Source organism: Erpetoichthys calabaricus, chromosome 1 (assembly GCF_900747795.2).
Source record: "Erpetoichthys calabaricus chromosome 1, fErpCal1.3, whole genome shotgun sequence".
Taxonomy (NCBI): domain Eukaryota; kingdom Metazoa; phylum Chordata; class Cladistia; order Polypteriformes; family Polypteridae; genus Erpetoichthys; species Erpetoichthys calabaricus.
Genome location: NC_041394.2, coordinates 18,893,239 through 19,469,954, shown reverse-complemented (window position 1 = coordinate 19,469,954; position 576,716 = coordinate 18,893,239). Strand labels below are relative to the sequence as shown.

At 41.9% G+C, this 576,716-nt stretch overlaps 6 protein-coding genes across 9 annotated transcripts; 4 read left to right on the top strand and 2 right to left on the bottom strand.

Moving 5' to 3' along the window:
- Positions 1–9,497: 9,497 nt before the first annotated feature.
- snrpd2 (small nuclear ribonucleoprotein D2 polypeptide) lies at positions 9,498–20,078 on the top strand. Its single transcript, XM_028796028.2, has 3 exons — positions 9,498–9,636; positions 15,287–15,466; positions 19,779–20,078. Coding segments are annotated over exons 1-3 (357 nt in total). The 5' UTR covers positions 9,498–9,634; the 3' UTR covers positions 19,954–20,078.
- Positions 20,079–98,698: 78,620 nt separating this feature from the next.
- On the bottom strand, positions 98,699–136,225 carry LOC114647325 (adenosine receptor A2b-like). The gene is made up of 2 exons (XM_051934303.1): positions 135,826–136,225; positions 98,699–101,522 (listed from the first exon to the last, which is right to left on the bottom strand). Exon 2 carries the CDS (start codon positions 101,285–101,287, stop codon positions 100,193–100,195), a length of 1,095 nt encoding a protein of 364 aa, XP_051790263.1. The 5' UTR covers positions 101,288–101,522; positions 135,826–136,225; the 3' UTR covers positions 98,699–100,192.
- Positions 136,226–233,956: 97,731 nt separating this feature from the next.
- On the top strand, positions 233,957–446,480 carry vaspb (vasodilator stimulated phosphoprotein b). 4 transcript variants are annotated; one of them, XR_007936307.1, is made up of 16 exons: positions 233,958–234,292; positions 354,645–354,816; positions 392,077–392,257; positions 396,554–396,620; positions 407,882–407,997; positions 412,663–412,913; positions 418,798–418,961; positions 419,041–419,107; positions 419,206–419,245; positions 422,186–422,228; positions 427,665–427,727; positions 437,172–437,244; positions 439,826–439,883; positions 440,033–441,864; positions 442,575–442,998; positions 444,188–446,480. XR_007936307.1 is itself a non-coding variant. In XM_028796005.2 (13 exons), exons 1-13 carry the CDS (start codon positions 234,288–234,290, stop codon positions 440,068–440,070), a joined length of 1,275 nt encoding a protein of 424 aa, XP_028651838.1. In that variant the 5' UTR covers positions 233,957–234,287; the 3' UTR covers positions 440,071–441,232. The 4 variants fall into 4 exon arrangements, 1 of the variants encoding a protein (XP_028651838.1); XR_007936308.1 differs by having other exon boundaries at positions 442,575–444,224; positions 444,992–446,480; XR_007936309.1 differs by lacking the exon at positions 442,575–442,998 and having other exon boundaries at positions 444,992–446,480.
- Positions 446,481–453,350: 6,870 nt separating this feature from the next.
- Positions 453,351–499,097, top strand: ccdc61 (coiled-coil domain containing 61). The gene is made up of 13 exons (XM_051919145.1): positions 453,351–453,595; positions 461,177–461,401; positions 466,481–466,563; positions 468,189–468,349; positions 468,543–468,695; positions 469,043–469,253; positions 472,284–472,412; positions 477,388–477,793; positions 477,909–477,987; positions 483,220–483,417; positions 483,802–483,868; positions 496,850–496,922; positions 498,535–499,097. Exons 2-13 carry the CDS (start codon positions 461,251–461,253, stop codon positions 498,615–498,617), a joined length of 1,794 nt encoding a protein of 597 aa, XP_051775105.1. The 5' UTR covers positions 453,351–453,595; positions 461,177–461,250; the 3' UTR covers positions 498,618–499,097.
- A 4,604-nt stretch (positions 499,098–503,701) lies between these two features.
- LOC114645258 (uncharacterized) lies at positions 503,702–552,277 on the bottom strand. The gene is made up of 11 exons (XM_028793133.2): positions 552,169–552,277; positions 541,747–541,861; positions 541,564–541,654; positions 533,004–533,121; positions 522,793–522,961; positions 517,178–517,281; positions 515,473–515,601; positions 514,309–514,379; positions 510,397–510,572; positions 504,152–504,241; positions 503,702–504,067 (listed from the first exon to the last, which is right to left on the bottom strand). Exons 2-11 carry the CDS (start codon positions 541,800–541,802, stop codon positions 504,007–504,009), a joined length of 1,065 nt encoding a protein of 354 aa, XP_028648966.2. The 5' UTR covers positions 541,803–541,861; positions 552,169–552,277; the 3' UTR covers positions 503,702–504,006.
- Positions 552,278–552,315: 38 nt separating this feature from the next.
- Positions 552,316–575,697, top strand: LOC114645246 (zinc finger and BTB domain-containing protein 1-like). Its single transcript, XM_028793122.2, has 3 exons — positions 552,316–552,445; positions 563,017–563,850; positions 574,664–575,697. The coding sequence occupies exons 2-3, from the start codon at positions 563,031–563,033 to the stop codon at positions 575,668–575,670; spliced, it is 1,827 nt and encodes a 608-aa protein (XP_028648955.2). The 5' UTR covers positions 552,316–552,445; positions 563,017–563,030; the 3' UTR covers positions 575,671–575,697.
- Positions 575,698–576,716: the final 1,019 nt, after the last annotated feature.

Genomic DNA, 576,716 nt, shown 5'->3' with positions numbered 1-576,716 from the left:
AGACTTTTGGGAAAATACCTTGTGGACTGATGAGTCAAAAGTTGAATTTTTTGGAAGGCAAATGTCCCGTTACATCTGGCGTAAAAGGAACACAGCATTTCAGAAAAAGAACATCATACCAACAGTAAAATATGGTGGTGGTAGTGTGATGGTCTGGGGTTGTTTTGCTGGTTCAGGACCTGGAAGGCTTGCTGTGATAGATGGAACCATGAATTCTGCTGTCTACCAAAAAATCCTGAAGGAGAATGTCCGGCCATCTGTTCATCAACTCAAGCTGAAGCGATCTTGGGTGCTGCAACAGGACAATGACCCAAAACACACCAGCAAATCCACCTCTGAATGGCTGAAGAAAAACAAAATGAAGACTTTGGAGTGGCCTAGTCAAAGTCCTGACCTGAATCCAATTGAGATGCTATGGCATGACCTTAAAAAGGCGGTTCATGCTAGAAAACCCTCACATAAAGCTGAATTACAACAATTTTGCAAAGATGAGTGGACCAAAATTCCTCCAGAGTGCTGTAAAAGACTCATTGCAAGTTATCGCAAACGCTTGATTGCAGTTATTGCTGCTAAGGGTGGCCGAACCAGTTATTAGGTTCAGGGGGCAATTACTTTTTCACACAGGGCCATGTAGGTTTGGATTTTTTTTTCTCCCTAAATAATAAAAACCATCATTTAAAAACTGCATTTTGTGTTTACTTGTGTTATATTTGACTAATGGTTAAATGTGTTTGATGATCAGAAACATTTTGTGTGACAAACATGCAAAAGAATAAGAAATCAGGAAGGGGGCAAATAGTTTTTCACACCACTGTATTGATAAAGCGGATGAGACAGAGGTGAGGATTCAGGAGGAAAGGTTTGTTTACTGGGGCTCCTTCATACAATACAGTTTACAATACAGTTTATTTTTGTATAGCCCAAAATCACACAGGAAGTGCCGCAATGGGCTTTAACAGGCCCTGCCTCTTGACAGCCCCCCAGCCTTGACTCTCTAAGAAGGCATACCAACAGCAATATGCCTGCTTGATGCCTCACTGTGACTGTGACAGCCAAGTCAGACATTTTCTTTGTTTTCACTTTGCTTGCTTTATAGTCATCTGGGGCCTCATGTATAACGCTGTGCGTAGAACTCACACTATAACATGGCGTAAGCACAAAAGTCAGCATGTGCGTACGCACAGAAAAATCCAGATGCAGGAATCTGTACGTACGCAAACTTCCACGTTCTTCCACTACATAAATCCCAATCAGCATGAAAAGTAACGCACGTGCATGCGCCTTCTGTCCCATCCCAACTCCTCCTAGAATTACGCCTCTTTGAATATGCAAATCAATATAAATAGCCTTCTGTGAAAAGACAATGGGAAAAGCACGGGGGAAAATATAAGAATTTTAGCGAATACGAAGTGGAGGCAAAGGAAAAGCATACTATTTGTTGGTTTAAACAGTGGTATAATCAACAAAAGGAAGTTGATTGAGTGACAGAGTGTCAGAGAAACTCCAAAGCTCAAGTTCACAAAGTCGCACAGTGCCCGAAATAAAAAAGAAGTCACATTTTTTTTTGTCCTCTTAAGCCATCCTACCTTATCATTAAACTCATCTTAAGAAACTTAAAATATATTATATATAAGGACTCTATTTTTCTACTAATTATATATACAGTGCCCTCTATAATTTTTGGGACAAAGACACATTTGTTCTTTGATTCCCCCTGCTCTCCACAGTTTAAAATTACAAATCAAACAATTCAGACATCATGATTAAAATATACATTACAGACTTTCAATTAGGCGGCACGGTGGCGCAGTGGTTAGCGCTGCTGCCTCGCAGTTGGGAGATCTGGGGACCTGGGTTCACTTCCCGGGTCCTCCCTGCGTGGAGTTTGCATGTTCTGCCCGTGTCTGCGTGGGTTTCCTCCGGGCACTCCGGTTTCCTCCCACAGTCCAAAGACATGCAGGTTAGGTGGATTGGTGATTCTAAATTGGCCCTAGTGTGTGCTTGGTGTGTTTGTGTGTGTCCTGCGGTGGGTTGGCACCCTGCCTGGGATTGGGTCCTGCCTTGTGCCCTATGTTGGCTGGGATTGGCTCCAGCAGACCCCCGTGACCCTGTATTCGGATTCAGCAGGTTGGAAAATGGATGGATGGACTTTCAATTAAGGGGATTTACATACATTTCAGTCACTGTTTTGTCTTGGTAGGGTAATACAGGTACTCCTCAATTTATGACCTATTTGCTTAACGACCACTCGCACTTACGACCAATCGAGTTTCGACCTGCAATTCGGGGAATCCCCTTTCTCAGCTTGAGTGTCGATCAGTGGTGAATGGTGACATGCGCACTAAGCGTACTATAGGCTTGCTATGCGCTTTTTCAGTCAGTTTCATTCCTACAAGCAGTCACTGTGTTTTTTTACATATTTGTAACCCCAAAATAGTACAGATGTCGACAAAAAAAAAGTATGGCATCATCTGGAGAAATTGTTAAGAAATGAAGGAAAGCTATTGACCTTGAAATGAAAATAAAAATCATACAAGACTACGAAGCTGGTAAAACGGGATCCTGCCCCAAGTGGAGGAGTTCAAGTATCTTGGGATCTTGTTCATGAGGGAGGGAAGAATAGAGTGGGAGACCGACAGGCGGATCGGTGCAACATCCGCAGTGATGCGGGCTCTGCATCAGTCTGTCGTGGTGAAAAAGGAGCTGAGCCGCAAGGCAAAGCTCTCAATTTACCAGTCGATCTACGTTCCTACCCTCACCTATGGTCATGAGCTATGGGTAGTGACCGAAAGAATGAGATCACGAATACAAGCAGCTGAAATGAGTTTCCTCCATATAGTGTCTGGGCTTTCCCTTAAAGATAGGGTGAGAAGCTCAGTCATCCGGGAGGGGCTCAGAATAGAGCCGCTGCTCCTCCGCATCGAGAGGAGTCAGATGAGGTGGCTCTGGCATCTGATCAGGATGCCTCCAGGACGCGTCCCTGGTGAGGTGTTCCGGGCACGTCTAACCGGGAGAAGGCCCCGGGGAAGACCCAGGACATGCTGGAGGGACTATATCTCTCGGCCTGCCTGGGAACGCCTTGGGATTCTCCCGGAAGAGCTAGAAGTGGCCGGGGAGAGGGAAGTCTGGGCATCTCTGCTCAAGCTGCTGCCCCCGCGACCCGATCTCGGATAAGCGGAAGAGGATGGATGAAATAGCATGTGACTTGAAATTGGCACATTCGACAATTTCAACGATTTTAAAGGATAAAGTTAGAGTGAAAAAGGCAGTGAAATCATCGACAGGATTTAAAGCCATAATAACTAGGCAGCGAAAAGGTCTTATTAATGAGATGGAGAAATTATTGGCAATCTGATTTGACAACCAGATGCAAAATAATATGCCGATAAGCTTTTTAATAATTCTAGCTATGGCACGCAGTATCTTTGAGACTTTGAAGGCACATGAAGGCGAAAAATCGACAGAATCATTTACAAATGATAATATGTACATAGGCATGTCTTTTTATGAATAAATTTGAAGTTTGTTGCATAATTTTATAATTTTACAACGATCCTATATTCCCAGCGCAAGCTCCTTGCTTATCGACCAATTCACTTAACGACGTAGTCGTCGGAAGGGAACTCGTGGTCATAAAGTGAGGAGTACATGTATATTACTCTACTTTCCCCTTTGTATTATCATGTAGCCTTTGTCAAAATGCCTCAAATCACAGACTTACCACTGTTTATAAGGTATTATAGTATATAACTTCTCCCCACCTTCCCTTCTACATTTATAACCTTAGGTAATTAGGTGTAGTAAAAGACAAGCAGGAGTTAAGTTACAATTTAAATAATGTATTATTGATAATATTCATAAATAATAACAATATGTTAAGTACATTTCAATATTGGCAACCATACAACCTGATAAATGGTGATGTGTAGTTTCAGGCGGCACACAGACTTGTTAGTTACTTAAAATGTCTCTAGTTAAGGCATCATTTTGTGGTCAGCTTTCTTCAGAACAGGCCACATGCCTGTCTCAATATGGCTGCCGAGCTGTGCTCTTCATTGTGTTGTCCTTTTCAGTTCATGGTGAGAGATGGTCTTTCATCATTTGGTAAGAGAGAGAGAGCTGGGTAAAGCAAGCAAATTTATAGGTTTTCTGTCCAACCCCTACAGACAATAGGGCGTCATGGTACTTAAAGGCTTTTGATACAAGACAGTTCCAAACAGCAATAATTCAGACCAATGTGGGGATAGAACACCTTCACACCTGCCCCCAAAACCATTTGTTAAGGTAAAGCTTGGCAGTTAGGCAGTCTGGCTTGCCTGTGGGGGTTGACTGAGAGACTTTAGCAGAGAAATATTGGTCAAACTTGTTTGAGGCACTTCCCCCAACCCTGTCGTGAAATTAAAAAGAGACTCATTCCTAAAAGGGGGAAAGGGGTTCTTAAACCATTGCTGTTATCTATAATGTAACACTAATATTACATTGCTTTTTTATAAGTTACAAATAAAGACATACAAAACATGTATCAACTTGTATGCAAAATTTCACATCGCAACAGTCACATAACACTTTTTCTACATGCTCCAACCCCCCATTTCAGAGCACCATATTGTTTGAGCAGAGCATTGGCAGGTCTGTTAAAGCCATCATATTTAGGAGTTTGTCGCATATTCCTTGCATGCAATGACTGCATGAAGTCTGCAATTCATAGACATCACCAGGTGCTGAGGATCTACTGTGGTGATGCACTGCCAAGCCCCTAATACAGCAATCTTCAGCTCCTGTTTGCTTCAGGGGCTTACTCTCTTAAATTTTCTCTTCAGCATATGGATGGCTTGTTCAATTGGATTTAAATCAGGCAACTTGCTTGACCATTCAAGAATTTTCCATTTTATAGCTTTGAAAAGCTCCTGCGTTGCCTTAGTAGTATGTTTGGATCATTATTGTGTTTTAGAATAAAGGACAATTCACTGAGTTTGAAGACATTGACTGGAACTTGAGCATGTGAGATGTTTCTACATACCTCAGAATTCATTGTGCCACTGCTATCAGCAGTTGCATCATCAATGAAGAGAAGTGTGCCAGGACCTGTGGCAGCCATACATGCCCAAGCCATAACACCCCCCAGCACCATGTTTAACAGATGAGGTGGTCTGCTTTGGATCTTGGACAGTACCTTTTTGTCTTCACACTTTGCTCTCGTCATCACTCTGATGAGGTTCATCTTTGTCTCGTCTGTCCATAAGACCTTTTTCCCAGAATTCTGCAGGCTCTTTTAACTCCTTTTTCTGAAAATGTTATCTGCCCATCCTGTTTTTGTGGTGTTCATCTTGCAGTGTGTCTTCTGTATTTCTGTTCATGAAGTCTTCTGTTGATAGTCATCTCTGACACGTCCACATTTTCTCCTAAAGACTGTGTATGATCAGTCTGACAGGCATTTGGAACTTTTTCTTCACCATAGTGAGGATTCTTCTGTGATCAGCAGTGGAGGTCTTCCTTGGCCTAACAGTCCCTTTGTGATTACTAAGCCCACCAGCATGTTCTTTCTTCTTAATGATATCCCAGACAGTTGATTTAGGTCATCCTAATGCTTTACTGATGTCTCAAATGGTTTGATCTTTGTTTTTCAGCCTCACAATGGCTCCTTTGACTTTCATTGGCACAGCTCTAGTCCTCATGTTGAACAATGGCAACTGCAGACTCCAAAGGGTAGGAGCAAGCCGAGGTATCTTATGAAGCCATGAAACCCATATGAGAAATCACAAACACCTGTGATGCCACTTGTCCCAAACATTAAGGTGCCCTGAATTAGGGGAGACATGTATATAAAAAGTGTTGTCGTTTCAACATGGTGGGCCCAAAATGTCTGCAAATCCCCTTAAATGAAAGTCTGTAATTTGCACTTTAATCATATCTGAATTTTTTGATTTTGAATTGTGGAGCAGAAGAGAGATAAATCAAGGACAAATGTGTCCATGTCCCAAATATTATATAGGGCACTTTATGTTATGTAAGCTTGTATTGATTTATTTGTATTACTTATTCATTATTATTCTAATTTAATTAGTTTTTCTTTTCTTGTATCATTTTCTTTGACATCTTGTAAAGCACTTTGAGCTACATCCTCTGTATGAAAATGTGCTATAGAAATAAATGTTGTTGTTGGGATCAGAGTACAAATCCTGCCCTGGACATGTTTGTGTGGGGTTTCTATGTTCCCAAAGATATAAGTTTTGATTCAGAGTTGTTTGCTGCTTTATAGTCAGTACTGCTGGGAATGGCTCCACTGTTCTGCACTCACTGCAGTTTGAACACCAATGCCACCTGGTGGCTCTGAACATGTAAAACATCAGAACAGAATGAAGTCAGAGTAGCAGACAAAAGACCAGAGCTTAAAATTGGGCGTTGCTGTTAATTATTAAATAACATTGAAACAGTCAAGACAATTTAGCTTGTTGTCTCCAAGGAAAAATTGAACTATACATGACTTCAGAAATGATTCTGTGACATGGAGTAGAAGTGAGCACAAAAATTTGTTAAAAATGATGTTAAGATGCTTTCTACCAGTGTGTAATATGAAAGAAAAGTCTATGGCAATGGCTTACCAATGAGAGAAAGTGTCACTATTAGCATACTACTGGCAGCCAACTTCCTTCTCATGAAGACATGCCCATCACACACTGTTGCTGACAGGAAAGCAGTATTTTAAAAGACCTAAATCATCCTGCATGGTCCACCATTAGATTCAGGAACAAGTAATAAGGCCAGTGTGTTAGTCTCAATGGAAGGTAAAAATCATTCATCTTTAACATACAAATTATTATTCTGCTGCATGTCGTATTATTGTACATTTACTTGGTGCTTTTACCTAAACTTTTATCAGCATAAATTACAATTGTTAACATTTTAATATATATTTTTACAGATGAGCAACTTGGTACCACAGTAGTAGCATTGCTGCCTCGTGGTAAGGACACTAGGGTTCGCGTCCCAGGTCCTCCCTGCATACATTCTGCATGTTCTCTCTGTGTCTATATGGGTTTCTTCTTGGTGCTCTCATTTCCTTCCACAGTCCAAACACACACAGGTTAGGTGGATTGGCAATGCTAAATTGACCCTTGAGAGTGTGTTGTGTGTGTGTGTGCATATGTGCGTATGTGTTTACCTTCTCAATGATTGGAATCCTGTCCGGGGATTGTTCCTGCCTTGTGCCCTATGCCTGCTGGGATAGGCTCTAGACCCCTGTGACCCTGTTCAGAAAATGGTATGGGATTTAATTGATTTGTTCAGGATCACACCGTGAGTTGGAAGCTACTACTTTAAAGTTCAATAACTTGGCCACTACATCATACCCAGCTGCCTCTTATCATTAATTTGATATCCACTTTTATACAAATTAGATATTGCGTTTTTAAATTTTAGTTCTGATGCTTTGAAATCACTTCCTTTTTTTTTTTTTTGTCTGGTCGCCTTCTAACTCAACAGTAACTAACCCCACAATATTATATACTGTTCAACTTGTCTTGATGTCTAATTATGTATGACATCAATCTTTATGGGGTTCCAACTACTTTTGGCCCTTTAGAGTCGAAAAAAAAACCTAATTTTTGGACCATATTTTGTGCAGGAAATTACACGATTATATGATGAAAAGTAAACTAATGGGTGTCTTCAGCAAAAATGATCAGCAAAAATGATCAGAAGGACTAGAAGTTGTGCAGGCCACATCGATCGGCTCCCAAGTGTTTACCCCCTAATAAGATACAAGGGGTCAAAGTTACTCCTTTATATAAAAATGGGGATCAGTAATATAGGCATGTGGAGTGTCATTTTATGACATTTTCAAGTTGCTAATCATGAGTATGATCATATTGTTGAAAATATGATTCTTTACAGGTGGTCCTAGCCCTCCAAGAGACATTCCCAGAAGGTTAAAAATGCCAAATGTCAAACATAAGCATGTACAGTACCGTTTTAGGCTACTTCAAGGTCAGTGACTATATGAATATATTGTTATTTTTGATCCTTTAGTTAGAGATCAGGCTTTTAATGGACATCTATCAGAGTGTGAAAAATGACAAATGACTATACAACCAGGATATTTAGACTTTAAACATTTAAACTGAAGCATGTCGAATATTTCAAATATTTGACGTAATTATTCTGTTTTATTATGTACTTCATCCTTTAAGTAACTCATTACTAACGAGACCATAAGTACCGTTTTGAACGGGACCATCCCGTTTTTAGGTAGCCTATCCCGTTGTCCTAAGCACAGCTTTCAGAAAGAGAGCAACCCACTGTAACAATTTCAATAAAAGGTGCGAAAAATCAAAAAACCCGCCGGCAGCACGGCGATGACGGCATGCGCAATACGTCTCACACACATGCGAGTCGGTCAGAAGCCTGCTAGTTCGCTCGCTCCTCAGTTGCGAGACAGCTTGCGCATCTTTCTTGACGATTATTGTTTTTTTATCGACGTGTGTTATTATTACTCCATTCGTAATTTAATGGCAAAATTGCAAGAAAATGACTGCAGTGGTGTTGACGAAGAATATATGAAAACTACAGCTGCTGAGTTCTATAAAATAAGCAAAGAATATTTGGAGCAGTGTACTTTGTTCTGTGAAGAATTAGAATTATTTGAATGGGCGAATTTAACCAAAATACCTATGTGGGAAGAAATTCAAAGTGTAATGGATGTATTGATTGAAAAGGGATTTTGATTGAAAAGGGATTTATTAATTGTAACCAAGATACAGAAGTATTTGATGAGTATTCACATTACATCGCAAAAAGTGACAGAATGGAACACTGGGAATGTTTCAATCGAAAGTCGTTGGGTGGAATTGTTCAAACACTTTCACACCAAAACTTTGAATAATACGAACTTTCGTATAATTATTGAATATATTTTATGTCTGCCCGGCATTAATGCACCCGTAGAAAGGGTCTTTTCTCTTATGAATAAGTTGTGGACGAGCGAAAAAACACAGTTGCAAGTCGCAGTTCTTAAAGCAATGTTAATTACCAAAGTAAATTTTAAAAAAATCCTGCCAAGAATGTCATTCTTATTTGAAATCAACACCAAAAATACTTAAGCAAATTTGTTCTTCAGAAAAAATATAAGACCACATAAATTATTTATTTTCACGTGTTCATTCCTGTTCTTTTCATTAATAAATAAAAACTATGAAGAAATATGCGTTTTCTTGAATACATACACTATTACCTAAAAATTGGTAGATGTCCCGTTTTGAGGAAAAAAAATAACGGTCACGTTACTCATTACACTTACGCCAATTCAAACTTTTTTTAACTATCTGAACTTATTTATTTTGAAAGTACCAAAAAAAATATGCCACAAAATCTGATCGGCAGAACTTCCAATCGTACCTGTACGAGCTAAAGCGACCCAGTTACGGGCTGTACACTAGTCTCAAGCCGCTACACCGCGCTGCCGACTGAGGCAAGCAACCGGAAGCGCTTAATAGTGACATCACAGTTAAGCACCAATCCACGAATTTGACACCGGAAGGTCTTCTTCGGCGCCACAAGAAAGAGTCGGAGTGCCGTGTGTGTGGTCGGCGTAAAGGTTTAAGTCGAAAAAAGAAAGAAGGTTTTTGTAGTCACAAAAATGTACGTATTGTAATGTTTTTTTGTTGTTGTTATGCAGTTCACGGGCTCATGCATTAATTCCAAAGGCTTATGATTATTGACCTGTCTCCAACAATCTGAATGAAGTTATATGCTTGATAAAAACGCCGGGGCTGGTAGTGAGGCCTGCGTGGGCTGCTTCTCGCATTGTTAAAAGAATTGCTATTTACGTTGTGTTGAACTGGATTTAAGATTTGCAAACAAAAATGAACAAGTAGTGCGACCGACGTTTCGATTTTCATTTTAGAGTACACACTGCTTGTTTGGTGAGTTCTGTCCTAGTTTGATTTCCATTCTGTTTTAAGCCAGTTCATGTCGTGTCGCGTTTTTGTAAAAACTGATTTCCAAGGCAAGTTTTTTTTTTTTTAATAAAAATTTAGATTAGATTGGTTTAAAACCATGTAGTTACCCTCAAAGGGATTATGTTTTCAGATTTTACTTAACTGGACGATGCATAGGTGGGTAATACCGAATAGCTTGTACGGCAAGCTGTTATTCTAAATCAAACACCTCAAATTTAAAATACTTTAAAGTGTATTAATCTTCGTTTTATTTGTTCTTAAGACTTGGTTTCCCAGGTCACACAGTGGCAGGCTGTGGACTTCAAACCCGAAGGTTTTGCGTTCAGATCTTGCTACTGACACCGTGTGACCAGGAGCAGATCACTTCACCTGCTTGTGCTCCAAATCAAAATACAAGAGAAATGTAACCAATTGTGTAGTATCTCAAATGCTGTCGTCTTGGATAAAGACGTCAGCCAAATGAGCTTAAGTAATAGTAATAATAATACAGTAGGTCTTTAGTGGGGGTTGAATTCTCATCCCTCACGCCAGTGTCCTAGTCTGAGCAGCGTCTTCTACACATAGCGGTAAGAAACTTGTTATGCTTTACAGTATAGTTCTGTTGCTCCCATTGTTTAACATAATCATGCTTAACAGGTTTAGTTAGTTGACGTTGAACTGGAGACATTGTGATGCATACCTCATTACCTTAATGTCAAATCCAATCTTCCTATAGCACTCCTCCATTGCGAACAGCATCCCTAAGTGCTTTACATTATAGTGAAATTGTGAGTCGTCTCTTGCCCTGAGCCCAGTGGAAAGGTGCTGACACCTGAATCCCTTATAATTGATTTAAACGGGTTTGTAGATAATGCTTCCATAATTGTACAGTGTGAGCCTGGTGGAATATTAACTTGTTTACAGTCACTAGTAAGCCTGCTGTAGAACTGAACAGCCTTGTGCTTTAAGACTAGAAGACCATTTACTGTCTTACATTTATGGGCATGAAAATTCCTACTTGTGGTAATTAACATGCAACGTCTCCACCCTCTTGGATCATGATTAGTGGGTATAAAAGTAACAAAAACAAAGTACTCTGAAATGTGTTTAGGTCAATAGAGCACAGTCCTTATCCTGATTACCATTCTGAGGTGAAATGGTGTGAGCAGGGCTGGTTTCTGCTACTTTGCCTCCTGTTGAGGTAATGGAGTAGTGCCCAAGAAAGTTAACATAATGTTCGACCTCCAAGCCGGATGGTTACATTGAGATCTTTAGCCAAAAAAAAAACTTGCGCCCAGGTTCCCTGCTTCATAATGAAAAATAGAACATTGAGACCTGCTTGGTGGCCAGGCATCCTTCAATCTGTTAGGTGGCAGCACAAAACCCCCAAAGAGAGAGATGTGGCAGCGTGCCCAAGTTAAGATCATGACCAGAAGAGGCGGGCGGAAAGTGTGCATTTTCCACATGCTGTCCAAGTACATGTAGAATGAATGAGACCTCGTTGCCTTTTTGTAGTAAAGCGTCACCTGTCTCATAGGCTAAAGAGGGCTTAGAGATCAGTAGGGAGATGCCAGGATGAAAAAGTATTTATTTATATCTTACTGGTAAATCATATTGTTATTTATATTGAAATTTTGTATTTATCATTTTTGCTGTTTCTGTATAAATATCCTAATACAGAACTTTCATTATTTTACACTAACATTTTCTGCATCCAGCAATTGGCAAATCATTGTGATTTTATGAGAAGGCTGTGGTTATCTAATGACAGCAAATTTATTAACAATATTGTCTGAAGCAGTGGTTCTCCAACTCTGGTCTGGGGACCACCAGTAACCCCTAACTGCGAATCAAGTTGTTTGAAAGATGGCAGTCATCAGAGCAAAGTGACTTTTAATTGCTCGGGTACATTGGTCTGTTGTGTTTTTTGTTTTTTTTTTTGTTTTTTTTTTTTAAATTAAACATTTGGAGTATTTGCAACAATCAAGGCTGCTAGCTGAGAGCAGCACTAAAACATCAACATTTATTTCTATAGCACATTTTCATTCAAATGATGTAGCTCAAAGTGCTGTACAGGATAAAGAAAGAGAATTAAGACAAAATATATTAAAAAATAAAATTAGGCAATATTAATTAACATAGAATTAAAGTAAGGTCCAAAGGCCAGGGAGGACAGGAAAAACACAACTCCAGATGGCTGGAGTAAAAAAAATAAAATCTGCAGGGGTTTCCCAGGCCATGAGACCACCCAGCCCCCAGTAGGCATTCTACCTAATGTAAATGATCTCAATCAGTCCTCATGATAGTCAGGGTTCACATGGAAGAACTTGATGATGACGGTCATGTGGACATTTGGCCTTTAATCCATCATTGTACGGACAACATGGTACTTGAATCAGGTGGTGGTGGCGCAGATCACCACCACAGAAAACCGGAAAAAGAACAGTAGAAAAAGTATGGGTTAGTATGGATATCTGAGCCACCATAAATGATGATGATAATTAAATGCATATACAGAATATATGGATTAAGCTAAAATGAAGCCATGAGAAAGCCATGTTAAAATAATGTGTTTTTAGCAGTTTTTTTAAAGTGCTCCACTGTATTAGCCTGGCAAATTTATATCGGTCAGCTATTCCAGATTTTAGGTGCATAACAGCAGAAGGCTGCCTCACCACATCTTTTAAGTTTAGCTCTTGGAGTAATAAGCAGACACTCATTTGAAGATCTGAGGTTACGATTTGGAGTGTAAGGTGAAAGACATTCTGAGATATAAGATGGAGTGAGATTATTGGAAGGCTTTGTAAACTATAAGCAGTATTTTAAAGTCAATTGTAAATGACACAGGTAACCAGTGTAGTGACATCAAAACTGGAGAGATGTGCTCGGATTTTGTTTTCCTACTTAAGATTCTGGCAGCTTCATTCTGCACAATTTGCAATCGATTGATGTCTTTTTTTGGGTGGTCCTGAGAGGAGTGCGTTACAGTAATCTAGCTGACTGAAAACAAAAGCGTGAAATAATTTCTCAGCATCTTGCAATTTTATAAGAGATCTAACTTTTGCTATATTTAAGTGAAAAAATGATTTCATAGTAATCTGATTAATATGTGATTTAAAATTCATGTCAGAGTCAATAGTTACCTCTAAATTCTTTACCTCCATCTTGACTTTTAATCCTAATGGATCAAGTTTATTTCTAATACCCTCATTATATCCATTTCTTCCAACCACTAAAATTTGTTTTCTCTTTATTTAGTTTGAGAAAATTACTACTAAATCAATATACCTAGATAGTAGAGAAATTAATCTAAAACTACCACTGTGGAGCACTCCATCTAGGTTCCTTGCAAAAGGTTAACAAATTTTGCTTCAGCTCCACACCTTCCAGTATACATCTTGTTTGCTTGCTGTGGTCGCCCAAACACCCACTTTTTCAAGCACATAGTCTCTTGCTATACAGTTCAGCCGTTCTCATTCACTGTGTAGGCATCTCTTCCAGGCTCACTTTGTCAACCTGGAGAGCTCACATCTGGTCAAAACAGTCTTACAGTCTAGTGGTGACTCACACACCCATGTTGACAAACTTACCAAGCATAAAGGAACCCTCCACCAAAAATATTTTTTATATGTTACATACCCCATGTAGTTTGTAGTGATGGCTGAGAAAAAAAATCATGTTTTCATGAAGGATGGAGATAAAATATATGATATAATGGAACTTAATGGTAACCCAATACTGACCAGCAGCCAACAATGTGAAAAACGTCCATGAAAAAAAGAAAAAAAAATCTCTCTCTTCATAGTCCGTAATCCACATGCCTGTTATCCATTTGAATGCTGAAAACATGCAAAACACATGTGGTTTGTGGTAAAATGTTAATACTTCCAGAAAAGAGGAGCATTTCCATAACTCTGTACTTTTGAATTGAAGACATTTCTCTCCTCATTCATTCATTGGTCAAAAGTCCTGTCCTGTTCTTTTTCATGAAAACATGAGCTTAATTTTTTTTACTCAGCCAGCACTGCAAACTACATGGGCAATGTAACACACAAAAATATAATTTTTGGGTGGAGTATTCTCTTAATAGCCAAAGGACTACTATGGATCACATTATTGATCCCTGGTCAAAATCTGGGACTTTGAAATGGAAATCCAGAATCTAGTTTTTGTTCACATAATTTAAGTTAAACTTGTGAAATGTAATGCAGAATTGCATTAGCAGATGACTATTAGCTCAAGTTGCTGCCATTAAATTTCACTCTAGCAAAATGGTCCTTGGTCCAAAACACTAAGTACTACTGTTCTTAATCACTTCTCAAAATTCCCCACCCTTAATAGTTTCTTTTAGTCTTGAACATGAACTGTTTTTAATTGTGCCTTATTAACATTAAGATGCAAATGACAATTGAACTTGTAGTTCTCCATCAAACTTTTTCCATTTGCAACTTTATGTATTTATTGTGAACTATCTGGTTTACTCAAATGTTTGGAAAGAAACTAGTAGAGAGAAAAGTGACTTACTGAGAACTACTCCTCCACTTTAGGACTCAAGCTATTTGAGTGATCTCCTTGAAAAGGGAAAATATACAATGTAATAAGATATGTTATTGGGAACTATTGGTGTGTGTTTAAACAATTGGGTTGCAACAAAAACCTGCAACTACTATGGCCCTTCAGGACCGACTCTGCCCACCCCGTTCTAAGTTGAACGTAACAACAGTAAGGTCTGTCATCTCATGGATCAAGCATGCTGGACTTGAATTCCACTCTTCAGTTTTATCCATGTGATATTTGCATGCTTTCCTCATGTTTCTATAGGTTTTTGTCCCAGAATTTCGATTTTATTTTATCCTTCTCATGTATAGCAAAGATTTTTGGTTTAGGTTAACTGGCAGTTGTAAACTGGCCCTCTGTGTTGATATGTACATGAGTGGGCTCAGTGTTGGTCTGGTGCTCTGTCCAGGCTTGATTTATACTTTGTTCCTAGTGCTGCCAACATTGGGTTACAGAGAGGGCAAAGCCATGGCTGGGTTAAGTTATTTTGAGAATTTCTGTTTTTGTGAGTATTAGTATTTCTTTTTGAGTTACTTAATACTTACAGTATTTTCTTTTTGCCTTTTACAGGGGAAAAATACAATTTAATACACTAAGAAAAATAGATGACATTTTTGTTTTAATCAGGGCGCTTACCTAGTCACTTATGTTTTTTTTTTCTTTAATATTTCAGTGTGTTCCATTATTAAGGTTAAGTTTACAGTGTTCATTTGTAATATTTAATAATCCAAAGAATGACCTACTATACATTATGTTACTTATTGTGTTTAACTTGATTTTTTTTTTATGTGCAGGAGCTTGTTAAATAAACCCAAGTCTGAAATGACCCCAGAGGAACTCCAAAAGAGAGAAGAGGAGGAGTTCAATACAGGACCACTCTCAGTTCTCACACAGTCCGTCAAAAACAATACACAAGTTCTAATCAACTGTCGCAACAACAAGAAGCTACTAGGACGTGTAAAAGCTTTTGACAGGTTGGCTTTTTTTTATCTTTGGTTTTTCGTGTCTTTGCTGTCTATATTGAGTGAAAAGGGAAAAAAAATCTGCATGTTTAATAAAATGAAAATGTTTGTGGTAAACTGAATGCCTGGGAAAAGTGTGATAGGAAAAAACATTTAAAAATGTGATGGCAATCTACATCCAACAAAGACACCATAGTCCTGCCCCTACTGTCATAATTTAAATGAGACTGATACTTAGGCAGGCAGTATGGTGCAGTTGTTAAGGCTTTGGACTTCTTACCCTGTGGTTGTGTGTTCAGGTCCTGCTACTGACGCTGTGTGACTCATGAGCAAGTAACTTGACCTGCCTGTGTTCAACCTGGAAAAAACAAAAGAAATGTAGCCATTTGTATCATAAATGTTGTAAATCCCCTTCAATAAAGGCATCAGTCAAATAACCAAATGTAAATGGTACTTAGTTTTGTATATATGGAAATTTTGGAGTTCCTACTTGTTTGCATTATTGAGAATTTCTGGTCGGGCTTTGGCAGATTGCTGTTGATTTGCTATGTGCTCTGCAGAAGTAATTAAGGATAAATGTATTTTTCCTTGAAAATCAAACATAGATTTAAAACATTAGATATGTGTCACATAGTTCCAAGATAGTACATAAAATGTAAGTTTTTCACTGATTGCTATTCTGGCAGCTCCCACTTTGTAGGGTATTCACATGAAACCACCAACTGGAATGGCACATAAACACGGCCTTTGAAGCTGTGGTGCAGCATGGAATTTGCAGGGCATCTGTTCTTGTTTGCCAGTGGACATCCATGTTGCAAGAAAGTGACAGTTCATCACTCTACCATAGTTGTTGCAGTGTTTATTCCAAATCATGTGTGCAGCCAAGAAAAAAGTGACTGCTTAGACCAACTGTACGATTTTCATAAGAGTGGGGAAATAATAATAATATACTGTGAATTTGATTTGTTTAAGGGCATAAAGGTTTCGGTTGCAGTTATTTGTACAGTTTACATTTTTTGTCATTCCTACATGTTTTTCATATTGAATATATGCAAATATTCATATGTATTGAAAAAAAAATACAGTGGTACCTCTGGTCACAACCATAATTCATTCCAAACTTCTGGACACAACCTGATTTGGTCGCGACCCGAATGTAATTTCCCCATAAGATTGTATGTAAATACAATTAATCCATTCCAGCCCATATGAACTGTATGTAAATATTTTTTTAATTTTTAAGCACATAGTTAATTATACCATAGAATGCAGAGTGTAATAGTAAACTAAATGTAAAAACGTTTTAATAACACTGAGAAAACCTTGAACAACATTGCAAGAGTTCGCGCTACACCCTTACAAACCACTCGCTGTAAATACTTTTTTTTTTAAAGCACAGGTGGAAAAAAATTTAAGTTTGAAAAATCCTTAATTTATACAAAAACTAACCATAAACAACCAAGGAAATTAACCTTGCATGAGTCGAGTTGTGGCGTGAAGGAAGTGAGGAGGAAGCTGGGTGGAGAGAAGGTTACAGTTTTGAGGAAGATTTCGATTTAGAAATCACAAGATTTTTAGTAGATTTGGACGTCTTGTACTCACTCGGCAGCAAGATTGGTAACATGAACGCCATGCTCATACTTTTCAATGATTTTTTTCTTTTAATTGGATTTCAATTTTCCTTGAACCTTTCTTCTCGCCAACACTACCACTCTTCACTTGCCTAGAGGCCATGGTTAATTGCAAAATTAATACAAAAGCACACAAAATAGAGCACAAAGAGTTGACAGCGAATGCACGCACGTCTGACCAAGAACGATGTGCAGGGAGAGACTGAACACGTGCGGAAATCATTGGCGCGTAAGAACCAGAAGGGAAACTGGGTGCCAGTGTTTTTGTTCGCTAACGGAACAGATTCAAAAATTTGGTGAACTTTTTGATTGTAACCCGATTTGTACGTGTTCAGAAACATTTGTGACCAGAGGTTCTACTGTGTGTGTGTGTTTGTGTGTGTGTGTGTGTGTGTGTGTGTGTGTGTGTGTGTGTGTATAATATATATTACATTTATTTGCTGTCTCTTTTTTTCTCTTTCCAAATTATACAGTATGATGATTGCATGGTAGTTTTGCCACATTACCTAGCATATAATGTGTTGCTGTTGATGATGTGGTTACAAAATTCACCCCAGAGTGAAGGGTGAATATTTGGGTGGTTTATATAGTATCATACTTAGTTTGGTTTTAATGTCAAACAAAGATGCAAATATGCTTAGTTTTTGGTGTGCCAGATTTACTGGTGCTTCATTGTCTCTGGGATGGTTTAAGCTGCTGCTTTTAACTCTACCCCAGGAGATAAGACACTTAATTGATGTATATAACAGATTTGAGGTTGGGACTATTGCCAGCACAAGTTTACCATATCCTTAATGGTCATCTAAAGACCCTGTTACATTAAATGACATTTTCAGCAATTTTTCAGTCATAGACTTCATTTACTTAATCTGAGTGAGTTGGAGACCTTCACGGCACACTCCTGTGACCACAAGTTCTGTAGTCTAACATATCCAGATCATTCAGCCCCAGCAAAAATAAATAGGTTTGATTTTTTATTTTCCATGAGTCATAGAGGCAGGTGTTTGAGTTAAGAACCAATGAGTGTTCAGCTGGAAGTACAATACATAGAATTCAGCAATGAGGAATCAAAAGACAAGCATGTTTTGGACCTTGCAGATAGAAGAAGTTCTCGTCTGGTAGGTTCATGCTTAATGTACCAAGACAGAATTGTGGGTTGGGGGAGAGATTTGCAACTTAACTCGCTGCACCTGGAAATAATTTTTTTACCTCAACAGCTCTATTGAAAGATGCTGTTTCATCTGATTTTTCCTTTTTCTGTTTATGATTTAAAGTGGGTAGAATTAGTAAGATATCTGCAATTAGTACCCATCCATAATTTTCTGGTTACATTTATGTTGTAATTTATACTTATATGTGACAATATTTATCTGGCATCTGTCTTCATGTATTGTTTTGAGCTAAATTTCATAAAACGACTGTTTAATTTTCTTTTTGTTTCAAAAACACACATACTGATTTTGTGATGCTTTAGTTAATGCATTGTGTTTATTTATTTTATTGATTTTATTGAAATCAAATAACATTGCATACAAATAACTCAAGTTTTACCAAAAAAAAAGGTTCAAAACAAATCAACCCCACCCCCCTGAGAGAGAGAGCTAGGCCAGTACAGTAAAAGTAGCAGGTAAAAAATAAGTAAATAGATACATTAATAAATGAATAAAGATAAATGGAGTAAAAGATGGGAGAGAATCTGCTTCCTCAATTTAAATGCTTATTCTAAAATGTTATTGATTAGATCCTGCCAGGTTTTGAAAATGTTTTGCACAGATCCTCTAAGTGCGAATTTGATTTTTTTTCAGTTTCAAATAATATATAACATCAGTTACCCACTGACTTAAAAGAGGCGAGATAGGATTCTTCCAGTTGAGCAAAACAAGTCTACATACCAGTATTGTAGTGAAGCAATTACAGTTTGTTTCTCCTTCTCGGATTTAAGCCCCTCTGTGAGCCCACCAAATACAGCTGTTAGTGGGTTAGGAGGGATTGTGACACCAAGGCTGTCTGAAAGGCATTTAAAGATTTTGGTCCAAAATGATGTTAATTTGGTGCAGGTCCAAAACATGTGACCCAGTGAGGCCGGAACTTGATTGCAGTGGTCGCTGGTTGGATCTTGCCCTGGAAACATTTTGGACAATTTTAAACGAGAGAGATGCGTTTGATATATAATTTTGAGTTGAATAATTGTATGCTTTGCACATATGGAGCTCGAGTGATTTTCTCTGCATTGCTACCTTCCACTCTTTTTCTGAGATGTTGAATGAGAGATCTTTTTCCCACTGTCCTCTTGGATCTTTGAAAGGGAGGGACTGTAAATGGTTTTATATATTACGGAGATGCTGTCCGAGTCCTCAAGACTGATCATATTTTTTTCTGCCGTAGAGGTAGGTGGGAGGTGAGGAAAATTGGACAGGTTCTGTTTAGCAAAGTTTCTAATTTGAAGGTAGTTAAAGAAATGTGTGGTTGGAAAGTTACATTTGGAGTGCAGTTGTTCGTAGGATGCAAAGACGTTGTCTATGTACAGATCTCTAAGTGATTTAATCCAAAATGTTTTCCAGACATTAAAAAATGAATACGTCTGAGAGGGTGGAAAAAGGTGGTTCTCATGCATTGTATTTATTGTTACAGGTGACGTATTTGTTTTAACTTGACTGACTTTTTTTTTTTTTTTTTTGCTTTGCTTTGTTTAGACATTGCAACATGGTTCTTGAGAATGTAAAGGAGATGTGGACTGAAGTACCAAAAAGTGGGAAGGGCAAGAAGAAATCTAAACCTGTGAACAAGGACCGCTATATTTCCAAGATGTTCCTTCGGGGTGATTCAGTAATTGTGGTGCTGAGGAACCCTCTGATCACAGGAAAATAACTGTACCCTCCTCCTTTGTACTGTAGGGTTTCTAGATTCTGCCAGTCAATACAGTTTTCTGTACTTTATTCCATCTTTATTTTGTGTGAACCGTAAATTCTCAATTAAATATAACAATAACCGTTTCAGTTGGTGTCTTGCAAGGCTTGAGTGAAGCATCAAAAAATGCCCTTTGTATCACTTCGTAACACGCCATTGTTGCACATTGTATTAGCTAGAGAGAAGAAGAGCAATGGATGAAGACAATGTCATTTTGTAATTTTCTTTTTTAATAAACTGATAAAACAGAAGTAAAATGTGTTCTGCTATGGCATAAATTTTGCTGTTTTTCTCCCCCCCCCCATTAGCTTTTGGTTTTAGAAACATTGCAAACAGTGCATTTCTTTTAAAATTCTGTCCAGATGTTTGTAGTTTGTAATGGGCTACTTGGAAATATATTCTACTGAATTTCTTTCTTTACATTTTCTGTACAGTTGGTGAGCAAATGTTTTTTGAAAGGTTGTTCTTAAATTCCATTTGGTTAAAGATATTCCTGTACATTCCACATTGTAAGTTTACATTTTCCTTTTTTAACCTTTTGGGTTTTTTGGTGTTCACTCATTCTGACAGAACTTTCTCAGTGCATCAGTGAATATTTCAGCCCTAAAGTACTGAAGAATTAGCCATTTGACACCCACTTCTGGTATTCATAGATATCTAAGAAGCTTCTATTGAACTGTTTTCTGTGCTGTCATCTTTGATCATTTCTCTTTCATATAGTTGAGTTAAACAGTTTGTTCTAAATGAGTTACTCAGCTTTTTTATCATATTTTAAAACTGGATTATAGATTTGTTTGTGCCAGTAGCTTACTTTTAGAAGCTGATTCAAGATCTGTAACATATGCAGGTTGTACTTGAGGTATAGTGCCTTACATTCTTCCTGTGTGGTGTTCTCTGTATATTTGCTTACTACAGAGACTAAACTTCCAATAGCACGGCCCAATCATTGAACCTTGGATCCTGGAGGAGCAATGTGGATTCCATCCAGGCTGTGGAACAGTGGATCAGCTCTTTAACCTCTTGGGGATTCTGGAGGGGTCTTGGGAGTACACCCAATCACACTGTGTGTTTTGTGGATTTAGAGAAGGTGTATGACAGTGTTTGTTGATGGATTCTGGGAGCTGTGTGGGTGTACGGGGCCTATACTTAGGTCTGTTCAATAATCGCAGTGAGAGCTGTGTCTGCATACTCGGGGGGGGGGGGGGCTGAACAGCACCGTTCCTAGTGGGTGTGGGACTCAGCCAGGGTTGTGCTTTGTTTCCTTTCCTGTTTGTGATTTTCGTGGACAGGATATCAAGGTCCAACTGGGGTGGGGATGATGTCTAGTTCAGTGGCCTAAGAATTGTGCCACTGGGTTTTGCAGATGATGATGTCCTGTTGGCTTCATTTGCCTGTGAATGCAACCGAGTGTGAAGCGGCAGGGATGAGGATTGGCATCTTCAAGACAGAGGCCATGGTCATCATTAGGAGAAAGGTGGATGGTCCTCTCTAAGAGGGAGGTGAGTTACTGCCTCAGCTGAAGATGTTTGTGAATCTTGAGATCTTGTTCAAAAGAGGGAAAGAAATGACAAGCAGATCAAGGCAGAGAGTGAAGTTACGTGGTCACCAGTTAATCTACAGTGCATCCAGAAAGTATTCCCAGCGCATCACTTTTTCCACCTTTTGTTATGTTACAGCCTTATTCCAAAATGGATTAAATTCATTTTTTTCCTCAGAATTCTACCCACAACACCCCTTTAATGGCAACGTGAAAAAAGTTTACTTGAGGTTTTTGCAAATTTATTAAAAATAAAAAAACTGAGAAATCCCATGTCCATAAGTAGATAGATAGATAGATAGATAGATAGATAGATACTTTATTAATCCCAGGGGGAAATTCACATATTCCAGCAGCAAAAATATTAAATTAAAGAGTAGTAAAAAATGCAGATAAAAAAACAGACAATAACTTGAATAATGTTCAACGTTTACCCCCTCTGGTGGAATTGAAGAGTCGCATAGTTTGGGGGAGGAATGATCTTCTCAGTCTGTCAGTGGAGCAGGACAGTGACAGCAGTCTGTCACTGAAACTGCTCCTTTGTCTGGAGATGACACTGTTTAATGGATGTAGTGGATTCTCCATAATTGATAGGAGCCTGCTGAGTCCCCGTTGCTCTGCTACGGATGTCAGACCGTCCAGCTCTATGCCAACAATAGAGCCTGCCTTCCTCACCAGTTTGTCCAGGCGTGAGGCATCCTTCTTCTTAAGTATTCACAGCCTTTGCTCAATACTTTGTTGATGCACCTTTGGCAGCAATAACAGCCTCAAGTCTTGTTGAATATGATACCACAAGCTTGGCACACCTATCCTTGGCCAGTTTCGCCCATTCCTCTTTGCAGCACCTCTCAAGCTCCATCAAGTTGGATGGGAAGTGTCGATGCACAGCCATTTTAAGATCTCTCCAGAGATGTTCAATCGGATTCAAGTCTGGGCTCTGGCTGGGCCACTCAAGGACATTCACAGAGTTGTCCTGAAGCCACTCCTTTGATATCTTGGCTGTGTGCTTAGGGTTGTTGTCCTGCTGAAAGATGAACTGTCACCCCAGTCTGAGGTCAAGAGCGCTCTGAAGCAGGTTTTCATCCAGGATGTGTCTGTACATTGCTGCAGTCATCTTTCCCTTTATCCTGACTAGTCTCCCAGTCCCTGCTGCTGAAAATCATCCCCACTGCATGATGCTGCCACCAATCCTCACAGGTGGTGCAGTAAGGAGACTGGAAGATTGTGGGTTCCTCCCTGTGTGAATAGCGCTTTGAGTACTGAGAAGAGCACTATATAAATGTAACGAATTATTATTATTATTACCATGCTTCACTATAGGGATGGTATTGGCCTGGTGATGAGTGGTGCCTGGTTTCCTCCAAATGTGACGCCTGGCATTCACACCAAAGAGTTCAATCTTTGTCTCATCAGACCAGAGAATTTTCTTTCTCATGGTCTGAGAGTCCTTCAGGTACCTTTTGGCAAACTCCAGGCGGGCTGCCATGTGCCTTTTACTAAGGAGTGGCATCTGTCTGGCCACTCTACCATACAGGCCTGATTGGTCGATTGCTGCAGACATGGTTGTCCTTCTGGAAGGTTCTCCTCTCTCCACAGAGGACCTCTGGAGCTCTGACAGAGTGACCATCGGGTTCTTGGTCACCTCCCTGACTAAGGCCCTTCTCCCCCGATCGCTCAGTTTAGATGGCCGGCCAGCTCTAGGAAGAGTCCTGGTGGTTTTCGAACTTCTTCCATTTACGGATGATGGAGGCCACTGTGCTCATTGGGACCCAATCCTGTCTCAGAGGTCTACAGACAATTCCTTTGACTTCATGCTTGGTTTGTGCTGTGACATGAACTGTCAACTGTGGGACCTTATATAGACAGGTGTGTGCCTTTCCAAATCATGTCCAGTCAACTGAATTTACCACAGGTGGACTCCAATGAAGCTGCAGAAACATCTCAAGGATGATCAGGGGAAACAGGACGCACCTGAGCTCAATTTTGAGCTTCACGGCAAAGGCTGTGAATACTTATGTACATGTGCTTTCTCAATTTTTTTTATTTTTAATAAATTTGCAAAAATCCCAAATAAACCTTTTTCATGTTGTCATTATGGGGTGTTGTGTGTAGAATTCTGAGGAAAAAAATGAATTTAATCCATTTTGGAATAAGGCTGTAACGTAACAAAATGTTGAAAAAGTGATGCGCTGTGAATACTTTCCGGATGCACTGTATGTCCCTGCACTCGCCTATGGTCATGAGCTTTGACTAATGACCGAAAAGATGGGATTGCTGGTATAGATGGCTGAAATGCACTTTCTCCACAGGGTGGCTGGGCTTTCCCTTGGAGATAAGATGAGAAGTGCAGATATCTGGGAGAGGCTCGAAGTAGAGCCGCTGACCCACCACATTGAGAGGAGCCAGCTGAGGTGGGTCAGGCATGACAGGCTGGGGGAAGAACCAGGGCTCACTCTAAGGATGGTAATTCTTAGATACCCTGGGAATGCCTTGGAATTCCACAGCATGAGTTGGCAAGTGTGGCTGGGGATAGAAATGTGTAGGCCTTGCTGCTAAGACTGTTGGACCCGATCATGGATAAGCGGTTGAAAAATGAATATCTTAAAAAAAATAAAGTTTATTGACAATCACAAAGGACAGATGTTAGGCCACTTGCTTAATGAGAATTATACAACTCAAGTAACTGTTCTGCTTAACTTTTACCTGTGTAGTAAATGATGGCCAGGGCTTCTGTATGTATAAACGTAGTTGTCTGTTTTGTCCCCTTATTATTTTATTAATTTTTTTTTTTGGCCCAATCCAGTACTACTCTGCCCCCCCACCTCCCAATTGATTCTATAGTACTTCCTTTTTCACAATCTGCAAGGTGGCTTAGAGTAGACAGGCCGATGGCAATAATCTTAACTGGTCTAGTAATAGCTCATCAGGTTTATTCGACTAAAAATTTTGTTTTTTCAGTGTTTATTTTTATTTTTTTTTTATATGTTAGCCCCTAATTTAATGGTTGTCATTGAAGTAACAGAGCATTGACACATTTAGCGACATCCTTCTGTTGTGAGCTCATCGTCTCTTTCATGAAAATCGCAGTGAGGCTGAGCAGCGTTCAACAAGCCCTGGAGGGGGATGTCGATCCATCGCAGCGCACTTGAGCACACATCCGCACTCGCCGTCACTCGATCAATTTGAAACAAATGATTTGTGGAGCCGCGACACATCAATGCCACATTCTGTTTGGATACAAAGTCCATTTTTTATAATTTGCTGCTATGCTTCTTGCTCACAAGGTAGACATAAGTTACACTTACTTCATTTAATCTATTTCTTCTATTTCTATGTTGAACTTTAATTTGTTTTGTATTCTATGTTATCCTGCAAATAGAAAGCTTGGTGATGTAGCGATTATCACCTCTGCCCATCCTTGATGGATGCGGAGTGTGAATCTGGAATGTCATGCCCCAGAGTATTTTCTTGGTGTGATCTGTTTTCTGCTCACATTGATCGAGAACTCTAAAGAGGTCCAGTGGGAGTGTGCACAATGGTGACTTGGTGTCCAGTTCAGGGCCATGCACTGAACGATAGTGAGACAGACTGAATCTCCCTGGGGCCTTTTACCAGGCTTGGCGTGTTCAGAAAATGGTAGCACACATGAACAAGTATTTTGATAGATAAAAGAAAAAGGCCATTTCCACCTTAGAGTTTTGATTTGCAGAAATTAAGATAGATAGATAGATAGATAGATAGATAGATAGATAGATAGATAGATAGATAGATAGATAGATAGATAGATAGATAGATAGATAGATAGATAGATACTTTATTAATCCCAAGGGGAAATTCACAATTACACATTATTATTCAAATTACATAAGAGCAATGTCAGAACGCAGCTTTGGATCTTCTCATAGTTGGCCTTGTTTGCACCCGAGGACGGAGATGATGAAAATGATCTTTTTTTTTCTTTTTTTTGCAAGCGATGGATACTTCCTCCTAATTAATTATTGAGTGAGGCTCTAGAATCTAATTGCTTGTGTTTGTCCACAGCTTGACTGAGGTGTGTTTTCACACTCTGCTGTGTCAACGAGGAGATTTAAGGTCAAAGATGGCTTGTTCATCCAAGCAGGAAAGAAAAGCAAGACATAAAGGTACTAAAAAATAATGAAGGTTGATTTAATACAATTTGCTGACATTTGTAAATATGTGTCATAAAATTTATATCCAAAATGTGACAAAGTCAAATTAGCACAGATGAGTCAGTCAGTGGTGTGCAACTGGAAAACATTGATCTTGTTTTTACTAAGCAATTATAAAACCTCGGTGACATGATATTGAAAACTGTTTCAAAAGAAGTCACTTGTTGCTTTAATTTTCACCCATGCAGGCCAGTCTACTGTCTTCTTCCTTGGGCAGCTGTTGTTCAGTATGCCGTGATCCCCAATGTTTTGTCAGTTTGGTGTGAGTATCTCCTGAACTTCACCCTGATACACCCAGGTATTTTATTTTCTTAGATGTTTTTCTAAATATCTGAATATTAAAGTTTATGTCCATCTGCCAGAGCCATGTACAGTGGATTTACTCAGAGATCCATCCATCCATCCATTTTCCAACCCGCTGAATCCGAACACAGGGTCACGGGGGTCTGCTGGAGCCAATCCCAGCCAACACAGGGCACAAGGCAGGAACCAATCCCGGGCAGGGTGTCAACCCACTGCAGGACACACACACTAGAGCCAATTTAGAATCGCCAATCCACCTAACCTGCATGTCTTTGGACTGTGGGAGGAAACCGGAGCACCTGGAGGAAACCCACGCCGACACGGGGAGAACATGCAAACTCCACGCAGGGAGGACCCGGGAAGCGAGCCCAGGTCCCCTGGTCTTCCAACTGTGAGGCAGCAGCGCTACCCACTGCGCCACCATGCCGCCCTAGGAAAGAATCCCCCGCCTCGAAATATTCCCATTTTTTTTGCTTTACAGCCTTAAATGAAAACACACAAACCAATATTTTTTCCAGCTTTACTTACTCTGTAACATCCAAGTGAAAGATATCACAGCTACAGTTCAGAATGATTAAAAAAAAATAAAAAACAAGAAATCCTGAGATGAATAAAGGATCACCCCCTCCTAAACTCAGTCAGGTGTCAGTGCCCCCCATTTCCATTGCGGTTACTGCCTTCCTTCCACCTATGATCTGCTGTAATGAGTGTGATTAATGAAGCTGTTCCTGGAGCATTCATTCCCTTTCTTGGCAGTGCAACTGACAGCAAACAACGGACTATGGGTGGCAGGCCACTTTCAAAAGATCTCAGGGATAGTGTGGTGGACAGACATAAGGCAGAAGATGGAGACAAAAAAATCTCAAAGGCTTTATCAATCCCAAGGAGCTCAGTAGAGTCCATCATAAAGAAGTGGTGAGTGTTTGGTACTACTGGGACCATCCCTGGATCCGGCCATCCCTCCAAACTGGATGGAAGAGCAAGGGGGAAACTGGTAAGAGAGGCTACCATGAGGCCAATGGGCCACTTTGAAGGAGTTACAGGATTGAGTGGTCATTGTGCGCAGGTGACAACAATTTCACAAGCACTCCACGATTGTGGCTTGTTTGGGAGGGTCACAAGGAAAAAGCCACTTCTCAAGAAAGGCCACTTTAAGGCTCGTTTGAGCTTTGCCAGAATGCACCTTGAAGATTCTGATGCTTACCCCATCTGCAGTTAAATTCATCACCAAGTTTTGAAAAACAAATCTACATGGTAGTAAAGTCCAGTTTTTACCAACTGATGCAAATATCTAAACTAACATCCTTTCTATCACAGAAGAACTTGGAAACAGTCATTCATGCCTTTAGTACATCTCGACTAGATTATTGTAATTCCTTATATGTGGGTCTGCCAAAATCTGCTCTGTCACACCTTCAGCTGGTTCAGAACGCGGCAGTGAGATTTTTGATTGGGTCGAGAAAAAAGGATCACATCTCCCCCATTTTAGGCTTGTCTCTCCACTGGCTACCGGTGAGATGTCACATTAATTTTAAAATCTTGTTGTTTGTTTTTAAAGCCTTGCATGGTCTCACTCCAAAATATATCTGTGACCTCCTTCACCCCCTATGTGCCACCGAGAGCACTGAGGTCATTTGGATGACTGTTCCTTGTAGTGCCAAGATCTCGGCTGAAATCTAGGAGAGACCGAGCTTTCTCAGTTGTTGCTCCTCGGCTTTGGAATGACTTGCCTCTTCACATCAGGTCTTCGTCCTTGATCGAGGTTTTTAAAAGTCGGCTTAAGAACTCCTTGTTTTCTTCTGTCTTTCATTGTTTATGATGAGATTGTGGTAGATGTTACAGTTGTTTGTTTTATTAATCTGCATTTGCATGATTGTTTGTATTGTTTTTATTTTAATGCTTTTTTGTACAGCACTTAGGTGCAATCTCTGTTGTTTTAAATGTGCTTTTATAAATAAATAAATAATAATAATAATGCCAAGTAGAAAAAGGTCTTATGGTCAGATGAGACCAAAATCGAACTATTTGGTCTCAATACCAAACGGTACACCAATGCAGCTCACCATCCAGAACACACCATACCTACAGTACAGCATGGAGGTGGCAGCATTCTGTTGTCGGGGTGTTTCTCTGCCGCAGGGCCTGGGGCTCTCGTTAGGACAGAAGGAAAAATGGATGGGGCAAAATACCATCAAATTTTTGAGGATAGCTTGCTACCCTCTGCCAGAAAGTTGAAGATGGGCAGAATGTTCACCTTTCAACACGACAACGACCCGAAGCACACAGCAAAATTGAGCACACAGTGGCTGAAGGAGAAAAAAGTGAATGTCCTGGTGTGGCCAGTCAGAGCCCAGACCTAAATCTGTGGAAAGATTTGAAGATAGCAGACCACCAACGCTCACCATCCAATCTGACCGAACTTGAACAGTTAAACTGTAAAGAATAGTGGGGGGCAAATATGACACAATCTAGAGGTGCAGAGCTGACAGAGAAGAATCTCAAGAGACTCAAGGCTGTCATTAAAGCAAAAGGGGGGTCAATAAAATGACATTGACATGGGGGGGGTGGGTGATCCTTTATTAATCTCAGTAGGTCTTGTTGATGATTTTTTATAATTTTTCTGAACTGTAGCTGTGATATCTTTCACTTGGATGTTATAGATTGCATAAAGCTGGGAAGAAATATTTTTTGTGTGTGTTTTCATTTAAGGATGTAAAGCAAAAAAAAAAGGGAATATTTTGAAGGGGGGGATTCTTTTCTATACCCACTGTAAGTTTCCACTAATGGAGACACTAGCATAGTGTGCCCAGGCCTTCCATTGTTGTCGATTCCTGCCTTATCCCTGAAGCAGCAGAATTAGGATTTGGTGCCCCATGACAATCAATTAGATTAAGTAGATTCAGTAAATGGACTTATTTGGAAAACGGATGAATTGCTGGTCAAGACAATTTCCTTGCAAATTCAAAGCATCTGCGTGTTATGTTTGTTTGCTCCACATTTACACGGTGTGTGTGAGCCATAAGGACCTTGGGCATGAGTGGCGGAGTGGTGGCTCTGAGGTTAGGGATCTGCACTGGCAATCGGAAGGTTGCCGGTTCGAATCCCGTAAATGCCAAAAGGGATTCTGCTCTGTTGGGCCCTTCAGCAAGGCCCTTAACCTGCAATTGCTGAGCGCTGTGAGAAAAGTGCTATATAAATGCAAATTATTATTATGAGTGTGCTATGTGATGTACCACCATGCTGCCAGGATTCATTCAAACCCTGAGGCACAGATGACCAGGACTGATGGAAATGTCTTACTGGTTGGCACAGTGGCAGTCTCTGCAGCTTGACACCCCCTTGGACATTTTCACATATTATTATTGTATAACGTTGTATCACAGTGTGGTTAATTTGACTTATTTTAAAAGTGAAAACAAATTTCTGCAAAATGGTGTAAATTAATTGTAAACTACAGGGCAAAGCCCCCTGCTCGCTTCACTTGCCCATGCCCACCCGTCCCCCCCACCCCATGTCTCTGCTGCTCGCGCTATAAACTGGGGGGGGGGGGGGGGGGGGGCTGAACGCACGCTAAGGAATTGCGGATGGATCAGCTGCTGCTCCTGCTGCCGAGCTGCATGTTCTGCTTGTTGCACTGCGCGTCGATCATTTAAAAGCCTGTACAGCAGCTGTCCTTTTGTCTCACTGCCTTGTCTAACAGACCGTCAAAGTGTCTTCCGAGAAGATCATGTCTCGACCCAAGTTTTTTTTTATTATAATAGAGAGATATGAAGCACATAATATTAGTCAGAGGTGAGCAATGTCAGTCCTTGGTGACGAGGATAGCATTGCACTGTGGAAGGGTGGAGTGTATAGTTGTGGCCAAACATTTTGAGAATGACACAAGTATTTGGTTTTCACAGTTTGCTGCTTCAGTGTTTTTAGATCTTTTTGTCAGATGTTTCTATGGTATACAGAAGTAGAATTTCAAGAATTTCAGAAGTTTCAAAGGCTTTTATTGACAATTGCATTAAGTTTATGCGCAGAGTCAATATTTGCAGTGTTGGCCCTTCTTTCTTTTTCAGGACCTCTGCAATTCACCCTGGCATTGCTGTCAATCAACATCGGGTCCAAATCCTGACTTGATGGCAGCCCAATGCTTGGAGTTTGTCAGAAGTAGTGAGTTTTTGTTTGTCCTCCCACCTCTTGAGGACTGTCCACAAGTTCTCAATGTGATTAAGGTCTGGGGAGTTTCCTAGCCATGAACCCAGAATATTCGATGTTTTGTTCCATGAGCCTCTTAGTTCTCACTTTTGCCTTATGACCCAGTGCTCCATCATTCTGGATTGTTCATTGTTGGTGACCAAACTGTTTCTTGGATGGTTGGGAGAAGTTGTTCTCAGAGGATGTTTTAATCCCATTCTTTATTCATGGCTGTGTTCTTAACCCAGCATTTCTCAACCTTTAAGTATTTGCGACCCAAGTTTTCATAACAGTTTTAATCGCAACCCCTGTTAGGTTTTTTTGAAAGGAGCCCACTAATACCAATTTGTTCTTTTTTAATTAATGATATATCATAGATGCATATTTTATTATACCTACTTAACTTTTATCGACATTTATCTAACTCTATATTTATTTTTCTAATATCAGAATGTAGTTTAAGTTAATTTGTTTTGGTTTCAATAGATGTATTTTTCATATTTTCGATTCTTGTTTTCTTTTTTTCACATCTTTGTTACTTTGTGCCCCCCTAGGGGGACCCGCCCCACAGATTGAGAACCACTGTCTTAAGCCAAATTGTGAGTGAGCCCACTCCATTGACTGAGAAGTGACCCCACACATGAATGGTCTCAGGATTCTTTACTGTTGGCATGACACAGGACTGATGGTAGCGCCACTCACCTTTTCTTTTTTCCAGATGCCCAGCAGTCCTCAGCAGTCCAATCCCTGTTTCTTTTACAGAATATCAGTCTGTTCCTGATGTTTCCCTTGGCTTCTTTGCTGCCCTTCTTGACACCAGGCCATCCTCCAAAAGTCTTCACCTCCCTCACTGAGCGTGCAGATGCACTAACACCTGCCTGCTGCCATTCCTGAGAAAGTTCTGCACTGGTGGTGCCCCGATCCCGTGCCACAAATCAACTTTAGGAGATGGTCCTGGCACTTGCTGGACTTTCTTGGGTGCCCGAAGCCTTCTTCACAACAATTGAACCTCTCTCATTGAAGTTCTAGTCTAACTCAATCAGCATGACAGAGTGATCTCCAGCCTTGTCCTTGCCGACATTCTCACCTGTGTTAATGAGAGGATCACTGAGATGATGTCAGCAGGTCCTTTTGTGGCAGGGCTGAAATGCAGTGGAAATGGTTTTTGTGTGGATCCCTGAAGCGGTGTTGTGATCATGTGATTGTTGACCATGGGCCTACCCATTTCACGGTCATGTGACACATAACACGATGAACAACATATACTAAAAGCAGAAAATGCAACACTGACATGCTGGGTTTGACTTTAAAAGGAGTCTCCCTGCCTCCACCAGGGTAGTCGGGAGTAGAAGTGGACAACGTTCCACTGGAGTGGAGGAGAAGTGAGAAATGGTAGCGAATTGATTGGAATTGAATTGATTTGATGCTTTTGTTGTTTAGTTGTGGTCTAAGATTGGGGGTGCAGTATGGCTGCTAATATCCACACCAGGAGAACATTCCCATTCCAGAAGGACAATGAATCCAAGGACAGGACCCAAGTAAAATGGCAGTAAAAAGGTGAATGTCTTTAAGGGACCCAACCTCAACACCACTGACAATTTGTGGCATGAAGTCCCAGTTCACCAGCGGCAGGAACAAATCTGCCAGACCAAACTAAAAAAAAAAAAACAGAGGCTACCAGGCACTAAACTCAAAGACATAATCCTGCAATGAGGGTCCACCGAATTTTAATAAGCCTTTTTCTTCTTCTTTCGGCTGCTCCCATTTTGGGTTCACCACAGCAGATCATCCATCTTCATCTATCCCTGTCTTTTACATCATTTTCTGCCACATCGGCTGCCTTCATGTCCTCCTTCACCACATCCATAAACCTTCTCTTTAGCCTTCTTCTTTTCATCTTGCCTGGTGGCCCCATCCTCAACATTCTTTTCCCGATGTACTCCTCATCTCTCCTCTGCACGTGCCCAAATAATCTCAATCGAGCCTCTCAAAGTTGGTCACCAAAGTGTCGTACCTGTGTTGTCCCTCTAATATACATTATATACTGGCAGATAAGTTCTCCCGCGGATAATTTGGGACTTGATTTTACCGTATAATTTCTGGTATTTTATAAGTTCGGTCGTATAAGTCGAATATGGAAAACTCACGGTATTGGTCCAAGAGATTACAATATGCTAACGTTAGCCCACCTGAGAGAGTAACCATGGAGCACACTGCCTTTTTTTTCTATGTATTGTGCCTATCTGACCACACGGTAATACCCAAACTATTCCAAAACGACGTTTGCACTGTTTTGTGTTTTTTTGTATCTCACATCCTCATACACCCTCATAAGAGCATCCGTTATCTATGATGGAGTGTTCGATCAGAAGAAAATTTGAGGCTGGTTTTAAATTAAAGTCGTTGAAGTGGTGAAAGAAATTGGTAACTGCACTGCTGCAACAAAATTTGATGCGTCTGAGAAACTGATGCGAGATTGCAGGAGGCAAGAAGATGTAAAAACAAAAAATTAAGTGACGTATTTTTGAATGGCCGTATAAGTCGGGGTGTGATTTTATAATCGATTTTTTAGGTTTCAAGACCCGACTTATACGTGAGTATATACAGTACTCATTCCCAATCCTGTCTACCCTCACTACTCCAAGCAAAAAATCGTAGCATCTTCAACTCTGCCATTTCCACCTCTGCCTCTTGTCTTTTCATTAGTGCCACCGTCTCCGAACCTAACAATGTAGCTGGTCTCACTACTGTTTTATAGACCTTCCCCTTTCATTCTTGCAGGTACTCTTCAATCACAAATCACTTCTGCCACTCTTCACCACCCAGTCGACCCTGCCTGCACTCTCTCTTCTTCATCTCTGTGCTGTACTCCCTGTTGCTTTGGACTGTTGAACCCAAACATTTAAATTTATTGACTTACACCACCTCTGCCCTTTGCAGTACACCACCTTCCCCCTTATTCACGCACATATACTCCATCTTACTCCAACTGACTCTCATTCCCTTTCTCTGCAGTGCGTACTTCCACCTCTCCAGTTTCATCTCAACCTGCTGTCTACTCTCACTACAGATCAAAATGTCATCCACGAATATCATAGTCCACAGAGACCCCTGACTGACCTCATCTGTCATCCTGTCCATCAACACTGCAAACAGCAAAGGGCTCAGAGTCAATCCTTGATGTAATCCCACTCTCACCTTGAACCAGACTGTCATTCCTACCAAACACTGTCACACTGTCTTCATACATATCCTGCACCAAATTTTAATAAGTGGTGTCTTAATATTTATGAAAGTAGCTGGTTTGCCTTTGAGATGAAGATTGTAAAATGAGATGGATAAGTATCCACCTTAACAAAAGGATAAATGTCTCTGTGTCTATGTGTCCACCCGTTTGCTACATTTTTGTCATTCCATAAAAGGGCACATCGCAAAGATTTTTAGTAATACAATGCATTTCATTTGTCATTCCAACAGATGGCGCATTACAAACATTGACACTGCTTTTACTAAATCTATATCAAATGGGTTATAACAGAGACATACACATTGGATGGTGCACTGCAAACAGTAACTCTGAGGTCTACAGTTAGTCATTTATAATCTAGCAACAGTTTATACTTGGGGCAGAGCAAGTGAACAGGAGGGGGTGCCATTAAAATATCCCTGAACCCAGTAAGGGAGGAAAGAATCAGAAGGGGGCACAACAAACAACTAGAAAACAACAATCCCACTTCTGCCATCATCCTCTGCAGTATTTTGATACTATTTTCATATTGAAAATGAATATTTTATGTATTATTAGCCAGGCTACTTGTCAAAGACAGGTCACAGAATCATTTAATAACATTTGCCGTCTCTTGCCCCACATGCACATGGATACCGAGGAAAGGTCCTGAAGGTACGTCTGCCACCAGAATCATTTCCTCTTGACTGGCACTCCCTGCAAGGCCTACCTCTCAGGCTCTGTCAAAGACAAAAGAAAAAGAATTGGAGTGACACCACAACCCCATCTTATATATAAATGTCTATGCGTGCAAGCGTGTCTGTCTGTCCGGCCCAGAAGTGAGAGGTGGAGTCGGGGTAACGGCTTTGCCTCAGAGGAAACAGAAAACTCGCTTAGCCGCTAATAACACAAGCGAGGCCAGCACGTCAGCAAATCGAAACCTCAGAACAAAGATAAAGTCACTTACCCGCTAACATTGGCAAAATGGTGTCCATTTTTACTTTTCCTCCCGCTGCTAAGATAGATAGATAGATAGATAGATAGATACTTTATTAATCCCAATGGGATTATGCTAATGCACAAGTGATGCGAGCAAAACGGCAAAACAAAACCTCCTAGGAGAGAGATGCCCAGAGTAGTTCCTTTCAATTACATTGCATCTCAACATTTCAATTTTTTTTTCCTGACGACTTCAATAGTTTCTAGGACCCCATGCTTTTTATATTACGGGCATACACAGCTAGTATATTATATTGATATATATGTATGTGTATATATATGTTGTGATAGTTGCCCGGACACCACCAGTCGGAGACCACATCTTTATAAAAGCACACGTTTATTAAATCACTAAATAAACACAGTTCTTCACTCCACACAAAGCACACAGAAATAATCACCCTTAACTCAATGTCCTTGGCCGCCTTTACTCCTCCAGGGAGCTTCGTCCTTCTCCCACTCCCGACTCTGGCTCACTGACTGCAAGGAGGCGGCCCCTTTTATTCCTGCCCGGATGTGCTCCAGGTGGCTGATGACGTTCATCCGGCAGCACTTCCTGGTGTGGTGGAAGTGCTGCCCTTTGAACCGGAAGCACTCCGGGCGTCCCTGGTCGATCCATCCGCCATCTTGCCAAGTGTGGCAGAAGTCATCACATCCGGGTCTCCTGAGGCTTAAAGCGCCCCCTGGCGGTGGCCACGGTTCCCAATAGTACCAGTCCTCTTTGTCCTTGTCCCGTGGTCCTCTTTTTATCCAGGGCGACTGCCCCTTTGTGCCCTGGAAGCTATTAATGCCGCTTTCTGGTCCCTCCAGGCATCCCGGCCAGGTAATCACCACAGTCATCTGTGACAATGTATGTATGTGTATATTTATGTGTATATATACAGTATGTGTATGTGTATATATATATATGTGTATATATGTGTGTCTATATTGTGGCAAGCGGCTGGAGGTGGTACCCAGCCGGGGCGACCATCCTAGTGGCTTTGGGGACCATGGGAACTGAGCTTGGAAGCGCAACCCTATAAGGGCCCATGGTCATCGCCAGGGGGCACCCCAATGCCTGAGGAGCCCTGACCCTCAGCACTTCCGTCACACCCGGAAGTGCTGGGGGGAAGACAACCAGGGACTCCTGGAGTGCTTCCGGGTGCGCAGCCAGTACTTCTGCCACACTGGGGAGTGCCGGCAGAAGCTAATTGGGAGGCACCTGGAGCACATCCGGGTGTGTATAAAAGGGGCCGACTCCCTCCATTTGAAGGCTGGAGTCGGGTGGAAGAAGGATGGAGCTCGGAGGAGTGGAGGCGGTGAAGAAAGGCATTGAGGAAAGAGGCCTGGACTTTGGGGTGATTGGTGCCGCGGCACTGGGTTGTGTGCTTCATCATTGCTGTAAATAGTTGTAAATAAACGTGTTGTGGTGCTTAAACGATGTCTACCTGTCTGTGTCTGGGCTGTTTCCCACAATATATATATACATACAGTATGTGTATATATGTATGTGTATTTTCAATTTTTTTTTCCTGACAATTTCAATAGTTTCCTGGACCCCAGGCTTTTTACAGCATGGGCTTACACAGCTATTATATTATAAATGCAAAATAATAAAGGCTGTTCCTCAAAAATGAATGTCCCTTAGGATGGGGTCGCCAACTCCGTGGCTGCAGGTTTTCATTCTAACCCTTTTCTTAATGAGTGACCTGTTTTTGCTGCTAATTAACTTCTTTTGAACTAATTTTAATTGACTTGCTCTTTAAGACTCAGGCCCCTCAATTGTTTCTTTTATCCTTAATTAACATCCAAACAATAATGAGATACAAAATGAGCCAAAACAACTGGTGTCCATCACACAATATCTGAAAATAAAGAAAGGTGACGGTCTCAGGAATGTTAATCTGCTCAGGTCCCCAAAACATTTTAACGGTGCTCTTAGAAAAGAGAAAATCAACAGTTTCGTAAATGTCTGCTATTACACAATGAAAGCAGCAACAAGTCACAGGATTAAAGAACGAGTTTAATTAACGACACTGTTTGGAGTGAAATTGGTTGGAGTTTGGGGACCTGAATTAGTTGGTCTTCTGTCGGCTCACTCACTTCACATTTCATTTCTTTTTGGGTGCCATTTAAGGAAAGAAATGAAGAAATTCAGAAGAACAATGAAGAAATTAATGGGAGCAAATCTTAAAAAAGCAATTCAATTAAAATGAATTCACAAGAAGTTAATTAGCAGCACAAAATGGGCACTCATTAGAAAAAGGGTTAGGGTGAAAACTGGTGGTTCTCAAGGATTGGAGTTGGTGACTGTTGCCTTAGGACACAAGTCTCAAATTAGACTGGAAGACATGACGACACTTCCTGTTAAGTACAGGCCAGGCAGGAAGAGGCGGGTCCAGGGAGATGGATACTGGAAGTGGCGTCAGAGTTGGTCAGGCTGTCAATCATCTGATCTGTAGAGGGAGGAAGAGAAGAGGCATTAGTATACATCGCCATCTTGTGGATCGGCATTGAATTACCACCACCAGAGCATTTAAGCTGTCCTTGAGGCGCACTTGTGTGACAAGGGTAAATCAAAAAGTAAAGGCAATTTGAAAATTACACAGTAACTGCAACAGACAGAGGTTGACACAATACAAATCGTTTGCTATGGCTTATGGGTAGTTTGAGCACACATAGCACAGTGCTCTGCCATTAACCTAGTGGAAGCCAAGGTCAAATGTACATGGATGCTGTGCTGCGGGATTGCAGCATTGTTGAATAATATGCCATAGCGAGACTTCTTTAGGCAAAGGGAATGAAACCTGCTGAAATTCATAAAAACTTTATGACTGGTGTGGCACCCAGACGGGGCTCATGCCCGGCCGGGACGCCCAGGAAGACAGGAGGAGGGCTCATTCCTCCTCCAGACCGCGAGGGGGCTTCCGCCCTGGTTGTATTGGGGGCCACGGGTACAGGGCATGGAAGCCCAACGCTGTAGGGGCCCGTGGTCACCGCCAGGGGGCATCCCCCTGCCTGAAGGACCCTGGACCCCAGTACTTCCGCCACACCAGGAAGTGCTGGGGGGAAGAAGAGAGGGAGCACCCGGTGTGCTTCCGGGAGGACAGCCGGCATTTCCGCCACACTGGGGCGTGTCCGCGGGATTGCCGGTGTACACCTGGAACTCATCCGGGTATGGATAAAAGAGGCCGCCTCCCTTCATTCAAGGCTGGAGTCGGGTGGAAGCAGGACAAGGTGCTAGAAAGAGAGAAGGAGGCGGTCCGAAGAGGCAGAGTGGTTGGCCTGGACTTTGGGGAAGATTGGGGTTTGTGGCACTTACGGACATTTGTACATAATAGGTATTGTAAATAAGTGTGTGTTGGGTGACATGAGTGTGTCTGCCTGTCTGTGTCCGGGCCAGTCTCCACACTGGGTAGAATGGTTTAAAGCGGGAAGAGCAAGTGTAAGCGCAAAGCTCATTCTGGTCAACCATCAACATGGCGCACACACAAGGCCAAGATGTTAGCTTTGGTGAATTTCAGCAAGTTTCACTCCCTCTGCCCACAGACATCTCACTATGGTGTGCAATAGGCCTCTCTGAATTTTTTTGCTGCTCGACTGTGAATAGACACGAGTAGACTATGGCTATCGTGAAAATGTGTCACACAAGAAGCAGATGAGTGTATCCATGGGAATGAAATACTTGGATAGGAAGGGTCTACTGTAACAGCAAAATTTACTTCATTCCTGAAGTTACAAACTACACAAACCTACAACAAGAAATGATCTCCGATATCTCAAGTCCCCAAAACAACAAAGAAGATTTGCAGGAAAAATGTATTAGAGATGTAATCATTTCAAAAAGTTGTCTTACTTGTGACACAAAACAAGTCCAGAAGGTGTTATAAGTAACACACAGAAACTGTCAAATGATATTAAGAATCTGTTGTCACCCTACTGCCTGGTAGTGCCTACTGAAGACTGCAGTCCCACTTCCCACTTCCTTGGAGAAGAGTCTCTGTTGGCGGGTGCCACCCTCTGTCCTTGTCTTCTAGCCATTCAGCATTCCAGTGACATGAAGCTCCTTTGCCCTGACGAGTGTCGCCTGGTGCTGGCCGTGGTGTGGCAGAGCACCATGAGAAGCATTTGTTGCATTCAATATCACTTTGGAATCAATGAAACTGATGAGAGGATTTTCAGTTGTATCCATCTTGGATGGCAAAGTTGGTAGCTTTGCTTCTTGGATTGTGACTCTGGTACCCAACCACTGTCTTTGTGGAGTGTGCATGCTCTCCCTATGTCAGCTCCTCCCACCTTCCAAAGACATGTGTATGGGAGATTGATTGGCAGCCCTAAAAGAGCCCCTTATAGATTAGATTAGATTAGATTACATTAGATTATTTATTTATAAGGGCGGCACGGTGGCGCTGCTGCCTCGCAGTAAGGAGACCTGTGGTTCGCTTCCTGGGTCCTCCCTGCGTGGAGTCTGCATGTTCTCCCTGTGTCTGTATGGGTTTCCTCCCACAGTCCAAAGACATGCAGGTTAGGTGCATTAGTGATCCTAAATTGTTCCTAGTGTGTGCTTGGTGTTATGGTGTGTCCTGTGGTTTTGTGGTTTTGTTCCTGCCTTGTGCCCTGTGTTGGCTGGGATTGACTCCAGCAGACGCCCGTGACCCTGTGTTAGGATATAGCGGGTTGGATGGATGAATGGACATTTAAAACAACAGAGGTTGCACCAAAGTGCTGTACAAAGAAGCATTAAATTAAACACAATCATGTAGAAGCAGATTAATAAAACCACCAATTATAACATCCACCGCAATCCCATTATACATAGTGAAAGGCGGAAGAAAACAAGTAGGTCTTAAGCCAACTTTTAAAAACCGCGATAGAGGATGAACGCGTGATGTGGAAAGGGAAGCCATTCAAAAGTCGAGGAGCAACAACTGAGAAAGCTCGGTCTCCCTTCTCCTTCAGCTGAGATCTTGGCACTACTAGGAGTAGTTGACCAGATGGTGTCAGTGCTCTCGGTGCCACATAGGGGGTGAAGGAGGTCACAGATATATTTTGGAGCGAGACTTTAAAAACAAACAACAAGATTTTAAAATTAATGTGACACCTCAGCGGTAGCCAGTGGAGAGACAAGCCTAAAATGGGGGAGATGTGATCCTTTTTTCTCGACCCAATTAAAAATCTCGCTGCAGCGTTCTGAACCAGCTGAAGGTGCAACAGAGTAGATATTGGCAGACCCACATATAAGGAATTACAATAATCTAGTCGAGATGTACTAAAGGCATGAATGACTGTTTCCAAGTCCTTCTGTGAAAGAAAGGATTTTAGTTTAGAAATTTGCCTCAGTTGGTAAAAACTGGACTTTACTAAAGTGGAGATTTGTTTTTCAAAACTTAGTGATGACTTGAAGATGATACTTATCATTATGAATCATTGCCACCAAGGAGCCTAACTGAGGGCCGATTTCAACTGCAGATGTGGTAGGACCAAAAATATTGACCTCTGTTTTATTTCTGTTTAATTGTATGAGATTTTGTGCCATCCAGTATTTAATATCCTCAAAGCATTTCAACAGCTTTATTACAGACGAAGTGATCTCTGGACTAACTTTGAGGTACATCTGTGTATCATCAGCATAACAATGATACGCGACATCATGTTTGTAGAAGATGGCCCTCAAGGGGAGCAGATAAAGGGAAAATAGAAGGGGAGCCAGGATAGAACCTTGCGGGACACCTTGGGTGAGAGGAGATGACTAAGTGGTCCATCGTATGATGGACTGGTGTCCAATCCAGAGTTGGTTCCTGCCTTGCATCCAAGTCTTAAGATTCAGCAGTTACAAAATGGATGAATGGATTTTTCATCTTCTGATCTCTTTGTCTCCTGTTTTCAACCCGCCCCCCTCGATCCCCCATCCCTAATCTGCTTTCTCTTTCTCGCCATGGCTCCAGCACAGCGCTGATGTTTTTACAGAATGCTCCAAATCCGACACTTTAAACCACCGCTCTTAAAAACAAATTTACTTAAAGTATTAATTACAGCCGGGCCGTGATCGATAGCGGTAACAAACTGCGATTTAAAAGGCGCTGAATTATTGATGTGGCCAGATGTGCTGACAGGCACTTCATCACAAAGCTGCCAAATGAAACACGGCTCCAAATCCGAAAAACCATCTGTGTGTTATACCGGGCCTGAAGTGGTGATTGTTTGGGGGGGGTTGGGGGGAGGGATTCTCATTTTTATATGGAGAAGTTCAATCCAGTGATAGAATTGCAGAAAGCCATGTTTACAAGGATGTCTGCTCCTCAGCAACAGTTTGTAGCTACATTAACCGGAGGAAGGATCCCTCCATTAATCTAAATGAGGCGCTCAGCTAAATATAAAAACGTGTCATTTTAACAGGGACCATGTGTTAGAAAAATTAGGCAAAGTGCAAATGTCTGGATGGTCTTGACCATCTGCTGAATATGGGGACTTACTGGAGATGGACATGCTGGACAGTTAGACTGAAAGGTTAAAAGGTCAAATCCCACCGCTGCCTCTCAGTGCAGTCCTAAGTCAGTCGGGGTGCCAGCACGAGGAGGTAATAAGCAGCTTGAATCTGCCTAATGTAGACTATTAAAAGACAACAAGTGGCATTGGGGGGGAGTTGGTTAAGCACAAAGGTAGCAGGCTCATATCTCACCACTGAGTTACAGTACATAGTGAACTATGATGAGTCACTGAACATGGCCACTCATCGGCCACGAAAAGTCTATTTAAAGTATAAACGGGTGGCAAGCTGGCATGCTGCTTTATATTTTATACAGTTCTGTCTGTCTGTCTATCTATCTATCTATTATATAGTGCCTTTTACCTATCTGTCTTTATATTTCATTGAGTGGAGGAACAACACAGCTCAAAGGTGAGATGACAGCAAGGTCATCATATTTAATTGTAATAAAATGAAAACAAAACCAAGGCTTGATGGCACAATAAAAACAGTGCGTATTAAATGCAAAGAAAGCAGCCATGAAAGGTGCAATTTAGCCATCTCTCCGGGTAGCCCAACTGATTCAATTACCCTCAAGGGGCATTTTCTCAGAGCTATGGAGGGAAAGGGAGACAAGGCAATTAGTGACATTGACCCCTCTCATCCTGGGGTGGTATGACATATCTGATGAGCCTGGAAGATGCTTGTCAGACGTGCAATTGTGACACAGCATATCTATCTATCTATCTGATAGATAGATAGATAGATAGATAGATAGATAGATAGATAGATAGATAGATAGATAGATAGATAGATAGATAGATAGATAGATAGATAGATAGATAGATAGACGATATTTTACGTGTCCTCAAATGGAAATGAAAATACTTGCACTTATTCATCAGATATGTTTTTATTTTCTTCAATTATGTTACTGCCACAGTTAGTGGACACCCTTTAACAAGGAGTTGGATTGGAAAAAGAGAGAGGAGACATGAGGCCAAGTTCAATCCTCCTGTTGATCCCCAGTGCTGCCCTGTGTGACCCTGGCTATTTGTTCAGTTTATTCACTGAGCTGGTCAATCAATGCAGTGTATGGCCAAAGTAGTCACCTGCTGTGAAATATCATCTGTGCACAGGGTCAGGGGTCAAATTGGGCTCCAGCAGGCACCTCCCTGGGCACATGTTTGTTATAATAAGCGGGAGTTAATCACTGTGCTCTGATAAGCACCCCACCACCGAGTCACACACACGCACACACACACTTCCCACTCTTTAAAAATATCACTTGAAGAACTTTCAGTTTTGCTTAAAATACATCGATGCTACCACAACTAGATAAAATCGTATTATTTCTCTCCCTTTATGTCATAACTAATTGGAAATAATTGCTAAATACAGTCGTGCTGCTGGAAAATTTGTGATCTGTTTATTAAGCACAATGCATATTTAATCAGAATTTGTCGCGTCCAAATTGAAATAAAGTATACAATGAATTCAGAGTGTATTCGGACTCCTTTACTTTCTGCACACTTTATTTTGATGAAGATTTCATTTTAAATAAATATAGATAGGAAAGATGTTGCATAGCACATATACAAATATGCGCAGGTAGATTTTAGAATGCAGCAGCAGGTAAAGTGGGGAAATATTATTATTATTATTAATATTATTTTGTCTGGCGCTAAGGCGACGAGGCGATTTCCTTAGCCTACACTTTCATAAGAGCGATATTTGAATGCAACGACTGTATATGTATTAGCTGCGGTGGGTTGGCGCCCTGCCTTGCGCCCTGTGTTGGCTGGGATTGGCTCCAGCAGACCCCCGTGACCCTGTGTTCGGATTCAGCGGATTGGAAAATGGATGGATTGATATATATTACAAAATAAAAATACAGAAAATGAAACTATAAACATTGAGAATCACTTACGTATTTGATTCCATATTTATATTCCACCTTTAAAAATTCTAATACAAATTTTCATTATAAAAATTTCAAATGTCACTTAAGCAGGTTGCACAACCAATGTTCTCACCGCGAGCTTCGGAGAATTAAAACGCGCACGCGCATTTCAAAGCAAATCCCTGCGCCTGATATTGGCGTTCCATCTCCTACCTTTTCGTTTTAATATGTGCCGATTATGCCATTTCATAAAAGTTCATTAATTTCTGAAATGTTATTCAGGTGCCAGTCACATGTAAATGCCTGTTAAATTTCTCTTGTATTTGCTCCGGGCAGGAAGGCGCCTTTTAGCTTGCCGGACAATCTGAAGCTGCCAAGGTATTTACGAGGGGCGTTGCAAAAATTTTTAGACTTTCGTGAACTTAATAACAATTTAGAAAAATTTTTCTCCATTGAAAACTAATTTTTGGTGAGTTTATCACAGCATCAATACACTTTTTCATACGCTTGATCCATCTGAGTTAAGCTCTCATGTTGCTCATTCATTGTATCAACCAGTTAATCACGCGTCTCAAAAACTCTTCCACGCAAAGGTTCTTTAATGTTCGAGAACAACCAGAAATTACAAGGTGCTAAACTGGGTAAATAAGGAAGGTTTCCAACCAGCTACGCCAAAAAAATGGCAGAAAAATGGACTTGTTCAGAATGAGGACGGGCGACCTCCACTCCTTTCACTCTTCCCCATGTACCTCGCCATTAGCTCATGTGGGGAAGTTTTTATATATATATATATATATATATATATATATATATATATATATATATATATATATATATATATATATATAATAAGTAATAAGTTCAAGAAAGAATAATGTAGATCTCCAATCGATGTGAGCACGATGACAGCTCACCAAGAACTGAGGGCGAATGACTTCTGCAATGCCCTCGTACAGAAGCGTACAGGGTGCGCCAAACAGCCGAGGTTCGTTTACATACATAGTATTTTTGGCTCAGAAAGAAACGGCGAACAATGTATACAGCTGTATTTAGTGTTAAATGTGTCTTGTGTTTTAAAGCTAATATTTCCATCCATCCATCCATTTTCCAACCCGCTGAATCCGAACACAGGGTTACGGGGGTCTGCTGGAGCCAATCCCAGCCAACACAGGGCACAAGGCAGGAACCAATCCGGGCAGGGTGCCAACCCACCGCAGGACACACACAATCACACCCACACACCAAGCACACACTAGGGCCAATTTAGAATCGCCAATCCACCTAACCTGCATGTCTTTGGACTGTGGGAGGAAACCCACGCGGACAAGGGGAGAACATACAAACTCCACACAGGGAGGACCCGCGAAGCGAACCCAGGTCCCCAGGTCTCCCAACTGCGTGGCAGCAGCGCTACCCACTGCGCCACCGTGCCGCCCAAGCTAATATTTCATTTTCTCAATTTTTTTTTTCAGATCCATCCATCCATCCATTTTCCATCCCGCTGAATCCGAACACAGGGTCACGAGGGTCTGCTGGAGCCAATCCCAGCCAACACAGGGCACAAGGCAGGAACCAATCCCGGGCAGGGTGCCAACCCACCGCAGTTTTTTTTCAGATATATTATTTAATTTATTTTATTTTTCTGTTGTTCTGAGGATGCACTGTATCGTAGAATGTTTGCATTGCGAAGCCTGTATCGCAAAATTGCCAGCATTCCACAGAAGTTAACTGTAGTTTTTCACAATAAGGCAATGTATTGTAAAATATGTAATCACAAGCTAAGCCGTCTTCAGCATATTACTATGAAATTGTATTTGGACTGGCCCGCATTGCATCGTGGGACTTTTTCAGTTCATGTACTGTATTTTCATACTGTGTACATTTCTAGTAAAATGTCAGTTAAAAGTGAAATCCTGACTACAGAGACTTTAATGGGAACTTGGTTGCTATCATGCAAACGTCAGAAAGTGTTCGATCACAGAGGGACACAAATGAATAAGTGACCAAATAGTGAGGTGGACCGAGGACGCGCTGTAGGGACCTTCAGAAATGAAATTGATGTAGATTTTGGGGGAAATAGGTGAAAGGAAAAATACTATAAAAATACATTACATTAAACGACATATTTAATTGAAATTGCTGTACGAAACACACACAACTAAGAAAATACACACACACACAAAACACAGAAGTACACAGAACTGACAGAAGAAGGTGACCTCAGGAGCGTCGCTCGAGTTCGTGCCACTCGGGGCAGGCGGTGCTTCAATTTGCCGCCGTCCAACATATCTGAATATGTTAACCTATTTAAATAGAAAATTAAAATGACGTATAGAGAAAAATTAAGATAAATTTTGCATAGATTTATTAATTTATAGAGAAACTGCAATACTTTTTCACGTATGATTATTTATAACTAGACAAGAATATAGTATAGACGCACTGATAAGCCGTGTTCTGAGTATTAGTTTAATATAATTATGCTGCGAAAACCAGAACCAGTGTGGTGTACAAGTGATAGGTGGGGATGTTTTCTGCGCACAGCAAGAACGCCTTAGGATTGATCCATCCATCCATCCATTTTCCAACCCGCTGAATCCGAACACAGGGTCACGGGGGTCTGCTGGAGCCAATCACAGCCAGCACAAGGCAGGAACCAATCCCAGGCAAGGTGCCAAACCACCGCAGGACACACAAACACACCCACGGGCCAATTTAGAATCGCCAATCCACCTAACCTGCATGTCTTTGGACTGTGGGAGGAAACCGGAGCGCCCGGAGGAAACCCACGCAGACACGGGGAGAACATGCAAACTCCACGCAGGGAGGACCCGGGAAGCGAACCCAGGTCCCCAGGTCTCCCAACTGCGAGGCAGCAGCGCTACCCACTGCGCCACCGTGCCGCCCCTTAGGGTTGATAACGAAACTAAATTATAAATTGTAAATTAGTTGTTTATCTTCCTAGAAATTATTATCGGTGTAATGTTAATGTTTATTTTTGTTTTTGTCTCATAAATGTCAACTGATGTGTCTGATGCCGTCACAGAAGGACAGCATTTGTGGATAGAAAAATCAGAGAATTTTACTTTTCTTATTCATGAGTGATATTTTTCCGTACCCTGCTGCTTACACACGAATTGTACTGAGCCTTTTGGCCAATAATGTCACTCCAAAAAATGTGCCGCCCGGGGCGGAACGCCACTTTTGTGTCCACCACTGGTGTTGTCCTACATACACTACACAAAAGTCTATACATTACGTATTAACCAAGACACAGTCAACTACAGAAAGCAGCCATTTTAAATACACGAGGTCACATAGTGAGGAAAATCCTTAAGACAATCACAATCCTTTAAAATATAACACACCACACACAACTGACCTCATGTCTTGGCCTAGACCCAATATAGGTGTTAGTATCAGGACTACCCCAGAATATATTTTGAATAATAATTATAACAATAATAAAAACAATGTTTACAGGTGTCACGCATGCGCGTCAGAGGGTCGCCTGCCAGGCTTACCCTACATGTGGTACCACCCCGAAGAGGGTTTGCTGTCCCTAACAGTCTTGTCTTCTTTTTACCTTCACAGATCGGGTAGTGACACGCCATCCCTCGAGGGCAATGGAGCCACAGTTGCTCCACCCCTTCCAGTCCATCCGGTATAAAAGGGAGACGTTTTCGGGTGGTGACGTCTTGTTAAGACCCGGGAGTGTGACTGTCAGTAGCAACTCCGACCAGTTGTGCCCAAAGAACGCCGCTGGACGGCGAAAAATGTTTGATAATTTGAATTATTGATTATTTGTTATTTTGTTCTGCGGTGGGTTGGCACCCTGCCCAGGATTGGTTCCTGCCTTGTGCCCTGTGTTGGCTGGGATTGACTCCAGCAGACCCCCGTGACCCTGTGTTCGGATTCAGCGGGTTGGAAAATGGATGGATGGATGTTATTTTGTTGTTTGATAGCTGCATAGTGCCCCTGTTATGTATTTATTAATTTACTTATTTATTACTTTTCTTTGAAATTAAGCGCGCTTTACCGGGTTGGCAAGCCATTTTTGGGGCTCGCTCTGCCTTCTCACTCGCCCACCTACACAGGTTATCTATACAAAATAAAGCATTGGTTTCGTAAGTGTTAACACTGCAGGAAAGCCGCTTTTAGTTTAAATTTATTTTTGGATGTTTTCGTTTTTCAGAGGTGAAAAGGAAAAATGATACTCGCTGCAGGCATTTTAACAAGATATATGATTTAGGCGATAGCGTGTCTAAAACTAAAATGAAAACTCAAACTTTTGAACTCGGAAACCCACCGGTTAAAAAGCAACTAAGAGAACGCAGCCGAAGATATCCGATCGAGCTGCCGGCGGGTGTCACATCTGACGGCGCGTCTTCAGCCTCTGAGGTTCCGTCTGTAGGAAAGCAGCCCTCGGCGCTTTGAAAGGCTATCCGTGGGACCCCAGCAGGTGTGCAGCTGCGATCGGTACTCCCTCCTTGGACGGTCAGATGAAGTCCCGGGGCTGTGCTTCGTTAACACGGTACTGCACGTTAGAATTACATCCAGACATGCCGAGTTTAATAAATTTGCAAACCTTTCTGAAAACATTTTTTTCATTTATCATTCTGGATTACTAGGCGTAACACTAAAAAAAAATAACTAACAGGTTTTTCAATTAATTTATCTAATTTAACTTAATGATTTAGAATAGTGATAGTTGATGATACCACTTGCCTTTTATACTTAAATTGATATAATTCTCTTAGATGTCACATTAACACAATTAAATCACGCTGAAACAAAACCATTATTTTCTTTTAGCAGACGTATAATCACTACGCCAATTTTAAGTTAATCTTTCTCAAAATTAACACTGTTTTAATACCCGAAACATGGTGTGCCCATTTTCATGATACTTCGTTGAATTAAATTAACATGAAATAAACATGCGTTATACACGTGACTATCCTTTACGTGCATAAAGATCCGCCCCTTTTGTTGCATTGTGGTCCAAGGGATCCAACACCCTTGCTTAGTAGCAAAGAAAGTTGAAAACGTTTAGTAAAATGCCGTGGAGGTTGTGTGGTGGATGCTAACATATGAATTTTTGATATATTGGCAAATTTGTTACTCATCCTACATATCGCAACTATCTTTTTCTTTGCCTCCTATACAAAAGAATCACTTGTCTTATAATTCCACAAACATTAAAGTCACTTAAATAAAGAAAGATTCTTTGCGGATCTTTTTTTACGTTGGTTTTTTAAAACTGTTTCCCCAATGGCACTACTCTGAATAACCACTTTGGCGCACTTTATTTTTAAGCAGGTTCGTTTAAGCCAGTTATTTAATGGAATTAAAATAACGGCTCACCACCACTGTCCGTTTGCAATAACCAAACTAAATTAGACACAATTCGCCACACGTGAGTGAACTGAACTGGCATTCCGTCCAGCTATGATCCCTCACTTATATTGAACTTAAATTGATAAATGAGGTTTCCAGAAATTAATTGATGGACAGACAGAAAGTCATGTTATGCCATGCCATTTTCAAACCGGCTTAATCCAGATCAGGGTCGTGAGTGTGGCATGGAACCATTCCCAGCGGCAGCATAGGGCACATGGCAGGAACAAGCCCTGGACATGGTGCCAGTCCATCACAGGGCCAACACACACTGCGCCACTGTGCAGCCCATACAGACAGAAAGTTTGTCATGTAAATTATTTGAATTTTTTTCCCCCGAACAACAATACAAACATAATCTAATGCCCAGGACAAAACCTTTCTTTCTTTCTTTCTTTCTTTCTTTCTTTCTTTCTTTCTTTCTTTCTTTCTTTCTTTCTTTCGTTTTTGCACACGTGTGAAGCATTAGCTGAGCTGAACACATTTTCGCTACTTTTCTAAATATTCGGTTATTTTTTTAACAGTCATGGAGATGTTTAACTTTGGGGTTGTTTCTTGACGTTTAATTGATGTGGGTCGGGAAATTAACTGCTATTATGTTTTGGAGAGTAACGTTTTGAAGCATGCGAACTAGGCAAGTCATAAACTATCGAAAAATCCGCGATTTTAACCGAATTTATTTAAAACCCCTTAAGGTTTTTCCGTAAAAGTTCATATGTAAATACCCCAGCAGATGTAGTGTTAAGAAATACAGTGTCCTTCACTTTCTGCACAGTTTATTATGTTACAGATTTAATTTTAAATGGACCAATTTACCATTTTTGTTCGTCAATGCGGTTCAGACATAATCAGCACCTTTTCCTGATTAGAAAGCTTTTATTCATATGAACTTTAAAAAAGGAGAAGATATAAGCACCTTGAAGTTAAGCAGATCAATAAAGGGTAATGTTTCCAAAATGTCTGTGATGTACTATGATTAATAATCTCATGCCTTTTTTCTCGGATTATTGTCTTTTCTGCGCTCTTTGCAGCAGTGTTAACACCTAAGCAGCCCAGATACCACCTCCGCACGGCTCCAAGCGTAGATTCTTCCCTGACATTCCCATCATTAAATCAAAACACAGCTGTCAAATTTATTAAGACGGCGGCAGCAGTAAATCTCTGCCACTGACTCGTTTTTACGGCGTCGTCATCGTGCAAACAGCTCGCCATAGGTGCTCTAGGACACCTGTTTTTGGGTGGGAAGTCTAGTGACGCCCCCAATAAAACAGCGAGAAAAAAAGGTGCGCAATTCCTGGAGGAGACTGAAAGTGATGCGAATTTCAAAGACCACGATTGTGCCCAGTCTCCCCCAACACTTCCTTAAATTAATCTTTGCAATGCCATTCAAAGCCCGTTCGGAGAGCTTCAAGGTGGACTGGCCGTCGCCCACGTTGTCCAAAGAAGGTAGTCGGTATTATTAGACATTGACGATCTATGTGTGTTTTGTTGGCAGTCCCCCTAGGTGTCCGGAGCGCGCAACACCACGACAACACAAACAACGCCCCTTTTTTTGCATATAACGCGGGCTTTAAGGAGTTCGCGCCCTTGGTGTACTGAGCGTGCGCACTTTTCGTTTCCAAAACGGCGCCCACACGTTATCATCGCTACTTTGGTGTCCCACTCGGTATCCGGAGTGAGCGAGACTTACCACAGACATTATTATCGTACTTCAACGGTTTGGGGGTGGGAGCATAAAGATGACGGCTCCTTATGCAGCCACCAACAGAATGGATTGACGCTTCTAGTGGCACTGAAACAAAACATACTTGGCGCTGCCTCGTCACACTCAGACTTCCCAATTTCTAAATGGGAGTAAAATTAATGAAGATCGGTGGATTTCATTCGACCTATTCGATCTATAAATGATTTCTCCAAAATTGCCGTTCATGTTGCCTAACAAGAAAATCGAGGACAAGAAAAACCACAGTGAAAAATCTTACCAGAGGCAAACGGATGACCTGTTTTTACTACTGTGCTTTACACATTATTCATTTTATCTTCGAGTTTGTAATCGTTTTGTAAGTCGCTTGAGGTATAGCTGTCAGCCCAAAAATTAAATAATAATAATTGGGGTGTTTTTGCTGCTCTCCTATATGTAGCACCATGCTAGGCTGAAGATATTTTTCAATTACATCCATCCATCCATCCATCTTCCAACCCGCTGAATCCGAACACAGGGTCACGGGGGTCAGCTGGAGCCAATCCCAGCCAACACAGGGCACAAGGCAGGAACCAATCCTGGGCAGGGTGCCAACCCACCGCAGGACACACACAAACACACCCACACACCAAGCACACCCTAGGGCCAATTTAGAATCGCCAATCCACCTAACCTGCATGTCTTTGGACTGTGGGAGGAAACCCATGCAGACACGGGGAGAACATGCAAACTCCACGCAGGGAGGACCTGGGAATCGAACCCAGGTCCCCAGGTGTCCCAACTGCGAGGCAGCAGCGCTACCCACTGCGCCACCGTGCCGCCCTTTTTCAATTACATATAATCCGCAATTAAAAATAATTGACTGCAGATTTACAGTAAATTACTGGTTACTCATCGAATTGCTTTCACAATCATATTACTGTATATTCCAATAAAAATACAATACAGTGACTTCACAGTAAACTTGGCCACTAAATTAATGTGATGTATTGGTACGCTTCTGTTGAACTGCAGTCATTTTCTAAATGTTTACTCATTAACTGTAACAGTACGGCAATTCAATAGCCAGCATCTAACTGTAAACATACTCAATTTTAGTTAAAAGATTGCGACAAAAAGCACTATACCAGCGCTTAACCCGACACAGACAGATGCAGGAGGCACACTTATAAAACAAATAAATGTTTTTTATTTTTCTTTTCTTCTGTCTTTGGGCAACGCCTTCCCCATTCCCACAGGCACAACACAGTCCAAGCACTAAGCACACACAATCCCAATACTTTGTTCTTCTTTTTCTCTTTCTTTCTTCACCACTCCTCTTCAGCAAGCTCTGTATCCCTCTTCCCGACTCTGGCTCCCGGAGTGGTGGCTGCTGGCTCCTTTTATTGCCCACCCAGAAGCGCTCCAGGTGTTTGATAACCCATTTCCGGCTGCACTTCCGGGTGTGGCGGAAGACCCGCCCACACAGGCTCAGGAACCACTGCAGTGCCTCCTGGTGGAACCCCCAGATCCCTACAGGGTTGTAGAGAGCTCCATTTCCCATCGAGCTCTGCTGGCATCCGAAGCACCACTGCTACGCATGGGGACTGCCCTCTAGTTTCCTGGGGGAGGTACTGTTCTGTCCATACTTGTTCCCCAGGCGATACAAAGAAGAGGCGTCCCGGCCGGGCAAGGGCCCCGGCTATCCGCCACAAGATGTTGTGAATAAAACTTGTCTGTAACCTAATAGTTAAATGACTAATAATAATTCATTACATTTACAGTGCATCCGGAAAGTATTCACAGCGCATCACTTTTTCCACATTTTGTTATGTTACAGCCTTATTCCAAAATGGATTAAATTCATTTTTTTCCTCAGAATTCTACACACAACACCCCATAATGACAACGTGAAAAAAGTTTACTTGAGGTTTTTGCAAATTTATTAAAAATAAAATAACTGACAAATCCCATGTACATAAGTATTCACAGCCTTTGCTCAATACTTTGTCGATGCACCTTCTTGGCAGCAATTCCAGCCTCAAGTCTTGTTGAATATGATGCCACAAGCTTGGCACACCTATCCTTGGCCAGTTTTGCCCATTCCTCTTTGCAGCACCTCTCAAGCTCCATCTTGTTGGATGGGAAGCGTTGGTGCACAGCCATTTTAAGATCTCTCCAGAGATGTTCAATCAGATTCAAGTCTGGGCTCTGGCTGGGCCACTCAGGGACATTCACAGAGTTGTCCTGAAGCCACTCCTTTGATATCTTGGCTGTGTGCTTAGGGTCGTTGTCCTGCTGAAAGATGAACCGTCACCCCAGTCTGAGGTCAAGAGTGCTCTGGAGCAGGTTTTCATCCAGGATGTCTCTGTACATTGCTGCAGTCATCTTTCCCTTTATCCTGACTGAAAAACATCCCCACAGCATGATGCTGCCACCACCATGCTTCACTGTAGGGATGGTATTGGCCTGGTGATGAGTGGTGCCAGGTTTCCTCCAAACGTGAAGACTGGCATTCACACCAAAGAGTTCAATCTTTGTCTCATCACACCAGAGAATTTTCTTTCTCATGGTCTGAGAGTCCTTCAGGTGCCTTTTGGCAAACTCCAGACAGGCTGCCATGTGCCTTTTACTAAGGAATGGCTTCCGTCTGGCCACTCTACCATACAGGCCTGATTGGTGGATTGCTGCAGAGATGGTTGCCCTTCTGGAAGGTTCTCCTCTCTCCACAGAGGACCTCTGGAGTTCTGACAGAGTGACCATCAGGTTCTTGGTCACCTCCCTGACTAAGGCCCTTCTCCCCCGATCGCTCAGTTTAGATGGCCGGCCACCTCTAGGAAGAGTCCTGGTGGTTTCAAATTTCTTCCCCTTACGGATGATGGAGGCCACTGTGCTCATTGGGACCTTCAAAGCAGCAGTACTTTTTCTGTAACCTTCCCCAGATTTGTGCCTCGAGACAATCCTGTCTCGGAGGTCTACAGACAATTCCTTTGACTTCATGCTTGGTTTGTGCTCTGACATGAACTGTCAACTGTGGGACCTTCTATAGACAGGTGTGTGCCTTTCCAAATCATGTCCAACTAACTGAATTTACCACAGGTGGACTCCAATGAAGCTGCAGAAACATCTCAAGGATGATCAGGGGAAACAGGATGCACCTGAGCTCAATTTTGAGCTTCATGGCAAAGGCTGTGAATACTTATGTACATGTGCTTTCTCAATTTTTTTATTTTTAATAAATTTGCAAAAATCTCAAGTAAACTTTTTTCACGTTGTCATTATGGGGTGTTGTGTGTAGAATTCTGAGGAAAAAAATGAAATTAATCCATTTTGGAATAAGGCTGTAACATAACAAAATGTGGAAAAAGTGATGCACTGTATATAGCGCTTTTCTCAGTTCTCAAAGCACTATCCACACAGGGAGGAACCAAACCCACAATCTTCCACAGTATCCTTACTGCAAAGCAGCAGCACTACCACTGCGCCTACTGTGAGGACAAAACAGTTCAGCTACCAATAATTTTTCTGTTAGACACACCATCATTTTCTTTAATTATGAAAGTAAATTTTAGCTACACAGTACAAAATATAGTCCAAAAAGCAACTTTGTCTTGTTGAAAATTCAACATTGATACAGTTTTATTTTATTTTATCAATAACCAGTAAATTCAAGGAACTACAATAATCCAAAAGAGAACTCACCAAACTACATTCAGTGAACTGCAAGGGACTGAATTTCCCATCAGCCCAATAGAGGTGAGCGGAGTGGTGGCTCTGAGGATAGGGATCTGTAATTTTAATTCAAATCCAGTAAAATGTCAAAAGGGACTCTGCTCTTTTGGGCCCTTGAGCAAAGCCCTTAACCTGCAATTGCTCCATCCTGGCTATGACATTAATCTGCATCCAGCCCTGCATGTAGGCCCTCCAACCTGCAGGGAAAAACTTGGGGTTTGGTGGCACAATTGGCACTCCAGCCACCATAAAAAAACCTCATCCTGTTCCCACTCCATCTGAACTAGTGTGGTGCTGTGGTATCACCCATTGCATGGCTGCACTCGGGTCCTAATCTGGATCCTGAGTTGAGGTGGAAGCAGTCCCCCAATTGACTTTAGCTGCACCAAAAACCCTATATGTCAGGTCACCATTCAGGGAGTGGATGTAAAGGTGGTCCACTTCTACAAGTATTTGAGGTTCCACAGTAATGACAGGTTGGACTGGTCTCTGTGATGGTGAGTGTGATTTTCTACACTGTGGTGTGCTGGGCTGCTAACATCATTTCAAGAGGGGTCCACCAAACCAACAAGCTAATTAAAAGGGCAGACTCAGTTATGAGACACACTTGGGACCACCTGGTGGTCATAGCAGAGGAGATAATTAAAATAAAACTGAGTGCCATTATGAACAACACTGCACATCCTCTTTCTGACACACCAACACTGAGAACTTCAGACAAAGAATTATTCAGAAAAATGTGTGTTAAGAAACATGACTGTGGCTCCTGTACAAGAGCAGGAATACACCTGTAAAATGAAATAATGGGACTGGGACCGCCAAGTCAGAAGTTTTCTTTTCTTTCTTTGTTTAATTTTCTACCTTTTTAGTCATTCTGGTGTGTATTCAGACCACAGTGTGTGTGTGTGTGTGTAAAAATTTATTTATCTATGTATGCATTTTTTTAAAGAGCTTCTGTAAAAAGCCAACTTTCCCTCTGGGGACAAATAAAGATCTATCTATCTATCTATCTATCTATCTATCTATCTATCTATCTATCTATCTATCTATCTATCTATCTATCTATCTATCTATCTATCTATCTATCTATCTATCTATCTATCATATAGTGCCTTATCTATCTATCTATCTATCTATCTATCTATCTATCTATCTATCTATCTATCTATCATATAGTGCCTTATCTATCTATCTATCTATCTATCTATCTATCTATCTATCTATCTATCTATCTATCTATCTATCTATCTATCTATCTATCTATCTATCTATCTATCTATTATACATTGTCTTCAAATCTATCTATGCTAAAAAACTGTAATGGAAAAGTTACCTCCCTCCTGGGGAACCACCCATAAATTACAGGAAATATGAAGACTTTTAAAGAATTAGTACATAAATATTTTAAAACATATCAACTAAATGATAAATGAACAGAACAATATTAAAAGAAATAACAAACTAAATAATTTAAACAGAAAATGAATGAAAAGGACAAAAGACATAAACCCAGGCCAAAACATATCATCAAGTTTCGGACCTCCCGCTGTGTATTCAGACCTCACATTTCTACTTCCCACATGTGATCCTTTACATTTACTTACATTTGCCCCTCTGTCCGCTGCTGTATTCTGTCCAAGTCCCTCTGTAACATTTTAGCAGATTCTCCATTATTGTCCCATCCACCCAGTTTGGTGTCACGTACAAACTTCACCATTCACCAGCTAATTTTTTTATTCTTGTCAGATTGTTTATGTACCATAAACAGAGCAGCAGCCCCAGCATTGACTCCTGAGGGTCTCGACTTGTGACATCACCTAATTCTGATAAGATTCTCCTCACCATAGCCCGTTGCTTTCTACATTTTTGATTTAATTTTGTAGCCACTCACAGACTGCACCCTGAACTCCCCCTTCTTTTAGTTTGATGAATAAACTTTAATTGTTACATCTTATCAAAAGGCTTTTGAAAATGAAGAAAAATAATATCAAACACACCTCTCTGATCATATTCTTTTGTTGCCTTCTTACAGAATTCCAGCATATAAACCGATGTTTTATATTATTTGAAACTGGAAAAAATCAAATTCTCAGTGAGAGGATCTGTACAGAATTTTTTCAAAACCTGGCAGGATCTAATCAATAATATTTTAGAAGAAGAAGAAATAATTATTTCCGCATTTCTTTCCCTTCTCCATTTTTTATTTACCTATATATATTTTTTCCTTGTTTATTTTTGCCCTATTAAAAAGCCCTAAGCAATTCTCTTTTGGCCATTGTCTCCTTCTCAAGGGTGGGGTTTGATTTGTCTTCAATTCTTTTTTGTATAAATTGATCTATTTGTATGGAATTATTACAATAAAATTAATAAATAAAATTAAAAAAAAAAAGAATTCCAGCATATTAGTGAAACACGACCGTCCCCTTTTGAACCCAAGTTGAGTATTTGCTAATATTCCTGTTCTAGACATGTGCTGCTCAGTTCTTTTCCTTAGTCATTGCTTCCATTAATTTTCCTCTGATGTACGTTACACTTATTGCCCTACAGTTACTTGGATCAGCATGATCACCATTTTTATTTAATTGGATTATATTTGACCCTCTTGATTCAATCATGTTTACCCCTTTATTTCTATCCTGATTATTACAGAATGCTAAATCTCGACAGGTCTCCCCCCACAATGGCGTGTTAAAAAACAGTCACTGATTACACCTAGAAACCCCTGTTCTTGTGCTCCGCTATTTGTACGCTTAGCCCAGTTAATAGTAATAGAGTAATTAAAGCCCCCATGACATTAATACCCCTCTCTAATCTTGCCTTTTTATTTTAAAGATGTCAGGTCAGCCTGTAATGCAGTGGTTCTCAAACTGTGGGGCGCAGAAGTAACAAAAAAGGGGCGCGAATGTTGCCATATGTGGCGTAATTTTGCTATTTGTAGGAACATTTTAAACTTGTTGCGTGTATCGGCAGCAAAAAATATAGGAATAAATTTTAATAGGGTTTCAAAAAAACGTTAGGGGGGGGCGCGATTGTTATGAAAACTCGGGTTACAAATACTTAAAGGTTGAGAAACGCTGCTGTAATGGATGTCTGTGAGATGTGGACTGAAAACCAGAAGGAAGCTTCAGAGACTGGAGAAGAATGTGTACCTTGACTGTGTAACCACAAGAGGGCGCCACTGAGCCCCAAACCACAAACACAAAAATACCCAAACTCAATTCCAGTTCAAATGAAGGATTTTTATTCATTAAAAACTCATTCTTTCCAAGAACACCAGCCAAAATGCACAAATACAAAATTCTTTCCTTCCTCCTCCAAGAGTGTTGCTCGCTGTCTCCCGACTCTGACTCGATTAAATGAGACGGTGGGCTCTCTTTTAAGTTCGACCTGAGAACTGCTTCTGGTCTCAGGCCCAAGTCGTCCAGCGCATTTCCAGATCATACAGAAAACAGGGTAGTCCTGCTCTGGCAGCGTCCTCTAGCAGGTTCAAAGACCCCAAACCTTTTCTGCATTTCTGGTCTCCAACTCCCATGCCACCCTAATCTGGTCCAGCCTTGAGTAACACTGCCACCTGTCATGTGGGGGAATGAACTGCTCCCCGTAAGCCCATTTGACCAGTCCATCAATTATGGCCTCCTGGACAGGTCTGAATTCATCCTTTATCCCGGCCAGAATGTCTGTCCTTCCTCCCTGGTGCCTACAAGTGTCATTTCAACTTTTTCATTTGACATCTGAAGTTTCTCTTAGCAATTTTGGTTCACTTGTCTCTCTTTCTCTCTCTCTGTTTATTTCTCAGGCTGTCAGCCTTCTTCCTTTTTATTGCATCCCACCCTTTCACTTCACCCAATGCCCCCCACTAGTTGCTCTGTTTTCTTCAAACTTCATAACTGCACATACATAACTCAAACCAACTGACTTTTCAGTCTGAATCGCTTACGGGATTTCCTCTTTGCCAAAGACGAGGAGAGACTTGTCGAGAATTTGACACCAAAAGTGTTGCAAGAAGGGTTTTTACTGATTTATTGAGATCTTTATTATGACATTTGAACCTAAGGATATCTTCAGAGGTGTGAGTCGTGCCTGCAAAACAATTTTTAATGGTGTATAAATGGCAGTATCAGGTTTTTCTTTTTTTTTTTAAGATTCACCTGTGGTTTAAGGGAGACACCAGTCCCTTTCTTTACATTCTGCTTATCCCTCTATCAGTCCCACTGCATCTCCACACTCCGTATCTCAGTTTACCAAGTCCAGAAATCTTGTCAAGCTTCTGGTCCTTCCACTTAGACATTGTTTTGATCAGTTAGCTCCTGTATTTACTGACATTTTCACGCAGCCTTTGGCTCAATTTACTGCAGTGGCCTGGCGCCCTGCCTGGGGTTTGTTTCCTGCCTTGCGCCCTGTATTGACTCCAGCAGACCCCCGTGACCCTGTAGTTAGGATATAGCGGGTTGGGTAATGGATGGATGGATGGCTAAATTTAAAGTTCCTGCCTTTTTCAAGGAATCCACAATCATCCTTGTGCCTTAAAAAGTGTAAATCCTTACAGTCTACATGAGCACAGCCAGGCAGCACTGACCTCTGTAATAACGAAGTCACATGGATGTCTGATTCTTCAGCACATCTGTCACAAATTCTCTCCTTGACAAGGGTGTCCACCTCTGATCTCGGAGGGCTGCAGTTGTTCATTCTAACCGTTTTCCTTCTTTTGCCTTAATTTTAATTCATCCATCCATCCATCCATCCATCCATTTTCCAACCCGCTGAATCCGAACACAGGGTCACGGGGGTCTGCTGGAGCCAATCCCAGCCAACACAGGGCACAAGGCAGGGAACCAATCCTGGGCAGGGTGCCAACCCACTGCAGGACACACACAAACACACCCACACACCAAGTACACACTAGGGCCAATTTAGAATCACCAATCCACCTAACCTGCATGTCTTTGGACTGTGGGAGGAAACCGGAGCGCCCGGAGGAAACCCACGCATTTAATTCAATTGTTATTTAAGACTCTAACCCGGTGATTCCCTACGTAGGGCGCATGCCCCACTGGGGGGCAATTTGATTTTTTAGGGGGGCAATTCGAGAATTTGGGTACATTAAACAATTTATAAAATGAAAAAACAGAAATTCACTGTTGAAAATGATAGAAAAAATAAACAAATAATTATTTTTATTTTTTTACAGAGACATTTATATATTTATATAAACATAGAAGGGATGGTGAAGAACCATTTAATTTATGAATTTACAACCGGCCTGGATTTTTCTACTTAAAAATCATTTTTACCATTTTGTCTTTTATTATATGTTTTCAAAACTGTATTTTGATATTATTACATAATATCAGTGGCGTAGCTGGGGGGGGGTTACAAGGGGGAACATCTGTCCCCGGGCATAGCATCCAGGGTGCGCCGAATTGATGTTCCCCATTGCATTTTGGCAAACAGGAGGGGGCGCAAAATCTTCGGTTGTCCCCGAGTGCTGAAAACCCTAGCTACGCCTCTGCATATTATATACTTTTTTAACAATTTCTTAGTGATTTCTTTGTCAGAACTTCAACTATCCTCACCCTCTTTTGTTTCCATGTTCTTTGGAAGCTTGTTTAGACCAAATTAATGACATTATGGGCTTCCTCCACGTGAGTAGGAGTTCACTTTTTGCATAGATAATAATAAGAATAAGGTATATGTTACAGTGGGACACATCATGATTTTAGAGAGGCCTAGGTGGGGCCTGGTCAAAAAAAGGTTTGGAACCACTGATCTAACCCCTTAATTATTTCTCTTTTCCCTTAATTAGCAACTAAACAATAATGAGATAGAGCGGCATGGTGGCGCATTGGTTAGCGCTGCTGCCTCGCAGTTAGGAGACCTGTGGTTCACTTCCCGGGTCCTCCCTGCGTGGAGTTTGCATGTTCTCCCCGTGTCTGCGTGGGTTTCCTCCGTGTGCTCCGGTTTCCTCCCACAGTCCAAAGACATGCAGGTTAGGTGAATTGGCGATTCTACATTGGCCCTAGTGTGTGCTTGGTGTGCGGGTGTGTTTGTGTGTGTCCTGTGGTGGGTTGGCACCCTGCCCGGGATTGGTTCCTGCCTTGTGCCCTGTGTTGGCTGGGATTGGCTCCAGTAGACCCCCGTGACCCTGTGTTTGGATTCAGAGGGTTGGAAAATGGATGGATGGATGGAAGAATAAGGTATATGTTACAGTGGGACACATCATGATTTTAGAGAGGCCTAGGTTGGGAACCACTTAATTATTTCTCTTTTCCCTTAATTAGCAACCAAACAATAATGAGGCATGGTGGCGCATTGGTTAGCACTGCTGCCTCGCAGTTAGGAGACCTGTGGTTCACTTCCCGTGTGCTCCTTGCGTGGAGTTTGCATGTTCTCCCCGTGTCATTGTGGCTTTCCTCTGGGTGCTCCAGTTTCCTCCCACAGTCCAAAGACTATGCAGGTTAGGTGCATTGGTGATCCTAAATTGGCCCTAGTGTGTGTGGGTGTGTGTGCCCTGTGGTGGGCTGGCGCCCTGCCCAGGGTTTGTTTCCTGCCTTGTACCCTGTGTTGGCTGGGATTGGCTCAAGCAGACCCCCATGACCCTGTAGTTAGGATATAGTGGGTTGGACACTCACTGACTGACTGACAATAATGAGATACAAAATGAGCCAATACAGTATATGACTAGCTTACCAGCGTCCATCAGAAAATAAAGAAAGGTGAACATCTCAGGAATGTTGATCTGCTCAGGTCAGTAAAACATCTTGATGAAGTTCTCAGAAAAGGATAACTAACAGTTTTGGAAATGTGTTCTGTGTCAGAATGAGAGAAGCAACAAGCCATAGAATTAAATAATGAGTTTAATTAACAACAAGAATCAGCTTCTGATTAAGAAACTGGTTGGAATCTGAGGCCTTGACTTAGCTGATCGTCTGTTGGCTCACTCACTTCACATCACATTACATTTCTGTTTGGGTGTTGTTTAAGAAAAGGATGAAGCAATTCAGAGGCATGATATACTGGGCCCGTGGCTCAAAACAAATGGCCAGATTTGACTAAATAATCACTTTGGCTGTGTCAGTCTCCGTGCACGCACTCCACGGGGAGCTGATGAGGTAATTGGGGCGAGACGCACCTGCACGTGAAAGTGCTATGGCTCCCAATTGCTTCATCGGCTTCCTGCGGTGCATGATTGAAGACGCTGCACCCACGGAGCTATATAACTATGAGCCAGCCCAGGAGATGGGGAATTTTTTTTTGAAAGAGAAAAGAGGAGAGAACGGAAGTTGGAAGAAAGACAGAGGGTAGGAGGAGAAAAGGGTCAGTGCAGGAGTGAGTGAGTGAAAGGGAGCAGACTTGTGAGAGAAAATGCAGAAAGCTGGGAGAAGAGCCACTTTAGGAGGAGTGTGTGGCTGACACTCGGTGAGGAGCAGCTGGAAGCGGTCGCTCCAGCCGAGCAGTTCCCGAGGTGCAAGAGCGACCAGTGTTGTAAACGGCTTGTCTGCGTAAGGCCATGATGGCAGCAGGGGTCGAGGAGGCTTGGGGAAGATAGCCAGTGAGGTTCATGGCTGGTGAGACACTGACTCCTTCAGAGTCGGATTTACAAATATATGAATCCATATTAATTGACAGCCTGCACATTGACTACTGGTTATGTTTCATATCTCATCAGCATTCTGTACACATACATAGGTAAGGCGCATATATGACTAAGAAAGACATTTATAGCGGAGAGAGCGCATTTGCTCCTCACCCTCCATGTGTTCTAAACTTACCGTTGCAATTCCACAATTCATACTCATTCAATACAAATGAAAGTATAGAGTGGTGTGCAAAAAAATGGATTTCAATTTTGACCTTAATTAAAATATTTAATTTAAATTCTGATGCTTTCATCAATTTTTATACAGGATAACAAGAAAAACAAAATATTTTATTTAAGGTCAAAATTAAATTTTTAAATACTGGATTATTTTTTTCTTGGTCTGATCCCATTTTTTTTTTTATAAAATTGAAAACCATTTATGTTCTTACCTTTATTTGTAGATGAAGTCCATGCGCCTATCCTTCTCCATGAAAATCTCCATCACTTTCTTGTAAAAGCCCTCCTTATTTTCCTTTAGTTTTTAAAAGTCTCTCCACCTCAATGGAGATTATCGCCAAGAAGAACAGAAGCAACGAGCACCTGTTGGGCTCACATGCGCCCCCTTCCGTGTGTCACAGTACTGTCTGCCTCACTCACCTTGCGCCTTTTTCCTGCAATTTTATGTCCCATCAGCAAGACTAAATATATATTAACAATATAAGCTATACTGGTCAGGGTGTATAATAAACATGTCTGCAGATATTAGATTGCTGACATACACAGAGACAGCAATAGGCCCGCGCCAATTGCAGGCATCAACTTTGTGTATGAGGGAGAGTGCAGTCTGAGGTGAGGTGAGGCTCATCGCTGCCTCACCTTGCGTTTCTCCCCTGTATTTGAACAGTAAATACGCAATTTCAGCGATTTTGACTATAAAAATTATCAAAATTATTGGAACCATACAGAAAAAAAATTTATAGCAAAGACCAGTGGACACATTTATTTGTTTAGTTTTTTTTTTTTTAATTTTCATGATGACCGAACGTCCCTGGTTGGGGACCTGAGTCCCAGTCCAGTGACGGAGCCTGAACTTAGCAACCAGGTGTGCGGAAGGTCAGTGGCGTCTGCTGATAGCGCAGCTACTCTGCTGCGAGGCCCACGAGTGATAAACAGAGGAGCCGCCAGATAAAGGGAAAGGCACTTTTTTTTTTTTAGTACTGTTCCTGCCAGTATTTTAACCTCCTTTTCAATGGAATCATTTATTGGATTTTTAACCTCCATGTATTTATGGATTATTTATGAACTTTGAGCACTGCATGTTTTGGACACTTTCAATTTGATTGTTTGTAAAAACACTTTGCACTTTCCAACTGCATCATGTGATTTGTCGTCATTTGTCCAGCTAATTCAGTTACGTTATCGATGGGGTCGGGTTCAAGATGCTCCCAAAACAGGAAGGGGGAGCATGGAGCCGGAGCCACACCGTCACAAGAGGACTGCGTCTTAAAAAATACACTTAAAAATGGAGCCATTGCTTCAGAGAGCTCTCCAATTCACCCAGACCCCTCAATTGTTGATTGTGTGTCATTTCAGGCTTCGCCTGGTACCCCAAACCCAGAATCGTAAATAGTGTGTAAGTTTCATGAAGATACAAAATAAGGAACAGCAAGGTCATTTATCAAAAACATTTTTAATTCACCCAACCTCTAATGCACACGTGATTTCTGAACCAGAAATTCAAATTCTGGATACTATTGCTATATTGACACTCTGGATTGTGTTATTTATAATTAAGGGCTGTTTACCTGACCTGCTGTATCCTTATAAAATGTTTAACATGTTGGAAGTCTGTGTGCTCAAGTTATAATGTTAAAAATATTTGCACTTAAGTTAAGAAAACACTTGTGTAATAGAGGTTGAGTGAACTAAAATGTTCTTAATAATTGACCTTGCTGTTGCTTACTTTGTATCTTGATCAAATTTCAGTGGGTTTAGTATGATTCTGTTTTTTTGATCGATTATTCAGTCTTTTGACTGTTTACATCAACTTTTGAGATAAATATAAAGGGATTATATACATACTAGACAAAGAGCCCGTTTCGACAACGTAAGATGAAACGGGCACGAGTGGAATAGTATAATATATAATAAGTATAAGCACCACAAACCTGATATAGGTGTATTGAATGAATGTGTAATTAGGCCTCGTGCTGTAGTCGAAATCGTCTTTCAGGCCTCTAGAGCTTTAATCGAAGTCGCCTTTCTCTTTGAATTTTTGCGGCCGTAAATCCGCCGCCTCCCGCGATGTTGGGGTTGGATGTCGGTCAAAGTTGCCTTTCTCTTTGAATTTTCGCGGCCGTAAATCCATCGCCTGCCGCGATGTCAGTCTCGTAAGGTTTTTCGGGCAGCTGCGCAGAAGGCGACTGCGCATTCGGCTTCGGACGTGAGTGAGTGAGTGAGTGAGTGAGTGAGTGAGTGAGTGAGTGAGTGAGTGAGTGAGTGAGTGAGTGAGTGAGGAGACTGGAGAATTATGTATTAAGATATGTCAGCCTTTAGTATATGTTATACTAGGGGGCTTTGCCCCCTGCTCGCCTCGCTCGGCAACCCCCCAGCCTGCACTAAAAAAAAGTATAACATTGGTGGTGTTCATTCAACGTAAATTTTCTCTTTCAAGCAACTTAAAATTAGTCATTTAGTGTTCTATTTAGATCTCAATCAGAGTAAAAAAATTTGTTTGTACCAAAGTAAGTTATGGTGGTGGGAAAAAGCATAAAAATCCTATTTCAGTTAATCTCATATTTTAGGTTGTTCATGTGCTGTGTGCGAGGGACACTTTGTTTATTCTTCTGGTTTCCAGCGTGATGGCTTTCTAACTACCATAAAAGAAGAAACACTTTCCCGAGTGGTGTGGACGTGGTGGCTATACCTGTCTGGTCATTTTCAGCAGCAGACTTTTATAATGGAGGATTTCTGGTAAGTAACTCTGTTTCTCAACTGTTAATTTTGAGTATAAGAACTCATAATAAAACATTTTTTGAAGAAAGCTGTATAAATGTTTAATAATTTTTTGTTGTATATTTAAGATTTACACTGCAAAATGCTTGTGTATTTGCACTAGATTTTTAAATAAATGTAAAAAGTACAGCATTGGAATGTGTTATGTTCATAATATTTCTAATAGCATAAAAACAGGTTACGACCAATAAACCACTTTAAATTGTAACAACTTAAAAAATAGATTTACTTCAGTTATAAACAAGTGAATTACACCCAATCACTCTAAATGATTTGCTTCAAATTAAACATTGTGGGGTTCAATAAGATAAAAAGAATTATATTGGTTCAGATTGAAAATATTAAGTGTGAATCATTACCTTAATTAAGTTGAATGGAGGTTATACTTTTTTCAGTGCTACCGCCAGCCACTTTGCATCTCTGCCACTCGCGTTGTGAAGGGGGGGCTGAACGCATCTCAAGTAGGCGCAGTCGCTCCTCCGAAACCCCCCTCTTAAATGGTGATGCAAATACAAATAGTTTTTTTATTTTTTTACCTCCTCTTTGCTCAATCAGCTGCTGCTGGCCGTGCCGTGTGATCTGCATCTCGCGCAGCGCTTCAAACATTTAAAAGCCTTACAGCAGCTGACGTACTCTTTGTCTCACTGTCTTGTCTCTCTTCTCCCCGATACATCCTTGGCTTCTGTTGGTGGTCCTGCTCCTGAGGCGCGCACCTAAAAAAGAGGAAGATTTTCTATTCTTTTAATTGAGTGACGGAACTGTCCCCTCCGACTACACACGGAGCTCGATTCACTACTGAAAGAGGCTTATGTTTGGTTGTAGTGTTTGAATAACGTCTGTCTCTAAAATCTCCTGTGTATCTGTGCAACTCTGTGACCCAAGGGTGACAGCGTATGTGGATTTCACTTTCACCAAACAATAAATCTTTTAATTCTTGCAGATAGACCACTTCATTGGGAAGAAGCACTACTTTTCCCTGATGGCAACACAAATTAGACAATCTACAAGTCTCCGACTTAAAGTTTAAATCCAAAGAATATATTCGATCTCTTTTCGCTGTACCATTATTTCACCAAGTAATAATTTCTGTTTTGCGCTAATGTGATCTTTACGATCATTTTTTTGAGACTTTTGAATTTTTGTACTTCCATTATATCGATAGATAGATAGATAGATAGATAGATAGATAGATAGATAGATAGATAGATAGGATAGATAGATAGATAGATAGATAGATAGATAGATAGATAGATAGATAGATAGATAGATAGATAGATAGATAGATAGATACTTTATTAATCCCAGGGGGAAATTCACATACTCCAGCAGCAAAAAATATTAAATTAAAGAGTAATAAAAAATGCAGGTAAAAAACAGACAATAACTTGAATAATGTTCAACGTTTACCCCCCTCTGGTGGAATTGAAGAGTCACATAGTTTGGGGGAGGAATGATCTTCTCAGTCTGTCAGTGGAGCAGGACAGTGACAGCAGTCTGTCGCTGAAACTGCTCCTCTGTCTGGAGATGACACTGTTTAATGGATGTAGTGGATTCTCCATAATTGATAGGAGCCTGCTGAGTGCCCGTTGCTCTGCTACGGATGTCAAACCGTCCAGCTCTATGCCAACAATAGAGCCTGCCTTCCTCACCAGTCTGACCAGGCATGAGGCATCCTTCTTCTTTATGCTGCCTCCCCAGCACACCACTGCGTAGAAGAGGGCACTCGCCACAACCATCTGATAGAACATCTGCAGCATCTTATTGCAGATGTTGAAGGATGCCAGTCTTCTAAGGAAGTACGGGCGGCTCTATCCTTTCTTGCACAGAGAATCAGTATTGGCAGTCCAGTCCAATTTATCGTCCAGCTGCACTCCCAGTTATTTATAGGTCTGCACCATCTGCACACAGTCACCTCTGATGATCATGGGGTCAATGAGGGGTCTGGGTCTCCTAAAATCCACCATCAGTTCCTTGGTTTTGCTGGTGTTCAGGTGTAGGTGGTTTAAGTCGCACCATTTAACAAAGTCCTTGATGAGGTTTCTATACTCCTCCTCCTGCCCACTCCCTGATGCAGCCCACGATAGCAGTGTCGTCAGCAAACTTTTGCACGTGGCAGGACTCCGAGTTATATTGGAAGTCTGATGTATATAGGCTGAACAGGACCGGAGAGAAAGTACAGTCCCCTGCGGCGCTCCTGTGTTGCTGACCACAATGTCAGACCTGTAGTTCCCGAGATGCACATACTGAGGTCTGTCTTTAAGATAGTCCACGATCCATGCCACCAGGTATGAATCTACTCCCATCTCTGTCAGCTTGTCCCTAAGGAGCAGAGGGTTGGATGGTGTTGAAGGCGCTAGAGAAGTCTAGAAACATAATTCTTACAGCACCACTGCCTCTGTCCAAGTGGGAGAGGGATCGATGTAGCATATAGATGATGGCATCTTCCGCTCCCACCTTCTCCTGGTATGCGAACTGCAGAGGGTCGAGGGCGTGTTGGACCTGTGGCCTCAGGTGGTGAAGCAGCAGCCGCTCCATGGTCTTCATCACATGTGATCTTAGAGCGACAGGCTGGAAGTCATTCAGCTCACCAGGACGTGATACCTTTGGGACTGGGGGTGATGCAAGATGTTTTCTAAAGCCTCGGGACTTTCCCTGTTCCAGGCTCAGGTTGAAGATGCGCTGTAGAGTACCCCCCAGCTCTGATGCACAGACCTTCAGCAGTCGTGGCGATACTCCATCTGGACCTGCTGCTTTGCTGGCACGAAGTTTCCTCAGCTCTCTGCTCACTTGCGCTGCTGTAATTGTGGGTGGGGATGTCTCTCCTATGTTGGTATCAGCAGAAGGATGTGTAGAGAGTGCAGTACTCCGAGGTGAGAGTGGGTTAGGGTGGTCAAACCTGTTAAAGAAGATGTTCATTTGGTTTGCTCTCTTCACGTCTCTCTCGATGGTGGTACCCCGCTTTGAGCTGCAGCCAGTGATGATCTTCATCCCATCCCACACTTCCTTCATGCTGTTGTTCTGCAACTTCTGCTCCAGCTTTCTCCTGTACTGCTCTTTCGCCACCCTGAGCTGGACCCGGAGTTCCTTCTGCACGCGCTTGAGCTCATGCTGATCACCGTCTTTAAAGGCCCTATCTAACCTGCTCTGCATGTGTATGGCGCCAACATTTTTGATTTCTTTATGACATTCTACTTTGTCATCTACTCTTTTTCTCGCGGGACATGAAAGTGTCTCTCTAACAAAGTCACGCCTCGCCTCTCTGAAAAAGTCTCATCTCATCCCAAGATTTTTTTATATAATAGAGAGATATGCTCTGTTATGAATGTTGAGGGTTCTTTCAATTTATTGCATTGCATTTCACTCCTCAGGCTATGTGGTCTTGAACAAGCTCCTGATTGAATGTAATTAATGCATTGGGCTAATGTGCACACCAGAATCGTCTAACTAGTCAGTGCTCTTTAAATCTAGGACAGAGGTCCATTACTCTAAATTGTAGATCCTTTGCCTGAGAAGTGTTCCTAAATCTTGTATTTCTGGTAAGTGTCTTGTTGATAACCCCTTTCTGAGTATGTTTATGTGGCGTCTTGATATGAGAAAATTATTTATCTTTAGTTTCTAGTTTGTCTGGCCCTGATGAAGGGGTAGAGTCCTGAAACACGTCGGCCCGATGGATAATAATGTGAATATCAATTGTCAGAAGTTCAAATCCTGGATACTATGGCTATGTTGACCCTCTGGACTGTGTTATTTATAATTAAGGGCTCTTTACCTGACCTGCTATATCCTTATAAAATGTTTAACATGCTGGAAGCCTGTGCTCAAGTTATAATGTTAATTTTTGCACTGCTAATGACCTCTTGGGCACAGCCATCAGCAGTGTGTCTGTCTGCGGAGAGAGTGTCAACCTCGTCAAGAGGTTTACTTACCTGGGCAGTGACATTCATGTCTCTGGTGACTCTTCCTATGAAGTCAGTAGACGGATTGGGAGAGCATGGGGGGTCATGAGGTCACTGGAAAGGGGTGTGTGGCACTCCTGATTTCTCTGAAAAAGGACGAAGGTCCAAGTCTTTAGAGTCCTGGGGCCTCATGTATAACGCCGTTTGTAGAACTCACACTATAACATGGCGTAAGCACAAAAGCGGGATTGTGCGTACACACAGAAAAATCCAGATGCTGGAATCTGTGCGCACACAAACTTTCATGTTCTTCCACTACATAAATCCCGATCAGCGTGAAAAGTAACGCACGTGCACGTGCCTTCTGTCCCGCCCCAACTCCTCCTAGAATTACACCTCTTTGAATATGCAAATCAATATAAATAGGCTTCTGTGAAAAGACAATGGGAAAAGCACGGGGGGGAAATATAAGAATTTCAGCGAATACCAAGTGGAGGCAAAGGAAAAACGTACTATTTGTTGGTTTAAACAGTGGTATAATCAACAAAAGAAAGTTGATCGAGTGACAGAGTGTCGGAGAAACTCAAAGGCTCAAGTTCACAAAGTTGCACAGTGCCCGAAATAAAAAAGAAATCACATATCAAAGTCGCCGTGAAAAAGCGAGTCGTAGCCCACCGTCTGAGTGTCATATGAAAGCTTATTAGGGTACAGACAAAAAAAAATAGGCACACAGTGGGACAAAAGCACGAAATGTCAACTTTAATCTCGAAATTTCCACTTTAATCACGTAGTTTATTTTGCCATTAAAGTAGAACATCATAAACTTCATCTTAAAATCGTTTAATTTACTAGTTTCTCAAATCCCATTGTAACTAAAGTGGCACATTAAATGCTTTGTTCTGTATTTGATCTTCTATGTGCTCTACATGTGTGAATCACTACCTGCTTCTTAAACGGGCTTTCTCTTTCTCTGACAGGACACATAATCCATTACATTTGTGATATTACAGCTCTCTGAATAATTAAAATACTGAGATGTATACGTGATATCTTTTTCATGATGATAGGAATGAAAGCATGTTATTAAACATGGGAACAGGGTGGCGCAGTGCTTGTTCATGTCTCACGCAAGAGGTTTGTGGCGCCATGCGCGAACGTCGATGAAATAATTTATTACAGAAGTACTGTCTCTTTCAAACGTACTAACCTCCAATTCCTGTGCTTACTTTTCTTTCTCCAAAAACCCAATCGCCACACAATCAGTTATATAGACGTGAAGCAATCTCTAAGCTTAAAACGCCGATTCTTCAAAACTTTTAAGGAACATTGAAATATCTTTGTAGTACATGTTAATTATAATATCTGTCTATCCTTCCAGTGTCGCGTCAGCACCAGCAAGAATACAACGCAATGCAGGAACAATCCCTGAACTAGCTAGTGCTGCGGCACCATGTCCTCACAGGTTTAATTATTAACAATAAATATTATTTAAATGAAGTTAAAGTTTTATCTGTATAATATAATCAACAAATTTTGCTGCATTTCATCTTAAAAATGATATCATCATATGTAAATACACGCTTCATAAAGTGGTGCAGGTTGTGCAATATTATAACTGTATCCCAAGTTTACAGTGAGGTAATTGTACTTATAAGCAAACAGTTCTACAAGGAGCACTTGATGGACTGATTGAGTGTGTTTAGAGTTCTTGGGATGAAACTTTTTCTAAACTGCAAAGTCCGTACAGGGAAGTCTCTGAAGCGTTTTGCCTTAGCTCAGTCAGCGTCTGCTTCATGCTGTGTACCGATAATTCTCTTTCCGATCAGCTGCTGCTGTGATTCCCCACTCAGATACAGTGATATAAATACTCCAAGTGGTGCAGTGAGAGTAATATGGAAAAAGATGATCTGCTGTGGCAACACCTAACGGGAGCAGCTGAAAGAAGAAGAAGATGCAGTGAGAGTTACAACACTAAAGCAGTTATGGTATTTGGAATACTATGGCTATTTCCTGGACCATTATATTGCTGCAGGTTAATTACAATCAGATGCATTACACTAATAAACAATATGCAGTTAGTTTCAATGTATTTATAAAGCCGCATCAGGAATGTGGATCTAAGAAAGAAAGGGTGATCACACAGGAACAGTACCACTGTTTTGACGCTGGGTGCCGCCAGTCTGCAAAATCGAGCGGAGAAATTGCGTACGCCAAGGAATGAGTTACCGTGGAAATGTGCGTGGCTTTACGCCAAGTTTAGGTTTTATACATCGTGATTTGAGCGTGGAAACGGGAGTACACAACATTTCTGTGCGTATGCACCGTTTATACATGAGGCCCCTGGTGATTCCTGTCTTGCTATATGGTTGTGAGACATGGACGCTATCCAGTGACCTGAGATGAAGACTGGACTCCTTCAGTATTGTGTCTCTCCAGAAAATTCTTGGGTACCGTTGGTTTGACTTTGTGTTGCTCATGGAGTCCCCAATGAGGCACATTACCTGCATTGTGAGGGAGCATCAGTTACAGCACTACAGCCAAGTGGCGTGTTTCCCCGAGGGTGATCCAGCTCGTAAGATCTTCATTGTTGGGAACCCGAGTGGCTGGACCAGGCCAAGGGGTTGCCCACGTAACACCTGGCTGCGGCAGATAGAGGGTCATTTCCGGAGGGTGTAACTGGACCGCGTGTCTGCCTGGGGGGTTGCAAACCGGGATGCTCAGTTGTTTTGTAGTGTAGTGGGTGCGACAACGTACTGTACCAGTGCATGCTCCCCAACTTGACTTGACTAGTTGAGAAAACACTTGTGAAATAGATGTTGGGTGAACTAAAAATGTGTTTGATAAATGACCTTGCTGTTCCTTATTTTGTATCTTTATTGAATTGCAGCTGGTTTAATATAATTCTGATGGCTTTTTGATTAGCTTCATGAAGGACCCATTGCACTAAGAGTCAGGAACAAGCATAAAGGTTTGGGGATTTTTGTACCGCATATACTTAAAAAGTGTATATATATATATATATATATATATATATATATATATATATGTATATATATATATATATATATATATATATATATATACATATATATATATATATATAAATATGTATATATATACAGTGCATCCAGAAAGTATTCACAGTGCATCACTTTTTCCACATTTTGTTACGTTACAGCCTTATTCCAAAATGGATTAAATTCATTTTTTTCCTCAGAATTCTACACACAACACCCCATAATGACAACGTGAAAAAAGTTTACTTGAGGTTTTTGCAAATTTATTAAAAATAAAAAAACTGAGAAAGCACCATGGTCCTCAGCCAGAAAAGGGTGGAGTGCCCTCTCAGGGTTGGTAGTGAGATCCTGCCTCAAGTGGAGGAGTTCAAGTATCTCGGGGTCTTGTTCACGAGTGAGGGAAGAATGGAGCGTGAGATCGACAGGCGGATCGGTGCGGCGTCCGCAGTGATGCGGGCTCTGCATCGGTCTGTTGTGGTGAAAAAGGAGCTGAGCTGTAAGGCAAAGCTCTCAATTTACCAGTCGATCTATGTTCCTACCCTCACCTATGGTCATGAACTATGGGTAGTGACCGAAAGAACGAGATCGCGAATACAAGCGGCTGAAATGAGTTTCCTCCACAGGGTGTCTGGGCTCTCCCTTAAAGATAGGGTGAGAAGCTCAGTCATCCGGGAGGGGCTCAGAGTAGAGCCGCTGCTCCTCCACATCGAGAGGAGTCAGATGAGGTGGCTCGGGCATCTGATCAGGATGCTTCCTGGACGCCTCCCTGGTGAGGTGTTCTGGGCATGTCTAACCAGGAGGAGGCCCCGGGGAAGACCCAGGACACGCTGGAGGGACTATGTCTCCCGGTTGGCCTGGGAATGCCTCTGGATTCTCCTGGAAGAGCTAGAAGAAGTGGCTGGGGAGCAGGAAGTCTGGGCATCTCTGCTCAAGCTGCTGCCCCCCGCGACCCGACCTCGGATAAGTGGAAGAGGATGGATGAATGGATATACTTAAAAAGATGCAAAATGAAGTCTTTACAGACCAGGAGTTCAAAACAGAACTAATACATGTAAGTAAGATGATGAACATACAGTATCTATATATACTGGAGATGGGAAGAGGAGGGAGCTTGTGGAACTGCAACCAGAAGTGATGTCATCAGGAAATGGACACTTGGTTGGTGGAAATGATGTCATTAGGAGGCGGGGTCTGCAGAGGGAAAAGTGGAGAGAGTATTACTGGACAGCACTGCCCATTGACTCGGCTGAGAAATATTTATTTTTGTGCCCGTAACTGTCTCCTAAGCGCACATGTGTAACAACATTTACAAGATTATTGAGATTTATAAAGGTAAATCTGAGCACTGAGCTATAAGCTTATTTTTTCTGAGTTCTGTTTCAGAAATCTGATTTTTTAATCTCCAAATATTATATTACTGTTAAAGGGGGTGCAAACTTAAATCAAATATTTTCTAGGGCTTTGGGACATAGAAAAGTTTGGGAACACCTGTTACATTTAATGTCATTAAAAATATTTTACACCATGGCTGGCACCATTTTGTTTTTCTCTGCTGTTTTGTGGATCTCATCATCATGACGTGGGTCCCGGTGGCCAAAAAAGGCACAACAACATCAAGGGGGTCAATTAGGTGAGGAGTTGGAAGGTTGCCTCTGCAGCCATTTTGTTATCTGAGTTTGCAGATACCTCTCTAAAGTATGGCTTCTCAAGTTCAGTCCTGGGGTACCATTAGTGGTGGACCTCCATTTTTTGGGGCCCCAATGCTTAAACTGTGATGTTACTTTTGTAGGGGATGTGAACAAAAATCAAACATTTTTCTAGGGGGTGCAAGACATAGAAAAGGTTGGTTTAGTAATATGCTTCTCAGTCGACACTAAGAGTAATAAAAGATTAACTTTTTTTTCCTGGCAGTAAAAGCAAAGAAAACCCATTACAGGGAAAGTCCTTCACTTTCTGCAAATTTCATTCAAAATTTATAAATTTGCTCTTCTGTCCATCCATCTACACTCAATGAAAGTGAAAGTCTGTTTTCAGAAAGATGTGCACATGTAATAAACAATCAAAAACTGAAATCTTTCATTCACAGAAATATTCAGACCCTTTGCTCCAAATTATGTTCAGTTGCATCCCGTTTGCTTTAATTCCTCTTGAGATGTTTCTAGAAGTTGATTGGAGTCCACCTGTAGCAAAGTGAATTGACTGGACATTGTTTAGAAAGGCACCTGTGTATAGAAGGTCCACAATTCACACTGCATGTCAGGACAAAAACCAAGCCGTGAAGTCTAAGGAACTCTCTGTAGACTTCCACTATCAAATTGTGGTGAGACAGTGAACAGGCCAAGGGGGATGAAACCATTCCCAAAGTTTTGAATGTTTCCAGGATCACAGTACCCTTGATAATTGCGAAATGGAACCACCAGGACTCATCCTAGAGTTGGCTGTCCGACCAAACTGAGTAACTGAGGAAGAAGGTCTTGAGTCAGGGAGGTGACCAAGAACCCAATGGTCTCTCCTAACATGAGCTTCAAAAGTTGTATGCTTAGATTGGAGAACCTGTTGGAAGAGTGACCATCTCAGCAGAACTCCATCAATCAGGTGTTTATGGTATAGTGGCTAGGCGGAAGCCATTCTTGAGTAAAAAAATATTTAAGAGCCTGCATGAGCTCTGAGAGCATGAGGAATAAGATTCTCTGGTCTGAAAAATAGAATTCTTTGGACAGAACTCCAAGCACTATGTCTGATGAAGAACAGAAACTGCCCATTACCTACCTAATACCATCCATACAGTGAGGTGTGATAGTAGGAGCATCATGCTTTGGGGGGTGCTTCTCAATGGCAGGAACATGGAAACTGGTCAGAACTGAGGGAAGGGTGAATGCAGCCAAATACAAAGAGGTCATTGAACAAAACCTGCTGCAGAGGGCTCTGAACCTACAACTGGGTCAAGGCTTCTCCTTACAACAGGACAATGGCCCAAAGCACAAAGCTAAGACAACACCAAAGTGGCTTTCAGACAAGATGCTGTGCATCCTTGAGTGGCCCAGGCAAATTCCAAACTTCACAGAACATCTGCCAGGAAGAATGGGATAAGCTGCCAAATCAAGATATGCAAAGCTTGTAGAGACCCAAGAAGACTCGACACTGTAATAGCTGCCATACAAAGTACCGAACTGAGAGCCTGAATACTTATAGGAATGAAAGGTTTCACTTTGTTGAGTTTTAATAAATATGCAAACCTTTCTGAAAAAATGTTTTCAATTTGTCATTATGGGTCACTGAGTGTTGGCAAGGTTATCAATTTAAAATAAGTGTCCAGAACATGGAGGGATCTAAAGATTTTCAGAATCTGCTATAGATAGAGAGGGCACTATACAAAATAGATTACACCTGATACAATTTATAAAATGTTACTGTGATCATATTTAATATAGATAGATGTGAAAGGCACTCATACACCTCATACAATTTATGAAATACTCTAGTTATAGTGATCTTATTTACTGAAGATTAGATACGAAAGGCACTATATAATAGATAGATAGATAGGAACAGCACTAGTATAAAATAGATTACACCTCATACAATTTATGAAATACTGTAGTTATAGTGGTCTTATTTACTGAAGATAGATAGTTGTGAAAGGCACTATATGATAGATAGATAGATAGATAGATAGATAGATAGATAGATAGATAGATAGATAGATAGATAGATAGATAGATAGATAGGAACGGCATTATATAAAATAGATCACACCTAATACAATTCATGAAATACTGTAGTTACAGTGATCTTATTTACTGAAGATAGATGTGAAAGGCACTATATGATAGATAGATAGGAACGACACTATATAAAATAGATCACACCACATACAATTTATGAAATACTGTAGTTATAGTGGTCTTATTTACTGAAGATAGCTAGATGTGAAAGGTACTATATGATAGATATGTAAGGCACTATATATTAGATATTTACAAAAGGCACTATATAAAATAGATTACACCTAATACAATTTATGAAATAGTGTAGTTATAGTGATCATATTTACTTAAGATAGATGTGAAAGGCACTATATATTAGATAGTTACAAAAGGCACTACTGTATATGACAGATAGAAACAGCACTATGTAAAATAGATTACACCTCATACAATTTATGAAATACTGTAGTTATAGTGGTCTTATTTACTGAAGACAGATGGATGTGAAAGTCACTAGATCAATAGATATGAATGGCACTATATATTAGATAGTTACAAAAGGCACTATATAATAGATAGGAATGGCACTACATAAAATAGATTACACCTCATACAATTTATGTAATACTCTAGTTATAGTGATCTTATTTACTGAAGCTAGATGTGAAAGGCACTATACCAAACAGATTACATAAAATTTATGAAATACTGTAGTTATATTGGTCTTATTTACTGAGTTTTCTCATTCAGTTTTTTTCATGCACAGTAAGAACTGCATAATCTAAACATAGCTCACAAACGGATACCATCCATCCATCCATCCATTATCCAACCCGCTATATCCTAACTACAGGGTCACGGGGGTCTGCTGGAGCCAATCCCAGCCAGCACAGGGCATAAGGCAGGAAACAAACCCCGGGCAGGGCGCCAGCCCACCGCAGTAACTGTTTTTATTTTCTTTACTTTTAAACTGATTAAGAAAACCAGCATATGTTGTATATTGTGACTGCATACTTTACATTTATGAAAAGAGAGGTTAGCCATATTAATTATGAATGAGACCAAGTTTTGGTTTTAGTCTGCTGGTCAAAACAATTTAGATTTAATATGTGCGACCATACGTATTGGACTATTGTATATATGATATGATCAATAGAGTCTGACAAGGTCACACGTTCATGAGTCATGAAGGATAAATGCAATCGGCACGTCTAGTGTTTAATAATTCACACAGAACAGGTATAAATGTTATCACGGCAGGAAACTGCTCCTATTTTGTTGTCGATGGACGCCCGAGGTTTTGTTTCCATTGTTCCTTTGCCTATCAATGCCGCGTCGGTGCTCTTTGTGAGCTGAGCAGCCGCGTCTGACTGAGAGGATCCTTCTCGCTTGGACGGAGAGTCACAGGAAGGAGGAATGATTTATTCAGGAGCAGAAATAACAAGGCAGGGTGATAAGGAGGAAGCGCGATAAAGATCGGCTCTGCGTCGATATTCTCCTGGCAGTGCGAGCACCTGAGCCTGACACCCACACCGGGGCTCAGCTGATAGACGCATCGATCGCAGCCCCCCAAAGCCCGCGGGTGTCACTTCGGTGGTTATCTGCGCACTGGAGAAGGGAACTTTTTTTCCCTAACATTTCTTAGGTTGCAATTGTTCTTCGTTTTTGTTTCTGCTTCGTAAACAATTCTAATTTTAAAAATACAACTCGTGTGCTTCAATTAGGATGAGATGAAATGAACGCCAACTGTCTTTAAAAATATCCACACTTTTCTGCCAACTAGCACGACGGTCACGTCTATCGTTTTTCCTTTAATGATTGCCGATAGTGAATTATAACGCTTCTTTACGAACATTTACAACACTTTGCATATACGGCATCCCCATCGCTTGAGAATCACAACATGGGACAGTGGAGCTGGCAGTGTGCTGTCGCCACTGGCTCTAGTTTATACAGTAACTGATTTATTAACCACTTTTTCATAGGACCGTCTTAACATGGGCATAATTGGTACTGATGGGAGGTCCCAGAAGCAAAGGGGCCCACGATGTTTCTGATGCCAATGTATGTTTCTGTGTGGCTATTAAAACAGCGGGCTCTAGCGCACTGCCCACCCTATGACTCTACTTTGCCCTGCGAGAGTGGTCTGCAATACTCTAGCGGCTTTCCCCATCAGAAGGCAGCCAATAGCCTGTCTGTCTGTCCGCTCCTCCTCGCAGCAACAGCAGGGCAGCTCGCCGCCTTTCTGTGCCAGTGTACTCTTCAAAATGCTACTTCTTTAATGGCACTTTGTAGCTCTCAACTGAGCTGTGTGGTTCATCTTTGAACTATTCCTTGACCAAGCACGTTGCATTCTGGGAAGAGTTGTTTGCATATGAAGTTGGTTCCTTGTACAGTACTTTTAAAAAAAAGCGTCCTAATAATAAAAACTGAAATCTTTCAAATATGGTAGAGTACCTAGCAGTACACTAACATATTAAGAAAACCTGGACTTAGAATTTGTGATTGTATGAAGCAAGAATCCTTTTAAAATCAAGTCCCATTGATTTTTCATAAATCTGTAACCACTTTATAGAGCCTGTTAATGATATAAATAAATAAATTGCTGTTTCTGGAACCTTCATGTGGATGGGTCTTTTGGGAACCCCTATTGCTCTGAAGAATAACTCATTTTTAAGAGTGTGACTCACTCTCTAGTGTGGTTGTCCCATTTTCATTTATGATGCATTGCTAATTTATTTTGTGACTTATGATAAAATCAGAAAGACTTTGGCCGCATCCTTAAACCGATTCTCCATAACTTTGATTTTATTTTTCAAACACATTTTTGATTTTATTATTCAAACAGAATATCAGATTCAGACCCTCTCCAGGCCCCAAGGTCTCATCTGCAAATCCAAGTCATCTACTTGTCAGCTGGACCCCTTGCCTACAGTTCTGGTTAAAGCCTGCCTCCCCTCTCTAGTCCCTCTCATTTCTGCCATCATTCACTCTTCTCTTACTACTGGTATTATTCCCTCATCTTTTAAAACTGCTGCTATAACCCCAATACTAAAAAAACCTGGTGCTGATTCTACTAATTTCAATAATTTTCACCCAATTTCTAACTTGCCCTTTATCTCCAAAATTCTTGAAAAAATAGTAGCCATCCAACTTCACACCCACTTATCTCACAATAATCTATATGAAAAGTTCCAGTCTGGTTTTCGCCCTCTTCATAGTACAGAAACGGCACTTGTTAAAATTACCAGTGACCTCCTTATGGCTGCTGACTCTGGTCTAATCACTATTCTCATCCTCCTTGATCTGAGTGCGGCCTTTGATACTATTGGTCATACCACACTCCTTAATAGATTATCTTTGATTGGCATTACCCACACTCCACTTGATTGGTTTGGATCCTACCTCTCAGGCCGCACTCAGTTCATACAGCTTAAAACCTTCACATCCCAACCCACCGCTGTTACTTCTGGTGTGCCCCAGGGCTCTGTCCTGGGGCCTCTTCTTTTTATTATTTACCTTCTTCCCCTTGGCAATATTTTTTGCAAATATAACATTAATTTTCATTGTTATGCTGATGACACCCAGCTCTACCTTGCTGGTAAACCCATCTCCTCTTTTCCACCACCCTCGCTTATTGACTGCATTTCTGAAATTAAATCCTGGTTTTCTTCAAATTTTCTTAAATTAAACAGTGACAAAACTGAGGTTCTCCTCATTGGTTCAAAATCATCATTATCCAAAACCAATAATCTTTCTCTTATTATTGATAACTCTGTTGTTTCCCCATCATCTCAGGTCAAGAGTCTGGGTGTCATCCTCGACAGTGGTCTATCTTTCCAATGTCATATTAATAACATCACCCGGTCTGCTTACTTCCACCTGCGTAATATTAATTGTATTCGCCCCTCCCTCACTCCTCACACCACTGCCATTCTTGTTCATAGTCTTGTCACTTCTCGGCTGGACTACTGCAATTCACTCATCTTTGGTCTCTCTAATAAATCTCTCCAAAAGTTTCAGCTAGTCCAGAATTCTGCAGCACGTATCATCACTCGAACCCCATCTATTCACCATATTACTCCGGTCTTGCAGCAGCTTCATTGGCTCCCGATCAAGTTTCGTACTGATTTTAAGGTTCTGCTATTACCATTTAAGGCCATCCATAATCTCGCCCCTCCATATCTGTCTGACCTTCTTCATGTTGCCATTCCCTCCCGTAACCTTAGATCCTCTTCCTCCACCCATCTGACCGTCCCTCCTGCCTGTCTAACCACCATGGGGAGTGGAGCGTTCAGCCGTTCTGCTCCCAAGCTCTGGAATTCATTACCTGCGGATCTCCGAAATATCAAATCATATTCATCCTTCAAATGTAAATGTAAATGTTGGCATGGAGCTGGACAGTTTAACATCTGTGGCAGAGCGAAGGGCGCTGAGCAGGCTCCTATCAATCATGGAGAATCCACTGCATCCACTAAACAGTATCATCTCCAGACAGAAGAGCAGCTTCAGAGACAGACTGCTGTCACTGTCCTGCTCCACTGACAGATTGAGAAGATCATTCCTCCCCCAAACTATGCGACTCTTCAATTCAACCCGGGGGGGTAAACGTTAACATTTAACATTATACAAAGTTATTGTCTGTTTTTCACCTGCATTATTATCATTCTTTAATTTAATATTTTTTATTGTATCAGTATGCTGCTGCTGGAGAATGTGAATTTCCCATTGGGATTAATAAAGTATCTATCTATCTATCTATCTATCTATCTATCTATCTATCTATCTATCTATCTATCTATCTATCTATCTATCTATCTATCTATCTATCTATTGTGATGGATGACCGGCTATGGACTCCGGTCGCCACCCCCAGGCCGCTAGGAGGAGCCCTCCAGAAAGCATGATGGTGCCCCGAATGCCAGCAGGGCCTCATGGACTTTGTAGTTTATATACACAGCCCTGCTGGATACCTTGGGGGCCACCGGGAGTTGCTGCAGGGGGGCTAGTGGGCTCTTGCGTGCCCTATAACCCGGGAGTGCGTCACAGTCACGTGACCGGAAGAAACGACGTACTCCCGGGGTGAAGAAGAGGACTGTTTACCCTGACCCGGAAGGAAACGGACTTGTGGGTTTTGCCAGGAACCATTTCCGGGTCAGGGGATATAAAAGGACTGTGGGAAGCCCAGTACACTGAGCTGAGCTGGGAGGTAGGGTGGCAAAGTGTCTGGGCGAGGAGGATTGGTTTGTTGGAGAATTGTAGTGTTTATGAGTGGGGTGTGGAGAGTGCTTTGTGCACGGTATTTTTATAAAATAAAGAATATTTATACTTTCACCTGGTTATCAGAGTGGTACCTGAGGGTTCAAGAGGTGGACAAAGTCTCTATCTGTCACACTATCTATCTATCTATCTATCTATCTATCTATCTATCTATCTATCTATCTATCTATAAACTTAAAACACATCTGTTTAAAATGGCTTTTTCCTTCTGATTATAGTGGTTTTGTTTGGTTTTAATTTTTAGATTTTCTGATGTTTTAAGTTGTTTATAATTGTGTCTTTTATTTATTTATTTATTGTTTGTTCGGTGTCCTTGAGTTCTCTGAAAGGCGCCTTGTATAAATAAAATGTATTATTATTATTATTATAAGGTGCGGGGGTTCAGGTTATGGATGTCAACTTTCTTTTAATAGCACACAGTTAACGAACATCAATGAAACGTTTTCAAAGGCTTAAGCCTATCCATTTTCTAAACCCGCTTTATCCTGAGCAGGGTCACGGGGAAACCGCAGCCTATCCCAGGAACCATTGAGCTGCTAGTCAGGAACAGTCCCTGGACAGGACACCACTCCATCACAGGATAAACACACAGAATAGGGCCAATTTAGAATCATCAGTCCACCTATCTGCACGTCTTTGGACTGTGGGAGAAAACCGGAGCGCACTGTAAAAAACGTAATTAAGAGATAGTTGACCCAGTGTAAAATATTTATTAGTCCAGCATCTCCGTGTAAATTAGATAGACAAGGTTTTCTTCATTGTTTGGAGCAAATGTGAGTTCTTGGGTTCAAATACAATAATCTTCATTCTGAGAATGAAGAATTATCTGTTGATTTAAAAAAATATATAATAATTACATTTATATAGAGCATTTCTCAGTACTCAAAGCACGTTACACAGACAGAGGGGAACCACTTCAACCACCACCAGCTTGTGGCACACATCTGCATGCTGTGACGGCAGCCATTATTGCGCCAGTACGCACACCACACATTAAGTGATGAAGGGGTGAGAGAGAGAGAGCTATTTAGAGACGGGGGTGATTAAGGAGGACTGATGCCCGGCAGAGGTGGCCTTAGGAGTGTGCGGGGCCTAGGGCTGACCAACCCCACGCAGTGCCGGTGACGTCAAACTTTGTGGACTGTATAAACCTGCGGGTGAATTTAATCAAAATAATGTTAACATACACCAGATTTTTTCATTACAGTATTCAGCTAATTTTTTGCAAGATAACACGCTGTCTTTATCAAAAATAACTGGAGAATAGAACGGGACACGCGGACCTTATGTGCTGGGCCTGAGGCGGTCGCCCCACTTGCCACCTCCAAACGCCGCTCTTGATACCCAGGAATCTTTAATGACCACAGAGAGTCAGATCCTCAGTTTCATGTCTCATCCGAATGTTTTTTTTTTGTGCGCGAACAATATTGGAGAATTATTTGGATGACTTCTGCCACACTCTACTGTACTCACAGTTTGAAAGCCCTGACCTCAACCAGATAGATAGATAGATAGATAGATAGATACTTTATTAATCCCAATGGGAAATTCACATAATGCATTTCCAAGGGTTTACCTTGGTTGAAAACTTCACCGTGAAAAGTTGGGGTTCGATTTTTTAAAAGTTAGTCTTAACAAGCACCCAGTTAGCATGCATGAACATTACTATAACTTCCACCACCAGCGACAACAGGGTCAACTTGTGGAATTCCAGAGCTCCGCTCCTTTGAGGAGGCTGTCACTTTACATTATACTTAAGTGATGTTACAACCGAATATACTGTTGTTAAGATTAGGGTTATGGGAGGAGTTATATGACGCGAGTCAAGTAAACCAAGCAACATAAACCTGCAATCTTATTGGCTGTCCAGCGGAGTTCTTGAATCGCGAAAGTCTGTGAACTTCCAACAGGACAAAATCGGTCCTTTGATCATGGTCCCCGTATGACAGGCTGTTTCAAGATTTAATTCTTTTATTCTAATATCTGCTTACAAAATGTTGATATCATGAGCTTTAATTTTGATATCAGAACTTACCAAATTTTATAACCCCATGTATCAAATTTCTATCACGTTTTTAAAATTTGATATCAAGCTTTTGAAATTTGGAATCAAGCTTTAGAAATTTGACCTGAGTTCTTAAACACTAATATATATGCATTTTAAACTATTCACATCATATTTTGTCATTTTGAAATCATGTTTATGAAATTTCTTATCAGGCTTATAAAATTTGATATCATGCTTTTGAGATTTTATAATTTGAAATTTGATATGAGAGCTTAAATGCTAATATATATGCATTTTAAACTCTCACACCATATTTTGTCATTTTGATATCACATTTTTAAAATTTGATATCAAGCTTTGAAATTTGATATCCAGTTTTTAAAAAGGATTTCGACATTGTAATGTTTGATGTCCAGCTTTTGAATTTTGATATCAAGTTTTGCAAATTTGATACCATGTCTGTAAAATTTGATATCACACTTTTGAAATGTTATATACTGTAAGAGGTTAAATGCTAATATATATGCATTTTAAACCTTCACATCATATTTTTCTTTTTGATATCACATTTATGAAATCTGATACCAGGCTTACAAAATTTGATATAACACTTTTAAAATTTGATTTCATGCTTTTTAAAATTTGATATGAAGTTTGAGGATGTTGAAATTAAATTTGATTAATAGGAAAATGTATTGAATGTTAAAACAGCCTGTCATAATATATTAGCATTTAGGCTCTGTCTTTTGAAATTAAGTTTCAAAAGCACACTATAAAATTTCAAAAACTTTATATCAAATTTCAACAGCGTGATTTCAAGTTTTAAAAGCTCCACAGCAAATTTTATAAGCCTGATATCAAATTTCATAAAAGGGAAAATACACACGTATTAAAACTGTTAATACATAACATTAACATTTTACATAATATAATATATTTTACATAATATATTAGCATTTAAGCTCTTTTTTGAATTTAAGTTACAAAAGCGCAATATCGAATTTCCAAAGCTTGGTATAAATTTCAAAAGATCTATATCAAATTTTAAAAGCTTAATATCACATTTAAAACTGACGATATCCGCGTTGTAACTGCTAATTTCAAGGAAAATAGATTAAATGTTACTACAGCCTACTATAGGGGCAGCTGTGTCTGTAATATCATGGCAATGCTGAGGTACACGTACTGCCATAATTTCTCAGTCTCCTTGCATTACTTGGCCGCCATAAAAATGCCGACAGGCGACTACAATTCCCATCAGTCAGTAGAACTGCGCTTTGGCTGATGGGAGAAGGACTTGACCGCGCAGAAAGTGTAAATTGGAAGGCGACGGCAGCGGCGTTTTTTCTAAACCACTTTGTATGAGAAATGAACGGGTAACGTATTTTAGCGCCAGATTCACAAAACTGTCAGTGTTGGGAAATTCAGTTGTTTTGCTGACTATTATCTATTCTATTTTGTGATGTTATATCTTTATATAACCTACGAAGCGAAGTTTGCACCGTTGGGCAAGGACAGTGTCGGCGTGGTCAGCTGTGCATATATGAATTTTATTGTACTGTGTTAAGATGAGAAATTAAATTAATTAATGTTGCATTTTTGTCAGAGCAAAACTTTATACTTTGAAAAAATCATCGCTATTTTCCACCTGCTTTTCGTAACTAAAAGTTCGGAATATCAGGAAACACTCGGCGTTCGTTAGGCGGCTTGTCGTGTGCACTCGAGACGGTAGATAGGCAACGACTGAGGACGGCGTGTTTAAATGAGTAAAAGTAATTTATTTTACTGTTTTTCGTTAGTATAGATTGGTTCAAATCCATGTATTTTGTGGCAGTTCTAATTTTATCAATTGATGTTAATACACAGTCATTGTTAAAAAGGCTGGCTTTCTGCTTCAGTCATTCAGTCCGCCGCTCCCGGTAACCTCTGCTGTCGAGGCGACAAGGACGCCGTCCCAGAACAGGCTTGTGATGGACGGACGAAGCCTCCTAAAATTCTTAAGTGCTCCTTGCTGACTGTGAAAAAGATCCCAAGTGTCGAAGCTTTGAAAATGGCGCCCTCTGCTGGTTTACAGAAGTCATATCAGCCATGCCAGGTGTGCTCAGTCTCGGTTCTCGGGAAGCCACTGAAGACGCAGGTTTTTGTTCCAACCAACTTCTGTTTTTAATTGGATTCCTGGGCTAATTAAGTGAACTGTTATTTCCCAGATTCTGTGTTTTGGGAACAATATAGAAATTAGAAAACTAAAGTTGGTTGAAAAATGTAATATGCAGTTATATGGGATTTTTTTGTCTTTTTAATATTTTCACATATCTTGACTTTCATTCTACTTTTCCAGGTATTCTTGTTTAATTTAATAATTGCTTAATTAATCCATCATTTACTAAACGCTTACTGACGCTAAAGTAATTGCAGTCTTTTGTCATTCAGTGGTCTTTGCCTGGGTGTCCGCTCAAGATACAATGAAGGGAGCAAACTGCACAGATAAAGGGCCTAATATAATGAAATCAAGAAAAGAAAGTTAAGCATTTAAAACTATAGCAAAAATAGCACTACTGTATTTCTAAATTTCTTATAAATGTAAAAATCATACTGTTGTGCTTTTCTGAATGTAGAATAAAAGAAGAGGAAAAAAACAGCAAATTAAAGGAGATAAGTATTATCAGTTACAATACAATAAAATACAGTTTATTTTTGTATAGCCCAAAATAACACAAGGAGTGTCGCGATGGGCTTTAACAGGCCCTGTCTTTTGACAGCCCCCCAGCCTTGACTCTCTAAGACACAGGTGTCGAACTACAGGTTTTCATTCCAACCCAATTGCTTAATTAGAAACCAATCATTGCCAATCTCAGACCTTATTTAATTTTATGGCTTGTTAGTCTGTGTAATGTAAGGCTTTTATATCGTAGATTTTTTTCCTTTCCAAGGATATCATCCAAATGATTTGAAGCCTAAAACAGATCATTTTCAGTCTGTCACATTTTCTATTAAGTGTTTTATTAAATCAAACCGTGCATGATGAACACACACAGATGTAATTGGAAAAAAGCTAGCGGGAGAACTGCTGGCTGCTTTGTCTTTGACCTCTTATTGCTAATAAGGAGCAATTCAAACACTGAATGCAGCAGTTTAAGATTGAAATAAGCAATTAAGGTTGGAGAACCTAACAAGCGAGACCACTAAAATGAAGCTTAAAATGTCACTTAAGCAATATGTGCTTCATCAGCAATAATTGAGTACACAGGTGTCGAACTCCAGTCCTGGTGGGCCACAGGGGCTGCAGGTTTTCATTTTAACCATCATCTTCATTAGTGACCAGTTTTTGCTGCTAATTAACTTTTTTACCTTAGTTTTAATTAACCTGACTCAGGCCCCTTTGTTGTTTGTTTTTAATTAGTAGCCAAACAATAATGAGACACAAAACAAGCCACCTTGCGGTGGGTTGGCACCCTGCCCGGGATTGGTTCCTGCCTTGTGCCCTGTGTTGGCTGGGATTGGCTCCAGCAGACCCCCGTGACCCTGTGTTCGGATTCAGCGGGTTGGAAAATGGATGGATGGATGAAAAACAAGCCACCACATGACCAGCTCATCTGTGTCCATCTCACAATATTTGAAAATAAAGAAAGGTGAAGGTCTCGGTAAGGTTGCTCTTTCAGGTCACCAAAACATTTTGACAATGTTCTTAGAAAAAAAATCAACAGTTTTGTAAATGTCTGCTGTGGCAGAATGAGAGCAGCAACAAGCTGTGGAATTAAATAATGGGTTTAATTAACAGCAAGAATTGGCTTCTCATTAAGAAAGTGATTGGAGTGAAATAGGTTGGAGTTTGAAGCCCTGATTTAGCTGGTCATCTGCTGGCTCGTTTCACGTCTCATTTCTGTTTGGCTGTCATTTAATGAAGAAAAGAATCAATTCAGAGGACTGAATCCTTAAAAACAGGGCGATTAAAATGAAGGGAAAAGAAAAGGGTTAGAATGAAAACCTGCAGCCACTGTGGCCCTCCAGGACAAGAAAAAAAACCCAAAAAAATAGGGGGGAAAAAAAAAGGAAGAAACCTTGGGAAAGGCAGGTCAAAGCGAGACCACTTTCCAGGCAGGTTGGGCGTGCAGTGGGTGTCAAAGAGAAGGGGGTCAATAAAATTAAATTCAATACACAGAACAGAACACAAGTAATCCTCAGTACAATATAATAGTGCAACAGAAATCTTACAAGTACAGAACAGAATTTAACAGTAGAAGATATTACGTAATATGATTTGGATTTGTTCAGTTGTTGTCACTGATTATGAATTTGGTTGAAACAAAAACCTGAAGCCACATTGGGCCCCCAGGACTGACTTTGAGAACCCCTGAGCCAAACACAACGACATGAAAGCCCCTGTCAACACAGTTGCCAGATTGGGCGGCTTTATGGGCAGTTTGACTATTTTTAAATCAGTTGTGTGTGAAGAAATGGCTTAGGTGTGCCTGTTCATTTGGACTGTTTTTCTTTGTGCCCAGTTTTGTAAAAACTAAGTGTCTATTTGCATTTCCGTGCCTCTTTTTCTTTCAGACGTAACAAGAGTTAGTGCATTTTAATGTACTTTAACAACCAACTTATTCCCAGAAACCTGATTTCTAACATGCCATGTAACCACTTATTCCATCTATAGAAATCGGGGTTTAGCTTTTTAGACGTTTGATTAACAGAGGTTGATTTCTCCATGAATAACCTGTTAATGCGGCCATGTAAACCAATCACCGGGTTACTGTTAAGGATTTTGTAGTCTTCACTTGTCCATTGCACTCTTGTCAGCCTCGACATGTGTTTGCTTCACACACCCTTTGAGTAGCCATGGATTGAAGTGTCCAAAAAATGTTAGGGCGATCGCTTTATTTCTTCTCCTGGCAGGAATAATCTTTCTTAGTCTTTCTCAAAAAATCAATGTTTTTGTTGATGAGTTGAACGTACAGTGCTAAACTTAGCAACACCATGTTGAGAGCAGTAAAAGTAATGTGGGTTACGTAGTCCGATTACTTTTTAAATTAACAAGTAACTTAACACAATACATATTAAAGTAAAAATATCTGCGTTGTTGGTATCCCAGCAGCACTGGATGTAAGGCAAGAAGCACACGTATGGGTCCTTTGAAGGGTTCAGTCACACAGCCAAACAGATAAGAGTTTAGCTGTGTGCAATCCAATAACAGAAACCTATAAATAAAGTGTCAATTTGTTTATAAAACACAAGAAAATCATCACAGGCATCATGGTTATTTTCGAAGTCACTGTGGATCTTCTTCTTCTTCTTTTGGCTGCTCCCGTTAGGGGTTGCAACAGCAGATCATCTTCTTCCATATCTTCCTGTCCTTCCCATCTTGCTCTGTTACACCCATCACCTGCATGTCCTCTCTCACCACATCCATAAACCTTCTCTTAGGCCTTCCTCTTTTCCTCTTCCCTAGCAGCTCTATCCTTAGCATCCTTCTCCCAATACACCCAGCATCTCTCCTCTGCACATGTCCAAACCAACACAATCTCACCTCTCTGACTTTGACTCCCAACCGTCCAACTTCAGCTGACCCTCTAATGTCCTCATTTCTAATCCTGTCCATCCTTGTCACACCCAAAGCAAATCTTAGCATCTTTAACTCTGCCACCTCCAGCTCTGTCTCCTGCTTTCTGGTCAGTGCCACCGTCTCCAACCCATATAACATAGCTGGTCTCACTACCGTCTTGTAGACCATCCCTTTCACACTTGCTGATACCCGTCTGTCACAAATCACTCCTAACACTCTTCTCCACCCATTCCACCCTGCCTGCACTCTCTTCTTCACCTCTCTTCCATAATCCCCATTACTCTCTACTGTTGATCCCAAGTATTTAAACTCCTCCACCTTCGCCAACTCTACTCCCTGCATCCTCACCATTCCACTGACCTCCCTTTCATTCACATGTCTTGTTCCTACTGACCTTCATTCCTCTCCTCTCTAGAGCATATCTCCACTTCTCCAGCGTCTCCTCAACCTGCTCCCTACTATCACTGCAGATCACAATGTCATCATGTTTCTCCAGGTCCACAAAGATGCAATGCAACTCCTTCTGGCCTTCTCTAAACTTCTCCATCAACATCCTCAGAGCAAACATCGCATCTGTGTTGCTCTTTCTTGGCATGAAACCATACTGCTGCTCACTAATCATCACCTCACTTCTTAACTGAGCTTCCGCTACTCTTTCCCATAACGTCATGCTGTGGCTCATCAATTTTATTCCCCTGTAGCTACTGCAGTCCTGCACATCCCCCTGATTCTTAAATATCGGCACCAGTACACTTTTTCTCCATTCCTCAGGCATCCTCTCACTTTCCAAGATTCCGTTAAACAATCTGGTTAAAAACTCCACTGCCATCTCTCCTAAACACCTCCATGCTTCCATAGGTATGTCATCTGGACCAACGGCCTTTCCATTTTTCATCCTCTTCATAGCTGTCCTTACTTCCCCCTTGCTAATCCGTTGTACTTCCTGATTCACTATCTCCACAATATCCAATCTCTTCTCTCTCTCATTCTCTTCATTCATCAGCCTGTCAAAGTACTATTTCCATCTGCTCAACACACTCTCCTTGCTTGTGAGTACATTTCCATCTTTATCCTTTATCACCCTAACCTGCTGCACATCTTTCCCAGCTTGGTCCCTCTGTCTAGCCAATCAGTACAGGTCCTTTTCTCCCTCCTTAGTGTCCAACCTCTCATACAACTTATCATACACCTTTTCTTTAGCCTTCGCCACCTCTCTCTTCACCTTGTACCTTATCTCCTTGTACTATTGTCTACTTTCTGCATCTCTCTGACTATCCCACTTCTTCTTTGTCGTCCTGTTCCTCTGTATTTTCTCCTGTACTTCCCCATTCCACCACCAGGTTTCATTTTCCTCCTTCTTCTTTCCAGATGTCACACCAAACACCCTTCTTGCTGTCACCCTTACTACATCTGCTGTAGTTTCCCAACTGTCTGGTAACTCTTCACTACCACACAGTGCCTGTCTCACCTCCTCCCTAATCTCAACCTTGCAGTCTTCCTTTTTCAACTTCCACCATTTGATCCTTGGCTCTGCCCTCACTCTCTTCCTCTTCTTGATCTCCAACGTCATCCTACAGATTACCATACTATGCTGCTTAATTACACTTTCCCCTGCCACCACTTTGCAGTCTTCAATTTCCTTCAGATCAACTCTTCTGCATAGGATGTAATCTACCTGTGTGCATCTTCCTCCACTCTTGTACGTAACCCTATGTTTCTCCCTCTTCTTAAAATACGTATTCACCACCGCCATGTCCATCCTTTTGGCAAAATCCACTATCCTCTGACCTTCTTCATTCCGCTCCTTGACACCACACCTACCCATCACCTCCTCGTCTCCACTGTTCCCTTCACCAGCCCATTGATGATAACATTTAAGTTTTTTTTTTTTTTTTTTTTTTTTGGTGCAATATAATGAATTCAAAGTATTTTGCCAAAGGACACCTGCTGATTATTCCTTGTGCTTGTAAACATGGAAACCAGGTTTATGCCTTAACCCGAGTATGTGTGTGCATGTGAATGCACTGGGTGAAATTTCACACATACGTTACCATTTAAAGTTTAAAACCTGTTCATTTCATAGCTGGTTACAGTTATTTCAATGAATGACCTGTCAGTCGTAGTTATCGCTACCCAATTATTGATAAAAGTAACTGTGTTACCCATCTAAGATGGGTTGAAATCTATGGGATTTGTGAAAGCAGTGTTAATGTTTGTGATGCGTCATCTGTTGGAATGACAAATGTAATGTATTTTGTTACTAAAAATGTTTGTGGCGTGTCATCTGTTGGAATGAAAAATACATTTTAATACTATCAATGTTTTTGATGCATAATTTGTTGGAATGACAAAGTAAATGAATGGACATACAGACAGTCACACAGACACTTATCCTTTTATTAACCTCCTTAGTGTTGCATTTTATTCAAAAAAAAAACGTAAAGAGTGCTGCAATTTTTTTGCCATGAAAAATTACATTTTTATTAAATCTTAAAAGTATAATAATGATAATAAATAATGATAATAATGCTGAATAAAAATAATATGAAATAAACAATAATATCAATAAAGTAATAATAATACTACTAATGAAGCCAAAACTGTATATAATCTCAAAATGAGTCCTTTATGTGGTAAATCTTAAAGCACAGTGAAAGACACAATCCATATATATGTGTGTATATATTGTGGCAAGCGGCTGGGGGTGGTACCCAGCCAGGGCGACCATCCTGGTGACTTTGGGGAACACGGGAACTGAGCTTGGAAGCTCAACCCTATAGGGGCCCGTGGTCACCGCCAGGGGGCGCCCCAATGCCTGAGGAGCCCTGGCCTTCAGCACTTCCGTCACACCCGGAAGTGCTGGGGGGAGAAGACCATGGACACCCGGAGTGCTTCCGGGTGCGCAGCCAGTACTTCTGCCACACTGGGGAGTCCCGGCGGAAGCTAATCGGGAGGCACCTGGGGCACATCCGGGTGTGTATAAAAGGGGCCGCCTCCTTCCATTCGAAGGCTGGAGTCGGGGGAGGAAGAAGGATGGAGCTTGGAGGAGTGGAGGCGGTGAAGAAAGGCATTGAGGAAAGAGGCCTGGACTTTGGGGTGATTGGTGCCACGGCACTGGGTTGTGTGCTTCATCATTGCTGTAAATAGTTGTAATTAAACGTTGTGGCACTTAAACGATGTCTACCTGTCTGTGTCCGGGCTGTTTTCCACTAATATATATATATATATATATATATATATATATATATATATATATATATATATATATATATATATATATATGTATATATATATGTGTGTGTGTGTGTGTATGTATGTATGTATGTATGTATGTGTGTGTATATATATATATATATATATATATATATATATATATATGTATGTGTGTATATATGTATATGATGAGTCCACTTTCAATCACACAACAGTTGTTGCCAAGTTATTACTTGGGTGATGGTATATTTTTAACTGACCTGTGACAGTGTTGTTTATGAAACCTAAAAAGAGACACTTTTCTTGACACACTCCTGATAAGCCGTCTGGTACCCACTACCAAACTTTGGTCAAAGCCACTTAAATTGTCATGCTTGTCTACCCCCTAAATTTCACACATTAGTAATTTTCACGGATTATCACCAATTGATCAGAAGTGCTGGTGGACCACAAAAGAGTAAATAAGGCCATGTTTTGTGTGCCCATAATAAATTGTTTATGTTGTGACACATGAATTGCCAAACCTGTGATTTCAGTGTTTTAAGGCACTATATACAGTAGGGCAGGCGGGCCAGCTGTATTATTTAGGCAAACTACTGTAGTTGGTCACCTAGGAAGGCAAAGTTTTTCCTTGGTTTCCTAGGCTTGTGATTGCAAGGGGCTTGTTGACCAATCAAACTTAATGAAATGGTCACATGTTCACACACCAAAGCCACCCCCCTTCAGCAACCCACCCACCAGTCAGTGAAACAGTCAAGTGTCCACATGCTAATATCAACAAGGTGGACCCCTGCACCATCCCAGTCTTTAATATGATATCCATGCCTCGTAAGAAGCCTCAAAGTAGACCACCACACCACCCCACTGTGTGATCTGCAATGATATGTACAGTAATTACAGTAATTAAGACTCTTTGCCTAGGGCAGCAAAAGCTACAGCCAGCCCTGACAGTAAATGATGAATGCAACATTTAGATATTTGATACACTCTATTAATCCCCATCTTTTTGCATCATTTCCTTCCTACATCTTTTCTTCCTCTGCAGCCTTTAGGTGGTCCTCACTGCCAATGAATGAAGTGGAGTCCATTTGAGAATGAAACATGGCATAGAACAAGTGATGGACTAGCATCTTGCTCAGGGCGGGGTAAACTCCATTCTCTTGTGACCCAGAACACCAATAACTGGTTGGGCCACCCTTAGCAGCAATAACTTGCAATGAGTCTTTTACAGCGCTCTGGAGGAATTTTGGCCCACTCATCTTTGCAAAATTGTTGTAATTCAGCTTTATTTGACAGTTTTCTAGCATGAACCACCTTTTTAAGGTCATGCCATAGCATCTCAATTAGATTCAGGTCAGGACTTTGACTAGGCCACTCCAAAGTCTTCATTTTGTTTTTCTTCAGCCATTCAGAGGTGGATTTGCTGGTGTGTTTTGGGTCATTGTCCTGTTGCAGCACCCAAGATCGCTTCAGCTTGAGTTGACGAACAGATGGCCGGACATTCTCCTTCAGGATTTTTTGGTAGACAGTAGAATTCATGGTTCCATCTATCACAGCAAGCCTTCCAGGTCCTGAAGCAGCAAAACAACCCCAGACCATCACACTACCACCACCATATTTTACTGTTGGTATGATGTTCTTTTTCTGAAAAGCTGTGTTCCTTTTACGCCAGATGTAACGGGACATTTGCCTTCCAAAAGTTAAACTTTTGACTCATCAGTCCACAAGGTATTTTCCCAAAAGTCTTGGCAATCATTGAGATGTTTCTTAGCAAAATTGAGACGAGCCCTAATGTTCTTTTTGCTTAACAGTGGTTTGCGTCTTGGAAATCTGCCATGCAGGCCGTTTTTGGCCCAGTCTCTTTCTTATGGTGGAGTCGTGAACACTGACCTTAATTGAGGCAAGTGAGGCCAGCAGTTCTTTAGACGTTGTCCTGGGTCTTTTGTGACCTCTCGGATGAGTCGTCTCTGCGCTCTTGGGGTAATTTTGGTCGGCCGGCCACTCCTGGAAGGTTCACCACTGTTCCATGTTGTTTGCCATTTGTGGATAATGGCTCTCACTGTGGTTCACTGGAGTCCCAAAGCTTTAGAAATGGCTTTATAACCTTTACCAGACTGATAGATCTCAATTACTTCTGTCTCATTTGTTCCTGAATTTCTTTGGATCTTGGGCATGATGTCTAGCTTTTGAGGTGCTTTTGATAGAAGGATGGATGACCAGCAGTACAGGCATTTTAGCAGACCAGTGCTGTTTCGAAACTCTCATACCATTTCTCCGAGTTAAAGCAAGTAGTTAAAAGATGTGCTGCATCATTTCTGCTCAAATAGAAAGAAACTAACTGTAATTTGAATGTTGCAGATAAAATTTGGCTGTCATTCAAAATATTATACTACTACCCCCTACTGGTCAGTACAAAAACTGCAATTGATATCTACGGTTAAGTTCAGTATTTGCAAAAAAATATCTTTGACTTGAAAATCATGGTATATTTTAATTTGCCAAATGAAATGAAGTGAAGAGCTTTTTATAAATTAAAAAAAAACTATTCTGCACTTTATAATGGAGGTGAAGGACACTGGGGTTCAAGATTAAAACTTAAACATTAAAGTTAGTGAATTTGTACATTTATCAAGTCAAGTGGAATATCAAGTATTGATCCACATCTTGAGATAGCACACATATTTCAAACAGTATATCAGCCATTTTAGAAGGAGACTGACTGTGCGCTTAACGTTGCTGTTTGTCTTCTTCTGCGGCACCCTTTAGGGCCAGTACTGCAGCTTCACCTCAAAGTGACATCCATGAGCTGTATTTTTGACATTGATAAATGTTGATTACCAGTTGTGAACTGTGGTCATTGTTCTGTAGATGACAAAACAATAATCACTGAAAAAAGCAATGCACCTTCACTTAGTCTTTTCACTGTATGGAAGCTTATTTTTGGCACTCAATTTTTTTCTTAAAAGTTTTGCCTACTAATGCTACTATTCTTTCCGCACATGCCTTTTTTGAAAGGACAAGTGAGAGATGTTATTAAGTGATTCTGATTGACATATTTGGTTTAATCAAATTGAAGTTTAGTAAATTTAATATAGATATTTTAAAATAGGCAGAGTGGTAGTGCAGAGATGTCATTCCTGCCTCACAGTGGCAGGGTTGGCTTGGCATTTGCATGTTCTCCCCCTGCATTTATGGAATGGTTGATATTGGTGAGTTTACTCACTCCAAAGCATTATCCTCTGTTCTTTCATTGCCATTCCTCAGGAAGAGTGACTTGGCATGTGCTATAAAATTCAATACCATCTGCCCTCCATATCTGCAGAGGATTAGTCCCAGGACCACCGCAGATACGAAATAAGTTGATGATCAAATGTTTACATATAACTTGCGCACATCCTCCAGTATGCATTAATTCATCCATGGATTACTTATAATACCTAATACTCTGTACAATGTAAATGCCTTACCATTTGCACTTCAGAAGAGGTCACCCACCTGAGGCTAAGCTTGTTCAGGCCCAGGCAGTACTTGGATGGGAGATCAGTCAGGAAAAGCTTGGGTTTCTTGCTTGAAGAGGTGTTGGTGAGGTCAGCAGGGTGTTCTTATCTTCTGATCTGTGTGTGAATCCCAATGCCCCAGTGCAGTGATGGGGACGCTGTGCTGTAAAAATGTCACCACCCTTCAGGTGAGACATAAAGCTGATCATAAAAGATCACTGGGCATCCTTCATAAAGTGTGGGGTGATTCCCGATGTCCTGGCTAAATTGCCACCACGGCCTGGTCATTTTGGCCCCCTAACCATCCTCTGTTTCTAATTGTCTATCCCTCTCTCTCACCACTTCTAAATCCTAACAGCTAGTGTGTGGAGAGCATACTGGCGCAAAAATGGCTGCTGTCACATCATTCAGGTGGATGCTGCACAATAGTGGTGGTTGAAGTGGCTCCTCACTCACTGTGTAGGGTGCTTTGCGTAGTGAGAAAAGTGCTATATAAATGGAAAGAATTATTATTAAATGCTATGCAAATAGCTGTTATACTGTATGTTTATGGAGTAATAACAATAGCAAGAGGCATACCACATTTTGTAAGATCTAAGATTTTTATTTTCTCGTCAAGAGATAGCACTTTATGCTCCATTTGAGGGACTGCTTTCACCACCTAACTGCTTGTTAGGAGGCATTTTTTTCACAGAAGTAAAGGGTGCACAGAATTTGACGCCAAGGACCTCATAGGGCCTTAAAGTCGGGATTGCAGACTGAAAGAAGAAATGTGGAGCAGCACTTGCTGTTGTAGAGCATGTGTCCCTGTCAATAATAACGGTTTTGTCGATTGAAATGTTAGTTTGTAATCTACAATGTACCACATACGTACCACATACGTGAATGCATATACTGTAGATAACCTTGCCTAAGTTTAAAACTGGTGTCCTGACCAGGTGTCTGCAGGCCGTTGAACGAACTCATTTTGATTGGGTTTGGGAGATCGCAGCGGCTTAAGGAAGCCCGATTTCAGTTTAACTTTTCAGTTAGTGATTGTTTACGCTTTGTTTGATTGTCTATGTTCCATAATACATGTGTGTCTCTTGTGTTTTGTTTTAAGAGCTACAGTACTGCGGGAAGTGTAAAGATGGAAACTGTTTCCCACCTTGGCATTTGGTAGTGCTGTGAAGCTGAGGTAGAATAGGTGAGTGAGAAAGAGCTTACCTTTTATAAAGGTGACGATGACCAGAGAACAGGGTCCATCAATCTACAAAGTAGAGTTAAGGGTGCTTTGTGTGTGAAGAGCTAGTCAACTGAAGAGCACTGTGGAGGCTCAGCAGTTGGCTGCCCTGTAGGAGGAGCTGAACGTTTACTTCTATGAGTCATTTTATTCAACTCCTATGGTGGGAGGCATTAGTGGGCTTCATTAGTGTGGATTCAATGTAGTGCTCAGTGTATGTTAAATTGAAGTTTTGGTTTTTTGGAACCAAATTATTACCCAATAAAGAGACGCATGATTCTCATTAATTTGATTCGTGAACAAGTCATTTCCCGAGAACAAGTTGCACATTTCTCATCTACTCATGATTCTCTGATGTATCATCTTATTTTAATTATGCATTTAAACTTTGTTTTACTTTGTGCATTGAAACAGAACATATCATATTGTAATGATATTGTATGAATCATCAACATGTTTAATATATATCATTTATTAAATATAATAATTTATTAATTATTTGACTGATTATATATATATTTGCAATGTGATCAGATGGAGGCTTGGACCCCACAAAGGGCCAACCTCAGATCCTATTGAGGAGTCAAACAAATCAATTCATTTAAATGGGCAGTTCACAAGAATAAAATCAGTTCAAAAAAACAAAAAACTGAAATGCCCATCAATACTGGCCAAAATGGGGTTTGGGAGGTTGGAAATCAAAGCTCCATCCATAGTGGCCACTGCAAGTAGACAAATGAGCAAGAAACATAATCTTTACCTCGAGAAAATAGGACCCAGAATCTTTATAAAACATATTAGTTCCAATGTACTTTACGTGTTGCATATTTGACGCGTAAACAAGGAGTGCACATTGTCTTAAACTGAAATTGTTGCTGCTTCAAGTGGACGAATTCTGTAAGGTAAAGCCTTCTGTTTTCATGTTGTAACCCCGGTGTTGTTTATCTTCATTATAAAAACACAAGTGCAGGATTGATATTTATTATAATGTATAAAAAAATGCTTCACTTTAGAACCATAGAATTTCATGTGGCAAATTAATATATACCATGATTATGAAACAATAAGCTCAACTTGAAAAATACCAAACTTATCCTCTAAGTGCAATGTCTCATCGAGTCTGCAAACCTATGGAAATATCCTGAAGGAATTCTTCCATCCCTGGAAGAAAAAAACAATTAACAAAAATATTAGAAAGTTGCTGTCGCAGCTCCCTCAGTGAGAAAATGGGTAGTACTGCCATCTTCAGATTATTAGATTCATAAGTTCATCTTTGTGTTTGCATCTTGCCCCTGTGGTGAGGTATTTTCTCACCCACAATGTTGTTCACACATAACTGTTGTGGCAAGCGGCTGGGGGTGGCACCCAGCTGGGATGCCCAGAAGGACCGGAGGAGAGATTACGCCTCCTCCAGACCGCGAGGGGGCGACTGCCCTGGTGGCTTTGTGGACCACGGGAACTGAGCTTGGAAGCTCAACCCTATAGGGGCCCGTGGTCACCACCAGGGGGCACCCCGATGCCTGGAAAGCCCTGGTCCTCAGCACTTCCGCCACACCCGGAAGTGCTGGGGGGAAGACGACCAGGGACACATGGAGTGCCTCCGGGTGCACAGCTGGTACTTCCGCCACACTGGGGAATGCCAGCGGAAGATTATCGGGAGGCACCTGGAGCACATCCGGGTGATTATAAAAGGGGCCTTGTGATGATGCAGGTTCTGTTTCATGCTCCCATCTGCTGTTCGGGAGCCCTTGAACCCAACACTGTCGATAGTTATAACCGAGATGAGCTAAGCAGTGAGGCATCAATAGCAAGGGGATGATGTGTAAAAGTGCACAAGTGCTTTTATTTATAAATAATCAAAACAAAGTGCATTGTCCAAATAGTGCAGTGATTCACAATTCCAATAAATTCATAATCCAATAAAACACAACATGGAGGTAAAACAATAGAAAACCAATCCTTTAAAAATCGAAGTTAAAACGTTGCTGGAAGCTGTCCTGTAAAACAATGACAAGCCTATGACACTAGCGTATCACCTGCTTCTTCCTTTTGGGCCTTGCAGCAGGTGAGACGCTCTCTCTGCAGCAGACCTTCTCAGTACCTGCTTCTACTGTCAGTCGCCTTACCGATCCTTGGCTCCGGTCGGCTCCCCCTGACAGTGACTTGGGATTCCCCAACGACCAAGGCTCTCATGCTGGGGACACCACGTCCGAAGTCCCGATTCCCGCTGCCTTCCGCGGCCTTATGCAGAGAGTCACCCGTCTTCCAGTCACTCCCGCTCTCCGAAGTAATTTCAACGGTAGCGACCACAACTACCCAGGCTGCCTGCTCAGCTGCCACGAGCCTGCTCTCGCTCGCTTGTTCTCCTGCACCGACTTTCTCTATCTCCTCACTGCTTCCTGCTTCCTCCACAACCTCCGTTTCCTTCTCTTTTCCTTTTCTTGTTCTTTTCCATCTCAAACCTTAAACGTCTCAGGCTTCTCTATATAATGGACATGGCAGCTGTGGCAATCAACAGTTCCCGGGAACAATTACGCTGCAGACCGTCCCTCACCTGTACACTTAGGTGAGAAACATCCACAGCACGAATCCACCTGGGAACCGCTTCAGCCACACTACCATGCCACCTCGCTATGCCACGAGCGCGGTGATTATTTATTTAAAAGTGGCTTTTGCTAAGAGAGCTGTGGACCCAAAACACCACAGGCCGCCTCCCTCCGTTTGATAGTTTGAGTCGGGAGAGGAGAAGGGCGGAGCTCGGAAGGAGTGGAAAGGAGGCGGCCTGCAGAGAGGCATAATTTTGGAAAGGCCTGGACTTTGGGGGAGTTTTGGGGTTGTGTGCACCTTGTAAATAGTATATAGTGAAAATAAACGTGTGTGTGGTGCTTAAAATCATGTCTACCTGACTGTGTCCGGGCCATACTCCACACTGTGTATATATGAGAACATTTTATGACACCATGGCTTCTAGGGCTGGGTATCAGCACTGATCTCCCGATTCGATTCAGTATTGATTTTATCTTGACTGAATTAGCATGCACTGATATATTTGAAGTGCTGGGCTTTTTTAGAGATTACTTAACCATGAATAAAGAACATTAATACAATGTGAGAAATTTCAGTAACACTTTATTTCAAGTGACTTCACAACATATGCATAAGCATGGAATGACATTTAAAAAGCAATACATGATTAGTAATGAACAGTTAACATCAGCATTTGCAAGATGTGGAACAAAATCTTATTGCTCTTAAAAAAAAATAAATAAATAAAAACACAAAAAAACGTTTTCACAGCACTGCACTCATTCAGAATTCACCATAATTTAACTAACAATGCAACTGCACATCAGAGTCCACACATATTATGGGGCAGCTCCTTGTTTTAATACAATGCAATGACACTACTTTATAAAACACCTATGTGATCTTCAAATAATATTATTATAAAACAATTAAATATTGCTTCTTAAATAATAAATGTTATTCAATAACCTAATTGTGTGTTATGAATCTCCAGGCAGACACCCTCGAACTAAACTGTTATCCAAATTAATTCCCCTATTGGACATGTAAAATAATCTTGAATTAGTCAAAATTAAAGATACAGCAGGAAGACTTGTGTCTTTTTAGAATTCTTTTGCTCACTTGTAGCAGTCACATTAATAAGTCTCAAAAATGTGTCTTCACAGTCCTCCAGCAAAAAATAAGCATTTTAAAACAAGGATCTAGAGCTATTGCTTGTTGACAACAGTGCTGAATGAATGGAACATAAAATAGAAACGGCCATAGTGACTGATAAGCTGCTAATATGGAGCTACTTCAAGTCGGCTGCTTTGCACACTCACTCACTTTTGCATGCAATTGCCTGCTTGCTTTGACAGTGTTGTTTGTGTTGCAAACGTTTTCCACCATAGCAGTACAGCTACCTAACCGCATGCTTAAAGAGAAGCAACGTTTATTGGACTTGACAACACACAAACTTGTGATTGATGCGGTCATGCGATGCAACAACACATTGGAAATGCTAGAAAGGTTTTTGGAACACCAGTGAATCATCTCCGCAGCTCTGAATGTAGGCAGTGAGGTTGCTAAAACATGTCCGCCACAGGTCAGGTGCCCATTCATTTTTAATGCATGATTGTCACGTAGGAATCTCCTGCCCTGGCTGTTCAGCTGTCCACACATCTGATTTCAGTGTCGAAGATGCTGATTTTAGTAAAAGAGGACACACTAATTTATGCAAGATAGTAAAGTGCTTTTTCCTTAGAAAGACATAACAGGCGCATTAGTACCATCTACTGGATCAAATGCCAAAAACGAAAATAAGCAAAAATCTAGATATAGTAATTGAAGAGGATAGAGATTCATGTGATTGACCTTGAAACTTTGTTATTTTTTTGTTTAAAGTATAAATTCTTAATCAGAAAATCAATATTTTTACCCAGGCCTACTGGCTTCCCATCCAGGGATTTTATCAGCCGGGACAGACTTTGGCATGGCATAATAAGGAAAGCTTTACAAACAAGAACTTGAAGGAAAACAAGCCCACTTTTCCACATGTCCACCATCTCTTCAAGAACCCTACCCAATTTGTTCTTCCAGTTAAATTCCAGGCAAGAAAGTGTTCATCTCTTTGCCTAGGGTGCCATGGTCCTTATTTTTCTTAACTGGCTGAGGGCACTGTGGGACACACCAGTAATCTTTGGGAGGCCATGACTGCCCTGGTGGACACCCTAAGGCACGGCGCAGGGCAAAGCGGAAGCTGCGCAGCCGAAACACATAGAGTGCCGGGTTGACTACAGAGTTGGCATGTGACAGGATTATGGCAATCTTAATTATGTAGTCTGGCACTGTGTAGCAGTCTGTAAAGAGCTCATAGCAGTTAATAGCATAAAGGGGCAGCCAGCAGATGCAGAATGCCAAGATGAGCAGCCCCAGAGAAAACGCTGTGCGCACCTCCTTCCTTAGTGTCACAGGGCGCAGCTTATCCCTGCACTCAGGTGCTACCTCTGGACTTTTCACAGCCCAGCGCCTGATTTGCTGGCGGGCCTCCCAGAATATCTGCCCATACAGCACCAGCATGATGAGAAGTGGCACCAGTATGAAGCACAGGAAGTTGAAGTAGACTATGTATGTATTCGTGATGACCTGTTTGAACATGCAGGGGGTACTGTCACATTTTGGCTTCTTGTTCCATCCCATCATTGGAACCAGTCCCACCGCAAACGCTAGCACCCAGGAGCCACAAATCATCTGGCATACCCTGGCAGGCCGCAAGAAGACATTGTAGCTGAGAGGTTGCATGACCGCAATGAATCTTTCCACGGAGATCAGCAGCAGACCGAAGATGGAAGCCTGTGTGAGCACCAGCAAGGAGCAGGTCATGGGCACACAGATTGGGGAGGTCCTTAGAGGTATCCCAAGATCTGAAAGGATGGCACTTGGGACCACCACGACTCCCACCAGTATGTCCGCTACCGCCAGGCTCACCAGGAAGGTGTTTGTGACTGTGCGGAGCTTTCCACACCTTAGGACCGAGCCACACACTAAACCATTACTGAACAAGGCCAGCACAGCAATGAACACCTCGGCCGTAATGTAGGGAATGTCCATATCGGCGGGGATACTGCACGAGCTTGGACAGCTGTCATTAGTCCGGTTATTCTTCCACAAGCAACTGTTACTTGCAGAGACCATTGCTCATTATTTCCTTCTGACGAGTAGCTGCTTCACTTCACACGGGCCTCAGTTTTTACTTCTCTTCCCAAATTTTCTCAAACTTTCTGTCTTCACTTCTGGCCATCCTTGTCTCAGGAAATCATTTGTGTCTTACTGCTTTCTTCCCCATAATACATTTCCCATGTCACTCTACTCCACTCCCAGAACTCATGCATCATAGCCAGCTATTTTCGTGCATTTGGGTTTCTTCAACCTGGGAAGGAAAATAAAAACACGAGTTAAAAAGTGAGAATCACTGCCCTCTAGTGGCTAGGCAGCATCAGACATTTTTTTTATTCAGTTATTTGCTTTCAGGTGTCGCACACATGTGTTTGGGAGTCAATGAAAGGGATCAGAAGACGCCAATTCCATGGCAGGCCAGGGGGCGGCGAGTTGCACTAAACCTCTCTCTTTTCTATCCACAGATTAAACACGTGAAATCCCGCCTGTCTCTGATTACAATCCAAGGACATCACTACCTGTCCCAGTCCTGAGGACATCACTTCCTGTTCAGCCTCGAAGACATCACTTCCCTTGAACTGCCTTAAAAACCCTCCACACTTGAGCAGTTCTGTTTCAGACTCTGACCTGTACACATGGTACGCGAATTTAAGCCTTTAAGCCAGGGAAACTATACGGGTGGCTGGCCCAAACTTACATTGTGTGTCTGGCTATTTCTTACACAGAGGTCTTCATTTTGTTTATTTATTCATTGTACACTCCCACTGTATCCAATGCAGGATCAACATGGGCTGAATCCCTTTTTGCAGGCATAGGGTGCAAGGCAGGGAGCAAACCTGGACAGAGCAAGATGCCAGTCCATAATACATACATTTCTTAATTCAATTCAGTGGGCAGAAGGCCAAAGCTTACACTGGCAATAGTGGGCACGAGGCCAGTTCATTTTAATCCAAATCAGAGGTGATGTGTAACCTGATGGGAATGCATCTTTCCTGCTTATCTTATTCACTCGAGTTTTCTGGAAATAACTATTTGCAGTAATTTACCAAAAAAATCCATGCATTTTGCATATTTTTAGAAAACATATAACATAAGATTACATCTTGCCTGAAGAAGGGGCCTGAGTTGCCTCGAAAGCTTGCATATTGTAATCTTTTTAGTTAGCCAATAAAAGGTGTCATTTTGCTTGGCTTTTCTCTACATTCATAATGGCTAACACGGTACAACACCCTAGTATTATAACATATGGATAATGGATATGTGGATTACATGACACAAGTTATGTGAGAATTTTTTTTTCTTTTTAATGGACATTTTTCACATTGTTTGCGGTTTTAGAGAACAAGTTACTATTATGTTCCATTATATCATTAATTTTTTTCATTCTGCATGAACATTAGAACACTCAAGATGAGAACAGGCCATTCAACCCAACTAAGCTCGCCAGTCCTATCCACTTACTTCTTCCAAAAATACATCAAGTCGAGTTTTGAAAGTCCCTGAAGTCTTACTGTCTACCACATTACTTGGTAGCTTATTCCAAGTGCCTATCGTTCTTTGTGTATAGAAAATCTTCCTAATGTTTGTGTGAAATTTACCCTTAACAAGTTTCCAACCGTGTCCCCATGTTCTTGATGAACTCATTTTAAAGTCACAGTCTTGATCCATTGGACTAATTCCCTTCAAAATTTAAACACTTCAATCAGGTCTCCTCTTAATCTTCTTTTGTTTAAACTGTAAAGGCTCAGCTCTTTTAATCTTTCCTCATAATACAACCCCTGTAGCCCTGGAGTCAGCCTAGTTGCTCATGTCTGGACCTTTTCTAGTGCTGTTATGTCCTTTTTGTAGCCTGGAGACCCAAACTACATCCAATACTCCGGATGAGGCCTCACCAGTGTGTTATAAAGCTTGAGCAGAACCTCCTGTGACTTGTACTCCACACATCAGGGCACTATATAACCTGACATTCTGTTAGCCTTCCTAATGGCTTCTGAACACTGTCGGGAAGTTGATAGCTTAGAGTCCACTATGACTCCTAAATCCTTCTCATACGTTGTACTCTCGATTTTCCGACTGCCCATTGTGCATTCAAACCTAACATTTTTACTTCCTATGTGTAATACTTTACATTTACTGACATTAAATTTAATCTGCCACAATTTTATGTTGCATGTCTATCTTGTGTACCCACTTGATTGTACAAGGGTGTCCTCTACATCACCCTAACCTAACAGTTTTTTGCACTGCTAATTGGCTAATGAAAAGTGCATTGATTCAAATCTTGAGACTTGAAAATCCCCAATTTCTCCAGACAGTGCATTTTAAATTGCCACTGAACTTTTTCACACTGAGAGAAATTTAAAAAGCTAAAATTGCTATTATCCATTCAGTTGCGCAAGGTAACTGAAGAATGTTAATTAATTTGCATGTTTTAATGAACACTGCAACAGTGGAGACAGACAGATGCAAACACACATGTAGACTACCACGGCTACTGAGCTCTGCACATTTTAAGAAGTGCCTCAGTCTGGTACGAAATCTTTCTGTCAGTTTAACTTTTGCCTCACTAACTATTTACTAACTTTTAACTACTGAATTATTTTAGAAATGTGACACTCAGTGACTTATTTAATTGTTCCCACCCAGTTTTAAGCACAATTCCATCCATCCATCCATTTTCCAACCCGCTGAATCCGAACACAGGGTCACGGGGGTCTGCTGGAGCCAATCCCAGCCAACACAGGGCACAAGGCAGGAACCAATCCCGGGCAGGGTGCCAACCCACCGCAGTAAGCACAATTCACTCATGGTTATCTCCAAATGCATATATTATACATCTCTCTTCAGCAAGACTATGAAAAACTGGACCATAAGTACTTCAGGGTAGTAATTTAGATAAAAAAATACCTTCTGTTTAGTTGTTAACTAAGAAAGATGCTAATAAAAAAAAAAGAAATGACTCAACCTGTGTGGCTGTCTATATAGGCCAGGTGGCTTTGAAGTGTAAGCCACAAAACTGGAGGTTGAGTTGCTACCATTGACATACTGTGTGACGTTGAGCAATTCACTTTACACCTGCAAATACCAGCAATAGTACATAAAGTGTGTTGTAGTGATTAAGGCTTTGGACTTCAACCTGTGGTTGTGGATTCAAATCCTATGACTTACAGTGTACTGCCTGTGCTACAACTGGAAAAAACAAAAGAAATGTAACCAGTTGTGTCTCAAATGTTGTAAGATGTGTTGAATAAAGGTGGTAACTAATAGTACAGGGTGATCCAGATCTAATTTATGCAATTTTTGCATTGCATTAAAAGTTGCATAGTTAGATCTGGACCACCCTATATGGTGTTGATTAAAGATAGGCACTATTTATAATACATTTTGAGTTTTGTTGGCCATAAAAAGTACCGTATAGAATCAAAAAGTCATTTGTGAAGAGGTGATTATAGCTTCACCCTCACAGCTCCACAATTCTCATTTCATATCCAGCACCGAAACACCAGCTGAATGTTCTCCTCATGTTCTCTGATTTCCCTCCCACATCCCAAACAATTCAGATTAGGTGGATCAGCCACTTTAAGATGACATACTATGCATGCACATCACCTGTCCAGGGCTGCATTCAAACACTGCTCCTTGTCACTTGCTTCAGAAGACAGATAGATAAACATTTGAGTCTGTAATATTTTTGTGTTTACATGCTCACAGACAGATGATAAATCCAAATTGCCAAGTTGGAAATACCACGTGAATCCATGACAAAATACAATTTGGGCAAAACATAGCTACTCAAATTATTCAAGTTGTGACGTAACGCTGATCTTTCACCTTACTTGATTGTTTAAAATAAAACTTTTAACTTGGTCAGCCTGAAATGCCATTTTTGGATGGAATTCATTTGGAGCAAATTGATACAGATTTAATGCATGTATTTTACTCTACCATTCCCACAAAAAAAATACTGTTTATGTTTAATTTTTGTTTTTTTTCCATAGGCCATATGCAGTTTTTCAAATAGTCTGACCAGAAGCCCGCATGAACGTGGTGAAGTGAGAAGGTGAAACATTACAAATTGGAGCTCCGATTGGTCCAAGAGCATGTGAATGCAGCGTATCAGCCAGATTGTCTAATGCAGTGCATTGTGAACTTCACAGTGTAAAAACATAAAATGACTTTCTTTTTGTCACGTACGCAAAACACAAACAAGTTTGATCATTCTGTCCTATTTTCTGTGCCCACATCATTTTGTTCAAAAAGGGAGGAGTAATTGAACAAAATGATGTGGGCACAGAAAATAGGACAGAATGATCAAACTTGTTTGTGTTTTGCGTACGTGACAAAAAGCATGTATACTTTCTGGAAGTTTTCTTTTGATGATGTGTGTGACAAGAAAATATACCTTTAGGGTAATGACTTTACAAAATTGGAAAAATACAATGAGTCAGGACGCTATTTTTATTGCTTACGTGGTCAACGATCAGGAGATTAGAAAGGTATAAAAGAGCAAGGACATCTGCGCTCGAGGCAGATGAAGTGCGGTGTCCTAGGACTGTATTTCTCTGTCATTTTACCCTTGCCTGGTATGTATCAATAAAAGGTTTTTACTAATTTTAATTTTCTTCTCTGTCTTCAGTCACAAAAAGTGTCCACAACAGCAGCTGGCTCTGACCCATTGTGTAACCATGTAGAAGTCATTTCACCTTCCTATGCTGCAAGTAACATGAAATATTTAAATGTAAGCTGCTGCAATACACTGTAGGTTGAACAGCAGTTTGGGAAGCTTTGGACTATAGAAAGGTGCTGTATAAATTAAATATGTTTGAGAGGAGTAGAGAAGGTGAGGCAACTGTTTGGGGGGATTGTTTAGCTAGGGGTAGTGTACTGAATGACCTCATTTGTCATATTTCTTATGTTCCTACTTACGTATGTGCACTTTGAAGTGGACAAGAAGGTGAGGCACCCTACCAAATAAAAATGAGCAAAGACCAGGGTGTAGTCAGGTCCTGTGACATAGAATGGCTTCTGTTCATTTTGCACATTCATGATTTCGCCCTTTATTCCTCCATACCTGATCTTTTAGTATATAATGAGTGTTTTTTGATTACTGATTAAAATTCCATCCATCCATTCATGTTATGTCTTCCCCGTTTCCAGTGCAGGGCTTTGAGTAGCTGGAGCGTATCCCGATATCATAATATCCAATGGCAGGAATGGATTCTGGATGGAACACCAGCATGTGGCAAGACATTGTGACTCACACTGGGCACGTTTATCTAATGGCTTCCCTTCAAAATGTGAAACGAGTCACACATGGGGAGAGCATTCAGACTCCACACAGCAGGCATCCCAGATTGCAACCTGTTCCTGAAGCTTTGGATTCATCATGTATGCTGTAAGCTCAACCCAGGTGGCTGTCAAAAAAGAAAACTGCAGAGTCCTTAACTCAGGTATAATTCTTTTTTTCTTCTTCCTTTATTTTGAAGGCATCGCTCTTCTCCAGCCATGCAGAATGGCGGCACAATGAGTATCAAGGCAGTGTCAATATTTTGACACCGTTTGACGCTGCCATAGTTACTTGTGTTGGGCTGTGCTTTAAATAGGTGGCTCGTTTGTTCAGTCTTGTTAACCAGGAACCATGGGGAGCAGACAGCGCCTGTTCTGTGCGTAAGCAGGTGTACCCAGACAGTGGCTGTGCTGTTGCTGCTCAGTCATCCTCTAAAAAGGGAACAAAGAGCTGGCAGCAAAGGTAACCACAGGGCAAAGAGCCAGCGGCAGCTTCCAAGCAGAGCCCAAACCTCAGTACACATGGAGGGGTTTTTCCCAGCCTTTTACTGTCTCTCACGTAATGTTATTTTACTTGTAACTGTGTTCCAAACAAAGGCCAAGAATGGAAAAATTTCCGTAACAAAATGCATTGACTGGAAACATCAGCATCACCCAGTGTATAGTCAGCTTTTTATTTACAGTACCTATAAAAAGTATTCACCCCTTTGGAAGTTTGTCATTTTCTAACCCACTTAAATCCAGACATGGGTCATGGGTAGGGGTGCTGGAGCCTATCCCAGCTATCATAGGGTATAAGAAGGAAGAAACCCCTGTGCTAGACCAGGGGTGGGCAATGCTGGTCCTGGAGAGCCGCAGTATGTGCAGGTTTTTGTTCCCACCCAGTTCCTTAACGAGAACTCAATTATTGCTGATGAAGCACATATTGATTAAGTGACATTTTGATACTTCATTTTAGTGGTCTCGCTTGTTAAGGTTCTCCAACCTTAATTGCTTATTTCAATCTTAAACTGCTGCATTCAGTGTTTTAATTGCTACTTATTAGCAATAAGATGTAAAAGACAAAGCAGCCAGCAGTTCTCCAGCTAGCTTTTTTCCAATTACATCTGTGTGTGTTCATCATGCACTGTTTGATTTAATAAAACACTTAATAGAAAAATGTGACAGACTGAAAATGATCTGTTTTAGGCTTCAAATCATTTGGACGATATCCTTGGAAAGGAAAAAAATCTACGATATAAGAGCCTTACATTGCACAGACTAACAAGCCATAAAATTAAATAAGGTCTGAAATTGGCAATGATTGGTTTCTAATTAAGCAATTGGGTTGGAATGAAAACCTGTAGCCACTGCGGCTCACCAGGACCGACATTGCCTACCCCTGGGTTAGAACATACAAACTCCATGCAGGAAGGACCCCTTTAGAAATTTTCGCATTTTATTGTTATATAGCATTTTATCACAGTGGATATAATTTGGATTTTTTGACTAATCAACTTTAATTTCAAAGTGAAAACAGAACTCTTCCAAGTGATCTTAATGAATTACAAATATAAAACACAAAATCTTATAAGTGTTCAGCCCCTTTTGTTTGACACCCCTAAATCCTCACTGGTGCAGTCAGTTGGCTTTAGAAGTCACAGAAATAGTTCAGTGAGGGTCACCTGTCTGATGTTTCAATTGATTGTAGTCAAAATGCACCTGAATGTGGAAGGCACAACTTTTGCTGGACTAATCTACACAATAAAGATAAAAGAACACACCAAGCAACTCGATGAAAAGCACAAGTCAGGGGATGGACACAAGAAAGTCGCTGAATATCCAGTGTAAGAAGACGCTATATAGCGCCCAACCTGACACAGACTGGACACGGGAGGCACGTGTAAAATAAACCAAAATACTTTTTATTTTCTTCGTCTGTGGGCTACGCCTTCCTGATACCCACAGACACAACACAGTCCCAAATCAAGCACAGTATACTGCACACTGTCTCTCTCTTTCTCCTGTCTTCCACCGCCACTCCTCCTCAGCAAGCTTTGTCCACCTCCACCTGACTCTGGCCGCTGAGTGGTGGTCACTGGCTTCCTTTTATTGGGTACCTGGAAGTGCTCCAGGTGGTTGATTATCGACATCCTGCTGCACTTCCAGGTAAGGCGAAACCAGTGCCCAAAAGGGGCCAGCCGCTCCTGTTGCAGTACCCTCTGACGGCGCCTGCTGAACCCCACAGAGCTGCACAGAACTCCAACCCCCATGAAGCCCTGGGGGAGTCCGAGGCACCACTGCAACCCAGGGAGGCTGCCATCTAGCATCCAAGGGGAGATACTGGGCTTCCCACCCTTGTCCCCCTGGCAGATGTGGTGAAGGGGCGTCCCAGCCAGGCATGGACCCTGGCCATCTGTCACACCAGTCAAATCAATCAGAAAGAAATAGAAAAAGTGTGCCAGAGCTGTAAATCTGCAAAAACTGAAGAAGATGAGTGAGGGAGGCCATGAAGAGGACACTGAAGATGCTGAAGGAGTTACAACCTATAGTGACTAAGATTGCAGAGACTGCGCAGACCTCATCTGCTTCACCAATCGCAGCTTTATAGGAAAGTGGCAAAAAGGAAAAACATACAGGATATCTTGGCAGGAGGCAAATGGGAGAGCAAGGTTACTAGGTCCTGCAAAAAGTTTCAGCACAATGGCAGCTGAAAGTCCAATTAATGGTGTTGTAATACAGCCCAGTGAATCACGTATGTTCCCTTTAGACCAGGGGAAGGAAATGTCAGTACTGGATAGCCACAGCGGCTGCAGGTTTTTGTTCCATCCTTGTTTCTCAATGGGAGGTCAGTGATGCTGAAGAAACACTTATTGTGTTATCAAGTGACATTCAGTGGTCTCGCTTGCTAAGGTTCCTTACCCTTAATCGTTTATTTAAGTCATAAAAAGCCACTTTCACTGTTTTTAATGTCTCCATTTTAGCAATAAGATGCAAATGACAAAGGAGCTGGCAGTTCTTCGTCTAACTTGTTTCCATGTACACCTGTGTGGATTCATCACGCACGGTTTGATTTAATAAAAACACTTAAAAGAAAAATGTGACAGACTGAAAATTATCCATTTTAGGCTTCAAATCATTTGGATGATATCTTTGGAAAGGAAATAAATTCATGATATAAGAACCTGACATTGCAGACTAACACGCTACAAAATTAAATATTGTCTGAGATTGGCAAGGATCGGTTTTTAATTAAGCAATTGGGTTGGAACGAAAACCACCAGCCACTGCGGCCCCCCAGGACTGATGTTGCCTACCCCTGCTCTAAACATATAAAACACAATATAAAATTGAAGAGCTACCCCATGTTGAAGGCATTGAAGAGTAAGTGCCCCCCCCCCCCCCCCCTTGGTGTTTCAAGCATGCTACAAGAGTGGTGGAGGGGGTTTAGAGACCAAAAAAAACATACACCACCAAATTGATATTTCTACCCTCACAGCTAGAAACACTGGCTGGCCTGGATGAAGGTTCTGTGGTCTAATGAGATCAAATATTGAGCTATTTGTCCAAATGCCATGTTTGAACATTGCACATTATCAAAAACACAACTTCCCCACCAACCAAGCATAATAGTGAAGACAGCCTCAGGCTATGGGGATGCTTCTCTGCAGCAGATCTTTTAAAGTTGCTGCTCTTCATTGCCCTTAAAGTGTACCTGCTTTTGCCAGTGTCCATTATATGTTTGATATGTACTGTATGTCCATGTATAGCTTCATGTACAAATACAGTCATTTTAAATACAATACACGGGTTAGGAATACCTTTGATAACTAAATCAGGTTCTGCGCACAAGCCAGACATAACACCTTGAATAAGTTCAGTATGACCAGAGTTAGAACAGAGCACTGTTTCACAAAAATGACAATTGGCCAGGCAAATCTACACAAGAAAGTTAGACAGAGCGATTTGTCTGTGCCAAGTCTGTTTTTGTACTGACTCAGGAGGAGACAGTTGGATTTTTTTAATGACAGAGGACTAGGAGATAAGACAAAGCCAAAAATGTATCAGATTTAAAGGGGACAGAGGTTACTGTCAGAGTATGGATTCTTTTATAATTTTTTTTTTTACTGTATTGGAAGTATTCAATGAATAATTGATCCCAAAAAATCAAAGAGTCAAAATAATTTGCTGTCAAATCCAATTCACCAACCAAGAATCAAAGATCCAAACAAAAAAGCTAAGTTCTTAAACGAAAATATTCAAATGTAAGAACCAACACAGAATTATCGTTAATCTTCAATGATCCGGAAAAGCATACTTTGATCTTTATGTAGTCACTCGTCTGACCCCACATGCCACAAAGTTAAGGGAAGAGCATTTAGAAATGAAGCCATGAAACACTTCTTTACTCCAAAGAGTTGTGTGAATCTGGAACAAACTACCAAGCTATGTAATTAAAGGAGAAACCTTGACAACCTTTAAGAAGTATCTAGATGAAATATTGGGACAGCTTAGCTGTTAGCTAAACAAATGGACTTGATAGACTGACTGGTCTCCTCTTCTTTATCAAATTCATGTTCTCATATAACAACAGCTAATGTGATTGCACTAAAATTGGGGAATAACACTAATTCAAAGTTATTGTCTGTTTTTACCTGCATTATTATCAATCTTTAATTTAATATTGTTTTTTGTATCAGTATGCTGCTGCTGGAGAATGTGAATTTCCCCTTAGATAGATAGATACTTTATTAATCCTATCTATCTATCTATCTATCTATCTATCTATCTATCTATCTATCTATCTATCTATCTATCTATCTATCTATCTATCTATCTAATGTCATAATTGGAGTGCCATACCATATCAGCACAATAAGTTCCAACAGCACTTTTAAAAAATGCCCACTAGAGGGGATATACCTAGATATATCTGCCAAACCCTGACTAGTAATAAGGGTGAGCACCCAATCTTTATAAAATAAAAAACATGGTTCACAAAAAAGTATTCTAATCACAATGAAGCTCAAGTGGAGCACAAGGGCAAAATGAAAATGCCTGTAACAAGAAGGCAATCCAAATAGAACAAAATCCAAATCTAGAACCCAAAAAGTGAGGTCACAGTCCTGGGGCACAGATCATAAGGTGGGGGGTGGGGGTGGACAGGCTTGCTACCAAACAGTCAGTTGGTGCACTTATAAGCTTGGCCTAGGGTGCAAAATAACATAGAACCGGCAACTCTGTATTAATATTATTGCCTATGGTTTTAGAACAAGCTTGTATAGGTGTAATGGTCAGGTGTCCACAAATATTTGGCAGTGTAGTGTAACTGACATATCTGTGGGAATGCTGGTTAAAACCCATGTGCAGACATGCACCAAACTGGTACCCATTAGTCACTGGATTCAAACCTGGAGTACTGAATTTGTAGTCACCAGTGGCACCCACAGTGGTGCCCCTGTGCTACAGTCACAAAATATAAGGAGGAACAATTCTGTATTCATTCTTCAATGGCTGTGTCGTGATCTTTTCTTACAGTTAAGATTTTGCATATTGAAGTGCAGAGAAAATGACTGTCTAAATGGAAAATATAAACGATACTGTGCTGAATCATCTAATAAATAAGCAACAAAGTTTGTCTGTCCTGATGTTCGTCACAACGAAATCACCAAGTGAGAAGAAGAGTAAGTATCCAAAATCTACAGTTTTGGTGATTAATAAAAAAAATGTAAATGCATGAACATGATTTAAAAAATTAAGGAAAACCCTAAAACAGTAAATTCTATTTTAATTTGAAAAACAAAATTGTGGGGCGGCACGGTGGCGCAGTGGTAGCTCTGCTGCCTCGCAGTTAGGAGACCCGGGTTCGCTTCCCGGGTCCTCCCTGCGTGGAGTTTGCATGTTCTCCCCATGTCTGCGTGGGTTTCCTCCGGGCGCTCCGGTTTCCTCCCACAGTCCAAAGACATGCAGGTTAGGTGGATTGGCGATTCTAAATTGGCCCTAGTGTGTGCTTGGTGTGTGGGTGTGTTTGTGTGAGTCCTGCGGTGGGTTGGCAGGATTGTTTCCCTGCCTTGTGCCCTGTGTTGGCTGGGATTGGCTCCAGCAGACCCCCGTGACCCTGTGTTCGGATTCAGCGGGTTGGATAATGGATGGATGGAAAAAAAAATTGTATATCGAGTTTGAGAAATGTGGCCACAGATGAGATCATGAAATAAAAATCATTTGACACCGTTCCAGATTCTGACAAAGTCGTCAACTATCCAACAGAAGTTTTAAATACACCCGATCCACCAGGAATACCGCCACACGAATTGCTTGTCCAATTATAAATTCTGAGAAACCTCAATGCTCCAAAATTATGTAATGGAACTCGCATTGTGTATAACAGATCTTCATCTTCACAAGTAATTGAAGTTATTACTCTAACCAGAATTGGAAAGGGAGAGGATGTTTTCATTCCACGTATACCTATGATTTCCAATGAACTTCCTTTCCAATTCAAATGACTTAAATTTCCATTATGTGTTGCTTGCATTTGCAATGTCCATAAATAAAGAGCATGGACAATCACTTAAAATCGCTGGAGTTTACCTCAAAGAACCGTGCTTTTCACACAACCAGCTATACGTCGCCTGTTCTAGACTTGGATCAGGTAAGAATTTATACGTTTTTCCTCCTAATTGCAAAACAAAAAATGTTGTGTATCATAAGGCACTCTAAATGATTCATCGCAACTATAATCCATTATTCGTTAATAATAGCAGTTTGACATTTGAACAATAATTGAATAATAAATTCCATCCATCCATTATCCAACCCACTATATCCTAACTACAGGGTCACTGGGGTCTGCTGGATCCAATCCCAGCCAACACAGGGCGCAAGGCAGGAAACAAACCCCAGGCAGGGTGCCAGCCCACCACATGGTGCACACACACTAGGGAAAATTTAGAATTGCTAATGCACCTAACTTGCATGTCTTTAGACTGTAGGAGGAAACCGGAGTACCACAACGCAGACACGGGGAGAACATGCAAACTCCACGCAGGGAGGACCCAGGAAGCGAACCCAGGTCCCCTAACTGTGAGGCAGCAACGCTACCACTGCGCCACCATGCCGCCAATAATAAATTAATTGCCAAATAATAAATGGAAACTGTTATTTTTTCCCACCCCGACTGACAGCCCGGCATCCCCACTAATTACTAGATCAATATCTATTCAAAATCTGATGTGGCCAGAGCCAGTTCTAGAATTGTTACTGCCCTAGGCGAAGTTGTAGATGGGCGCCCCACCACCTCCTTTGCTTTGAGAGAAATCAGCACTCCCAGACTTGTACATTGAGACCTGGAGACAGCGAAGCATCAGGACTTCGAATTCACAATTTGAGAATGTTGAGTTATAGCAATGTCTGTTTAGAAGACTGTCTCAGAAAAATACGCTCTTGAGGGTTGCCATTTCAGAAAATAAGTATGAATCAAGCTGTATTAGTAGTCTTTATTTACTACTTTTAACGTTTCTCTAAAGAAAACTTAGAAACCACCAGCTAAACTTGTACCTTTTGACTATGGTGACATTATATATATTTTATTTTTTCAACTGAGACATTACCGTAACATATACATGTCATTAAAATTAATAAGCTAAATTGACAACTTCGCATAATAACAGTATTAAATGAAATTTAGAATATAATGATTATCTTTAAATAGGAATCTTTATTCACAGTTCCTATTTACCATACGCTAGTGTATGCAAATAATGCAATCTGCCTATCCAAGAAAACGTGCAACTACTTTAGAGTGCCCAGAGTGAATCTCATAGATGGTAGTGAGCAACAGAGGATGGTATTTGCTACATTTTAACATAAGTTTTACTGTATGTCCATTAGGGAGACGATCATAGTTTGGGTTAAATCAGCTTTTATCAATTTATTCAAGAGCTATAGTCCTGTTGCCGTTTTGATCGTTTAATTTTATTTTACCTTGTCTGTTATTTCTTTGCTACAATTTGAGGATTGTTACTATTGGCATCATCATCATCATCATCGTTGTTGTTTGTGTTGTTGTTGGACTGTGTAGGTTGTCTGACATTAAGACCCAACATCTAATTTTGCTGCCATCCACTTTTCCACAACAGCTTGCAGTGTGTTCAGAGTTTGCCCTGTGATGGAACAGCTTTCCTGATAAGTTTGTTCAGGCAATGAGTGTCGCTTGAACTCCTGTTGCTTCCCCAGCAGATCACCATGTAGTACAACACACTGGCTGCCATGGACTGATTGAACATTTCCAGTCTCCTCAGGAAGTCCAGTCTGCTCTGGCCCTTCTTGCCCATCGCCATTGTGCTGTCAGACCATTCCAGTGTGCTGTTCATATGAACCCCCAAGTACTTGTAAGTCTGCACCACTTCCATGTCCTCCCTCTGAATGGTGGCTGATCCCAGCAGCTCTTTGGCAAGCCGGAAGTCCACCAACAACTGTTTTGTCTTGCTGATGTTGTGCTGCTGGTGTTTCTCCCTGCACCAAAGTCCTCCACCAGGCCCCTGTACTCCGACTCACCCCCATTTTTAAATACACCCGATGATGGAGGAGTCGTCTGAAAATTTCTTTAGATGGCAAGTGCTGGTATTTTACTGGAAGTCCATTGTGTAGAGGGCAAACAGGAAGGAGACAGGACAGTTATTTGAGGTGCTCCAGTATTACACACAACCATTTTTGACACACAGTCCCTGAGCCTCACAAACTGCAGTCTGTTGGTCGGGTAGTCCATGATCCAGGAGATTCTGGGGGACATCAAGATACATAGCCTGGAGCTTTGTCCTCTGTCAATGAGGCAGAATGAATGTTAAAGGCACTGGAAAAGTCAAAGAACATCATCCTGACTGTGGTGCTGGCTTTGTCCAATTGGGAGTAGACTCTGTGGAGCATATAGATGAGAGCATCCTACACACCTGTATATGTATGATAGGCAAACTGCAGAGGATCAATATGTTCTGAAAGCAAGTCTCGGAACTGTTTCTGGTCTAGCCTGTCAAAGGTCTTCATGATACATGAGGTGGGAGCAAGTAGTCCTTGGGGTTACTGCAATGTCCTTTTTTTTGGCACTGGGACTATGCAGGATGGTTTCCACAGCTACGGAACCTTCTGACATTTGAATGGTGAAATATTTGCTACAGAACCTTCTGACATTTGAATGGTGAAATGTTTGAAGGGCTAAGATTAGCGCAAAGTGAGCCTTGCACCGTTGAAATGCATACGTTAGAGGAGCAGGCCATCCACCTCCAGAATAACGTCCAGGACTTTAGAACATTACAGGTCATTCAGCCCAACAAGCTCATCCATACTATGCATCTATAACATTGTGGAGATTTGAAGGTTCCTAAAGTCCACTCTCCACTACACTAGTTGGTAAGTTACTCCATGTGTCTATAGTTCTCTATGTGAAGAAAATCTTTCTAACAAATCTCCTTTTCTCTTGTTTCAGAATTTATTTTACACTATCATAGTACTCATTCCTTTCATAATTTTAAACACTTCAGTCATATCTCCTCTTGATCTTCTTTTGCTTAAACTGTAAAGGCTTAGCTCTTCTAATCTTTCTTCATAATTCATCTCCTTGTAGCCCTGGAATCAGTCTAATCGTTCTTCTCTGGACTTTTTCCAGCACTGCTATGTCCTTTTTGTAGCCTGAAGACCAGGGGTGTCCAACTCCAGTCCTAGATTTTCATTCTAACCCTTTTCCTAATCAGTGACCAGTTTTCACTGCTAATTAACTCCTTTTCCCTAAATTTTAATAGCCCTGTTTTTAAGGATTCAGTCCTCTGAATTGATTTGTTTCTTCATTAAATGGCAGCCAAACAGAAATGAGGTGTGAAACGAGCCAACAGATGACCAGCTAAACTGGGATTTCAAACTCCAACCAATTTCACTCCAACCAGTCTCTTAATGAGAAGCTAGTTCTTGCTGTTAATTAAAGCCATTATTGAATATCATGACTTGTTGCTGGTCTCATTCTGCCACAGCAGACTGTTGATTTTCTGTTTTTTCTAAGACCACCATCAAGATGTTTTGGTGACCTGAGGAGAGCAACATGACTGAGACCTTTACCTTTCTTTATTTTCAGGTTAGCTGGTCATGTGGCGGCTTGTTTTGTGTCTCATTATTGTTTGGCTGCTCAATAAGGAAAAAGAAACGACTAAGGGGTCTGAGTCACGTCAATTAAAACGAAGGCAAAACAAGTTAATCATCAGCAAAAATGGCTCACTAATTAAGAAGATGATTAGAATGTGAACCTGCAGCCACTGCGGCCCACCAGGACCGGAGTTGGACACCCCTGCTGTAAACCATAACTGCACACAATACTCCAGATGAGGCCTCACCAGTGTGTTATAAAGCTTCAGCAGATCCTCCTTGGACTTGTACTCCAAACATCAAGGCGCTATATAACCTGACATTCTGTTAGCCTTCTTAATTGCTTTTGAATACTGTCCTGCAGTTGATAGTGTCGAGTCCACTATGACTCCTAAATCATTTTCATAAGACATACGTTCAATTCTCAGACCTCCCATTGTGTATTCAAGCCTTATATTTTCCTTCCTATTTGTAATATTTTACATATACTGACATTAAATTTCTTCTGTCACAAATCTGACCAAGCTTGTACGCTACCCAAGTCCCTCTGTAAAGATTCAACAGATTCTCGATTATCTACCATTCCTACTAGCTTGGTATCACTTGCAAACTTAACCATCTTATTATTTATATACTTGTCATAATTAATTACACATATTTAAAAGGGCAGCAGCCCCAGCACTGACCATCCGGGGGACACTACTTTTAACATCACATAATTCTAAAGACGTTCCCCTCACCGTTGCCTTTTGCTTCCTGTGTTTGTGCCAATTTTGTACTCGCCTACTGTTGGCTATTTTGTCATGTTTAAATGTTTCCTGCTTCCCCTGGCACCTTGGGTGCAAATTTGGAGATATTTTGGGTGGTGATCAATTCCTGAGAGTTCAATGATATCATAAGTTTTTCAGTTTAGAGCAGCGTTTTTCCAACCTGTGAGCTGCAGCCCACTGGCAAGCCATAGTGGCACTGCAGGTTGGCTGTGGCCGACCTCAGATGAACATGCTGCTCCAACGAATAATAGATTATGGCCAAGCCTGGACAGCCTCCTTTTACTCCTGCTCTGATAATTGTGCTAGATTTAACAAGGAGGAAAGGCATTGGGCTTGATTCATGTAATGCTCTGATGATTGTGCTGAACTTCCCTACCCCACTTTCATGAGCACACTAAATTCACAGGATTGGACCTCCTTGTTTGGTCACAGACACAGTGACATGTGAGAAACTGAGCTGTAACACCACAAAGGTTAGGAAACACTGCTTTCTTTAGGGCTTACAGTAGTTTTTATTTTTTTCTGTAGTGAAATATTTCTGCTGCCATTTTTGAGCACTGTTGTTGGGGGCATGTCCTTGGAGATTGTGAATTGTCAATTATGACACAACGAGGTCGTATCCTGTCACACACATGAGCTTGGGAGACAACTTTTTGGATTGTCAAACATTAATTCCACCCTGATTCAAGGTTTGGCTCTGTCACCTAATGTCTCTCTTTTTATTTTGTCTGAAGATTCGCCGATCACTGGCGGAATGACAAGTGATGTCACTTCCAGTTTCTGGTCAACTGATCCCACCTCTTCTGTCTCGCCTACCTTTTAACTGGCTTCACCTCCATCTTTGAGCAGTCTGAGCTGGAACTCGCGTTTGGAAAGTTGTTAACATTTTGTTATTAATTTGCTTTTATTTTTTTCGCCATCAGCATGTTCCATTTGTGGACACAACAAGCTGGACCTGCTCTGCCGAAATGTTAGTGAAGTTAAATATAAACTTGTGGCATATCTGGTTACATCTGATCACATCTTACTGCCACCTAAAAGCCTGACATCAGATAGCAGCAGCTCTATTATTGTCCAAACCAGTAGCTCTTGTGTGTGTATGAAGATTGGTTATAATATTTATATTTTTCTGAAGCCTCTGTGAAGTTTTAATTTCCCAATGGGGGCACATAATCTATCTATCTATCTATCTATCTATCTATCTATCTATCTATCATATCTATCTATCTATCTATCTATCTATCTATCTATCTATCTATCTATCTATCTATCTATCTATCTATCATATAGTGCCTTTCATGTCTATCTATCTATCTATCTATCTATCTATCTATCTATCTATTATATAGTGACTTTCTTATCTATCTATCTATTATATAGTGCCTTTCTTATCTATCTATCCATCCATCCATTAACCAACCCACTACATCCTAACTACAGGGTCACAGGGGTCTGCTGGAGCCAATCCCAGCCAACACAGGGCGCAAGGCAGGAAACAAACCCCGGGCAGGGCGCCAACCCACCGCAGTCTTATCTATCTTTATCTATCTATTATATAGTGCCTTTCTTATCTATCTATCATATAGTGCCTTATCTATCTATCTATCTATCTATTTATTTATATATCTATCTATTTTATAGTGCCTTGTCTATTTATCGTATAGTCCAGTGTTTCCCAAACTCGGCCCGAGTGCCCCGTGTGGCTGCAGGTTTTTGTTCCAACCAGACTCCTAATCAGTGACATCACCTGATAGCACTGATCTCATTTAATTAGCTGTTTTTTTTCTTTTATTCGACATTCAGAAAAGCACAGCAGTATGATGTTTACATTTATAACACATTTAGAAATATTTCTGCTTTTGCTATCGATTTAAATGCTGAACTCTCTTTTGTTGTTTTCATTATATTTTGCCCTTTCTCTGTGCAGTTTTCCCCCTTTGTTGTATCTTATTAATGACAATTAAAAATGAGCAGAGCAGACACGCCGGCAAACAACACTGAATGACAAAAGGCTGCAACTACTTTAGCGTCAGACCCACTAATTAGCAAATAATGGATTAATTAAACAATTAGAACAATTGGAAAAGTACAATGAAAATCAAGATGAAAATATTGTTAAAAAGAAAAACATACATTGTTCCCATATAACTTATTCCCATATACATTTTAATGTTTTTTTTTTTTTTTTACCAAACTTAGTTTTCTAATTTCTATATTGTTCCCAAAACACAGAACTTGGGAAATAACAGTTCACTTAATTAGCCCAGGAGTCCAATTAAAAACAGAAGCCGATTGGAACAGTGGGTCCCCTGGACTGAGTTTGGGAAGCGCTGGTGTAATGTATTTCCCATTTATCTTCCCTATTCACTGTGCTTTCCCTATTATCTAATACCATTTGATTATATGATACTTTTATGTAATATACTGTATACTGTATATCTATTATGTGGCACCTTCCTTATTTATCTGTATGTTACATCATGCTTTGTGAATCTGTTATTTAGAACCTTTCTTATTGCTCCATTATATATTGCCTTTCTTATTTATCTGCTGGTAATTTTATTTTTTTAGGAGCTGGACTAATCTACTATACAGTAGGATGTCTCTGAGTCAGGAGTGCTTAGCCTGAACTGTGAGAAACATTTTCACTGAACTTCAGATGAGTTTGTGCTTTAAAAAAATCCCAACTGAATTTATTTGCAATCCAATATGACATTGGGTCACAGTTAGTTACATCTCCAGGCTGCTGTGTTTGAACCCCAGCCTGCGTGTATGGATGGTGCAGGTTCTCCCGGTGTCTACATGTTGTTGTTTTTTGTCTGTGTTTTCCTGTGTGTGAGGGTAATCGCTAGCCCTAACTGGACCAGAGTGAATGGGTGTGGGTGTCCATGTACCCTCACTCTGGGCTTGTTCCCACTTTCCAGACAATACTGCAGGATGATCTCCACCTCCTCAAGTCCCTGAACTAGACATGTGTGTTAGAAAGTGAGTGGGTATGAGCACACACACACAAAGCCACTTATTTCTAGTGACAAGTGAGTCTATTGAGGTGTTGATGAACTAATAGAAGCAAATGGAAGCAGAGGCTCCACAGCTCAGATGAGCAGGACAGCAGCGTCTTGGTGTCACCACCATCTGACTCATTCTTACAGGTAGAAGGAGTGTCAAATGGTGTACCAGTTTTCAGTTCCTTTTGTAATTAATTTCTACTTCCCTCTCACAAATGGCTATCTTGCTTTCAGTCACTCTCTTCGCTCCCATCCTTTTAAATATTTGTACATATTACTCTAAGCCTTGTAGCTGATTCCCACACCGGTGAGTTTTCAAGGTCCTTGGAGTGTTATCAGATTTTCTACCCAATACTGATAACTGATATTGGGACCTGAAAACAATAAAACCAGACAAGCTGCTATGGTATTTTCCTAAATGCAAAAATTTTCTTTTCTTTCTTTCTTTCTTTCTTTCTTTCTTTCTTTCTTTCTTTCTTTCTTTCTTTCTTTCTTTCTTTCTTTCTTTCTTTCTTTCTTTCTTTTATTATTTTTGATAGATAGATACAGTAGATAGATACTTTATTAATCCCAAGGGGAAGTTCACATACTCCAGCAGCAGCATACTGATAAGGAAACTTTTGCTTTCCAGAGCTATCATTGTGGTCAGGGAGCAATGGATTCTAGTCAAACAATAGGCTTCATGTGTTTGGCACCAGTGGTGTAGGAAATTCTTTCATAATCTGTTTTATCTGGAATTTACATAAAGTGAAATTTTGTATGTAGCTAAATACATTCTTCTCTGTCTGCTTTTCTTGTTTTTAAATATGATCAAGCAAATGTTACAGAGACAAGTAGTTATTGTATATTTTATATTATGATATTTGGTAAAGTATGCAAATCTAGAAATTAGAAGCAAATGGCAATGGCAGAATCCAGCCATAAAAGATTAATAATAATGTAAACAAATATGAAGGGCACTATATAAGAGATAGATATTAAAGGTCTTATACACCAGTCAGCCACAACATTCAGACCACCTGTCTAATATATGAAATATTATAATTATTATAATATTGTGTAGGTCGCCCTTGTGCCACCAACACAGCTCTGATCTGTTCAGGTGTGGGCTCCACAAGACCTCTGAAGGTGTCCTGTGGTCTCTGGCACCACGACATTAGCAGCTGATCCTTGGTGTCCTGTAAGTTGCGAGGTGAGGCCTCCATGGATCGGAGTTGTTTTTCCAGCACATCCCACAGATGCTCGATCGGATTGAGATCTGTGGAATTAGGAGGCCAAGTCAACACCTTGAACTCTTGTTAGGTTCCTCAAATCATTGCTGAACAACTTTTGCAGTGTGGCAGGTGCTGAAGTCAAAGTAATAAACAAAGACCAAAGCGTTAATGTTTGCACTGGGCCATCTGTTGGAATTTATTTTGTAATGCACGTAGTAATAAAACACATCACTACAAATGTTTGTGATGTGGTCTCTGTCTCTGTTAGGCACCATTTGGTATGGGATTTGTAAGAGCACTGTTAATGTTTGTGATGTGCTATCTATTGGAATGACAATTGCAATGCATTTTAATACTAAAATGTTTGTAATGTGCCATCTGTTGGAATGAGAGAGACATAGCAACCAGACAGACACACAGACAGACACACAGAAACCTATCTTTTTATTAAGGGGGATTACATTTTGTAATATATAGACAGATAAATAAGATATGCACTATGTAATACATAGATGAAAGGCATTATAGATATAAAACATATAAAATACATAGGAGAAGCAGTACTCAAAAGATAGATAAGCATGGCCTTATATAGTGGTGGGAAAAAAAGAGTATATCATTGATAAATAAGAAAGGCACTGTATAATAGATATAAAGCACAAAATATTAGATAAAAGCAGTATTTAAAATATATGCAAAAATGGTATCATGTAATACCCAGATAAAGCACTATATAATAGGTAAATAAAGAAGGCACGATATACTAGTTAGATATAAAAGACATTATATAACAAATAACACTGTAACAGACAGACAGATAAGAAATGAACTGTATAATACATAGATGAAAAGGCAATATGTAATAGGAAATGTACTACATAATCGATATAAAACACATAATACGATAGATAGAAGAAGCAGTGTTATAAAGAAATACAAAAACAGCATTAAATAGTAATTAGAAAAAGCATGATGTAATAGATTAATAAGAAAGATACATAGAAGAAGCAGTATTTTAAAAACATAGGAAATGGCATTATCTAATAGAAAAGCACTATACCATAGTGCAATGACTATTATGACTGGGTGACGGTCTGGCAAGAAGGTCAACCCTTCATCTCACTCTAGCCGGAAGAATTAACATTGTTAAGATGAATATCCTTCCTAAACTTCTCTTTTTATTTCAAAACATTCCAATATATATCAATAAATCGTTTTTTAAACAGTTAGATTCAACAATAACCTCATTCATTTAGAACTCAAAACACCCACGTATCCGAAGAGCGACCCTACAAAGACCTCAGGCAGAAGGTGGCATGGCTTTACCTAATTTTCAGTTTTATTACTGGGCAGCAAACATACAAGCCATAAAAACCTGGACACAAATAAATGAACATACACAGGCTTGGTCCGCAATAGAAGTAAAATCCTGTAGTACTTCTTTATATTCCCTGCTCTGCTCTCCAATAAATAAAAGTTATCGCAAATATACTAATAACCCAATTGTGCTTTACTCACTCAGAATATGGAACCAAATTAGGAAGCATTTTAAGATGGAAAATGTTTTATCAGTGGCACCTCTGCAAGAGAACCACCTCTTTCAACCTTCGCAAGTATATCCAGTTTTTAATACTTGGAAAAGTTTTGGGATTAAAATGCTCAGAGATCTTTATATAGACAACATATTTACATCTGTTGAACAATTATGTTCAAAATTTATCCTCCCAGCTACACATTTCTTTTACTATCTTCAAATTAGAAATTTTGTTAAACAGAAATTGCCCGATTTCCCCCACCTTGCACCCTCCACAATGCTGGAAAAAATACTGCTCAATTTCGAGGAAACAAACACTATTTCCTCAATATATAAAAACTTATTAGAGTCCCTACCTTTCAAAGATCCAAGAGGACATTGGGAAGAAGATCTCTTAATCAATATATCAGAAAAGGAGTGGAAGGTAGCAAAGCAGAGAATTCACTCGAGTTCTATATGTGCAAAGCATAGAATTATTCAACTAAAAATTATATATCGAGCTCATCTGTCTCGCTTAAAACTGTTCAAAATGTTTCCAGGATAAGATCCAACCTGCGAGCGTTGCAACCAAGCTCCTGCCTCACTGGGTCACATGTTTTGGGCCTGCACCAAACTAACATCATTTTGGACAAAAATTTTTAAGTGCCTCTCAGACAGCCGTGGTATCACAATCCCTCCTAACCCACTAACAGCTGTGTTCGGTGTCCTTCCAGATGGACTGGAATTGAAGAAGGACAAGCAAACGGTGATTGCATTCACTACACTTTTGGCACACAGACTTATTTTGTTAAATTGGAAGAATCCTAATTCTCCTCTTATAAGTCAGTGGGAAACCGATGTTTTATATTATTTGAAATTGGAAAAAAATCAAATTTTCAGTTAGAGGATCTGTACAACATTTTTTCAAAACATGGCAGGATTTAATCAATATTATTTTAGAATAAGAGAAATAACTATTATTGCATTTAACTCCCTTCTCCATCTCTTATTTACATAGATATTTACTTCTGCCTTTCTTTTGTTTAATGTTGCCTTATTAAAAAGCCTAAAGCAATTTTCCTTTAGCTAAGCTCTCCTTCTCAGGGGTGGGGTTTGATTAGTCTTCAAATTTGTTGGGTTATAAATTGATCTGTTTGTATGGAATGATTACAATGAAAATTAATAAAATAAAAATATTATAAGAAGGTGCCACAGATAATTGGGGCAACACATAAGAGAGCACCAGAAGAGAGACGTGAGGTGGTCCAAATGTCATTAGACGTGTCAGTAGAGCAGGTCGTCAGTCCTCAAAGGTAAGAACGGCAGACCTGCCATCTGATAAGATGGCTTGGCAGCCTTTAAAGGTTTTGAAAATGTCCCAATAGTACAGCTAGAGGAACATGTTGAAAGTACAGAGTACAAAAACAACCATTTGCAGTGCCAGATGTGACAACTCCAGGGGCACTAAAACAGAAGAGCCATTATGTGATAACTAGCAGATCCCCAGAACAATCTCTAATTTAATTGAGTTGTAGGAATATGCCGGGGTCAGCAGAGAGAACAGCGAGGAGACAATCATAAGTCTTTCCAGATATGTACCTGAATCCAAAGTGGGACTGACTGCTGGGGTGGAGTAAATCCAACCCTCGGCCATTGGCCATTTGAGTTTACGGTGAAGAGGTGACTTGTGGTGAGGGAGAAAGTGTGGGCAAAAAGGAAGAGCAAGACAATCTGAGGTTTTGGGCATAGACATAGAATTACTAGATGCCTCATGACCAGCAGCATTATACGTCAACGTTGCCGCCATATTGCGAGTGGCACTGCTGTGGAGTGAAGTAATGGATAAAGATGCCTCACACGTGCTGCTTGGGATTGTACAAACCGCTGTACGCTCCAAACTAGATCACAGGGATTACATTTCATAGGTAAAGCTGAACAATTGTTTTGGTTATATTTGGCCATTAGAAAATCCCGTTTTATAATCTTTTAACTTTAGCTACGCCAGGCTAAGCTAGCAAAGCTATGCATTTATGTGCTCAAATGAGCCTCCAAACAACGTTTTGGCTAATCATATTTAGTCACTAACTATGTAAAGCACTTTGAGCTACATTATTTGTATGAAAATGCGCTATATAAATAAACTTGACAAAGAGCCCGTTTCGACAACTTAAGATGAAATGGGCACGAGTTTGTGTCAGCAGTGTATGAAGAACAAATGATAAGTAATGAAGAAGTTGTTTTGTAATGGTTGTAGTCCACATTACTCATTACTGTACAGGCTTGTACTGTTAGTTGATGAATTTTCCAGGCCTATAGTATAATATTGAATGATGAATGTTCCAGTACAATATGGAATAGTAATAACTATAAGCACCACAAACCTGATATAGGTGTATTGAATGAATGTGTAATTGAATCAGAATGTGTAATTAGGCCTCGGGCTGTAGTCGAAATCGCCTTTCAGGCCTCTAGAGCTTTAATTGAAGTCGCCTTTCTCTTTGAATTTTTGCGGCCGTAAATCCGCCGCCTGCCGCGATGTTGAGGTTGGATGTCGGTCTCGTAAGGTTTTTCGGGCAGCTGCGCAGAAGGCAACTGCGCATTCGGCTTCGGACGGACGTGAGTGAAGGAGTGAGGAGGCAGGCGAATTATGTGTTAAGATGTTGTTGTTGTTGTAGATTGTTGTTAGCTGTTAACATTTCTCAAACTTTGAAAGTTTCCCAAAGAAATCCACCTCAGGAAGCAGTGGGAGGTAACTCTTAGACGGGATTTTGAGAAAGCTGTCCTGTGATGTGTGCCGTGCTAGTTTGGTAACAGATGCTGTACCGGCATCATATGATCAAAGCTACCACTCGCTCACATTAGAAAAACAAAGGAGGTTTGATGATTCCTTCTGAGGGTATAGTCAAGGTGGTTAAAGTAGCTGAGCGTGTTATCCGACAGTCGACAATCGGACAAGCTGTCAGTGTATCTTTGATCAGTCAGTTTGTTCAGGCTGAGATTGGTTCAGATGATGTGTTTTTTCTCAAGGATCACATTGAGGAAACACAGTTTGAAATTGACAACCATCACTGTATGCTCATGTGTTTAGTTGTGTCTGTCTTTTACAAACTAAGGCTGCACCATATTGCAAGACTAAATACTCTTAAATTACAGAGTGGCAACACACGGAAAAAGCTATGTAAGACAGTTCTGTTTCATGGATTTTAGATCCTATCCTCTATATATTTAAGTAACCAGATTGTGTGTGTGTGCACGTGAGAGGAGAGAGATTGAGAGAGGAATGAGTGAAGTGTTTTCAGAAATTATTAAGCCAATTTGTATATAATAAAATTGTTTATTTTTGTCATTGAGTGTATCATTTCAATGTTAAAAGAAAGACAAACAAAGATAAATGGCAGTAACAGTGCAAAATTCACAGTTGATATGCCAGTTTGAAAAGATTTTGAGGGTAGTTTTAAAATGTGTTATTGAATCAAGCTGATATATATAAGAGGGAAGAGAATTCCAGAGTTGAGGAGCACAATGAGAGACGCTCGAGCTCCCATAGAACAGAGTTTGATGTGCGGCACAGAAAGTCGAGCTGCAGATGAGGATCTGAGTGAATGAGAGGAGTGCAAGTCTGTAGGAGATCAGTGAGGTTGTGGAGAGCTTTAAATGTTAAGAGCGGTATTTAGTACTGTATTCTGTAGTTAACAGGGAGCCAGTGAAGTTGAGAGAGAAGAGGTGTAATATGTTCAGTGGATTTAGAACAGCAGGTTATTATCCTGGCAACAGAATTTTGAAGAAGTTGTAAGTGATGGAGACGTTTTTGTGGGATGCCAGATAGAACAGCATTACAGTAATCTATATGTGAGGTGACTAGGACATTAACCAATGCTTCAGTACTGTGTTATGTAAGAACAGGACAAAGTCTAGAAATGTTTTGGAGATGGAAGAAAGCAGTCTGAGAAATGTTACTTATATGGGAGGAATTATTTAATAATAATAATTATTATTATTATTTAATAATTGTTATTATTAGTGTATAAATGGATATAAATAATTGCATATATTAAACGATTCGCCAAAATCTGTTGTATGTAAATGATACTGTTTTAACCATTATTGTTTTTTCATCAGGAAACCCGGTTTCCACGTTTACCTGTATTAGTTTAAATGGCACTTTTGCCACTCGCAATATGGCGTACGCACTGACGTATCATGTCGACTGGGCAACACAGTGAATGCGGCATCTATCTATATATGTCTATGGTTTTGGGCATGTGATTGAGAGCGCTCTTTGGTGTTTGGGGTGGGAAAGAAGGGGGGCACAGATGAGCCGATAACTTCACCTTATATTGAACCAGGGGAACCAGGCCCAAAGTATCAGGTGGACTTTCTCTTTACTAAACTGCTGCTTTGTGTTTTTCCTCCCTTTTGTTTTACTTGGCATACTAAAGAACAACACATACATATAATTTCATTTTAACTGGGTTAAAGTCTAGTAAGTTCAGTGGAGATGTAAAATATAAACAGCGGTAGCAAAGAGCTGCACAGCACCAGGGTCCGCTTTGTTGTTGCATGTTTTCCCTGTTTATTTATGTAGTTATTGGTGTCAGTGAGTGTGTTTAACTTTGAAACACTATTTGTTTTAACACTGAATACTGAAATGACCTGGTAATCCTTGTCAATAACCCAAGAAGATTAGTCCATCATGTTCTGTGAAGTAAACTACATCCACAGCTTGTTATGCATAATTGTGTCACTGTTTTCAGCTATTATTGTCTAGTTGTCTACAGAAGAGACACAGCAATTCACATGTGGGCATCAACATTCAATAACCTCAATAAAATCACTTGGTGACAAATTTTCAAGGTTAGACTGCACCCCTGGGGTTGAAAGGTAGATGATCAGTGAGGTGAAGCACACAGACTGTGTCCTTTTAAAATGGCTGAAACGTACAAAAGAGTTTTGATTTTTTATCCTTTTTCCCCATCCTAAAGCTAAATGGATGTGCTGATTTGCAGTATGTGTGCATTTTCAAGATGGGATCAGTACAAGATAACATTCATGACTTGAAAAATTGACATATTTGGTAAGTTGAAGCCTTTCTTTTCACATTTAGACTCTGGGTACCTTCATCCCCATTGTAAACTACAAGAACAGACAAAATATTTTTAAAACATATGAAAAATGCTTCACTTTAGAAGAAACTTTTATGTGTAAAATTATACCGTGATTGTAAAAAAAAAAGAAAATTTGACTTGAAAAATACTAAACTTATCCATTATCCAACCCCCTACATCCTAACTACAAGGTCATGGGGGTCTGCCGGAGCCAATAGAAGGGCACAAGGCAGGAAACAAACCCCAGGCAGGGTGCCAGCCCACCACAGGGCACACACAAAGGACAATTTAGGATCTCCGCTGCACCTAACCTGCATGTCTTTGGACTGTGGGAGGAAACCCACGCAGACACGGGGAGACCATGCAAACTCCTCGCAGGACGGACCTGGGAAGCCATCCCGGGTCTCCTAACTGCTAGGCAGCAGCGTTACCACTGCGCCACCATGCTGCCACCAAACTTATCCTTTAAATACATTCAGAAAACTGACAACAATAGTATAATCATGCCAAAATCCTTATTCCAAAACTTCACATCTATTGGAAAAATCCCAAAATTTTAAATTCTGAACAATCCAAAGCTGAAGCAGAGATCACTAGAACAGCAAAAAGCAAATGGGAGTGGAGGAATGCAGTTAGAACTCACTAATATTATGGATACCTTGAAACAAGAAAATGCCACAAGATAGAATTTAAGAAAACGGCCGTCAGTATTAAAAACACCAAATCTTAGCCAGTGGACACATTTCCCTAATTTTAGTATTATCTGCAAAGTTCACAAGTTTATTAACTATACTGAAATCTGTCATTAATATAAATAAGAAAAAGTAACAGTCCAAGGACAGACCCCTCTAATGACCTCTCTTCCATTCTCTTCTTATCTGTATTCTTTATCTCCTGCTGGTTGACCAACTAGAGATCCAGTTTTGTGGGTTACCTCTGATGCCTTCGGCTTCTCATTTCAGAATTCATCTTTGGTGTGGGATGACTGAGTCAAAGGCTTTCTGAAAGTCCAAGTGAATTGTGTCACATGCTTTGATTTTGTCAATTATTGCATTTGCCTAAAAGATTGATTTGGTGAGATCTTCCTCCTCTAAACCCACGTTGGCTGTTATTGAAGTGTATTATTTTCATACAGGTACTTTTCTAAATTATTATTTTAATTTCCATAATTCTAAATTGTAGAGAAGTAATTCTTATTAGTCTGTGAATACCAAGATGCATTTTGTCTCCCTTCTTGAAGACTAGAGTCACATTTGCAACTTTCTAGCCCCCAGGCACTTCTCTTTTACCAAGTGACTGCTCAGATGTGCCTAAATCCTTTTTTTTAAGTGAATGTTTATATAATGGTAATAAAAACAACATTAGACCCACTCATAAAACATTCATCTTAATAAAAGGATATGTGTCTGTGTGTCCGTCCAGTGGCTATGTCTCTATTATTCAAATGATAGATAGATAGATAGATAGATATGAAATGCACTATATTATAGATAGATAGATAGATAGATAGATAGATAGATAGATATGAAATGCACTATATTATAGATAGATAGATAGATAGATAGATAGATAGATAGATAGATAGATATGAAATGCACTATATTATAGATAGATAGATAGACAGATAGATAGATATGAAATGCACTATATTATAGATAGATAGATAGATATGAAATGCACTATATTATAGATAGATAGATATGAAATGCACTATATTATAGATAGATAGATAGATATGAAATGCACTATATTATAGATAGATAGATAGATATGAAATGCACTATATTATAGATAGATAGATAGATATGAAATGCACTATATTATAGATAGAGAGATAGATAGATATGAAATGCACTATATTACAGATAGATAGAGAGATAGATAGATATGAAATGCACTATATTATAGATAGATAGATAGATAGATAGATAGATAGATAGATAGATAGATAGATAGATAGATAGATAGATAGACAGGCAGACTTTAAATTTAGTATAGTTGGCACTTTGATCTGAACACACACCTGAATGACTATAAAGCAAGAAAATTAAACATAAGACTGCAATAGCTGTACAAATGTTAAGTGTTCCGCCTTCTGATAAATTGAGAGACATTTATTTGGTGTCCTTAATTATATTTAGACCTCTATTCGCTAATTTGTAGAAATACCGTAGCTGCATTACGTTATTGTCAGAGACAGTCAGGGAGACATGCCAGCCTCCCTTTTGGTGATAATTTTATCAATTAGTTTACATACAGATAGCTATGAAAAACTTCATTTCGTGACAATCAGTAATTATTACATAGGAGATAACAGCTAACAAAGCTACTGTGTACAATATCAAAATATAAAAAGATAACGCGTTCAGTTTAATTTATTCTTGCAAAGCACCCTTTCACTTACATGACCAGCGTGCCTGATGCTATTTGCAAATCCATCTTTCCATTATTTTTTTTAATCTGCTCATCCAATTAAGGAACATGGGGATCCCATAACTAGCCTAGCAGCACTGAATACAAGGTGGGAACAAGTCCTATAGTGGGCGCTGCTAAGAATGGTTCTGGCTAGTGCCCTTCTGGATTGCTAATGCTTTAAAAATTGCTCTTGTACTTTGTGATGCTGGTCAAAGTTGGAGCCAGTACTTAGGTTTTTTAACAACCTGGGGTTGCAAGAGATGGAGGAATGGACTTGGCAAGGTTGGTGGTAGCCTGGCCAATAAAAGGGCCTTTGATGCCTTCATGGTTGAGCCTTCTGTCCTCTGCTTCAGCTGCCGCGATGTTCTGCAGTTTTACATGCACCTGGCTGCCTCACCCAGAGCCTGCACATGCACACCACCAGCTCTACCTCACGCTGTCCATCTGAGGACTGTAGCAACACCACCTGCCACACTTTCCCCGGTGTCATAAGACGATTCAAAGCCGGGAGCCTACCCAGCAGTTGCTGGAGGTCACACACCAACATCAATGGGCCTTAGTAGCCAAGGTGCGGCCTCCTGTAAGCTCTTGTCTTAAGTGCTTTGTCTGTGCCCCCCCACTTCTGATGGATTTTGGTACCCATCAGATATTCCTGTGTTTCCTGATTGATGAGTACCTTGCACTAACACACATCTGTTTTTTATTTACTTTCATTTTCAATTTCAGCAGCATTTTCTTACATTGGAATTTGAGTTTATACAGCATTCCCCAGGCACATATTCATAAATTGCAGTTTTGCTCATTTTTAATTTTAACCTATTTGATATACTTACTTAATTCTGTCCATATCGGAGGTATTTTCCTGTGCTTTACTCCCATTCTTTGCTATTTAGTATGTTAATTTCCTCTAATTATAAAATAACCTTTGTGTTCTTTGCCTTTGCCTTTTTCTATTGATGATTGGTGTTTTTTTCCTTGTTGTCATTTTTCAGCCAGGATGGGGTTCAAATATATAATTTATGTCTGTTTTGTTCATTTTTAAGGTTATCAGTGTGGTTTATTTAGTTTTGTACCTTCTGCTGTATTACTTAAGTTTTGTGGGTGGTCGCTCCCCTGTGGTGAGGCCAGCTACCCTCAGTCCTATAAAGGCTAAAGAAATTCCCCAGTCCCTTGCGGTTCATTGTTAATGTGCTCATGGTGGTGGTGGTGAGTTCTTTTGTGTATATGTTTGTTTTTTGTTTTGATTATTTGTGAATTATTGGGTTTTTGTCCTAATGCTCTGTTTTTGATTTCACTTTCTGGATTTGTGATTGGGACTTGTTTGCTTTGGATTGCCTTTACCTTTGTGCTCTTCACAGTGTATTTTTCGTGGTAATCTTTTTATTTATAAAAATTCAATGTTTTCTCTTGTTTTGACTAGCTGGGGTTTAGCAGTTTCCTTCCCAAGTGGGCATTTTGATTAATTTTGGTACACTTTGTGCTTAGGAACTATAACTCATAACACTTATATTTCCAGTATTGTCCATTACTGTGATATGCTGGATTTTCCTATTGTGAATTATATGTTAACATGCCTTGTTTTAGAAAAATGTGATGAACAGAAGGCATTTTCAGATTCTATATTTTATAATTGTGCAGGTTGCCCTGTCCCTTCCAACTGTCCTCGGCCACCTGAGAAGCATGTCCCTCTAAGGTTGCGTATCAGCTGGGGTTATTTCCTGGCGTTGTTTATTTTCCTGTTGTGTGTCTTCTTAATTTATTTTAAAGTATTTTTCAAATGTTTATTGTAATTTTTTGTTATTTTTGCCTTGTTGACATGATATTAGCTTTTTATACATTTTTGTACAGTTCTCACAAGTTCTTGGGTGGAATCCCAAGAGGCGGGGCCACTTGTGGCCTCAAAAAACACGCCCCTAGAGATACAAGGGCAGCCCTAGCAACCAGATAACAAAAAGAAGCCAGTCAAATCTACACAATATGATGACAAGAAAGGTAAAGAGAAAATAACAAAGTTAAGGATTAGTTTCAAAATCTAATGGTAGATTCTTTACCTACAGCCCTCAAAATTCCCATTAACATTGTATAAAGCAGCCAATGGATTACAATGGCTCTGGTTTTGTCATGGCTGGACTACTGTAATTCTGTGCTGGCAGGAGCACCAACATGGGTCACCAAGTGTTCAACCAGCCAAGGTGGGCACATGTCCCTCTTCTTCTCAGATCATCACATTGGCTCCCTGTAGAAACACACATTAATTTGAAATTCTTGATGTTTGCCAACAGAGTAGTCAGTGGGTCAGCGCCTGTGTATATGGAGACACTTGTGAGGTCCTATTCTCCTTCCCGACCAGTCAGATTTGCTGATCAATGGCGTCTAGTGATGCCACCTCTGTGTGGTATCAAATCTCAGTCCAGATTCTTTTCATGTGTAGCTCCTGACTGTTGGAATGAGCTGTCCACATCCATCCAAAGCTCTGAATCTCTCAGTTTGCCCAAGAAACGTTTAAAGACTCTCTAGTTTAGTTCTTTCTTACTGATATTGGCTGTAAAAAGGCAAAAGGCATTGCCTGTAACAATAGAGGCAATCCAATGTGAACAAAGCCCCGATTTGAAATCCAGGACAAAGTAATGAAACAGAGCAAAATGGTCAAAACTCCAGAAAATCACAATACACACGAGACACAGCAAAATCTCAATAAACACTCACCACTCCCCGGCGCATTCGAATGGATCGCAAGATATTCTGGGATAACCTCCACCTTTATAGGGTTCAGGGCATTCCCTGGGGGATCTCCCACAAAACACATGGAAAATAACACTTGCATATAAGACAAAGCAAATGATTAACAAAAGTGACATTAACATAAATAAATAACACATACATACAAAAGAACTTAAAACAAGGAAATGAACTTCAGCCAGGCAAAGAACCCTGGCTTGAAGTATAACAGGCGTACAGTAAATATATCTCAGGCTTACTAACAGCTTCTCTTTGTTTTACTGAAAACTTAAACTTATCCTTCATTAACATCATTCTTTGATACAGGAAACTGCAGTATGTTTTCATTGGCTCAGTTCGATTACAATCTTGCCAAATATATAAAGATGAATATGTGTTTGTCTAGTATGCAAACCCAGACTGATCTCCAACAAACTGCACACAGGTTCCCAGTTTGGACACGTGAACACCATTGATTGTGTTTTATTCCACAATTTAATAACATCTCCCACCCCAGGCAGCACTGGGTACCTCAGGTTATATTTGTCCAGTATTTCAATCCACATTGCTGAGCCTTTCTACACCAAAATGTGTACAGATTACCCAGTTTGTACAGCGGAACACCTTAGGCCCACTTATTTAAATGGCAGGCCATGGGCCACATACGGCCCAGAAGCAACCTCCGAGTGGCCCAAATGCAGAGAAAAATTAAAAGCAACCACATTTCGACCTCCAAAAAAAAAAAAAAAAAGGCTTTTCTGTCTCTTTCTGTTATTTTACAATTCGCTCCCCTGTCATCCTGAGCCCTCACAATGTGCTTTCTCCCAAACAATAGAAGCGCAGTAAGGAGATCAGAGGTTTGCTTCCCGGTTCCTCCCTGCGTGGAGTGCAAAGCGTTTTGAGTAGTGAGAAAAGCACTATATGAATGTAAAAAATTATTATTATTATTATTATTATACGACCAAAATGTTTATTTTATTTGAAAAAGGAAACAAATGTTATTGCTAATACTGTGCACTATTTTGTTTTAGGTCAGATATGACCAAAATGTTTTGTTTTTTTTATTTCAAAAGTGAAAACAAAAAATATTACTACTACATCAGATTCTATTCAATTATATATTTTTGTTATTGTTTTTTTATGTGCCTGTGTTAAATGTGACAAAATTTAAAAGGGAAACAATGAATAAACACTATTTATTTTTCAATACATTCGTTTTTGTTGGTTTAAAATTGGTCATCACCTGCTGCTTAATGGCCCCTGATAATGTCTGGCTCAGCTAAATTTCTTGGTTAGAAAATCAGGACAAACTGCATTTGTAATTAAAAAATTGAATTTAGTTGGTGCTCCCACTCCAAAGCAGCACCAGGTACCCCTACTAGATTAAAAAAAATCTAAATAATCTTAATGGGATGAATAGTAATGCTGTATACACACATTCTCTAAATCCAAAATAATCTCCTCCAGAGTAGAAAAGAGCAGTCAGACATATTAGAGTCAAGATGATTATTAGCAACACACAAGCTGACCGAAGGAGCACATCAGCAAAAGTCAGGCCTTTATTAAAAAAATGGAAGAGCAGAAACGTACAATAGATAGATAGATAGATAGATAGATAGATAGATAGAGGTGCTGGTCATAAAATTAGAATATCATGACAAAGTTGATTTATTTCAGTAATTTCATTCAAAAAGTGAACCTTGTATATTAGATTCATTCATTACACACAGACTGATGTATTTCAAATGTTTATTTCTTTTAATGTTGATGATTATAACTGACAACTAATGAAAGTCCCAAATTCAGTATCTTGGAAAATTAGAATATTGTGAAAAGGTTCAATATTGAAGACACCTGGTGCCACACTCTAATCAGCTAATTAACTCAAAACACCTGCAAAAGCCTTTAAATGATAGATAGATAGATAGATAGATAGATAGATAGATAGATAGATAGATGTGACAGACACTATTTGATAGATAGATAGATAGATAGCTAGATATGAAATGGACTATATTATAGATAGATAGATAGATATGAAAGGCACTATATAATAGATAGACACACAGCACTGTCCCACTTAACAGATTCCAGTTTGCTTCCACTTCTCTATAAGCAAACTGAATACCAGACCACATTTCAATGGTAAATCACAGATAGATGATAGGGAAGATGCTATATGCAATACAGAAAAATCAAAATAGATATACATACATATAATGAAATAAAAGGTGCTAGATGTAAAAGACTCTCAACAACTTATTGATAAAATAAGCACGTCTGATGGCTACATTCCTGGTTGTCTGTCTCTGTCCCATATAATCGATTAAATTCCAAGATAAAACAAAGTTCAGTGGTCAGTTGTAGCTTGTTGAAATTATAAACCGTTTACTTCTAAATGAGTATGCAGAGTTACTCACCATTTAAGCATTCGCATCAGATCTGCCAGGTGCTCGTGTCCCAGGAGTAGACAAGTGAGGAGTGTGGGAAGAGGTAAATGTGCATTAGAGAGGGGAGCCATGAAGTGTGAGTCAACAAATGAATGTGAATGACAAAGCGAGCAAACATTAATCTCTTGCTCTCGCTTGTTCTCTTTTTCAGGCTCCTCCCTGTTTTTATTTTTTCCTTCCATTGCTCTCTGCACACCTTCTGTTTTCCTGGCCTTTTTTTTATCATTTTGCAGAGCCTGCTTATTTGTCTGTGATAAAGAGCAAAAAGGCTTACTACAGAAAGAAGAAAAGATTAATAAGCACATTGTGTCCTGGCATTAGAAGAGGAGGCAAACAAATGTGAAGCAGATTCTTGTGGCTGGCAAAATGAGCAGATGTTTTTAAGTGCTTATGAAAAAGACCCCCAGCATCTCCTCACGTCTCATTGCCATCTTCACCTGCTCAAAAGTGAGCTCACTTTAAACTGCGGATTGCGACCACACTTAAAAAAACAACAAATATAAAAGGTCAAGTGGATAAAATGTCAGCCCACATAACCCAAGGTCACAGGTTGAGCCTCTCATGGTGCGACCCTCAGCCAGTCATTTCACCTGCCAACACTTTGGCTGCTGGAATAATTATCCTACAGTGCCACCATAAACTTGAACTTTTCACATTTTATCGATACAACTTTGAATCCCAGTGGATTGAATTTGGAAGGGAAAGACTATCATGGCAGCGCTGGACATAGGAGAGGAGCCCACCCTAGACAAATTCTGGATTCTGTCAACCCTGCAATGAACAAATGGCCTGGATGTTTGATGATTGGATAGTTGAGTGTGCTCTCTAGAGATGGGGGATTCTTCTCAGGGTGGGTTCCTTCCTTCTTTTCACTTGTTAGTGGTGAGAGTCCCATGAAACGTTACTAGGTAAGCAAATTCATGAAACAGCTGGATGGATGGACAGTTGGGCCATCTTAGAGCTTATTCAATGCAACTCAACATGGTGTCTATTAAAAGTCCTCACCCCCCTTGGACATTTTCATATTTTCTTGTTATAAAACTTTGAATCCCAGTGGATTTCATTTGGCTTTTTTGACACTGATGAACAGAAGAAGTTTCTTTAATGTCAAACATTACTCCAGTTTCCTCCCACAGTCCAAAGACATGCAGGTTAGGTGCATTGGCGATGCTAAATTGTCCCTAGTATGGGTGTGTGTGTGTGCGCACCCTGCGGTGGGCTGGCGCCCTGCCTGGGGTTTGTTTCCTACCTGTGTTGGCTGGAATTGGCTCCAGCAGACCCCCGTGACCCTGTAGGTAGGATATAGCGGGTTGGATAATGGATGGATGTCAAACTGAAGACAGATCTCTGCAAAGTAGTCAAAATTAATTACAGATATAAAACACAAGAGAATTGGTCACCAGAAAAGCGCATTGCTTTGTGTTGTGTATAATAGTTTGAAGGCAAGATGACATAACAACTCAAACCAACTTAGTCCAGTTCAAGGATCCAGGGGGCTAGAGCCTATTTCCAGTATCACTGAATGCAAGGAACCAACTTTGGATGAAGTGCCAATCCATCATGGTGTCCACTCACTCACTCACTTCAGCTAACCTAAAATGGACATGTTTGGGAATTTGGGAGGAAACTCCACTGGGGTATAAGGAAAACATGAGCAACAACAACAACATTTATTTCTATAGCACATTTACATACTAAATGATGTAGCTCAAAGTGCTTTACAGAGAAAGAAAAGTTTATAAAAAATAGAAATATAAAAATAAGATTGGCCAATACTAAATAACAAATAATAAAGTAAGGTCTGATGGGCAGGTGGACAGATAAAACAAACAAAAAAAAAACTCCAGAGGACTGGAGAAAAAAAAAAACAAAATCTGCAGGGGTTCTGAGACCATGAGACCACCCAGCCCCCACTGGGCATTCTACCTCACTTAAATGACCTCACAATCAGTCCTCATGGTATTCAGGCTTCACATGGAAGAACTTGATGATGATGGTCATGTGGACTTCTGGCCTTCAATCCATCAATGTAGGGACAGCACGGTGCTTTGATCAGGTGGTGGTGGTGGTGGCGCAGATTGGCACCACAGAAAAATGGAAAAAGAACAGCAGAGAAAGTAGGGGTTAGTATGGATTGAGGAGATATGATAAACACGATAATTCAATGTATTGTCACACACGTGCGCATGGAAAACAGCTGAAGGGCCTAAACACTTGTAATTCTACGCCAGGCCAGGGGGCGGCGGAGTGTACTGACTGTATCTCTCAGTCCCTTGCAGACCTTTCCCGGGAAATCCCGCATCTTGCCGGCCCCAAGGATGACGTCACTTCCGGACACGAGGACGCCACTCCCAGTTCCTGCAACGCTGACGTAATTTCCTTTCCAGGGCTTTAAAACTGCCATCTTGCCTCAGTGCAGGCAGTTCTGTTCTGGACTCTGAACTATACACATTGTGTGCATAAAAAGAGCAATTTTGCAGCCGAGCATAATATACGGGTGGCTGCCCCAACCCTTTATGATGTCTCCGACTCATTCTTGTGACAGTATATACAGAATATCAGGGTTACACTAAAATGTAGCCATGAGAAAGCCATGTTACAGTAATGTGTTTTTATCAGTTTTTTAAAGTGCTCCACTGTATTAGCCTGGCACATTTCTATCGGTCAGCTATTCCAGATTTGAGGTGCATAACATCAGAAAGCCGTCTCACCACTTCTTTTAAGTTTAGCTCTTGGAATTCTAAGCAGACCCTCATTTGAAGATCTGAGGTTACGATTTGGAGTGTAAGGTGAGAGGCATTCTGAGATATAAGATGGAGCAGATTATTGAAGGCTTTGTAAACCATAAGCAGTATTTTAAAGTCAATTCTAAATGACACAGGTAACCAGTTTAGTGACATCAGAACTGGAGAGATGTGTTCGGATTTTCTTTTCCTAGTTAAGAATCTGGCAGCTCCTTTCTGCACGAGTTGTAATCGATTGATGTCTTTCTTGGGTGGTCTTGAGAGGAGTGCGTTACAGTAATCTTGTAAGCTTCACCCAGTCAATGGCTGGAGCCTGAATTCAAACTGAGGGTTCGGAGTATGCGCTGATAGCCGCACCCACCACACGATAAACCACCTGGGTTGGGACCTGAGTGCAGGGGGTGACACCTCAGCACCACACTGGAACAAACCCAGGATCCTGGATTTATGAGAAAGCAGCTTAAGCCATTGTGTCACCTGTAGTTGTAGCCACAATTCTCATAGTGATAGAACAACTGAAGCTTGACTTAAGATAGAAAATCAACGGAGGGAATCAAACTTCAGTTTATATAGCGCCTTTCACAGCAAATTATATAGTGGAGTCAACTCAAGGGGAAAAACTGAGCAAGATGTTAAACTAGACGGACAACAGACATTATGTTACAGCCCATGCAGTGCCTCTTCAGACCCCTTCACTTTTCACACATTTTCTAATGTTGCAGCCTTGTGCTACAGTCATTCAAAATCATAAATTTAACACTACAGAATAACCAAGCAAATAAAGGATTTGGGGAATTTTTGCAAATTTATTAAGTATAAAAAAGTGAAATATCATATTGACCCAAGTATTCTGACCCTTTTCTTTGTCTCAGGTGCATCCCATTCTGCTGCTCACAATTGACATATTTCTACACCTTGTGTGGAGTCCATCTGTGGTGAATTCAGTTGACCTGACCTGACTATAGAAGATCCCCACATCTGAATAATAACCCAGCCATGAGGTTGAAGGAACTGCCTACAGAACATAGAGACAGGATTGTGTCAGGGGGCCAGATCTGGAGAAGGCTAATAAAAAATGTCTGCAGCATTGAAGGTTCCCAAGAGCACAATGGCCTCCACAATTCTGAAATGGAAGAAGTTTAGAACAACCGCGACTCTTCCTAGCCAAACTGAGCAATCATGGAAGAAAGGCCTTGTTGTAGAAAGAGAGGTGGCCAAGCACTTCATGGTTATTCTGGCTGAGCTCCAGAGAACTTGTGTTGAGATGAGAGAAACTTCCAGAAATGACAACTACCACTGCAACATTCCACTACTCAATAAAAGCCTCATGGAAGCCTGCTTGGACTTTGAGAAACAAGATTCTCTGGTCTGATGAAGCCAAGATTGGTGTTATGTCTGAAGAAAACCAGTCATTGCTTGGGCAATGTATGATGGTGGCAGCATCAGGGTCTGGGAGACTAGACAGTGTTGAAGGAAAGTTGATGAAGAAAAGTATGGAGATATCCTTCATGAAAACCTTCAGGGACCTCAGGCAGAGCCAAAGGTTCCCCTTCCAGCAGGACGATGACACAAAGCACAAACAAAGATAACACAAGAGAGGCTTAAGGTCACCTCTATAAATGCTCTTGAGTGGCCCAGCCAGAGCCCAGATTTGAAAACCTGAAAACAGCTGTCCACTAATGGTCTCCATTGAACTAACTGAGTATGAGAGGATCCACAGAGAAGAATGGCAGCAATTCCCCAAATCCAGGTGTGTGAAGCTTGTCATTGTCAGAACCAAGAAAATTCCTGGAATCTCTGCAATAGGGTCTTCAAGAAAGAACTGAGTGAAGGGTCTGGATAATTGTGTCAATGGGATATTTTAGTTTTTATTTTATAATTACATTTTTAAAAACTTTGAAAATCTTGTTTCACTTTGTCATTCTATGATGTGTGAAAAAATGAATTTAAATGATTTTAGCAAAAGGTTGGAACATAACAAGAGGTGTAACTATATATAACTGTATATCTTACATATAAACATCTACGCATTGAAGTGTGTCTGTCTGTCTGTCTGGCCTGGAAGTGAGAGGTGGAGTCGGGGTAAGGGCTCCGCCTCCGAGGAAACAAGAACTCGCGTAGCTGCTAATAACACAAGCGAGACAAGCACATCACCAAAACGGTATCCCTTTAACTTTTTTACTTCCCGTGGCTAATGCACAAACGAGGCGAGCACGTCGGCAAAATGAAACTTCCTAGGAGAGATGCCCAGAGTAGTTCCTTTCAATTGCCTGACATCTCTACATTTCAATTTTGTTTCTGACATTTTCAATAGTTTCTAGGACCTTGGGCTTTTTACAGTATGGGCGTATACTCACTGCACCTTCTTCTTCTTTCAGCTGATCCCGTTAGGGGCAGCCACAGCGGATCATCTTTTTCCATATTACTCTCACTGCACCACTCGTATTACTCTCACTGCACCACTAGTATATATATCACTGTATCTGAGTGGGGAATCACAGATTTACAGCAGCTGATCGGAAAGAGAATTATTGGTATACAGCATCAAGCACACGCTGCCTCAGCCATGCTGTCTATTTGAACTGCTTCCATACAGCAAATGCTTCAGAGCCTTTCCTGTACGGACCTCGCGGCTCAGAAACAGTTTCATTTCAAGAACTCTAAACGCACTCAATCAGTCCATCAAGTACTCCTGGTAGAACTGTTTGTACTTATAAGTACAATCACCTCACTGTAAACTTGCAATACAGTTATAATATTGCACAACCTGAGCCACTTTATAAAGCGTGTTTTTACATATGATGATGATATAATTTTTAAGATGAAATGCAGCAAAATATGTTTATTACATTATACAGATAAAATGTTAATATCATTTAAATAATCTATATTGTTAATAATTAAACAGGACACTGTATCACAGCGCTAGCTAGTTCAGGGATTGTTCCTGCCTTGCGCTATATTCTTGCTGAGGCTGGCGCCACACTGGAAGGATAGATGGGTAGAATAATTAAACATGTACTACGAAGATATTTCAATGTGCCTTAAAAGTTTTGAAGAATCTGCGTTCTAAGCTTACAGATGGTTTAACATCTATTACAGAGCTGATTGTGTGGCGATTGGTTACTTGGAGAAAGAAAAGGAAGGACAGGAATTGGAGGTTACTACGTTTGAAAGAGACAGTACTGCTGCAATAAATTATTTCATCGAAGGTCGCGCACGGCTTCTTGCAGGAGGCAGGAACAATCTCTGGACAGGACACCAGCTCGTCACTATCACTGCACCACCGTGTTCCCATGTTTAATAACATGCTTTAACTACTATCATCATGAAAATGATATCAAGTATACATCTCCGTATTTTAATTATTCAGACAGCTGTAATATAACGAATGTAATGGATTCTGTGTCCTGTCAGAGGAAGAGAAAGCCCGTTTAAGAAGCAGGTAGTGATTCACACACATAGAGCACACAGAAGATCAAATACAAAACAAAGCATTTAACATGCTACTTTAGTTACGATGGGATTTGAGAAACTAGTAAATGAAACTATTTTAAGATGAAGTTTATGATGTTCAACTTTAATGACAAAATAAACTACATGATTAAAGTGAAAATTTTGAGATTAAAGTTGACATTTTGAGCTTTTTCCCCACTGTGTGCCTATTTTTTTTTTCTTTTCTCTGTACCCTAATAAGTTTTCATATGACACTCAGACGGTGGGCTACGACTCGCCTTTTCACAGTGACTTTGATATCTGACAACTTTTTTATTTCGGTCACTGTGCAACTTTGTGAACTTGAGCTTTGGAGTTTCTACGACACTCTATGTCACTCGATCAACTTCCTTTTGTTTTTTATACCACTGTTTAAAGCAGTGGTTCTCAAACTGTGGGGCGGGCCCCCCTAGTGGAGCACGAAGTAACAAAAAGGGGGGCGCGAAGATGTGAATAACAGAAAACAAGAATCGAAAATATGAAAAATACATCTATTGAAACCAAAACAAATTAACTTAAACTACATTCTGATACTAGAAAAATAAATATAGTGTTAGATAAATGTTGATAAAAGTTAAGTAGGTATAATAAAATATGCATCTATGATATATCCATCCATCCATTATCCAACCCACTACAGTATATCCTAACTACAGGGTCACGGGGGTCTGCTGTAGCCAATCCCAGCCAACACAGGGCGCAAGGCATGAAACAAACCCCAGGCAGGGCGCCAGCCCACCGCAGTCTATGATATATCATTAATTTAAAAAGAACAAATTGGTATTAGTGGGCTCCTTTCAAAAAAACGTTAGAGGGGTGCGATTAAAACTTAAAGGTTGAGCAACGCTGACTTATTCATTGTGTCATTCCACTTTATTACACATAACTTATTTGTTTTGATTTCTTTGTATGTATGGATTACTTGGGTTTTTACCGACATCTGGTGAAAATTTCATGTCAATAGCTCAATCTATACTAATAAAAGGCAAAGCCCTCACTGACTCACTCACTCATCACTAATTGTCCAACTTCCCGTGTAGGTGGAAGGCTGAAATTTGGCAGGCTCATTCCTTACAGCTTACTTACAAAAGTTAGGCAGGTTTCATTTCGAAATTCTACGCGTAATGGTCATAACTGGAACCTCTTTTTTGTCCATATACTGTAATGGAGGAGGGGGAGTCGCGTATCGCGTCAATACGCCTCCTACGTAATCATGTGAACTGAAAACAAGGAAGAGCCCCAAAGAGCGCTGAAGAAAACATTCATTACACAATTGAGAAGGCACAAGAGAGCGGCGCACATGAACTGACTGAATGCAGCACGAGTGATCACTTCAATACTGCGGAAACAAAGCACGGTGTAAAACGTAAGTTTAAATTAAGTTTATAGAAACGCTACCGCTGCCGTTTGCAATACCATATTCGTGAGATAGATATACAGTAATCCCTCCTCCATCGCTGGGGTTGCGTTCCAGAGCCACCCGCGAAATAAGAATATCCGCGAAGTAGAAACCATATGTTTATATGGTTATTTTTATATTGTCATGCTTGGGTCACAGATTTGCGCAGAAACATAGGAGGTTGTAGAGAGACAGGAACGTTATTCAAACACTGCAAACAAACATTTGTCTCTTTTTCAAAAGTTTAAACTGTGCTCCATGACAAGACAGAGATGACAGTTCCGTCTCACAATTAAAAGAATGCAAACATATTTTCCTCTTCAAAGGAGTGCGCGTCAGGAGCAGAGTCTGTCAGAAACAGAGAGGAAAGCAAACAAATCAATAGGGCTGTTTGGCTTTTAAGTATGCGAAGCACCGCGGCACAAAGCTGTTGAAGGCGGCAGCTCACACCCCTTCCGTCAGGAGCAGGGAGAGAGTTTGTTTTTCAATCAAAAATCAATACGTGCCCTTCGAGCTTTTAAGTATGCGAAGCACCGTGCAGCTTGTCGTTTCAGGAAGCAGCTGCACAAAAAATAGCAACGTGAAGATAATCTTTCAGCATTTTTAGACGAGCGTCCGTATCGTCTAGGTGTGCGAACAGCCCCCCTGCTCAATCCCCCTACGTTAGGATCAGAGAAAGTCAGCGCAAGAGACAGAGAGAGAAAAGTAAGTTGGGTAGCTTCTCAGCCATCTGCCAATAGCGTCCCTTGTATGAAATCAACTGGGCAAACCAACTGAGGAAGCATGTACCAGAAATTAAAAGACCCATTGTCCGCAGAAATCTGCGAACCAGCAAAAAATCTGCGATATATATTTAAATATGCTTACATATAAAATCCGCGATGGAGTGAAGCCGCGAAAGGCGAAGCGCGATATAGCAAGGGATTACTGTATATATATATATATATATATATATATATATATATATATATATATATATATATATAGATAGATAGATAGACAGATAGATATATGTATATGTATATATGTGTCTGTATGTGTATGTACATATATATATGTGTGTGTATGTATGTATGTGTGTATATATATATATATATACAGTATGTATGTGTATGTATGTATGTGTATATGTATATATGTATGTGTGTGTGTGTATGTATGTGTGTATATATGTTGATATGTGTATATATATATGTATATATATGTGGATGTGTATATGTGTATATATATATATGTATATATATATATGTATATATGTTTATGTATATATATGTTTACATAACCTCTTTAACACACTACTTCTCCGCTGTGAAGCGTGGGTATTTTGCTAGTCTTATATATAATTTGCCAGTCTCCTCACTCACTCACTTACTCACTCACTCACTCACTCACTCACTCACGTCCGTCCGAAGCTGAATGCGCAGTCGCCTTCTGCGCAGCTGCCCAAAAAACCTTACGAGACCGACATCATGGCAGGCAGTGGATTTACGGCCACGAAAATTCAAAGAGAAAGGCGACTTCGACCAACATCGCGGCAGGGTCCATCCGAAGCCGAATGAGCAGTCACCTTCTGCACAGCTGCCCGAAAAACCTTACGAGACTGACATCGCGGCAGGCGGCGGATTTACGGCCGCGAAAATTCAAAAAGAAAGGCGACTTCGACCAACATCGAGGCAGGCTGCGAATTTTTTGGCCACAAAAATTCAAAGAGAAAGGCGACTTCGACCATCATCGCGGCAGGCGGTGGATTTACGGCCGCGAAAATGCAAAGAGAAAGGCGACTTCGACCAACATCGCGGCAGGTGGCGGATTTACGACCGCAAAAATTCAAAGAGAAAGGCGACTTCGATTAAAGCTCTAGAGGCCTGAATGGCGATTTCGACTACAGCTCCAGGCTTAATTACGCATTTATTCAATACACCTATATCAGGTTTGTGGTGCTTATACTTATTACTTACTATTCCACTCGTGCCCGTTTCATCTTATGTTGTCAAAACGGCTCTTTGTCTAGTTAGAAATATATTTACTGAGACAAATGTTGATGCATTCAATGCTTATTTTCCCCGCTGTATCATCTGTGCCCATGATAACATGTCCGCTCATCTCCTTCTCTCTCTCTCTCTCTCTCTCTCTCTCTCTCTCTCTCATCAGCTCTACCCACACTACACATTTTTATAAACCCACATTGAAGAAGACTAGCAGAGAGTAAACAATACAATTTCTATACTACAGACTTGGTAGAGTGCCCTCTGGTGGCTTCAGGGTGTTCTTAATCTTACACTCATTAAAAAAAATGTCATTTTCCTTTACAGCATTTTAGTTTAAAGGCAAAGATGTGTTCAGTTTAAATGCCATTTAGAGCAACGCTTGCAAGAAAAGAGGCAGTGTGCCCCCTAGTGGCTAAGGAACTGAAGCTGCCCGTTCAATCCCAACCAGAGCCTATGGATGACTTGTAGTTATTGAAGTTGTGTTCACAGACAGTGTAGGAGTAGTACTGCAAGTCATAAGCAAATTGGATTGATGGACTATTAGTGTTGTGGTCTTGAATTTTTTAAATGTATTTATTTAGTCTTTTCTGAATATGTTCCTGAAAATATTTCTGTGGAATCTGGGGTTCCCCTCCTCGAACCGCCACCTTATCGTGGTGGAGGGGTTTGCGTGTCCCAATGATCCTAGGAGCTCTGTTGTCCGGGGCTTTATGCCCCTGGTAGGGCCACCCAAGGCAAACTGGTCCTAGGTGAGGGATGAGACAAAGTGCGGTTCATCAAAACCTCCATGATGAATACAAATTTTGGACGGCGTTTTCCCTTGCCCGGACACGGGTCACCGGGGCCCCCCTCTGGAGCCAGGCCTGGAGGTGGGGCTTGATGGCGAGCGCCTGGTGGCCGGGCTTGCACCCATGGGGCTCAGCCGGGCACAGCCCGAAGAGGCAACGTGGGTCCCCCTTCCCATGGGCTCACCACCTATGGGAGGGGCCAAGGAGGTCGGGTGCAGTGTGAGTTGGGTGGTGGCCGAAGGCGGGGACCTTGGCGGTCCGATCCTCGGCTACAGAAGCTGGCTCTTGGGACGTGGAATGTCTCCTCTCTGAAGGGTAAGGAGCCTGAGCTTGTGCGCGAGGTTGAGAGGTTCCGGCTAGATATAGTCGGACTCACCTCGACGCACAGCTTGGACTCTGGAACCAATCTCCTTGAGAGGGGCTGGACTCTCTACCACTCTGGAGTTGCCCCTGGTGAGAGGCGCCGAGCGGGTGTGGGTATACTTATTGCCCCCCGACTTGGAGCCTGTACATTGGGGTTTACCCCAGTAGATGAGAGGGTAGCCTCCCTTCGCCTTCGGGTGGGGGGACGGGTCCTAACTGTTGTTTGTGCGTATGCACCGAACAGCAGTTCGGAGTACCCACCCTTTTTGGAGTCCCTGGAGGGGGTGCTAGAGGGCATACCATCTGGGGACTCCCTCGTACTGCTGGGAGACTTCAATGCTCACGTGGGCAATGACAGTGAGACCTGGAAGGGCATGATTGGGAGGAATGGCCCCCCCGATCTGAACCCGAGCGGTGTTTTGTAATTGGACTTCTGTGCTCATCACGGATTGTCCATAACGAACACCATGTTCAAGCATAGGGGTGTTCATATGTGCACTTGGCACCAGGACACCCTAGGCCTCAGTTCGATGATCGACTTTGTGGTCGTGTCGTCGGACTTGCGGCCACATGTCTTGGACACTTGGGTGAAGAGAGGGGCGGAGCTATCAACTGATCACCACCTGGTGGTGAGTTGGCTTCGATGGTGGGGGAGGATGCCGGTCAGGCGTGGTAGGCCCAAACGTGTTGTGAGGGTCTGCTGGGAATGTCTGGTAGAGCCCCCTGTCAGAAGTAGCTTCAACTCCCACCTCCAGCAGAACTTTGACCATGTCCCGAGGGAGGTGGGGGACATTGAGTCCGAATGGGCCATGTTCCGTGCCTCTATTGTTGAGGCAGTTGACCGGAGCTGTGGCCGTAAGGTGGTCGGTGCCTGTCGTGGCGGCAATCCCCGAACCCGTTGGTGGACACCGGCGGTGAGGGATGCCGTCAAGCTGAAGAAGGAGTCCTACCGGTCCCTTTTGTCCTGTGGGACTCTGGAGGCAGCTAATAGGTACCGGCAGGCCAAGCGGAATGCGGCTTCGGTGGTGGCTGAGGCAAAAACTCGGGGGTGGGAGGAGTTTGGGGAGGCCATGGAGAACGACTTTCAGACGGCTTCGAGGAGATTCTGGTCCACCGTCCGGCATCTCAGGAGGGGGAAGCAGTGCAGTGTCAACACTGTGTATGGTGGGGATGGTGCACTGCTGACCTCGAGTCGGGACGTTGTGGGTCGGTGGGGGGAGTACTTCGAAGACCTCCTCAATCCCAATAACATGCCTTTCAATGAGGAAGCAGAGCCTGGGGACTCGGAGGTGGGCTCCCCCATCTCTGGGACTGAGGTCACCGAGGTGGTCAAAAAACTCCTTGGTGGCAGGGCCCCGGGGGTGGATGAGATACGCCCGGAGTTCCTCAAGGCTCTGGATGTTGTAGGGCTGTCTTGGTTGACACGTCTCTACAACATCGCATGGACATCAGGGACAGTGCCTCTGGATTGGCAGACCAGGATGGTGGTTCCCCTCTTTAAGAAGGGGGATCGGAGTGTGTGTTCCAACTACAGAGGGATCACACTCCTCAGCCTCCCTGGAAAAGTCTATTTGGGGGTTCTGGAGAGGAGGGTCCGTCGGATAGTCGAACCTCAGATTCAGGAGGAACAGTGTGGTTTTCGTCCTGGTCGCGGAACAGTGGACCAGCTCTATACCCTTAGCAGGGTCCTGGAGGGTGCATGGGAGTTCGCCCAACCAGTCTACATGTGTTTTGTGGACTTGGAAAAGGCGTTCGACCATGTCCCTCGGGGAATCCTGTGTGGGGTGCTCCGAGAGTATGGGGTACCGGACCCCCTGATAAGGGCTGTTCGGTCCCTGTACGATCGGTGTCAGAGCTTGGTCCGCATTGCCGGCAGTAAGTCGAACCCGTTTCCAGTGAGAGTTGGACTCCGCCAGGGCTGCCCTTTGTCACCGATTCTGTTCATAACTTTTATGGACAGAATTTCTAGGCGCAGCCAGGGTGTTGAGGGGGTCTGGCTTGGTGGACTCAGGATTGGGTCACTGCTTTTTGCAGATGATTTTGTCCTGTTTGCTTCATCAGGCCGTGATCTTCAGCTCTCTCTGGATCGGTTCGCAGCTGAGTGTGAAGCGGCTGGGATGGGAATCAGCACCTCCAAATCTGAGACCATGGTCCTCAGCCGGAAAAGGGTGGAGTGCCCTCTCAGGGTTGGGAGCGAGATCCTGCCCCAAGTGGAGGAGTTCAAGTATCTCGGGGTCTTGTTCACGAGTGAGGGAAGAATGGAGCGTGAGATTGACAGGCGGATCGGTGCGGCGTCCGCAGTGATGTGGGCTCTGCATCGGTCTGTTGTGGTGAAAAAGGAGCTGAGCCATAAGGCAAAGCTCTCAATTTACCAGTCGATCTATGTTCCTACCCTCACCTATGGTCATGAGCTATGGGTAGTGACCGAAAGAACGAGATCGCGAATACAAGCGGCTGAAATGAGTTTTCTCCGCAGGGTGTCTGGGCTCTCCATTAAAGATAGGGTGAGAAGCTCAGTCATCCGGGAGGGGCTCAGAGTAGAGCCGCTGCTCCTCCGCATCGAGAGGAGTCAGATGAGGTGGCTCAGGCATCTGATCAGGATGCCTCCTGGACGCCTCCCTGGTGAGGTGTTCCAGGCACGTCCAACCAGGAGGAGGCCCCGGGGAAGACCCAGGACATGCTGGAGGGACTATGTCTCCCGGCTGGCCTGGGAACGCCTCGGGATTCTCCCGGAAGAGCTAGAAGAAGTGGCCGGGGAGAGGGAAGTCTGGGCATCTCTGCTCAAGCTGCTGCCCCCGCGACCCGACCTCGGATAAGCGGAAGAGGATGGATGATGGAATCTGGGGTTTTTTATGTGCAAGGATTTCAAATATATGGGCAGGAATGGTTAATCAGACTTGATTAAGAAGCATGCAATTTGTTTACGCTTTCCCATGAAGCCATTTTGTTTTCCCTGTAATGCTGCATTCATCTAAAACTCGTAACTCATAATTTCTGAACGGAAAGACAATGTGCCCCGAACTCAGAATTTCTGGTCTTACAAGTCTGAGTTTTTCTCAATTCACATTATGGCGTCAATCCAAAAGAGTGACATGCTTTGTGATCAGGAGATAAAGTAACACTTTATCAGTTTAATTGGTTAATTGGAAGAATTTGCTGTAAATGAATCCCCTTTAAATGACGAATGGGGAATGGTCCTGGTGTGTTGCTGAGGTATTGCCCACTGCATGGCAGCACTTGGGTCCCAATTTGAGGCGGCCCATCCTGGTAGGCGCCTAGAATGTCTTGTCTCCCTTGCATGATAACCATGTTCCTCAGCTATCAGACGAGTTTCGTAACTCCGCATTTCAGTGGCAGAACTCTCTGAAGTGCTGAGACCTGGGACTCACCAGATCTCCGTAGGTGGGTACACCTTTTATTGGTCTAGTCACTCTGAAGGTTTTCATACTGAGGGAGCAGCTGTTGCTGTGGTGGATCGGCTCGTTCTGATGGTGTCCGAGGTCACATCTTTCAATGATTGCATTATGAGACTCAGATTAAGGCACTCTCTGGGTGCATTGTTTGTTGTCTTAGTGTATGCGTTGACCACGGTGAGTTAATGGGTGCCTGCGAGGTGATACTCCTCTGGTCATGGGTGACTTCAGTGCAACCAATGGCACTGACAGGGCTTGCTATGAGGACTGTGTCGATCCCCATGGGACTGGCAACTCTGGTGAAAGTGGCTCCATTTTCCTGTTGGGGGCTGTGGATCGCTGGATCTTGATTCCATCGCCGTAAGCCACATTGTTGGACTTTGTTGGACTTAATTGGACTTAGTTCGCCAATACTGATGATGCAGTAAAGGAAACTGATCACATCCTCATGGGCAGACACTGGAGACTCCTGCAGAACTGCAGGGTCTACAGAAGTGCCCAGTTTGTGAATTTTGACCACAGGTGTGTTGCTACTCTAAAGATCCAGTGTAGGTCCAGTAGGCTTCCACCTACTAGTAGAATGAGGCTGGACTTGGCCAGACTCCAAGATCAGGCTGTTCCTAACGAGTTTGCATGCATTTTGTGTGAGGAACTTGCAGACTTGTGTGCGACTGCAGATCCGTGACAAGACCCTGAAGGTTGCTCAGGATTATGTTGGTGTTACCGGTGTTCCCTAGAAGGAGGTGTTTCATCTCGCAGGGCACCCTGGATATCATTGAGAGGGGTTGTAACTCTGGTCTGTACTGGGAACTGAGAAGGATGGCTGCAAGGGCTCTGAGAGCAGATAAGGAGGCGTTTGTTAGAAGAATCTGTGAATAAGTGACACACCATCTATGGTCTAGTGACCCACATACTGCTTACAGAGGAATTGAAGCATTAGGCACATCAGAATCTGTTCCTCGGAGAGTCACAGTCAGGGCTGGTGATGGAACGGTCCTTACAGATGACACTGCAGCTGTGACCCACTGGGCTGGCTACTTTGAGCAGCTGTTTAAAGTTCATCCACCGGCTAGGACATTAGATATCTCTGTGTTCACGGTTCTTGAGAACCACCTAATCTCACTGAGACTGCACAGGTGGTAAACCAGCTGAGGGTAGGGAAGGCTGCAGGGATCTGTGGTATCCAGGGTGATATAGGGCGGAATGGTGGCTCTGAAGCTAAGGATCTGCGCTGGTATCCCGAAGGTTGCCAGTTCGAATCCCCGTAACTGTGCTGGGCCCTTCAGCAAGGCCCTTAACCTTCAATTGCTCCAGGGGCACTGTACAATGGCTGAACCTGCGCTCTGACCCCAAGGGGTATGCGAAAACTAACAAATTCCTAATACAAGAAATTGTATAAGGCGAAATAAAGAACAAAACAAAAACAAACCATCTCCAAGTTGGTGTTCAGGCTGTCCTCCTGGCATTGCAAGCAATCTTTGCTTCCATTTGGGAGAAGGGCGTCATCCCAACTGACTAGAAAATGAGACTTGTTGTCCCTATCTATAAAGGGAAGGGTGATCGCCTGGATTGCAGCAACTACAGAGGTAAAGTGCTGGGTAAGGTCCACTCTAGGGTCATCCTGTCATCCTCAATAGGATCCGTAATCACTTGCTCACCTACCAGCGACCGGGACAGTCTGGTTTTATGCCTAAGAAATCTACCTTTGACCATATCCTGACACTAAGGGTTCTCATGGAGCACAAACGTGAATATCGGCAGAGTTTCTTTGCATCCTTTATCGATTTTCATAAAGAGTTTTACTCAGCTGTCTTGTGGGACATTCTGAGACTTTGCAGGTTCCCCCCAAAGTTGCTGGATATCATGACCGACCTATACACTGATACAGTGAGTGCTGTGCAGAGTTTTTCCCAGTTGATTCTGGGGTCCATCAGGGGTCTGTTCTGGTCCTACACTTTTCAATGCTTGCATGGACTGGGTGTTGGGCATGGTTGTGGGGTCCAGTGGCTGTGGGGCTTCTGTTGGTGAAGAAAGATTCACTGATCTTGACTTTACTGACGACGCTGTGATCTTCGCGGAGTCAATGAAGGCTCTGATCAAGCGAGGAGTCTCAGTGTCTGGGCTTGTGAGTGTCCTGATAAAAACCGAAGATCCAGGCCTTTAATGACCTCTTGGCCACAGCCATCAGCAGTGTGTCTGTCTGCGGAGAGAGTGTCAACCTCATTGGCAGCAAATTTCATTACTCTGGTGACTCTTCCTATGAAGTCAGTAGACAGATTGGGATATCGTGGGGGGTCATGAGGTTGCTGGGAAGGGGTGTGATATCTCTGCAAAAGGACAAAGGTCCAATTCTTTGGAATCCTGGTACTTCCAGTTTTGCTAAATGGTCATGAGACATGGACGCTATCCAGTGACCTGAGATGAAGACTGGACTCCTTTGGTATACTGTGTCTCTTCAGAGAATCCTTGTGTACAGCTTGTTTGACTTTGTGTTGCTCATGGAGTCCCGAATGAGGCACATTACCTGCATTGTGAGGGAGCATCAGTTACGGCACTACAGCCATGTGGGGTGATTCCCTGAGAATGATCCGGCTCACAGGACCCTCATTGTTGAGGACCCAAGTGGCTGGACCAGGCCAAGGGGAAGCCCACGTAACACCTGGCTGTGGCAGATAGATGCTTATTTCAAGAGGGTGGGACTGGACCGCGTGTCTGCCTGAGGGGTTGCCAATCAGGATCCTGAGTTGTTTCATCATGTGTTGGGTGCAGCAACACGCTGTATCAGTGCATGTTCCCCAACCTGACCTGACCTGAATCCTCACAATCCATAATACTGAATATTGAAAAGGAAAACATTAATATTACCAGAACAAAGAGAAACTGACTAACTAATGTTAGCTTGACACCCGCTACTGTTTGTACATTGCATTACCGTATATACTCACGTATAAGTTGGGTCCAGAAACCCAAAAAATCGATCATAAAATCAGACCATGACTTATACGCCCGATCAAAACTGCGACACTTAATCTTCTTGCCTCCTCCAATCTCACATCAGTTTCTCAGATGCATCGAATTTTGTTGCAGCAATGCAGTTACGAATTTCTTTCGCTACTTCAACGACGTTTAAGTTAAAACCAGCTTCATATTGTCTTCTGATCGAACGCTCCATTGTAGATAAGGGATGCTCTTATGATAAAGGTGTATGAGGGTGTGAGATAAGAAAAACACAAATCAGTGCAAACATCACTTCAGAATAGTTCGGGTATCACCGTGTGGTCACGTGGCCCAATAGAGAGAGAGGTTAGGAGCACACACTGATACAGCGCATTGCTGCACCCACATAGAATAAAAAGGCCGTGTGCTCCGTGGTTACTCTCTCAGGTGGGCGTCAGCATATCATAATCTCTTGGACCAATAGGGTGAGTTTTTTGCATTCGATTTATACGACCAACATTATAAAATACCAGAAATTATACAATAAAATCAAGTCCCAACTTATCCGCAGAAGAACTTATCTGTGAGTATATACGGTAAATGGTTGCTTTGTACAGTTTTTTAATTGCAGCTTCCAAGCATAAATTGTACTGGTTTGCATGGCCAAGAGCATAAAAATCTTTTTTAGTCATAACTACTTACTTTTCGCTCATGTCTTGCTCATCAGTTTCTGCTTTGATTTGGACTACAGTAATCCCTCACTTATCGCGGGAGATAGGTTCCAAGGCCGACCGCGATAACTGAATTTCCGCAAAGTAGGGACACCATATTTATTTAATTATTTAACGTGTATTTGGACGTTTTTAAACCCTCCCTGTATTGTTTACAACCCACCCTTTACTCTATTAATAACAGGGACAACTGCTAAGCAATATGAAATCGGTAGATAAGTTTACACTTACTGTATAGCGAAGTACACGTAGCTATATATGACGTGATGATGGTGATGAATATGCTGCGCAGTAAAAATGATGACGATGAAGGTGATAATCCCCTGAATGCAGTAGCAAGAGCACGTTAATGCTGAATGAGTGAGATGAGACTTCCTGGTTAATGCAGCACTCCGTCGCTGAGCCAATCAGCAGCACACAGGAACTTAACTGCGTACTCTGATTGGGTAGCTTCTCAGCCATCCGCCAATAGCATCTCTTGTATGAAATCAACTGGGCAAACCAACTGAGGAAGCAAATACCAGAAGTAAAAAGACCCATTGTCCGGAGAAACTTGCGAAGCAGTGAAAAATTCGCGTTATATATTTAGATATGCTCACATATAAAATCCGCGAAGTCGTGAATCCGCGAAAAGTGAACCGCGAAGTAGCGAGGGATTACTGTATAGGAGTATCCATTAACAATTGTTGCTAAAATACCATCTTTCATGGGGTATCCATGTCTACTTTTACACTTGGGTAGCACGAATGCTCAAAAGTCTCAAATTTGACTTCCCAGCTACGCCACATGACAAATCCAGTGTTAGAGTCAGTCACTACCCAATCTGCGCTGCCTGCCCAAACTGAACACGCATGCCTAATGAATCCTACATGCCATAAATTGTTCACGGACAGACCCTTTTCTAATTTCTGTTTTCATGGTAACGGATTCCAGAATTCGTTGGACATGACATCAGAGTGCCGGCTTTAACCCTTAAACTGCCACAACTGGCTATAGTCAGTTCCCAGTGCAATTCGCCAGCATGCCAGAGCTGATCAGTCAGTGCCGTACATTCATTGGGCAGCCAGCTCATGACCACTGGCGCCCCCTAGATGAATCAGCATCACTGTCCCTGGAATTGAGCCGCTGCACTATAACCTGCCAGCATCAGCGTTGGCCTCTGTGTGCTTGCGTGCAGCCAGTTCAAGAGCAGTTGGCTCAGTGATTTACTGAATTTCATCAATGGCGTCAGTTGCACCTTCTACATATAATAATAGATTGTTGCAGTAGTTTTTTTATATAGTTTTTACAGTTCATTGGCAGCGTGTAAAATAATCAGTGTTGCAGTAATTGTGATGCTCTTTGCATGAAAAAAAAATATGTGTTCCATTAGAATTTCACTTTTTCTTGGTAAATTATGACATTTCCTTAAAAACTGCAGCACAAAAGTATTTGGCGTCTGGGGGTGCATTAACCCCCTAAGTATGTGGCGGTTTAAGGGTTAAAATCATCCTCTGAAATACAGAGGTATCCAAGTTTGATGGATAAAAAATGTTTTCAATGTGAAAAAAGACGAAGAATTTTTTTTTGTTCTTCTCAATTTCTGACACTCTGCTGTTGTTTTTTTAGACTCTAATTTCTGGTTCTCATTTCAGTTTTGACACTCAATTGTTTTGACACCCAGTTTTGACCTTTTGCCCGCTCTCTGACTTTTCCTAGACATTTTTCATTTTGTCTTTTATTATCCCTTGTGGGCAGCACGGTGACGCAGTGGGTAGCGCTGCTGCCTCACAGTTGGGAGACCTGGTGACCCGGGTTCGCTTCCCAGGTCCTCCCTGTGTGGAGTTTGCATGTTCTCCTCGTGTCTGCGTGGATTTCCTCCAGGTGCTCCGGTTTCCTCCCACAGTCCAAAGACATGCTGGTTAGGTGGATTGGCGATTCTAAATTGGCCCTAGTGTGTGCTTGGTGTGTGGGTGTGTTTGTGTGTGTGTCCTGCGGTGGGTTGGCACCCTGCCCAGGATTGGTTCCTGCCTTGTGCCCTGTGTTGGCTGGGATTGGCTCCAGCAGACCCCCGTGACCCTGTGTTTGGATTCAGCGGGTTGGAAAATGGATGGATGGATTATCCCTTGTGAAAAACAATTCATAATAAATAATATTAGAAATTTTTTTTTAGCAATATATAATTATTATTATTATTATTACCAAATATAATTATTAGCATTATTGTCACAGAGAATAACCCCACTGACTTTTATCATACACAGCTTTTCCTTATTCTTGAAGCACATGATAACAGGATCAGACATGTCCTCACATCTCCTCTTCTCACTATTTCCAATAGACCCTAGCTGCGGACCTCTAGAGCTCGACTCCATTAAGGAGGTTGGCGCTTTATGTTATACATCAGTGACAGCACCTGGTTATATTATAGTTAAGATGAGGATTTGGGGAGGGTCTGCAGCTGGACCTGTCTTTCTATTTCTTTTTAGTTCTGCCCAGACTACCCCTCTTTAAAACTCCTGAGTGAAGAAAATGGGCAGAAAGTGACCAATACCATTAACCCTCCTACAGACTTAGCAGAGTGCCCTCTGGTGGCCTCTGGTTGCACTGCACCCCTTTAAGAAAAGCAGTTAGAACTGCTGCTAAGCTCTTGGTCCTCATCTATGACCACCTGGACTCCCCTCCACCACCCACAATCGCCTGTTATGGTTTGCAATTGCCTTTTACTTAGCTGATCAATATAACTATGTACATATTCAAATAACTACATTTTCCATTACAGATTTTAATTTGAAAGCTAACATGCATTCAGACTACATGCTTTTTAGAGTAATGCTTAATCCTTCTTTAAGTATGGAGAGAGTGTGACCCCTAGTGCAAAACGAACTGAAGTGAAAACCGATTCCCTCCACTGATTCCATGTATGACCCTAAGGCTTTGTCTGCACTACCATGTTTTCATTAAAAAATGCACAAATTAATCTCTGTTTATGACTTTCAACTGCAGCATTTTTAAACCCCTGAAAACAGAGGCTTTTGAAAAACACTTTCCAGAGCCATATACTTCTGAAAACACCTGATCAGTGTTGCAGTCCGGACTGGCGAAAACTTAGAGCTTTAAAAACTCTAATTGAACTCTGATTGGTTCTTGCTTATTACATGGCTCCTCCCTTATTGGAGCCGTCTCATTCCCTGATTTGTTACCCTCCAAAGAAGAAAACCTGATTCCAACATAGCGGGCATAGGGGAGTTGCTTACCATGATGCTTATTGTGTTGCTTACTTATGCTTATGCATCTAAATTGCATTTTGTACAGTTTGAATGATGCATACATATGCATAAGGCAAATCATTTACGTGGCATTGCTGATGAATACATGCCCAGTGTGGGTGAACATCTATGTCATGCAGGGCCGGATTTATATGAAAAGAGGCCCTAGGCTATTCCACTTATGAGGCCCTTTCACCTTCCATTTTTAAGTTTGTAAATTACATGAGAGATAATAAAATTTTGCTAACAATTTGAATGTAGGCCCCTCTTGATCTTGAGGCCCTAGGCTGAAGCCTAGTTAGCCTATAGGAAAATCCGGCCCTGATGTCATGTGTGTTTTCAGTTGTTTTAGTGTAAATGAAGATCATGTTTGTTTGAATTGTAGAATCTGTGGAGCATCAAGGCTTTTCTGTGTCTGAATGACTTTTTGAAACCAAACCTAACAGAAGTGGCTTAGTGACAAGGGTCACTTTCTTATAGCATGAAGGATCTGAAATCACATCTCAGCCTACTTATTTTCTGCGTGCACTATGCATGTTTTCCCATTACCTGCAATGGTTTTTAAAAACCAACTTAAAAGAAAGTGGCACAGTGGCTAGTGGAGTTTCATCACAGATTGAAGGATCTCTGTTCAACTCCCAACCCAGGTGTATTCCATTGGGAGTTTGCACATTTTCAACCTTCTTGCAAGGATCTCAGTTCAAATGCTGACTCATTTATTGTCTGCTTGAGCTTTTCCTCCATGTCTGTGTAAGGTTTATGAAGGAGGAGGACTAATAGGGTGAAACAGTTGTTAGATAGATAGATAGATAGATAGATAGATAGATAGATAGATAGATAGATAGATAGATAGATAGATAGATAGATAGATAGATAGATAGATAGATAGATAGATATAGTTTTGTTATGTTACAGCCTGAACATACATGTATTTTTTCTTTATTGTTGTTTTTGTTATATATGAATTATTATTTTCCATATTCCTCTTTAATTTCTGTTAGGTTATTTTATTATTTAATATTGTAGTTGTATATCTTTAAAAGTTTCACCATAACATGCAAAACATGAGGCCACCATTTCATCACATGTGAGGGACCACATTTTACATTCTTGTGGATTAGACAGCTTCTGTTATGCTGTCATTGTAATTGTAAGAAGTAATTTATCAGTAGTACTTTTTTTGTGATTTATATGATCTTTTTTCTGTATTTTTTTCTATGGATTTTTATTGGGAATTGACTGTTTTGGATTGCTCTTTTAGTCATATTATTTTTGCCCTTTAGAATATTCTTGTTATATGTTTTCCATTTTGTTAATAAATCTTAATTTTTATAAAGATTCTTAGTTGCCCTTTTGTTTACAAGCTGGAGGTTTTAAAGTCACCTTCTCCCTTGTAAGGCATTTTAAGATGGTTTAATATTTTTCTAGGATTATCTTTGTATTAGGAAATTTTAAACCCAGTTTTCAGTTTTTAAGCCAGTGTAGGCCAGACTGTTTAGGTAGTAGTTTGGGGACTGGCTGGTGTGCTGTGATCCTCTTCTGGACTGGCCAGTGAGGGGTTTGACCTGCTTTTTCCTCCATTGCCATGTCTGGAACTGCATTATATAACAAGTTCTGCGACATTGGTCATTGTTGAATAAAATTGCTGAAGCTGGCAAAAAAGTGTTTCGGCACAGACAGACAGGCATATAGATAGATAGATAGATAGATAGATAGATAGATAGATAGATAGATAGATAGATAGATAGATAGATAGATAGATAGATGTGAAAGGCACTATATGATAGATAGATAGATAGATAGATAGATAGATAGATAGATAGATAGATAGATAGATAGATAGATAGATAGATAGATAGATAGATATCAAAGGCACTAAATAATAGATAGATGTCAAAGGCATTATATATTAGATAGATAGATAGATAGATAGATAGATAGATAGATAGATAGATAGATAGATAGATAGATAGATAGATAGATAGATAGATAGATAGATATCAAAGGCACTAAATAATAGATAGATGTCAAAGGCATTATATATTAGATAGATAGATAGATAGATAGATAGATAGATAGATAGATAGATAGATAGATAGATAGATAGATAGATAGATAGATAGATAGACATGAAAGGCACTATATGATAGATAGATAGATAGATAGATAGATAGATAGATAGATAGATAGATAGATAGATAGATAGATAGATAGATAGATGTCAAAGGCACTATTAGATAGATAGATAGATAGATAGATAGATAGATAGATAGATAGATAGATAGATAGATAGATAGATAGATAGATAGATAGATAGATAGATAGATAGAAATTTGGCATATTTGGTTAGCACTGCTGCCTTTCCATTCCAAGATTGTGGCCTCGTTGATGTCTGTGTGAAACTGTTATGTTTTCCCCATGTCTGCATTCAATTTTAAAATAAGAAGTAACAAAGAGGGTGACACACTGGCATCCTCACAATACTAATTGTCACCGGGCATCTCTCAAACTTTCACCATCAAAATGAGCGCTTGTGATCACAGACTGGTACTGATTCCATGAAGTGCCATTAAGGTGCCAGGTTTTAGGTGACTGCAGAAGTCTCCCTTCTGTTATGCCACCATAAAATCGTACCAGCTGGGCAATGCCTTCGTAGCATAATTCCAGAGCAGATTCGACTCGGCCTGTCTGAATTTCCCAGTCGCAGCTGGTAATCTCACTCCTGTCAAAAAATCGATTTCCGCAAGTGTTTAAAATTAATCCCCCACTTCACCGGCGAGCGTTAATTAATACGCTGATAGCAGGCTAAAGATGTGTACACACACAGCAATTTAAAAAAAAAGAAAGAAAAAATCCTCATCCGCCCACCCAAAAGCAGGTGCCCACGGCTAATGACTGCGCTTTAAGCCGCTTTTCTCTGGCTGTTTCCGGAGGGGACGCTGATAAGGAAGATGCCAGCCAGCTATTTATTCCTTAGTTAGTCAAATATTAACTTGCCACACTTTAGCTGTTCAATATGCCTTGGATGTGGAAAGATATATTTGGCACCCTGAATCCGGAGTGGATTGGGTGAACACGGGGCACCTGTCTTCTGATGTGCCTTTTTAGAAATGAAGTCGCGGCACGACTTCAAATAAGGGGGCACAGCAGATAATCAGTGTTGTGCATGAACTAGTTTAAAAGAGTGCGTTCACTGAACAAGCTCATTTTTCTAAGAATGGTGAACTTAACGTAACGTTTTTGCAAGTGAAGAACGTGAACGTGAGCTAGTTCAGTTTTATGTGATATTCTAGATTTGCTTGTGCAGATTAAACGTTTTGCCTTACTCTGTAATGTAGGGGTGGATAAATAGTGAATTTTTACAAATATTTACTTCTTACGATTTTTTTTTTGCCATTTATTTGTATTCGGGGAAAAAAACGTAAAATCAAATAGGCACCGTCTGTGTCTGCCTGCTAGTGCTCGCGGTGAAGCTCCGCTTTCGCTTTTAGGAAAACGTTGTACTTCGCAAGGCCACTTAAAAATTTTTCCTTGTTGGACATGCAATATGTGACGCGAATTTTGACCGGCCCCGTAAGCTGACCATGTGATACGGTTGGAAAAAGAGCGGTAGCTTATATGTATACTTTCATCTATTTAATTTTTTTGACCGGGAGGATATTAGCGTATATGGTTATACGTGTTTGTTGCTGGGTGTAACTCATCCATCCATCCATTTTCCAACCCGCTGAATCCAAACACAGGGTCACGGGGGTCTGCTGGAGCCAATCCCAGCCAACATAGGGCACAAGGCAGGAACCAATCCCGGGCAGGGTGCCAACCCACCGCAGGACACACACAAACACACCCACACACCAAGCACACACTAGTGCCAATTGAGAATGTAACTCAATAAAGTGTATTTAAATTTAAAACAATCTTCATAATTATTGTATTTTATTTAAGAGTACTATAACAGCCTAATATAAGGAATGCAAAATTGAAAAAAGTAATTTCATGGGTCATTTATTCTCACTCCTTAAAAAAAACAAACTGAACTGAACACGAACTAGTTCATAACTGAAATGGTGAGCTATGAACGTGAATTTATTCATTTTAATCTGTGTGAACTGAACTTTGAGCTAGTTCTTGTGAGGTGTGAACTTGCACAACACTGCAGATAACGATGCTGTCTCACAACGCCAAAGATTGGTGTTCAAACCTCTGTCCCCTCTCAGTCTGGTGAGTTTGTAAACATCCCATCTGTCTGCAAGGATCTCAGTACAATTGCTGACTCATTTACGGTATGGGTTGGGCATGTTTGTATGCTCCATGTCTCTGTGTGAGGATTTTGAAAGAGGACTGCAAAAGTGGCACAGCTGTGAGCGCTGGTACGTCTCCACTCCAAGAACCGTCTGTGCGAATCGTAGCTAAACTTTCATGTTTATCTCATATCCGCACGCCACAGTTGCTGGCGCTGCTTCCTCACAGCACCAAGGATCTGAGCTCAGTCTAGTTACTCTCTGTGTGGACTTTGCATGTTCCCCACTACCCCCCGCATCCCCCGAAACCCGTCGGTGTAGCCCTGCTAAGTTTCAGCGTGCCTTTAATTTAACTTTAATAAAGTATAAAAAGAAAAAAAAACGAGTCTCTGATAGAGAAGTGCATGTGTTGGGTGCACCAACGCGCTGTATCAGTGCGTACATACTCCCAACCTGTTTAACATGCTGAACATAACCTACCGTAACAGTATGTCTGCTGTGATTGGTTGAGTGTGGGTCTGTCTTCTTTTTGTGCAAAGAGATTGGCTAAAAGGAACAAATGGGGAAGACTTGAAAAAAGACCGGGAAGCGAACAGGGAAACGAGAGCGCGCGCGTGAGAGAGAATGAGAATACAAAACCAGTGAAAGGAAGAATTTTAATGATGAAGTTAACGTGTCCTTCAGCATCGTGCTCGATGGTGTAGTAGCTACGAATGGTGGCGAGCTTTTTAGCGTGCCGGTGAAGTTATCGTTTGGACTGGGTTACAATCGCGAAATAAAAATAAAGAAAAGAGAAACGACACAACGATCGGTGAGTCACGAAACAGAAAGCCCTGGGGTTTCCTTTGGCAACGAAGGACAGTACTGAAGGTATTCCTGAGCATTTCGGTTGAGTTGTTCGGGTTTTTTGAACATTCCATATTACTTTTGTGAACATCCCATTTTTCTTGTATTTGCTTGGAAGACAGTGAAGGAGCACCAACAATTTTTTGCTGTTACGCACGCCAGCATCCCTCAGGCCTGCTGCAATTTGTAAAATTATTTTATATTTACTGGATGCACTGTCTGCTGTGTATCACCTGTGTGTTACAGTAGTCTCGTGTGTGTGGGCCCGTAAGGTTTAATGAGAGGTACTGAAGCTTATAAGACTGTGAATAGCTTACTGTGGAATTCTGTGAATTGAAATATAAAGCAATTGTTGAAATAAATGCAGGGCTTTGAAATGCATTTGGCAAACAAAGAAATTTAGTAAGGGAGTTTAACTGGTTACTTAAATAATTAAGTTATACAAGTTTATTGAATTGCTTTACTCTTTTACTAATGAATATTTTGAATGTTTGATCTTTAAATAATTGATTTCTTTGGGCTTGACATTTTCACTAGGCACTGAATTAAGAGGTGAGGATGTTATTGAAGTGTATGATAAAAAAACTCAAATAATTTACTTTTGAAAACAAAAAAACACTTGTACATTTTGTTATATGACCTCAAGACGGTGTCCATGTCGTAAAGGTTGGAGAAAGTGCTACATCTGTGTGGGTTTAAAAGAAGGTGGCCCAGTGCCTAATGGTGTTTACTCGCATCTCCAATGGTCTGGAGGTTTACTTTGTGCTCAATCAAACCCATGCATTATTCCTGCCATGCAGGCAACTACCCCTTGCAGAAGGATGTGGGATGGGACAGGGATTGGAATGGGCGGAGTCAGACCTCAGCCCCTCCCACATTTACTTTACAGTCGTGGCCAAAAGTTTTGAGAATGACACAAACATTCATTTTCACAAAGTTTGCTGCCTCAGGTTTTTATGATGGCAATTTGCATCTACTCCAGAATGTTATGAAGAGCGATCAGATGAATTGCAATTAATTACAAAGTCCCTCTTTGCCATTAAAATGAACTTAATCACAAAAAACCCATTTGCACTGCTGTTTTGGCTTCAGGGCGCCCAAGAATGTCCAGCAAGAGCCAGGACCATCTCCTAAGTTGATTCAGCTACGGGATCGGGACACCACCAGTGCAGAGTTTGCTCAGGAATGGCAGCAGGCAGGCGTGAGGGAGGCGAAGACTTTTGGAGGATGGCCTGGTGGGTGTCAAGAAGGGCAGCAAAGAAGCCAAGAAAAACATCAGGGACAGACTGAGATTCTGCAAAAGGTACAAGGATTGCACTGCTGAGGACTGCTGGGGTCAAGTCATTTTCTCTGATGAATCCCCTTTCCCATTGTTTGGGGCATCTGGAAAAAAGAGAAGAAAAGGTGAGTGGCGCTACCATCAGTCCTGTGTCATGCCAACAGTAAAGCATCCTGAGACCATTCATGTGTGGGGTCGCTTCTCAGCCAAGGGGCTCACTCACAGTTTTGCCTAAGAACACAGTCATGAATGGGACCAAAACATCCTCTGACAACCGAGAACAGTTTAGTGACCAACAATTCCTTTTCCAGCATGATGGAGCACCGGGCCAGAAGGCAAAAGTGGTAACTAAGTGGCTCATTGAAGTTTGGGGTCCATGGCCAGGAAACTCCCGAGGCCTTAATCCCATTGAGAACTTGTAGTCAATTCTCAAAGAGGCGTGTGGACAAACAAAAACCCCCAACGTCTGAAAACTCTAAACATTGATTATACAAGAATGGGCTGCCATCAGTCAGAATTGGCCCGGAAGTTGATTGACAGCAATGCCAGGACGAACTGAAAAAGAAGGGCCAACACCACAAATATTGACTATTTGCATAAACTTGATATCATTGTCAATAAAAGCCTTTGAAACTTATGAGGTGCTTGTAATTCTACTTCAGTATACCAGAGAAACATCTGACAAAAAGATCTAAAAACACTGAAGCAGCAAACTTTGTGAAAACCAAATACTTGTGTCATTCTCAAAACTTTTGGCCACGACTGTAGTAATCCCCTCTCACTGCAGGATGTCTGTCTTTTAGCAAATAAGAAAGGTATGATGTTACATGTCCTTCCATCCATCCATCCATCCATTATCCAACCTGCTATATCCTAACTACTGGGTCATGGGGGTCTGCTGGAGCCAATCCCAGCCAACACAGGGCGCAAGGCAGGAAACAAACCCTGGGTAGGGTGCCAGCCCATCGTAGGGCACACACACAGGACAATTTTCAATCACCAATGCACCTAACCGGCATGTCTTTGGAGTGTGGGAGGAAACCCACACAGACACGGGGAGAACATGCAAACTCCACACAGGGAGGACCTGGGAAGCGAACCCGGGTCTCCTAACTGTGAGGCAGCAGCGCTACCCACTGTGCCACCGTGCCACCCATGTTACATGTGTATTTATTTTATCAGTTTACTAGTATAGTAGAACCGCCTGTATCCACCCGTGTTACATTAAAAACCTACCACGAATGCCTGAAACTGTAGATAGTAGCAAACACCCACCTTTAAGTCATTTATCGTTTATATACATACTACTAATAAAGTTTCCTTGATAAATTGTGCACAATAAGATAGCCCCAACATTAAATAATAGTAAAATATATTGTACATTATTATACTCGTGCTCTCAATCGCCCTCTTGAATAAATGGGATTCTGACATTTTAGCTTAACCCTTAAGCCATCCATCTCTTCTTTCTGAGGGCCTTCGAGGGCTGTTTTCAAGGATCAAAGATCTTTTATTGTAATTCCAACATCCACATACAGAAACTAAATTCAGTATTCTGTTCCCAGTAATTAAACAGTGCCCACGACCCTATAAAATAAACTTCAAAATAAATAGTACCCCATAAGTAGCACCTTAACCCTCTAAAGCTTCATGATAAAGATATCACAGGTAAACACAATAAAATTGAACAAAGTAATGCATGTACATAAGTATATACTATAACTAAAAGAAATATTATTGCAGTATTTTCTGTAATTGGCAGCAAATAAAAAAGGTAGCGGCAAATAGTTTAGTACATGAGACTACTGAAACAAAATGCAAAGTGTAGTATAAGTCACACAGAGCAAACAGTCAGATTTAGTGATTTTGTATTCATTAGTCTAATAGCGTCCATGAAGAAGCCGTTCCTCAACCTGGTAGTGCTGTGCAATCTCCTGACTGACAGGAGGGGGGCAGACGGTCCATGTGCAGGATGAGTGATGTCTTCTATAATGGAGGAGGCTTTACTTTTGCACCTGCTGGTGTAAATGTCCTCAATAGTGGATAGGCTGCTGCCGATGATCTGCTGTGCAGACTTAACCACCTGTTCTCTCCTGTCTGCGGCCGAGCAGCTGCTGTAGCACACTGTAATACAGGAGGTGAAGGTGCTCTCTACCACACACAGGGGCACAGACCAGCCTGTTTCAGCCTTCTCAAGAAGCAGAGGTGTTGGTGGGCTTTCTTTACTAGACAGGCCATATTGTAGCTCCAAGAGAGGTCATTTGCAATATGCACCCCCAGGTATTTGAAGCCTGTAATAGAAAGATGGCACCACACATCCATCTTTCCATCCATTTTCCAACCCGCTATATCCTAACACAGGGTCACAGGGGTCTGCTGGAGCCAATCCCAGCCAACACAGGGCACAAGGCAGGAACCAATCCCGGGCAGGGTGCCAACCCACCGCAGTGGCACCACACATGTGAATGGTAAATAGAACACCAGACCCTCAATGTCTGTGGTTTAAAGAAGACTGCATGTTTACTAATAAGGTCCTAATCATTATCCTAAAAATATCTTAGCCTAGGGCGGCACGGTGGCGCAGTGGTAGTGCTGCTGCCTCACAGTTAGGAGACCCGGGTTTGCTTCTCAGGTCCTCCCTGTGTGGAGTTTGCATGTTCTCCCCATGTCTGCGTGGGTTTCCTCTGGGTACTCTAGTTTCCTCCTACAGTCCAAAGACATGCAGGTTAGGTGCATTGGAAATTCTAAATTGTCCCTAGTGTGTGCTTGGTGTGTGTGTGTGTGTGTGTGTCCTGCGGTGGGCTGGCGCCCTGTGTTGGCTGGGATTGGCTCCAGCAGACCCCCGTGACCCTGTAGTTAGGATGTAGCGGGTTGGATAATGGATGGATGGATGGATATCTTAGCCTATTGAAGGTACTCAATATCTTCGTTGTCTTCAATGGTAGGAAGCACTTCATGGCATCTCCTAGGCTTTGAAGATCTGCCGGCATCACTACATGCACTTATTATTAAGCAAAATAAAGCATTATTTTCACAACAACACTGATGTTGCAGGAACGAATGTGGACAGCGAGGATGCTAGAAGTTGAATGCTGGTTTATACTATACTTGAGATGTCAACATGGCAAAATGATGTCAGACACAGAGGCACTGCCCTGAAGACTGTGCATGGAATGAGGCAATTGTTAATTTCTGGAATTTTCCATTTCATACTTTTGGGCAGATGACTGAAACACTGGAAACGGAATCCGCAGATACAGGTGTTCTACGGTAATGATAATTTGCTAATGATATTGTTTATTTATTCATCACAGAGTGAATACCATTCCTTTCTGTACCACAATACAGCAGTTGTCATACATTAACAGAGCCGTGACGCCACTTAAGTCAGTGCAGTTTTAAGACAGAAGTTAAAATTAGAGGTTAGTGCAGTTGAGGTTTAGTGTTTACAGTATATGGTAATGGTGCAGCAGCGCTACTTGTATAGACTACATTTCCCAGCAGCTGCAGCAGTATTACGCTATTGGGCAGATACAAAGGGCTCAGGGGCTGTTGGGAAGAAGATTGATTGGGCAGGCTCTTTAAAAAGGAGCCAAAAGGACTCCACAGGAATCACGATCATCCGTCTGTTTTGTTTCTTCTCATCACACACACTATTGGATTACAAGCTACCACTACCTTGATTACAATTTCCCCTGGATGTACGGCGGGGGTAAATAAGTATTGAATGTATCAACATTTTTCTCAGTAACTATATTTCTAACAATCAAATCTAGAAATCAAAACAAATAAGTCCATAAATTATAGTATGTGTTTATAAAGTGGAATGACACAGGGAATAAGTATTGAACACGCTGACTGAAATTTATTTAATACTTAGTAGAGAAGCCTTTGTTGGTAACGACAGCTTCAAGACACCTCCTGTATGGAGAAACAAGTCACATGCATTGCTCAGGTGTGATTTTTTGCCCATTCTTCCACACCAATTGTTTTCAAATCTTGAAGGTTCCGGGGACCTCTTCGATGAACTCTAATCTTCAGTTCTTTCCCTATATTTCCAATTGGATTCAAGTCGGCTGATTGACTGGGCCATTCTAGCAGCTTTATTTTCTTTCTCTGAAACCAATTGAGAGTTTGGTCGTGTGTTTAGGATCCTTGTCTTCCTGAAATGTCCCCCCTCATTTTATCTTCAGCACCCTGGTAGATGGCAGCAGATTCTTATCAAGAATGTCCCGTTAGATTTCTCCATTCATACTTCCTTCTGAAGTCTGCCAGTACCATATGCTGAAAAACAGCCCCACACCATGATGTTCCCATCTCCAAACTTCACTGTTGGCGTGATGTTTTTGGGGTGATGTGCAGTGCCATTTCTCCTCCAAGCATCGCTTGTGCAATGACATCCAAAGAGTTCAATTTTGGTCTCATCTGACTACACTATATTCTCCCATGCTTTTTCTTCAGCAGTGGAGCCTTGTGCAGTGAGTGTGCATAGAGACCATGGTGGTTGAGTGCATTACTTCTTGTTTTCTCTGAAGCTCTGCAAGAGTGGTCTTTGGGTCTTGGACAACTCTTCTGATTATTTTTTTGATTCCTCTGTCAGAAATCTTGAGAGGGGCATCTGGTCGTGGTCGGTTTATGCTGAAATGATGTTCTTTCCACTTCCGGATTATGGCCCCAACGAAACTCACTGGAACATTCAGGAGTTTAGAAATACGTCTGTCACTGATGCCATCAGTATGTTTTGCAACAATAAGGTTGAGAAGGTCTTGAGAGAGCTCTGTGCTTTGACCCATCATGAGATACTTCTTGTGTGACACCTTGGTAATGAGAATCCTTTTTATAGGCCATTAATTAGGACTCAACCGGCTGATATTCATTTGCACTTATAGGGGGCTAGCAGGATTGCTTTCTAAATACTGACAGATGTCTGCTGCTTTCTTGGCACTCCGTGCCTTTTTGCACCTCCTTTTCTTCATGTGTTCAATACACAATCCCTGTGTCATTCCACTTTATTACACATAACTTAATATATGGACATATTTGGTTTGATCTCTTTGTATGTGTGGATTACTTGGGTTGTTACCAACATCTGGTGAACATTTCTTGTCAATTGGCCCATTAGAAATATATTTACTGAAAAAAACGTTTGACGTGTTCAGTACTTATTTTTCCCTGCTGTATGTGCTGTCCTGTTCCTGCTTATCTGTGTGGCTATGTCTCAGTCTGGGGAACACTCCCAATCACCTCCAATCCTCACAATACAATGGAAACCTGGTAGGACAAAACTTTACATTGCTTTCAGAGGGCTGTTCACAGGGTTTTTCTTTTCACACATTCATTATCATCTGCCCCTGCTATACTGGACTGTTTTGGACTTTGTTGTCAGTGCTTTTTGTTTATTGTATTGGATATAAAAATAATTATCACCATTAGGAAACTAGGATGGGAAACTGTGTACATGTTTTGTGCAATATAGATAGATAGATACTTTATTAACAGACAGTAACTTTGTATAATGTTAACGTTTAACCCCAAGGTGGAATTGAAGAGTCGCATAGTGTGAGGGAGGAACAATCTCCTTAGTCTGTCAGTGGAGCAGGACGGTGACAGCAGTCTGTTGCTGAAGCTGCTCCTCTGTGTGGAGATAGTACAGTTCAGCGGATGCAGTGGATTCTCCATGATTGACAGGAGTCTGCTCAGGCGGCCCGTCGCTCTGCCACAGATGTCAAACTGTCCAGCTCCGTGCCTACAATAGAGCCTGCCTTCCTCACCAGTTTTGTCCAGGCGTGAGGCGTTCTTCTTCTTTATGCTGCCTCCCCAACACACCACCGCATAGAAGAGGGCGCTCGCCACAACCGTCTGATAGAACATCTGCAGCATCTTATTGCAGATGTTGAAGGATGCCAGCCTTCTAAGGAAGTATAGTCGGCTCTGTCCTCTCTTGCACAGAGCATCAGTATTTGGCAGTCCAGTCCAGTTTATCATCCAGCTGTACTCCCGAGGTATTTATAGGTCTGCACCCTCTGCACTCAGTCACCTCTGATGATCACGGGATCTGTGAGGGGCCTGGGCCTCCTAAATCCACCACTAGCTCCTTGGTTTTGCTGGTGTTCAGTTGTAGGTCGTTTGAGTCGCACCATTTAACAAAGTCCTTGATTAGGTTCCTATACTCCTCCTCCTGCCCACTCCTGATGCAGCCCACGATGGCAGTGTTTGTCAATGAACGTTTGTACGTGGCAGGACTCCGAGTTGTATTGGAAGTCCAATGTCTATAGGCTGAACAGAACCGGAGTACAGTCCCCTGCGGCACTCCTGTGTTGCTGACCACAATGTCAGACCTGCAGTTCCCGAGACACACATACTGAGATCTGTCTGTAAGATAGTTCATGATCCATGCCACCAGGAATGAATCTACTCTCATCTCTGTCATCTTGTCCCTGAGGAGCAGAGGTTGGATGGTGCTGAAGGCGCTAGAGAAGTCCAGAAACATAATTCTACAGCACCACTGCCTCTGTCCAAGTGGGAGAGGGATCAGTGTAGCATGTAGATGATGGCATCCTTTGCTCCCACCTTTTCCTGGTATGCGAACTGCAGAAGGTCAAGGGCGTGGCGGACCTGTGGGCCACAGGTGGTGAAGCAGCAGCCGCTCCATGGTCTTCATCACATGTGACGTCAGAGCGACAGGCCGGAAGTCGTTCAGCTCACCAGGACGGGATACCTTGGGACTGGGGTGATGCAAGATGTTTTCCAAAGCCTTGGGACTCTCCCCTGTTCCAGGCTCAGGTTGAAGATGCGCTGTAGAGGACTCCCCAGCTCCAACGCACAGGCCTTCAGCAGTCGTGGCGATACTCCATCTGGACCCGCTGCTTTGCTGGCACGAAGTCTCCTCAGCTCTCTGCTTACCTGGGCTGCAGTAATTTTGGGTGGGGTTAAACTCTCTCCTATGCTGGTATCAGTAGAAGGATGGGTGGAGGGTGCAGTACTCTGAGGTGAGAGTGGGTTAGGGTGGTCAAACCTGTTAAAGAAGTTGTTCATCTGGTTTGCTCTCTCCATGTCTCTCTCGATGGTGGCACCCCGCTTCGAACTACAGCCAGTGATGATCTTCATCCCATCCCACACTTCCTTCATGCTGTTATTCTTCAACTTCTGTTCCAGCTTTCTCCTGTACTGATCCTTCACCACCCTGAGCTGGACTCGGAGTTCCTTCTGCATGTGCTTGAGCTCATGCTGATCACCGCCTTTAAAAGCCCTTCTGGTTCAAAAGGCCCTTGATGTCACTTGTAATCCAAACTGTTTATTGTTTATTCGTTTTTTGATTAATATATCTTCTATTAACTTTATTATTTCTCAACTCATTTTTGTCTATGTGTGTGAGTATGTGCATGCCGGGTCAAGTCTGGATGTGTTCCTGGGGTCCCCATAGTAAAGTAAACAAATCCTTGTCTTAGGATGGTGTGAATCTTAGCGTCCCTGCAGCTGCTACAACAGTCAGACATCCTACCCCACCAACCTTTCATCCCACCCCATCCAGTATCCCAGAAAGAAGACCCTCTTACTGCAGGTGGTGCTTGAAAATGATAACCCACAAGTCATGGAGCGCATGCTGACTTGACAGTCATAATACTTCATCTGTTGTGGTAATCGCCACATTGACTTGTGAGGACTTCTCTCCATATTGACTTGTGAGGACTTCTCTCCACACTCCATGAAGATGTAAGTGGCTCCCCTTCACTTCCTTTGCTTCGAGTGGAATCATCACTACCAGACCTGTATATGCAGTCTTGTGAAAAAGTAAGTACACCCCATGGAAACTATTGACATTTCCAATGTATTTGAAAAAGGCAAATGGTCAATCTTCATTCAAACAGTGCCCACAGATAGATAAAGGTGATCTACTTGAATAAAAGCACAAAGAACATTTTCCTTTTCAATCATTTATTCAACAAAAATACCAATAAATGTAATGGTCTACTGGGAGAAAAAGTAAGATTACTATTAGCATCAGAAGCTGGTGTAGCCCCCTTTAGCAGAAATGATTTGTTTTGGGTGTTTTGTATAACTGCCCAGCATTCTCTGACATCGACTCTGTGAAATTTCTAACTACTCCTTCAGTGCAAGATTCTTGGTGGGTTTTCTTGTATGTCCTGCCTGTTTCAAATCCCCCACAACATCTCAATGGGATTCAAATCAGAGCTTTGATTATGACAATCCATAACCCCCCATTTCTTCTTTTTGAACCATTCCTTGGTGGACTTGTTAATGTGTTTTGGACCATCATCCAATGGAAAGGTCCATTTCTGTTTCATCTTCTGCATTCAAAATGACGGTCTCACATTCTCCTCAAGCAAACTTTAAGATGATGCAGAATTCATAGTTAACTTGATCACTGCAAGCTGCACAGGCCTTGAGGCAGCAAAGCAACACCAAACCAGAACATTTCCACCACAATGCTTCACAGTTGGTATGAGGTTCTTCACCTGAAATGTTGTTTGCCCCAAACATGTCTACTTTCTCTTTGATTTACCTGTTCAGAGCATCCGGTCTTTGCCTAGATGTTCAATGGCAAATTGTAGTCTTGCTCTATTGTTCTTTTTGGACAGCAAAGGCTTTCTCCTGGCACACCTAATGAGCTGGTCAAATTTGTGCTGTTCCTTTAATGCACTGCAGATCTTGCAGTGAAATTCTGAGGTCCTTGGAGACTTCTTTTGGGATCAAAAGGTCAGGTCATGGGCTATATTTGCTGGGCCAGCCAGTCCTGGATAAATTATCAATTGTTTGAAATCTACACCACTTGTAGATGATTTTCCATTCAGTGGAATGATTGATTTCAGAAAATGTGGTGTTTTTTTAAATCCTATTGACAGACTCTTAGACATTAAGCACCTTCTTTCTGGGGGCCTCAGAGAGCTTCTATGATCTTGTCTTAATGACCCCACACATGTCTTTAGCACAGAGAACACCAAACCCTTGACATTTGTGGTGTAAATAAGACATGGGTCCACCTGTGGATTCCCAAAGGAGGTTTTAATCATTGACACCTTATCTGGAGAACCTGATTCTAATTTTAATGATTTGAAGGTCGGGGTGTTTTCCGTGTGACAGATCTGCATTTTTGTTCATTGAGATGATGAGAATAAAATACACATCGATTTTATGTGTCATTTGTTCAAGCAGATCAGCTTTATTTCTAGGACACAGTTTGCATGAAATCTAATGTTTGCCTGTTCAAATATGTTGAAAGAGTCAACAGTTTTCGTGGGGTGTATTTAATTTTTCACAAGACTTTATTTGCAGAGATGCAGCAGAATTGGATTAGGTCTGGGTAGTTTTAGGACAGCACGTTTAAGGTAGAAGTTAATGTTAGGAGTTAGCATGAACACTAAATGGTAGCACTCACATCCAGCCACACCAACATCTAACCTACACCCCATCCAGTGTCCCACAGAGAAGACCCTCTCACTGCAGGTGGTGTATAAGAAAGTAACCTGCAATTCATGGAGTACATGCTGACATGACATTCACAATGCAGCATGTGGTGATAATTACAGTGTTGACTTATAAGGACTTTCCTCCACAAAGTCTCAAATGTAAGCAAGAACTTATGCGGTATGGGCAGAAGGGTCACTGAAGCTATGTGTTTCACATGAGCAATCACAATGGAAGGTTGTTCTTGGAACATGTTTACATGTGAACTTCAAGGACACTGAATGGACCTAAAGCTTCACAATATAAATGTATTGTTAATGTGAAAGCACATGTTGTCATTGCTGTGACACAGATTGACTCTCAGTAGAACAATTCTTTTGAAATGTGATCCACTTGTTCACTTTCATCCTTGCTTTCTGCCTGTTTCCTGTGCTGCCATATTCCTTTTTCCACCTCATCTGCTCCTTACTTTGAAGTCTTCCTGGCTCCAGACATTCCTGTTTCTTGACCACCAGAACAACTTGAATGGGGGGTTAAACAGCCAATGCCAGGAAGACACAGCTGTCCAGATCTGAGTGCTGGCTGCGCTTATCAGAGGGCTTTGGGCTCCCTCTACTGGCCGTCTGTGTTTTTTATCTGGAAAATGCTACCTCTACCAGAAGGTGGTGCTATACCTTCACAAATGAGTAGAATTGGTGGTATTTAAACTGCAGTCTGCAATTCAAGTTCACCTTCAAGTATATTCCATCTGCACCTTGAAGAATTTAGATTTCTGCAGTATTTTGCAGCTCACTGCAGAAATTATTCATTTTTAACAGATTTGTCTCATTAGCTCTATTTGCATTACAAAATGAAGCACCTCTAGTCCCTGCTGTAATGTTTCAGCCAAGCTGTCCTCCATGGCTCATGTTTTATTTTTCTTTTCAGTGATGAGCGATTAGCAGCATCCACAGTTATGTGGACATTGTACCGGTCAGTAGGGGTGAAGTGCAGACATTCATGAGGAACTCAAAGTACACTGCCTGGCCAAAAAAAAAGTCGCAACCTGGATTTAACTAAGCAAATTGTTACGAGCCTCCTATTGCTTAATTACTGCATGGGCGATTATCTTTCAGCTGGCAACAAGTTATTTAACCCCAACTGGTGCAATGAGTTGCTTCTCATTTCTTCAACAACCATGTTGAAAGACACATCTCGTGGTCGTGGAAAATATGTTAGTCTGTTAGAGAAGGGTCAAATCATTGGCATGCATCAAGCAGAGAGAACATCTAAGGAGATTGCAGAAACTACTAAAATTGGGTTAAGAACTGTCTAACGCATTATTAAAACTGGAAGGATAGTGGGGACCCATCGTCTTCGAGGAAGAAATGTGGCCGAAAAAAATCCTGAATGATCGTGATCGGCGATCACTTAAACGTTTGGTGAAATCAAATCGAAGAAAAACAACAGTAGAACTCAGGTCTATGTTTAATAGTGAAAGTAAGAGCATTTCCACATGACCAGGTTATTCCATCAATGGATTTTTTTCTTCCCTGATGGCACGGGCATATTCCAAGATGACAATGCCAGGATTCATCGGGCTCAAATTGTGAAAGAGTGGTTCAGGGAGCATGAGACATCATTTTCACACATGGATTGGCCACCACAGAGTCCAGATCTTAACCCCATTGAGAATTTTTGGGATGTGCTTTGTGCAGCGGTCAGACTCTACCATCATCAATGCAAGATCTTGGTGAAAAATTAATGCAACACTGGATGGAACTAAATCTTGTGACATTGCAGAAGCTTATCAAAACAATGCCACAGCGAATACGTACCGTAATCAAAGCTAAAGGCGGCGGTCCAACGAAATATTAGAGTGTGTGACCTTTTTTTTTGGTGGCGACTTTTTTTTTTTGGCCAGGCAGTGTATAACCGCAAGTTAAGGTGGTTTGGAATGCCTCATGGACGCCTCTCTGGAGACCTCTGGGCTGACTATATCTCTATATCTCTCGGCTGGCCTGGAAGCACCTTGGTATCCTCCCAGAGGAGTTGGAGGAGATGGCAGGGAAAAGGTATATCCGGGTATCTTTGCCTAAAGTGTTTCCCTTTGACCGAGATCCGGTTAAGCAGCAGAAAATGGATGGATGGTGATGAGTGAACCCTGTTGAGTTCACTTTGCTTCAAGTTCAGTGAAAACACAGAAGGGTTTAGGAAGGATCCTACTGGTGGAGTGGAGAGCCTGCCATTAATGATGAACCACTTATTGTGGCCAAAAATGTGACCTGAGCTGTAAGGCAGCAGTGTTAACCACTATGCCGCCATGTTTTCTTGAGATAAATTTATTAGAATTAAAAGAACACTCCACCCAAAACTTATATATTTTTTGTATATATTACTTACCCATGTAGTTTGTAGTCATGGCTGACAAAAAATTTTACTCTCATGTCTTCATGCAGAATGGAGAGAAAAAAGCTTATGATTTAACAAAACCCAATGTGTGTGTCCAATGCTATACAATGGTAAGTAAAGTCAAAAATGTCATTTGCTGAAACGTGCAAAACACTTGCTTTTTTTGCTAAAATATTATTAATAGCTACTTCCAAAAACAAAATCCTAAAATGCTGCACTTTTAAATTGAAGAGGTGGGTCTTCAATTCAATTCAAAAAGTCAGTTCCATGTGACTGGCGTTTCCTGTTTATGATGTCCAAAAGTATCTATATTTATAAAATTATATATCTATTGTGATGTAATACACAACTCCAACACAACAAAAAAAAGTTGGGGACCATCCCCGTATATTGTCCAAAGGACAATAAAGAAAAAAAGACCAGAAACTGGGATCAACTGTACTGTATAGCAATTGACAAAGTACATTGGAAAGAATGGCGTTTAAATGCAGGAAAAAAATGGCAGATGGAAGTGAGTTGGCAGGAGATGACGTCATGGCTATCAGACGGAAGTGACGTCATCTTTGGAAGCCGGAAGTGACGTCATCAGGGTGGAACCGGAAGTGACGTTGTGACAAGGGCGCTGGGAGTGACGTTGTCTTCGGGAGTCAGAGGATGAGGTGACGATCGGTCACCATCTTTGGAATCCGAAAGTGCTGGAGGTATTTTATATTTCTTCTTTTTGTCTGATGAGAAAGAGAGAGAGGTGTTATTATCGCGATATTTCACTCACCTCCGGGCTTGTTGACTGCCTCCTAAGCACATGTGTGTGACACACACACACACACACACACATATATATATATATATAAAATGTAATATATATGGGTATAGAAAAGATAGATAGATATTCATTGTCGAATCCCCCCTCCTTCGAAATATTCCCAGTTTTTTGCTTTACAGCCTTAAATGAAATCACAAACTAATATTTTTTCCAGCTTTACTTACTCAATGCAACCTAAAACATCCAAGTGAAAGATATCACAGCTACAGTTCAGAAGAATTTTAAAAAATAAAAAAAAAGAAATCCTGAGATGAATAAAGGATCACCCCCCTCCTAAACTCAATCAGGTGTAAGTGCCCACCATTTCCATTGCGGTTACTGGCTTCCTTCCACCTGTAACCAGGTGTAATCAGTGTGATTAGTGAAGCTGTTCCTGGAGCATTCATTCCCTTGCTTGGTAGTGCAACTGACAGCAAACATCTGACTATGGGTGGCAAGCCACTTGCAAAAGATCTCAGGGTTAGACTTGTGGACAGACATAAGGGAGGCAGCAGATGGATACAAAAAAATCTCAAAAGGCTTTATCAATCCCAAGGAGCCCAGTAAAGTCCATCATAAAGAAGTCGCAAGTGTTTGGTACTACTAGGACCCTCCCTGGATCCGGCCGTCCCTCCAAACTGGATGGAAGAACAAGAGGCCAATGGCCACTTTGAAGGAGTTATGGGATTGAGTGGTCATTGTGTGCAGGTGACAGCAATTTCACAAGCGCTCCACAATTGTGGCTTTTTTGGGAGGGTCGCAAGGAAAAAGCCACTTCTCAAGAAAGGCCACATTAAGGCTCGTTTGAACTTTGCCAGAATGCACCTTGAAGATTCTGATGGCAAGTGGAAAAAAGGTCTTATGGTCAGATGAGACCAAAATCAAACTATTTGGCCTCAATACCAAACTGTACACCAATGCAGCTCACCATCCACAACACACCATACCTACAGTACAGCATGGAGGGGGCAGCATCCTGCTGTGGGGGGCCTGGGGCTCTCGTTAGGGTAGAAGGAAAAATGGATGGGGCAAAATACCATCAAATTGCTGAGGAAAACCTGCTATCCTCTTCCAGAAAGTTGAAGATGGGCAGAATGTTCACCTTTCAAAACGACAACAACCCAAAGTACACAGCAAAATTGAGCACACAGTGGCTGAAGGAGAAAAAAGTGAATGTCCTGGTGTGGCCAGTCAGAGCCCAGACCTAAATCTGTGGAAAGATTTGAAGATAGCAGACCACCAACGCTCACCATCCAATCTGACCGAACTTGAACAGTTCTGTGAAGAACAGTAGGGGGTCAAATATGACACAATCTAGAGGTGCAAAGCTGATAGAGAAGAATCTCAACAGACTCAAGGCTGTCATTAAAGCAAAAGGGGGGGTCAACAAAATGACATTGACATTGGGGGGGGGGGGGGGGTGATCCTTTATTAATCTCAGGATTTCTTGTTTTTAATTTTTTAAAAATTTTTCTGAACTGTAGCTGTGATATCTTTCACTTGGATGTTTTGGGTTGCATTGAGTGAGTAAAGCTGGGAAGAAAATATTTTTTGTGTGTGTTTTCATTTAAGGCTGTAAAGCAAAAGAATTTGAATATTTCAGAGGGGGGGGATTCTTTTCTGGGCGGCACGGTGGCGCAGTGGGTAGCGCTGCTGCCTCGCAGTTGGGAGACCTAAGAACCTGGGTTCGCTTCCCGGGTCCTCCCTGCGTGGAGTTTGCATGTTCTCCCCGTGTCTGCGTGGGTTTCCTCCCACAGTCCCAAGACATGCAGGTTAGGTGGATTGGCGATTCTACATTGGCCCTAGTGCGTGTGCTTGGTGTGTGGGTGTGTTTGTGTGTGTCCTGCGGTGGGTTGGCACCCTGCCCGGGATTGGTTCCTGCCTTGTGCCCTGTGTTGGCTGGGATTGGCTCCAGCAGACCCCCGTGACCCTGTGTTCGGATTCAGCGGGTTGGATGATGAATGGATGGATGGATGGATGGATTCTTTTCTGTGCCCACTGTATATGTGTATATATATATATATATATATATATATTATATATGAGTAGTGAGAAAAGTGATATATAAATAAAAAGAATTATTATTATTGTCACTGTTATCACTGACAGATGCACTCAGTTTTTTAACTCTCAAACTAATAAGGCATACACTTTAGGGTCTTTAATCCCAGAGTGGCCCCAGAAGTTACTTTAATTTTCATCCCCCCATAACTCAAAAGCTACAAGGCATAATAAATTTTTATTCACACCAGTGACTTGGACATGTGAGGTGATCCAGTACAGCAAATTTAATCAAAATCTGAGATGTAGTGATTTATTTTGCTTTAAATTTTTAGGGTTTCTGTGCTAAGACAACACCATTGAAGAAGATAACAGTGGTTACCGAGATGTCACTGCTGGTTGAAGAGGGGCCCCAAAAATGTAGATATGCCACTGATGGTACCCCAGGACTGAACTTGAGAACCCCTGCTTTTGGAGAGGTATGTGGAAACTCGAATAACAAAATGGCCACAGAGACAACCTTCCAACCCCTCACCTAATTGACCCCTTGATTCTGTTGTGATGTTTGAGACCACTGGGACCCACGTCATGACAATGGGATCCACAAAATAGTGGTATTCCTAGAGAAAAACAAAACGACATCAGAAACAGTGCAAAATATTTTTAATGACATTAAATAAGGTTCAAACATAAGAAGGGTTCCCACACTTTTCTATGCCCTGCACCCCTAGTAAATGTTTGACTTATATTCGCACCCCTTAAAAAAGTAATATCACGTTTAAAGATCAAGAAGCCAGATTTCTAATTTATGAACCCACATACAGCACTGTGTGTGAATAAAAGGAACTAAAAAAAATAAGCTTTTAATTTCATTATAAGTTGAGCGATTTACTTTTATAAATCTGTGTAATCTTGTGAATGTGTCCCCCTTGAAGCTTAGACACTCTGATAACGATCTGGGGTATCCTAAAGCATCAAGCACCGTGAGGAAGTGACACAGGATCAGCAATCGAGGGGTTTAGGGGATTGGAGATCCCTTTGAAGCGCCGGATGCTGGCACCCCACTGAGCAATGAAACACAGTTGACGAGCTTTGCCCCCCAATAACACCTGCACTGCAGTTCATAAACAGATGCGCCACACCATTAAAATGACTGTGCTGCTGCCAGGACCACCAGCAGGGGAGATGGGCTGAGTGTAAGCAGCAGGCATTGCATCCAATTCAGTCCCCCTTTCAACCCTCTGCAAAAATGTCAATCAAACATTAAATAGAAATTAATACTATACCTTGTCCTTGTCAGTGGGTCATTGCAAGGTCCACATTCCATTCTCTTAAAACAGTGCTAATCACCTTTACCAGTGCTCTGCCCGCAGCAAGGAACCTGCAAGAACGTGCATTTGAGAAGCATATTCACAGGAGACAATTGCCTGCGCAGTGCTTGATTCTTTTCATCCATATTACTAAACGAGAATGGTAAACCGGATATGGACGCAGGGTCGTGCCCGTGGACGCAAAAAGACATAGTGCGCAAGCGCCACACAAAGGCCCCCCCCCCCCCCCCCCCCCCCCATATTGAAACGGGAGAGACTACGCACGTGCGCTGGCGCCACACAAGCCCCCCCCCCCCCCACCGCAACAGAGCAAAACGGGAGAAACTACAAACCGTCAGAGTAGGAAACAAAGTAAAACCTCATAAAGAGGATAAAGAACAGGGACAAACACATGAAGAGCAGGTTACAGAACAAAGCCCCCCTCCCCAGAGTACAGCGACAGAGACTACGAACGGTCTGACATGCCGCAAGCAGGATAAAGCGAGGTCAGAAATAAAACACAGAGTAGGAAACAAAGTAAAACTTCATAAAGGGATTAAAGTACGGCGACGAACACATGGACAGCGGGTTACAGATGATAAAACCTGGAATGCAACAGCTACAAACAAACCTGGGCACTAAACACATGCACACCGAGATACAGAATATAAAGGCAAAACCAACGACAGTTAAACGTCCACACCACACAGTGGATACGGACCCTGAAGGTTCAGGCGCCTACATCGGGCGTCACAAAGCCCAGTAAAGTACAAAAGGCAAATGCGCCTACACAGCATGGTAAGAACCGACATAATACGGAATGCGCAGGCGTGGCCGCCATATTGTGAGTGGCACTAATGCGTAGATCTAATGAACGTGGACTCCTACAACGCGCGTCTCAAACTGCATAGGCAAAGCAGGCACGGGTTCAACACGACACAGCTCGAGTTACCGAGATACAAACACGCGCCTGCCTGGATATAATTAATGAACGCAAGTGCCTACAATGTGCGTCTGAAATGACACAAACCAGGCAGAGAGTCCTCCAAAAAGAAACAGCTCGACTAAATGATATACGAAGTGAAACGGGAAACACTACAGAGTCCGCCGTGCTCCACAATGCACCGCATAGTAGTTACGGAAAGAGCTTCGTATTAACAGTTGAGAGACCCACAGTGACACGGGCGAACGCTCCGTAGGAAACATACGTCATCCTCACATATCCAATCTATACGGCATAAGTGATTCACATTACAGTTATGCATTATTAACATTACGATAAACATCACAGTATCACAAACAAATGAAAATTATTACTCGAAAAAGGGAAAATATAATCAGGTATGTACGGTGCTCCGTGTTAACAGTGGAGAGCCCCAGAGTGACACGGGCGAGCTCTCCGTATTGAACGTGCGTCATCCTCACACGTGGCTACCCAGTGGGCACGGGTTCAAAACACCGGGGGTAGGCGAGCGAAGCGAGCAGGGGGCGGAGCCCCCTTGTATCACAGAACAGGAGCACAAAGTAATAAATGAACTGCAAATGATGTCACACAGCAAGGCAGGATAAAGTCAGACAATGCACCTCACTCAATTATCCAGGGTTCCTCTTTATCACACCCCTTAGAAATGGCATTTGACACTCCCTGGGGGTGTAGCCACCTCAAGTAGGGAACTGTTGAGATTTAAGATCCAAATAGAAAAATGGAATCGCCTTAGTTCAGGGGACTAAGGCAGCGTAAGAGTCTGGACTTCAAACCCTGAGGTGGTGGGTTCAAATCCCATTACTGGCACTGTGTGACCCTGAGGTGGTGGGTTCAAATTACTGGCACTGAGTGACCCTGAGGTGGTGGGTTCAAATTACTGGCACTGAATGACCCTGAGGTGGTGGGTTCAAATTACTGGCACTGAGTGACCCTGAGGTGGTGGGTTCAAATCCCATTACTGGGACTGTGTGACCCTGAGGTGGTGGGATCAAATTACTGGCACTGAGTGACCCTGAGGTGGTGGGTTCAAATCCCATTACTGGCACTGTGTGACCCTGAGGTGGTGGGTTCAAATCCCATTACTGGCACTGTGTGACCCTGAGGTGGTGGGTTCAAATTACTGGCACTGTGTGACCCTGAGGTGGTGGGTTCAAATCCCATTACTGGGACTGTGTGACCCTGAGGTGGTGGGTTCAAATTACTGGCACTGAGTGACCCTGAGGTGGTGGGTTCAAATCCCATTACTGGCACTGTGTGACCCTGAGGTGGTGGGTTCAAATCGCATTACTGGCACTGTGTGACCCTGAGGTGGTGGGTTCAAATCCCATTACTGGCACTGTGTGACCCTGAGGTGGTGGGTTCAAATCCCATTACTGGCACTGAGTGACCCTGAGGTGGTGGGTTCAAATCGCATTACTGGCACTGTGTGACCCTGAGGTGGTGGGTTCAAATCCCATTACTGGCACTGTGTGACCCTGAGGTGGTGGGTTCAAATCCCATTACTGGCACTGTGTGACCCTGAGCAAGTCACTTGACCAGCCTGTGCTCCAACTGGAAAACCAAAAGAATTGTAACTATCCATCCATCCATTTTCCAACCCGCTGAATCGAAACACAGGGTCACGGGGGTCTGCTGGAGCCAATCCCAGCCAACACAGGGCACAAGGCAGGAACCAATCCCAGGCAGGGTGCCAACCCACCGCAGGAATTGTAACTAGTTGTATCATAAATGTTTGTAGTACTAGGGTGTTGTACCGTGTTAGCCATTATGAATGTAGTGAGAAGTCAAGCAGAATGACCCCTTTTATTGGCTAACTAAAAAGATTACAATTTGCAAACTTTCGAGGCAACACAGACCCCCTGCTACAGGTAAGACAAAGAGAGAGAGAGAGGTTATGAGCAGATGCTGACACAGCGCATTGCCGCATCCACCACACGACAAACCAACTCAGGATCCAAATTAGGACCCGAGTGCAGCCATGCAACGGGTGACACCTCAGCACCACACCAGTTCAGATGGAGTAGTGTGAGGTTTTTTATGGTGGCTGGAGTGCCAGTTCTGCCACCAACCCCCAAGTTTTCCCCTGCAGGTTGGAGGGCCTACATGCAGATTAACGTCATAGCAATTGCAGGTTAAGGGCTTTGCTCAAGGGCCCAACAGAGCAGAGTCCCTTTTGGCATTTACAGGATTCGAACCAGCAACTTTCCGATTGCCAGTGCAGATCCCTACCTCAGAGTCACCACTCCGCCCAGGTGAGATACTTGTATATTGTAATCTTTTTAGTTAGCCAATAAAAGGGGTCATTTTGCTTGACTTCTCACTACTGTCATAAATGCTGTAAGTCATCTTGGATAAACACATCAGTCAAATAAGTAAATGTAGTTCAAAACCCCAAACACAGGAGTGTCGAATAACATAACCAGAATAAAATTGTAAAATCCCACTGGGATAATATCATGAACAAAGCAATAAAAAAAAATAACCTGTGACAGATGGCCGGGATCCATGCCTGGCCGGGACGCCCCTTCACCACATCTGCCAGGGCGACAAGGCTGGGAAACCCAGTATCTCCCCCTGGACACTAGATGGCAGCCTCCCTGTGTTGCAGCGGTGCCTCGGAATCCCCCAGGGCGTCATGGGAGTTGGAGTTTTGTGCAGCCCTGTTGGGTTCCGCAGGTGCCGCCAGGGGGTGCTACAGCAGGAGCTGCTGGCCCCTTTTGGGCACTGGTCTCACCACACCCGGAAGTGCAGCCGGATGTCAGCAATCAAGCACCTGGAGCACTTCTGGGTACCCAATAAAAGGAGCCAGCGACCACCACTCAGCGGCCAGAGTCGGGAGGAAGAGGACGAGGTTGCCAGGGAGGAGTGGTGGTGGAAGAAGAGAGTGTTTACTTGTGGTGATTTCTTAGTGTACTGTACTTGGGACTGTGTTGTGGCTGGAGGGATTACGGGGAAGACGTGCCTTCCAGATGAAGAAAAATAAATAGTTTATTTATTTTTATACGTGCCTCCATGTCCAGTCCGTGTTGGGTCGGGCGCAATATAGCGCCTTTCTTACTAATATATTGTGACGGATAGCCGGGAAGCCCCTTCACCACATCTGCCAGGGGGGCAAGGGTGGGAAGCCCAGTATCTCCCCCTGGACGCTAGGTGGCAGCCTCCCTGGGTTGCAGCGGTGCCTCGGACTCCCCCAGGGCTTCATGGGGATTGGAGTTCTGTGCAGCTCTGTGGGGTTCCGCAGGCGCCGCCAGGGGGTACTGCAACAGGAGCGGCTGGCCCCTTTTGGGCACTGGTTTCACCTTACCCGGAAGTGCAGCCGGATGTCGCTAATCAACCACCTGGAGCACTTCCGAGTGCCTGATAAAAGGGAGCCAGCGACCACCACTCGGCGGCCAGAGTCGGGAGGAGGAGGATGAAGCTTGCTGAGGAGGAGTGGTGGTGGAAGACAGGAGAAAGAGTGCTTAGTGTACTGTGCTTTATTTGGGACTGTGTTGTGGCTGGAGGGAGTACGGGGAAGATGTGCCATCCAGCTGACGAAAATAAACAGTTTGCTTTATTTTACACGTGCCTCCCATGTCCTATTTGTGCCGGGTCGGGCACTCTACAGTGTCCATTCTTACAAACCATAAGAAAAATGAACTAAATTTAAATGATCAAAAAGTATTACCAGTGGTAAAATACTAAGAATCACAACTGAAGATGGAAGACAGATAAAATGGTAACTAAACCCCAACCAGTCATTGAGTCTAGAGGGGCAATTACATTTTCACATGGCAAAATATTCTTTAATAAATGCATTCATTCTTAACATTGGTGAGTTTTTTCTTGCTTGCTCAGGGTCTGTTTCGGCTAAAATTCGGTTTTGATTGATTATTTAATGACACTGATGCATAATAACCATTCTTCCTGGCTCTGGGCTGTAAAGCTGTCCTAGAAAGATCACCCTTATCATCACTTCTTCTTTCTTGCTTTTAGAATCAGACAGTTTTCCGGTAATTTTATCACCAAGATGACACCATGGGTGAGGGACTTTTTAAATTATGACCAAGGCAACCTGTTGCTTCTCCTTTCGGCTACAATTAAAACTGGAATCTCATAAAACTCTGAATTGGATTAAGTAGGTTTGTGAATGTTAGGTTATACTATGCTAGCTGTATTACCTGTCGAACACAGGAGATACAATATATTTAAAAATATTTAATACCTCTTGACTCACTTCCTTTACCTTTCTTCATTATCGCCATGTGTCGTAACCTCTCTTCACCAGTACTTCCTCTCTCAGTCACATTCCTGTAAAGTCTGCTTCTCAGTCTCAATCGTTTCGAGAACCATTGCTCACCTCCTGTCCACTTTTTGACCACCACCAATGGTAGGTGGTCCCTTATTACCTGGTGTGAAGATATCATTCGTATTCTTACAAATACTTCCCATGTTTGAAGGCGACTCTAAGTGTGCCTCCTACATCTGTCCTTGGTATCCTTATGTGTGTCAGTCTCTCTTGCCTGATGCTTATTGTCTGAATTGTGTTTGACTGAGCAACCAAAGTGGAACTGATCCATCAGACCAAAGCCAAAGTGACCAGCCATATAGCTCAGAGGGACTGTTCATACATACAAAGACAGTAGCATTTTATTATGTAGACTAGCTTTCAGTGCTAACATTTGCAGTGCACCATCTATTGGAATGCATTTTATAATGCATGTAGTATTAAAATGCATTGTTATATGTCATTCCAACAAATGGCGTATCACAAACACTTCTAGTAGTAAAAAATATATTGCTACCAATATGTGGGAACTACAGTACAAATGCAAGACATATTGCTCTGTTCCAGTGTTTATGCTTTTAATGCACCATCTGTTGGAATGACAAATGCTATGCATTTTATTACTACAAATGTTTGTGATGCACCATTTACTGTAACGACTGAGACATAGTAACAAGACAGACACACAGACACTTATCCTTTTGCTAGCGTAGATTAGCTGTGCTACCTGTTGTGACAGATAGGGGGCACTGTCGACCCCTTGAACTCTCAGACAACACGTTGAGACACCTAGTAAAAGTCCAATAATTAAATTTATTGTAACAATAATAATGTGCACAAAGCACCTCCACTCCACAATACTCAATAATTCAATAATCAATACTCTAATCACAATCCTCCACTCCCAGCAGCTCCATTCCACACCCTCCCAACTCTGCTCAGTCTGCTGGGGTTTCCCATAGTCTTTTAAAGTTCTTGACCCAGAAATGCCTCTGTCCCTCAGTCCACTTGACTTCCTAGCACTTCCGGGTCAGATCAAAACTCTTCTTTTTCTTCAGCCCGGAAGTACTTCATTTCTTCCGTCCTCGTGACAAGGTAGTACTTCAGGGCTATAATGAAAATATAAATCTTTGTGCCTCCCTGCAGAGTCCTCTGGTAGCCCTCACAGTATCCAGCAGGGCTGTGAAGGAAAACTCCAATGTCCATGATGCCCTGCGGGAATTTGGGGCACCTCCATGTTGCAGGGATTACTCCACCTAGCGGCATGGGGGTATTGGCCAGGATACACAGCCGGCCATATATCACACTGTCTAAGATTAAAATCTAACGTTGAAATCTAAGTTATGAACATAGACCTCTGTGTTAATGTTTGCAGTGCACCATGCAAGGTGTATGTCTCTATTATGTGCCATTTGGTATGGGATTCACAAAAACAGCGTTGATGTTTGTGATGTGCCAACTGTTGGAACGACAAATGCAGTGCATATGTCTGTACTGTATTATGTGCCATTTGGTATGGGATTCACAAAAACAGTGTTGATGTTTGTGATGTGCCAACTGTTGGAATGACAAATGCAATGCATATGTCTGTACTGTATTATGTGTCATTTGGTATGGGATTCACAAAAACAGCGTTGATGTTTGTGATGTGCCAACTGTTGGAACGACAAATGCAATGCATATGTCTGTACTGTATTATGTGCCATTTGGTATGGGATTCACAAAAACAGCGTTGATGTTTGTGATGTGCCAACTGTTGGAATGACAAATGCAATGCATATGTCTGTATTATGTGACTTTTGGTATGGGATTCACAAAAACTGTTTATATTTGTGAAGCGTCAACTGTTGGAATGACAAATGCAATACATATGTCTCTTATATGCCATTTGGCATAGAATTCATACATGTTGTGATGCACCATTTGTTGGAATGACAAATGCAATGTCTGTGTCTCTGTTATATGCCATTTGGTTTGGGATTCATAAACATGATGCGCCATGTGTTGGAATAACAAATGCAGTGCATTTTATTACTGAAAATATTTGTGATGGGGACACACAGACAGACACAGTGACGTAGCTCGAGTTTGCGCCACTTGGGGCAGGGCGGGGCTTCAATTTACTGCCCTCCAATGTATCTGAATATGTTAACTTATTTAAATAGAAAATTAAAATGATGTATTGAGAAAAATTAAGATACATTTTGCATAGATTTATTTATATATAGAGAAACAGCAATATTTTTTTCACATATACTGTAATTATTTATAAGCATCAACTAGACAAGAATATAGTACAGATACACTGATAAGCCGTGTTCTGATTATTAGTTTAATTTAATCACGCTGTGAAAACCAGAACCGGTGTAGTGTACAAGTGATAGGTGGGGATTAGTTGTTTATCTTCCTAGAAATTATTATCGGTGTAATGTTTAGGTTTATTTTTGTTATTGCCTCATAAATTTCAACTGCCGTGTCTGATGCCATCACAGAAGGACCGTCTGAAAATGATTTTTGAAGCATTTGTGGATGAAAATCAGAGAATTTGACTTTTTTTCATTCAGGAGTGATATTTTTCCAAACCCTGCTGCTTACACGTGAAGTGTTCTGAGCCTTTTGGCCAATAATGCCACCCCCAAAAATGTGCTGCCCGGGGCGGACCGCCCCCTCCACCCGCCCCTAGCTACACCACTGGACAGACACACAGACAATTATCCTTTTATTAAGGTCTATTGATAGATTAGAATTTTCATTGATGGGGGCAGTCACAATTTTGCTGAAGCTTCATCCCTGGCTTTAATTTTGTTGTTATTGTTTGTTAATTTTGTTTGTTTTTATCAGTATAATTGCTTTATTAATGACTTCCTTCTATTATTATTTTTGTTATTTTTTAATATTTCTATATTTTCTTAGCTTGCCTGAGGCACTCACCTACTTCATCTCAAGGAGGCTCAGATTATGCAGATGTCCAGCTCTACACTTTGAGCTTCAGAACGGGTTTTTATCCTCTTGCCCTGATCTTTACCTCACCAACATTTGATCTAAGAGATCTACAGGGGGTTGCTTGGACTTCGTGGCTTGGTTTCATTCTGACATGCAGTGTGAATTACGAGATGAAAAAGGGCAAAATTGTACATGGCAATGACAGAAAGACACAGCAGGCCTCAGATCAGACAGATGGGCAGGTGCTATCATGTGACCCTTTGAGGGTGTTGGGCTAAGAGTTGGAAACTCACTTCTGAAGGGTACATGAAGCCACAAGGCAGCAGTGGGTGTATGAATGATCCCCTTTTCAGATCAAAGGATTTGGTCCCCCTTGGAGAACGGAATGTGCTCATATACATTATGTATGTTACGCAGAATGCGCTATACAGTGACATCTGATAGAAGAGTGGAGGGTGGCACTTGGATGACCCTTGGTGCTTCCCAAGTCATGGAGCCCCTAGGCCTGTGCCAACTCAGCCTCAGCCTACACATGCCCTGTCAGTATCATTAGTCACTTTATGATCACTGTAGAAGGTGCTTCATATATTTTTAAACATGGAAAAATACAGCTTAGGATTGATGTATCATCTAAAGGATCACTGGCTGTGTCAGAATGACAGATTATTACAAGATGCAGATTCATATGGGAACTGCTGTGTGGGGATAACTTGAGATAACTGGATGCCTGTTATGAATAAAGTCTGAATCACTTCTGTGACCTGACTCGGAGCATGACGTGCTCACCAGGGGCCTTGAACTCAGAGTGGAGTGGAGACACACAACTGAATGAACAGCCACGCTGGAGAGAAGGGATCACAGCCTGAGGTCTGTCAAAAGTCCTGTGCAGATAGAAAGATGTGAAAGTTGCTATATAACACTAACCAACCGCAATACAATTCTTCTCTCTTCTTTCTCTCATCCACACTTCCCAGATGAGCTTTATCTTCCTTCCACCCGACTCCAACTCATACCTGGATGAGATCGAGTGGCTTCTTTGATGCCAACTTCTGGTACCAGGGCATAGCCCAATGGAAGCACTTTCAGATTGTAAATCCCTTCAGCTTCCCCGGACACCCCCATGGAACTAACAGGGCTGCCTCACTGGACTACAGCTTCCAGCATGCCCTGCAGCCATCTTTGTGGGGATCCTAATCCAAGGAGGCTGCTACCTAGCATATTGGGGGAGAAAATATTTATCCATGCTCATCTTCCCTAGTCCTTCCATTGTACTTGCCTCCCAGCCAGGTAAGGATCCTTGTTGAATCCCAGCTGGGATGCCAGTCTCTGCAAGCCGTCCATTATGATAGATAGAGAGGAAAGGCACTATATGACAGATAGATAGATAGATAGGAAAGGCATTATATGATAGATAGATATATAGATAGATAGGAAAGGCACTATATAATAGATAGATAGAGAGGAAAGGCACTATACGATAGATAGATAGATAGATAGATAGATAGATAGATAGATAGATAGATAGATAGATAGATAGATAGATAGATAGATAGATAGATAGATAGATAGCTCTATCTATCTATCTATCTATCTATCTATCTATCTATCTATCTATCTATCTATCTATCTATCTAATAGATAGATAGATAGATAGAGAGGAAATGCTCTATATAATAGATAGATAGGAAAGGCACTATATGATAGATAGATAGAGCTTTTCCTATCTATCTATCTATCTATCTATCTATCTATCTATCTATCTATCTATCTATCTATCTATCGATCATATAGTGCCTTTCCTATCTATCTATCTATTATATAGAGCCTTTCCTCTCTATCTATCTATCTATTTATCTATCTATCGTATAGTGCCTTTCCTATCTATCTAATAGATAGATAGAGAGGAAAGGCTCTATATAATAGATAGATAGATAGGAAAGGCACTATATGATAGATAGATAGAGCTTTTCCTATCTATCTATCTATCTATCTATCGATCATATAGTGCCTTTCCTATCTATCTATCTATCTATTATATAGAGCCTTTCCTCTCTATCTATCTATCTATTTATCTATCTATCGTATAGTGCCTTTCCTATCTATCTAATAGATAGATAGAGAGGAAAGGCTCTATATAATAGATAGATAGATAGGAAAGGCACTATATGATAGATAGATAGAGCTTTTCCTATCTATCTATCTATCTATCTATCTATCTATCTATCTATCTATCTATCTATCTATCTATCTATCTATCTATCTATCTAATAGATAGATAGAGAGGAAAGGCTCTATATAATAGATTGATAGATAGGAAAGGCACTATACGATAGATAGATATATAGATAGACAGATAGATATGAAAGGCACTATACGATAGATAGATATATAGATAGACAGATAGATAGGAAAGGCTCTATATGATAGATAGGTAGGTAGTGTGGCGGACGGCTGGGACCCTTGTCCAGCCGGAAAGCCTCGATGATGGAAGGATCAGAGGAGAGGACATATCCACAACAATACCTCCCCTAGGACACGAGGGGGCAGCCTCCCTGGATTGCATTGGGGACACGGCCTTGGAGCGGACAGGCTCAACCCTGTTGGGGCACGTAGTCACCACCAGGGGGCACCTGGACAGTCTTGGAGCCCCGGACTGCAGACCTTCTGCCACACCCGAAAGTGCTGCTGGAAGAGGATCCGGGAACATGTGGAGTACTTCCGGGGACCCTTACAGCACTTCCACCACACTCGGGAGTTCTGCTGGAAGAAGATAAGACTGCACCTGGAGCATTTCCTGGTGCACTATAAAAAAAGACGTTTCACTCCATTCTGAGAGCCGGAGTCGGGCGGTGTGGAGGAGTGTAGGCAGTAAAGAAAAGAGAGAGAAAGAGAAAAAGAAACTGAGCTGTAGTGGTAATTGTTGGTGATTTGTGCACTGTGTGCTGAAAAGAAGAAATTTAAAGGGTGTATTTTGCACTTGTGTCTCTGTGCCTATGTGTGTAGGGCGATGATCGTTCACGATAGATAGATAGATAGATAGATAGATAGATAGATAGATAGATAGATAGATAGATAGATAGATAGATAGATAGATAGATAGGGATGGCATTACAGATCACTGTAGAGAGATTTCTTAAAGATCACAGAAATATAACCTTGATCTTTTCCCTACAAAAATAATAATTGTACACTATGCCTTTCCTTTAAAGTGAATATTATCAGTGACATGACTTATTTATTTGAAATGCTGTGGCTCATTTTTACAAGTCTTACCTACTCCACAGCCAAGGACAGGTCACAATGAATTGTACAGTATGCCTTTAACATCTTCATTTTTTTATTTCTATTGTTCAGCTTTCAACACAGCAATCTGTGTAAAGGCCTCAGGTTCTTCTTTATTTTCTGCTTCCCCCTATTGTGTCCCTGTTTTTTTGTATTCTTTCAAAGTCAGTGATGTACAGTGCATCCGGAAAGTATTCACAGCGCATCACTTTTTCCACATTTTGTTATGTTACAGCCTTATTCCAAAATGGATTCAATTCATTTTTTTCCTCAGAATTCTACACACAACACCCCATAATGACAACATGAAAAAAGTTTACTTGAGATTTTTGCAAATTTATTAACAATAAAAAAATTGAGAAAGCACATGTACATAAGTATTCACAGCCTTTGCCGTGAAGCTCAAAATTGAGCTCAGGTGCCTCCTGTTTCCCTGATCATCCTTGAGATGTTTCTGCAGCTTCATTGGAGTCCACCTGTGGTAAATTCAGTTGACTGGACATGATTTGGAAAGGCACACACCTGTCTATATAAGGTCCCACAGTTGATAGTTCATGTCAGAGCACAAACCAAGCATGAAGTCAAAGGAACTGTCTGTAGACCTCCGAGACAGGATTGTCTCGAGGCACAAATCTGGGGAAGGTTACAGAAAAATTTCTGCTGCTTTGAAGGTCCCAAAGAGCACAGTGGCCTCCATCATCTGTAAGTGGAAGAAGTTCGAAACCACTAGGACTCTTCCTAGAGCTGGCCAGCCATCTAAACTGAGCGATTGAGGGAGAAGGGCCTTAGTCAGGGAGGTGACCAAGAACCCGATGGTCACTCTGTCAGAGCTCCAGAGGTGCTCTGTGGAGAGAGGAGAACCTTCCAGAAGGACAACCATCTCTGCAGCAATCCACCAATCAGGCCTGTATGGTAGAGTGGCCAGACGGAAGCCACTCCTTAGTAAAAGGCACATGGCAGCCCACCTGGAGTTTGCCAAAAGGCACCTGAAGGACTCTCAGACCATGAGAAAGAAAATTCTCTGGTCTGATGAGACAAAGATTGAACTCTTTGGTGTGAATGCCAGGCGTCACGTTTGGAGGAAACCAGGCACCGCTCATCACCAGGCCAATACCATCCCTACAGTGAAGCATGGTGGTGGCAGCATCATGCTGTGGGGATGTTTTTCAGCAGCAGGAACTGGGAGACTAGTCAGGATAAAGGGAAAGATGACTGCAGCAATGTACAGAGACATCCTGGATGAAAACCTGCTCCAGAGCGCTCTTGACCTCAGACTGGGGCGACGGTTCATCTTTCAGCAGGACAATGACCCTAAGCACACAGCCAAGATATCAAAGGAGTGGCTTCAGGACAACTCTGTGAATGTCCTTGAGTGGCCCAGCCAGAGCCCAGACTTTAATCCGATTGAACATCTCTGGAGAGATCTTAAAATGGCTGTGCACCGACGCTTCCCATCCAACCTGATGGAGCTTGAGAGGTGCTGCAAAGAGGAATGGGCGAAACTGGCCAAGGATAGGTGTGCCAAGCTTGTGGCATCATATTCAAAAAGACTTGAGGCTGGAATTGCTGCCAAAGGTGCATCGACAAAGTATTGAGCAAAGGCTGTGAATACTTATGGACATGGGATTTCTCAGTTTTTTTATTTTTAATAAATTTGCAAAAACCTCAAACTTTTTCCACGTTGTCATTATGGGGTGTTGTGTGTAGAATTCTGAGGAAAAAAATGAATTGAATCCATTTTGGAATAAGGCTGTAACATAACAAAATGTGGAAAAAGTGATGCGCTGGGAATACTTTCCGGATGCACTGGATATCAAATATAGTGTGCTGCTCCTTCATGGCCTGATGAGTCAAAGGCACCATTAAAATGACTCAGAATATGCAGCACACACTGAGCAGAGGGAACATCTATCGCAGCGCCCTCTACAGGCACCACTCAGGGTGCTGCATACACTTGCTTAGGCCATTCATTGTTCTTACATTACTTTTTTGACTGCATGTGTTAATTTAAACAAACTTGTGTGTAAGGGAGGTAAACACAGAAAGTGTCAATATAAGATTTCAAATCCATAAACCAATTTTGGCCACTTTCATTCCTATTATTAAGTTACTTTTATACTAGCAAACTAGCAAATTTTGGAGTAAGCATCAAGATCAAGAGAAAGGTGAAAATGAAAAAAATCAGCCACACTGCTCTCAAAACCAAAATGAGAGACGAAACCTAGGTCCAAAATTTAAGGCACAAGTCAAACCTAAAAAGGAGTTCTGAATAAGGGACTTTTGTTTTCTTTTTGTAAAGCAATAAGGCGTTTTAATCTGCAAACTCAGATAGGGAAGTGATCCCAAGGGTGACCTTTTAAATCCATCACATCATAGCCAAAGATTTTGAGTTGCCGTAACGATAACAGGACAAAACGGTGCCAATTGTGAGAAATTGAAAAGTGATGTTGAAAATGACACTGATATTTTAAGATAAACAAAAATAAGTACTAAATCAATGGTTCTCAATCTGTGAGGGAGACGCGAAGTAACAAAAAGGGGGGCGCGAAGATGTGAAAAAAAGAAAACAAGATAGATAGATAGATAGATAGATAGATAGATAGATAGATAGATAGATAGATAGATAGATAGATAGATAGATAGATAGATAGATACTTTATTAATCTCAAGGGGAAATTCACAAATCACAACATTAATCAAATATATGAAAAATACATCTATTGAAACCAAAACAAATTAACTTAAACTACATTCTGATACTAGAAAAATAAATATAGAGTTAGATAAATGTTGATAAAAGTTAAGTAGGTATAATAAAATATGCATCTATGATATATCATTAATTTAAAAAGAACAAATTAGTATTAGTGGGCTCCTTTCAAAAAAAAAAACGTTAGGGGGGCGCGATTAAAACTGTTATGAAAACTCGGGTCGCAAATACTTAAAGGTTGAGAAACGCTGTACTAAATCAAAAAACTGAAGTTGGAATCGAATTCTAGGGCACAGGGAACCCCTGGTTTTAGTTGTAGATCTCCAAAAGACAAGAGATAAACATGCAATAAAATAAATAAATGATTGAATCATAACATAACCAGGCCCAGCCTTAGGCATAGGCGAAGTAGGAGACCGCCTAGGGCCCTGGCGTCCGGGGGGCCCCGGATCGACGGCAGCCAGGCCCCCGGCCTGCCCCTCCCCTCGCAATGCATTCCAAAAGTTTCAAATATCCCAAAAAATAAAAAAGGACAAAAAAACTAAAAAAAGAAAAAATACAAAAAAACTAAGCTGGGCTTAGCTACATACCGCCATGTGGTGCCCAGTGGAAACAGTTCAAACTGGCTAAATTGTAGCAGCTAACTACTCCGGGCGAAAAAGGGACGCAGGGTGATGACCTCGTAACGTTACAAGAAAACGTCTCCTTGGTCTAATTTTCACGCATTTCGCAGAGCTTCCAGGGGGCCCCTGGACCCCCCTTTTGCCTAGGGCCCCATAATACCTAAGACCGGGCCTGACATAACCCCTCAACAATGGCACAAGTCCTGAACAAGTCCATCCAGTTTAAGGGGAAACGTATCCCAAAACCAAAGGCGAGTAATGGGCAACAAACTGGACCCTGGAGGGATCCTCAGGATTGTAGCCCCACCAGTGTGCCTGATCTTCCTCAAAGGATATGGAATCCAAAACGTTACAGTCAGGGTTTGTGTATTTACTTCTTTTTTGTGCCTTCTTATTCATTTTAAAGTGGAGTAGTGCGGTGGAGCGGCACACAAAATAGAAAAATGATGTGAGACTTCACCCAGGTATGTTTTTTGCTGCGTGCAATCCAATAACAGAAACCTATAAAACACAAGAAAACGATCAGAGGCGTCATGCTGATTTCGAATCCATGGCGGCCAATGATGACGTTTCACTTTTTTTGCGCATTTAATTAACGTAGGGGTGTTTTGCTAAAGGAGAACTCTTAAGAAATCTGATGTTTGTCTTAACGGGGTTATTCACCTTAACCCGATTTTGTTCCTGCATGTAAACGCACCGAATGGAGTGGCTGTTCAGAACAGCACAAGTGGATCTCTGAAAAGTGAAGTGACTCTTGCACACCCATAATTATGCAAAACACGTTAAACGTCATCATCGGCCAATCGTGTATCAGAAAAAAAAGCAGAGCGCCAATGATCAAATCCTTGTGTTTTATAAATATGTTTAGTCAAATCGATGCATTATTGCTAGGTTTCTGTTACCGGAGAGCACCGTAGCACAATCTTTTCCGTTTGGCTGTGCGACTGAGCCAAACAACGGCCCCGGTACGTATGATTTTTGCTTTACGCCCGTTGGAATAACAATAACGCATTTATTTTTATTTCAGTAAGGTATGTATTGTGTTAGGTTGCTTGTTACTTTAAAAAGTAATCGAACTACGTAACTCACGTCACTTTTAACGTGTCACCCTAATGCTGTTGAGATTGAGTTGAGTTTAGCGCTGGACGTTCAAGTCATCAACACATATTTAGCGATTTCTGAAATATTGGGACAGATTATTCCAGCCAGGAGAATGAATAATGCGATCGCCCGAGCACCTTGGAAATTCATTTTGTGGACGCTTCTACCTGTGGTTGCTGAAAGCGAATGCGAATGTAAAACACTCTCAGGCTGCAATGGACATGCGCAGACTGCGAAATCTGTAACCCGGTTATGGGTTTATATGGCCACATAATCGGATTATTCGCGGAGAAATCTACCTCGGTAAATCAGGTTCACAAAAAGACAATCACCCGATTTCTCTAATCAGAATTAGGGTTTACAAAGAACAGGGGCGGACTGGCCATTAAGGCATTTGGACAATGCCCGGTGGGCCGCATACTCTGGTTTTATGTACTTTTTATATACTGGTTATTGTTTGACATAAAAATTAATTTTCTAATATAATATAATATAATACAGTATACCATATTACATCATCAAGTTGTTTTAGTTGTCAGTACACAACGTTGCAGCGAAAAATTTGGTCAAAACTGCCTTTTGCCGATTTCTGTTTCGATACCGCTACATTTCGATTAGCATATACATTATTGCAATATATTTTATCTCATATCTAGTATTCAAATTCTTTGGTACTAATAAATAGTTTAGATTATGTATTATGCATTTTTTTTTTGCTCTCTGGTCGTCGGCGTGAGCGATAATTAGTGGTCTTCAGCTGCGATTATTAGTATGATGAAATAAAGTTATAAAGCACAGGATAGGAATTTTTCATATTAGGACGGAACATTTCTAGTTTACCGTTAAGTTAATGGAACATTTCAATCATGTGAGGTTTTCATTATAACCTCGGTTATCATTTATTCCATTTTTAATGAACAGCTGCTAGGGTACTGGCACTTGGACATGACATTGACATTTGACGTGCACTCTAATAACGTTTTTTATTTTTCATTACATTTTATTTCTAAGATGTCGTCAAATTTTAAGTTGTGTCTAAACAACAGTGTACAGATAAAGTTTAGACAGAGTTCATATCATAGGCGCATAGCAAGTAGCGAGCCGCGTACTCATCACAAATTTTAAGAACATTACAATGAATAATGGGCCGAGTGGGTCGACCTCATCACCTCACTGGTTGAAGGACACCCAGGCTGGTTTTGAGACCCTGCCCGCTGCTGACAAAGAATTTTAGAAACCACGTTTCTATGAATAGTCAGGCATGTAAACGCGCTAAATGATTCACATCATTTGCCGGAGATCCTCTTGCTATTCTAAATACAGCCTCTCCGTTGTGATGTGTAAATTACTTTTGATTAAAGTGGCTTCATTAGACAATCTGTAAATGTAATGAACACACAAACAAAAGCATGAAAAGTGAACGGCAGATCTATTTTCTGGGCACATTTAACAAAATCTGATGAAGTCCCCGACTGGGGTTTTATTTTATTTTTTTTTGGAATTTCCTGTCACATTTGACTCCAGGTGGTCAGGAAGACACCCAGACATGTGAGAAAACGCAGTAAGTCCCCCACCCAGGGACTAGAGAAGCAGAAACAAAACCGTCATCCTCCCCCCTCAAGCGTAATTGTCACAATTCACCTCTGGCAATACAAGTGTATTTACACTAGACATCTGTGCCAGACCTGCTACAGTAAACAGATGTGCACAGCATCACCAGCCTGGCAGCCATGGCACAAAGGGAAGACTTTGCTATCAGCAACAGTAGGGCAACCCTAAATATAGGCCATTCCCTGGCAACTTGAAGACACTATGCAGTTGCACAGATACACACCAGCACACTTGTTATATAGCGCCTTTCTGTATTTCAAGCACAGAGCATGAGGACAGATGTTTACATTTATTCTTGAAGCAAAAGCAGTTTAAAATGTGCTACCCGAGGTGGACTTCCCCCTCTGCCTGCCCCCTAGCTACGCCACTGTTCTTGCACAGGTTCACGTGTGGAGTGGCTCTACATATCACCTTTCATAGTTAATATCATCCCACTGCATTTGAAATCTACAGCAAAACAGTACACTTGGTTCTGCCTATCTTTGGCATATATGGTGCCAAACACAGGCAGAACCTAAAAGGTTAAAGTACCCATTCAGGGTCACACAAGCAGGCATGGGCAAACCAGCAAACCTGTAATTTTATATAGTGCCTTTCTGTAGTGAAAACCATCCCAAGGTGCTTTATGGGTACAGCATGGAGGACCACAGTATCCAATTATTTCTCTGCAATCTGAACAAAGAAAGGCTAAGCGGTTCTCATGGTGTAGCCGGATTCACACCAGATGGCAATACAGCTCAAATATAATACAAAATGACATGAACTTTGAAACACATTAAGAATTTATGATCTGAAATGTCCTCCTGCATCCTTTCAGTTTCCTCTTCCGGTGTTACGTTTTTAATTGTAGTCAGTGCCCTGTTACTTTAAGTTAATTTACTGCATGCCTGGCACCTGTATGAGATCACTGTGCTCTCGTTGGCACGGCGAATGGGAGGCTCCTGGCGGATCTGAAGTTAGTCCTTACTGAGCGAGGTCTGGCACGGCATTCTGCTTCAGCTGAGTGGGAGCGACATGCAGCGTGAGTCAGCTATGATTACAGGGTGCCTCAGGTCTGACACGGCAGCAGGGCGGTAACAGATCCCCCACGCCTCCAGCGAAAACAGCAGCTCAGCGCACTCGGAGGGTGGAAACCCTTGCCCACGGGAAAGCAAGAAGTTCTAACTATAGACAATAAGTAGCCATCTGACAAACGAGACAAGCCTGGCACAGTGGCCAATGTGCTACCATTATTTTGTTTCTGTTCTGTGTGGTACAAAAAGGGGCACATTAGCCTCTCTGATTGGCAGGCATACCCATAACACTTTTTATATGTTATCAGGCCAGTATGGGAAGCAGTGCAGTGTCAACACTGTATATGGTGGGGATGGTGCACTGCTGACCTCGACTCGGGACGTTGTGGGTCGGTGGGGGGAGTACTTCGAAGACCTCCTCAATCCCACTAACATGCCTTCCAATGTGGAAGCAGAGCCTGGGGACTCGGAGGTGGGCTCCCCCATCACTGGGACTGAGGTCACCGAGGTGGTCAAAAACTCCTTGGTGGCAGGGCCCCGGGGGTGGATGAGATACGCCCGGAGTTCCTCAAGGCTCTGGATGTTGTAGGGCTGTCTTGGTTGACACGTCTCTGCAACATCGCATGGACATCAGGGACAGTGCCTCTGGATAGGCAGACCGGGGTGGTGGTCCCCCTCTTTAAGAAGGGGGACCGGAGGGTGTGTTCCAACTACAGAGGGATCACACTCCTCAGCCTCCCTGGAAAAGTCTATTCAGGGGTCCTGGAGAGGAGGGTCCGTCAGATAGTCGAACCTCGAATTCAGGAGGAACAGTGTGGTTTGTGTCCTTGTCGTGGAACAGTGGACCAGCTCTATACCCTTAGCAGGGTCCTGGAGGGTGCATGGGAGTTCACCCAACCAGTCTACATGTGTTTTGTGGACTTCGAAATGGCGTTCAACCGTGTCCCTCGGGGAATCCTGTGGGGGTACTCCAAGAGTATGGGGTACCGGACCCCCTGATAAGGGCTGTTCGGTCCCTGTACAACTGGTGTCAGAGCTTGGTCCGCATTGTCGGCAGTAAGTCGAACCCGTTTCCAGTGAGAGTTGGACTCCGCCAGGGCTGCCCTTTGTCACCGATTCTGTTCATAAATTTTATGGACAGAATTTCTAGGCGCAGCCAGGGTGTTGAGGGGGTCCGGTTTGGTGGACTCAGGATTGGGTCACTGCTTTTTGCAGATGATGTTGTCCTGTTTGCTTCATCAGGCTGTGATCTTCAGCTCTCTCTGGATCGGTTCGCAGCTGAGTGTGAAGCGGCTGGGATGGGAATCAGCACCTCCAAATCCGAGACCATGGTCCTCAGCTGGAAAAGGGTGGAGTGCCCTCTTAGGGTTGGGAGCGAGATCCTGCCTCAAGTGGAGGAGTTCAAGTATCTCGGGGTCTTGTTCACGAGTGAGGGAAGAATGGAGCGTGAGATCGACAGGCGGATCGGTGCGGCGTCCACAGTGATGCGGGCTCTGCATCGGTCTGTCGTGGTGATAAAGGAGCTGAGCCATAAGGCAAAGCTCTCAATTTACCAGTCGATCTATGTTCCTACCCTCACCTATGGTCATGAGCTATGGGTAGTGACCGAAAGAACGAGATCGCGAATACAAGCGGCTGAAATGAGTTTCCTCCGCAGGGTGTCTGGGCTTTCCCTTAAAGATAGGGTGAGAAGCTCAGTCATCCAGGAGGGGGTAAGAGTAGAGCCACTGCTCCTCCGCATCGAGAGGAGTCAGATGAGGTGGCTCAGGTATCTGATCAGGATGCCTCCTGGACACCTCCCTGGTGAGGTGTTCCGGGCACGTCCAACCGGGAGAAGGCCCTGGGGAAGACCCAGGACACGTTGGAGGGACTATGTCTCTCGACTGGCCTGGGAACGCCTTGGGATTCTCCCAGAAGAGCTAGAAGAAGTGGCCGGGGAGAGGGAAGTCTGGGCATCTCTGCTCAAGCTGCTGCCCCCGCGACCCAACCTCGGATAAGTGGAAGAGAATGGAGGCCAGTATGATGGCACTGCACATGGCCCTGCAAACCTGCCCCTCATTTTATGTTGATTTCATAAAATTGTGTCTGTCCCAAAAAGGAGCATATTTGGGGTGTAAAGGCTGCCTCCTGCCAGAGGCACAATGAACTTAAGCGCTGAGAGATGATGGGGCTCAACTGTCCAGTACGTAGGGAGATGGCAGGTTGTGAATGTGGATGCCTTGGGTTTCAAGACTCTGGCCATGCCACCCTAACTGGCAGACAGAGTTTGACAGTTATTTTGTACTTTCTATCTATTATATAAAAAAATCCTGGGATGAGACGAGACTTTGGCTATGAGATTTTTTCTAAGTCACGTCCTCCTCTCAACCATATTCAACCACGCACACGATCCTCTCACCTCTCATTCGTGTGAATGCTTTTGACAGACACAGTTCCTGCTCTCTCAGCTCCTATAAATTTTAACGTTTTCCTCACTTTAAGTTCCCAATTAAAGAAGACGTATTATATCCAAATCTTATTGAAGAATTTCATAGCGAAGGGTAATCAACAGAAAAAATGAGTACACGGGCAATCCTAGCACCGAGAAATGATGAAGTCAAATGAATGAATGCGAAAATTGTCAATCAGTTACACGGCAAATTGGTTAAATGTGTATCAATAGACGATGCTGAAACAGTTGGTGGTGATGTTGAGGAAGATGAAAACATCAACTTACAATATCACGAAGAATATCTACAGCCGTTAACACCGTCCGGTCTTCCACCACACGAATTACTGTAGAAAGAAGGACGTATCCAAGAAAGGTAATGTAGTCCATCTTCAGGGGATAACGTTAGACACCAAAAGAGATCTTGATATGCCATTCGTATTAAAATGTTAACAGTTTCCCGTTAGAATAACTTTTGCAAAGACAATTCACAAATTACAGGGACAAACATTCGAAAAAGTCGGTTTATTTAATAGAGAGAAAGAAACAAAATTTAATCACGGGCAGTTATGTCGCGTTGTCACAATGAAAGTCAAACACAGAATCAAAATTCAATGCGATATGGATGAAAATTTAATTAAAAAAATTGTTTTTACTGAAGCTGTACAGTAAAAGTGTACGTTTAAAAAGTATTTGTGTGTTAATTTCAAAGCCAAACAGAACAAAATTGTATTATGCAACGAATAACTCTAACACAACATGAAACATAATTAACTTTCAAATTATTTACTATTTTTTACTGTGGTTATTTACTCGCTGTAATGTATAATAGTTAGTTCTATTATGCATATGTAACAAGTCCCATGAAAATAAAAATCTGTTGTCGCAGTTGAGGCGTGGAGCCACCTCTAACACCCTCAGGTACCACTCGAGACACAAAGTAAAAGTATAACTAGTATTTATTTTGTTATTAAACTGTGCACAAAGCACTCTCCACACCACACTCATATAAACACTATTCTCTCTAAACAATACTCTCTCCTCCTCGCCCAGACACTTGCCACCCTACCTCCCAGCTCAGCTCAGTGTCTGGGCTTTCCCAGAGTCCTTTTATATCCCCTGACCCGGAAGTGGTTCCTGGCCAAACCCACAAGTCCATATTCCTTCCGGGTCAGGGTAAACAGTCTTTTTATTCATCCCGGGAGCACGTCGTTTCTTCCCATCACGTGACTATGACGCACTCCCGGGTTATAGGGCACACAAGAGCCCACGAGCCCCCCTACAGCCACCCTCGGTGGCCCCCATGGTATCCAACAGGGCTGTGTATAAACACTACATAGTCCATGAGGCCCTGCTGGAACTCGGGGCACGATCATGCTGTCGGGAGAGCTCCTCCTGGCGGCCTGGGGGTGGCGACCGGAGTCTGTAGCCGGTCGTCCATCACACTGTTTAAATTGTACATTCACTTCCCCATAAATGAGCAGCAGAGCTGCTAAGAGGCTAGCACTTAGCGCCAGGCAGGGGGCTGGTAATGTAGTACATCTTCTGCTGTCACACACGTGCGCATGGGTGGCAGCTAAAGGGCGTGAGTGAGGGCAGTTCCAAGTCATGCCAGGATGTGGCAGAGTGCACGGACTCTTTTTCTCCCTTTCCTGCAGACCATTCACGGGAGATCCCACCTGGCTCTCTTGACGTCACTTCCGGGACCGAGCCAATGGAAGGAGACCTTGCCGGCTCCAGCCCCTGTGATGTCACGTCCGGTCTCGAACCAATGGCTGAAGACCATGAGCCCGTTCCCTATGATCTCACTTCCTGTCTTCCCCTTGTAGCAGTAGAGGCGTGGAGCCACCTCTATCACCCTCAGGTACCACTCCAGACACTGGATAAAAGTCCAAGACTTCTTTATTTTCTTGTACCGTGCACAAAGTACCCTCCACTCCACACTCATAAATCACAATCAACTCTCTCAAAAACCAATCCTCCTCGCCCAGACACTTCGCCACCCTACCTCCCAGCTCAGCTCAGTGTCTGGGCTTTCCCACAGTCCCTTTATAACCCCTAACCCGGAAGTGGTTCCTGTCCAAACCCACAAGTCCTTATTCCTTCCGGATCAGGGTAAACAGTCCTTTTCTTCAGCCCGGGAGTACGTGACGGTCATGTGACAGGAAGAAACGACGTGCTCCCGGGTTATAGGGCACATAAGAGTCCACGAGCCCCCCTACAGCGGCTCCCGGTGGCCCCCAAGGTATCCAGCAGGGCTGTGTATAAACACTACATAGTCCATGAGGCCCTGCTGGAACTCGGGGCACGTCCATGCTGTCGGGAGAGCTCCTCCTGGTGGCCTGGGGGTGAGGGCCGGAGTAAAAAGCCGGCAATCTTCCACACCCTTTAAAAGCCTCCACCTTTTCCCTATTCCCTCAGTTCTGTCTTGGACTCAGTTGTGTTGACATCAGTGCGGTATTCATTTAAAAAACAACTTTTGCAGCCAGGAAATTAATTCCACGGGTGGCTGCCCCAAATCTTTCTATGACTCTGTGTCGAGTTTCTGACACAGCGTATAACATTAGACAACATAGGAGATCTTGATATGCCATTTGTATTAAAACGTTAACAGTTTCCCGTTAGAATAACTTTTGCAAAGAGAATTAACAAATCTCAGAGCCAAACGTTCGAAAAAATTTTATTTAACAGAGAGAAAGAAACGAAATTCAGTCACGGTAAGTTATACGTTGCGCTGATGCATATGTAACAAGTCCCATGAAAATAAAAATCTGTTTAAATTGGACATACGTGAGTGGCAGAACCTCAAAGAGGCTAACGCGTAGCACTGGGCAGGGGGTTGGCGAGTGAAGCGAGCAGAGTGCAAAGCCCCCTATCCATCCATCCATTTTCCAACCCGCTGAATCCGAACACAGGGTCACGGGGGTCTGCTGGAGCCAATCCCAGCCAACACAGGGCACAAGGCAGGAACCAATCCTGGGCAGGGTGCCAACCCACCGCAGGACACACACAAACACACCCAGCACACACTAGGGCCAATTTCAGAATTGCCAATCCACCTAACCTGCATGTCTTTGGACTGTGGGAGGAAACCCACGCAGACACGGGGAGAACATGCAAACTCCACACAGGGAGGACCCGGGAAGCGAACCCGGGTCTCCTAACTGCGAGGCAGCAGTGCTTCCACTGCGCCACTGTGCTGCCCGCAAAGCCCCCTAGTATTCCTTATATTCATCCCTTCCATTTTGTCTTCTACTTATTGATACTTTCCTTTTTTGATACACTTTACAGAAGAGTGCAACCTGGGATGGACTTGTGTCCTATTCATGGTGTGTCCCAGTGCTCACCTTTGAGAAAGACAAAGACAGTCAAACTGTCAGCCACCACCGTTACACAGCCACTGCCTAGATGATGTGACAGCAGCCATTCTTGTGCCAAAATGCTCATCACAGATTAGCTATTAGGTGGTGAAGTGATGAGAAAGGTAGTTAGGGGGATTTTTAGTGGGCCAAAATTAACAATGCCATGGAGGGCAATTTAGCCAGGACATTGTGAAACCCTCCCCTTTTTTCAAAAGATGCTCAAGGATGTTTTATGATCACAGAGATTAAGGACCTTAGTTTTACATGTCCACCAAAGGACAGCACCTGTTTTTACACCACAGTGTCCCTGTCACTGCACTGGGTCTTTGGGATTTCCCCCTGCTGTCCTCACAAAGTCCTCTTTCAGCAAACAATACAAGCTTTTCCTAAATTATCTCCCATCCAAGTATTACTTCTTGTTCCTCTTGTTCTTCTTCTTCTTTCTCATTCACCAGCTGATGATGATGATGAGGTTTTTAACAAGATGTCTCCATTGTACTCCATTTCTTATCATGTCAATAGCGGTTCTCATATCCAATCCATATTACTAAAAGAGAATGGTAAACCGGATGGACACAGGGACATGGGCCACGGACGGAAAAGACGTAGTGCGCAGGCGCCACACAAAGCCCCCCCTCCAAGCACCATAAAATAAGAAATGATGCGCCGCGCCCATTGCACACAAAAAAAAGGAGTCAGACGCCGGCGCCACACAAACCCATGGCACAAAGCGCCACACGAAGCCCATAGCACACGAAACGGGACACACACAAAAAAAAGGATTCAGACCCACGACACACAAAGCACCCCTCCACTAACAGAAATAAGAAATGAGGCAACGCGCCCCTAGCACACAAAAACAAGGAGTCACATGCAAGCGCCACACAAAGCCCATGGCACACGAAACGGGACAGACTACGGATTTCACACACTAACATAAATAAGACATGAGACACAAAGCACCCCTCCACTAACAGAAATATGAAATCAGGCAACGCGCCCATATCACACAAAAACGAGGAGTCAGACACACACCCCAAAGTGAAACGGGACAGACTACAGACTCCACACACGGTCACCCATCGAGCCCGAGATTCAGGCTCAAAAACGGAAGAGCAACCAAAAGCGAACACTCGAGATCATACAACAACCCCACACATACGGACAACACGACATATTTGAATCAGATTATCCCCGCCTAACAGTGAAACGGGACAGTCTAAGGAGTCCACAAAACTTCACAAATCAAGCCCGAGATGGTACTGAAAAAGAGGACTCACACCCCCACATCACAGTTAAACGGAACAGACTACGGAGTCCTCAAAGGGTCACACATCAAACCCAAGATATTACAGAAAGCGATTTGTGTTTCGGAAAATGGCAGATACTATGATAGAAGCATTCGCCTACAACTCGCATCTGAAATCAACGTACAGACTATACAGCACATTCCACGCACTTCTAAAAAAACGCACGCCAAAACAACAAGAGACCGAACTACAATACATATACAGGCGCGACACCTGATGGGTAATAATACGAAGAAACGAAATGTCCGTATTAAACATACGTCATCTGAACACGTTCAAACTATACAGCATAGGTAAATCTCATTACAATGATGCACTATTAACCGTACAACCACAGAAAAGGTTCCATATTAACAGTGAGTGCGATCCTCCTTATTACATATCTATATTACTAATGATAAAGAACAAACAAGTCATGAATTCACAATCACGGGTACAAAACGATACGGCTCGAGTAACGGGACCACAAACACGAACCCGCATGAAAAAAAACAATACACGTCGGCGCCTACAACGCGCTTCTGAAACCGCGGAACAAAAAATGTCTCCGCTCCAAAAACGCAAAGCTCAACTAACACAGTTACAGAAACGAGCCCAGATGGACAGACACAATGAACGTAGACGCATGCAGTGCGCGTCTCAAAGTGCTGAAGCAAAGCAGGCACGGGTTCAAAAGGAAAGAGCTCGAGTCACAGAGATACAAAAATGGGAGCGAAGGGACAAAATAAATGAACGCAGACGTCTACAACGCGCATCTGAAATGCCGGAAAACAACCAGGCAAGGCTCCAAAAAGAGAAAGCTCGACTGACTGAGATACAAAAACGGGCCAGGCTCAATACAAACAATAAACGCCGGTGACTACAACGGGGTTCTCACACAACACAAGCAAAGCGATTACAGCTCCAAAACAACACGTCCCAAATACTGGACATACAACGACGCGCCCCGTCTTGTAAAACTGTTAATAATAGATGAATGTACAATGGCACCAGTCACTTACTCAACACCATTGATAAACTTCTACAAACGTTGATGAATAATAATATTCCCTTTGGAGGAAAAGTACTTTTATTAGGAGGAGATTTTAGACAGTGCTTAGCTATTCTTCCACATGCCATGCGTTCAGCTATTGTTCAGTCCACCTTAAAATACGCGGACAATTGGCATTGCTTTCAAAAGATACAGTTAGTAAAAAAGATACGATGTCCAGATCCAGATCATAACAATTGGTTATCACAACTGGGAGATGGGACACTCACCAATACAGATGGACTTCACCCAGATATTATTACAATTCCTCAAGCCTTTATCTGCGACGACTTACTTACAGAGAGATTTGGAACAGCAATCTCATTAGACCAAATACCCCTTTTAACACAACGGACTATATTATGTCCAAAAAATATTAATGTTGATCACATAAATAACCAAGTCATTGCATTACTTCCTGGAGAGACACAACTCTTTCTAAGCTCTGACAAAGTTGACTCTGATGACGACAATGAACATCTTAATTTCCCCTTAGAATATTTGAACACTATTAACCCTGCCGGATTACCACAACACAATCTTAACCTTAAAATCGGAACAATATTCATGCTATTAAGAAACCTTAACACTAAACAGGGTTTATCCAATGGCACACGTTTAGTCGTCAACACCATGACACACAATGTTATTCAAGCGACAGTTCTTACAGATCACATGCTAACAATACTGTTCTGATTCCTAGAATTGACCTTACAAGTTCTGACCTAGAATTACCTTTTACACTTAAACGGCGACAGTTCCCCCATTAAACCTGCATTTGCCATGACCATCAACAAATCACAAGGACAAACCATGGACAAGGTTGGCATCTACCTCTCTGAGCCCGTATTTGGACATGGACAACTTTATGTGGCCTTCTCACGAGTTCGCCGTTCATCTGACGTTAAAGTTAAGGTTATAAATGATCCATGCCAAGGAAAACTCATTCAAGGACAAGACACCATCTTTACTACTAATGTTGTGTACAAGGAAATTTTCCAATAAATCTTTACACCGTGCCATGCAGTTTATTCTTTGCTTCCTATGTGCGTCATCTGCACCTTCACACTATGCGATATCTCATACATACATCACGCTGTTTGTAATTACCCAACACCAGGGGTTGGCGAGCGAAGCGAGCAGGGGGCGGAGCCCCCTAGTCTGTAATATTTCAAATCTTCCTTTATATTTCCTATCTATTTCTTTCTCTGTGTTTCTCTGCTCCTACCTCCTTCTGCTATGCTGTACATTGCTTTAGGTGGTAGTCATTTCTCTTCCATTCTTGTCACATGACCAAACCAAGTACAGTCGACCCTTGATATACGACCGGCCTGACATGCGAACAACTTGATTTACGACCAAAATTTTTGTTTTGAATTATAACCAACATCTTGCGTTACGACCCGAATGCGGTCACGTGTATCTGCTTGTGCGATTGTAAACAAACAGCCGAGAGCGTTTGTAAGCCTCAGTCGGAGCCCAGATACGTGTGTTTGTGGATGTAATTTCCGTCAGTGCAGTGATTTATATCATTTTTTTCGATAATTGCTAAGGAAGGAAGAGAAGGTAACGAAGGTAAAGAAAGCGATCACAATCGAAACGAAGAAGGAAATTGTATGGAAATATAAGAGTGGCATTCGTGTGACCGATCTCGCTAATATGTACAGCATGTCGAGATCCACCATCTCTACAATATTACAAAGAAAAGATTTGTATAAGGAGGCTCCTTCCAAACAATAACCACCTTCCATTTCATTCTCCTCCTCCTCCCTTCCTGCAGCCCAAAGATGTCAACTTAAATGGTGAGTACAGTATGAAATTGTTGTTTCTGGTAGGCTAGGCACTTTTTAGAACTTTTTGGTTAGTACATTAGAAACATTATTGGTGTTTTGGTAAATTATGCACATTATACAACCCTTTTCTATTATGAAAAGGTTAAGTAAGTGTTGCTGTGGGAGGTTCGGAACGCATTATGGGTATTTACATTATTTCTTATGGGAAAAATAGTCTTGACTTACAACCAACTTGAGTTACAACCAGCCCTCGCGAACGAATTGATTTGTAAGTCAAGGGTCCACTGTACGTCTTCTTTCTCTCATCTTATTAATTAATGTTCTCTTCTGCAGGCGGCACGGTGGCGCAGTGGGTAGTGCTGCTGCCTCGCAGTAAGGAGACCTGGGTTCTTTTCCGGGATCCTCCCTGTGTTCTCCCCGTGTCTGCGTGGGTTTCCTCCCACGGTCCAAAGACATGCAGGTTAGGTGCATTGGCGATCCTAAATTGTCCTTGGTGTGTGGGGGTATGTGTGTGCCCTGCGGTGGGCTGGCACCCTGCCTGGGATTTGTTCCTGCCTTGCATCCTGTGCTGGCTGGAATTGGCTCCAGAAGACCCCCGTGACCCTGTGTTAGGATATAGCAGGTTGGGAAATGACTGACTGACTGTTCTCTTCTGCTTCAGTTGTTTCATATTTTATCCCTTTCATGATTTCCCCAATATTCTTCTTGACCAATTCATTTTGACAAGTATTTTCTTCTCTTCTGTGTTCAGATGACATGAGCACTCTGATCTATATTAGTAACATCAGGATTACACGCGATTCATGGAGGTTGATTTTGAGTTTATTAAATCACAAAGTAAAGGCAATTTAAAAATTTTGCGGTAACCGCAACAGATAGAAGCTGACACAATACAACATGTTTGCAATGGCTTATGGGTAGTTAGAACATGTACAGCACAATGTTCTGCCGTTGGTCTACTTGAAGCCAAAGTCAAATGAATATGGACGCTCTCCATTGTTGAACTTAGTGTTATAGTGAGATTTCTTTGGGCAGAGGGAGTGAAACGTGTTGAAATGCACCAAAGGATGTTGGCTCAGTACACAAGTGAAGACAACAGGACTTAATGAAAAGTTCATGAATGGGAAGAACGATAGTAACAGACGAATCTCGATCTGGTCGATTATTGCTATTGTGTACACAAGCTCACATCGACATGGTGAATGTCTTCATCAGAGAAGGCCGACTGAATACTTTTGTTTGTTGTTATTGCACATTTGGATATCACCTACGGACCTGCATGTGCCATAGTGCATGATGACTTGAGGTACCGTGAAGTTTGCTCAAGATGGCTACCCACACAGCTTATTGATCTGCACAAGCCAACATCCTGTCTTTCATATGTCCCATCAATCCAGGCCAGTTATTGAGGAGGCGTCTAAACACGGCCATGAAAATGCACCACCACTCATTGACACAAGTTAAACTTTTTAAGTTGGCAGAAGACAATGCATATACTCTTACATTTTATTTATAAGAGTAGTTCTATTTACAATGATTTTTTAAATTACTTACGTTTGATAAAAAGAGTTGAGTAGTTGAGCAATCCAAAGTCAGATTTTAAACATGAGGCTAGTGCAATGCAAGTCCTGTTGGATATTGGACTTTTTGGAAGGTGGCTTGGACAAGTCAGTCTTCCTTGAAGGCTGCAAATGCAGGAGAAGCCAGCTGATCCAACACCTCAAGTCCAGTGCTGCTGAACTTGAGGAGTTGGCCTAGGTGTCCTTTAGGAAGATACAGTGTAGTCCTAAGGTGGTGTGGAAGGAGACTCCAAACCAGACAGGTAGAGATAGGTCGGTCACAGTCACAAGTCAAAGGATGCACGCTGTCTGGGGACTTCCACTGGGATCTCTCATTAGGAAACATCATGTTAATGTTCACTCGTATGCAGATGACACCCAGTTATACTTTTCATTTAAATTAAATGAAGTTTCTCCGATGTTGTCTTTAATTAGTTGTGTTAGTGAATTAAAGGAGTGGATGAATGAGAACTACTTGTCTTTAAATACAGATAAAACAGAGATGTTAATAATTGGAGGGAATGATGCTGATCACAACAATTTTCTGTCATCATTTAACTCAGCTGGAATCCCCATTAATTTTACTGAATCAGCCCGCAGTCTAGGAGTTATCTTTGACTCTAGCATGTCATTTAAAGCGCATATTACAAAGTTGTCCAAATCATGTTTCTTCCATCTTAAAAATGTTAGGAAATTAAGGCGCTTTCTAAATAAATAGGATTCTGAGAAATTAATTCATGCATTTATTTCTAGTCGGACTGACTACTGTGATGCAGTGTTTACTGGATGTTCAAACTGTTCTTTATACAGCCTCCAGTTAATACAAAATGCTGCTGCAAGAATTATTACAAGAACAAGAAAATACGAACACATAACTCCAGTTCTTAAATCCTTACACTGGCTCCTGGTTAAGTTTAGGGCAAATTTCAAAATCCTCCTTTTAACATATAAAGCATTAAATGGCCGAGGTCCGGCTTACTTGTCTGAACTCATCATGACTTATAAACCTGAGCACACATTAAGATCTCAAGATGCTGGTCTGCTTATGATTCCAAGGATTAATAAAATAACAGTGGGAGGTCGAGCTTTTAGTCACAGGGCCCCTAAACTGTGGAGTGGTCTGCCTGCTACTATAAGAGATGCCCCTTCGGTCTCAGCTTTTAAATCCCGGCTGAAGACTCACTACTTCAGTTTAGCACACCCTGACTACAGCTGCTGATTGACTGTACAGACTGCATCTCTGTTGTTAGTCATTAGCACTAAAACATAAGTAACATGATAGTTAGAATTGAATACTAACCCTCACCTATTCTGTTTCTCTTCTCGGTACTCAAATGTGGCACTTGGTGCCACGGCCCACCTGCCAAGTTGTTTTGCCTGCCTAAGGTAAAGTCATCTCTGATGGAGGATCGCAGGAATCGTGGGAAAGAGGGGTCCTTTCATCGGATTGGCTGGCCCCACGCTGTTTCAGCCATGAAATGGCCAAATGGGGGAGGCAGCTTGATGGATGAGGTCCAGGACTCTAAACAAATCCAAATCTTATTATGTGATATCATCTACTGTTAAATTCTGCTCCGTACTTCTAAAGTTTTTATTTTTATACTGTTTTGAGGATTTGTTCTGTTCTGTGTATTGTATTGTATTGACCCCCTTCTTTTTGAAACCCACTGCACGCCCAACCTACCTAGAAAGGGGTCTGTCTTTGAACTGCCTTTCCCAAGGTTTCTTCCATTTTTTTTCCCCTACAAAGGGTTTTTTTTTGGGGAGTTTTTGATTTTGGGCTATACAAAAATAAATTGTATTGTATTGTATTGCATCAACCCCAGAGTTGGATGTGTCAAACCATTTTCAGGTCCTTGGAGAGCTAGAAGGTGTATCCGAAAACTCTGAGGTGGTAGACAGGCATTAGGAGCCCCAACAGGTCACCTCAAAACCAGTCCCCAAAATGGGAGAGGCAGTGATAGTGGGGGACTCAGTTATGAGGAGGATTGAAGCTTAAGTTTGCTCCAGAGACAGAGAGTCTTGCACAGTGTGTTGCCCTCTGGGTGCACAGGTGGGAGACCTCCCTAGAAGGATGGATAAACTGTTGCCTGGAGCAGGGGTTATTCCAGTTGTCATTGTCCATGTGACATACATAAGGACAGGCTGTTAGTTATGCACTCCAAATTTAAAGAGTTAGGTACCAGGCTGAGGTGCAGAATTGACAAGATAGTTTTCTCTGAAGTTCTGCATGTGCCATGCGCCAGTCCAGGTAAGACTGAAGAGATTAGAAGGCTTAACATGTGGCTGAAATCGTTGTGTAGAGTAGAAGGGTATAGGTTTATAGGGCATTGGGACTCGTTTTGGAACAGATGGGACCTTAATGCTAGAAGTATCAAAAATAAAACAAGGGAGCTGGATTTGCATATAGTGGAGCATAATTATGATATTATAGCAATAACGGAAATCTGGCCAAATAACAAAGATGGGGATGAATATGACATAGAGGGATACACATTTTTAGAAAGGATAGACAGAACAGAAAAGGAGGTGGAGTTGCTGTTAATGTCAAACAGAGTTTAAATGCAAGCCCTCTTTAGTTGGACAATGAGCCCCATCTTAGTGGGACATCTGGATTCATCTGTAAAGCACCAGGGAAAGAGGTCTTATTTTAGGAGTGTGACCACCCTGTGCATACAGTAATTTCAATGCACATCTTCTAGTCTCTCCACTATATAAAAAAAATCCTTTGACGTGACAAGACTTTTTGGAGGTGAGATTTTTTTCAAGTCCTGCCCTCCTCTCAACCATTTACGGTTAACAGCCCACGCCCACGGTCCTCTCACCTCTCATTCGTGTGAATGCTTTCTGTCAGATACACTTCCTGTGCTCTCAGCTCTTATACATTTTAATGTTTCCTCACTTTCAGTTCCCAAATAAAGAAGACGTATTATGTCCAAATCTTTTTGAAGAATTTCATCATGAAGGGTAATCAACAGAAAAAATGAGTACACGGGCAACCCTAGCACCGAGAAACGAGGAAGTCAAACTAACGGCAAAAATGTTGATTGGTTACACAGCTAATTGGTTTAATGCGAATCAGTAGACAATGCTGAAACAATTGGTGGTGATTGTGCGATGAAAACATGAAAGATGAAGACAACAACTTACAATATCCTGAAGAATATCTACAACCGTTAACACCGTCTGGTCTTCAACCGGCCGAATTACTGTAGAAAGGTGTATCCAAGAAAGGTAATGTAGTACATCTTCCGCGGATAACATTAAACAACAGATGAGATCTTGATATGCCATTCGTATTAAAACGTTAACAGTTTCCCGTTAGAATAGCTTTTCCAAAGACAATTAACAAATCTCAGAGTCAAACATTCAAAAAAATGTTATATAATAGAGAGAAAGAAACGAAATTAAATCACGAGCAGTTATACATTGCATTGATGCATATGTTACAATTCCCATTAAAATAAAAATCTGTTTAAATTTTACATCCGCATCCCCATACACGAGTGGCAGAACCTTGAAGAGGCTAGCATGTAGTGCAGGCCTGGAGGTTGGTGAGCTAAGCGCCCCCTAGTAATATTAAAAAGGAAAGTTTACCAGGGGATATTATAATCATGGGGGACTTTAACTACCCGAATATTAACTGGGATGACCTTTCAAAAAAGCGGAGCACAACAGCTGGAGTTTTTAGAAGTAATCAGTGACTGTTTTGTAACACAGTATGTTAAAGCACCCACGTGGGGAGTGAAGCTTGTTTGGATTTAGTATTTCGTAATAATCAGAATAGAATTGAGGGTGTAGAGGTGATTGAACCACTAGGGTCAAGAGACCATAATATAATACCAGTTCTGAGTGTTTTTGAAGAGTGAGGATGCAAAAACTAAAGCTGTTAAGTTTAACTTTGGTAGGGCAAATTTTGAGGAGGTGCGACAAAGTCTAAGAAGGATACACTGGGATAAGCTTTTAAATGTGGAGACAGTCGAGGAGCAGTGGAATAAGGTTTAAAAATGTTTTACATGTAATGCAGGACAGGTACACACCTAAATTTGGAATTCATAGGAAATTTAAAAAACTCAGCAGTGGATTAATAAAGAGTTGAAAAAGAAGTTGAAAAGGAAAAAACAGATGAATAATACGTTGTGGCATGCGGCTGGGGGTGGCACCCAGCCAGGACGACCAGGAGGACCGGAGGAGGGCTTGTGCCTCCTCCAGACCACGAGTGTGGCGGCCGCCCTGGTTGCTGTAGGGACCACGGGCACAGAGCTTAGAAGCTCAACCTTGTAGGGGCCCGTGGTCACCACCAGGGGGTGCCCCGTTGCCTTTGGAGCCCTGGACCTCAGCACTTCCGCCACACCCAGAAGTGCTGGGGGGAAGAGGATTGGGGACACCCGGAGGACTTCCGGGTACACAGCTGGCACTTCCGCCACACGGGGGGGTGTCAGCGGAGGCTCCTCAGGAAGCACCTGGAGTCCATCCGGGGGTGTATATAAGGGGCTGCCTCCCTCCATTCGGGGGTTGGAGTCGGGCGAGGAGTAGGGCGGAGCTCGGAGGAGAGGCGGACTTGAGAGACTGTGCAAAGGCATTGTGTTGGCCAGGACTAAGGGGTGATTGGTGCCAAGGCACTGGGTTGATGCACGAACTGTAAATATTAGTGTATAATAAACGTGTGTTGGGAAAAATATGACATCTACCTGTCTGTGTCCGGGCTGTCCACCACAACGTATAAGACTAATAACTCAAAAGTGAATCGTAGGGCATATGAGAACATGAGGGTAACCATTAAGAAGGAGATTCTTCTTCTTCTTCTTCTTTGATCCCTAGCTGGTGTTGGGTCTGGATCGGCTCCTAAGCCCATACGCTGCTGTGGGTGCCAATGGTTGTCGGATCTCCTTCACAACTCGTTTCCATGCAGGACGATCGTTGGCGATTGTTCTGGCCTCGTCGAGATTTATTCTGCGATTTCTGATGTCATCTTCGACCTGTTTTAACCATGTTTTCTTCGGTGCCACTGCTCTTCAACATCGTACTCGGCGCCATTATGAGGAAAGTCTTCAGAGGTAGACACGGAGTCCAGTTCGATGAAAATGGCACCGTGACAGATCTAATGTTTGCAGATGACAGCAGTTTGCTGGCTGAGGATGACGCCGAAGCCACGGACGCTCTCTACAAGATCACCCGCGCCGCCCAGTCATATGGATTGAAGATAAACACTGTAAAGACGAAGGTGCTGACAACAGATGGATCGCCTGCCAATGTCCACCTCGACGGCATCCAAATACAGCAAGTTCAGCAGTTCAAATACCTTGGCTCACTGATCGAACAGAAGAAAGTCGCGTCCATGGCGGAGATCCACAGTCGAATAGGTCAAGCAACCACAGCATTCGCTTCTCTAAAGTGGTGCTTGTGGAAGTGAACCAATATTTCCATTCCGACCAAAATCCGCCTTTTCCGGACGCTGATCCTGCCGATTCTACTCTATGGATCCGAAACGTGGACGGTGTTCAAGGCGGACCTCAACAAACTCGAAGTTTGCCAGATGTGTTGCCTCCGGCAGATATTACGAGTATCACTCCGAGACCGCCTTCGAAATGAGGACGTCCGGCGGAGATGTGACAACCAACCACCAATTGAGGAACAAATTCAAACACGTCGACTATGATGGTTTGGCCATGTATGTCGAATGGACACGAGCCGACTACCACACCAACTCCTCTGGCGTGAACAACCCACCCAGTGGCAAAAAAAGAAGGAGATTAGGGAGGCTAAAAGGCAGTTAGAGTGGAATATAACAGATAAGGCGAAAGACGATCCTAAGAGATTCTTTCAATATTTTAGTAGTAAAAGAACAGTCAAGTGAAGTGCATCAGGAATAGTAATGGGGAATTAAAAAATACAGTGAGATAGCAAATGCTCTAAACTCGAATTTTTCTGAGGTCTTCATAAGTGAGAAAGTGGATAAACTCACAGTGGTAACAGGGACTACTAAGGAGCTACTGAGTGATTTGGAAATTGTAGAGGGAGAAGAGACACTTAGATTAATAAGGCTGAAATCAAACAAATCAACAGGACCAGATATTTACCCTTGAACACTTGAGGAGGTTAGCAAGTACAGATATAAATCCTCGACAAATATTTCTAGGAAGTCACTGTGCACTGGGGAAATTCAGAAGGACTAGAAAATGGTAAATATTATTCCATTACATAAAAAGGGTGACCGGTCAGATACAATAAACTAAAGAATTATAAAGAATAACATTGAGCAATACATGGCCAGAACAGGAATTTTACTGAACAGTCAGTATGGGTTCAGAAGAGGGAGGTCGTGTTTTACTAACATGCTGGAATTCTATGAGGAAGAAACAAAAGGACAGAATCAAAGTGGAGCTCATGAGATTATTTATCTGGACGTTCAAAAAGCATTTGATAAGGTGCCACATGGGAGGGTGGGCATCAAACTAAAAGGAGTGGGAGTTCATGCTGCTTTTTGTAGATGGCTGCAGAACTGGGTCAGACACAGGAATTAAGAGAGTGATGGTGTGAGGAACCTCATCAGAATTGCAAACAAATTCTTAAGAGTGGTGTTAAGCAGGGGTCAGTGCTGGGGGCTGCTGCTATTTTAAAAAACTGCTCAAAAAAAAAATTAAAGGAAAATTTTGAAAACACATCAGATCTCAATGGGAAAAAAATCCTGCTGGCTATCTGTGCTGAAATGGACTGATATGGTAATGTGTTAGGAACGAAAGGATGGCACATCGTTTGGTGGAAATGAAAATGATCAACATACAGAGGGCTGAATTCAAAGACACCCTGAAAATCAAAGGGAAAAAATGATGTGGCAGGCAGGCAGGCAGGCGAGTCCATTTTGCTGAAATTTCATTGCAGGAACTCCAAATCGTACTCAGTAGTTTGTATGGCCCCCACGTGCTTGTATGCATGCCTGACAACGTCCTAATGAGACGATGGATGGTGTCCTCTCAGATCTGGACCTGGGCATCACTGAGCTTCTGCACAGTCTGAGGTGTCGGTTGGACGGAAACTTAATGTCCCACCCAGAGGTGTTCTACTGGATTGAGGTCAGGCGAGTGAGCGTGGGGGCCAGTCAGTAGTATCAAGTCCTTCATCCTCCAGGAACTGCCTGCATACTCTCGCCACATGAGGCCGGGCAGGAACCCAGGAGCCACTGCACCAGCATAAGGTGTGACAATGAGTCCAAGGATTTCATCCATCCATCCATCCATTTACCAACCCGCTGAATCCGAACACAGGGTCACGGGGGTCTGCTGGAGCCAATCCCAGCCAACACAGGGCACAAGGCAGGGAACCAATCCCGGGCAGGGTGCCAACCCACTGCAGGACACACACACAAACACACCCACACACCAAGCACACACTAGGGCCAATTTAGAATCACCAATCCACCTAACCTGCATGTCTTTGGACTGTGGGAGGAAACCGGAGCGCCCGGAGGAAACCCACGCAGACACGGGGAGAACATGCAAACTCCACGCAGGGTGGACCCGGGAAGCGAACCCAGGTCTCCTAACTGCGAGGCAACATGGCAGTCAAGGTGCCGTTGCCTAGCCTGTAGAGGTCTGTGCGTCCCTCCATGGATATGCCTCCCCAGATATACCATCACTGACCCACCACCAAACCAGTCATGCTGAATGATGTTACAGGTAGCATACTGTTCTCCACAGCTTCTCCAGACCCTTTCACGTCTGTCATGTGTGCTGAGGGTGAACCTGCTGTTATCTGTGAAAAGCATAGGGTGCCAATTCTGCCAATTCTGGTTTTCTATGGTAGATGCCAATCGAGCACCACGGTGCTGGGTGGGCACTGAGCACAGGGCTCACTAGAGGACATCGGGCCCTCAGGCCACTCTTATGAACTCTGTTTGTTTAGTCAGAGACGTTCACACCAGTGGCCTGCTGGAGGTCATTTTGTAGGCTCTGGCAGTGCTCATCCTGTTCCTCTTTGCCCAAAGGAGCAGATACCGGCGAGTCCTGCTGATGGGTTAAGGACCTTCTACGAGGGGCCCTGTCCAAGTCTCCTAGAATAACTGCCTGTCTCCTGGAATCTCATCCATGCCCTTGACACTTTGCTGGCAGACACAGCAAACCTTCTGGCAATACCACGTATTGATGTGCCATCCTAGAGAAGTTGGACTACCTGTGCCAGCTCTGTAGGGTCCAGGTATGGCCTCATGCTACCAGTAGTGACACTGACCTCAGCCAAAGGAAAAACGAGTGACAAAACAGATGAGGAGGGAAAAATGTCAGTGGCCTCCCTCCACCTGTTAAACCATTCATTCCTGTTTTGGGGGTCATCTCATTGTTTTCCCTCTAGTGCACCAAAGCATCTGAAACTGATGAAGAAGCCCCTCTGCTACTTCACTGAGCAGATCAATAGCCCACAAGTTTCATTGACTTGATGCTATACTCTCATTACAAAGGGTGCCTTTCATTGTTTTGTGAAGTATATAACAGCAGGTCATGTCACTGGCAGAAAGTCTCAGATGATTTTGCACTTACGGGGTGAGACAGAGGAGTGGAGTCAGGTGAAGAGCTTTGTTTCTCAGTGCAGAACTAATTGTCTGCAACTTAATATCAGCAAAAATAAGGAACTGCTTGTTGACTTCCGCCCTGAGTAGTGACCAGGCATTGAGAGGCTCTTTGCTGTGGTAAGAGTCAGTGAGCAGTTCCTTGTTTTCTCTGATGCTGCAGACAGTTCTTAGAGTTCTCCTCCTGACTCCACCACTTCTGTCGACACACCCCATTAGTGCAGAATGTTGGGGATGAAGGACGAATACAAATGCAGACATGGCGAAGAACACACAGATACCACATGTGCAGCCGTGGGATTTACACTCAAGACATTGGATCTGTGAGGCGGCAGCACTCAAATGAAATCACATTTGCTTATAAATGAACAGCACAAGGCTGTGTAATTGAGTGTCACCCCCCCACCCCACCCCAACCCCTCCCATACAGGCTTGTATTAATAAGACAACATCAATAGCCTGCAGCACTGGAATTTAACAATAGGTTTGCCACCTGCCTCCGCTTTACAAGACATGTTCTTTTCTTTTGTGTTTTCTCCCTCGCCATTTGTTCATTCATCAGATGGTCTCAATGCACAGCCCCTCAGGCACCAGTGATGCCCTCATGTTTTGCTGCTTCAGTATTAGTGGGACACAAGCCTCCTACGGTGGAACTTGAGCCCTGACTGGATGCTGCTTACATGCCGATTGGAAAGTCCAGTGGTTAGCATTGCTGCCTCACAGCTCCAGAAATCCTGCCTGTAATCTTACACTGGTCTACAAAAAAATATTTTTTGTTTGCTACTGGGAACTTCAGATCATCTCTCTATTAAGTTCTTTACACTGATTTCATATATGAAAGCGGAATTAAGCTAGCAGGTCAGGTTTTTGAAATACGCATCACTGACGTTTTGACACTTTTGAATATCAATATACAGTCGACCCTTGATATACGACCGGCCTGACATGCGAACAACTTGATTTACGACCAAAAGTTTTGTTTTGATTTACGACCAACGTGTTGCGTTACGACCCGAATGCGGTCACGTGTATCCACTTGTGCGATTGGAAACAAACAGCCGAGAGCGTTTGTAAGCGTCAGTCGGAGCCCAGATACATGTGTTTGTGAACGTAATTTCCGTCAGTGCAGTGATTTATATAATTTTTTTTGATAATTGCTAAGGAAGGAAGAGAAGGTAACGAAGGTAAAGAAAGCGATCACAATCGAAACGAAGAAGGAAATTGTGCGGAAATATGAGAGTGGCGTTCGTGTGAACGATCTCGCTAATATGTACAGCATGTCGAGATCCACCATCTCTACAATATTACAACGAAAAGATTTGTATATGGAAGCTCCTTCCAAACAATAACCCCTTCCATTTCATTCTCCTCCTCCTCCCTTCCTGCAGCCCAAAGATGTCAAATTAAATGGTGAGTACAGTATGAAATTGTTGTTTCTGGTAGGCTAGGCACTTTTTAGAACTTTTTGGTTAGTACATTAGAAACATTATTGGTGTTTTGGCAAATTATGCACATTATACAACCCTTTTTTATTATGAAAAGGTTAAGTAAGTGTTGCTGTGGGAGGTTTGGAATGCATTATGGGTATTTACATTATTTCTTATGGGAAAAATAGTCTTGACTTACAACCAACTTGAGTTACAACCAGCCCTCGCGAATGAATTGAGTTCGTAAGGGTCCACTGTAATATATCAATACGATATCTGGAGTTTGGACTCTGTCCCACCACAATTGTTTTGATGTGTTTATTCTGAAACCAAACCAGAAGATGATACCAGAGACACGTTAAAGTATATTTATGTCAATTTACCTCAATATAAAAGTGAGGTCAGCGTGCCCAAAAATGTTGGAGGCAATGGCTTTTGTGCTTGTACTGCACATCCGTCTCTCTCTGCATGAACCAACAGTAGTTACCCATCATGCTCGGAGTGAATTTTCCATCATCTTTATATCTTGATGAAATCTTTCCCCATGCTCATCTCTCACATCGCTTAGATTTGGTGGAAAAAAGTCAAGATGAGAATGTAATAAATGCATCTTTAGTGACATTCTGGCTCCCATAAGTTGATACGCTTTCAGCAGGTTCTCCACAAGCTCAGTATAATTCTCTGCTCTGTGACTGTCAAGAAAATTCTGGACAACCTGCACGAATGAGGGTGCTGATTCAGTTGAACTCATCGTCAAGCATCAGTTCACGGATTTCAGGGCCAACAAAAACACCTTAATTTTGGCTTCACTTTTCTCGAGACCAAACTTATTTCTTAAATGCTGAAACGCATCGCCTTTACTGTCCAGTCACCCTAGTTGTCCAAGACCTGGAACATCATAACTAAAAAACAGGATGTGCTGGACGAAAACGTTTTTCAGATTTGGAGTCAGCAAGTGAAACCTGTTAACGTACAGATGAGAGAATCCCAGTAGCAAAATGCTTGTTGACCAGTGTGATCAGTCGTAGTCACTGTGCTGTCACAGAGTTAAAGTTGAACACACATCACCATTCTCATGATGCATAAAAATGCAGACATTTTATTGACAAGAAAACAGAAATCTGCTTACCTGATGTACTCTGTGAGGGACAAATCAGCATCCCAGCCAGTGTGGACCCCCCCCAACTCTTTGATAATGGAATGTCAGGAAGAGAATGACAATCTCTCTTCTCCATGCCAGGACAGTATAGCAACTACACCGGGGCTGGTGTCCTAACAGCCATTGAGCAACACCCACTGGGAAAGACAGCAGAGTGGGTGACTACCTGCTATGAGCAGAGTGTTCCCTTTGTATACTGGGTGGCAGCATCCCATCTGGTGAGCACTGTTATGGATACCTGCAGGGCAGCATGGGAGTTGTGGTCGCATGGGCCTGCCCTGTCAGGTTCTGTGGGGGGCTGCCAGGGAGAGTTGTCAGATAGAGACGATACAAGGACAGCTGTAGCCCTGCCTGACCCAGAAGTGCTTCCCGGAGGCAATTGATTAAGCACCAGAAGTCCTGGGTCCGGAGTTAAAAGACAGCCCACCAGTCAGCTGAGGGAGTTGGAGTCAGGAGTGGATAGTACTCGCCTAGACAACTGAATGAGAACAGCCTTGGTACGAGAGGTGACCAAGAACCTGAAGGTCACTCAGACTGAGAGAGAACCTGAATGGAGATGGAAGAAACTTACAAAAGGGCAACTGGTACTGCAATACTCCACTGATCTGGGCTTAATGGCAGAGTGGCCAGACAACATGTGAAATCCTACTTGGAGCATAAAGGCACTAAAAGGACCCTCTGACTATGAGAAACAAGACTCTCTGGTATGATGAAACCACAATGAACTGTTAGGCCTCAAGTCTAAGAGTCAGGATTGGAGAAAACAAGGCACCGCTCATCACTTGTGCAATACTGTCCTGATGGTGAAGCATGGTAGTGGCAGCATCATACTATGGAGACGGACAGACAGACAGACAGGTGAAAGGCACTATATGATAGATAGATAGATAGATAGATAGATAGATAGATAGATAGATAGATAGATAGATAGATAGATAGATAGATAGATAGAAGGCACTATATGATAGATAGATAGATAGATAGATAGATAGATAGATAGATAGATAGATAGATAGATAGATAGATAGATAGATGTGAAAGGTACTATAGATAGATAGATAGATAGATAGATAGATAGATAGATAGATAGATAGATAGATAGATAGATAGATAGATAGATGTGAAAGGTACTATAGATAGATAGATAGATAGATAGATAGATAGATAGATAGATAGATAGATAGATAGATAGATAGATAGATAGATAGGTTGTGTTGTTAGTCAGAGTTGGAGGACAGCTGAACAGATCTCTTTCCAGAACACTCTGTACGTACCTCAGACTGAGCTGAAGGACTTGGAGTAAAGATAACACAGAAATAGCTTCGGGACAACTCTGGGAATGTCCTTGAGTGGCCCATCCAGAGTCCCCACTTGAGCCCACTCTGGAGAGACCTATAAATATCTCTCCACTGATAGTCTCCATCCAGCCTCACAGAGCTTGAGAGGATCTGCAGAGGAAAATGTCAGAAATTCCCAAATCCAGGTGAGAATCTTGTTAAGTCAGATCCAAGAGGACTCCATGCTGGAATCGCTACCAAAGAGGCTTCAACAAAATACTGAGTCAAAGATCTCAATACTTTTGTCAATGGGATATTTCATTTTTTTTTCTTAATTAAATTTGGAAATATCCCTAATATCCTATTTTCGCTTTGTCATTCTGGGGTATCGAGTGTTGTTTGAAGAGGGAAAAAAAGAGGCGGTAAATACTTAATGAGTTTAATCTTTATATGTTTCATATTTGTAATAAATTTAGCCCACTTTGCAGAGATCAGTTTTCACCTTGACATTAAAGACTCTTTCTGTTGGTCGGTGTCAAAAAAATCCAAATTCCATCCACTGAAGATTGCACTTTAAGAATAAAATGTGAAGTGGTGGGTGAATACTTTTTATGGGCACTGCAACACAAATGGTAATTTGCCTTCACAAAGAAATTATCAAAATATGTATTTAATCAACTCAAATATTATCAGGCTTCCTTTACCTGTTTTAGGGTCTGGAGGCCACCCTGGCAGCATTAGGTGTAAAGCAGGAACCAACCCTCGATGATGTTAATAATAATAATAATAATAATAATTCTTTGCATTTATATAACGCTTTTCTCACTACTCAAAGCGCTCAGCAATTGCAGCTCAAGGGCCCAACAGAGCAGAGTCCCTATTGGCGTTTACGGGATTCGAACCCATAATGTTCCCATACGATGAACATTAGGGTGCGTTCACTCAAACCAAGCAAATTAAGAGTCACTAATCAATCTAACCAGCATATCTCTGGGATACAGCAGGCTAATAAAGACCAATCTGGCCAATCGTGGGACAAACACACAAACACCATACACTTGCAAGAGCATTAGAACAGTTTTGGCAAGAGTAGGCCATCCAGTCCAACAAGCTCTCCAATGCTATTGATCAAACTCTTCCAAAATTGTAACCAAGCCAGGATCTGAATCCAGTCTTCTGGGCTAGCACTGTCCACTACGCCACCATTCCACCCTTCCATTAACAGTTGTAAGGATAAAAATGTAACAAACATGACATGACTCTCTGTGGCTTGTTAATCTCCATTACCCCAAGCTGAGATGTACAGGTCATGATGGAGGTACTGTGCACCTCACTTCTAGCCAACTCGCTTTGGAGGACTTTCAGTCTGTCATTAGTCTGAATCTTACTCTTAAAACAGCTCATATTTGTGTCCCTGATCCTGATTGGAGAACATCACTGCTGCCATCACCCTCCTTTATCCACCATAATAAAAGGATAAGTGTCTGTGTGTCCATCCGGTTGCTATGTCTCTTGTAGATACCACATGGGCTGGAATGGCATTGCAGCCAGAAGAGGGGATGGTTCCTTACCCGGACAGGAGGCTCCTACAAGGCAGACTGGCATCATGACCAGGGAAGGGAGAGAGGAACCAGACCCAGAAGAGATGGGCAGAACAGAGGGACAGACAGCCCACCGGAAGTGAAAGAGGTCACTGGGGACTTTCTATTCCCCCCAGATGCTAGATGGCAGCAGCCCTCCATGAAGGCGCCCATTCAGGAACTAGCAGGGAATGCTGGGAGATGTAGTCCAGCAGTACAGTCCTGCTGGGGACCATGGGTGCTGCAAGGGGGCACTGTAGGGAGATGAGCGCCCCAATTTATGGGACTTCCACATGACCCAGAAGTACTTCCATCGGGCAGTCGCCCTGGCACTGGAAGTTCTTCCAGGTCTGTAATAATACGGACCGCAATCCCTTGTCCAGTTGAACTCTACTAAATGCAGAGTTAGACCTCTCAACACCAACTAGGCAAAGGTGCCAGCGCTGAATGCTGAAAACACAGCTTTACCAAACTCTGATGCCAGCCCGAGAGATACAAGTGCTGGATGCTAACTACATTGATATCAAAGTTTAAACCAAGTTCATCTCATATCTTGAGATCTTGTAGATTTCTAACCATGCGGATTTTGTAGTCGTGATGAATGCTAAACGTACACAATGCGTAACTGTGACTGCCAAACCATGCAAAAATGGCAGTGTTGAAGGCTGACCCAACAGTGACATCAAAGCCTGATGCCAGTCAGACAAAGATACTAAGGCTGACTGCTGACCACACAGTGATTACAAAGTCTAATGCCACCCTGGCAGACACAGAAGTGTTGAATAGTGACTAACTGATACCAGACCTTACTGCCATCCATGTAGATATCTCACTGCTAAATAGTAACTAGGCAGATTTAACGTACCAATGCTGAATGCAGAGCACATAGCGTAACCAATTTTTAATGCCAGTTAGACAAACATGCAACCTTTGAATGCTGGTCATACCACAAAGCTAGAGTTCCTCATGCCAATCAGTCAGACACAGCAATGCTGATAACTGATCACACAGTGAAAGCAAAGTATAATGCCAGTCATACAGAGATTCACGCAATGAATAGAAACCAGGCTGACAGATATGCCAGTGCCAAGTGGTAACAAGGCAGATCCTCCATCAAAGCTACGTGATAAACACACAATTACATCAAAGCTTAATGTCAGCCAGGCAGAGAAACCAATACTGATGGATGACCATGCAGTGAACACAAAGGCTAACACTGCCCTGGACATAATGAAACCCATGCCATCCAAAAAGTTCCACATCTGTCTCATCTGGCTAACATCCTGCATTGCCGCAGTCACAAAGAATCCCAGCAGGGATGCCAGCCCCTGTTTGTTGTTCATTAACAATGTCTATCTACCTGCACTATATGGCCAAAAGTATGTGGAGACCAGAGCGACACCCAAACCCCCCCCCAAAATTCAGCTCAGATGTTTCATTGTTAACAGTTAAACCAAATTAAGGACACAGCTATGAAATCTCCATTGACAAACATTGGGTCGTAATGAAGAGCTCAGTGACTTCAAACATGGCATTGTCATAGCATGCAACCTTTGCCACAAGTCAGTATGTGAAATTTCTGCTCTGTTAGATCTTCCCCAGTCAACTGTAAGTGCTATTATTGTGAAGTGGAAGCATTAAGGAACGACAACAACTCAGCCATGAAGTGGTAGGCCACAGCATCCTTTCAGAGTGCAGGCCGCTAAAGTGCATAGCGAGTAAATGTTGCCTTTGCTCTATTGGCATCACTGCCTCTGGAAGCAACATCAGCACAAGAACTGTACGTCAGGAGCTTCATGAAATGGGTTTCCATGGCCGAGCAGCTGCACTGAAGCTGAAGGTCACCATGTGCAATGCCAAGCGTCGGCTGGAAGGACCATTGGTGTAAGGACCAATGCCATTGTACCCAGGAGCAATAGGGACATGTTCTCTGGAGTGACGAATCACGCTTCCCAATCTGGTGGTTGTGGTGTTGCGGGTCCACAGCTCCCATCAGGAAGGCCACTTTTAAATAAATAATCACTGCACTCGCAGCTTAGCGAGGGGGCATGGCGGTTGTGTGGCTGAAGTGGTTTCCCGGGGTGATTTGTGATGTGAGCGTTTCTCACCTAAGTGCACAGGTGTGAAGCGGTCTGCATCCGTGATTGTTCCGGGGCTGCTGATTTGCCACACCTAGGGCAGTTGGCTGTGGTCGCTCCCGCTGAGCATTCTATGAAGAAGAAGAAGGACGGCTGGCCGCGTAAGGCCGAGAAGGCAGCGGGAGTTGGGAGGCTTGGGTGGTGAATTCCCTGATGTGAGCGTCCTGGTCATTAGGGAAGCCAAGTCTCGGTCTGGGGAGAGTGCTGAACCGAAGCCAGGGATGGGGAAGCCTCCAGACCAGAAGGAAGAAGGAAGGACAGCTGCAGGTAGGGTGGCTCCCCTGTTGCGAAGCCTGGATAGGGAGAAGCAGGGGGGCACCAGTTAAAGAATGCACCGGGCTTGTTTTTAAAGAGACTGCTTCAGGTCATAGTTTTAACCTCGTTTCTTAAAGAGTTTTTTCTATTGGTTTTTAAACCTTCACTCGTTTTACTGGATTATTTATTTAACGACTTTTTGGAAGGCACTGCACTATTTATTGGGATATTATTTTGATTTGATTTTAATAAAAGCAGTTTTGCACTACTACACCATCCCCTTGCTCCATGTAACTCATCAGTAACATTACGTCGGGTTCAAGGGAAACCAGAAGCTGAAAGGGAGCATGGAGCGAACCCACACCATCACAGTGGTCTGATGGATGAACCTGGGTTTGGAAGATGGTAGGAGAACCAGCTAGCTAGCTAGCTAGCTAGCTAGCTAGATAGATAGATAGATAGATAGATAGATAGATAGATAGATAGATAGATAGATAGATAGATAGATAGATAGATACTTTATTAATCCCAAGGGGAAATTCACAATGTCCAAGGAACTAGTCCACATAAAACAAAGTGGTAGGAGTTGACAGTGAAATACAGAAAAAAGGTAAAATGATAAAGTCATACACGGAGCTGCTGGAAAGGCTGCCACTCGCAGCGGCGCCTGAGACCTATTCTCAGTTGTGTGACAGTTGTGTGCTACCAACCAGTTTGTGAAGGCCCTTGTCTTTTCCAGCATGACTGTGCCACTGTGCTCAAAGCCAGATCCAGAAAGACAAGAAGAACCCGAGTTGGCCTGCACAGAGCCCTGACCTCAGCCCTGCTCAGTACTTTTGAGATGAATCGGAAAGCCAATTGTGAGCTCAAGTCTTCTCACCCAACATCAGTACCTGACCTTACAAGTGCTCTTTTGGAGGAATGGACACAAATTCCCACAGACAAACTCCAAACTCCTGTGGAAAAGAAGAGTGGAGGCTAAATAGGGGAGTCAACTTCATATTAATGTCCATGGTTTTGGAATGGGATGCCCACAAGCTCATATAGGTGTGATGATTAAGGTGTCCACAAACGTTTAGCCATATAGTGCATCTTTCTAATGTGAGAGAATAATTTTAGAGTAGCACAGCATGCATCTTAAAAAATAGCATAAAGGGTTAATAAATGTCAGAAACCTGCTCAAGTATAACAGGAAACTAGATAAAGGTCACGTGAACAACAAAAGATAAGGCTGTACCAGAAGAAGGTTGATGTCATACACCAAATGTTCTAAGAGATGAGTAAGAGATCAGCAGATGTCCTGTAGACAACAAGACTGGACAGTTGTCACACACACACAGATTTCCGGGGTGATGGCTAAACCTAAAACTACACGAAGAGCAAGAGTGTGATAAAATAGACTTTGTGACACACATGCACTTGGGAGACAGCTTATGGGTTCAAATAACTGTACTTACCCGCTGAACCAGGGGTTGGCACTGTCAACTAACTCTTTCTCTCTTTTTCCCTCAGTAGACTGAACTTGAGCCCTCTGATGTCAATTCTGGTTCCGATGTCGTTGCTTCCCATTTCGGTGCCTCTGGGCCCACCTCTTCCTACTAAATCGCCATATAACAGTGTCATCTCTAGACAGAGGAGCAGCTTCAGCGACAGACTGCTGTCACTGTCCTGCTCCACTGACAGACTGAGGAGATCGTTCCTCCCCCAAACTATGCGACTCTTCAATTCCACCCGGGGGGTAAACATTAACATTATATAAAGTTATTGTCTGTTTTTACCTGCATTATTATCAATCTTTAATTTAATATTGTTTTTTGTATCAGTAAGGTGCTGCTGGAGTATGTGAATTTCCCCTTGGGATTAATAAAGTATCTATCTATCTATCTATCTATCTATCTATCTATCTATCTATCTATCTATCTATCTATCTATCTATCTATAACTGCCATCTTCTCTATCGTATTCAGTTCTGGTTTGAAGTTGTTCTGTAAAGACTATTACTTTCAACTCGCTTGCCAAGTATAAGGGGTGGCTACCCTAAAACTTTATCTGTGCTCTTTGTGTTTATTTCACAGCCTTAATTTACTCAGTTATGTGGGTGTGTAAGCCAATGAACCAATCAGAGTAAATGTCAGGTGATGTGTATGCTTTGATCAGCACAGTTATGTAAATTCCGTTGTCTATTATAAAAAAAAATCTTGAGACGAGACGAGACTATTGCCAAGAGATTTTTTCAAGTCCCGCCCTCCTCTCAACCATTTACGGTTAACGGCCCACGCCCGCGGTCCTCTCACCTCTCATTCGTGTGAATGCTTTTGACAGACACAGTTCCTGCGCTCTCAGCTCTTATAAATATTTACGCTTTCCTCACTCTAAGTTCCTAATATAAGAAGACTTATTATGTCCAAATCTTATTGAAAAATTTCATCCTGAAGGGTTGTCAACAGAAGAAATGAGTAGACGGGCAATTCTAGTACAGAGAAACAACGTCAAATGAATTAAAGCGAAAATTGTCGATCGGTTAAACGGCAAATTGGTTAAATGCATATGAATAGACTACGCTGAAACAGTTGGTGGTGATGGTCCAGAAGATGAAAACATCAACTTACAATATCACGAAGAATATCTACAATCTACGATCCCTCTCCCACTTGGACAGAGACAGTGGTGCAGTAAGAAATATGTTTCTGGACTTTTCTAGCACCTTCAACACTATCCAACCTCGGCTCCTTAGTGACAAGCTGACAGAGATGGAAGTAGATTCATACCTGGTGGCATGGATCGTGGACTATCTTACGGACAGACCTCAGTATGTGCGTATCGGGAACTGCAGGTCTGACATTGTGGTCAGTAACACTGGAGCACCGCAGGGGACTGTACTTCCTCCGATCCTGTTCAGCCTATATACATCAGATTTCCAATACAACTCGGAGTCTTGCCACGTGCAAACGTTGGCTGACAACACTGCTATCATGGGCTACATCAGGAGTGGGCAGGAGGAGGAGTATAGGAACCTCATCAAGGACTTTATTAAATGGTGTGACTCAAACCACCTACACCTGAACACCAGCAAAACCAAGGAGCTGGTGGTGGATTTTAGGAGGCCCAGGCCCCTCACGGACCCCGTGATCATCAGAGGTGACTGTGTGCAGAGGGTGCAGACCTATAAATACCTGGGAGTGCAGCTGGATGATAAATTGGACTGGACTGCCAATACTGATACTCTATGTAAGAGAGGACAGAGCCGACTATACTTCCTTAGAAGGCTGGCATCCTTCAACATCTGCAATAAGATGCTGCAGATGTTCTATCAGACGGTTATGGCGAGCGCCCTCTTCTACGCGGTGGTGTGCTGGGCAGGTAGCATAAAGAAGAGGGACGCCTCACGCCTGGACAGACTGGTGAGGAAGGCAGGCTCTATTGTAGGCACAGAGCTGGACAGTTTGACATCTGTGGCAGAGCGACGGGCGCTGAGCAGACTCCTGTCAATCATGGAGAATCCACCGCATCCACTGAACAGGATCATCTCCAGACAGAGGAGCAGCTTCAGCGACAGACTGCTGTCACCATCCTGCTCCACTGACAGACTGAGGAGATCGTTCCTCCCCAACACTATGCGACTCTTCAATTCCAAAGTTAACATTATTCAAAGATATTGTCTGTCTGTATACCTGCATTGTTATCACTCTTTAATTTAATATTGTTTCTTTATCAGTATGCTGCTGCTGGAGTATGTCAATTTCCCCTTGGGGATTAATAAAATACCTACCTACCTACCTACCTACCTACCTACCTACCTACAACCGTTAACACTGTATGGTCTTCTACCGGCCGAAGGATGAAAGAAGAAAGAAGGATGTATGGTAATGTAACTGTGTAATTTATGTCTAAGTGATGGGCTATGCAATAGGATAAGATTAGTTGTATTCAAATCACAGGGACAAACATTCAAAGAAGTCGGTTTATTTATTAGAGAGAAAGAAATGATATTCACTCACGAGCAGTTATACGTTGCGTTGTCACAATGTAAGTCCAAACACAGAATCAAAATTCAATGCAATATTGACGAAAAGTTAGTTCAAAATATTGTTTTTACTGAAGTTTTACTGTAAAAGTGTATGTTTAAAATATATTTGTGTGTTAATTTCAAAGCCTAACAGAATGAAAACATTTAACACAGCGAATACCTCTAACATAATTTTCTTTTAGTTTATTACATTTTACTATTTTTTACTTTGGTTAATTACTCGCTGTAATGTAAAATAGTTAGGTCTATTATGCATATGCAAAAATACCCATGAAAATAGCAATCTGTTTAAATTGTAAATCCGCTTCCCCATATGTGAGCGGCAGATCCACGAAGTGGCTAACGCTTAGTGCCTGCACGGGGGTTGGCGAGTGAAACAAGCAGGGGGCAGAGCCCCCTTGTATGATAAATAATAAAATCTACCAAAACTCATAATAAATGCAAAGAAATGCATTAGAAAGCAGTGGTTTTATAACATAGACCTCTGCCCTTATTTTCTAAAATGGACCCCTACCCTTATTATTATTTTGACCGTTCTGATTCTTCTGTGACAGACTGCTGTGATGAATGCTCCCTCTGTGGCATTTGTTGAAGAGACCATTAGAGATGCAATGGACAAGTCTCCTCCTGCCTGGTTTATGACTCAACGAGGTTTTATCAAACTTGTCCTAGTAGAGGATCAATTTCTTTCTTTAATTAATAATTTAATTTCTACTTAACTAAAAGGCTTTAAACTTTGTGACTTGACTCTTGAGATTAAGGGTTTAATTAAGTGAGGTTTATACTGAGCCTGGCTGTTTTCAATCAACTGTCCCCAATCTCTTTTAAATAGGGTTGACTTAAACTTTTATACAAGTGCCAGCTGGTAATTGATATTTATGTTTATTTATACAACTTGATGGAAAACCTAAAAATATTAAGTGACAAAAATGTGGAGGGAATCAGGAAGGGGGCAAATACTTTTTCACTGCATTGTAACAATGCTGAATACTGTAACGACCCTATGGGTGAGAGACGGAGGATTGTAATTTGTCACTTTACACCGAGTGCTGGTGAGTGGCCCTAAAAAGGACTTTTAGCTCCTTCAGTAGCCGCTTCCACCACATTCCACCCATTCAGGTGTTCTGTGGCTCCCCACTGCTTTGTCCTATTGATCCCTCATACACGTCACCCAGCTACACCACACTCCACTCATCTGGGGTCAGTTGCATCCAGTATGCCACCCTTTCCCCCAGCTCCATGTGCCAACCCAAAGCCAGGGTCCACCTCCGAGATTTTCTAGGGCTGTGCATCATAGCCAATGGACTCTAGCATCCAGGAAACGCACCTAAGTTTCTTTTTAATTGCCGTGCCTGTGCCCCCATTCCCAGTGCCACTCACCAAGCTGCTTTTATGCCAGCTTCTCCAGGTAGTCCCACCACATTGAACAGTTCTTGACCACGTGAGGAGCTTTTCCCTCTTAGATCTGCACCTGGTGCTGCTGCACTGCTTTCTTCTCAGAACACTCGTGTCTGCCTGGACACTCGAGGGGTGTGAGGGGATCTGGTCTGCCCTACTTGAAGCAAGTCAATGTGAACATGATGGAGAGGTCCACCAGCGTTAGTGCTAAACTTCTACTTAGTCTTGGCGTTGTTAGTTGGTTCTTATCCCACTACTCAGGAGAAGGTGGGAGCGGAGGATGCCATCATCTATATGCTACACCGATCCCTCTCTCACTTGGACAGAGGCAGTGGTGCTGTAAGAATTATGTTTCTGGACTTCTCTAGCGCCTTCAACACAATCCAACCTCTGCTCCTTAGGGACAAGCTGACAGAGATGGGAGTAGACTCATACCTGGTGGCATGGATCGTGGACTATCTTACAGACAGACCTCAGTATGTGCGTCTTGGGAACTGCACGTCTGACATTGTGGTCAGCAACACAGGAGCGCCACAGGGGACTGTACTTTCTCCGGTCCTGTTCAGCCTATATACATCAGACTTTAATACAACTCGGAGTCCTACCACGTGCAAAAGTTCGCTGATGACACTGCTATCATGGGCTGCATCAGGAATGGGCTGGAGGAGGAGTATAGGGACCTAATCAATGACTTTGTTAAATGGTGCGACTCAAACCACCTACACCTGAACACCAGCAAAACCAAAGAGCTGGTGGTGGATTTTAGGAGGCCCAGACCCCTCATAGACCCAGTGATCATCAAAGGTGACTGTGTGCAGATGGTGCAGACCTATAAATAACTGGGAGTGCAGCTGGATGATAAATTAGACTGGACTGCCAATACTGATGCGCTGTGCAAGAAAGGACAGAGCCGGTTATACTACCTTAGAAGGCTGGCGTCCTTCAACATCTGCAATAAGATGCTGCAGATGTTCTATCAGACAGTTGTGGCGAGCGCCCTCTTCTACGCAGTGGTGTGCTGGGGAGGCAGCATTAAGAGGAAAGACGCCTCACGTCTGGACAAACTGGTGAGGAAGGCAAGCTCTATTGTTGGCATGGAGCTGGACAGTTTTAACATCTGTGGCAGAGCGAAGGGGCGCTCAGCAGGCTCCTATCAATTATGGAGAATCCACTGCATCCACTTAATAGTATCATCTCCAGACAGAAGAGCAGCTTCAGCGACAGACTGCTGTCACTGTCCTGCTCCACTGACAGACTGAGGAGATCGTTCCTCCCCCAAACTCTGCGACTCTTTAATTTCATCCGGGGGGGGTAAACGTTAACATTTAACATTATACAAAGTTATTGTCTGTTTTTCACCTGCATTATTATCATTCTTTAATTTAATATTATTTATTGTATCAGTATGCTGCTGCTGAAGAATGTGAATTTCCCATTGGGATTAATAAAGTATCTATCTATCTATCTATCTATCTATCTACTCCCACCAGTGGAGTGGCCCATCCCCTTGAACAGTTCTCGGCTAACTGAGTAGCATATCCTTCTCAGATCAGGACTTAAGGGCGCTACACTGCCTTCTTCTCAGAACCTTTGCCTTCAATGGTAACACCAACTCCATCCACTGGGACATTTAATAATAATAGTTCATTACATTTATATAGCGCTTTTCTTAGTACTCAAAGTGTTATCCACACACATTTGAGAGAAGCTAGGTGACCTGGTCTCACCTGCCTGAAGTGAGCTGGCGTGAGCAAGATCGAGAGGTCCACCAGCATTAGTTAGTTCTAAACCAGTTCTCCATCTTAGGGTTTTAAGTTGGTTTTTATAGCACTGCTACCACCAGTGGAATGTCACAACCACCTGAGCAGCATGTCCCTCCCAGGCCTGCACCAAGAGATACTACAATACTAATTACAAAGAGATGCCGATCGATCGATTGATCGATAGATAGATAGATAGATAGTATACAAGATTAAAGATTGATAATAATGCAGGTAAAAACAGACAATAACTTTGTATAATGTTAAATGTTAACGTTTACCCCCCCCAGGTGGAATTGAAGAGTCACATAGTTTGCATGAAGAACGATCTCCTCAGTCTGTCAGTGGAGCAGGACGGTGACAGCAGTCTGTCGCTGAAGCTGCTCCTCTGTCTAGAGATGACACTGTTTAGTGGATGCAGTGGATTTTCCATAATTGATAGGAGCCTGCTAAGCGCCCGTCGCTCTGCCACAGATGTCAAACTGTCTAGCTCCATGCCAACAATAGAGTCTGCATTCCTCACCAATTTGTCCAGGCGTGAGGCGTCAGTATGCAACTTTAGATACCCAGACGTTCCCTCTCTGGATAGCTGTCAGTATGTAAATCTAAATAGAAAAGAACCTTTACCAGAGATACCAGTGTCAAATTTTAGCCTACAAGTTGCACTGGTATTACATACCGATTAAAGGCCTCAGTACCATACTTAATACTAAACAGATACCAAAAGAACATGCCAGTCCTGAATACTGACCACACAGACATGCCAAAGACATGCCAATGCCCAGCAAACATTGTATGTTGCTGGAATACGAAAAAGTGATTCCAGTGCCTCTTCCTACTCACACTCACTTAGACTCCAATCAAACCTCAGCAAGCTCTCGAGCAGCCTGCCTGCGTGGCCAACGCAGGTTAACGCGGGCGTGGGCGGAGTTACCGTGAGTTGTTGCCCTTTTAAGACTGCACAATGGCTATGCGCGTGCGCGTGTGCCTGTCGTTGCCCGTTTAAGCGGGTAACCGCGAAGTAGGAGGAAGCGTCATGCATTGTTAAAACTGGGAGGGGACTTTAATTTTTTAAGTGTATTTTTGGTTAAATGGGCATGTATTTGGAGAACGAAAGAGGTGACTGAGAAAGGAGTCCAGGCTGTGAGTCACAGGCTAGTCCAGTTCTTAGTCTCGCGCACGCGCGTTACTGATTTGAACGCCTGAGCAAGTGGGACGGGGAGGGGCGCATGTACCCCCGGCGGTAGAACGCAAAAGAGCCGGCGTCCGACAACAGAGTGGGACACCGGGCCGAACAGGTGAGAAGATCGGTGACTTCGGAGGGGGTGTGCCGACCAGCCTTCTCCAGGCTTCTTCACAGAAGAAGGAGAAAACCTCGGAAGCTTTTTCCTCGGGATTATTGTTGCCGGCTGCACACGGACACACGGGCAAAATGAGGTAAGGGAAAGGTTTCTTGTCGAAATGTATCCGCGCTGTTTTCCTTCGAGTAGCCAGCCGCTCCGACGCGACACTGCGCGTTCGGATTGCGGAAGAATCCCAAAAGAACTCTTTTGTTAATGTGCGCGGCATTGCGCTCCCTGACCCCCCGGGACGTGGAGCGCAGGTAAGGACAGTTGAGAGGCTGACTCACGACGTGCGTGGCGTTGGCGGATCGTGCTGTGCCCCCTTTTTTCCGCTTTTGCACCTCGGCAGTTAGAAGTTCTCTCTTCTTCACCCCCGTTTCCGCCTTGTGCATATCCTCGTCAACGTGATGATAAAAAAGCTGCTGTCGGGGCGGCGGAGGTGCCCGGCCAGTTGGATCCATCTGAGATCGTAAGTCGGTGGCGGCAGCTGCCACAACTTCTGTCCTGCACAACTTTAAGCTCACCAGCCCGTCTACATTTTACAAGTTTCAGCTTCTTACCAGCAGTCCATGTTACCGCACATACCTTTCATTTTTTTTTCTCTTCTGTTCGTATAATTAGTATTCAAAGTCTGCCCGCCGGCGCAATGGTTGTAACCACTTGTTGCGTCACGAATCCAGCGTCCTGGGTTCAAGTCGTGGCCCCGGATCGTGTACAGTGTTGTATGCTCAGTCCTTACGTCTCCTCTTCAGAGTCGACGTGCCAAAGTGTATCTTCAGAGCGATCCCATCGGGCAACCATTTTCTGCCAAACGTTACCTTCCACATAATGGTTTCAGTAAGACCTTTTATTAATTTAGATCCACAACTGGCTCCATAAATAACCATGAATAGGTGGTAATTGATTTGTGAAATACCAGCGGGTCCCTGACTTTAAAAAGAACCCTAAACGCATACAATAACACAGGCTAACTTTAGGTTTTCTTGACATGTCAGTATTCTAGTATAGCAGACCACGATATGTCAAAGATTTGTTTTTCACATATAATAAACCTTTTTCAAAGCCTCCAAAAAAACAATTTCATATACAAAGAACCCTTCCCAGAATTAATTGGTCCTTCACCAAGTAATTGTTCCATTCGGAAATACCACAACCCAATAAAGTGTCATTTTGGAACCTTTATGTTTAAAAGAGTGTGTGTGTGTGTGTTTCCCTCTGGGGTCTCTGGTGTCCTTTCCACATCACAGGAGACCTGCAGGTTTGATAAGCCATCAGATCCTGGCAGGCTGTGTGGCATTGTGGTTAAGGCCTTGAAAAGCTCTGAGGTTGTGAGTTCAAATCCCACTACTGACGCTGTGTGACCACGAGTAAGTCAATTCAGCTGCCTTTGCTCCATTTGGTTAAAACAAAAAGAAATGTAAGCCACCTTGGATGATGATGTCATCCAAATAACAAGTAATAGTAAAAAATGAAAGGTTACCCAGGTGTGTGTGGTGGGTGTGTGCCCCCCTCCCCTGCCCAGACCAGCAGTGATTGAGGACTATTTGGGTCCACAACTCTGAACTGGTGGCTTGTGGGTGGTTTGCATGTGGTTTTTTTTTTGATTTCCATTTACAATACCTGTTTTATAACCCATTGAGGTTCGGATGAGGGGCTATCCAGAGAGGGAGCGCCCGGGTATCTAAAGTTGCATCTGTACAAATGGGTTAGGGCATGGAAACATGGTGGACCAGTTGGGATCTGCCAGTATTTTGAGGGAGTGGGTGCATCGTGCTGCGCCACTGTGCCACCCTCATTTTCCACATATGCATGCGTCTCCCGCTACGTCCACCCGTTTCATTCACTGAATTGCTGTGGCGTTTGTGTGTTTCATTGCATTACTTTACAGCATTGTGTTCGTCATTTCTGATCCTATCTGCAATGAGACTGCATTGATGATGATGATGGTGGGTGGTAGTGTGTGTTTGCCTGTTTAGTAGCCGCTATACCACCTGCACTTCAAAATACCCATCTGAAGCTAAGCTTGTTTCAGGCCCGGCCAGCTCTCTCGGATGGGAGATCAACTAGGAGATGCTTTGGGTTGTTGCCGGAAGAAATGTTGGTGAGGTCTTCAGGGGGCGCACACTCTGTGGCCTGTGTGTGGATCCAAGTACCCCTGTGTAGCAAGGGAGGGACACTGTGCTGAATAAATAAATGGTGCAGTCCTTCGGATGAGATGTAAAACTGAGGTCCTGATTTATCTGTGCTTCTATAAGATCCCTGGGCATCTTTGAAAAGAGCAGAGTGTACCCCCCGATGTCCTGGCTAATTTGCCCACTATGGCCTTGTCCATTCTGCTGTCCCTTATCATTTAGCCTATCTGATCTGACCCTCTCACCCTTTTACCACCTAATAGCTAATGCATGGTGAGCAAACTGGAGCAGTAATGTCAGCCACTGCATCATCCAGGTGGGAGCTAATCGTTAGTGGTGGCCCCCCACAGTTGATGTAAAGCCCTTTGATTAAGTTAGAAAAGCAGCACAATATAGTCGGGTCCAGAAGTATTTGAACAGTGACACAATTTTCTTAATTTTGGATCTGTATGCCACCACTATGACTTTGAAGTAAAGCACTCAAGGTGTGATTCTTGTGTTTCTGCTGTCTCTCTAAAGGGTTTGTTTTGTTTTCTGTGCCTAATGTTGGCCTGTTTTTACTTGCATGGACAGCTCTTTGGACTTCACAATAACAGATTCCAACTGCAAATTCCAAGAATCAAGTCTAGGCCTTCTACCTGCTTAACAGTTAATGAAATAACGAGGGACCTGCTCCCACCAGGCTATGGAACAGCCCCTGAAATTGGGGGATTGTGTATAAAAACATCTCGTTTCGAAATGGCTCATGCAATGGTTTTGTTAAACCCCTTGGATTAAAGCTGAAAGTCGACACATGGCATACAGATCCAAAATGATGAAAATTGTGTCACTGCCAAATACTTCTGGACCTGACCGTAAATGTAATTAAGTTGTATTGTGAGGCAGCAGTGCAATCTTCTGTGCCACCGTGCCACTCTCCTTTTCGCTTACTTGTAAGTTGTATTGTAAGGCAGCAGTGCAATCTGCTGTGCCTCCCTCCTTTTTGCTTACTCGTAAGTTGTATTATGAGGCAGTAGTGCAATCTGCTGTGCCACCATGCTGCCCTCCTTTTCGCTTACTCATAAGTTGTATTGTAAGGCAGCAGTGCAATCTGCTGTGCCACTGTGCCACTCTCCTTTTCGCTTACTCGTAAGTTGTATTGTAAGGCAGTAGTGCAATCTGCTGTGCCACTGTGCCGCCCTCCTTTTCGCTTACTCATAAGTTGTATTGTAAGGCAGTAGTGCAATCTGCTGTGCCACCCTCCTTTTCGCTTACTCGTAAGTTGTATTGGAAGGCAGTAGTGCAATCTGCTGTGCCACCCTCCTTTTCGCTTACTCGTAAGTTGTATTGTAAGGCAGTAGTGCAATCTGCTGTGCCACCCTCCTTTTCGCTTACTCGTAAGTTGTATTGGAAGGCAGTAGTGCAATCTGCTGTGCCACCCTCCTTTTCGCTTACTCGTAAGTTGTATTGGAAGGCAGTAGTGCAATCTGCTGTGCCACCGTGCCACCCTCCTTTTCGCTTACTCATAAGTTGTATTGTAAGGCAGTAGTGCAATCTGCTGTGCCACCCTCCTTTTCGCTTACTCGTAAGTTGTATTGGAAGGCAGCAGTGCAATCTGCTGTGCCACCGTGCCGCCCTCCTTTTTGCTTACTGGTCATCCCCACCAGAATCCTGTGCCTTCCCTTCTGTAACCTTTGTGTATTTCTTACCCCACTTTGCCGTCTAATCCTTCCTGCCACTCAGCTTTCTTGACTAGCACTCTCACGTCGGGGTTTCATTTTCATACGGCGCCTTTCACTGCGTACACCCGTTTCATTTCCTGAATCTCTGCAGACTTTGTGGGTTTCGTTGCATGCAGCAGCCAAAGGCGAGTATTTCTTCTTAATAAACTGCTTTGCTTTACGTTACTGCACTGTGTTCCTCATTTCCGACCTCTGGCTGTGCATCTGCAATGAGACTGCATTGGTGGTGATGATGATGATGGTGTTTGGTCACCTTTTTAATAGCTGTCATGCCACCTGCACTACAAAACGGGTAACCCACCTGAGGCTAAGCTTGTTAACTATTTCTCTCACCTCTTCACCACCTAATAACTAATGTGTGGTGAAAGTATTGGTGCCAAGAATGGCTGCTGTTGCATCAGAGGTGGATGGTACACCTTTACCATGCAAGTTGGCACCCCGTCTCAGATTGGTTCCATTACATCCGTTCCCGCATTCCAGGTGGATGCTACACATCAATGGTGGCTCCCGACTGTCAATGTAAATTTGTGAATATGTGAATTTCCCATTGGGATTAATAAAGTATCGATCGGACACTTTGATTAGGTTACAAAAGCGCTTTATAAGTGCAATTAATGAATTAGTATTGTGAGGCAGTAGTGCATCTGCTGTGCCACCGTGCCACCCTCCTTTTCGTTTGCTCATCTTCGTCACCAGAATCCTGGGCCTTCCCTTCTGTAACCCTCGTGTTTTTCTTTTCCCCACTTTGCCGTCTAATCCTACCTGCCACTCGGCCCTTTCTCGGCCATCAGTCTCTCATCGGGGTTTCATTTTCTTACAGCGCCTTGCACTGCGTATGCCCGTTTCATTTCCTGAATCGCTGCAGAGTTTGTGGGTTTCGCTGCAGCAGCCAGAGGCGAGTGAGTTTTGTTCTTGGTAAACTGCTTTGCTTTACTGCCTTGTATTCCTCATTTTCGATACCAGGTGAGACTGCATTGATGATGATGGTGGTGGTTGTTTGGTCTCCTTTTTAATAGCTGCCATGCCACCTGCACTTCAGAACAGGCCATTCACCTGATGCTAAGCTTGTTCCGGTCCGGCCAACTAGGAGATGTTTGGGTTGCTGCCTGAAGAGGTGTAGGTGAGACCAGCAGGGGGGCGCACACTCTGTGGTCTGTGTGTGGATCCCAATGCTGCCCCAGTGTAGTGAGGGTGACGCCGTGCTGTAAGAGATGAGTGCTGTCCTTTGGATGAGACATAAAACCGAGGTCCGGATTTTCTGTGGGGTCCAGCAAGTTTCCTAAGCATCCTTCAAAAAGGATTGTTTTTCAGTGTCCACCATGACCTGGCTCCTAATCAACCTCCTAGCTATCTCTCTCACCCCCCTGACCAACCTAATACCTAACGTGTGGTGAACATCTTCGCATAAGAATGGCTGCCGTTACATCAGAGGTGGATGCTATAGCTTGGCGGTGGTTGAAGTGGTTTCCCCTCCGTCTATGCGAAGCCCTTTTAATGTGTAGCAAAGCGCTATAGAAATGTAACCATCTACCTCGTATAAACGCTGGCATCCCATCCCATCCCATCCCAGGCCCGGTTCCATTACATCAGTTCCCACAGTTCCAGTGACCCCAGCCTGCAAAAAATAAGTTTAGAAAATGAATCGAACAATTCACAGTAAAAGAATGAATGGTGACTAACTGTGAGTAAGTTCCTCCTTTGCAGGATGCCCACTTAAAAATATGTGTATGTGTGTGTATATAAAAAATGATTTGATGCTACAAAAAGTTTGTCTTCTTGCACTCCTAAGACTGCAGATGCCATTCCAAAGTGTTCTTCTAGCTGTCCACTCTTTCTTTTTTTTTTTTTTTTTTTTTGAGGCACAAGGGCAGTGGTGGGGCAGGCTAATCTGTTACTAACACTCGCCTGTTCCATTTCTCTTTTTGGCATCCTCATGTGGCACTTGGTGCCACGACTCTTGCTTGCCTTCCTATGGAGAATTCATCTCTGATAAAGTAGCACTGGAATCCATCCAGTAGAAGGGTCCTCTCATCTGATTAGCCGGCCCAGCACTGACTCAGCTGTGGAATGGCCAATAGAGGGGCGGCAGGCGGCTTGTTGGCCAAAGTCTCCAGGACTCTGAACAAATCTGTACCCTTGTGTGTTGGTTGTTCTTTATTTTAGTGGGTGGAATCATCTGGTCTTGCACTTGGCCTTGTAATTTGTCCTGTTGTGTTGTATTCCTGAGGTGGCCGTGACAGACTGGCCATCGAGCTCTGTGTTATGTTTTGTGTGTTGTGTGTTTTACCCCATTTTCTTTGACACCAACTGCACACCCAACCTACCTGGAAAAAGGGTCCGTCTCTATCTGTCTGAATTGCCTTTCCCAACTTCCATTTTTTTTCCCTACAAGGTTAATTTTTGGGAGTTTTTTTTTTTCTCATCTTCTTATGGAGTCAAGTTTGGCTGTCAAAAAAAAATGGTCTGTTAAAGCCCATTGTGGCACTCCTTGTGTGATTTTTTTTTTTTTTTTTTTTTTTTTTTTCGGGCTACACAAGAAATAAGTTTTTGATAATGATGCTTTCTTTGCTCCCCCCCCCCCCCCATGGGAAATGGAGATTTATAGAAGCTGAAAACCCCCAAACACACACACACACACACACACACGAGCCATCAATAACAGGCTTGTAGGTGCGAGTAAAATGGATAAGATTGTGGTCTGAAGTGTCCAGTTGTGCCACAGGTTTACATTTAAAGACTTTACATAAGTTAATCCACTAATGGATCATGATGATGCCTGATGGAAGTGCATAGGTACCATCCGTGTTTTTTCTGTTTCTGCTCCGTTGTGCTGAGACAAAGACATCCGGTGGGTTTCCAGTACCAGACACACGCATGCATCAGTTGTTCCAGTAGGTTAAAGTGAGCAGATTTGAACCCCTGGTCTATTGAGGCTTTTCTGTCTCTTGTTTTTGTGGAGTCTTTCAGACGCAGCGCGTGTGTAACTGCCACCATTATTTCGACATCCATTATCTGCATTTTTTTTTCACGCTTACTAGTTGCTCCCTTTTCCTTCCTCTATGCTTTGTGGTTTTGAGCATCTTCGGAGTGCACAACTTGAAATTTCAAGCCAGCGCCGCCGTCCTTCTCTTTGTCCTCTTACCCCATCCGTCTTTGTCTGCTTCCTCTGTCTCTTGCTGCCATTGATGCCGTGTGCCACCCACTCACCTCCTCACCCTGTTGGCACCTCTCACTTTGACATGACTGTTTGTTTGGCCTCTTCTATGTGTTCCTCCATCATTGTGGACTGTGCAACTCCTCACTTCGCTTGCGTAAACGTTTCCCTTCAATGACAGGAAGCCTTATTTAGAAGACAGAGTGGGCTGCGGCGGTCGAAGGGGATCGCTTGACAGTTTTAAAAAGGTGCTTGCCTGACATATTGGGACGGAATGGCCTCCTCATTTGTCAGACGCTGCATGTACAAGTGCATTCCGTTCTCTCTCTCTCTCTCTCCTCTCTTCTCTCTCTCTCTCTCTCTCTCCTCCTCTCTCTCTCTCTCTCTCTCTCTCTCTCTCTCTCTCTCTCTCTCTCTCTCTCTCTCTCTCTCTCTCTTTCTCCTCTCTCTCTCTCTCTCTCTCGCTCTCTCTCTCTCTCTCTCTCTCTCTCTCTCTCCTCTCTCTCTCTCTCTCTCTCTCTCTCTCTCTCTCTCTCTCTCTCTCTCTCTGTGTTGAAGCCCCTTTGACAGCCATTCCCAGCCGGGAGTCATCTTGGGTTTAACGTGACGAGTTACACTTGGCTGGTATTTGGGGGATTATTTTTTGCTCTTCTTCTTTGCAGATCCTCTCAGGCTCAGTCTGGTTAGATGGAAGCCATCAATGCACAGAGATGTTCAGGCCTCTCTCCAGAGAGTCCGGACTGGGAATGTCCTTGAGAGAGGCCATGGCACAATGTGGAAGAAGTTAGACCTATTTAAATAATCGATATAAAGAAACGGTCAACCCAAAGAACTATTCAGGAGGAAGCTTGTTCACTGCGTCTTCATTTCTTCTCGCGAAGAGGAGATACACTCCAACACAGCAGTCCTGTTAACAGAACTGTGCTGAATTAATGCTTAGACATCACCGGACATTTACTCTGATTGGCTCATTAGCTTACACACCCATAAGACATTTATTCTGATTGGTTAAAAGACACCAGATGTCTTCAGCAGAGAGCATAGCCAGCTTGCATACCCAAAATAAAAGTCTGTTTCCACTACATTCTTCTTCTCAAGCCATTCTAAGTTCAACGCTTACTCTTCTTTTATAAAATTTTCTGTGTATGTAACAACTGTCAAGTCTTACTGTGAACAAGACGTGCAGCCACTTCTTAAACTGCCCTGGGACATTTTCTCTGTTTACATTACCCAACCATTCCAGATAGATAGATAGATAGATACTTTATTAATCTCAATGGGAAATTCACATTCTTCAGCAGCAGCATACTGATACAATAAATAATATTAAATTAAAGAATGATAATAATACAGGTGAAAAAACAGACAATAACTTTGTATAATGTTTCTTCAGTCTCTTCATGCTATTTCTACGACAAATGCTATATATTTCTTTCTTTTTTTTTTTTTTTTTAATGTACACTTCACGCACACAAACTCTGTTACCCTTAGAGAGAGACAGAGGTTGGGAGCATGCGCCGATTTTTTTTCCCTTCTTCCACACGATAGTTGCCGCTAATCCATTCCTGTGTGGTCTTTGATTAGGAGAAGAGTTGTGTGTCCTGTTGGAAAGTAAACCTTTGGCCCAGTCCCAGGAGCTGTGGTGCAGGTTTTCATGCAGGTCATCTCTGGATATTGTTGTGTTCAGCAATCGTTTGACCCTGACTAGTCTACCAGACCGCTGGATTGTGATGAGCAATACCTGGGGCCTCATTTAATAATAATAATTCATTCATTACATTTATATAGCGCTTTTCTCAGTACTCAAAGCACTATCCACACAGGGAGGAACCGGGAAGCGAACCCACAATCTTCCACAGTCTCCTTACTGCAAAGCAGCAGCACTACCACTGCGCCACATTTAGAAAACTTTGCATGGGTTCAAGTGTAAAAATATGCGCACGCCGAACCAAAAAAAAAACAGGAAAATGACTACAGTAAGTCTTCTACATACTGTGGAATATTCGGACCTGGACACACACGGGCAGACACAGAATGTCCCAAAATACACATTTTATCCTTCTCTGTACCTGCACAACACAACAACAGTTCACCAACCACCAATGCTACAGTCTCTTTGGCTTCCTTCTTCTCTCTGCCGCCTCCAACTCCTCCCTTGATAGCTCCGTCCTCTTCCACCCAACTCCGGCTCTCCCAAGTGGAATGCTGTTTTATACAGCACCCGGAAGTGCTCCAGGTGCTCCCCAATTAACGCCCAGTTCCAGAGCTGCCCAGGCACCCCCCGACGGTGGCCATGTTGCTCCACAGGGTTGGGCTCCCCAGGTCCGTGGCTGCCCTCTTACTTTCCAGGGAAAATGCTGCCCTTCTCCCAGTCCTTCCCTTCTCGCTGCATCCTGGTCGGGCAAGGTCCCCAGACTTCTGTCACAGTATGAACAAGTTCCGTTCCGAGAGCGCGTTCGCACGCCCAGTTTGTTCGTAAGTCCAGCAAAGTTAGCCTCCGCACCCAATGAACAGAATGCAACCTTCAAATCCTGAAGAAAACGCGTACAATAATAGTGTGGGGTTTTTGGGCTCCGCCTGACGTCGGACACGGAAACTAACATGCGTGCCACTGCGAAATTTCAAGTTAAACTACAATTTTTTCAATTTTTCGCTTATTCAAATAATTTATTTTATTGAACGTGCACGATTGCATCTTTGAAAGTGTGTAACTTAAACATTCGTATGTAGGGGACTTACTGTATGCCAAAAACAAACTCGCTTATAAAGATTGACGTATGCACATTTCTGCCAAATTTACCTTCATAAATCACAATCTTCTTGTGAGCGTGTGTTTGTAAACGCGCCTCGATGCTACTGAACCTCATACATGCAGTCGTGACACTGCAGACGTCTTCCTCTTGACACGCTGAGAGACCCGCCATTCCTGCATTCAACAGCACTGGAGGCCTGCATTCTGCCACTGAGTGCACAAGATCACGCACGCCATTATAACACCTCTCTGCTTTGTACTGGGGGTCCAGGACTGGCGCAAGGTGCCAGTGTCTGAGTGGGTAGCGCCTATCATCTGCCACCTGTAACTGAAAAACTGAGGATTCAGCTAGTTACCTTACCAACATGCCAGCCCCCACGTACAGCACCGTCACATCAGCCAAAGCTGGTTTGCCTCAAAACAAATGAATCGCAAGTTGACCGAGGCCACCGAGACGTGAAGTTTACCAGGCTCATCTTGGCATCATGTATGACTTGTGCGTTAATGGAATGTAACGTAACAGTTTGCGTTAACAAAACCTTATCGCAATATGAGTGCTGTGAAGAGATCTGATTACGTTAGGAGAACTGGACACGTGCTGCAAACTGCCTTGTCATGTTGGCAAAAGTATGATTAGTTTTAAGTATGTACATTGTGGACTGATGCGGGACATAAGTTCAGCACATGCAATTTTATTTTTTTCATTGTGGGAAACGCTCTCTCGTTTCCCACCTATACAGCACAATAAATACAAGAACATGGCACAAAAGCACACTTCCTTTTTTTCTCTTTTCCTCTCTTTCTCTCTATTCACTTTCACTTCCTCCTTCAGCAAACTCCCGGCTTTGGCTCCCGGAGTAGTGGCTGCTGGCTCCTTTTTATAGGGCACCTGGAAGTACTCCAGGTACTCGACGACCTTCTTCCAGCAGCACATCCAGACATGTGGCACTCTGCAGGCCTCCAGGCGCCCTCTGGTGGTGGCCACCAAACCTGTGGCACCGCTGCAATCCGGGGGGACTGCCCTCTAGTGTTCCAGTGGAGATAATGTCCTGGATAAGCTCAATCCCTACCCCGGTCCTTCCAGTGTAGAGGTGTCCCAGCTGTACGCCACAACATCTAAACCGTACAAAAACTGTATGTAGCACCTCCTTGGTTGATGGCGTTCAGTACAGCGGGTGTAATGGAGTGAAGTGAAACTTGGCTAAGATATTCTTGACCTGTCCGCCATTTTCCTGAGAAGTGACAACAGGTAGCCAAAATAAACTGAAACAAAAAATCGAAAGGTCTTCTGTGCAAATAAGCAGCACTGGCCCTCTCAAAAGGAAACTGAAATACAGCCTGTGCATCATATTCATCACTTTTGAGATCCAATATGTTTGTCATGTTAACACACATACAGTTAGGTCCATAAATATTTGGACAGAGACAACTTTTTTCTAATTTTGGTTCTGTACGTCACCACAATGAATTTTAAATGAAACAACTCAGATGCAGTTGAAGTGCAGACTTTCAGCTTTAATTCAGTGGGGTGAACAAAAAAAAAATGTGAGGCAACTAAAGCATTTTTATAACACAATCCCTTCATTTCAGGGGCTCAAAAGTAATTGGATAATTGACTCAGGCTATTTCGTGGGCAGGTGTGGGCAAGTCCGTCATTGTGTCATTATCAATTAAGCAGATAAAAGGCCTGGAGCTGATTTGAGGTGTGGTGCTTGCATGTGGAAGATTTTGCTGTGAACAGACAACATGCGGTCAAAGGAGCTCTCCATGAAGGTGAAAGAAGCCATCCTTAAGCTGCGAAAACAGGCAAAAACCCATCGGAGAAATTGGTGAAAGTGGTGGATGATCGCAGAATCATTTCCATGGTGAAGAGAAACCCCTTCACAACAGCCAATCAAGTGAACAACACTCTCCAGGGGGTCGGCGTATCGATATCCAAGTCTACCACCTTGAGACCACATACCTGCCGAGCTTACCTTGAATCATTTATTTATTTGCATGTACACTCTTATTACTTCAGTTTGTTTTTGCACTTCTTCTGTTTATTGTTGCGTATTCTTGTCTGTTGCTGTGTATTCTTATTTATTGCTCGAGGACTTGCAGAAGAAGATTTTCATTGTCCCGAGTACATATGGCAGGAAAGCTGAAGTTGAGTTCTTGTAATTCATTTAATAATGAATGCAAATTGTTGTTTAGCTGGTTTGGCTGCATTTCCCTACTTTGAGCAACGGCGTCATTTCCCAGTTTCTGTGAAATGTTGTGTATGCCTGGGTCAGAGTTGCCATAAATATATGCGCATTTTACCCCCATCAAGATTTCTTCTGTAAACCCTGATGTTTGCACAGGAAGTTGTGTATGACATGTCAAGCCTCTTTGTGCATACGCAAGCTTTAGAAATGCGGCTCCTGGTTTCCTCCAGACATGATGCCTAAAATTGTGGTTGCCTCGTCTGTTTGTCTGTCAGTCGTTTAGTGCCTTTCATTCCTCTGTCTATTGTATAGTGCTTTCACGTTTATTTATCTGCCCATCTATCTATTATATTGTGCCTTACCTTCCTCTCTCTCTCTGTCCATCTATTGTATAGTGCCTTTCACATTTGTCTGTCTATCTATTGTATAGAGCCTTTGCCATCTATCTCTCTCTATTTGCCTATCGTGCCTTACCTACAGTATCTATCCATCATATAGTGCTTTTCACCCATCTTTCTATCTATCTATTGTATAGTGTCTGTCTTTTTATTGTATAGTGCCTTTCACATCTACAGTTGTGCTCATTGGTTTACCTACCCCAATAGAATTTGTAACATGTGTACCACACTTCAAAGAAGAGATGACTGATTAGTCAAAACACATTTCATTTACTTTTAATGGAATCCCTAGTTAAACTGTAAGGCATCGCATGACAGCACAACCATTAATTAAACCAAACATAATGGTAAGGACAATAATGAGATGTCCCTGTTCAAATGGTTGCATACCCTCAGTTCCTACTGTTGTTTATTGCCCCCTTTATTATCAGTAGTGGAAGGCAGGCAGTCTTTTGTGGTAGTTGTGGATAAGGCCCTTGATTTTCTCAACTGGTAGAGCTGCCCGTTCTTCTTGGCAAAAAGCTTTCAGGTCATGTAAATTCTTGGGTTGCCGTACCATGAACTGCACTTTTGAGGTTACCCCCCAAGAGGCTCAATGAAACTGAGGTCAGGAGAATGTGATGGCCATTTCAGCACCTTCACTTTTTTCTGCTGTAGCCACTGAAGCGTCAACCTGGCCTTGTGTTTTGGATCATTGTCATGTTGGAGGATTCAAGTGCGTCCCATGCGCAGCTTTTGGACTGATTTTTCACTAAATTATCTGTGCTGCTGTAGCTCACACAACCCTAGGACATCAGAGATCCGTCTCCATGCTTCACAGTAGGGATGATGGTCTACTTGTCATCATGGGCCTTGTCGCATAGTCTCCAAACATAGTGTTTGTGGTTGTGACCATAAAGTTAATTTTGGTCTTATTACGCCAAAGTCTTGTCTAGATGCTGTTTGGCGTATTGTAAGTAGGCTGTTATGTGGCATTGGCACAGTAAAGGCTTTTTCCTTACAACTTAACTGTGCAGCCCATTTTTGTTCAAATGCCTCCTTATTGTGCATCTTGAAACGGCAAGACCACTTGTTTGCAGAGAAGCCCCTGTCACAGCTGTAGTGGATTGTGGGTTTTTCTTGGCATCTCAACCAATCCTGGCAGTTGTGGCTGAAATCTTGGTTGGTCTTTGAGGGCAACTGTTGGCGTGCCACCTACACGAGAGTTACTTGGTTACATCCTGGAGGTCCGCAGTGGCTGCAGGTTTTTGTTTTAACTAATTTATTTCTTCTTTTTCTTTCAACTGTTCCTGTTAGGGGTTGCCACAGCGGATCATCTTTTTCCATATCTTCCTGTCCTACCCATCTTGTTCTATTGCCCCCATCACCTGCATGTCCTCTCTCACCACATCCATAAACCTTTTTTTAGGCCTTCCTCTTTTCCTCTTCCATGGCAGCTCTATCCTTAGCATCCTTCTCCCAATATACTCTCCTCTGCACATGTCCAAACCAATGCAATCTCGCCTGTCTGACTTTGTCTCCCAACCGTCCAACTTGAGCTGACCCTCTAATGTCCTCATTTCTAATTCTGTCCATCCTCGTCACACCCAATGCCAATCTTAGCATCTTTAGCTCTGCCACCTCCAGCTCTGACTCCTGCTTTCTGGTCAGTGCCACCGTCTCCAGCCCATATAACATAGCTGGTCTCCCTACCTTCCTGTAGACCTTCCCTTTCACTCTTGCTGATACTTGTCTGTCACAAAAAAATCACTCATGACACTCTTTTCCACCCACTCCACCCTGCCTGCACTCTCTTCTTCACTTCTCTTCCACACTCTCCATTTATTGTCCTCAAATCCTTGGTTGCTGTCCTCTGCACAGAACCCTTTGCTGGCAGCATTATAGGGTACGGCCATGGATGGGGCAATATGCCAATGCAAGATGCCCTCCTTTCATCACCCACTTTGTGATGTGAGCTGCCAGTCAATCTGTTCTGGCGAAACCCCCCCCCTCACACACACACACACACGGGTAGAACATGCAAACTTCAAACGCCATGCCTGAGCTGGGACACATCTGTGAGTGTGTCACCATGCCGTGTAAAATTCATTTAGATAGAACCATTTTTATGGTGCCACTATCGGGCAAAAATCGTGTGAGCTGAGGATCAGAGCTTGGGTTGCCAGACTCTTCTATCTGTCAAGCTTACAGACAAGCCAGGCGAGAATATCTGTAACACTTGACATTTCTCGCCCTTCATGTAGTTGGATGGTTTTTGGTTTGCTGAGTTGGCTTCCTGCTCATTTTAGTTTTCTGTTGAGTGCAGAACTTCTGCAATTTTTGGATCATGAGCACAGAAGAGGTGGGTGTTGCGAGACAGTGGCGCTAATCAGCGTGTCTCACTTTCTGAGCTTGTGTTTCTAACACCCATTTGTGAAAGTGGCTAACGCAATGAGCTTCACGCCACAAGGCGCTGGCTGCTTCTGCCACCTTTTGCCTCGCTGGGTGGCGTCAAGTCTGTCACTTCCCCTACCTGTGCTCCAGTTGTCTAAAGCAGGGGTAGGCAACGTCGGTCCTGGTGAGCCGCAGTGGCTACAGGTTTTCATTCAACCCAATTGCTTAATTAGAAACCAATCATTGCCAATCTCAGACCTTATTTAATTTTATGGCTTGTTAGTCTGTGCAATGTAAGGCTTTTATATCGTAGATTTTTTTCCTTTCCAAGGATATCATCCAAATGATTTTAAGCCTAAAACAGATCATTTTCAGTCTGTCACATTTTTCTATTAAGTGTTTTATTAAATCAAACCGTGCATGATGAACACACACAGATGTAATTGGGAAAAAGCTAGCTGGAGAACTGCTGGCTGCTTTGTCTTTCACATCTTATTGCTAATAAGGAGCAATTCAAACACTGTATGCAGCAGTTTAAGATTGAAATAAGCAATTAAGGTTGGAGAACCTTAACAAGCGAGACCACTAAAATGAAGCATTAAAATGTCACTTAAGCAATATGTGCTTCATCAGCAATAACTGAGTTCTCGTTAAGGAACTGGGTTGGAACAAAAACCTGCACATACTGTGGCACTCCAGGACCGACGTTGCCTACCCCTGGTCTAAAGAAGTGGAAACTGTGGTGATGACTGCTGACTTGGAAGATACCTTAGATCAGGGGTCCCCAACTCTGGTCCTGGTGGGCTGCAGTGGCTGCAGGTTTTCATTCTAACCGTCTTCTTAATTAGTGAGTTGTTTTTGCTGTTGATGAACTTGTTTTGCCTTCGTTTTAATTGACGTGACTCAGACCCCTTAGTTGTTTCTTTTTCCTTAATGAGCTGCCAAACGATGAGACATGAAACAACCAGCTAACCTGAAAATGATGATGGTCTCGGTCACGTTGGTCTGCTCAGGTCACCCAACCATCTTGAAGAGTCTGCTGTGGCAGAATGAGAGCAGCAACAAGTCCTGATATTCAATAACGGGTTTAATTAACAGCAAGAATCAGCTTCTCATTAAGAGACTGGTTGGAGTGAAACTGTCTGGCGTTTGATGTTCCACTTTTGCTGGTCATCTGTCAGCTTGTTTCACGGCTCATTTCTGTTTGGCTGGCATTTAATGAAGAAACAAATCAATTCAGAGATAGATACTTTATTAATCTCAAGGGGAAATTCACATACTCCAGCAGCAGCATACTGATAAAGAACAATATTAAATTAAAGAGTGATAAAAATGCAGGTATACAGACAGACAATAACTTTGTATAATGTTAACTTTTACCCTCCCGGGTGGAATTGAAGAGTCGCATAGTTTGGGGGAGGAACGATCTCCTCAGTCTGTCAGTGGAGCAGGACGGTGACAGCAGTCTGTCGCTGAAGCTGCTCCTCTGTCTGGAGATGATCCTGTTCAGTGGATTCTCCATAATTGACAGGAGTCTGCTTAGCTCCCGTCGCTCCACCCCTGATGTCAAACTGTCCAGCTCCATGCCTACAACAGAGCCTGCCTTCATCACCAGTTTGTCCAGGCGTGAGACGTCCCTCTTCTTCTTAATGCTGCTTCCCCAGCACACCACTGCGTAGAAGAGGGTGCTCTCCACAACTGTCTGATAGAACATCTGCAGCATCTTATTGCAAATGTTGAAGGACGCCAGCCTTCTAAGGAAGTATAGTCAGCTCTGTCCTTTCTTACACAGAGCATCAGTATTGGCAGTCCAGTCTAATTTATCATCCAGCTGCACTCCCAGGTATTTATAGGTCTGCACCATCTGCACACAGTCACCTTTGATGATCACGGGGTTGTGAATCTTTAAAAACAGGTCAATTAAAATGAAGGGAAAGGAGTTAATTAGCAGTGAAAACTGGGCACTGATTAGGAAAAGGGTTAGAATGAAAACCTGCAGGCACTGCGGCCCTCCAGGACCGAAGCTGGACATCCCTGCCTTAGATAAAGGTGTGTGACCCGTCTGATTGTCATCTCTATCTCCGTACCGGGTGTGTACCAAGGGCTGATACTATTGGCATACAGTGTGGCACAGTGGTTAAGGCTTTGGACTTCGAACCCTGAAGTTGTAGGTTCAAACAAACAACCTGTTGATACTCGAATTGCTTTATGTAGTGCAGAACCATCTCGACCACCACCAATGTGAAGCATCCACCTGGATGATGTGACGGCGGCCATTTTTTTGCCAGTGCGTTCACCACACATTAGCTATTTGGTGGTGAAGTGGTGGAGGGACTGTCGAGTCCCTAAAGGGACAGGGGATGATTAGGGGGCCTGATCAGTAGAGTTTAGCTGCAGGTGAGACTGTCTGAGGCCTCGGACAGATTCAGCCACCTGGAACATTCTGAGGCACGCAAGATGACGCCCCTGTTGGTGGCATCTCTTTTAACTCCGCCCATTTTCCAGGAACCACTCCCCTGTTTCGCCAGTGTACTGATGCCTACATCAATTGCACTACAATTACAAATACAATTTCAATTCATTTTAATTCCCACTCTCAAATTTGAGGACTTGGTAGTGTTGAGGCCTGTGTGTGTTCAGCATTTGCTAAACTTCTAAACGATCGAGGTCTTCTCAGGTCTGCATCAGATGCAAAGCCACAGAATGAACCTGTCTTTTGTTATTGGTTTTATGTGTATGTGTGTACGTATGTATGTGTATCTCTCTCTCTGTATAGATAGATATATATATAGACAGATATAGATCTCTATATAGGTATTGTAACAACTCTTGGGGGCGTGCCAGCCACCCAACCCGACACAGACAGACGCTAGAGGCACACTTATAAAACAAAAGATACTTTTATTTTCTTCACCAGGTGGGAAACACCTTCCCCGTTTCCCACAGGCACAACTCAGTCCCATAAACACAAAAACACACAATACTTCTAATTCTTCTTCTCTTTTACTCCTCTAATGCTCCTCCTCATCAAGCTTCATCCACCTTCCACCCAACTCGGCCTCACCAAGTACTGTCCACTGGTCTCTTATGTAAGCCACCCTGAAGTGCTTCAGGTGCCCACACGGGTTTCGGGAACAGCTGCAGCACCCCCTGGTGGTGCCCCCCAGATCCCAGCAGGGCTGTATTGGACTCCATCTCCCATGAAGCCCTGCGGGAGTCCGAGGTACGGCTTCCACCCAGGGGGACGGCCATCTATTGTTTCTGCTGTGGTGGGCACTTAAACCAGGACCTCCGGAAGCCCCCTACTGTTTTCAGCAGGCTGTGTGGTTTACTGGTTCAGGCTTTGCACTTCACAGCTTGAAACTTTGTGACCAGGAGCAAGTCGTGTCACCTGTGTGTGCTCCAATTGGATACACTTTTTATAGCCAGTTGTATCTCAAATGTTGTAAGTTGCCTTGGATATGTGACGTCGGTGACGTAATCTTAATACATAATTCGCCTGCCTCCTCACTCACTCACTCACGTCCATCTGAAGCCGAATGCGCAGTCGCCTTCTGCGCAGCTGCCCGAAAAACCTTACGAGACCGACATCCGACCCAACATCACGGCAGGCTGCGGGTTTACGGCTGCAAAAATTCAGACAGGAAGGCGACTTCGATTAAAGCTCTAGAGGCCTGAAAGGCGATTTCGACTACACCTTGAGGCCTAATTACGCATTCTGATTCAATTATGCATTCATTCAATACACCTATATCAGGTTTGTGGTGCTTATACTTATTACTTTTCCATATTGTACTGGAACATTCATCATTCAATATTATACTATAGGCCTGGAAAATTCATCAACTAACAGTACAAGCCTGTACAGTAATGAGTAAAGTGGACTACAACCATTACAAAACAATTTCTTCGTTACTTATCATTTGTTCTTCATACACTGCTGACACAATCTCATGCCCGTTTCATCTTACATCGTCGAAACGGGCTCTTTGTCTAGTAATTAATATTGGGTCACTGGAGCTGCTTACTCTTAGTTATCCATCAGGAAAATATTCCTGCTTTCCCTAGTGACTGGGATTTTGTTGATGGTCATTGCAAAAACCCCATTCTATCTGAACCGAATTGGGTAATCGGTAAGAATAATGTGAAATTTGAGAATATATCATCGTCACTGTTATATTTTATTGGTTTTTCACTTCTTTACTTTGTTCAATTCATCCATTCCATGTTAAAGCATCTGTTTTTTTTGTTGGTTTTTCTTCTCTATAGCCATAGGAATCCTGTTTTACTGTATTATAGACTCCATTAATCCCTGCAGCACCTATGGAACCCAACAGGGCTGCCCCATGGGACTACAATTCCCAGCATGCCCTGTAGGTATCTGTATGGGTGTCTTAATCAAGGGTTGCTGCCCTCTAGTGCGTCAGGAGAATACGCTGCCTTTCCCAGTCTCTCCTTTATACTGACCTCCAGGGCCGGTTAAGGATCCTTAATCAAGTCCTTCCGAGATGCCAGTATGTCCACTTCTGTCCATGTCCTGGTTTGCATCAGGGACTGCCCTGCCTCCCAGCCAGGTTAAAAAAAAAAAAAAAAAAAAAACCTCAAACCATCCCAGCCTGGGCACCTGCCCGTGCTTGCCATCCATTACAACAGTGTTGGCAGGCTATATGAGTGCTTGTTGGTGTGTAGCGATAGATTGAAAATTTGAAAGGATGGCTGGATGGATGGATGTGGATGAGTGGCAGTGTGTTTGATGGGAGGGTAAATGAACCTGTGGAAGAAGAGATGGTTAGAAGCAGGAGTGTATGCATGGATTCAGGGACGGGTGAGTGTATCCCTGTGTGACTATTTTTATACTGTATTGAGGATTTGTTCTCTTCTGTGTATTGTATTGACACCCACTGCACGCCCAGCCTACCTGGAAAGGTGTCTCTTTTTTGAACTGCCTTTCCCAAGGTTTCTTCCATTTTTTTTTTCCCTACAAGGGTTTTTATTTTTTTTTTTTTTTTTTGGGGGGAGTTTTTCCTTGTCGTCTTCTTGTGTGATTTTTGGGCTCTACAAAAATGAATTATATTGTATTGGCCTGCCATATTGGGTCAGTTCCTGTCTTGTTCCTAATGCTGCTATGAGTGTTCCAAAGTCCCATTCCAGCCTTCCCAAACTGGTAATGTGACAAATAAAAATAAAAATAAAAAAACAAAAAAAACAAAAGTGGTGTGAAACATGGGTGTGTGGCTAAAGTGTTACTTCATTAATGGAAAGGCAGGTTCATCTGGATGTGTCGTGGGGTTTCAGAGCCTGGTAATGGTGGCTAAAGCAGATGCAGGTTCTGCTGGGGCATTTTTAAACATGAAAGGCCATGGGGTTTACCACACCATAACCACGTTGTTCAGATTTTGTGCAGAATTATTACTAAGGTTTATATAAAAAAAAAACAACAAAAAACAAAAAAAATCCCTTTTCTACAGAATGCAGAGGTGCGTCTTTGAAGAGATCTGCTGTTAAAACAGGATGGGACAGGTTATGGGTAACTCCAAGGGTTATGATGTGCAGGCTTCACTCTTCCAAACTCTGTGTGATCTGAAGCTCGATGGAATTTGTCGGAATGTCAGCCAGCTACACCTACACTTATACCTGCACCCAGCCCCCTCCGCAGACCACCACTCGTCGCACTTTTCTCACCAATTCAGCCTCATTTCTGTAAGTTGGAGGAGGCCAAGTTCAGATCCTTGCATGAAAAGCCATAACTGAACGTGTCAAATTGTTTAGGCAAGCGAGCGAGTCTTCTTAAATGGTCACTTCACTGCAAAGCAAGTGGCCTATGGGTGTAAAATTGGCAGCACGCTGGGTGGGTGACATTGCTGCCTTAGATCACCAGTGGGTTCAAGTCCTGTCCCGGCCCACTTCACTGTTCTCCCTGTGGGTTTTCCTTTGGTTACCTCCGTTTCTTCCGTCATTCCCATAAGACATGCAGGTTTGGTTGACTGGCCGGCGACTTTCATTTCTGGGTGTGTGCGATGCCAGCCTTCCTTTTACGGAATTGATTTCGGCCTTCTGCTCAAATTGGGTGGATGCAGAATGAAATCAAATGAGTTTGGAGAACACAAGCATTTTGCTTCCTGAACACTTTTGGGTGCACCTCCTGGACTTTGGCCTGCTGATCACAAGTAGCGTCCATTAAATTTTCCTATCATGTACCATTTTTTTTTTTTTTTTTTTTTTTATTTCCTCTTAAATGATACTAGCTGTGTAAGCTCATGCTGTAAAAAAAGCCCGGGGTCCTAGAAACTATTGAAATTGTCAAGGGGGGGAAACACAAATTGAAATGTAGAGATGTCAGGTTATTGAAAGGAACTGCTCTGGACGTCTCTCTCCTATGAGGTTATATTTTGCCGACGTGCTTGGCTTGCTTGTGTGTTAGCGGCTAAGTGAGTGACTCTCTGTTTGGATTTTTCGTTTTGTTGATGTGCTGGCCTCGCTTGCGTATCCTTGGAGGTGGAGTCCTTACCCCAACACCACCTCTCGCTTCCGGACACACTTCCACACGTAGACATGTGTATGTATATGTGTGTGTGTGTGTGTGTGTGTATATGTGTATATATATATATATATATATAATATATATATATATATATATACACAGTACACACACAGTGGGTTGAAAAAGTATTTGACCCCCATCATTACAACTTTCCATCTATCCATTATCCAACCCGCTATATCCTAACTACAGGGTCACGGGGGGTCTGCTGGAGCCAATCCCAGCCCACACAGGGCGCGAGGCAGGAAACAAACCCCGGGCAGGGCCCTACCAGCCCACCACAGTAGAGTATCCCAGTTAACTTTTATTTCTCGGTGTTTATATTTTGAAACATTTAGAGCCTGGTGAACTTAACAAATGCAAATTGACAGTCATGTTGTGAAAAATGCTGTTGAAAAAGTAATGGACCCCTTCACATGACACCCAGTCAATACTTGGTAGCAGCACCAATAACTGCTTGCAGTCGCTCTTGATGGCCGTCTACAAGCTTAGCACACCTGGATGGAGGCCATTTTTCCCCCTTCTTCCTTGCAGAACTGATCCAACTGGGCAAAGTTTTGAAGGCTTTCATTTGTGACCTGCAAATTTTGAGATCACGCCACAGATTTTCAATCGGATTCAGATCCGGACTCTGGCTAGGCCACTGCAAAACCTGGATTGTCTTTTTGTCAAACTGTGCCTTGGTTACTTTTGCCCAGAGTTTCAGGTCATTGTCCTGCTGAAAGTGGTAGCGTCGTCCAAGTCCCAATTTCATGGTGTTCTTCCAAAATCTGGATATACTTCTTACTATCCATTCGTCCTTCAATACGGACAAGGGACCAGTGCCTGCCCTAGAGAAGCAGCCCCAAAGCGCATCAAATGCTTGATGGTAGCTGTGGTGTTTGCCGGATCATTGGCAGTCCCTTCCATCTGCCAGGTTCAATTGTGGTCTCGTCAGACCAAAGTACGTGACTCCAAAATGCAGGACTCTTGCCAAGGTGTCTGTTAGCGAATTCTAGTCGAGCTTTCAGATGACATTTTTTTTAGTAGTGGCTTTTTTCTCTGCCAACTCTGCCATACAACTCCTTTCTAATTGTAGTCTTGTGCACATCCACTCCAGCGGCAGGTCACTGAGAGTCACCTTAGGATTTGCTTGCTCTTCTCTGACTAGTTGTCTTGACATTTTCTTTGTTATTTAACAGGGCGGCCTGACCTCGGCTGCTTCACTAGGCTTCCAGTTGTCTTCCACTTCGCTGTGATGGCCTTCACAGTGGACACACTGAGGCTATGGCTGGGCAGCCTTCTTGGCACCATTGCCATCTTTAAACTTCTTAATCACAGTGCGTCTCAAGTCATTAGAAAGTTCCCTTGTCTTCATTTTTGAGGTTTCACTAAATAAGCCACTTGTACCGATTTCTCAGTTGTATGTTCCTAAGAACGGGCCTAAAGAATCACTTAGAGACGAGTCAACACGCGAGAGGGTGAACTGCTTGACAGTTTACAGCCATTTTCATTCCCCTTATTGCATTGTTAACAATCATACATGTCTCCAAGCTATTAGGGGACGACTTACTCAACAGCAGTTTTCACTCATATGTTCTTTATCGAAGCAGCATCATTGGATTTTCAGGATTTTTTAGTGAAAATTTATTGTCCAAGAGGCCCTCCTTTATATGTAACAGTATGAAACCTAAAGATGCATTTTCAAAGAAAAATATTATTGGAAATTTAAACTTTGTCTAGAGAGTCGAATAGTTTTTCAACCCACTGTAAGAAGTGTACAGTTAGGCCCAAAAAAGTCTTAATTGAAAGTGCCTGATTTCAAGTACTGTTTCCAATATTAAGTTGTGTCCACTCTATTTATGGAGGTCTCTGTGTAGAATATATATATTATCAGATTTGGCTTTACTTTTGTTTTTTTTTTTTTTGGTGCTGTTTGAATGCATATATACATGTTGTGGGGTACCTCTCCCGAAATCCCGACGCAGACAGGCTGAGACCCAAGGCTTGCCAGACAACACACCTTTTATGTAATCGGGGAAGCGTTTTTCATTTGCTTGCTCCCCACTACGCAGCACGGTAGAAAGCCCCAAATATATATAACGTAGTCCTTTTCTCCCTTTCTGTCTCCACTCCTCCTCCTGGCTGTTTGACTAATGGTGAGGCGGTTCCTTTTATAGTACACTCGAAAGTTCTCTGGGTGTTTCTTGACCTTCTTTCGGCTGCACTTCTGGGTTTGGCAGAAGCGGTTTCTCTAAGGACTGTGCTGCACTTGCAGAACCCCCGGCGGTACCCATAGAGCCCAACAGGGCCTCTCCAAACTACAACTCCCAGCATGCCATGTTAGGATCCATGGTGCTGTAGCAACCCAGCGGGGCGGCCATCTAAGGTCTCGGGAAAGATAATGTCCTAAAAACGGTCAATCCCTTGGCCGTTCCGCCTGGCCGGGACGCCATCTGTCACAATGAGACGACCAAAGAAGAAGTGGTGCTTTTTATGAAAGAAGTGTAGGGGTGCCAACATTTTGGCCATATATTTTTGGTACAGCAACTACAATGAGGTAATCTAAAAGTAGTTTGTGCTGCGTCATCTGTTGGAATGACAAATGCAATGCCTTTTTATTACTACAAATGTTTGCGTCATCTGTTGGAATGACAAATGAAATGCTTGTGTCTCTCTTATATGTCATTTGGTATGGGTTTTGTAAAAGCTGTGTTAATGTCTGTGATGCACCACCTGTTTGAATGACAAATGCAATGCATTTTGTTACTACAAATGTTTTTGTTGCAGCATCCTTTGGAAGAAAAATTGCAATGCATTTTATCACTACAAATGTTTGTGGTGCATTATCTGTTGGAATGACAAATGCAATACATACGTCTGTTATTCCATTTTGTATTGAATTTGTAAAGCCAGTGTTAATATTTCTGCCTTGTCATCTGTTGGAATGTCAAAAGTATTGCATTTTATTACTACAAATGTTTGTGATGTGCCATTTGTGGGAATGACCTGTAGTACAATGCATGTGTCTCTGTTATGTGCCATTTGGTATGGAATTTGTAAAAGCAGTGTTAACATGTGTGATGCACCACCTGTTGGAATGACATATGCAATGCATTTTATTGCTACGTTTATGTTGTGTCACCTCACCTCAGATATACCAAGCTGACTCTTAAAACTAAAGCTGACAAAGTGGTTCTTCATAGCAAAGCCATAGTGGAACCATTTTTGGTTCCCAGAAGAGCCAAATCCACACGATGCTCTCTTACAGTGGTTGGTGCTGGGATAGGTGGACCAAGCCTTGGCACCTGCTCTTCAGAACAGGTCATCCACCTGAAGCTAAGCCTGTTTGGGCCTGGCCAATGCTTGAGCAGTTGTCCATCAAGCTGGGTTTGCTGCTGCAGGAAGTGTTGGTGAAGAATGTGGGAGTTGCTTGCCCCGTGGTGTGTGTCTTGATATAAATGTAACTAACTAACTAGAACTGGACTGATGGGGTGTAGAAAAGGAAGGCTGAATGGTGTCATCTTGTCTGTCACACACACACACACACACACACACACTCTTCAGGTTGGTGCGCTGTGAGTGTGTGCATTCTATTCATAGTTGCTTTCCTGTGACCCTGGAATAGAGAAAGTGAGTACAGAAAATGGATATTGAACTTGTTGTTAAGTTGCCCTGGGATGAGCAGATGTATTCACAGAGCACAGCGAACAAAAGCCCTTCCTTCTATTGCACTTTTTCTATAGTAAATCCAAATCTAGTTCCCCTTTCAACTTATTGTGCCCCCATTTCATTTGGAGGGCCAGATCACAGCAGGATCAGGTTGGAGATTTATTTTTTTTCCCCCTGCAATTGTTTCTCCATTAATTCAATCCCACCCCTGCCCCCTCCAGTCCTGCACTCCGTATTTTCGATGCTCCTCTGTGCTTTTTTTTTTTACATTCCTTCATCCAGTGAAGCATTAAAACTCCTCTGAGATCTCTCTAATGGCAGACGGAGCAAGGAGCTCCTCCGACGGACTTCAGATGCATTAGAGGCACTTAGCTCCGCGTCGGCGTCTGCTCCCAGCCATATCCGGGAATGCATGCTTCTCCTCCCACCCAGGTGAGCCAAATAAAGCCCCCAGGCGCAAAACTCTACGTTCGACCTCCCTCCCTTTCTTCACTGATTGGCCCTGAAGTACAAAGGCAGTACAGAAAGATAATGGTGCCCTCATTGTTGTCGGTCTGTCTTCATGTAGCGTCTTCATTACTGTCTCTTTGTCATCAAATTCTTGTCTCCCTCTCTCTCTCCCTCGGCTTCATGGCTGCCTAGCTCTCTGTCTTTAGTTCATGCACTTCTAGTGTTACATTTATCTTTATGTAATTTCATCACTGCTAGTCTTTCTTTTACAGTGCTCTAAGTTTTTATAGCGCCTTCACGGTTATCCAGATTTCTGCATTGTAATGCCCTTATGGCTCTCCGTCTTTATAGAGTGCAATGCCAGCTAACAGTCTCTTATACGGCTGGCCATCTTTTACACAGTGCATTTCTAGCTCTCTCTCTGTATACTTGTTACATTGCTAGCTTTCTTTATATAGCGCCTATATGGTTGTCTGGCTCTTTTTTTGCAAGACCTTTGTGACTGTGTTGCCTTCATTGTCATAAAGGCGCTATATAGGAATATGGAAGGCTCTCTCTGTCTTTACACACTACCTTTTAATAGCCCTCCAACTGCATAAAGTTCCTTTATAGCTAACTCTCTTTTATGTAGTGCCTTTTTGACTTTCTTGCTCTCTATGCAATGCCATTGTGATTAAAGATCTCCCATATCCCACATGATATATGGTGCCATGATGGCTGTCTAGCTCTGCCTTTTATACCGGGGGGCGCCAGCTCCGGTCCTAGAGGACCACTGTGGCTGCAGGTTTTCATTCTCACCCTTAATGAGTTACCTGTTCTTGACGCTAATTAACTTCTTTTGAACTAATTTTAATTGACTTGCTCTTGAGGACTCGGACCCCTTCATTGTTTGTTTTTCCTTAATTAGCAGCCAAACAATAATGAGATACAAAATGAGCCAAAACAACTGGTGTCCATCATACAATATCTGAAAATATAAAGAAAGATGAAGGTCTCAGGAATGCTGATCTGCTCAGGTCCACAAAACATTTTAACAGAAAAGAGAAAATCAACAATTACAGAAATGTCTGCCATTGCACCACGAGAGCAGCGACAAGCCGTGGAATTAAAGAACGAGTTTAATGAACGACAAGACGTGGCGCCTCATTAAGCAGCTGGTTGGAGTGAAATTGGTTGGAGTTTGAGGCCCTGACTTAGTTGGTCTTCTGTCGGCTCCCTCACTTCACATTTCATTTCTGTTTGGGTGTCATTTGAGGAAAGAAATGAAGCAATTCAAGGGAACAAATTCTAAAAAAAACAGTATTAAAATGAATTCAAAAGTAGTTAACTAGCAGGACAAACTGGGCACTGATTTAAAAAAAAAAAAAAAAAAAAAAAGGGTTAGGATGAAAACCTGCAGCCACGGTGGTCCTGCAGGACTGAAGTTGGCAACCCCTGCTTTATACAGTGCGTTTATAGCAATCCATCTGGCTAGCTGGCTGTCTCTGTCTGTGTATAGATAGTTATACATGTACAGTATGTGTGTGTGTGTGTGTGTGTATAAATATAGATATCTCGTATCTTTATTTTACTGTCTATCGTATCAATTGTGGCGGGCGACCGGGTCCCATGCCTGGCCGGGACACCCCTTCTACTTATGTTCTGGGGGAGCAGCCATGGGCTCTTCAGTACCTCCCCCTGGACACTGGGTGGCAGCCTCCCTGGCTGAGGATGGTGCCTCAGTTTCTCCACAGGGTTCCATGGGAGACGGAGTTCTCTACAACCCTGTGGGGATCTGGGGTGGTGGCCAGGGGGTGCTGCATGGATCCCTGAGCCAGCCTGGACAACTCTACAGCTCCACCCCGGAAGTGGGCTATAAAAAGGACCGGCAACCACCACTCGGGGGGCCAGAATCGGGAGGAAGAGGATGAGGTTGCCTGGGAGGAGTGGTGGTGCCAGAAGAAGGGTTGTCCATCCATCCATCCATTTTCCAACCCGCTGAATCCGAACACAGGGTCACGGGGCACAAGGCAGGAACCAATCCCGGGCAGGGTGCCAACCCACCGCAGAAGAAGGGTTGTGGTTTGTGTTATTACTGTGCTTGGGACTGTGTTGTGGCTGGAAGGTTTACGGGGAAGACGTGCCCTCCAGCTGAAGAACAAATAAAGTCGTCTTGTGTTTTTACATGTGCCTCTGTGCAAGTCTGTGCCAGGTCGGGCGCTATACGACGTCCTTTTCACACTATATATAATATACTGTAATATATGAGAGATACTCATATGTATTTGTGTGTTTGTATATCTAGCTGCCAGTCTTTGAATACCTTCATAAAACCCACCTTTTTATATAGTGCCTTTTTATAGCTCTAAAATGTTAGGTGGTGACTTCATGGTTGTCCAGCTTTGTTTTCTGGTAGCCCTGTCTTTATACAGTCCAAGTATAACATTCACTTTGCCTATATGTGGTTTATTTAGTTGTGCCACTATAGCTGTATATCTGCAGGCCTTCCTTGGCGGTCTATCTTTGAAGACACCTCTATAGATGCCTCTCTTTTTATACAGAGTCCTATCAAGCTCTCTTACTTTATATAGCGACTTTATGGTTATCCAGCTCTGTTCATGGCTGCCTTGCAATCTGTCTTGATTTAGGTCCTTCATGGCCAGCTGTCTTTATACAGTGACCTGATGTTTAAATGGCCGTCTCTCTTTATGTAGTGCCTTTTTTGTAGCTCATTCATAGCCGTCTGTCTTTATATTGTGCCTTGATGACTATCTAGTTCTGTCTTTATATAGTGCATTTATACTATTCTGTTTAGTTTCTTCATATTGAACCTTGATGACAATCCTGTTTTGCCTGTGTGTATAGTGCCTTAGTAGCTGTCTTTTTTTGCCCTTTTATAGCACTTCCATAGCTATCCAGCTGTCTGTCTTCCCATAGTGCCTTTGTTTTATACAAGACCTTCATAGCTACTTTTATATAGTGCCTTTATAACTCTCTCTGTTTCTTTCTCTACTAGCTATCTTTATATAGTGACTTCATTGCTATCATTGTCTGTTGCACTTGTGGCTCTCTTGCTCTGTGCAGTTCCTTTGAAGCCAGCAGTCTTTATGTGGTATCCTAATGGGCAGCTGCCTCTGTTTTGATATAGCGCCTTTATGGCTCTCAACGTTCCTTCACACCTAGCTAGCTGTGTTTTGAATTGACCTTCATGGCTGTCTAGCTGTGATGATGTATTTGGCTGTTACTTGAGCATGGGAAAGGCACTATGTAAATGTATTTATTATTATTGGCTGTCTTGCTGCCTGCCTTTATACACTGCGGTTTCTTTCAAGCCAACTGTCTTAATATATTGTGTCTTTGTGGGTATCCGACTCTCTGGTTTTATATAGTGCCTTTGTAGCTCTCAGTGTTTCTGTACTGACTTCATAGCTACCTGACTCTGTTTCTGTGGTGTTGCTATGACTGACTTGCAGTCCATCTTTTATAGGTGCCGTTTCTTCGTCGCCAGCTGTCTTGATTTGACTGCCTTTTATATAGTTTCTCTCAATATAGTGGCCTTATGACTAGCTGACTCTGTTTGAGTGGTGCTGTTATGGTTTTTATATTCTGCAGTTCCTTCGTAGCCAGCCATTTTAATATGGTGTCCTCTCCGTCTTGGTATAGAGCTTTTACGGCTCTCTGTCTTCATGTAGTGACTTAATGACTTTGCTCTGCAGTTTCTTCATAGCCCATTGTCTCAATATGGTGTCCTCATGGGCATCCGACTCTCAGTCTTTACATGTTTATTCATTTTATAGCTCCATGCCTTCCAAGGCACTAAGCTTACACATCAGCTTACCTCCTGCCCGTTTTACTGCTTATTTTGTGCTTCTCTCGGCTTCAGATCTGAGGAGCTCTTACTGAGCCGTGTGGTTTTGTGGTGAGGCAGCAGATTTGAAAACTCCTACGTTGCAGGTTCAGATCTTGCCACGTAAATGCAGGTTGAGCAACAGCTACATCTGTGAACTGCTTTGTGCGATCGGGTCTCTGTGGAGATGGTTTTCTCTCACACACAAACACACACACACACACACACACACACACTGCAATCTCAAGCCTGAAGCCAAGTGTATCTAAATAGTGGTACTTTCTATATAGTGCCTTTCTCTAGGCAGTTTACAAGGACAGATGTATTGTACGATGCGAGTATAGCCGGTTTAAGTGACTTGTTCATGTCAACCTCGTGAGTTGAGAAATCTTTTAATGTTTCTCATTCGGTGCCCTTATTGCTGGGAGTGCTGTCAATTTTACGGATTATGTTACGAAAACTGAAGGGCTCTTGGGAGTGTAAATCGTCTCATAAGTCAGTCATTATCATGGGCAAAAAAAAAAATAATGTGATCACTCTCCTAAAGCTTGTTCCTCTTACATACTGCCATTTGCATAGTTAACATGGCTTGTTTGCTGCTGCTTGATATGTCAAACCACTAGGCTTTAAATAAGCGATAAGGCAGGCAGGGAATCACGGCTGTGTTTTTACTGTGCTTTGCTTTCCAATCCTGAGGAGTGACTACAGTTAGCTGATATAATCTGACAATAAAAGGGAACCAAAACGGAGCATATACATCATACGTGTCGCCGCATATTATAATAGCGGCACAGATACATTTCAAAGAGTGATGTTATTTCCCAGTTACTCCACAATGCTGCGCACGTGCAGTGTATGTGATGCACCATCTGTTGGAATGACAAATGTACTGGATATGTTTGCTTTTACAAATTCCATACCAAATGGCATATAACAGTGTTAATGATTGTGCTGCATCATCTGGTGGAGTGACAAATGTTATGCATTTTATTACTACAAATGTTTGTGGTGCAACATCTGTTGGAATGAACAATGCAATGTAATGCATATGTCTCTGTTACATGCCTTTTTGTATGGAATTCATAAAAGCAGTGTTAATGTTTGTGCTGCGTCATCTGTTGGAATGACAAGTGCACCTGTTTGAATGACAAATGCAATGCATTTTGTTCCTACAAATGTTTCTGTTGCATCATCCTTTGGAAGAAAAATTGCAATGCATTTTATCACTACAAATGTTTGTGGTGCATTATCTATTGGAATGACAACTGCAATACATACGTCTGTTATATTCCATTTGCTATGAAATTTGTAAAGCCAGTGATGTTTCTGCTGTGTCATCTGTTGGAATGTCAAAAGTATTGCATTTTATTACTGCAAATGTTTATGATGTGCAATCTATGGGAATGACGTAGTGCAATGCATGTGTCTCTATTATATGCCATTTGGTATGGAATTCGTAAAAGCAGTGTTAACATGTGCGATGCACCACCTGTTGGAATGACATATGTAATGCATTTTATTGCTACGTTTATGTTGCGTCATCTGTTGGAATGACACATGCAATGCATTTTATTACTACAAATGTCTATAATGCGCCATCTGTCGGAATGACTAATGATGCATTTTATTACTACAAATGTATATGTATCATCAGTTCAAAACATATATAGCAACCAAGTAGACACACAGATACAGACTCTCTTCCTTTTATTAAGATTGACTACTGATACCCTTATTGGCTTAACACAGGGAATGTATGGTAATGCAACATGTGTGGAGTTGGGGAAACATTAAATTGGAAAGTCTTTAGCTGAGGTGAACTGAAACTTTTGGCCTCAACTCCATATAAAATATATACACTTGCTGAGAAAAGTATTAAGACCACCTGCATAGCCGCTTATCCATGCAATTATCTAATCAGCCAATCATATGGCAGCAGTGCAATGCATAAAGTCATGGAGATCCAGGTCAGGAGCTTCAGTTCATGTTCTCTTCAAATACCAGAATGAGGAAGAAAAAATGTGATCTCAGCGATATCGACTGTGGCCTGATTGTTGGTGCCTGAAGGGCTGGTTTGAGTGGGATTTTCATGCACAGCAGTCTCTAGAGCTTACTCAGTATGGTGTGAGAAGCCAAATATATCCAGTGAGCGGCAGTTCTATGGATGGAAAGGCCAACTGTGGTGAGCAGAAAAGCATCCCAGAATGCCCAACATGTTAAAGCTTGAGGTTGATGGGCTGCAGCAGCAGCTGAAGACCCCGTTGGATTCTACTCCTGTCAGCCAAGAACAGGAACCTGAGGCCGCAGTGGGCACAGGCTCACAAAAACTAGACTGTTCAAGACTAGAAAATGTGGTCTGGTCTGATAAATCTGTTTGGGCTGAGGCACACAGATGGAGGGGTCAGAAATTGGAGCCCACAAGATGAATCCACCCCCCCACCCCCAACAACCTGCCTTGTGCCAACAGTCCAGGCTGGTGGTGATGATGGTGTGTGGTGAATGTTGTTATCTTGGCACACCTTGGTCCTGTTAATACCAATCAATCATCACTTGAATGCAGTGGCCTATCCGGGTATTAATGCTATGTGCAGCCCTTCAAGGCCACCGCTGAGCCTTCTTCCCATAGCTACGTCCAGCATGCACAGATGTCACAAAGCAAAAGTCGTTTCATACCGGTGTCCTGAATGTGACGATGACTTCAGTGTTCTTCAGTGGCCTTCGCAGTCATCGGAACTGAATCCAGGAGCCCACCCTAGGGATTTGGTAGAATAGGAGATTTACAGCAGGGATGTGTAGCTGACAAGTCTGCCGAAATTGTGTGAAGAGGCCAGCATGTCAACATGGACCCGAATCACACAGGAATGCTTCTTGTGGAATCCATGGCATGAAGAACTGAGAGCAAAAGGAGGCCCAACCCGGTGTTGGTATGGTGGTCCTAAGAATTTGCACAGTGAATGGGTACATTCATATAAAGAGTGGGAGAGGGAGAGAGTGATGTGAACGTGCGTTTATGTACTTAAAGTGCTATGAAAAAGTATTTGCCTCCATCATGATTTTGTATATTTTTTTGCATGTTTGTCACACAGTGGGTCTAGAAAAGAATCCCCCCCCCCCCCCCTTGAAATATTCCCATTTTTTTGCTGAATAGTCTTAAATGAAAACATACAGAAAAATATTTCTTCCCAGCTTTACTTCCTCAATGCAACCTAAAACATCCAAGTGAAAAATATCACAGCTACAGTTCAGAAAAATAATAAAAAATCAAACACAAGATCTACTGAGATTAATAAAGGATCACTCCCCCCAATGTCAATGTCATTTTATTGACCCCCATTTTGCTTTAATGACAGCCTTGAGTCTGTTGAGATTCTTCTCTATCAGCTTTGTACCTCTAGATTGTGTCATATTTGCCCCCCTATTGTTCTTCACAGAACTGTTCAAGTTCGGTCATATTGGATGGTGAGTGTTGGTGGTCTGCTATCTTCAAATCTTTCCACAGATTTAGGTCTGGGCTCTGACTGGCCACATGAGGACATTCACTTTTTTTTCTCCTTCAGCCACTGTGTGGTCAATTTTGCTGTGTGCTTCGGGTTGTTGTCGTGTTGAAAGGTGAACATTCTGCCCATCTTCAACTTTCTGGCAGAGGGTAGCAGGTTTTCCTCAAGACTTTGATGATATTTTGCCACATCCATTTTTCCTTCGACCCTAACGAGAGCCCCAGGCCCCCCACAACAGGATGCTGCCACCTCCATGCTGTACTGTAGGTATGGTGTGTTGTGGATGGTGAGCTGCGTTGGTGTACCGTTTGGTGTTGAGGCCAAATAGTTTGATTTTGGGCTCATCTGACCATAAGACCTTTTTCCACTTGGCATCAGAATCTTCCAGGTGCATTCTGGGAAAGCTCAAACGAGCCTTAATGTGGCCTTTCTTGAGAAGTGTTTTTTTCCTTGCGACCCTCCCGAACAAGCCACAATTGTGGATTGCTTGTGAAATTGTTGTCACATGCACACAATGACCACTCTTTGCCATTAAATCTTGTAACTCTTTCAAAGTGGCCCATTGGCCTCTTGGTAGCCCCTCTTACCAGTTTCTTCCTTGCTTTTCCATCCAGTTTGGAGGGATGGCCGCATCCAGGGAGGGTCCTAGTAGTACCAAACACTTGCCACTTCTTTATGATGGACTTTACTGAGCTCCTTGGGATTGATAAAACCTTTGAGATGTTTTTGTCTCCATCTCCTGCCTTATGTCTGTCCACAACTCTATCCCTGAGATCTTTTGAAAGTGGCCTGCCACCCATAGTGAGTTGTTTGCTGTCAGTTGCACTACCAAGCAAGGGAATGAATGTGATAAGTGAAGCTGTTCCTGGAGCATTCATTACAACTGATCACAAGTGGAAGGAAGCCAGTAATCGCAATGGAAATGGGGGGCACTGACACCTGATTGAGTTTAGGAGGGGGGTGATCCTTTATTCATCTCAGGATTTCTTGTTTTTCATTTTTTAAAATTCTTCTGAACTGTAGCTCAGATATCTTTCACTTGGATGTTACAGAGTAAGTAAAGCTGGAAAAAATATTAGTTTGTGTGTTTTCATTTAAGGCTGTAAAGCAAAAAAAATGGAAATATTTCGAAGGGGGTGGGGTTCTTTTCTATAAATGTTTCAGATCATCAAACACATTTAAATATTAGACAAAGATAACCCAAGTAAACACAAAATGCAGTTTTTTTAAGTGATGATTTTATTAAGAAAAAACTGTCCAAACCTACATGGCCCTATGTGAAAAAGTAACTGACACCCCTCCTTGTTAAATCATGAAGTAACTGCAGTTAATCATTTTTTGGAGTTCAATCTAACTGGCCTCCCCCAGGCCCGATTACTGCCAAACCTGTTGAATCAAGAGATCAATTAAGTAGAACCTGTCCGACAAAGTGAAGTTGGCCAAGAGATCCCAGAAAGGAAGACGACATGCCACGATTTGAAGAAATTCAGGAAAAGATGAGAAACAAAGTCATTGACATCTACCAGTCTGGAAAAGCCATTTCTAAAGGTGAGAGCCATTATCCACAAATGGAGAAAACATGGAACAGTGGGGTGAACCTTCCCGGCCGGCCTACAAAAAATACCCCAAGAGTGCAGCGACGACTCATCCAAGAGGTCACAAAAGAACCCAGAAGAACATCTAAAGAACTGCAGGCCTCACCTACCTCAGTTAAGGTCCGTGTTCATGACTCAACCATAAGGAAGAGACTGGGTAAAAACGCCATGCATGGCGAAAACCACTGCTGACCAAAAAGAACAAAGGCTTGTCTCACTTTTGGCAAAAAACATCTTGATGATCCCCAGGACTTTTGGGAAAATATAATATTCTGTGGAGTGATGAAACATTTTTATGCGTCTTGTTACATCTGGTGTAAAAGTAACCCTGCATTTCAGAAAGACCGTCAACCATGGTAGTGGTGTTGTGAAGGTCTGGGGCTGTTTTTCTGCTTCAGGACCTGGATGACTTGCTGTGATTTGATAGAACCATGAATTCTGCTGAAGGAGAATGTCCGGCCATCAGTTTGTGACTTCAAGCTGAAGCGAAATTGGATTCTGCAGCAGGACAAATGAGCCAAAACACACCAGCAAGTCCACCTCTGAATGGCTTTAAAAAAACAAAATGAAGGTGTTTGAGATGCCTAGTCAAAGTCCAGACTTGAATCCAATGGAGATGCTGTGGCATGACCTTCAAAAAGCGGTTCATGCTCGGAAACCCTCCAATGTGGCTGAATTACAGAGAGTGGGCCAAAATTCCTCCACGGCAGTGTGAACGACTCATTGGCAGTTATCACAAACGCTTGATTGTAGGGTGGCACAACCAGTTTTTAGGGTTTGGGGGCAATTACTTTTTTCACATAGGGCCATGTAGGTTTGGATAGTTTTTTTTTTTCCCCTGTAATAAATCATCTCTAAAAAAAACTGCATTTTGTGTCTATTTGGGTTATCTTTGTCTAGTATGTACATTTTTTGAACTGAAACATTTTTAAGTGTGGCAAACATAAGAAATCAGGAAGGGGGCAAATACTTTTTCACATCACTAATACATTTTTATTTTAATTCAAGCGACACCACTTAGCCTTGTCTTGTCCACCCCGAGCGAGCGAGTCCTATACCTTCTCACGCTCCACTTACTGAGTTACGCATAACAATTCTAACATGTCTGTCCATTGCCTCTTTATAGAGGTTTATTAACAAAAGTCGCTATATAAAGCTTGCTGGTTTTGGTGAGAACAGGAAACGTATCTCACTCTGGTAGACTTCCTGTTGTTGGGGCTGGGAGGCCTTGGACCACACGCCAGCTCATTTTGTGACCTTCAGCTCAGCTACTTGAGATAATCTCCTCCTAGCAAGCACTCTGAGAAGTGCTGCCTTGTAGTTTTTGTGTAGAAGTTGCTCTCTCGGGAAAGGGCACTAGGAACTCTTAACGTCCGGACGGAAATGTTTGGTTCTTCTGTGAGTGTGTAGGTTTTTTTTGTAATTCGTGGTATCCTAAGACCTTAGGGGTCTCGCCCTCATCAGCAGGGCAGAGCTTGAGGTGCTGAGCAAGTTTGGGATTTTTGGGAGCGAGTATCGTTGCTGCTATCGGTTCTGTGAAGTGCGTGCTTGACATTCCTTTCTGTGAGATGGCCCTTGTTCAGATCAGCAGGCACATACTTGAGAGAACGTAGCAGTTGCAGTCATGCCGGGACATGACAAGTGAGTGGCATTCTTCCATCCTACAGTTGAAAGCACACCTTGATACACCGGCCCCCTCATCCATGTGCGTTTTTTTTCTGGGTGTGGATCACAGGATCTTTTACCAGCAGAAATTGACATCAGATGAGATTTGGGACACAGTTGTTACCCCCCCTACTTGAGCAATTCATAGTCCCCAGCTGCTGTAATGGGGTCTGTTTGGACTGGACTGAGAAGTCCTGGTAAGTAATTGACCACTTACTGGAAATGGGACCACTAGTGATGTAAGGTGGCAGTTGTGCCACCACCGCGTTCATTTTGTGGAACATTTTGCAGTGACTTTAGTTCCTGCCTTCTGGCAAGGCACTTTACAAAGCAGTTTTATGTAGTGCGTAACCACTTTGGGGGTTAGGGGCTACTGACACCCAAACTGCAGACATGGTAATGCTCAACACGATTCTAGGTTTAAATAAAAGATTTTTATTTATCTGGCTCACCTTTTCAATATCCGTAATCAATGCAAACAGTGTCAATTTATTCCTCCTTATTTCCTCCAAGAGTATCGCCCTTTGACTCCCCACTGTAAGGCGGTGGGCTCCTTTTCAAGCAAGACCCGGGACTGTTTCCAGTGTCACTGCACTGCATATCCGGAGCACTTCTAGATCACCAGTATTGTCCTCCCCCTGGCAGCACCCAAGGTCCCCAACAGGGCTGCACTTCTGCACTCCCAATTCCCATGCAGCCTTGTGGGGGTCCTGGTTGGAATCTGCCACACTGAACACTACCACTTGCTGTGTGGGGGTCAGTATGAAATGTTCCCAGAATCCACGTTCAGCCAGTTCATTCATTACGGACCGATCTCGGCCAGGACGAAGACTCCTAGGGCGTTCCAGCTGGGTTGTGTCTCCAGTCCAGTGGTCCTTTCGTTATGGCATCCACTCCAAGTAAGAAGTCCATCTGCATTCTGGCCGAGATGCCCGTCCGTCCTCCATGGCACTTACCAGTGCCTGTTACAAGCTAGTGGAAAGGTTGGTTGCCCCCAACTGGATCGGACCCCCACTCTGTTTCAGGTCACACACTCGCACAAACCAGGCCAGTAGAGAGTAATAATAATATCTGTAATAAGTAATTCCATTTATGTAGCGCTTTTCTCGCATACACAGCAGGGAGCCACGTCACCCACCACCACTAATGTGTTGCATCCATTTGGACGGCAGCCATTTATATGCCAGTACGCTCATCACATGTTAGCTATTAGTGATGAAGGGGGTGATTAGGGGACCATGGTGGGCAATTTAGCCAGGGCATCGGAGGAACACCCACCTCCTATCAAAGGATGCCCAGAGATCTTTTATGACTACAAAGAGTCAGGAGTTCAGCTTTACGTCCCATCTGAAGGGCAGTTCCACTTTTATACAGCACAGTGCCAACCATCACTGCACTGGGGCATTGGGATCCACATTCTGGGTGCACGGTATGCCAGTATTGGAAAAATCCAAATTATAAAACAGTATGGCACCAACAGTTCAGGATTTTCAGTGCTGGAAGTAAAGATAGTCTTTCCTTTGCCTTGTTTTCATCCTTCCTCGCTATGGGCTTGCTGGTTTGGGTCATCCTCGATTCCGCCTTAGCCCCGTGCTTGCGTATGTGAGGGAGCTCTGCCATGCCCTGTGCCCAGTACTGGCTGCATGGGCACCAGCCTCATTAGTTGGGTTAAGAATTCATGTCGGTATAATGTGTTCTTGATTTATTGGACTGTTAGGGTCAAATACCCCACTGAGGAACACCATTTGGATTTTGTGGACAAGAGTGATGACTCCCCGTTAGAGTCTGTGTGTCGTCTTTAACAGGATGTTCGTTTATTTTTGTTCCATGGCTATTTGTTTTGTCCATGTAATTCAGGCTCCAAAAGGGCAATGCCCATGATTGACTGAGCAGAAGACCACAGTTGACTCTCCGGTATTTATTGGCTGCATCCCACTTTGACCAATTTGAAGTGGATTTGCTTAGAGGGCTCACCGTAGCTCGGAGATCCGTAACAGAATGCTGAGCAGCGGGACCTGAGACCTCTGGGGACAATTCTAAATACGGAGAGACTGGACATGTGAGGTGGGCTTGGACAGCCAGAGTACCGTTCTGCGGCTGCAAGACTCGCGCAAAAACCCTTAGAGTAGGTGGTCATAACCAACGTGACACTTGGCGGGGTATGAGAACACGGGGAAGGGAAATGTTCAGGGCACGTTCATGGCATTCCAGTGCCAGGTATCGCTCAATACCTCCGGTCTGTTTTAAGTGGAGGCATAGCAGGGTGGCTGATAAGATGCGTGGCAGTTTTTTTTTTTTTTTTTTAAACTGTAATTTAATTATGTCAGTGAGCTGCTGTCGCATTCCATTTATGTGAGGAAATCAAAGTTCTTTTGTATTAACTGGTGAGAAGAAAATGGAGGACGGGTGGGCAGGTTTACGGAGGTTTACAACTCACTTGGCACCGTGGACTTGTTGGCATATTCTCACATGTTATTCAACTTCTGCTCTTTAGTGCCCTGTGGACTTTTATTTGGGGGCACACAACCTGCCCGCTCACTTACACTTGAAGCTGCCAGTTCAATTTCTTACCACTGACTCTCACCGTAAAGTGGAGTGGGGAGCTTCCTAACGCAGTATTCCCAAAGCAGTATAAAAGATAAGTTTGGTGTTTTTTTCAAAGTTATATCTTCACAATCATGGTGTGTATACAGTCATGACTCAGTTAGCAACGTCCCGACTAATGACGTCGTACTTTATAAGTGGAGAAAAAAGAAGTGAAGTCGAATAGCATTGACACATCATCGTAAGCGGTCGTATTACAGCATAATATTGCTATTAATGTATTATTAGTACTCTATAGCAATAATTTACATTTACCAGACACTTTATTAGGTACACCTTGTTAGTACCTGGTTGGACCCCATTTTTTCTTTCTTCATGGCGTAGATTCAGCAAGGTGTTGGAAACCATTCCTCAGGGATTTTGGTCCATATTGACATGATAGCCATGATAGCATCACATAGTTGCTGCAGATGTGTTACCTGCACATCCATGATGCCAATCTTACGTTCCACCACATCCCAAAGGTGCTCATTTGGATTGAGATCTGGTGACTATGGAGGCCATTTGAGTCCAGTGAACTCATTGTCACCTTCAGGAAACCAGTTTGAGATTATTATTCAAAACTTGGCTGCAAGAGTCCTTACACGAACCAGCAGCAGCGAGCACATCACACCCATCCTGCTCCGTCTTCACTGGCTCCCTGTGTCTTGCAGAATCGAATATAAAATCTTACTAATAACCTACAAAGCCTTAAATGACCTCACGCCAAACTACATCAGTGACCTTCTCCATCACTATGTGCCTGTCCGCCCACTAAGGTCCTCTGATTCTGGTAATCGTGTTGTGCCCCACACTAATCTACACTCCATGGGTGACAGCAGGGCCTTCAGCTGTATAGCGCCCAGACTCTGGAATGACCTACCGAAATTAATGAGATCAGCGGACTCCATGAATTCTTTTAAAAAACAACTCAAAACTCATCTGTTCAGGAAGGCGTTTAGCTCTACTTGACTTTATTACCCTTCTCTCAATTTAGCTCCGTCAGGATGCTCATGTGACCTGTGTGTGTGCGTGAGACCATCAATTATGTTGTCTGTTAGGCTTTTTCTCTCTGAATGTACTGTGTTAATCTTTTATTTATTTATCTGGTTAGTACAATGCTATATACTGTATACCCTGCCATTCTTTCTTAAACTCTGTGAAGTGCCTTGAGCGTGGGAAAGGTGCTATATAAATAAAATGTAGTAGTATTATTATTATAATTTGAGCTTTGTGACATGGCCTGTTATCCTGCTAGAAGGAGCCATCAGAAGATGGGCACACTGTGGTCATAAAGGGATGGACATGGTCAGCTATAGGTAGGCTGTGGCATTTAAATGATGCTCATTTGGTACTAAGGGGCCCAAAGTGTGCCCACCACCACCACCTTGAACTGTTGATACAAGGCACGATTGACTGATGCTTTAATGCTTTTGATGCCAAATTTTGACCCTACCATGTGAATGTCGTGGCAATCTTCAATCTTCTGTTATCCAGTTTTTGGTGAGCCCGTGTAAATAGTGGCCTCAGTTGCCTGTTCTCAGGTGACAGGAGTGGCACCCGCTGTGGTCTTCTGCTGCTGCTTCAAGGTTTGACGTGTTGCGTGTTCAGAGATGCTCTTCTGCATACGGGCTTACTTGCCTTTTCTATCAGCTCGAACCAGTCTGGCCATTCTTGTCTGACCTCTGTCATCAACAAGGCATTGCGGAACAGAGAACTGCCATATTTTCCCTTTTTCAGACCATTCTCTGTAAACCCTTAGAGATGAATGTGTGTGTGAAAATCCCAGTAGATCAGCAGTTTCTGAAATACTCAGAGCAGCCAGTTTGGCACCAACAACCCTGGTCATGTTAATAATAATAATAATTCATTACATTTATATAGCGCTTTTCTCAGTACTCAAAGCGCTATCCACACAGGGAGGAACCGGGAAGCGAACCCACAATCTTCCACAGTCTCCTTACTGCAAAGCAGAAGCACTACCACTGCGCCACCTGTGAGATTCAAAGTCACTTCACTCTCCTTTCTTCCCCATTCTGATGCTCGGTTTAAACTTCAGCAGGTCGTCTTGACCAGGGGTGGACAAAGTCATTCCTGGAGGGCCGCAGTGACTGCAGGTTTTTGTTCCAACCCAATTGCTTAATAAGAAGTCCTTATTGCTCGTTAGGATTTTGAACCTTTATTGCTTATTTTAGGCTTAAACAGCTGTATTCTCGGTTTTTAATTGCTCCTTATTAGCTATAAGATTCAAATTACAAAAGAAACCAGCAGTCCTCAATTTCTTGATTCCATTTACACCTGTGTGTATTTATCATGCACTATTTGGTTTAATTAAATTAATAATTATGCAGCTGGGTTGGAACAAAAACCTGTAATAATAATAATAATAATAATAAATTTTATTTATATTGCACTTTATATTTTAGCAATCCCAAAGTGCTACAGAGTAAAAATAGAATAATAAAATAAAAAAGAACAGAAGAGTCTATAAAATACTTTAACAAAATGACTTTCTAAAAAGATGAGTTTTTAGGTTTTTAGGTTTCGCCACTGCGGCCCTCCAGGACTGACTCTGCCCACCCCTGGTCTTGACAATGTCTACAGGCCGAAATGCATTGAGTTGCTGCCATGTGATTAGATGATTAGCTATTTGTGTTAGGCACGCCTGTTCAACTGCTTGTTAATAAAGTGGCAGGTGAGTGTGTGTGATGTATGTATAATGCTAATGTTAGGTTAGCTTAGGGTAGATTAGTGAATTTCCCCTTTGGATTAATAAAGTATCTATACCTATCTATCATATAGTGCTATCTATCTATCACGTCAGGTGTACAGTATACATGACATCATTTCGGTGACAATGACAAAGAGGCACATCCCTGGGTGTCACTGGCATGTAGTTAGGTTTTTGCGTATTAACCAAATGATCGATTTGCTTTTCATTACGGCACGCAATGTTAGTGTCAGTTTAAAGTGCAGTACAAAAGTGTATTGCATATTCATGCATGTCTATAGATCGTCTGTCATAACCAAAAGCAAACCAAATCATTGCATTTCAAAGCAATACCACACTTCAGTTGTGCCAAAACTAAATGTAATCAAATGACCAATCAGCAGCAAGAGGCGGGGCAAGAGGCAGTTACAGTTTGGGGTAAGAGGCATTCCACTTCTAAGCGTTTGTGCTCTGGTGGGGAGCAGACGTTTCGACGGTGTGTAATTAACCTAAACGACGTGAAGTGTTGTTCTAGGTCTCGCTAAAAACGTTTACACCAATGGTGTCTAAAATTACGTTTTTGAGGTGTGGGCTGTGTGCAGTTTTAATTAAATACTGAATATAGTGAAACTTTTGTTAGTGTCACCAATTGTAAAGAAATAACTTCAACTTTAAAACTACCGAGTTCAGAGTTGGTAGGGGGCTGTAACCTTTCAAGCCAGCAGTGGACTGGCTGCCAGGCCCACAGTGGGCCAGTTTGAAATTGTCCCATGAGCCTAACGGACATGTACTTGGAGAAGACCCTGCATACACGCCGGAGACTCACGCGCTTGAATTCGAATGCAGCACCACCCATTTTTGAAAAATCAGTCAATAAAATTATTTGACATTTATTACCTCTGCAGTGGATTTGGACAGCTTGGCAGCTCAGTTCACACCTCCAGAGAGCCTTTGTGGAGTTTGTATGTTCAGGTTTTTCTCCCAAATTCTGTGGGCTTGTGTCTTTTATGGCTGTGCCAGTAAAAAGGTATAGTGGTGCTAAGCCTCTAAAGTCAATGCCCATAATAAAAGATGACGTGTGACCAAGGTGCTGGACGGTAAATCATAAGGGGGCACTTCTGGCTCGCTATGTGAAGTGAACACGTAACTTAGAGAGATGACAATTGTGCAGCGTGGTTGTGATTTGTAAAACACGACCTGCAGAGACAAAGATGGTTACACATGGAGTGGCAGACAGATCACCGGCCTGGCCTGTAAGTCACTCGGCCACAATTTGGGTGTCTGTCTCAGTAACATGCCTGCTGACACCAAGTGAGATGTAAACTTCTGGTAAATCGAGCCAAACGTATGGACACACCTTAGGGTGGGCTACTATGGAGAGGTGCAATATAAGCTTGGTGAATATACAGACACGCATTTGTTGGGGCTTAGTATAGATAGGTACCTTTATAAACCTGTGAGTATATGAACACACACTTTAGGGGCAGCTACTGTGGAGAGGCGCTATATAATCTTATTATCTGGACACACATTTGGCGGTGGTTGCTATAGAGAGGGGCTATATAAACATACCTCAGATGGGTGGCTACTGCAGAGAGGCACTATATAGGCATGGTGCATATATCAACTGGCATTAAGATTCATCACTGTATAAGCATTGTAAATATATGGACACACTTTAGGGGCCGGCTGCTATGAAGATGAGCCTTATAGGCATGGTGAATATGTGAAAACACCTTAGGACACAGGTGTCGAACTCCGGTCCTCGAGGGCCGCAGTGGCTGCAGGTTTTCATTCTAACCATCTTCTTAATTATTGAGCCGTTTTTACTGCTAATTAACTTCTTTTGCTTTAGTTTTAATTAACTTGACTCAGGTCCCTTAATTGTCTCTCTTTCCTTAATTAGTAGCCAAACAAAAATGAGACATCAAACAAGCCACCATATGATCAGCTCACCTGTGCCCATCACACAATATCTGAAAATAAAGAAAGCTGAAGGTCTCAGTAAGGTTGGTCTCTCAGGTCACCAAAACATTTTGATGGCGTTCTTAGAAAAAACAGAAAAATCAACAAATTTGGAAATATCTGCTGCGGCAGAATGAGAGCAGCAACAAGCCATGGAATTAAATAACGAGTTTAATTAATAGCAAGAATCAGCTTCTCATTAAGAGACTGTTTGGAGTGAAATTGGTTGGAGTTTGAAATCCCAGTTTAGCTGGTGATCTGTTGGCACGTTTCACGTCTCATTTCTGTTTGGCTGCCATTTAATGAAGAAACAAATCAATTCAGAGGACTGAATCCTTAAAAAAAAAAATATATATATATATATATATAATAATATACAGTGGAACCTTGGTCCACGAACATCTCGGTACACGTACAAATCAGTTTACGACCAAAAAGGTCACCGAGCTTTTGCCTCGGTTCACGACCACACACTTGGTACAAGAACAAGCCAGTTTCCCTTTCGGTTTGTACATGTTCAGTCTCTCCCTGTGCATTTCCTGTGCAGCGAGCGAGAGAGCACTACACACACACACACACACACACACACACACACACACACACACGCAGGCAGTGCAAGAGAGAGAGCTGGACTCATAAGGTAGAGAAGGCAGTTAAAGAATGCACTGGGCTTGATTTTGTTTTCACTTCTGTTTACAGCGATTGGTTCGTAGCGTGCATTGTTGCAATGTTACTTTTCTTGGTGGTTTATTAAATTACGGATTTTTTCAAATGTTAATTTTTTTCCTTGTGTTTAAAACTCATTTAAAAAAAAATGTTTTTCGCCAGTGGTTGGTAGCGCTATAGCGCAAACTATTGCAGTGTTAGTTTTCTCTGTTGTTCAAGGTTTTCTCAGTGTTATTCAATGTTTTTACATTTAGTTTACTATTACGCTGTGCATTCTATGGTTTAATTAACTATATTTGTGCTTAAAAACGTAAAAAAAAAAAATTAAAAAAAAAAATTATATTTACATACAGTTCGTATGGAACGGATTAATTGTATTTACATACAATCCTATGGGGGAAATTGCTTTGGTTCACGACCATAGTTTTGGAATGAATTATGGTTGTGAACCAAGGTTCCACTGTATATATAATATATATTTATATATGGACACATGTTTTAGGGTGCCTTACTATGGAGAGTTGCTATATCAACATGTAGATAGGCACCTATATAAGTATAGTGAATATATGGGTACACCTTGCGGGTCAGGCTACTTCAGAGAGGCACAATATAAGTATGGTAAATAGATGGACAGGCCTTCGAGGATCGGTTACTATGTAAGCCTGGTGAATATATGGACACTCATTTGTGGGTACTTACTTTAGAGAGGTGCCTGGTGAATATATGGATGCACCTTAGGGGGGCGGCTACTTTGGAGAGCTGCTCTAATTAATACCATAGTGAATATATTTAGACATGGATGTTCTGTGTAATAAACATAGTGAATATATGGACATACCTTAGGGGTGGCAGTAACTGAGCGCGGTGGGCATATGGATGCACATTTTGAGGTGCTTACTATAGAGAGGCGCTATATAACCATGGTGAGTATATGGACACACATTTGTGTGTGTGTGTACGTACTGTTGAGAAGTGCAATATAAACATAGGTACCTTAGAGCAGGGGTTCTTAACCTTTTGATGACACCAGACCCCCAATGGATTGTCCAATAAGGTCCCATACCCCCCTTTACTTGACTGTCGAAATAATCCTCACCATTCCTTATATTAGTTGTCAGTATGATTTCCAAATATGTCAACAGCTTGAATTTACTGTACTTTAGATATGGATAGCTAGGAAGAGAACATGAAATAAAATCATAAGCATTGATAACTTTATCATATTTATTTACAAAAAGCAAAATTAAAAAAATAACATATATACAAACAGCTACAACTATTTTACAATATAACTTTGATTCACCGGTTTCAGATTATAAACCAATAATTTTTACTTCTTACAGTTGAGTATTAGACAAAAGAAGAAAACAAACGTAAATGTGCAAGTTTTTTTCAATATCTCGACCACATAACACAGACTTTCACTAATCTAGTGAGATACTTGCTGTTGTTTTTTTGTGCAATCAAAGCATGGAATCGGGGGTACAGTTACGGACAAAGCTACTCTGACACATCAAGTCGATTTCTCCCCTTTGATTTCAGATTTAATAATGCAGAGAATCCTGTTTCGCAGAGATACGTAGTTGTGAAGGGAACCAAAACATTCGTAGCCCTCCTTGCCAAACTCGGGTAAACTAGGATTTTACACACGTGTAAAATTAAATACAAGCATTTGCAGGAAATGTTGAATGTTCTCGAAGATTCTATCGCGTTCCATTCACGTACTACCCAAGTATAAATTAATACATTAAATAAAATTAAATACCAGTACCCAGAGATCGAGTCCCATACCCCCAGCATTTGGTTCCCATACCCATACCCCTGGTTAAGAAGCCCTGCCTTAGAGAGATGGCTACTATGGAGAAGCCTGGTGAATAATTGGTCACACCTTATATGATGGGAGCTACTATGGGAAGGCGCTATATAATCCTAGTGAATGTATGGACATGTTATGTGGGTGGTTTCTATAGAGAAGTGCTATGTAATCATGGTGAATATATGGACACTCCTTAGGGAGCGGTCACTTTTTTGTAGTCTGGACAGTTGATGGGATGCCCTGCAGTTAGTTTGGCTCATTTGCAGCCCTCTTTCTGCCTCCCCCATAACTATTCCCAGGGCAGTTGTCTTACTTTGTGTCCCTTGAGCTATAAGAAGTGTGCTGAAATGAGGAGACTGGGGTTCAAAATGGGGACTGCTGGCCTGGGCTCGGTCATTGACTGGTTTTTGGCTCCACTTCCTGGTTTCCCAGAGGATTTCTTTGGCTTCTTTCCATTTTGCTCGTGTTGCACATTCTTTTCTATGGCAAAAGCCTGGACAGCTGCATCCCCCCCGCATGCCAGTGCTCCGGGCGTGGAGTGCCAAGTTCCTTTTGTGTGTTGTGAACATGTCATTCATTAGGTACGTTGATGTCACTTGTGTGGCTCTAACACCTCCTGAGCAAAGCCTCACACAGGTTATGTGCCGAAACAGCAGCTTGCTCGTTGGCTCAATGTTAACGGGTGTACCCGTGTGTGGCCTGCTTTGTTTTACGTGGTGCCGCCTTTCATGCTGTAGAGCGTCTTTTGTTGTGTGAAAGTGGCAAGTGGCTCAGGGGGGATTAGGTATCCCAGCATTACTTCTGGTGTGGATTTTTTTGTATCTTTGTGTAGTGTCTTGAAGGTTATGTGACACTTGTGAAGGTGCATCAAACCCTGGCAGCCATCCCTCAACAGCTTAATCGGGAGAGCAGCAGGTTTTGCACAGTGCTGGGTGGCCGGGCTGTCTCACCACTTCTGTAAACAAAGACACTGTCAAGTCCGCGGTGTTCACGTCTGATTTATACGCCCGTATTTCTTTTTGCCACCTGTCGGCCCTTTTAGGCTGACAGATTCAGTAGGATGTTATGACGTGTGATTCTTTTGGGTGTGTGTGTGTGTGTGTGTGTGTGTGTTTGGCTTCCCCCCTCAGCAGCCGTATTGGGACTGGTGGGTGTCTGGAATGGCTCCAGCTGGGATTTACAGTCTCCTGCCACGACGCAAGAGTAGTTTCCATCTGTCAGTGCCATAACGAGATTGCCTCGAATGGGAGGCGAGAGTACGTTTGTCATTTAAGACGGCTTCATTAGAGGGCAGGAAGTCTCGTGTGCCTTGAGTTAAAAAAAAAAATAAAATAAAAATGAAAATGCTTGGTTAAATCTGAAAATTAAGTTGTGTTTTTTAATACTTTAAAAGAAGTACACAATAACGCTCTCCTACCTTCAATTCACTGTGTGACCCCGAGCTTGTCTCATAACCTGCATGTGCTCCGTCATTGTCACACGTCCTGACTGTGTAAGTCACCTTGGGTGAAGGCATCTGCCAAATACACCAAAAAATTACAAAATGTGTGCTGAGATGTGAATCCATTTAAACGCGAGAGCCATTTTGATGAGGAACATGGAAGATTACACTGTGTGCACAATTCTTAGGCAAGTTGTATTTTTTGGGGTTTAATTTTAAAATAGAACTAATACTGTGCTATCTAGTCAAGTTGGGGAGCATGCACTGGTACAGTGCGTTGCCGCACCCACTACACGACGAAACAACTTCAGATCCCGGTTGGCAGACACGCGGTCCAGTCCCACCCTCCGGAAATGACCCTCTATCTGCCATAGCCAGGTGTTATGTGGGCGACCCCTTGGCCTGGTCCAGCCACTTGGGTCCCCAACAATGAGGATCTTACAAGCCGGATCACCTTCGGGGGAAACACGCCACATGCCCGTAGTGCCGTAACTGACGTTCCCTCACAATGCATGTAATGTGCCTCATTCGGGACTCCATGAGCAACACAAAGTCAAACCAGCGGTACACAAGGATTTTCCTGAGAGACACAGTACCAAAGTAGTCCAGTCTTCATCTCGGGTCACTGGATAGCGTCCATGTCTCGCAACCAAATAAGGCAGGAAGCACCAGGACTTTAAAGACTTAGACCTTTGTCCTTTTGCATAGATATCAGGAGCGCCACACATCCCTTTCCAGCGACCTCATGACCCACCCCCATGCTCTCCCAATCTGTCTACTGACTTCATAGGAAGAGTCACCAGAGACCTGAATGTCACTGCCGAGGTAAGTAAACCTCTCAACGTGGTCGACACTCTCTCCACAGACACACACTGCTGATGGCAGTGCCCAAGAGGGGTTCTTTGGTTTTTATCCAGGACACTCATAAGGCTCAGACTCCTCACTCAGTCTCTCGAGCACCCCCCCTTCATTGACTCTGCGAAGGTCACAGCATCATCAGCAAAGTTGAGATCTGTGAACCTTTCTATGCCAACAGATGCCCCACAGCCGCTGGACCACACGACCTTGCCCAACACCCAGTCCTTGCAAGCACTGAACAAAGTAGGAGCAAAACACACCCCTGACGAACCCCAGAATCACCTGCCTCCACTATGCACAGCACTCACAGTACCAGGTACTGGTTTGTATTTCCGTAAAACGCCTGTAACTTTCTCTGACAGTAATATCTCGCATCGCACCGTGCTCCGCGCATGCGCACTTCACCAGAAGACACACACACATGGACACCTGGACGCACACAGGGATTTTATTATAGAGGATATAAATATCCATCCATCCATCCATTTTCCAACCCGCTGAATCCAAACACAGGGTCACGGGGGTCTGCTGGAGCCAATCCCAGCCAACACAGGGCACAAGGCAGGAACCAATCCCGGGCAGGGTGCCAACCCACCGCAGGACACACTAGGGCCAATTTAGAATCGCGAATCCACCTAACCAATACAACATGGAGTCCTGCCATGTGCAAAAGTTCGCTAATGACACTGCTATCGTGGGCTGCATCAGGAATGGGCTAGAGGAGGAGTATAGGGACCTAATCAATGACTTTGTTAAATGGTGCGACTCAAACCACCTACACCTGAACACCAGCAAAACCAAGGAGCTGGTGGTGGATTTTAGGAGGCCCAGACCCCTCATAGACCCAGTGATCATCAAAGGTGACTGTGAGCAGATGGTGCAGACCTATAAATATCTGGGAGTGCAGCTGGATGATAAATTAGACTGGACTGCCAATACTGATGCACTGTGCAAGAAAGGACAGAGACGGTTATACTACCTTAGAAGGCTGGCGTCCTTCAACATCTGCAATAAGATGCTACAGATGTTCTATCAGACGGTTGTGGTGAGCGCCCTCTTCTACGCAGTGGTGTGCTGGGGAGGCAGCATTAAGAGGAAAGACGCCTCACGCCTGGACAAACTGGTGAGGAAGGCAAGCTCTATTGTTGGCATGGAGCTGGACAGTTTAACATCTGTGGCAGAGCGAAGGGCACTCAGCAGGCTCCTGTCAATTATGGAGAATCCACTGCATCCACTTAATAGTATCATCTCCAGACAGAAGAGCAGCTTCAGCGACAGACTGCTGTCACTGTCCTGCTCCACTGACAGACTGAGGAGATCGTTCCTCCCCCAAACTATGCAACTCTTTAATTCCACCCGGGGGGGTAAACGTTAACATTTAACATTATACAAAGTTATTGTCTGTTTTTCACCTGCATTATTATCAATCTTTAATTTAATATTATTTATTGTATCAGTATACTGCTGCTGAAGAATGTGAATTTCCCATTGGGATTAATAAAGTATCTATCTATCTAATCTATCTAATCTATCTAATCTATCTATCTAATCTATCGGACTGTGGGAGGAAATCCACGCAGACACGGGGAGAACATGCAAACTCCATGCAGTGTGTGTATATATATATGTGTGTGTGTGTATGTATGTATGTATGTGTGTGTGTGTGTATATATATATATATATATATATATATATATATATATATATATATATATATATATATATATATATATATATATATATATATATATACACACACACACATACACTAGGGGGTCACCCCCTGCTCGCTTTGCTCGCCAACCCCCGTGTTTGGTTTTCCGGACACACTTTTAAGATTTTTTTTTTTTTCTTCTTTGAATTGTTACTATTTCATTAGTTTCACTTTTATTTCAGAACTTCTGTAAAAACAATATTTGGAATCTTTCGAGTCCAAATATGCTGAATCTTTTAAATGAGGTCCGTGAGACATGTGTTTAATGACTTTGTCAGGTTAGAGATAATGAAAACTGGAATTCAAAAGACCCCAAAAAAACACAGGCGCAAAACACATGCAGAGCAAGATACAGCATATGAAAGCAGAAAAAAATGAAAGTGTCAAAAAAAAACAAAAAAAAAAAAAACTAAACCTCGCATTACCGCAAAAAAAGAGAAATTAATACTCGCACAAATAATGAAAAGGCAAATAGAGCTTGAATATACCAACATAGGTGATATGTCAGAAGTATGTAAATATTGTAAGGCTTTGAAGTTTAAGTCAGAGAATTTCCAAAACGTGTTTTACCTCACATGCATTTATTGGTTACTTTGCAAAACAAATTAACTGCTGATGATGTAGATCGCTTTGTCTGTGCTGAAATTTCAAACAGAGAAACCTATCCTGAGTTATCTCTAACCTGCTCTGCATGTGTTTGGCCCCCTTGTTTTTTAACCTCTTTATGACGTTTTACTTTGTTTTCTACTTTTGTCTTTTATTTCTGACCTCGCTTTGTCCTGCTTTTTTTTCCAATGACACCTGGTCTGTGGTGATTATTTTCCCTTTTTCAAGTATTAATTTGTTTGTTTGCGCTACTGCGATCTTTACTTTCTTTTTTTTATACTTTCTAATTTTCCTACTTTCATATTCTTTAAATTTCTCCACATTTGAATCTGGCATACGTTTTTTTTTTTTTTTTGGAGCCTTTCGAATTGCACTGCTTTCATAATCTGCTCTGCATGTGTATAGCGCCAACGTTTGTGAACGTATTTATGAAGTTCTACTTTGTCTTTTACTCTGTCTTTAGCCCGATTGGAAGTGCTTTATTTCAATTCCACTTGTTACAGGCTGATAATTACTTGCCTTATTTTCTGAATTTGCACCTAGATTATTCTTTTTTGCTCTTTTTTTCTGTCCAACACATTTGAGTCTCTTTTCCCCGCGCTGCTTTCTTCTTTGCTTAGTCGTCGACGTTTCATGTACAGTAATCCCTCGCTACTTCGCGGTTCACTTTTCGCGGATTCACGACTTTGCGGATTTTATATGTAAGCATATATAAATATATAACGCGGATTTTTCGCTGCTTTGCGGGTTTCTGCGGACAATGGGTCTTTTTACTTCCGGTATTTGCTTCCTCAGTTGGTTTGCCCAGTTGATTTAATACAAGAGATGCTATTGGTGAATGGCTGAGAAGCTACCCAATCAGAGCATGCAGTTAAGTTCCTGTGTGCTGCTGATTGGCTCAGTGACGGAGTGCTGCATTAACCAGGAAGTCTCATCTCACTCATTCAGCATTAACGTGCTCTTGCTACTGCATTCAGGGGATTATCACCTTCATCGTCATCATTTTTACTGCGCAGCATATTCATCACCATCATCACGTCATATATAATTACGTGTACTTCGCTATACAGTAAGTGTAAACTTATCTACCGATTTCTTATTGCTTAGCAGTTGTCCCTGTTATTAATAGAGTAAAGGGTGGGTTGTAAACAATATAGGGAGGGTTTAAAAATGTCCAAATACACGTTAAATAATTAAATAAATATGGTGTCCCTACTTCGCGGAAATTCAGTTATCGCGGTCGGCCTTGGAACCTATCTCCCGCGATAAGTGAGGGATTACTGTATAACATATCGTCCTTATACGCTTTATATGCACTGAGACCCTGGATCTGTATGTGCTCAAATCCTTCACAAGACTGAATGTTTTACTGCCCCGTTGTCTTATTTGAAACATTGCAAGTCAAGCCCTACTTACAAGAATCTCATGTTCTACGTCATTGCGAGACGGTCCTGGGGTCAATCTCTTGGCACAATGTTTCATGTTTATGGTCCCCGCGAGATGCACCGTGGCAAGTCTCTTTGGTCTTGCGGGTCTTTTAAATGTCTTCCGAGAAGATCACGTATCGTAGTCTTGCTTTTGCTTTCCAGGTTTTTTTTTTTTTTTTTTATGATAGATATATGTATATATATATATATGTATGTGTATGTTGCATAGTTTACTGTCAAATAATGCAAAGAGTACGTGACACGTGTTTCGCCCTCATCAGGCGTACACACTCTACTGCTCCCCTCTCGGGGATTGAACCTCGGACGTCAGCGTCAGAGACGAAGCCCCTTTACGCTGCGCACAGCGTGTGGTTCATTTATTTGACAGCCTGTAGGTCCGGAGGGGAGCAGTAGTAGAGTGTGTACGCCTGATGAGCCCAAATGAGGACTCCCCACTAGCATAGGAACTACACCTGGACAGGGCCCTTACAGCATATATATATAATACACTCATTTTTGTTAAATAGCATGAAACAAAGCCAAAAAGTTATCTGTTTTGCTCACTACGGACTTCATTTGGGTCTGCCACAGGGTCTCTTTCCAGTGGAACGTGCCCAATATATATTCCTCCTTTTAGATCAGTCACAAACATCCCATGGCACCCTTTATCAAAATCTTTCCTAAAATCAAGATGAATGTTATCCAATTTACCTCTCTGGTCTTTTTTTTATGCAGCAGTTTCTTCTGCAGTGCACACCATCACCAAATAGTTGATGGAAAGCAATTTTAACCCCCCCCCCCCCCCCCCCCCCCCCCAAATCCATTCCATCATGATCTCCACCGCTCTGTGCTCCATTAAATGCTTTATCAGCTTCTTTTGTCAATTTCTGTTTCATTATGGATTTGTAATGCACTTTACGATATGCCATTCATATTGTTAGCCATCTTACGTGGTCAAGCAGGGTTTGGATTTCAGCTCTGATAGCTTTTGGGTTTTGAAGCTGATATTCTCGACGACTTGTCTTCTAGCCACCACCACCCAAATGAAGACCTTTGCTGGCACAACAGCGAGTCCCTTTCCACGTGCTGACCGTGTACAGAAGTAATTAAGGCAGCTGATCAGGTGCCGGGTTTTACATCGGCTCTGACGTGGAGAGCGGAGGTCAAAGAAGGTTACGTCTGAGCTGTTATCATTCATCAGGGAGGCCTCGTCTAGTGGAGAGTGTTTAAAAATAAATCGAGTCCATTTGAATACAGTAGCACTTGACCCCCGGGGTTGGAGAACAAGGTGCTAGGGTTGCACTTGAGTGCACAAAGTTCATTTGAAGGGCTGCCCCGTGTGTGCTGCGTCGTCTGTCCCTGTGCCTGCCTCCTTACTTGATTTGTCTGAAGCTTACGGTGGTGTAGTCACCTTGTGGATGGCGCACTCTCTGCCTTCAAATCCTGAGTCCCCCTAATGTCTGTGTGAAGTGAGCACGTTCTCCCTTGGTCTTCATTGTGGGCTGTCCTCCCACGTCCCTAAAGATGTGCTGACCAGCTTCATTGGCCAGCCCTGTGATGGACCCGACCCCCTGTCCAGCTTTGTACCCAGTGCTGCCTAGCAGTCTTAAATCAGAACAAGGGGCTTTGAGAATGTTCTGTTGCGTTATTATGAAAACACTTGGAGGAAATGGGTGACTTTTGTTGTTTTTTCTTTTCTTTTGTTTTTTTGGGTGGTTTCACTCTTACTGGTTTCTTATTTAAAGCTCATAGTGAGAGATCTTTCTCTCCTCCACTTCCTCTTGTTTTACCCTCTTTATGTGCAACGAAGGCGCATGTACCCGCTTCTCCCTTGTTATGCCGTTATGAACCTGCTGATAATAAGATGTCTTCCTCCTTTTGTGTGTTAGGCCTTCATCTTTATTGAATCTGCTGTATTCCTCCTCCTCATTTCGCCTACCACCCGCTGCTTTGTTGTAACATATGGCATGCAGTTATTTTATTTTTTTTTTTTATCCAGCTGAGTGTTTGGAAGTTTATTATATTCTTGGCTGACGCCTTTATCTTAAGTGATTTACCATTTAATGTGCTTTTTCTGCTGTTAGAGTACAGGTGGGTTGATTGGTGTGCTCAGGGATGGGAATTAAACCGACATCTCAGTAGTCTGAGGTCCAGTGCGTTAGCCACCTTGGCACACTGGGCTTGGCGTGTTAAATCAACCATGCCTGGCCAGCTGCACTTTGTGACTGACCTTCACTTAATGCACTTTACATTACCATTTACTTATGTTAACGATGGCTGGAGCCTTAGGAACCTAATTAAACAATGTCATTAAAGTTGCATCATATTGTTCTGTTTTTCAGTGAGCATCTTCTCAAAGAACTTTGCAAGTTGTGCGTGCGTGCGTGTCTGCATATACAGATGTGGACAAATTGATTGGTCCCCTTACACCTCACTGATAAAGTGTTGTCTGCCCTCCGAAAAGATAGATAGATTGATAGATGGTATTAATAAAGTATCTAAGGGGAAATTCACATACTCCAGCAGCAGCATACTGATAAAGAAACAATATTAAATTAAAGAGTGATAAAAATGCAGGTAAAAACAGACAATAACTGAATAATGTTAACGTTTGCACCCCCTCTCCCCCCCGGGTGGAATTGAAGAGTCGCATAGTGTGGAGGAGGAACAATTTCCTCTGTCTGTCAGTGTAGCAGGACGGTGACAGCACTCTGTCACTGAAGACAGAGATGACACTGTTCAGTGGATGCAGTGGATTCTCCATGATTGATAGGAGTCTGCTCAGCGCCCGTCGCTCTGCCACAGATGTCAAACTGTCCAGCTCTGTGCCTACAATAGAGCCTGCCTTCCTCACCAGTTTGTCCAGGTGTGAGGTGTCCTTCTTCTTAATGCTGCCTCCCCAGCACACCACCGCGTAGAAGAAGGCGCTCGCCACAACCGTCTGATAGAACATCTGCAGCATCTTATTGCAGATGTTGAAGGACGCCAGTCTTCTAAGGAAGTATAGTCGGCTCTGTCCTCTCTTGCACAGAGAATCAGTATTGGCAGTCCAGTCTAATTTATCATCCAGCTGCACTCCCAGGTATTTATAGGTCTGCACCTTCTGCACACAGTCACCTCTGATGATCACGGGGTCCATGAGGGGCCCGGGCCTCCTAAAATCCACCACCAGCTCCTTGGTTTTGCTGGTGTTCAGGTGTTGGTGGTTTGAGTCGCACCATTTAACAAAGTCATTGATTAGGTTCCTATACTCCTCCTCTTCCTCCTGCCCACTACTGATGCAGCCCATGATAGCAGTGTCGTCCGCGAACTTTTGCACGTGGCAGGACTCAGAGTTGTATTGGAAGTCCGATGTATATATAGACTGAGCAGGACCGGAGGAAGTACAGTCCCCTGCGGCGCTCCTGTGTTGCTGACCACAATGTCAGACCTGCAATTCCCGAGACGCACATACTGAGGTCTGTTTGTAAGATAGTCCACGATCCATGCCACCGGGTATGAATCTACTCCCATCTCTGTCAGCTTGTCCCTTAGGAGCAGAGGTTGGATGGTGCTGAAGGTGCTAGAGAAGTCTAGAAACATAATTCTTACAGCACCACTGCCTCTGTCCAAGTAGGAGAGCCCACCTTCTCCTGGTATGCAAACTGCAGAGGGTCGAGGGCGTGTTGTACCTGTGGCTTCAGGTGGTGAAGCAGTAGCCGCTCCATGGTCTTCGTCACATGTGACGTCAGAGTGACAGGCTGGAAGTCGTTCAGCTCACCAGGACGTGATACCTTTGGGACTGGGGTGATACTGTACAAGATGTTTTCCAAAGCCTTGGGCCTGTTCCAGGCTCGGGTTGAAGATGCGCTGTAGAGGACTCCCCAGCTCCAACGCACAGGCCTTCAGCAGTCATGGCGATACTCCATCTGGACCCGCTGCTTTGCTGGCACGAAGTTTCCTCCGCTCTCTGCTCAGTTGCGCTGCTGTAATTGTGGGTGGGGATGTCTCTCCTATGCTGGTATCAGCAGAAGGATGGGTGGAGGGTGCAGTACTCTGAAAAGTGATGAAGTAAAAAAGTGATTGTCCCCTGTGCACCTTCCTGACTTTGATATGTCGTCTGTGATAAGAATGACTCGGGTACATCAAGAAGGTTTGGGGCAGCCACCCATATATTATGCCCTGGATGCAAAAGGTTCAAGTTAATGAGTTGTGTTGAGGTTGACGTCCAAAGCAGAACTCACACCTGTTGGATAAAATGGCGGCTTTAAAGGCCGTGACAGGAAGTGACGTCCTTTGGACAGGAATCGGAAGTGATGGCGCCAGGACTGGAAGTGATGTCATCAGTGGCACCAGAACCAGAAAGTGGCATCTTCAATGGCACCAGAACCCCCCTGGAAGTGACATCACCAATGGCACCGGTGCTGGACGTGATGCCATCAAATGTGCCAGCACCTAGTGGAATTTCTCGAGGAAAGTCTGCAGAGGACAGAGAGAGTTAGTGCAGCTCGCCACCCCCCTGGTCTAGTGTGGTATTACTATTATTTAAGCCCTTTAGCTGCCTCCCTTGCACATGTGTGTGACAGTCGAGTAAAGCAACTGTGCTTTGGCTCCTCCTCCCTTTTGAAAGACGAAAGTCCTTCTCAGTTAACGCTTTCTGGCCGAGGTGAGCAAATGTTCCTCCAGAGCTGTCTATGTGGTGCGCCATGAATCCTGACAAGACTGCCAGTCCCTAACTCGCCATCAGCACATTTTTCTCGATGATGGTGTAACCCATCTGATGTGCTGTCACACCACACATACTGGCTAGTGCTCAAGCCGGAAAGTTCCACTTTATTCTTAATCACACCAGACTCTTAGCGTGCCGATTGTGTGACATAATTTAAAAGTGTGGGCTCGGTTATGGGACACACTGTGGACCCCCCTGGAAGAGCAGAAGAGAATGAAAACAAAATTAAGTGTCCTTACGAAGAATGCTGCACATCCTCTCTGTGACACACTGAGACTGAGGGCTTTCAGGCAATGGATTATTCAGCAGAAGTGTGTCAATTAACACAACGGGGAGGCTCCTTTATACCAACAGCAATACGTCTGTATAGCACCTTACTGGGACTGACAAGTCCCAGTTTTCTTTTAATTTTCTTCCTTTAAGTCATTTTGGTGTGTATCTCTCTTTCTATCATATAGTGCCTTTCCTCCATCCCTTCCTATCTCTGTTTTGTTTTTCTTCTTCATTGCCGTTCCTCCATGCAGGCCCTGTTTGATTGATGAGCTGTGAACGTCCCCTCCAGTCTCAGTCACTGACTTGAGTGACCATTGGTGTCCTAATAGCCTGTCTGACAAGTGCCTTTCTTTCTTCAGAGCAGCCTGACCTCAGCAATGTGGCTGTAGTTTCAGATTTTCTTCCACTTCTGTATGATGGGCCGCACTGAGCTCCGAGGTTGGTGCAGTGCCTTTTCAGGTGGTCTTGTACCCTTCCTTAGATCTGTGCTCCTCTTCAGGTCTTTTCCCCTGACTTCTTTTGTCTTCATTTTGTTTTGCTGGACTTCCGACCTGAGCAGTGGGACTTCTCATCGGTGATTTGAGAACAGGTGACCCAGCTGGTGGAGGCCACTAACAGACTGGTGGAGCTGCTCGAGTGATACTTAGTGCTGATTAAATATAAAAGGGCGTGAATACTTTTTAAATCTCATTATTTTGAGTTTTGCTTTTTAGCAAACTGTTGAAGGGCTTTCAGTGTGGTTTAGCATGATGTGCATTGTTTTGCAGATCAGCTAGAATTTATTGTTGTCCTTTTAATACAATTGGCCCTTGCAATTTGCGGATGTTACAATTTGCAGATCTGCCTATTCACGGGTTTGTCATCAAGAATTCAATGGAAATTATTTTGCAAGTTTTTGTGACCTGCTGCAGAAAACGGCAGATAATATGCATAAGTTATAAAATGTAAAGAACACTAAAAAGGTGCAGCAAGTCATAAATGCATAAAATATTTGTAATTAATCATTTGTATAATTACCATAAATTTTGTGAAAAGTTCACTAAAGAACTGCAGCAGTACCCACTTTGTCTGGGGGACCCCATGCATCTGTGTCTCGTTGTCGGCTGTAATCGTGCTGTGCATTTATTGTTTGTGTGTGGGTGTGTACAGAATGTGTGTTACCTTCATCGTTGAATACATTTGTGAGGGTCCGGTACCCGTAACCCCCGTGAATCACAAGGCCCGACTGTATACTGTCTTGGATTCTAACCTTACAATAAACTTTGGAAAAATAAGCTTTAGGGGCCTGCATACTTTTCCATGGCACTGCATATGCCCAGTCTGTTGCAGCCCACTCACTCGCACTCTCGCACGGGGTCCATTTGGAGCTGCCAATTGACTTGGCTGTTTCTCTCCCCTATGTGTCTTTGACATATGAGAGGAAAACGTACGCTGACACAGGGTGGCCCAGCTTTGGAATTCACTCATGGTGATGCCTCCCTGGGTCCCTGGAGGTGTTCACTCATTCCATTTTGTCATCCTTGTGGCAGTGCCCCCCTTGTCCCCATAAGATGAAGTGTCCATTTTACACTCCCTACATTGCTCCTCTTCTTCTTCTGTACAATCCTTACAGTAAACCTTTTATATTTCAGACATTGAAACTGATTTGCGTGCAGTTCTGTAAACCTACTTCCTTGTGTTCTCAGTTTTCTTCATAAATTGTTTGATTTGAATTGACTGGAAATCATTCCCAGCATTCACCAGCAAGCCCACTACACGTCAACATGCAAGGGGAACCTGATACAATTCTGAAATTGTTTGTCCAAAAGGAAAGCGGAAAAGGCGTCTAGTTCTTCTTTCTGAGTTTGTGAGGAAGGAGGCTGTCATTTGGAGGTGCTAATAAGAGGCCTGCTCTGTATTCTAATAAAAAGAAGGAAGTTTCTGAATTAAGGGTCTAGTGAGAATGAAAGAATAGAGTGCTGAATTTGTCTCACACCCCAGCATTGACAATGAATGGCCATTCATCCAGCATTTCTGATGGACAATATCAAGTTCAGACTTCGAGGTGCCCATGCTGACCACACTGATAGGCAATCGGGTTCAACAGATTCAAATTCTTCCTTTTAACAACAGTTCTCCTGCTCAGAATTTCAGATTACATTTTTTCTTAACCTCATACATTCAAAAACGATTTAAAATTTACACAATCGTAGTGCGATTATTCCAGAATGGGGGAAGTCTCTTTTTGGAATGTACATGGAATTAAACGGGCCATTAAACAAATAGGCAATGTGGAGTAGCAGCTCGAATGGTGCCGTTTTAAAGTTCAGTTCCCCCTGGGGTCCCAAGTGACTTTCTTGACCCGCCACTTCCTCCATTTGGTTAATTTCTGTCCATGACGTCCCTCCGTCTGCTGCTTCTCTCCGTGAGCGGGGTGACTCCTCAGATTCCCTTCTCTCTGTTTATTGCTCCACTTTCTTTAATGTAAAAGCCAATGTTTTTGTCTTCACTCTCTCCTAAAGTTTGACTGTCTACTCTCTGTTGACAGAAAATTCAGCAAAATAAATGTCACATGCAATTCCTCAAATACCGTCATACTTTACTTTAAAGGGCACTACAACTAAATAACCGTAAATCATAGAAAACAGATTTTTAAGATGTTTTGAGATCAGTGAATTTACTGATCACTGGTTAAGGCATTTATGGTGATCATCGGACAATCATGATCAGCAGCTCATCAATCAGAGCATCACTTTTTGATTTAAAAGTTAATGGGGGGGGGGGGGTAAATTAACATCAGAGGTGAAATGATTGCTCTGGCAAATTTGTAGGATGTGGAAGCTTTTATCACATAAGCAGTGTTTCTTAACCCCCAGGGATGTGACCCTCTTTTGTATCTCCAGTTGTTTTTACTGGTCGTGAATCATTGCCATTTGGGTTTCAGTTCTAGTGCTGGCTGAGTGGCTCAAACATTCTAACCCCCATCCCACCCCGCAACTCTCAATCTGCACTGCACCTACCACAATAGGGGGGATCCCAAACCAGCACTCCTCAGTATTATTTGACATTTGTCACACCAAGGGGGAACCCCCGTCACATCCCCAAACCCCACTCCTCCTCCAAAGAAATTACATTCAATGGTCACTTTATTAGGTACACCTTGCTAGTACCCGGTATGACCCCCTTGTGCCTTCAGAACTGCCGTAATTCTTCATGGTGTGTAGATTCAACAAGGTGCTGGAAACATTTCTCCTGGATTTTGCTTCATATTGACACGATAGCATCACGCAGTTGCTGCAGAGTTGTCAGCCACACATCCATGATGTGAATCTCCGGTCCCACCACATCCCAAAGGTGCTCTACTAGATTGAGATCTGGTGACTGTGGAGGCCATTTGAGTCCAGTGAACTCATTGTCATGTTCAAGAAACCAGTTTGAGATGATTTGAGCTTTGTGATGTGGCGTTTTATCCTGCTGGAAGTAGCCTTCAGAAGATGCCTACACTGAGGTCTTAAAGGGATGGACATGGTCAGCAACAATACTCGGGTAGGCTGTGGGGTTTCTAAAGTGTGCCATGAAAATATCCCCCACACCTTTATACCACCACCACCACCACCAGTCTGAATTACTGATACAAGATAGGATGGATCCATGCTTTCATGTTGTTGATGCCAAATTCTGACCCTACTATCCAAATGTCGCAGCAGAAATTGAGACTCATCAGACCAGGCGATGTTTTTCCAATCTTCTGTTGTACAATTTTGATGAGCCCGTGTGAATTGTTGTCTCAGGTGCCTGTTCTTGGGTGACAGGAGTGCCACCCAGTGTGGTCTCCTGCTGCTGTAGCCCACCTGAGTCAAGGATCAATGTGTTGTGTGTTCAGAGATGCTCTTCTGCATGCCTCGGTTGTAACGAGTGCTTATTTGAGTTACTGTTGCCTTTCTTTCAGCTTGAACCAGTCTGGTCATTGTTCTCTGGCATCAAGAAGGCTTTTTTCGCCCAGAGCCCCCAGATTAAATGGGCTAAGCAAAAGCAAAACGTCTTTATGATAATAATAATCTAGTGATGGTGCTCCAAAACTGTATTCTAACATGTGGTTTTGCCTTTGGAACACCAGTGTAGTTTTCATTAGTAAATAACAGTTTGAGAATCAAAGGCCTGATCTCTGTGTGTGTGTGTGTGTGTGTGTGTGTGTTGTTGTTTTGGTATAATTACAAAAATTAAAGGAAGAGGTCAATTATGGGGGCTTCCTGGCAATCCGCTCTGGCTCGGGCCATCTTCAGTAACTCCGTGTTTTCTCAGAGTGTTCCCAGCATCATTAAAACATGTCGATGCCGAGACCGGTGCAGTTCATCTTCCTGTTCTGGGGGTCTTTTTTGCAAAGACACTGATGGGTTGCCGTTGTTGTACTTGCTTATAAAAGATTTCCTTTTTCTTTTTCCCCATTGTTATATGTAAGAATGATGACTTAGTTGGTTTTTGAGATAAATTGTATGCCAAAAAAAAAGAAAAAACATGGAAATGAAATCTTAGTTTCACGCCGTTCCACCCACAGCAAATAACACAAGCGCACATCCTCAATCATGTGTTTTAGTTCATTTGAAAATGGACGGATCCAAGATTATTATTAAAAATCTGGTCTTACACCAAAGTGGGAGAAACGGCTGTTGTTTACGGACACGTCCTACGTACGGTTTATCTGCTCCGTGTGGGTGTATCTTTCAAATTCAGTATCTAATAACAACAATGATTTTAATATTAGCTTTAACTGGCACTGTCCCTTTACAGAAGTTTATCTGTAAAAAGAATATTAATTCTTTACATTTATATAGCAGTTTTCCTACCACTCGAAGCGCCTCAATGGATAGGGAGCCACTTCAATCACAACTAATGTGCAGCATCCACCTGAATGATGTGACGGCAGCCATTTTTGTGGCAGTACACCCACCACACATTAACTGTTAGGCTGTAAGAGAGAGAGAATTAGAAACCGGGGATGATTAGGGGGGGGGGGCGGCACGGTGGCGCAGTGGGTAGCGCTGCTGCCTCGCAGTTGGGAGACCTGGGGACCTGGGTTCGCTTCCCGGGTCCTCCCTACGTGGAGTTTGCATGTTCTCCCCGTGTCTGCGTGGGTTTCCTCCGGCGCTCCGGTTTCCTCCCACAGTCCAAAGACATGCAGGTTAGGTGGATTGGCGATTCTACATTGGCCCTAGTGTGTGCTTGGTGTGTGGGTGTGTTTGTGTGTGTCCTGCGGTGGGTTGGCACCCTGCCTGGGATTGGTTCCTGCCTTGTGCCCTGTGTTGGCTGGGATTGGCTCCAGCAGACCCCCGTGACCCTGTGTTCGGATTCAGCGGGTTGGATAATGGATGGATGATTAGGGGGCCAGAATGACCAGGCCGTGGTGGGCCGTTTAGCCAGGACATCAGGATACACCCCACTCTTAACGAAGGATGCCTAGGGATCTTTAATGAACATGGAGAGTCAGGACCACGGTTCTATGTCTCACCTGAAGGACGGCGCCATTTTTACATCCGTGTCCCCGTCACTGCATTAGGATCCACATTCAGACCACAGGGTAGGTGCCCCCTGCCAGCTTCACCAACACCTCTTCCAGCCCCACCCCAAGCTTTTCTTAGATGGTCCTCCCATCCAGGGCCTGAACATGCTTAGCTACAGGTGGGTGACCTCTTCTGAAGTGCAGTCATTGTTACACCAGGGTATTCTTAACGCATGGGCATGCTGGGCAGATGGCCAGCGGCCACACCAGCGTAGGGGTCCCATGCTAATCTACTGTATATATGTTGTGACTTGCTGAGTGGTTGTGTATGTAGGGGTCCCAGCTATAATGCTGTTAAGATGGCCCTGAATGACACCCTAATTCCACTTAAAGGCGTTCTGGGCAGCACAGTGGTTAGCCCTGCTGCCTCATAGCTCCACAGAGTTGAACTCCCGGCAGCTATGGAGTTTATTCTGCTCCGCCATATCACGGAGATCTCCATTTTAGGTTAATTGGTGACTCCAAACCAGCCCAGTGTGAACTGGCACCCCACCTAGGGCTGGCTCCTATGCTAATGCATTTGGGATTCACTCCTATGTTGTTTGAATAAGCGAAGGTTCTGCGTTGCTATCTGGAAGGTTGCCAGTTCAAATCCTGTTAGTGCAAGAAGGGATCCTACTCTGTTGGGCCCTTGAGCAAAGCCCTTAACCTGACAATCGCTCCAGGGGCGCTGTACAATGGCTGACCCTGTGCCCTGACCTCCAGAGCTTCATGCAAAAAGATAATTTCTTCTTTGGGAATTTAAAGCATGGATTTAAATCGGCCAGATGACAGAGAATGGCCTCTGGAGAAAAGTGAATGAGTATGGATTTATAGGGACCTGAGGGTCTTGTTTATAGAACTTTGTGCGGTTTTGAGTGTGAAAATATGCGTATGCCAAAAAACGGGGAAAATGGGACACCAGTAAAAAAAAAAATCTGACTGATAAAGCCTGCCGTGTGCACATTTCTATGCAATTTACCCCTCATAAATGACAATCATCTTGTAAATGTACGTATGTGAATGTGCCTCGAATTATCGTCCTGATCCAACCATATATGGAGCATGCTAATTAACCTCATAAATACGCAATCAGACCCTCATTGGCTCAGCCTCTTTAAACCAGAAACTGAACTTTTGGTTCTCTGCACACTCCTTCTACATCCTGAATGTCCTGCCTTGGCAGCAAACAGTTGTTTGTTGCTCATCATCTTCTCATATTGTTGACCCCAGTGAATCTGCCCCTTCTGACAGTCCTCTTGCCTCGGATGTTATGTGAGAGACATGCGTCTTTTTCTGTCGGCTATCTTACGTGAATATGTATCTTGTTTCTGATCATATGAATAAAATCAGATAAAATGAAACCAACAGATCACAGTGACATATTTTAAATGTTGGCCACATGCGGCAAAGTGGATTTTTATGTTGTCAAAAACCTGCGTTTTATGTATGTACACCCGCACCATGTGACAACTGGATGTAGTGCCTTGCCAGTCAGTTAATGGCTTCCATCACAGGAGGCACGACAGAGTGAAGCTTGGCTGCGATATTCCTAACTGGTTCCCAGTTCCCTGAGAAGTGACAACAAGTAGCTGATAAAAACTGAAGAAAAATCCAAAGTTCTTCAGTACAGATATGCAGCATTGGCCCCCTCATAAGGGAACTGAAATACAGTCTGTACGTCATATTAGAACTTTTTTTTTTATTATTACAGTGGTGTGAAAAACTATTTGCCCCCTTCCTGATTTCTTATTCTTTTGCATGTTTGTCACACAAAATGTTTCTGATCATCAAACACATTTAACCATTAGTCAAATATAACACAAGTAAACACAAAATGCAGTTTTTAAATGATGGTTTTTATTATTTAGGGAGAAAAAAAATCCAAACCTACATGGCCCTGTGTGAAAAAGTAATTGCCCCCTTGTTAAAAAATAACCTAACTGTGGTGTATCACACCTGAGTTCAATTTCCGTAGCCACCCCCAGGCCTGATTACTGCCACACCTGTTTCAATCAAGAAATCACTTAAATAGGAGCTGCCTGACACAGAGAAGTAGACCAAAAGCATCTCAAAAGCTAGACATCATGCCAAGATCCAAAGAAATTCAGGAACAAATGAGAACAGAAGTAATTGAGATCTATCAGTCTGGTAAAGGTTATAAAGCCATTTCTAAAGCTTTGGGACTCCAGCGAACCACAGTGAGAGCCATTATCCACAAATGGCAAAAACATGGAACAGTGGTGAACCTTCCCAGGAGTGGCCGGCCGACCAAAATTACCCCAAGAGCGCAGAGACGACTCATCCGAGAGGTCACAAAAGACCCCAGGACAACGTCTAAAGAACTGCAGGCCTCACTTGCCTCAATTAAGGTCAGTGTTCACGACTCCACCATAAGAAAGAGACTGGGCAAAAACGGCCTGCATGGCAGATTTCCAAGACGCAAACCACTGTTAAGCAAAAAGAACATTAGGGCTCGTCTCAATTTTGCCAAGACTTTTGGGAAAATACCTTGTGGACTGATGAGTCAAAAGTTGAACTTTTTGGAAGGCAAATGTCCCGTTACATCTGGCGTAAAAGGAACACAGCATTTCAGAAAAAGAACATCATACCAACAGTAAAATATGGTGGTGGTAGTGTGATGGTCTGGGGTTGTTTTGCTGCTTCAGGACCTGGACGGCTTGCTGTGATAGATGGAACCATGAATTCTACTATCTACCAAAAAATCCTGAAGGAGAATGTCTGGCCATCTGTTCGTCAACTCAAGCTGAAACGATCTTGGTTGCTGCAACAGGACAATGACCCAAAACACACCAGCAAATCCACCTCTGAATGGCTGAAGAAAAACAAAATGAAGACTTTGGAGTGGCCTAGTCAAAGTCCTGACCTGAATCCAATTGAGATGCTATGGCATGACCTTAAAAAGGCGGTTCATGCTAGAAAACCCTCAAATAAAGCTGAATTACAACAATTTTGCAAAGATGAGTGGGCCAAAATTCCTCCAGAGCGTTGTAAAAGACTCATTGCAAGTTATCGCAAACGCTTGATTGCAGTTATTGCTGCTAAGGGTGGCCCAACCAGTTATTAGGTTCAGGGGGCAATTACTTTTTCACACAGGGCCATGTAGGTTTGGATTTTTTTTTCTCCCTAAATAATAAAAACCATCATTTACAAACTGCATTTTGTGTTTACTTGTGTTATATTTGACTAATGGTTAAATGTGTTTGATGATCAGAAACATTTTGTGTGACAAACATGCAAAAGAATAAGAAATCAGGAAGGGGGCAAATAGTTTTTCACACCACTGTATTTAGAACAAGCTGGATGAGAACAGACCATTCAGCCCAACCAGCTTGCCAGTTCTATCCACTTCATTCTTCTATAAAAACATCAAGTCGAGTTTTGAAAGTCCCTAAAGTCTTCCTGTCTACCACATTACTTGGTAGCTTATTCCAAGTGCCTATCGTTCTTTGTGTAAAGAAAAACTTCCTAATGTTTGTGTGAAATTTACTCTTAAGTTTCCAACTGTGTCCCCGTGTTCTTGATGAACTCATTTTAAAGTCAAAGTCTCAATCCACTGGACTAATTCACTTCATAATTTTAAACACTTCAGTCAGGTCTCCTCTTAATCTTCTTTTCCTTAAACTGTAAAGGCTCAGCTCTTTTAATCTTTCCTTATAACTCATCCCCTGTACCCCTGAATCAGCCTCGTCGCTCTTCTCTGGACTTTTTCTTGTGCTGTTATGTCCTTTTTGTAGCCTGGAGACCAAAACTGCACCCAGCACTCCAGATGAGGCCTCACCAGTGTGTTAAGAACCTCCTGTGTCTTGTACTCCTCACATCAAGGCGCTATATAACCTGACATTCTGTTAGCCTTCTTAATGGCTTCTGAACACTGTCTGGCAGTTGATGGTGTCAAGTCCACTATGACTCCTTAATCCCTCTCCGATTGTGTATTCAAAGCTAATCCTGTAATAATTTAAGTTTCTAAATTATGTGCCAATCCACCTATCTTGGTATCATCTTCAAACATAACCAGCTTGCTACTTCTATTCCTATCTAAATCATTTATATATTTTAAAAAATAGTCAGCCAATTCTGATGAGGTTCCTCGCACCATCATCCTCTTCTTCCTGTGTCTGAGCCAATTCTGCACCCGTCTGCAAACATCATCCTGAACTGCCACTCCTTTTAGTATGATGCCCAACAACCTGTCATGTGGCACGTTATCAAATGCTTTCCGAAAGTCGAGATAAATAATATCATATAGACCTTTTCTAGTGCTGCTATGTCCTTTTTGTAGCCTGGAGACCCAAACTGCACACAGGACTCCAGATGAGGCCTCACCAGAGTGTTACAAAACTTCAGCAGAACCTCCTGTGACTTGTCCTCCACACATCAAGGCGCTATGTAACCTGACATTCTGCTAGTCTTCTTAATGGCTTCTGAACACTGTCTGGCAGTTGATGGTGTCGACTCCATATTCATCACTTTTGAGGTGTCATATGTTTGTCACATCAACGCACATCATGATAGCAGCTTGAATGATATTATGAATTATGTGTGTGAGTCGTCATTTATCTGGTTTGGCTACTTGATTGAGGGTGTCGCCATTTCCCAGTTTCTCTGAAATGTTGCGTACGTGTAGGCCAGAGTTTCCATAAATACTGTGTGTGTATATATATATATATATATATATATATATATATATATATATATATATATATATATATATATATATATATATATATATATATATGTATATACGTCCTCCTGTCAGGGTTTCTTTTGTAAATCCCGACTTTTGCCTGGGACATTGCGTACACACATTTCTGGCCTCTTACTGTGTGTCCGCAAGTTTTATAAATCTGACCCCTGATGAGGGTAAAGCAGTGCAGCCTTAAAAGAAAGTCGGAAGAAGGGCTGACCACCTTTAAGAGGGATCTGGATGAGATACTGGGACAGCTTTAGCTGTTTGCTAATGGAGCGAAGTTGATAGATTGAGTGGTCTCCTATCTTTTGTGAAATGCATTTCAGGTGGGTATATGTCAGGTTTGGTTTAATCAGGAGTTTTACATTGACAATGGTTTGCTTAGCAGATACTTTTATCCAAAGCGAGACTAAGCGCCTTGAGCATGGGAAAGGCGCTATATAAATACAATTTATTGATATATGGAAATCAGTCTTATACCCTTGTCCTGTCACACATGTTCCCAAACAGTCATGACTAATGTGACTCGATCACAGGTGGCGCAGTGGTAGCTGCTGCTGCTTTGCAGTAAGGAGACTATGGAAGATTGTGGGCTCACTTCCCAGTTCCTCCCTGTGTGGATAGCGCTTTGAGTACTGAGAAAAGCGCTATATAAATGTAATGAATTATTATTATTATTATTATTACAAAAGTTGTCAACGGTAATCGAGTCACATTAGTCATGACTGTTTGGGAACATGTGTGACAGGACAAGGGTACAAGACTGATTTCCATATATCAAGTGCTCGGAACAAAACATGAGCGAGTTAACATTGCCAGGTTTACAAAACCTAACAGTTGTCATGTAGAGAAAAAATTCACAAAAACAAGAGTCTGCAAATGCTTCTTTATAAAATAAGATTTCTCCTCATCTTACCGTCTTACTGCATGACAGGCTTATGGCTTTCCAGAGCACACAGAGGCTCACACACTCATCTGCCGACAGCTGTGTACACTGACAGGTGTGTGTGTACATTGGCCATGTCCCGCTTTTGCTTACCCCATCGGAGCAGAGCAGTGCCTGCTATCTGGTTTAAAGTGCCAGTCAACAATACAATACAATACAATTTATTTTTGTAGAGCCCAAAATCACACAAGAATTGCCGCAAAGGGCTTTAACAGGCCCTGCCTCTTGACAGTCCCCCAGCCTCGACTCTCTAAGAAGACAAGGAAAAACTCCCAAAAAAAATAAAACTTGTAGGGGAAAATGGAAGAAACCTCGGGAAAGGCAGTTCAAAAAGAGACCCCTTTCCAGGTAGCTTGGGCGTGCAGTGGGTGTCAAAAAGAAAATAGATACTTTATTAATCCCAAGGGGAAATTCACATACTCCAGCAGCAGCATATTGATACAAAAACAATATTAAATTAAAGAGTGATAACAATGCAGTTATAACAGACAATAACTTAGAATAATGTTAACGTTTACCCCACCGGTGGAATTGAAAAGTCACATAGTGTGGGGGAGGAACGATCTCCTCAGTCTGTCAGTGGAGCAGGACGGTGACAGCAGTCTGTTGCTGAACTGCTCCTGTCTGGAGTTGATCCTGTTCAGTGGATTCTCCATGATTGACAGGAGCCTGCTCAGCGCCCGTCACTCTGCCACAGATGTCAAACTGTCCAGCTCCATGTCAATACAATACACAGAACAGAACAAATCCTCAATACAGTAAAAAAAAAAAAAAAATGGAGCAGAATTTAACAGTAGATGATATCACATAATAGGATTTGGATTTATTCAGAGTCCTGGAGACCTCGGCCATCAAGCTGCCTCCCCCCTATTGGCCAATCCACAGCTGAAACAGTGCTGGGTCAGCCAATCCGATGAAAGGACCCCTCTACCCCACGATTCCTGCGATCCTCCATCAGGGAGGACTTTAACTTAGGCAGGCAAAACAACTTGGCAGGTGGGCCGTGGTTTGGAGGGCTTAATGTGCCACAGTGGGCAATCTCATTGAAGGGAAAGTACATTTCGATTGGGGAGCTCATTGATGTTCCTAATTGTCCCAGCCTTGATTTTTTCTTTTTCTGGTCACATAACCTTGATGTCAAGTGAGGCCTGCCTGTAACCTGAATGCTTCTGTGTGCTTTTCATTCACCCCAACCCCCTCCAAACATCACCAGCTTATCTCTGTACAGATAAAAATATATTGTGTGCATGGCGGCCCCTGCCCAGTGGCATTGTAAAGCCGAGGGCTGACGTTATTGTGAGCAAACATAGCAGAGCACTCACCATGTTAAAAATAAATAATAACATAAAAAAAAAATAATTGCCATTTACAGGATGTGGGCCACATCTGTGTGTGCAGTGGACGTGCAGACGGTGTGTTTTAGTGAGCCTTTACTCCCAGCTGCTGTCTCTTTGATTGATTGTTTGGGTGATTAATGGGCGACTTCATGGACGACAAGGTTAGGGTCCATCACTTGTTGGTAGGCAGGCTCCCTTTTTTTTTTTTTTTTTTAATACACAAATTAACTAAATCACTCCCAGGGTCAGGTGGGGGCTATAATAAAAGAAAATCAGCTGTGTGGCACCTCCCAGCTTGGTGAGCAGAAAATGGTTACAAAACACAGGAAATGAATATCCTAAGATTATAAAATGACTGTTAAATGGTAATAAAATACAAAACAATACTGTGTGACACTGTCATCTGGGGGTGAAGTTTAGTGGGTGTGTGTGTATAATGAGGATCAGGATCCTGTAAGCTGGATCACCCTTCGCGCCACATGGCCATAGTGCCATAACTGCCAATCCCTCACATTGCAGGTAATGTGCCTCATTCAGGACTCCATTAGCAACCGCTCATTCGACACAATGGCACCTAAGGATTTTCTGGAGAGACACAGTACTGAAGGAGTCCAGTCTCGTCTCAGGTCACTGGATAGCGTCTGTGTTTTGCAACCATATAGCAAAACAGGAAGCACCAGGACTCTAAAGACTTGGACCTTTTCTCCTTTTGTCGAGATATCAGGAGCGCCACACACCCCTTTCCAGTGACCTCATGAGCCCCCATGCTCTCCCAATCCGTTTACTGACTTCATAGGAAGAGTCGCCAGAGACATGAATGTCACTACCAAGGTAAGTAAACCTCTCGATGATGGCTGTGCCCAAGAGGTCATCAAAGGCCTGGATCTTGGTTTATCAGGACACTCGCAAGCCCAGACACTGACTCCTCGCTCAGTCTGTCGAGCACCCCGATCAGAGCCTCCATTGACTCCGCGAAGATCACAGCATCATTGGCAATGTCAAGATCAGTGAATCTTTCTTCATCAACAGATGCCCCACAGCCACTGGACCCCACGACCCTGCTGATCACCCAGGTCCATACAAGCATTGAACAGAGTAGGAGCAAAAACAGACCCCTGACGGACCCCAGAATCAACTGGGGAAAAACGCAGAGGTCCTGCCTCCACTCTGCACAGCACTCACAGTACCAGTGTACAGGTCATCCATGATATCCAGCAACCTCGAGGGGATCCGGCGAACCCTCAGGATGTCCCACAGGGACAATGCTTTTCGAAAATCGACAAAGAAACTCTGCCGATACTCGCGTTTGCACTCCCATGAGAACCGTCAGTGCCAGGATGCGGTCGATGGTCGACTTCTTAGGCGTAAAACCAGACTGATGATGTCCTATTGGTTCAATTTGTTGCAGGTGGACTCCCAAGTTTTAGAAACGTCTCATGGAGAATTTAAGGTAAACAGGATGCACCTGACCATGAGCTGGAGAGTCGCACCAAAGGGGATGAATAAATACTTTTAGGAATGAGAGATTTCAGTTTTCGATTTTTTTTTTTTTTTTTTTTTTTAAATAAATTGGCAAACGTTTCTGAAAAAAAAAAACGCAGTCCAATGTGTCATTAGAGGTTGATTGAGGGCAGATCAATGGGCCAAATATTCATTTTAAAATTAAATCTAGAGCACAGTGTGTCCAGAAAGTGAATGAGATCTGAAGACTTTCTGAATCCAGTTTTTTTTTTTCCATCTGTTCTGGTAAGGGGCGGCATGGTGGCACAGTGGGTAGCACTGCTGCCTCACAGTAAGGAGACCTGGGTTCGCTTCCCGGGCTCCCTGCATGGAAGTTTGCATGTTCTCCCCGTGTCAGCGTGGGTTAACTCCCACAGTCCAAAGACATGCAGGTTAGTTGCATTGACGACCCTAAATTGTTCCTAGTGTGTGCTTGGTGTGTGTGTGCGCCCCAGTTTTGTTTCTTGCCTTGTGCCCTGTGCTGGCTGGGATTGGCTCCAGCAGAACCCCGTGACCCTGTGTTAGGATATAGCGGGTTGGATAATGACTGACTGACTGACTGTTCTGGTAAGTGTTGCAGGAGATTACAAAAACAAATTCTGATACAATGCTGGCTGTCACATCCTCTGTGCCAATGACCCTGCTGTAAATTTTTCAGCTTTGCAACACAAGCATCAGTGACTCAGCTCTGTCTCAGTTCAGTTTTCAGTTGCTGCCTTCATGACAAAGCACTTCCGTCTGCTGATGCTGTAACCTCTGGGCCAGTCCCACGGGCTGAGAAGGACGAGCTTTTAACAACGGCCATTGACCTTTTATCCTGGTATGGGTGTTCTTCTTCCTTATTAAGCTAAAAATGAAGTCTTTAATCCTGAGGCGGCAGTAATCAGAAGGACATCAAGTAACCCTGCACTTTTAATGCACCCGTTATGGAGCAGTGCGGGACATTAAATACAAATAACTGGCATACATTAGTGACTCCCTCCTTGGCCGGTCCTCTCGAAACACCATTTAAGAAAAAGTCCTTGAACATCACTTTGCAGGATACTAGAGCCGTGCCGTAATTTGCTGCTTGGCACTTAGCAGTAGAGTACCGTGCAGTTCAGCCATGTGAAATCTTTGTCAGCTTACGGCCGAGTGCTTCACTGAGGGGCTGATGCTCGATGACGTTGTGTGTAAGTTGAAACAAAGAGGTGAACTGAATCAGAAACAACTGAGTAGAGGGAATGAAAAAGGGCAGGGACAACCAGATACCGTAGGTGAGGTGGTGGTAGATGTGGAGGAGTAACCGTCAAACCTTATTATCCTGGCTAATGAAGAAGACACCAGGTAGTCATCCCTCATCATCAAGGCCTCTCCTAGGCAGATGGGTGTTTCAAGATGTGCTTTTCAAGTTCTTCTGCAGAAGTATCCCACAATTAGAAAGGCTGAAGACCAGAAATGCAGTGGTTGGCAGTAATTTATTCCACATGTCTGTAGTTCTTTGCGTGAAGATCTTTTCTAACATCCATCTGCTCTTAAATTTCCAACTGTGTCCCCTGTGTTCTTGTTGCAGAATTTATTTTAAAGTAACGGCTGGAATCTGCTGTAGTACCGTATATACTTGTGGATAAGTTCTCCAGCGGATAAGTCAGGACTTGATTTTATTGTATAATTTCTGGTATTTTATAATGTCGGTCGTGCAAATCGAATGCGGAAAGCTCACGCTATTAGTCCAAGAGATTATGATATACTGGCGCTCACCTGAGAGAGTAACCACGGGGCACACAGCCTTTTTCTTTCTATATGGGTGTGGCAATGTGCTGTATCAGCGTGTGCTTCGAACCTTTTTCTCTCTATTGTGCCTACGTGACCACACGGTGATACCCGAACTATTCCGAAGTGACGTTTGCACTCATTTGTGTTTTTCGTATCTCACACCCTCATACACCTTTATCGTAAGAGCATCCCTTATCTACGATGGAGCGTTTGATCAGAAGAAAATATTATACTGGTTTTAAATTAAAAGTTGTTGAAGCAGCAAAAGACATTGGTAACAAAATTCGATGTGCCTGAGAAACGGGTGCGAGATTGGAGGAGACAAAAAGATTTTGTGTCGCATTTTTGAACGGGCGTATAAGTTGGGGTCTGATTTTATGATTGATTTGTTTTGGGTTTCAAGACCCAACTTATACGTGAATATATACGGTAATTCGTATTATAAATGCAAACACTTCAGTCATGACACCTCTTAATCTCTGTGTTTGATTAAGTTGAAAAGGTTTAACTGCTTCATCTTCCTCATAGCTCACTAGTCCCAGAGCTAGCCTTGCTGCTGTTCTCTGGACTTTCTGTTGTGCTGCTATGTCTTTTTTGTAATATGGAGACCAGAACTGACCAGATTACTCCGGATGAGGCTTCACCAGTGTGTTTATAAAGCTTCAGCGTAACCTCCCTTGACTTGTAGGGTTATATAGCGACCTGATGTGTGGAGTACATTCTTTTAGCGTTCTTGATCACTTCTGTCCACTGTCTGGGTGTAGGCAGTGATGAGTCCACGATGACTCCCTGGTCCTTCCCATAAGGTGTACTTTCAAAGTTTCAGACCTCCTATTGGGTGTTCAAACATACTATTTTTACTTTCTACCTGTAATACTTTACTTAAATGTATCTGCCACATATCTTCCCCAGCCTGTATGGTATCCATATCCCTCTGTACCAGTTAGGCTTGATTCTTCATTAGCTGTCCTTCCATCCAGTTTAACATTTACTACAAACTTGTCTACAAGCCGCTTATTGATTACATTTTTCTCTGAATGTTTGTTTATGTGTATTGAAAAGAGCAACAGCCCCGGCACTGATCTTTGAGGTCACCCCTTTTAACATCCCTTAATTCTCATAAGATACCCCTCACCATAATCCTTGGCTTCCAGTCTTTGAGCCAATTTTATACCCAACCAACACACCATGCCCCGAATTCCAACTTCCTTTAGTTTGATCACTTACCTTTCAATGTGGTATCTTATCAAAAGCCTTTTTGAAATCAACATAACTCTGATGGATTGTAAAACACAACCGTCCCTGTCTGAACCCATGTTGACTGCTCATTAACACTCCTCTTCTAGACGTGGGCAGCTCGATCGTCCCCTTAATTCCTTCCATTAATTTACCTGTGATGCACTAAGCTTATTGTCCTATAGTTACTTGGGACAGCTTGATCACTTTAATACATATTCATTAACCTCCAATCTTTAGGAATTTCCCCAGTGTGCAGAGATTTTCGAAAAATATCCATCAAGTGTTTATATCTGCACACACTAACCTCCTTAAACACTCGAGACTAAATGTTAGCTGGTCATGCTGAGATGTTGGATTTCAGTTTATTTAATCTGAGCAGCACTTCTCCCTCTACAATTTCCAAATCTCTCAGTACCTCCTTAGTAGTCCCTGTTACTTTTGAGAGATTATTGACTTCTTGACATTACAACTTCAATAAAGTGCAAGTTCAAAGTATTTGCTATTTTATCTGTATACTATCTGTATATTCCAGCTCACATTTACCATTCCTGATGCTCTTCACCTCCTCCTTGATTGTACTTTTACTGCTAAAATATTGAAAGAATCTCTTTGGGTCGTCTTTCAATTTTTCAGTAGTATTTCTGTCCAACTGTCTTTTAGCTTTCCTAATATCCTTTTTAACGTTTGTTCTCATAGGCTACGTTCACATTATAAGCCTCTTTGCTCAATTTTGATGTTTGGCTCAGATTGGTTTTGCCTCTCTTGATGGCTCACATTCCCAAGTACGATTGGCCTGAATCAAACCATAATCTGAAGGCATCTGTCCTCAGAAACTGCACGCACGTGCACATTGATACAAGTCATCTGGTTTACCAGTGACACAAAAATATATTTGTGAGACAACTCATGATTTTAAAACTGACAAAATGGACACCCTAGTAGCTAGTGTATGCACTGCATTTTTCTGTGGAGGATGGCCAACAGTTCATCTGCTGTATGTGATTCGGTCGAGAAGGCCAATAAAAAGCCAGACTGTTAGCGTTTACAGTTTTCGCAGCTTTTGCTGGCACTGCTGCACCAAGAGATGTCTAGGTACGAGAAAGGAGCCAGCAATGGTGGTACTGTGACTGTTGTCACAGCTGTAGCTCTCCTGCTTTGTTTTTGTTCTACCAAACTGTTGGTGATGGCTGATGATTGCAGAACCCAGCACATGTGTATAGATAAAAAAACGCATGAATTCTGATCAGACTGTTCTAATTCATATCACATTGAGACGAATCAGATAAGAGATATCCAATCTAGGGTCATCTATGATTCTGTGTCAACATAGCCACGAAAACATCAGATTTGTGTCACATTAAGGCAAATAATCTGATTAGAGTCGCTTCACCTTGGTGATGTGAACGTAGCCATATCCCTTATGGTTTAATGCTGGAGTTACTTGTTTGTCGTTTTTCCTTTGTAACTTTCTTTAACTCCTTATTTATCCATATCTGAGTTTTTGTTTTTCTTAATTTTTGATGCTTCTAATTTTTGGGATGAACTTGTCCTGCATTATATGTGAAAAACATCTAAACTTGCCCCACATCTCCTCGACTGTCTCCACACTTAAAAGCTCACCTCAGCTGCAGAGTCTTTGCTATATCTGCTCAGGGTTTGCCCTTCCAAGATTAAATTGAACCATTTTAGAAAATGCACTCTGTAGCTGCTAAAATATATAAGGTGTCATCAGGCACGGGTAAGACGCGTGTCAAAAGAATTCTCAGAGTCCAAGAGTTCATTTTTAAAGATATTTAGTGAAAGGTAAAAGTAAATAGTCCACACAAGAATAAAAGAAAAAATAGTTACACACACAGAATAAAAGGCAAAAAAAGGAAAAAATGAATCTTCTATAAACTTAGCTTTTCTTGAAAGACTTTAGTATTTTTATACTTAAAGGTTCTTAATTTCTTCTTTCCTACTTAAGAGCCTTTAAGAAAATAAGAACCTTTAAGCCGGTTGGCACATAGGCAAGTGCCTAGGCATGATAACGTGCAGTCACGGTTAAAAACCGTATGCCTCCACACCTTATATTAGGCAAGGCTGACACTAACTAACTGAACAGTGATGTTTACTCCAAGCTATTAGAAATGGCAAGAACATACTAAAATGATTCTATTCACGGGGGTTATAGGAACCTTCCATAGTTTATGCATTGTCATCTAATAAACATTCATGAATCTTATAGAACAAGGAAAATGGCTCTTACACACTCTGTGAAGAGAGTTTTTTATTAGGCTCACTTATGAACCTATCAGCTTTACCCCTTTAGTTCTGTGCTGATTATTACAGAATACTAGGGGGCTCTGCTCACTCGCCAACCCCCTGGGCTGGCACTGTGCGCTAGCCTCTTTGAGGTTCTGCCGCTCGCGTATGGGGAAGCGGATGTACAATTTTAAACAGATTATTTTCATGGTAATTGTTACATATGCATATTATAGAACTATTTACCATTACAGCGAGTAATTAACCATAGTAAAAAAAAATAGTAAAACATAATAAATTGAAAGAAAATTGTTTCATGTTGCGTTCGAGGTATTCGTTGAGTTATACATTTTCGTTCTGTTTGGCTTTGAAATTAACCTGCAAATACTTTTTAAACATACTTTTACTGTAAAACTTCCGTAAAAATAATATTTGGATTTAACTTTTTGTTGATATGGTATTGAATTTTGATTCTGTGCTTGAACTTGCATCATGACAACTCAACGTATAACTGCCCGTGAGTGAATTTCGTTTTTCTTTATGAATTTGTTTGTCCCTGTGATTTGTTAATTGTCATAGTGAAAGTTATTCTAATGGGAAACTGTAAACGTTTTAATACGAATGGCATATCAAGATCTCCTTTGGTGTCTAACGTTATCTCCTGAAGATGTACTACATTACCTTTGTTGTCGCCTGTTAAAATTTTAGATGTCAGAATTGTTCGACCAATTTTGAACACAACTAATCTTGTCCTATTGCATAGCCCATCACTTAAGACATAAATTACACAATAACATTACGATCTTTCAACAGTAATTCGTGTGGTGGAAGACCGCACGATGTTAACAGTTGTAGATATTCTTTGTGATATTGTAAGTTGATCATCACCACCGACTGTTTCAGCGTAGCCTATTGATACGCATTTAACCAATTTTCCGTGTAACCGACTGACAATTTTGGCGTTACTTCATTTGACTTTATTTCTCGCTGCTATTGATTGCCCGTGTACTCATTTCTTCTGTTGATAACCCTTTCGGGATGAAATTCTTCAATAAGATTTGGACATAATACGTCTTCTTTTATTGGGAACTTAAAGTGAGGAAAACATAAATATTAATAAGAGCTGAGAGCATAGGAACTGTGTCTGACAGAATCATTCACACGAATGAGAGGTGAGAGGACCGTGGGAGTGGGCCATTAACCGGAAATAGTTGAGGGGAGGGCGGGACTTGACAAAATCTCTTGGCAATTGTCTTGTCTCGTCTCAGGATTTTCTTTTATAATAGAGACACCCAATCTAGATGGACCCGCACAAAGCGCCAGTCACTGAGAACTGAAGTCTAAACTGTTTTTGTGTTCTCTGGTATTTGTAAGGCTGGCCTAGTTAATATTTGTGTAATTAAAGACCCCTATGACTCTAATATCCGATTCTAAGCTCTTTATACATTTTATTTATGTCCTCTTATTTATGTTGTGCTCTCTATAAATTATTTGTTAGCATGCATGTAGTTCAGCTCTCTGTCAAAGCATGTGCCGATTCCCGCAAATTGCAAAGTTTGTCTTTTTTTTTTTTTTTTTTTGTCTTTCTTTGCATGTGGTGCCTTAAGTTTTTTATTTTATTTTTTTAAAGAAATGTTAACCAAAGAACAAAAGGAAATGTATCTTTGTGAGAATGGCTTTCTTATTTCTGTAAAGTTTCTGTCGATTTACCACCGTCGCACTCTTCTAATTTATTTTATTATTAACCTGTGGTGGGTGATGGCTACAGACTGGGGACTCTAGAAATAAACCCGTGCAGTAACCCATACTGTATTGACTCAGCCTTATTTTGATGCATTATTTTTAAAAAAATAAGTGTTTTTTAACATGCACATTTGTGGTCTTTTGCTTGCACTGCTCAGCAATGCACGTACATTTATTAATAACATTAAAGTACATCGCACCGTAGCAATTTGATAAAAATAAAGCCAACCGCAAAAATATCTGATAAGACGTTTCCCATAACTAAAATACCTCTGCTTTGCGCTATGAGTCATCCCAAGCAGACCACCGTCCATGTTGGTCAAAGCAATCTACGGTCTGTAAGCAACCCAAAATGGACTTGTGGAATATTCGCTTTTGATCCACAGCAGTCTCCGAGCCTGATGTCTGCTCAGTTAGGTTAACCTCCTTTGTAAGTCACTTTGGATCAGGGCATCTGCTAAGCTTTAAAAGGAAGTGGAAATGATCTGCTCATTGAACCCCTCATTGAAGGGAGTGGAGATTTGGTTTGGTGTGTGGATATATCCGGGTTTGACCATAAACTGTAAGCTGATCTTTATTTCATGTAATGCTTTTCATGAAGACCCATCTTGAAGCAATAGGGCTGTGCAGCATCATATACTATAAATCTATAAATGTGTGTCCATGTAGAGACTGACAAAAAAGTAACCAAAGAACGATAATCTGGGAGGTCGATTGAAAACTGGTGATTCACACCAATGAGTGCCCATCATGTGCCAGTGTGCCCTGGATATAATTAACTTTGATTTTCCTTATAGACTGACATTAAGTGTCTGCCTGGGTATTCTTTATAATAGAGATCTTCACTCATGGCCCTGCTGGGCCACAGTGTCTACCGGTCAGTCCTTACTGGTAATAAAACTTTATTTTTTTTTTTTTAACTTACAGTGGATATAAAAAGTCTACACACCCCTGCCAAAATCATAGATTTTGTGTAATAAAAAAATGAAACCAAGATAAATCCTACCAAAACTTGTTCTGCCTTTATTGCAAAATTGCAGTCTGTACAAAGAAGGTGAAAACGCATCACAAAATGTTTAGTGAAAAAAATCCCTGCAAAAACTTGGCTTCATTTGTGTGCAGACCCTTTAATAATCAAGGATGTGGCTGCGTTGAGAATCGACCAATCAGAATAAGTCTCATGTCAAACAGTAGTTAGTTGTATACCCCTGACGTCATTTGAAGTGGCTCTGTTTGAGTTCGGGTAAAGTGGGCTGTTCCTGTAGGATTATTCTGGTACTAGCCGATGCCCGCCATAGCATATGGCGATGTAAGAATAGGAATGGAAAACGGTGAGAAAGGAATTCAGAAATCAAGAAGAAATAAATGCTTCTTGAAAGACGCAGTTGTGAATAGGTGTTTTGGTGGAGGTGACAGATAATGAAGAGTATTTCCAGAATTGTAAATGCAAGGCGGGATTGGGGGTCGTATTTGAAGTAAAAGACAATGGTAGCATGGAGAATCTCTGAAAGAGCTTGAATTTCAGCTTCACCACCATAAACTCCAGATGTTGCCATGTATTGATAGTACTCCTGACTTGTTGTGATAACTCGACTTGCGTTGGAAAGAACAACAGGAAGAACGTCTCCAAATCTGTCTCAATGTGATGCAACGAAATGTGCTGCCCTATGTCGTAGTGAGAGTCCATTGCCTTCGTCAACCGTTTGTGTCAAGAAATAACCCACTGATAGGAACAGGCAGTTGCCGGATCCCGGAATAGAGAAGATGTTGTACAAAAACCCGTCGACAGAGAAGATACTGTCGTTCATTTTATAACAAAGGCTTAGGAAACAACCGTTGCAGTATAACGAAAATACGAAGGAGCGAAACCAATAGCAAGGAGCGAAACCAATGCCAATGGTCGACAGAGTACCTTTCTGTAGCATGCTACGGAAAAGTCTTCCAGGCGCACACATGGCTGAAGTGAAAGGTCACGTGGTCAGGCTAGATATAGGGCAGTGACGTGACACCAATGGGGTCATGAGAGAGGAGCAGGGAACGCAGTAGTCCGAAGGAGGAATAGGAATCGAGAAAAGTGGCGTGGGGGTGTATGGGAGGCCTCAGGGAGCATGGAGAAGGGTTTGGAAGAGCAGGAATAGGAATTGAGAAATGCCGTGTCAGCTGCTTGTGGGCGGGACCGGTTTTGTAGAGGAGCCACAGGCAGCGTGCGTAAGGGTTTGGAAGAGGACGAATAGCAATCGAGAAATGCCTTGTCGGCTGCGTGTGGGCGGGGCCGCTTTTGAACAGGAAGCAGGATGAACCAGAAGAGAAATATATATATAAGAGATCCTCTTGGCTGCAGCATACTCCAAAAGCCATGGTGGTCCGCAAACAGCTTTGGAAACATGGATAGGATCTCATCATTGAAACGTATCAATCAGGACATGGGTACAAAAAGAGTATCCAAAGTATTAAACACCCCATGGAGCACAGTGAAGACAGTCATCAACAAGTGGAGAAAATGTGGCTCAACGGTGACGCTACCAAGATCAGGATGTCCCTCCACAATGAATGAGAAGACAAGGAGAATACTGGTCATGGAGGCCACCAAAAGGCCTTATAGCAACATTAGATTGCAGGATTTCCTGGCAAGTCCTGGTTGTTCCCTACATGTGAATACAATCAGTCATATTCTTCATATGTCTGGGTTGTGGGGTAGGATAGCGAAACGAAAGCCTTTTCTTGCAAAGATAAACATCCAAGCTTGGCTAAACTTTGTAAAAAGATACATCCAGTCTCCCACAACCATGTATTGTGGTCTGTTGAGATCAAGGCTGAACTATTTGGCCATAATTTCAAAAGGTATGTTTGGCACATCATCTAAAGAACACCACATCCGAAGTGAAGCACAGTGGAGGCAGCATTGTGCTTTGGGGCTGCTTGTCTTCAGCTTGCACTGGGGCTTTAGTTGAGGCGGATGGAGTCATGAAGAGCTCCACGTGTAGGTCTATTGTGGCTCAAAACCTTCATATATCTGCTAGGAAAGTGAAGATGAAGAGGAACCTCACCATTCAACATGACGACAACCCAAAGCAAACATTAAAATGAACAAAGCAAGGGCTTCATCAAAGGAGGGTCAGTGGGGTTGAATGGCCCAGCCAGAGCCCACCCTGACCTGTGGGGTGACCTGAAGAGAGCTGTGCACAGGAGACGCCCTTGGAATTTGACAGATCTGGAGGAGTAGGACAAAAAAAATCACCAGATGGGCCAGCCTGGTAGACTCTTACCCACAAAGACTGAGTGATGCAATAAAATCAAGAGGTGCTTCAGCTTACTATTAGTTTAGGGAGTCTGGACATTAATGTGGCCAGGTTTTTGTAGAATTTTTTTTTTCTTTTTTACTTTCTTGTATACGAAGTATAGGGGAAAGTATTGTAATTGTCCAAAAATTCCATGTCGAGATTTTGATGAATCTCGATATTTTAGACCTCCCCGAGTCCAAAAATACCAGTTTTTGAATTATGTTTGTGTGCGTGTGTGTGCGCGCTGTGGTTTACAGGATTTGTCTTAATTACTCATTGAAATAGGCAAAGGATTGGTATGAAGTAGTCATCTAGCCATATAGTGCCATGAAAAAGATTTTGTCTCCCTTCCAGTTTGCTCTTACTGAAACACAACACAACAAGCAGACATTTCCTGTCATTCAATATCGTTTTTTCATGTTACTATAAAGGAATTGTGGTCCACACTCTTTATTTTTCTCATCTAGAACCACAGACACATGGATTAAATTACCAAGTAACATGGTAGAACTTTGAAGGACCTTCAAAACTTGGCTTGATGTTGTTCCAGAGAAATGAGGGAACAGGATTGGCGAGCTTTGTTTTGTTGAATGGGATGTTCTTGCTGACGTTTTTCTTAACATTCTTCCTTGCTTGAATGGTTTTGATGCAGAAGTGTCGTGGGATTTTGCTCATTTCAGCATCTGTTAGGTTCATGTCTGAGCTTTTGACTCGGCACATCCAGAACTTTAAATTTTGTCTCTTTGCAACCATCCTGATGTGGACTGGACTTGCTTTTGTGTTTTGGATCGCTGTTTTAATGTATGACACTTGACCTTCCTTCACCCTGTGGGTGGCTGACCACACATTCTCTCTCCTTAAGAGTTCAAGATGCCTTTAATTATGCCAAATTGTCCAGAATCTCCGGGCACCATCACATCACCACCACCAACAACTTGTCAGACGTTGCTGATGTTCTCACTGAGAACTGCTGTTTTTGTTTTGTGCCACAATAAGAACCATGTTGACTCTCATTTATCCACAGAACATTCACCCATAATGCTTAAGTACCATCCAGGTGCTTCCTAGCAAATGAGAACCACACATTTCTGTTCTTTATCGCTGGTAGTTGTTTCTGTCTTGCTGCTCTCCAATGAAGCCCATTTTTACCCCGTGTGTCTGGTTGTTGAAGTTGTGTACGGTGACCATTGTAAGGCCAGACCTTTTGGGAATTCCTGAATGGTTTTACACAGTGTCTTTCGAGGAATTTTGTCTGGTAGGTCACTCCCAAGAAGATATGCCATCAGTCCCAAGTGTTTTTTGTCCATTTGGAGGTTATGGTGCTCATTGTGGTTCGGTGAAGTCCCAAAGCTTTTGATGGCTTTGTAGCCTTGATGGATATCAACAACATGTTCTCTCCTCCAGAATTTCCTTTCTTGATGCCATTTATATGTGTGTTGAATGATTGTGCTGACATAGAGCAGGGGGCGTCTTTTGGAACAGACATGGCTGTGTTCATTTGGCTCACTGTAATTATGCCTTCACTGTTTAACAAGAGGGTGGTTATATTTTTGTACATTTGCAGGTGGTGACCGTGCTCGTTCAGCAAATGAAGCCAGTTGACTGAGACCCACTATATTTGTTCGTATACCATATATACTCGTGTATAAGTTGGGTCTTAAAACTTGAAAAATTGAACATAAAATCGGACCACGTCTTATACGCCCGTTCAAAAATGTGCCACTTTTATTTATTTATTTTTTTTACATCTTTTTGCCTCAAATCTCACATCAGTTTCTCAGACGATTCAAATTTTGTTTCAGCAGCGCAATTTTCTTTCACTACTTCAACGACTTTTAATTTAAAACCAGACTTCATATTTTCTTCTGATCGAACGCTTCATCGTAGATGAGGGATGCTCTTACAATAAAGGTGTATGAGGGAGTGAGATACAAAAAACACAAATCAGTGCTTCAGAATAGTTTGGTTATTACCGTGTGGTCACGTAGGCACAATAGAGAGACAGAGAAAGGTTAGGAGCACACACTGGTACTGCGCATTGCCACACCCACATAGAAAAAAAGGCTGTGTTCCCATGGTTACTCTTTCAGGTGGGCATTAGCATATCATAATCTCTTGGACCAATAGCGTGAGTTTTCCACATTCGACTTGCACGACCGACATTATAAAATACCAGAAATTATACGATAAAGTCAAGTCCCGACTTATCCGAAAGAGAACTTATCCACGAGTATATTCGGTATTTGTATATTTGTTCGCTTAAGTCGCCCTGACTGATGGTATCCAGTATCCGATAACTGGGATAATTAGTAGGGGCAAATACTTTTTCAGAATACTTTATAGATCAGGGACGTTCAAAAGGTTTTTATGTTTTCATTGGTAATGGTGAAAACGGGAGGAGTAGTAATTGGGCATTAAAAAGTTAGTACGACACTGGGAAAATTGCATTGCAAATGAAGGTGACAATGTAGAAAAGTGATGTCATTTGTTTATGAAATTCTTAATAAATAGTTTCGTAATAATGATGTGTTAGTGAGGCTTTCGCTGTCTTTGGATCAAGTTCACAATAATAAATTAATGGAGTTGTGACTAATAAAGTAGAATTCTGGGACTGGCACCCATGTTTGTGCCTGGTAATTGTTAGTAGTGTGGTTGTGGACCCCGCCAAATACCCGTGTCGTCTGCAACAGAGAAAAGACGACTCCAGGATGCTGACCACATTATGCTTGTCCAGACCTCTTCTGTCTAATAGTCTGTTTTTTCACGGCTTTTTCTTTGAAACTTTGCCTATTAGGCCAGCATCTTGGAGTTGGCTCTTTTTTGTTGCAGATGACCCTGGGATTGGCGGGTACTGTTTTTAGTGAAGAGCCAACTGAGGACCTGTAAGGTGTTTGTTTCTCACACTACACACACTCTGATGTCCTTCTCTTATGTTGTTGCTCAATTGGGCCTTCCCCATGGCTTTCTGTCCTGGTCAGATGCAGTTTGTTGTCATCAGTAATGGAGACCTTTTGTATGACATCTTCAGTTTCATGGCAGTCTGTCACATGGATTAACCTTCATTCTGCATCATACAATAGACTCTCATGTTTCTTGAGAATGATGTTTCATTTTGGCCATTTTTGCTCCCAGACGTGATCTTTAGGAATGCCACCCATGTGAATAGAATATCAGGTTTCAGAGGTGCTAATGCAATTACAAAGGTTTCTCTAATAACCAACTAACATGTAAACAGGACTAATGAAGGATAAGCTAAGGGAACACTGAAGGACTAGCTGCTGAAAATGGGGCTTTGCAGTCATAAGTAAATAATAAATGAAAAAATCAGTTGTTTCAAGCAGTAAAAGCCATTAAAAACACTAGTGATGCCTTGGCTGTATTTTTAAATCAATGTTATTGGCATCTTGATTTAAAAAAACTGCAGCAACTAAGTGTCCAAAGCTCCCTAAGTGAACCAACAGAAAATGGCAGATCTCCCTACCTACTGAAAAGATGTAAAACATGTGCTCAGTTTTACAATACAGACTGTGTAGTTGTACCACACCGCCGACTAGAACATCACATAAAGGGATCACTGCCCTGCAGATCATCTAATTCTCTGTATGAAATGTCCTGACACTGCACTCTATGTGGGAGAAACTGGACAAACACTCCGCCAGAGAATGAACTTACACAGTCTCCACATTAATCACGGCAATAGGGATGTTCCTGTAGCAGCCCACTTAACAGCCATGGACACTGTGAGAGGGGCTTCAAAGTCCCAGGGCTTATGGGCAACTTCAGAACACAGCACGAGAGAAAAGAATGGGCTAAAACTGAACACATTACAACATGGTTTGAATAGAGACAAGAATTTTATGGCCAGATATGAGTATTGTTTGCATCTCTGGACTAACACAGACAACTGACTACAGACTCGCATTGTATGGAAAATCTCATCAGAAACTTCCAAAGACTTTGTTGGACAGTCATCTTATTAACAAATCTTGACGAGACATTGTTCTCCTCTCTTGCTAAATGAATCTTAGCCTGGAGAGGTCTATTATTTTTTTACATTTGAGATGTTTCACCTAAAGGTTTCCCAATGTTATCTGTCCTGGTGTCTCTATAAACACAGGGAACTCCAGTCTCTAATTACATCTCTGCCTGAAGAAGAGGCCTGAGTCGCCTCGAAAGCTTGCGTATTGTAATCTTTCTAGTTAGCCAGTAAAAGGGGTCATTTTGCTTGACTTCTAGTTATCAAAAACATGAAACTTTCTGGGAATATGCAAACTTTTGACTGGTAGAGGTATATAAAAAGCAAGCTGTTTCCTGGTGTTGCCTGGGATTTATTTCAAAACGTGACTGTAAATTTCACTTTACACTTGTATGAACAGACGACATGCAGCAGTCCGAGAGAGAAGCAGTTTGATCAGAAATCTCCGGATGCGAAACACCACTGGGAATTACAGCAGTTAGAAACGGAAGGGCTAATTGGATGGGATGAGAGGAATGTGAGTCTCCTTTATCACATTTCGTGAAGATCCCAGCCATTTGTTTGGCCCCCAAACCACACAGTCCAACTAACTACTTTGCCACTATTTCCTATAGTGGGGGAAATACAGTAAGTATTTGATCCCCTGCTGAACTTGTAAGTTTGCTCAAGTCAAGTTGGGGAGCACACACTGGTGCAGTGCGTTGCTACACCCTCTATACGACAAAACAACTCGGGATCCCGGTTTGCAACCCCCCAGGCAGACACGCGGTCCAGTCGCGCACACGGAAATGACCCTTTATCTGTTGCAGCCAGGTGTTATGAGCCGGATCACCCTCGGCAGAAATGCGCCACATGGCTGTATTCACGTTTGCACTCCAAGAGAGCCCTCAGTGCCAGGATGCGGTCGATGGTAGACTTCTTATGCGTAAAACCAGACTGTTCCGGTCGCTGGTATGTGAGCAAGTGCTCATGGTTCCTATTGAGGATGACCCTAGCAAGGACCTTACCCTTACCTTTCTTACTTACTAATAAATGAACCCTCTAATTTTTAGGGTAGTTTAATCTTAATGGAGAGAGACAGAATATCAACCAAAAATACAGAAAAAACGCATCACATCAAAGTTATAAATTGATTTGCATGTCATTGAGAGAAATAAGAATTTGATCCCCTACAACCCAGTCAGAATTCTGGCTCCAATCAATCAATCACAGATACTCCTGATCTCCACTCATTACGTGTATAAAGCACTCCTGTCTACAGAATCAATTTCTTCCATTCCAACCTCTCCACCACCGTGGGCAACACCAAAGATTTGTCAAAGGGCGTCTGGGACAAGGCTGGAGTGGGCTACAAGACCATCAGCAAGAAGCTTGGTGAGAAGGTGACAACTGTTGGTGCGATTATTTGGAAAAGGAAGAAATAGAAAATAACCATCAATCGTCCTTGGTCTGGAGCTCCATGCAAGATCTTGCCTCATGGGGTGAGGATGATCATGAGAAAGGTAAGGGATCAGCCCCAAACTACACAGGAGCTTGTTAATGATCTGAAGGTAGTTGGGACCACCACAGTCACCAAGAGCACCATTGGTAACACATTACACCATCATCTTGCAGTGTCCACGAGGTCCCCCTGCTCAAGAGTGTAGTTAGGACCACCACAGTCACCAAGAACGCCATTGGTAACACACTACACCATCATCTTGCAGTGTCCATGAGGTCCCCCTGCTTAAGAAGGCACATGTACAGGCCCGTCTTCAGTTTGCCAGTGAACATCTGGGCCTGTACATGTGCCTTCTTGAGCAGGGGGACCTCCTGGACACTGCAAGATGATGGTGTAGTGTGTTACCAATGGCGTTCTTGGTGACTGTGGTGGTCCCAACTGCCTTGACATCATTAACAAGTTCCTCCTGTGTAGTTTGAGGCTGATCCCTCACCTTTTCTCATGATCATCATCATCCCATGCTTTAGTTAGAGAGCTCCGGCCTTTTACAAAGGAGACCATCACAAGCTCTCCGTCCATGATTCAACATGCTTAATCCATGTTTGGGGGGGGGGGGGGGGGGGGGGGCTTCTGCGCTGCCTGTCTGACACCCGAGTTAGCCGTTCAAGTCAAGATCCGCTACGTGATAAACTGCAAACAAGAAGATGGCACAAATGTGACAGGCAAAGTCACCGAGCAGGAAACCTTGGATGTCTGCCACCGCATGGCGTCATGTCAGGTTGGACTCCAGATATACAGCTGACTTTTTTATTTATTTATTTTTTTGGCACGCTGCATGATGTTTGTCGGATTGAAGAGTTAAGGAAAACCACAAAATGATAATCTCAAGAAAACCAAAGTGGAATCGGGGTGGAGACGGACTGAGATTTTTAAAATGAATCCATGAAAAGGACAGGCGTCCTGTGTGTCTCGATTGCACGTTCTCCTTCTCCCAGACATTTGAAGCTTGCTTCTTTTTTTTTTTTTTTAGGCTTTTATGGTAAGGGAAAAAATGAAAAATAAAAAAAAAAAAGTGAAAAAAAGTAGCAGTGGCACCCTGCCCTGGCTAAACACCGGGTGTGGCAGCTCTGGCAACTGGGTGCTAAAACGGGACAAAGTGAACTGAGAAAGGCCCATTTTTCTATTTCTTGGCACGAGGACACTCTAGTGGCCAGTGGCTTTGGATAGGGTGTGCCAAGCAGGTGTGGCACCCTCTTAAGTGTCACCACCCAAATCAAATTTTTATTTGTCACAGCACTCCAGCCACTTTATATATATATATATATATATATATATATATATATATATATATATATATATATATATATATATATATATATATATATATATATATTTTAAAAAAAAAAAAAAAAAAAAGAAAAAAAAAAAAAACCTCGCATTGCTCCAGTGGTGCTGAGGTGTCACCTGCTGCACTCGGGTCCCAATCCAGGTGGTTCGTGGTGTGGCACGTGCAGAAATGTGCTATCACCGCAGGCTCCCATACAGTTGTACACATTGTGCTGGACGTAGTGGAAGGCTCAGTAGCTAAGCTCTGTCAGGTCGGTTGGGGGAACGTTGGTGGATAGCCGTTTTCGGGTCTCTCCGGAGATGTTTGATTGGGCTCTGGCCACTCGAGGACATTACCATAGTCATCCTTAAGCAACTCCTGTGTTGTCTTTGCTTTGTGTTTTTATTTGAAAGTGAGCCTTCAGCTCAGTCTGAGGTCCAGAGTGCAGGTTTTTATGTAGGATATCTCTGCACTTTGGCGATTCTAAATTGGCCCTAGTGTGTGCTTGGTGTGTGGGTGGGTTTGTGTGTGTCCTGCGGTGGATTGGCACCCTGCCCAGGATTGTTTCCTGCCTTGTTCTCTGTGTTGGCTGGGATTGGCTCCAGCAGACCCCCGTGACCCTGTGTTCGGATTCAGCAGGTTAGAAAATGGATGGATGGATGGATATCTCTGCACTTTGTGCTCTGTTCAGCTTTCCCTCACCTCTATCTAGTCTCCTAGTCTAAGATGCTACCACCTCCATGCTTCACTATTGGAATCGTGGCGCACGGGTGAGGAGTGCTGCTGGCTTCCTCCAGACATGACACTTAAGCCAAGCAGTTCAATTTTGGATTCATCAGACCAGAGAATCTTGTTTCTCATAGCCTGAGGGTCCTGTAGATGCCATTTTGTAAATATGCAGATTGCAGTTTGCTGATCTGGTCACCAGAGGATGTCGGATTACCCGAGTAGAAATTGCTGGGAATGCCACATTACAGGACTGTGTTATGCTGGTTAGATCTGTAAGTACGTGTATCATGAATATTTCCGAAAGCCGTTGTCACATTACATGACTTTTAGTCGGAGGGCTTGCCAAAGTGGATGACTGCAGTTGCTGATCTTGTCACTTGACAATGTCGGATTACATGACCAAAAATCACTGGGAATGGCGATTTAGACGACTGACCTGTAAATACCTGGTTTCACATCAAAGTTTATGAAAGCCACTGTCACCTTGTTCTAAAATGTTTTTTCTTCCTCATCAAACAAAACTTCATACCTTAGAACGACAAAGTGATAGCAGGATAGTCTGATTGACTGGAAATTTAATGGAAATGTCATATTGGATGCATATAGTTCTGTAAATAGCTGGCTCACATCATGTCTACAAAAGCTTCTAGTTGAAGGGGATGTCAAAGTTACTGACTCCTGTCACCTGAGGATGTCGGATGACTCAACTATTATTTCTAGTTGGGTCATCCGACATCCTCAGGTGACAGAATCAGTAACTACAGTCATGCTAAAGTCATGCTGGGAATGCTAAATTAGACGACTGTGTGTTCTTAGGTCTATTAATAGCTCATGTTTACTAACGCGGATGTCACATTACACGACTTCTGGTCAGAGGGGATGTTAAATCTGGTTCACATCATGTTCATGAAAGGCGTTGTTACTTTACATGATATCTAGGCGGAGGTGATGACATGTCACCTGAGGATGTCTGATCACTCGTCCTGAAATCGGTAGGAAGGTCAATAGATCTGTAAATCGCTGCTTCACATCATGTCTACTAAAGTTGATGATGTCATATATACAACTTCTGGTCAGAATTGATGTCAAATTCTGCCACTGGTGGATGTTCAGTTACATGACCAGACTGTTCAGTTACATGACCAGACTTCGCTGGGAATGTCACGTTAGATGACTGTACATGCTGCTGTAAACAAGAGGTGCTCCAGCCACCCCGACACAGACGGGCAGAGACACGAGTTTATTTACAGCATGGGAGTCCAACTCCTGTGCTGGAGGGCCGCAGTGGCTGCAGGTTTTCATTCTAACCATCTTCTTCATTAGTGACCAGTTTTTGCTGCTAATTAACTTCTTTTGCCTTAATTTTAATTAGCTTGACCTCCGGTCCCTTAGTTGTTTGTTTTTCCTTAATTAGCAGCCAAACAACAATGAGACACAAAACAAGACGCCACATGACCAGCTCACCCATCACACAATATCTGAAAATAAAGAAAGGTGAAGGTCTCAGTAAGGTTGATCTCTCAGGTCACCAAAACATTTTGACGGTGTTCTTAGGAAAAAACAGAAAATCAACAGTTTTGGAAATGTCTGCTGTGGCAGAATGAGAGCAACAACAAGCCGTGGAATTAAATAACGAGTTTAATTAACAGCAAGAATTGGCTTCTCATTAAAAAAAAAAAAAAGTGGTTGGAGTGAAATTGGTTGGAGTTTGAAGTCCCAGTTCAGCTGGTCATCTGTTGGCTCATTTCACGTCTCATTTCTGTTTGACTGTCATTAAATGAAGAAAAGAATCAATTCAGAGGACTGAATCCTCCAAACAGGGCAATTAAAATTAAGGGACAAGTAGTTAATTAGCAGTGAAAACTGGGCACTGATTAAGAAAAGGGTTAGAATGAAAACCTGCAGCCATTGCGGCCCTCCAGGACCGGAGTTTGAAGAAGGGAAGTGCTTTTCCCCTCACAATAGCACAGGACAAAGACCACCAAGTACACAGTCACTTCTGTCTCCTTTTCCTCTCCCTTCCGCCTCCACTCCTCCATAATCAAGGTTCGTTCCCTCTTGACTCCTTGAATGGAGTGAGGCAGCTCCTTTAATGCATATGTTACACCTTGGGAGTGTTTTAGGTGGCTCATCAGGATTAACTGGAACTACTCCCAGGTGTGATGGAAACTCATGGTAGGGTTCTACGGCTGCCCCCTGGTGGCCCCCACAGAACCCAGCAGGGCTGTGTCAAACTCCAACTCCCAGCATGTCCTGGGGGAATCTGTGGTGCCATAGCCACCCAGGAGGGCCACCCTCTTGTGTGCCGGGGAAGGTAGTGCCTTGTGGATGCTCTCTCTCCCCTGGTCCTTCCATCCAGTTGGTGTCCCTGCCAGGTAATGGCTGTGGCCGCCCGTCACACTGTATAGATGTATAAATTCCTGGTTTACATCATGTATGTGAAAGCTGATGTCACCTTGTGCTAAAGTTGTTTATACATTTTTTTTTTTTCTCTCCCCCTCATCAAACAACACTCAATACCCCAGAATGACAAGGCGAAACCACATAGTCAGGTTGCCCAATTAGAAATTAATGTCAAATTAGATGACTGTATATGCTGTACAGACATGTAAAATAGCTGGTTCACGTCATGTCTACTAAAGCTGATGTTGCATTACACGACTTCTGGGGATGTCAAACTTGATGACATGCGATTGCTGATCTTTTCATCTGAAGTCTCTAGGATGGTCACACTAGACAACTGTATATGCTGTACAGACAAGTAAATAGCTGGTTCACATCATGTCGACTAAAGCTAATGTTGCATTACATGACTTCTCGTCAGAGGGGATGTCAAACTTGATTACATGCGATTGCTGATCTTTTCATCTGAGGATATCTGATTACACATCCTGAAGTCTCTAGGATGGTCACACTAGACAACTCTATATGCTGTACAGACATGTAAATAGCTGGTTCACGTCATGTCTACTAAGAGCTGATGTTGCATTACACGATTTCTGGGGGATGTCAAACTTGATGACATACGATTGCTGATCTTTTCATCTGAAGTCTCTAGGATGGTCACACTAGACAACTGTATATGCTGTACAGACAAGTAAATAGCTGGTTCACATCATGTCTACTGCGGTGGGTTGGCACCCTGCCCGGGATTGGTTCCTGCCTTGTGCCCTGTGTTGGCTGGGATTGGCTCCAGCAGACCCCCGTGACCCTGTGTTCGGATTCAGCGGGTTGGAAAATGGATGGATGGACATCATGTCTACTAAAGCTAATGTTGCATTACATGACTTCTGGTCAGAGGGGATGTCAAACTTGATTACATGCGATTGCTGATCTTTTCATCTGAGGATATCTGATTACACATCCTGAAGTCTCTAATATGGTCACACTAGACAACTCTGTATGCTGTACAGACATGTAAATAGCTGGTTCACATCATGTCTACTAAAGCTAATGTTGCATTACATGACTTCTGGGGGATGTCAAACTTGATGACATGCGATTTGCTGATCTCTTCATCTGAAGTCTCTAGGATGGTCACACTAGACGACTGTGTATGCTGTACAGACATGTAAATAGCTGGTTCACGTCATGTCTGCCAAACCCGATGTCCTATTACATGACTTCTATTTAAAGGTGATGTCAAAGTTGATAACTCTTTTCAGATTACATGATCGGGCATCACTGGGAATGTCCAATTAGATGACTGTATATGCTGTATAGATCTGTAAATAGTTGATTGACATCATCTTCGTGAAGGTCGATGTCACATTACATGACCTCGAGTCGGAGGTGATGTCAAATTTGATGACTGTTACCACCTGAGGATGTCCAATTACGTATCCTGGAATCTGTCGGAAGGTCAAATTAGATGACTGTATATGTGGTATAGATCTGCTAAATAATCGGTTCACGTCAACTGATGTCACATTACACAACTGCTAGTTGAAGGGGATGTCAAAGTTGATGACTGCAGTTGTTGATTCGATCAGAGTACCTGACTAGATGTATGATGATGACTGTATGTGCCATATAGTTCTGAAAGTCGCTGGTTCATTCTCATCATGTCACATTGCTCGACTTCTGCTCAGAGGGGATGTCAAGCTCAGTGACTTCAGTTGCTGTCAGCTGAAGATGTCAGACTACATCATTTAAAATCTGTGAATGTCAAATTAGACGACTCTGACGGCACAGTTTCACATTTGTAAAATATCGTGAGGCAGACCACCCCCTTCCCCACTTTTTTTTCTGACCGCCAATAATACGCTGCCTGACCGCGCCGGTGCTGTACCGATGCTCTTCAGGTTCAGTGAGTCCAGCCCCAGTCTTAGCCATTTGTTTTCTTTCTGTTGTATTGTAAAACACGGGACATCAAACAGGCCGGCCTCTCTTGTGTTTGTCAGCTCTAAGGCCACTTGTGTTTCTTCTTCTTCCTCGTTGTTGCATTATGTACATTGTAGGTGGTTGGCACTCCTTGGTTGTCAGCTCTCACACTGCACACAGGCACGCAGAGTTGCTGAGGATGACAAACTACATGATGGATGATCACGAGAGCCCTCCACAACTGTCCCCGAGTGGCTAAGATTCTGTCAATGAAGTCTGGAAATGGAAACTGCTTAAAAAAGTTTAAGGCCTCTCGTCTTACTTTATTGATTATTACTTAATACTTGAGACGCTGGTTTTGCTTGATTTGCGATGGAGTGGAGAATTTGTGTCGTTAATAAACTGTATGGCTTCAGACTGGTGTACACTGTGTCCCCATGCGTCATGTATGCTCATTTTACATACAGGCAGGTTAAAGCCAGCAGGGGTGCCAATGGTGACTATGACACGAACCTGTGGCCTTTTTTGTTCTTTGTCTTCAATATCTGCCCCTGATTGACGCAGCCAAAGGAAAACTAAGGGCATCAAGAAAGGGGGGTGGGGGGATTGGGGGGTTTGTGATGGTAGAAAAGAGCTATTTGGAGGTGCAGAGCGGCTCACATCACATATGGAGATGCCACTGATTACAGGACATGTGTGAACCTGCAGACCCCCCACCATTGTGCACATGCGAAAGCGGCTGCAGCCTCTGAAAGCAGACCCGTCACCATCCTCCATGGGAAAGGAGCGAGTGAGAATTTAAAGAAAAGAAAAAAAAAATCAAGAAAGCGGCATCTCCCAGTGGGCCTGAATGAACTTGCCTGTCACTAATGAGGGCTGGGAGCTGCTGGAGCAATTCCTTATAGAGGCATGCGGGAGGTGGCGGCGCCCACTTCACTTATCGAGGAATTGCAGACATTTCCTGTTAACCCCGCTGCGGACGGTGCTCCGCACATCTGGGCTCCTTGACTCACTCGTCTGGTGGTCCCGATGCTCCGCTCAGACATCTACGCTCCCAGCCGCCTTGAACCTTCCAGTGCTTCAGGCGCTGTTAAGTTTAAAAAAAAAAAAAGAAAGAAGTTTATTACCCCCCAAGCCCCCCCCCCCCCCCCCACACATTTCTTTCAAGTTGCTTCATTGCTCTGTTATGTGGCAACCCGGGACGTGTCATGTCGTGTCATGAGGTTTTATTTCTTTTGCTGACGATTTGGGGGAGTTAGCTGTAGGATTGCTGGGTCTGTAGCTTCCATTGCTGGGTGTTAAATCCATTTAATAATTATAATTCTTTGCATTTATATAGCGTTTTTCTCACTATTCAAAGCGCTCCGCAATTAGGGCCCAACAGAGCAGGGTCCCTATTGGCATTTACGGGATTCAAACGGGCAACCTTCTGATTGCCAGTACAGATCCCTAGCCTTGGAGCCACCACTCCGCCTATCTTTAAGGGTAGGTAGTGAGGATCCCAGCGCTGCGCGAGTTCCATTTCTTTTCAGTGTTAACAGCAAGCTCAGACAAGAAGGAAACGTTATTATATAGTGCCTTTCAGGCTGAATGAACACTGAGCTTTCCTACTTACAGATACTCCAAGAACAAGCTTTTAGCTTAAATGACTTCATTATAATAATTCTTTCCAATTTTATAGTGATTTTCTGTCTACTCAAGAGTGCTTCAGTGAGTGGGGGGCCACTTCAACCACCACTGATTTCCAGCATCCACCTGGATGATGCGGCGGCAGCCATTTTGTGCCACTGTGCTCCCCACACATTAGCTGTTAGGCGGTGAAGTGGTGAGAGCGAGTGAGAGAGAGAGAGAGCCAATTAGAGACAGGTGATGATTAGTGGGGTGGGGGGCAAATGACTAGGCCATGGTGGGCAATTTAGCCAGGACATCAGGATACACCCTACTTGTACAAAGGATGCCCAGGGATCTTTAATGACCACAGACAGTCAGGACCTCAGTTATATGTCTCTTCTGAAGGACAGTGTCATTTTTACCACACGGTGTCCCCGTCATTGTACTACAGTATTGGGATTTGCATTTAGACCACAGGGTAAGTGCTCCCTGCTGGCCTCACCAACACCTCTTCCAACAGCAACCCTGGCTTTTCCAAGATGGCCTCCCATCCAAGTACTGGCCAGGCCTGACCATGCTTAGAGCTTCAGGTGAGTGACCTCTTCTGAAGTGCAGGTGGTATGGCTGCTGGCTTATTCAAAAATCAGTGCCCATCTTACCAGTGGTCTGGCATTCTGGCCAGGGTTGGCACCTGCTTTTTTTTTGTTTTTTTTTTTTTTTTTTTATTTGTTACATGAACATGCGGTGGGCTGGCACCCTGCCTGGGGTTTGTTTCCTGCCTTGTGCCCAGTGTTGGCTGGGATTGGCTCCAGCAGACCCCCCGTGACCCTGTAGTTAGGATATAGCGGGTTGGTTAATGGATGGATGGATGGATGTTACATGAACAAATCAACATGGCCTTAGAATGTTTAGGATATCGGAGGAGACGTCTGCTCCATTGTTATCAGTTCCCATGTAGCGCAGTTTACAAAGAAATAATGTTGTGTATTAGCTATAAAGAGTTCAGGCAACATCACCTTACATGACTTTTTCAGCGGTTCTTCAGTTTCAGACCTTGTTTATGTAATCTTTGCTTTCTCACAGGTGTAAATTAACATGCAACACCCTGACTTTATTTTATAAAAAGTATTTACCCCCCCATGGACGTGTTCACATTTTCTTGTTCTGCAATGTTGGCTCAGAATGGATTGAATTCATCTATTTTTTTTTTTTTAAACCGATCTACAGCATAAATCAAGACTCTTTAATGTCAATGGAAGTGTAAATGGATCTCTGCCAAGTGGTCTAAATTAATTTGAAATAAAATGCTCAGATTAACTGATTTTCTCAGTATTCACCCCCTTTAATATGACAACCGTAAATCCCCACTGGTGCAACCAACTGATTTCCGAAGGCTCACCATTAGTTCAATGGAGGTCTCCTATGTGGAGTCCAAAGGCACCTGAATGTGGAAGACCGGCTTGTGGTGAGTCAGGATGGTGGGCTACCCTCTCAGTCACCGAATATGCAGTTAAATCAATTTGATTGTGATGCCACAAAATGAGAAGCTAAAGTCGGTGATAACACAAAAGGAGAAGTTGGAGTTGAAAGTTTTGTGGGCCGACTCCACCATCAGGCACTATAAAAACTTAATAACGGATGGAGGGATGTCTTGTGATTGCAATCTTCATGAAAGACGACTTAAAATGACCTTTGATTGTGTTTGCTGCTCATGGTACTAGAGTGCCCATAAAAAGTATTCTGCCTTTTGATGTTTTCATATTTTATTGTTCTACAACATTGAATCACAGACTTAATTTGGCTCTTTTGATGCTGATCAACAGATAAAGACTCTTTAATGTCAAAATGAAAGCCGATTTCTGCAAAAGGGTCTAAATGAATCTGTCTGTGTGTCTGTTAGATAGATACAGTGGTGTGAAAAACTATTTGCCCCCTTCCTGATTTCTTATTCTTTTGCATGTTTGTCACACAAAATGTTTCTGATCATCAAACACATTTAACCATTAGTCAAATATAACACAAGTAAACACAAAATGCAGTTTGTAAATGGTGGTTTTTATTATTTAGGGAGAAAAAAAAATCCAAACCTACATGGCCCTGTGTGAAAAAGTAATTGCCCCCTGAACCTAATAACTGGTTGGGCCACCCTTAGCAGCAATAACTGCAATCAAGCGTTTGCGATAACTTGCAATGAGTCTTTTACAGCGCTCTGGAGGAATTTTGGCCCACTCATCTTTGCAAAATTGTTGTAATTCAGCTTTATTTGAGGGTTTTCTAGCATGAACCGCCTTTTTAAGGTCATGCCATAGCATCTCAATTGGATTCAGGTCAGGACTTTGACTAGGCCACTCCAAAGTCTTCATTTTGTTTTTCTTCAGCCATTCAGAGGTGGATTTGCTGGTGTGTTTTGGGTCATTGTCCTGTTGCAGCACCCAAGATCGCTTCAGCTTGAGTTGACGAACAGATGGCCAGACATTCTCCTTCAGGATTTTTTGGTAGACAGTAGAATTTATGGTTCCATCTATCACAGCAAGCCTTCCAGGTCCTGAAGCAGCAAAACAACCCCAGACCATCACACTACCACCACCATATTTTACTGTTGGTATGATGTTCTTTTTCTGAAATGCTGTGTTCCTTTTACGCCAGATGTAACGGGACATTTGCCTTCCAAAAAGTTCAACTTTTGACTCATCAGTCCACAAGGTATTTTCCCAGAAGTCTTGGCAATCATTGAGATGTTTCTTAGCAAAATTGAGACGAGCCCTAATGTTCTTTTTGCTTAACAGTGGTTTGCGTCTTGGAAATCTGCCATGCAGGCCGTTTTTGCCCAGTCTCTTTCTTATGGTGGAGTCGTGAACACTGACCTTAATTGAGGCAAGTGAGGCCTGCAGTTCTTTAGACGTTGTCCTGGGGTCTTTTGTGACCTCTCGGATGAGTCGTCTCTGCGCTCTTGGGGTAATTTTGGTCGGCCGGCCACTCCTGGGAAGGTTCACCACTGTTCCATGTTTTTGTCATTTGTGGATAATGGCTCTCACTGTGGTTCGCTGGAGTCCCAAAGCTTTAGAAATGGCTTTATAACCTTTACCAGACTGATAGATCTCAATTACTTCTGTTCTCATTTGTTCCTGAATTTCTTTGGATCTTGGCATGATGTCTAGCTTTTGAGGTGCTTTTGGTCTACTTCTCTGTGTCAGGCAGCTCCTATTTAAGTGATTTCTTGATTGAAACAGGTGTGGCAGTAATCAGGCCTGGGGGTGGCTACGGAAATTGAACTCAGGTGTGATACACCACAGTTAGGTTATTTTTTAACAAGGGGGCAATTACTTTTTCACACAGGGCCATGTAGGTTTGGATTTTTTTTCTCCCTAAATAATAAAAACCATCATTTAAAAACTGCATTTTGTGTTTACTTGTGTTATATTTGACTAATGGTTAAATGTGTTTGATGATCAGAAACATTTTGTGTGACAAACATGCAAAAGAATAAGAAATCAGGAAGGGGGCAAATAGTTTTTCACACCACTGTATCCTATCTCTCTCTGTCTCTGTCTGTCTGTCTCTCTCTCTCTCTCTCTCTCTCTCTAATATAAATATATTTATATTATCTCTCTATCTATGTGCGTGTGTATGTATGTATAAATGTATAATCCAACGTCTGTGTGACTGCTTTTCACGAGAGAGCTACTTAACAGATTTAGATCGGGGTTTTTTTTTTCTTGTTTCTATTATTTGCTTGAACATTCCGGTTGATTTTGCGACTTCTCTCATAGCGCTAAGAATCATAGTTCGGTTGTGGCACCGATTTATTTGCACGAATCCGAGAGGCTGTGGGCTGAGAGGAGGGTAAGGCGGGACGTCAGGAGTAGGGAGCCGGGCAGGGCCCTCCTCAGTCACGCGCCAGCCTCCGTTCGAGTCGCTCTACCTTGCCACATCTTGGAGTGCACCTTGCCTGTGCTTAGCTAGTGATACCCGTTTGTTCGGCAGACATTATCCTCTACAGATTGTTAAGGAGTAACATTTGATGTTTTTGAGAGAGAGAGATCAGAGTTACGTGTGTTTTAGAGGGTAGCAGATGATTTCCAGAGATATCACGACCATGTGCTGCTCTCCCCACGCTTGGGATGCTCTCCCATCAGAGCTGAACACAATCAGATACAGTGCCAACGTTTGACATTGGAGCGTACCTACCACCTGCTTGGCCAGAGATAACTTACCGACGTTTTACAAAGAGACGGCATACATTCTCGTCTTTGATTGCAAAACCAAAAATATTGTACATCAAGAGGCCCTTGGATATGAAATCTATCAATATAAATTCTTCTCAATACAAATTACTCCTTTTTTTATTTTAAAGTTCTGTTTCACTACTATGCGGGTGGGGCCACGAGGGACAGCTAGTTACAAATATAAGGCACTAAATAATTGATCTCCTAAGGATTCACCTCCACGACTCCCCTAAATCCTCACTGGTGCAGCCATTTGATTTTTAGAAGTCCCAGCATTAGTTCAATGGAGGTCACCTGTCGGGTGTTTCAGTTGACGAAAGTCTAAATGTACCTGATGTCAAAGAGCAACTTGTGCTGTGTCAGTATGGCGGCCTAACATGCATGATGAAGATAAATGAACACTACAAGGAACATCTATGAAAAGCACAAGTCAGGAGGGATGGAGACAAGAAAACATCAACGTCCCTGAATATGCAGTTAAATCATTCAGAGTCGGTGGTACCACAAAAGGACAAGATGGACTGGAAGGTTTTGTGGGCCAACTCCACCACCGGGCACTATAAAAACTTAATGACAGATACAGATAGAGAGATGTCTTGTGATAGTAATCTTCATGAAAGATGACTCTTTGATTGTGTTTGCTGTCCATGGTGCTAGAGTGCCCATAAAGAGTATTCCTCCTTTTGACATTTTCATATTTTATTGTTCTACAACATTGAATCACAGACTTAATTTGGCGTTTTTGATGCTGATCAACAGATAAGACTCTTTTTAATGTCAAAATGAAAACAGATTTCTGCAAAGGGGTCTAAATTAATTAAAAATATATAAAGCACTAAATAATTGAAACACGCTGAAGGGACTATGTCTCCCGGCTGGCCTGGGAACGCCTCGGGATTCTCCCGGAAGAGCTAGAAGAAGTGGCCAGGGAGAGGGAAGTCTGGGCATCTCTGCTCAAGCTGCTGCCCCCGTGACCCAATCTCGGATAAGCGGAAGAGGATGGATGGATGGAAATAATTGATCTCCAGGACCCCCTAAACCTTCACTAGTGCAGCCATTTGATTTTTAGAAGTCCCAGCATTAGTTCAATGTCGGGCCTTTCAGTTGACTTAAGTCTAAATGCACCTGAATGTCGAAGAGCAACTTGTGCTGAGTCAGTATGGCGACTTAACGTGAATGATGAAGATAAATGAACACTTCAAGTAACATCTATGAAAAGCACAAGTCAGGGGGCTGGAGACATCCAAATCCCTGAATATCCAGTTAACTCAATCATGAAGAAATGGAGAGAGTCAGACCCAGCTGTAAATCTGCCAGAGCAGGCCGTTTACAAGAATGAGTGGTGCAAGAAGATGACGAGTGACGGAGACCACCGAGAACTGAGATTGGAGACACTGTGCTGGTAACGACTCTGCCCTGAGTGCTTCACCAGTGCCCGCTTTATTGGAGAGTGGCAAAGAGGGAAAAGAAAAACGCAAAGGACATGTCATGTCTGCAGACAGCACACGGGAGACTCTGAAGTTGAACTGTACTGTATAGCACACCATGTTCTACTGCACATTTTAAGAAGTGCACCATCACCATCATGAAGCATGGAGGTGGCAGCATCAGACTGTGGGGATGCTTCTCTGCAGCAGGCCCTGAAATACGTGGAAATACTGGAGGAAAAACCCAATGCCATTTGCAAGAAACTGGCACCTTGAGAAAATGTGTGACAACCTCAAGCATAAAGCCACCGCTACATGGGAATAATGGAGCTGAGTGGTTTAGCAAACAAGTAGATGGGGAAGAAAATGGCTGAGCTGATAGAGACAGAGAGACCTGAGCACAGACTCGAAGCTGTCGTGGCTGTCAAAGGGGCATCACCTAAATACTGACATGAAGGGAGTGAAAACCTGTACTTAATTGAGACCACTTTGTAGAGACCTGCTCTCACTTTGACATTGAAGAGTCTTTTTCTGTTGATCAGAGTCAAACAAGCCAGGTGAAATCCACTGGGATTCAATGCTATTTAACAATAAAATAGGAATTCTATGAAGAAGGTGAAGACTTTTTACAGGCCCATGAACGATGTTGCGCAACTTTATAAGACACTTTACAGAAAAACAACATAAAAGCAGGGTCATCTTAACCGCATTATAGGCCCCTGGACAAAGCTGTGCACTGGGACCCCTACCTACACAACCACTCAGCAAGTCACAACATACATAGATGAGCATGGTGCCCCCGGGCAACTGCCCAGCATGCCCATGCATTAAGATGGCCCTGCATTACAATGCTGCATCCATCCATCCAGTTCTTGAAATCATTTAAGAAAGCATTCAGGCAGGAGCCATCTCTGGACAGAGCACCTGGGCAATATATTATTAAGAAACGGAAGGTGATTACTGTACCTGACCTTGGGCCTTGGTCACCTGCAACTTACCAGAAGGTCTTGTCAAGGTGATTTGTTTACCATCATGGCATAGGACACCTTTCCAATCTCATTTTTGGAGCACCCTCTCCTGGTTCCTTTGGGAGTGGCAAATTGTTTCCACTAATAACATCGCATGTGGTAATCGAGTTGTTTATTATGGTTGGCGGCTTTATTTTGTTTACAAGGTCAGGGCACTTCATCACTGTTTACTTCAGCTGTAATGAAGCATCTGTACACACGGGTTAGCCTCAATGTCTGCCACCATGTACTCCATTGTTTCTACAACAGGCATCCAGTGTGGCATAGTGGGCAAGACGTAGGTCTTCAAAACCTGAGGCTGGAGGGTTCAAATCCCACTATTGAACTATTGTGTGATTATGAGCAAGTTGCTCAACCTACCCGTGCTACCTTGGGTACAGGGAGAAATGTAACCAATTGTATCTCAAGTATTCTAAGTTGCCGTGGAAAAAGGTGTCTGTCAAGTAACCCACATTAATAAGAGTCCAATATCTCTACATCTTGGAGGGCACTATATCTAATAAATATATGGACTGATATGGTAATGTGTTAGGAATGGCACATCGTTTGGTGGAAATGAAAATGAATGATCAACCTACAGAGGGCTAAATTCAAAGACACCCCAAAAATCAAAGGGAAAAAAAAATGACGTGGCAGGCGAGTCCATTTTGTCAATTTCATTGCAGCAACTCCAAATCGTACTCGGTAGTTTGTATGGCCCCCATGTGCTTGTATGCATGCCTGACCATGTCGGGGGGGGCATGCTCCTAATTAGATGACGGATGGTGTCCTAGGGAATCTCCTCTCGGATCTGGACCAGGGCATCACTGAGCTGCTGGACAGTCTGAGGTGCAACCTGGCAGCATCAGATGGACCGAAACATAATGTCCCACCCAGAGGTGTTCTATTGGATTGAGATCAGGCGAGTGAGCGTGGGGGGCCAGTCAATGGTATCAAGTCCTTCAACCTCCAGGAACTGCCTGCATACTCTCGCCACATGAGGCCGGGCAGGAGCCACTGCACCAGGTCTGACAATGGGTCAAAGGATTTCATCCTGATACCTAATGGCAGTCAAGGTGCCGTTGTCTAGCCTGTAAAGGTCTGTGTGTCCCTCCATGGATATGCCTCCCCAGATATACCATCACTGGCCCACCACCAAACCGGTCATGCTGAACGATGTTACAGGCAGCAGAACGTTCTCCACGGCTTCTCCAGACCCTTTCACATCTGTCACACGTGCTCAGGGTGAACCTGCTCTCATTTGTGAAAAGCACAGGGCGCCCGCCAGTGATGGACCTGCCAATTCTGGTATTCTATGACAAATGCCAATTGTGCTCATCCTGTTCCCCTTTGCCCAAAGGAGCAGATACCGGTGGGTCCTGCTGATGGGTTAAGGACCTACTATGTCCCTGTCCAGCTCTCCTAGAGTAACTACCTGTCTCCTGGAATCTCCTCCATGCCCTTGAAACTGTGCTGGGAGACACAACAAACCTTCTAGCAATGCCACATATTGATGTGCCATCCTGGAGAGGTTGGACTACCTGTGCCACCTCTGTAGGGTCCAGGTATGGCCTCATGCTACCAGTAGTGACATTGACCGTAGGCAAAGGAAAAACGAGTGACAAAACAGATGAGGATGGAAAAATGTCAGTGGCCTCCGTCCCCCTGTTAAACCATTCACTCCTGTTTTGGGGGTCGTCTTATTGTTGCCCCTCTAGTGCACCAAAGCAGTTGAAACTGATTATCAAACCCCTCTGCTAATTAACGACCAGATCAATAGCCCACAAGTTTCATTGACTTGATGCTATACTCTCATTAAAAAGTGGTCCTTTAATATAATATATAAAATCAATAATTTTCTATCTATCTATCCTGGTTTTGTGTGTGCATTTGAAAGTTTCACTGTATTCTGTAGAAAGGAGGGATTCTTTACTTCTCTTTGCATAAATAATTAGTAGTTTTACATGTTCCTGTACCACAGCCCTGTCTCTGCCATCTTCCAAGTCGTAGCCTCTGCTCTTAAATAAGGTTATAGTGCCACGGAGGGCCTGCCAGAATTAATCCACTCTTCAAAGGAGGAAAATCTGACATTTGTTTCCCTCCTGAAGTTGAGGAAGCCAATCCTTTTGGATGCGTGGATTCTCTGGGTCTTAATAAAATAAACAGGCCTTCTGCCTACACTCGACTTGGAATATTCCCCTGCCCCTGGCGGAACAAGGCCTGATTATTTTTGGCTGAGTTTCCCTGCTGCTGCTGAGTGGGAGGCTGTTTCCAGAAGCCTGTCGACAGCTTTACTCTTGGTGGAGATGTTGGCATTTCTTGTGTGTGTGTGTGTGTGTGTGTAGAGGTTATCGGCTCCCTTGAGGTGTGGTGACGCCTAGCCTGGGGTGGAAGTGCTGCTTTGTGCAGATTATGTCAAAGTTGTGTTTACCATCTGTTGAGCAGTTAGGTGTTGCAATGTCTTCGCTGGAGCAGGTAGACCGCCACCCAGTGCTCACAGCTCTCCATTGCTTTTGTGTTATTTTTTTCTTCTGTCAATGTGTGTGTCGCACACACACACACACACACACACACACACACTCTTGTGTTCGTAAGAATGACTTCTTTGTCCAGCACCACCTGACTCGCCAGTACAATAAAACTCCCACATGTGATATACCATTCGATACGTCTTGATGTCTAGTTATGTGAGACGTTAAGCTTTTTGGTGCCCCCTCCTTATGTTTGGCCCCCGGACTCAAAACACCCTCATTTGTACACCATTTTGTGGACTATAATTTGTACAGGAAGTTTTGCCCTTATGATAAAGAGCAAACCAATAGGTGTCTTCAGCAAAAATAATCAGAAGGACTTGAAGTTGAGTAGGCCACATCAACCGGCCAATCAGAAGGACTTGAAGTTGAGTAGGCCACATCAACCGGCCAATCAGAAGGACTTGAAGTTGAGTAGGCCACATCAACCGGCCAATCAGAAGGACTTGAAGTTGAGTAGGCCACATCAACCGGCCAATCAGAAGGACTTGAAGTTGAGTAGGCCACATCAACTGGCCAATCAGAAGGACTTGAACTTGAGTAGGCCACATCAATCAGCCAATCAGAAGGACTTGAAGTTGAGTAGGCCACATCAACTGGCCAATCAGAAGGACTTGAACTTGAGTAGGCCACATCAATCAGCCAATCAGAAGGACTTGAAGTTGAGTAGGCCACATCAACCGGCCCCAGGAGATTCACCCCTTAATGGGATGCGAGGAAGTCAAAGTTACACCTAAACTTCAAAAAATAAATAAATCAATGAAACTGGGATTGGTAAGATAGGCATGTGGAGAGTCGTTTTATGCTCTGTTGAGGTTGCTATCACGGATATGATCATAATTTTGATGTTTGATTCTTTATCTCCTCTAAGATTAAAAATGACTAATTTCAAACGTAAGCATGTGAGATATCGTTTTAGACTATTTCAAGGGCAGTGACTGTAAATTTGATGTTATTTTTGATCCTTTACTAGGGATCTAGCCCTCTGTGGACCACTATCAGAGGGTGAAAAATGACAATTTCCCTTACAATTGAGAATATTTAGACTTTAAACATTTAAATTGAAGCACACAGTTTAATATTTCAAATATTTGATGCCACTGTTCTTTATTATGTACTCCTACCTCATGAACGCCGTACGTTTGGCTCTCTTGCGCTGATTTCCCTTCATTTTGTCTTGGTAATCCGTGCCCGGTGTGATGGCAGCTGACTCCTCGTTGCCTTCAAGAGCCTGACCAGGCCTTTCTTAGGGTGTGTGAAGTGTTAGGCAGGTCGATTGATTTGCATATAGCGCCTTGTTGCAAGGTAAAACTAAGTGAACCCAGTGGAACGATTTGGGTTTCTGCACTAACTACTAATACAGTGTGGTCAGATCTTCATCTACAGTCCCAATTCTGGACAAGCACAGTCTGACTAAACGAATAACACACAGACAGTTCGACTTGTCACGTCTTTACAGAGTATGTTGATTCTACATTCACAGTGCAGGCTGGAAAAAGTGAGTCCTTGATTTGAATAACTTGGGCAACAACTTCCTCCACCCAGTGCTTTCTATTGCTGCATAGAAGATACGAGCATCTCGGAATTACTCCTAGGAATTGCATAGAAGTCCGACTAGGAGACGAATTTTTTCCTACCCCAGAGTAGGACATGAGAAGTGGTTATGAAGCGTCCTTCACTGACTCCCAGCAAGGAGTAGAATGAATTTCACGTTTTGTGAATGAATGACGTCACGATTTTACTACGCCTCGAGCCGCAAATTGCCACTCGTGGTGATGTTTTGTATTTTTCTGACACTAAGGCTAAGGCTTCACCACAAAATAAAAATATTTAAAGTAGTAGGTGGAATAGAAGAAGGGAACCGTAATCAGGTTGGAAATTGCGCTGAGCAATGCATACTTGTTGCTATTTCACAGAATCTTCAAAAATAATAACGGTAGCGAGCACCGAGATGGGACGATCGACACACACACTCACAACACCGAAAAAGAGTAAAGCTGAATAATGAGGACGTTTATTTAACAATGAATGATCAATAGCTGTACTTCCAGAAGAATCCCCTCCTAGCTGACATGGCCATGGGGAAACGCCTCATAAAATACCAGTTCCTGAAATGAGCCACAGCTATTCTTGCGTGATCTCTGAAGTCATGTTACCTATTCTGGTGTTCCTCATTGTCTTCTACTGTGCCATGCCATGCCTCCCCATAAGGCTCTCATTTATCCAGTGCCCCAGGAGTCTCCAGGTGCCTTCTTGAATTCCCCCAGGCATGTAAAGTGTAATGCAAAATGTTTGAGGGGTTTGTGGAGTGCGGAGCTCAGTGTACCTCTGTGACATTTCACTGTCAATCACCCATCCGGCCCCGCCCACCTTCAGGGTAACATGCTGGCCACTACAGTGCAGTCTGCATCCATGATTGCCTGTGTGCTGACTTTGAGAAAATCACATGCAATTCACACACAAGTGCTCATCCACACTTGGTGGCAGTGATCTTTATGTGTGTGTCATCAGTCACACCAACAACTCCAGGACAGCCAGCGATTTGCATGAATGCCGCTTGCTTTAATGTGACCTCACGTGGAGTGGTGTGGAAATGTCTGAGTCTGCGTATCGCCTCACGCATTGTAAGGACGTTCAAAGTGTGGTGCAGAATTTGAGAAATGGATGTTTATGACATAACCAAGTCGGGGCCATCTTAACAGCATTATAGGTACCCGGGCAAAATATTGTGCTGGGGCTCCTGACAGCAAAACAGAAACATACAGGCATCAGAAACATCATGAGGCCCATACATTAAGATGGCCCTGAACCAAGTCATCTGTATCACATAACTGCGTCTTCCAAGAGGTCAAAAAAACGTAACGTTACTAACACTTTCTTCTCAGTTGACCATGCATAGATGGAGTGACCACATAACATACACGATTTCCTACAGTTATTCTTCCGGCTCTGTCAAATCCATATGTTATTACAAGATCAACGTGGTCCATCCATCCATTATCCAACCCGCTATATCCTAACTATAGGGTCACGGGGGTCTACTGGACCCAATCCCAGCCAACACAGGGCACAAGGCAGGAAACAAACCCTGGGCAGGGCACCAGCCCACCACAGGACACACACACACACCCCAAGCACACTAGGGACAATTTAGAATCGCCAATGCACCTAACCTGCATGTCTTTGGACTGTGAGAGAAAACCCACGCAGACACGGGGAGAACATGCAAACTCCGCGCAGGGAGGATCCAGGAAGTGAACCCGGGTCCAATGTGGTCCAGTATTTCCAAAACATTCCACCTTTCCTGGGATGTGTGTGTCGATCTCTGCCTGAACGCCATCTTCCGGCAGCTCCTAGCAACTTAGGACAGCAAACTACAAGACTAGTTTTGTTAATTAGGAAAATTGATAAATACTCTTCTAAGAATAGGACCACCTTTGGGTCACTCTGAGATTTGTCAGCCAGTTAGGACTGGTTTCCTACTGTGAGGCGCTTGATAAATTTGGTCACTGTTTCAGTTCTGGGTTATCTTCATTGCAGTGCCCCCTTCGGGTCACACCACAGCATCACAACTGGTTTATGTCCATTCTAAAACAAATCTTCTTCTTTTTCTACCATTCTTTAGTTGACTGTGTATGCTATTATGTGCTTCGTTCTTGTTGCATCAGCCAACCTCTCGTAAGGTTGAGTTCATGGACATTTTCCCTTTCATTCACTAGTAAACGGTCTTGATGGACCGTTCAATTTGTTGTTCCCTTCAATGATTACAAAGTGTCCAAGCCCTGAAGCAGCAAAGCAGGCCCAAACCTTGATGCTCCCTCCACCATGCTTCACAGCTGGGATGGCGTTGGTCATCAGTGCCCTTTGTTCTCCAAACCTAGCATTGTGCTTTTGTGCCAGAAAGTTCAACTTTTGTCTCATCTGTCCTAGAAGCTTTTTGGAGGTGGTCATGGGCAAACTCGAAACGTGCTCTGTTTTTGGACATCAGTGATTTCACTGGTGGTGTCCTTCCATAAACGTCATTCTTCCACATTTTTTCCTGACACGTAAACCCTTTCATAATTTGTAGTCTTTTTTTGGAGGTCTATTCCTGTTACCCTTGGGTTCTCTTGGACCTCTTTCAGGATTGCCCTTTGTGCTCTTGGATCCCTACAGGATGTGCACTCTTAGGGAGAGCAGCTACAGTCCTGAATTCTCTCCATTTGCAGACCATTTATCTTATCGTGGATTGACGAACACCCAGGTCTTTAGCAATGCTTTGGTTGCCTTTTCCAGCTTCATGCCAGTCTGTAAGGGGTCTTCAAAGATCCTGTGACAGCTGTTTCATTAGTGTGAGCCATGCTTCCATCTAATCTTTCTTGAGGACAACAGACTTGTCAGTAACTAGGCCTTGTGTGCCTTTAATTAGACGAAGACGAACCTTCCAATCCAATTTTCTTAACTGAAACTTCTTTCTCCAATTATCTTTTGGAGAAGTCATTCACCCAGAGGCTAATTCTGTGAGTGATTACTTGGAGTGCTCTGTGTCAAAAAATTTGTGAAACACTGTGTCTTGATCGTGCTGTTAATGGAGAGCTTATGTTGTGATACACAACACGACCCATGAATTGGATCTCTGGACCACGAAATTGGGTTTAGTGTCCTTCTCGTGACAAGTGGTAACACAGCCATGTGCTGTGACTACCAGGGAAGGAGCAAAGGTCATGATGCTGTGCAACCGCACAAGAAAGGAGCCAAAGTGGCATCTGCTGACAGGGAAGCAAACTGCAGAAGCCAAATTACGTGACAGGGAGAAGAAGAATGGCAGCACCACAGCCGCACAAACTAGTGGGGCTGGATCTGCTGAGCGTAAGGCAAATTGCAGAAGCTGATTACGTGACAGGCAGATTAACGACAGCCTTGCTTTCTGCTTAACAAAACCTGATTGTCCTCGTGAACTACTGGGTTGGGATCTGCTGAGCAGGAGGCAAATTTCAGAAACTTATTATGTGATGGGGAGAATAAGAATGACAGCTCCGGCCTCCGCCAAGTTTATGGAGTTTTTGGTCTGTCTTAAGGCAAACTGCATAAGCAGAATAATTGAGAAGGTGAGATTCCTGCTGAGTGTGAAGTAAATTGCAGAATCCGATTACGTGGTTGGAAGAACATGAACGATTGCTCCGGCATCTGTTGCTCATCAACGACATGGGAGTGTGGCATCCTGCTGGTATTTGCGCACTACTGGAGCAGGAACTTCCATCTTGGGAGGTCCGCGTGTGGTCTAGTAAAGACGTGAACTGTTAGGGTGTTATTAGTTCGGATTGTGTTTGTGGTCTGATCCTAATCTGTTAGGAATCAGTGCAGAAATCCTGGTAATTCCAAAGCGTTCACTTACTTTTTATGCAACTGTAATAGTGGGAATGATGAAAGATGTTAATTCTGTTCAAATTACAGTAGATAATCTACTGTACGTGATTATAGGTGTCTTTAGCTGGCATTTAATCCAAAGATATCTGCCCAAAAATACTGGCCCCCTGAGCAACTTTCACACAATACACCACGTCTGCTTTGGTCCTCACATCTTTACGTCTTTTTTTTTTTGCATTGGAAGAACACAAAAGAAGAAAAGTTACATCTGATATCATTCCACACAGAACTCCAGAAAGGGTCTGGGCACAATTGGCTCCCTCAATTTAATATTTGACAGCACACCCTTTGGAAAGAACAACGGAAATCGATCACTTCTGGTAACCATGAGTGAGTTTCTTACTTCTGTCTACTGGAATTTTTCAACTGTTCTCCATTTCATCAGGTTGCAAGTAGGATTTCTATTTGGACAGCACCACTTACTTCCCACAGGTCAGTTGATATACAAATTACAGAAGCGTAGACATGAGTCCCCGTGGACTGTGATGTTTGTTAATGACATTGTGATCTGTAGCGAGAATAGGGAGCGGGTCGAGGAGACCCTGGAGAGGTGGAGATATGCTCTAGAGAGGAGAGGAATGAAGGTCAGCAGGAACAAGACCGAATACATGTGTGTAAATGAGAGGGAGGGTGAAGATAGTAGAGTTGACAAAGGTGGAGGAGTTTAAATACTTGGGATCAACCGTACAGAGTAACAGGGTTTGTGGAAGAGAGGTGAAGAAGAGAGTGCAGGCAGGGTGGAATGGGTGGAGAAGAGTGTCAGAAGTAATTTGTGACAGACGGATATCAGCAAGAATTAAAGGGAAGGTCTACAGGACGGTAGTGAGACCAGCTATGTTGTATGGACTGACCAGAAATCAGGAGACGGAGCTGGAAGTAGCAGAGTTAAAGATGCTATGATTTGCATTGGGTGTGACGAGGATGGACAGGATGAGAAATGAGGACATTAGAGGGTCAGCTCAAGTTTGACGGTTGGGAGACAAAGTCAGAGAGGTGAGATTGTGTAGGTTTGGACATGAGCAGAGGAAAGATGCTGGGTATATTGGGAGAAGAATGCTAAAGATAGAGCTGCCAGGCAAGAGAAAAAGAGGAAGGTCTAAGAGAAGGTTTATGGATATGGTGAGAGAAGACATGGCAGGTGATGGGGGTAACAGAGCAAGGTGTTGAGGATAGGAAGATATGAAAAGAAATGGTGTACAGTAATCCCTCCTCCATCGCGGGGGTTGCGTTCCAGAGCCACCCGCGAAATAAGAAAATCCGCGAAGTAGAAACCATATGTTTATATGGTTATTTTAATATTGTCATGCTTGGGTCACAGATTTGCGCAGAAACACAGGAGGTTGTAGAGAGACAGGAACGTTATTCAAACACTGCAAACAAACATTTGTCTCTTTTTCAAAAGTTTAAACTGTGCTCCATGACAAGACAGAGATGACAGTTCCGTCTCACAATTAAAAGAATGCAAACATATCTTCCTCTTCAAAGGAGTGCGCATCAGAGAGAGAAAAAAGCAAACAGTCAAAAATCAATGGGGCTGTTTGGCTTTTAAGTATGCGAAGCACCGCGGCACAAAGCTGTTGAAGGCGGCAGCTCACACCCCCTGCGTCAGGAGCAGACAAAGAGAGAGAGAGACAGAGAAAAACAAGCAAGGAAAAATCAATACGTGCCCTTTGAGCTTTTAAGTATGCGAAGCACCGTGCAGCATGTCGCTTCAGGAAGCAGCTGCACAGAAGGTAGCAACGTGAAGATAATCTTTCAGCATTTTTAGACGAGCGTCCGTATCGTCTAGGTGTGCCAACAGCCCCCCTGCTCAATCCCCCTACGTCAGGATCAGAGAAAGTCAGCGCAAGAGTGAGAGAAAAGTAAGTTGGGTAGCTTCTCAGCCATCTGCCAATAGCGTCCCTTGTATGAAATCAACTGGGCAAACCAACTGAGGAAGCATGTACCAGAAATTAAAAGACCCATTGTCCGCAGAAATCCGCGAGCCAGCAAAAAATGCGCGATATATATTTAAATATGCTTACATATAAAATCTGCGATGGAGTGAAGCCGCGAAAGGCGAAGCGCGATATAGCGAGGGATTACTGTACTGCGGCCACTCCCAACTGGAGCAGCCGAAAGAAAAAGATGTGATTGAAATCCAATTACTTCTTTCAGTTTTGAAAAGGCGCCCATAATTTTGTCCTGTGAATGTCTGGAGTTCTGTATGGAATGACAGCAGTCAAGATGTTTCCATGATTACGGTGAACGACACAAGTCGCATTATTCAAATGTTGTACCAAATGTCAGGAGCTAAAAAGGAGAAGGGCTTCGAACTTTGTTTCAAGCTACATTCACAATTACGAAGGTAAGATCCGGACGTGTTCACATGTTTGCGTACCAGCCGTGGCGAATGTAGTGACATCGCTAACGTTATGCGTCTGTGTCAGTCATGGTTACAATTTTCCTAACATCTTGGTAAATCTCCGTTTCAAGTAAGGATTCAGAAAAAGGAGAGGTTAGGGCTCAGATCAGTGCAGATCAATGAGGAAAAGCCAATAGCCTCACAGTTTGAGCGTAAGGCAGAAGTTATCCTGCACACTCAGTGCAGGCACGTTCATGAGACGGGTTCCTTTTCGTCAAATGGAATTTCAACAATGACTATCATTAAACTTTATTCAGGGACAGGTGAATATGTTTGTGAGCTTAATACATAATAACGTGTCTGCTTTACAACTTATTTTCTATCTGAGCCAGCAAAACGGTGGATGCTAAACCGCTGCTTCACTGTATGGCTCTCAATTTGTTTCCTCATCTGGAGGATCTCCTCTCTGAGAAATACTGTATGTTTTCATCAAGCACTAAGTCAATAACTGCTGGATTTGGAGTCAAAGCGTAGTCATGGTCCTCAAGGATTTTATCGTCGTCCTCCTCCTTCTCTTCGCCCGGTGTGTCATCCTCCATTGGTTGTTTTCTCATCTTCCAAACACCCTGGTCTTAAAAGTGGAACAGAGGAATTGTTCCACTCAAACAATGCAGAAACCGCTCCCTTCTTCAACAGTCACCTCCCTGGCTTGTGGAAATCCCGTTTTTTTAAAATGCCGGCTACAATTTCTAGTATGGGCACCAACCGTAAAGCTCCATCTCTCTCCACATCGGAGGGAAATGTATGAACATCAAGTACCTTGTTGTACTCACTGGAAGCTCGACATAAAGGTACTCGACGATATTCAGCTGTAGAGTTCCCTGTCCGCTGAAACTTCTTTTTCTCTGACATTCTCACTACTAAACACAAATCAAACCTGCATTACAGACAATGGAAGTGACTGAGCTGGCTGAGATTTCAAGATTTAGTACATCAGCACTACCGTGGGCATAGAGCGAGCTGACAATGGCAATAGGGAAGCTGATTCAGGTAGACGTCAATTAGGTCCAAGGCACATCCCATTAATTAATGAAGGCAGAAGTTCTGATGTGAGGTTGCTGTGCTCTCTCATCACGGTGCCAGTGAGTTGCAAAGTGTTGCATGTTGGTTAGCACAGGCAGGTTAGATTTTCATTGGATTCCTGATGATTGTGCTTCTCCAGGCTATTGTGGTGTGTGATCATTATGGAGAAACCCCTACCCCAATTCCCCTCTGTTAAATGGATACACATTTCAAGGGGACACACAACTTTCCACCTTATGCTTTCCATCTCACAGCTCGGGGGGGGGGGGGGGGTCAAAAACACCCCATTCTTACACAGAGAGAAGCTCCAAGGGGGACACCCACCCCCTTTTCCCCATGAAAATTTTCATATGTTTTATAATGCACCACAAACAAAAAGATTTTAGAACCAGAACCTTTTAACATTATTCAGGTTGAACTTACAACCTTATGAATTAGGCTCCTCCGGCCTTGCGACTAGGGGGTCACAATATTTATCTGTCCATTTTTTTTTTTCTGTCTACTTCATTATACATTTGTAGGGTCATTGTTGCCGCTTCCCGACCATGAACCAGGTCTGGATAAGTGGGTTTGGAAGATGGATGGATCATTGTCTCACATGTGGGGTACAGTGAATTTTTACATGCATGTTGTCATGCTCCAGCTCCGTGATCAATGAGTCGAACTACTTGACATCTTCACCACATTCATTTCAGGGAGCTGGTGAGGATCCTTTTATAGCACTGGGCACAAAGCAGGAGCCGTCCCTGGTAGGGGTCCCAAAAATGTCACACACACACACTAGGTCACAGTAGAATCGCGTCTTAACCTCGCACAGATTTCTTTGGGATGTGGCAGAAGAGCAGGCGTGAGGAGAACATGCAGAATCCACAGCAACAGCTTCCAGTATTCAGACCCTGGAATGTGGAGCAAGTGTGTTAATGGTTTGCAGTTTATCTTTGGTTAATTTGTACCGGATTATCACATTTATTTTAAAAAAGGGACGCATTCGAGGAGGACTCACTGAAAGCCATTGAACCTGTCACATTGGGGCTTTGGTTTCCCTCACCATTTGCCCCCTTTAGACCACCTCCACCTTTGGTTACATGCTTGTGGTGCCGAGGCTTCCTGTGCTCTGCCGTTTTTCATCTGGCCCAACCACTTCTGAACCACGTGCTTCTCACCGCTGTTAGACTGGAAACAAGAAATGTTGGGTTTGTTTGAGTAAATGGTGGCTTGTAAAGCTGGAGCTAACTAAGTGTGTCAGCGCTCTGTTACACCTGCCTCTGTCTGGCCTGTTGGATCTCCCTCTTGCTCATAGGGCTCCTTTCACGCACTCGTTTAGTGAGCGTCAGATCTTTTCTTTGGCTTGCTCATGTAGTGTCTGTTTTTCTGTCATGTGTATAGCGCCTTTCGTTGTTCTCCATATGTGGTGCCTTTCACGCTCAAATTTTTAGTGTCTTCCATATCTGTTCATCTCACTCATTTGGTGTTTTTCACATACCTGACACTCATGTATGGTGCCTGTCAAATTTTTCTTTGTCTCATTCATATGGTAGCTTTCAAACTACGCCTGCTCAAATATGTAGCCACTGTCACTCTTCGTCATTTTCATATGGTGCCTTACGGACTGCTCTCTTTACACATATCGCTGTCTTACTCGTGTCGTACCTTTCACACCACTTATGTACGTGTGGTAACTTACATTTACCTCTCGGTCCCGGCTCAAATAATGCCTTTTGCACTCTTTGTTATAAACATAGATAGATAGATAGATAGATAGATACTTTATTAATCCCAATGGGAAATTCACAAATAGTAATGCATAGGTCCTTTCATACTGTATTTCTTAATTTTTCTTCGTCATATAATGCCTTTTACACAGCTCTTACCTATATGGCTCCTTTCATATCTCGGTCCCCTCTTGTATTGTGCTTTTTTCACTCTCTCTCTATTTACAGTGCCTTACATGTTTCCACCTTTGTCTTGCTCATACATTGCCTTTCACACAACTCTCACTTGTTTAACTCCTTTCCTTTTTCTGTCTCTGCTCATACGGTGCCTTTTGAATACTCTGTGTGTGTCTCACGCACACACGTATAGTTCCTTTCATATTTTGTCATGTTCTTATACTCTAGTGCCTTTCCCACAGCTCTCACCTGTATGGCTCCTTTCATATCTCTGTCTCTGCTTGTATTGTGCCTTTTTCACCCTCTCTTTCTCTCTCTCATATATAGCACCTTTCATATTTCTTTATTTTGCTCATATAGTGCCTTTCATCAGTCTGGCTTCTTTCATATCTCTGTTCCTGTTCATACGGTGCCTTTTGCATACACACTCTCTCTCTGTCTCTCTCTCATGCACGCACAGACACACACATGTATAGTGCCTTTCATATTTCTTCCTTTGTCTTGCTCATATAGTATAGTATTGGTCCTTTCAATACTGTATTTCTTCCTTGAAGACATCTTTCACCTTATTGGTCCTTTCATACATTAGTCTCTGCTTATATGGTGCCTTTTCCATGCTTTCTGTCGCACACCCACACATACTCACGTATAGAACCTTTCATATTTTTTTGTTTGTCTTGCTCATATAGTGCCTTTCACACAGTTCTCACAACTTTTGCTCATATCATATATTTAGCTCTACTTATATGGTGCCTTTTGCATGCTTTTTCTCTTTCTCTCTCACACTCGCACACACAGTGCCTTTCATATTTCCTCCTTTGTGTTGCTCATATAGTGCCTTTCAGACATCTTTCTCCTCTATTGCTCCTTTCATTTCTCTGTCTCTCCTTATATGGTGTCTTTTGCACACTTTCTCTCTCTCTCTCTCTTTTCCTACATGCCTCTCTCTCTCTCTCTCTCTCTCTCTCTCACACACGCACACACATATGTATAGTGCCTTTAATATTTCCTCCTTTGTGTTGCTCATATAGTGCCTTTCAGACATCTTTCCCCTCTGTTGCTCCTTTCATTTCTCTGTCTCTGCTTACATGGTGCCTTTTCCTCTTTTTTTCTCTCTCTCACACACACACACTCTCATGTATAGTGCCTTTCATATTTTTTGTTTGTCTTGCTCATATAATGCCTTTCACACAGTTCTCACCTCTTTCGCTCATTTTGTACATTTGTCTCTACTTATAGGGTGCCTTTTGCATGCTTTTTTTCTCTTTCCTCCTTTGTGTTGCTCATATAGTGCCTTTCAGACATATTTTCCCTCTGTTGCTCCTTTCATTTCTCTGTCTCTCCTTAAATGGTGTCTTTTGCACAATTTCTCTCTCTCTCTCTCTATTTTCCTACGTGCCTCTCTCTCTCTCAATGTCACACACACACACACACACACACACACACACACACGTACACGTATAGTGCCTTTCATATTTCCTCCTTTGTGTTGATCATATAGTGCCTTTCAGACATCTTTTCCCTTTATTGCTCTTTTCATTTCTCTATCTTTGCTTACATGGTCCCTTTTCCTCTTTTTCTCTCTCACACACACACACTCTCATGTATAGTGCCTTTCATATTTTTTTGTTTGTCTTGCTCATATAATGCCTTTCACACAGTTCTCACCTCTTTCGCTCATTTCGTTCATTTGTCTCTACTTATATGGTGCCTTTTGCACGCTTTTTTCTCTTTCCCTCTCTCTCTCTCTCACTCACACACACACACACACACACATACATGTATAGTGCCTTTAATATTTCCTCCTTTGTGTTGCTCATATAGTGCCTTTCAGACATCTTTTCCCTCTGTTGCTCCTTTCATTTCTTTGTCTGTCCTTAAATGGTGTCTTTTGCACACTTTCTCTCTCTCTCACTTTCTTTTCCTACGTGCCTCTCTCTCACACACACACACACACACACACACACACATATAGTGCCTTTCATATTTCCTCCTTTGTGTTGCTCATATAGTGCCTTTCAGACATCTTTTCCCTCTGTTGCTCCTTTCATTTCTGTCTCTCCTTATATGGTGCCTTTTGCACGCTCTCACTTTCTCTCTCTGTCACACACACACACACATATATGTATAGTGCCTTTCATAATTCCTCCTTTGTCATGCTCATATAGTGCCTTTCACACAGCTGTTACCTGTATCTCTCCTTTCACATCTCTGCCTTTGCACATTTTTTTTATATTTTGTGGATACAAAACAGAGTGAGTGTGTTAGGCTCAGCTCAGAGTTCAGTATGTAATAAATTAGGACCAAACAAATGGTGGCTCTACAGAACGTTCAGTTCAACAAATACGGGGTTGTGAAGCCCTGGCCATCTGATCGCCTGTGTCAGGGCTCTGCTATGCTTAAGTATTTGCTTTAATGCGCAGGTCTGGAAATCTCCAAATTAGCTTTGTGTTAGTGGGAGGCCCTGACCAGATGGTAAAACATTTATGGTGGGCTTTGGCTTAAAAGTTTGAGTACTCCTGGGTTATTTAAGACCTCAGACCCTCCAGGCTCTGCAGCACCTGCGGCTCCTGTATTTTGTATTCTTTTATTTTTGTGTGGGTGTTCATTGTTTCCCGGTCACGGACTTTGACCCTGTCATCCTGTCCTCCATGGCCTCTGTCAACAATGTACAAAGGCTGCTGTAGTTTGACATGCCTCCGCTTCCTGATTCCTTTTTTTTTTTATTTGATAAGGTTCTTAACTTCCCTCCCCAGAGACACGACAGCAAGCTGCAGTGAGATAGGCTTTGTCTGCTTCCTCATCTTGCTGGGCTTTTGAAGAGAAGTGTCTTTATTGCTAAAGTGTTTTCTGTTTTTTGGATAGAAGATTATAATTCGGATATGCATTGTGTTCAGTAAAGTAATTGGGTCTTGTGAAGGAACGCATCCCACCCAGGATTGGCTCCTGCTTTGCTCCCAGTGCAGCTAAGATAGATAGATAGGTAGGTAGATACTGTATTAATCCCAAGGGGAAATTCATATACTCCAGCAGCAGCAGCATATTGATAAAAAAACGATATTAAATTAAAGTGTGATAACAATGCAGGTATAACAGACAATAACTTATAATGTTAACATTTACCCCCCTGAGTAGATAAGATCGGCATTAACTTCCTGTGCCTCAGGCTGATTTCTCTTTTGTGAGCAATGTTGCAAGATTTGGCTCCTGCATTTGAAAAACCAAAAGACTAGAGTTGTCATGGCCTTAAGCTGATATCACATTACACGACTTTCTGACTCCATTTGCTAATCTCGCTGCTGGACTGTGCCAGTTTGAATGATTGAAAATTATTGGGCATGTCTCATTTACAAATCACGTGCTGATTTTCCAGTACACTCATGTCCGCCCCTTTTTGTGACAGCCAATAGCATACTGCCTGAAGGAGCCGGTGACTTACAAAGGGTTAATAGCTACATCAGTGCATAAAATGCACACATCAGACAGACGAGCCTCTCAAACACCCATGTCCCTTATTCCTCGTCACTGCATAATATGCCCTGTACTTTCAAATGAGCATTCATTGGTTGTCCGCTCTCATGCACACAGAAGCTCATCACTAAGACTAACGAAAAAATTGACTGGATTTATTGGAGCGAGTTCATGGTACAGTCATTCCCGTATCTTAACCTGTCTTGACTCTCTGTTTTATTTCTTTGTGTTTTATCATTACATGCACCTGAAACACCAAATTTCATGTGTTCTTGTATAAACATGATGAAGAAACCTTGGGTATATCAGATTACATGACAAGAACTCACAGAACTGCACTGCTAACTGCCACCGACTCGCTAAGATGACTGGAAATCGCTACAAAAGTCACGTAATGTTTGTGAATACTGTCAAGTTGTTGGGAGAATAGGATTGAAAGCAAACATGCCTTAACGGAGGGGCTCTGCTGTGTAAAGGAGGTACTCCAAAATTAAAAAAAAAAAAAAAAACCTGCCATCCAGTCGTGATGGATAGAGATTGCGTGAGTGTGCAAACATTTTTGAACAGAAGACACCACTCATTATAGAATTGAAATGTGCCAGGAGTTCTAGTAGACTGCATTGAAACACGTGCCTTAAGTCAGGAGCCATTAGTGATAGGCATGTTGATTCAGTTTACTGATTAAATTCTTTCAAACTATCCTTTTAAATGAATTGATAGTTTGACTCGTTTAGAGTCTGGCATTTATGGGAAGTCCAGGAGTCCGGGGGTTTTCCCCTGTGATCATATCACTAATAAATAATTTATAAATTCTTCATTTTTTTAATATATATGAGTGTGTGTATGTGTGTGTGTGTGTATATATATATATATATATATATATATATATATATATACACACATACACACACACTCATATATATTAAAAAAATGAATTCATAAATATATATGCGTCTTCTGTTCACATATGCACAGTAGAGAGCGATACTCGCTGGCCACCTCGCGGATCTGCCACACGCGTATGGAGATGCGGATGTACAATTTAAACAGATTATTTTCATGCGAATTATTACATAAGCATAATTATTTTCATGCAAATTATTACATAAGCATAATACAACTATTTTACATTACAGCAAGCGATTAACCATAGTAAAACGTAGTAAATTGAAAGAAAATTATGTTTCATGTTGTGTTAGAGGTATTCGTTGTGTTATATGTTTTTGTTCTGTTTGGCTTTGAAATTAACATGCAAATACTTTTTAAACTTACACTTTTACTGTAAAACTTAAGTAAAACCAATTTTTTTAATTAACTTTTCATCAATATCGCATTGAATTTTGATTCCGTGTTTGAACTTGCATCGTGACAACGCAATGTATAACTGCCCGTGACTGAATATTGTTTCTTTCTCTCTAATAAATAATCCGACTTTATCGAATGTTTGTCCCTGAGATTTGTTAATTGTCATAGCAAAAGATGTTTTAATGGGAAACTGTAAACGTTTTAATACGAATGGCATATCAAGATCTCCTTTGGTGTCTAATATTATCCGCGGAAGATGTACTACGTTACCTTTCTTGTCACCTGTTAAAATTTTACATTTCAATGCTGTGTAACCGATTGACAATTTTCGCGTTAATTCATTTGACCTCATCATTTCTCGATGCTAGGATTGCCTGTGTACTCGTTTGTTCTGTTGATGACCCTTCGTGATGAAATTCATCAATAAGATTTGGACTTAATAAGTTTTTTTTTTTAAAGTGAGGAAAACATAAAAATTTTATAAGAGCTAAGAGCGCAGGAACTTTTTCTGACAAAAGTATTTTCACGAATGAGAGGTGAGTGGGCCATGGGCGTGATTGTAAATGGTTAAGAGGTGGGCGGAACTTGAAAAAATCTCTTGGGGGGGAAAAAGTCTCGTCTCAAGATTTTCTTTTATAATAGAGAGATGTGTATGTAAATATATAAATATAAGTCTAATAATTTATATATAATTATATATAAGTATATTAATTATACATTAATATAATACTTCATATTCCATTGTTCTGTTTCCATGCACAACTAATGATAACACATTTAAGTCTAAATTGACTAGTCCTGCTTGCTAAACATTCCAGATAATCTGCCTTCCTGCTTTCTCATATTTGGACATTTTAAGTTGTCAAAGAAGAGACACGCGAGCCACAAAAAGAGTTTGGGGCAGCCACCCCGTGTATTGTTTTCCTGTCTGCAAAAGAGTTAAGTGTTGTGTACAACTGAGTACAGATTTGAGTCCAGAACAGAACTGTCTTGATGAGGCGAAGATGGCGGTTTTAAAGGCGAGGACAGGAAGTGACATCATTAGGGCCGGACCTGGAAAGTGATGTCGTCAGAACCAGACGGAATTTCCCATAATCTGTCTGCAGTTGAAAGAAAGAAAGGATTAGTACTCTCTGCCACCCCCTGGTCTGGCATGGAATTACCCTCATCCAGGCCCTTTAACTGCTTCCCATGCGCACGTGCGTGACAAAGTATTCTAAATTATGGAGGGTTGTTTACAGAAGCTTACGCCAGGAGTACGATTTTGTGTTTGTGATGCAAGAAAGAAAACCTGTTCTGTTAACCATTTGTATCACTTGTACTGAGTTCTAACAGGTGTCTCTGTTTCTTCTGTTTCTATTTTAGTGAGATTAGCATCTGCCAGGCTCGTGCCACAGTCATGATCTATGATGACACCGGCAAGAAGTGGATTCCGGCAGGCACCGGAGCCCAAGCTCTTAGCCGCGTGCATGTCTATCACAACACAGCTAACAACACCTTCAGAGTGGTGGGCCGCAAGATCCAACCTGACCAACAGGTAAGCAAGCCGAAAGCCTGTGCATGCAGCGGGGTCCGAGGTTTGGTTCAGACAGCTTCCTGAAGCGGGTGTGTGAATCTTCGCACAAGATCCTGCAACGTTAACAGTGGTGTTATACTGTATTTTATAAAGCTGTGGTTTTCAAATTGGCACTTAAATTGTTAATTACAGTGACATGCAAAAGTTTGGGCCCCCTTGTAAATGTTGCAGAATTAGAAACCTTTTGTAAGGGCGAATGGACGAAAATACCCCAAGTAAAAACTGAAAGACTCTTAGTTAACGAACAAAAGTGTTTACAAGCTGTGATACTCGCCACAGGGGGTCTTACTAAGTACTAACCATGTTGGGGGGCCAAACTTTTGCTTCAGGCCCTTGTCATCCATCCATCCATTATCCAACCTGCTATATCCTAACTACAGGGTCACGGGGGTCTGCTGGAGCCAATCCCAGCCAACACAGGGCGCAAGGCAGGAAACAAACCCTGGGCAGGGCGCCAGCCCACCGCAGGCCCTTGTCATTGTTTTGGTATTTTATACCTGGGAATGATGGAAATCAAAATGTAATCTTGTTTAAAATATTAAAGAAGTGTGTCGTCTCTAACTTTATGTGTGGTGATCAGCTCATCTTCTGCTCACTTAACTATTCACAGAAAGGGACATTTTAAGGATGGGGGCCCAAACCTTTGCATTCCACTGTATGTGGAAACTGAAGCTCATTAGTTTTTCTTTAAAAGCTTCAATTTTGCTATTAATTACAGCCTCCTTCAATAGTCCATACATCTACAAAGAAAATGATAACTTAGTAACTTTAGCCATTTTGGATGGCCGTGAACTATTTACGGTTCGGGTTAGAGACAAAAATGTCAGGTGGGGTTCCTTCCAAAACCTTTGCTGCCCATTCCAGTACTGGGTTAGGGCGAGTTAATAAAAGTTTTTAAATTTTTTTTCCTGAAGTTGGTTTTGACCCTTATTCTCTTTATTACGTAGACCTTGAGAGAGAAATCCCATTGTCGTGCCGCTCTGTCAGGTACTGGAGTTCAGTACTTTGCCCTTTCTTGTCGTGCCGCTCTGTCAGGTACTGGAGTTCAGTACTTTGCCCTTTCTTTCACATCTGTAATCCAAAAGCAGAACATGCAGGTGAAAAAGTTACATGTTAAATTATGTGTTAGAGATAATATGGCCAAATTATAAGCGGAGCACAAATGAGTGTTTGTAAAATAATTATAATGTGTGTTGTAACCCACCTGCCACTACGGGCGTGCTGCTTGTAGTCGGGACCGACTGTGACCATAGTTTGGGAAAAAATAAAAAAACAATTCAGAGAGACCATGATGTTAAAATTAAAGAAGGTACAGTTTATTGCATCCAATCCTCTTTCGTCACTCTTAGGGTATCTCAATAAATTAGAATATTATCGAAAAGTTCATTTATTTCAGTAATGCAATTCAAAAAGTGAAACTCTGCAGTAACTAGGGGGATAAAACTGGTGAGCCACAGCATGAAGTTATGGGAAAAAGTTGTGGAAGCTCGATTAAGAAGTGAGGTGATGATTAGTGAGCAGCAGTATGGTTTCATGTCAAGAAAGAGCACCACAGATGCAATGTTTGCTCTGAGGACGTTGATGGAGAAGTTTAGAGAAGGCCAGAAGGAGTTGCATTGCGTCTTTGTGGACCTGGAGAAAGAATATGACAGGGTGCCTCGAGAGGAGCTGTGGTATTGTATGAGGAAGTCGGGAGTGGCAGAGAAGTACGTAAGAGTTGTACAGGATATGTACGAGGGAAGTGTGACCGTGGTGCGGTCTGCGGTAGGAGTGACGGAGGTGGGATTACATCAGGGATCGGCTCTGAGCCCTTTCTAATTTGCAATGGTGATGGACAGGCTGACAGACAAGATTTGACAGGAGTCCCCGTGGACTATGATATTTGCTGATGACATTGTGATCTGTAGTGAGAGTAGGGAGCAGGTTGAGGAGACCCTGGAGAGGTGGAGATGTGCTCTATAGAGGAGAGGAATGAAGGTCAGTAGGAACAAAACAGAATACATGTGTGTGTGAATGAGAGGGAGGTCAGTGGAATGGTGAGGATGAGGGAGTAGAGTTGGTGAAGGTGGATGAGTTTAAACACTTGGGATCAACAGTACAGAGTAATGGGGATTGTGGAAGAGAGGTGAGGAAGAGCGTGCAGGCAGGGTGGAGAAGAGTGTCAGGAGTGATTTGTGACAAACGGGTATCGGCAAGAGTGAAAGGGAAGGTCTACAGGACTGTAGTGAGACCAGCTATGTTGTATGGGCTGGAGATGGTGGCACTGACATGAAAGCAGGAGACAGAGCTGGAGGTACCAGAGTTAAAGATGTTAGGATTGGCATTGGGTGTGACGAGGATGGACAGGATTAGAAATGAGGACATTAGAGGGGCAGCTCTGGTTGGACGGTTGGGAGACAAAGTCAGAGAGGTGAGATTGCGTTGGTTTGGACATGTGCAAAGGAGAGATGCTGGGTATATTGGGAGGAGGATGCTAAGGATAAAGCTGCCAGAGAAGAGGAAAAGAGGAAGGACTAAGAGAAGGTTTATGGATGTGGTGAGAGAGGACATGCAGGTGATGGGGGTGACAAAGCAAGATGGGGAGGACAGGAAGATATGGAAGAAGATGATCCGCTGTGGCAACCCCTAACAGGAGCAGCTGAAAGAAGAAGATGATCTATAGATTCATTACACACAGAGTGATATATTTCAAGCATTTATTTCTTTTCATTTTGCTGATTATGGCCTACAGGTAATGAAAACTCAAAATTCAGTATCTCAGTAAATTAAAATATTACATATGACCAATAAGAAAAATTACTTTTAATATAGAAATGTTGGCCTACTTAATAGTATGCACTCAATACTCGATCGGGGCTCCTTCTGCATGAATTACTGCATCAATGCGGCGTCATGGAGGCACTGCTGAGGTGTTATGGAAGTCCAGGTTGCTTTGATAGCGGCCTTCAGCTCATCTGCATTGTTGGGTCTGGTGTCTCTCATCTTCCTCTTGACAATACCCCATAGATTCTCTGTGGGGTTTAGGTCAGGCAATAATAATACCATGGTCATTAAACCAGGTATTGGTACTTTTGGCAGTGTGGGCATTTGTATTATATGTTTGCATTATGTGCAAGTGGCTCCATCAGGCAGAATGCTTTTGGCTGTCAGAAAAATGGGTGTGTTGGGGTCCCTAAATTTGACAGGCTAAGTGATTATTCACTCGTGTACGTTGACAGAGTCCAGCGACTGCAATCAGCAAGTCTGACATACCCATCAACTAGAACTCTGACAATGTGACATCAGTTTCATCCATCCATCCATTTTCCAACCCGCTGATCCGAACACAGGGTCACGGGGGTCTGCTGGAGCCAATCCCAGCCAACACAGGGCACAAGGCAGGGAACCAATCCCGGGCAGGGTGCCAACCCACCGCAGGACACACACAAACACACCCACACACCAAGCACACACTAGGGCCAATTTAGAATCATCAACTTCTGTAAAAAAAATGAAGGTGCTGTTAAGTTATGTGGTGCAGAGGGACCACTGGAGTTTCCCAGTGATGCATGACAATGGTAGGTAAGCCTTGTCTTGCTACCATACAGCAAAGTTCCAAACAAGTAGCCATTTCCAGCAGGCCTTAATGTTGTGAATTGAGTAGCTAACTAGCGTGAGTATCGTGCTTGCAGCGCCCCTCAGTATTCATTTCCCTACAGTATTTTCTACTAACTTCTGGAGGAAGAAAAAACCTTTCCCCTTTGAATGTCCGCTTTGACACTGGATTGTCGGTGCAGACGATCAAGAAGGTGTTTTGAATGTGAGGTTTGGCTTTAAAATGCATTGTGACAGCCATGCAGATGAAACCAACATTAGCTGCACCCTCTTTGCCAGCTGGGGTACCATTGAGGACAAATGCAATTTTTTCAGTTTGCCCTTTATTGTGATGAAGCTATTGTCAGCACTAGCAAGGAAAGGGGATCTCATCTGAGCTGTTATTTGAATATATGGTGAATTCAGGAAGTGCTCTGAGTTTTTTACTTTCTGTGCACTTTACTGTGTTGCTGATTGATTTTTAATAGATGAATTTGACATTTTTGCCCATCAGTCTACTCTGTCTCCCATAATAACAAAGAGAAAACATGATTTCAGAACAGCTTGTAACTATATTAGAAGTCAAAAACTGAAATCTCATATTCAAACAAGTATTGAGCACCTTGTAGAAGCCTCTTTGGCAGCAATTACAGATTCAAGTCTCCTTGGGGGAAGTGTCTACAAACTTTACACCCCCAGAATTTGGGCAGTATATCTCATTCTTCCTATCAGATCCTCTCAAGCTCCTTTAGATTAAATGAGAAGCATCTCCACACATGTTCAATGGGGTCTAAGTCTGGGATTTGGCTGGGACACTCAAGGATGCCAAGAGACTTGTCCTGGCGCCACTCCAGCATTGTGTTGACTTTGTGCTTTGGGTCATTGTCATGCTGACAGGTGAACTACCACCCCAGTATGAAGTCACGTGCACTCTGGAGCAGATTGAGAAGATAGATAGACAGATACTTTATTAATCCCAAGGGGAAATTCACATACTCCAGCAGTAGCACACTGATTAAAAAATATTAAATTAAAGAGTGATAAAAGTGCAGGTAAAACAGACAATAACTTTGTATAATGTTAACGTTTACCCCCCCGGTGGAATTGAAGAGTCACATAGTGTTGGGGAGGAACGATCTCCTCAGTCTGTCAGTGGAGCAGGACGGTGACAGCAGTCTGTCGCTGAAGCTGCTCCTCTGTCTGGAGATGATCCTGTTCAGTGGATTCTCCATGATTGACAGGAGTCTGCTCAGTGCCCGTCGCTCTACCACAGATGTCAAACTGTCCAGCTCCATGCCTACAATAGAGCCTGCTTTCCTCACCAGTTTGTCCAGGCGTGAGGCGTCCTTCTTCTTAATGCTGCCTCCCCAGCACACCACCTCATAGAAGAGGGCGCTCGCCACAACCGTCTGATAGAACATCTGCAGCATCTTATTGCAGATGTTGAAGGACGCCAGCCTTCTAAGGAAGTATAGTCGGCTCTGTCCTCTCTTGCACAGAGCATCAGTATTGGCAGTCCAGTCCAATTTATCATCCAGCTGCACTCCCAAGTATTTATAGGTCTGCACCCTCTGCACACAGTCACCTCTGATGATCACGGGGTCCATGAAGGCCCTGAGTCTCCTAAAATCCACTACCAGCTCCATAAACACCATAACATAATGCTGACACCACCTTGCTTCATCATAGGGCTGTTATTACGCAGGTGATGAGCAGTGCATGATCTACACCAGACACTTCAATTTTTGTATCATCAGACCAGAGACTTTTCTTCATGCTCTTAGAGTTGTTTATCCTGTCATATGCCTTTTACCCAAGAGTGGCTTCCGTCTAGCCAACGTACCATAAACTCCTGAATGAGACAGGACGACCACCTCTGAAGCACTTTCTCCAGTTTCTCCCATCTCAGCAGATGACAGAGTGACCATTGGATTCTGTGCTGTCTCCCTGACCGAGGCCCTTCTTCCCCAGTTACTCAGTTTGGCCAGACGGCCAATTCTAGGATGAGTCCTTGTGGTTCCAAACTTCTTCCATTTTAGTTATTGTGGCCGCTGTGCTTCTGGGAACACTTGTAGCTTTAGAAATGGTTTTACCCCCTTGTCCTGATCTGTGCCTCAGCACAATTTGATTGTGGAGGCCTGTAGAGACTTCACAGCTTGGTTTGTGTCCTGACATGCAGTGTGAATTGTGGGATGTTCCATACACCAGCACACGAGTGACTGTCTAAATGATGTTTGATCGATTTGGTTTGGCACAGGTGGACTCAAATCAAGTTCTAGAAACATCTCAAGGAGAATTAAGGCAAACAGAAGGCACCGGAGCACAATCTGGAGTGCCACAGCAAAGTTTCTGAATAATTACATGAATTAAAGATTTCAGTTTTTGAATTTTAATCAATACTAAGGGACCTCTGCCCCCTGCTCACTTCGCTCGCCCACCCCTGGGTTTCGTTTACCGGATATACAATTTAAAAAGATTATTTTCATTGGAATTGTTACATATGCATTATTTTCACTTTTACTTTAAAACTTTTGTAAAAACAATACTTTATTTCCGGCCCCGGGTGTGGTTACATCTCTTTCTCGCCGGACTTAATAACACTGCTCGCGTTGTGAAGGGGGAGGGCTTAACGCAAGCTAAGGAGATGTGCTGGATGATCTGCTGGCTTGCTGCTGGCGAGCTGCGTCTTCTGCTTGTCGTTGTTTTAAGAGCTGGAAGCACATGATGCCTGTCTGCCAAAAGCATTTCCAACAACTGCTAGGTTAGATATCCGTGAACTTGTTTTAAATGTTGTCTCACTGCCTTGTCTCGTGTGACGTTGAAGTGTCTCTCGCGGGACGTCAAATTGTCTTCCTAGAAGATCACACCTCGTTTCCCTCCCAAGATTTTTTTTTTTAATAGAGAGATTAGGGGGCTCTGCTTGCTTCGCTCGCCAACCCACGGGTGGACACTACGTGCTAGTCAATTCGTGGATCTGCTACTCGCGTATGGGGAAGCGGATGTACAATTTAAGAAGATTGTTATTTTCATGGGAATTGTTACATGTGCATAATAGAACTATACAGCGAGTAATTAACCATAGTAAAAAATAGTAAAACGTAATAAATTGAAAGAAAATTGTTTCATGTTGTGTTAGAGATATTTGTTTCATTATACGTTTTTGTTCTGTTTGGCTTTGAAATTAACACAGAAATACTTTTTAAACTTACACTTTTACTGTAAAATTCAGTAAAAACAATTTTTTAATTAACTTTTCATCAATATCACATTGAATTTTGATTCTGTTTGGAGTTACATCGTGACAACGCAACGTATAATTGCCCGTGAGTAAGTATCGTTTCTTTCTCTCTAATAAATAAACCGACTTTTTCGAATGTTTGACCCTGTGATTTGTTAATTGTCATAGCAACGGGAAACTGTAAACATTTTAATATGAATGGCATATCAAGATCTCCTTTGGTGTTATCCACAGAAGATGTACTACATTACCTTTCTTGTCGCCTGTTTAAATTTTACATGTCAGAATTGTTCGACCAATTTTTGAATACGATTAATCTTGTCCTATTATTGCATAGCCCGTCACTCAGACGTAAATTACACAATAACATTACGATACATCCTTCTTTCTACAGTAATTAGTGCGGTGGAAGACCGAACAGTGTTAACAGTTGTAGATATTCTAATGGGATATTGTAAGTTGATGTTTTCATCTTCCGCACCATCACCACCAACTGCTTCAGCGTAGTCTATTAATACGCATTTAGCCAATTTGCTGTGTAACCAATTGACAATTTTCGTGGTAATTCGTTTAACTTCATCGTTTCTCTGTGCTAGAATTGCCCGTCGACTCATTTCTTCTGTTGACAACCCTTCAGGATGAAATTCTTCAATAAGATTTGGACATAGTACGTCTTCTTTAATTGGGAACTTATAGTGAGGAAAACTTTTATAAGAGTGGAGAGCGCAGGAACTGTGTCTGACAGAATCATTCACACGAATGAGAGGTGAGAGGACCGCCGGTGTGGGCCATTAACCGGAAATAGTTGAGAGGAGGGCGGTACGTGAAAAAATCTAATGGCAATAGTCTTGTCTCAAGATTTTCTTCTTTTATAATAGAGAGATGTAAATCTTTCTGAAAACATGTTGTCACTGTGTCATTATGATTTATCAAGTGTAGATTGATGGGCAACAAGAGAAAATATGTCCATTTAAAATGAAATCTACAACACAATGAAGTGCACAGAAAGGGGCCTGAATACTTTCCAAAGACAGTGTACTTACTATACAATGTAGGAAAATAAATGAATGCTTGGCACAGAGTACAAGTCTTGATGTTGAGAATGTGGGGAAATTCCACACCTACACCCTGAAAATGTTTGTCCTCTAGTCTGTCTTCAGTTATTGAAGCATGCAGAGCAGTTCGTTTACATTAACGATTTGCAGATTGTCAAGTCTCCAAACATGGCATCCGGCATAATTTCTCACAAACAAAAATGTCACGTCTAAACAAACCTATTGGAGGAGGGCAGAAAAGTTTAACTTATTAAGATAATTTGTGCATTAGTTTTTGGTGAAAAGTCAAAAAGAAAAAACAGTGGATGAAGCCATGCTGTGAAGATGGGATCCAAATCACTTGTGTCCCTTCTCGTGCAAATTCTTCCGCTTGTTCCTCATAGGCTGTTAGTCCTTCACATGTGACATCAAGATGCATTGAATATAACAAAAGACTAAAAGACTTAATGCCACCTCATACTACAGGGTTTGGAGTCATAATTGTCAAGCATTGATAATATTTTAGGCACACACTGGGCCTTTGGACTTCGGATTATGGGCCCAAATCCCACTGCTGACACAAAGTGTGACATTGAGTAAGTCACTTCACCAGCCTGTGTTCCAGTTGAAAAAAAAAATCAAAATGTCCGCAGTTGTATCTCAAATGTTGGAAATCACCTTGGATAAAGGCGTCTACCAAATAAGCAAAGTAATACAGCACATCCGGAAAGTATTCACAGCGCATCACTTTTTCCACATTTTGTTATGTTACAGCCTTATTCCAAAATGGATTAAATTAATTTTTTTCCTCAGAATTCTACACACAACACCCCATAATGACAACGTGAAAAAAAGTTTACTTGAGGTTTTTGCAAATTTATTAAAAATAAAAAAACTGAGAAATCCCATGTACATAAGTATTCACAGCCTTTGCTCAATACTTTGTCGATGCACCTTTGGCAGCAATTTCAGCCTAAAGTCTTGTTGAATATGATGCCACAAGCTTGGCACACCTATCCTTGGCCAGTTTCGCCCATTCCTCTTTGCAGCACCTCTCAAGCTCCATCAGGTTGGATGGGAAGCGTCGGTGCACAGCCATTTTAAGATCTCTCCAGAGATGTTCATTCGGATTCAAGTCTGGGCTCTGGCTGGGCCACTCGAGGACATTCACAGAGTTGTCCTGAAGCCACTCCTTTGATATCTTGGCTGTGTGCTTAGAGTCGTTGTCCTGCTGAAAGATGAACTGTCGCCCCAGTCTGAGGTCAAGAGTGCTCTGGAGCAGGTTTTCATCCAGGATGTCTCTGTACATTGCTGCAGTCATCTTTCCCTTTATCCTGACTAGTCTCCCAGTTCCTGCCACTGAAAAACAACCCCACAGCATGATGCTGCCACCACCATGCTTCACTGTAGGGATGGTATTGGCCTGGTGATGAGCGGTGCCAGGTTTCCTCCGAACGTGACGCCTGGCATTCACACCAAACAGTTCAATCTTTGTCTCATCAGACCAGAGAATTTTCTTTCTCATGGTCTGAGAGTCCTTCAGGTGCCTTTTGGCAAACTCCAGGTGGGCTGCCATGTGCCTTTTACTAAGGAGTGGCTTCCGTCTGGCCACTTTACCATACAGGCCTGATTGGTGGATTGCTGCAGAGATGGTTGTCCTTCTGGAAGGTTCTCCTCTCTCCGCAGAGGACCTTTGGAGCTCTGACACAGTGACCATCGGTTTCTTGGTCACCTCCCTGACTAAGGCCCTTCTCCCCCGATCGCTCAGTTTAGATGGCCAGCCAGCTCTAGGAAGAGTCCTGGTGGTGTCGAACTTCTTCCACTTACGAATGATGGAGGCCACTGTGCTCATTGGGACCTTCAAAGCAGCAGAAATTTTTCTGTAACCTTCCCCAGATTTGTGCCTCGAGACAATCCTGTCTCGAAGGTCTACAGACAATTCCTTTGACTTCATGCTTGGTTTGTGCTCTGACATGAACTGTCAACTGTGGGACCTTATGTAGACAGGTGTGCGCCTTTCCAAATCCTGTCCAGTCAACTGAATTTACCACAGGTGGACTCCAATGAAGCTGCAGAAACATCTCAAGGATGATCAGGGGAAACAGGATGCACCTGAGCTCAATTTTGAGCTTCATGGCAAAGGCTGTGAATACTTATGTACATGTGCTTTCTCAGTTTTTTAATATTTAATATTTTTGCAAAAACCTCAAGTAAACTTTTTTCACGTTGTCATTATGGGGTGTTGTGTGTAGAATTCTGAGGAAAAAAATGAATTTAATCCATTTTGGAATAAGGCTGTAACATAACAAAATGTGGAAAAAGTGATGCACTGTAAATACTTTCCGGATGCACTGTGGAGGTTAAGATTGGGCTTGACATACCGCTCATTGCAGGATAATCTAGGAAGGAATTGTGTAATCCTAAGTGGGACACATTGAATCTGGTCCAGAATCAGGCTGGCATATGGGGATGGAGTCCCAAATATTATATAGGGCGAGTACCAAGAATAAGGAGGGAGGACGTAAAGAAGACAATGAAAAGAATTACCGTATATGCTCGCGGATAAATCGGGACTTGCTTTTACAGTATAGTTTCTGGCATTTTATAATGTCAGTTGTATACAGTGGTGTGAAAAACTATTTGCCCCCTTCCTGATTTCTTATTCTTTTGCATGTTTGTCACACAAAATGTTTCTGATCATCAAACACATTTAACCATTAGTCAAATATAACACAAGTAAACACAAAATGCAGTTTTTAAATGATGGTTTTTATTATTTAGGGAGAAAAAAAATCCAAACCTACATGGCCCTGTGTGAAAAAGTAATTGCCCCCTTGTTAAAAAATAACCTAACTGTGGTGTATCACACCTGAGTTCAATTTCCCTAGCCACCCCCAGGCCTGATTACTGCCACACCTGTTTCAATCAAGAAATCACTTAAATAGGAGCTGCCTGACACAGAGAAGTAGACCAAAAGCACCTCAAAAGCTAGACATCATGCCAAGATCCAAAGAAATTCAGGAACAAATGAGAACAGAAGTAATTGAGATCTATCAGTCTGGTAAAGGTTATAAAGCCATTTCTAAAGCTTTGGGACTCCAGTGAACCACAGTGAGAGCCATTATCCACAAATGGCAAAAACATGGAACAGTGGTGAACCTTACCAGGAGTTGCCGGCCGACCGACCAAAATTACCCCAAGAGCGCAGAGACGACTCATCCGAGAGGTCACAAAAGACCCCAGGACAACATCTAAAGAACTGCAGGCCTCACTTGCCTCAATTAAGGTCAGTGTTCACGACTCCACCATAAGAAAGAGACTGGGCAAAAATGGCCTGCATGGCAGATTTCCAAGACGCAAACCACTGTTAAGCAAAAAGAACATTAGGGCTCGTCTCAATTTTGCTAAGAAACATCTCAATGATTGCCAAGACTTTTGGGAAAATACCTTGTGGACTGATGAGTCAAAAGTTGAACTTTTTGGAAGGCAAATGTCCCGTTACATCTGGCGTAAAAGGAACACAGCATTTCAGAAAAAGAACATCATACCAACAGTAAAATATGGTGGTGGTAGTGTGATGGTCTGGGGTTGTTCTGCTGCTTCAGGACCTGGAAGGCTTGCTGTGATAGATGGAACCATGAATTCTACTGTCTACCAAAAAATCCTGAAGGAGAATGTCCGGCCATCTGTTCGTCAACTCAAGCTGAAGCAATCTTGGGTGCTGCAACAGGACAATGACCCAAAACACACCAGCAAATCCACCTCTGAATGGCTGAAGAAAAACAAAATGAAGACTTTGGAGTGGCCTAGTCAAAGTCCTGACCTGAATCCAATTGAGATGCTATGGCATGACCTTAAAAAGGCGGTTCATGCTAGAAAACCCTCAAATAAAGCTGAATTACAACAATTTTGCAAAGATGAGTGGGCCAAAATTCCTCCAGAGCGCTGTAAAAGACTCATTGCAAGTTATCGCAAACGCTTGATTGCAGTTATTGCTGCTAAGGGTGGCCCAACCAGTTATTAGGTTCAGGGGGCAATTACTTTTTCACACAGGGCCATGTAGGTTTGGATTTTTTTTTCTCCCTAAATAATAAAAACCACCATTTACAAACTGCATTTTGTGTTTACTTGTGTTATATTTGACTAATGGTTAAATGTGTTTGATGATCAGAAACATTTTGTGTGACAAACATGCAAAAGAATAAGAAATCAGGAAGGGGGCAAATAGTTTTTCACACCACTGTAAGTTGAATGAGAAAAACTCTCGCTATTGGTCCAAGAGATTATGATATGCTAACGCCCACCTGAGAGAGTAACCACAGAGCACATGGCCTTTTTTGGTATGTGGGTGCAGCAATGCACTGTATCAGCGTGTGTTCCTAACCTCTCTCTCTCTATTGTGCCTACGTTATCACACGGTAATACCTGAACTATTCTGAAGCGACATTTGCACTGTTTTATATTTTTTGTATCTCACACCCTCATACACCTTTATTGTATGAGCATCCCTTATCTACGATGGAGCATTCGATCAAAGGGAAATATGAAGCTGGTTTTAAATTAAACGTCATTGAAGTGGTGAAAGAAATTGATATCTGCACTGCTGTAACAAAATTCAATGCGTCTGAGAAACTGATGCGAGATTGGAGGAGGCATGAAGTTGTAAAAAAAAAAAAAAAAAAATTAAGTGTCGCATTTTTGAACAGGCGTACAAGTTGGGGCCTGATTTTATGACTGATTTTTCCAAGACCCGACTTATACGTGAGTATATATGGTAAGAATTGAGTTCACTTCACTATTGGCACGCAGACTTATTTTGCTTAACTGGAAGAATCCTAACTCACCTCTGTTAAGTCAATGGGTAACTGATGTTACATACTACTTGAAATTGGAAAAAATTAAATACTCAGAAGATCTGTGCAAAACTTTTTAAAAACCTGGATCTGATAAATAATATTATAGTATAAGCATTTAAATTGAAGAAGTGGATTCTCTTCACCTTTATTTACTTCCTTATCTTTTCTACTATTAAAGTTTCACTGTGTTGGCCCAGCTCTCTTTCTCATGGGTGGAGGTTGACTGGACTTGAACTTAGTTTTGTAAACTTTGACTTGCTTGTATGGAATTTTGTTTGATTTTAATAAATTCAATAAAATGTGAATAGTAAGAAAAGAATGAAGAACGGAAAGGCAAGAGGACCAGCAGAAATATGAAATACCAGCAGAAGTGTGGAAGAGTTTAGGAGGAGAGGGAGTTAGAGATGTTGTGGGATCTGATGGAGAAGATCAATGACGTGGAGAGAATAGCAGAGAAGTGGAGGAGCAGTGTGATTGTATCCATTTATAAGGAGAAGGGCGATATTCAGGACTGTGGAAAACTATAGGGGGATAAAACTGATGTGTTACAGACAATGAAAATTTGGAAAAGGGTTATAGAGAGAAGCCTTATGGAAGAGACCACCATAGGGGAGAGTAAGTTTGGTTTCATTCCAGAGAGATGAACTACTAATGCAGTCTTTGCAATGAGCTGATAGACAAACATCGAGAAAAACGGAAAGAATTGTATATGGCGTTTATTGATTTGGAGAAGGATTATGATAGAGCGCAAGAGAGAAAGGAGGACCAGACAAGTGTGTGAGGATTGTCCAGGATGTGTATTAGGGAGTAAGGACTCTGGTTAAAAGCAATGTTGGGGTAGCAGACAAGATCCCAGTTAGAGGAGGTCTGCACTAGGGATCTTCTTAAAGTCATATTGCCATTGATCTGGTTATGGATGTGTCGAGTCTTGGGATAAAAGACCAATCCTTCTGGTGCAGGCCTTTTGTTGATGACATTGTGTTGTGTAGAATGAGACAAGAGGATGTTGGAGGAATGGAGAAGAGCTTTGGAAGATAGAGGACTGCAGATCGATTGGAAGAAGAAGAAGACAGAATTGATGGGGTTTAATGATGAACAGGATTCAGAAGTTAGCCTGCAGGGAGAGCTGTGGAAAAGAGCGGGTAAATTTAAATATCTAGGATCAGTGGTAGCACAAGATGGAAAATTAGATGCAAAGTAAACTCATAGAGTGCAGTGTGGATGGAACAATGGAAAGAAGGTATCAGGAATATTGTGTTATTGAAGAATTAAGGTTAAAGGTCAGATTTTTTAAGACCATGGTTAAGCCCAGCAACAATGTACAGATATTAAAGGGAGTGCAGGAGAAGATGTTAGATGTGGCAGAACTGGGAATGTTGAAATGGATGTGTGGAGTTACAAAAAAGGACAGAATAAGAAATGAGATGATCAGAGGTACAACAAAAATGGGAGAGAAGTCTAAGAAAGTACAGGAAAGTAAGTTGAAGTAGTATGGACATGTGGTAAGGAGAGACAATGAAGATGTGGGCAAAAGAGTGATGGGAATGGAAGTATCAGGGGTAGAGAAAGTGGAGGTAGATGAATAAAGTAAAAGAAGATCTGAAGGCAAAGGGCTTGACTGGTGAGGAGGTGCAGGACTGAGCTGTGTGGAGAAGGTTGATCAAACGCATTGACCTAACACAGAAGTGGAAAAAGATGAAGAGGAAGAAGGATAAGTAATGACCTCCTATTGCGTGTGGTGGTTACTAAAGGCGTATTCTCAGTCTCTCCACAGAAGGTCGTTCATTTTATTATTTTGATTGATTGGCTGTGCAATTTTCACATTTCCGCAGCTCCCAGTTCTGTCGAAGGGTTCATAAGTTAAGACTGTCCATCTGGGTGGCCACAGTGGCTGCAGAGTTTGTTTATTTCTTAATTAAAAGCCAAAGCTCTCTGCTAATGGAAAGTGTTGTTTGTTTATGCCGCTGTTGGAAAATGAAAGATGTCCTCCCATGTAGAGAACAAGCCTAATGCAGTTTTAGGGTTGTGGGGAGCTGGAGGTCTGCAGTGCGGCCGAGAATGATCATGGATGGAATGCTGGTCCATTGTGGTAAAAGAATGTTTAACAAATTTGTTTTTTTTTGTATATTGCATTGCGAGATTTCCTGTTATGATAAAATGCTTAAGATAAAATGCTGGACAAAATACCAAGCAAGTCGGATGAGTTTAAGCAAATAATCAAAACCATAAATGGATGAGCAGTCCACCTCCGACCCAAAGTCTGCATTGTGAGAAATTAAATGCAAGAAGTAACGGGATGTCCGTGTCCATCAGAGGAAGGAGGCACATGATGCTCAGGAGAGAGCAGAAGAAATGTTAGGGTAGCAGCACTGACCACCAGCCAGCTGGACAGCCATTTTTCATGCTTCAGCCTGAACACCGGTTAGTCCAAACCGCAGTGAGCTCAAGAAAGGTTCAGGTCAGAAGACAGGAATTCCAAACACTGCCAGTGTGCAGAGTTCCAGCATGAGGCTGTCAAAGCGTTCAGTGCCACTGATGTTATGCAAGGAAGAATTTCACGGTGGTGACCATACAGGTGCATCTCAATAAATTAGAATATCATCGAAAAATCTATCTATCTATCTATCTATCTATCTATCTATCTATCTATCTATCTATCTATCTATCTATCTATCTATCTATCTATCTAATTCAATTCAAAAAGTAAAACATGTATATTATATAGATTCATCACACACAGAGTGATATACTGTATTTCAAGCGTTTATTTCTTTTCATTTTGCTGATTATGGCTTATAGCTAGCGAAAACCCAACATTCAGTATCTCAGAAAATTTAGAAGATTGTGAAAAAGTTCAAAAAAGTTCTGCTCTACGTTTATAAAACACTGGTGAGGCCTCATCTGGAGTACTGGGTGCAGTTTTGGTCTCCAGGCTACAAAAAGGACATAGCAGCACTAGCAAATGTCCAGAGAAGAGCAACCAGGCTGATTCAGGGCTACAGGGGATGAGTTAGGAGGAAAGATTGAGCCTTTACAGTTTAAGGAGAAGAAGATTAAGAGGAGACCTGACAGAAGTGTTTAAAGTTATGAGGTGAATTAGTCCAGTGTATCGAGACTGTGACTTTAAAATGAGTTCATCAAGAACATGGGGACACAGTTGGAAACTTGTTAAGGGGAAATTTCGCACAAACATTAGGAAGTTTTTCTTGACACAGAGAACCACAGACACTTGGAATAAGTGATGAAGTAGTGTGGTAGACAGTAAGACTTTAGAAACTTTCAAAACTTGATTTTATGTTATTTTAAAAGAATTAAGCGGGTACGACTGGTGAGCTTTGTTGGGCTGAATGGCCTGTTCTTGTCCAGATTATTCTAAAATTCTAATTAATTTGCAAAAATGTCTAAAATCTGTCAAAAATCCTGTTTTCTCCTTAACATTCTGGGGTACTGAGTGCTGTTTGATGAGGAAAAAATGAATTTAAATGATTTTAGCCCAAGACTTCAACATACAGTGCCCTCTATAATGTTTGTGACAAAGACACATTTTCCTTGATTTCTCGCTCTGCTCCACAGTTTTAAACTAAAATTCAGACATTGTGATTAAAGAGGACATTGCAGACTTTCATTTAAGGGGATTTGCATACATTTTAGCCAGAAATTTAGAAGATGGGCCTTGTGAGCTTTGTTGGCCGGTTATTGTCCAGATTGTTCTAATGTTTTTTGGCCTGAAGTGGGCACTCCAGCTCCTGAACACCTGGCAGAGATGGACACAGGCACAAGTTTTCCACAGCACACAAGTTTTTATTCTCTGGGAAACGCTTCCCAAATCTTTTCCCATTAGACCAGAAAAATCCTTTTCCTCATACTCTGAGTCCTTTCAATTGCCTCATACCTCAAGTGTGACTTCCATCTATCCATCCTACAACAAACACCTGATTGATGAAGTGCTGCTGAGATGGTTGCCCCTTAAATGGATTCTCCCATCTCAGCAGAGGATTTCTGAAGCTCTGTTAGAGTGACCATTGAGTTCTTGGTTACCTCCCTGACCAAGGCAGGCCTTTCTTATCTGGTTACTCAACCTGGCCAAATGACCAACTCCAGTAGGGGTCCTGGTTTTCTTAATGATTGAGGACACAGTACACTTAGAAGCACTCAAAGCTCTAGAAATGGTTTTATCCCTTTGACCCGATCTCTGCCTCACCATAATTTGATCGCAGAGGTCTCTAGAGAGTTCCTTGGACTTCACGGCTTGGTTTTTGTCCTGAAATGCAGTGTGAATTGTGGGTCTTCTCTACACAGGTGTCTGCCTTTTTTAAATGATATCATGTTAGTTCAGCTTGCCGCCAATATGGTTCTAGAAACATCTCAAGGAGAATTAAAGCAAATGGGAGGCAGATGACCACAAGTTGGGAGTGCCACAGCAAAAGGTCCGAGTACTTGTAAAAATGAGAGATTTCATTTGTAAATTTTTTAATAAATGTGCATACCTTTTCTGAAAGCACCTTTGTTCATTATGGGTTTCAGAGTGTAGATTTATGGGGGGAAAAAAAGGCAGATTTTGCCATTCAACAGTAAATGTACAACATGATAAATTATGCAGAAAGTGAAGGGATCTGAATACTTTTTAGAGTTCACTGTATGTTAGGAGACGGATGACTTTTCCAACCCCGTGACCTTTGGATTGGATTAATCCGTTTTGAAAGTGGCAGGCCTATTTGATTCATTCATGTCTCGCACACCTACCTCGAGTCAGCATCCAAAATGCAGTGTGCACTTCAGTTCTTTTTCCGCTGGGTTACTCTCTTCCTGCTTAGCAAGAGAAAGTGTGATCACACCTCCCACCGAGCCGAGGACTTCACAGCAGTGCGATTGCTCGATGTTGATGCTGGCCGCAAACAGCCTGCTTGCCAGTCAGCACAAAGCGCACCAAGTGTCTGCTGTCAGCGTTCACTTCTGGCAGGCTGGTGCTGGTGGAGGCGAGTGTCAGCAAGTTGGCTTCTCTGCCAGCACACCTCCAGATTTTTCAAATGTGCAGTGGCTGCCAGGTCATTAGCCGAATTTCATGACGAGGCACTGTGAAGTCACAACGCGTGTCTGTAACCTCCAAGTAGTGCCCTTCAGGGATGGCGCTCAGAGGCACCCTTTGTGAAGCTGTTTTTTTTGTTTTTTTTGTTTAAGTGACCCTACTGTAAAGGACACTGCGGAACTACACTCCACACATTTTTTTTTTTCTTTCCATTTTTAAGACTAGGGGGCTTCGCTCGACCATGCCAACCACTTCACGTCTCTGGCACTTAGGTTGTGAAGAGAGGGGGCTGAACACACCCCAAGGAGACGCAGTCACTCCTCCGGCACCCCCTCTTAAACGGTGATGCAATGGGAAACACAGTTTTTTTTTGTTTTTTTTTTTTAACCTCCTCTTTGCTTGATCAGCTGCTAACATGCTGCTGCTGCTATGCCGTGTGATCTGCGTCTTGTGCGGTGCACTTCTGTCATATCACCTATGTCCATATATTCCATCTCTTTTACCTTTTCATCAATATCGCATTGAATTTTAATTCCGTGTTTGGAATTACATCGTGACAACACAACACCTGGCCGAGACAGACAGACGTGAGTGAGTATCGTTTGTTTCTTTCTACAAGAAATGTGTCTGACATAACCACGCAGGACTTTTCCAAATCTCTTTGTATAAGCTCTTGTCGTCTTGCGGGACATGAAAGTGTCTCTGAGACAATCACGTCTTGTCTCCTTCCAAGATTTTTTTTTTTACAACAGAGAGATACACTTCTTCTTCTTTCGGCTGCTCCCATTAGTGGTCACCACAGTGGATAATCTTGTTCCATATCTTAACTGTCCTCTTCATCTTACTTGTCCTGTTACATCCATCACCTGCATGTTTTCTCTCACCACATCCATAAACCTTCTCTTAGGCCTTCCTCTTCTCCTCTTACCTGGCAGCTCTATCCTTAGCACCCTTCTCCCAATATACCCAGCATCTCTCCTCTCCAAACCAACGCAATCTCGCCTCTCTGACTTTGTCTCCCAACCGTCCAACTTGAGCTGATCCTCTTATGTCCTCATTTCTAATCCTGTCCATCCTCGTCACACCCAGTTCAAATTTTAGTATCTTTAACTCTGCCACCTACAGCTCTGTCTCCTGCTTTCTGGTCAGTGCCACCGTCTCCTACCCATATAACATAGCTGGTCTCGCTACCATCCTGACAGCATAAAGTTATTGGAAAGAGTAGTGGAAGCTAGGTTAAGAAGTGAGGTGATGACTAGTGAGCAGCAGTATGGTATCATGCCAAGAAAGAGCACCACAGGTGCGATGTTTGCTCTGAGGGTGTTGATGGAGAAGTTTAGAGAAGGCCAGAAGAAGTTGCATTGCATCTTTGTGGACCTGGAGAAAGCATATGACAAGGTGCCTCGAGAGGAGCTGTGGTATTGTATGAGGAAGTCGGGAGTGGCAGAGAAGTACGTAAGAGTCGTACAGGATATGTACGAGGGAAGTGTGACTGTGATGAGGTCTGTGGTAGGAGTGACAGATGCATTCAAGGTGGAGGTGGGATTACATCAGGGATCAGGGACCCTTTCTTATTTGCAATGGTGATGGACAGGCTGACAGACGAGATTAGACAGAAGTCCCCATGGACTATGATGTTTGCTGATGACATTGTGATCTGTAGCAATAGTAGGGAGCAGGTTGAGGAGACCCTGGAGAGGTGGAGATATGCTCTAGAGAGGAGAGGAATGAAGGTCAGTAGGAACAAGACAGAATACATGTGTGTGAATGAGAGGGAGGTCAGTGGAATGGTGAGGACGTAGGGAGTAGAGTTGGTGAAGGTGGATGAGTTTAAATACTTGGGATCAACAGTACAGAGTAATGGGGATTGTGGAAGAGAGGTGAGGAAGAGAGTGCAGGCAGGGTGGAATGGGTGGAGAAGAGTGTCAGGAGTAATTTGTGACAAACGGGTATCAGCAAGAGTGAAAGGGAAGGTCTACAGGACGGTAGTGAGACCAACTATGTTATATGGGTTGGAGACGGTGGCACTGACCAGAAAGCAGGAGACAGAGCTGGAGGTGGCAGAGTTAAAGATGTTAAGATTTGCATTGGGTGCGACAAGGATGGACAGGATTAGAAATGAGGACATTAGAGGGGCATCTCAGGTTGGACGGTTGGGAGACAAAGTCAGAGAGGTGAGATTGCGTTGGTTTGGACATGTGCAAAGGAGAGATGCTGGGTATATTGGGAGGAGGATGCTAAGGGTAGAGCTGCCAGAGAAGAGGAAAAGAGGAAGGACTAAGAGAAGGTTTATGGATGTGGTGAGTGAGGACGTGCAGGTGATGGGGGTGACAAAGCAAGATGGGGAGGATAGAAAGATATAAAACATAAAACAAGATGATCCGCTGTGGCAACCACTAATGGGAGTAGCCGCAAGAAGAAGAAGATGTCGTCCAGCTTCTTCCACAATTCAGCAACTGTAGTGGCTTTCTTTGCCATAACTTTGTCGCCAATTATCTTCCAGATATTCTCATTTGGGTTCAGATCAGGACTCTGGGCTGGCCATTCCATCACTTAGACATTCTCCGCTTCTAATAATTGCTCCGCGTGTTTTGCAGTGTGGCAAGGCGCATTGTCACGCATTAAAATGGCGGATGATTTGGGTAATGCTCGCAGGGGATGGAGCCGTATGTTGCTGAAGGAGTTTTTGATTCACTTCAGCATTTGCCTTACTCTGTAGTTGTATGTGAGGTGTGACTCCTGCAGCAGAGAACTTCCCCCATACAGTCATCCTTCCTCTTCCAAACTTTACTGACTTTTTCACACACTTTGGGTTCAGTTTCTCCCCAGTCTGACTCCAAACACAATGTTCATCTTAACCAACAAATTAAACTGGCATCTGTCACTGAAATGAACTTTGGACCAGTTCTCGTCCAGTCCACACAACATGCTTTTCTTGTTAACTAGGGGGGCTTCGCTCGCCAACCCCTGGTGTTGGGTAACCCGAAATACATTGATGTATGCATGAGATATATTGAAGTGTAAAGGTGTAGATGACAAACAAAGGAAGTAAAGAACCCATAGCATGGCACATTAGAAAGATATATTGGAATATTTCTTTATACACAACATTTGTAGTAAAGATGGTGTGTTGTCCTTGAATGAGTTCTCCTTGGTATGGAGTATCCTTGTCTAGGCAGGCTCGTGTTTGTATCTCCGTCAGTTGTGGGCTTTCGTTTTGAACCCGTGCCTGCTTTGCTTCCGCAGTTTCAGATTCGTGTTGTAGGCGTCTATGTTCATTGTATTTGTCCATGCTGGTTCGCTTTTGTAGCTCCGTTAGTCGAGCTGTTTGGTTTTGGAGCCGAGACAGTTTTGCTTCCGCGGTTTCAGATACGCATTGTAGGCGCCTATGTATCCATGCGGGCTCGTTTTTGTAGCTCCGTCAGAGGTTCATTCGTTGATAGATTGCGTCATCTGGATCTAACACGTAGATTTGTGCATATTTGCGTTCGTGATGTGGTTCAGGGTGCACTGTTCCAATCCGATGTAATATTTGCCCACATACACAAAAGCAGTATGGGCCATTGCCAGCTAGTGGCCAGATATTTACCCCAGTAGATGCAAAAGCAAATGAACTATTGTAGGATCTAATGCAGTCCATAACGCCTGCTTTGCAGACGCGCGTTGTAGGCGCCTGCGTTCATTGATTTTATCTAGGCGGGCTCGTTTTTGTATCTCCGTCAGTTGTGGTCTTTCGTTTTGAACCCGTGCCTGCTTTGCTTCCGCAGTTTCAGATGCGCGTTGTAGGCGTCTATGTTCATTGTATTTGTCCATGTGGGCTCGCTTTTGTAGCTCCGTTAGTCGAGCTGTTTGGTTCTGCAGCCGAGACAGTTTTGCTTCCGCGGTTTCAGACGCGCGTTGTAGGCGCCTACGTATCCATGCAGGCTCGTTTTTGTAGCTCCGTTAGTTGAGCTGGATCGTTTTGGAGCCGTGACTCCATTAGTTATCCGTTGTCTACTGTTAGTAATATGGATAATTGCACTTACTGTTAATACGGAGCGTTTTCTGTGGTTGTACTGTTAATAATGCATCACTGTAATGTAATCCACATATGCTATATGGTTTGGACGTGTGAGGATGCCGTATGTCTAATACGGAGAGTTTGTTTATTATTATTACCCGGACCATGCTGTGTAGTGTGGACGTTTAGTTCAGAAGCGCGTTGTAGGCGCCTGCGCCTATCGTACTTTCTCGCTCCTCCCGTACTATCTTTGTGGACCTTTGCGGACTCCGTAGTGTCTTCTGTTTGACTCTGGGGTGCAGTGCAGAACCCTCTTTTGTGTGTGGCTGTGTCGTTAGTTGTTAGCTATGGGCGCGTTGTTGCTTCATGTCTTATTTACGTTAGTTAAGCTCTTTCGCTTTTGAGCCGTGGCTCCTTCGTTCGCGGTGGATCAGACTTCGCTTGCAGTTTATGAGACGCGCAATGTAGGCGCCTGCGCACGATGTCTCCTGGTCCCATCGCCGTGTACCTGCGTCCGTGCCTTCCATTCTTGGTTAGTAATATGGACGAGAGGCCTTGTTTCTGCAGAATGGGCCTTTAGTCATGATTCTCTCAGATGACAAATACACTCCATGTTGGGACAAACTGAGTTCAGCGATCAGTTCCAGCTGCAGTGTCAAAGAAATCATAACATTCCAGTCATTAAAGAAGTTACGTGTAATAAAGTGGAATGACACAGGAAAAGAAGTGTTGAATGCATGAACTAAAATGTATTTATTACTTGGTGGAGAGGCCTTTGTTTGCAATGATAGCCTCAAGGACCTTCCTGTACAAAGAAATGGGTTTTCGCAGCATTCAGGTGGGTTTTTGGCCCATTTTTCTAGACGGGCAGTCTTTCAATCTTGAAGATTACGAGGGCCCAGCTGGTGAACGTTGATCTTCAGTTCTTTTCAGAAATGTTCCATTGGGTTTAAGTCATTTAAGTCTGTAGATTGACTTTGCTTTCCAACACTGTTTGTTTTCCACTTCGAGTTTCCTTGGCAGTTTGTTTTGGATTGTTGTGCTTCTGGGAGGTCCACCTATGTCAAATCCTCGTCATCCTGGTGGATGGCAATGGATTTTTCTTCAAAAATGTCATAGTAAATGGCTCAGTTCATCTTTACTTCAATGATTTGGAATCCACTGGTACCTTGAGAAGAGAAAGAGCCCCACACTGTAGATGTTGCATTTTTAGGATCATATGGAGAGTCGTCTTGTTGCCAAAAGGTTTGATTCTTGTCTGTCTTGACCCCACTACAAGCTTCTCCAAACGTTGTGTAGTAAACTTCAGACGTGCATCAGTTTTCTGTGTTCTTCAGTAATGGAGTCTTCTGGGATGACCATGCACTGAGACTATAGCAGTGGAGAGCATTGCCCGTTGTCTTCACCGTGAAGACTCTACGTCCTGCTTCCAGGTCTTTTTGGATCTCTTTTTTGAGTCGTCCTTGGCTTGTGGGTTTCTCTTTTTGACTAACCTTCTGACTGCTCAGTCACAAATCTTGCGAGCAGCTCTTGTCCATAGCCGGCTGATGTTGGAGATCTGTTCCTTCCACTTAGAAATAAATAGCCCCAGTGGTGCTTATAGGAAAAGTTATGAACTGAGAACTCCGTCAGTGACCAGTCCCATTGCCATGCTGCACAACAACCTTGTTGTGAAGGTCCTGTGAGAGCTCCTTGACTCAACCCTTCACGAGATGTTTCTTGCATGTCAGCTTGGTAACAAATGATTAGTTAACTTGAATTCAGAGCTGGGTAACCCTTTTTCCAAGGAGTGAGAGTTCTAACCAACCAGCATGTACTGACTCAGCACAGGTAGGAGAACTCAGCAGTGGAGTCAGCTGCTTCTTCTTGCTGTGTTCAATTACTGTGTCATTTCACTTTATTGCACATGAATTTTTTTATGAATTAGAATATGATTTCTTTCACTTTTTATTGAGTTAATACCAGCATCTGGTCTAAATTTCATGGCATAGCAGATTTGGAAATATGTTTAATGAGAAAAGTGCTGAATACTTCTTTCCCCCACTGTGTTTCTTGCCTTTTCCTGATTACATGCAATATCCTTCTTATCCTTCAATACCATATTCCTCTATTTGGTCTTTCGTATCTTTTCAAAATTTCCATTTCTAATCTTCTCCTCAGCACACTGCTTTTCTTTTGTTTCCAAACATGTCTGTCCCACTGGAGTTTCCATTCTGTCATGTTCCACCTTTAAGCTCCCCCTAATGTACTTAATCTTCTTCTCAGTCCATTTTGTTTGCCCAGCACATCCATTGCAGTATTGTTGTCTCTTGAGCTTCTATTTTTTCAGTTTTTCTTGTAGTTGTTCCCCATGTGTCTGCACTCTACAACGCCATCCATCTCACTCCAGTCTTGGGTATTTTTCCTTTTTTCTTGCCAGCTATTCTTCTGTCACACAGCATTCTGCTACACTTCTTCTTCAATCCTACTCCAATTCTCTGCCTAATTCTCTGCCCCTCTAAGCCAGGGGTCTCCAACTCCAGTCTTGGAGAGCTACTGTGGCTACAAGTTTTCATTCTAACTCTTAATTAGTGACCAGATTTTGCTTCTAATTAACTATTTCCCTTTATTTTAATTGACTTTTCTTGAAACTTTGACCACTGAATTGATTCTTTTTTCCTTAACCTTTTAACCGCCAACTCCCTAAATATTCCCCGTGCCAGGAGAAATCTGAACAATTTTCGTTTTTTTACTTTACATTTATTCAAGCAGTATTTACCTGCTGAAATACCTGCTGAAATGTTTCAAATAAATGGTCAATCAAAGGACGTAGCTTGAACAAGCGGTCACGGTTTGGATCTTTCATATCTGGCTCAGATAACGGGCAGCAGTCCAGTTGAGATGCTGGGGATACACCCACTCATCGCCATCATCCGATGCATCGTCATTCACAGTATCATGCAGCGCACGTTGCTGATCATCATTGTCGCTAAAATCTTCTTCAGAACTGCTACAATCATGATCAGAATTATTGTCTAAAATCGCCTGCAAAACCTCACTTGAAGTCAGTTTACGTTTCGCCATATTCACAGCTTTCACTTTCGAATCACATCACGTGATCGGCCAATACAAGCGCAGAGTTGTCAAAATACAACGTAGTAATAATACCCACGCCAAACTGTCAGTTATAGTACGCGCCAGGCATTCACATAACCACAGGCAAATGTGCCGCATAATTCCGGCAGTAAGGCATCAGCAATAAAGCTACGATGCCGGATATATCCGGCAGAGGGCGGTTAAGGGGTTTAACGGCACCTAAACATAAATTTGATGTGAAGTTAGCCAACAAATGACCAACTAAGTTGGGGCCTCAAACTTCGACCAACTTCACTTCATTCAGTTTCTTAATTTGAAACCAATTCTCGTTGCTAAGCAAACCCGTTATTTAATTCCATGGCACTCATTCTGCCATTACAGACATTTCCAAAACTGTTGATTTTCTTTTTGAAGAGCGCTGTCAAAATGTTTTGTGGACCTGAGAAGATCGACATTACTGAGGTCTTCACCTTTCTTTATTTTCAGTTATTGTGTGATGGACGCAGGTTGTTGTTTATGTGTTGGTTCATTTTGTGTCTTAATGTTGTTTAGTTGCTAATTAAGGAAAAAAAAGAAACAATTAAGGGCCCTGGGTCTTAAGTTGTGCATCAGTTAAAGTTAAGGCAAAGAGTTAATTAGCAAAATCTGGTCACTAATTAAGAAAAGGGTTAGAATGAAAACCTGCAGCCACAGTAGCTCTCCAGGACTGGAGTTGGAGACCCCTGCTTCTAGACTTTTGAATCATTGATTCCAAGTACTAAAAGGACTCAACTTCTTCTAACTCCTCTGAAACATACGAATTTTGACAAACAAGGAGACCATTCAGTCCATCAAGCTTGTTTGTTTAGCTGAGCTGTCTTGATGTCTCATCCTGATTAATTGTAAAGGCTGTCAGGGTTTCTGCTTCAGCTGAATGACTAGATAGATAGATGTGAATGGCACTATATAACAGATAGATAGATAGATTGATGTGAATGGCACTATATAACAGATAGATAGATAGATGTGAATGGCACTATATAACAGATAGATTTCACATCTATATAACGGATAGATAGATAGATATATAGTGCCATTCACATCTATCTATCTATCTAACAGATAGATAGATAGATGTGAATGGCACTATATAACAGATAGATAGATGTGAATGGCACTATATAACGGATAGATAGATAGATGTGAATGGCACTATATAACAGATAGATATCACATCTATATAACGGATAGATAGATATATAGTGCCATTCACATCTATCTATCTATCTATCTATCTATCTATCTATCTATCTATCTATCTATCTATCTAACAGATAGATAGATGTGAATGGCACTATATAACAGATAGATAGATAGATAGATATGAATGGCACTATATAACGGATAGATATATAGTGCCATTCACATCTATCTATCTATCTAACAGATAGATAGATAGATGTGAATGGCACTATATAACAGATAGATAGATAGATAGATATGAATGGCACTATATAACGGATAGATAGATAGATATATAGTGCCATTCACATCTATCTAACAGATAGATAGATGTGAATGGCACTATATAACAGATAGATAGATAGATGTGAATGGCACTATATAACGGATAGATAGATAGATGTGAATGGCACTATATAACAGATAGATATCACATCTATATAACGGATAGATAGATAGATATATAGTGCCATTCACATCTATCTATCTATCTAACAGATCGATAGATAGATGTGAATGGCACTATATAACAGATAGATAGATAAATAGATTAGATGTGAATGGCACTATATACTCTTAAGTAGTCGAGTTGGGTAGGTTGGTCTCAGTAGTTTGATCCAGAGCCCCACAAGTCTTTGCAGAAAGAAGGGCTTCCTGGTTTCAGTTTTAAATGCACTTCCCCTTCATTTCCACTGATGTGCTCAAGTATTTGATTCACCCTTAAACTGAAAGAATGATTTTGGTTCAACTTTATCAATGTCTTTGAGGATTTCACGTACCTGGCTTTGGTCCACAGCAGTCTCCTCTGCTCGAGACTAAACAGGCTTAATTGTCCTTCAGTCCCATGATGCAGTTCTCTGCGCAGCTTCAAGTGCTGCTATGTTTGTCTTGTGCTGTGGTGACCAGAACGGCACACAATACTGTACTCCAGATGTGGTCTCACGAGTGCATTATATAGTTTGTCCCTTAATATAAATTCAACAGTTTTTATGATATAACCTTAACGTTGTATTTGCCTTTTTAATTGCTTCTGTGCATTGCTTAGCCGATGAAACTGTTGTGTCAACATCAACACCTAATTCCTTTGCAGACGTTGCTTCCTGTAGCTCAGTCTCCCATCTTGTATTTATAATTGATGTCCCCTTTGTCCACATGTAGCTCTTTTCGCTTTTCTACATCAAACTGCATTTTCCAGTTGTTTGCCCAGGTCTTTTTGAATTCTTTTTGTTGCCTCCTCAGTGGTCTGGCATCCCCACAATTTTACTGACATCTGGAAATTTCACAAGTTTACTAACTATACCAGAATCAATGTCATTAAAATAAATCAGAAAACGTAACATTCCATAAGGACAGACACCTGAGGGACTCCACTGGTGACCTTATGCCATTCCCCTCTTATCTGCACTTTTTGTCTCCTGACAGTTAACCAACTGGAGATCCAGTTTTGTGGGTTACCTCTGATGCCTACAACTCCTCTTTGGTGTGTGACAACCAAGTCAAAGCCCACTTGAAAAGTCCAAATAAATTCTGTTGTGTGCTTTGTTTTTATCAACTATTCTAGTTGCTTTTTCAAAAAAGAATCTGAAAGATTGCCTTGGCAGGACCTTCCTCTCATAAACCCATGCGTGGTGTAATTTAGAATTTTATTTTAATTTTGGTAATTTTCTGATTTATTTCTTATTATCGTTTCCATCATTTTGCATGGTATAGAAGTAAGACTAATTTGTCTGTAATTACCACAGTCCATTTTTGTCTTCCTCCCTGAAGATTGGAGTCGCATTTGCAACTTCCCATTCCTCGCGTCCTTCTCTTTTCTGAAGTGATTGCTGAAATCTGCCTAATAAGGGTCCCAGCTTCACTTATCCATTTTTACCCTCTCCACTGTTGTTGCATGCAGAACATACACTGAGTTTATGATGTAATTATCTTCATGCCAGGCATTATTTAGACCAGGGGTCTCCAACAGTTCGTTCGCCTGTGAGCTACCAGTAGCTCACCAAAGGGTTAATGAATCCTATATAAATTTGAAAACTTGATTAGTCAAATTAGAGGTGGGCGACCTTTCTGAAAAATCATATCAAGATCCTTTTAACACAAAATCATGACCTACACTCTGAATTGCAATCTGTCTTTTCAATGTAGCATACACTTAAGAGAATATCCGGACTGAAACTCATCAAGAATAAGTAACACTTTATTTTAAATATCAAACAAAGTTGAACTCAATTGTTTTCTCGTTTACTAGCTAAGTGGAGTTAAGGAACACGCCCCGAAGCTGGCGAGTGAGTGAGGAAGGCCCCTCTCCTCGGCCCGCTGCGTCACTCGGATTCACACAAATAAATCGGAACCGCGAGCGAACTCTGATACATAGTGAAATGAGAGAAGTCGCAAAATCAACTGGAATGCTCAAGCAAATTACAGAAAAAAACAGATCTAAATCCGTGAAGTACTTCTCTTGTGGAAAGCGGACAGACAGACAGACATTGGATTTTATATATTATATATTAGTAAACCTTCAAAATAATGTGCAGTTAAAGACTCCACAGCATTCTCAGCCTTTCTGGAGCTCAGTAGAGCCAGATAACTCTAAGAGTCTTCACCAAGCAGCTCTGAAAATGTCTGATTTGTTTGGGTCTCCGTACTTCTGTGAGTCTGACATGAATGTCATGAAATCAAAGTTCAGAACACAACTGAGAGACGAACATTGAAATGACTCCAGAAGAGTGAACCTCAGTGGCTCCACTCCACCACACACCTGCCTCTCTTGTTGACTCCATGCAGTGCCGGTCATCTGACTAACTAAAAAACACATCACACATGGAACTGGACCTGTGAATAAAGTGACACAGTGACATGTGACAAAATGACAAATGAATTAGTCATATCTGTGGATTTGGAATTGCATTATTTTGTTTTGACAGCATTCATGTTTTAATTCAATAGTATGAGATACACTAGAAACAGACATACACAATGCACTTGCAGGTGAACTAAATATTTTTTGTGATGTTTTAATGCAAAATGCGAGTTGTGGACACCAACATTTTGTAAATGTTCAGGCAAAACAAGCTTATTCAGTTTGTTGGGGTTGAAATAAGCCTTGAGAATAAACGTTAGAAAGCATGAGGAGCTCTTGGCCATTTTCATTTTGGAAAAGTAGCTCTCGGGGGAGAAAAGGTTGGAGACCCCTGATCTAGAGCATTTCTCCACTTCTCCAATTCTTCTTCCAGTTCCTCATTTGTTACGTTAATATAACTTCAGAGCTTTTGCAAAAGGCATTGACCACACAGGCTTCTTCTTCATTTCTTTGTTGATGTCATCTGATATTATTATCACCGGTAATGGGCTCAGTGCTGACCCTTGACATAATCTCACGCTCACTTTGTATTCTTCTCTCATTTCTGCTTCAGCATACAATTTCACAATTGGTTATTTTATTTCTGATTGATCTCATTGTATAATTTTACTCATATATTTTACATTCAGAATAATAGACCACAGGTTCTGATCTCATCGCCTGGAGATGTCCACTTATACAACTAGAAAATCATACTGGATCACAAATTAGGCAACTCTGTGATGACTTTTCTAGCACAATTTCACATTTTCCAAACTATCGCAAACTCTCTTTTCTGACCGTTGAGAGCGTGCGGCCTAGTGGAGCTGGTGCTGTATGAATGTGTTCCGCATACAGGGAGTGGAGCTTCAATACCGTCCTGGTTAATTTCTTTTTTTTCCATTCTGTTGTGATACTTAAAACCTGAGACATCAGACAGATGAGCCTCTCTTATGTTTGTTAGCATTATACTTACTTAATATGTTTATTTTATTAATTATAGTGTATTGTGTATTTTAAGTATTCTGCCTTGAAGCTGAGTCCTACCAACAAAAAATTTTGTTATGTATATGCATAATGCTATCTATCTATCTATCTATCTATCTATCTATCTATCTATCTATCTATCTATCTATCTATCTATCTATCTATCTATCTATCTATCTATCTATCTATCTATCTATCTATCTATCTATCTATCTATCTATCTATCTATCTATCTATCTGTGATCATTCATTGATTGTCACCTCTCGTATACACAGAAGCCACCACTACGACTTAAGACAAAATTAAATCTGTTTGGTTAAAAAATGTTGCTCTAACTCAGCCGGGGTAGAAGCCACTTGCTTCCTTGAAGTCCATCCTCTTGGTTGGCTGGTTTTAGAGTGAAAACCGATTTCTGTTCAAGTTCCGAGTTATAGTCATGTGAAAATTAAGTGCACTCCACAGAAATTGTTGACTTTTTCGGTATATATGAAGAGGCTGTCTCACACACACACACACACACACACACACTTGCGCACATGGGAGGCAGCTAAAGGGCTCAAAAGAAGGTAATTCCATGTCAGACCAAGGGATGGCAGAATGCACTTAGACATGCATGGCTTCATCTTTCAGACAAGCTTATGTTATTGGCAGGATCAACCAGGTATGTGGCAGTGGAACGGGAGGCCTTGACGATCAAATGGGCGATTTACCCAGCTGACATCTCTTGGGCCACAAGTTCACCAGATCATGCACCTTTACAGTGGATGGCCTTGCACAAGGACTTGAACCTGCGTGTCATGAGGTGGGTTTTGGACCTACAGTCTCTTTTCTGTCATTTATCGCCAGAGCTTTCTTCAGGCCAATGCTCTTTCTCAGGTTCACGACCTCTCGATCAGGAACGACTGACCCGATGGGTCTGGGCTAAGGTTTGGGTTCGGGGGTATTTGAACAGTGACACCATCTTCATAATTTTGGCTTTGTGCGCCACCCCAGTGGGTTTGAAACAAAGCAATCAAGATGTGATTCAAGTGTAACTTGCAGCTTTAATTTAAGGGGTTTAACAAAATACTGTATGAGCCATTCAGGAATGGCAGCCATTTTTATACATGGTCCTCCCATTTGCAGGGACTAACATAATCATAAATGTAATGATCACTTTTCAATACTTGCCTGAAAATCAATTACCGTCAATGACTACCTGAAGTCTGAACCCCACGGCCGTCTCAAATGGTGGGTTTCTGCTCTAGTGATGCTTTGCCAGGCCTCTACTGCCGCTGTCTTCAGGTGTCGCTTGTTCGTTGGACTTTCTGCCTTCAGTTTTGTCTTCAGCAAATGAAGTGCGTGTCCAGTTGGGTTGAGGTCAATTGATCGACTTGGTTATTGAAAAATATTCCACTTCTTTGCTTTAAAAGCACTTGTTTTGCCTTCACAGTACGTTTTGGCTCATCGTCCATCTGTACTGTGAAGTGTTGTCCTGTCAGCTTTGCAGCACTTGTCTGAATCAGAGCAGACAGTATAGCGCCCTGGACACTTCAGAAGTCATCCTGCTACTCTGTCAGCAGTCATATCATCACTAAACAGTGGTGACAGACTTCCATTGGCTCTCCTACATGCCCATGCCATAACACTGCCTCTCATGTTTCACAGATGCTGTGGTGTGCTGCAGATCATGAGCCATGAATGTTTTTTTAAAAATATTTGCTGTCAAAGTCGAATCTGTCCTTGCAATGCTTGAGGCTTACCAGTGGTCTGCACCTTGTGGTAAACCCGCTGTCTTTACTTTCATGAAGTCTTCTCTTGATTGTAGACTTTGGCAATGACAGGCGTACCTCCCAGAGGGTGTTCTTGGTTTGGCTAAATGTCATGAAGGGGTCCTTCTTCACCAAGGACAGAATTCAGCAATCTCCCAGCACAGTTGTCTTCTGTGGCTTTCCAGGCCTTCTGGTATTGCTGAGCTCACCAGGGTGTTCCTTCTCTTTCCTAATGTACCAAATGGTTGATTTGACCACTCCTGGTGTATCTGCTCCCTCTCTGATGGTCTTGTTTTCTCTGCCTAATGATAGCCTGTTTTTACTTGCATGGACAGCTCTTTGGACCTCGTATTGACAGCTTTCAAATGCAAATTCCACAACTGGAATCAACTTCTGCCTGCTTAATAGTTAATGGAATAATGAGGGACCTGCTCACACCTGGCTGTGGAGCAGCTGGCCAGTCAAATGTCCAAATAATGCTGAGCCCCTAAAGAAGGAGAGGAACAACGTATAAAAATGGCTGTCATTCCTAAACAGCTCATACAATACAGTGGAACCTCGGGTCATGACCGTAGTTCGTTCCAAAACTCTGGTTGTGACCCGAAGCAATTTCCCCCATAGGATTCTATATAAATACAATTAATCCGTTCCGGACCGTACGAACTGTATGTAAATATATATATATTTTTTAAGATTTTTTAAGCGCAAAAATAGTTAATTATACCATAGAATGCACAGTGTAATAGTAAACTAAATGTAAAAACAATTAATAACACTAAGAAAATCTTGAACAGAGAAAACTAACATTGCAAGAGTTCACAGTACAGCCTTACGAACCGCTCGCTGTAAACACTTTGTTTTAATGAGTTTTAAGCACAGGGAAAAAAAATGAACATTTGAAAAATCCGTAATTTATACAAAAACTAACCATAAACAACTAATAAAACTAACCTTGCATGAGTCGAGTTCTGGCCTGAAGGAAGTGAGGAGGAACTGGGTGGAGAGGAGGTTACAGTTTTGACGTAAAGTCTGTGACGATGCGGGTTCACTGCATGCTCCCATCTCGCTTCTCGGAGTCCTTAAATGTTACCGATGAGTACGACAGTGAGGCACTACAATGGAGTAAGGGGATGGTGCAAAAAGTGCCAAGTGCTTTTATTAAAATCAACAAAAACAACAATCAAAAACAAAGTCCAAATTAAATAAAGTGCAGTGCTTTCAGAATCCTTAAATAAATAAATAATCCCATCCATATTACTAACCGAGAATGGTAAACCGGATATGAACGCAGGTACGTGCCCATGGACGCAGGGGACATAGTGCGCAGGCGCCACACAAAAACGAGGAGTCAGCGCCCCGCCCCAGAGTGAAACGGGACAGACTACGGAGTCCACAAAGGTTCACAAATCAAACCCGAGATAGGACAGAAAGCGGTAACGACACAGCCACACAAAAAAGAGGATACAGCCTCCCGCCCCAGAGTTAAACAGGACAGACTACAGTGTCCACAAAAGTCCACAACACACAGCATAATCAAACCCGAGATGGTACGGAAAGCACAGGCGCCTACAACGCGCTATACACCGCCAACAACGAAAGAGCTCAATTAACAGAAATAAGAAATAAAGCAACAAGCCCAGAGAATACGGAACCCTAAACGTCCACACCACACAGCAGAGGCAAACCTGACATAGTACGGAAGGTGCAGGCGTCACCGCCATATTGTGAGTGGCACTACTGCGGAGTGAAGGCGCAGGCGTCACCGCCATATTGTGAGTGGCACTACTGCGGAGTGAAGTTATGAATAATGTGCTGCTTGGGATTGTACAAACTGCTGAACGCTTTACACCAAATTCAAACACAGTACAGCTCAACGATACAAACACGAGCCCACCTGGATAAGATCAATGAACGCAGGCGCCTACAACGCGCGTCTGAAATGCCACGGGAAAAGCGGGCACGGCTCCAAAACGAACGAGCTCGACTAATGTATTTCAGGATACCCAACGCCGGGGGTAGGCGAGCAGGGGGCGGAGCCCCCTTGTAAAAACAGAATTGAAGTGGAGGTTAAAATCCAATAGTAAAAAGTCTTCATTAAATACAACAAGGTTAAAACAATACTGGAAGAAGTCTGTTTAAAAACAAGCCGGGTCCCTCTTCTGGTCACTCCAGCTCCATGATCGCTCAGCTGGAACGACCGCTCCCTTCTGTCCCAATGAGTGTGGGTCAATCACCCCTGCTTGGGCTCACTGTCCAGCTGCCTTGCTCGCTCGCTCACTCGCTCACTCACACCGGTTCTTTCCACACTGCTTTCATCCTTACTTCCTCACTCCGCAACCTCCGTCTTTCTTTTCTTTTTCCTCCCTTTAGCCGCCTCGCGCTTCTATTTATGAAGAGGACGTGGCAGCTGTAGTGCGGCGATTATTTATTTAAAACTGGCCTCTTGACAATTCTTTTTTTCAGATCCTCAGAGAGTTCTTTGCCATGAGGTGCCATGTTGAACTTCCAGTGACCAGTAAGAGAGAGTGTGAGAGCGATCACACCAAATTTAACACACCTGAGACTAGGGATGCACCGATACCGAAACAGGTATCTGGTATCGGCCTCGATACCACATTTTCTAAAGTACTCGTACTCGTTAAAAGTCCCCCGATACCGGGGACCGATACCACGGTCTGAGAAATGTCTATGTTTGAGCGGCGTGTAAGGGGTTAATCACAGGCGCCGAGTGCCCGCCCCCAGGCCCCGGCTGCAGCTCAGAGCGGGGAGAAGGCGAGGTGAGAGATGTCAGCCGTGTGGAACTATTTCAAAGTGAATGAAGACGACAAAACAAAGGCGGACTGCAAATTGTGCTCAGCGAAATTGTCCAGAGGAGGCTCAAAAGGTAGCGCATTTAACACAAGTAATTTAATCAAGCACCTAAAATCCCAACACGACAATGAGTACAAAGAGTTTACCCACGCTTCTAAACCAACACAACCCACGCTGCAGCAAACTCTTGCAAGACCAGAGAAAATGTCCAGAGACAATCCACATGCTGTGAAAATAATACAGGCAATTATCGAGTACATTGCATTGAGTTACCAGCCACTCTTGGAGGTAGAAAATGTGGGATTCCTGCGTCTCCTCCATGTTCTGGAGCCCAGATATGATGTCCCAAGCCGCCGCTACATGACTGACACGGAGCTGCCTAAACTACACGACTCCGTGAAAAAACATATCCACAGCCTATTGCAAGCCTACTCTGCGTTTAGTTTCACCACGGATATTTGGACAAGCAGTGTTAGCCCCGTGTCGCTAATTAGCCTAACCTCCCAGTGGATAGACGAGAGTTTCTTGTTTTTTTTTTTTGTTAAATTATATGACTAAAGCTGTTACCTGTAAATTTAAATCATGTTTTTATTAAGTACTCTGTATCGGCAAGTACTCGGTATCGGTGAGTACTGAAATGCAAGTACTCGTACTCCTTTTCCAAAAAAGTGGTATCGGTGTATCCCTACCTGAGACCTTGTAACGCTAATGAGTCACATGACACCAGGCAGGGAAAATGGCTAACTGGGCACAATTTGGACATTTTTCACTTAGGGGTGTACTCACTTTTACGGTTTAGACATTAATGGCTGTGTGTTGAGTTATTTTAAGGGGACAGCAAATTTACACTGTTATACAAGCTGTACACGGGCTACTTTACATTGTATCAAAGTGTCATATCCTCAGTGTTATCCCATGAAAAGATTTAATAAAATATTTACAAAAATGTGAGGGGTGTAGTCACTTTTGTGAGATAATAATAATAATAATACATTTTATTTATACAAGGCGCCTTTCAGAGAACTCAAGGACACCGAACAGACAATAAATAAATAAATAAAAGACACAATTATAAACAACTTAAAACATCAGAAAATCTAAAAATTAAAACCAAACAAAACCACTATAATCAGGAGGAAAAAGAAAAAGCCATTTTAAACAGATGTGTTTTAAGTTTACATTTGAAGAATGAATATGATTTGATATTTCAGAGATCCGCAGGTAATGAATGCCAGAGCTTGGGAACAGAACGGCTGAACGCTCCACTCCCCATGGTGGTTAGACGGGCAGGAGGGACGGTCAGATGGGTGGAGGAAGAGGATCTAAGGTTACGGGAGGGAATGGCAACATGAAGAAGGTCAGACAGATATGGAGGGGCGAGGTTATGGATGGCCTTAAATGTTAATAAGAGTCTTAAAATCAATACGAAACTTGATCGGGAGCCAATGAAGCTGCTGCAAGACCGGAGTAATATGGTGAATAGATGGGGTTCGAGTGATGATACGTGCTGCAGAATTCTGGACTAACTGAAGCTTATGAAGAGATTTATTAGGGAGACGAAAGAGGAGTGAATTGCAGTAGTCCAGCCGAGAAGTGACAAGACTATGAACAAGAATTGCAGTGGTATGAGGAGTGAGGGAGGGGCGAATGCGATTAATATTACGTAGGTGGAAGTAAGCAGACCGGGTGATGTTATTAATGTGACATTTGTGATACTGTATAGGTTCAAAGTATACGCTGCAATTCTAAAAAAAAAAAAACAAAACATCTCCAGTTATCCTGTGCCCCCTGATGGATACACACCTCCTCCACGTTTCATGTATCAGCCAGGGTTCCTCCAAATTCAAATTCGTGTTTTATGGTCTGTTTTGGTCATTTCTGATTCTTTAATTTATGTTGTTGATGTGCATGATTCTTTATTTTTGATTTTGTGCTTACGTATCTAAGCTGTTGTTTCCTTGTATTTTGTGGGTGGTTCCTCAAGAGGCGGGGCCACCTGCCAATCATAGCCAGGAGCTGCCCTCTGTCCTATAAATCTGCAGGGTCTCCCAGAGTTCCTGGCAGTTCATTTTCAAAAGTGCTAAGCGGTGTGTGAGTTCTTGTGTTTTGATGTGCTTATGGATTTACAGGATTTTTGAACCCCTGCTCTGTGTTTTTTTTTTTTTTTTTGACTTTGTATTGGGACGTTGTTTGCTTTGGGCTGCCTTGCTGGAAACTCTTTTGTGCATCTTGAGCTCTTTGGAGCTTTATAGTGAGCCAGACATTTTATATGAAAATAAAAGTTTTATTTTTTTTTTTTTAAGATTTGGCGCTTACCCTTATTACTAGCTGGGGTTTGATGGTAATATCTCCCTCTAGTGGGAAGTTTATGGAAGTGCTTTTGGAACTTTTAGGGACTTGGAAGTTCACAACACCCCGCACATAAAAAATGTGTGACAGATAGCACAGGTAAACGCGGAAGTGTGAATGAGGGTTTAGAGAGCAAAATTCCTCATTTTCCTCCCCACCAAATATTTTAAAACCTCAAAAAATGCTGCATTTCAGAATTGTGAAATGACATGCAAAATTACTTTTGGTGTCCGTTTTGCAGAAGTGTATGCAAATTGAAACTTACATATTATCAGTGTGCACTCATAAGAGAGAGCCCACCCCCCCATAAAACCGCATCAGCAATCAATGCAGACCACCAATAATTTTTTTTAATAGGGAAAACACTGATTTTTCTAAATTGGTTTCATCTTTCCCTTCTTGTGCTTGTTGTGCTGTACTTACAAAATAGTATACTTACACACTTTTTGTGCTTACTTTTTAGGTGGTCATCAACTGCCCCATCACCAAGGGTCTCAAGTACAATCAAGCCACACCAAATTTTCATCAGTGGAGAGATGCTCGACAGGTGTGGGGCCTTAACTTCTCGAGCAAAGAGGAGGCCGCCACCTTTGCCGGTGGAATGTCACAAGCTCTAGAGATCCTTGCTTCTGCTGTAGATCCAGGTCAGTGTTTTTGGATGGATGAACAGCCAACCTGAAAAGTTGTTTGCTTTGGATGTAACTCTGGCTCCATGCCTGATTCCTCCTTTCATGTAGCCCACGCATACAGTGCATCCGGAAAGTATTCACAGCGCATCACTTTTTCCACATTTTGTTATGTTACAGCCTTATTCCAAAATGGATTAAATTCATTTTTTTCCTCAGAACTCTACACACAACACCCCATAATGACAACATGTAAAAAGTTTACTTGAGGTTTTTGCAAATTTATTTGCCATGAAGCTCAAAATTCAGATCAGGTGCATTCTGTTTCCCCTGATCATCCTTGAGATGTTTCTGCAGCTTCATTGGAGTCCACCTGTGGTAAATTCAGTTGACTGGACATGATTTGGAAAGGCACACACCTGTCTATATAAGGTCCCACAGTTGACAGTTCATGTCAGAGCACAAACCAAGCATGAAGTCAAAGGAATTGTCTGTAGACCTCTGAGACAGGATTGTCTCGAGGCACAAATCTGGGGAAGGTTACAGAAAAATTGCTGCTGCTTTGAAGGTCCCAATGAGCACAGTGGCCTCCATCATCCGTAAGTGGAAGAAGTTCGAAACCACCAGGACTCTTCCTAGAGCTGGCCGGCCATCTAAACTGAGTGATTGGGGGAGAAGGGCCTTAGTCAGGGAGGTGACCAAGAACCCAATGGTCACTCTGTCAGAGCTCCAGAAGTCCTCTGTGGAGAGAGGAGAACCTTCCAGAAGGACAACCATCTCTGCAGCAATCCACCAATCAGGCCTGTATGGTAGAGTGGCCAGACGGAAGCCACTCCTTAGTAAAAGGCACATGGCAGCCTGCCTGGAGTTTGCCAAAAGGCACCTGAAGGACTCTCAGACCATGAGAAAGAAAATTCTCTGGTCTGATGAGACAAAGATTGAACTCTTTGGTGTGAATGCCAGGCGTCACATTTGGAGGAAACCAGGCACCACTCATCACCAGGCCAATACCATCCCTACAGTGAAGCATGGTGGTGGCAGCATCATGTTGTGAGGATGTTTTTCAGTGGCAGGGACTGGGAGACTAGTCAGGATAAAGGGAAAGATGACTGCAGCAATGTACAGAGACATCCTGGATGAAAACCTGCTCCAGAGCGCTCTTGACCTCAGACTGGGGCGACGGTTCATCTTTCAGCAGGACAACGACCCTAAGCACACAGCCAAGATATCAAAGGAGTGGCTTCAGGACAACTCTGTGAATGTCCTTGAGTGGCCCAGCCAGAGCCCAGACTTGAATCTGATTGAACATCTCTGGAGAGATCTTAAAATGGCTGTGCACCGATGCTTCCCATCCAGCCTGATGGAGCCTGAGAGGTGCTGCAAAGAGGAATGGGCGAAACTGGCCAAGGATAGGTGTGCCAAGCTTGTGGCATCATATTCAACAAGACTTGAGGCTGGAATTGCTGCCAAAGGTGCATCAACAAAGTATTGAGCAAAGGCTGTGAATACTTATGGACATGGGATTTCTCAGTTTTTTTGGGTTTGAGGAAACGACTGTGAGTGAATGAAAAGATGGAACTCTGGAGAGAGCAACATACAATTGTCCGTGACTGAAAACTGGTTTTGGCAGATACAGGCATATCGTTTTGAAAGTCTGTCCCTGTACCTTATTAATTGTCATTGCAAAGGCCAATCTAACAGGAAATTGTCTGCGTGTAAATGTAAAAGGCAAATTTGAATCTGATGGGGTCAGGGAAATCTGGGGAATAAGGACAGTTTGTGAGGTAGCAGCTGCGATTGTTTTACACTCCAGTACATTGCGGTGAATGCTGAGAACAGTCAGTTTAGTGCCTTTACAGAGTCTTCTTGCTGGCATGAGGTTTCTGAGAAGCATGACGACTGAACCAATTTTAAGTTTGACTTTATGCGGAGGCATGCCAGTGGGAGTAATGACTGCCCGGCGGGTCATGGGAATAACACCGCCGGATCGCCAGTCGGCATCGTTTATAGTCGGAACTACAACGGTATGTGATCTTCTTCGAACCTCCAACTTTCGTTCTTGATTAATGAAAACATTCTTGGGAAATGCTTTCGCTCTCGTGCAAATTGTTGGCTCTGTAGTGTGTGTGCCATGGTCGGCTGCTTAGTGAATTGTTGGTGGGCGGGGCTCGGTCTTGCGTGCGTCTTGCTTACCATGGACTTAGTGAATTATATATATAGATATTTTCACAAAGGTATAACAAAACAAGTGCGCCTTTATTCAAGCAAGTATCCAAAGAAAAGAAAATATTCAATTTACATTTCGCTGTCAATATGTAAAAACCGAAGCCCATTTATCAATTGCATGGGTGGGCTATAGAGAAATCAAGAGGATTCAGGTTCGATCCCAGATCTTCCATGCATTTTTCCATTTTGAGTAATGAGCTGTTGTTATTATTACTATTATTTAATAAAAACATACATTTAATTTGAGTCTATAACACTCGTAACCATCTATAAACATCACCCTAAACACCCACTTGTTTTAGTTTGATGCCCAACCTCTCATGTGGCACCTCATCAAATGCTTTCTAAAAGTCCAGATAAATCATATCATCTACTCCACTTTGATCATATCCTTTTGTTGCGTCCTCAGAGAATTCCAGCATGTTAGTAAAACACGACCTCCATCTTCTGATCCCATGCTCTCTGTTCCTCTGTCCTTGCCAGGTGTTGCTCAAATTTATCCTTAATAATTCCTTCCATTAATTTTCCTGTGTTGCATGTGAAGCTTACTGGCCTCTAGTTACTTGGATCTGCCCAATCACCCTTTTTATATAATGGAATGTTATTTGCCATTTTCCAGTCCTTTTAAATTTCCCTAATGCACAGTGACTTCCTAAAAATGCGTCAAGGTTTTATATCTGTGCTTGTTAACCTCCATAAGAACTCGATGGTAAATATTATCTGGTCCTGGAGATTTGTTTGATTTGTTTGTTTAAAAATAAACTGAAATTTCCCGTTGAAATTTAATAGCTATACATGACTTCCTGGCTTTGACACACACACCTGGGTTTTGGGATTTTTCTGCCATTCTTCTTTGTAGATCTTCTCAAGCTCTGTTAGGTTGGCTGGAGCCCATCGGTGCACGGCTCTTTTCAGGTCTCTCCAGAGATGCTTGATTGAGTTCAAGTCTGGTCTCTGGCTGGGCCATTCAAAAACATTCCCAGAGTTGTCCTTAAGCCACTCCTGTGTTGCCTTTGTTTTGTACTTTGGGTTATTGTCCTGTCGGAAGGTAAATGTTCAACTCTCTCTATACTTTGCTCTGTTCCACTTTCCCAAAACCCTGACTAGCCTTCCATTCCCTGCCCCTGAAAGACAACCCCACAGTGTGATGCTGCCACCACTGTGCTTCACCATTAATATGGAATTGTGCAGGTGAAGGAGAGGTGCCTGGTTTCCTCCAGACATAACACTTAGTATTGAGGCCAAATAATTCAATCTTGAGTTTGTCAGAGAATCTTGTTTCTCATAATATGAGAGTTCTTCTGGTGCCTTTTTGCAAACTCCCAGTGGGCTTTCTTGTGTTGTCTGGCCACTCTGTCTTAAAGCCCAGATTAGCAAAGTTGTGCTTCTGGAAGTTTCTCCCAAACAGGTTCTGTGGAGCTCAGAGTGAACATCAAGTTCTTGGTCACCCTTCTTATCGAGGTCCTTCTCTACTGATTGCTCAGTTTTTGGCTGGGCAGCCAGCTCTAGGACATTCATCGTTGTTCTAAACTTTTTCCATTTAGGAACCGTGGAGGCCACTGTGCTCTTGGGAACCTTCAGTGCTGTAAACATTTTGTTGTAGCCTTCCCCAGATCTGTGCCTCCACACAGTCCTGTCCTTCAGTTAAAGTGCAGGCATTTCCTTTGACCTCATGGCTCGGCCTTTGCTCAAATTTGGGTCCTTCTATAGACAGGGGTTGGGCTTTTACTAATCATGTGCAGTCAAATGAATTGACCACAGGTGGACTCCAAACATCTCAAGGGCTAACACAACATGGATACACCTGAGCCAAATTTCAAGTGTCATAGCAAATGGTCTGAATACTTGGGTCAGTGGGATTGTTCAGTTTCTTGGTTTGCAAAAATTCCCAAAATCCCTATGTTTCCTTTGTCATTCCAAGGTATTGGGTGCTCGTTGATGGTGATGATATAACAAAATGTGAATAAAGTGAAGCAGTCTGAATCCTTTTTGTAGGCACTACAAATACATTAGTGTCATTTTATTGTTTATATAAAATATTCTGCATACCCTGTGCAGGACCTTTTTAACACTTCTGTCTATCCTCAGGGATGCCTGGTACCCCCCGCCTTATGCAGAATGGGCCAACCCCAGAAGAACTGGAGCAACAAAGAAGGTATCGTGAATTTTGAATTTCAGTGCATTTTAGTGACGTTTTTCCTATTTTGTCTCTCTGTACATTAGGGTTGCAAGGTATACTGAAACTGAAAAGGTACAGAAACCCCAATTTTTAAAAGGGTACGGTACCAGCATTTTGCTAATATTGTTACTGGAAATAAATGGCAGTGTTCAGGCACCTTGGGCTCGGTCATTTCTAAGTGTGATTGGAACTCCAAGGCGGAACGTCCATTGTTTGTTCAATTTAGATGAGATCAGGACATTTATCCTAACAAAGCTCACCAGTCCTGTTCACTTAATTCTTCTTGAAAACATCAAGTCGAGTTTTGAAAGTCCCTAAAGTCCTACTGTCCACCATACTACTTGGTCACTTATTCCATGTGTGTGGTTCTCTGTGTGAAGGAAAACGTCCTAATGTTTGTGCAAAATGTACTTTTAAAATACACATTAAATCTAGCTCGACTCACCAAGAGGCCCAAAGAGCACTTCAAACATCTACATATGTGCGTAAACGAGCTGAGCAGTCCAAAGAGGAGGCTTCACTTGTGGAGTTTGGCAGATCAGGGAGTTGGGCATGCATGCAGGATTGGGGGAACAAAAAAATGTAACTGGTAATTTTAAAACACCTTGTTCTCTGTCGGGGAACAAATTCAGACCCCCAAATCCCCGCTCTTTAAACACATATTAATGTAAACTTGCGGGATAGTCCAAAGAGGAAGAGGAGGCTTCCCTTATTAATACATGGAGTGTGGCAGTGTACAAGGGAGGCGCATGATTGTGCTGCATAATAGAGAGGCTCACCTGCATGCAGGCTGGGTGAGTGAAAAGGCAATTTCCCATCGGGGATTAACAAAGTATTAGAACATTAAAGCAATCGGGACGAGAAGAGGCCATTCGGCCCAACAAAGCTCACCAGTCCTATCCACTTAATTCTTGTAAAGTAAGATCAAGTCGAGTTCTGAAGGTCCCAAAAGTCCTATTGTCTACCACACTACCTGGTAGCTTAGTCTAAGTGTCTATGGTTCTCCGTGTGAAGAAAAACTTCCTAATGTTTGTGTGAAATTAACTCTTAACAAATTTCTAACTGTGTCACCGTGTTCTTGATGAGCTCATTTTAAAGTCACAGTCTCGATCCACTGGACTAATTCCCTTCATAATTTTAACCACTTCAATCAGGTCGCCCCTTAATCTTCAGGCTCAGCTCTTTTAATCTTTCCTCATAACTCATCCCCTGGAATCAATCTACTTGCTGTTCTCTGGACCTTTTCTAGTGCTGTTATGTCCTTTTTGTAGCCTGGAAGCCAAAACTGCACACAGGACTCCAAATGAGGCCTCACCAGTTATTTATAAAGCTTGAGCAGAACCTCCTGTGACTTGTAACTCCACACATCGTGCTATATAACCTGAAATTCTGTTAGCCTTCTTAATGGCTTCTGAATACTGGCTGACAGTCAATAGCTTAGAGTCCACTATGACTCCTAAATCCTTCTCATAAGGTGTACTCTTGATTTTCCGACAGCCCATTGTATATTCAAACCTCACATTTTGACTTCCTACATGTAATACTTTACATTTACTGACATTAAATTTCATCTGCCACAAACCTGCCCAAGCCTGTATGCTGTCTAAGTCCCTCTGTAATGATATAACGGATTCTAAATTATCTGCCAATCCACTTAGCTTGGTATCATCTGCAAACTTAACCAGCTTGTTATTTATATTCCTATCTAAATCATTTATATATACAGTAATCCCTCGCTATATCGTGCTTCGACTTTTGCGGCTTCACTCTTATCGAGGATTTTATATGTAAGCATATTTAAATATATATCGCGGATTTCTGGTCTTTTAATTTCTGGTACATGCTTCCTCAGTTGGTTTGCCCAGTTGATTTCATACAAGGGACGCTATTGGCAGATGGCTGAGAAGCTTCCCAACCAGAGCGCGTATTACGCATTAAATAAAACTCCTCAAATATATGAGATGTGAGTAAGGGGGCTGTTCGCAACACCTAGACGATACGGACGCTCGTCTAAAAATGCTGAAAGATTACCTTCACGTTGCTCCCTTCTGTGCAGCTGCTTCGTGAAGCGACATGCCGCACGGTGTTTCACATACTTAAAAGCTTGAAGGGCACGTACTGATTTTTGATTGTTTGTTTTTCTCTGTCTCTCTCTCTGACATTCTCTGCTCCTGATGGAGGGGGTGTGAGCTGCTGCCTTCCTTGCAACTGCTTTATACGGCGGTGCTTTGCATACTTAAAGCCAAACAGCCCTATTGATTTTTGTTTGCTTTTCTCTCTCTCTCTGACATTCTCTGCTCCTGACGCACACTCCTTTGAAGAGGAAGATATGTTTGCATATGGAGACAGAACTGTCATCTCTGTCTTGTCATGGAGCATAGTTTAAACTTTTGAAAAAGAGACAAATGTTTGTTTGCAGTGTTTGAATAACGTTCCTGTCTCTCTACAACCTCCTGTGTTTCTGCGCAAATCTGTGACCCAAGCATGACGATATAAAAATAACCATATAAACATATGGTTTCTACTTTTCACCTTTCGCGGGGGGTTCTGACCTCTGCTGGGCACCACTCTTAACATCGGCCAGTTCTGATGAGGTTCCTCACACCATCACCCTCTGCTTCCTGTGTCTGAGCCAATTCTGCACCCATCTACACACCACACCCTGAACTCCCATTTTCCTTCTTCTGCACATGTAAACTTGCTGGAAAGTCCAAAGAGGAGGTGGCCCCTCTTGCTATTGTATAGTGGGTACAGAAAAGAATCCCACCCTTTGAAATATTCCCGGTTTAATTGCTTTACAGCCTTAAATGAAAACACACACAAAAATATTTCTTCCCAGCTTTACTTACTCAATGCAACCTAAAACATCCAAGTGAAAGATATCACAGCTACAGTTCAGAAGAATTATAAAAAATCAAAAACAAGAAATCCTGAGATTAATAAAAAATCACCCCCCCCCCCCCCCACCCCCCAATGTCAATGTCATTTTATTGACCCACCTTTTGCTTTAATGACAGCCTTGAGTCTGTTGGGATTCTTCTCTATCAGCTTTGCATCTCTAGATTGTGTCATATTTGCCCCCCTACTGTTCTTCACAGAACTGTTCAAGTTCGGTCATATTGGATGGTGAGTGTTGGTGGTCTGCTATCTTCAAATCTTTCCACAGATTTAAGTCTGGGCTCTGACTGGCCACACAAGGACATTCACTTTTTTCTCCTTCAGCCACTGTGTGCTCAATTTTGCTGTGTGCTTCGGGTTGTTGTCGTGTTGAAAGGTGAACATTCTGCCATTCTTCAACTTTCTGGCAGAGGGTAGCAGGTTTTCCTCCAGACTTTGATGGTATTTTGCCCCATCCATTTTTCCTTCGACCCTAACGAGAGCCCCAGGCCCTGCGGCAGAGAAACACCCTGACAACAGGAAGCTGCCACCTCCATGCTTTACTGTAGGTATGGTGTGTTGTGGATGGTGAGCTGCATTGGTGTTGAGGCCAAATAGTTTGATTTTGGTCTCATCTGACCATAAGACCTTTTTCCACTTGGCATCAGAATCTTCAAGGTGCATTCTGACAAAGCTCAGACAAGCCTTAATGTGGCCTTTCTTGAGAAGTGGCTTTTTCCTTACGACCCTCCTGAACAAGCAACAATTGTGGTGTGCTTGTGAAATTGTTGTCACCTGCACACAATGACCACTCAATCCTGTAACTCCTTCAAAGTGGCCATTGGCCTCTTGGTAGCCTCTCTTACCAGTTTCCTCCTTGTTCTTCCATCCAGTTTGGAGGGATGGCCGGATCCAGGGATGGTCCTAGTAGTACCAAACACTCACCACTTCTTTGTGATGAACTTTACTGAGCTCCTTGGGATTGATAAAGCCTTTGAGATTTTTTTGTCTCCATCTCCTGCCTTATGTCTGTCCACAACTCTAACCCTGAGATCTTTTGAAAGTGCCTCGCCTCCCATAGTCAGTTGTTTGCTGTCAGTTGCACTACCAAGCAAGGGAATGAATGTGCCAGGAACAGCGTCACTAATCACACTGATTACACCTGGTTACAGGTGGAAGGAAGCCAGTAACCGCAATGGAAATGGTGGGCACTGACACCTGACTGAGTTTATGAAGGGGGTGATCCTTTATTCATCTCAGGATTTCTTGTTTTTGATTTTTTAAAAATTCTTCTGAACTGTAGCTGTGATATCTTTCACTTGGATGTTACAGATTGCATTGAGTAAGCAAAGCTGGAAAAAATCTTAGTTTGTGTGTTTTCATTTAAGGCTGTAAAGCAAAAAAAAAATGGGAATATTTCAAAGGGTGGGATTCTTTTCTGTACCCACTTTATGTGGTACAGGGTACAAGTGAGGCTCACGATTGTGCAGCAGAATAGCGAGGTGCACAGACATTAGGGTTCGGGGAACGAAGCATTTTCTTGGGTGGAAGGGGGGTTTCCGCTATTTGTTTTAGAACCATTTTGGTACCGTTATTGGGGTCTAAGAGCTGGTATGAAACCTGAAGTCAAAATTTTAGTACCAATCCAATGCTACTGTACATACACATTCAGTCCCATTCATAAGCACAGGGGGCTGAAGCCTAATCCTGGCAGCTTTGGTGGGAAGACGGTAAGCAAACCTGAACGGGAATCGAGTTCCGGCTAATGCAACATTTAATGCAAAGCTGACACAGAGAGATTGTGCCAACTCCACAGGATCAACAGCCAAGCATAGACTTCAAAGTAAGGTGATGGATCCATGAGGTAGGAGTGCTACCCACAAACAGTGCCACCCTGCCTCCCAGCTTACTTTTATTTATAGGCATTAGATGACAAAATTTCATTATATCAAATTTCACAGTACAAAAAACTGCCAGTATGAAATGTGCCCTTGTGTCATGTATTGTATGATGTCACCACATGACTGTAAGGACACACGCAGGCAAATGAAAACATCTTTTGTTGAAATCCTGGGAATTTATAATCTGATTGAAAAACTAGGTAGGTATAAAATGGCAAGCCTGACTCCACTGGGGCAGAAACCGTCGTTCATTATTTGCAGAGTGATATAGAAGTGAAAGCTGGTGGCACCTAACATAGACATCACTGTATCTGAAGGTGGGTTTGGTCCACTGCTCAAGTATTTTGCACTGTGACCTGTAGGGGGTGATAGCAGAGCCCCAGACACATCTGGACCAAAGACAGTCACGGGTTCAAAAGGTTTTGCTTTTTAACAAGACACCTTAGGACAGGTCTTCGTCCCTCACTCTTCTCTTCCTTCAAACCTCCACTCCTTCTCAAGCTAGCATTGTCCTTCTTCTCTCCAACTCCGACTTGCCCAAGTAATGTGGATTGACTGCTTTTGTGCTGGACCCGGAAGTACTTCCAGTGGCAGAGCATTGCGTTTAGAAAGCACTTCCAAGGCCAGGTGGAGCTGTGCTACAGCAAGGGACTTCACTCCCGGCAGCGGCCACTGAGGAACCCAACAAGGCTGCCCTGCAGAACTTCAAGTGCCATGTGGCCCTGTGGGTATCCGAAGTGGAGCCACACCAGTGGAACTCAGCCACCTATCATTTTGGAAGAAGAAGAATTCTTTACATTTATGTTGTATTTTTTTTCCACTACTCAGAGGTCTTTTTTACACTTCAGTCACCACTAATGTGCAGCATCCACCTTGATGATGTGACGGCAGCCATTTTGTGTCTGTACACTCACCACACATTAGCTGTTAGGATCTCCTTTATCCAAGCCTTGGAGGATCTTGAAGACCTGGATGGAGGTCCCCACGCAGTCAGGTTTAATTGTCTCTCTCTCAGTAGGACTTGTTCTTCAGTTCCATGATGCACTTGGTTTGCTCTCCTCTGCTCCGCTTCAAGTGCTGTTATGCCTTTCTTAATTTCCACTGTCCTTTGCTTGCTTACTTATGGCTCATAGAGGATCATTATTTCTTCAGTCTGCAGTCCCATGATGCAGTTGGTTTGCTCTCCTCTGCTCCGCTTCAAGTGCTGTTATGCCTTTCTTAATTTCCACTGTCCTTTGCTTGTTTGCTTGTGGGTTGAAGAGGATCGTTATTTGTTTATTCGGAAATGTGGGCAGGTTACTTTAAATCGAGATCATGTTCCTTATACGGGAAGTTGGATGCACTGTCCTTCCATCATCGGAGCCACCGTCCACTTCCTTGCCTGAAACAACAATACTTGCTGATCTTGAGATCTCCTCTGCTGGGGTGTGACGGTGCAGGTCCTGCTCCAAGCTCCCTCTTCCCATTTGGGATCCTCTGGCAGATGAGGACAAATCACACTTGGAGCAAGGGGAAGGTGCAAAGTGCAAGTGCTTTTATTGCAAAAATCAAAAACTGTGTCCAGATAAATAGTGCAGTGATTCAAACATCAAATCCATAAATAAATAATCCTTAAAACTGAAGTGACAAGTGGGAGGTTTACAATCCAATAAATAATTCTTTAAAACGAGGTTAAAATCCGTTGGGCTGGAAACAGTCCCTTTAAAAAAAAAAAAAAAAAACAACAAAAACCTGATGCCTTCTCCGTTCAGTTGGTGGCTCCCCTGCTTCTCCCATTCTGGCCCTGCAACAGGGGAGTCGCCCTATCTGCAGTTGCGGCTGACCTTACTTCCAGTCCAGTTGCCTACATGCAGCTCACGTGCCGGACCAAGATGCCCCAGGGCGCTCAAATTGGGGCTCTCCCTCCCAAGTCTCTTTCGACTCTCGCTGTCTTCCACGGCGAGTCACCCACACTGCCAGTCACTCCATCTCCTCGAAACCGCTCATCTGGAGCAACCACGTCCAACTGTGCCCACCCCACCGAGTGTCGTTTCACACACTACTTCTTAGGGGCTCTCCATCCCAGCCCCCTACATTCTTCAGTGATCCTACTCTCTCTTGCTCGCTCGCACCTCACTGGCTCTTAATGTCTCCAGCCTTCTTCTCCCTTAACCTCCGTCCTGTCTGTTTTCTTTATTAGCACTCGCGCTTCACCTTCTTATAATTGGGACGTGTGACACAGGTGTGGCGATTATCCCGGCATCAATTACAGACACGGGGCGATTCTGCACCTGTGCATGTAAGTGCAGAAACACCGCTCCCGCCATGCTACCACGCCCCCTCCTTTATTATTATTTATTTAACTCTTTTAGGGCGAATGTCAACTTCTGTCGACAACGGGATTGAGGATGATAATGAGCTGTAAACATTGAGAAGACTCCTTGTTGCTTTATAGGTAGACCCTCTTTGCTAGGAGGAATGTTCAATTCATTGACTTGACGTCGAATCCCTGCAGGTGTATGAGTACCATAGATCAGGGGTAGGCAACGTCGGTCCTGGAGTGCCACAGTATGTGCAGGTTTTTGTTCCAACCCAGTTCCTTAACGAGAACTCAGTTATTGCTGATGAAGCACATATTGCTTAAGTGACATTTTAATGCGTCATTTTAGTGGTCTCGCTTGTTAAGGTTCTCCAACCTTAATTGCTTATTTCAATCTTAAACTGCTGCATTCAGTGTTTTAATTGCTCCTTATTAGCAATAAGATGTAAAAGACAAAGCAGCCAGCAGTTCTCCAGCTAGTTTTTTTCCAATTACATCTGTGTGTGTTCATCATGCACGGTTTGATTTAATAAAACACTTAATAGAAAAATGTGACAGACTGAAAATGATCTGTTTTAGGCTTCAAATCATTTGGATGATATCCTTGGAAAGGAAAAAAATCTACGATATAAGAGCCTTACATTACACAGACTAACAAGCCATAAAATTAAATAAGGTCTGAGATTGGCAATGATTGGTTTCTAATTAAGCAATTGGGTTGAATGAAAACCTGTAGCCACTGCGGCTCACCAGGACCGACATTGCCTACCCCTGTTTTACATCTTATTGCTAATAAGGAGCAATTAAAACACTGAATGCAGCAGTTTAAGATTGAAATAAGCAATTAAGGTTGGAGAACCTTAACAAGCGAGACCACTAAAATGAAGCATTAAAATGTCACTTAAGCAATATGTGCTTCATCAGCAATAATTGAGTTCTCGTTAAGGAACTGGGTTGGAACAAAAACCTGCACATACTGTGGCACTCCAGGACCGACGTTGCCTACCCCTGCCATAGAGTAAACAACATCTAGAATGGCATCGACATCTAGTGATAGAGCGAAGCGAATGCGCAAACCAAAATACTCGCATGTGGATGATGTTTTGCATATATTTCATTACTAGTCATTTAGCCCGTTACAATAACGGGCGCTAGAACAGCAGTGCATAAACATTAGTAGGAACAGTCTATATTACATGGCAAGGGACTTTGACCTCATTCTTTTTGTTGGTCGTATTTTTCTTTCTTTCAGCCTTTCTTTTGTTGATGTTTACTTGCTGAGCTGACCGTTCTTCGTGGGCTGCCGCCGTGTATTGTGTGTCTTTAATTTTCTGTGACAGTAATACTGTCTTGTACGGCTCTATTCAATAAGGGCACGCACAAAAAGGCGAGCTTCAAAAGGGCGACCTCAATTGAGCGCGGCGAATAAAGGTGTTCGTAGATAATTTAATTCAAATGGCTCTGGAATATGTGAAGAGCAACAGAGGTGCAGATCTTTATTTACGCGCGCCTTTATTCGCTGCGCCCAATTGAGGTCGCCCTTTTGAGGCTCGTCTTTTTGTGCGCGCCCTTATTGAAGGATACCGTCTTGTACATCCGCTGGCTTGTACGTCCGTAATATACCTTTAATTTCCCCTCGCAGTAATACTGGTTTGTATTTCCGTAAAACGCCTCTAAGTTTCTCTGACAGTAATATCGCGCATCGCACCGTGCCCCGCGCATGCGCACTTCACCAGAAGACACACACACACACGGACACCTGGACGCACATAGGGATTTTATATATATATAGATTTTGAATTTAACTCTGACTTGAGTTTACTTACCTTGGCAGTGACATTCAGGTCACTGGTAACTCTTTCTATGAAGTCAGTAGACTGATTGGGAGAGCATGGGGGGTCATGAGGTCACTGAAAAGAGGTGTGTGGTTCTCCTGACATCTCTGAAAAAGGACGAAGGACCAAGTCTTTAGAGTCCTGGTGCTCTCTGTCTTGCTATATGGTTGAGAGACATGGACGCTATCTAGTGACCAGAGATGAAGACTAGACTCTTTAGCTACTGTGTCTCTCCGGAAAATCCTTGGGTTCCGTTGGTTTGACTTTGTGTTGCTCATGGAGCCCCAAATGGGGCACATTATTTTTGTTTTGTTCTTTATTTCGCCTTATACAATTTCTTGCATTAGGAATGTGTTAGTTTTCGCATACCCCTTGGGGTCAGAGCGCAGGGTCAGCCATTATACAGCTCCTCTGGAGCAATGACAGGTTAAGGGTCTTGCTCAAGGGCCCAGCAGAGTAGGATCTCTTTTGGCAGTGACGGGGATTCAAACTGGCAACCTTCTGGATACCAGCACAGATCCTTAGCCTCAGAGCCACCTGCATTATGAGGGAGCGTCAGTTACGGCACTACGGCCATGCGGGGCGTTTCCCCGAGGGTGATCCAGCTTGTAAGATCCTCATTGCCGAGTGGCTGGACCAGGCCAAGGGGTCGCCCACGTAACACCTGGCTGCGGCAGATAGAGGGTCATTTCCGGAGGGTGGGACTGGACCAGTGTCTGCCTGGGGGGGTTGCCAACCGGGATGCTGAGTTGTTTCGTCATGTAGTGGGTGTAGCAACATGCTGTACTAGTGCATGCTCCCCAGCTTGACTTGACTTGATCTGGAGATCGAGATCTAAAACTAAAGTGAGGTACCCCCACACATCTGCTAATGCTTCAATGGCTAACACACGGCGACACAGCTCTGCACACAGACAGCAACAGACACTTTATGTTGGTTTATGTGAGAAACTATAGCTTTGTGTGCTTTTCAGAAAACTTGAGTTTTTTTGGAAAAATATTCAGCCTTGGGAGAAAAAGGAACAAAAAAAATGCGCCCTAAAAGAGTTAAAAACTGGCCATCTGTTTAGAGCTGCGGACCCATTATATATCACATGGAGTAGAACGGTTGCCACCACTGTTCCTAGAAGCTAATGAGAAGTACACCTCTTGGTTATTTAAGCCCCCACCATGTGACCATGGATCCTGGGGGGGGGGGGGTGGATTGGGTCGGGGGTCACCTAACACTAATTTCTTGAAAGAGAACAAAATATCGTTTTATATTCATAATTTTTGCAGGCATGAACAATCATTTTCTTTACAAAAAGAGATATTTATAGTGCCTCACTCACTAGAACTATTCATTCTCCATTTGATCAGAATGCTGGGTAACATTCAAGTCTGAGCAGAGCTTTGGGGTTTCTGACGCCCGTCAGGGGGTCTTGACTTTTAAGGTTGTAGGAAGCCGACTTTAATCTGGAGGCGACTGTCTTGTATTGTAATGTAGCTCCTCCATGTAGCTGTCTGTCTGTGCAGCTCTGACTATCTTGGTGATAGTGGGCCACTTAAATAGCCTTAAACTTCTTTTATAGTTCATGAGCCATGCAAGCTGCAGCCGGCCAAGGATTAAGTGTGGGTCCGGCATGCGTCACAATCTGCGTGGAGCCTCTCGGCCATATCAGGATAAGCTCTAAGCTGATTTCTTGGGTGACTGCTACAGCTGGCTAAGGGGTATTGAGGCTTTCTGCTTCTGGTCGGGTACACAACGATGTGTGGCATTGTTTTGTCTGGAATCCCAGTGCCGCAGCCACCACAGCCTTACTGCTCTTCCCAGTAAGTATAAAATGTGCGCTTGCCTGTAATTTTAGGTGGCAGGTAACAGTTGGACGTAGTTATTCTTCTTTATGTTCCCATATACTCCTCTCATAAGATGGTGATTTAACTCCACTTGAGTGAGAGGAGCAACACGTTTGTCAAATGCAGTTAATCAGAAGAAAATAAGGCTGTTGTTGCTGATGAGCGTCCCTCGTGCTTTGGGTGGGTCGGGATATGTTTGTGTCCGGAGAATAAACTCGTGCCAGCATGCGTCAGTTCTTGTTAAAGTTTAGGGAGCAGACACCATAATTAGTTTTGTGACCAATCACGTCCCCCCTGGTGTTTGTTTAAGGTGATCCTAACTACTTCACCACAGTCACACCTCACGCGCAACAAGAAGGAAGGGGGTCTTTTCAGCTTGTGTGTACTCGTCCTACGCCTCTTCACTTGCCGAAATCCTGCCAGCACCTGCAGGGCGCCAGCAGGCAAGTGGCAAGCGTAGGCTAACTCCTTTTGTTTTCTTCGTTGGCAGGCAACAGCAGCTGGAGCAACAGCGTCTGGAACAGCAGCGCCAGGAGCAACTGCGCCAGGAACAGCTGGAACGAGAACAGCAGGAAAGGGAGAGGGAGAGGAGGGCCTCCAATGCAGGTGAGCGGCCAGAGCGATGCATTGAAACCATTCCTGTAAGGCGGCTGCGTTCTCCAGGGGATTTTAGGAAGCTCCATCTTCCCAAATTGTTCTGTTGGCGTGAATTTGCAGTCAATCTCTTTGGAAAATTAAATTACTAGGTAGTTGTTGATTTGCACATACTGTAACTCAGTTCAAAATTACCCCTCTTTTATTTCCCAACCTATGTGGTGTCATGACCCAGTTTTTCACGTGCTCTGGCTTTCTCGACCCACCAGTGGTTGTGAGATTTGGTTCCCCCGATGTGAATTTAGTGCGATCATTGGAGCAGGGTGAGTGGGGTGGTCCCCCTCGGTGATTCGAGCACGAGCATCAATGCTTTGCATGATTACCAGAGCATTAGATGCATCGAGCATGTTCGTCAATGCTTTTCCACCTTGGTGAATCAAGCACGATCTTCAGAATGGGGTTTGTGGAGGTTGTGCAGGATCAGCCGTGATTCAAGCATGTTCATTGGACCTGTAGATGAGGGCTTGTCCAGATTTGGCCACAATCCCATGCGATACTGTGGCTGTGATTCGAGTGCTTTCATTGGACTGCTGAATTGGGGTTTTGTCCAGGGTTGACCGTGATCCACCTATGATGTTGCTGCTATAAATCCAGTGTGATGGTTGGACTGGTGGATAGGGTTTTGTCCAAGGTCTGCCATGATCCCCCAAAATGCTACCACAGTGATTTGAGTGCATTCATTGAACTGGTGGAGGGGGTTTTCTCCAGGGTTGGCCATGATCCACCTACAATGCTGCCGCAGTAAATCAAGTGTGATCATTGGACTTGTGGATAGGGTTTTGTCCAGGGTTGGTCATGATCCCCCTGAGATGCTACCACAGTTATTCAAGTGTGTTCATTGGACTGCCGAATGGGGTTTTGTCCAGGGTTGACCGTGATCCACCTATGATGTTGCTGCTGTAAATCCAGTGCAATCGTTGGACTGGTGGATAGGGTTTCGTCCAAGGTCTGCCGAGACCCCCCCCAGATGCTACCACAGTGATTCAAGCACATTCGTTGGACTGATGGAGGGGGTTTTCTCCAGGGTTGGCCATAATCCACCTACGATGCTACCTCAGTAAATTGAGTGTGATCATTGGACTGGTGGATAGGGTTTTGTCCAGGGTTGGTCATAATCCCCCTGAGATGCTACCGCAGTTATTCAAGTGTGTTTATTGCACTGGTGGATGGGGTTTTGCCCAGAGCTGGCCACAATCCCACACTGGTGCTGCGGGTTGTGATTCAAGCACATTCATTGGACCAGTGGATGTGGTTTCGTCCAGGGGTGGCCATTGTCAACCTGTTGATGCTGCCACTATGAATCAAGCGTGATCATCGGAGCGGGGTCTCATCCAGAGTTGACCTCAATCCACCTGCTATGCCGCTTCGGCCTACAGTTTGGGAAATGCTGATGTGAAGTAAATGTGTTGTGTAGATATTGCATCACTCTAGATTGAGTGGCTATGACACGTATTCACCCCCTTGGACGTTTTCACATTTTTTTATTCTCCATCACTGAATCACAATGGATTTAATTTGACTTTTCTGTTCACTGATCAACACAAAAAGACTCTTTAATGTCAAAGTGAAAACGGATCTCTACAAGGTGATCTAAATTAGATAGATAGATACTTTATTAATTCCAAGGGGAAATTCACATTCAAATACAAATATTAAACACAAAATAATTGATGGCTTAAGCATTCACCCTCTTCAAGTGACTATTTCATAGATGACAGCCATGCCAGCCTTGACTCGGTCTCTCTATCAGATTTGTGCATCTTCACACTGACATTTTTATGATTACAGTACATGTATTTGCTTAGCAGATGCTTTTTATCCAAAGCGACTTAACAACATAATTGAGTAAACCTCAGTTTGGGGGTCAGTTTGGGAACAAGTGTGACAGGATAAGGGTACAGAATTGATCATCACAAGTGAAGAGCTCTGAACAAAATACAAGCAATTTACAGCCAATATCAGTTAGACAGAAATTCACAGAACAAGAGGGTCTTCTAACGCTTCTTAAACACATGGAGGGAGTCCGGAAAGGAGTTAGAATGGAGGTGGGCAGCTTATTCCACCAGCTAGGAGCTACAATTGAAAAGAGTCTGGATTGAGATTTTGATGCCACGCAGAAGTGGGTGGCATCAGAAGACCTGAGTGATTGAGAAAGAGCATAGGAACTAACAGGTGTCTCTTTTTTTAATAATAAGTTTAAATTTAAATAATTTTACATTTTTTAAATTAATAATGATACTGACCTGTTGACTACGCTGTAGGCAAGCATGAAGGATTTGTACTTAATACATGCCGCTACAGGGAGCCAGTGTTGTTTTTCTCCATTCTTTTTTGAAAATTGATGGAAAAGTTTAGAGAAGGCCAGGAGTTATGGCAGGGTGCCTCGAGAGGAGCTGTGGTATTGTATGAGGAAGTCGGGAGTGGCAGAGAAGTGCGTAAGAGTTCTACAGGATATGTACAAGGGAAGTGTGACATTGGTGAGGTCTGCGGTAGGAGTGATGGATGCATTCAAGTTGAAGGTGGGATTACATCAGGGATCGGCTCTGAGCCCTTTCTTATTTGCAATGGTGATGGACAGGTTGACGGACGAGGTTAGACAGGAGTCCCCGTGGACTATGGTGTTTGGTGATGACATTGTGATCTGTAGCGATAGTAGGGAGCAGGTTGAGGAGACCCTGGAGAGGTGGAGATATGCTCTAGAGAGGAGAGGAATGAAGGTCAGTAGGAACAAGACAGAATACATGTGTGTGAATGAGAGGAAGGTCAGTGGAATGGTGAGGATGCAAGGAATAGAATTGGTGAAGGTGGATGAGTTTAAATACTTGGGATCAACAGCACAGAGTAATGTGGATTGTGGAAGAGGTGAAAAAGAGAGTGCAGGCAGGGTGGAATGGGTGGAGAAGAGTGTCGGGAGTGATTTGTGACAGACGGATATCAGCAAGAGTGAAAGGGAAGGTCTACAGGGTGGTAGTGAGATCAGCTATGGTATATGTGCTGGAGACGGTGGCACTGACCAGAAAGCAAGAGACAGAGCTGGAGGTGGCAGAGTTAAAGATGCTAAGACTTGCATTGGGTGTGACGAGGATGGACAGGATTAGAAAGGAGGACATTAGAGGGTCAGCTCAAGTTGGACGGTTGGGAGACAAAGTCAGAGAGGTGAGATTGCGTTGGTTTGGACATGTGCAGAGGAGAGATGCTGAGTATATTGGGAGAAGGATGCTAAAGATAGAGCTGCCAGGGAAGAGGAGAAGAGGAAGGCCTAAGAGAAGGTTTATGGATGTGGTGAGTGAGGACATGCAGGTGATGGGTGAAACAGAACAAGATACAGTGGACAGAAAGATATGGAAAAAGATGATCGGCTGTGACAGCCCCCAATGGGAGCAGCCGAAAGAAGAAGAACCAGCTCCAGTTCTGTCAGGTGTCATGGTGGTCGTAAGTGAACAGCCTTTATCAAGCCCAGCTACAGGTTCTCATTTTAGCTGAGATCTGGACTTTTGAAGCCATTCCCATGTAGCTTTGGCTTCATGCTTGAGGTTGTTGTCTTACTGGACTCTGACTTGGCCACTCCCAGACATTCAGATTGTTGTTTATAAAACCATTCCTATGTCACTTTGGCTCTATACCTGGGGTTGTTGTCTTCCTGCATTGTCTTCTCCCAGGGCACAGATTTCTTCTGGACATCTTCAGGTTTTCCTCCATGATTTACACTTCTGTTGCTGCATTTATTTTACCCTCACAACTATTCCAAGTCCTGCTGGAGAGAAGCATCCCCACAGCCTGATGCTGCTACCACCATACTGGTCTCATCAGAACCCAGGACCTTCCTCTAGCTGACTTTAGTATCTCCCATGTGCCTTCTACCGAGATGTTCTGTGGGTTTTTGTTTTGTCTTTCCCACTGTCCCTTAAAGGTGTGACTGCTGAAGTCACCTGGGCAACAACTGTCTGCACCGCCTCTCCAGTCTCATTGACCAGACTCCTTCAGAGTTCTCAGAGGTCTCTTGGTGCCCACCCTTACTCATTGCCTTCTGGCATGCGCACTCAACTTTTGTGGATAACCTGCTCTAGAAGATTTCCAGCTCTGCCGTATACTCCGTTTCTTTGAACGATTTAACTGGTTATTTAATGACATGGAGTCTTTTTCTTGTCTCCCTCCCCTGACTTGTACTTTTCATGGAGTTCACTGGGATGTGAGGAACCCATCGCCCTCCTAATTCACTTGTTAGTGTTACAGCAGCTCCTGGATGGGCTGCTGGTTCCTCTCCCTTATTTGCATAGCCACAGTCACTCATTTGGATTGGCTTGGCCCCCGGCCTGTAATCCCTGCGACCCCAAACTGGGTTAAGGTGTTTTAAAACAGTGGATGAGTCTCTTCCTGAGTGACTTTTACAGTTTTCCAGTGTTTTTACCGTTTTGCAGTTTGTTGACCCCCACCAAGTGGGTCCTTCTGTTCAAAACTTGTTGTTTACTGATGTAATGCAAATGATATGCAAATGAGTACCAACTTCCTGCCACTCGTATAAAGCTTCCATTCTGCTAAAATAATCTGTTAATGTTTGAGTCAAGGCCACAGGATGTGTTGTCTAATCTCTCTCTGTCTCCCTTTCTTTCTCACCAGGCCCTCCACAAGCACCTCCTGCACCTGGGGGTCCACCGCCTCCTCCAGGTCCACCTCCACCCCCCGGACCACCCCCTCCTTCTGCTGGACCCCCACCACCCCCTGGGCCGCCTCCTCCTTCTGGTGGACCTCCTCCACCACCGGCGCCCCCACTTCCTTCAGGACCTGCTTTTGGCGCAGAGTCGGGTGGAGGTGCTGGAGGAGGGCTAGCTGCTGCCCTGGCTGGAGCGAAACTACGCAAGGTTCAGAAGGTAAAGAAGAAGAAGCATGCAACGATTGGGGGGACTGGAGCATTTAAACATTTCAAGTTTAGTCTTATTTTCTGTTTGTCTCGAGCAATGCAGAAGGAAGACAGTTTAATTTAGGGGTGACGCAGTGATTAAGGATACTGCCTCATGGGTTCAGATTCTTCATGGGCTGTGGAGGTTTTATACAGTGGCAAGCAAAAGTTTGGGGGCCCCCTGCATAAACTGTCTGTTACTGTGAATAGTGAAGTGGGAAGAAGATGAGCTGATCACCAAAAGGCATAAAGTTACAGATGACACATTTCTTTTCAGCACTTTATGCCAGATCAGTGTGTTGTTTTTGTTTTGTCCAATTGTACGGAGAACCGTGCAAAAGTTTGGGCCCCCAAAGACATTTGAGGTCTCGGATAACTTTTTGCAAGGTGGTCTCAGACCTTCATTAGCACTGTGGCTTGTCCACGGTCATCGTTAGGAAACCCCAGGTGATGCAAATGTCAAAGCTGTATATGTTCTCTGACTTCTCAAACTTTGTCCCAACAATCAGCAGCCGTGAGCTCCTCTAAGCAGCTGCCTAGCACTCTGAAAAATACAAGAATTGATGCTCACAAAGCAGGAGAAGGTACAAGAAGACAGCAAAGCGTTTTCAGGTCGCGGTTTCCTCAGTTCGTAATGTTAGTAAGTTAACAGGAGCGGTTGAGGTCTGAAGACTTAGAAAACTTTCTGAAAGAACTGCTCTTTGGTTTGCTAGAAAGGCAAATAAACCCCCTGTTTGGCTGCAAAAGACCTTCAGGAAGATTTAGCAGACCCTGGAGTGGTGGTCCACTGTTCTACTGTGCAGCGACACATCGACAAATGAGACCTTCATGGCAGAGTCAACAGAAGGAAATCTTTCCTGTGTCCTCACCACAAAATTCAGCCTTTGAAGTGTGGAAATGAACATCTAAACAAACTTGATGCATTCTGGAAGACAAGTCCTGTGGACTGATGAAGTCAAAGTGGAACTTTCTGACCACAACATGCAAAGGTATGTTTGGAGAAGAAAGAGGTCCGAATTCCAGGAAAAGAAATACGTCTCCAAATATTAAGTATGGTGGTGGTTCAATCAGGCTTTGGGCTTGTGTTGCAGCCAGTGGCACAGAGAACACGTCATTGGTAGAGCAAAGAGTGGATTCAAATAAATACCAGAAAATTCTGGAAGCAAACATCACACCATCTGTATAAAAGCTGAAGTTAAAAAGAGGAAGGGTCCTATAACAAGATAATAATCTGAAACACACCTCATAATCTACAATGGAACACCTCAAGGGTCACAAGCTGACAGTTTTGCTACGGCCCTCACAGCCCTCCAACCTAAACATCATTGAAGATCTGTGGAGAGATCACAAAAAAAGAGCAGGGCATGCAAGACAACCCAAGAATCTAGCAGAATTAGACGCCTTTTGCAAGGATGAATGGGCAAAAAAACCTCAAGTAAGAATCGAAAGACTTAGTTGGCGACAAAAAGCGTTTACAAGCTGAGATACTCGCCATAGGGGGGGTCTTACTAATTACTGACCATGTCAACTGCCCAAACTTTTGCTTCGGGACATTTTTCAGTGTTTTCATTTTTTTTACCTGTGAATGATGGAGATAAAAAATGTAATCTTGCTTCAAATATTAAAGAAGTGTGTCATCTTTAACATTTTGCTTTTTGGTGATCGGTTCATCTTCTGCACACTTAACTATTCACAGTAACAAGAGACATTTTAAGCAAGGAGGCCCAAACTTTTGCCTGCCACTGTATGTTCTCACCTTTTCTGCATGGGGTCCAATTCCAGATCCCCAACTGGCACCATGTGAGTTTGGGTCCTAGATGTGTGTGGGTTGTGCAGTGGATTTTTGGCGCCCCTCACTGTTTATCATTTTGCCACATGTAGAGTGGAATTTCTGCTTGCATATGCTGATCGACTGTCCGCACGTCACCACACTCCGGCTCTGTGATTAGCGAGCAGAACGTTAATTTCTGTCTTCCATACCTGAAACATCTCGGAACACGGTTCTAATTACCTGTGCAAGTGAAACCCACCAAGTCATCAAAACCATTTAGACAAAATATTTCAGTGTGCCACCCTTGTCTGGTCAACATGCACCTGGGCCAGCCCACCTCCTAAACCACTGTCAGGAGAGAGACTGCAGAGGTTCATTGATCAGAGGACATTTTCTTAAGATCTGGCCAGCCTTTGACATCAGAAACAGAAGAAAATGTTAAGAGGGAATTGTAATGGAGGATCAAAGAGTTAAGTGTATGGGCTCGGTGACACTATAGGGGGGCAGTAAAGGGGTCATAATAGACAATTAAATACAAGTAAGATCTGATTAGGTGATGCCTAAAATGGAGGATGCCACATTACTAAGGCGGCTTTTAAAGAGGAGTTCAGTTTAGTTCAACTTTACAGAGTGCCGCCTCACAGCACTTGCGCATATTTACAGCTCTAATATATTAACAGTACATTAAATACTGCACATCATTTATGAACATCAAGTTCTCTGCCCAAAAATGGCAGGTCCTAGTCTAACCAGGGGCCATTCTTCTCAATTCATTGCCTTATTCCTGATTTGTAGCCCACTTGTGTCAGTCAGATGCCCTCAAGAGCATGGAGACACGGTTGGAAATTCAACAAGAACATGGCTGCACCCAGAAGCTTCTTAAGGGCAGATTTCATGCACAACTGCTTCTTTACGCAAAGAGCAGCACACACGTCTCCATCCTTCTTTCCGATACACTTTTCTTGATTGTTATGAAGAGCGAATCTCCCCTAAGGATGTGATCAATCCATTTCTTTTGTCTAAAATATATCGGGTGTGTTTACATGCACACATACATTCTATCCATCCATCCATTATCCAACCCGCTACATCCTAACTACAGGGTCACGGGGGTCTGCTGGAGCCAATCCCAGCCAACACAGGGCTGAAGGCAGGAAACAAACCCCGGGCAGGGTGCCACCCCACCGCAGGGCACACACACACACACACCAAGCACACACTAGGGACAACTTTGGATTGCCAATGCACCTAACCTGCATGTCTTTGGACTGTGGGAGGAAACAGGAGTACCTGGAGGAAACCCACGCAGACACGTTGAGAACATGCAAACTCCACGCAGGGAGGACCCAGGAAGCGAACCCAGGTCTCCTAACTGCGAGGCAGCAGCGCCACCGTGCCACCCTACATATGTTCTGTTTAAGGTGAATAACCAAGTTAAAGGTTAAGTTCAATATTTATTTCTTCACAAACATGGTTGGTATATATGCATTTGCAATGTAAAATTATTTTCTAAAGTTAAATGTGTACTATGAAGAAAACAAAAATATCCTGCCCACACTGGTGCTTTACAATGGGGCATGGAGGAAAAGCTTAAAAAAATCGTCCGATTTGTCCATTTTTCGAGCCAAGACATAACCAGCTTCATAGACCTGCGATGTCAAATAGCCCCTCCCATTCCCACAGGCGACAGGCACAGACCTCCTTCAGCTCATCTGATAGTTGTAAACAGTGATGGACCAAGGCAAGTGAGGAAACTGGCAAGATTTGTAGTTGGAAAGTGTGCAGAAGTTTCTTAAGAACCAAACATTAATGTGTTGGAAGTACTACAGTGCATTGACAGTCCATAACTAAGTTATTCCCAAAAAAAGTGTGTGAAAGAAGTATATCCAAATAAATGTATACATTTCAAATCCAAATCCATTTCCCACTCATCAGAACTTCATGACAAATTTCTGTTGCATAGCCTGCTGCGTTCTGAACTGCCACCTCAGTCCGTGCCTTGCAGTTCCAGCTCTCCCACCTCAGTCTGTGACCCATAGGTCCTGAACTGCCACCTCACTTGGTGTCATGTAGTTCCCAGTGTGTCACCTCAGTCTGTGACCCGCAGGTCCTGAACTGCCACCTTTGTTATTGCCCCATAGCTCCTGAACTGCCACCTCAGTCTGTGCCCTGCAGTTCCAGCTCTCCCACCTCAGTCTGTGACCCATAGGTCCTGACCTGCCACCTCATTCTGTGCTCTGTAGGACCTGATCTGCCACCTTTGTTATTGCCCCATAGCTCCTGAACTGCCACCTCAGTCTGTGCCCCGCAGTTCCAGCTCTCCCACCTCAGTCTGTGACCCATAGCTCTTGAACTGCCACCTCAGTTTGTCCTCCACAGTTCCCAATCTCTCATCTTGGTTGGTGCCCTGCAGTTCCCTTTGTGCTACCCCAGTTGATGCCCCACAGATCCCGATGCGTCACCTCAATTGGTGCCCCGCAGATCCCTATGCACCCCACAGCTCACCCTGGTTTTTGGCCCTCTACAGTGTCTTTCTACATATGTTCCAGGGGAGCAACCATGGACTTTTCAGTACCTCCCCCAGGATGCTTGGTGGCAGCCTCCCTGGCTGACAATGGTGCCTCAATTTCCCGCAGGGCTCCATGGGAGATGGAGTTCTCCACAGTCCTGCCGGGATCTGGGGTGGCCGCCAGGAGGTGCTGCATGGGTCCCGGAGCCGGCCTGGACGACTCTGCAGCCCCATCCGGAAGTGCAATCGGAAACAGGTGATCAAGCACCTGGAGCACTTCCGGGTGGGCTATAAAAGGGGCCAGCAACCACCACTCAGGAGCCAGAGTTGGGAGGTGGAAGACGAAGCCATACGGGAGGAGTGGTGGTGCCAGGAGGAAAGGGTTGTGATTTGTGTGCTTACTTGGACTGTGTTGTGCCTGTGGGGTTCACAGGGAAGACGTGCCCCACAGGTGAAGAAAAATAAAGTCTTGTGTTTTTACACGTGCCTCAGTGAGAGTCTGTGCTGGGTCGGGCGCAATATAGCGCCTTTATCACACCTCCTATCTGCTTTATGTTCCTGCGGCCTCTTTGCTCACTTAAAGTCATCCGAATCGGCCCTGCTGCTCCCTTTTGTAGCTCAACAGAGCTGCCAGTCCTGGCCCCTTGATCTGATCCTCTGATGAACGACCGTTTCTTGTCTTGCTCCCTTTCCCGTTCTTGTTCAGTCCACTTTCATGCTCCTTTCTAGCCCTGACTCCCCCTCTCTTTTATCCACCCTTAACTCCAGCTGGCGCTCATTAATTACCACGCCATCTTCCAGGTAATTAAGAATTATACAAATAAACTGTAATATTCTTACTTGAATCAAGCGAATTCACACATTCACGTGCACATCACTAACTAGAGCAATGTAAGCCGTCAGGCTGTGCTTATAAACCATTAAACGTAATGAAAATATTAGAATTTTACAACATCTCCGGACTCAGCTCATCACATTAAAGCAACTCCTCCGTGTCTGCTGTGTTGAAATGTGCTTTTCTTCTGTGAAAGTCAACGAGTCAGGTGATTAAGTGTTGTAATGAACAGGAACCAATCAGGGAAGGGCTACATAATAAGCAGGAACCAATCAGAGTGCGAATAGATCAGTTGTTTTCAAATCTTTCCATTTTCAAGGGCTAACAGCATTGGGGTAATGGGGATGAAAAGCAAAAAACAGAGATTAGACGGAAACATAATAGATTGGATGTAGGCCTAGACTTTAAATGTGGAAATGATGCGTGCAGCACTGATGAGAATAAGTCCGATTGTCTTTGTGTTTTTCACTTCCGCAGATTGTCTGTTATTCTAAGTTTGGTAAATATCCGGCCATGTAGTTATGTGTAACAATACAGAAATCCAGAGAGTTCTAATGACTTCACCAACTTATTCTTGTAACTGTATTCCAGGGAGATGCTGCTTGGGATTTGCATACTTGTATGGGTTCTATCTTGGTACCCATCATGCATTGGTCTCAGTGGTGCCTGCTCATACAGGCAACAGACAAAAAAAAAAAAAGGAGTAACACTTGTCTGTTTTGTTTCATTTTTCTTTATAGCCTGATGAGGGTGGGGCAGCTCCTGGAGGGGGCAGCTCCAGCCCCGTCTCTGCCCCAAAAGCTGATCGCACGAGCACCCCCATACCCTCAGGAGGTAGCAGTGGAGGAGGCGGTGGTGGCGGCGGAGGATTGATGGACGAGATGAGCGCTATCCTTGCTAGGAGGTACGGTAAAGTCTATAAATACGGTGCGTCTACCTGTAACCCCTTTCATTATTCTTAAATGCCCCTTAACTCTTTGCAGGAGGAAAGCAGCTGATAAGGGAGACAGGCCGCCTCCAGCCCCGAAGAAGGAGGACGATTCTGCTAACGTAGGTGTCATCATTCTCAACCAAAAAAAATAAGCGAGTCCTGTTTTACACCAAAGTGTTTGCTTGACCATTCATTGTTTTTCTGCTTTGTTTTCCAGGATGATTCGGAATCTTTAAATACCAAAGCTGCCCAAAATGGTAAGGAAGCTGTTGAGGGTCAGTGTGCTGCCTTTTCTATACATCACCAGTGGATGTAGTCTAGCCTCGGGTGAAGAAGGGCTGTTGGCGTTACATGTAGTAAATCTTTGGCTTTCCTGGAATGTGCTTATTTCACCTTGTGGATTCTTGTTATCGTTATTCTGGTGATGTCACACCATGCAAATGGTGGTCATGTGCCCTTATTGTTAATTAAATGAATGAGAATCATTTGCCTAATTATTGGGTAATGATTCAGTTTGAGAATCAAATGAACTAGAATCGTGCACCTCGTTCTTGGGTAATGATTACATTTAAGAATCCAATTAACTAGAATTGTGCATTTTGTGTCCTGTATTTCTTTCTATGACATGATGTGCCTCGTTATCAAATAATTGATTCAGTTTGAGAGTCAAATGAATGAGAATTTATATAGTGTGCCTTATGTTTGGATCATGATTCATTTTGCAAATCAAATGATCAAAAATCATGCATCTCATTGTTGGGTAGTGATTCTGTTCGAGAATCAAATGAGACTCACGTATAGTGTGTTTCATTCTTGGGTAATGTTTAACGTTGTGAATTAAGTGAATAAGAATCATTTGCCTAATTCTTGGGTAATGATTTAGTTTGAGAATCAAATGAACTAGAATCGTGTGCCTCATTCTTGGGTAATCATTACATTTAAGAATCCAATTAACTAGAATTGTGCATTGTGTGCCTTGTTCTTTGGTAATGGTTCAGTTTAAGAATCAAATGATCGAGAATCTTGGACCTCGTTCTTATGTAATGATACGGTTTAAGAATTACAGTGTATCCGGAAAGTATTCACAGCGCATCACTTTTTCCACATTTTGTTATGTTACAGCCTTATTCCAAAATGGATTAAATTCATTTTTTTCCTCAGAATTCTACACACAACACCCCATAATGACAACGTGAAAAAAGTTTACTTGAGATTTCTGCAAATTTATTAAAAATAAAAAAACTGAGAAATCACATGTCCATAAGTATTCACAGCCTTTGCTCAATACTTTGTCGATGCCCCTTTGGCAGCAATTTCAGCCTCAAGTCTTTTTGAAAATGATGCCACAAGCTTGGCACACCTATCCTTGGCCAGTTTCGCCCATTCCTCTTTGCAGCACCTCTCAAGCTCCATCAGGTTGGATGGGAAGCGTCGGTGCTCAGCCATTTTAAGATCTCTCCAGAGATGTTCAATCGGATTCAAGTCTGGGCTCTGGCTGGGCCACTCAAGGACATTCACAGAGTTGTCCTGAAGCCACTCCTTTGATATCTTGGCTGTGTGCTTAGGGTCGTTGTCCTGCTCAAAGATGAACCGTCGCCCCAGTCTGAGGTCAAGAGCGCTCTGGAGCAGGTTTTCATCCAGGATGTCTCTGTACATTGCTGCAGTCATCTTTCCCTTTATCCTGACTAGTCTTCCAGTCCCTGCTGCTGAAAAACATCCCCACAGCATGATGCTGCCACCACCATGCTTCACTGTAGGGATGGTATTGGCCTGGTGATGAGCGGTGCCTGGTTTCCTCCAAACGTGATGCCTGGCATTCACACCAAGGAGTTCAATCTTTGTCTCATCAGACCAGAGAATTTTCTTTCTCATGGTCTGAGAGTCCTTCAGGTGCCTTTTGGCAAACTCCAGGTGGGCTGCCATGTGCCTTTTACTAAGGAGTGGCTTCCGTCTGGCCACACTACCATACAGGCCTGATTGGTGGATTGCTGCAGAGATGGTTGTCCTTCTGGAAGGTTCTCCTCCCTCCACAGAGGATCTCTGGAGCTCTGACAGAGTGACCATCGGGTTCTTGGTCACCTCCCTGACTAAAGCCCTCCTCCCCCGATCGCTCAGTTTAGATGGCCGGCCAGCTCTAGGAAGAGTCCTGGTGGTTTTGAACTTCTTCCACTTACAGATGATGGAGGCCACTGTGCTCATTGGGACCTTCAAAGCAGCAGCAATTTTTCTGTAACCTTCCCCAGATTTGTGCCTCGAGACAATCCTGTCTCTGAGGTCTACAGACAATTCCTTTGACTTCATGCTTGGTTTGTGCTCTGACATGAACTGTCAACTGTGGGACCTTATATAGACAGGTGTGTGCCTTTCTAAATCATGTCCAGTCAACTGAATTTACCACAGGTGGACTCCAATGAAGCTGCAGAAACATCTCAAGGATGATCAGGGGAAACAGGATACACCTGAGCTCAATTTTGAGCTTCACGGCAAAGGCTGTGAATACTTATGTACATGTGCTTTCTCAATGTTTTTATTTTTAATAAATTTGCAAAAACCTCAAGTAAACTTTTTTCACATTATGGGGTGTTGTGTGTAGAATTCTGAGGAAGAAAATGAATTTAATCCATTTTGGAATAAGGCTGTAACATAACAAAATGTGGACAAAGTGATGCGCTGTGAATACTTTCCGGATGCACTGTAAATGATTCAGAATTATGTGCCTCATTCTTGGCTAAAGATTCAGTTTGAGAATCAAATGCACGATGTGTAACTCATTCTCAGGTAATGATTCACCTGGCAAATTAAACAAACAAGACTCGGGTGCCTTGTTCTTGGGTAATGGTTCGGTTTGAGAATCAAATGATTGAGAAACCTGTGCCTCATTCTTGGCTAATGATTTAGTTTGAGAATCGAGTGCATACCTCATTCTCAGAGATTAAGTTAAGGAAGGTTACAACCGAAAAAGCTGTGTGATGTGACAGGGTCTTAAGATGGTCGTTTGCAGTAGCTTGTAAGGATTTTGGAAGTGATTTTTGGGGTTATATTTTGGTTTTGACGTTTGTCTTTGGCCGATTTTTCAATTTCAATTCCATCTCTGTCGGGTTACCATAGTATTAGATTTCTGATATTCTTGGGGGGCTGGGGGTGTAGGGGGATTCCGTGTTGGTTCTACTGACCTCTAAACATTTTATGTTTTTCAGAACCTGTTCGCAGACCCTGGGAGAAAGCTTCCACAATGCCAAGGTGCGTACATATCTGAATTGTCACCTCCTTAGCTGATGATATCAAGGATTTCGGTGACAGGTTGGCTGTTGTGAAATGTCCCCCATTCCCTGAATGAATAATTTCATGATTACGTTAAAAAGTTGATGTGCCACAGTTGATAACCATTCACAGGACCGCTGCCCCCCCCAACTGATTTATTAAGTGCCTTGCTGAAGTCTTACTTTTTTCACATTCTGCTGCCTACACAAATCTAATTCCAGATGGACTGCACTTGGTAGTTATTTAGCTATCATGAAATACTTTAAATGTGTTGTCACCAGTAGGAGGTGCCACCGAGCCGCCAAACCCCAGACACACGAGACCCAATACCATTCCAGATTCAAATGAAGGATTTTTAATCCACACAGCTTAAAAATAACAATGAATACAGCCAATATACAGACTTAAATATTCACTCTTTCACTCCCTTGTTTTTCTGCCTGCCGACTCCGACTCTGAGGTTTGGTGGCGGACTCCTTTTGCTTTGGACCCTGGAGTACTTCTGGTGGTATGTGGTGGCTTGTTGGAAGCACTTCTGGGTCATACGGAAACCAGAGAGGTCTGAGTATGATCCCCTGAGCCAAGACCCACCACTGATACAAACAATAACAACTGGTAACCCACCCGAGGCAGCCCTTGACTGACCCAGTGGCGCTCTAGCTTTTTGATGAGTAATCCAGTGGTGCTTAGTGCATGTTTGTGTTGTGTATTTCATTTTGGCACAATATTTTTGGGTCATAATTAAAAAATTAATCATTAAAAGGATTTATTGCTTTTCAGTATGGCAGGCAATAGTCTTGCGAAACTGAGATTTAATACAAAGGTGTATTTTAATTCACGTCTATTAGAACATACCTTAACTGAAATGAAAGCGAAGCAGGTTGAATTTCTTTCTATGTCATGATGTGCCTCATTCTCAAATAATGATTCAGTTTGAGACTCGAATGAGAATTTATATAGTGTGCCTTATTTTTGAATCGTGATTCATTTTGCCAATCAAATGAACAAGAATCATGCACCTCATTGTTGGGTAATGAGTGATTCAGCTCGAGAATCAAATGAGACACATGCATAGTGTATCTCATTCTTGGGTAATGATTTAACGTTGTGGATTAAATGAATGAGAATCATGTGCCTCATTCTTGGGTAATGATTCAGTTTGAGAATCAAGTGAACTAGAATCGTGTGGCTCGTTCTTGGGTAATGATTACATTTAAGAATCCAATTAACTACAATCAGTTTGAAAATCAAATACTGTGTACCTGGCTCTCAGGTAAAAGGATTCACTTTGCAAATTAAACAAACAAGACTCATGTGCCTTGTTCTTTGGTAATGGTTCAGTTTAAGAATCAAATGACCAAGAATTGTGTACCTTATTCTTATGTAGTGATTAGGGGGGCTAAGCCCCCTAACCCCAGTTGCGGCCTGGTAGGCCACCCCACTTGTGGCCAAAATCGTGAAATTCTATAAATATGTAAAAGAAAAATGAATTATTATTTAACGGAGCACAAATCATGAAATGAAAATAAAATATTTACTCTCTTACCGATTGGAGTATTCCCATTAAACTGAGGTCCACTATGCTCGATGAGTATTTATAAGAGACTAAATAAATGATCCAATCGTTTTAACTGACATTCTTATAGATACAAAAACTTTTTTTTTTTTATTATTCATTTAAATAACAGGAAAAATCACATGAAAACTAAAGTGGTATGCAATGGGTCATCGTAATTCTGCTTTCAGATAATTAAATCACTTAAGTACAAATGACTTTCTTGATATTTTAGTTTATAATTTAAAAACAGAGTAAGAATCTGAAAAATCTAACAACACATTAAAATTCAATAAATTCTGAAAAGAATGATACCAAACATATATTAGTAGGTTTTAAAATAAGCCCGATTTAAAGCGTGACAAAAAATGTGACATAAAAAGTCACATAAAATCGTTGCACTTTTAGGCGTAGGATTTTTTTTAGAGAGTAGATATGGTTTAAGAAGTAAATGATTGAGAATTATGTGCCTCATTTCTTGCTAACGATTCAGCAAATTAAACCAACAAGGCTCATGTGCCTTGTTCTTTGGTAATGGTTCAGTTTAAGAATCAAATGATCGAGAATCTTGTACCTCGTTCTTATGTAATGATACGGTTTAAGAATTAAGTGATTCAGAATTATGTGCCTCATTCTTGGCTAATGATTCAATTTGAGAATCAAATGCATGATGTGTAACTCATTCTCAGGTAATGATTCACCTGGGAAATTAAACAAACAAGACTTGGGTGCCTTGTTCTTGGGTAATGGTTCGGTTTGAGAATCAGATGATTGAGAAACCTGTGCCTCGTTCTTGGGTAATGATTTAGTTTGAGAATTGAGTGCACACCTCATTCTCAGATAATGATTTACTGTGCAAATTAAATCAACAAGACTTGTGTGCCTTGCTTCTGGGTAATTACACAGTTTGAGAATCATGTGACTCATTCTTGGGTAATGATTTATTTTGAGAATCAAATGCACACCTCGTTCTCAAGTAATGATTTACTTTGCAAATGAAATGAACAAGACTCGTGTGTCTTGTTCTTATGTAATGGTTCAGTTTGAGGATGAAATGAATAAGAATCATGCATTGTGTGCTTTGTTCTTGGATAATATTCAGTTTGGGAATCGAATGAGAATCGTGTATTGTGTCCCTCATTCTTGGATAATGATTCCGTTTTGAGAATCAAATGAACGAGAACTGTGCATCTTGTCCTTGGGTTAGTTTAAGAATCAAATGGCCAAGAGTCATGCATTGTGTGCCTTGTTCCCGGGTGATGATTCAGTTTGAGAATCAAGTGATTTGAGAATCGTGTACCTCATTCTCAGGTAATGATTCACTTTGTGATGCAAATCAAACAAACATGACCCATATGCAATGAAAGAGAATCATGCACCTCACTCTCTGGTAATTATTCACTTTGAACTTGGAATATGCCTAACACAGTTAGTGAGCCATAAAAACTGTGTTGCAATAAAGTTGAAGCCAAGTATTTACTATAAATTGCAAGAGTTTTATAAGATTCAATTTTGTATGATTAGTTTAGATAGATAGATAGATAGATACTTTATTAATCCCAAGGGGAAATTCACATACTCCAGCAGCAGCATACTGTTAAAGAACAATATTAAATTAAAGAGTGATAACAATGCAGGTATACAGGCAGACAATAACTTTATACAATGTTAACGTTTACCCCCCCGGGTGGAATTGAAAAGTCGTATAGTGTGGGGGAGGAATGATCTTCTCAGTCTGTCGCTGAAGCTGCTCCTCTGTCTGGAGATGATCCTGTTCAGTGGATGCAGTGGATTCTCCATGATTGACAGGAGTCTGCTCCGCGCCCGTCGCTCTGCCACAGATGTCAAACTGTCCAGCTCTGTGCCTACAATAGAGCCTGCCTTCCTCACCAGTTTGTCCAGGCGTGAGGTGTCCTTCTTCTTTATGCTGCCTCCCCAGCACACCACTGCGTAGAAGAGGGCACTCGCCACAACCATCTGATAGAACATCTGCAGCATCTTATTGCAGATGTTGAAGGATGCCAGCCTTCTAAGGTAGTATAACCGGCTCTGTCCTTTCTTACACAGAACATCAGTATTGGCAGTTCAGTCTAATTTATCATCCAGCTGCACTCCCAGGTATTTATAGGTCTGCACCATCTGCACACAGTCACCTTTGATGATCACTGGGTCTATGAGGGGTCTGGGCCTCCTAAAATCCACCACCAGCTCTTTGGTTTTGCTGGTGTTCAGTTGTAGGTGGTTTGAGTCGCACCATTTAACAAAGTCCTTGATTAGGTTCCTATACTATAGTTTATAGTTTGTTGAATGTCCAAAGGGACATAAACATTTCTCTCTCTTATTTAAAAAAAAAAAAAAAAAATCTTGCGTCGATACAAGACTTTTTTTCCTGCGACGAGACGTGATCTTTTGAAGAGAGACACTTTCACGTCCCGCAAGACGGACAAGTCACGTCATACCTTTGGAAGCCAGTCCCGTGATGCACATGCAGAGCAGGTTTGAGATAATGGAAGTAGGAAAATTCTAAAGTCTCAAAAATGAGAGTAAAGATCGCATTAGCGCAAACAAACGGAAAATATTACTCGGTGAAATAACAGAGCGGGAAAAGGAGATCGAATAGTGTTTGAAGATGTCGGGGGGACAAGAGAGACAAGACAAAGACAAAGGAAAACAGCTGCTGTGCAGGCTTTTAAGTGTTCGAAGTGCTGCAGATTACGCAGCACGGCAGCAGCTGATCAAGCAAAGAGGAGGTAAAAGAAACAACTGTTACTTGTTTCCCATTGTATCACCATTTAAGAGGGGTTTCGGAGGAGCGACCGCGTCTCCTTGGGGTGCGTTTAGCACACCTCTTCACAACGGTGCATAGCGCTGGCGGGTTTTGGCAAGCGAGGAGAGCAGGGGGCAAAGCCCCCTTGTATTACTTTAATATTATGTTTATCATATTTTCTGTGTAAAGTGATTCCATAAGGAACTGTACAACACAAACACTTGATACTTTCTAATATAAGTGTCTTGATACCGGATTGTATGATGAACAAGAGAATCTTTAGCAATGGAGCTCTCATTCAACAGTAATGATTCAGTGCAAACTCGCAAGAAACGAACCAAATGAATATCCGCATTCATAATGGTGGTACTTGAGCAAGCACTTCAGAACATCTGCCCGAGAAACGAAAGGCACTGGCGACATCACAATAAGTGACCGCACTTCTCTTGAACTCCACTGTATTGATTTACTGAAAAAAGCTGTTTAGAAAGAACAAGTCATTCACAAGTCCCGCATCACTAATTGGTTCATTCATGCCTTGCGTCCAAAGCTGCTGACAGTCCTGTACTGGAATGAGTGATTTCCTAAAGCAAAAAGGCAGCAGAATGTGAATGATTTGGTTAAGTTGTCAGGGTGGCACAGTGGGTAGCAATGCCACAACACACATCAGGCATCCTGGGTTCGACCCTCGTGCCAAGTCTCACTGTTACCTATGTTGTCCACTTTTCCTCGTACCACCCCAGGTTAGGTTAATTGGCAGTTCCAAATTGGCAATCTGGTGGTGGACTGGTGTGCCATCCAGTGCTGCTCCCTACCTTTCACCCAATGTGTAGTTTGAGTTTACTGTAGCACACAATGTTACGGTTACTTGTATGAGCCACTACAGCCATTGTCTCCATCATCATCATCATATAAGCGTACCCTAAGGTTTTTCTGGGTGGACGGGAGATGGGGGGGGGGGGGGGGGGGGTTAATTAAAGTGGGCTCTCCCGGACCAGCTTTAGCTCTTCATGGTTCCTTGACGACTGAAGGATTCGAACAGTGGTGGGTTTTACTGGCTCCTGAGCAAAGGTGTAATCCTCTTCCTTCTCAGAAACTCGATACCGAAAAACCAGGACCTGTTGAGCTCTCCACAGTCTTCCTCCCCGCTGCCAAGGTACACGCCTCTGCTATGGTGCTTGCCCACTGTAGCCTCCTGCAGCCCTTTGTGCATCTCTTGTTCTGCTGCCCTTTGGTGCCATTTTCTGCCCATCACAGTGCCAACCTGGGGGGATGCTCGCCGCAATTCATTCCTGTAGCGCATTCTGGGTGGGAAGCTCCAGCTCAGTTTTACAGCTTGTTTCATGTATGCATCGCCACCTGCGCTCTTTAGGGATCCTGTGTTCTCCGTTCCATGATGCCAGCTGCAATCTATGAATGTCCTTCAGCTTAATTTCATAATGCAAGCTGCAGCATGCAGTACTGCTGGCCGTAATGCAGTTCTGCAATGCCAGTGATGGCCTTTGGGGGGTGCTGTGGTATACTTCTGCAGGTCTTGGTGCTTTCTGTGTTGAATTTGCTTCTCTCTCGCTTGTTTTAACTTCGTCTTTTATCGCCAGGGGTGCTGCATTATGAAGTCCTGCTGGGTTCAGATGTGGGTTCAGACACTGCTGTCTTAGCCTCCGTCCGTGTATGTGTTCATTCTTATGTCTTCGTGGGTTGGATGTGTTGTGGTAGAAGACACCTCTGGTGAATCTGCAGAGACACACGAGGCCCTGAGGCTGCCACAGGGTGATGAAGTCCTCTGCTGCCTTACAAGCTGCAGTGAAAGACACAATCGAGTACTTGGGCAGCACTCTGCCCTCCAGTGGTCAGCACCAAGTTGCACCTTCTCTCTTCTCCTTACTGGGACTTGTACTACTAAGGTCCGTGTACTTTTTGGTATTTGAAATTGCGTTTTAGAAAATATCATTTAAAAAGAAAGACACTTATTTGATTTTCAACTTAAAAGGGAAAAATGAAAAACGCAAAACAATTACATTTTTGCTTTTGTTCTTTCGCACATCAGAAAAGAAAAATGCAAGAAACAAGAACGAGAAAACTCCCTTTATTTATTTTGCAGTTAGTAACAACAATAACGTTCATAAAAGAACTGCTACATCAATGAAGCAAAGTTTGCAAAGCTTGTATGTTTACCTGAAAGATGCGACTCAGTTTTTCTATAGTCATGTCAGTCCGTGTACTTTTTGGTATTTGAAATTTCATTTTAGAAGCAAAAACGAAAATGAAAGGAAATTTAAAATTTTGATTTTTGAAAAAAGAATAAAATGAGGGAAAATAAGGTATTTTTTAATTCTATGGTAACAAATAGCAGTCATAAACTTAAAATTACACATACTTTTCTGGATTTATTTGTGATTCAAATAATGAAAGTGTTTTAGCTCAAAAACAACAAAACGGACGCATTTTTGTTGTCTCAAACCGGAGGACACGTGTGAACAGTCCTCCTCAGTGTTGTGAGGAGGAGGAGGAGGAGGAGGACTGTTCGCACGTGTCGTCAAAAATCGCGCAGAAGAAGAAGTACCTCCGGTTTGAGACAACAAAAATGTGTCCGTTTTGTTGTTTTTGAGCTAAAACACTTTCATTATTTGAATCACAAATAAATCCAGAAAAGTATGTGTAATTTTAAGTTTATGACTGCTATTTGTTACCACAGAATTAAAAAATACCTTATTTTCCCTCATTTTATTCTTTGATCAAAAATTAAAATCTGAACTTTCCTTTCATTTTCTTTTTTCCGTTTTTGTTTCTAAAATGAAATTTCAAATACCAAAAAGTACACGGACCGTTTTCTCATTCTCGTTTCTCGCATTTTTCTTTTGTGATGTGCGAAAGAACAAAAGTAATTGTTTTGCATTTTTCATTTTTCCCTTTTAAGTTGAAAATCAAACAAGTGTCTCTCTTTCTTTTTTAAGTGATATTTTCTGAAATGAAATTTCAAATACCAAAAAGTGCATGGACCCTTTAAAGGGTCCGTGTACTTTTTGGTATTTGAAATTTCATTTTAGAAGCAAAAACGAAAAAATGAAAGGAATTTTCAGATTTTGATTTTTGATTAAAGAATAAAATGATGGAAAATAAGGTATTTTTTAATTCTGTGGTAACAAATAGCAGTCATAAACTTAAAATTACACATACTTTTCTCGATTTATTTGTGATTCAAATAATGAAAGTGTAATAGCTCAAAAACAACAAAACAGACGCATTTTCATTGTCTGAAACCGGAGGTACTTCTTTTTCTGCACGATTTTTGATGACACGTGCGAACAGTTCTCCTCACAACTCATCGACCGACGGCCTTGAAGTTTCACTGCATGGCATCAGCAGGGGATGGACCATTATGTTGTTTTTCAGAATTAAAAGAACATTTCAATGTTCACTCCGGGACGAGGACATGACTGTAGAAAAACAGTCGCATCTTTCAGGTAAAAATACAAGCTTTGCAAACTTTGCTTCATTGATGTAGCAGTTCTTTTATGAACGTTGTTGTTGTTACTTACTATGAAACAGCTAACATTTGGTGATTTCATTTACTAACACTAAGCCTGGCAAATTTTGTAGTGCTAGCATTTTGAATGTGTGTAAATGTGTGAATGGTTGATCATTGACAAGTGTAGCACATGTTAAGAAAACTTTCTGTAAATCACGTTGCTCTCCTAACGTGTTACACTTGTGCGCACTGTTAATACTCGAAACGATTACTCGCTATAGTAGCCGGTAAAAGTCAATGAGCAACCATTCAAAATGCTAGCACTATAAAAATTGCCAGACTTAGTGTTAGTAAATGAAATCGCCAAATGTTAGCTGTTTCACAGTAAGTAATAACAATAACGTTCATAAAAGAACTGCCACATCAATGAAGCAAAGTTTGCAAAGCTTGTATTTTTACCTGAAAGATGCGACTCAGTTTTTCTGCAGTTATGTCCTCGTCCCGGAGTGTCACTCTTTTACTGTTCCGAAAAACAATTTAATGATCCATCCTCTACTGATGCCATGTAGTGTAACTTCAAGGTCGTCGGTCGATGTGTTATGAGGAGGAGGACTGTTCGTACGTGTCATCAAAAATCGCACAGAAGAAGAAGTACCTCCGGTTTCAGACAATGAAAATGCGTCTGTTTTGTTGTTTTTGAGCTATTACACTTTCATTATTTGAATCACAAATAAATCGAGAAAAGTAGGTGTAATTTTAAGTTTATCACTGTTATTTGCTACCACAGAATTAAAAAATACCTTATTTTCCATCATTTCATTCTTTGATCAAAAATCAAAATCTGAAAATTCCTTTCATTTTTGTTTTTTCATTTTTGCTTCTAAAATGAAATTTCAAATACCAAAAAGTACACGGACCCTTTAAGTTTATGACTGCTATTTGTTACCATAGAATTAAAAATTACCTTATTTTCCCTCATTTTATTCTTTAATCAAAATCTGAAAATTCCTTTCATTTTCGTTATTTTTGTTTTTGCTTCTGAAATGAAATTTCAAATACCAAAAAGTACACGGATCTACTAACATCCCCTCAAATTTTAGAAACCAGATTGCATCTCTGGTTATTTGTAACAACAAGTATAAGAATAATCTTTCTCTATTATATAAAAAAATCCTGAGACGAGACGAGACTTTTTAGCTTGGGACAAGATGTGACTTTTTCAGAGAGATACTTTCATGTCCCGTGAGACGAGACTTTGTGCCAACTTTCCGCCCGGGGCCGGAAATAAAAGACAAAGAGTAGATGACAAAGTAGAATGTCGTACAGAATTCAAAAACTTTGGCACGATACACATTTAGAGCAGGTTAGAGATAAAGGAATTACGAAGATTTGAAGGTCTCAAAAAAATGATAGTAAAGATCGCATTAGCACAAACAGAAATTATTACTCTGTGAAATAACAGAACAGCGAAAAGAAATTGAATATATTGTTTGCATTTACAGTTTAAGTCTGAGACTTGCAGATCTTCTAATTTGTGTTGCCTCCCAATGAAGAAACGTATCCATGAGAATTAAAAGATTTGTTGTTTGGTGAAAGTGAAATCCACATACAAGAAGTGGCTGGCGTGTAGCGCAGGCCAGGGAGTTGGCGAGCGAAGTCCCCTAGTAATAATAACATAATCATACAACTTACACTTTCATTATAAAATGGAGCAGCAGGCAATTAGTAAGAATAATTCTGCACATAACTGACAATGGCTTACAGGCAGAAGAGGGGGAGAGCACATCCATTTAATATGTGAGGATACCGTATGCTGAATTAGGACTGCCTAACAAATGTGAAAGGCACTATATAATTGACGAGATGATTGATGAATAGATAGGAAAGGCAATGTGCAATATGGGAAGGGCGCTATATGCAATGTACGAAGATCATGATGTGATGGGTGGAAGAATCGGAAAGGCACTTGTGGTCATTAGATAGAATGATAGGAAAGGAACTGAAAGAGAGACAAGAAGGGACTACTGTATACGGTAGATGGAACAATAGGAAATTCATTGTATTAACAATAGGTAATAAAAAAAAACCTGGTAAATGGATGGAAAGATAGGAGAGGCGCTGTTGGATAGACAAGAAAGGCACTAGAAAAGGGACTATGATAAACAGATGGAAAGAGAGTGCACTGTGTGGTATTTAATAAGACACTTTATGATAAATAGATGGAAATATAGCAAAGGCACAGTACAACAGATAGGAAAGGCACTATATAATCGACAAGGTGATTGATGAATAGGTAGGAAAGGCCCTGTGTGATAGAGGGAGGGCGCTGTATGGTAGATAGGAAGATCAGGATGTGATGGGTGGGAGGTTCTATATAATAGATAGATGAAAGATAGATAGATGTGAAAGGCACTATATGATAGATAGATAGATGGAAAGATTGGAAAAGGCCCTGTAGGGTAGATAAAGGCACTTTATGATACATAGATGGAAGTAAAGGCAGTACGTGATAGATGGGAGGAAGGCAAGAGAGGAGAGGTACTGCATGATAGATTGATGGGGAAGGCATTGTATGATGAATAAATGGTAATATAGGAAAGGCTCTATATGACAGATAGCAGAATGTAGTGGTAGGAAAGGCACTATATGATGGGTAGAACAGACATGCATAATAATAATAATAAATTGTATTTCTTTATATAGCACCTTTCCCATACTCCGATAACAGATAGACACCTCGCTGATCCCACGGAGAGAGTGCATTCACTGACACAGCAGAGCAGACATGTAAACTGATAAGCTACAGAGAACAGCCTTAAGTTGAAACCATTGAAAGTGTGCTAAATCTGTTCAAACGAGACACAGAATGGCATACGTGGGTGTTTTCTAGCTGGAGGACATGATAGGTTACACACCTTTCTGATGGCGCCCTCCAGAGCACAGTGCTAGAATTGGCCATGTGCTGAAGGTCCTTCTGCAGGCAGCCTCTTATCTGATTGAAGGGAAGTGAGAGCTTGTTGGCAGTGGGCAGCAGCTTTTGCCCAACTGCCTCCTTCTTTTTGCTCCAGAGGGTCCGGGTCAGCCCCCAGAATGCAGACGGCTATCGTGACTCGCATGTCAGTCACCTGTTAGTATTTCTGACTGTGTTTCCCCCATTTACAACTTGATTCTCGTGCTTTGAAACCTCCACAACTGTTTGTACCCCCCCAGTATGACGAGAAGCCGGTGGGCTAAGGTTGGAAGCCACTGCAGCTCATTTAAGTGACGGTTGTGTGCTTAATAAAGGAAGTGACCTGCTGCTCCTGTTAGTTTCCAATGTCTTTTATTGCAGCAGGCCTTTGATAAGACTATCAGTTTGACGAGGTTTGTCAATTCTCAGAAACTTCAAAATCGACTCGTAGTTGCGTTAGGTGTTGATTTTGACACATTTGTGAAGATGAGTATGTGAGAATGTGAAAGGAGAGAAAAATAAAGTGCCCAAAATAAATCTAGCCAGCTACAGTTGACAGCGAGCAAATTTTTGCTGCACCAAATGGAGGCTCATGACACCCGTACACTTCCCACGGTCGCTGTCTGTGTCTTATGGCGGCGCTGGCTGTGGTCAGTCTGTCAGCCCTATTCGTTTCTCACATTCTCTCTCCTAAAAAGCCTTGATTTGTGCTGCACTTTTTTTGTCTAAAAATACTACATGTTTGAATGCAATCGTGTGAAAAAGTAAGTACACCCTGCAGAAACTGTACGGTTTTTCAACATATTTGAAAAGCAGATCTTCATGCAAACAGAGTCAATGGGTAAAGCTGATCTACTTGAAGAAAAACACAGGGAAGATTTGACTTTTCAGTCATTTATTCATCAAAAATATCAATAGATGTAAAGGTCTACTGGGGAAAACGTGAGTCCATAATTGGCCTCAGAAGCTGGTATTGCCCCCTTTGGCAGAAGTGACCTCTTATTGCCATTTCCCCTGCCCATCACTCTCTGATGTCAACTCAGTGAAATTTTGGAGCACTACTCTAGTTGCAAGATGTTTGTGTCATGAATTGGTGATAGAACTGTAACAAGAAATGGGGTTTGAGATCCCCAAAAGACTTCACTGACACAAGAAATGGGGTTTGAGACCCCAAAAAGGCTTCACTGACACAAGAAATGGGGTTTGAGACCCCCAATAGGCTTCACTGACAAAGCCAGGCCTCACCCCGATCAGCCTAAGCCTGGATCTACTGCCTACCTCGAAAAGGCCTCACCCCAGTGGGCCTAATCCCAGATCTACTGCCTGCTTTAGGCCTTGCAGACCCAAAAGGGATTTAAGCCTTTAAAATGTACTTAAAAATGAAGGCAAGGGAAAGGAAATCAGAGCTTAATCCACAAAATAATCTTTATAGATGAAAAATATGGATTACAATGATCCCTCCTCGATCACGAGGCTTGCGTTCCAGAACCCTCCCACAAGAGGTGAAAATCCGCAAAGTAAAAACTGTATGTTTATATGGTTATTTTTATATATTTTAAGCCCTTATAAACTCTCCCACACTCTTACAAACATTTTCCGCACAGTTACGCAGCATAAACCCTTTGTATTCTCTTAGATATTAGGTAAGATTCGTTGAAATTATGTATGTAAACACACTGTTTATATACAGTAAAACCTAAATGTTAAAGATATCACATATGTTACAGCCATTATGACAGACAGGCCACCAGCAATAAATACGTACAATGCAAGAAAAATTGTATACAGTAAAATGTAAAGTGACACTAAACGTACGTACATGTACTAAGTACTGTACATAGAAAATTAATTATGGTTACTCACCAACAATGACACGACGACTTGTCCGATAACGATGAGTTTAATTTTACTGCACAACAAAGGAGAGCATTACAGCTCTTCTAAAGGAGCCTCTTCAGGCGACTGTGTAGCACCGACGTCACTCTTCAATCCAAATCCCTAAAGCAGATTCCATCTGGACTACCGCCACTACATCCACTTGCAACTCGTTTTGCACCCTGGTTAAAGGACACTGCGGCCATAGATCTTATATTCGTTTCCTCCTTTTTAAATAAAAAGAACCATGGACTCATTGATTCCGTAATGGCGTCCTACAGCGGTGTAGCTGTTCCCTTCCTTCAACATATCCAAACCTTTTACCTTTTCGGCAATCGTTAGCATCTTCCGTTTGTGCTTGTGGCACAAACTATGGTGTCTATAGTTTGGGGTCACGGGGGTCTGCTGGAGCCAATCCCAGTCAGCATAGGGTGCGAGGCAGGAACAAACCTCGGGCAGGGTGCCAGCCCACCACAGGGCACACACACACACACCAAGCACACATTAGGATCACCAGTGCACCTAACCTGCATGTCTTTGGACTGTGGGAGGAAACCCATGCAGACACAGGGAGAACATGCAAACTCCACGCAGGGAGGACCCGGGAAGTGAACCCACGTCTCGTAACTGCGAGGCAGCAGCGCTACCAGTGCGCCATCATGCCGCCCAGTTTCCAAGGTGCCGTCTGCTAAGTTGACATGGGACAGAAGGCATGCAGTGACAGTTATAAGCAACTCCCAATGGCGTTGCTCATAAATTCAATTTGGCCCGTCTCCAGGTCCACATCTTCAGCTGAACTTCTCGCACACCATAGTGGATAGATAATTGCAGGCACTTCAGTCTCCTGCCACACCATGCGTGTTTTGTTAACTGGCATCTCCAAATACATCCATCCATCCATCCATCCATTTTCCAACCCGCTGAATCCGAACACAGGGTCACGGGGGTCTGCTGGAGCCAATCCCAGCCAACACAGGGCACAAGGCAGGAAACAATCCTGGGCAGGGTGCCAACCCACTGCAGGACACACACAAACACACCCACACACCAAGCACACACTAGGGCCAATTTAGAATCGCCAATCCACCTAACCTGCATGTCTTTGGACTGTGGGAGGAAACCGGAGCGCCCGGAGGAAACCCACGCAGACACGGGGAGAACATGCAAACTCCACGCAGGGAGGACCCGGGAAGCGAACCCAGGTCCCCAGATCTCCCAACTGCGAGGCAGCAGCGCTACCCACATCTCCAAATACAGTACAATACAATTTATTTTTGTAGAGCCCAATATCACACAAGGAGTGCCACAATGGGCTTTAACAGGCCCTGCCTCTTGACAGCCCCCCAGACTTGACTCTCAAAGAAGACAAGGAAAACTCCCAAAAAAAAACCTTGGTGTTGAAAAAAATGGAAGTAACCTCGGGAAAGGCAATTCAAAGAGAGACCCCTTTCCAGATAAGTTTGGTGTGCAGTGGGTGTCAAAAAAAAGGGGGTCAATACAATACAATACACAGAACAGAACAGAACACAAATAGACAGATTTGTAGGCATGTTGTTGTGTCAGACTGGTGAACCTTCCTGGTCCAGATCAAGATGAATGGATGACTGGCTTCTTGCTGTCATCCAGTCACCATGCAGGTCAGGTCAGGTTGGGGAGCAGGCACTGGTACAGCATGTTGCCACACCCACCGCATGATGTAACCGCTTGGGATCCCGGTTGGTAACCCCCCAGGCAGACACGTGGTCCAGTCCCACTCTCCGGAAATGACCATCTATATATCAGGTGTTACGTGGGCGTCCCCTTGGCCTGGTCCAGCCACTCAGGTCCTCAACAATGAGCCGGATCCTCCTCTGGGAATCGCACCACATGGCCGTAACTGACGTTCCCTCACAATGCAGGTAATGTGCCTCATTCAGGACTCCATGAGCAACACAAAGTCAAACCAGCGGTACCCAAGGACTCTCTGAAGAGACACACATGGAGGAGTCCCGTCTTCATCTCAGGTCGCTGGATAGCGTCCATGTCTCGCAACCATATAGCAATGCAGGTGTTACTTTTAAAGTGTTGCATGGAAGAGGACATCAGTCGCTACTCTAAAAGTAGAAGGAGATGATGCTGCACTCGTTTGTAAACAACTGAATTCATAAAAGCTAATCTGTCCATTCTTCTAGAGGGTACAGTAAACGGGAAGACTTTGAGAGCAACATTACCAAACACACTCAAGGCTGGCAAACACTTTTAACAAATTGTACCGCTAATGTTTCCCTAATTTTTTTTTTTTCCCATCTTTCATGGCCTGTCTGTAGAGTGAAGTCGGTGGTCAGCACCAATGACACTGGAGCCGGTGCAGATGACACGGACATGGAGCGTCTCAAGCAGGTATGTCATGTTGTTGGGAATCCTGGCCCGTGCTATCTCAAAGCAAGCTTTTCTGAGAATTTCCTTTTTGCATTGTTCTTGGGCTCAAGCAAATACTGTCACAGATCAACATGTCACTGACTCATGAGGGTTTAGATTAGTGCCCCCACACGCACCCCTTTAAACTTCAAGGGGGTCCAGAAAGAAACAAGCTGGTAGCACACAACTGTTACAGATTCAGTATAGTAGAACATGGCAGACTGGGATCATCAGTTAGTAGCCCTGCAGGCCACGTCTGGCCCAAATTTCAACTTGTCTCTGTCCCCAAGCTGTCCTCCATCAAATTTGTTTACAGCTGTGTGGAATCAATAAATATCAAACTCTCTTTATAACTTCTCTATCTTCTTCTCTTGATGCCCACTGTCCTCTTGTCCACCACCCTACTTGTACCTCTTCTCCCCCGCCCTCGTATCTTCCACTCTTCATTTCGACTCACATGGAACTCCACCCTGCTGAAGGTCCTTACCATAATAACAAACAACCATCGCTTCTGGATAAGTGCAGGTCTCTCCTGTTTTCTTTCTTTCAAAATTTGATTGTGTTCTCTGAAAGAAGTGCTTCCTAGCTCTTCTCTACCTTCAGGTCTCTCCTGACTCTCTTTGCTGGTCCTAAACCATCATCCGTCTCTCCTGGTCTTTCCTTCGAAAGTCACTAACATTCAAAAACAGTTCCAAGACTGCTAAAACATCTTCTGACTCACCACTGTGTCATTCTCCTATTTCCTGCTCTGTAACCATAGACCTCCCACCTGTGCACCGGAACCTATTCCTTGATGTCTTCTCAGTCCTTCTCTTAATTCCTTCCTTGATCCTCTAGATCTCTTCTGTTTTTAATGCATCCCTGACCTCTGATTATCTTCCCTACCGTTTTCAAGAAGTCTCATGTGGTCCCTATTCTCAAAAAACCCTCACACAACCCATCTTCCATTGAGGATTACCCATCCTGTCTGCCTTCCGCCATTCCTGACCAAGACTCTAGAAAGCACTTATACAGTCTTCACGTACAGAGTCTTATTAGCAAGTCACGGTACATTCCCATGACAACAGTCGTGTAGTCTGACATACTCAGCGACTCGTGCTGCCTTCCATTTACCTCGGAAGTTGGATGTCAAAACTTCACGGCTGAGCTCTTGGTGCTCCTCAGTGCCTCCGCTTCATAACTGAAACACTTACAGAAATTTAATGTGCTAAGATGGCATCCTATGACACATTTAAAATCACTGAGCTCTTTAGTATGACCCAGTGCTTGTCAATGGAGGTTGTATGGCTGTGTGAACCTGAACTTAGTCATTCGGAGGGGTGTCCACATACTTTTGGCCATATAGTGTACAGTATGTTATTTTTATCCAAGTCTTCACCATGGGCACTAGCACTTGAAGTGGCAGTGAATCAGTGGTGGCACCTTGATAGTTCTTGGACAACATTTGTCAATCTGTGGGCTGTGGGTGACCCCAGATGAAAACCACCGCTCCAACAATCCCATTCGATTCCCAGTGACAGTAATGCAGGTGGATTGCAGCCAATCCTGGACGACCAAAAAACCCCCCACTCTAACGATCGTGTTTGATTCACCAGGGATGAAAATCATTGACGATTGCGCTTGAGTCATCTAACGCTCCTGAAGCTCTGGTGATCGTGTGGGAAAGCCCCTGCTTTGATGATAACGTTTGGTTCACTGCAGGGGACCCACACCACTCCCCTCGCTCAGACGATCGCGCTGAATTCACCCGGTGGGTCGCAAGCACACTGGCGTATGAAAAATTGGGTTGGGACACACTAGTCTAGGCCAGGGGTTACCAATTCCAGTCCTGGAGGACCACCGTGACTGCGGGTTTTCATTCTAACCCTTTTTTCAATGAGTGCCCAGTTTGTGCTGCTAATGAACTTCTTCTGAATTCATTTTAATTGACTTCTCTTTTAAGATTTGTTCCCCTGAATTTCTTCATCGTTCCTCTGATTTGCTTCATTTCTTTCCTTAAATGGCACCCAAACAGAAATGAAATGTGAAGTGAGGGAGTCGGCAGAAGACCAACTAAGTCAGGGCCTCAAACTCCAACCAGTCGCTTCATTAGGCTCTGATTCTTGTCGTTCATTGAACTCGTTCTTTAATTCCATGGCTTGTGGCTGCTCTTGTTGTGCATTAGCAGACATTTCTGTAATTGTTGATTTTCTCTTTCTAAGGGCACCGTTAAAATGTTTTGTGGACCTGAGCAGATCAACATTCTTTCTTTCTTTTCAGATATTGTATGATGGACACCAGTTTGTTTTGGCTCATTTTTGTATCTCGTTATTGTTTGGCTGCTAATTAAGGAAAAAGAAACAATGAAGGGGTCCGAGTCTTCAAGAGCAGGTCAATTAAAACGAACTCAAAAGACGTTAATTAGCAGCAAAAACAGGTCACTTATTAAGAAAAGGGTTAGAATGAAAACCTGCAGCCACTGTGGCCCTCCAGGACCGGAGTTGGCATCCCCTGCTCTAGGCTGGGTGGGGGCGTGGCTTATTCTAATGATGCAGTATGCTAATATGCTGCTGTATCCCCACAGGACATTCTGGAGGAAGTGCGGAAGGAGCTGCAGAAGGTCAAGGAGGAGATCATTGAAGGTTTGCCACCTTTTACTTTCTTCATTCCTGATCTTAGACTTTTTAGAGGCGCATGTCGTGCCGTCCGTTACGCCGCTGCCGTTGGTCTCTCTCAGTTTCGGGGGGCTTCACAAACTTAACGTCTTGTATTAATTGTCTTTCCTTCTCAGCTTTTGTGCAGGAGCTAAGAAAAAGAGGCTCGACATAAAGAGGCTCTCGAGCTCGACAAGGACGCCAAATATGAGGACCTGAAGCAGCTCCACCAAGACGCATCTCTGCGCAGGTTCCCAAAGTGAACGATTGACATTTGCCAAGGGTGCGGGCTTTGTCCTGGCAAACTGCTAATAACCAAGAAAGAAAAAAAAAATGTACATTGCTTTAAAAAGCAGAGTTTAGAAGCGCTGTACGGTCTGAATATTGCCATTCCAAATTCTTCTCTTCAGGGACCTGTGTGTGTGTGCGCGTGTGTGTGTGTGTTTGTGTCCATTCAAACCGTTTCGTAAAGGGTGGTGCTGATTGGCCAGAATTTAAATGAAAATTACAAAAAGAAAAAAATGGCAGTGTAACCAGCATGGAGTGTATTGTGGTTCAGTCTGGGCGGCTGACCGGGTCAACTGGCCATTTAACTGGTTTCTATTTTGATAGACAAATCACACGATGACCACTAGTGGGCGCCACCTTGTGTCTGAATGTCGAATCTATGCACAAACTGGGCAGTTAAGCAACTTGCAGCAGGGTGACCCCCTTAACTCCCTTGGGGTGTTTAGCCTCTTCTGATTGAGGCCCCCTAGTCTGGTCATTGGCGGACCAACATTCTCTCAGGTCCACCTGCTGGTAGGATCGCCAGTGTCGTGGCACTGAAACATCTTTGAGAAGGCTTTGTCTGGGTGTTAAAAATCTGTTCTCCTCATAAGTGTGTTTTAGTACAGTGACCCCTAGTGGGCAGTGTTCTCATTTTAATCCTCTTTTTTTTTTTTTCTCAGAAATTAGATCCCAATTGCGTAAGCAGAGGCCTAAGACCACTCACTGAGTGAATGTTAGTCTTGTGGCTTTAACTGGGCAGCTTAAAATAGAAACCATATGGAAATACAGGTGCAGTTTGTCATGATGATCACTAGTAGGCGATGTATGCTTCGTAAAGTCCAAATATATAAACTAACAGTGGTCAGTAGTCATCATGGAGGTGGGCAGTTTTCTCACTGCACTCCATTTTGAGACACCAAACAACATAAATTGGCCAGTTAAGCTGGTAGCTGCATGGTGAACCACTGCACATTTTTGCACATCTGGCCACTAGTGGGCACTCTTTTTATCCTCTTGTTTTATTTAACTGGAAATGTAATTCAAATCACCTAAGTGGATATTTAAAATGAAGAAAGAAAAAGTAATTGTAATAAGAGGCTCGTGTAGGGAGGGGGGCAGTTGCCATTTTCTGGGTTATCATTACTTTAATCGGGTGCCGTGTTTTTAGAAAGCTTAATGGGAACAACTGGTCATGTGACCAGCGGCCAACTGATTTTACAAATTCGTGTCATTTTTTTTTTTTATATATAGTGAATTTTGGATTGAAGACCACTAATGGGTACTATACGCTTGTCCTCCCTTTTTTCAGCCAGAAATTTAAATCCAAATTATTTTAATGGTTAAAACAATTTAAAAGGTGAGTGCTAAAGAGTTCATGCAGCCTAACAGTTTCTGGAATCTTGTGGGTTTAACTGGGTGCCTTTTTCCAAAGGGTCATCAAGTGGCCATTTAACTTGTGGTCAGTCGAATTACAGATTGTTTGTTTTAGTTGTCTGTTTGGGTATGACAGCCACTAGAGGGTGCTGTTTCCTTTTCCACTTTTATTTTTTATTGTCCCCCTTCTGAGACATTTGAGTGCAAATCCTTCTTAGGTTGTAACTTGAATGGTCTCAGAAACCTTCTTAGAAGTCTTTTAAGTGGACACCATGTTTCCCATTAACGGCTTACGTAGTTCTATTGTAAAGTGCATTTTGCCCAGGTGACCACTAGTGGCTGCTGTTATCTTCGACTTTGGGATTTCAAATGCAAGAAACAGTCTTATTATGATGTTGGTAATAACAACCAGTTTAAGTCCTAGGAATTGTCTGTTTTCCATGATCCACAGACATTTTAATTACAAATTGGCCATTAATTCTTTGACCAGTTGATTACAAACTCCATTTTACTTGTTTATTATGGTAAGACAGCCACCAGAGGGTGTTGTTTCCTTTTCCACTTTTATTTTTTATTCTCTCTCTTTCTAGAAATTGAGTGCAAACCCTTGTTAGGTTGTAACTGGTGACCAGAATGGTCTTGGAAACCTTCTTAGAAGTCCTTTAAGTGGACTTCTTGTTTCTTGAAGACTAAACGGGCCATTGACGGCTTACATAGTTCTGTTGTAAAGCGCCTGTGTGACCACTAGTGGCCGCTGTTATCTTCACCTTCTTGTGAATGAAATCCCAGTCATTATGAGGTTGCTAATAACGACCAGTTTAAGTCCTTGGAATTGTCCTCTTTCGAAACTACCCACCCACTAATCCTTTGACCAGTTGGGTTATAACCTGTTCCCATTTTAAATGTTTCTTTTGGTATGCTGACCACTAGAGGGTACTATTTCTTTCAGTTTATAGAAATGGGGTCCACAGTGTTATTAGATTTTAATTAATGACCAGATTGAGCCTTGGATGTCTTCCATTTTTCAGAAACCAGGGCCATTTTAATCGGGTGCCTTTTTCCTAATTATATATACTGGTCATTAACAGTTTATAAAGTTTTACTGTGAAGTCCATTTTGCCCTGCTTACCACTGGCGGCTGCTATTATCGTTGACCTTGAAGAGTTTGCTACTGCTGACCACAGTAAGCCCCAGGAATCATCCACTTTCCTGGATCATAGACATTTTAACTATAAATTGGCCGTTATTCCTCTGACCAGTTGGCTTACAAATTGTTTTTGATTTTTTTTTTTGCTATGCTGACCACTAGGGGTGCCGTTTCCTCTTCCATTTTTAAATTTTTTCCTTCCCACTGTATAGATTGAGGTCTAAATCATTATTAGATTGTAACTAATAGGTATAGTACGTTTTGCTGGAATCATAAGAGATTTTAACTGCCATTAATCCTCTAACCAGCTAAGTGCATTTAGGCCTGGTCACCTCTAGTGGGCGCTATTATCTTTGACCTTTTCTTCCTGTAAATGAAATCCAAATCATTATGAGGTTCTTATTAATGACCTGTTTAAACCCCAGGATCACAGATATTTAAACTATGAACTGCCCATTAATCCTCTGACCAGTTGGGTTACAAATCATTTCCATCTTAATAGCCAATTTATGTGTGCTGACCACTAGAGGGTGCTGTTTCCTTCTTCATTTTTAAGATTCGTTTTCCCAGAACCATTGGCATGTTCACTTAGACAAATTGTAGAACTTGTAATTAAACCTTTCACCAATTGGGTTACAAATTGTTTCTATTTTAATAGCTTATTTATGTGTGCTGACCACTAGAGGGTGCTGTTTCCTTCTCCGTTTTTAAAATTTGTTTTTCCATGACATATTAACTTAGACAAATTGTATAACTCTCTATTAATCCTTTCGCCAATTGGGTTACAAATTGTTTCCATTTTAAAAGCTAATGTATGTGTGCTGACCACAAGAGGGTGCTGTTTCCTTTTCCATTTTTAAATTTGGTTTTTCCAGGACCAATGACATATTAACTTAGAATTAATGACGAGTTATACAATTTGTCTAAGTTAATATGTCATTGGTCCTGGAAAAACAAATTTTAAAAATGGAAAAGGAAACAGCACCCTCTAGTGGTCAGCGCACACAAATTAGCTTTTAAAATGGAAACAATTTGTAACCCAATTGGAGAAAGGATTAATGACGAGTCTCCAATTGGGTTACAAATTGTTTCCATTTTAAAAGCTAATTTATGTGTGCTGACCACTAGAGGGTGCTGTTTCCTTTTCCATTTTTAAATTTTTCCCTGTAACTCTTTAAAACATCATTTATTCAATTATAACCGATGACCAGTTTAAGCCCTAGGAGTTGCCCACTTTCAAGGATCACAGACGTGCTCACTAAGACTTGCCGTTAATCCTCTCGGGTTACAAATTGTGTCCATTTAAAGAGTTGGGTTTAGGTTTTCTAGCCACTAGAGAGAACGCTGTTTCCTTTTCCACTATTTTTTCTTCTCCCTCGCTCTCTAGAAATGGAGTCCACATCGTTATTAGATTGGGATTAATGACCAGATTGAACCTTGAATGTCTTCCGCCGTTTGAAGTGGGCACCATGTTTGTAATTTTACAAACTGGCCATTAAAGTTTTACAAGTTTCTGTTGTCAAGTGCATTTAGAACTGGTCACCTCTAGTGGGCGCTATTATCTTTGACCTTTTCTTCCTGTAAATGAAATCCAAATCATTATGAGGTTCTTATTAATGACCTGTTTAAGCCCCAGGATCACAGATATTTGAACTATGAACTGGCCATTAATCCTCTGACCAGTTGGGTTACAAATCATTTCCATCTTAATAGCCAATTTATGTGTGCTGACCACTAGAGGGTGCTGTTTCCTTCTTCATTTTTAAGATTTGTTTTCCCAGAACCATTGGCATGTTCACTTAGACAAATTGTAGAACTCGTCATTAATCCTTTCGCCAATTGGGTTACAAATTGTTTCCATTTTAAAAGCTAATTTAAGTGTGCTGACCACTAGAGGGTGCTGTTTCCTTCTCCATTTTAAAATTGTTTTCCCTGTAACTCTTTAAAAACGGAGTCCACATCATTTATTCAGTTATAACTGATGACCAGTTTAAGCCCTAGGAGTTGCCCATTTTCTAGGATCACAGACGTGCTCACTAAGACTCGCCGTTAATCCTCTCGCGTTACAAATTGCGTCCATTTAAAGAGTTGGGTTTAGGTTTTCTAGCCACAAGAGAGAACGCTGTTTCCTTTTCTATTTTTTTCTTCCCCCCTCGCTCTGTAGAAATGGAGTCCACATCGTTATTAGATTGGGATTAATGACCAGATTGAACCTTGAACGTCTTCCGCCATTTGAAGTGGGCACCTTGTTTGTAATTTTACAAAGTGGCCATTAAGTTTCTGTTGTCAAGTGCATTTGGCCCAGGTGACCAGCGGTTGGCACCACACCATTTCCTTTGTCTTTCTTTTCCTTGAAGCCTAAATCAAAATGACGTCACGGTGGCCAGTTGGCCGACGGGAGGTGATGGCCAGGCAGAGGTGTGTGTACTGCTCAGAGGTTTGGGTTTTTGTGAAGCTTCTGTCCAAGTGTGGGCTGCTCACTGGCCAGTGTGGATTCTCCCAAATCCAATTCAGTGTCCTGAGAGGGTCAGATGAGTGAGGGGAAGGCATTGAGGGGGCTCCCTGGTATCCCACCCTCCACGCTTGCACTGTCATCACTATGTCCTATGAATTGGTCCTTGCTTATGTTTATGGTGACAGTTGACATTCGGCCTCCGCTCACATTACTGCCAGTTGGCATACAATCGTGGGAATTCAATAAATGAACTTGGAGCTGGCAGCCAACATGACATCAAAGTTGAGGGAGGCCACTTTCATTTAACCAACTGTCTGCCGATAAGTGGAATAATGGTGGTCCAAAGTGGGAGTGGCCAACAGCTCAGCCTACCTGTCACTCTTCAAACTTTATTAGCAATGAAAGATTTACACAAACCACCGAGTGCATCAGGAACAGGCAGACAGACTCGTTTACATCATGGCGGGGGGTGGGCTTGTATGTTTATTTATTTTTTTTTAAATCTTGTTTCATTAGAATTAAAATGGCTTCTCACTCAATGTCTTGATCCCCCACATCTGACCCATGAGCTCAGCCTGCCCCAATGGTGTTTGCCTCTGGTCATTCTGACAGATTTGTGAAACAAGGAATTAATTCGGCTTCTGGAACATTCACACTTTTTTTGTTTGTTGGGCCGTTTTTGGGGGGGGTTGGGGGTTATGGAGGGTGGGCAGCTCACTTCTTTGCCTTATTTCCACATAGCCATGGAGTGTTGAGATTTTACAGTCTCGTTTTGAGCGGGTATAAACACCAGGGCTGCCAGTTATGCAAAAAAACAAAAAGGACCTACCCACCCATCCAGAGGGCAAACGCAAGTCCAGAACCGCAGTGCTTCTCAACTCTGCACTTTTATTTTTTTGTTTGCAAACTGCCTTCAATTATTTTTACAATAAATGGGAATTGATTGCTGTTTCTATATTACTGGAGATGGTGAAGGTAACTGGGGTTCCAATTTCTGTGTGTTTTCATTTTAATTTTAATTTTTTTTTGTTATGAACTTTTCTATTAGAGGAGTAGAGTTGTTTTTTTTTTTTTTTGTTTTTTTTTGTATTTTTACACTGAATTATTTTATTGGAAAGAGAATTTGTTAAACACTGGATTTCCAAAATGCCTTTGTAGCCATAAATACAGCTGCTTCATTTGCACCTGAGTAAATCTATTCTTCTTTATTGATATTTTAATAGGAGCTTTTATCAATTAAATGGTTTCTTATTTAAATATATTGTAAAGAGTGAGGTCACAAAATCTTTTTTCTCAAGTTTAGCATTTTGCAATTTTTTTAAATAAAGTTTTAAAGAAGCTTTTCCGAGTCGGTTGTTTGTTTTGGCCTATTTACTAGGGGGCTGTGCCCTCTGCTCACTTCGCTCGCCGACCCCCGTGCGGGCGCTGCATGCTGGCCACTCCAGTCACGTATGGGGGGGGGGGGGGCGGATGTACAATTTAAACGGATTGTTATTATCATGGGAATTGTTACATATGTATAATTGAACTATTTTACATTACAGCGAGGAATTAACCAAAGTAAAAAATAGTTAAACGTAATAAAATGAAAGAAGATTGCTTCATGTTGCGTTATACGATTTTGTTCTGTTTCGCTTTGAAATTAACACGCAAATACTTTTTAAACTTACACTTTTACTATAAGACTTCAGTAAAAACAATATTTGGAATTAACTTTTCATCAATATCACATTCCCATCCAGGTAATGGAACAGCATCTGATCCAGCTGGGATGCCCATTCTCCTCCTACACTTTGTTTGTGACGTGCATATTATTTAAGGATTGTGAAATTACTGGTCAATTAATATAATGGATTCAAAGTGCTGGAGTCTAATAATATAATAATAATAATTCTTTGCATTTATATAGCGCTTTTCTCACTACTCAAAGCGCTCAGCAATTGCAGGTTAAGGGCCAACAGAGCAGAGTCCCTATTGGCGTTTACGGGATTCGAACCGGCAACCTTGAGCATGAGCTTAGTGTGTCTGTCAGTCCAGAGCTGGGCTGGGGGGCCTGCATAGGGCCTATGATCACCTAAACCTGTGTGCTAGGAGCCCAGCAGGGACACCAGTGTGGACAGCACTGTGAAGAGTGAAGAGAACCTGATCTGATCTCATAAGTAGAACATCCAGTGCATCCAGAAAGTATTCCCAGCACATCACTTTTTCCACATTTTGTTATGTTACAGCCTTATTCAGAAATGGATTAAATTCATTTTTTTCCTCAGAATTCTACACACAACACCCCATAATGACAAAATGATAAAAGTTTACTTGAGGTTTTTGCAAATTTTTTAAAAATAAAAAAACTGAGAAATCCCATGTACATAAGTATTCACAGCCTTTGCTCAATACTTTGTCGATGCACCTTTGGCAGCAATTACAGTCTCAAGTCTTGTTGAATATGATGCCACAAGCTTGGCACACCTATCCTTGGCCAGTTTCGCCCATTCCTCTTTGCAGCACCTCTCAAGCTCCATCAGGTTGGATGGGAAGCGTCGGTGCACAGCCATTTTAAGATCTCTCCAGAGATGTTCAATCAGATTCAAGTCTGGGCTCTGGCAGGGCCACTCAAGGACATTCACAGAGTTGTCCTGAAGCCACTCCTTTGATATCTTGGCTGTGTGCTTAGGGTCATTGTCCTGCTGAAAGATGAACCGTCGCCCCAGTCTGAGGTCAAGAGCGCTCTGGAGCAGGTTTTCATCCAGGATGTCTCTGTACATTGCTGCAGTCATCTTTCCCTTTATCCTGACTAGTCTCCCAGTTCCACACAGCATGATGCTGCCACCACCATGCTTCACTGTAGGGATGGTATTGGCCTGGTGATGAGCGGTGCCTGGTTTCCTCCAAACGTGACGCCTGGCATTCACACCAAAGAGTTCAATCTTTGTCTCATCAGACCAGAGAATTTTCTTTCTCATGGTCTGAGAGTCCTTCAGGTGCCTTTTGGCAAACTCCAGGCAGGCTGCCATGTGTTTTTCGCTAAGGAGTGGCTTCCGTCTGGCCACTCTACCATACAGGCCTTATTGGTGGATTGTTGCAGAGATGGTTGTCCTTCTGGAAGGTTCTCCTCTCTCCACAGAGGACCTCTGGAGCTCTGACAGAGTGACCATCGGGTTCTTGGTCACCTCCCTGACTAAGGCCCTTCTCCCCCGATCGCTCAGTTTAGATGGCCAGCCAGCTCTTGGAAGAGTCCTGGTGGTTTCAAACTTCTTCCACTTACGGATGATGGAGGCCACTGTGCTCATTGGGACCTTCAAAGTAGCAGAAATCTTTCTGTAACCTTCCCCAGATTTGTGCCTCGAGACAATCCTGTCTCAGAGGTCTACAGACAATTCCTTTGACTTCATGCTTGGTTTGTGCTCTGACATGAACTGTCAACTGTGGGACCTTATATAGACAGGTGTGTGCCTTTCCAAATCATGTCCAGTCAACTGAATTTACCACAGGTGGACTCCAATGAAGCTGCAGAAACATCTCAAGGATGATCAGGGGAAACAGGATGCACCTGAGCTCAATTTTGAGCTTCATGGCAAAGGCTGTGAATACTTATGGACATGTGCTTTCTCAGTTTTTTTATTTTTAATAAATTTGCAAAAACCTCAAGTAAACTTTTTTCACGTTGTCATTATGGGGTGTTGTGTGTAGAATTCTGAGGAAAAAAAATGAATTTAATCCATTTTGGAAATAAGGCTGTAACATAACAAAATGTGGAAAAAGTGATGTGCTGGGAATACTTTCTGGATGCACTGCATAAAAGAAAACTTGACGGGGGAACTTGCGTTCATTTCCAGCAATTCTGACCCATTCATATTCAACATTTTGGAAAAACTGGGAAAAGCAGCCAAACCAGCTAAATGACAACTCACACGTGTAATAATTCATACCACTAAGCCAACAAACAAATGAATGTCCAAATGTGATGAATATGACGCCGAAACAGGGCGTTTTTGCACTGAAGTTGTTTTTTTTTTTAATCAGTCACATCTCAGGGAGCTCGACGACGTGTTAGGAAGATCTCAGCCGAGTTTCATTCCGTGCCCATTCTGTGGACACCATTAACCGAATGGCAAGGTGCTACATCCAGTTTTCGTATGATTTGGCTACACACACAGTGCAAATGTCTGGGCACCCTTGCTTAAAACATCTGCAACTTTGAATAGTTAAAAGAAGAACTGCAGGGTTATGGACTGCCATAGTCAAAACCCTGATTTGAAATGGTCAGGTCAGGGGAAGCATCATGAAAAGTAAAAAAACTAATAATGATAACGTAAAATACATTTGATCTGTGCTATAAATTTGTTTTCTGTATGATTCCAGTAATTTCGATCATTTTTTTATAGTCAAAATCGCTGAATTGGTGCATTTCCTGTTCAAATACAGGGGAGAAACACGAGCCTCACCTCCCCTCGGATTGCGCTCTCCCTCACACGGGGTTGATGCATTCAATTGGCGCGCGCCTGTCGCTGTCTCTCTGTATGTTGTCAATATAATGTCTGCAGACACGTTTATTATACACCCTGACTTTCTACAGTCTGGCTAACATCTTTAATGAATGTGTGTTACATATTTAGAAAACCGCAGTGAAAAGGCACAAGGTAAGGCAGACAGTACCGTGCCGTCCTGAAGGGGGCGCATGTGAGCCAAACAGGTGCTCGTTGCTGCTGTTCTACACCAATGAAAGGAAACCTTTGAGTTGCGGCGCACTAAGTCCAAAAATTTTCTTTCGCGGCGCACCTGAGGGACTGCCCAGAAATAAAGTCGTGACGACACAATCTATGGACAATCGCCAATAAAAACAGTTAATTTTACAAGTTTGAAAGACATTTTGTTAATAAAGGAATCAAAGGGTAAATCTTAAATTTAATTAATGTGAACATTGAGATTGTTTTTCAGCACATATGAGATTGATGCGAGGATCAATTTTCGAAAGACATACGACGCGCATTTCCTTGTCGATCATTTGAAGTCTCTCACGAGTTTCTTAGACTCCATTTCCATACAGCGATACTCTCTCGTCGGCAAGAGCCGAAATGTAGCGTTCGTATTTTCTCGTTCTATATTTGCTCAGCCTTCTTCTGTCCATACAGTGAGCGAGATCTTCTAACAACGAGACTTTTTAAGTCTCACAAGATGTGTTTTTGACACCACTGGTGTTGATATTATGATGAATGGTGAACAGCGAAAATTTTAACTTGCATTCAAAATAAATACATTCGTTTATTCAACAATCTGATTAACCGTTATCTGTTTTTCCAACATGAAATATTTTTTTTAAACATTATCTTTTTAATCAACCATCCATCTATTTTCCAACCCGCTGAATCCGAACACAGGGTCACGGGGGTCCGCTGGAGCCAATCCCAGCCAACACAGGGCACAAGGCAGGGAACCAATCCCGGGCAGGGTGCCAGCCCACCGCAGGGCACACACACACACACCAAGCACACACTAGAGCCAATTTAGAATCACCAATGCACCTAACCAGCATGTCTTTGGACTGTGGGAGGAAACCCACGCAGACACGGGGAGAACATGCAAACTCCACGCAGGGAGGACCTGGGAAGCGAACCCAAAGGTCCTAACTGTGAGGCCGCAGCGCTACCCACTGCGCCACCGTGCCACCCTTTTAATCAACCAAAAGTTCAAAAACACTAGCAATTTTAAATATTTTACAAAAGTTTTCGCGGCGCCCCTAGAAAATTCCGTGGCGCACTGGCATCGGTTGCCCGACAGTGTTCTACACTGAGGCACCAATAAGTCAGCGACATCAGAAAGTCAAGTGCACTGCAGCGGCCCGTTTATTTTTATTTTTTTTGTTCCGACTGACTGCCAAAATGGAAGATTAAGACTTTTAAAATTTAAAGAAAATATAGAGGACTTTTACAAGAAACTGACGGAGATTTTCGTGGAGAAGGATAGGCGCATGGACTTCATTTACAAATAAAGGTAAGACCATAAAGAGTTTTCAGTTTTATAAAAAATGGGATCAGACTAAGAAAGGAAAATCCAATATATAAAAACTAAATTCTGACCTGAAATAAAATACTCTTGTTTTTCTTCTTATCCTTGTGTTGAACAGTCTGTATTAAAATTGATTAAAGCATCAGAATTAAAAGCTTTTAAAAACAGCTAAATATTTCAATTAAGGTAAAAATTGAAATCCGTTTTTGCACACCACTCTATACATTCATGTGTATTGAATGAGTGTGAATTGTGGAATTGCAACGGCAAATTTAGAACACGTGGAGGGTGAAGAGCAAAGGCGCTCTCACCCGCCGCTAGAAATGTCACGTTCTCTCTTAGCCAAATATGCACCTTACCTGTCTATGTGTGTAAAGAATGCTGATGAGATATGAAACATAACCAGTAGTCAATGTACATGCGGGCTGCCAATTGAATAGTGAATAAGCTACTCTTTGTGGTTTATATATTTGTAAATCTGACTCTGAAGAAGTCACCAGCCATGAACCTCACCTCACGTCACTGGGCAGGACTTGCATAAAGACCCGTAAACATCTTGCAACTGAAGGACTTTTGCGCAGAGGAGTGGTCAGAAATTTCACCGAATCAACGTCAGTGACAGTTAAGTAAAACGCCAGCCTGAAGTCATTTCTACTAAAGTGGGCGATGCAGCTTCAGAGGACAAGGGTAGACTTACCTTGGTACTCGTGTGTTATAACCCCGCCACAGGCACACTTCGGTGTTTTTTTACATTTGTTTATTTACAAAAGAAAAACAAGAATACGTGGCGGCACGGTGGCGCAGTGGGTAGCGCTGCTGCCTCGCAGTTGGGAGACCTGGGGACCTGGGTTCGATTCCCAGGTCCTCCCTGCGTGGAGTTTGCATGTTCTCCCCGTGTTTGCGTGGGTTTCCTCCGGGCGCTCCGGTTTCCTCCCACAGTCCAAAAACATGCAGGTTAGGTGGATTGGCGATTCTCAATTGGGCTTGGTGTGTGGGTGTGTTTGTGTGTGTCCTGTGGTGGGTTGGCACCCTGCCCGGGATTGGTTCCTGCATTGTGCCCTGTGTTGGCTGGGATTGGCTCCAGCAGACCCCCGTGACCCTGTGTGCGGGTTGGAAAATGGATGGATGGATGAAGAATACGTAAAATGTGATTTTTAATTACTTTTTAAACATTACTTCTGTCGCGACTTTTCTAATGTCATTAAGTATAACATCGAAAGGGTCATCGCATGAGTGAATGGAGAAGCGCTATCTGGGTTGAGTGGTGGGGTCACAGCACACCAGTACCCTTATTTTTCTCCCAGTAGACCATTACACTGATTGATATTTTTGTTGAATAAATGACTAAAAACACAATTGTTTTCTTGGGTACACGTATCTGTAGACAGTTTGCATGAAGATCTACTGTCTGCCTGTTCAAATACACTGGAAAAGTCAGCAATGTCCATGGATTGTACTTCCTTTTTCACTGGACTGTAGCTGTTTCTAATTCACATAAAAGATGAAGTCACTCATTAAAAATCAGTACATTCGACACAGTTGGTAGAAAGAGGTTTTCCAGAATAAAACCATAGCCACTAGATGGCCCTACATCCCCTAATTTACCTCCATCAATTAAAAAATAAATCTAATCCTAATCTAATATTTCGTTCGGTAGAATAACCATTTACTCGCAGATAATGAAGCGTTATTAATAGCAAGTACTGAATAATCTAAATTACTTGACGAAACAATAAAAAGAGAAGTGCTCAAACCCGACAAACCTGCGTTGTTGCAACTACTCGTGGATCAAAAAATGAATTTGATCGGTCATTTTCATGCCATTTCCTGAATAAAGGTGTTAAACAAAAATTGCAAATATACGTTTAGAATACAATCTATACAGCGGAAGTGTTAAACTGAACGAAATTAAGAGGCAGAAGAGGTAAACTATGGCGCCACCGCATGCTAAGCGGTAGCAAGTTTCCTGCAGAATACCCAGAAATACATTTCCCACAATACTTTGGTGCGGCGCGAGTACTCTTCGTGGTATTTCATCCAATGACGGAAGGTGTTTCTTTGTCGCCGATAAGACTGTCATTTATTTCCACCAATGATTGACGGCGTCTTTCGGGTTTAGTTTGCAAGAAGTCGACAAAATCCCACCCTATGATTGAGGGGTGACTTATATTTATATTGACGCGGAAATGAACCATACCTGGAAGAGTCTGCGAACGGTTTCGCCAATCAGAAGTGTCGTAGGGCGGGGCCACTAACTCCCGGTTGTTCCCCCGCTCGCATCAACAGAAGCAACGGACAGAAAGAAAGGAGGAGGCGGAGGAGGAGCGACACTGTGCTGTTGGTTTTGAATATTCTTAACTACTATTACGTTTAATTCAAGGTCTATAGGGTTTTAATTTGTGATATAACTAAGCGGTGCATCAACAAGATTTTGGGTTTCGAAGAAGGCAGGTGGGTAAAGAGGTGTCTTTTGTGTAACTTTAACAGGGGTTTGAAGTCCGGAAAGTTGAGGGTTAGACAGAAGCTACTGTGTCATTTAATTTACCGTAACATCTCTCGGAATTGCATTCTTTAATCTCTTTGGGATTATGGCCTTTTTTATTGCTTTTTTCCTGCGCTTTACCGTGTGTCGTTACAAGGCTTTGTTCTGTCTTCGTTTTATTATCGCGATATGTAGCTTTGTTTCATATAGCTCCTTTAATAGCGAGCATGATCACAAGTTCCTTACCGAATCTCATGGGTCGATTTTTCATCTTTCTCTTTTATAGAAAAAAAACTTTAAAATACTGCATCACCGTACATAATTACAACATTGCATGCACAGAAGCACCGTACAACATATACAGTACATAGAAATATTAAAGTCTAAAGCGTTTTGTAAACTGCATTTACTGACCTGATTTGTTGTCAGATCTGGACACAGTTGTTTTCTGTGTACCTTGGGGGAAAACTGGCGATAATCCTCAGGGTTTCTTGTACGTGGATTGTGGGTTTTCATCCATTCACTCCTAACAGTGCCAAGTGGCTTGTACTCAGAAGTACAGTAGACAAATTGTAGGAACCGGCATGGGTCAGTTTTTCATATATTTTACTTTATTGTTATAAACGGATAAAAAATGAAAATATCAAATTGATGCAACTTTGACAGATGTTTCCCTTTACAGTTGTTAGGCCAAGGATTTAGAGACCCAAAAATATAATCTAATTAGGATGAGCAGATCATGGTGAATCTAATGGGAGCTCAGTGTGCATTTCATTTTGCATGAATCCTTTACCATCACAGCCAAGTAAATGGGGTATCGATTAGCTTCTCCAGGACACCAGAGACCAGGAATTTATTAATAGGTTTGTGACCTTGTTTAGATTTATTTTTTTCCTAAATGTTTGTCAAACAACATGATCAAACCATAAATGGGCAGTACAGTAACCTGGGTCCCTCATGACAATTATGAGAAATGAACACATAAATACATATGTGGTACAGAGAAGTACATAGAAACATATTAAAGAAAAATATGGAAAAATAAGTAGGCGGTCTTGTGGTTAGTGGTGGAGCCTCACAACCTGGGAGCCCAGGCGCTCTTTTTGTGGCATTTGCATGTTGCGTTTTTTTATGCCAGTTACTACTAATTCCTCTCATCAGTGATATAATAGATATTTAAGTGCTTTGATTTTCTTGAAAAGTGCTATTTAAATGCAATGTTGACCTCTTCTTATATGCATATACTGTATCTACATCTATTATAGATAAAACAATGCATGTACTGTATCATCTACAATTTATTTCTGAGCTTTTGTATCTTCATCAGAAGGATTAGACATTAGGGGAGAACGTCATTTCATGTGGAAATAGGATGGAGTCGGTGATGGCATAGTGGCTTAGCTCTGAGCTGAACGTGAGCAAAATTTCCATCCATCCATTATCCGACCCGCTATATCCGAACTACAGGGTCAAGGGGGTCTGCTGGAGCCAATCCCAGCCAACACAGGGTGCAATTTGCCACGTGTTAATCAGGCTCACATTTGTGAACCACATCTCGCTCAATTTTCATGCACTGTTTGAGTTTCCTCTTGTCCTGACTTGAGTTACTTTCCAATTAAACTTGTGTCTGGATGAGTCAATGTGACTGCACATTATTTATTGGTTATGGATTTTTCCTCTTTATAGCATTTTGATGGTCCTGGATACACGCCTCCAGTTTTCTAAACGTTTGTCCTGTATGTGTGGTAGAGCACTCATTACATGATACAGTGTAAACGGCGTTTTTGTTTCTGCCAGCAATTGTTCATGCATAACATTATGCATAAGAAAATGATTTGTAATTTTTGTGTTGTTCAAATAGATTAGTATAATAAAGAACCATACATAATTTTGAGTGTATATACCATTTAGTGAAGGTGGGCCATCGACTAATCCTGCATCGGATTATGTTGAGCTAACAGTATCACAAGATCCTGGATGCTTTTAATGAAGGTGTCTCCACATTGTCATATTTTTCATGCACTTAACCTTGTCATCCTCAACAAGTTCATACATAGCGCTCCCATATATATTCAGGGCTCCTTCAATGTTATTTTGTTGTATCAATGGTTTTACCTATTCCAAAATCAAGAATAGTAATTTGTGCAGAGGTTCAGACAGGAGCTAACTGTGGACTATAGACCAGACAGACTCAGAGTCAAAATCAGAAAGTAGTCAGACGACCGTAACAACAGGGCTGTGCTCAAAACATTGAGGCCAAACTTAGAAAAAATCAGAAGTTTACATGGGCTTTTATGTTGTTGCAAAGCAAGTCATGTGAGTAACAGCCAATTAGCAGCACAAGGAAGTGCAATTGTAATTTTGTTCATTTTTAATTTTGTGACTTTTAAACAATTTGTGTTTTTTTTGTTGTTAAACTATTCTGATCAAAGATCATCAGCTTTCATTACTTTTTTTTTCAGTGTTGAAAGGACAACTGAAACTTTTGAAAGTGGGGGGGGGGGGGGTGATGTATTGAAGCCCCATTCGCCATAGTCACATGACCTCTTCTTTTGATATGGACTTTGGAGTAGTGTTTTGAAAGTGAAGTATTGCAAAGGTTTCAAAAGTGTTTCGAATCGCAATTTTGAATTTGCCATCACTACCGCTGACAATCCAAAGAGAAAGTGGCGTTTGTTATATTAATTGGCAAGCCAGCGGTGTCCCAGGAAGGGTGAAGGATTGGCGTCTTGTTAGGGTTATTTGATTGAGTTGACCCTATTGCTACCAGAATAGCTATTGGGGCTCCCTGTATAGTGTAAGAATCACAAGAAGTCTTCAAATCTGTGAGGGCAAGCCAATCATTATCCTCAGCTTTATGATCATTTTATTTGGATTGGGTGTACAGCTTTCCCCACTCACATGTGGAAACATAATAATAATAATAATTCATTTTATTTATAAGGCACTTTACATTTGTAGTAAACCTCAAAGTGCTACATAAAAATTTAAACAAAGGCACAACAAGATAAAACAATAATTAGAGGCAATTTTGTTAACATGCCCTCCTAAATAGAAGTCGTTTAACTGTTTTTTAAAACAACCCACTATCTGCTGTGTTCTCAAGTTCTCTGGTAGGCCATTCCAGAGCTGCGGAGCAGCGACTGCAAAGGCTCAGTCACCCATTGTACGAAGTTTGGTAATCGGGGGGCGAAGGCGGTAGGTATTTGCAAGACGAAGGTTTCTTGTAGTGGATTGTAATATAAGAAGTTCCATAAGGTATTGTGGAGCATTTCCATGAATACACTGATGAGTGAGCAAACAAGAAAGTTTGTATTCAATACGGAGGTGGATAGGGAGCCAATGAAGTGACCGAAGGATTGGTGAGATATGTTCATATTTCCGCACCCTCATCAGGATTCTTGCAGCACTATTTTGGATTTGTTGTAGCATTTGAAGGCTCTTGTTGGGGATCCCGATGAGGAGTGCATTACAATAGTTCAGCCTGGAGGAGACAAAGGCATGAACCAGCTTCTCAGCATCACAGAGGGAGAGGCAGGGACGGAGTTTGGCTATGTTTCGGAGATGAAGGAATGCAATTTTACAAAGGTGATGGACATTTGTATCAACTAACAAATGGGAGTCTAACTTGACACCCAAATTAGTAACAGAAGGGGTATGGCCAGAAAAGGAAATACAATTTACAGAGGAACGAGGTTGACAGGGGGTGCCAATTAAAAGAGCTTCAGTTTTGGTGCTGTTCAGCTTAAGGAAGTTCTTGGTCATCCAAGCAGGAGGAAAGAGTTGATGAAGTCTGCATCTGTAGTCACAGTGGTAAAGTTTCAAGCCTGATCAGTCATGTTTCTGTTGTGATTTTCTAGAAGTAAGCATGGCTGCTTTGCTCTTCATTTTCACCCAAGAAGAGCAGTGAGCAGTGATCTGCTTTTTATGGGCTAAAGGTCTACAAGGGGCCAAAATCCTTATTGGTTTGTTAGAATCAATGTTGTCATTGGTAGAGGATGTTGACGGACATCCCACTCTTTTTCTTCTTGCTTAACACTTGTCTGACCATTTTTGAACTTCTTAAACCATTCGTAAACTAACTTGTCATGGTAAAACAATGACTCCTTGACTCAAGACAATGACTTGTGAATTTCCTCTTGGGATTAATAAAGTGTCTGTCTGTCTGTCTGTCTATCCATCCATCTAGTACAGAAAGATTTCTGTGGATCTCAGGTACACGTTCAGCCAATTTAAAATCACTGCTCTTTGTTGGTACACAGAGTGCATCAGCTATGTTTACGTCTACAAAACAACAGCAGAAACCGATTGATCAAAACATTACCACTGTGACCACAGACACGCCATAGTATTTACATATACGAGGGGTAAGCTGTGCAGCCAACCCAAACACATTTATCACAATAGTATTAATTAATTAATTATGACTTTCCCTCAAAATATTTCCCAGACTTGGAGCAGTTTCACCAGTTCCATGGAAAGGTTTAAACACCCCTGGCCAAATTACATGTTGTATTTACTATATTTGACTTCAAATGTCAATATAACTGACAGCGAACACATTAAAACAATGTCATTTTTTTCTGAAAATGTTCAATTACAGTTTATTTGATTTAAACTAAAAAAATTGTTTAAAAGAAAAAAAAAAGTAACCGTGTGGGTTCCCGACTCAGTCAGTATTTAGTAACACCCCCTTTGGCATAAATCACATCCTGCAAACATTTTTGTGGGCAGTTATGAGTCTTTGAATTCTTGTTTTTCACCACTCTTTGTAGGTTGCTTCTAGCTGTGAGATTTTCTTGGGATGACACATGATGAAGAGTTGGAGCACCAACAAAGTGAACCCCATTTAATAGACATGAATATTTAGAAACAAAATGAAGCTATCAAGACCAAATAGGTTCATTTTAAAGTTACTTCTGGCGTGTGGCTACTCTGTTCCCAGGTATGGGCTCCTGACTGACTGCTAACTTGTGGTTACTAATGGTCTTTTATATGGTATGAGATGAAAGAGGCAGAGGAGTTCTGTGATGTAGGAAGAAGGGAATTACGTTATCATTCTTCCAACTGCATGTCCTCTGTTTTAAGGGTAACGAGAGTGAAAGTGTTAGCACCATCTCGCATCCTAGAGATGAATTTTAAGAGTCCTAACAGCATTGGAGGTGTATCTTGAGTGCACACATGTCTGTCGGTTTCTTGAGGTATTTCATAGTTGATTCTGAAGTGAGTTTTGGGTCTTTCTTTGATTGTAGAAGCCATGCTTTTTCATCTTCAGTTTTCCAACTATCTGACATTCTCCTTGAAGATATGTTGATAAATTTATGGGAATCCATTCTCCTGTGTATTAGCACAATGTTTCCCGTGCCACTAGTGACCACACAACTCCAAGGCATATTAGAGCCACCCTGTACTTATAAGTTGGCTTAGTTGTTCTTGTCTTGAAATGGCCAAAGAATTTAATTTTGACTTCATCTGTTCAAAACACTTGGTTCCAAAATACCTCTTTCTTATGCCAGCGTTGTTGTTTGCGATGACATCATAAGTAAGGTTTATTCTGGTGGCTCTTCCATGAAGGCCATGTCCATGTAAGTAATTCTGCACGGTAGAGCATTGCTCCACCACCCCTTGCTCTGGAGGTCCTTTACAGTCATATGTGGGTTTTGCTTTGCCTGCCTGGTCCATTTTTGTGGTCTTTCTGTTCTTGTCTTGACCTCGCAGTTCCCCCACTGCCATTTCTTAATGACATTACAGACTGTGGAAGTTTCTAGCTGTAAGCACATTGATATTTTTTAATAGCCCTCCCCTTCTTTGATAGGCACCGGTTGATTTAATTTCCAGATCCTCAGTCTGTTGTCTACAAGTGCCCATGGTTGTGGAGTGTTGGAAAATGTTTGACAAGTCAAAAAAAATATTCCTAATTAGTTCCTAATAACAGTTCTTGAGTAGATTAACACTTGACAAGCTAACAAGTTCTGAGACCTTACAAGTGAAAGGTTGCCCAGACCTTTGCATGGAACTGTGTATTTATAGGTGAGGTTCAAAGACAACAATTAGTACTATAAAGAAAATGTTATGGATTGTGCTGGCAGTGTAAAATAAATCCATGCATTACAGTTTTAATTTAAAATATTCTTAAATGGAGTAAAACAAAAAAAATAAAAGGCAGTTTGGGAGTTGTATCATTCCGCAGTGTGGTTAAAGCCAAATCTAAATGAAGGAAATCTGGTGAGATTTATGCGTCGCTTGGATTTATAAGAACTTCAGGGACTTGGGTTTAATTTTCAGCCCGATCAGTATGTCAGGTTTGCACTTTTTCCTGTAAATCCTCCAGTTTTTTATTTACATATCTCAAAGACGTGTTGACTCTGAAGTGGCCAGTCATTCATGAGAGTGGTCAGCTGCTTCTTCTCTTGCATCTCATGCCGCTGGGATAGGCTGCAGCCCTTGAGACCTTCAGATGGCTTACAGAGCTATATAGTAGATATTTAGATTATTTCTGTTTTAGTTTCTCATTCTAATTTTTGGAAAGTGGGTTTGTGAAATGGAGCCACTTCTGGGCTTAAGTGTCTTCTTTTAGGGCTTACTTACATTTTTGCTTAATTGTACCTCTTGGTTCCACATTCTTGACGAGTTCACAATTTTAAGTAATAAAAACACATCTCCATGTTTGGCGTCACAATGGTTACCACAGTTGCAGTCCAGGTCAAGACACCGTGTGGAATTTGCATGTTGCCCCAGTGGGGTTGTTTTGCTATACCCCATTGACAAATATGGCCAATATGTGAGTAGAGGTGTGTGACTTGGGCCAATCCTGACAAAAAAAGCCTCCAACATCCCATAACTCACAACTGGACAATCAGCTTAGGAAAAGGATAGATTGATGTCTCACTGATTGATAGCCCCAGTGGTCGGGGCCTTGTTTATAGATGGCATTCTTAAATATCCAGAAACATTTCTAAGGAGACATTTACGTGAAAAGTTTCAGTGACAGGAAGACATGACCTTCTAGCTGTGGCTAATAATTAGGACATCATGTTAAAGGTATACTTATGCATTGAAATTGAATGAAATTAATGGTGGTGTGTAATGCTTAGAAAGTATTCATCGGCAATTCTCAGAGAGACCAGAGAATGTCTGCTGACTCTGCTTGAGTTTTGGGTTCAAACTGAGTAAGTATCCTTTAAATATGCAGCTGTGAAGAACAACAAGTGTTAAGCTGAACTAACAGAGAAGATACCTAAATAAGAAACTAAGTACAAATGTTGTTTGCTGAAAATGAGACTTGTAAAAACATCCTGGAAAATCAGACAGGTTTATTATGGAAAGCCAATTTACCTGTGGACTTCAGGTGCTGTAAACTGTTAAAGTACTGTATGTCAGTTAAGCTGTGATCAAAAGTTTGGATGAACTAAAATGAGCAATTGTCTGGTTGATTCATGTGGTCATCTTGCTTCTGGTCATTCAGTGAAACCTACACCACTCTGCAGAAATGGCTATGACTTATTTTCTCTCTGTTTTTCTATCTGTAATTCCCATCTTTGTGGTTTCAGGCTGACCTTTCCACATTGCATCTCTTCACTTTGACGGTGGCCTGCCCCACACAGGTGGAAGGGGCCTGCAGTGGATGCTTGGAAGAATGGAAACTGTGCAGAAAGAATTTGTGTTCCAAGGGACAAAATACTCCATCTTGGTGTCATGGGGAGAGGACTTGTTGGAGGTGGAAGTGTCGAACACAGTTACCACGGAGCAGTGGGGGGCTGAATTTAGCCCTGAGTGTGAGTAGCAAGCTAAATTGATCTATGTGGTGTGTGTTTGTGAGCAAGCATGTGTGTGTGTGTGTGTGTGTGTGTGTGTGTGTGTGTGTGTTTATATATATATATATATATATTATATCTTGTATATAAACGTCTACGCGTGGAATTGTGTGGGTCTGTCCGGTCCAGAAGTGAGAGGTGGAGTTGGGGTAAGGGCTCCACCTCTGAGGATATGCAAGCGAGCCCAGCACGTCAGCAAAACAAAACCTTTCGAAGAAAGTCACTCACTTAGCCACTAATACAGAAGCAATGCAAGCACATCAGCAAAATGAAACCTCCTAGGAGAGAGATGCCCAGAGTAGTTCATTTCAATTACCTGACATCTCTACATTTCTATTGTTTTTCTGATGGTTTCAATATTTTCTAGGACCTCAGGCTTTTTACAGCACGGCTTACACAGCTAGTGTGTCTGTCTGTCTGTCATATAGTGCCTTTGATATCTATCTATCTATCTATTATATAGTGCCTTTGACATCTATCTGTCATATAGTGCCTTTGACATGTCTCTCTCTCTCTCTGAACTATTCACTGTTACAACTTTTTTGTTGTAATGGAGAGTAATTTCTAGTAAATAGGTTGATAGTTTTTTTTTGTTTTTGTTTTTTTGTTAATACACAGTGGCCTCCATAATGTATGTGACTGAGACATATTTACCCTTCTTTTTCACAGTTTAAAATTACTAATCCAACAATTCAGATGTGATTAAAGTGTGCTTTTCAGACTTTAATTGAAAGGTATTTGCATACATTTCAGTTACACCATTTAGAAATGACAACAGTTTTTATAAATCAAGGAAAAATGTGTCTTTACCCCAAATATTATGGAGGGCACTTTATAACCATTCCTAATTTTAAAAAGGTTTAACCTGGCATGGAAGCTGTATTGGACAGTCCTTGCTCAGGCACATTTACGACTTTAACCCATGTCACATTACGTAACTTTTCCTGTGATTTTCAGTCATAGCCTTTATTTACATAATCTTAGCCAATCATCTAATGTGACCATCCTAGCGACTGAGATCAACTAGTCTGTGACTGGCTAGGATAAAACATGTTTGATTTTCTCATTCAGTCAGAGGGGTGGGCAGTGTTCGCAGGAGAGTTGACAACCAAATTAATAAAATGAATGTTCCATCGGAAGTACAATGCATAGACTGTAGCTACAGTGGGGCAAAAAAGTATTTAGTCAGCCACCAATTGTGCAGGTTCTCACACTTACAAAGATGAGAGAGGCCTGTAATTTTCATCATAGATTTACCTCAACTATGAGAGACAAAATGAGAAAAAAAAATCCAGAAAATCACATTGTCTGATTTTTAAAGAAATTATTTGCAAATTATGGTGGAAAATAAGTATTTGGTCACCTACAAACAAGCAAGATTTCTGGCTCTCACAGACCTGTAACTTCTTCTGTAAGAGGCTTCTCTGCCCTCCACTCGTTACCTGTATTAATGGCACCTGTTTGAACTCGTTATCAATATAAAAGACACCTGTCCACAACCTCAAACATCCATCCATCCATCCATTTTCCAACCCGCTATATTCCTAACTACAGGGTCACGGGGGTCTGCTGGAGCCAATCCCAGCCAACACAGGGCACAAGGCAGGAACCAATCCTGGGCAGGGTGCCAACCCACCGCAGCAACCTCAAACAGTCACACTCCAAACTCCACTATGGCCAAGACCAAAGAGCTGTCAAAGGACACCAGAAACAAAATTGTAGACCTGCACCAGGCTGGGAAGACTGAATCTGCAATAGGTAAGCAGCTTGGTGTGAAGAAATCAACTGTGGGAGCAATTATTAGAAAATGGAAGACATACAAGACCACTGATAATCTCCCTCGATCTGGGGCTCCACGCAAGATCTCACCCCGTGGGGTCAAAATGATCACAAGAACGGTGAGCAACAATCCCAGAACCACATGGGGGACCTAGTGAATGACCTGCAGAGAGCTGGGACCAAAGTAACAAAGGCTACCATCAGTAACACACTACGCCGCCAGGGACTCAAATCCTGCAGTGCCAGACGTGTCCCCCTGCTTAAGCCAGTACATGTGCAGGCCCGTCTGAAGTTTGCTAGAGAGCATTTGGATGATCCAGAAGAGGACTGGGAGAATGTCTTATGGTCAGATGAAACCAAAATAGAACTTTTTGGTAAAAAACTCTACTCGTCGTGTTTGGAGGAGAAAGAATGCTGAGATGCATCCAAAGAACACCATACCTACTGTAAAGCATGGGGGTGGAAACATCAGGCTTTAGGGCTGTTTTTCTGCAAAGGGACCAGGACGACTGATCTGTGTAAAGGAAAGAATGAATGGGGCCATGTATCGTCAGATTTTGAGTGAAAACCTTCTTCCATCAGCAAGGGCATTGAAGATGAAACATGGCTGGGTCTTTCAGCATGACAATGATCCCAAACACACCGCCCGGGTAACGAAGGAGTGGCTTCGTAAGAAGCATTTCAAGGTCCTGGAGTGGCCTAGCCAGTCTCCACATCTCAACCCCATAGTAAATCTTTGGAGGGAGTTGAAAGTCCGTGTTGCCCAGCGACAGCCCCAAAACATCACTGCTCTAGAGGAGATCTGCATGGAGGAATGGGCCCATCTGTCTGATTTCTTGTATTTTATGTACCATAACAGAACAGAAAAAAAGAATTAAAGGGCAGAGATTATGGGTGAACTTGCTGCAGCTGTTAACCCTTTGTAAAGTGTCGTCTGTAAGTCAATACACTATTGGCTGTCAGAAAATGGGGAAAGCACAACTGAGTTGGAAAATCAGTGCTTAGTTGGTAAATGTGAAATGGGCTTCAGTTTTCAGCCCTGTAATTTAACATGGTGCAGTGATGAGATCAGTGTTTGCAATTGGCAATTCTAACTTGCCCCATGACATAAAGTCATGTAATGTGACAGTGCTTTTACCAGCTCAGATAAGGCTACTAACCATGCAGGTGTCTGGCCCTTAGCTGAAAATACCAAATCTTAACCAGCAGGAACTGACTGACCGGGCTCAACACCAGAGTTGAAGGCTTTGCATCAGTCTGGTTGTAACTGATTGTACAAGAGAGTTTTGCTGTAACTCATGCTGCCTAGTGAATGTGAAGCTGCTGCTCTTGTACTCTGTGACATCAGAAGTGTAGATTTTAGTTGGACAGGTAGAATTTATATCCCTCTGGAAGGAGGACAAGTTTTAGGAGCATGACACCATTCGTTTGTGGTAACACATATTTAGGGGTCCATGGCTGTGTGTGGATTTTTAAAATTCAAACAGTGTGTCTTGTGTTCCATAGACACAGCCGTGGGGTGTTCACTGTTGTGGTGAGCTGATTGCTTGATTAAATCAGCTGTTCCATACCAACCCTCCACAGAAATGTAATTAGGATGCCTTATCCACAGAATTATAAATGAACCTGGGGAGAAAAGAGAGGGAGAAGAAAAGGAGAAAGATCTGCAGGTTTAAAGGAAAAGTAAAGATCAGCAGGACTGTGGCATAGCTGGTGTTACAGAGTGGTTAGGGTGGGCCCCAGGTGGAGCAACTAGATGGGGCTCATGGAGCAGAGTCATTACTGCTGAGCACCAAGGGACAAGAAGTGAACTACGGCTCCAAGATGCCCCCCATAAAATGCTGAAGGATGGCAGTAGGAGATGGGAGCAGGGCTTGCAGAATCCTTGTGGACATCATCTGGGATTCGACTGTGCTTACCAGGGGACATCTGCCCTCATTGAGCAGACCATAGATGGTGTGCAGGAGGAACGTTATAGAGGGATGCACTGCAGCTCATGATGGTTTTTATGAGTTAATCCTCGCTGTGCTTTACTGTTGCTTTAAACCTATTTAAGGAATATTTATTTAGTTGCATTTTAACCTCCTCATTATCTCTGCTTTTATTCTGTAATATTTACTGAAAGACTGCACTGCATTTTGTTGTTTGAACACTGCTGTATACCTTTTATTTTCTAAAACACTGGATTTCTCCTACCTCTTGCTGTTATGTGTCATCATTTCCAAGTCTGTTTCAGTTTCATGACTATCGATTTCCTGAGTTCATGGAGGTGATGCCAACTGTGGGCAACCCGGGCATCACATTCCTCTTTCAAGAAGTCAGCCACTGGGACAATAGAGAGAGCAGAAGTGAAAGAACAAGGATTGAATAGAAGCTTGTGGTTAAAACAAAATTACTTCAGCAGACCACTAGTCCAAACGGTGTTTTAAGGATGACAGGACCGGACTGAGATTAAGAGAGAGGCAAAACGTCTCTGCCGCTCCATTCAAACAGTGGGTCATGCTACTGTCTCTGCCACTGTATACAAACAGCCATGCTGTCTGTTTTTGCCATTCCATCCAAGCGCACCAAAGAAGAGCAGTGAGCTCGTTATGGACTGAAGGTATAACAGGGGCTGATATCCATAGAAGGCTTTCTGCACGATTTGGAGACGATTGTTACCATGTTTATGAGTAGATTGAAAGTTAAAAAATGTTTGGGAAAGTGTTAAGCATGAAGAAGGAAACGACCACCCATCCCCATGTCTACTACCACCAATATTGTTGAAGTCTGTACCATAATTCTGACAAAATGATGTGGATTTCAGTCCCTGGTACACCTTCATTCCATAAAAAGCAGGTTTGCTGCTCTTCTCTGATGCACTTGTAGAGTGGATCAACCATGTTTACTCCTTGAAAACAACAAATGAAACTGACTGATCAAGGTCAGATCTTTACAAGTGTGACCACACACATACGATAGTGAGGAAAGCTACACAGTCAACCCAAATGAAATTATCACAAAAGTGTGGGTAAGTATTGACCCTAGTGAATGTCAATAAAAAAAAAAATCCGCTTTTGTGGCCCTCTATGAATCTGCGTTGCCTTTTTTTGAGTTCCTAGCATACACAAAGAAAAAAATAGCAAAGCACAACAGCAGGTCTGAAGAAGATCATTAATAAAGATTTGATTTATTGATTCAATGATGAATCGTAAATGGTTAGGGCCTGTTTGGCCCTGTGTCCAATAATGGTGCAATTTCTCTCATCTATTCTTTCCTTAGATATCGAGAACCTGACCCGAAAAACGGGCAATTTCAAGGAGTTTGCAATCTTTTGCAACATGTTGGTGTCTGCCGTCACAAAGGTAAATTTTTTATTTTTGGTGGCATGGTGGGAGATAGTTTGTTTTGCATCAGTTAGTAATGCAATTGAACAACTGTTTCCATTTAGGAATAACAGGTGATAATTAGTGATATTACAAACAATAGAGGACAGTAATAAAAAAGCATGCATGTCTTTGGTAGTGTTTCCTCCGTGTCATACAATACATTATTTTTTAACGTTGGGTAACATGGCCGGGAACAAACTGTCATTGGCAGGCTAAAAATTGGGGAGCTAGTGGGATCCACTCATTTACAGTTAAGTGAAATACAGAAATGCAGCCGTAAAGCTAAAAATAATCTGCTTTAGTTAGCTTTGTTTCTTCTTTGGCTTGCTTGGCTGGGGAATGGGGAAACTCTGTCCTCCTCTGTCACCGGTCAAAGTCTAACGCAGTGGTCCTCAATCCTGGTCCTGGAGGGCCGCAGTGTCCTATTTAGAACTCAGTCCTTGCTGATAATGATAGTTGGTGTTTATCTGTATGCCTTGTTGGTGCTTTCATTCATCAAATGTAAATTTTAGTGACTTTGTAGATCAGAGGTCCTCAGTTATAGTCCTGGAGGTCTGCTATGGCTGCAGGTTTTCACTTTAACCAGTTTCTTAATAAGAACCCTTTTATTTACTCCTAAAGTAATGTGTTTTTTGGGCTTAATTTTAATTCTCTTGCCTGTGACCATTCAGAACCCTTAATTGCCTATTTTAGATTTTAGCAGCTGCATTTAAGTTTTAATTGTTGCCTGTTTTCTTAATTGGACATTCATTAATAATGAGATGCAGATAACCAATAAACCAGCAGCTCTGCAGCTCAAGTGCTTACCATGAAGCATCTGTGATAAAAATGTTTAGAAATGAATGAGAGGGCAATTGGAAGGACCATTAAGTTTAAATCAATTCTGGTCCACAAAACACTTGGATTAACAAGCCAAACAGTTTCAATACCAAGTTTCATTATCAGCGTGGACTACTTTCTAATTAGGAAACTAATTGGAATAAAAAGCTGCAGCCATTGTGGCCCTCCAGGACTGTGATTGAGGACCCCTGGTCTAACGTCTGGCCCCCTGGTGGCCTGATTTATACAGCGCCTGCACCAAAGGGGCGAAGCCTTGCCAGATGCATGGGCCAGAGTAACACATCTTCCTTAGGGGGCTCTTGGATGCTGGTGGGGTAAAAGATGATACCATCAGCGTCAGCGGCCCCTCTTGTTCAGAGGTGGAACCGCTTACCTCACCAGAGCCATGAAGGTGGTTCTCAGACACACATGTGTGACAGTTGTTTCATTCTTGTTTTTCTTTTAACTTAAAACGGTGTTGCAAAATCATTTTTGAGTTACATTACTATGAAATAAAAATATCACAAAATTTAATTAAAGAATTGATTATTCAGTAAAATTAGATGGTTGATTATGGACTGAATACTTGGCCAGGATAATATTGTGTTAATCCTTTTGAAACACTGTAATTTATCACTGGGAATGTGTACAAATGATGAGCTCAGTCCATGTTACCTGTTGGAGAGCACAGCGGTAAGAAGCTGTCATGACTACAAGCTACATCTTTTCTTGCAATTAGTGCTTTATTAACATCTGCTTTCTTCCTTTTTTATTGTTTTTAGTCCTGTGAATCGGTGACCCTTCAGCTTTTGACATTCGATGATCTGCAACAACTGCATAAGAAAAAAGCATCCCATTCAGAATGTGTCCGGCCGCTAGTCAAGTCTCCGGCCCTCAACATGAAGCGATACTTCATTTTAATCTACTCTGTGGAGTTTGACAGGCAAGATTCAAATTCAAATCCATTATTATTAATATGGACTTCCTTAATTTTGTCCCAGTTGCAAGATGCCAGTAACATTCTTGTTATACTGTATGATGTCATTAGTCAAATCTTGCTTTTTGTGATGTGGTACATTTGCAAGTATTTAACTCTGAGGCACACATTGATTGATTAATTGATTTTTTAATTGCAGAATTCACTACCCGCTACCACTAGCATTTTATGGAAAGCTGGACCCAGTTCTGCTTCAAAGGGAAAATCGCAGATTGCGGTCTCAACTAACAGAATGGATGTCGAATGAGGGACCTGATACCAGAGATGGGGATATGCATCGTCTTCAAGCAGAGTCAGTGTAGCCTGTACAGATTTGCTTTTGCTTTTCTTTTCTTTTCATTGTAAACTAGTATTGCTGTTGCATTCAGTTTCTCTCTTTATCAGGGATGGCTGAATACCTGATCTATGATCAAGTATGGATTACAAAGCTGTTATGTCACTGTAAACTGCTGGGCAGGAAATGCCGGCCATTATTACTAGCTGGGAATATTAAGAAAGCTGAATTGGGCATGGCAGCAACACACTCTTGTCACATTGGTTCCATTTCACATTGAGTGTTTCTGTCTGTTTGCTATCTCATTCTTTCCAGTTCATCAAGTTTACATTATCTCATTTTCTGTTCCTGTTTATTGTGGGCAGAGTGGAGCAGATGCGTCAAGAAAAGGCCCTCCTAACAAGGGAACTGGAGCTCCTGCGATCAGAATCATCCCAGCCACGCCGGGATCCCCGATCCATGAAGGTATTGAAGGATATGGTGAGAATTCTCGAGGAACAACTTTTACAGGAGCGCAACAAACACCAGCGTTCAGCCAGCAAGAGAGAGCAGGAGTACAACATGCTACTAGATGAGGTGAGGGCAGACTACAAAGGGAAACTCTTTACGTCACACCATATCTGCTGACAAAATACATCGCACACAAATTACAAATAGAATACCTACAGGCTCTTGCAGTATTTGTAATGATCTTTAGTAATTTAAAATAGGATAGTCGAAGTTCTTCTGTGGTATACAGCGAATTCAGAAAGGATTCAGACTCCTTCACTTTTTGCACACTTAAAGGTGTTGCAGATGTAATTTTAAATAGATTTGCCGTATTTGCCCACCAATCTACCCTCGGAAACCCCCTGATGAGAAAGTGAAAACATGTTTTCAGAAAGGTTTGCAGGTTTATTAAAAATCAAAAATTCCAATCTATTCTTCATATACATATACATCTTCAGGCAATTTACTCTGGCACTCCAAATTACGGTCAGGTGCATCCTGTTTGCTGTAGTTCTCCTTGAGACATTCCTAGAACCTGATTGAAGTACAGTTGTAGCAAACTGAATTGATTGGACATCATGTAGAAAGGCACACACTCCTGGGTATACAAGGTCCCATAATTCACACTGTGTGTCAGAACAAAATCTAAACCATGAAGTCCAAGGAACTCTTTGTAAACCAGTGTAATCAAATTGTGATGAGGCGTAAATCAGGGCATATGGAAAAAAGGCATTTCTAAAGCTCTTGAGTGTTTTCGGGGGCAAAATAGCCTATGAAATGGAAGAAATTTGAAGCCACCAGTTCTCTTCCCAGAGTTGGCCGTCCAGTCAAATTGAATAACCAGGCAACAACAGACTTGGCCAAGGAGGTGACTAAGGGCCCAGTGAACACTCTAACGGTACTTTAGAAGTCCTCTGATTCGAAGGGGCAACCTTTGTGATGATCTACCATCTCAGCAGCACTCCATCACTCAGTAGACGGTAGATGGCCTAGAAGGAAGCCACTGTTGACACATACAGTATGAGTTTAAATCTCTGTGCATTAGAGCATGAAGAAAAACATTCTCTGTTCTGGTGAGACGAAAAATTGAATTCTTTGGGCTGAACTTCACGCATGATGTCAATTACCTAATACTGTCCTTACAGTGTAGCTTGGTAGTGATATTACCAGGCTTTGAGGGTGCTGCTTCTTTGAGGGAAGTATGCTCAGAGTTGAGGGCAAGATGAGTGCGGCCAAATACAGAGAGGTCTTTGAGGAAAACCTGTTCCAGAGTGCTTACCACCTCTGGCTTTGGTTCACTTTTCAGCTTGACAATAACTCAAAGCACACAGTTAAGACAACACTGGAGCAGTTTCAGGGTAAGTCTGAGTGTCCTTGAGTAGTCCGGCCAAAGCCCAGACTTAAACTCCATAGAGCGTATGTGGAGAGACCTGATGATGGTAGTTAACAGATACATCCCAGCCAGTGTAGGAGAGCTTGTGTGCAGCGCTTGTAGAGAATTACAAAAAAGAAGCCTCAAGGATGAAATAGCTGCCAAATGGGCTTCTATTAAGGGGAATGAATACCTGTATAAATGAGAGATTTCAGTTCTCGGTTTTTAATAATTTGTAAACCTTTCTGAAAACATGTTTTACTTTGTTGTTATGGTAAATTGAGTGCATTGTATATTGATGAACAAAAAATGGCAAATTTATTCCTTTACAATTTTTATGATCAACAAAATAAAGTGTGCAGAAAGTGAAGAGTTCTAAATACTTTCTGAATCCACTGCATTTATTAATTTCTATATATGTTTCTGCTAAAGTGAATGATTTTTAAATACATTTTATACCTAGCCTTTTCTTGCGTTTTAAAAAGGGCTTGATGGATCTGGTGTCCAAATGTGAAAACAAAGGCCTTGAAACTTAACAAAATACATCCACTTAAAAGCAGCAAATGTTTTTGATTTAAGAAACCTTGACAAAATACTGAACTCCTGTAAGAGGAGCTTCATTTAAGTACTAACTATGGCATGTGTAAGCTTTATGGAATCCTTTTTTCTTAAATGGGTTTTCTGAAACTGGCGAGACTTTGTTCATCAGTTGTAGGTTGTGTATTATTAGAATGTGTACAAAAAGTTTAAAAACAGGCCTCATTCAGTATGTGCAAAATTCAGACTTGGGTGGTATGGAGGATTAGCAGATAGCATTGGTGCCTCGCTGTACTTTCTGATGCAATGGGCAACTCTGGTGGCCAACACCAGACAACTGCAAACATTATGAAAAACATCCATGAAAAAAATCACGTTACTCATATTTGCCTAATCCCCACTTCAAGTCATCCAGTCGTATGGTGGCATCATCCCAAACACATGTCCCAAAAATGGAATGTGGTTAAAATTGAAGTAGAATTTAAATTTTTGACTACCCCCTATCATTACATTCATCCATCCATTGACCAACCCGCTATATCCTAACTACAGGGTCACGGGGGTCTGCTGGAGCCAATCCCAGCTAACAAAGGGTGCATTTTATATTAATTTCCACAACTGGAGCACCTCAAGGTTGTTTAGCAGGAGTCTATGAAACTGCATGAGTGAGCTGACCTGCTTGTTGAAGCATCTCAAATATGCACAAGTGCGAGGCAGATTCTCTTCCTGATAATGTTGCGTTTTATTTATTTATTTATTTTTTAGCTTTGTTTTTACTTTGGCATGTCTCTCAGTGCGTACCATTTGTTAATATCAAGTGAGGTTCAATTTTAGCCAATTAATAAGCTGCTACTGGCCACTAAATGTGTCAGGAAGGTGGGTGTACAGTTTAAACGCTCAGTCCCATTTTGAACGTGTTCCATTTTTGTTCATGAGAGCACTTCCTGGACATGGTTGTCAATTTTTTATCAAAAATACGTTTGACACTTTGCACATATGACTGGATGACTTTGCATGTGGATTAACGTGAGATTTTTTTCATGGAATTTGATATAGGTGGTGTTGGTTAGGTGCTGGTTACCAGAAATCCTAATTAGGTCAGAAAGTTTGTAGTGATGGCTGAGAAAAAAATTTTGATCTCACGTTTTCGTGCAGAAAGGAAATAATAAGCTACATGGTCTTCTTTTTTTGGGGGGTTGGGGGGGCAGATTGAAGACCTGAAAGCATCTGAGAGAAAACTGAAAAGTCGAGTGAAGAGTCTCACCAGTGAACTGGCCATATATAAAAAAAGGGTAAGTCTTGTAACAATTTTTGCATGGTTTCCTGCTAGAAGCAAAGTGGCCTGGTTTATCAAGGAAACATCAGAATGTATCAGCATACTGATTTGAAGTAATCTGAATTTGTGTTATTAATACGGACTGGCTGAGTCTTCTGGACTAATATAAATTAGTTTAATCCATGCGGATATATTGGGGCCAAACCTGAAACTGTTCAGTGCAGTAAATAGATAATCTCATTCAACTCTACCAGAGGCCTTTTCTACATCCAAAGATAGTAGAACTTTTCTAGAGTTAGATTTTGTTTGGTGAGTATATGATATTAAAAAGGAGCCGAAGGTTTGAGGCTGAGTGTCTGCCTTTTATAAATCTGGTTTGATCTTGTGATATTACCAAGGGAAGCACTTTCTCAATCCTTCTATCCAAGACTTTCATTAGCATCTTAACATCGTTATTCAGGAGTGAAACTGGACTGTATGATGTACATTGTAGAGAGTCTTTATTTTTCTTAGTACTTGGTGAAACGTTTGTTATTGAATTTTATTATCTTTAGCTTTTATCAACATTTTCATAATAGAGCTAACCTTTTTTTTTTTTTTTTTTTTGTAAAATTCCACTGGGTAGTAATCTGGGCCTATAGCTTTCCCAAAAAAACACATGTCCCAGCAGTTTAATTATTCATCACTGGAAGAAATCATACTTTTTTTTTCTTTCAAATGTTGTGGACAAAGTATAAAGTATAGAAGCTTCAGAGTGTTTCATTTGGACCTATTTAATGATGCAATGCTTCTCAGTCTCACTTTTTTCTCTTCCATATCATTTTTCTTTTGTTTACAGATTCATTCATTGTTAAGGACAGGCAGTGGCTTTCTTTCCTCCATTTTACATGCTTATTCTCTTCACCCCCTATCTCACTCTTTCTCCTCATGTTATTGTTATGGACAGGTGAATAATTGCAGGGTGAGTCCCAAGAGTGTTGGGGTGCCAACAAGATCGCCCCTTTTAATTCTCAGGCAATTATAACTTAAAATCACTGCTCATTGGCACAAAACAGAAAACAAAAGTAGACTTGTTCGCTTTTTTTGGAAGTGTTTGGCTCTTGAGAGCAGGTCAGTCACAGGAAACTCTGTCCGTTCACCAAGTTCAGGTCCAATAATGTCGGACTTGTAAAGCCCTATGGCTGGATGGGGTGGGGTTACTATCCCTTAAGGGGTGTCTTTTTGTTGCTGTAGAGGAGAAAAAAAATGAGGCTGTTAGCAGCAGCACCCTCACCCACCCCAACGGCATATTGCATAACTGCGATGACCTGGGAAGGTGTTCCTCTGATGCACACGTGTGACTCCAGCCTGTTCTGCATTGTGCAGCTCAGCTTATAAACCTCTCCCGTTAATTTCAGTTTAGCTCAGAGACTTCCATATTTCATATTATAAAACAGTGTTCCCGAAATGCTGATTATCAACCAACCCTATTAGTTTGTTCATAGATTTTACCCAACTCCCCATAAGTGCATCGTCAAGGCATGGGTTCAGTTAAAAGTCAGTCAGTCATTTCCCTACCAGCTATATGCTAACACAGGGTCATGGGGGTCTGCTGGAGCTAATCCAGGCCAGCACAGGGTGCAAGGCAGGAACAAATCCCTGGGCAGGGCACACACACCACACTAGGGACTATTTTGGATCGCCAATGCACCTAACCTGCATGTCTTTGGACCGTGGGAGGAAACCGGAGCACCTAGAGGAAACCCACACAGACACAGGGAGAACATGCAAACCCAGGTCTCCTTACTGTGAGGCAGGAGCGCTACCACTGTGCCACCTTCAGTTAACACTAGAATTACCAGAGCCTACGAAAAAAACGCGTAAATCCGTCCCACCTTAAATCGCGTCTTAAATCTGTTTGCACCTCTCCGCCAGAGTCTTTTGTCATCTAAATGTGCTGATAAACACAAGCTACTAGCAGCCAGCTATTCCATCCCCCCACCGACTTAGAATGAACTTCTCCTAGCTCATGCCTTGCCTTCATTTGATTATCTGGGATTGAAGTGGAGTTTTAGAGTGGAAATAATATAGCGTTATTTGGAATACACGCATTTCATGTGTGTTCCGTTTCTATAGTAGTCTGTGCAAACACATTTTTAAAACAAACGTTTTTCATATTCTAATAGTAAATGACAAAATGTAGGCATAAACTATATAACGTATGAAGCCTGAAGTCCATATATCAAAGAAACACTTTCACAAAAGGTACAAATAAGAGAACATGTGCGCTGTTATTCAAAAATATAACTGCACAAAGAAAAAAAAAGCCGCGTTAGCACGCCACATTGACACTCTTACTACAACCGCCGCGGTGGCGTAATGGTATCAGCTCCTGACTGGGAATCAGAGAGTGGCGAGTTCGATCCCGCACAGCTCCACTTCGTGAAGTGAACTGCTCTTATTCTTACAATTTTAGAATAACAACATAAATTTGATTTCAGTCTGTAACAGCCGGTGTAACTTATGATACTGGTAAAGGTTAGCTTTTTTTTTTTTAAATTCACTTTTCATTCTCGCAGTCGCATTCAGAATCAATCCATACAGCCCCATCTGACATAAAGACACGCTATAGGTCTGCAGTGTACCACGATGCATACTACCCCCCCCCCAAAAAGGGTTCTGACACACAAACGCTGGCGTATCTCACCGTCACTTGAAATCAGCAGTTCTTAGCATTGCACCACGCAAGCTGTCGTATCAACCACCACCTGTAACTTGCTTTCTTTATTCTTCGGTTATAGTCTTGAATAAAAGTGCACTTTTATTTATGTGAAAACAGCTGTGTCAGATGGGGTTGTATGGATTGATTCTGAATGCGACTGCGAGAATGAAAAGTGAATTATTAAAAAAAAAAAAAAAGCTAACCTTTACCAGTATCATAAGTTACACCGGCTGTTACAGACTGAAATCAAATTTATGTTGTTGTTCTAAAATTGTAAGAATAAGAGCAGTTCACTTCTCGAAGTGGAGCCGTGCAGGATCGAACTCGCTACCCTCTGATCCCCAGTCAGGAACTGATACCATTACGCCACCGCGGCGGTTGTAGTAAGAGTGTCAATGTGGCATGCTAACGCTGCTTTTTTTTCTTTGTGCAGTTATATTTTTGAATAAAAGTGCATGTGTTCTCTTATTTGTACCTTTTGTGAAAGTGTTTCTTTGATATATGGACTTCAGGCTTCATACGTTATATAGTTTATGCCTACATTTTGTCATTTAAAAATGTGTTTGCACAGACTACTATAGAAACGGAACACACATGAAATGCGTGTATTCCAAATAACGCTATATTATAGGGCTGCACGATTAATCTTTTTTTTCTCATGATAACGATATTTATGACCCACGATCAGTTAATAAATATCGTCGCGATTTTACAGTATAAAGACCAAACTGTTTTTTATGGGCTGAGTTTACGGATTGGACTGCGTCACTATGACGTTACTGCGTCTAGATTGCAAGCGCTTTCTGAAGCAGTAGTAGTCAATAGCAGCAATAACAGTCAGTCAGAATAAACATATGATGGCGGAGCAATGTGAGGAAGGTGCAGAAGTGCGATCGTTAGTTCCTAAAAAGGGGTCATACTCAGTTGTCTGGAACTATTTCGATTTCGAGGAATGTGATGTTGATCAGGTACGAGTCTTGTGCAAACTTTGCTCCTGTTCCGTCCAAACGTCCCAAGGTAACACAACAGACCTCATCAACCACCTTAAAAGCCACCACAAAGTACACTATCAAGAATTTCAACGACTGAAGGCACAAACAGCAACAACAAAAAAATTACCAGCCATCCACAACACAGACAACAATATCAGGGACATTGTTCAACGCAATACCATATCTGCCTAGCTCGCAAAGACACTGGGAAATAACAGAGGCGATCACGTACCATATAGCCAAGGATATGTGTCCAATAACCACCGTAAGCAGTGAGGGGTTTAAAAAAATGATCGCAACACTTGATAAAAGATATAGCATTCCCTCACGCAACCATTTTTCCAATGTTGCGCTGCCCTCGCTGTATGCGAAATGCCGAAAAGAAATAGAAAGAGAAATTCTCAGGCTCAGCCTTGAATATTTTGCTGCCACGACCGACTTATGGTCAAGCAGAACTGCAGAACCGTATTTGAGCTTGACAGTTCATTTTATTGACAGCGAGTTTGAGATGAAAAGCAAGCTTTTGCAAACTTCGTTTTTCCCACAAGACCATACAGTGGAGTTTATTGCAGTCGGCCTCAAAGAAGCGATGTCCGCTTGGGGCTTGGTGGAAGAAAGACTTGTGTGCATCACAACGGACAACGCAGCTAATATGATTAGGACAGCATCTGTGAATAACTGGCCGAGGCTACACTGCTTTGGTCACAGACTTCATTTACCAAAGGAATAATCGTCATTATTAATCGTGATAAAAATTTTGAGCAAAATAATCGTGATAATCATTTTTTCTGTTATCGTGCAGCCCTACTATATTATTTCCACTCTAAAACTCCACTTCAATCCCAGATAATCAAATCAAGGCAAGGCATGAGCTAGGAGAAGTTCATTCTAAGTCGGTGGGGGGATGGAATAGCTGGCTGCTAGTAGCTTGTGTTTATCAGCACATTTAGATGACAAAAGACTCTGGCGGAGAGGTGCAAACGGATTTAAGACGCGATTTAAGGTGGGACGGATTTATGAGTTTTTTCGTAGGCTCTGGTAATTCTAGTGTTAAAAGTGTTTTGTGCAATTTTGTTTAATCCACTATATTGGAAATGGCACATAATAAGATCACAAGAAAAACAGATTGTGTCATTTGATTAATGATCGATAAGTGAGAAATTGTGTTGAGAAGAGAAGGCATAGCAAGCCAGGAATAAACTTTAGTGGTTCTCTCATAGCAGAAAAGTATTTATGAAGAGGTGCATCTGGAGAATTTAGGATAACTAACACAAAGCAAGAGGGTATAATTAGAGGGGGGAAGCATTGATACACTAAATTGTGTATTACTTCATCATACTTAGAAAAGTGAGAACCACTCTGCTCAAACATCTAAGTGGGCTACCAGTTTGTATGATTTGCTGACTTTGTGTGATATCTTAACTTGTATTTTGGTGGTTTCTCAGTGTAATCCTTCTGAAGCAAATGTTGTTCGATCTTACAGGAGGGTAACTCCAGTGGGGCAACCTCGTTCAGGCTCTGTTTTGGGGTCGGACCACAGCCAAGGAGAAGAAAGACGGTCCACGTCAAATGAGAGGAGTGCTGGCCACAGGCTACGCTCACAAAGCCGATCGCACTCCAGAGGGCGGAATGAGCAGTGGGGGCAACGGAATCAAAGAATTGGCTCAAGAGAAAGGTCAAGCTCGCGGGAAATGCAGAGTTCTGCTGAGAAACGGTTGAAGGTGCCCAGACAGTCCCCTTCGCCTTCAGGTATTGTGAACTCTGGTTGGTACTAAAAAAAAACAAAAACAAAAAAAAAACTGAATTTTAATTTGAAAAAACACAAAAAAATGAATTTAAGGGGACTTCTGTCTTTCTTTTATAGCAAGAAGACCTCCACGGTTTGACCCCACTGCATATGTAAAAGACAAAGCACGCAAACAGATGGAGACAGAGACGAGGAAGTAGGATTTTTTTTCTTTTTTATTATTACTATTATTATATCATATATCAAATTGTAACTCAGTTTGATTTGTGGTATTAAATAAGACTAAAAGGTCCATCTGCCTTTCCTGTTTTGGTTCTGAAACTAATTCTATGTTATATATCATCAGTGATCATTTATTAGATGCGCATATCTGGTGCCATGTAGGTCCCACTGTTGCCTGCACAACTCTTTAATCTTTGAATTCAACAAGGTGCTGAAAACATTTCTTAATGATTGTGGTCAGTGCTGACTTGATAACATCACACAGTTACACACAGTATGACTTTTTTCTTTCTTTCTTTCAAATGCACGTTTATGCTGCCAACTTCCTACACCACCTCATCCTAAAAAGCACTCTGTTAGATTGTCCATACTGCAAATCATCAACAACTCAGGTTGGGGATTTCACAATAGGACACGTTATTTACTTAACAGCACACAAAGGACTACACGTATTTATTAAACACAAGGAAATGGTCCCATTTGGTTGGTCTTTCTGGTCAGTTTATTGAAGGTTCATATATGGGCATAGGATTTAATAGCAAATGCTGGCAAGGCAAATTTGCAATTTTTCATGCAAAAGAATAACGCAAAAGTGAGCCAAGTCACTTTTATTTATAGGGCACATTTAAAATAATGGCAGTTGACCAAAGTTCTGTCCAGTGTCCATAAAAATAAATAAACACACCAAAAACGTATAAATACTGTGAATAAAAAAGTACAGTCATGTAAGTTTAATGAAAGGCTAAGATAAAAGAAGAAACTTTCAGACTGGTTTCCAAAAGTTTGGGGCAGCTACCACAAAGGGACAGGTCCCCTCTGATCTTAAGTGTAGACCACAGCATGATCAGTAATTGGTCAGAGGACCTGAGTGATCGCGTGGGAGAGTAAAAGTCTTAAAGAGGTCAGTAAGATGAGAGACTTAAAACAAACAAGAACATTTTAAACTGAAGCCAGTGAAGAGAAGCTAAAAATGGGTGCAATGTGGTTCTGCTCTCATGTGCCTGTTAGAGGCCTGGCCGCTGTGCTCTGGACTAGCTGAAGATGATCAAGGGATGTCTGGTTAACGCCACTGTTTTACAAGTTGGAATAGTCAAGCCAAGAAGAGACAAACGCATGAATTACTGTTTGAAAATCATCTGCAGAAAGAAAAGGCTTGAATTCAGCAAATCCCCCGAGCTGATACAGAGAGGCTTTAATAATGGATTAGGGGGCATTATCAAAAATCACGGCAAGTTTTTTTTTTTTTTTTTGGTTTACAGTAGGTTGTCAGAGGGCCAAGGTTACTTGCACGAGCACAATTAAGATCAGAAGGCCCAAAACACACAATCTGTCTTGTTTTTCTTTTCCTTTAGATTGCAAAACTTTAGTGACATCCATATTTTAATGACTTTCAGACATTCCAATAAGGGTTTATGAGAATTTGTTTTGCTTTGATTCAGTGGAAGATGTATCACATGTGTAGCAGTAAAAAGAAATGATTTGTTTTTTAAAAATGGATCCTAATGCAACAGTAACACACTGTAAGTCATTGCTACATTGTATAAAAACTAACTACTGTATGTAACATTGCACAGTGGCAGTGCTGCTGCTTTGCAGGAAGGAGATTTGGGTTCACTTCCCGGGTCCTCCATGTGTGGAGAGCGCTATGAGTAATGAGAAAAGTGCTATATAAATTTTAAAAGATTTATTATTATTTTGTTGCCTTTTTTGTAAATAATGAGTAATGTTCCCCACACTGCCCTGGAGACGCAGGCTGCATGCTTATTTTTAAGTTCATGGCTGCCATTGATGACGCTTAACACTAGAATCCCTGCCAAAATTCCATTCTCCCCGAACCTCTTAAGTTTCCTTACACACACCAGGAAACTAGAGGGTCCTTATCACTGCGCTAATTGCCCGCTGATAAGCACTTTTGTTTTGCAAATGTCTGAATTTGTGGCACTCAACCTGCACTCACCCATTCAGCCAGCCACAGTTCTCAGAGCTCAAGTCTGGGTTGAAGATTTTATCTGGCAGTGAGTTGTAAGGAATTATATAGGTGACCAGCAGAAATACCCAGCGTTGCCCAGGAGGAAAATAAAGTGTTTTTTTTTTTTTAATTGTTTAAGAAAAATATAATTTAAAACTTAAAAAAATTAAAAATAAATTAACAAACAATGAAGACTCAGTAATGTGCTTGTCATGCGGTCTTGTATGTCTGTTATCATCTAGTTGACGCTCAGAACCGGGCAACTCTATTTAATTTGTAAAGCAACAGGGGCGGCGCAGTGGAGCTCAAACATGAAGAATGCAGACAGTCACCTCCAGTTCGCCCTCTGGTGGTCGTTCTGACTGTCAACTGGATGATAACAAGCATACAAGACCGCAAGATCACCCCCCACCCTACCCAGAAGGGGGTTGGTTAGAGTTGATTTCACCCTACAGTAGTTTTAGTCAACCAATGAGTAACGTGTACCAAATTTCATGAAAATTGCTCCAGCTGTTCAGAAGTGATGCTAGAACATACATACACACACACATTGACTTTTATGTATTTATGTATTATATAGGGTGGCACAGTGGGTAGCGCTGCTGCCTCACAGTTAGGAGTCCCAGGTTCGCTTCCCAGGTCCTCCCTGTGTGGAGTTTGCATGTTCTCCCAGTGTCTGCGTGGGTTTCCTCCCACAGTCCAAAGACGTGCAGGTGAGGTGCATTGGAGATTTTAAATTGTCCCTGGTGTGTGCTTGGTGTGTGTGTGGGCACCCTGCAGTGGGCTGGTGCCCTGCCTGGGGTTTGTTTCCTGCCTTGTGGCTGGGATTGGCTCCAGCAGACCCCCATGACCCTGTAGTTAGGATATAGTGGGTTGGATAATGGACATATATATAATATAGTAATAATGATATAATGTTGACATGAAGTTTAGAATGTGTAAAGATAAGGACCATATACCAAATAAACACTTTCACAAATGGTATAACAAAACAAGCATACTTTTATTCACAAATAAAACCAAATAAAAATAGATTGTTCAAATGACCTGTTTCTGTGGTTGTGTAAGAACTGAGGTCCAACTATCAGTCAGTACAATATAAAGATGTTTGCATGCTTGTGTCTGCTTGCCTGTTTCATTTTTAACGGGTTACATTTGATATCCACGCAGGTGTCACAGTAGTAATGCTGTTGCCCCGTAGATCCACACAGGCGGTGCAGACATAACACTGCTGTCCCACTGTAAGGAGATCACAGGTTCGAATACTGAGCCTTCCCTGCATGGAGCGCAATTGGTGAGGTGACTCGGGCCTACGCATTTCCTCGCTTTTGTCAGGGGAAATTAGGATGTTCAAGAAGAATGACATTTTTCACAGGCTTTTAGTAAAATGAGTGTTAATCTGTGAATTTCCCCTTAGATACATAGGATTAATAAAGTTATCTATCTATCTATCTATCTATCTATCTATCTATCTATCTATCTATCTATCTATCTATCTATCTATCTATCTATCTATCTATCTATCTATCTATCTATCTATCTATCTATCTATAGGTGGACTTGCACATGTAAATGGAGGTTTTTAAGAAGCCAGATTTCTGCCTTAATCGAGTTTCTTACCTTATCCTGCGTTTGTGTGTTCATATTAATTCCCTCATTGTCTTAGTGCTCATGAGTTGAGAATGCGCCCTTTGTGCGTATATTTGGATTCCATAATTGTGGTAACTTGTTGCTGACTGGGAGCCATGAATGCTGTGGCTTTGTATTTTTTCCTGGTTTAGTGTGATTTCATGAATAGATGTTTAATCACACATTAATAAACTGGCTGGCTGGTTGAATAATGGTGCTTTCCGTAATCCATGGATTCAAAGAGTAGGGTGTCCTGGGAGACGTCGCTGCAGGTCTTGGTATTGTTACAGAAGATGGCACCGGTGGTGGTATTTGATAAAGTTGTAAAAGTGATTCAAACCTGATTCATAACATTTATTTAAATGGCTACAAAATGCAACACTGTATTGGCATCAAAGCCTAAAATTATAACATCTTCAGCATAAAATTTCAGCATGAATTTCCCTTTGGGATTAATAAAGTGTCTGTCTGTCTAAAATGGCCCTGAATAAATATTCACTATGATACACTGAAAAATTGTGTTTCATTCTGTTTTATCGTGGCTTATCTCTATCACACTTAGTAACGATATGCCAGTGTGTGACAGCGTTGGCTGTTTCAAAAATGTAAAATCTTGCTTAAAATAACGTAGCGTGGTCAGTTCATTTCAGAGTGACTGTCACGTGTACACAGTGTAATGAAATTCCTATCCACACGCTTGACCAACACAGATCAGGACACCCCTGTCCTTGTCCAGTGGCCCGAATCTCACTCCATTGATTATGTCTAATATTCATCTATCCATTTTCTAAACCCATTGACAACATAGCATCAAAAAATAATAGGTAATGGTGGGCGGAACAGTCAAGTTTCCTTTCGCATTCCGTTTCACAAAGCTGATGAAAAATTTTGTTTCACATGTGATTTTGCAATCGGAAAACTCACAAAAACAGGTCTTTTGCAGTTTTAAAGGTTTTTAGTGGTTGAAAGAAAGAAAGAAACGTTGCTCCTTATGGGTAACACCTCACACCCATTTTTGGACCCCTTTTTAAGATATATATTAAAATAAATGGGGGGTGTTCTGTCTTTTGGAAGTTCAGCAAGGCTAAACACAACCCAGGATGAGATTAAAAGGCCTAATGTGAGCTAACATCTCCTTACCTCCAGCAGCAGCCTTTACCTTTGACGTGAGGTATGCAGCATCTTGAAGTTTAAGCCAAGTTCTGATTGTTAAATCTGTGTATAGTAGTAGAAATAAATTGGTCAGACTAAGCAACATTTTGCAAGTCTTCACTCCTCTTCATCAGCTTTGGTGATCATGTTTGCATTGTAGCCTCACCTTGTTCTTGTCTGACAAGAAAGACCTGTAGCATGGCAGTGCCCATCTTCTTCAAGGTCTGAGCAGGTGGATCTAATAAAATGGCAACTGTGCAAAGTTGTTCTCGTCACTGCTACTGACGGAACTCCAACATTATGAAGCAACGCTTCACTTTGTGATAGAGATTAATTATACTGTAGTTGGTAGATCTCCGTCCAATGTGGATAGTTGCAGTAGGTGGTCCCATAACCCAAATGAATGTAAAGTTCTGCTCTTCATTTTCATTTTGCTTCCCTTTTTTTGATCTCCAGCCAACGGAAAGTGCTGAGGGACATGCTGTCATCCCCCAGCAGTGCACAGAGGGGCCGGACTTTCTCGAGAGCCACACGGCCGGCAGGTAGGAGTGTCGGCTCTGCACGAAGCTCCTCTGCCGAAACACTGCGGAGCAGGCAGTCTTCAGCCAGCTCAATGTCGGAGACGGAGGATCTCTCTGGGCCTTTTCCCTCCAAGTACGTATAACACTGTGACATTTACACTTTAAGATTATAGTCTTAGGTAGAAGGAAATGGTTTTAGGAGTACACAGTAGTCACTGCTGTTGGCCTTGAAGAAGACCACAAATAAAGGAAGTACAGGCTGTTAAAAGCAGGAGTCGCCATGAACAAAATTGAGGGGGTTAAATGTTGATGCGATTTGCCACATTAGCTAGAATACTGTTATGCACGGCTTCTCTTTATTCATTTGGCTAAATACCTTGTCTTGACACCAAAGTGTGTGCCTGTAAATTGAGGAGGAGGCAACAACATTATTAAAATAATTAATTCTGAGATGTAATACAGCATATGCAGTTCTATGGTGGTCTACAAATCTGTGCCCTGTCTCGTTTCTTTTCAGGTCAACGTCAAGGAACAGAAAAAAGAAGCATCCTTGCAATTCAGGACTGGGAAATGGCTGCATATTGGTGAGTGGACGTTTGATTGAAAGGTTCTGCTGTCTGTCAGAACAGGAATCAAAATTAGCACGTGTGTGTAATTCTGAATTTAGAAAAAAACATGTTAATATATACAGTGCATTCAAAAAAATTATTCAGATGCCTTCATTTTTTCCACATTTTGTTATGTTGCAACTTTGTGCTAAAATCATTTAAATTGATTCAAGAACTGTTTTTTTAAAATCATAAATTTTTTCCCCACAGCAAGCAACACTCAATACCCAAGAATGACCAAGTGAAAACCGAATTTAAAAATGTAAACCTAAAACATCCCATTGATACAAATATTCAGACCCTTTACTTAGTACCTAGTTGAAGCCCCTTTGGTAGCCATTCCGCCTTCCTGAGTTTATCTCAACAAACGGCACACACTTAGGATTTGGGAATTTCCTAACATTCATCTCCGCAGATCTTCTTAACTCTTCACCCGCCGTATGAGGACAGCTGGCCCGCCTGCAAACAAGCCAATGAATGCTTTTTGTGCTTTTCAGAAAATTTTGTTTTTTGGAAGCAATATTCAGCCCTCAAAGAGTTAATAATAATAATAATACATTTTATTTATTTATAGGCGCCTTTCTAAACATTCAAGGACACCAAAATAATAAATAAAACACATTATAAACAAAAGTAAAAATATAAAATTTTTAATCGGACAGAGCAATTGTAGTCAAAGAGAAAAAGCATGAGTTAGGCTGTCATGTTGAATGTGGACTGTCAGTGGACGGCTGTTTTGAGGTCTTTCTTCATCAGGGGTCTCCAACCTTTTTTCCCCTGAGAGCTACTTTTACAAAATGAAAATGGCCGAGAGCTCCTCATGTTTTCTAACGTTTATTCTCATAGTTTATTTCAACCCAAACAAACTGAATAACCTTGTATTGCCTGAGCATTTACAAAATGTTGGTGTCCACAACTCACATTTTGCATTAAAACATCACAAAAAATATTGAGTTCACCTACAAGTGCATTTTGTATGTCTGTATGCATTTTCTAGTGTATCTCACAGTATTGCTGTCTAAACAAAACAATGCAATTCCATATCCGCAGATATGACATTCATTTGTCATTTTGTCACATGTCACTGTGTCACTTTATTCACAGGTCCAGTTCCATGTGTGATGTGTTTTTTAGTTAGTGAGATGACTGGCACTGCGTGGAGTCAACAAGAGAGGCAGGTGTGTGGTGGAGTGGAGCCACTGAGGTTCACTCTTCTGGAGTCATTTCAATGTTCGTCTCTCAGTCGTGTTCTGAACTTTGATTTCATGACATTCACGTCAGACTCACAGGGGTATGGAGACCCAAACAAAGCAGACATTTTCAGAGCTGCTTGGTGAAGATTCTTATAGTTATCTGGCTCTACTAAGTTCTAGAAATGCTGAGAATGCTGTTGAGACTTTAACTGCACATTATGTTGAAGGTTTACTAATATACAGTATAATATATAAAATCCAATATCTGTCTGTTTGTCTGTCCACTTTAAACAAGAGAACTACTTCACGGATTTAGATCGGGTTTTTTCTATAATTTGCTTGAACATTCCGGTTGATTTTGCGACTTCTCTCATTTCGCTATGTATCAGAGTTCACTCGCGGTACCAATTTATTTACGTGAATCCGAGAGACGCAGCAGGCCGAGGAGAGGGGCCTTCCTCACTCACTCGCCAGCTTCAGGGTGTGTTCCTTAACTCTGCTTAGCTAGCGAACGAGAGAACAATTGAATTCAACTTTGTTTGATATTTAAAATAAAGTGTTACTTAGGTCTTGATGAGTCTGAGTCTGGATATTCTCATAAGTGTCTGCCACATTGAAAAGACAGAATACAATTCAGATTGTGGATCATGATTTTGTGTTGGAAAGATCGCCCACCCTTAATTTGACTAATCAAGTTTTCAAATTTATGTAGGATTCATTAACCCTTTGGTGAACGACATGTTGGAGACCCCTGGTCTAGAGATACAGTGCATCCGGAAAGTATTCACAGCGCATCACTTTTTCCACATTTTGTTCTGTTACAGCCTTATTCCAAAATGGATTAAATTCATTTTTTTCCTCAGAATTCTACACACAACACCCCATAATGACGTGAAAAAAGTTTACTTGAGGTTTTTGCAAATTTATTAAAAATAAAAAAATTGAGAAAGCACATGTACATAAGTATTCACAGCCTTTGCCGTGAAGCTCAAAATTGAGCTCAGGTGCATCCTGTTTCCCCTGATCATCCTTGAGATGTTTCTGCAGCTTCATTGGAGTCCACCTGTGGTAAATTCAGTTGACTGGACATGATTTGGAAAGGCACACACCTGTCTATATAAGGTCCCACAGTTGACAGTTCATGTCAGAGCACAAACCAAGCATGAAGTCAAAGGAATTGTCTGTACACCTCTGAGACAGGATTGTCTCGAGGCACATATCTGGGGAAGGTTACAGAAAAATTTCTGCTGCTTTGAAGGTCCCAATGAGCACAGTGGCCTCCATTATCCATAAGTGGAAGAAGTTCGAAACCACCAGGACTCTTCCTAGAGCTGGCCGGCCATCTAAACTGAGCGATCGGGGGAGAAGGGCCTTAGTCAGAGAGGTGACCAAAAACCCGATGGTCACTCTGTCAGAGCTCCAGAGGTCATCTGTGGAGAGAGGAGAACCTTCCAGAAGGGCAACCATCTCATCAGGAATCCACCACTCAGGCCTGTATGATAGAGTGGCCAGACAGAAGCCACTCCTTAGTAAAAGGCACATGGCAGCCCGCCTGGAGTTTGCCAAAAGGCACCTGAAGGACTCTCAGACCATGAGAAAGAAAATTCTCTGATCTGATGAGACAAAGATTGAACTCTTTGGTGTGAATGCCAGGCGTCACATTTGGAGGAAACCAGGCACCGCTCATCACCAGGCCAATACCATCCCTACAGTGAAGCATGGTGGTGGCAGCATCATGCTGTGGGGATGTTTTTCAGCAGCAGGGACTGGGAGACTAGTCAGGATAAAGGGAAAGATGACTGCAGCAATGTACAGAGACATCCTGGATGAAAACCTGCTCCAGAACGCTCTTGACCTCAGACTGGGGCGACGGTTCATCTTTCAGCAGGACAACGACCCTAAGCACACAGCCAAGATATCAAAGGAGTGGCTTCAGGACAACTCTGTGAATGTCCTTGAGTGGCCCAGCCAGAGCCCAGACTTGAATCCGATTGAACATCTCTGGAGAGATCTTAAAATGGCTGTGCACCAACGCTTCCTATCCAACCTGATGGAGCTTGAGAGGTGCTGCAAAGAGGAATGGGTGAAACTGGCCAAGGATAGGTGTGCCAAGCTTGTGGCATCATATTCAACAAGACTTGAGGCTGGAATTGCTGCCAAAGGTGCATCGACAAAGTATTGAGCAAAGGCTGTGAATACTTATGGACATGGGATTTGTCCGTTTTTTTTATTTTTAATAAATTTGCAAAAACCTCAAGTAAACTTTTTTCACATTGTCATTATGGGGGTGTTGTGTGTAGAATTCTGAGGGAAAAAATGAATTTAATCCATTTTGGAATAAGGCTGTAACATAACAAAATGTGGAAAAAGTGATGCGCTGTGAATACTTTCCGGATGCACTGTACTTGACTGGATTCAAGTTCAGGCTCTGGCTTGGCCATTCAAGGACAGCTTTAGATGAATAGATGGATAAATGTAACTTTATTTGTGCCCAGGGACAATTTGGTTTTTTAAATAAATAAACACACACTCTAGTCTGAACACAAACCAGTCTGGCTAAACAGAAAGAAAATGAAAAAGTAATTACTTTTGGCTTGGCAGTCCCACTCCCAGTAAGGCGCTATACAGGCATATTGCTGTTGATATAAAGGAGGGCCAAGTCGAGTTTCATGACACACTTCTGCAAAATAATTCATTGTCTGAAAGTCCTCAGTGTTAGTGTGTCAGGGAGTGGATGTGCAGCATTGTTCATAATGGCACTGTTTTATATTCATTTTCTCCTCCACTATGACCTCCTGGGTGTCCAGAGGTCATTCAGTAGCTTTAAGTTAGCTTGTTGATTCGGTGGGCATCTGTGCAAGTGATGTTACTGGCCCAGCACACTACAGGATAGACAATCACAGTGAACATCACAGAGTTACAGAATATGTGAAGGATGTCACTAACCACATTCCAAGAGTGCAGTCATGTAAGGAGGAAGAGTCTGCTCTGCTGCTTCTCATATAGTTCTACTCTAGACCAGTCCAGCCTTGTGACGATGCAGGTTCTTGCGCATCCACTTCCACTTCCCTTTTGGGAGCCCTTGAACCCAACACTGTCAGTAATGTAACCAGATGAGCTGGACAATGAAGACACCAAACAAAGCAAGGGGAAAAATGCAAAGTGCAAAACCAAAAAGTGCAGTGCAATCAAAGCATCAGTAAATACATATTCCGTTAAAAAACAGTTGAAAATGTGGAGGTTAAAATAATCCAATAAAACCAACAATAAAATACCACCAGGAGCGTTAAAAATCTTTCATTGCCAGGTGCTTCCTTCTTGAAACTGATGCCACTCCGGCTTATCCTTCATTGGCTTGGCAGCACAGAGAGATGTATGCCAACAGGCGCAGATATCCATTATACTTGGCTTGTGCCCCCGCTGCCGGACCCTGCTCCCACTTCCACTGCCGCTTATCCAGGCTCCATCCAGCGAGAAGACATCCCTGAGCGCAGCGCTCACTCCTACTCCAGGCTGCTCAACAGGAGTGATCCTCGTGCCTCTGCCTGAGACCCCATCCCCGTCGTCCTGCTTCTTCCTCATAAGCGCTGGCTTACTCCAACTCCTGTCTTCTTTCTGTCCATTAACCTCCGCTTAATGTGTCTTTCTATTCTCTTCTCTTCCCTCCGCACTCGCACTCCTACTATATATAATGGGGACGTGGCACAAGTGCAGCAATTAGCAGCTCCCGCCATCAATTACAGATACAGACGATTCCTCACTCGTGCACTTGAGCGAGAAAACACCCGCAGCACGTCGCGTCCGAGAACCGCTCTGACCGCAATGACATGCCCCCTCTTTAAACTGTGAGTGCGGCGATTTACTTATTTAAAAACTGGCCTTTTATTCTAAGCCACAGATCCGCTATACCACAAGCCTGTCACTGATATGGACCCCTAACTACTTGTAGGAGTGGACCACCTCTACATCTACTCCCTGAATAATGACCAGATGTAGGGGCTGTTTGGTGCGGTGAAAGTCAATAACCAGTTGCTTTGGTTTTGTTGATGTTAAACTGCAGAAAATTTGGGAACTTGTGTACTAAACGGACGGACGGAATGACAAAGGAAAACAGAAGCATTTTGACGAATTCATAACATATTTATTAGGATAAAAAAAATATATATATGAGGGCGAAACACGTGTCGTGTACTCTTTGCATTTATTTGACAGTAAACTATTTCAACCATTCTATGATCTGCTCCTCACAAACTGAGGGCACCGTGGTGGATGTTAGCAGATTGCTGGCCAACCACAAAGCGTTACCTGGTAGGTAACCACCCACACTAACAGATTGTGACACAGACTACGAATGCTGTGAATATATATATATATATATATATTATATACACACACACATGCAGACACATATACATATATATACATATACATATTTGTATATCTACATATATACACATATATACATATATATACATATTTGTATATCTACATACATACACATCTATCTATCTATCTATCTATCTATCTATCTATCTATCTATCTATCTATCTATCTATCTATATATATATATATATATATATATATATATATATATATATATAGCTGATTACCCAGTGGATTCGCTCACTGAGTGCAAGAGAAAAAAATAAAATGTATGTATAAAATAAGTTTAATTGCCAAATTTATTTTTCCACAAATAAAGGGCACTTACAATAACATAGAAATCAATATAAACAACATTAACATCATTATCATATGAGAATATGAAGTAATATATAAGAAGCACATTGCATATAAATATAAATTATTAAACAGTAAAATGTTCTTCTATAAAACACTACCGTGGCTATTCGTTTGTCTGTCCAGGATTTTAAATCAGCTGTAGCTCGCAAACCGTTTCACCTATTGACTTGAAATTTGGTACACAGATACTACGTCACGTCTACTATTCGCTTTCCCACACATATGAACACACACATACATATACACACACATACACATATATACATATACATATACATACATAGTGCGTTGCAACACGGGCTGTGATTGTTACATGGGAGGGAGACGACAAATCACAGCTTCCCGCTTTCTAATCGGGCTTGTGATTGCTGCTTTGACGGATGTCGAGATCCCACAGTATTTCCCCTTAGGAGAGGCGTTAGGCAAGTGTAATTGAATAGCGGTGCTGCAAGTTATTACTCTTTTTATCTTTATTTTATTTTATTGTAGAATCAACTCAGAGCTGCGCGCACCAGTGCGTGCGTGGCGGATGCGTACGGCTGACGTTTTCATTGTCTACCACCTTCGCTAATCATTGTTGAGGCAGATTGAAGACTTAAGTGCCAGCTTAACTGAAAAATTAAAGAAAACATACTAAGTTTTAAAAAAAATCAGTTTTAACGGGAAAAGATGCAGACGAAAGAAGAGAAGCAGCAGGACGCTAGGGTGAAGAGCTGCTCATTAAGCAGCAAGCGCATCAACGTCTGAGCAAACGAATGGTAAACGTACAGAGAAAGAGGATAAATACTATGAATGGTCATGTCAAGTGTATTCACTCCACGTTATCGTGCAGTGCGCTGTTACTGGTATTTTGATAAAAGAATGTGAATAACATATAAGAAGCGTATAAATTATTAAACAGTAAAACATTAACATTTAAGAAGTAAAGATACATTGAGTACTACTGTAGTGCTTTCGGGTATAGTACATTTTTTGTTTGCCCATTACATGCATAAATGTATACATTTTTTGGTGTACCTACCCAAGAACACGCGACATGACCCGGCAGTTAAAAATTTATCGCTCCAGCAATTTTAACTCTGTTACAAAGTCATCTAATATGGTATTGCAAACGGCAGCGGGAGCGTTTCTATAAACTCAATTTAAACTTACTGTTTACACCGTGCTTTGAAGATGCATAGTATGCGACACGTGTTTCGCCGTAATTGTGGGCTCATCAGGAGTACACAGTCACTGCACTCCCTTACGGGAATCGATCCTCGGACGTAGAGGCGAAGCCCCTAACGTTGTGCCACGGCGTGAGGTTCGTTCATTTGACAGCATGTAGATCGGGGTAATTACATTGCAGGCATTCGTAGTCTGATTCACAATCTGATTGTATGGGTGGTTACCTACCAGGTAACGCTTGTGGTTGGTGAGCAAGTCGGCTAACTTCTGCCACGGTGCCCTCTTTCAGTTGCGAGAAGCAGATCATACAATGGTTGAAACAGTTTAATAAATATAGCAAAATCACCGCGCTTCGCAGGGGCGAATATGGTATTGCAAACGGCAGCGTTTCTATAAAGTTAAAGTTACGGTTTATACCGTGCCTTGTTTCATATTCTTTTCCTACCTTATCAATTGTGTAATGTGTTTTTTGAACAGGTTTGATTTATGGAAGTGATCACTCCTGCTGCGTTCAGTCACTTCACGTGAGCCACTCTCTTGTGTGATGTTGCGATGTCCACGGGTTTATTTAATGTTAGCTAAGACCCGGCAGTTAAAAGTTTCTCGCTACAGCAATTTTAACTCTGTTACAAAGTGATGCAAACTGTCGTTTATACCTCGTGTCTTCTCATTAAACTTGTATCTCGCGAATATGGCATTGCAAACGGCAGCGGGAGCGTTTCTATAAAGTTAAGGTTACGGTTTACACCGTGCTTTTTTATACCTCGTGTCTTGTCATTAAACTTGTATCTCGCGAATATGGCATTGCAAACGGCAACGGGAGCGTTTGTATAAAGTTAATTTAGACTTACGGTTTACACCGTGCTTTTTTATACCTCGTGTCTTATGAAGATGCTTGTATGCGTCACTCACTCGCTTCTTATTGTTTCGCTGCCTTGTCAATTGTGTAATGAATGTTTTCTTCTGCGCTCTTTGGGGCTCCTCCTTCTTTTCTACGTACTGAGTTCACAGTCAGTTCACGTGATTACGTGGGAGGCGTGATGACGCGACACGCAACTCAGTCTCCTACGGCCATCTTGCTGCCTACCATTACAGTATATGGACAAAAAAGAGGTTCCAGTTATGACCATTACGCGTATAATTTTGAAATGAAAACTGCCTAACTTTTGTAAGTAGGCTGTAAGGAATGAGCCTGCCAAATTTCAGCCTTCCACCTACACGGGAAGTTGGAGAATTAGTGATGAGTGAGTCAGTCAGTGAGTGAGTCAGTCAGTCAGTCAGTGAGGGCTTTGCCTTTTATTATTATAGATATAATATAAATTTACAGAAATTACAATGTTCTAGAAATACATACGTACAATTGTTTCCCCCTACTCATTCTAGTGTTGGGCTCCGTGGGGGAGGTTTCAGTGCTGTCCGTCTAGTACACAAGTACCAAAATTTGTTCTTCACCCAACTCCCCTCCTCTGTCTCATCCCCTTTATCAATACACCCCATAAGTGCAGAAGAGAAAGGACCTTGTGGTCTACCAGTGTTGCTCACATCCATATTATAAACACATTTATGAGTAAACAGAGATGGAAGAAACTTTCGGACCTCCACCAGAGTGACCACTGGGTTCTTGACCCCCTCCTTTAACCAAATATCTTAGTTTGGCTGTGTGGGCAGCTCTAAGAAAATTCATGGTTGTTCCAAAGTTATTCAGTTTAAGAATTATGGAGCCCACTGTGCTTGTGAGAAAACTAATTGAGTCAGAATTTGTTTGTAGCCTTCTTCCCCAGATTTCTGACTTGACACAATCCTGTCCTCAAGCTCTGCAGGCAGCTCCTTTGAGCTCATGGCTTGGTTTTTATAGACAGGGGTGCAGTCCTTTGAATCGACTACAGGTGGATCACAAACCAAGGTGCAGAAATGATGATCAAACCAAAGATTTGGATAGTTTTTTGTCTTATGTGAGGTTTTGAGGGTTTTTGAGGTTTTCAGATTTGGATTTTTTAAAATACTAGGGGGCTTCGCTCGCCCATCCCCAGGTTTAGTTGGACGGATATACAATTTAAAGAAATTATTTTCAATTCATTCATTTTTTATTTCTTGATATTTGTCAGTAATAAAGCTGTAGTGAATGAGTTATTACCCCTCTAGGGCGTGCTATGCGCCAGCCATTCTCATTTATGCCTCTTGCGTTGTGAAGAGGGGGGCTGAACGCACACTAAGGAGATGCAGTCACTCCTCTGAAACCCCCTCTTAAACGGTGATACAGTGGGAAACAAATAGTTTTACTTCCTTTGTGCTCGATCAGCTGGCTTGCTGCTTGTGCCGAGCTGTGTGATCTGCATGTCATGCTGCGCGTCGATCATTTAAAAGCCTGTACAGCAGCTGTCCTTTTGTCTCACTGCCTTGGCTTTTGGGACGTCAAAGTGTCTCTGAGAAAATCACATTTCAACCCAAGATTTTTTTTATTATAATAGAGACAAATCTGCAGAAACATCTAAAATTCTGTTTTTACTTTTGTCATTCGGGGTATTGAGTGTTGCTTGGTGAGAGAAAAAATGAAACAGTTTTAGCACAAGGCTAAAACATAACAACCTGAAGAAAGTGAAGCGTATGAATACTTTCTGGATGCACTGTATGTGAAACACAAGCAGTTGTATTAGGCATTTTGAAACCCTGTGAAGTTTTGAGACTTCTTCCAGATTGGGCCAGAAAAGGTCCAAACTTTTGGTACTTCAAAAAAAAAAAAAATAGTGACATCTGCTGGTTTACAGAAGTCATGGCAGCCACGAGCATGAGAGAGCAGGAGAAGCTCGCATACAAGGCCTTGTTGGTTACACAGCCTCAATCGGACAGGTGCTCTAAAAGCCTAAGAACACTCTCTTATGTTCATTTTGATCTTATTATAAGTACTAGGGGGCTTTGCCCTCTGCTCATTTCGCTCACCCCAATACGCTACACACCAACCACTTCGCGTCTTTGACGCTTGTGTTGTGAAGAAGTGGGCTGAATGCACCCCAAGGAGACACGGTCGCTCCTCCAACACCCCTTCTGAAACGGTGATACAATGGGAAACACAGTTTTATTTTTTTTTTACCTCCTCTTTGCTCGATCACCTGCTGACTTGCTGCTGACATGCCGTGTGATCTGCATCTCACGAGGCAAGGCACACTTCTGTCATATTACCTATGTCCATATATTTCATCTCTTTTCACTTTTACCTTTTTGTCAATATCGCATTGAATTTTGATTCTGTGTTTGGAATTACATCGTGACAACGCAATGTATACAGTCATATGAAAAAGTTTGGGAACCCTTCTCAGCCTGCATAATCATTGACTCTCCTTTCAACAAAAAAGATAACAGTGGTCTGTCTTTCATTTCCATGAACATCCGAGTACTGCAGTGTTTTCCGAACAAAGATTTTTAGTGAAGCAGTATTTAGTTGTATGAAATTAAATCAAATGTGAAAAACTGGCTGTGCACAAATGTGGGTCCCCTTGTCATTGTGCTGATTTGAATGCTTGTCACTGCTCAATGCTGATTACTTACAACACCAAATTGGTTGATGAGCTCGTTAAGCCTTGAACTTCATAGACCGGTGTGTCCAAACATGAGATATATAAAGGTATTTAAGGTGGTCAATTCCAAGTTGTGCTTCCTTCCCTTTGACTCTCCTCTGAAGAGTGACAGCATGGGATCATCAAAGCAACTCTCAGAAGATCTGAAAACAAAGATTGTTGAGTCTCCTGGTTTAGGGGAAGGCTACAAAAAGCCATCTCATAGGTTTAAACTGTCAGTTTCAACTGTAAGGAATGGAATCAGGAAATGGAAGGCCACAGGCACAGTTGCTGTTAAACCAGCAGGTCTGGCAGGACAAGACAAATAGAAGAGCTCCATATGAGCAGGATTGTGAGAATGGTGACAGACAACCCACAGATCACCTCCAAAGACCTGCAAGAACATCAGGCTGCAGATGGTGTATCTGTACATCATTCTACAATTCAGCGTAATTTCCACAAAGAACATCTGTATGACAGGGTGATGAGAAAGAAGCCCTTTCTACACTCACGCCATAAACAGAGTCGCTTGTTGTATGCCAATGCTCATTTAGACAAGCCAGATTCATTTAGGAACAAAGTGCTTTGGACTGATGAGACAAAAATTGAGTTATTTGGTCAAAACAAAAAGCGCTTTGCACGGCAGAAGAAGAACACTGCATTCTAAGAAAAACATCTGCTACCTACTGTCAAATGTGGTGGAGGTTCCATCATGCTGTGGGCCTGTGTGGCTAGTTCAGGGACTGGGGCCCTTGTTAAAGTCGAGGGTTGGATGAATTCAATCCAATATCAACAAATTCTTCAGGATAATGTTCAAGCATCAGTCACAAAGTTGAAGTTATGCAGGGGATGGATGTTCCAACAAGACAATGACCCAAAACACAGTTGGAAATCTACAAAGGCATTCATGCAGAGGGAGAAGTACAATGTTCTGGAATGGCCATCACAGTCACCTGACTTGAATATCATCGAAAGTCTATGGGATGATTTGAAGCAGGCTGTCCATCAAACTGAACTGAACTGGACAGATTTTATATAAAGAATGGTCAACAATACCGCCATTCCAGAATCAGACACTCATCAAAGGCTACAGGAGGACAGCGTCTAGAGACTGTTAGATTTACAAAAGGAGGCTGAACTAAGTATTGATGTCATATCTCTGTTGGGGTGCCTACATTTATGCACCTGTCTAATTTTGTTATGATGCATAGTGCATTTTTTCTGTTAATCCAGTAAACTTAATGTCACTGCTGAAATACTACTGTTTCCATAAGGCATGTCAGATATTAAACAGACGTTCAGCCAATGAGAAATAAAAATCCAAAGAATTAAGAGGGGTTCCCAAACATTTTCATGTGACTGTGTGCGAGTGAATATCGTTTCTTTCTCTCTACAACAAATGTGTCTGACATAACCATGCAGGACTTTTCCAAATCTCTTTGCATAAGCTCTTGTCTCGCTGGGCTTCCGGCCCAGGCGTGGTTCCATCGCTTGGCATGAAGACTCATCTTGTGGGATGTGAAAGGGTCTCTGAGACAATTGCGTCTCGTCTCCTTCCAAGATTTTTTTTTGTTTTTATAATAGAGAGATATCCTTTAAATGTCGCAATAATTGTACATGTTGGTATGTGCAATGATTTTTCTACAGTAAATGAATGTTTAAATTTGTTGTCCTAAAGGTGTAACCTGTTGCCATGACAAGTCATTACGAATCAGTGGGGCTTTACAGTGTATTGTTAAATTATGTGACAGCTTCTTCACGGGAGGGGATTTCTGTGATGAAAAATGAAAATTTTGCCATCAGTGTTTGGTGAATTAATCGTACCGAGGGGCAAAGACAATCGTATTGGAGTTTAGGAGTGCGCTTATTAAACAAACAGGGTTTAGGGAATGTGTCAACGGTATTAATGACACATTGAAAGAATCACTACACATGAATAGTGTGGCATAGTATTTACCTTATTGGCGGGTAACAGGTCGAAATATCCATATTCATTATTCCATATTTAATTCAATATCGTCACAAGAGTAAAACACAACCAGCAGCTTCCTACTCCCTTTTATGGCTTTGGGGGTGTGGCATAGCCCCAGTTTTGAAGCACTCGGCGCATTCCCAACGTCACAGCAATATTTGAAGCTACAGAGATCTGTCACGTGGTGTAATGGGGACTTTATTCAAGCTATGATACAAAAACTGATGGGAGCTTTAATGTCAAACATCCCAAACCTAATGGATCAGTAAATTAAATAAGAAAGCCTCACTGACTGTAGAATGGAGTACGACTGGTTTTTGTTTTTTACAGCCAGGTAGCCGGTCCAAGGCCAAGAAGAGGATGTCAAGCACTCCAAACAGGATAAACAAAGCCAGCGACAAAGGTAATGTGTTGTTTTCTGTACAGTTAAGGCCATACGTTTACGTTAACCTTGGCTAAAAGCTTTCACACAAAAACAACTTCACACACATCATGTTAATGAATAGTGACGAGTGAACACCGCAAAGTTTGCTTCACCATGAGATGGCAAAGTCATGGAAATGTCTGGGTACTTCGGCAATCTCTGTAAACTGCATTGAAGTCAGTGGGCAAGGAGGATCTGAACTATACATGTTTTTGTGCTGATTATAATGGCGTAAAGGTCTTTTAAGCGTCTCTGATGGCTAAGGGAGCATACACCAATTATACTGGACTGATTATTGTGGCCAAAAATGTTATCTGAGCTGTGAGGCTGCAGTGCTTAACACTACGTCACCATGCCTCCAACAAAACCTACTAATGTGTTTGTGTGTGTATATTATGTATATATTGTGCTCAGAGTTACAAGAGACTCATCAAAAAGTGTAGAAAATATGGCTCAACAGGGAGTCTACCAAGATCAGGACGTTCCTCCAAGATTGATGAGAAGACCAAAGAGGAAACTGGTCATGAAGGCCACCAAGAGGCCTACAGCAACATTTGAGCAGCTGCAGGATTTCCTGGCCCGTCCTGGTTGTTGCCTACATGTGACAATAATCAGTCGTATTTTTCATATGTCCGGGTTGTGTGGTAGGATAGGATAGCAAGACAAAAGCCTTTTCTTGCAAAGAAAAGCATCCAGGCTTGGCTAAACGTTGTATAAAGGTATCCCCAGTCTCCCAAAAAACACATGGAAAAAGTACTGTGGTCTGATGAGACCAGGGCTGAACTATATGGCTGTAATTTCAAAAGGTATGTTTGGCACATCATCTAAAGAACACCATATCCGCAGTGAAGCACGGTGGAGGTAGCATTGTGCTTTGGGGCTGCTTGTCTTAGCTGGATCTGGGGCTTTAGTTGAGGTGGATGGAATCATGAAGATCTCTATGTGTCACTCTATTGTGGCACAAAACCTTCATGCATCTGCTGGGAATATGAAGATGAACCTCAACATTCAACATGACAACAACCCAAAGCAAGGGCTTCATCAAAGGAGGGTCAATAGGGTTGAATGGCCCAGCCAGAGCCCACCCTGACCTGTGGGGTGACCTGAAGAGAGCTGTGCACAGGAGACACTGTTGGAATTTGACAGATCTGGAGGAGTGGGACAAAAAATTACCGGATGGGCCAGCCTGGTAGACTCTTACCCACAAAGACTGAGTGATGTTGTAAAATCCAAAGGGGCTTGGGCTTCAGCTTTGCACACTAATGCCACCAGTTTTTTTTTTTTTCCCAGTTTCTAATTTGTTTTCACCTTCTTTATACAGATTGCAATTTTGCAACAAAGGCAGAATAAGTTCTGTCAGGATTTCTCTTGGTTTCATGTTTTTATCTGACATTTTGGCAGGGTGTGCAGACGTTTATATCCACCGCAGATGTGAAGTTGAGGTTATTTTAATGTAAACGTTTGGAGTCAACTGTACATTTGGTGTTTTTTTTTTTTTCTTAACTGTTGTTTTGCATTACTAAAACCTGACAAAACTTCTGATGAATTATTTTTTTATTAATTAATTTTTGATTATTTATTTATTTTACAGAGAACTCCTATGAATTGTCAGATATTGATGCTCGCTTAATGACTGTTAGAGAATACCTGAGAAACATGGAGGCTCGCTGCTAGCAGTCCAGGGCAGGACCACACCACACCACATTGCACTGTAAGGGTGTCCAGTGGTCCGGTTGGTGGGGCAGCTGCCAAGGACCTCCCATTTTCTAGTACGCCTGTCTGTCTGAAGTTCAGCTTGTTTTTTCGGTCTAACGGGCTGCTTTGAACAAGCCGAACGGACAGTGAGGCAGCTTTTGACTTGGAAAAAAGTTCCTCTTTGAGATGGGTGGGCTTTATTTTTAATTATGACATTTGGTTAATTTAATCTGTTGATTTACTTTTATTGTATATATTTTTTATCCAGATCACACTGATATTGAGAACTTTGCAGAAGTTATTTTCATATTTATTTTTCTTCTGTATTCTGTTTGGTATAGTTTTCAAAATATCCAAGCCTTAAATGTCACCTGTCCTGCAGTATTGTGCAGTCAAATCAGAGTGTTAACTCTCCTTGACAACTACTAGGGAAATCTAAATAAACTATAGGATGTGTCATCTGTTGTCACTGGCTGGGACTTTTATTGGCTATCCGTCCGTTTACATTTATTCACTTGGAAAACGCTTTTATCCAGTGTGATTTGTAAAAGAAGTCACCATAATGGAGTAAACAGCAGTCTGGGGACTGTCTAGGAACAAGGGGACAAAAGTGACCATCACAAGTGAAGAGATCCGAACCAAACACATGCTAGTGCCCTTCCTTTGTTAGATGAACCTGAGAAGGCCATTGTGAATTAGACAGAAGTTTGCCAAACAAGAGAGTCTCCAGACGCTGCTTAAACACACTGAAGGAGTCTGCAGTTCTGACGGAGGTGGGCAGCTCGTTCCACCAGCTCTGGGAGCTACAAATGAAAGGAGATCTGCTGCCATGAAGAGGTGACATCATCAGATGCCATTCATTCACAGACCCAGTCAGATGAAACTGAGCATAGGACCTCACAAGTGTCTCTATACATGTGAGTGCTGACCTACCGGCTTCTCCGTTGGCAAGCATCAAAGATGTGAACTTCATGTACGCTGATGCCAGCAGCCAGTCTAGTGACCTGAGAAAAGGAGTGACGTGTGCCCATCTCGGCTGGGTGAGCTTCAGACGGGTTGCTACATTTTGAATGATCTACAATGGCTTGATGGCACATGCAAGTTCTCCTGCCAGTAGAGAGTTGCAGCATGTCCTGGAAGTGGTAGATCTTCAATTTTTAAATTGTAGATGCTTATGTTTTAAAATATTTCGCTAAACCAAGCAAGATGAACTTAATTTTACACAACATTTTACAGGGGCAATTAACATTAAAGCTTCTTCTCTTCCTGAACAGTACCAGTAATCTATCATGTTAAAAACATCTGTTTCAGCAGTTTACAACAGAAAGACCAGAAAATAGCTATGATGACTCGAGCCATGTTGATTATTTTATAATTTGGGGATGTGTAAAAAGATCATATAGACAGGCAGCCAATCAAATGTGTGTAATATATCACATGTCCTGAAGCCTCCAGTGGAATTTTAACATAAATATGGTTTGTCCAACGGACAAAAGAACCAATGAGAGAGGAAAAAAAAAAAAAAAGTGATGTCAGAGATCGAGAAACGTGTGATCATTTCATCCAGACATTAGAAAGAAGCATCCCGTGAATAACAAGGATCACTAAATTAACAGCCGCCCATGACAACATCCGATCCTTTTTTTCCCCCCAATGACTATATCCAGACTTTTACTATCAATTTTATTTTCCATCATATCTTGTTCTATGTGGTATTATTATTCATTAATACCACTTTGCTTTTACATTTTCTATACTTTGTTGTTGTATTTAGAGTGATGGAAATAATAGATTGAAAATGAAGACGCCTGTGTGTGAAGATCGCTGCTTTTCTTGCTCACAGGGCTATCAGGGCTAAGAGGTCGCTTCTCAGAAGAAAGACGACTGCGGTAAAAGCAGGGTATATTGTTTGGCTGGTAAGTGACAGTTAACTAAAAGAGTTGCACTTTTACTTGTGTCGCAATGACAGCCGCATGTTTGTCAGTGCTGGTGATCGCAAGGTAGTAGAGACTCTTCTAGAATGTTGTGACAATCTTAAGTTGTGAGAGTAGACTAACCCATAATGGACTTTGCAAGTCCTACAGAAACCCACAATAATCCAAATGTGACAGGACCAAAGCCTAGATGAGTAACTGTGGTGTGTGCTCCATCAGATCTTGCAGAAGTTATACAGAAATCGAGAGACAGCTGCAGTGTGGTATGTGAAGAGCAGCTGGTCACTAACCTGCATCTGACTCGACCGCCGGTTGTGATGCTGAGCTGAGCTAAACAGAGATTTTGTGTTGAATACATGGACTGGCTGGGATAGCAATAATAATTGAGATAATGGTTACAGCGCCGAGATCCAAGCAGAAACCGTGTTGTGTTCTGGTGACAGCAACAAGTACAGCTGAGTATCCTCAGCATAGCAGTGATATGAGAATCCACGGGGCTTTTATGGGGCCTAGTGAGGTGGTCTATAGAGAGAAAAGGACCCATCACTGCTCCTTGAGGTACCCCTGACATCTCTCCTCAGTAGGACACACAGTAGGATCTGCCCAAATGTTAGGATTCAAACCAGCTGAGAGTGGGCTGAGTGAAACCAAGGAGGATCTGATGATCAATGGTGTCAGGCTGTGGAAAGGCTGACGTGTTGATAGCTCTAGTCAGCCATAACGTGTCCACAACAGTCTGCAGAGCAGTCTCTGTGGAATGGCCCCTCTTGAAACTGGAGCAATTTAAGATTCAGCAATCTGTTCTGAGGGCAGGAAGAAGAGACGTGGGGACAGATGACACATTTCAGTTGTATGGGTAAAAAGAGAAGAGAGACTGCTGTGTAATGGCCGACTGCAGATGTGTCAAGTGCAAGCTGTTTGAGAAGTGGAGTTACTAGGACCTGCCTGAACAAAATGGGGAAAGTGCCAGTGTTGAGCGAGAGGTTGACAATGTATGTGTGATTGCTGACAGGAGTGGGGCGGGGGGTGTTTCCAAGTTGACAGGTAGTGGGATGACAAAAGAGCAGGCTGGAGACATCAGTGGTGGAGAGTGACGAGGAAGTGGGGGAACGTTGTTCGCAGGAGGAAGAAGACCACTCATTCACAGAGGTGATGGGGATTGGCCACTGATGGCAGACAAGGAGGATGGAGGTGCAGAAGTGTGGGTGATGATATCAAAGAAAAAGCCATGAATGTCAGTTTCGATACTAATTCTGTTCTGGAAGAAACTTCCTTTAGTGTTGGTAGTGGCAGAGAAGGGGCAGGAGAGGGTTTCCCTTGCAGGTCAAGAGGAGAGAAGTTAAGACTGTGTCAAGTCATGAGGACATCCATCTAATCAACCATTTAGTCAGAGCACAAACTGAGGAGCACATCCTGGATGGGACGCCACCCACCTCCAGACCGGTCACAGCTGCTAACTCTAGACATGCTCAGGTCAGTACAGGGTTGGGAAGAGGCCAGCCTGCCCTGGCAGCATTTGACTACGTCCTCACTTGTGAATTGCACTCTTGGGATTGTTTTTTTTTTTTTTTTTCCCCCCATCAGTGTGTGCGCCCAACCCCTCTCTCTATCATCACCCCGTGTACAAGCTACCCACCCATTCTTATACTTGGTGGACTCTTGAATTTTTCTTTTACATGACTCTAAATATAAAGAAGTGACGCACTGGTACCCAAGTGCTGGAGTCGATTCCCAATCCTGCTTCTATGTGTTTGGAGCCGCCACATTTTTGTGCTTTTTCTCTGGAAACTCCATTAAAGTGATTATTACAGTATTTGATGTCACTCGCTTAATATTTCATTTTTTAACAGGTGGGAGGCTAGATTACCAGCCAATGAAGTTCTGAAGCATTGTGATGTGTAAGGTGGATTAGTAAGTTCCACATCACATTTATGAGGTGACAAGGTGTCCTCGAGTTGTTCTTCCCAGGACTGTTTTTTAAACACATATTGTTCCATTAATATTTGCTTCAATTTTTCAGTTTAGGAAGGGTCATGCTACATTTTTTCCGTATTTAAAATAATTCATGCAACCAGTCTCTATTATACACACCTGTATTACTAAAGGTTTGCCAAAAGCAACACACTATGTATTTATGCAATCTAAGTATTACAATTTTTAATCGTTTTGGTTTGATATTTAGTCTGCCTTTTATGTTTGAAATTAATTTATGAATTGTAAAAACATATGTATATATTTTTTTTTTTACTAAAATGTGGCCCAGTTAGATGATCCCAATATGGTTCGTGACTTGGAAAGAATTCCTTGAAAGTTATGATTCATCCATCCATTTTCCAACCCACTGAATCTGAACACAGGGTCACGGGGGTCTGCTGGAGCCAATCCCAGCCAACACAGGGCACAAGGCAGGGAACCAATCCCGGGCTGGGTGCCAGCCCACTGCAGGACACACACAAACACACCCACACACCAAGCACACACTAGGGCCAATTTAGAATCGCCAATCCACCTAACCTGCATGTCTTTGGACTGTAGGAGGAAACCCACGCAGACACGGGGAGAACATGCAAACTCCACGCAGGGAGGGCCCGGGAAGTGAACCCAGGTCTCCTAACTGAGAGGCAGCAGCGCTACCCACTGCGCCACCATGCTGAACCACACACATTATTTGCAAAATACAGCCTCATGAGGTTTCACAAAATCATTTTGGCTTAATGTAGTAGAGTATTAACTTTTGAATTAAAAAAAAAAAAAAATCATAATTGTTTAACACAAGATAAAATGATAAGTACAATTACACAGATATCTACAGTATAACCACAAATAAGCTGGAGCAAGTATGAAGCTTTGTATTCAATTTAAACATTTTAACAACAAAAATCTGAAAATGCCTCTAAGTAGAACTTCACTTTAGTATGTGGTATTTTTAAGCTCGTTCATTAAGATTAGTTAAATTCAGGAATCAACAGCAAATGCTTTCAAAACTGGTTTATTTGTTAGAATACTGAACACTAACAATTAACTGAATAAAATTGTAAAAACAAATATGAATTTTTTAACAGTATCAGCATAAACTAGACAAAGTGACAGTTTATAGTTTATAATACAGTTTGTGTGTCTTTTCACCCTTCAATATGACATGTTTACCCAATTTATGTAATTTATCTATAAATGTTTATACAAGAAATTTACTTTACTGTTAGCTATAGAATCTAGATAATTAAGACTAAAGGAAACATTTTTAAACGTGAAACAACGAAAATACATTAAATATCTCCGAGGAAATCTAATGAAACTGGAGATCAGGAGCCAAGGACAATAATGTCAAAATGTTTGTCTTGTTTCTTTTCCTTTACGTTTAATGGAGGCTGTTGTTCCTGTAGTGATGTGAAGCTATTTGTGTGCTGCAGGATGCAATGACCTCTCTTAAGCTTCTACTTTGACACACCCCTGGTCTGATCATACTGATGACGGTTAAGTTGTCTTGCTTTACTACTGTTTTTGAGGAACCAAAATAAAGGAAAAGGGTCAGAGTGGAGGAAAAGTATTAATTTATGAAGTAAAAGAGCTAGAACTCACCAATACATCTTCTTTTGTCTTTTTGGCATTTTAAGCCAAAGGTCTGCTAATTCCTTAGTGACAACTGCAAAGGGCATCCCAGGGTGAGACCTGCAGGAGAAGCACAATTGTTTAACGCACAACAATTACTGCAGGAACTGTTCTATTAGGGGATAAGATCTTTTTTTTGTATTTAAAAATGAACTTTTCTACATGCACTGGATATTCTGTACAACCACATACAAATGAAACATACAGTGAAACCCTGAATTACGCGTAACTTGGTTTGCTAGTGTTTTGCAAGACAAGCTAAAATTTTTAATAAATTTTAACTTGATAAACGAGCGAGGTCTTGCAATATGAGTAGTATGTATACGCTTTCTCCGCCGAGCATCACCTGGGGATTGTGGGTAATCGTCTCCCATGCTTGTTCTCAGTCAGCGTGCCTCACTCATATAGTCAACATCCGTATGAACGTATACTGTTTACTATAGCATGGTAACCACGTGTGTGTGCTGTAATGTGTGAATCCCTGTCATGCACCCCAAAACACGAGGCTGAGTCTCAGTACTTTAGCGACACCAGCTTTATTCGGCATGAAACGGGAACAGCAGTTATTTATTGTAGCGGGATCTACTGCTCTCCTATACACAGACACAACAGTCAGGCAGGGTCGTGACCAGGTTAGTGGCCAAGTAATACTGTTCCCTGCATTTACAATGTTTCTTGCATCGCACATCGACAGCAGGTGCTTATAGCATGACTGCGATCTTTTCCGATTCTCCTTTACGGCGAACTGCTACAGCGCTAGGAGCCTGCAGTTGCTTGCTTCGGGACATTTTTCCGCATGTCGTACTGTTTGGGGTGGGGGTAGTCCCAAAAGAGTTTAGAAACCTTACAGTGCGTAAAGCATTTTTTTTTATTTTGTGTCCAAGTGTAGTGACTCTTCAGGCAAAAGCAACTGTCATTGGAGAGGCTCCTTGTTAAACTCACAAAAAAAAAAAAAATTATTCCAGTGAGCCAACATATAGCAGGGATTCCGTTAGTTAGAGTGAAGAGTTTGTATTAATCATTTTTATATAAATATGTGTGGGTTGTGAAACAAATTATCCAAGTTTCCATTATTTCTTATGGGGAAATTTGCTTTGATATACGAGTGCTTTGGATTACAAGCACGTTTCCGGAACAAATTATGCTCACAAACCGAGGTACACCACTGTACTTTATTCTAGAATTTGACACCCTGATTTCACTTTTAAAATCACAGGTCCAAATCTGCACTTGGTAATTTACTTTTATAGCACCACTTGTGTGAACCTGACCCAACAGTGAGAGACAGCAAATCTTTGCTCCTGTGCCAGTCTTATCTACTTTTAATGAATGACCTTCAATTACTTTTCATAAAACTATATCTTGCCTTTTCATGATATAAAGAACGCAAATAGATTTTTTGAAGCTTTGTGAACAAACATATTATGACTTAAGTCAGTATTCTGTGCCAAAAGCAGCAGGTTTAATCAGAAGAACTAAAGACATTGTTTTGGTGGTAAGGAAGGACACGAGCTTTATGACACTCATTTCTTTGTTAAAAATGAGGGTGGTATCCAATTCCTGTCTAAATAGACTGGGATATGGGGTAGGCTTTTTTTTGGTGGCAAAAACTAGAATCAAATGAATCCCACTGACTAATGACATGTTTGGAAAATCACAGGGTTCACTGGTTAATCATAGAAATTACTTTAATAAATATAAACAGGTGATTTTTGCCAGTGGTCAAATTATAGAAATTCCAAATGTACAGGACAGTGCCATTCTCATTTGTGGGATTCTTAATAAAGTACTACCTACATAAAATCATTCATTAAATATTTCTGCATGCTTTTATTCACTATTTAGAAATGAACTGCAAGTTTTATTATTATGAATATACAGGTGAATGAAATACTGAATTACTAAATAAAATATCATTACATGAGAGCTACAAATTATCTTAAAAGGAGGTATGTCTATTGTGGCGGATGGCCGGAATCCTTACCCAGCCAGGACGCCCAAGGTGTGTTAGGACGGGAAGGGAGAGTTATCAGGACAGTTTCAACCCCTGGGCCGATAGACGGCAGACCCTTGGCCACCGCCAGGGGGTACATGGACCTTTCCAGGGCCTTATTTGGTCATGCTTCCGCCATACGATACGGAAGTGTGGCTGGAAGAAGCTCGTTAGGCACCTGGAGTCCGTCCAGATGCCACATAAAAAGGAGCTGCCTCATTCCATAAGTTGGCCAGAGTCGGGAGGAGAGGACAAAGCCTGAGGAGGAGGAGGAGGAGTGGAGGGAGAAGGACTGACGGCAAGAAGGGACCATTGTGTTGGTGACTGGTGCACAATGTGTTTGCTGTAAATAAACCAGGTGTTCTCTTGAACCTGTATCCTGCCTGTGTCTCTCTGGGTTAGGGTGGCGATATGCCCCCTAGTGGCTTGCACTATATATAGTATACAGCAGCAAGAGTAATAGTAATAAGAAGATATTTATTAAGTGATAGCAAAGAAAAAAGGTTATGTAATAATAATATTTATATAGCGCTTTTCTCAGTACTCAAAGCGCTATCCACACAGGGAGGAACCAGGAAGCGAACCCACAATCTTCACAGTGTCCTTACTGCAAAGCAGCAGCACTACCACTGCACCACCTGTGAGGTAGAAGTATACATTCCCACCATTTTGGGAAAAGGATGAATATTTCACATAATTCAGGACAGGGTGGCTAAGGAAGTCATTTAAGGTAAGAGAGAAAGTGAGGATTTGAGGTAAAGTAGTTCTACTCACTCACTAGAGTGGTAACCTGTGTCATACTGATCAGGACACGCAGCTAAGAATTTCAATGTACATTATTTTATAATCATATTATTCGCCGGACAATGTAGATGTTTTATAAAGTAGATGGCATTGCATTGTATTAAAACAAGGAGTCCCCATAATATTTACTTTTGTAAAGAGCAATGAGCAATGTGGAACTTAACATACGTATTTGCAAGATGTGGAACAAATTAACTGTTCATTACTAATCAAGTAGTGCTCCTTAAATGTCACTTCATGCTTATGCATATGCTGTGAAGTCACTATTTGACACCCTTCAAATAAAATGTTACTGAAACTTGTCACATTATGTTAATGTTCTCTATGTGCAGTTAAGTAATCTCTAAAAAAGCCAGTACTTCAAATATATCTGTGCACGCTAATTCAGTCAAGATAAATTCAATATCAAATCAGGACATCAGTGCTAATACCCAGCCATATCTCTGACTGCTTTGTCATGGCAGATGAGAGTATTTACCTTTTTATAATTCTCCAATGGGGTGCCTACAGTTAAGTGTGCACAGTAATTCAGTGGTGGGTGCTAAACCTACATACGAGGGACGTTCAAAAAGTTTCCACACATTTATATTTTCGTTGGAAACGGTAAAGGCGGGAGGAGTAGTAATTGGCTATTAAAAAGTTGGTACATCATTGGGAAAATTGCATTGCAAACAAAGGCAACTATGTAGAAAAGTGATGTAATTTGTTTTTGAAATTCTTAATAAATACAGTTAAAAAAAAAAGTGCGGAAACTTTTTGAATGTCCCTCATATTTGACTACAGTTAACTGGATAATAGAACTAAAAACATAAAAAGCAAGGTTAAGTGACTAGCCTACTCTTTGCAGTACAACCTATTGGTTTTCTGTCTGACAAATTCAAATATTTAATTTTACTAGATTAGATTAGATAAAATAGAGTTTATTAATTCCATGGAGAAATCCAAATGCATACAGCTGCAGAAACATAAAAAACAAGAATACAGACTCACAGGACAGATAATACAGCCAATGATTCAATCAATGAATATAAAAATAAATTAATAAATAATGAGTACATTGGTTGGAAGCACTGAATTGTCTTGGTGGTGGAATGAGCCTATGGTTAAAAGTGTTTCAAGAGAGCACCTCCTGGAAGAGATGGAGGGGATTTTTCATGATGGAATTCGATTTGCCATCGTCCTCTTTTCCACAAAAGTTTCCAGTGTGTCCAGGGTTTGCCCTGTGATGGAGCAGACTTTCCTAATAAATTTGTTCAGGCATTGTGCTTCTTTTGAGCTCATGTTGCTTCACCATTAGACCGCAGCGTAGAACATCACACTGGCTACTATGGACTGGCAGAACTTTTCCAGCAGCTTGCTGCACACATCAAAAGACCAGAGTCTTCTTAGCAAGTACAGTCTGTACTGGCCCTTTTTGTACAGTGCCACTGTTTCGTTGGACCAGTCCAGCTGGTTTTTATGTGAACCCCCAGGTACCTGTAGCTCTGTACCACTTCCATGTCCTCTTCCTGAATGATGGCAGGTCTCAGAGGCTTCTTGTCACATCAGAAGTTCACCACCATTTCTTTTGCTTTCTGATGTTGAGTTGCAGGTTGTTGTCCTTGCAGCACAAGACAAAGTTCTCTACGACTTTGCTGTACTCTGACTCATCTCCATTATTAATGTGACCTGAACATTTCTGTAGCTGACAACCACCGGTACTGCACTGGAAGTCAGTTGTGTAGAGAGTAAACAAGAAGGGAGACAGGACAGTTCCTTGAGGTGTTAAAGTATTTCTGAAACACAGTCCCTTAGCCTCAAAAACTGCTGTCTATGGGTCAGATAGGCCTCAATCCAGGAGCATCGAGATTCGAAGCCTTGAGCTTTTCCACCAGTTGAGACAGAATGGTGTTAAAAGCACTGTAAGAGTCAAGGAACATTATCACAATTGTGATGCTGGCTTTGTCCAAGTGGGAGTAGACTCTGGAGTATGTAGAGGAGAGCATCCTACACATCTATGTGTATGAGAAGGTAAACTGCAGAGGATCTAGATGTTCTGAGATCAGGGGTCACAGCTGTTTTAGGACCAGCCTCTCAAAAGTCTTTATGATGTATGAAGTCTTGGGAATCAGTGGAATGCCCTTTCTTTGTCACTGTGACCAAACAGGATGTTTATCACAGCTGGCGAACCTTCTGCATAATGACGGAAAGAAAGAAGAGGTACGGAAGGAACCCGCAGAATTGGCTGACACAGGTTTTCAACAGACTGGGACTGGTTCCATCCTGCAGTGAAGACTTGTTTATAAAGAGTTTTCACAGCTCTCTCCTCACTTGATCAGCAAAGACACACAGTCCAGGGTGTAGAAAGAGGCTGGAGACCACTGAGGTCATGTCATTTTAGGGGAAGGTTGTGCAGGGTGCAGATGGGATTCCAGAACCTCCTTAGCTTGTACACAAGGGCTAGCACTGTTGGGGGGAGGGCTGTATTGGCAAAAGTATGTCAAACCTGTTGATGAATTGGTTCAGTTTATTAGCTCTGTTCTTGTTCCCTTCCTGTGCATGTTTAACAGCCTGCTTGCAGCCAATGATAGTCCTCATCCCATTCCATACTTCCTTCATGCTGTTTTGTTGTAATTTGTGCTCAAAGTTTGTCTCAGCAGTGGGCTTTCCCCTCAAGGAGCTGCTTCTTTAGTTCTAACTGCTGCCACTTGATTTCATCCTTGTATCCAGATATGAAGGCTCTCTTCTTCATATTCAGTAGAGCTTTCAGTTTTTGTCTTGTTTGGAAACAGCACAATGTCTTTGTGCAGAATGTGTTATCCATGCAAAACTTTATGTAATTTGTAATACAGTGGTTCAGTTCCTCAATGTCCTTGCCGTATGACTCACAAAGCATAACCCAGTCAATGTTTTCAAAGGCATTCTTCAGAACCTCCTCAGCCTCCTTTGTCCATTCCTACATGGTCCTGGTGGTGGCTGTCAACCTTTGGACAATGGGTTTATATGCAGGTATGAGCTGTACCAAATTATGATCTGATCAGCATAAAGGTAGCAAAGCAGCCTCTTTAACATTGCCATATAATAAGTTTTTTTATTTGTAGTTCGTGAACAAGGACATCCCACAAATACAAACTCACTTATTTAAACGTGTCCTCTTCTGTTTGTCTTTGTTTGACCCCCTCTATCTGCAAACACCATATTAGCATCATGGGTTCTATGGAGCTTACTTGCAGCTACCTCAACTTCCCGCAATTGTTGAAAAGGTGTCTATAATTACTAAAGTTAATATAAACAGACTTCTTTTCTAAGTCAATATGGTGGAATATAAATGACTGGATGAAGGAAAGTAAACACTTTCCATTTTGCTAAGCTCATTGTCTGCTAGGGCACTTTTAATATAAAAAATGTATTATTAATGACTTTTAACTCAGCAACTCACCGTACATATTCTTTTCTTTTAAGCTGACAGAATGTGACAAAGCCATTCAGAAACTTTTTCTTCATGTGAGGGGATGCTGGAAACAATTTGATCTCTCCGAGGCTGTTGCTTCTACTCTGAGAAACTTCTTTCTTTGAAACAGTCCAACTATAGCTGTCACATTTCTCCTCTTCCACCTAAAAAACAAATATGTCATCCCTAAGCTTTTCTATATACATCTGGAACTTCAGCTAATGGCTTAGCTGCTTTTCTCATTTTTCAGAGATTATTCAGTATGCTGCAATATAGTACAAGTATAGTCAGTCCATCTTATACTTTGTACTGAATATACACAGTATATGGGGTATGGATTAATAATGTTAAATATTAAACACATATTTTACATTTCTATACAGGTAATGGTAGCTCTTTAAAAATTTCAAACATTGTCAAATTTGAGGCTAAAATCATAAACTGGAACCTTGAAAGACATCTAGAGTAAGCCAAGCATTTATTCTGTTTTAATAATAATGACAGTGGTAACACATCAGTTGAAAGCATCTAAGCAAATTACAGTCTTATAAGGTCATTAATGTCATGTGGAAAGAGCCCTCATTAAGGAATATGTATCAAATTACTTGATTTCACTATTATATTATGATATTATATTTCAAAAGTTTACAAATCAGAGTGGCACAGTGGACAGTCATTCAGATATAGTGTTCTGGATCTGGGTGCCTTGTCACTGGCTGTGTGGAGTTTGCATACCTTGTTTGCATGGACTTTTCATCAAGTACTTGAGTCTTCCTCAACAACAACAACTTAATTTCTTGTATAGCCCACAATCACATAAGTAATCTCTGAACGGGTTTTAACATTTCATGTTTTTTGACAGCCCCCTAGCCTCGACTCCCTAAGAAGACGTTCTAAAGATGTACAGGTTACAGGTTTATATGGTCACTCTAAATTGGTCAAATTGTGAGCCCGGTGTTATCAGGAAAGGCTACTCTCTCCCAACCCTGAAATGGATCAAGTAATTTGGAGAATGTAAATGAAAAGTTTAAGTTTATAGCCAAAGAACCTAATTCATTTTTATCTTGTACTTGCATCCTTTTATTAATATTACTATTATAATATTTAACATATGACTGATAAATCTGTTTCACTTTCTATAAATAAATATTGACATAACTTATTATTATGAAGGATAATTTTGAAGTGAAAAAACTGCATATAAAAATTTTTAAATACATTAAAATTGTTTTTAAAAGGAATCTTTGATTATATAAACCAGTAAAAAAGTCATTCATTTTCTAAACCTATTTATACAGAGCAGGGCTGCAGAACCTTAACCCAGCAAGAATTTGGCACAAAGCAGGCACAATCTCTGAACAGGGCACGGGGTGAACACACACATAACTGCCAAACTTAGTGTCACCAATCCATGTAACATGTATGTCTTGTGGGAGGAACCTTTAGCACCAGGAAGAAATCCACAAGGACATGGGGAGGACATGCAAACTCAATGCAAGGAATACCCAGGACTTGAACCCCAGTCTCATTAATGTAAGGCAAAAGCACTAGTACTGCACCACCATGCAGTCTATAAGAAAAAATAATTCTAAGCATTACTTTGTGCCTCCATGATAACATTTAACATAAATATTATAAACGCCTTTAAAACTGAATCAGTTTTGGGAAGGAAAAACTCTTAACAGCAGATCAACTGACTGTGGGCCACTGACTGACACAGGCTGCACTGCAATAACAGTGAATTAGCAAGCTAATATAAAGAAACTGCACCTGTGTTAAAGCAGAATAATGTTTCTCAATGTGAACAAATGCATAAACTTACAGCTCACAATGATGAACTGAAAGTAATACTGGTGACACGACACTGTATTTTCTTCATAGTGGTGCCCAAAAAAGAAAAGGGTGAAGGTCAGGACATCAAATTTCTAGATTTTTAAGCACTTCACTGCTGCTCTGACAGTGTTTTTTAGATCATTGTCTTGTTGAATAAAAACGTCCTCACGAGATAAAGCTTTTTGACAGATGGAGAGTAGGCTTTCCTCGGGGATCTGTTTATATGGTGTAACCTTCATGCTCTCATCAATTCTGACCAGACTGCCAGTGCCTACAACTGAAAAGATCCCCACAACGTGATTCTGCCACAACCACATTTAAAGTGGAGGATGGCATTATCTGGCTGATGGGTAGTGTAAAATCAATGCCACACATACCACTTAGTGTGCAGGCTAAAAAAATCTTCAAAGTGATGTTTTACAAATTCTTTACTGGTAAGGACATTTTTTTTCAGGCAGGGCTTCTTCCTTCCCTCATCTCTTCTATAAAGGCCATTTTTAGAGATTTCTTGAGCTGTGAACATCTTCTCCAATTGCAGTCACTGACATCTGCAATTCAGTTACAATGACAATTTTTGTCACATTAGCCCCTCTAACAAATGTCACTGTTATTTGACAAGTAACTTTAGAGGAGTGACCTGACCTACACATGACGCTTTAGTTTCAGATTTTTTTCCACTTTCTTACGATGGCCTGCACTAAGCCCCAGGGTCTGCTCAGTGCCTTTCCCTAGATCTGTGCTTCTCTATAATTATGTCCTGAACTTGTCATGATTGTATTTTTGTCTTCATTTTGGTTTGTTTAGTGGAAAATCTCTACCATATTGGCAGACCTCTGCAAGAAAGGAGGTATTTATTCTCAGAAATCAACTGAAACCAAATCTGCCATTCATTTTTTTTAAAGAACTGAAGGCCACCAACAATTGAGTGAATTGGTAATATACTGCACTTGAGCAAAGCTGACTTTATATTTCAAAGGGTATGAATACTTTTAAAATATCAAAATTTAGATCTTTCATTATAAAAAAATTGTTTAAAGGTTTTCAATTTGTCTTTTGATTTGGAATGATGCACATTGTTTTGTAGATCAGCAGTAAAAAATATTACTGTTCTATGTGGCAAATTTAGAATCTGGAAAAAAAACTGAAAATGTTTTTGGTAGAAGAATAATTTTTTTAATGGCACAATATATTTAAGTCACCAAACCACTGAAATTGTGTGAGAACTGCTGGAACCAAACAAGACTTCAGATGATTGGCCCAGGCCATGCAAAAAAAAAAAAGAAAGAAAGAATTATGAGAAGGAATTTCACAAGTTAAATAAGCAGGTAATGATGATCTGTCCCAATAATAATTCTTATGTGTAACACTTATTAATGCTCTATTTTACTATATTTATGCAGAAAATTTTTAAACACGATATGCAAAACATGGTGAACTACAGTGTGAACTGTTCATTCTATGTCTGATTGCTACAGAGGTTTAAACTAAATGATAAAAATACACAGCCTAGGTGAAAAAAAGACAAATTTAATTAAAAAATCAGTGTAAGTAGCTGAGTACCAAAAATGTCAAATGATATACATTTACTTGTTGAGAAGGGTGGCAGGGCAGAAAGTCTTTACTGTTGCTGCTTCATGGATCTAGAATTCTGAGTTTGAGTCCTGTGTCCAATTGTTGCGTGTGCAGTTTGCAGGTTCTCCCTTTGTCTTGGTATGTTTCCATCCCACAACCTCAAATATGCACTGGTTAAGCTAACCGGCAACTCTAAACTGGCCTCAGTAAGAATACGTCTTACTATGGTCTGGTGCCCTATCAAGCAGTTTCCTGCCTCACACCCAATGCTGCTGGTCCTTAGTGACTATGAATTGGATTAAGCATGTTTGAGAATGTTGTGTTTAAAGAGTTCAGTTGTTGCAAGTTAATTATAGGGCCTTGCATTGTATAACATGTGTCTAAATACTATGTATAGAAATTAAATTTTTGAACTGTCTAGTTTAACATTTCAGAGTAAGACAAAAGCAGTTTAGATGGGCAAACATTTTACACAACAAAGCTTTCCAAGATCACCTTAATTTTGCTGGATTCTAGATTCTGGTCATCTGTATGTTCAGGACCAATTAAAACATCTTCAAAAAGATCTATGAATAAGAAACCACAATATTTATTTCACATTCCATCATTCTATTGCAAAAGTCTTTCATAGGACGCTACTGGTATAAAAATAAAACACTTCAACATATGAAGCACTTACTGATTATTTAATATCCAATGCCTTATCTACACTGCCTAAAAAATAAAGCAAAATAAAATTTAAAAAAATTAAATTGGGTAATAAAATATGCACAGAGAACCTAGGACAAAATGAAACATGCTTATCTCAAAATGCAAAGGCAAGAGTTGTACCTGGACAGTATTACCTTTAAAAGTGTAGTGTTCCCAACAAACAACTAACCTGTATTTGCTGAGATACCTTATTATTAGCCTGTTCTCTGTACTCATAGAAGGAGTGCTATGACAAAAAGATTAAATCGATACATTTCTTCTTCAGTCAGAATAATGCATTCTGCTTGTAGCGAGTCTTTGTTATATACAATATGTTCATTAGATCCATCCATCCATTTTCCAACCCGCTGAATCCGAACACAGGGTCACGGGGGGTCTGCTGGAGCCAATCCCAGCCAACACAGGGCACAAGGCAGGAACCAATCCCGGGCAGGGTGCCAATCCACCGCAGTGTTCATTAGATGACTTTGCATATTCTTTATCAGTTTTTAAGATTTGAGAATTATTTACTAAGGTATTCAAAAACTGAATGTTTTTCTAATAGCACTGCATGCAAAAAATCTTCAGTGTCACCTACACTGACCACATTACAGTTTATGAGATACTTGATGCACTGGCTATTTGTAAAATCAACAACAAAAAATGTAATGCAATGGATATTTGGCAGTTGGGAAAATGAAATAAAGACCAAAGAAGGTCTGCCTTTGCAGGTTCAAAAAAGAAACTAATAAACTGATCATATATATTAGATGAAACTCAGCTGTCTGATGTGCCCAGGCATACTTAGGCAAAGTCAGTTAGTATTGCTTAAGAAGCAATACTCCAAGTGTATTTTTATTCATTTGTAAGTAAGTGCGTTAGAAGAGTAAGAACATACAGAAATAAATACATCTCTTACAATTTATGTAGTTGGAAAAAATATAACCTACATTAATTAAGACCTCTTACCCTGCAAACTGTCCTGTCTCTTTAAGACGTGTGTCTGTTCTCGTGATGGTGAGCTTAGGAGTGAAGGGCTAAGTTTCAGTTCATCCTGAAAGGCCACAGCAGTAAGACTATTTGTATATGTAGAATTATCTGCACCAGAATGCAAAAAGAAAAGAGTCTATTACACCAATTCAGCATTAATTGTGGTGCTTGTATCTTTTAGTGATATTTTTAACATTAATATTTGTGCTTTTCTTGAAATTTATTATAATTTTAACTACCCATTTTTCAAAGCTAATTTTTTCAATTGCATGGTCACAGGGAGCATCAAGTACAACATAAGAACTAACTACAAATACTAATTACAAGACATATTGAGGCACACATTCAACTGTCCCAATTGGAGCTGCAAATCAACCCAATAGGAACATAACTAGGATGTGGGAGGAAAGCTGAAGTTACTGCAAAAAACATCACATGAACATGAGAAAAATATCTATATAGAGAGACAGTGACCAAGATAAAAAATACAGAGCATTTTATCACTTCTCTTTTATAGTCCCAGAGTCTTTAATTCAAATCACAGCCCACACTGTATATTGTGTGAGATAGGTTTGCACATTTATTCCTGGGATTCATGTACTTTCTGCGAATATTCTAGGTTCCTACCACATAACACAGACATGCAAGTTTCAGACCTGTGAATCATTTTTTAGCTAATGTGACTTAAACTGTATGTAAGCACCTTCTAATAGACTGGCATGGCATCCAGGATTAGTTCATACCAATAGAGCTAGAGTAGATTCAAGCTCCTTACGACCTTGTATTGCAATAATTACATTCTGAAAATAAATGAACAAATGAATAAACAAAAACTAAAAAAACTATTAAATAACAGTACTATATCCATCTATCCATTATCCAACCCGCTATATCCTACCAACAGGCTCACAGGGGTGTTGTACTGTGTTAGCCATTATGAATGTAGTGAGAAGTCAAGCAAAATGACTCCTTTTACTGGCTAACTAAAAAGATTACAATTTGCAAACTTTCGAGGCAACACAGACCCCTTCGAAAGCTTGCAAATTGTAATCTTTTTAGTTAGCCAATAAAAGGTGTCATTCTGCTTGATTTCTCACTAGGCTTATGTAGTTATACTGTAGATATCAAAGATGACTAACAAGTAGTAAATTATTCTATAGATTGTGGAAAGTTACTAGGAAAGTTAGAAACTTAAGAGTACACAAATTGTCACTTGATTCAAACTATGTCATGTTTTAGGTGAGGCTAATCTTATGTTCTATAATTCATTTACTTGTTAGGCAGATGCTTTTATCTGAAATGATTTACAAAAGAGGTTAACATAATCATAATATACTGCATATGAGTATACATATGTATAAAACTAGTTAAAGACAAATATACAGAAAAATACTTTCTTTCACATACTGTAACCTAGAGTGAATGCTGTTGAAGGCCACGGTTATTTGCATCAGGTCAAATTAGTGTCTCATTTAGGGTTGGCTCCTACCTTGCATTCAACAGTGACCACACAGGTTACTGATCTTCACTGCCCTGTATTGTATATAAGGAATCATAAAACTAAATGCACATCTTAGATCTACAGGGGAAATCTAAAGTCCTCAAAGGAAAAAAAAAGCATGTAAACTTGGTTTCATCATACAGAATTGTTAATTATTATAATGTGGAAATTTTGAATCTCTACCTGTCTCTTGTTGGAGGAGGGAGTTCATATTATGTGACTTATCACTGAACTCCTCTGAAAAAAAATACTCTCCAAGCTTGCAGTCTTTTAAAAGAACTCCAGCACTGTGAAGAAATGGACACACTGTTTTAAAGCCATCAGATCACAATACATGTAAAAGCAAGGCAACAAACACTATTGGCTGTAGCCCAATAATAGCATCATGTTGGCACCCTTTGTCTTAAATAAATGATATCAATTCAGAGAACATTTTTATCTCGACTGATTTCCAAAGACTACCATACCTATAAGAAATATTTAACTGACATAATGCACAATAGAAAACAATTTCAAATACAGATTCTCTGCATATTTAAATATTTGTACTTCTTTCACAAATTAAGAAGAGAAATGAATGCTGATTTTTTCTACATTTGCACAATGCATCTTGCATCATTTTACATACGAAAATCAAAATAAGACAAATATTTGATCTAATTTCAAACAACCTCTGTACCTATTACATTGGTTCAGTTATGTGACCAAACTCAATGTCAGAACATATGAATACTATTTCTTGGTGCGTGCATACTTAAGTACATCTTATTGCTAATTATACTTAACTCTCTACCTCCTGCATTAGCGATTGCACAAATGAAAGAAATAATTCAAGTTCATAAACTATCAGACTTCTAGGTGTAAATACTAACCACTGGAAACACTTACTTGGTGAAGTACACGAGCTAGCTTCAAATATTTAAAACTTTGCAGGAAGATAGTTTAATAACAAGATGTTTACTTAGTTTTTCAAGTCTCTATGATCTTAACAACTTTTGATATTATAACAGGACTCAAGGCTTTCAAGATTGTCCCAAAAGTAAGAGTATAACTTGTATTGTAAAAATCATGACCCTCAACCTTATACGGTGATGCTTGATAAATATTAGGGTTTCATGGCATGAACATAATTTAATTTCAAGGGGATTTATGCTATATTTATTTTACTTTAGGTACTGTATATACTGTATATTCCAGCAACAGGCCTTATCTATCTATCTATCTATCTATCTATCTAAATGAGTGTCAGAGAAGCTTAGCCTATTTTAAAATGTGGTAACTACAAGAGATTATGCAAGATCCTGCAACTGATACAACCTTTCAATCTGTCTGAATACTTACTTTTTCATATGCTATGAAGAAAATCAGAATTTTGACATTCCAAGTTAATGTTATAAGCTACATGATCCTGCTTATTACAATATATTAATTTTCTTGTGACACCAATAATAATTATTTTACTCAAACAAGAAAATTACTACTTGTCTCAAAACTGTGGCATTTAATTATTTTAAATATGTGTTTTGAATCATAAAACACAAGACAAAAGTAAGGTGAAGAAAGAATGGTCTATTAGGAGCAACAAGTAGTTACTAATTAAGTAACTGAATGAAACAAAGGTCTACAGCCAACGCCACTCTCCAGGTTTGAGTTTGACACCCCTGCATACAGGTGTGTCCCATCATACTGTCATTCTCCAATGCTCCAATGTGATCCAAACCAACTCTGCTGTAAACAACCAAACATAGGCTATCTTTAAGAGATGGCTGCAGAATTCTATTGTTACAGGACCACCCTTGACTGTGTCATAGGAAGAAGATGGGTTCTTATATACTGTATATTGAGCAAATGAAAATTAAATTCCAAAGGTGTAGTGATCTCTAGCAGTATTGATCACAGAAATTCACTAGGTTCACTGGTGATCTTATACCCCACATTTTTTCTTAAAAATTACAAGTGAGGCTGGCTTCAGTTATTTTTTTCCCCCCATGCACCCCCATAGTTTGTGAGGCCAAAATAACATAACTGGGCTTTAACAGCCATATCTGATGGGGATGTGACTACCCAATCTGTTCTACTTTCCCCTCACACATTTGTACTGCATACGTAGTCCACCTCATACTTTAAGGTGCTGCACGATCTGCTTTGCGTCTATATGATTAATGTACAGTGCATGTACACGTGTGTGACATCACTACCCGCGTCAGTATCCCAGTTGGATTTGCTAATACTAAAAGTGCCAGAGAACCAGCTGAAACGTGGCTATCCAATGAAAACGCCATTAACAAACATTTGGACATGAACCTGGCATATGCAGGCTTGAAAAAAACAACATGAACACCCTCCAAACCTATATATACATATATATATACACACACACACACACACACACACACACACACACACATACATACATACATATATATATATATATATATATATACACATACATACATATACATACATACACACATATATACATACACATATTATATATACACACACATACATACATACATACATACATACAGTGCATCCGGAAAGTATTCACAGCACATCACTTTTTCCACATTTTCTTATGTTACAGCCTTATTCCAAAATGGATTAAATTAATTTTTTTCCTCAGAATTCTACACACAACACCCCATAATGACAACGTGAAAAACGTTTGAGGTTTTTGCAAATTTATTAAAAATAAAAAAACTGAGAAATCCCATGTACATAAGTATTCACAGCCTTTGCTCAATACTTTTGGCAGCAATTACAGCCTCAAGTCTTGTTGAATATGATGCCACAAGCTTGGCACACCTATCCTTGGCCAGTTTCGCCCATTCCTCTTTGCAGCACCTCTCAAGCTCCATCAGGTTGGATGGGAAGTGTCGGTGCACAGCCATTTTAAGATCTCTCCAGAGATGTTCAATCGGCTTCAAGTCTGGGCTCTGGCTGGGCCACTCAAGGACATTCACAGAGTTGTCCTGAAGCCACTCCTTTGATATCTTGGCTGTGTGCTTAGGGTTGTTGTCCTACTGAAAGATGAACCGTCACCCCAGTCTGAGGTCAAGAGCGCTCTGGAGCAGGTTTTGATCCAGGATGTCTCTGTACATTGCTGCAGTCATCTTTCCCTTCATCCTGACTAGTCTCCCAGTTCCTGCCGCTGAAAAACATCCCCACAGCATGATGCTGCCACCACCATGTTTCACTGTAGGAATGGTGCCAGGTTTCCTCCAAACGTGACACCTGGCATTCACACCAAAGAGTTCAATCTTTGTCTCATCAGACCAGAGAATTTTCTTTCTCATGGTCTGAGTCCTTCAGGTGCCTTTTGGCAAACTCCAGGCGGGCTGCCATGTATGTGCCTTTTACTAAGGAGTGGCTTCCGTCTGGCCACTCTACCATACAGGCCTGATTGGTGGATTACTGCACAGATGGATGTCCTTCTGGAAGGTTCTCCTCTCTCCACAGAGGACCTCTGGAGCTCTGACAGAGTGACCATCAGGTTCTTGGTCACCTCCCTGACTAAGGCCCTTCTCCGCCGATCCCTCAGTTTAGATGGCCGGCCAGCTCTAGGAAGAGTCCTGGTGGTTTCGAACTTCTTCCACTTACGGATGATGGAGGCCACTGTGCTCATTGGGACCTTCAAAGCAGCAGAAATTTTTCTGTAACTTCCCCAGATTTGTGCCTCGAGGCAATCCTGTCTCGGAGGTCTACAGACAATTCCTTTGACTTCATGCTTGGTTTGTGCTCTGACATGAACTGTCAACTGTGGGACCTTATATAGACAGGTGTGTGCCTTTCCAAATCATGTCCAATCAACTGAATTTACCACAGGTGGACTCCAATTAAGCTGCAGAAACATCTCAAGGATGATCAGTGGAAACAGGATGCACCTGAGCTCAATTTCGAGCTTCATGGCAATGGCTGTGAATACTTATGTACATGTGCTTTCTCAATTTTTTTTGTTTTTAATAAATCTGCAAAAATCTCAAGTAAATTTTTTTCACATTGTCATTATGGGGTGTTGTGTGTAGAATTCTGAGGAAAAAAATTCATTTAATCCATTTTGGAATAAGGCTGTAACATAAAATGTGGAAAAAGTGATGCGCTGTGAATACTTTCCAGATGTACTGTATTATATATATATATATATATATTCACGCTATAGTGCTAGGAACCGCTTGCTAAAAACACTTTTTTTAATGAGTTTTAAGCACAGGGAAAAAATGAACATTTGAAAAATCCATAATTTAATAAACCACCAAGAAAAGTAACATTGCATCAATGCAGGCTACGAACCGATCACTGTAAACAGAACTGAAAACAAAAACAAGCCTTCTCTACCTTATGCATCCCTCTCTCTCTCGCTCTCTGTGTGTGTCACTCTCTTTTGTGAGCCTGGAGCGCCTGTGTGTCTCTCTAGCCACTCCTGTGTGTGTGCACGCCTCTCTCTCACTCTCACGTGCGCTCCTGTGTGTGTGCGTGGCTCTCTCTCGCGCTGCCTGTGTGTGTGCGCAGCTCTCTCTCTCTGGCGCTGCCTGTGTGTGTTCGTGTGTCTCTCTTTTGCAAGCCTGGAGCGCCTGTGTGTCTCTCTCACGCGCTCGAGTGTATGTGCGCGTTTGTCTCTCTCGTGCTGCCTGTGTGTGTTGCGGCTCTCTCTCTTGCGCTGCCTGTGTGTGCGCGCGGCTCTCTCTCTCCCGCTGCCTGTGTGTGCGCGCGCGGGTGTGTGTATGTGTGTGTCGCGCTCTCTCACTCTCTCTCTTGCTCGCTGCACAGGGAGAGACTGAACATGTACAAACCAAAAGGGAACCTGGCTTCTTCGTATACCGAGTGTGTGGTCGTGAACCGAGGCAAAAGTTTGGCGAACTTTTTGGTCGTAAACCGATTTGTACGTGTACCGAGACGTTCATGAACCGAGGTTCCACTGTATATTTTATATATATATATAGATATATATATATATATGCAGTCATTTCATTTGAGAGGTACATTAGCTTTTAGAAGTTATAGTATAATTTATAAGTTTATCTCACAGAGGTACAATGGCAGAGTGGTTAACACTGCTTCCTCATAGCTCATTTTGCCACAATAATCAGTCCACCATAGTTGGCAGATGTTTTCCTAGCCCACAGGGACACTTAAGACCACTGGACCATTATAATCCACTCAAAACTAACTCAGTTTCTCCTCCTATAACATTAATGGAGTTTGTTTTGCCAAAATTCCCCAAACACTTCTGTGTTTTCACCAAACTTGCGAAGCTAATTGAACAGTGTTTTGCACATCACTAATCTCTAGCTTTAGAAGTCCAATGATGACACAAAACTTGATTTTGCAGTTTGCACCATCTATATTGTATTTGTTTTGAAACAAGAAGCATAAACCATAAACACTAGACGGTTGTAATTTACATAATTTTAGCAAACAATACCTAATCTATCTATCTATTTATCTATCTATCTATCTATCTAATCTTTAGCCACTTATAATAACCCTTTCATGTTCAGGCTCAAAACGTTTTGATCACTCCTTGTATACATTAACTGTCAACAAGAGTTGGACTAAAATGCTTTATTAAAACAAGTAACTTAAATGTGCAAACTAGACCTTCAATAATAAGTATTAAAAATATTAACTATATTAATTCTTGTTATCTTGAGATGATAATTAAACATTTTACTAAAACTAAATTGGGCAATATTGTACTGTGCAAGTAGACCTAGTTTCTGGAAATGGTACACATTTTTTTTTGGACTAAAAAATACTGTAATTTCAACACAAGAAGAAATACATGTTAAGCACACTTGTATGGGATTTGGACAGAACCGATTGAGGGATCCCCAATATTTAACTCTGGACTTGTAGAATAACAGTCTTTTTGAAAGCATCTTTCTTCTTCCTTGACAGCCATCTCATTTAAAATGCAGGATGAACTGCCCTCTGGTAAGTTTATGCACTCTATTTTTCCCAGTCCTGTGGAAGAACAGTTAGAAGTTAGAAGTTACATTAATCAGCATTAATAAGATGTTACTAAATGACAGATTGCATAAAACTAGTTCATTTTACACAACCATTTTTAAATCAACCAATATTTATTTTACAAACCATCTCTCACACAAAAAAAAAATAATTTTATAAAACAATTTACACCTGTAAACCACAAACCCCTAGATTAATAAGTACTTTAATTATTCAATTAATTTAATTACTATTATACTTTATAGTGATGCATTTATTGCTAATCTCATGGAGGAAAGATGCAATGGCAATGCAGGAAATGGCATAATGACATATTATAGCAGGTACAGATGAGTAAATATAGCAATAGTAAAAACAGCATTTCAAAAGTTAAAAAAATTAACTGTATCAAGTACAAAAACTTTATGGTTATATGATACTTGCATATATCAAATTAAATAATTAACAAACAATATTGTACCATGCTATTTAAAATTAAACAAGCAAGCTCCTTCCTCATAAGACATGATTATGATAAGAAACAGGGGTCTCCAACTCTGGTCATGGAGCGCTACTGTGGCTGCAGGTTTTCATTTCAACTCTTTTCTTAATTAGTGACCTGTTTTTGCTGCTAATTCTTTTTCCTTAATTTTGATTTACTTGCTATACATGACTCACATCCCTCAATTGCTTATTGTTTTACTTTATTAGCAGCTAAACAATAGTGAGATACAATAAAAAAAAAACAAGCCAACATATAACCAGCAACTTGTGTACATCATGCATATCTGAAAATAAAGAAAGGCAAATGTCTTAGTAATATTGATTAGTTCAGGTCCACAAACATTTTGATGGAAATGTGTGCTGTGGCAGAATAAGAGCACCAACAATTCATGGAATTAAATAGCAGGTTTAAATAGAAACAAGAATTGGCTTCTAATTAAGGAACTGGTGAGGGTGAAACTGGTTGATGATTGCAGCCCAAAATTTTGGCTAATTTCACATTTCACCTGCTTTGGTGCCATTTAAAGAAAAAATGAAGCAATCTTAAACAACTCAATTAAAATGTTGGAAAAAGACGTTAATTAGCAGCAACAACTAGGAAATAATTAAGAAAAGAGTTAGAATGTTAGAATAAAAACCATACAGACCCCTGATCTAGAGCAATTTCTGTCATATTAAATATTTAAATTCCAAAATTTCACCCACATTTATAATCAAATGCATGTTTCATATAAACAATAGTCCCAAACACACAAAAAAAGATAATGGCGAAAGATTATATGTTTGCAGTATACACACAATCCCTATTTTTGTATATCAGTCACAGAATTGCATATTTCTAAGTGGCAGAATGGCAGCGCACACAGACATAGCACCTGAGTGCTCAGAAGCATTTAACATTTTGCGTTTTTAATTGCTCTCTCTTAATTTAATCTGAAGCAGTGCATATCATATACAGTCATGAAGAACTATTAGGCATTGAAACAATGCAGCAGAACTCTCCTATGAGGACATCGGATCCCATCAGAAATAGCCAAGGTACTGGAATCTCTGTGGTTTACCACATCATGAGGTGTCGATGACAGCCCAGAGATAGAAGATTGAAGCATGGATGTTGAGCCTCCCTCCAAAAGAGTTTAAGAAGAACTCCTAATAAACTAGCAAATTATTTTCACAGCATCTTCATTGGCAGAGTAATATCACTTCCTAATAAAATGAGCAAACTATAGCCTAATATACCATTAGCACGCATTCAAGACTGCTGCATGGTAATTATCTGTGAAACCTGGCTATGGTGTGCGTGTGGCTCAAAACCCCATAGGAACCAAAATAAGAATTTTGGCAAGAGTTGCTCAACTGATGTACAAACACAGCCATTATTGATAAGCACTGGTCCTCTGGAATCTGGAGTTTCTTACACTTAAGTGTGGACCCCTTTACTTACTGCAGGAGCTCTCCCTTGTTATTGTTACAGTCGTATACATTCCACCACATGCAAATGCTAATGAAGCATTTAACAATCACTTAACCGCTATTAGCAAACAGCAGAATGCTTACCATGATGGGGATTTTATCACAGCCAGTGATTTTGATCATGTTAACCTTAGGTCTGTACAACATGTTAAATGTGCTACCAGAGGGGAAAACACAATGGACAGTATTTACTCTGATAGCAGTAAAGAATACACAGCATCTCCCCTCTCACAACCTGATGGTCTGATCACATATCTCGATTTTTAACTCCAGCTGATAGACCATATATAAAGTAAAAACCAACCATCAAGGCTTGGTCAGATGGTGCATTATTCTAACATCAGGGCTGTTTCTAAAGAAAAAAACTGGGACTTGTTTGCCGATCAACATATAAAGAAATACACTTCAATGGTACTGTTCAATCCCTAACCGGAAACCATGGATGATGACAGAGGAACAGATTTGCCTAAAGGACTGCATTGCAGCCTTCGGTTTTGAAGAGAAGAGTGTTACATAATGCTGTTAGGCATACCCCGAAGAAAGCTATTTAAAACGCTAAAGCACCAGACAAGCCGAGGATCGATGACCACATCTTTAACAATGTCCAGCATCAAGTGTGGCAGGGCATTCAACACATTACCAACTTTAAGGGCAAAAGGAAACCATCCACAGGCAGCAGTACCTCACTGGCAGAGGAGCTCAACTACTTCTTTACTTGTTTTGAGACATGATGAACTGAAGGAATATCTCCAACAACCACCACCAACTACATACTCACTGTGTAAGCATAGAATGTATGGCGAGTGGTCAGGACAGTAAATGAACAGAAGGCTGTTGGACCCAATTGAGTACCTGAAGGATGCTCAAGGACTGTGCGACCAGCTTGCACAGGTCAGACAACCAAAATAATTCCATGTCAAACCAGTCAGCCATCAGATGTCTAAACGATTACAGACCAGTGGCACTCACACCCATCATTATGAAGTACTTTGAAAATCTGGTTCTGGGGTATTAAAGAGACACCTGTGATTCTGTCAGCATCACTGCTAAGCTAAAGCTCAGTAATGGTAATGGATGACAACAGGGAGAAGCGGTGCTAGCAACAGGTGGGTTACAGAAAGTGTTGCCTTGCAAAAGCAAAGTCATGACCTATATGGGGAAAAGTAGTGAATAGTACTAAGCATCAAAAAATCGTTAAGGATTTTCTCTTCTGTCCCATCAGAGGTATGCTGTAATTTCAAAAGTAGCACCAGAGCTAAGCACAGGCGCTGACAGAGGAGACAGAGGACTGAAAAAATCAATACGGAGTTGGTCCATTTTCGTGGTGTATTTATTAAAGGTTTAGTTTAAGGTCTTTGTTGATTTCTATTATACAATTTTTGTTATGATGCCAGATTTTTATTTTTTGTCACAAATCTGTGTGTACAAGGGTTTTAGAACGAGTCACCACAATTTCCCCTATGTAAAATGCATGGTGGGGTCTGATCAGAGATTGTGCCTTTTGAAACTGCAGGTTCTAAAATAAGACCAAAGTTTACAACTTTTCAGAAGGTGTGGATTGACTCAGTAATAAATATAAAAAGAGAGAGAGACAGACAGTGCAGACATACTTCAGCAGAGGAAGGATGAGTGGCTCTGCAGTTGACGTCTGCACAGGAATACCTAGATCTACCAGTTAGCCAGTGGAGGCTCAAGTTATTTATTGGAAAAGCAGGAGTTTACTAAGTTTTTGGGGTTGCTGCAGTGATCATTATTTTTTTTTTTTTTTGGAAGGTTGCTTTAATTACCCCAGACTCTACATAATGGTTAAGTCCCTTGGATTTTGATTTTCCATATTCTTTTGAAATTGTTTTGATTTTTGCTTTTTTTTACTTCTTCACTGTAAATAAACAAATACTACATATATTATATATATTTGGGGTTTGGATTTATATGTGTGGCTTTCTGAAATATGGGATTTTTCTTTATCTGGATGACAAGCATTTTAAGTACTGCTGTGGGGCGATTTTTCTTTTTTTTCTTTCCATCATTGTGAAACACCGGGAAAGAAATTCCATTGTCTTTCTTTATTCTTCTGCATCTTCTTTGTGAATAAAGGGAACTAACATAGTGTCTTATTAGCAAAACTATTTCCTGACCAAAACTTGGTAAGTGTAACCTTGCTACTTTTAAATTATTTTCTGAGAATTTGTTATAGTGGTGGCCTGTACTGGGACAAGAATAAGAACTTAATACATCCTTTAGATATAATGCCTTAATTTATTATAACGTTCATAAATATTTACAGATGGAAAAAGGTGATCTCCTAACAGGAGCAGCCGAAAGAAGAATTCACAAATATTTACATATCCACACAATGTCAGAGGGAGTGAGAATGCCTTATAGGGTCGCCATGTGACACTGAATAGTCAACAATGAAGCAGAAAGTCTCCTGGAAAGCCAGTATTTGGATGAACCAGATGCTCAAGGAGAACCTGATTTGGAACGTTTACAACAGCAATCAGATTTGCCTGAGCATATAGATGTTTTACAAGACTGGCTGAAGGATCCTGTAAAGGCAGGATCAAAGCTGGGAGGAAAGTCTTAAAAACATCAACTCTCTGCATTCCCAGTTGGTAGGAAGTTGATACTTCCATTTCACACCTGCAAAGTGTACTGAGTAATCAACAACTTATATGTTCTGCCATCAGCAATCCGGCAGTAAAGATGGGCTTTCCAAGTTCAAAGAATCCGGAAATACTGAGGGTGCACTCAATTTGGTGGAAGAGAGTGAAGCTTTTTTAGTATTAAGACCTCTATCAGGCCAATAACTGATGCGGAATTTTTGGGAAAATAAAAATGTCACCGTTCTTAAGATGAGACATAAAACCAAGGTCCTGACTCTCTGTGGTCATTAAAGATCCCTGGGCATCATTTGCAAAGATTAGGGTATATCCCGGCTAGGTTGTCCACCACTGTCTGGTCATTCTGGCCCCCCAATCATCCCGTCTCTGATCGGCTAACTATCTCTCAACCCTTCACCACCTAATTGTTAATGTGTGGTGGGCATACTGGCACAAATTGGCTGCCATCACATCATCCAAGTGGATGCTGCACATTAGTGGTGGTTGAAGTGACTCCTCATTCACTGTGTAACATGCTCAGAGTACATTGAAAAGTGCTATATAAATGTAATGAATTATTATTAACACTGTCCAGCAAGGACCTGCAAGAAGTTGGTGGCTGGCCACTAGGGGGAACATTACCAAATGGGCAGAATTTAAAACCACATTTATGGAGGTTCTCCTACCCATGGATTACCATGCGAACTTGAAGAGCAGCTCCAGTCAATAGTTCAAGGACCCACTCCGAGTCCTGTGCTCTGTGCCTAAAATGGAAATTGGAGATGTCAGAGGAGGAAACCATTTCTCACATCCTAAAAGCACTGTAACCCTCGATTTGCCAGCAGTTGAACGGGTGTGGCATCCATGGAATGCTCAGTGAGAGACTGAACACGTGCGGAAATCATCGGCGCGCACAAACTGAAAGGGAAAATGGCTTGTTCATATACCGAGTGTGTGGTTGTGAACAGATGCAAAAAAGTTTGGTGAAATTTTTGGTCGTAACCTAATTTGTACGTGTTCAGAGACATTCATGAACCGAGGTTCCACTGTATGTATGTACACACACACTGCTGAAAAAAATTAAAGGAACACTTTGAAAACACATCAGATCTCTATGGGGGAAAAAAAATCCTGCTGGCTATCTCTACTGATATGGTAAAGTGTTAGGAACAAAAGGATGCCACATTGTTTGATGGAAATAAAAATTATCAACCTACACAGGCCTGAATTTAAAGACACACCGAAAATCAAAAATCATGAAAAAATGATATGGCAGGCAGGCAAGTCCATTTTGCCGAAATTTCATTGCAGCAACTCAAAATCGTACTCATTAGTTTGTATAGCCATACGTGCTTGTATGCATACCTGACAACGCCGGGACATGCATGAGACGATGGATGGTGTCCTGGGGGATCTCCTCCCAGATCTGGACCAGGGCATTACTGAACTCTTGGACAGTCTGAGGTGCAACCTGGTGGCGTCAGATGAACCGAAACATAATGTCACAGAGGTGTTTTATTGGATTTAGGTCAGGCGAGTGAGCGTGGGGGCCAGTCAATGGTATCAATTCCTTCATCCTTCAGGAACTGCCAGCACTCTCTCGCCACATGAGGCCAGGCATTGCCGTGCACCAGGAGGAACCCAGGACCCACTGCACCAGCACAGGGTCTGACAGTGGGTCCAAGGATTTCATCCCGTTACCTAATGTCAGTCAAGGTGCCGTTGTCTAGTCTGTAGTGGTCTGTGTGTCCCTCCATGGATATGCCTCCCCAGAACATCACTGACCCACCACCTAACTGGTCATGTTGAATGATGTTACAGGCAGCATAATGTTCTCCATGGCTTCTCCAGACCCTTTCACGTATGTCACATGTGCTCAGGGTGAACCTGCTCTCATCTGTGAAAAGCACAGGGCACCAGTGGTGGACCTGCCAATTCTGGTATTCTATGGCAAATGCCAATCAAATTCCACGGTGCCAGGTGGGCAGTGAGCACATAGCCCACTAGAGGACATTGGGCCATCATGCCACCCTCATGAAGTCTGTTTCTGATTGTTTTGTCAGAGACATTCACACCAGTGGCCTGCTGGAGGTCATTTTGTAGGCTCTGGCAATGCTCATCCTGTTCCTCCTTGCCCCAAGGAGCAGATAACGGTCTTGCTGATGGCTTAAGGACCTTCTACAGCCCAGTCCAATTCTCTTAGAGTAACTGCCTGCCTCCTGGAATCTCTTCCATGCCATTGGCACTGTGCTGGGAGACACAGCAAACCTTCTGGCAATGACATGTATTGATGTGCCTGCCATCCTGGAGAAGTTGGGACTACCTGTGCCACATCTGTTGGGTCCAGGTATCACCTCATGCTACCAGTAGTGACACCGACTGTAGCCAAATGCAAAATGAGTGAAAAAGCAGTCCAAAAAGATGAGGAGGGAAAAATGTCAGTGGCCTCCACCTGTTAAACCATTCATTCCTGTTTTGGGTGTTGTCTCACTGTTGCCCCTCTAGTGCACCTGTTGTTAATTTCATTAACACCAAAGCAGCTGAAACTGATTAACAACCCCCTCTGCTACTTAACTGACCAGATCAATAGCCCAGAAGAGCCATTGACTAGAGCAGTATATATAATATTTATATCTGTATCTATGTACAACAGATGTGGTGCAACTTCTAGAACTTTATTACCTAACAATAAGTTGTTGCATCATGGTAACAAACATCCAAAACAGCTAAAAAAAAATTTGCATTGCGACATTTCCAAAACATAATGATAAAATAATAACTGATTTTACTCTGCTGTTATAGCAATCAGTGTACAGAATTTGTAGAGTTCTTTGACTTCCCATATGTAGTTGCATATATAGCTTCTTCGTCTTTTGGCTGGTCCCGTCAGGGGTCACCACAGCGGACCAACGGTTTCCATATTTTACTGTCCACAGCATCTTGCTCTGTCACACTCATCACATGCATGTCCTCTCTCACCACATCCATAAACCTATTCTTAGACCTTCCACTTTTCCTCATCTGGCAGCTCTATCCTTAGCACCATTCTCCCAATATACCCAGCATCTCTCCTCTGCACATGTCCAAACCAACGAAAACTCACCTCTCTGACTTTGTCTCCAAACCATTTAACCGAGCTGACCCTCTAATGTCCTCATTTCTAATCCTGTCCATCCTCGTCATACCTAATGCAAACCTTAGCATCTTTAACTCTGCCACCTCCCGGTCTGTCTCCTGTCTTTGTCAGTGCCACCATCCCCAGACCATACAACATAGCTGGTCTCACTATCATCCTGTAGACCTTCGCTTTCACTCTTGCTGGTACTCTGTCACAAATTACTCCTGGACACTCTTCTTGATCTACTCCATCCTGCCTGCACTCTCTTCTCCACTTCTCTTCCACACTCCCCATTACTCTGTACTGTTGATCCCAAGTATTTTTATCCACCATCATCAACTCTACTCCTTTTATCCTCAAGGACTCCTGTCTAATCTTGTCTGTCAATCTGTCCATCCCAAAATAGCAAATAACGTAATCCCCCCCTCTACCCTGAATGCATCTGTGACTTCTACTGCAGACCTCACCACTGTCACACTTCCCTCGTACATATCCTGTACCATTCTTATATACTTCTCTGCCACTCCTGACTTCCTCATACAATACCACAGCTCCTCTCTAGGCTTCCTGTCATATGCTTTCTCCAAGTCCACAAAGACACAATACAACTCCTTCTGAACTTCTCTAAACTTTACCATCAATACTCTCTGAGCAAACGTCACATCTGTAGTTGACTTTCCTGACATGAAACCATACTGCTGCTCACTAACTATTACCTCTCTTCTTATCCTAGCTTCCACTACTCTTTCCCATAACTTCATGGTGTGTCTGATCAATTTTATCCATCTGTAGTTACTATAACTCTGTACATTCCCCTTATAATTAAAATATGGTACCAGTACACTTCTCCACTAATAAGGCATCCTCTCACTTTCCAAGATTGCATTAAACAATCTGGTTAAAAATTCCACTGCCTTCTCTCCTAAACACCTCCATGCTTACACAGGTGTGTCGTCTGGACCAACGGCCTTCCCATTCTTCATCCTCTTCATAGATTTCCTTACTTCCTCCTTACTAATCGATTGCAGTTCCTGGTTCACTATTTCCACATCAACGAACCTTCTCTCTCTCTTTGTTGGGGGCCACGGGTGCAGGGTTTGGAAGCCCAACCCTATAGGGGCCCGTGGTCACCGCCAGGGGGTGCCCCAGTGCCTAGAGAGCCCTGGATCTCAGCACTTCCGCCACACCCGGAAGTGCTGGGGGGGGAGAAGAAAGGGGACACCCGGAGTCCTTCCTGGTGCACACCCGGCACTTCCGCCACACAGTAGAGTGTCGGCGGAGGAGTGTCGGGGAGCACCTGGAGCCCATCCGGGGGTGCATAAAAGGGGCCGCCTCCCTTCAGACAGTGACTAGAGTCAGGCAGAAGTGGACAAGAGTCGTGTTGGAGAGGAGTGGAGGCGGCCTGAAGAAGGCAGGCACTGGAGAGAGAGGCCTGGACTTTGGGGGATTGGTACTGGAGGCACTGGGTTTGGGCAGATATAACTATTGTAAATAAACGTGTGTTGGGAGAACTTACGATGTCCATCTGTCTGTGTCTGGGCTGCTTCTCACATCCTGTTTACTTTCTTTATCTCTCGGATTATACCACTTCTTCTTTGCAAACTTCTTCCTCTGTATACTCTCCTATACTTCTCCATTCCACCACCAGGTTTGCTTGTCCTCCTTCCTCTGTTTGGATTTCACACCAAACAACTTTCTAGCACTCTCCCTTACCACTTTTGCTGTAGTTGCCCAGCTGTCTGGTAACTCTTCTCTGCCACCCAGTGCCTGTCTTACCTCCTCCCTGAACTCCACTTTACGGTCTTCCTTTTGTCAACTTCCACCATTTGATCCTTGACTCTGCCCTCATTCTCCTCTTCTTCTCAATCTCCAGCGTCATCCTACAGACCACCATCATATCCTTCCTAACTATGCTTTCCCCTGCCACCACTTTACAGTCTCCACTCTCCTTCAGACTAACTCTCCTGCACAGGAGTCACATGCTATCGTATTCACTTTCTTTCCTCCCTCATACTGCTTGATCACCTTCATTTTTGTGTCAAGATAAATTGCCTATTTTTCTGTAATTGTAAGACAAATGTAACCGAATGCTGCAGGTAATAAACTGAGATCAAGATGTCATGGCATACAGAGCTGGCATGGAAAAAACTGTTGTTTACCCAAGAGGCGTGGTAATGGTCGTAAGTCGAATGAGTGAAAGATGCATAAGTCGTAAGTCAATAACTTACCTGTATATAGCTGCATATGTGGCAATGAAACTGTTTGCAAGATGATTAATCTCAGCCTTACACCGAAAATAGTTTCTTTTAACACACTACATTCATTTTTTAAAATCTTTGCCTTAATCAAAATTACTTACTATCACATGTCTTTTCAAGCACCTCTTGCAAGTTTAGTGGAGCCAGCTCAGTCTGAAGCACCTCAATGTGCAACTGAAGGAATTCTAGATATTTCAACAAATGGATCAACGTCTCCTTCTGAAAAGCCAAAAAGAAACAAAGCATGCTAAATGCTCATATCATAAGTAAATTCAAACTGAACACCCATCTTTGCTTTGTTTCATTCAAAGAATGTCCTACTTGAATCAGTCATATTTAGTTGGACATTGCATGTGCTCAATTATTCTTCATTGATTTCTGACTTTAAAGAAATGCATTTATTCTATTATGATATACAGTATATATTTATTTCCAGTTGTCCTGTCATGAATTCACTCTGATGCAACAATATTTTAGTTTCATTATAAATGAATACTGAAAAAATCAATTCTGTTTTAACTCACATTATGAAACTGGCAGCAAACAAGTTACCATAACGTGTGTGGCAGGAGGCTGGGGGCCAGACGCCTGGAAGGATCGGGAGGCAGTCTATACGTCCCCCGGGCCGCAAGGGGGCAACTGCCCTGGATAAGGAGGGGACTACGAGGATGGAACAAGGAGGCTCAAACCCAGTGGGGCCTGTGGCCGCCGCCAGGGGGTGCCCCGAGTATCGTGAAGCCCGGGAGATCTGCACTTCCGCCACACCTGGGCAGGTGGAGGAAGAACCTTCCAGGGACACCCAGAGTGCTTACGGGTGGTAGTGCGGCACTTCCACCACACCAGGAAGTGCCGCCGGAAGGTCATCAACCAGCACCTGGAGCACTTCCGGGTGAATATAAAAGAAGCCACCTTCCTACAGTCGGAGAGCTAGAATTGTGAGCTGGAGGTGGACAAAGCTCCAGCGACAAGAGGAAGAGAGGAAGCCCCCGGACATTGAAGAAGCCCGTGTATAGGGGTGTTTGGTGCGGGAGCACTGTGTGCTGTGTGGGACTTTGAGTTCATTAAACGTGTGTTTTATAAAGTGCTGGTGTTTGTCTAATGGTGTTCGGGCGACCTCTCACACCAGTAAATTGAAGAAAATGTAAGTAGGGCCAGACTGATATTAACTTTTTAGATCGATAGCAATACTTATATGTTGGCAGTAAAGATAACCATTTGCCAATACATATCGTAGCAATGTTGCTCTTGTTATGGAAGAATAAGTTTGATATTTTTCAAGTCAAAAGTTATTTCTTCACAAACATGGCGTAAATGTATTTGCCACATGAAACTGATTTCTAAAGTTAAGCGCTTTCTATCAATTAAAAAAAATATTTTGCCTGCACTGGCACTTTACAATGGAGCCAATGGGGCACAAAGGACAAAGCACAGAGACATTCTGACATTTGCCACTTTCTTTTAAGTGTACAGTGCAGGTGCAGTGAACACAAGTATATATTTGCTAAATTTAGGCCTTTAAAAGATAACAGTTAGTGTTGACTTAAATATGAACATCAAATATAACAAAAAATGAAGTACAAAATATTTAAGGGATTAATGCATGAATAAATGCATACATACATTTCCCCGAGAGATGCGTTCAATAGTGAAATTAAATAAACTGAAATGTATTTTTCTGCATACTGTAGATCAGTATCTATAATGCAAAGTTAACTAACTCACTGATCAACTAAACACTATTTTCCATTCAGTTAACTCATGGAGGGCTGAATAATTTTTTTGGCTGTATTCATGCAGGCAGCGGTCACCAGAGCTAAAGGCAGATCTGATGAGAGAGCAAAGTGTATGCACAAAGCAAAATACTCTGCGGACAAGGTTTTGCGTTTTAACACTAAATTGGACGCAGGCTTAATCAGACAGATTTTGATGCAAGTGATCTGTACCAGTATCAGCTGATCGTATTGCTGAACGCTTTGTGTAGCAGCCGGCCACTGTGCGAAGACACTACTGTATGTCATAAGTCGACACTCACCTCGAAAGAGTTAAAAAGCAGAAATTTGGCAGGATGGTACATCTATGACAGCAGGTATCCACTTAGAAAGGACATTTTGATATGTCAATATTTAAGGGTAAAATACCTCCCACAAAAGAACCAAATACCCCAAAACTCTCCAAAATGTCTATCCATCCATTTTCCAACCCGCTGAATCCGAACACAGGGTCACGGGGGTCTGCTGAAGCCAATCCCAGCCAACACAGGGCACAAGGCAGAAACCAATCCCGGGCAGGGTGCCAAACCACCGCAGGACACACACAAACACACCCACATACCAAGCACACACTAGGGCCAATTTAGAATCGGCAATCCACCTAACCTGCATGTCTTTGGACTGTGGGAGGAAACCCACGCAGACACGGGGAGAACATGCAAACTTCACGCAGGGAGGACCTGGGAAGCGAACCCAGGTCCTCAGATCTCCCAACTGCGAGGCAGCAGCGCTACCCACTGCGCCACCGTGCCGCCCACCAAAATGTCTATTCAACAAATTTTATTCAAATTTGTTAATGTTAAAGAAAAACAAAATCAACAGGGATTAGACTGAGAAATGGGGCATGCCAGTTTATGCAAGTTAATACTGTGGGTAGAAGCAAAGTGAAAGCTAGAAGAAGACATATTTAGTAAGTGCTTGCCAGGCGTTGTAGCTGTAAGCGATTAGAAAAGAAAAGGGAAGGACACCCCTTGGTGAAACAAGGGCAATTAGAAATGGCCAAAAATATTATGCAGCACTGTCAATCGCTGTGGTAGAATGGGAATGTTTTACAAATGACAAAATGTCAGAGCTAAACTGATTATACTGCATTTTTTATCAGTGCAAATCCTGGAGTTTTTTGAAAAAGCCAAAACTATTGTCCACCTGCATGTCATCATTAAGTTTGCAATAACAATCAGACATCAGCTCTTTTTACATTTAAAAAAAGAGGACATAAAAAAAAAAAAAACTACAATACTACACTACAAATTACCAGATGGAGCCAAACCACAAAGTGTGAGTTTTTTCTATAGCTGACGGAGACGCTATTTTTCAGAATGTAATAAAAACAGAACAGGATGGTGCTTTAGAGTGAGTAAAAGTAATTAGTAAATTTAGATTTTTTGTTGTTTGTTAGTAAACATTTACTCAAATCCACTTTATACTGTTGCAGTATTAATTTTAGGCTTTGATGCCAATGGAGAGTCCAGATTTATAGAAGTTTTTAGCTTTGAATGAATAGACTTTAAATCACCTTTGTACCATTACCGGATACTGCTTAAAAATGAGTTCTACTGCAATCTCTTTTGCACCAACACCACCAAGGACTGTACACCACCAAGGACTGTACTTAGAATATTTAACAGTATGCCGGTCAAGTGAACTAATAATATTACCAACTGTCAGAAAAATACTAAATACAGAAAAGTACATCCAATTAACCAATGGCACTATAACGTAGGGCCATTGACTTAGAACATTTCCCAGGCAAAGTCTGCATATTATTGTACTATTTATTTTACATTATTACTGTTATACAGTCAGGAGTGTGCTTGCCATAGGCTTATCCAGCTTTATTTATTTTTCCTTTTTTATTGGCTTTTAAATGCACTACCAGTTTGATTTGCCGAAATGGGTGGCTGAAAGAAAAATGACCTAGAATGTTTAAATGTCCATATCTCCCACTAGTCTTGAGATGGACACTAATCTCTCAAATTAGCAGACTGTAAAGATAAAATGGAAAATAGCAAGAGGGAAAATAAGCTAAGAAAGAAGGCTTGAAAACAAGATGAGTGACCACTGCAACAGTAGCAGCTTTTGAAAGCATTTTAATAAAACATAAGGGCAGCAATCATAAGTCATAATATTGGAAAAAAATTGTACTTTATCCTGAATAAAAAGCCACTTAGTAGCCAACAAATAAAGCTTTTGCTGACATAGCAGAGCCAAATGACATGATTTGCTGAAAATGTAGGCATGCCCTTCAAAATTGTAATCTTTCTTAGTTATGCAGTTTTCTACTTTATAAGGACAAGTATTATATGAAGATTTCACTGATCCACATGAAGAAACTACCGATAGTTACAGAAATACTAATAAATAAATTCATAGCCCACAAGGCATTCTGGGAAATCTTATTTGCACAACAAGTGTGATTCATTCCAGAGCCAAAGTAACATGTGCAAGTTCTTTCTGAAGCAAATTAATTTAAATTTTGGGAGAAAGAACTGCTATTTTGAAAACATTCTATAAGGTTCACGATAAACACATCATATTGGAGTGCCTTTATTAACAAATATATTGTCTTCTGAAGTAAATCACTGCAACATGGAAGCAAGTCTATGTGCCTTATAAAGCCAAACTTCTACTCTTTCAAAAGCTGGCAGGCTGGGCATTTCAGAATTTCCAGACTCACAGTGCAAGTGTCTCATCAAGCAATTGTTGCAACATACAGAGACAAATGTATAACCATTTCAAAGCAAACCTTCTGCCGTTTTTTACTTATCATCTGGACTTTGAAAAAAAAAAAAAAAGAATCTTAGTTACAGAGTAAAAACCTTGTAGGCTTGCAGGGACCATTTTGGCAGGTGTGACAACGATGAGTAAATGTAAAAAGACATGAAATACAGTATTAACAGGAAAATTGTAAACTCCAAGCGTAACAGTAAGTAAACAAATTTACCTTACCATTAGCCCCAGGATCAGTATTATCAGTATGCTGCTGCTGGAGTATGTGAATTTCCCCTTGGGGATTAATAAAGTATCTATCTAGGATGTGGGAAGTTCAGCATTTAAAGCACATGAAATTGTTTATAGCATGTACAATGTTAACAAGCAAATCATTACTGTCATTGCTCATATCAGTTAAGGGAAGTGGCTTTTCAAACTGAGGTCTTCTACACTAAAAATGTAACCTAATAAACATGTTTTTCTTGGAAGAGATTCAGCATCATAATATAGGTGCAGTCGCAAATATATAGACCACTTATCAGCCCAATATATTGCCAAAATTATTGGTTGGCCACAAAATATAACAGATAAATAAATCAGGATTTCTCTGATCGCTTAATTTTGCATCACAGCAAAACAAGACTTTTAGGTATGATACTAATAAGAAATCTTCAAGTAGGCTTGCTTCAGCCACTACTTTTCTAAGGTCAGGAGTTCACACCGTATGCATGTTGCCCAAGATGGAGGCCAAGGTTAAAAAACCTACTAATGAAATCCACCTTTTGAAAAGGATGTATGGCATTAGAGAGAGAGAAATTATAAGAGAACTGGAGCCATGGAATGAAAGTAGTATACAGATATACAAGATGCTGCCAAGTTTTCATTAATCAGAAGTGGAAACATTCAAATTGTTTTATGTAAAAAAAAATGGGCGGAAATGTCAATTTTTTAACAAGAAATTTAATAACTAAAATAAGTAGAATATTTTTTGCCTTGCCAGGGAAGAATTTTTAACATGCTCTTTAAGGAATGCATATTTTGTGAAACATGCAGAAAATTTAGCAGTATTCCCTTTAACAGGAATTTAAACTCTACACCTTAACCATAAGTGAAATGGACAATAAAAGTAAAAGCAGAATTCTGCATTAACAGAATATGTACTGTATTTAACTTGATGTAACTTTATCAAGGTTTAGTAAAACAATACAGATATGAGGACAGGGTAAACACAAGCTGCTTTGGTATAGATACTCAGCTAACAAATACTAATGAACAAATACAAAATCTCCCAGTGGCAATTCAAACAGCAGCATACAGATATGGTGTAATTCTGGGACTGTTGGGCATACTGCTAACTGTAATGTCCATACTGCTAAAGATTGTGCAGAGGAGTGATATGTGTAGGAAGGTTACACATCAAAAGTCTCCAAACTCTTATTGATTTTTCAAATGTTAAATCAAGATCCACCATGATGGAACATTTCCATCTTTAATAAGATGTTTTAACCAACAATATTTAAGTGAGAAACAAATCGATCATTTTTATAAAAACAAAAAAATATATTTCTGTGCATTGGTTGGGCAAGTGTGCATACATTTTAGCATGAAGTGTTGCATTTATGTTCATATTTAACCAGTTATATTCTAAATTATGTTTGTGCAGGACTTGCCTTAAATAAAATCATCTATACTATCTATCATGAAACACTGAAGATCATTAATAACAAGTGGAGAAAGTACATCACAACCAGGTCTTATCAAAAAACAACTGATTTGACCAAGGAAGGAGAAAGCTCATCAGAGATACTATCAAACAGCAACTTTAAAAATCTCTGGAGAAATTTATGGCAGTAGCTAGGGATGTGCAATATACTGAATTGCCTCTATGAATTTTTTAATTCATTCTTTATTTAAGAAAAATCAACAGGACAAAAATTTTTAATAGATTGTAGATTACAGATTTAATAGATCTTCTATGTTAAAGAGCAGTGATGAATATCAGAATAAAATCAAGGCCAGGAACAGGAAGAGTTTAGGACAGGTGGGCTAAGCTCTGCGGATTGCAAATTTAGTCTTTTTCTCAATGACAGTTTAAGCTGTACATCTAAAGAAAAAAACATGTTACTGCACAGAAAGAGACCATCCATGTGAGCTGCCAACAATGAGCCCTCCTGCCTCCCCAACAAAATGGGTCCCTAATAAGCAACATTCCATAAAACATTTCTATCTGTAATAACTAATAGTAACTAGGTTTTGTTTTTGGGTCTTGCACTATTTTGCAAGTTTCGTATTTTTCATACAATTTTCTTGATAAACTAATGTTCTTTTTCTCTACATTCTTTCCTTTGGTTGTTCGGTCAATTTAATACGCATCTTAGTCACTGGTGCTCTTCTCCCCACGTGTCATTTTACTGCAGTTTTGTGATACTTGGATGAAGGTCGCAAAAGATTAAATCTTGGCACTTTTAAAATGTTGATAATTGTGTTTATAACTACTATTGAACAACTAATAATTTAAACAGCCAAAGATGAAAATAAATGAGCACCCTATGCTTAACAGCCTAAAAAGGAAAACTCAACTCATCCATACATTTTTCAACACACAAGTTAAAAAAAAAAAACTTTAGATTGTGGTCAGCCATATACCAGCAGAAATGAGACTTGAAATTTCAAATATCGTATTTACCATGGCTGAGCAAAACTACAAAAAGCAACATTTGTTTTTACACTAATGTATTTTATTTGCTGCAAAAATGCTGCACCTTACACGGTGGAGGACTGGGCAGTCCATTACACTCTATCATCACGTGGCGTTGCAGGAAAATGAGAGATGAATGAAGAAAGTGGGACAGTTAAGGGTTTCCCCACATCCATGCAAAAAAAAAAAAAAAAGGAAGGTGAAATCCTGGTTAAGAAGAAAGGTGCATTATCAGTCTTGTGGAATTGGTTTGGTTTTAAAACAGACACTGAATGGAAAACTGTTGGCGGCATGGTGGTGCAGTGGTAGCGCTGCTGCCTCAAAGTACAGAGGCCTGGGTTCGCTTCCCGGGTCCTCCCTGCATGGAGTTTGCATGTTCTCCCCGTGTCTGCGTGGGTTTCCTCCGGGTGCTCCGGTTTCCTCCCACATTTCAAAGACATGCAGGTTAGGTGCACTGGCAATCCTAAATTATTCCTAGTGTGTGCTTGGTGTGTGTGTGTGCCCTGCGGTGGGCTGATGCCCTGCCCAGGATTTGTTCCTGCCCTGTGTTGGCTGGGATTGGCTCCAGCAGACCCCTGTGACCCTGTGTTAGGATATAGTGGATTGGATAATGAATGGATGGAAAACTTATTTGTAAAGTCTGCCAGGCAAGTATTGTTGCCGGAGGTGGAAAGAAAAGTAATTTCTGCTATCACCAATAGATGAAGCACTCATGATGTACATCCAAACAACAAACTGAGCATTTTACAGCAGCAGATAAGACTATCTGATAACTTATGAGATGCAGAAAACTAATTGGAACCGACTAAAAAAATAAGATACAACTGGAACATGAAGTGACACCACACTACAAAAAAGAAACAAGCAGAGCAAAGTTGGTCGTCCTGAATGCAAGTGTCTCGCAGCAAACCAGCTGAACTTCCCGGCAAGAGCAGTATTTCTGAAATTGTTGAGAAAACAAAGATAAAGATGGAATCAGCAAAAGGCTAAGTTTGTTCTGTTCTCTGCCTGTTAATGGACATTTATATATTGTGTGTTTTGCAATATATACAGTTTAAGCTTTCCTCCTGACAGTACAGATTCTTCACCTTCTGAAATTATAGGGTTAATTTAGAGTTGATAGGAAAAATACTAAAATTAATAGTACAAATTCAGTCACAGAGTGAGTGGGTAACAGTGTGACGGTGGTTTAAGAAGTTGGCATTTTTTCATACGACACCCAGGTCACCAACTCAGACCCAGAACAGACACTCAGCACTCAGAAGCACATCTGTCAAGGCTAAGCATAACAGCGTGCTCATACCTGGTGACTCCACAGTGCAGAATAGTAGTTTGCAATTCTATGTTAACCAAGCTGTTAAAGCAAAATGGCTCAACAGCGTGAAGGCATCTGACATTTAGGCTCAATAAAATCACTTTTAAAAAAAGAACAATAAAGGGACGCTTTAAAGTCTAATAATTATACAAAGGAATATCAGTTACCTTGGTGACCTTTTGAGGATGTTCTTCTTCAGGGCCTGGAAGCAAAGATTTAATTTCCTGAATCCTAACAGCAAAGTCAGATGTATGCTTTCTTCACACACAAAAAAAAAAATTGTGATTGAATAAACAAAGAATATCATCTTTTTAGAAAGTAGACCAAGAAGAAATATATATGCATCTTACCTGGATCTTTTAGGGTTGTAAAATGAACTACTCATCTCATAATGTTCCATCTTCATATGAAATAGAGATATCTTAAATATTTCAGAGGAAACTGCATCTAAGACTCCAAACTGGGCTAAGACCAGAAAATACCAGTCATTCTTGCACAATAGCAAAATAAAGAAAAATCATACTGCCCCCAAATAGACAATTTAAAATATAGCTTTCATTTGTCTTTTATATTTTCTTGTACCCATCTGACAATTGCGATACACTGTATTTAAAGTAGCAGCTGCTGGGAACTTTAAGTTTTCCAATTTTGAAAGCATCTACCTCACCTTTAACTTTTGTTTAACAACACTAAAATAGCATAGAAAATACACTTTAGATTTCTTCCCAAATGCATATTTAATGTTGTAGGCACAAATTGGTCAATAAAATTCTGTTGAATTCAATTAAACTTATTCTCATACAGCATATTTCCACTTACAAACTCGGTGTACTATGTATAATAATTGCGTAACTCTGTCTAAAAAGGACCTGTATATAGCAGATATACACATCACCTACATTAATCTCTACTATACACTGTTACTATCCAATACCAAGCAAAGCACAGAATGTTTGATTGTGAAGATCTAAACTTTTAAAATGTGCTGTTCCAAATATTTACACTTTATTAAATGTAGTCTGATCTGAATTACACTTTAATTAAATAACTATTTTGCTATATCATTTCTACAAGTTTACTTCCACCCCAAAATGGGACTACACCTCTTCTTGGATAGTCACTCATGACACTGTTGGGTATGCAGACTTAAGTTAAACCAAGAGATGAAATGCGAAAGTCACATTGTTCAAAGATGTTTTCAGCTTTCTAAAATGTCCAGCAGAGGAAAACAGAAATATGGTCAACTGACTTAAGATCACTCAGTACATAGTGCACAAACAGATATAAAAATGAGCATGTGTGAAATTAGGCAGGATGATTAGAACATTATGGTAAAGGTTGTACGGTTATATAATGGTAATAGCATACAGTCAAAAACCTTATTTCCGGAAACAGTGCAACTAGGCCAAACAATTCCGCATCAAGCAAGTTTCCCACATTTCAGCACCCATTCCAAAACTTTATGATAAGTAACAAGTCTAAATTATCAGATAGGGATGTGTTTATATTCACAACAGCCAATGGCAATATAAAAACAGACGTCTTGAAGCAAAAGTTGGTAGCCAGCATATCTTTTTGAAAAAACCATTAATAATAACATATGTAACATGTGATGCAAACTTAATTGCTTTCAGTGTGTGCAGTGGGCAGGAGTGAGCCGATGGCCCACTAGCTGTCATTGTAAGCCTTTCATGGAGATGCAATGTTACATAAAATTACTAAATAAAGATTCTTTTGCTCTTTAGAGGTAAAGTCCACATACACCAATCCCATTGAAGGGAAATACATTTGTAAAATGAGTAACTGGTTAAATCCATTTATGCTAAAATAAGCTTGTTTGGCACAAGCCTGGATTTTGCTCATGACAGTTCACATTAACACACCCATAATAAATGTCAATACTGAATCCCCAATAAAATGCCAGTCTATGTTAAACTGGAGGAAAACTATAAATATACACACATTCATTTTCCAAAAACCTTTTACAAAGATCTGTACCATGCTTAGCCAAACAGGCATAAAGAGACAGCTTTGTTTAAATGATGGTTGTAATCAAACATTTATCATTAAGTATACAAATTACAAGATTTACACATTACTAAAACATTTAAAACGTCATTTGTGACTAGAGCAAATTTGTCAGGAACAGTAGGTTTATCAAAAATACACTTTCTTTAGGGTTATTTCTAACCTGAATTACCTACAGTACTGTGCAAAAGTTTTAGGCAGGTGTGAAAAAATGCTATAAACAAAGAATGCTTTCAAAAATGGAAGTGTTAATCATTTACTGTATTTTCATCAATCAACAAAATGCAGTGAATGAACAAAAGAGAAATCTAAATCAAATCAATATTTGGTGTGACCACCCTCTGCCTTCAAAACAGCATCAATTCTTCTAGGTACACTTGCACACAGATTTTGAAGGAACTCAGCTGGTAGGTTGTTCCAAACATCTTGGAGAACTAACCACAGATCTTCTGTGGATGTAGGCTTCCTTACATCCTTCTGTCTCTTCATGTAATCCCAGACACACTCGATGATGTTGAGATCAGGGCTCTGTGGGGGCCATACCATCACTTCCAGGACTTCTTGTTCTTCTTTACACTGAACATAGTTCTTAATGACTTTGGCTGTATGTTTGGGGTCGTTGTCCTGCTGCAGAAAAAATTTGGGGCCAATCATACGCCTCCCTGATGGTATTGCATGATGGATAATTATCTGCCTGTATTTCTCAGCATTGACTCATCAGTCCAGAGCACCTGCTGCCATTTTTCTGCACTCCAGTTCCTATGTTTTCGTGCATACTTGAGTCACTTGGCTTTGTTTCCACGTCGGAGGTATGGCTTTTTGGCTGCAACTCTTCCATGAAAACCAGTTCTGGCCAGACTTCTCCGGACAGTACATGGGTGTACCTGGGTCCCACTGGTTTCTGTCAGTTCTGAGCTGATGGCACTGCTGGACATCTTCCAATTTCGAAGGGTAGTAAGCTTGATGTGTCTTTCATCTGCTGCACTAAGTTTCCTTGGCCGACCACTGCGTCTACGATCCTCAACGTTGCCTGTTTCTTTGTGCTTCTTCAAAAGTGCTTGAACAGCACATCTTGAAACCTCAGTCTGCTTTGAAATCTTTGTCTGGGAGAGACCTTGCTGATACAGTAGAACTACCTTGTGTCTTGTTGCTGTGCTCAATCTTGCCATGACATGAAACTGTCTTCCACAACCTCAACTTGGTAGCAGAGTTTGGCTGTTCCTCACCCAGTTTTAAGCCTCCTACACAGCTGTTTCTGTTTCAGTTAATGGCTGTGTTTCAACCAACGTGTGACATTGATGATCATTAGCACCTGTTTGGTATAATTGGTTCATCACACACCTGACTATAATCCTACAAAATCCCTGACTTTGTGCAAGTGTACCTATAAGAATTGATGCTGGTTTGAAGGCAAAAGGTAGTAACACCAAATATTGATTTGATTTAGATTTTTCTTTTGTTCACTCACTTTGCATTTTGTAAATTGATAACAATAAACAATCATTATTTATATTTCTGAAAGCATTCTTTGTTTACAGCATTTTTTCACACCTGCCTAAAACTTTTGCACAGTACTGTATATTCAGCAGTGTTTCCATATTAAGGACCACTGTGGAACATCTCTACCACATTTTGTGTGAAATAAGTAATAACCTTCCATTAGTAATTTCCTTATTATCAAAACTTAATAAAAAACATAATCTTTGTCTTCTTCAGATTTTTTTCTCTAATTTTCTATCATATTCTCAATTTCATTTCTTAGGTAGAAAAATATTGCTTTGGGTTTTATGCAAAATCGAATTACTGCTGGGTGCTGCATATCTGTTTCCAGGTGAGACAGGTGATCCTGCAGTGTACCCTGTATCTTTGAGTGTGTGTGAACATTTCTAACCTGAACTTTCCAGTTTAGTGATGGGCTTGAAAGTCACTGCCAATATAAACATCACCTGTTTCTTTCTTTCTTTTTATTTTCTTTAATATTCGCTCATTAATTTTATTTTCAATTAAAACTTTTCAGTTGAGACCAATTGTTTATTGGCCTCACACTGACCAGCAAACACATGAACCTGCTGTAGGTAGTGCTGTTACCAGACGTGCAGTGTGCTGATCAAGAAGTGCAGTGTGTGTAGTCTGTATTGTGGCTTGTCCTTTTTAACTTAAAAGCTTTTTGATTCTAAACTTGAAGTATTTCTGATTCAAATTAAGAAGTTCATAGCCAGTATATTTTCCTACGTAATAGGTGGTTGCAAGGCTAACACTTTACTTAGCATTTACATCTATATGGCTATATTTTGTCAGATGATAACAATATCAGAGCCTATCATAATGATCTGGTGCCAATCAAGACACACCAGACACCAGCATAGCACTGTTTGATTGACTTTTTGTGAAGTAAAAGGAGCATGAAGTTGCATCATTTGCTAGTTTTATCAAAAGATACACAGATATTATTGGCTAGGTAAGCTAATATTTATGTTAGTGAGGTCTGCACTCGTATGCTGCAATTCTGGTATGGCCCCCAGCAGAATTGTTATGGAAAAAACAGCAATGACTATATTAAAAAAGATACTGCCCTGTGATTCTGTTCTAGATAAGTGGGTTTAGAAGATGGATGGATGGGGTGTAGGGTTTGATTTGTCTTCAATTTTGTTGTGTTATAAATTGATCTATTTGTATGGAATGATTACAATAAAAATTAATAAATAAAATTAAAAAAAAGAAGATGGATGGATGGAAAATATCACTAAAATGAAAAGCCATGAGCAGAAATAAATCAGTAATGAATAGAATGACACATTCCCAAGCACCTATGTCAAAACTCTGACTCTTCATGTTATCAAAGCAACTGTCTTGCCCCTCAATGCCAAAAGAGATAAATGTATTTATACCAAGGATACTCATCATTCTTAAGATATACTTTTTGAGTATAAACATTTACATTTCCACTGTGTCTGTCTAAAGGAGAATGTCAGACAAAATAAAATAAATAAATATGTAAATAAACGAAGTTTCTGTGAAATGTGACAATAAATAAATAGTAACAATGAAATGTAAGTATACATAAATGTCACATAATATAATTTTGCTGCTTATTACTCTATGTATTTATTTATTATTTCTTCATTTATTTATTTCAGTTACGCATATGCAACATGAAATATGGAGTGAAATTAAAACTCTTTCACTTTTTAAAATTGCGGAAGGGTTCTAGCAAGTACTGTTTTTTGATTGGTGAATTGTTGTAGAGCGGACATAAGCTTTCGGCCATCAAATGCCACATGAAATTGAGAATATGATAGAAAATTACAGAAAAAAATCTGAAGAAGACAAAGATGATGTTTTTTATTAAGTTTTGATAATAAGGAAATTACTAATGGAAGGTTATTACTTATTTCATACAAAATATAGTAGAGATGTTCCACAGTGGTCCTTAATATGTAAACTCCCAATGATGAATTTTCTTGAAATAAACTAGCAACTTTGTTGGGGAGCTTATTCATGCCAAAATTAAATGCAATCCAATGTGTTAATGAGGTTGAAATATAATGTATATCCATGTGGCGCATTTAATTTTGATATGGTTTTACAGTGTCATAATTAAAAACATATCTACCAAATAATTGATTGCTTTTTACTACACCACACAGTTTTCTTATCAGTTTAAAATGCCACACAAAATCATATCACATTTTTATTCATGTGCATAGACTGCCTGTTATAACAAAGTGAACATATTGCATTTCTCTTAATTACAGCTTGAGTGTATTGTATTTCAAATCAAGATTATTCGTGCCAAAATTAAATGTAATCAAATCACCAATCATCATCAAATGGGACATCAACAGTTGGGGTAAAATATGTTCCACTACTAAACTGTTCTAGCAGCATGGACTGTGGAGTGCATAGCCAAAACAATGAAAATTATGTTTTAGGTCTTGCTGAAAAAAGTTTACTCTTATGTTGTCTAAAGTTGCTTTCTTTTTAAACATATTATAATAAGCCATGAGGTAACATTCTCAAGGTATGGGCTGTTAGCGGTTTTAACTAAATACTAAATATAGTGAAACATGCTATTCATCTCATCCCAACTGTTGATGCTCCTTGCCCCACTTTTTGACCCTGATTGGTCATTTGATTACATTCAGCTGTGGCACGATTAAAGCACGGTCATGATTCTAAATGCAATACACTACCACTGCTAACAAAGCTCATGGACAATCTCTCAATTAACCTTTAGCCTTCTTATTTTAAAAATTCAAGCTTTGGAACTGGAAAGAATTTCTATGTCTTTACTCCAGATTTGAGATTGTAAAACACTGGGCATCAATCTGGTTTACGATGAAAATTGATTTCAATTCTGATTGTCTTTTTAATAGAAGACATTTGGGTAAACAAGCAAGTATATCTTCTAGCTATACGAAGTGTTAACACCCGTATGTTTTTCCACCTAGATCTGTTTTTCTCTTCCTGTCTATGTTTCTAAGATTTTGTATCCTGAGTCTGTTTTTTTAATCACAATCATGTATTTTTTTTAGCACAACTCATGAACTACAGTTTCTTGTGTACATAAATATATTGTTTTGTACATCTTAACAAAAACTTAATCAACTTTGCGCATCTCTAAAATGTAATTACTAGTCTATCCACCTGTTATATCCTAACACAGAGTCACAGGGGTCTGCTGGAGCCAATCCCAGCCAAAACAGGGCGTAACGCAGGAACAAACCCTGGGCAGGGTGCCAGCCCACCGCAGGGCACACACACACACACCCACATACATAACCAAATTAATTTGGTGATTGTGATTGGTGGCATGTACCATAGTTTCACATCCTGCATAGTGCACATGCCTTAATGTCAGTCAGTCATGTGGCGATAGCAAAGAAATATCAACTGCTACACTTGGAAACCACTAGGGTGATGTACTGTGTTAGCCATTATGAATGTAGTGAGAAGTCAAGCAAAATGACACCTTTTATTGGCTAACTAAAAAGATTACAATATGGAAGCTTTCGAGACAACTCAGGCCCCATCTTCAATGTAAATTACATCTTGCCTGAAGAAGGGGTCTGAGTTGTCTCGAAAGCTGGCATATTGAAATGTTTTAGCCAATAAAATGTGTCATTTTGCTTGACTTCTCACTACTTGGAAACCACCAAAGTCTGACATCGTGGACATTAAAACAGGACGGTCATTAAACGCGGTCATGATTCTAAATGCAATACACTACTGCTGCTAAGCAGAATGCAGTACATTTGCTTCGCTTTTAGCTATGACGCCTGATCCTTGGGAAATAATGAAAACGTACCACGCTTTTGTACTGAAATTTAAACTTACATGAAAACTGCATATCATACTGCAAAGCAATCAATCATCTGGCTTATATGTTTTTAATTATGACATGATGAAACTATCGGAAAATTAAAAGCACCGTGTTCATATGCAGTACATTTCAATACAGTTAACACGTTGGACTGCATTTAGCTTTGACATGAATAATCTTCCATGGCTTTGCATGGTAATTCTTGGCATAATTTTATTGCACTCATATTTGATGCACACAGTTGCAACATTAAGCATAGCAATGAGACACAGGATTCTAAAGTGAAGCAAAGCACGTGCAGATAACTCACCAATCAAAAAAACAGCACTTGCTAGAGCCCACCCTCGCAAGTCTATGTTATGTTATTTTCTAACCCGCTTAATCCAGACCAGGGTTGTGTTCTTGTGGGTGGGGGAGGTGAGGTAAGGGCAAAGGGTGCAAGGCGGAACAAACCCTGGACAAAGTTCCACTCCATTGCATCTCTTAAATACTATAAGTGATAGTTTCCACTTTAGGGTTTATTTCATTTTGGGTGCAGTGTGACTGGAATAAATAAATGAAGAAATAATTAAATACATAAAGAAACAACAAAGTGGCTACATTATTTCAAGAAAATTCATCATTTGGAGTTTGCATCTGAAGAGTCTGCTGTCATTACGGAAATTCTCACGTGCAACGGTAAAACCCAGTAACTGCAATTTTTTTCAAAATTGAGTTTTTTAGTTTTTGGAGATCATAGGTCTTTCCTGATGTTATAAGGTAGTGGTGATGGTCAAATATATCTTCATTCTGGTCATAGCACGATGGAAGAAGCTAGTATGTAAACAGCATTTTGCATACTGCAAGACAAAAACCCACCAACTCCACTGACCAATGAGGAAAGACCAGCTACCAATGAAAACTTTGGATTATGATCACGCGATTTAAGTGCTGCAACTGAGTGATTTAAATGGCATGTGTTGTTGATTTGTGAAAAAAAATAAACAACAGTGTACGTGAAGCTCGGGGAAAACATGAAATCTTGAGATCATTGATTATAGGGGTGATGTTATTTTCTCAATTTGCCAAAAACTTCAAAGATGTGACATACTAGGTTTTTCCATTGTTGGTGTGAATTGTTGACCCAAGCTTTATGTCCGCTCTACCAACAATTCACCAATCAACAAACAGTACTCGCTTGAACTCACCCGCAACTTTGAAAAGTGAAAGATAGTTTTAATTTCACTCCATATTTCATGTTGCATGTGTGTAACTGAGACAAATAAATGAAGGAATAAATACATAAATAAGCAGCAAAATAATATAACGTGACACATTTAATTATATATACTTACATTTCATTGTTACTATTTATTTATTGCCACATTTCACAGTACTTTTATTAATTTGCATATTCATTTGTTTAACTTTGTCTGAAATATTCCTCCATATGTCTCACCTCTGCAATATCCATCAACAAAGCTCAAGGGCAATCTCTCAATTAACCATTAGCCTTCTTATTTTAAAAATTCAAGCTTTGGAACTGGACAGAATTTCTATGTCTTTATTCCAGATTTGAGATTGTAAAACACCGGGTATCAATCTGGTTTATGATGAAAACTGATTTCAATTCTGATTGTCTTTTTAATACTGTCTGCTACGTTTGGGAAAACAAGTGAGTATATCTGCTAGTTATACAAAGTGTTACCACCCCTATGTTTTTCCACCTAGATCTGTTTTTCTCTTCCTGTCTATGTTTCTAAGATTTTGTATCCCGAGTCTGTTTTTTTAATCACAATCATGTATTTCTTTTAACACAATTCTTGAACTACAGTTTCTTGTGTACATAAATGTTTTGTTTTGTACATCTTAACAAAAACTTAATCAACTTTGCGCATCTCTAAAATGTCATTACTAGTCTATCCATCCATCCATTATTCAACCAGCTATATCCTAACACAGGGTCACAGGGGTCTGCTGAAGCCAATCCCAGCCAACACAGGGTGCAAGGCAGGAACAAACCCCGGGCAGGGCGCCAGCCCACCGCAGGGCACACACACACACACACATAACCAAATTAACTTGGTGATTGTGATTGGTGGCATGTACCTTAGCGTCACATCCTGCATAGTGCACATGCCTTAATGTCAGTCAGTCATGTGCTGATAGCAAAGAGAAATCAACTGCTACACTTGGAAACCACTAGGGTGTTGTACCCTGTTAGTCATTATGAATGTAGTGAGAAGTCAAGCAAAAAGATGGGGCCTGAGTTGTCTTGAAAGCTTCCATATTGTAATCTTTTTAGTTAGCCAATAAAATGTGTCTTTTTGCTTGACTTCTCACTACTTGGAAACCATCAAGGTCTGTCATCGGGGACGTTAAAGAAGGACGGTGCCATAAACGATGTTGTGAGAAACTGAAAAATTACAAACAGGAAAATTTAAAGCTAAAATTGTTGATTTGGGTGAGGACACAACGTTCTGTTCTTAAGCTTGAATTTGACATTTCCTGCTTATCAGGGCACTTGGATTTATTTGGCAGACATGTGCTACTGTTGTATTTAATTAGAAAATTTCTTGTATATCTTAATAAACATATGTATGGTTTTGGTGTTTATTTGATTACATGGTCTATTTTTTTCCTAAACGTTAGAGTGGTAACACTGGGTTTACGTATTCGCCATTTTTTATGCAGAGGATGACTGATGGAAGTACTGAACACTTTTCAAAAATGTGTTACGCGACATTGTATGAACCCAATTTGTAATGGACGTCCGTCCGTTCTTTTAATTTTTCTTGCTTTTTTTCTACACCTTAATCATACAAATTCTCAACATGAACCCCACGTGCCAAACAGCTCATTTCAAATCCATCTCCAAACTTTTTCGCATATTATCGTCGATGGCCGACACGGCAGCTACGGTAAACTCCTTCGTTTGCTCACGCTTCAGTTTCTGCAAAATTAAGGGGAACTCTACAACTTGGTGAATACCAAACATTCATAAAATATTAGCCGAGTAATAATAATTCATTGAATTTGTTCGAGTCAGACTTACTGCCATGTGAACAATGAATTTCTTACGTTGCCATTGCTTGTTTAGCATGATCGTTTTATTGCTCGTTGTTATATATTTTAATGTACACTGGTAAACCTGGTTAGCTTATAAATGAAAGCAAACGTGCATTTACGCATACTAATTGAATTACGCATATATTTTACGTTTGTATGGTCATTATTTTCACATCATATGAGACGCTATTTCAACTACTGCGCGAACCTACCACAACAAGCCTTTAATTTCTCCAGCCGCGTTTTCAACTTCATTCACCAACCGCTAAACAATTACATTATTATTCAATTGACTTCAGAAAAATATGGATATATTACGTAACATACATCAAATACTTAGTCATACATCATGAAACTATATACGTCCACCTACCAGGAAGCCTGCTTACGAAAGAGCAACGAGTAACGCATGAGTTTGCGTTTAGGAGTTTTCGGTCTCCATAACCGCCAAAATAATTGACAGCCGCTCGGCCCACACAAGTTCAGGCCAGGCCACGCCCCACTCTACCTCAGCCTGATGAGAGCCGCCCGCCTCTTTCTCTTTTACGCACAATCGCGTTTTTCCCGCGCGCGCGCGCCCTACGTTCTACAAGAGCCATTCGCGACTCCAACATCAGCACTTTCTCCTCGACTGCAACTGGCGTCACCCGGTAAAGTTTTACTGTTTTTCTTTGAACTTCATTCAACCCCCTGGATTTTCTTAGCGCTTCGTTTTCGCCTGTAGTTGAAAGGCGGGTGCATTGTGGACGACAGTAGACAGTCCGTTTTTAAGTTGTTTGAATTTAACTCGGGGTGGGTAGGCAGCGAAAAGTGTTATTTACAACATAAATCCACGCTCCTTTATGTTGCTGTGAGACAATGTTGCGCGACTAATTGGTTGAAAGGGTAAAGTGAAACGGGAGAGCAGCGTTCAAAATCACAGACGGGTCTGACTTGGTTTAGTTGTGCATCCCACGTCTCGTGGCTTGCAGTTAATCGAGCGACCACTAGGAACGCGACACTAATCGTGCCTTCCACATTTGTTTGAATCCACCCAGGCATCCATTTTCAACCCCTACTCACCAGTTCAGACTGTTTGAACACGCGATTATTTTTAAATGGTGTGCCCTTGATTTCTTTTATTAGATTCTCTACTGCCAATACTGTTACCAACAAGCCTGCTTGTTTTTGTTTGCAGTTCCTAATCACGGTCCAAAAACAGTCTGGCAGGTAGACATCATCAATGGCCCTTTTTGTGTTTTGTTATTCAAGGAAGGCTGTGATAGACTGTAGACCCTTCACTTTTAATATACCTTATTTAATTGAAAGAGAAGCTATGCTTAATTTTTAACAGATATAATAATTTACTTAAAAATCAACAAAGAACAAACAAAGGAAAAATAGAAATAATACAAAATTGGGGAAAAAAGCAAAACAAAATTCAACCCCTACCCAAGAGAACTTGAAAAAGAATAGAGGTACAGCGATACAAGCCAAAAAAACTTTTTAAACAGAATAATTGATCATACAGAGTGATTCAAAAAGATTATTCCAATTTCAAAATTATTTATTTTACTTGTAAATCATTACAGAACAGTGCAGTAAAATTGTAAATGGTTTAGGTTAGCATAAAGTTTATGATGTAATTTTACAAGTGTTCATCATGACCTCCTCCAGCTGTACGGATAGTCAAATTCATCCCACTCGATTGAGCCTGTCGTTTTGCGCAAATCGCTTTCTGCTCAGGGGTCAACATCTTCCGGTGACAGTCAGAAACTCTATGACTGCCTCTTTCATTTGGTATGGGATTGGTTCCTAGACACCTCACAGTTGTAAAAATATGGTACTTTGAAATTAAATTAATCTTTTTGAATCACCCTGTATAATAATGTTGCACAACTAATTGGTTAAAAGGTTAAAGGCACTGAAACATGAGAGCAGCGTTCAAAATGGCAGATGGGTCTGACTTGGTTTAGTTGTGCATCCCACGTCTCTTGTCTTGCAGTTAATCGAGCGACCACTAGGAACGCGACACTAACCGTGCCTTCCACATTTGTTTGAATCCACCCAGGCATCCATTTTCAACTCACCAGTTCAGACTGTTTGAACACGCGATTATTTTTAAATGGTGTGCCCTTGATTTCTTTTATTAGATTCTCTACTGCCAATACTGTTACCAACAAGACTGCTTGTTTTTGTTTGCAGTTCCTAATCACGGTCCAAAAACAGTCTGGCAGGTAGACATCATCAATGGCCCTTTTTTGTGTTTTGTTATTCAAGGAAGGCTGTATTAGAATGTAGACCCTTCGCTTTTAATATACCTTATTTAATTGAAAGAGAAGCAGTGCTTAATTTTTAACAGATATAATCATTTACTTAAAAATCAACAAAGAACGAACAAAGGAAAAATAGAAATAATACAAAATTGGGGAAAAAAGCAAAACAAAATTTAACCCCTAACCAAGAGAAATTGAAAAAGAATAGAGATACAGCGATACAAGCAAAAAAAAAAACTTTTTAAACAAAATTATTGATCGTACAGAGTGATTCAAAAAGATTATTCCAATTTCAAAATTATTTATTTTACTTGTAAATCATTACAGAACAGTGCATTAAAATTGTAAATGGTTTAGGTGAGCATAAAGTTTATGATGTAATTTTACAAGTGTTCAATATGACCTCCTCCAGCTGTACGGATAGTCAAATTCATCCCATACTCGATTGAGCCTGTCGTTTTGCGTAAAACACTTTCTGCTCAGGGGTCAACATCTCCTCACACACTGAAGGGAGCCATCTTCTGGAGACAGTCAGAAACTCCCCTCTTTCATTTGGTATGGAATTGGTTCCTAGACACCTCACAGTTGTAAAAATATGGTACTTTGAAATTAAATTAATCTTTTTGAATCACCCTGTATAATAATGTTGCACAACTAATTGGTTAAAAGGTTAAAGGCACTGAAACATGAGAGCAGCGTTCAAAATGGCAGATGGGTCTGACTTGATTTAGTTGTGCATCCCAAATCTCATGTCTTGCAGTTAAGCGAGCGACCACTAGGAACGCGACACTAATCGTGCCTTCCACATTTCTTTCAATCCAACCAGGCATCCATTTTCAACCCCTGCTCACCAGTTCAGACTGCTTTTACACGTGATTATTTTGAAATGGAATACCCTTGATTTATTTTATTAGATTCTCCATTGTCAGTACTGTTACCAACAAGACTGCTTGTTTTTGTTTCAGTTTCTAATCAAGATCCAAAGACAAGCTGTCAAGTAGACACCTAAAATGGCCTTTCTTGTGTTTTATGATTCAAGGAAGGCTGTGATAGATTGTAGGCCCTTCGCTTTTAATATACCTTATTAAATTGAAAGCGAAGCGGTGCTTACTTTTTAACAGATATAATCATTTACTTAAAAATCAACAAAGAATGAACAAAGGAAAAATAGAAATAATACAAAACTGGGGAAAAAAGCAAAACAAAATTTAACCCCTACCCAAGAGAAATTGAAAAAGAACAGAAAGATACAGAGATACAAGCAAATAAAAAAAAACTTTTTAAACAGAATAATTGATAGTACAGAGTCATTCAGAAAGATTAATCCGATTTCAAAATTATTTATGTCACTTGTAAATCATTCCAGAACAGTGCAGTAAAATTGTAAATGGTTTAGGTGAGCATAAAGTTTATTATGTAATTTTACAAGTGCTCAATATGACCTTCTCCCCCTGCCGATAGTCAAATTCATCCCATACTTGATTGAGCCTGTCGTTTTGCGTAAAACACTTTCTACTCAGGGGTCGACATCTCCTCGCAGACTGAAGGGAGCCATCTTCTGGTTACAGTCAGAAACTCTATGACCCCCTCTTTCAATTGCTATGGGATTGGTCCCTATGCGCCTCACAATTGTAAAACTATGGTACTTTGAAATTGGAAGAATCTTTTTGAATCGACCTGTATAACAATCTATGAGTCAATCACAGTCCCAGCAGGCTTACTCTTGCTGTTTTAAAAAAAGTTTTGGACATACATTAAATGAGAGATTTTGATTTTTTTTCTAATTTGAGATAATATGGAACTTCGTTTATCCACCAAGTTAAAGAAGGTGGTTTAGGAAACTTTCAGTTGAATAGGAGAAGCCTGATTCTAAGTAGTGTGGCATAGGCAATCCCAATCAGTTTAACCCTATGTACACTGATGCCATCTAGGAGTACCCCAGGTATGACTGTGGTGGATTAGAGGTAATTGTAACACCAAGGTTGCCTGAAAAGTATGTAAAGATTTTCGATTAAATGGTGTTACTCTAGGTGCATTCCAAAAACATATCACTATCACTCACATATTGGATCTTGCCCTGAGTATATTTTATTCAAGTTTAAACACGATAAATCTTATTGATAAAAGACCTTTAAGTTGAATTATGAAATGGTTGGCACATATAGAACTAGAGTGTATTTTATTTATGACTGAGTTCTAGTCCCTTTTTTGAGATTTTAATTTAAAGGTCCCTTTCCCACTGTTACTTAGACGCTTTGAAGGATAGATTCTTTTAAATATTTTTATATATTCTTGAAATGCTGTATTGAGTCTTCATCAAGACTAACCAGCATAGCCCTTGGGACAGGTAAGGGTGCTTATTAAATGGTCAAAAAAGTGAAAGGTGCCTTGTTGATGTCATAGGGTTTGATCACTTTGCAGTATGAGAGTGTTGGCCGCAGCATGTAGAAGTCCTTCTGTATTATGCTTTCTAGTGTTTGAAGAGGAATCACTTCCTTCCTGTTAACTTCTGCAGCTCTCTACTGTACCTTTGCCGTTGTCTGTGTCTATTAACTCCCTGCTACAGCTTGCTTCTTATCTTTTGTAAGACCACTCCTTCTTGCAGCCATTCAGAAGTGGCAAACAAGCACTTTAACTTCTGTTCAAGACGAGGGAACCAGCTTGTGTCCTTTTGGAGATGAGCTTATGGTTAAGAGTCCAGACAGTTTCTCTTGAGACCATCATGTGGTTTGTGCATATCCTTTGTTTAACCTCACATAAAAATGTCTTTGCTATTAACACCAGTTCGATATAATTAAGAATTAGGGGGCTCCGCCCCCTGCTCGTTTCGCTCGCCAACCCCCAGGTTTAGTTAACCGGATATACAATTTAAAGAGATTGTTAGTTTCATGGGAATTGTTACATATGCATTATTTTCACTTTTACTTTAAAACTTCAGTAAAAACAATATTTGGAATTAACTTTTCTTCAAGATCACATTGAATTTTAATTCTGTGTTTGGACTTACATCATGACAACTCAATATATAACTGCCCATGAGTGAATATCGTTTCTTTCTCTCTAATAAAATAAACCGACGTTTTCAAATGTTTGTCCCTGTGATTTGTTAATTGTCATAGCAAAAGCTATTCTCACTGAAAAATTAAACGTTTTAATACGAATTGTATATCAAGATCTCCTTTTGAATTGTGCTTTGCTTTTGGATATACATGTATATCAACTCTGTCTTTGATATCTCTGTCTGTTATCGCTGACAATTTGTCACATGTTGGTTTACTATAAACGCGACCATGATCTTTCAGATTCATGTAGAAATCCAAGAAAATTTCTTTGTCTGTGTTTTGCAGATAAATTTTGTGTAAAGTGCGATACTTTTTGACATATGGATTTGTATCCATTATTGGCTGTATAATTTCTAATATGTCTGATCATTTAACTCTTTTGATTCTATGTTGCATCGCTTCTCTGTGATCATAAATATACACCTGACCGAACTTTGATTTCTTTGAAATTAAATTTGTCGTAGCTTTAATTGTTGCGGGATGACAGATTCTCATAATGTACGGTCCATTATTGTGTAAATCTACATTTTGAGCATTGAATGATGCGAACGCGAACAGATTATTGTAGATTCAGATATTTTTCCTGTATTATTTGTGGATTTCACTTTCACCAAACAACAAATCTTTTAATTCTCATGGATACTCCTCTTCATTGGGAAGAAACACTACTTTTCCCTGATGACAACACGAATTAGACGATCTACAAGTCTCCGACTTAAACTTTAAAGCCTTATAATATTTACATACTTCTGACATATCACCTATGTCCATATATTCCATATCTCTTTTTGCTGTTCCATTATTTCACCGAGTAATAATTTCTGTTTGTTTGTGCTAATGCGATCTTTACTATCAGTTTTTTGATACTTTCACATTTTACTACTTTCATAATCTCTAACCTGCTCTGCATGTGTTTCGCGCCAACGTTTTTGAACCTCTTTACGATGTTCTACTTTGTCTTCTACTCTTTGTCTTTTATTTCTGACCCTGCTTGGACCTGCTAGGTTTTCAATTCCACCTGATCCAGGATGATGATTACTTTCCCTTATTTCACTAATGTAAAAGACGCTATATAGCGCCCGACCCAGCACAGACTCAGGCAGAGGCACGTACTTCAATAAAGACTCTTTTATTATTTCTTCAGCCGTGGGGCACGCCTTCCCCGTGTCCCACAGGCCCAACACAGTCCCAAATACACTCACAATTTCTTTCTCTCTCTCTCTCTCTCTATCCACCTCAGCACCACCACCACCACCACCACCACTCCCACTCCTCCTCCTCCTCCTCCTCAGGCTTAGTCCTCCTCCTCCCGACTCTGGCTCTCCGAGTGGTGGTGGCTGGCCTTTTTTATACCCCACCTGGAAGCGTTCCAGGTGCGTGATTACCTGGTCCTAATTGACCTTCCAGGTGGGGCTGATGAGTTGACCAGCTGGGCTGGAAAGTCCATGCAGCTCCCCCTGGCGGCCATCCAAGCCCCCAACCAGGCTGTGGAGGACTCCATTTCCCATGGAGCCTTGCGCCAGGTTGGGGAATCATCGTCCACCAGGGAGGCTGCCACCAAGCGTCCCGGGGGAGGTACTGAGATGCCCATGGTGGCTCCCCCGGAACAGATGCAGCAGGGGCGTCCCTGCCGGGCATGGGACCCGGCTGTCCTTCACACTAAATAATAATTTCTGTTTTTTATCTCTAATGCGATCTTTACTATCATTTTTTTGATACTTTCGAATTTTACTACTTTTCATTGTCTTTATCTTGCTTTGCATGTGTATCGCGACAACGTTTTTGAACGTCTTTATGAAGTTCTACTTTGTATTTTACTCTTTGTCTTTTATTCCTGACCCCGATTGGACCTGCAAGGTTTTCAATTCCAATTGGTCTAGGCTGATTATTACTTTCCTTATTTTCAGAATTTGCACATAAATTATTATTGTTCTTTTTTGCATTCTTTTGTCTGCAATGCTTTTTGGTCTCTTTTCGACGTGCTGCTCTTTCTTCTTTGCTTAGTCGTTGACGTGTCATCTAGAACATATAAAATTATTGTCGTGATAAAATTTATAAGAGCTGAGAGCGCAGGAAGAGTGTCTGCCAAAAGCATTCACACGACTGAGAGGTTAGATGACTGTGGTCTTGTTTGAAAATAGTTGTAAGTAGGGCGTGACTTGAAAGAATCTAATGGCAAAACTCACTGTCTCGCGGGACATGCTTCCAAAGGTTGTAAGTATGGCGTGACTTGAAAGAATCTCATGTTAAAAGTTTGTCCCTTGGGACTTCATTCCAAAAAGTCTCTTCAAAAAGTCATTTCTCATCCCAAGATCTTTTTATTATAATAGAGAGATATTACAAACCTGGAAATAATTGCAAGAAAATGCATTATTATTTGCAATATTACTCTAATATAAAAATATTACCATATCAGGACAGTTCAATTTTCAATGAGATACTGCAAATAGAGCTTGCTGTACAAAGCTTTGAAATTTTAAAATCTCTCAATAAAAGCATTGGGGAATTTAATACAGAGAAACATTCCGTGCACCGTCAATTAAGGATTAGTTTTCTGTTTCAAATTTACCTTAATTTACTTCAACATGTATATTTGGTGTATTTTCAACTTTTATTAGTTTGACAGCCGCTCATATTACCAGTACAAATTATTGAAAAATAATTGTCTCCTGTTTCTTGAGAGGTAAGTTAAATGTAAAGCGTTTTTTATCTGGAAATAAATGGAGGAGGAAAGGAATTATGTAAGGTACATTCATAAACACAGAGTGAACAGATATGTACTCAATATTTACATTACACTAAAAACAACTTCATAGCTACATTATCTGAACATTATTGTTGTAAAGGACAGATGTTATCAACCTGTAGCTAGAAGTTGTTTGAACTAGTTCATTACATGGTAAAGATGCAGCTCCACTAATTAATATAAATTTGGAGTACGTTCAGAAAGGGAAGTGCAGTGTTTATGCAGGCAGGAGATCAGATCTGGGGTGCATGCGACAAGAACTGCAGAAAGCTACAGCTTGCACCATGCCGAAAGAGTCTTTAGCTGTTAAACGTATGGCAAAGACTGAGATGGAATTACGGCCACTTGTATTTCTGTGTGTCTTCAGACTGAAATTAATCACCTTTGGTTTTCCCATTATGCAATAAATTGGTTCCTTTCCAAGTTCTTAGTTATTTAAATTAATTTATTGAATTATTGGGTTTTACTAATATTAATAGCTTTTTGGGAAACTTAGAGCAGTTGATTTTCTCCTTTTCATGGAGTAATATTGATTTTGCTTCTATGCTAGTATTGGTGATTTTGCATTTAAAGCCTTAATTCTTTGAACAGATTCACTTTATTGTTCATATGTTGGTATTTAGTGGGTAACTGAGTGATGTGTTTTTGTTGCTATAGTTGAGACAAAGGGGCTTGTATTTACTGCTCTAAATACCATTTTGGAAGGTTAATGGAGTTTTATTTTTTGAGATACCTTTTGTTATTTTAAAAACATATTTTTAAATAGGTGGTACAGTGGCGCAGTGGGTAGCGCTGTTGCCTCGCAGTAAGGAGACCCGAGTTCGCTTCCCGGGTCCTCCCTGCGTAGAGTTTGCATGTTCTCCCTGTGTCTGCGTGGGTTTCCTCCGGGTGCTCCAGTTTCCTCCCACAGTCCAAAGACAAGCAGGTTACGTGCATTGGCGATTCTAACTTGGCTAACTAGTGTGTGCTTGGTGTGTGTGTGTGCCCTGCAGTGGGCTAGCACCCTGCCCGGAGTTTGTTTCCTGCCTTGCGCCCTGTGTTGGCAGGGATTGGCTCCAGCAGACCCCCGTGACCCTGTAGTTAGGATATATTGGGTTGGATAATGGATGGATATTTTTAAATTAAAAAAAAATGTTATTTTATAATACAATATTTCTCTGACAGTACAATTTATTAGCAAATCTCCAATTGTTCTCTTTATCTTGACCTAAAGAAGCCAATAATTTTTACTTTGAAACTTCAACAGATATTGTAAATCTCTATAGGGTACTTCTTTAAAAATGTTTCGTTTAAGAAATGTGAACAGCAGTTAATCATAGACCCTCTAACAATAACAGTAACACATCAATCATTGTCGTTTTTACATCACTTGAATTTGACTATGAAAGCAGTTGAGCCACCACAAGCATATTTGGGCTAAATTTTTAATCACATTATATTGTAAAATGCTATTAAAAAGAATTTATTTAATGTAGTTTCTTAATTTGTGTAATTGCACATATTTTTATGAATAAGACTTATTTAATAAGCAAGTATTTAATTGCCAACTCTTTGAAGTAACTAAAAAATGTATAATGTCCTAAATTTCAAATCACTTAACCAAGTCCCAAATACACATGAATATTACATGATGTGTGCACTTTTAAACTTGTTCTTTTTAAGAATTAAATGAACATGGCAAAATAATAAATACCAATAAAAACTGATACTGATAATGACATTTAAAACATGCTATAATATTATGGAAGTGTTGTAATTGGCCCTTATGATATCTGTTACTTCATTATCACATCTACTTGTCCTGGTGTTGGTAGCAGTGGCATTGTGATAAGATGGAGAGAACAGGTCATGTAGTCTTGACTAAAAGTCTTTGTTCTTCCTGGGGAAATTTCCAGATGCTCCCATGCCAGCCAAGAGCTACCCATCCAGTGTATCATGGGTTCCAATAGAATATGTTCTCTCTAAGCCCTAACTCTCTAACCGTCTAGTTGGTGCTTTTCCCTGAATAAGCACCAGCTCTTTCTTCGTCAGATTTGTTATATGCAATGTCCTGAGAGCTGGTTTACTTTACCAAGGTCAAGGACTGAGATCACCTAGCTGGACCAGTGCAAGGAGGTTATGCTCAACCTTTATAATGCACTGGTGAGGCCTCATCTGGAGTCCTGTGTGCAGTTTTGGTCTCCAGGCTACAAAAAGGACATAGCAGCACTAGTAAAGGTCCAGAGAAGAGCAACTAGGCTGATTCAGGGCTACAGGGGATGAGTTAGGAGGAAAGATTAAAAGAGCTGAGCCTTTACAGTTTAAGGAGAAGGAGATTAAGAGGAGACCTGACTGAAGTGTTTACAATTATGAAGGGAATTAGTACAATGGATCGAGACTGACTTTAAAATGAGTTCATCAAGAACACGGAGACACAGTTGGAAACTTGTTAAGGGTAAATTTCACACATGTGGTAGGAAGTTTTTCTTTACACAAAGAATGATAGGCAATTGGAATAAGCGACCAGGTAGTGTGGTAGACAGTAAGACTTTAGGGACTTTCAAAACTCGACTTGATGTTTTTTTTGGAAGAAATAAATGGATAGGACTGGCGAGCTTTGTTGGGCTGAACGGCCTGTTCTCGTCTAGAGTGTTCTAATGTTCTAATGTACTTGTCAATATCTCTCTTACGTAACTGCTGTCCCTTCTAGCTCCTTTTCGAACATCTTTTGACCAAAAGTCCGTCAGGACTTTGAGCTACATTGTTTGTTTGAAAATGTGTTATATAAATAAATGTTGTTGTTGCTGGAGAGCATCTTTTCTGGGTCTTATTCTAGAATTGGGTCCTTATAACCTGCAACAGGCAAAGATTGTTTCAGTTTATTTACAACTATCTGTAGAAGTGTGTATTTATTTAGTTTGAATTTTTTTTTTGTCAGGTTCTTTCATTTAGACCAGTTTGCCACAAATAACTGAATTTTGTGACAATATAGTTTTAAGTTATTTGGGGCAAATAAGTGTTTCTATTGTGCCAAAATCGGAATCCTTGGATGCATACTATCTTAACAATGTCTTTCACGTATAAATAGCTTTAAAAATTCATTAATATTTTGTTGGATTAATAAACATGTTTTTGAATTAAATGTACAGATGTAATATAACAAAACTGTTTTTTTACAGGTGGCATTGGAGTTATGACCACAGCTGGAGATCCTTATTCTCATAGTCAGCATGTGCTCCAACAGCTGAGTGCACAACTGGAGTTTGGATTCTTATGTGATGTAATTGTGAGAATTGGGGAGGTTTACTTTCGTGCTCACCGTGTTGTGCTAGCTGCCTGTTGTGCATACTTTCACAAGCTTTTTGTGAACCAGCCAAATTTAGCCAGCTGCCCACAAATTAGTTACACACTAAACCCCGAACATGTTCGTCCTGAACATTTTGATGTCATTTTGCAGATGATGTACAAGGGTGTACCTCACACCAAACCTATCAGAAATGAATTACCAGGACTTCATGCTGCTATGTCCTTCCTTGAGTTCTATAATATTCCTGAATTTCTCCATACCAGCAATGCTAAAGTTAGTTCTGCTTTGTTGTATGGCGTGGAGACATTTGATGTACAAGAAGTAGATACATCAGATAAAGGAGAGTCTGGGGAGAAGGATGACATAGAATGGAAACCAGCTTACCTGTGTTCTTTAGATGGGTTTCATATGGCGAAAGTAAAGAGTCACAAGACTGAAAAGAAAGTGGAATCACCTTTGGAGATTGTGGAGGAAATGCTGGAGAAAGACTGTCTCTATTCTCAGTGTTCCTCTAGGTTGTCTCCTACCAATATGCTCCGTCCACATCCAGGAGAAGCAAGGTGTATCTCGTCAGCTGGTTTAAAAGAAGAACCAAGAGAAAGTTCTAGTTTTCTTGAGGTGCATGGAATCAAGGTGGTTCAAATCAACACAGAAAGTGAAGCAGAGTCCCAGAAACCAACAAGGCAACCTGTTTCTTCCAGTACAAGTAATTCATCTATTTCTTTTGTTTACCCATTATTGTATATTGGTTGAGAACTGAAATATATAGTTGTTTATCCGGTTCTTACAGCATGTTATTAAATGTTTTCTTGTTTATAGTAATGTACATTAAGTAATTATATAAAATTCTCTTTTCATTGGTTAAAAGGATAAAGCCAGAAAAGTTGGAAACTTGATTGAGACATTTTGTGATTGATGTATTGGGTTTATCCTCCTCTCTGTAGGTTGTTACATCAGTGTTGGTCATCAGTTCTGTTATTGTTGTGACATCAGTAAATTTGGTGACTTTCCATCATACGTGTTGACACTAGGGATGTGAATAAATAAATGTTTGAGCTTTTAGCCCAGGGGTGTTGAACTGCAGTCCTGGAGGTTTTCATTCTAACCCTTTTCCTAATCAGTGACCAGTTTTCACTGCTAATTAACTCCTTTTCCTTTCATTTTAATGGCCCTGTTTTTAAGGATTCAGTCCTCTGAATTGATTCGTTTCTTCATTAAATGGCAACCAAACAGAAATGAGATGTGAAACAAGCCGACAGATGACCAACTAAACTGGGATTTCAAACTCCAACCAACCTCTTAATGAGAAGCTGACTCTTGCTGTTAATTAAACCCGTTATTTAATTCCATGGCTTGTTGCTGCTCTCATTCTGCCACAGCAGACATTTCCAAAACTGTTGATTTTTCTGTTTTTTCTAAGAACGCCATCAAAATGTTTTGGTGACCTGAGAGATCAACCTTACTGAGACCTTCACCTTTCTTTATTTTCAGATATTATGTAATGGGCACAGATGAGCTGATCATGTGGCGGTTCGGGTTATGTCTCAATATTGTTTGCCTGCTAGTTAAGGAAAAAGAGCCAATTAAGAGAGAGCGGAGACAAGTTAATTAAAACTAAAGCCAAAGAAGTTCATTAGCAGCAAAAACTTGTCACTAATGAAGAAGATGGTTAGAATGAAAACCTGCAGCCACTGTGGCCTTCCAAGACCAGAGTTCGACACCCATGTTTTAGCCTATTTGAGGATGAAATCTGTTTAGGAAAATTTAAAAAAAAAAACCTTCCTTAAGTTACAATGAGGTTTAGCCTCCTTGACAAATTGCGGGTCGATTCTATAAATAAGATTTGCACAACTGAATCAAATCAAGTGAAATAATCAAGTGATCTCTGACAGACCAAGGTAAAATGGGTTGTGGAACTTTTCTCGATAAATCTGCTCATTATGCGCATTCAAATGACACGCACAATCAGAACTAATACAGTATACAGGAAGTGCTCCTGCACTGACAGTTGCACCATTTACAACACAGGTTAGGAAGCAGCAGCAAGGTTATAGTCGAACAGTGAGCAAATAAAGTAGAGAGAAAGCATATTCTAGTAAGACTGGGATACTGTCATGTATAGTATGGGGAAAAACTAACAAAAGAAGTGTCAGAATTTCAGTAAGCTCATGTTGCTTTACCCATAAGCACTAAAGATGTTACTTGCAGCTAGGCTGCTTATCTTGCCAACAGGCAGGTTGGTAGGCTGATGGTGTGCAGAGTGATAAGTATGTTCAATACTTTAGTTTTTGTAAAGAAAAATGATGTGTTTTTAAATCATTGCATTTCAAAACAAAGGTTTGTGCTCTTACAATCTTTGCATTGTTTGCACTGGAGCAGCGTCACACTCCTGGCTTACCAACTATAGGTGTGAGTGCCTTTTGTGTTGTTTTAGCACTTTTTTTTTGTTTTCTTTAACAGGATAATTTGAACCTACACTTTCATACTGTAGTAACCTAATGTGACCACTGCTGTTTTAAATGTGTTTTAGTGGTGCACAGGAGTGTATGTAGAGTATGTAGAAACATTCAGCATAGGAACGATCGATATTTGCAAGCATAGTCCTTCCTTACACGGGTCACTTACTTCTTGGCATTTGTTGTATGGAAGATGAACTGTCGCACTCAGCATTGCATAAATAGGTCTTATCTAGCTGAATAATGTTTACCTTCTTGTCCTTTCAGATTCCTTTTTAGTTTATTTCCCTTTGTGTCACTTTTAATTGAAATGGCTAAAAACAAACGTAAATGGGCAAAATCAGCTGTGTGTAACAACGTACTTTATAAAGCACTTTGCATCTGCCCTACCATGGTGTAAGAGAGACAACACACACACAGTGAAAGGACAAGTACAGGACAATGAGAAAGGCATCCTAATATTAACCAGGAAAACACATGCTGCACATATGAACTTCGTAAGCATAAAGTATGAATAAATTACAGTACTGTTGGGTCATGCTAGTAGATGTTCTAAAGACACAATGTGATCCTTATGACCTTTCAGTGCATAGTAGAATTCACAAAAATAAGACAAACATTAAATCTGACATTAATAATTTTAGATTTCTCTATATAAGTGTTAACACACTTCTGATAATTTATATAAGACGTGCACCACACTACATTTCTAGTTGGCACAGTTGTTCTTTTAAGTGTGGAAAAGTAGTAGATGGCTCAGCACATAACCATAGGTTGATCCAGTATTCGTACTGAGAGTGTTAGATTTGCATTTTTTTACCTTTTTTTATTTTCTTGAATTTATTAAAATCAAATAACAATCCATACACATAACTCAAGTTTTACAAAAAAAAAAAAAGGTTCAAAACAAATCAACTCCCATCCCTGATGAGAGCCAGGCCAGCAGTGTAAAGCTTTATGCTAGTAAAGACAAATGAATAAATAAAATAATAAATGAATAAAGATAAATGGAATAAAAGAGGAGAGAGAATCTGCTTCCTCAGTGCTTTAAAAGCTTATTCTAAAATGTTATTGATTAGATCCTGCCAGGTTTTGAAAAAGCTTTGCATAGATCCTCTAAGTGTGAATTTGATTTTTACCAGTTTCAAATTGTATATAACATCAGTTACTCACTGACTTAAAATAGGAGAGTTAGAATTCTTCCAGTTGAGCAAAATAAGTCTGCATGCCAATATTCAAGTAAAGGCCATTACAGTTTGTTTGTCCTTCTCCATTTTAAGCCCCTCTGTGAGCCCACCAAACACATCTGCTAATGGGTTAGAAGGGATTGTGACACCAAGGCTGTCTGAAAGGCATTTAAAGATTTTGGTCCAGAATGATGTTAATCTGGTACTGACCCAGTGAGGCTGGAGCTCGATTGCAGCGTTCATAGGTTGGATCTTACCCTGGAGACATTTTGGACAATTTTAAACAAGAGAGATGCACTTGATATATAATTTTAAGTTGAATTGTTCTATGCTTTGCACATATGGAGCTCGAGTGAATTCTGTGCATTGCTACTGTCCACTCCTTTTCTGAAATATTAAGTAAAAGATACTTTTCCCACTTTTCTGTTGGATCTTTGAAAGGGAGGGACTGTAAAATAGTTTTATATATTACGGAAATGCTGTCCGAGTCCTCGACACTGAGCAATATTTTTTCCGGCATAGAGATAGGTGGGAGGTGAGGAAAATTGAGCAGGTTCTGTTTAACAAAGTTTCTGATTTGAAGGTAGTGAAAGAAAAGTGTTGCTGTAAAGTTAAATTTGGAGTGAAATTGTTCGTAGGATGCAAAGACGTTGTCTATGTGAAGATCTCTAAGTGATTTAATCCCGAATGTTTTCCAGGTATTAAAAACTGCATACGTTTGAGATGGTGGAAAAAGGTGGCTCTCGTGCAGACGTTCATTTTTCTAAGCATGACAGTCTGCAGAATACCAATCTGGTAGGAACTGGACTTTATGACTAGTTTTAGGGTTACGGTGGTTCTAATATTCTAAACTAAACAGTGAACATCAGTTCAAGTAATTGCTCCTTTTGCAAAGCTGCATTAGTGCCAAGGGCGTGCAGTCATAATTTCATACTCTGGAACAGTTTGTGTGATGTTCAGACTGATGCAAGTCAAGCGTATCTGGTGTGCAGGGCTTTAGGTGTCAATTAACATGAGTGCAGATTTATTTGGCACTTGAACAATGGACTTAAAGTAGGTGGGAATTATAGCTTCAGCCAGTGAGGTGCTGAAGTCAGAGGAGGCCAGCAAATAATTAGCACATACTCTGACTCTATAGTCCAAGATCTGAAGTTTTATTGCTGTTGACAGTGATCATAGATCATTCTCCATCTTTCAAGAGTGTTAGGGCTTAATCACTTGGAAAATCTGACATACTGCCATCTGCATATGTGTTGCTGGATATGCAATAGGAATAGAAACTGTTAAGCTTATCTGGCAAGAAGCCATTATTAGTTCTTCTATGGGTAACTTTAATCTGTAACTGCTTGTTTACCATAAAAGATTAGTCATGAGTCTCCGTTGTTAGTGAAACACTTTTCTGTCTCTATTTTACAGTAGTTGTTTGCAGTTTTGAGTCCTATTTAAGGTTGTTTCTGGTTGTTCTGAACTTTCCTTTGCTGTCAGATTTAAATAGCTCATCACAGGTTTTAGTGACAAATTCACTTGACTGTTCATGCTTGCTTTCTTACTAATTAATTATCGACATTTCTCCTAAACAACTCTGGATCGTGAATTCAGCTCAGTCTTGCAGTGAAATTATGGGAGAACCTATGTACAACTGGTTTGATTTCAAGTACATAAATGACAATAATACCCTCTTGGTGTGCACATTTTTCTTTGCTTCCAGTTCAAGAGAGCAGCTTCGGTGCCTGCTTTATAAAAGCATGAAAATACTAAGCATTGATTACTTCTGGTAGGAAAAAAGCACTGTTTCATCATTACAATTACAGATTTGGTAAGTAACCTCTTATTGTTCTGCCATTATTAGTCACAGAGCAGGAACCAGCCCAAACATGACAGGACACCCAGATGCTCTTGCACCTGGTTAATTTATGTTTATTAGTCAATCTACCCAGTAATTATTTTATAGAAAGCTAAAGTATCTGAAGACAACCCCACAAAGACCATAAGACTCTCAAGCTATGTAATAACACTAACCACTATGCCACATGTCATTTAACTAATCTTTATATGTTTTAGGAATGTGCTGGTGCATTATCAGAATAATGGGTTCACTTTAGGTTTTTGATATTTCCAGTTTATTGCACCTGGTTTCCTCCCACAGTCCAAAGACATGCAGGTTAGGTGCATTGGCAATCCTAAATTGTTCCTAGTGTGTGCTTGGTGTGTGTGTGTGTGTGTGTGTGTGTGTGTGTGTGTGTGTGTGTGTGTGTGTGTGTGTCCTGTGGTGGGCTGCCTGCCCAGGATTTGTTCCTGCCTTGCACCCTGTGCTGGCTGGGATTGGCTCCAGCAGACCCCCATGACCCTGTGTTAGGATATGGTGGGTTGGAAAATGACTGACTGACTGTATGTTTTGTGAATCCTTAAAAGGTGAAAACAACTCTGTCAATCAATTCCTCATCCTATTCTTATTTGCTTAAGGTAATTTTCTCTTTTCATTCATATATACTGTAAATACAAGGGACATTCAAAAAGTTTCTGCACTTTTTTTTTTAACTCTGTTTATTAAGAATTTCAAAATCAAATCACATCACTTTTCTACATAATGACCTTTGGTTGTGATGCAATTTTCCCAGCGTCGTACCAATTTTTTAATGTCCAATTTACTACTCCTCCCGCCTTCACCGTTTACAACGAAAATATAAAAGTGCAGAAACTTTTTGAACATCTCTCGTATATAAAGTTTTAAACATTTTCTTCAAAATTTTTCAGATGTAAAACTGACAATTTAATACGTTTGTGACACTGTGGCAACATTTTAATGTTTTGCTACTATATTTCAAAAGAAGCTTCTACCCATACATGGCATCTAAAATGTAAAAAAATAAAATCTTGGTATTTGTCCTAAGTGCGTTGATGACACAAGTAAAAATATTACAATATTCTACTGTATCAATTTTTCTTTTTCTCTGCTATAAGTACTATAATAATAATAATACATTTTATTTATATAGCTCCTTTCCCATGCACAAGGCGCTTACTATCTAAATAAGTGAGTAATGAAGCTGTCGTAAATATTTCTTTGAAGATTAAAAATGCAACATCAAAATTTACTGTGTACTTTACTTTGTTAATGAAATAAATTATTAACCCTGTGCCAAAGAAAAATGTAGTGTGTATTAATGATTATGGAAAAATGGCACTCACTGCCACTGTGATTTAGTGCTTTAGAACAGGGGTCGCTAAGTCCGGTCCTGGAGGACCACCGTGGCTGCAGGTTTTCATTCTAACCCTTTTCTTAATGAGTGACCTGTTTTTGCTGCTAATTAACGTCTTTTGAGTTCATTTTAATTGACCTGCTCTTGAAGACTCAGACCCCTTAATTGTTTCATTTTCCTTAATCAGCAGCCAAACAATAATGAGATACAAAATGAGCCAAAACAACTGATGTCCATTATACAATACAGTGGAACCTCGGTTTGCGAGCATAATTCGTTCCGGTAACGTGCTTGTAGTCCAAAGCACTCGTATATCAAAGTGAATTTCCCCATAAGAAATAATGGAAACTCAGATGATTTGTTCCACAACCCAAAACTATTCATATAAAAATGATTAATACAAAATATAAAGTAAAAATACATAAAACAAATTAACTTGCACTTTACCTTTGAAAAGAATCATGGCTGGTGTGAGTGAGTTTCTAAACTCTTGTGGGATTGCACCCAACGGGACGACACGCGGAAGAGCATCCCAAAGGGATCGCAGTCTCCCAGTGCTGTAGCAGTTCTCTGTAAAAGCGAATCCGAAAAGATCGCGAACATGCTATAAGCGGCTGCCGTTAATGGGTGATACAAAGAACACGGAACATTATAAATGTGCAGGGCCCTGCCTGACTGCTGTGTCTGTGTATAAATAACCAAGCTGTTGCTGTTTCAAGCTGAATAAAGCTTGTGTTGCTAAAGTACTGAGACTCAGCTTTGTGTTTTAGGGTACAAGACGGGGACTCACACATCACAGCACACACACCCGCGCACACACACACACGCGCGCACACAGTCACAATGCTAATGCTGTAGTAAACACTATACGCTCGTACGGATGTTGACTATATGAGTGAGGCACGCTGACTCAGACGGAGAATAGGAGACGATTGCCCACAATCCCGCAGTGAGAGAGAGAGAAGAACCATCAGCTCAGTTGTGATCACATGACGCTCAGCAGACAAACTACTCGTACTGCAAGACGTCGCTCGTTTATCAGGTCAAAATTTATTAAAAATTTTTGCTCGTCTTGCAAAACACTCGTAAACCAAGTTACTCGCAAACCGAGGTTCCACTGTATCTGAAAATAAAGAAAGATGAATGTCTCCGGAATGTTGATCTGCTCAGGTCCACAAAAATTTTAACGGTGCTTTTAGAAAGAGAAAATCAACAATTTCGGAAATGTCTGCTAATGCACAATGAGAGCAGCAACAAGCCATGGAATTAAAGAACGAGTTTAATGAACGACAAGACTCAGCACCTCATTAAGCAGCAGGTTGGAGTGAAATTGGTTGGAGTTTGAGGCCCTGACTTAGTTGGTCTTCTGTCGGCTCATTGACTTCACATTTCATTTCTGTTTGGGTGCCATTTGAGGAGAGAAATGAAGCAATAAAGAGGAACGATGAAGAAAATCAGGGGAACAAGTCTTAAATAAGCAATTCAATTAAAATGAATTCACAAGAAGTTAATTAGCAGCACAAACAGGGTACTCATTAAAAAAGGACTAGAATAAAAACTTGCAGCCATGGTGGTCCTCCAGGACCAGACTTGGCAACCCCTGCTTTAGATTATCCATCCATTATCCAACCCACTATATCCTAACTACAGGGTCACATGGGGTCTGCTGGAGCCAATCCCAGCTGACACAGGGCACAAGGCAGGAAACAAACCCCGGGCAGGGCGCCAGCCCACCACAGGGCTCGCACACACACACCAAGCACACACTAGGGACAATTTAGAATCACCAATGCACCTAACCTGTATGACTTTGGACGGAAACCCACGCAGACATGGGGAGAACATGCAACCTGGGTCTCCTAACTGCGAGGCAGCAGTGCTACCCACTGTGCCACAGTGCCACCCGCTTTAGAAAATGGTGCTGGAAAACATTACATTTTATATTCTGCGGTCTTTCCCTAATGATTTCAATGCTGGGGGACTGGCTATAGATTTTAGGACGCGGGAGACAGACCATATTTCCATTTCACTTTTTTGTGGGTGCCATGGAGATGTTAACAGCTTTACATTTCTTTGAGTTGCAACCAATAGTGACCTGCAGTATACACAGCACCCTTTAAGTAATGGAAAGTAGGCTCTCCAGCATTTTCACTTATTTTGATGTCTTAGGAAATCGTATATATTGCCATCTGTGCTCACCAATTTTTTATAGGTACATAGGTCCATCCTCACTGTCAATAAATATATCCTCTACTGACACAAAACTTTCCTCTCTTCAGGACATATTTATCATACTGATAATTAAGACTTACTAAAGATCCTGGCCATTTTGTGCTGTAATTTTTCTCCTTTTATCCATTCTAGAAGCATTGAGTTCTTGGGCATTTTCTTTTTATCTCAATGAGTCTACATACTGACATCTGCATTGGAGAGTTCTTAAATCTGTCAAGTGGTGTTGTATTTAATCTATGGTGTTGTATTCACTAGATTTGTTTATATTAATTATCTTTTTTTGATGTTGTGCCAGTGTCACTAGTCTGTTGGAGAAATACAAGTAAATGTTGCACTATGTAACACTTGACAGTAAATTGAAACCTAAACTCAAGTTTTACAGTATGCTTTACTTGAATGGTACAATGTGTGCATCCAAAATGGAACTGAGTAGAGCTTGCAAACTCTGAATTGAAACCAAAGTAGAGTTCTAGTGCTAGTGTACATTGATTGGACACATACTAATTGGAAATAATTACTATTGGGCAAATGAAGTTAGTGGTCTTTAAATTAATTGTGACACTCCTACAATATATTGCTATAAATGCATATCTTTAGAGTTTAAAGTCCAACTTATTCATGGTTTGAAAACTCATATTACAATATATAACAGAGCACATACACCAAACTTACAGTGGTGTGAAAAACTATTTGCCCCCTTCCTGATTTCTTATTCTTTTGCATGTTTGTCACACAAAATGTTTCTGATCATCAAACACATTTAACCATTAGTCAAATATAACACAAGTAAACACAAAATGCAGTTTTTAAATGATGGTGTTTATTATTTAGGGAGAAAAAAAATCCAAACCTACATGGCCCTGTGTGAAAAAGTAATTGCCCCCTTGTTAAAAAATAACCTAACTGTGGTGTATCACACCTAAGTTCAATTTCCGTAGCCATCCCCAGACCTGATTACTGCCACACCTGTTTCAATCAAGAAATCACTTAAATAGGAGCTGCCTGACACAGAGAAGTAGACCAAAAGCACCTCAAAAGCTAGACATCATGCCAAGATCCAAAGAAATTCAGGAACAAATGAGAACAGAAGTAATTGAGATCTATCAGTCTGGTAAAGGTTATAAAGCCATTTCTAAAGCTTTGGAACTCCAGCGAACCACAGTGAGAGCCATTATCCACAAATGGCAAAAACATGGAACAGTGGTGAACCTTCCCAGGAGTGGCCGGCCGACCAAAATTACCCCAAGAGCGCAGAGACGACTCATCCGAGAGGTCACAAAAGACCCCAGGACAACGTCTAAAGAACTGCAGGCCTCACTTGCCTCAATTAAGGTCAGTGTTCACGACTCCACCATAAGAAAGAGACTGGGCAAAAACGGCCTGCATGGCAGATTTCCAAGACGCAAACCACTGTTAAGCAAAAAGAACATTAGGGCTCGTCTCAATTTTGCTAAGAAACATCTCAATGATTGCCAAGACTTTTGGGAAAATACCTTGTGGACTGATGAGACAAAAGTTGAACTTTTTGGAAGGCAAATGTCCCGTTACATCTGGCGTAAAAGGAACACAGCATTTCAGAAAAAGAACATCATACCAACAGTAAAACATGATGGTGGTAGTGTGATGGTCTGGGGTTGTTTTGCTGCTTCAGGACCTGGAAGGCTTGCTGTGATAGATGGAACCATGAATTCTACTGTCTACCAAAAAATCCTGAAGGAGAATGTCCGGCCATCTGTTCGTCAACTCAAGCTGAAGCGATCTTGGGTGCTGCAACAGGACAATGACCCAAAACACACCAGCAAATCCACCTCTGAATGGCTGAAGAAAAACAAAATGAAGACTTTGGAGTGGCCTAGTCAAAGTCCTGACCTGAATCCAATTGAGATGCTATGGCATGACCTTAAAAAGGCGGTTCATGCTAGAAAACCCTCAAATAAAGCTGAATTACAACAATTTTGCAAAGATGAGTGGGCCAAAATTCCTCCAGAGCGCTGTAATAGACTCATTGCAAGTTATCGCAAACACTTGATTGCAGTTATTGCTGCTAAGGGTGGCCCAACCAGTTATTAGGTTCAGGGGGCAAATACTTTTTCACACAGGGCCATGTAGGTTTGGATTTTTTTTTCTCCCTAAATAATAAAAACCACCATTTACAAACTGCATTTTGTGTTTACTTGTGTTATATTTGACTAATGGTTAAATGTGTTTGATGATCAGAAACATTTTGTGTGACAAACATGCAAAAGAATAAGAAATCAGGAAGGGGGCAAATAGTTTTTCACACCACTGTAAGTCTTTTATTAGTTTATAATAGTAACATGCTTTAAAATAACTATACATTATAACACAACTTGTCTATTGTATATAAAAGAAAAAAGTATAATAAAAGCATACATTTTTTAAAATATTTACTAATTTATAATATTATTATTAATCTTTTTTAGATCAAATACAAGAAGATCCTTTGCAATGTGAGACCAATTTAACTACAAAGTCAGCAAAGAAGCTTGAGGAGTTTCATCAGCTGAAGTCTGAAAAATCAGAATTGGCTTGGAATGAAAGGAATGTTTCTCTGACAGCAGAACCAGGACAATCACAGAGTGCCTCTACTTCCATATGTTCTGAGTTTACATCATCTCCGTCCATTTCTAAACTCACAGAGTCCTCAGTTTTTGCCTTTGCTCATAAAAGTCCATCCACTTTTCCTTGCTCCCGCTGTGAAATAAGCTTTAACACTCCTCTGGCACTAGATGACCACTTGAATAACTGCGGACGTGAACGACCCTCTCGGCAACGGCGCATACCAAGCAGACTGAGGCAGAGTCCGTCTCCGCCAGTCTTAAAGCGGAACTCCACTCTAAAAGACCCCTACTCAGTGGAAGTGGAGCTAGAGGACTTTTCCTCCTTTCAGACATGGAACTCCTCAAGAGGGAAATTATCCTGCAAGACTTGTGGTAAAGTTTTCAAAAGACCCAAAATGTTTCAGTTGCACAATATTCGTTGTTCTGAAAGACCAGCAGATTTAGGACAATCTCGTCCAGAAGTGAGAAACCACATCTGTAATGTCTGTGGGAAGGCTTTTCTTCAACGTGGGCATCTAACAGAACATGAAGCAACTCACAGCAATATCAGGAGATTCTCCTGCTCAACCTGTGGCAAAAAATTTATACGAAATCGAGAGCTTAAAATTCACGAAGCCCGTCACGAAGGCCAGGCCACATACCACTGCCAGTTCTGTGGCCATGCCAGCTACCGCAAAAGTGGCCATTATCACCACTTAGTAACACATTTGGCTAAACCACAAGTAATTTGTCAGACTTGTTTTCACATTTGTGATACTCCTATGTTACTTAAAGAGCATGAGCTGGAACATCGACATACATGTGAGCGCTGTGGTGTAAAGTTTCGCCTTAAGAAAGAATTGTTAACTCATTATGACAGTTGCCGTTAATCTTCAACAAGGGATTAAAGACACTTACATGTGAAACAAATTTTTTGTTTTTCTTTCATTTCTTGTAAGTAAATATAAAAAAAAAACATGGGGTATGCTTTAAGTGTGAATATTTTTGTAGTGTTTTTCTTCAGTTGCATAAACTTGTATGGGAACAAATTTTAATAATTATGGAAATGACTGCAGTACATCATTGAAAAGGCATTATAAAGAACATCGTGTTATTTTTTTTTTCCTCTTTTAACTTGGTTAAATCCAAGATAATTATTTAACTTTGAAAAATAGATTAGTCACAGCTTTTGCTGTTCTTTTCCAGATAATCTATTACTGATTGTCTTGCTGAAATATGCAGTTTCTCTTTGTGATGTTTGGAATAAATGCTTGCTGGATGAATGTTACAACAGTTCACAAACTACAACAGCGCAATACAGGTTTTGATTTACCATCACTGATCAGAATGGTCTACTTCACTCAGCCAGATTTGGATATATCCTAGTAACATATTGTGGCGGACAACCGGGGTCCATGCCCGGCCGGGACGCCCCTTAGGTTTTGGTTCAGGGGGGAGCAGCCATGGACTTTGCAATACCTCCCCCTGGACACTAGAGGGTAACCCCCCTGGGTTGGAGTAGTGCCTCAGTTTCCTGCAGGGCTCCATGGGAATTGGAGTTGGGTCCTGCAGGCGCCGTCAGGGGATGCTGCAGCTGGGATTCCTGAGCCCTTAATGGGCAGTGTTTTCGCCACACCTGGAAGTGTAGCTGGAACTCCGCAGTCAACCACCTGGAGCACTTCCAGGTGAACTATAAAAGGGGCCAGCTGCCACCACTCAAGGAGACTGAGTCAGGAGGAGTGGTGGTTAAAGAAGAAGAGTGTGGTGTTTTGGGTGTTTTGCTGCTGTGGGACGTGGGGAAGACGTGCCCCATAGATTGCTGTGTCGGGTCAGGTGCCAATATAACACCTTTGTTACAATATAAATGATGTTTGTTGTCATTTGTGAATTACACATAACAAAAAATTGAATATTAGGAAAATCTTTAATATCCAAA

Excerpts from the sequence above, each read along its gene's own strand:
- snrpd2 (XM_028796028.2), top strand. Across the intron at positions 15,467-19,778 it reads CGTGTAAAAGCTTTTGACAG|ACATTGCAACATGGTTCTTG; the intron begins GTTGGCTTTTTT and ends TGCTTTGTTTAG.
- LOC114647325 (XM_051934303.1), bottom strand. The coding sequence starts at position 101,287 with ATGGTCTCTGCAAGTAACAGTTGCTTGTGGAAGAATAACCGGACTAAT.
- vaspb (XM_028796005.2), top strand. Across the intron at positions 418,962-419,040 it reads AGCGCTATCCTTGCTAGGAG|GAGGAAAGCAGCTGATAAGG; the intron begins GTACGGTAAAGT and ends AACTCTTTGCAG. Across the intron at positions 419,108-419,205 it reads AGGAGGACGATTCTGCTAAC|GATGATTCGGAATCTTTAAA; the intron begins GTAGGTGTCATC and ends TTTGTTTTCCAG.
- ccdc61 (XM_051919145.1), top strand. The coding sequence starts at position 461,251 with ATGCTTGGAAGAATGGAAACTGTGCAGAAAGAATTTGTGTTCCAAGGG. Across the intron at positions 477,988-483,219 it reads ATGGAGACAGAGACGAGGAA|CCAACGGAAAGTGCTGAGGG; the intron begins GTAGGATTTTTT and ends TTTGATCTCCAG. Across the intron at positions 483,418-483,801 it reads TCTGGGCCTTTTCCCTCCAA|GTCAACGTCAAGGAACAGAA; the intron begins GTACGTATAACA and ends GTTTCTTTTCAG.
- LOC114645258 (XM_028793133.2), bottom strand. The coding sequence starts at position 541,802 with ATGAAGATGGAACATTATGAGATGAGTAGTTCATTTTACAACCCTAAA. Across the intron at positions 504,242-510,396 it reads AAAAGAAAAGAATATGTACG|GTCTCACCCTGGGATGCCCT; the intron begins GTGAGTTGCTGA and ends CTTCTCCTGCAG. Across the intron at positions 504,068-504,151 it reads AGACAAAAGAAGATGTATTG|TAGTAAAGCAAGACAACTTA; the intron begins GTGAGTTCTAGC and ends CCTCAAAAACAG.
- LOC114645246 (XM_028793122.2), top strand. The coding sequence starts at position 563,031 with ATGACCACAGCTGGAGATCCTTATTCTCATAGTCAGCATGTGCTCCAA. Across the intron at positions 563,851-574,663 it reads ACCTGTTTCTTCCAGTACAA|ATCAAATACAAGAAGATCCT; the intron begins GTAATTCATCTA and ends AATCTTTTTTAG.